This window comes from Carcharodon carcharias, chromosome 3, assembly GCF_017639515.1.
Source record: "Carcharodon carcharias isolate sCarCar2 chromosome 3, sCarCar2.pri, whole genome shotgun sequence".
In the NCBI taxonomy this organism is placed as follows: Eukaryota; Metazoa; Chordata; class Chondrichthyes; order Lamniformes; family Lamnidae; genus Carcharodon; species Carcharodon carcharias.
In genome coordinates, this window is record NC_054469.1 from 206,736,304 (window position 1) to 207,313,019 (window position 576,716).

General features: G+C 42.2%; 5 protein-coding genes and 1 long non-coding RNA gene across 13 annotated transcripts; 3 read left to right on the forward strand and 3 right to left on the reverse strand.

The window, feature by feature from the left end:
- Window positions 1–30,595: 30,595 nt before the first annotated feature.
- On the reverse strand, window positions 30,596–167,966 carry trip13 (thyroid hormone receptor interactor 13). Of its 3 annotated transcripts, XM_041183400.1 has the most exons (15): window positions 167,952–167,966; window positions 153,547–153,638; window positions 68,660–68,757; window positions 61,551–61,716; window positions 60,060–60,189; window positions 58,870–58,925; window positions 58,154–58,244; window positions 55,492–55,564; window positions 50,480–50,543; window positions 48,704–48,790; window positions 44,301–44,407; window positions 35,014–35,167; window positions 34,760–34,872; window positions 33,827–33,896; window positions 30,596–31,088 (listed from the first exon to the last, which is right to left on the reverse strand). In XM_041183400.1, the coding sequence occupies exons 3-15, from the start codon at window positions 68,746–68,748 to the stop codon at window positions 30,984–30,986; spliced, it is 1,305 nt and encodes a 434-aa protein (XP_041039334.1). In that variant the 5' UTR covers window positions 68,749–68,757; window positions 153,547–153,638; window positions 167,952–167,966; the 3' UTR covers window positions 30,596–30,983. The 3 variants fall into 3 exon arrangements, with proteins under 3 accessions (XP_041039334.1, XP_041039333.1, XP_041039335.1); XM_041183399.1 differs by lacking the exons at window positions 153,547–153,638; window positions 167,952–167,966 and adding an exon at window positions 71,210–71,285; XM_041183401.1 differs by lacking the exons at window positions 153,547–153,638; window positions 167,952–167,966 and adding an exon at window positions 71,210–71,263 and having other exon boundaries at window positions 68,660–68,754.
- brd9 (bromodomain containing 9) lies at window positions 71,598–132,723 on the forward strand. 4 transcript variants are annotated; one of them, XM_041183394.1, is made up of 17 exons: window positions 71,598–71,861; window positions 73,413–73,627; window positions 80,929–81,064; window positions 83,400–83,460; window positions 85,366–85,510; window positions 94,512–94,622; window positions 95,528–95,706; window positions 96,729–96,861; window positions 97,724–97,799; window positions 101,182–101,286; window positions 103,135–103,267; window positions 104,129–104,240; window positions 105,318–105,377; window positions 109,778–109,849; window positions 112,243–112,351; window positions 114,570–114,740; window positions 130,674–132,723. In XM_041183394.1, exons 1-17 carry the CDS (start codon window positions 71,813–71,815, stop codon window positions 130,793–130,795), a joined length of 1,989 nt encoding a protein of 662 aa, XP_041039328.1. In that variant the 5' UTR covers window positions 71,598–71,812; the 3' UTR covers window positions 130,796–132,723. The 4 variants fall into 4 exon arrangements, with proteins under 4 accessions (XP_041039328.1, XP_041039331.1, XP_041039329.1 ...); XM_041183397.1 differs by having other exon boundaries at window positions 71,601–71,861; window positions 95,591–95,706; XM_041183395.1 differs by having other exon boundaries at window positions 71,603–71,861; window positions 95,588–95,706.
- On the forward strand, window positions 165,209–307,593 carry zdhhc11 (zinc finger DHHC-type containing 11). The gene is made up of 11 exons (XM_041184017.1): window positions 165,209–165,332; window positions 258,478–258,699; window positions 266,322–266,500; window positions 270,574–270,675; window positions 280,017–280,141; window positions 287,955–288,110; window positions 294,122–294,243; window positions 296,158–296,216; window positions 300,255–300,363; window positions 302,848–302,932; window positions 306,816–307,593. Exons 2-11 carry the CDS (start codon window positions 258,478–258,480, stop codon window positions 307,208–307,210), a joined length of 1,554 nt encoding a protein of 517 aa, XP_041039951.1. The 5' UTR covers window positions 165,209–165,332; the 3' UTR covers window positions 307,211–307,593.
- A 6,697-nt stretch (window positions 307,594–314,290) lies between these two features.
- LOC121276157 lies at window positions 314,291–322,653 on the reverse strand. Its single transcript, XR_005942620.1, has 2 exons — window positions 322,517–322,653; window positions 314,291–314,871 (listed from the first exon to the last, which is right to left on the reverse strand). It is a non-coding gene; the product is annotated as an uncharacterized LOC121276157 (long non-coding RNA).
- A 165-nt stretch (window positions 322,654–322,818) lies between these two features.
- Window positions 322,819–385,081, forward strand: LOC121276155 (tubulin polymerization-promoting protein). 2 transcript variants are annotated; one of them, XM_041184220.1, is made up of 4 exons: window positions 322,819–322,948; window positions 358,784–359,097; window positions 377,989–378,142; window positions 381,243–385,081. In XM_041184220.1, the coding sequence occupies exons 2-4, from the start codon at window positions 358,796–358,798 to the stop codon at window positions 381,441–381,443; spliced, it is 657 nt and encodes a 218-aa protein (XP_041040154.1). In that variant the 5' UTR covers window positions 322,819–322,948; window positions 358,784–358,795; the 3' UTR covers window positions 381,444–385,081. The 2 variants fall into 2 exon arrangements, with proteins under 2 accessions (XP_041040154.1, XP_041040155.1); XM_041184221.1 differs by having other exon boundaries at window positions 322,832–322,948; window positions 358,787–359,097.
- Window positions 385,082–402,306: 17,225 nt separating this feature from the next.
- Window positions 402,307–572,874, reverse strand: cep72 (centrosomal protein 72). Of its 2 annotated transcripts, XM_041184602.1 has the most exons (15): window positions 572,867–572,874; window positions 561,517–561,667; window positions 547,370–547,497; window positions 535,474–535,666; window positions 520,176–520,284; window positions 500,831–501,009; window positions 477,782–477,873; window positions 472,876–472,930; window positions 434,410–434,613; window positions 430,357–430,673; window positions 427,603–427,756; window positions 425,623–425,828; window positions 424,001–424,121; window positions 423,117–423,228; window positions 402,307–402,663 (listed from the first exon to the last, which is right to left on the reverse strand). In XM_041184602.1, exons 2-15 carry the CDS (start codon window positions 561,578–561,580, stop codon window positions 402,438–402,440), a joined length of 2,160 nt encoding a protein of 719 aa, XP_041040536.1. In that variant the 5' UTR covers window positions 561,581–561,667; window positions 572,867–572,874; the 3' UTR covers window positions 402,307–402,437. The 2 variants fall into 2 exon arrangements, with proteins under 2 accessions (XP_041040536.1, XP_041040537.1); XM_041184603.1 differs by lacking the exons at window positions 535,474–535,666; window positions 561,517–561,667; window positions 572,867–572,874 and adding an exon at window positions 560,811–560,934.
- Between the last annotated feature and the right edge of the window lie 3,842 nt (window positions 572,875–576,716).

Here is a 576,716-nt window from a genome sequence, read left to right on the forward strand (position 1 = left end):
CAGCAGGTTCCATTACGGGCCCTAGTGAAGGATGCCGGCAGGAGGTAATCAATCCTGGAGGGGATGAATTATTCATCGTGTGATAGCTCTGTTGGGAGCTGCGAAGTTGGGACTGTTCTGTCCTAATGAGTCCCAACCCTTAGGCCACATCTCTTCAGAGTTGCTGACCTCAATTGGCTCTGGTGCTGTTCAGTACAGGCACAATTTTGGTGAATACCAGAAACTCATACTAGTTACAGGCATGCACTCTAACCCAATGGATTCACCAATATTCTTTTCAGGTTGTCCACAACCAAGAGAAAATTCCTTGTGAAGCAATAGAGAGATTTAGGCTAAAGTATGGCATAGGACTTCATTTTAAAATGTGTCACATCCTAAGGCAATGCATTGACACTTAAGAATAATGTGTTGAGAAATGCAGTCGACTGCTAATAGACTCATTTATGCCTTTGTCACCTCTCGGCATGACAAATCCAGTGCTATCCTGACAAGACTCCCACTTTGCATCCTTCGTAAACTTGGGCTCATGCTAAACTCTGCTGCCCACATCCCAACCCACACCAAAACCCATTCACTCATCTGTCCTGTGCTCATTGACCCACACTGGTTCCCCATTGAGCAATGCCACTATTTTCAAAATTAACATCCTTGTTTTCAAATCCATCCATGTCCTCAGCCCTCTCTATCCTTGTAACCTCCTCCAGCCCCACACCCTCCAAAGTTAACTGCACCCCTCTCATTCTTGCCTCTTCAGTATCCCCGATTTAATCACACTACCACTGGTGACCACGCCTTCAGCTGCCAAAGACTAAAACTCTGAAATTCCTTCCCTATATTTTTCCGCTTTTCTCTCTTTCTTCTTTTAAGACCTCCTTAAGCTTCTTAAAACCTAGCACTTTGATGAAGCTTTGGCCCCTGTTCTAATATCCCTTTTAAGTGGCACAATGTCAAATTATGTTTAATAATGTTTCTGTGGAGCACCTTTGGACATTTTACTATGTTAAAGGCACTATATAAATGCACAATACATAAGCAAAACACTGCGGATGCTGGAAATCTGAAAGGAAAACAAAAATTGCTGGAAACACTCAGCAGGTTTGGCAGCATCGGTGGAGAGAGAGGGAAACAGGGTTAACGTTTCAGGTCTGTTGTTCTTCTACGCGTTGCAGGTTCTTTGGGTGAGGCCGCTGTGGAATCAGCTATATTCGAGTACACTGACTGGGAGAATCCAACGCAGCTTTCCAGAAGGAAGGGTTTGTCACAACTGTACACAGATTTTGAATTTTGCGGCCCAGCATTCAGCTCTGCCCAGAAGCACACAATGATCAGCGGGTGAGAAAGTCACTAAGAGTAAATTGGGTGGGAGTGCCATAGTGACTCATACACATTAAAGATAGATTGTTGCTAATCAAAAGTATTAAAGGATATGGAGTATATGCGAGTGGATGGGATTAGGATACAGATAATTATCTAACTGAACGGTACAACAGGCTCATGGGGTTAAATCTTCTTGCGCCCCAATGGAATTTTTAAAAAATTCTTTCCTGGGATGTTGGCATCACTGGCATGGCCAGCATTTGTTGCCCATCCCTAATTGCTCTTGAACTGTGTGGCTTGCTAGGTCATTTTAGAGGGCAGTTAAGAACATGGAGCTACTAAATATGGAATATGGAACTTTCTCCCCCAAAAACTGTTGAGGCTGGGTGAATTGTAAATTTCCCAAACTGAACTTGATAGATTTCTGTTGGGCAAGGAGCTGAGGTATTTAGAAGGTGGGTATATGTATTGAAGGTATAGAATGTCCATGATGTAACTGAATGGTGGGTCAGGCTGAAGGAGCTGAATGACCTACTCCTGTTCCTATTCCAAATTCCTATGCTGTTGAAAATATTTAATTATTGTTGCAAGGCCGAAGATTGCATTTATATATTAAATCTTTTTTCCACCTAGAAATGCCAGTCGGACATATGCCTACCAGTTCTCATACCCATCTAGGATGCCAGATACAATCTGGCCAGAGTGGATTGGCGCACTTCATACAGAAGAGCTGCAGTATGTCTTTGGTCGACCCTTTTCCATGTCAAAATCCTACAACCATCAGGAGATGGAGCTGAGCCAGGCCATGATGAGCTACTGGACCAACTTTGCGAAAACAGGGCAAGTCAAAGAAGCGAGTAAACGTGCGCTGAGCACGCCCAGTGGTGATGTGGCAAAGCCGGGCTCATCCAAACAGGACGTGCGTGCCATTGGCATTGCTGGAGGGGAATCTATTGGTGGCGGTGGTGCAGTAGGCGGAGCTCTGTGCAAAAGGGGCCAACATAATGAAGCTGAGCTCCTGGATAAGAAATGTTTTAATCTTTCTAAGATCCGAGGGTGGAACCTTTGATCCGTGAAGATCAAACACAATGAATTCACATATGTATCTTACAAAACAGGGTACATCCTGTGTAAGGCTTGCAGGCTGGGATTAAGCCCGTTAAGTGGTTGAATGAGAACCTCACAAGTCTCCTAAGGATGATTCAGTGAAATCCGTTTAAGGTAATGTTGTGTTCAGATCTGTCAAGTAGTGGAAAGTTGCAAACCTTCCAGCATTGTCCCAGAGTCTCCAGGAATTAAAGATTGATCTCTGAGACACTGGTGCAAGCAAAGCCAGGAGGAACATCATATCGGTGTTAGAACAAATTGTGAGTTTTACTTTAATTTTCCTTGAAGGCTATTGGGTATTCATTAGCAAAAGTATTGGGGATGGAAAAAGTGTCCGTTTGATCAGGCTGGGTAATTGAAGATCATGTGATTAAGCCTCCAGGAATATGCCCAACCAATGTTTTTTTTATTCTTTAAGCTCTACACTATCTAGGACAAAGAAGCCTGCTTGAATGGCACCCCATCCACCACCTTAAACATTCACTCCCTCCACCACTGATGCACAATGGCAGCTGTGTGTACAATTTACAAAATGTACTGCAGCAACTCACCAAGGCTTCTTTGACAGCAGCTTCCAAACCTGCGACCTCTATCACCTAGAAGGGCAAGAGCAGGAGATGCAAGGGAACACCACCACCTGCATGTTCCTCCCCCCACGTCACATACCATCCTGACTTGGAACTATATCACCATTCCTTTATTGTGATTGGGTCAAAATTCTGGAATTCCCTTGCTAACAGCACTGTTGGTGCACCTAAACCACATGGACTGCGGCAGTTCAAAAAGGCAGATCACCAACACCTTCTCAAGGGCTTTAGGGATGAGTAACACATGCTGACCTAGCCAGTGATGCCAACATCCCATGATTCTTAATTCTGGGGGACATTGGGGCCAATTTTAGCTCTCCCATATCCACTACTGCACTGGTTGAATATAGTTAATTTGGCACAAACCAGGGATCAAACCTTTTAGATTTAAATGGCAAAGTGCCCACTGAATTATCAGGAAGCATCATCCTCCATTAAGCTTTGCCTATGAACCACACACCATTCTTCCACAAGATGATCAATGGGACTCTAGTTCCTTGCTCTCTACTAATTTCATTGTGTAATCAGTCATTTTTAATTAATTCACTGGATGGTGGTATTGCCAACAAGGCTAGCATGTATTAACCAGCCCATAAAAGTCCTTCAGAAATTGGTGGTGGACCTTCTTCTTGAATCGTTGTAGTCTTTGTGGTAGAAGTGTTCCCACTATGCTGTTAAGTAGGGAGCTTCAGAATTTTGACCCATTGACATAAAGGGATGGTGATAAATGTCCAAATCAGGATGCTGTGTGACCTGGAGAGGAATGAAGGTGATGGGTGTCCTGCCTAGGCAGTAGAGGTTCTGGGATTGGGTAGTGCCATTGAAGTAACCTTGGCAAGTTGCTGCAATACATCCTGTGGTGAATGTAGATAGTACCTGCTGCAGCCACAGTGTGCTGCACGAGGAATTGGATTTTTAAGGCCTTAGTGAGAAAGCAGTGATTTTTTTTCCTTCCCTCCTCTTACACTGGAGTAAATGAGGTAAGGCAACCTTGTTTAATCAAGAGTAAAACTCTAATTTATTTTTTGAGACAAAATATTTTCTCAACCAATTCCTATTCACTTTTATCCAGCTGACCACCCCTCTAAAAGGACTACTGTATATGTTGATTCTATTTGGTGGATTAATCATCATAAGTTCCAAAAATTCATATTACTTCTTTTCCTGTAATAGAAATCCTAACCATCCTCAATCAGTTCCTGTTAACTGGCCAGAGCACAGCACTGAGAAACATTATATGGAGCTGAACGTGAATCTAAACCAAGGATCAGTGGGCAGCAACCTCAGAGCAAAGTAAGACCGCAGTCTCCACGTTTCTGTCTTGTAATGTCACTTGTCCAAACACATAAAGCATCAAATTAAACAGGTGCTCTATGTTTAACAGGCAGTTTGCAATGTGGAATGAGCTGATCTCGAAAATGGTATCCAGAAACCTCGATTGTCTTCAGGATCAGATCCCGGCTCTGAATGGGACAGTCCCTGTGCTAAACCCACCAATTGTCACAATTCAACAAGGCCAAGTAAAAGGTACAAAGGCAAGCATCCTAACTGCTCAAGGTAGCAACATGACAAACAACATACTGAGCACAACTAGCCTCTAAGCACATTTACAATGAAAAAACTGATTTCCGTGTACATTGCCCAAAATTGATGTGCTCACACTATATCAGCATTCCCTTAGGATGGCAACTGTGGCTCAGTGGTACTAATCACATCATTGAGTCAAATGTTCATGGGTTCAAGTCCTACTTTAGAGAATTAAGCACAAAATCCAGGTTGACTCTCCGGTACTGTACTGAGGGAGTGTGCTGCACTGTCAAAGGTGTCATTTTTTTGATGAGATGTTAAACTGAGGCCCCATCTATCCTCTCAGGTGGATGTAAAATACCCCATGGCAGAAGAACATTGGTGTTCTCCCTGGTGTAGTGGCCAATATTTACCCCTCAACTGACATCATAAAACAGATCATCTGGTAATTATCTCATTGCTCTTTGTAAGATCTCGCTATGTGAAAACTGGTAGCTACACTTGCTTCATTTGGGATCTTGATTGCATTGACCCTATTTCAATTGCACAAAGAAACACTTGCATTTGTATAGCATCTTCAATAACCTAAGGATCACCCAAAATGTTTTACAGCTGGTGAAGAACTTTTGAAGTGTGATCACTGTTGTTATGAAGCAAGAAGCAGCAGCTGATATACACACAGAAAGATCCCACAAACAGCAATGAAATAAATGACCAGCTCATCTGTTTTAAGGTCTTGGTTGCTGGATAGATGCTGTCCAGGCCAACTTCCCCTGATGCTCTTCAAGTAATTCCATGGGGTCTTTTACAGCCATTCTGAGGGTAAAGACTTGGTTTAACCTGAAAGATAGCTCTTCTGATGGTGCAACACTCCTTCAATACCGCACTGAAGTGTCAGCCTAGATTACATACTCAGTGTCTGACATGGAACTCAAATCCATGACCTCTGGTAACACTCTTGCTTCTGAGTCACTGAGCCAAGCCTGACATATTAAGTGCCAGTCTCCACAGAGGAGAGCTGCATCTGTTACTTAGGCTATGCCTAAAGATTTAGTATACATTTCCATTGTGAGACAGCTGCTTGCGTTGAGAAGCTTACACAAAGCAAATTGTTCTCTGATTGCTTCACACAGTGAAGAAACTGGGAAGTGAAACAAAAGTAGCAGAAAAGTTCCAGAGGAATTTGATCCAGTCAATTATTCAGAGTCCCTAGGTGCTGCTTAAAACAGCAATGATGTGCTAATTACCTCTTAAATATTGTAAGCTCCCTCTGCATATTTACCTGCAAGGACATATCCAAAATAAATATGGAAACATTGAAGCCGATAAAACATTTTGGTCTTTTGTTAGCTTTGAATATTTATAACTCACTGCTCCATTGAGGTTTTCAACTTCCACTCCAAATACTGAGATTCCACTTGTAGTTCAGTCTCCAGGTCACGAATTTCTTCAATGTTACCATGACAAAATGAAGCATTGTAGCCACATTTCATCATAACAATTGGAGCATGAAGATTTACACTGAATCACAAACACTGGTACTTGATTGAAGCAATCTGGAATAAATTGGGGCTGCGTTGGAGTAGAGACGTGGGGAGAGGCAGAGTACAGGGTATACTTCTGGTGCCCTCTCTTCAGCAGAGAATGATGTATTGTGGAAGACTGAAGAGAAAGCAAAAAATGCTTGACGTAGAAAGCAACTCAATGGTTATAACCAATGCATTTTATTTTCAAATAACAATTGAAAAATAATTAAAAAGATCTTCTAGCATAAATATAAAAAGCATACAATTACTTCCTTTTAAGCAGCAAACTTGACTTTGTTCATTCTCAAATTTAGACAGAGGTACAAAGATTGATATCCCTTGGAGGTTTTGTGACCAATTACGCCATTCAGCATTGCAGTGAGCTATAGAGACCAGGTAGTGGCAAAGTTAATCCATAGTCTGAGCCTGGGCACTGCATTTGGCCTCAGTACCCAGCAAATCGAGGGGGAAAATGTCATTCAGGATGCAACTCCCATTCGCTGACCACTCCTGCTGTAAGGCATGTGAGGGAACATCAGATCAAAACAGGATTAGGCCCATGTGTGTTACCCGCTTCACTGTGATCAAATAGCTTGTCAAAGCTCACTGTGTTAGCTCAGAATTGGTAATTCAGTGAAATACCAGAGAGCTGTAGAACCTTACCAAACTACAACAACAATAATTTGCATTTATATTGTGCTTTTAATGTAGCAAAACGTTCCAAGGCACTTTGTGGTAGCATAACCAGGCAGAAATTTATACCAAGTGAAAGATGGAGACATTAGGGCAGGTGACCAAAAGCTTGGTCAAACAGATATGTTTTAGGAGTATCTTAAAAGAGGAGAGAGAAACATAGAAGCAAAGAGGTTAGGTCAGTTTATCACCTAGAGAGCTGAGTGGCTACCAACAATGAAGTGAAGGAAATTAGGGATGCAAAAGATAACAGGAGAAGCCAGAAATAAGATAGAGGAGATGAACAGCTTGAGCTCAGGAGGAAATACAAAAGCATCTGCTCATGTCCTCATGGCCATTTTGCCTGACAGCTGTACTAAACAACAGGAAAGTACAAGTGGTTTTAGGTTCCAGGGACTTGAACATTTTATCCAAGCCGACACATGAGTGCAGTACCAAGAGAGTGCTGTAATGTCGGTGGTGCTCTTTTTGGAAGAGACATTAAACTGAAGTCCTGCCTGCCCTCTCCGGTGGACATAAAAAATCCCTTGGTAATCATTTGAAGTAGTGCAGGGGAGCTTTCCCCAGTGTCCTAGCCAATAATTATCTCTCAGCCAAAAAATAAAAGCAGAATTTCTGACCATTATCACGTAGTCATTTATGCGACCTTGCTGTGTGCAAATTGGCCACCCCGTTTCCCTATAACAGTGTCTACAGTCCAAAAGTATTTAATGGGCTGTAACTAGCTAAGGGACATCCTGAGCCTGTGAAAGATACTATATAAATGCAAGTCTTTCTTTCTTTTTACAAACTGAGACTCCTCATGGCTCTGTAGGGATGAGCACCTCAACTAAATGGAATGCATTTTAGATAAAGAAAGCTGAAAATATCAATGCCTTGACCTTCCCTTGGACTGGCAGGGTGAGTGGTTTCCTGCCTAGCAGCCGTTTAGACTGAGACAAAAATAAATGTCTGTTCAGGTAGGTTTACTTGTCGACTGACTGAGGTAAGGCTTTGAATGAAAGCCAGCTAGATAAAAGGCCAGTAGATGAACTGGCAGGAACATTTCAGAAATCCGCACTAACCCTAGTCCAACCAAAATAAACTCAGCCAGAGTATGCTCAAGGTTGAAAGAAAAAAGAAAATTCTAGAACTGGCCAGCCATATTTTCAGTATGTTGCCATCATGTTTTAAACTGTTCTAATGCGAAATTTGTTAACAATGTCTTTTTGAACTGATTTAAAGATATCTGTTTATTATCAGTGAACCCTTCTCATAAAAAATGTTGTGTTAAAGGACAGTTGGTTAAAGAGCAGTTTTCAGAAGCAGGCCACACTCTGCAGGCTCTTATTGATGATAATGGTAGTGCATCACTCCTGTGTCTAAGGATGTAGCCTCAGGAGATCATACTATGTTTTTCTGACCTGGTTCATTCTTCCCTCCTCCCAGATTAGTATACAATGGTTTGGCTGTTTCTGAAATAATAAGGCTTTCTGAAATAGTAATCCCATCAATTGAAAAGAGCCGAAGGATATTTTTAAAAATATAAATTACTAAATGCTTCCGGTGCATGGATTTCAGGCCCATTCCAGAGAGTTGAACGCATAACCCAGGCTGACACTCCAGTGCAGCACTGAGGAAGTGGCACGCTGCCAGAGGTGCCATCTTTCAGATGAGACATTAACTCGAGGTCCCATCTGCCCTCTCGGGTGGGCATAAGACACTCAATAACATTATTTGAAAAAGAATAGGGGAGTCCTCCCAATGACCTGGCCAATATCGAACCCTCAACCAATATCACTAAAACAGATCATCTGGGTATTATCTCATTGCTGTTTGTGGGAGCTTGCTGTGTGCAAATAGACTACTGCATTTCCTATATTACAGCAGTACTTCATTGTCTGTAAAAGCATTTTGGGATATCCCAAGGCCATTCAATGGGATGTTCTTTCTTAGATACTTCTATAATTTTATAATGTTTTCATGTGAAATAAATCTGAAAAGCGTGAAAGTTAAGGCACAGGACAGAACTGGGTATCTGTGGGGGGGAAACTGCTATTTCCCATTGAGATAACCCTCTCATGGTGCCAGTATTCTCTTTTGCAGTCAAGGCATACACATTAAAAGGGCCATAAATGTTCACTGATAGCATAAACTGGTATGTATCTAAGTGTAGAAATGAATAATATTAATGTTAATTTTAATATTAATGTTGAATCTGTGCACGATGTGACTGCCGTTTTTTGCCAAAGCAGGGTGCTGCAACAGATCGATAATGTCCCCATTGAGGCAAGAGTGCTACCCAATGAGCTAAAGTTGACACCTAGGCCAATGCAACAACGTTCCCACTCTAATTCTTATTCTACGTACGTAATTATTCATGAGTATTTGCAGCAAATGTTTTCAGTCTCTCTCTCTCTCTCCATTTCTTCCTTAAGGTTTCAATGTTCAGGATTTCCTGGGAGGATTCCTGCATGTTTTCTTGAAAATTCCTTATGCTTCCCCACCTGTTGGAGATCTCCGATTCAAGGTAAGCCTCTGAATTGATCACTACGACCGCTGTTCTGTGGCATTTTGAAAACTTCTCTTCAGTGTCATTTTCCTGTAGAAATCTAGATGACCGCGGAGTCTGAGTAAACTGAATTTCCACCTCAATATAAGAGATTCCTTGCACCAAAAGGAAGCCAAGTGGGTGTCAGGTGTTTCCTCACAGGTACAAAGAGAAAAATTATCCTTGTCAGTCCGCACACATTTGCCAGCGCCTGTCTTCAAATGATCAGTAGTGGTCTAGTAGATATCTTGGTTCCACCTCTGCTAGGTACAGGGATAGCCATTCAAGAGTCCAGAACTTGGGGGCCATAAATATAAGAAAGTCACTAAATCCAATAAAGAATTCAGGAGAAACTGTTTTATCAAGAGGGTGGTGAGAAAATGGGGCAGTTGAGGTAAACAGCATGGATGCATTTAAGAGGAAGCTAAATAAGTACATCGGGGAGAAGGGAGTTGAAGGATAGGAAGGTGAAGTAGTGTGAGAGGAGGCTCATGCGCCGCATAAACACCAGCATAGACCAATTAGGCTGAATGGCTTATTTCTCTGCTGTAGATTCTAAGTAATTCTATGCAGGAGAAAGGAAAGGAAATATTTTCAAAATAAACAAACAACCCTAGGGCATTACATCCTCAAGAAACAATTGGCACAAGGTGATGAATGGCTAAACCAGCTATCTACCATAAACATTCAAACCTGTGTCCCTTGGACTTAAAGAAGCCTTGTTGAGCATGGATCCAAAAGTTCCAGTGGAGCTGGGCTAGGGGGATAGAATGGTGACAAAGGTATGGAAGCTATGGCAGGGTCTCGAAACATAGGGTGGAATTTTATGACAGCAGGATTTTATGGTCCCACCAAAGTCAGTGGAGTTTAGAATGGCTCATACATTTTACAGCCCTATTCCCACCATGATGGGGGAGTAAAATTCCAGTCATAATCAATTAGACTTTTTCAAATTAGTGTCTTATTAACCTGCCATCTATAATCATTGTTTATTTACATTTTTCTTATCTTTCTCTCATGATTCATCAATAGTCAGTTCTCCTCTGAACTTTCCTCTTTTGTTCCTTATAAACTCAAAACACACAACCTTCCTCCTCCCTACTTCCCCACTGTTTTGAAATAAAGACTCATTTACGTCTCCTGCTCTAGACTTTGAATATTGTAAAATATCATATGCAGTTTTTCTTGGTTTTCCCAGATCTTCTGGCTGCAAGGAATGCATTAAAATTAGGCTGGGAAGATGGCACACCTCTAAGGCAGCCCTCATCGTGTTATGCACCTGCCATAGCTTCTGTACCCTCGTCACCATTCTACCCCCCTAGCCCAGCTCTGCTGGAACTTTTGGATCCATGCTCAACAAGGCTTCTTTAAGTCCAAGGGTCACAGGTTTGAATGTTTATGATGGATGACTGGTTTAGCCATTCATCACCTGATCTGGCTAGATGGCATAAAGCACTACTTGGTCCTGGCTCCTCTTGCCAAAACTGCTCACTATTTCCTGGATCTCCTGGAACGCAAACATAACTCCCAGTTTCTTTTCTCCATTACAGACCATCTTCTTAAACCCCTTTCCCCTGTCTCTTTCATAGGGACATAGGAACAGGAGAAGGCAATTGAGCCCCTTGACCCTGTTCCCCTATTCAATGAGATTGTGGCTGATCTGTGGCCTAACTCCATATACCCGCCTTTGACCCATATCCTTTAATATCTTTGGTTGACAAAAATCTATCAATCTCAGGTTTAAAATTAACAGTTGATTGAGCAATAATTGCTGCTTATGGACAACTATGTGTGCAGAAGCTTTTTCTAATTTCATTCCTTTGAGGTCTAGTTCTAATTCATAGACTAATCATAAAATAGATTCACCAACCAGTGGAAATTGTTTCTCTCAATTTACCCTGTCTGTTCACTTTAATATCTCGAAAACTTCAAACAAATCACCCCCAATCTTCCATATTCCATGGAATACAAGTCTAGATTGTGTAATCTCTCCACGTAATTTAATCCAATGGACTCCAGGTATCATTTAATCTCCAAGGCCGATATATCCTTAAACACACACAATACAAAGGCAAAATACTGCAGATGCTGGAAATATTCAGCAGGTTTGGCAACATCTGTGGAGTCAGTAACAAGTTGAAGTTCTCATGTTGAACAGTTGTGATGAAAGGTCATTTGCCTTAAGACCACCTAGTTCCACCTCTGTTACATCACCTGATTCCATCTCTGCCTCAAGACATTTTACGCTGAAACCCTTTGTTACCACAAGACTTATTCCAGTTCTCTCCTGTTACACCTCCCTTTGAAATTGAGCTTATGCAAAACTGTGCGGCCAATATCTTAACTCACACTCACAGTTCCATGCATCCATCGCCTTAGTGCTTGCTGACCTACATTGGCTCCCAGTCTAGCAACGTCTGTTTTAAAATTCTCATCCTTGTTTCCAAATCCCTCCATGCCCTCACCTTGCCTATTTGTAATCTTTTCCAGCCCTACCACCCTCTGAGATCTGTGCACTCCTTTGTCTTTAGCCTCTTGCGCATCCCTGATTTCTATTGCCCCACCATTGGTGTCCTGGCCTTCAGCTGCCTAGGCCCTAAGCTCTGGCATTTCATCCCTCAACCTCTTTACCTCTCTGTTCTCCTTAAAACTACCTCTTTGACTAAGCTTTTGGTCACCAGCCTTAATCTTTCCAGACTGAATATTCCAATGCTCTACTACCAGGCTTCCCATCCCCCAGAAAGCTCCCCTCATCCTATCCTACATCAGGTAGTGATGGTGAATGAAAGTTCTTTATTGGATTTCTCCCTTTCATCTTGGTATTTTGTATATCAGCCCCCTGAGGATACCAAACCATGGAGTGGGACACTGGATGCTACAGAGATGGGACCTGCTTGTCCACAGTCTCCCACCGAGTTACCTGATAAAATCAACCACATGAGTGAAGATTGCCTCTACCTCAATGTCTACGCACCAAACCGGGTAGGAAGTGAGTTATTAATGCTCATGCACTGCACTCCACAGAATAGTTTAATACAGCTACAGTGTCTCAAATCTAGCTATCTGAAAACCGGAAATTTTTAAAGCTGCCGTGAATGAATTTTTTATTATTACTGGATGAGTAAAATAACTTACTGGCTTTTTGAGCTAGGTGCTACATTGGTACGGTGGCGTACCGACTAGTTATCTGTTTCGCGTGCCTGTCTTTTCCAGAGCTCTGAGCGACCCTTGACCTGGCCTGAATCACCCAGCCCAAAAACTGACAAGATCTGAAATCCGGACTCAGTCTCAAGGTTTCCAGTTTCGGGACACTGCTCCTGTACCTAATATCACATTACAGTATGAGCATTAGTGAGATAAACCTGGGATCTTGTTGCTCTAATTGGCTCAAGACCTTACAAAATTTTAACCCATTAAACCACTGGGGAAGCCTGCATATCAATTCTTACTACATATAAGGTATGCCTCAATGGTAGCACTCTTGTCATTGAGTCAGATGGACAAAGGTTCAAGCCCAACTCCAAGTACTTGAGCATATAATCCAGGCTCACAGGCCTGTGCGGTACTGAGGAAGTGCTGCTCTGTCTTTTGGATGAGATGTAAAGCTGAGACACTTATATCCAACTGAGGGGGCAGACAAAGATCCCATGTCATTATTTCAGAAAAGAAAGGGAAGTTCTCCTGATGCTCTGGCCAATAATTATCCTTCAAATTACTTCACTGAAAGTACAAATTGTCTTCTGATTATCACATTAATGTTTATGGGATCTTGCTCTGTGAAAACTTTGTTTTCTATATAACAGCAACTACATTGCAAAGGTACTGCGGTGACTGTGAAGTGCTTTGGGATGTCCTGAGGTGGTGAGCAGCACTGTTGCATGCAGCGGAACCTCATTATTATGCTTTGTTACATTAAACTTCACTACTTTTCATTGCTTTTCCCCCTGGTTCTGGTAGTGTTTTTTCAATCAGTGCAGCAACCCATTAACTCTCACTGAGGTTATAACCTAATAACACATTACCATAAAAACAAGTTTGCAGACAATTTTTTGACTACTATTTGAATATATACTGTTGAATGTTTACACGGCCGTAAGAATGAGCTGTAAACTAAATTAAACTATGGAAAAGTTTGAAGCAGAACTTTATCTTTCAAGCGGTTCTTATTCTTCTTCGTCTGTCCCTTACACAATAAGATAACATTTCACGACAGACAGACACACCCTCAGCAATTCACAAAGGGAGCTCAATGATGAGAGATAGAAACATGGGAGCAGGAGTAGGCCATTCAAGCGACTGGAATGTGTTTGGTGATTCATTAAGGGTATGGATGATCTGTACCCGAAATCCGACGTTTGTACCATATCCCTTGATACACTGGACCTAAGAAAAATCTATATATCTCTGTCTTGAAAGCTATAATTAACCCGCAGCAACCACAGCCTTTCTTTTAGCCTTTACGTGAAGAAGTATTTTCTGATTTTGGTACTAAATGCCATTGTTCCACCTTTAAGATTATGCCCCCTCGATCTTGTTTGCCTGCCTGAGGAAATGGATTCTTTGTATCTATCCTATCAAATCCCATTAACATTCAGATCACATGGTCCTCAATCATCTAAACTCAGTCCCTGAGAGGAATGGAAGAGAGGTCCGTGGTAACTCCTCTCATGACTCGCCATCTGTTTTGCTTGGCCTTCTCCCCCCCAGACAGGCATTAAGCCTCAGCTAGGAACTTTTTTTAATTCATTCATGGGATGTGGGCTTCGCTGGGCCAGCATTTATTGCCCATCCCTAATTGCCCTTGAAAAGGTGGTGGTGAGCTGCCTTCTTGAACTGCTGCAGTCCATGTGGTGTAGATACACCCACAGTGCTGTTAGGAAGGGAGTTCCAGGATTTTGATCCAGCAACAGTGAAGGAACAGCAATATATTTCCAAGTCAGGATGGTGAGTGACTTGGAGGGGAACTTCCAGATGGTGGTGTTCCCAACATTCTGCTGCCCTTGTCCTTCTAGATGATAGTGGTCGTGGGTTTGGAAGGTGCTGTCTAAGGAGCCTTGGTGAATTCCTGCAGTGCATCTTGTAGATGGCACACACTGCTGCTACTGTGCCTCAGTGGTGGAGGGAGTGAATGTGGATGTGGTGCCAATCAAGCAGACTGCTTTGTCCTGGATGGTGTCAAGCTTCTTGAGTGCTGTGGGAGCTGCACTCATCCAGGAAAATGGGGAGTATTCCATCACATTCCTGACTTGTGCCTTGTAGGTGGTGGACAGGATTTGGGGAGTCAGGAGGTGGGTTACTCGTCGCACGATTCTTAGCTCTGACCTGCTCTTGCGGCCACAGTATTTATATGGCTACTCCAGTTCAGTTTCTGGTCAATGGTAACCACAAGGATGTTGTCAGTGAGAGATTCAGTGATGATAATGCCATTGAACATCAAGGGGTGATGGTTGGATCCTCTCTTGTTGGAGATGGTCATTACCTGACACTTGTGTGGCGCAAATGTTACTTGCCACTTGTCAGCCCAAGCCTGGGTATTGTCCAGGTCTTGTTGCATTTGAACATGGACTACTTCAGTATCTGAGGTGTCGTGAATGGGGAACATTGTGTGATCATCAGCGAACATCCCCACTTCTGACCTTATGATGGAAGGAAGGTCATTGATGAAGCAGCTGGAGATGGTTGGGCCGAGGACACTACCCTGAGGAACTCCTGCAGTGATGTCCAGGCGCTGAGATGACTAGCTTCCAACAACCACAACCATCTTCCTTTCTGCTAGGTATGTCTCCAACCAGCAGAGTTTTCCCCCTGATTCCTATTGACTCAAGTTTTGCTAGGGCTCCTTGATGCCACACTCTGTCAAGTGCAGCCTTGATGTTAAGGGCAGTCACTCTCACCTCACCTCACCACTTCAGCCGTTTTGTCCATGTTTGAACCAAGACTTTAATGAGGTCAGAAGCCGAGTGGCCCTGGCAGAACCCAAACCGGGCATCACTGATCAGGTTATTGCTAAGCAAGTGCCGTTTGATTGCACTGTTGATGACCCCTCCATTACTTTACTGATGATGGAGAGTAAACTGATGGGCGGTAATTCGCCAGGTTGGATTTGTTCTGCTTTGTGTGTACAGGACATACCTAGACAATTTTCCACATAGCCAGGTAGATGCTGGTGTTGTAGCTGTACTGGAACAGCTTGGCTCGGGGCATGGCAAGTTCTGGAGTATGTTTTCAGTACTATTGCCGGAATGTTGCAAGAGCCCATAGCCTTTGCAGTATCCAGTGCCTTCAGCCATTTCTTGATATCACATGGAGTGAATTGAATTGGCTGAAGACTGGCATCTGTGATGCTGGGGGTCTCCAGAGGAGGCCAAGATGAATCATCCACTTGGCACTTCTGGCTGAAGATTGTAGCAAATGCTTCAGCCTTATCTCTTACACTTATGCTGGGCTCCTCCATCATTGAGGATGGGGATATATTTGTGGAGCCTCATCTTCCAGTGAGTTGTTTTATTGTCCACCACCATTCATGACTTGATGTGGCAGGGTTGCAGAGTTTAGTCCTGATCTGTTGGTTGTGGGATCACTTAGCTCTGTCTACCACTTGCTGCTTATGCTGTTTGGCACATAAGCAATCCTGAGGTGTTGACACCTCATTTTTAGGTATGCCTGATGCTGCTCCTGGCACGCACTCCAGCATTCTTCACTGAACCAGGGTTGATCCCCTGGCTTGAGGGTAATGGCAAATCGGGGGATATGCTGGGCCATGAGGTTACAGATTGTAGCAAAATACTGCGGATGCTGGAAATCTGGAACAAAAACACCTGGAAAAATTCAGCAGGTCTGACAGCATCTGCGGAGAGGAATACAGTTGACATTTCGAGTCCGAATGACTTCTGATGGAGAGTCGTTCAGACTCGAAACGTCAACTGTATTCCTCTCTGCAGATGCTCTCAGACCTGCTGAGTTTTTCCAAGTATTTTTGTTTTTGTTTCAGGTTACAGATTGTGTTTGCCTACAGTTCTGCTGCTGCTGCTGAAGGCCCACAGCCCTCATAGATGCCCAGTCTTGAGTTGCTAGATCTGTTCAAAATATATCACATTTAGCACAGTGGTAGTGCCACACAACACGATGGAGCGTATGTTCAATGTGAAGACGGGATGAGGATAAGCTCAAGTATGTTTTTCCCTCTTGTTGGTTCCCTCAACTCATGCCGCAGACCCAGTCTTGCAGCTATGTCATTTAGGACTCGGCCAGCTCGGTCAGTAGTGGTGCTACCGAGCCACTCTTGGTGATGGACATTGAAGTCCCCTACCCATGGTACATTCTGCACCCTTGCCACCCTTAGTGCTTCCCCAAAATGGTGTTCAACATATAGGAATACTGATTCATCAGCTGAGGGAAGGTGGTACATGGTAATTAGCAGGAGGTTTCCTTGCCCATGTTTGACCTGATGCCATGAGACTTCATGGGGTCCAGAGTCAATGTTGAGGACTCCTAGGGCAACCCCATCCCGACTGTGCCGCCACCTCTGGTGGGCCTGTCCTGCCGTTGGGACAGGACATACCCAGGGATGGTGGTGGTGGCGTTGCTGTTGCTTGACTAGTCTGTGAGATAGCTCTCCCACTAGTCCCCAGATGTAAGGAGGACTGTGCAGGGTCGACAGGGCTGGATTTGCCATTGGCGTTTCCATGCCGGGTGGTCCATTGGGTTTCATTCCTTTTTTATGACTTTGTAGCAGTTTGTTACAAACAAGTGGCTTGCTAGGCCATTTCAGACATCATTTTCAGAGTCAACCACATTACTGTGGGTCTGGAGTCAAGTGTAGGCCAGACCAGGTAAAGACAGCAGATTTCCCAGGGCATTAGTGAACCAATCAACAGTGGTTTCATGGTTATCATCCGACTTTTAATTCAAATTCCACCATCTGCCGTGGCAGGGTTCGAACCTGGGGCCCCAGAGCATTACCCTGGGTCTCTGGGTTACTAGTCCAGCAACAATACCACTACTCCATCGCTTCCCCACTCCAATGACAAGTGACAAGATTAGAAAAGATGCGGTAAAGGTCACAGATACAAATTGGGTCAATTCACCATGAAGCCAACCTTTGTAGCTGTTACTAATCTAACTCACTTTTCAATTAGTATCCAAACCTTATCTCAGTCTGCAGCAGCGATACTGTTGTGAAGTCAAGGGACAAGTGTTATTAAATTTACCATGAGATGAGGAGTGGCAGAGTGGCTCATACACAGCCCTTTCATTCAGGAACCTATGTTTGAATGTAGATTGATAGTTGTAAAAATACAAAGGAGTGTGAGACTGCATCAAAAAAACAACCAATAGTTCACAACAACTTGGTACTAATTTGCACTCAGTTTGGTTTTTATGAGAAATGAAATTAGGAACATGAGAATTTCTTGATGAACCAAGGTCAATTTGCCTTCCCTTCTAACATCCTGGTGAGTGCATGATACATTGATAGTTGACTAATCTTGGCAAACAATCTCCATCAATTAGTCTACAACAGACCCAGTCATGATAAGAGGAAAATTCCAATAGAGAGAGCTTTGGGAATCATAAGTCCAAGGTCATCTGTTCCTCCCAAGCATGCTGCAGTTACCAAACGCCATGTCACAAATTCAGATACAAGATATTGCTCTCTGAAAAAAAATCCATCTTATTCGCACTTGAATGAATCAATCAATATGAACTGCTTCCATCTTGGGGGAATCCTATTGCACAGATTGACCACTTACTCACTGAAACATGGGCTAGCCTTTCTCGGAGGCCAGCAGCCAGGGAGAGGGCAAACCCCCTTTGCTGGGACCCGGGGCACCATTTTATAGGATGCTGCCCAAGCTGCTGTTGAATTAAAGTTGATAGCTCACTCTCAGGAGCTACCATCCAAATTGGAGGACTGGTAGCTCAGCAGCATCATCAGGGATGGTAGCCACCACTGGGGTTACACCTAGAGGACAAGGGCACATGGATGGACATGTGCCTTCAAAGTAAGGTAAGTGAAATATTGGGGGTGCTGAGCAGGCCCTAATGAAGTGGGAAGGGGGTTGCTGAAGATAGGTGACGCCAATAGCGCAGGTTTGGCTGTTGCTGCTGGGGTGCCCCTTCATGGCCCAAATAGTGCCCAAAAAAAAAGGAGACCCCCCCCACTCCCTGGAGCCCACTGTCCACATGTAGTGAAGGTAACCCCCCCACCCCACTGCTGTTAAAATTCCAGAAGAGGTGGGAAGAGGCTCTTAATTGGCCACTTACAAGGCTCAATTGGGCTCTAGGACAGATGATTTTGGTCTCTGCCCCCCTTTCCCCCCTGGCAAAATCATACAGCTCCATAAGGCACAGGCGCTCCAGCCGATGCCTTCCCACATCATTTTGCCAGCCTTCCCATTTTGGCTATTGTTTCCGCAGTGTAGTTTTGAATTTGCTGCACTTCAGGCAACAGTCACGTTATCTGGTGCTACTGTTGTGGAAAGGGTGAGATAGCTTGTCAGGGTCGACATGATGCATTCCCATTAGAGTCCTAAGAAAAGCCATCATAACATAAGATTTAGCGAGGTGTGGAGAAGTCACATTACAAAAGCAGACTGAAGAGGCATTTGGCCTGTGATTCACCTAGAAGTTTTGGATTCTGGCGCCTGACTTAAGTTGTGAAAGGTTTTCCATTTCTCAGCAGGCTTCCATATGATGAATCTGCTGAAACCCCACCTGTCAAAAAAAAAGCCTTGTGGAAATTTAATGGAAACTTAATTGAATTAAGATAATGATCAGCAATGATTGAATTGAATGGTGGAATAGGCTTGAGGGGTTGAATGGCCTTCTCCTATACCTCTGATTCTTCCTCCCGTTCCTTTCCCTTGGCGGGTTAGAAAAAGCATTCTAATCTAAAACATTTAAGTCAGATTTTATAAGAGTGAATAACCACAAAATGAATGAACCTTCGATAAACACGAAAAGATAATCATCTCTAGCTTGATTCTTGTAGATAATCCATGTTGGAAAAGCTGTAAAAGATCGCTTAACTATCTGAGCATGAGAACAAATCCATTGTATCCTGCCTTATCTGAATAAGATTCTGTCTGTCATCGAATTATATGAACTGATTTAGCACAGAGGCTGCCATTCGGCTGATCATACCTCAACTGGCTTTGAATAAGCTATCCAATTAATTCCATGCTCCCTGCTCTTTCCCTATAACCCTGCAATATTTTTTCCTTCTGAGGCATTTATCCAATTTCCTTTTGAAAGTTCTTATTGAATCTGCTTCCATCACCCTTTCAGGCAGTGCATTCCAGATCATAACACCTCATGATGCAAAAAAAAAAAATTCTCATCTCCCCCTCTGACCGTTTTGCCAATTGCCTTAAATCTGTCCTCTCCGGATACTGGCTCATCTAGAAAACTGCTATTGAACATTTTCCATGAAAGACATTTTACTGGACTGAACAACAAAAGAAATAAATATACATCAAATAGAAAACAGGGATTAAATTCAATAATCTAGATGGTTTGATAATTCTTTTCAAGGAAATGTTTTAAATTATTTTCCCAGTTGAAATGTGAATCATTTGTTACCAATAGTCGTTGGCAGTGGGTAGTATTAATTGATCTAGAAATTACGTAACCATTTATTTACAACTCAGTTTTGAAAGTATTTATTTCTTTCTGTCAACAGACAGCCAAGAGTTCTCAATCTCTGCCCGTTATGGTTTACTTTCACCACGGTTCCCTCCAGTCAGGGGCGGCTGGGGCACATGACATGAAGAATCTTGCAGCATATGGACAGGTAAAAAGGGAATGCAGATAATGTCCATCATTTCCTGAAGGCATGGTAGAGGGACATGAGCTGAAAATTTGCAAATCAACAGGCTCAAGGAAATAACTATTTCCTTGGACCAGTCTAGTGTGGAAATATTTCACCAATTTTAGTATTGTAGTTGCTTTTTTCTGTCATCTTATACTGCACATTAATCATGCCACATTATTAATGTTTACTATCATCATTGGAAGAATTTCCAGTCTGATTAACAGTCTGACAGGGTGGTGTTATCGGTATTCTTGTATCTTCACACATTTCTCATGGAGAATAGCGTGAATTAGTATAAATATTTATGGACTGATTAATAGGCCACATTGCTCCTTCGATGACCACCCTTATTTTATAACCTCCAGCAATAGGGTGGTAAGTGCTATCACATACATTGGGGTGGGTGGGGCGGGGAAGAAGGTGGTGGGCAAGTTTATGGCCTCTCACAACCCATACAGTTAGTGGGACAATGGGCACATCCACTGGACACAAATATTCCTCTGGATGCCAACACTGAAGTCAGAGCCGCAGCTTTGGTCTCCACTCGGAGACTGTCCGGAGTGGCACTGGAACACTGCACATTCTGACTCAGAAGGATAAATGCTACCACTGAGCTAAAGAGCCCATTCAGTCTAAAGACTCACTCCATTCGGTCTAGGCGGTTATCCATTTGAGAAATCTGTGAGCAGCTCTCCCTACAATGAATTTTCATTATTGTAAAATAAAGAAAAACATACTCAAAGTTTTCTTTTTGTTGGAGCGAGAGACAGCGTAGTTGAGATTCAGTCAACTAAGTATTAAATGTTAACGGAAAAATAAGTAAAAAGCAATTCATATGAAATGCGTTCTTTATAAAGATGTCATGGGAGGCTGGTGTTGGAATTGGTAGCAAAGTATTAAAATACTTCAATTTAGTCACAAAAATAAAAGCAAAATACTGCAGATGCTGGAGATCAGAGTTTTTCTCTGAAGAAGAGTCATATTGGAAAACGTTAACTCTGTTTCCCTCTCCACAGATGCTGCCAGACCTGAGTTTTTCTAGCGCTTTTTGTTTTTTATTTCAATTTATTCACTTCCCTCTTATTTAAGCACCATGGGACATTTGGGGTGCTAGTAAATGCCTGTTGCTTGTGGGTTTGAGCAGAATGTGGTGTGCTATAATATAATTAATTGGACTTTGCAGGTCGTAGTGGTGGAATTCAACTACCGTCTTGGGCTTCTTGGTTTTCTCAGCACTCTGGATGTAAACGCTCCCGGCAACCTTGGTTTCTTGGACATGATCAAAGGCCTTCAGTGGATAAAACACAACATCCAGAACTTTGGGGGAGATCCCAGCTCCGTCACAGTGTTTGGCCATGGGGCTGGAGGGTTAGCAGTGGGTTATCTTCTGTTGTCGCCCCTAACCAGAGGCCTCTTCCACAGAGCCATTTCCAGTAGCGGCAATGCTTTGGTACCTGGTTTCATCAAAAAGCCTGGCAACTATTACTCTGACCCTCTTGTTGCTAGCCGAGAACTGGCCAAAGCACTAGACTGTCCAAGTGATAATAATGTAAAGATGGTGGAATGTCTCCGAACAAAACCAGTGGAATCTCTTCTCAATGCCCCAGTGCCCAAGCCAAAATATGGGCCAAAGTTCCCTCCTGTTGTCGATGGTGTTTTCTTACAGGAGTTGCCTCAGGAGTCGCTTTTCAAAGGAAACTATATGAAAGTTCCTTACATTATAGGACTTACCAACGATGAGGCAGGGGTTCAGCTTGCTGATCTTTTGGGTAATGGTGATGGAATTACCACAGAGACTTATCATAAGTTGGTGCTGGACTATGCCTACAGTCATTTCCGGTATGTATAAGTTTGTCTTTTTTTGTTATTTTTCCACTCTGATTTTTCTTCCACTTACATTCTTGTTGAGGGACAGGTGAATTTGGACCTATGGGCCTCAAAGTTCTTCACCGCTAATTGCTATGATTAGTGAACAAACCCATTATTGTTGATCACACGACCAACAGGATGGTAGAAGGCAAACCAGATGGACCATTAACAATTGCTATATGAAGAATTGCCTATGTTTCTTGAAGGTGGTACAGAACACCCAGGGAGTTCCTGTCAACACCCTTCCACAGGTCTCCTATAAAACCCTTTCACAGACCCAAAGGTGGATCTCAAATTGTTTTATTCTGCTTCTAGTTTTGAAGATTCCAAATGCAGTGCAGTTTCCAAGCAAAGTGATCCAGTTGAAAAGCACAAATTTCCATGCTATATCTCAGAATATTTCAAAAAGTCCTGATCAACTTCCAAACTTCCTCAGCTGTCTAGAGTAGTGAAAGTGAAAGGCACCCTACCAAAAGGTTCTGGGCACACTTGAGGATCATCAATACAAGTCGTTAGCAAGCCATTGATTCCTGAATTTGTTGAATTTCTGCTGCCTCTAACCAAAGATCAGCAGAATCAAGTTCCTATTGTTGATAGACACTTCACTCATCTCCCGGATTAAATGACTTATTATTTGTTTTAACTAAATCCCCTACTTTCCTCCCCTTAGATCATGACTTCCATTTTCTAATGCTAGATTTTAAAATTTTATTTACAATACTTAATTATCTTTATTACCTCCTCCTTTGTTACCATGAAGATTCTGTAACACCCCTCAAGGCTTCTTTCAAAAATTAACATTTTGCGATATAGTTTGAGTAATTTGAGACATGACATGATAAGTGCAGCATGCTAGGGAGGAACAGGTGAATTATGGGCCCCAAAGCTCTCCATTACTGGGGTTTTTTTTCAAGTCATGTCTAGATCTGTTGTAGTTTAATCGACAAAGACTAATCGCTATGATCAATGAACAAACCCATTTTTGTTGATCACGTGAATACCAGGATGGTAGTAAGCAAACTAGATGGACCATTAGCAATTGCTAAATGAAGAGCAGCCTACGTTTCTTTAAGGTGGTAAAGAACACCCATGGCGTCCTATCAACACCCATCCACAGATCTCCTATAAAATCCTTTCACAAACCCAAAGGTGGATCTCAAATTGTTTTATTCTGCTTCTAGTTTTGAAGATTCCAAATGCATCCATGCAAAGTGAAATTCTCTCTGGTCACCAAGTAAGTAAAATACAAAATAACTTCCAACGTTATTTCCTACAGATTCAATCCATCCCAGATTGCAGATGTTATCAGCTTTTCTTACAGAGACTTCACATGCCCAAATGATCCGGCTGCCCTCAGAGAAGGCTTCAGAGACCTAGTTCAGGACTGCAAGTGGTTGACACCAAGTTACCAATTAGCAGACCAACACTCAAGCAGGGCAGAAACCTTTCTGTATATTTACAGGTAAAGTACCTCTAAAGTTGTAGAAAAGACTTGATCAATTCCATATATAAGTGGGAGTTTTTTTGTCTGATATTGGTTGATTTCTCATAGCTCTGCTTCTCAGAGACCCAGGGTAATGCTCTAGGGATCCAGGTTCAAATCCCATAACGGTAGATGGTGAAATTTAAATTCAGTAAAAAAAAATCTGAAATTAAAAATTCTGATGATGACCATGAAATCATTGCTAATTGTCATAAAAACCCATCTGGTTCACTAATGTCCTTTAGGGAAGCAAATCTACCATCTGGCCTACATGTGACTCCAAAGCCACAGCAATGTATTTGACTCATAAATGCCCTCTGAATAAGGGCAATTAGGGATGAACAATAAATGCTGGCCAAGCCAGCGACACCCATCTTTCATGAACGAATAAAGAAAAAACTAGCTCAGATTCCAATGAGATGAGTCAGCCACTGTTGGGTCAGGAACCAATTTTAACTAGTTACCTAACTGACTACCCTCCAGATGCCTCTAAGCAGGGGCTTTGTTTGTTTATTACTGACACAAACTGAAAGTAAGCATACTTTACCAATATGGTTAAGTTAAATGCTAACCACAAACTTGACTTGATAATAGAAAAAGATTGACTCTTAAAACTCCATTACTTACCAAATTCCCAGATTTAAGTACAGTGTTCAGGCTCAAGCTGCCACCTTTATGCAACTTACTTTTCATATCTTTGTCTCTCTCTCCCTCTCACACTCCTATTGCTGTTTATCCTGTATGTTCTTGTCTTGGGTTGAAGCTGAAGTTGATACAAAAACTGGGACTGAAGATGCCTCAGAGATTGCAATCTGGAAATTCATATAGAATGCACGCACAGCATTCATTTTATCTATCCAATCCATCACCTTTTCAAAAGAACTCATTAAGTTTATCAGATTAACATACTTTTACCAAATCTATGACTGTAATTAACTCATGTATTTCAAAATACTCAGTATCTCAAATCATGGATTCTCAGACAACTTGTTGTACTCATTGGTGTATCCTTCTGTTAAAAGATGGCAGAGAAGTCACAATAGTAATCTTGAGCCTAATGAATCTTTGTAAAACTTTCAGTATTCTCCCCAGAATAGTTTTGAGACCGTAAGAGGGTTAAATGGACACATAGGGCTACGAAAAAGTTAGTTCACTATTCATGAGAGTCATGTGCAGCTCTAGTTCAGTTTGATTGGACAGACATTTGATAAACTAGAGAGACTTATCTGTTGTTGTGATGAGAATTGGACTGAAGTTATTTACTTTCAAATAGTTCTTTCAAATCTTTATTATTGATGTAAAATTCTCACTCAAGGAGTTCACTGCAGATCTCAGAAATTGACTTTTCAGTTCTTAGACTATCGTGGCTCCTCTGTTAATGAAGGCCACTGCTAAGGGCCAATCAGCTGTTTACTTTTGGGTTGGGATTATGACTCCAATAAAAAAAGGCTTAAAATTAATATCCAGGGACTTCTGGCTTAGTTCAACTTTATTTTGAAGCAGGCTTTGAAGGAAAAAAACACATGCTGCAACTAGCCAAAGCCCCAGTCATTTTTTTTTAAATCAGACCCATCCCATGGGTTATTAGAATCAGTTGAAGTGATTATAACTAACATTTTGTTGCATTTTGATTATATTTTTTTAAAGATATCTATTTAATGGTATAATAAAAGCAAAATACTGCAAATGCTGGAAATCTGAAATAAAAACAAAGTGCTGGAAAGACTCAGCAGGTCTGGCAGCATCCACATGGGGAGAAACAGAATTGACGTTTGGAGTCCAATACGAGTTCCAAAGAAGAGTCATATTAGACTCTAAACGTTAACTGTTTTCTCTCTCCACATACTGCCAGACCTGCTAAGTCTTCCAACACTCTGTTTTTACCTGTATAATGGTAATCTTATGTCTTTGTGCTCAAGTAAGGTGCAAGTGAGCCTATTCCCTTTTTCTGGCCAGCAAGGGTTAAACATCACTCTCTGGTCAAGCTCATCAATTAGATGTGAGGTAAAGCTCTGTCAAAAGAAAAAAAAAAAGCCTCAATCCCAAACTCACAAGAATGTCCTTACTGGTGCAGTGAGACGAGTTGCCCAATTCGTCAATAAACTATCCTTTGGCCACATTTAGTCAATTCATATTAGGGGTGGTTATGTGACAGTAACAGTGCTCACTAGGAACTAGGTGGCAATTTTATTTTAATTCTTGTGTATTTAGAAAAAATAAATCAAGTGCTGATTTTCTTTCCAGCCATCATTCCTCCTTTTCCCAGAATCCTCCATGGATTGGAGCTTCTCACTTGGATGATTTACTTTATCTGCTTGGGGACCCTGTTGCTAAAAGTCCAGCCCACCAGTATAATGAAGCAGAGAAACAACTATCTTTCAGTCTCATGGCTTACTGGACAAATTTCGCACACAGCGGGTAAGGCAATATTTCCAGTGGCATTATTGTTTTAAAATAAAGTTATTCTTATTTCATTTTTCTCTTGCCATCATCCAGCAGCTTTTGCTTTTTGCCTTCCCCACCTTTCTCCTTCAAAGATCAAGTGGCCCTGCTGTCAGGTCTCTGCCAATGCTGTTCTTATACTGACTACAAGGAGGAGCAACAGGAGAGCAGCCATGGGATCTTGGCTCCTAATGCACACCTTTCCAGTTTAGTTATCTGAAGCAAACATTTTCTTTGCCATAACATACTCCAGGGGTGGTCAAACTTCCTGAATCTTAGAGCAGCATACGATAATCTTCAGACATTCAGGAGCCACAAGACGTAGACAACCTTTACAGACACATTTTTATGACTTTTGCACACACTTTGAGGAAATATATTCAACAGAAATGTCAGTGCAAATAGGATAAAAAGTATAAGCATGTAAGAATGTTCACTAAGTATGCATTTATTTATCTTTAAGTTTTCTCTTAACTTCAATCATAAAGTACACATACCACAGATTGTAAATCCAAATTGTTATACTTTACCTGTATTCAATTCAAATGTTTGCTTACATTAAGTTCCACCTTACAAAACTATTATAATAGTTTCATCTTAATTAAGGGATATTACTTAGTTATCAGGGCTAATCACTGCTAGAGGTAGAGGCCTTATGAGTCTCCATGCTGGATACAAGTCTTTGAAAATCCGGCTGATAAGTTGTCAAGGTGGTACGAAGGAGCTCCGTTGCGTGTTGATTTTTAAGAGCTGCATGATGTTTTGATTTTACTAACTTCATCGTGGACTACAACGATTCACAGCAATATGTTGTGCCAAAAATTGAAAAAAAAGTTGGAGAGGCTGCTCCAAAATAGCACTGATCGGGGGATGCAGTCCTACATCACACTTCAGGAAACTATAATAGGAATCGCGCAACGGTGCTAGGATGGACACCAAATCAATAATGGACTCGCTAAGCAGTGAAACAAATTTGAGATAAGCTGGAATAAATTCTGGTTTTGTTTCTAACCCTCCTCAAGCTGCTGCCTACTCTCAATTTCTCTCCCTCTATGAGGCTGTCCATGGCTGAGGCTGCACCTGGCTGTTTATCTCCTTCTACAGTGCGATGTAACAGTTTCACGGCACAAGGAATGAGCTGCACTCTGTGTAAAAGAGCTGAATGTGGCTTGTGAGCTGCACTTTGACCATCCTGGACATATTTTCAAACCAGAATGGAGCACAGTTTCATATCTTCACAAGAACCAGCATGATTTCACAGCAAGTTGGCGCTGGGTTCTAAATGAGATTTGTACAGTCAGCCGAAACACACTTGGAACTTGGTTTTTGAAATCATCTAATTCATTTCACTTTGGCTACTTATTGCTAATGCAATGAAGAAGTTTGCTTATGAAAGTATGAAATTCTAGCCAATGTTAGGGCATGTAGTTTTAGAAAAGAGCTTCCAGGTTTCCCTTTGGAATATATTGTTGGCACAATCTTGCAGTCAGAGCTAGATCATTGTGCAGTCAGGAAGCACATTTTGCACGTTAAGAACAGTGACAATCTGGAACTCACTCCCCATAAACACTATGGATACTGTGTCAATTGGAACTTTTTCAACAGAGATTGATAAACTGTTGGAAGGTAAGTGTATCAAGGGACAAGGGGCAAAGGCAGATAAATGGAGTTGGAGTGCAGATCAGCCACGACTGACCAAAAGTAGCTTGAGGGTTGAATAGCCTATTCTTGTTCCTAATGTTTCTTTAATTTTACAGTAACCCAAACAGAGGACCTCACAGGATATCAAGCTGGCCCAACTACACAGCCACGGGCACAGAATTCATGAACTTCACTGCAGGCAGATCAGGTTGGATAGGCAGATCTTACCGCAGACAGCAAACAGCTTTTTGGAGCAAAACTGTCCTCAAGATGCAATCTGAGGAATGGTGTAATGAAGGTAGAGAGTCACCTTCACCTGTGAACAATATGACTACTGCTCGACCCACCACCACCCAGTCTACAGTACAATATAATGGAGGAACCCATGATATTCTGTCAATGAAGCTGACTACTGAAGAAATAATCACTGCATTCTATGTTAGTTTTGCACTCTTATTCATTGAAGCATTTCTTATTTTGGCGCTGGTGTACAAATTGTGCATGCAACAGAAAAAGGTGAAGAAATTACAAGATCCACTTGAACTGTCCAAAATATTTGAAGTACCTGTCAAGGGAGTTACTGATGAAAACTCTCTAGCTAAATTTTGAAAAACCACTTTTATTTCAAACTTGAAAAGACCAAGTGTTCTGTATTTTTTAAAAGTTAATTCTTTTTGAAAAAGTAAAATGTGTAACGCGAAGATCTGATCAAAAGGTAGTCATATCCTGAGGAAACGTAGAATCTAATCATGAGCAGCAATGTAATGGGTTAGGCAGCTAGGTGGCTGTGAATAAACCTATTCTGTTCATTGAGAATATTCTTTACTGTCATATTGAAAGGAGCACCAGGAATAAAGATGGAGGCCTAACCAAATAGATCTACATCTGTATTTTTTTAAAAATTGATAAACTGAAGTTATTTTATCAAAAATTAATACATTCTGGTCAAAAAATGGAAAGCACACAATTACCGGTACAAATATGCAAAACATATTTTTTTCAACACCAGTTAACATTTAGTGAAAACATACTACTCAATATCTTGAAATCTAGAGAGTGCTCATGCCATTCAAATAAGACACATACTGTGGATGGAAGTTAATTCCTTCAACATTGCACATGCAAAATCACAAGTTAACTTGTTAAACAAGCATTGCTCCCCTTCCATACTACAATGTTGTGAAATATCTTAAACCTTCAAAACAAATTTCATAAAAGCACTTCCAAGTTGTTTTAAACTTGAATGAATTTTGTGAATGTTATGTTTACGTTTCCAACATAAGATTGTAAAGATAAAGGCAGGCAACATCATTTAGTTCAATAATTAAAACATTTGCTTGCTCTAAAATCAAGATAACAAATCACTATTTTTAAAAAATATAAAACTACTGCTTTTGACAACAATTTAGCAGCAAACAGTAAGAAAGGGTGGCATGTAAACAAAACTTTGGGACAGCCTGACCATTTTGTCAAGAAACTTAAGCTTCTTTTTTCTGTTGCCTCTTCCATCATCAGTAAATTATAACTGCATTAATCCACAATGTGGGAGATGAAATAGTGATATGTATACTATGCAGATTTATATAGTACAAAGATTGTGACAGCCTTACTTAAACCCCCTATAAATTACACAAAGATGGCGATTAACATATTTGTTTAGGCTTTAAACCTTTTAAAAAAAATCACCACCTCACAAAGCTGCACCATTTAATTCTTAGGTCTATATAAAGTCATTAAGGTAAGCGTTCACCAAATTCATGTTGACTTGGTCATAAAACTTCACATCATCCCTTTCTAAATACTTTGGAATTTTCTTGTGTAAACATATCCCTGGCTTGCCCCTCAAAACTGTGACAAAATACTTTTAATCAAAGTGTTTTACAATATCTAGATTTTGTTCAAGAGAATGAATATAACAGATTTTAGTAAACTCAGCTGAATTTTTACAAAGAACTGCCTATTCAGATGCCATTGTCTCAATTCACTCGGTGCTGCTAAGTTACTACTCATTTATAAGAGCAAAAGAATGCATGTCTCAATTCAATACAAACTCGAGTTCTTGAAAGCATCTTTCAAGTTGAAGTACAGAAATTAGTCTTGGGATTTTCTTTGTGATGCGAATGTGTCAGTAATGTCAGATCAGTGAGCTCCTGACACGTGCTAAAGATGATCTTTCTGTTTGTGGGGAGATCAAAGCTAGGGGCCAATCCGACAGGGAATTCAGGAGAAATTTCTTTATCCAAACAGTGGTTGGAGTGTGGAGCTCCCAACCACAAGGAGTAATTAAGGTGAATAGCATTGACACATTTAAGGAAAAGCAAGAGGGAGAAAGAAATAGAAGGATAGTCTGATGGGGTTAGATAAAGAGGTGGAGGTGCCTCTTTTAGAGCATTAACACCAGCCTAGGCCATTTGCACCAAGTAGCCTGTTTCTGTGCTAATGCACTACAACATGCTTTAAAAAAATATCTTCAACAAAATTTAGTCTTAACAATAATATCTTGGATCAGCTGTGATGTCTAATAAATAACTCCACAAGTGTGACTCAACAAATAATTTTTGAATGAAAGAACTATAAGTCATGCTCCCTCAAATAGGACAAATTTATCACATATTGATGGCTGTGCCAATGTAAAAGCTAGATATTAAATGATTGCTCATGAGGTTTTTGGTCCCTCAAAACTTAATTTAAATTGCTTTAATGTTCTGTCCTCACTGTAGAATGTGATTTTAATTTACACTGATATTCTTCTACCCAGCTGTTATAAGTAGGACCAGATCTTGCCGCAAGAAAGGACAGAGGTGTTGCACAGAATTATCTATTGCATTACAGTCACACAAGTAACAGAACATTTTTAATTTTTTGACGAATTTTAATGTGAATTAGGTATTTGTGAAGTAAACCAGCTCACAATATGTCTCTTTAATAGCAGGGATTATTTCCAATGAAGTGACAGATCTTTAATGATTTAGTGAGATAGATGCATTTAAGGAAAGCTAGATAAGTACTTGAGAGAGAGAGAGAAAGGAATAGAAGCATATGCTGACAGGGTTAGATAAAGAAATAGGAAAGAGGAACAAACACTGGCATAGACTAGTCAGGCTGAATGATCTGTCTCTGTGCTGTAAATTCTATTTAATTTTGCCAAGCATGGCAGGCAAAACAGTATGGTTTTTGGAAAGTTTTGAATATTGGCTGGGTATCTGTAATGTGGGTCTACCTTGTCTAGATTGAAGAGTTATCCTACTGTAACTTGCCAGGAACAATGTTTACCAACTTGGAAAGAAAAAAAAATATCCAAAGTATTAGCTACCTCAATTATCACCTCCAGTATCAAAATATCATGCAGTTTACTGAGGCCAATGTTACCAACTATAAAAGAATTCATCTTGGCTTGACAGCATGCCACACAAATATGTTTGTATAACAGCATGGTTGATGGGTGGCACTATACCCTGCTGTTGATAGAGTTTAGTTTCTTCCCATCTTCAAACTGCCTGTCCACCACCATGGATAGAGCTTCAAGAAATTTCTCTACTGTTACAGATGATGACTAGAAAGACGGTGGGGGAGAAAAAAAAACAGAAAAGCAACTCAAACACTTCTCAATACTCTAGGCCTGATCAATGACCCAAATACAAATAAAATTCAATTGGAAAAAACAATTTGAGGATACTGGAAACAAAATATAATTTTCTTGTAAGGAAAGGGTTAATTTAGACGGACTTGAAGAATGCTAATGTAACATTGCAATATGGCTTTGTAATGTAATGTTGCAATTTTTTAGACTTTGTTTGCTAAGTAGGAAGTACGATTCCCAAGTTGCAATAGGTGTACCAAGATGTCAACCTCTGAACCTTTAAAATGAACTCTCCACCACTGGCAGGATGTAATCTGCAGTAACCATCTGTTTAATGAGGGAAGTTAACTGGAGACGTGCCATTCCATTAAAAGCCTGTATGCAACAGCACAATGCCAGTTTCCTTCTTAATCATTAATTTTAATTCATTCACAGGATGTAGGCATCACTGGTAAGGCCAGCATTTTTGGCCATCCCTAAAAGCCCTTGAGAAGGTGAGCCACCATCTTGAACTGCTGCAGTCCATGTGGGGAAAGTGCTTCCATCGTGCTGTTATGTAGGTTCCAGAATTTTGACTTAGCAGGGTGAAAAAGGAACAGTGATAATTTTAAGTGAGGACGGTGTGCGACTTGAAGGGGAACTTTCAGGCAGTGCGGTTTCCATGCATCTGTTGCCTTTGCCCTTTAGGTGATTAGAGATCACAGGTTTGGGAGGTGTTGTTGAAGAAGCCTTTACAAGTTTCCACAGTTCTTCTTGTAGACAATGTACACTGCATCAGTGGAAGAAAGAGTGAATGTTTATGGTGGTGGATGGGATGGGGGGTGCTTATCAGGCAAGCTTGCTTTGTTCTGGATGGTATCAAGTTTTGAGTGTAATTCGAACTGCAACACCCAGGTAAGTGGAGAGTATTCCATCATCACATTCCTGACTTGTGTCTTATAGGTTATGCAAGTAGGCACTGGGAAGTCAGGAGTCACTCACCACAGAATCCCCAGTCTTTGATCTGATCTTACAGCCACAGTATTTACATGTCTGGCCCAATTAAGTTTCTGGTTAAGTTCCAGGATATTAATGGTGAGGCATTCACCAAGATAATGCCATTGAATTTCATGGGGAGGTGGTTAAAGACTCTCTCTTGTTGAAAATGATCATTGCCTGGTGCTTGTATGGTACGAATGCTAATTGCCATTTATCAGTGCAAGCCTGAATGGTGTCCAGGTCTTGCTGCACGTGGGGGATGATAGCTTCTTTAGCTGAGGATTTGCGAATGAAACTAAACATTGTGCAATTATCAGCAACATTCCCACTTCTGACCTTATGATGAAGGAGAGGATATTGATAAAGCAGCTAAATATGATTGGGCCTAAGACATTGCCCAGAGGAACTCCTGTAGCGCCAAGTGACTCTAGCCACTGAAGGCATTTCCCCCTGATCTTCATTGACTTGAATTTTACTCGGCTCCTTGTTGCTGCCAAATGCTGCCTTCATGTCAAGAGCAATCACTGTCACCTCACCTCTGCAAGCCAACCCTTTTGTCCATGTTTGGACTGCAGCTGGTACGAAGTCGGGAGTTACATGATCTGACAGAACTAACTCTCATCAGGACAAACATAACCCAGACTGCTTTGGACTAGAGAACAATTCTTTTCAGCGGGGGAATAATATGGAAAAATTGCTACCCAAACCATTAAAATATGAAGAAGCAGCTGCAATCCCCTGAAAAACAGGGAATAGGAAATGGAAACTGCACATGGATTGCATTGAATAACCAGAATTGTGAATTTTAAAAGCTTCTGTTCTGTTCAAAATTCCAGGCAGGATTCCCCAAATAACAGGTTCACTGCAAGGTCATAAGATTCCAAAGCAAAAGAGCTAACTTGCATTTACATAGCATCTTTCATGACCTCAGTGTGTCCCAAAGGACTTTACAGTTAATTAAGTGCTTTTTGAAGTGTTCTTTGCAGGCAGGAAGAACATGTACACACATTGTGCCTGTTTCAACTAAAACAAAACAGGCAACAGCCATTCTCTGGTTCACTTCCCAGGGAAATGCCTTGACTAGTCAGAGTCAAGGTTTGAATTTAAGCAAAATTTGGCAGTTAACTGTCAGTCATCAGTAAATTCTCTATGGCAACACCTCTAACAATCAGATTCCACTCGCCAACCAATCAGCACACACTTCTCATGAAGTATAAATTGTTGTTCCCTTCACATTTGGTATTCTTGCTAATTGTCCTCATGGGTGCAATAAAAAAAGCTTCGACGACATGTGGCTTTTTTCAGCAGTACTCAAGTTCTTGTGATCAATTGGAGCACCCTATGGAGCTGGCTAAGGTGGATAAATTTGTGATCTACTCATCAATAATATTTTTGGTCAGTTATTCCTGTCAACCTAATTCAAGTTCAACTAAGGTAATACTTTCAGAAAATGCTGGAAAAACTTTGCAGGTCAGCCTCGGAGAAGAAAGGAACAGAATTAATGTTTCAGGTTGATGACTTTTTGTGAATTTTGTGATGCTGCCTAATACGCCAAGTATTCCCAGCATTCTGTTCTTCTCTCAGACTTCCAGCATCTGGGTATTTTGCTTTGCTAATCATATAGTAATTAATGGAATTACTCCCTGACCATCCATCATTCTACTGTTATCTGAACCTAACAATACCAGCCATTGAAGTGAACATACTTACAAATTGATTGTGAAGGAACCTACCTGAATGTACAGCGCATGAGCTAGGAAAGGTAGCTTTCGCAAAACTCGTCCACTAAGTCCTTCACTTTTCCTGCATTTCACAAAAATAGGAAAAGGTTTTCACAATCTAAATTTAGATAACAGAAAATGTCAGCATTTACATAAGACAATTAACAGCATTCAACCATAAAGCCTAAAACTCATTTTAGCAAAGAGAGCGAGAGATTCAGATCATAATAGCAGCATCTGTTTGTCACACTTTACAGTTAGAGGGCAGCAGCTATAAAATAGCTTTCAAATTCACAGCCAACTTGATTGTAAACATTTATCGGAGAATCTACACTAGTATGAAACTTTGGTCACAGGGTGCTATGCTGATGTACCATTGTTGTGCACAATAAAGAAATAGGACGATGAGTTTTGTCCTCAGTTTATCCACTGGCTGAGTAAAGGACCCAACCCTACCAGTAAAGGGAAATACTGAGCAGATGATAGGCATTTCCACAGTTGAAGGGGCAGGGGGGGGGGGGGGGGGTAAATCAGGGGACAAATACAGGGGTTACTTCAGTGCACCCTCCTAAAAACTTCACAACACAGAGCATCTATCTGCTTGACCATTGTCCACAAATGATGCCTGAAAACCAAAGCCAAGGAAGCAAAATGATACCATACACACCATCCACTTGACAGCAGTTAGAAGCTACTGAACACGATCCATCAACTAGTTTTTGATTATCCTGTTAATACAGCTATCTTGCAATATTTTGATTTTTATTCTGTACGACCCCAAATATATCTAGTGAAAATAAAAATGTACTTAATTGAAAATGTACAAGCAGTACACAGTCAGTCCTCCTCATTTATCCATCTTATGCTAACTCAGTAGTGATAAGTACACATGAACAAGTTGCAAGGAGGTGCCAGTACTGCTCACACATAGCAAAAGAAACTTACGCTGCAATATTCTTAAGTGCCAAACTTAGCCTGGACACATCATTTTCCAAGAAGCTGATCATCTGCAGTTCTCTCAGCGTCAGCAGTTGTTGTCTAGGGTAGATGATCTGGCACTAAAAATCAAAATAGAGGTAATAACTCCACAGACACCTCATTTTGTTCTCTTGCTCGCCCTTCCGAAAAAGAATTTCATTTAGCAATCTCAGCACAACAGCTCAAGTTTCGTCCAGCAAACAGAGGAAATGGTACCATACCTTCATCAGTTCCTCCAGGCAAGAGAGATAGATCTTAAAAATGGCTGTGGCAGATGGCGGTCCAATGTACTGCTTGATATCTGCTCGGTCCACAAAAGCCAAGTCTATTTTTTCTGTGATGTTTGATGTAGTCAGAATTATAACATTGGGAAATCTAGGGTGGAGGTCAGAGAAAGGAATCATGTACATTACAAAGAGCTTGATGTGCAGAAACTTCATTACTGACAGTGTAGTATAGCATCCTAAAGTTAGAACCCAGTCAGAACTAAACTACATTTCAAGAATTTTTCAACAATTGCAAGAGCTTTGGTTACAAAATCCACCAGTCAGTACAATTTTCGGTTTGAAACTGCTATCATTTCTCCTCAAGCCAGGAAATAGTAGACACGGACGTTGAGGTCCACTCAATGAGTCAGATTGTGCCAAAATTATACATTTTTAAAACTGGGTATGGAGATATGCTGCGGATTTTGTTGCTATTCAGTCGATAAACTTCATTTCAAGTTTCACATTACTGTCTCCATGCCACGCCTCAGCCAGAGTTGGCTTGCCAACCAACCAGCAGCCTTTTCTCCTGCAGTATAAATTGTTGCAATCATTTGAAATTTGTCTTGATGAGTGCAAGACGAAAAGTTTTGGCAACATGTCTCCCTTTTCAGCAATAAACTTCACTTTGTTCTCATACTCCTCTTCACTGTAACAGGACTTTTTCAGCTACTTAATTAAAGAGCCCTAACATGCCCAAAAGCACTTCTTAAAATCAAAGTTTCATTAAACAAAGAATTTCATAGCAAATAATGAAAGGTAGCCCTGTTCTGTTTATCTGCAGATACATTCAAAAATATATTCACACCTATACACTCAATCAAACATGCATTCACACTTTCTCATAAATAAAACATCTGCCAAAGCAAATGGCACCATTAAAAGGTCTTGTTTATTCTTTTCTAAACGTTCAAGTATCTTTTCACCCAGTTTTACTTGTTACATTGAAACTCCCTCACCTGCACTATCCTATATTGTACCAAAATTTATTAATACTCCTGTTCAGATTTATTTTTTTTTCAGCAGAAAGAGAACTGTTTTATGTCACTAAAGTAAGGTCACCCAGAGCAGCAGTACAAAAGATTATTAGGCAAGGGTTACAGGACCAAGGGGTGATAAATGAAGTTAAGATACAGCTCTGCCAAGATTGACTGAATGGCAGAGCAAGCTAGAGGGCCTGAATAGCCTACTCCTGTTCTTCGGTTCCTATAAAGGCACAGCAATTACCCCCCTTACAGTATGTTGTAATGTATGTTCATGGTGCAATTTTACAGTTTCAGCTATGGTACTGTGGGGAGAGGCCAGGTACTGCTATAGAGAACAGAAAGGTAAAAATTAAGAACTTACTGCTTTTCACCTTCTAGCTATAAAGAGATTTATTTGCAAGCATTTGCTTGCCAACTTTCTCTTTTGGGGCAGGAAGCACTGTGCCATGAGATGCATGGTACAGGGAGGCCGACAGAAGGGAAAAATACATCAAAACAAACGTTTTTATCTCCTCTATTTGCACTCTATAAATCCCACTTGCCTTCTGTTCCAAAGTTTGTTTCACATTTCATTTTAGCCAAAAAACGTTCTCTCCACAAAAACACTCACTTAAAGGCTAATCAAACATTAAATTTAAATCGACTTGCTCTGTTGTTTAATGAGAAATCACTCAGTTGTGATATAATCAGTTATTAACATAGACATTTTATCACGTCTCCTACTAAAATGGGCATGCTCAGAATAATATTCATTTTAAAATCATGAAAGAATAGAAATAAATAGTTTCAGCAAATGCAAGAGCAACACCTCTGAAGTTCATCTAAGTACCAACACTTACCAGTCCCTCACCATTTAAAATATTCTGCTTTTCTATTTTTCTTACCAAAGAGAATAACTTCGCACATCAACACATTATTCTACTTGTCCTGATCTTGCCTACTCATATAACCCATGTATAACCTTTTGCAGTTTCTTTGGTGCCTTCTATAGCTTACTTTACCACCTAACTTATCGTTAGCAAACTTGGACTCAAAACGTCAACTCTTTTCTTCTCCGCCAATGCTGCCAGACCTGCTGAGTTTTTCCAGGTAATTCTGTTTTTGTTTTGGATACATTACACTAGGCCCTCATCTAAGCCATTAATAATAGATAGTAAATAGCTGAGGTCCAAGTCCTGATTCTTGCGATACCTCACTAGTTAAAGCCTGCCAAACCAAAAATGACCCTCTTATTCCTAATTTTTGTTCAATGCCCATTAACCAATCCTCAATTCATGTTAGTGGTGTCCTTTTACATGAATCACAGAGTTACCATAGGCGCAGCAAACAGTAATGAAAGCAAATGTATTTAGTTTATTACAAAGGAATTGTAAAGAAGTTATAATGTAATTGGATAGGGCCTTGGTGAAACCACACCTGGAGCACTGTACATATTTTTGGTCTACTTACCTAAAGATGGATATAGGTGTCTAAGAGGAGATGCAATGATGATTCATGGGATTGATTCCTGGGATGAGGGGAATGTCCTCTGAAAAGAGATTGAGGAGACCAGACATATATTTTCTGAAGTTTAGAAGAATGAGAGGTGTTTTGATCAAAGTATACAAAATTCTCAAGGAGCATGGTGAAGCTGGGGAAAACGTTTTGCCTAAATGATCAGTCTAGAATTAGGAGGTAGTCTTAGAATAAGACGTTGCCCATTTAGAACTGAGAAAAGGAGCAATTTATTTTCTCAAAGGATTGTGAGCCTTTGGAAATCTTTACCCAAGATAGCAGTAGATGCTCAGTCGTTGAGCATATTCAAGAAGAAGAGTGACAGATTTTTAGTTAAGGGAATCAAGGGATATGGGGATAGCACAAGAAGACGTAGTTGAGGTAGATGATCATAGATTGGTTATAGCACAGAAAGAGGCCATTTGGCTCAATGTTCTTGTCATTCTCAGCAAGAGCAAATCAGCTAGTCCCACTTCCCACTGGTCACCCTGGAGTGCTGCTTCTTTTTGGGTGCTTTTCCAATTCCCTTTTGAAAGCCACGATTGAATATGCCTCTGACACACTCTTGGGTAGTGCATTCCAGAGCCTAACCACTCACTGCATAAAGAAGTTTTTTTTGTCTTTGGTTCCTTTGCTATTCATCTTATATTGGTGTCCTCTGGTTCTTGACTCTTCGGCTAATGAGACCAGTTTCTCTCTATCCACTCTGTCTAGACCCCTCATGATTTTGAGCACATCCATCAAATTTCATCTCAACCTTCTTAAGGTCAACAGCCAAAGCTTCTCCAATCTATCCACATAGTTGAAGCCCCTCATCCTTGGAACTATTTTCAATCTTATCTGCACCCTCTCTAAAACCTTCACATCTTTCCTAAAGTGAATTGGACACGGTACTCCAGTTGAGGCCAAACCAGTGTTTTATAAAGGTTCATCATAACTTCCTTGCTTTTGTATTCCAAGTCTCTATTTATAAAACCCAGGATCCTATATGCCTTTTTAAATGTTTTCTCAAACTGCCCTGCCAACTTCAACAATCTGTGCACATATACCTCAGGTCTGTGTTCCTCCAACCCTTTTAGAATTGCACTCTATTTTTTATTGCTTCTTCTCGTTCTTCCCACCAAAATATATAACTTCACACTTCCTTGCATTAAATGTCATCTGCCACATATCCACCCATTCCATCAGCCTGTCCATGACCTCTTGAAGTCCATCACTTTTATAAAGTCATGCTTTATATTGAAAATTATTTTATGTATTTATTGGGCTGAAAACTGCTGGTTAAGTTTTAAAAAGACTGAACCTGCAGCACTCTTTTAAAACAAGTGACTTAAGACAGTAGCTAAGATGGCAGAACATTTATATCATTGTACCTTACAAACTCTGAAGCCATTAAAATGATGTCAACCTGTCTAGAAAACCCCATCAGAGGCGATCATCTTGAAGGAGTATGAATGTACCATCTCCTGACTCATTCACAAAATATTCAGACAGTCACCTGTGTACTCAACTGGGTGGGGTCGAAGCATTAGATGTAATCATTTTGGACAATGGACTTTGGCTGTGAAAGGAACTTGCCCACGTATAATCTAATCATGTAAACCATGGACCTGGAATCAACTAGTTATGATCATGTTTAGATACCTGATCAGTTGGAGAGAGGGGATAATGTGATGAGCCAACTAACCCCATCTTCTGTGTTTAAGAAACTGCTTTTCTCCACGCCACAAATAAAAGCAAAAGAGACACAGAATACCACCCAGATCCCAAATGGGCACTGTCCCCCTCTCTCTCTTCATCCATCCTGTAAGCCAGAGCCCTGCCTGCTGTTTGACCATTCATACGCTGCAGGCAGCACTTTAAGAATCAACCCAGCAACTGCTGACTCCAATTGAAAAGATAAACTGTCTCAACGCCGAATCTTCAGGGACCATTGAGCTCAGCCTGAAACCTCCAAGTCAATCTACAAGATCTAACTTGTATTGGACTTTAAAAAACAGCTTAATCCATCCTTCCACTTTGTGCCTTACTAGCGTGTGTGTGTCTGTGAGTGAACCTTTGAATGCGTATGAGAGAGAGAGAGAGAGAGAGCGCGAGCGTGTGTGTCGGAGCATTTTTATTTCAACCAGGTGTTGAGTACAATATAAACTGTTCTCTTTTCTTTTTAAAGAACTTACAAGGAATCCTGTGTGTGTGTGTGTTTTACATTCGCAGCATTTAAACAGTTAAACACTCAGAGACTAGGAGTTGGAGTAGGTGGAGTAGGCCATTCAGCCCTTTGAGCCTGTTCCGCCATTCAATATAATCATGGCTGATCCTCTATATCAATGCCAAATTCCCACTTTCTCTCCATACCCCTTGATGCCCCAATATCCAAAAAATTATCAATTTCTTTCTTGAATATACCCAGTGACCCAGCCTCCACAGCCTTCTGTGGTAGACAATTCCACAGGTTGACCATCCTCTGAGCGAAGAAATTTTTCCTTATCTCAGTCCTAAATGACCTGCCCCGTATCCTGAGACTGTGGCCCCTGGTTCTAGACTCCTCAACCAGGGTAAACATCCTTCCTGCATCCAGTCTGTCTAGCCCTGTTAGAATTTTATAGGTTTCAATCAGATCCCCTCTCATTCTTCTAAACTCTAGTGAATACAGTTCCAGTCGAACCAATCTCTCCTCATGTGACAGTCCTGCCATCCCCGGTATGAGCCTAGTTAACCTTCAGTGCACTGCCTCTATGGCAAGTATCCTTTCTTCAGTAGGGAGACCAAAACTGCACACAATACTCCAGGTGTGGTCTCACCATGGCCCTGTATAACTGCAGTAAGACATCCCAACTTCTGAACTCAAATCTTCTTGCAATGAAGGCCAACATACCATTTGCCTTCCTAATTGCTTGCTGCACCTGCCTATTTACTTTCATTGACTGGTGTATATGGGCACCTAGATCCCTTTGTACATCCACATTTCCCAACATATTCACCATTTAAATAATATCCTGCCTTTCTGTTCTTCATTCACTGAACTGGCAAGCATCACCTTTTTTAAAAATTTGTTGCAGTCAAACAAGCAATGGGAAAAGAGGGGAGCCATTCTACTCTTCCTCATCTGATCACAACAATCACTAACATCCTCTGTTCACAATATTTCCAAGTTTTGTGTCATGTGTAAATTTTGAAATTCTGCCCTGTACATCCAAGTCTAGGTCATTAATGTATGTCAAGAATAGCAGTGGTCTTAGTGCCAATCCCTTGGGAACCCTGCTGTATACCTTCCTCCAGTCCAACAAGCAACCGTTCACCACTGCTTTGGTTTCATGTCCCTCAGCCCACTTCGCATCCATGCTGCTACTATCCTTTTTATTTTATATGAGCTTCAACATCACTGACAAGCCTATTAAGTGGCACTTTATCAAAGGTCTTTTGGAAGTCCATGTACATCACATCAACTCTCACTGTTACCTCATCAAAAAACTCAATCAAGTTAACTAACTAAGATTTGCCTTTAACAAATCCATGTTGGCTTTCCTTAATTAATCCACAATTTCTAAGAGTCTGTTAGTTTAGCCCGGATTATCGTTTCTTAAAGCTTTCCCACTACCAAAGCTAAACTGACTGGCCTATATAGTTGTAGGGTTTATCTTTGCACCCTTTTTTGAACAAAGGTTTATCATCAATTCTCCAGGATTGGAAGATTATGGCCAGTGCCTCCACAATTTCCTTCCTTATTTTCCTCAGTATCCTCAAATGCATCCCATCCAGTCCTGGTGACTTAACTTTAAGTATAGCCAGCCTTTCTAATACCTCTTCTTTAACAATTTTTAGCCCATCCAGTGTCTTAACTACTTTCTTGATCACCATGATCATACTGAATAACAGAGCAGGTTACTCCTGCTCCTATTCATACTCTTATGTAACACATTTGAGCAGCACAAAACACTTCAAAGGTTTTCAGCACAAGGGTGCTTCATTGTCCTAGGCAAAGCTGTGATCATCACATTTTCCACCCAAATTGACAGTTATTGCATTTACAAGGATGTTACTAGAGTTGAAAGGATGCAATTATCAGAAAAAATCAAGTCTGGTGGGATTCTTTTCTCTAGAATGCAAAGACTAAGAGGAGACTTGATAGAGGTCTTTAAAATTATGAAGACTCACAATAGGGTGGATGTGGAGAAACGTTTTCCATTTGTGATAAGTCCAGACTAAAAGGGCATAAATACAAGTCAGACAAGGCAGGTTCATGGTCCACAGAACCACTGCCACTTCCCCAGTGTAGCGCCTCAACAATCCTAATAATCTGAGACACGACAGATTGCTGGGCTGCTGGGACAGCCTGCAAGCCCCATTTGAGTACTGGTATTCACAACCATGATGGCAGCAGTCTGAGCTTACATGGCAACAAGCAGAACTTCCACTGCATCACTCAAATGTCATGCAGTTTCTGTTTGTGCTGCGACAGAAGCAGAGATATTGGCCATCAGGTGCTGAACCATGGTGAACCAGAGCTCTGAAGAAGGGTCATACAGACTCAAAACATCAACTGTTTCTCTTTCCACAGATGCTGTCAGATCTGCTGAGTTTTTTCAGCATTTTGTTTTTATTTCAGATTTTCAGCATCCACATTATTTTGCTTTTATCAAGCATGTGAAGGTGGTGGTTCATTTGTAAAGATATGGTATTTGAAGGTGCTTCACGGATCTTGACCACTCATGTGAGGTCATTAAATATCATCCTGTATTGCACTTAGGTCCTCGGGGCTAGACTGCTTTAATTGACAGCGATGACCATCTTCTCAGTGTCTGTCTGGAGGGCCTCATGCAAGTAGAGGACCTCCCTTTTCCTGTCCATCTCCTGCACCAAGGCCTCCAGAGTGCTGCATCAGAGATCTTTGGAGGCACCCTCTGCCCTGTTGCCCCAGTTGTACTATTCTTCCTGCTCAGACAGTTTCTCAGGCACTTTCAGCAGCTTCTGCAGTTAGAATGCACCTCCCCTTTAAGACATGTTATAAATACCTAGTTCATGGTTCAAAGCAATATTTTAGTGGATTTTTAGTTCTGGGAAGATTAAAGTTAACTGTAGAAAATAGAATAAAGACAACCAAAGCAACTTGAAAGGTTAGGGCCATGTTGACTTAAAGTGTTAACAGCTAGAAAGTGTAAGATCATAAAACAACGGGTGGGCTTACTTAGTGAGAGAATTGGAGATGGGGTGTCTACACTGCTTGCAAGAAATGCATCCAGAGAGTTGTCTTGTTTTGGGAATTAAAGCTACAATTAAATTTAAAACTTTCAGTCAGCCCTGGAAGGCTATGTCGTCATGGAGATGGGTGGAGCCTAAAAAAGTTCTCGGTTTCAATTCATCCGTGTTTGCTAAGTGAGTGTTTGGCAGCAGGGGAAAAGGCCATACTGAGAAAGTGGTGCTGTTAGCAGGGTTTAGGCAGCAAAAATGTAGCTGTAGCTGAGTCTGTGTAGTTAGGGCTCAGGAAAAGTCCTGGGGAGCTGAGAAGGTGGCAGGAAGTCAATGGCTTCATGCTGGAAAAGGTTAAGTTCAGAAGCAGCCCTGGAAGCCATTTATAGATTGGTGTAGCTAGGGAGATTGGATCTTGGTGAAATCCAGGGGCAGTGCTAGCCCAGTGAAACTAGCTGATTAAAGAGCTGCAAATTGCACCAGTAAGCAGAGGCTGGAGTACAGACTCGGAAATTCAGGGGAACAGAGTCTCAGGAGATAAGACTGAAACCCTGGCGTTGAGGCAGTCCGAGTTGGAGTGACTTTGAGGGAATTCGGAGGCTTGATCTTCGAAAGGGGAAAAATTTGAAGTCCCCCATGAGGGAGACAGAGTTTCAATGAGATTAGCTGACAGTGTTTACTGACATCTGGGTGGGTTGTTGAGAAATCTGTGGAATCTGTCTGGAGCACATCTGCCATTTATTGTGCAGTGCAATGTGTTCGACCAAAGTTTGCACTCATATTATCCCCAAATGTTAAGAGTACAAGATAGTTATTGTAAATTCTTTGATATCTTTCTGACTGTGTATAGTAAAGTTTATTTTTGTTTATTCAAAGCCTGTGGAATCTTGTCACTTTAATCTCTTGAATCTCAAAATTTGTCCATTTTAAACAAAACATTATTGGTCCTTAATTGGATTTTACCAAAAACCTGGGTGTCTAGTCTCGGATCGTAACATGTGCAGGCTGGTTTTAAGTGGTTTAGGCTAGGTTGAAGTGGTGCCAGCCTTACATGAACTTGGGGGCCCCCTGCTGAGGGGGTCTTCTCCTGTACCCCACTCTGCTGCATGCTACAAACATTATAATAAACTGACGGCACAAAGTATGTGTGCTGCCTGCATCCTAATGAACAGGCATGGATTAATCACATTTTCCAACTTTCCCCTCCAGATGGCACAAATGTGAAAACCTACAAACAAAAAAAGGGTAAAAATAAAACTTTTCTTTCCATTCCATTACCTGTTTCGCAGGCATAGCAAAACATGGGATATTACTAGGTTTCAGGAAAAGGCTGTAGTGAGGTTGCAAAGCAATGATGGCTACCATGCTGCAAAGCAGATTGCTATTAGGGTAAAAACAGAAAATTAATGGCTCAAACCAAGTTAATATTAGAATCTGCAGAACTATACAAAAGATCCAGAAGGCGATCAGCCCTAACAAAGCAACGACTAATTTCAGCCATTCTAAATGTGGCTCATTAACTAGTTAAGCTGTCAATGTGCTATATAGAAACAGCTGTAACAATTAAAAGCTTACCTTTTGATCTGGTCTAATTGTGTCAACACAGCATTAACTACTCGAATGGCATCAGATGGCTCTGTGCCAGCCTTTGAAGCATTCCTGGCTGCTGTCAAACTTTCAACCTGTAGTACAAGGGACACGAGTTAACCTTGTAAAGCAGATCATGGTCTAAGTCCAGCCTTCAGGATAAACAACTAGCTTCTCCTTTCAAAAGGAAGTTTGCTAGTCAAATTCCTCCAAAATCAGTTTATTATTGAACATGTAATGTTTCTTTGTCACTTAAAATAAAAACTTACCACTTGAGTTTCTACACAAGTGTGTTTAAACAGATTACATTCATTTTAACAATGCATTAATGGGTTCAAAGTCTTTGATATAGGACTCCTAAAAATAGTGACACTCAGACGAAGAAAAACAGTGCCATGGATGCAGCATTTTTAGCAAAGGGAATCCAGTTACATAGATCGTTAAAATGTCGTAGCCGAGTACAGAAAATAATCAAAAAGGCTAATGGAATGTTGACCCCTAGGGGACTACAATACAAGGTGATAAAAATCATACAAAAAAAGGCCAGATTAGACCACATCTGGAGTACGGTGAGCAGTTTTGAGCAGTACACCTCAGGAAGAATATATTAATCTTGGGAGGAATTGTAGTGTAGGTTTATCAGAATGATAGCTGGACTCCAGGGGTCAAATTACCAGAAGGGATTATGCAAACTACGGTTGTATGCCGGAACTTGAAAAGTTAAAAGTTGATCAAGGTTTTCAAGATTTTAAGGGGAACATTAAGGGTAGAGAGAGAGGCAGAAATTATTTCTACTAGTTGGAGAGTCTAGGATCAGGGAGCATAACCTAAAAAAACAGAGCCAGACTTTTTAAAATAAGAAACATGTCTACACACAAAAGCTGGTAGATATTTGGAACTCTCTACTAAGAGCAATTGATGCCAAATCAATTGTTAAATTTAAGGCTTAGATCGATAATATCTTTGGTTAACAAAAATTTGGGATATATCGGGCAATGGTGGGCATATGGAGTTAGGTCACAGATCAGCCATAATCTCATTGAATATTGGAAAAGGCACAAGGAGCTAAATGGCCTAACTCCTATTTTTATGTTCCAGAAATAACACATGAGCAAACTAATTAACAGAAGTTTTATGACCTTTTTAGGTTCCTTTACAGATTCTGAGGGCATGATTTTAACTCTGTGAAAGTGGGAGTGTTTTGAATAGGTTAAATCAAACCCCTAAGATCTGGGGATTCCAGTTTAAACAATTAAGACCAAGAATATTGAATATCCAAGGTTGACTAGAAGGACTTGTTCTAGTTTGAAATGTTCCAAATAATACCAAACAGCAAAAGCCAAGATTTAGCAATAGAAGCGCATGAAAATGGAAAGCAAACAGGCTTATTGCCTCTCAGAACCATGATAGCCTAGACCTTATCCTCACTTATCACCCCACCAGCCTCCGCATTCAAAGGATCATCCTCCGCCATTTCCGTCAACTCCAGCATGATGCCACCACCAAACACAGGCTCCCTTCACCTCCCCCCCACCCAGTCAGCATTCCGTAGGGACTGTTCCCTCCGGGACACCCTGGTCCACTCCTCCATCACCCCTACACCTCAACCTCCTCTCACGGCACCTTCCCATGCAACCGCAGAAGGTGCAAGACTTGCCCCTTTACATCCTCACCGTCCAAGGGCCCAAACACTCCCTTCAAGTGAAGCAGCATTTCACTTGCACTTCCCTCAATTTAGTCTACTGCATTCGCTGCTGCCAATGCAGTCTCCTCTACATTGGAGACATCAAACGCAGAGTGGGTGACCGCTTTGCAGAACATCTTCGGTCTGTCCGCAAGCATGATCCAGGCCTTCCTGTCGCTTGTCATTTCAACACACCGCCCTGCTCTCATGCCCACATGTTCATCCTTGGCCTGCTACAATGTTCCAGTGAAGCTCAACGCAAACTAGAGGAACAGCACCTCATATTCCGATTAGCCACTTTACAGCCTTCTGGACTGAATACTGAGTTCAACAATTTCAGATCATGAACTTTCTCCACCATCCTCACCCCCTTTTTGATCCCCCTTTTTTCTAATAATTATTCCATATTTTGTTAGATACATATTTTTATTTTCCCACCTATTTCTATTATTATTTTTAAAATGTATTTCCATCCATCGTTTCATCTCCACCTTTTAGCCTATTTCGATCCATTCCCCCCACCCCACCCTCACTAGGGCCATCCGTCACTTGCTCATCCTGCTTTGTACCCTTAATGTCACCATTAGCACATCCTTTAGCTAATATCACTACAGCCAACACCCCTTTGTCCTTTCATTTATGACATCTTTGGCAACCTCTCCTTTGCCTCCACCTATCTCTGGCCCTCTATCCAGCTCCACCTGTCCCACCCCACTTAAACAGCTTATATTTCACCACGTTTCTTATTCCTCTTTAGTTCTGATGAAGAGTCATTCAGACTCAAAACGTTAACTCTGTCTTCCTTTTCACAGATGCAGTCAGACCTGCTGAGTTTTTCCAGCAATTTTTGTTCTTGTTTGAGGCAGTACTTATTGCACATTAGACAGTAAAGTCTTCAGAATCATCCCCTACAACGACTAATAAGTAATTCCGGGGAGGCAAAATAAAAACAAAAGACAAAAAACTTTGACCAAGTCCTCCCAAATTCTATAAGGCAATGAAGCATACTCTAGCTCATGGTTCTGAACATAAGTATTTATTTAACCTCCTCCTCCTCCTGTGTGTTCAAATTTCCTTAGAAGATGATTGTTCATAAGAACAGGAGTAGGCCACTCAATTCCTTGAGTCACTCCACCATTCAAATCTATTTCTATTCATTGATCCTGTCCCAGATGTCAGCCTTCCAACTGCACTTCATCTCTCAAAGTCTCACATGGTGTCAGCCATAGTAGTGCTCTCACTTCCAACTCAGAAGGTTGTGGGTTCAAGTTCCACTCCAGCACTTGAACACCAAAAATCTAGGCTGATTGTCCAGTGCAGTAGTGGGAGAGTGCTGCACTGAGGTGCCATCTTTCGAATGAGACAGTAAACTGCGACTTTATCGGCCCTCTCAGATGGGCATAAAATATCCCTTGACACTATTTCAAAGATCTGGGGAGTTTGTCCTACCCAATATTTAGCCCTCAATCATCACAAAAAACAGATTATCTGGTCATTATCATATTGCTGTTTGTGGAAGCTTGTTGTACACAAATTGGCTGCCATATTTTATTACGCTGCAACAACAGCTGCATTTCAGAAGAAATGAGATTGTGAAAGACACTATATAATTGCAAGTCTTACTTTTTTTGATAACTTATAAAATTCTCTGTCAAAAACACATCCAACAATCTTTCAAAAGTTTCATGTCCCTCATTGGCACTATCTATTTCATAGATGCACCAGCTGTTACCTTGAAGTTATACTTCAGCTGTGTCTATATCTTTTCTAAACTTGAATCCCTGTCCTCTGGTCCTTGAACCTGTGTTGATATTGAACTTTACTTGGGAATCAAGTTTCCTTTAGGTATTCAAATACTTCAATGAAGTTACCTCTAAGCTAGCACTTTTTCCAATGTATACACCCCCAAAATCCATATACACAAGATACATTGTTCCGTTTAGTCGCACTTTCTCACTGCTTCCAAGATGAGAATCAACTTATGGGACTGTGCATGGAACTGATGCACAATAGGCACAGCATTGAACCTTAGGGTTAAACACCTGTCCTGAAGTGAAGACAGGGTATGTTTTTTCTATGCCATTATTATGCTAATATAACTATTTGAAGAAGAGCAGGGAAGTTCTCCATCGTCATCCCTCTAACCAACACCACCAAAAACAGAATAACCAATCATTTATTTCATTGCTGTTTGCAGGATCTTGCTGTGCAAAAATTGGCTGCTGCACTTGTTTACACAACATTGACTGCACTTCATTGGTCATAAAGTCTTTTGGATGTCCAGACATTGAAGATTCTACATCAATGAGATTTCTACCCACATATTAATAGTACCGTGTACTAAAATAAATTTTAAACTTGTGCAGATAATAAAACATGGAATTTAGTCACTAACTTCCCTACCAAATTTCTGCCAGTTAGCATAACATTGTAAAGCAGTCCAGTGACATCTAGTGGCAGACAACCATGTTTGCGCTGAAATTCCATAAATACTGTAGGCATGGCATAAAACCACAGAGTTTACAGCACAGAAATGGGCCACTCTGGTCTCTGCCAGCATTCCTGCTCCACACGAACCTCCTCTCACCTCACTTCATCTCATAGTACTCAAAATAAAATTAACTGGAAAGCATTTATCTCATGAACTGATTTAAACTTGTTTCAGTGATGCTGGTTTTAGATGTTATAACAGAATTCACCATCTTACCTCATCAATTAAAACAAATACAAGGGATTCTGTGTCCATTATTAAGTCCCGAATGGTTTGAAACATCTTTGTAACGAGTTTTCCACTCTGTTTAATAAGATATTATTAAAATTAAAATTTAGTTAGTATTAACATGCTTTACTGTTGCTCTAAAGTTCATTCTCTATATAAACATCAAATGTTTGTAAATTCTAACTTAATGGTGACACTACATTTTTACCCTTATTTTCATTTCTGCACCGAAATTAGTAACTATGGCAGGTATCAGTTTGCCAATCTCATCTGCTCACAAATCCAAAGGTTTATATCACCGACCTTGTGTTCATTCATTACTGAAAACTGAAGAAGTGGTTAAATAACAAACCTTTTGGATAAATATGACTGGTTTTCCAAGTTTACTTTCAATGATACTCTTATTTTTTATTTGTTCATGGGATGTGGGCATCGCTGGATAGATCAGCATTTATTGTCGGAACACCCACAGTGCCGTTAGAAAGGGAGTTCCAGGATTTTGACCCAGCATCAGTGAAGGAATGGCAATATCGTTCCACGTCAGGATGGTGTGTGGCTTGGAGGGCACTTCCGGGGTTGGTGTTCCATGCATCTGCTGCCCTTCTAGATGGCAGAGGTCACAGATTTGGAAGGTGTTGTCAAAGGAGCCTTGGTGCATCTTGTAGGTGGTACACACTGCTGCCACTGTGCGTCGGTGGTGTTGTAGCTGGTAGATGGAGTGCCAATCATTGGGCTGTTTTGTCCTGGATGGTGTCAGGCTTGAGTGGTGTTGCAGCTGCACTTATCCAGGCAATTGGAGAGCATTCCATCACGCTCCTGACTTTTGCCTTGTAGATGGTGGACAGGCTTCAGGGAGAAAGGACGCGAGTTACTCCTTGTAGAATTCCCAGCCTCCGACCTGCTCTTATAGCTATATTTATGTGGCTGATCCAGTTCAGTTTCTCATCAATGGTAACCCCCAGGATATTGATAGTGGGGGATTCAGCGATAGCAATGCCATTGATTGTCAAAGGGCAATGGTTAGATTCTCTCTTGTTGGAGATGCCTGGCACTTGTGTGGCATAAATGTTGCTTGCCACTTATCAGCCTAAGCTTGAATATTGTCCAGGTCTTGCTGCATGGGAACACAGACTGCTTCAGCATCTGAGTCATGAATGGTGCTAAACATTGTGCAATCATCAGCAAACTTCCCACTTCTGACCTTATAATGGAAGGAAGGTCATTGATGAAGCAGCTGAAGCCTAAGACACTACCCTGAGGAACTCCTGCAGCGATGTCCCTGGACTGAGATGACTGACCTCCAACAACCACAACCCATCTTCCTTTGTGCTAGGAATGACTCCAGCAAGTCACTTCCCCCTAATTCCCACTATCTTCAGTTTTTCTAGGGGTCCTTGATCCCACAGTCAGTCAAATGCAGTCTTGATGCCAAGGGCAGTCATTCTCACCTCACTTCTTATGAAAACACAATGTATGTGAAGATTTACTCAGGATATATTAAAGAAAAATCAATAATTATTAACTCAAAATTCATAATCTAGGCAGTAGGCAAGAGTGTTATAGGAAATGTTGGTCATTAAATAAATCAACTTTTTTGTGCCTGAGAAAAACAGCATTTAACAATATGATTTAAATAAAATAAGTTATTTGGTAAAAAGAGATTCTGGCTTGAAAAGGTGAAGCTTTCAAGATTACAAGATCACAAGAAAGTAATCTTGTCACAAGAAAGTAATCTTAACATGAATATGTATGGAATATACTTACCTCAGAAAACCACTTAGAGAAGAGACTGTGGCTGTTGATTTCCACCAGCTGTCCATACCGGTACCTGAAACACACAGGAATAACTGTTTCTTGAAGACCCGAAAATAAAATTTAAGTTTGTTGGCAATCTAATCCTGACAACAATTAATGAACACTATATGCTTTCATAAAAATATGAAGAAATGAGGTGAGAATTGTTTCTTTCTACGAGTTATTTGCTATTTTGCATTCCCAACAACAGGATAATTTCAGTCAGACATAAAAGTGACTCAATAAAAAGTTTGATACAAGTTACTCAATGATTGGATGTCGTGAGACCACAGGTTAAAGCATGGTAAAAGCTGTGATCACGGAACACACCCACGTCATAACATGCAAGTTCTTACATCACCACTGCCACAATCTCATCTAAGGTGCCAGCAGCTTTAATATTGGAGTGAGGGACAGTGCTGAATAATGGATTTGCTACACTGCAAGTATTTGAGGTTAAATACACACTGGAATTTGAAATTTAACTAATCTAAATTACGAGGCCTATAAGAACTGTAGCCATTTTGGACCACGTGTGAAATAGCATGTTATTAATCACATTAATAATCATCAGAGTGTGAATGCTACCATCAGACTGGGATGGATTCAAATCTAGGTCCCTAAAGCGAAGGGTTAAAATGTGTATATCAGGGGTGGTGGCCAACCTGTGGCTCGCAAGCTGCATGCAGCTCTGCCGTTGTGCTGCAAAACCAGTTAATTGTGCTTTGGAAGAAGGTAGGATCAAACCGGAGACGAGTTTTAACATCTTGATTAAAAATCCCAGCTATTTCATTCACAACAAGATAGAGATAGAAAGAAACATGCTGATAAATAGCAGGTAGCATAATGTTTCACATTTTACTTAATGCAAAGCAAGTGAGCTGAATTGTGAAAGCAAACAAAATTTTTATTTGAAGAAAATAAATAAGAGGGGAGGACAGAAAGATTTAGGATGAACATAAACATGAACATTTGTCACCTGCCCTCAGGGTGAGCAGGTAAAAGTAGAGTGGTATTGTTGGAAGGTTAAAAGTGAAGTAACTGACAACAGCGCAAGGAGAGATATACTCAAAACACTCGGAAGGGCTTTAAATTAATGTCCTGAGTCTGTGTAAAGGCTAAATGAGATACATTGTGGCCATTTGAATTCAGTTTACTAAGGATCTGAGGGGAGCAGTGGAGGATTTCTCTCTATCTCCCTTCAGTTCGCTCTCTCTAACATGAGAAATACAGCAATTTGACAGAAATATTTGACAGTATATTTATGAAGAGTACACCCAGGATCGAGAAAAAGAAACAGAAATACATAAAGATGCAACTGAGATAGGAATGTAAGAAAGTGAAAGAACAAGGGAGATAGGGACTGAGAGACAGGATACAGACCAAGAGAGAGAGAGAGAGACAAAGAAACACAGATTACACAAAGGTGGAGGTAACTGTGCCTCGATATTTTAAGACTCCAGTTTATAACTGCTTCTTTTTCCCCCTATTGATGTGTTGTGAAGAGAATGTCTGCAATTGAGAGCATGTATCTTGGACTTTTACCGTGCCATTCTGTTTAAGACAGAGGGGGAGAGAAAGAGAAAGAGAGAGACAGAGGTAACTGTGCTAGAAGTGGAAGGTTCATTGTCAATATTTAATGTACAAACAGTACCAATCCTGGATTGAGTGGGTACGGGGAGTGGACAGAGAGGAATCATCAGTTTAAGGCAGTCTGTAGAATTTTTTTACAAGTGGCTGGGTCTGGGGGATTCTTGGGAGGTAAAAATGTTGAGACCCGCAGCTCCAGAAAGCTCAATGTATTTTCAGAGATTTCCATCTCTCTATCTCTTCCTCCAACTCTATCTCTGCACCACTCTCCATGTTCCTAGCTGTTTCATCGCATCTTCTGGACAGTTGATTCACAAAGCACCCGGTTTGCACAACTGCACAAAGTCAAAGTTTAGCCCAGCATCTGTTCACGAGAAGGGGGTATTTAGACAGGGCTCCATTCACGGGAAGGGGGTACTTAGACATCGAGGGAAGAATTAGATAGGGGGAGCAATTTTCTTGCAGCGGTCGGTGGAGGGGGGTTTTTGCAGGCAAAGGAGGGGGATTAGATGGGGCATGTTCGCAGGGAGTGAATGTTTGAAGGTTAAAATTGGGATGGGTGTTTTGATTGCATTGAAAATGGAAATGTTTCTCCTGCTCTGTTGTCAGTCGCTTACCGTTTAACCTTCCGTCTGTTCCACCTTACTCTTACCGCTCATGCCGAGGGGCCAGATTAATAATTGTATCTCTTTGGTTTTCCGCTTTTATTGCCCCTGACAATATCAAAGAAAGGAGGAATCCAAGTTTGATGAGAAATTTCATTTAAAACAAACACCTCCACGCGCTTTCACTGCTGCTGGTTTCCAATTTAATATCAAACAAAAAATTTCCCGATTCAGTTCAGCCAAAGATGCGGCTGAAGATGAGTCTGAATAGATGAGTACGAACAAGATGAGTTCGAATGGAAAGGAGAAAAACAACATCCTTCGTTGAAATATACTCATATCTCAGTCTCGCACGGCCCTGTGTAGGATCAATTGGAAACTACAAAAGAAATCACGTGATAAGTGCTGGAACGAATCATTTATCCTCTTAACCCTCCTATTTACCAATTTATTCCAGCAGTGTCATGAGATTTCTTTTGTAGTTTTCCCACATAGGGCCACATGGCTCTCAGTGGCCGTTTTCTCAAGCGTGGCAGATTGAGGAGGAAAAGAAACAGAAGATTTCATTAACAAAACTTACATCATTAAATTGCAAGAAACAGAAGTATAAAGATGAAAACCGAAGTTTTAAGCCTGAAGGGAAGAAAGATTCTACATTCACTGTTAAAAGGTGGGAAACCTGTTTGCCTTATCTGCAAAGCAACACCCACAAAGCTAGTGACTTGAAACGAATCACCGAAAAATTTTCATCTATCCTCTTAAATAAGAATTGCAGAAAAACAAGTTAACCATGTTAAAATCATCCCTAAATAACCAGCAGACACTACTTGCAACGTTTAACAAGGAAGCTGACACAACAACCGAAGCTAGCTTTATGGCATGGAATCTTGCTCATGCTAAACATCATAGTCTAATGGAGAATGTGTTAAGAAGAATATTACTGGATCTAAAACTGCAATAACTTCAAAGAACACAAAACTTCAGCGACTAATAACAAATTCCAATTTCACTCCACAACATGAAAAGGCATATCTGCCAGATCAGTGTTTATGTTGCAAACAAGATGCAAAATGATCTGAAGAATTCACTAGCATTCAGCTTAGCTCATACATACAAGACATCCCACAACTGGCGATATTAGTTAAATATGTTTCTTCAGATGTAAAAGAAGAAATGTTGGATTTAGTGGCGCTAAAAGAAAAAACTTGTGGTGTTGACATAAAAGACGCACTTGATGGAGCATTGACAAATGCCGATGTACCACGGGATAAACTCTTCAGTGTTGTAACAGATGGAGCACCTGCAATGGTGGGGAAACATGCAGACCTAATCGCGCTCTAGAAAAGTGATCCCAAATTTCCTGAGTTTTTCCCTATTCATTGCATCATTCATCGTTAACACCTAGCAACCAATTACTTCAAGTACAAAAACAGTCCTTGAAATTGTCAATTTCATCCACTCAAATGGGAACTCACCAACGGCTCAAAAATTTTATTGAGCAGCTGGATCTCAAAGACAAGTCTGACAATGTCTCTTTCTACTGCAACGTAAGGTGGTTGTCAACTAGCAATGTCTTAAATGAGTTTGTGGAACAGTTGGAGCCTATCATTGCTTTCCTTGAAGATAAGGTCTTATCGACAGCTGGAAGATAATGAATTAATGTAGGATCTGATGTTTCTCACTGATATTATGCAGCATCTACAAACTCTCAACTTGGCAATCCAGGGGAAGGATAAGATTATTTCTGACCTTACTCAGACAGTTTTCATCTTCCAGAATAAGTGAGGCTTTTGCAAAGAGACATACTGTCAAGAAACTTCAACCACTTTCCCCATCTCAAAAGGAGGATAAACACATTCCCTCATATTGAAGTAAAATACCACAAACTCGAAGAATACAGGGATAAATTACAAGGACTGCTTGATAATTTTCAAGCCAGGTTTGATGACTTGCAGAAATTGAGATCCTGCTTCCCCTTTCTTGCAAACCCATTCATGGTTGATGTGATCAACAATGATTGTCTGATTCTCAAAACTCTGGTTTTGGAAACATCTGCTGTAGAAATAGAACTTTTGGACTTCCAGGAGGATCAGTGTCTAACGATGATGCATAAATCACTGTCTACAATCAAGTTCTAGAAGCAAGTGCGAGAAACAAAATATCCTCAACTCAAGCAAAACTAGTGTACGACTCATTTCAATGTTCAGCACAACATACTGCTGTGAATCACTGTACTCCATAATGAAGATTGTAAAGTCAAAATATTATGCTGTCCTTAACTGATGGGTCTCCTTCGCAAAACCTTGGCAACGTATCAGTCAGATTTTCAAAGACTTACGATCAGGATGGAGACCCACAAGATCTCTACTACCAGTAATTAGCCTATGTAAAGATTGTTCATGTCTTGTGGTACTCGAACATCAAGATTATCATATGCGACTCCTAAGTTCAGCAGGTCTGGCCACCCCTGGTGCATAATAAACCACAATATAATGCAGATCCAGGATCTGGGAAATAGTTGAACTAATTGAAATGTTAAGGTTCCACGTTATTATACACCTATTTGTGCAATAATATTTTGGGTGCCAATTCTTCTTTCCCTTCCCCATCCCATAACATCCATGAAAAAAGCCATCAATTAAACATAGGCTAATAAAATACCAGTTCGCATGTGCTTTATTTCCAGCAAAAATACATTTTTTTTTAAAAAGTGAGTCATTAACAATGCAGAATATTACAAACTTCCCTAAAGTGCTTAATTATATGTAACATTTTTGTGGAGCTTACCGGTGAGAAAATCGAATGGTAAGTTTTTGAGCCAGTGCTTTACATAAAGATGTTTTACCCGTTCCTGGGGGACCTATAAGTAGGGAAAACATAGAAGTCTCAACATTTATTTTATGATCTAGAATGGGCTGCCTAACAGCAGTGGAAGCAGATTCAGTAGTAACTTTCAAGGGAATTGTATACTTAAAAAGATAAGAAAAACACACGGCTATGTGCAGCGGGCAGGAACAGAGGGACTTGGTGGATAGCTCTATCAAAAAGCCGGCACAGACACAATGCAGCAGATGGTCTCCAATGCTGTAGGATTCTACTTGGGCAACTAGGTCTTGGCTGACGTTTCCTACCTCCCTTGCAGCCAGGCTGTGTCCGCACAATGCCCACAGTAGTCCTACCATACTGCTAAATAAGCCATTTTTCATTACAGTATAATCACAGCCTTTGAAAGGCCGTTTAGCTGTCCCAATGAAATACAATCTTTCCTCATGCAATTTCCATAACATGCACTTCACAGTGGTATTAATCACAAGCAGGAATTTGGCCCAATATTCATCTTCCTCATCAGATTATGCTGAAGTATTTTATTTAAGCTGGCTCTTATATATTGCTTTTCATGTAATTGTTTAACTCAAGCTTGTCCAACCAGCGGCCTGCGGGCGGGATTGTGGCCTCCTAAGGCATTCTATAAGGCCCCTGGAATCAGTTTTCATAACGTCAATCAGACAGATAAGAAGAGTGGAAAATTCCACAATGAGCTGCTCCTGCTGAGAGAGAAACAGTCAGTGATTCGAGGAGCAGCGAGTACCAGTGGCAGTGAGACTGCTGGGGAAAAAGAGGTTTTCTTTGTTGGGGGCGAGGGGAAGCCCAGATCGCCGGGGCCCAGGAGAGGACAGGCTGGCTGCAAGTCCTGGGAGTGACTTGCTGTGGAGCCTAAGGTCAGAGGAGAAGGCTGGGGAAGAAACTGGCTGGCGAGGGTGAGGACGGGTGAAAATGGGCGAGCATGAGAGTGAATATGTGTCTGCCTTACTCCCAGGCTTAGGTTTCTCACTCACTCTTATCACCGTGCAGCAACACATATACATACCCAGTCACAATGGGTGAGGGTGAGTGAGTGGGCACTCAGACTGGGACTGAGCCTGGCACACACACTCTGACCTTCTCAGTCTGGTCAATTTTATTACTCTTTTTTTTAAACCTAACAATCGATTGCTATGACATTGCTTTATTTTTGCTCAGCAATTGTTTCTTTACTTAATACTTGAACTCTTTTTTTAAAAATTCAGTTTAACGTTGTGCCTTGCATCTTTCTGAAATTTGCTCATCAGCCCCTTGATTGAGAAAAAAATGGAAATGTGGCCCTCAATCAAAAAGGTTGGACCAGCCTGCTTTAACAGATTGTACCCAGCTTCTGTGGACTGAGTTCCAACGAGCAAAGAACACATTTAAATAGGTTACACCATTGTTTGCTCCTTACTTCTGAAAGATAGTCTTTTTATATTCTTCAAAACCTGTAACTATCCAGATGGAAGAGTCGCTTGTTGTATCAGTCACATGAACCTTAAGACATTTTTGATGCAGACAGTTCCAGCAGGAACTCTGCTTAGATGCTGGAAATGTAATATCGTATAGAGACTCCAAGTACCACAATGACTTTGTGTCTTGCAAAATTTTCAACACCTTTCAAAAGCAATTGCTGAAGAGAATATTGTTCTGTCCAATTGGAATGCTATTTATGAAAAAGATTTTGAACAGCATGTATTAGGGCAAGTAAAGTGCAACACAGAATTTACTCTGTAAATTATTCAGTTATCTTTTATGTACTTGGCATTGTAACCCATCGTCACTCTCAATGATCTAACATACTCTACAAATTACATTTCCATCCAATTTTCTCCCCTCCTGTGCCATACCATTGACTCCATCTAATTTCCATGGTGCAGGCTGTCCTCTGGTTCCGCATTCATGTGGCCATTCTTCACATATGATCCTAGATAGGATTCCTGCATGTCATTCCAGCACAGAGGGCATCACAATATCTCCCCTAGGCATCTAACTACACACATTTTCCAAGAGGATTCACTGATAGAGGATCAGGTGCAAGAACCTTGCTGACCTTTCTCCTTCTTGACCCAAAGGGGCCCCCTGAAGGAAAATAGAATGATTAGCTTACACCAGTATCTTTCAGCCCCTTGAGCCTGTTATACCATTCAATTGGATTGTGACTGATCTGTGCCTGGTGAAATACTTCTCCAAACACTGGGCATGCAAACTAAAGTTGGCAGAATATATTCTAACTTGTACTTGTGCTTACTTCAAAAATAATTGCTGTAGTATTATGTATTAGTGCGAAGTCCCATTACTTTAACCAAGAATTTTATCTTGTCATGTCACTGACGACAATAAAGAGGTTTGTGATGTTTGATCTCCTAACATGACAACAGGAAGTCTCCATGTGGAGTCTTGAAGATTCCAAGCTTGGGCAAAACACATTTCCCAAATAGGTAATGAGATTTGGAGAGATTCAAGACATATTGTAGCAAATGTTAAGACAAACTGAGCTGGTCCCCAGGCAAATGGCAGGTACTGATATTAGGAAATAAAACACAGTGAATAGACTGGAACAAAACAAGAAGAGGTAATTAATTGTAAAGGGGTCATGACTGACCATGAAGTAGCACCACTCGATTCCAAGTAATCAGATTGCTATCAACATTTCTGTCAGAAAACAGCAAGGTGGTTGAGACGTAGTCAAGTAACTGTAAGAAATAAAAGTTAATATAGATTATCATTTGCAAAATATCAAAATTTAATTTAAATATATCAAAGTGCAGAAATAATAGGATTTTCAGGACATATAAAACTGTTTTTTGAAGATATGCTAATATTCAATGTTTCAATCTATCAATCTAAATGCAGTCTGAGGGTACTTGCTGTTGTGTAACCTTAAAACACTGATGGCTGGCTGGTTATTCCATAAAAAGAAGGGAGAAGACAATATCAAAAAGGCAAGTTATGACTCTAATTTCCCTCAATGCATTTACCCTATACACATTTGTTTCAAATGAGACTCCTTTAGCGATTTTATTTATAGCAGAGCTGGCACCACTAAAACAGAATACTATGTAGGGGGGCATTCCGTGATGGATAACTTTGAAGAATCAAAGATTTTTAAAAGGAGCTGTGGTACATGGATACAGACATGAAGAGTTGATTTTGAAAAAGTTAATCAGGTAACAGGCCCATGTTAAATGATTAAACTATTTTCAGTTACGTCAACAAATCTTGATAGATTAAATGTTCTTTAACATGAATAGTGAAAAACAATTAATCATAAGCACTTCTAGCAATTTTTCTATCATAGCCAAGATATCAGGCACTTACTTGTGATTTAACCTCACTATCATATACCAAGCTCTCCCAAAGACCATGGAATTCACCTATGAAAAAGGGAATCAAAAATTGTACTTAGTGAAGAACATAAAGTGCATTATATTTGAAGTATACTGACAACTTTAGCTCAAGATTTATAGTTCTTTTTCTACAAGAATTCCCATACTTAATAGAAAATGCAGTCTATACATTCTTAAGGACAATAAACAGCCAACCGTTACACTGGCTATGATTTTTATAACAAATTATACAAACTAACATTGAATAATGTATATGGCCAATGTACACCTGCTAACAAGACCAGTCAACATAACATATACCATTAGCTGTTAAAATGTAATGTAAATTCAGTACTGTACATTATTCAATTGAAGTAGAGATTTTTAAGGGCATTTTGCTAAATTATTTGTGCAGATTTATTAATGGTTGCAAAACTATCTCTAACCCAAAGAGCACTAAAGAGGAGCTTGAACATATGTTGAAATCCTTATTCCAAGGATACAAAGAAAGAAATGTTCTAATTTTGTTAGTGCTGCAACTATTTTATTTGTTCTAGGAATGTGGGCAGAACCCACAGCCATAAATTGAAACACTATTGCTAAGTTACAGAATCATAAAGCACAGAAGGAAGACTATTTTACCCACTGTGCCTTTACTGGAGCTTTCTCATTTGTCTCACTTCCCTAATCTTTCCCTATAGCCCTGCATTTTTTTCCTTTTCAAGTAAGTATCCAATTCCTTTTTGAAAGAAACTATTGAAACAGCTTCCATTGCCCTTTGAGGGTGAGCATTCACAATCCTCTAAGAAGCAAGAGCATTACCAGAGTCATGGTTGACATTGAAGATGTTTAAACATCAAATGCAAGGTAATCAACCTGAAATGCTAACTCTATTTCTCTCTCCACAGATGCAACCAAAGCTGCTAAATGCTTCCAGCATTGGAAATCTGAAATTAAAATAGACAACGTAAACTCAAATTTCCACGTAGATGCAATAGATCCATTACATAACATGGCAACTGCTTCAATAGTTAATGGGAATTTGTCAGCCTGGATCCCTTTAACACTAACAAAAGAAACTTGCAATCTGCTGGGATTTCCCAGTCAGGTCGTGGGGCAGTGCACCTAGTTAACAAGTTTCGCAATACCACAGCAAATTGCAGTAGGGTTTTGTGTACAAACCAGCAGGCAGGAGCCAGTTATTTGATGCTGTCATGTTCTCCTCTTCCCCCTCCAAAATATCAGAGGATGGACCTTCCTCATTCAGGCGAAATATATAAATTGAAAGGTTGGATTTTGTCAGGTCAATAGGCTGTAACAGAGAATGAAGAGGATGGTTTAATAGCAGCAAGCACATTTGATGAATCTGAAAAGTTACAAATCTTGCAGTTTTTGGGTTTTGTATGCACTAGGTAGAAATAACTAGATAAAGCAAATATGTCTTTTGAAAGGTATTACAAGTGGAATGATGACAAAATTGATGCTATTTCTCCCCCCACACCTAGTTACCTTCTACAACAAAAACAGAAAATGCTGGAAAAATTCAGCAGGTCTAGCAAGATCTGTGAAGAGAGAAACAGAGTTAACGTTTCGAGTCCGTATAACCCTTCTTCATAACCCTAGTTATCTTCTAACCCACATACACAGAGAAGGCCCCTAGAAGTAAGACCAATATTCTATTTGCAATACCAGGCATTAAGTCACAGTTGTATAGGACGAAGGAGAGACCACATCCGGAGTACAGTACAGTTTTGGTCTCCTTACTTGAGAAAGGATTCCATTAGAAGCAGTTTAGAGAAGGTTCACTCGACTGATTCCTGGGGTGGAAGCGGTTGGGGGGTTATCTTATGAAGAATCTGTATCCATTGGGCTTGTAAAGAATGAAGTGATCTTATTGAAGCATACAAGATCCTGAGGAGAATTGAGAGTGGATGCAAAGATGATGTTTCCCCTTCTGGGAGAGACTAGAATTAGGGGGACAGTTTGAAAATAAGGTGTTTCCCTTTTAAGATGGAGATAAAGAGAATTCTTCTCTTTCAGAGCGTCGTTGGTCTGTGGTATTCTCTTCCCCAGATTGCAGTGGAGGCAGGGTCATTGAATATTTTTAAGGCGGAGTTAGATAGATTCTTGATTGACAAAGGGTTCAAAGGTTATAGGGGATAGACAGGAAAGTGGAATTGCAGTCACAATCAGATCGGCCATGATCTTATCAAATGGCAGAGCAAGATTGAGGGGCCAAATGATCTATTCCTGCTCCCAATTCATATGTTCATATGTCTGTACCTACCTTTTGTTTCTTTTCTTGTCTCATTACTACCTCCTTTCAGCTTGCACTATCATTCCTTTTGTCATTTAATCTCTCTTGCTCTCCTCCCTATCCTTTTCTCCCAACCTTTCCTTGCTGCTGTACTTGCTTAAAAGCTATTACATTGCTAAACTTTTCCAGTTCTGATGAAAGGTTGACTTGAACCATATTAACTGTTTCTCTTTCCACAAAATGGCAATCAAGCAGCAGTGTGAGCTTATTTTCCTTATGTACTTAGCTGGAAGGTAAAGAGAAGCACTATTACATTATGTAATACATTCCAGATCACTTGCAAATACAATTTTAGAGAATTATTGCAAAAATTTGAGGCTCGTAACTTTTAACCTTTCCTTCCTTCTACCTCTTACCTGTCTCTCCTTAAATGCAAGATCCGTGTCTACGATGCACACAGAGTATACATGCTTTGCCAGAAATTCGTCATCAAATTCCTCCCAGACATAATCTCCGAAAACCACTCTGTGCCTGCTTAGCAGCTGCAACACACTCAGTCTCACATCTTCTTGTTTCACAGTACTATCAAAACAGAACTTAAACCATGTAAAAACCATCACCTGTATTAATAGTTGTTGCAAATGTGTAGATTTGCTTGCTGCCTTTTAATTGAACAGCAATATCATAATAAAAGGTTTCTGCCTTGTTTCATATATTAATTTATTGCTGGTGGTGCAAATATCTAGTTCTGCGATTCATAGTTCATATGTTTTAAAATATTACTTTTAGGTTTAGGTAAAAAGGTTAGATGTAGATAAATGAGCACATCTAGCTAAGAAATTGATAAGCAATCCTGGGGTGAATGCAATTCAAAGAAGTTTGGAGATAATTACGCTTTAAAGGTTGGGTTCATGTTTACTTAAGAAATTAACAGCTGGAAAGGTAGATCATTAAACAGCAGGTGGGCTTACTTAGGTAAAGAACTGGAGACATGACACCTGCAGCCCTAGCTGTCCAGAGGGATGTTTTTGTTTTGGGAATTAGGGCTAAATTAGCTTAAAAGTATTTGGTAAACTCTGAAGGCTTGCAAAATCCACTTCTTTCTTCAGATCAGGGAAGCAATTTTAAATGAGGAATAACCTAAAGATCTGTTCAAGGACATCCCAGAGTATGCCATATTGTCATGGAGATGGGTGGCACTAGGAAGGTTCTCTGGTTTCAACATATCTGCGTGTTTGCTGAAAGAGTTAGTTAGTTGCACCTTGGACCTGGAATGTTCAGTCTGCAGTTCACCGAGAGAAGGTAGCCAAAGTAAATGACAGTTAATTAAACTTGCACTGTATGCAGAGAAAAAGATAACTTCTTCATTCACCATGTAGAATGCAGGTGAGACTTAATCTCAGATTGAATTTTGAGGGAACAGAATCTGGAAGATTTCTTGTCTGAAACTAAAGGACAATATGCAGTGGTCCTCAGAGTCTTGTAGCTGAAGAAAGCAATCAGCAGATTCACATTGAAGTATTAATAAGGCAACCAGAACAAGCGATTAAGGCGTCCACAATCAAGAAATGGTAAATGAAAGTCTTACCTCTGAGAATAATTGGAATTGAAGAGACTTAAAATAATTACTATAGGACTCTGGTCTACTTATGGGGGGTCCCGACAGAAGTAAGTGACTTTAAGATTGATGTGTCTTAGAAGGAAAAGGCTTGGGGTAAGTCAGCAGTAAAACGGAGTGCATAACATGCATAGTTATAACTTAGGGCAGAATTTTCTGCCTATCGGGCGGGCAGGCCCAACCCGACCCAATCTCCGGCGGGCGGAGAGCTGATCCCTGCCAGCGAAGCAGGCCGCACTGCCATTTTACGTGGGCAGGCCAATTAAGGCCCGCCCAGCGTGACGTCCGGCGGGAAGCGCTATGCACTCCCTATGCGGTCCGGGGGTTTGGGGATTCCCTAAAAGCGGGAGTGCGCTCTTTCGCACATGTGCACGAAAGAGCGCACATCTCCCTGAGGCTAAGTGCAGTTTCAGGGAGATTGCCTGCACTTTAAAAAAATATTAAAAATAGAAAAATCTCTTACATGACCCCCTGTCACATGAGTTGAGACATATTTATAATGTACAGAATAACTTTATTAAAATTTTTAAAACCCTGCATGAAACCTCATCCCGCCGCTGGATGAGGTTTCATGTTTTCTCTATTTGCCGCCGGGGCTCCTGGCCTGCCTGCCAACCTTAAGGTTGGAGGGGCAGGTCCTTCAGTTGGTTAAATGATCCTGTCAATGGTCTCAATTGGCCATTGACTGGTCGGCGGGCCCGCAGCTGATTTTGCTGCGCCCCTCCCCCCCCGTCTTCCTGAAAATTTAAATGGGGCGGGAACACACCGGGGGTTCCGCCCGACATCATCCCACATCATTTTACACGCCGGCCAGTGGGCCCAGCCCCCAGCTCGCCGTCGGCAAAATTCTGCCCTTAGTTTTAAGACTACTTGTTTTGTTTAATTCTTTCATATGTGATAATATTTTTGTTTAAAAATGTTAAATCCTGTAGCATAGTTCCATTGATTAAAAGATGTTCGAATTTCCCTTTAAATGTTAATGGTCCCTAACAGGATCATAATACTATTGCTAACTGTGCTTGCATTTTCATAGACAGAAATGTATTTATTTGTTATGTAGTGTTAATCTGATCCAATTACTCATTTGAATATGCCTATTTGAATGTAATATTTTATTTGTACATTTAAATGTAACTAGTCGCCATGATCCCCTATCCGAGGAGTCAGTTACCAGGTAGCATAGATTTAAGGTGATTGGTACAAGGATTAGAGGGAACATGAGGAGGATGGTGGGCATTGTTGAGCTGGTGAAGGTTATAGAGATAGGGAGGGGCAAAATCATGGAGGGATTTGAAAACAAGGATGAGAATTTTAAAGTGGAGGTGTTCTTTAACCAAGAGAACAAGGTTAGTGAGCACCAAGGTGATAGGTGAGCAGGACTTGGTGTGATTAAGGATGCATGCAGCAGAGTTTTGGATGACCTCAAGTTAGAACCATAGAAAAGTTAGTGAAAAAAGAGGCCATTCAGCCCATCATGTCTGCACTGGTCAAGAGAAAATAGAAACTAGCCACTCATTTTAATCCCACTTTCCAGCACCTGGTCCATAGCCTTGCAAGTTACAGCATTTCAGATGCAGATCCAGGTATCTTTTTAAATGAGTTGAGCATTTTGGCTCCAACCACCAACTTAGGCAGTAAATTGGTGAAAGGGTGCACAACAATCTGAAAAGGGACTCTCGCCAGTCATTGCCTACAGGGAGACTGGGTTTATTGAGGAGAGCGAAAAAAAAGTTTATCCATGACCAGCCTGACCTGCAAGTTAACACTGAATAATGGTCTAGACTGGGAACTCTGTTCACTCGAGCTTGAGGACACTGAACCCAGCTGACATCATATAGTTGAGTACTGTCCATAAGTTGAACTTGGGACCCTCTTGATCTGCAGAATTTGCTCAGAGAAATGTTGGGCCACTGAGATTATTAGTTGAGCATTGCTTTAAGATTTTTGAATTAATTTGTTAATCCTAATTGAAATGCACAGAGTTGGGAGTTTATTTTCCAAATAAAATTTTATTGAAGATACTCAAAGAATCAGAAAAACAATTTTATGGATAAGTTACGTTGTACTATTATTAAATATATAACTTCAAAATATTTTAATGCATTGGTGATCTTAAAAGGAGGTGCCATTGGTAGGGGGAAAAGGGGAAATAAAAGCTGCACAGTTATACCCCTGCACAGTGCTTCCCTCCCTCCTTACCCAGCAGCTCGTGTTCCGGTACAATGTTGGACACACATTAATATTGCACAGGCAGCCATGGGCTAACACGCTGCACTCACATATCCCCCTCTGCCAGAATCAATATCAAGTCTGTTCCCTTTCTGTTGTTGCATTTGGAAACTCAGACTCACTTTTTAAAATGTTTAAAGTGCAATACATTTCAAATACACCTCTGTGGAGGAACAGGTCGGAAAAAAAATTAAAAGGGCGGAAAATCCCAAAGTCAGAATTCCACAAAATATGTCAGAAATTTCTCATCCCTGCACTCACTTACTCAGCAGCCCCTCTCCCACAGGCCCTCTCACGGCCAGGCCATCATGACTGAAGGTTGGCAATAAATATTGCTGAAACTCCACAGACTTTTGACCCTAGCACATGCTATGTGTGATTGTTTCTGCAATTCTTTTTGCCAATATCTCCTTATGATTATTGTTATTTGCTGTTGTAATGCAACAAGCAGGGAACAAAGTGGTGGCATTCAGAAAACCGGCACCAATTCACTACAACCCCCAACTGCTGTTCCCTCCTTACCGCTCCCCCTCAAAACCTGTAGGGACCCACTCCACTACTTCCCGACCCTCCACTGCCTGCCAAGCCCTGCAACTCCACCAAGCAGCCAGCAGCAGAGCATGTCCTCCCAGTGGGATGTGTACAACAGCCGGGTCGGGGCTGGTGTGAGGCTGAGCGGCAGAACACCCAGGCCTGCTCCTCATCTCATTATTGGCAGAGATCTTCCAGAATTTGTGAGACTCCTCTCGGTTTTAGCTATGTTGGAGGCAGAGAAGGTCGAGGGGAGGCGGAGGTCAGAAAAAAATTAAAAGGGCAGAATTCCACTATTCAAAAGTTAGAATTCTGCCAAGTGGCAGAGATTTCTCACCCCTGTCTGGGTTTCAAGAGGTCTTCAATAAGGTGCCCCATAATAGACTAATGAATAAGGTCAGAGAATGTGGAGTCAAGGGACTCACGGCAGAATGGATTACTAGCTGGCTTCAAGATAGAAAGCAGAGAGGGGGAGTAAAATACAGTTATTCAGAGTTATACAGGGTAAGAAGTGGTGTTCCACAAGGATTAGTGCTGGATCCACTGCTGTTCCCAATTTCCATTCATGATTTGGACTTTGGAATCAAGAACAATTTCTAAATTTGTTGATGACAACAAATTTGGGGGGTGGGGGGGGGAGGTGAGGAGAACTGAAACAAATTAGAGGGGAACATTAATAAACTTGCAGATTGGGCAAATAATTGGCAAATTAAGTTCAACACACATAACAGAGGTAGTACATTTTGGTAGGAAGAAGAGAGGTCACTTATTACTTGGAAGGTACAAGTCTAGGTGAGGTAGAGGAACAAAGGGATCTTGGAGTGTAGATACATCAATTCCTAAGAGTTGCATCACAAGTTAGCAAAGTCATAAAAGAAAGCAAACCAAGCACTAGGCTTTATTTCCAGAGGGATAGAATTGAAAAATAGGGAAGTCATTCTAAACTTGCAGTGAACTTTGGTTAGACCGCACTTAAGAGAACTGCATGCAGCTCTGGTTGCCATAATAGAAAAGGATGTAGTGGACCTGGAGAGAGTGCGGAGAGCATTTATAAGGATGATACCAGAAATGCATGAATATTCATAAAAGCTAGGAGCAGGAGTAGGCCATTCGGCCCTTCAAGCCTGCTCCGCCATTCATTATGATCATGGCTGATCATCCAACTCAATAGCCTGCTCCCGCTTTCTCCCCATACCTTTTGATCCCTTTCACCCCAAGAGCTATATCTAACTCCTTCTTGAAAGCATACAATGTTTTGGTCTCAACTACTTTCTGTGGTAACGAATTCCACAGGTTCACCACTCTCTAGGTGAAGAAATTTCTCCTCATCTCTGTCCTAAATGGTCTACCCCGTATCCTGAGACTATGACCCCTGGTTCTGGACTCCACCACCATCGGGAACATCCTTCCTCCATCTACCCTGTCCAGTCCTGCTAGCATTTTATAGGTTTCTATAAGATCCCCCCTCATTCTTCTGAACTCCAGCGAATAGAATCCTAACCAACCCAATCTCTCCTTGTATGTCAGTCCCGCCATCCCAGGAATCAATCAGGTAAACCTTCGCTGTACTCTCTCTATAGCAAGTACATCCTTCCTCAGATAGGGAGACCAAAACTGCACACAATATTCCAGGTGTGGTCTCACCAAGGCCCTGTACAATTGCAGTAAGACATCCCTGCTCCTGTACTTGAATCCGCTAGCTATGAAGGCCAAAATACCATTTGCCTTCTTTACCGCCTGCTGCACCTGCATGCTTACCTTCAGCAACTGGTATACAAGGACACCCAGGTCTTGTTGCACATTCACCTCTCTCAATTTATAACCATTCAGATAATAATCTGCCTTCCTGTTTTTGCTACCAAAATGGATAACCTCACATTTATCCACATTATACTGCATCTGCTATGCATTTGCCCACTCACTCAGCTTGTCCAAATCACACTGAAGCTTCTCTGCATCCTCCGCACAGCTCACCCTCCCAACCCAGCTTTGTGTCATCTGCAAATTTATAGATATTACATTTAATTCCCTCATCTAAATCATTAATATATATTGTGAATATCTGGGGTCCCAGGACCGATCCCTGTGGTACCCCAATAGTCACTGCCTACCATTCGGAAAAAGATCCATTTATTCCTACTCTTCGTTTCCTGTCTGCCAACCAGTTTTCTATCCATCTCAATAAACTACCCCCAATCCCATGGGCTTTAATTTTACATGCCAATCTCTTATGTGGGACTTTGTCGAAAGCCTTCTGAAAGTCCAAATAAACAACATCCACTGGCTCCCTCTCATCAACGCTACTAGTTACATCCTTGAAAAATTCCAGTAGATTTGTCATATCAGGAAAGGATTGACAGACTTGGTGTCTCTCTCTCTCTCTCTCAAGAAAAATAAATAAAGCTGAGAGGTGGCCCAATAAAATTAAAAGGTTTTGATAGAGTGAATACAGTGAAACTGTCTCCTCTAGTGGGGAAGGTCATAACTTGAGGCCATCAATATAAGATAAGTTCCTATTGGATTTCTTGGTGATTAAGAAGAAATTGCTTTATTCAAAGAGTGGTGAGCACATGGAACTCCTTACCACAGGGCATTGTTGAAATTAATAATATAGATGCATGTAAGGAGAATCTAGATAAGCATTTAAGTAGGGAAGGGAATAGATGGTTAGAATGTTAGATTTAGCTGAGTGAAGATGGGAGGAAACTGGAATGAAGCATAAATACCAGCATCAGCTGAATGGCCTGTTTTTGTGCTGTATACTCAACATAATGCATTGATATTTCTTAATGAGAGATTAAAACCTTGTTTCAAACAATTTAGGAGTTATTTTGGAAATGTATTACATGATCAAAGAACTCAATTTGATGTTCTGCTTGAATCTTTATATTATTGAGAAGCAATAGGATACACCAATGGTTGAAGTGGGAAGCAACCCTGCTGTCTTACCAGTAACAAAGATTTAGTGTAATGGTTCATTAAAATATCTTCCAAAAGAATTATAACAGTTTTTGGAGAGCAATTAACACAGGCTTTTCCATTCCAGCACTGGCAGTATTTTGCTTTTGTGTCCGTTCCAAGTAGGATCAGCACTCATTTTCAAGTAGCTCATAATTCAGTTCCACGGCATGAAACAGAATGGCTTACCTGTTCTGTTTTACACAGACCTCCACGTGTATTTGCATGGATTCGAAAGATGGCAAAGCTTGTTTTAATTCTCCAGCTGCTGCATCCATTTATAGCTACTGAAACAGAATTTAAAACAAATTGAACAATCTATGCAACTGATGTGCCATTATGACAGAAGCAACTCCTATCTTCATTTTCAGTAGGATTCAGTCTATCAATGATAGACTATGCATTCAGAAACATACATTAGGTTACAACCCAACTATACACATGTGTAAATAAATGTAGCACCATTTGAGAAGGTTGTACATTTAAATCAAATAAAAACAATTATGGATGTTCCCTTCACAAATTTCAGTCAGTCAACAAATCCAAACAATGACTGCATCAGGAGGAAGATGAATAACTGGGGGTGAAGTACTTCAAAGACAATGAAGTACACTTGAAATGTCATCACTGTTATAAAGGCACAGACCTGCACCTTGGAGAGGACACTCCAGCTTTGTGATTTACATCAGCACAACACAAGAAGAAACAGTTACCAGTTATAAAGCTTTTATTATTTTGTACCATTGACCCAGAAAGGACCCAGCAGCTCCTCAAAATCCTCAATTAGGCTCTTTAGGATGACGCCCAAAGCCAGAGTGCAGTGTCAAAGAGGGATCAACTGCGCAACACTATCTAAAGCTCTGCAGTCACTGCAGACAGTAAGAGAGATCAGAGGAATGCTGACTGCTTTGAGGCTTATTAGGCTGATATGGAGCCAGGTACTGCAACAAAAAGGAGAGCCATCATGAACCACAAGCTAGTCCCCAGCATACAAAACCTAAATGTTCAGAGCTGCCAGAATCAAGTCTCAGATAGCTTAGCACTGCACCAATCAATACTGGTTGAAACTTTGCAACAGCAGACAAGCTGCTGCTGAATCCAGGGATGCTAGTGGGATGTAAGAAGGAATCAAGAAAGCAACAGGCCTAGCAACAACCGAATCATTCCCCTTGAAGACAAAGACAGGGTTGATCATCAATGAACCTGGCAAGCAGATGGAAAGATGAGTGGAGCACTCTCTCGAACACTACACAAGGAAGAACATTGTCACTGAAGAAACTCTCAGTGCCATTCGACTTTTCTGTCATGAAGGAGCTGGACAATGAGCCCGCCATAGTAGAGCTCAACAAGGCCATTGACCATCTTGAGAGTGGTCAAGCCCCAGGAAAAGATAACATTCCATCTGAAATCAAGAAAAATGTAAACCCAGCAATCCTGCAGCATCTCAAATGGAGATGGAGGAGTGGACCAGGGTGAACCGGAGGGAACGATCCCTACGGAATGCTGACAGGGGGTTGAAGGGAAGATGTGTTTGGTCGTGGCATCATGCTGGAGTTGGCGGAGGATGAGTCTTAGTCTACTTAGTCAACTGTATTTGTTGCTCCCAATGCGGTCTCCTCTACATTGGAGAGACCAAACGTAAACTGGGCGACCGCTTTGCAGAACACCTGCGGTCTGTCCGCAAGAATGACCCGAACCTCCCTGTCGCTTGCCATTTTAACACTCCACCCTACTCTCCTGCCCACATGTCTGTCCTTGGCTTGCTGCATTGTTCCAGTGAAGCCCAACACAAACTGGAGGAACAGCACCTCATATTCCAACTAGGCACTTTACAGCCTTCCGGACTGAATATTGAATTCAACAACTTTAGGTCTTGAATTCCCTCCTCCATCCCCACCCCCTTTCTGTTTCTTCCCCCTTCCTTTTGTTTTTTCCAATAATTTATATAGATTTTTCTTTTCCCACCTATTTCCATTATTTTTAAATCTTTTATGCTCCCCCCACCCCCACTAGAGCTATACCTTGAGTGCCCTACTATCCATTCTTAATTAGCACATTTGTTTAGATAATATCACCAACTTCAACACCTCTGTGTTCTTTTGTCTGTGACATCTTTTGATGTTCTGCTCCTATCAGCACTTGCTTGTCCCTACAACCACACCACCCCCCTCCACTTCTCGCCACCCCCACCACCCCCCCCCCCCCACCACCCCACCTTAAACCAGCTTATAGTTCACCCCTCTCCTTGGATTCACCTAGTTCTGTTGAAGGGTCATGAGGACTCGAAACGTCAACTATTTTCTTCTCCGTCGATGCTGCCAGATCTGCTGAGTTTTTCCAGGTAATTCTGTTTTTGTTTTGGATTTCCAGCATCCGCAGTTTTTTGTTTTTATCTCTATATTTCAGTGATGTTGGTTAAGGGATAAATATTGACCAAGATTCCCGGGAGAACTTCCTAACCACTCCGCCGCCCCCCACCCCCCAGACTACATTGGTAGACTGAACCTCAGTTTAAACTCTCATCCAAATAAAACAGCACCCCCGACAATGCAACACTCCCTGAGCATTACCCTGGAGCCTGAACACAATCTCAAGACTCTAGGGTGAGGTGAGGGGAGGGAGGGCAACTACTAAGTCACGGCTAACACTCGAAGACAGAAGTAGTTTCCTCACGCCCATTCTCATTCTCTCTCTCTAGGGAACCAGACGCGCGATCCCCCGGGGCCGCTTCTCACTCACGATTCCTTCAGCTCCTTCACTCTTAGCGGCTGCAATTCAAATCCTCCGCCCGCCACACCACAGGTTCAGGCCGCGCACAGCGTCACACAAGTGGAGGCGGGGGAGGCGGAGCAAAGTTGACAGGGGGTGGAACCAATGCCCAGCAGGCCTCCCTATTGGCGGGAATTATCCCAATCCCATAATATCATTGGTTAGCTGCGACGTCAATTATTACAAAGGGCTGCCAGCTTCCCGGCGGATCCCTTCTGATTGGCTGAATCTTTCTGTCACTCACTAACTCACAGCCGGATTGGCTACTGCCTGGCCGGCCGGCCACCGAGTGGAGGGGGAATTCCGAACAGAAAGTTGAGGGGGGAAGCTTGCAAATTTCGAACGCCCGACAGATTGAATGATCTGGAATCGTTAAATAATATTTAATTTTTTTAAAATAAGAAAATCGGTGCCCACAGGAAGTTTTCCCTGGAGGAAACAGACCCCAAACATCTCTTGCTGCCAAGCAGGGCACCGTTGGGCGCGCGCGGGGGAGGGAGGATCTACGCAGAATTGGCTGCGCGGAGGAGGCGCACGTTGCGATTGCGCTTGCGCGCTGGTGAAGGCCCGGAGATGGGGAAGAAGCACAAGAAACACAAGTGCGAGTGGCACTCGTATGATGGTGAGTAAGCCAGCCAGCCAGCCGAGTGGGCTCTCTTTCAGTGTGATGGAATAGAGGCAAGGGAAAAAAAACATTACTCAGGGAGAGACGGGCGGTAAACGTCCAACCAGAGAGCTAGACCCCGGCTGGTGAGGTTGGGGGAGGGGCCCCTGTTTACACTCAAGTATAGAAAGTGTTGTTGCAGCATCTGCAACAGACTCATCTGCCTGCCTGTTGACTTTTTTCGTTTTCAACCTTTGCTTCCCCCTTTTCGTTTGAAATCCTCAAGCTTAGTAATTGCTGCTGTGGACAGTAGCAATTGTTGGTCATAGCACGGAACTGACTTTTGCCATTTTCTGCATTATCCGAGCCTCCTAATCTAATCATCATATCCTTCTCTTCCCTTCCCCCTCACGTACATATCTGGCTTCCCCTTAAAGACATCTATTTGAGAACACAATTACTCCATGTGCTTCTGAGTTTCAGTCTCATTGAGTAAGTTTCTCCTGAATTCTTCATTGGGTTTAGTAGTGACAAACTAGATCGGAATCCCTTTATATTTTTGTTTTGCTCATAAGGCTTAAAATACTTACCAAATGCAGTATAATCATTAAAACTGCGGTGAGGTACATTAAAATTAACTTCTAAAGTGTTTCCTAAGTGCAGTTGCAGAACAACTTGACATTAAAAATTATTTGGGGAGAAAAGAAAGAATACATTAAGTTTACAATAAGAAAATTGGGATTGGAAGGATTGATAGGCCACCAACTCTGCTCCATTGTAGTGAAGTGAAATTGTTTTAAGCAACAGCTTTGATTATAGTTGGAAACATTTTAGTCTTGATTGATCTGCAATGAAAATCTGCCAAAACGCTCCACAGGTTTTTCAAGTTGTGCCATAGATTCTGTTTCAATAAACTGGATCTGGTGTTTGGATAAGCACAGCTTAATGCTGATGTAAGGTCACTTGACAATTGCTGAGAGATTGAGGGACAAAGTCACATTCCTTGGGCTTTAGAGCAATTTGGCGCAGTGCACTCTTGACTCTGAGTCAGAAGATTTTGGGTTCAGTACAATACTTAGATGGCCTTTCTCACAATGGAGCACTTGCTTTCAGATGAACCTTAAACAGAGACACAATCTACTTGTCAAGTGGGAAAGACTCCATGGCATTAGTCAAGGAAAAGATGGGTTGGCATCCTTGTGCCCTGCCCAATGATTATCAAACCATCAAGATCTCATTGCTGTTTGTGGGAGTTTGCTGTGTGTGGGCTGGCTGCTATAATAGCATGCAAAACAACAGTAATTAAAGTTCAAGTAATTAATTGATTATGACGTGTTATGGTAAAAAATGCATCCTCTTGTCACGAAGAAGGGCAAACTAAAAAGGGAAGGAGGGGAAAAATACAAAATAACTTGTATAAAGCTAAAATTAGATTTTTGAAGAACAACTAATCCTTGATTATTAATGACAACCTGTTTTTACTGTCTCTCAATTTAGAGCAAATTCTTGCATACATGTTGCAGAATTTTTTTTTCATGTATGTGTCAATTGTTTTCCTTTTCATCCCAGGCTTTATCGATAAACCCCCTGAAAAGCCACTTAAGCTGGTACTAAAGGTGGGAGGAAGTGAAGTTACTGAGCTCTCTGGTTCAGGCCACGATTCCAGCTATTATGATGACCGGTCTGATCATGAAAGAGAACGACATAAAGACAAGAAAAAGAAGAAGAAGAAGAAGTCGGAGAAAGATAAGCACATTTCAGATGAAGAACGTAGGAGGAGGAAGGCAAGTTGACAAACTTCGTTCAATCAAGGACAGTTTGCATTTATGTACTGCCTTTAATGTTTAACATAACTGGCCCAACACTCCAGAAATACAATTAGGTAAGAGAACAGGCATCTAAGTAACGTGGAGGGAGATTGGGATGGATGACTGAGATGTAGCTTGAAAAGGTTTTAAAAGATGGTGAGAAAAAATGGTGGGATGGAAGCTTTTAGCAATAGAGTTCCACAGTGTTGAGCCAAGATAGCTGAAGGCTCTGCCAATGATTTTGAGACAAAGGTATAGGGGATACATGAGAGACAATAGGACTGATGGGCATTAGAAGGTAACTGAGGCTGGAGAAGCCTGTTTGAAGGGTTATGGGGTGGTGGTAGCTAGGAATGAGATGGTGATGTTGAATTTGCTGCAGTGAGAGAGGGAGTTACTGTAGGTCTGGTGAGGTGACAGATGAACTGGAATTTTTGCAGATCAAGATGCAATTTGCTGAATTTTGCACAGGCCAGTGTCTGGAAATTGGAAAGCAAGGTGGGCAATGGCATAATCAAATCGAGAAGTGGCAAAATTGGATAAGAATTTCAGCTATGAAGGGGTTGGGGTATAGGAACAGAGGTCAGATATACTTGGGTTTGCAAACTACAGAGATTGTGCTTGAGAAAAATACTTTCTTTTTTTTTTAGCAAAGTCAGCGCAAGAACTAGAAGAGAAATAGGAATATCAGGAGCTGATTGGGGAAGGCAACAAAGGAACAGAAGTTCAGTCTTGTAGAAGCAATATAAGAACATCAGAAATAGGAACAGGAATAGACCACGTGCCATTGAGCCTGCTCCACCATTCAGTATGATTGTGACTGATCTTGGGCTTCAACTCCATTTTCCTGGCTGCTCCCCATATTCCTTAATTCCCTGAGACCAAAAATCTGTCTATCACAGCCTTAAATGTATTCAGCAATGGAGTATCCATAACCCTCTGGGGTAGAGAATTCCAACAATTCACAACCCTTTGAGTGAAGTAATTTCACTGCACCTCAGTCCTAAATGATTGGCTCCTTATCCTGAGAATGTGTCTGACCCCCCCTTGACCAATGGAAACAATCTCTCAGTGCCCACACTATCAAGCCCCTTTGGGACTTTGTATGTTTCAATAAAATTGCTTCTCATTCTTCTAAACTCCGGAGAATGCAAGCCCAGTTTATTCAGCTTCTCATCATAGGACATCCCAGGTACCAATTTAGTGAACATTCATTGTATAACCTCAAATGCAAGTATATCCTTTCTTAAACGTGGAGACCAAAACTGCGCACACTACTCCATTTGCGGTCTCACTGAAACCCTGTACAACTGTAGCAAGACTTCTTTATTCTTGTACTCCAATCCCCTTGCAATAAAGGCCAATATGCCATTTGCCTACCTAATTGCTTGCTGCACCTGCATGCTAACTTTCTGCATTCTTGTACAAGCACATCCAGGTCTCTCTGAACACTTAGAATATTTTTTAAAAGGTGAGAAACTTGTATTTTTATTCTTATGACCAAAGTGAATAACTTCACATTTCCCTATATTATACTTCCTCTGCCATCTTGTTTCCCAATCACCTAACCTGCCTATATCTCTTTGCAGCCTCTGTGTTCTTCCCACTGCTTACCTTTCCACCTAGCTGGGCATCAAACTTAGGTACATTACACTCTGTCTCTTTATTTAAGCCATTAACATAGATTGTAAATAACCGCGCACATAGCACTGACCCTTGCCGCATTCCACTATTCACTACCTGCCAACTTGAAAAAGCCCTGTTTATGCCTACTCTGTTTTGTCAAACATTTGCCAACTTCCAGTCGAATGGGACTGTTTGTCGGATTTTTGAATTCCTTTGTTTCCCTTAAGTTTCTCTAATACTTTATCCCTGCTGATATTAATTTCCCAAATTTTCTCACTTTTTTGTCCCTAGGTTATTGTCTATTTCTGATACGGAACTTGTGCCTGTCTTCCCAGTAGAAGACAAAATATTTGTTCAATACCTCTGCCATTTCCTCGTTCTTCATTAAAATTTTTTCAGCCTCTGCTTCTAAGGGATCAACGTTTACTTTAGCTACTCTTTCTCTAGTTATAAAAGCTCTTACAATTCATTTTTATATTCCCAACTAGTTTACTGTCATTTTTATTATTTCCCCTTTTTAATCAACTTCCTGGTGGCCCTTTGCTGGTTTTTAAAACATGCCCAATCATCAGACATTGTAAGCCTCTTTTTTTTAATCTAATACTATCCTTAAGATGAGTTTTTGTTCTTCAGTGGAATGTATTTTTGGTGAACATTTTGAATTGTTTCTTTAAATGTTTCCCATTGTTCATTTATCCTTTAACCTGTTTACCTAATTAACTGTAGCCAGTTCTCCCCTCATACCTATGTAATTGGCTTTGTTTAAGATTTTTGTTTGCAATTGGAATATGTCATTTTCAAACTTAGCGTGGAATTGAATGGTATGGTCACTATTTCCCAGTGGATCTTTTACTATGACATTACTAATTAACTCTGCTTTATTGCACAATACTCAATCTAAGATAGCTTTATTCTTAGTCAGTTCCACTACATGCTGGTTCAAGAAACTCTCAACAACATTCTACAAACTCATCTTCTAGACCATCTCACCAATTTGATTGTCCCAGTCTGTATGAAGATTAAAGCCTCCCACAATTATTACATTCCTTTGTTACAGGCTCCAATGATCTCATGTTTAATGCTCTGCCCAAAGGCACAACTATTATTAGGGGGCCTATAAAATATTCCCACCTGTGTTTTCTGATTCTTGCTGTTCCTAATTTCCACCCAAACTGATTCTATTTCATGGTCTTCAGAGGACATATTCTTTCTCACTAATGTCCTGATGTTATCTCTTACTATAAGGGCTGCCCCACTTCCTTTGCTATTCTGTCTGTCTTTCCGAAATATTGTGTACCCTGGAATTTTAATTTCTCAACTCTGATCTCCTTGTAACCATGTTTCTGTAATGGTGATTAGATCTAAATCACTTGACTCTTAGTGCCACTAATTCCTCTAACTTATTGCAGATGCTTCCTGCGTTCAGATAAAGAACTTTTAATTTCATTTTTTTTACTTCTGTTCCCCGCAATGACCTTATTTGCAGATGTACATTTTTTGATAAACTCTGTCCCTTCTTGTCCTCTCTGCTTATCTTTACCCATATCACTATACTGTTCTGATACCTCGACCTTTCTCTTTGGATTTTGCTTCACCCCAACACTCCCCCCACCTGACCCCCCTTCCCCGTGTTTTTAAATGTACAACAATTTTTACTCTACAGCTTTTACAGATCTATCTATCCTGTTTTACTAAAATAGTGAATAAGCTGCATGGCATTGGATCTAATGGTGGCTAAGCTTCATATGCTGGTGTCAGAATTTGGTAATTTGCCAGCCCCTTTGTGCACTTTATTATTTACATTTGGTATTTTTGTATTGAGGTTTTAGTCTCGCAAACACAAACTTATACATTGTGTTTCACGCAAAATTAAATAGAGTTTGTTCTTAAGTTGAACAAGCAAAATTTAAATGTCCAACTTCAAATGATTGATTAATTAATTTACTTGAGTTCAATAATTGTCAGGAGTAGGCTGTCCTCTGGTTTTGTTACCCTTTGTGAAAGGGAGCTATTGAACAAGCAGAGAGCTATGGAGCTTTGGTAGTTTGCATAACAACTTCAGAATTAATTTATTTTTGCAGTTATATCAGTAGATGTTGGTAATGTTACCGAAGGATGAAAGTGTGTGTGTGTGTCTGTCTGTCTCCCCATTCCCTACCTTGGTAGATTTTAGGATGCTTGTGTTTTTCTTTGGGAGTAGTACTGACAGCCAAATGCTCTTAGAAATATGTAGAAGTTACAAGAAACAGGCTGTTTGGCCCAAACAGTCCATGACTCATTTGGCTCTCTTTGCAAGCAGACATTCTAAATCTTATTTACTTGCCCTATACCCTTTTCCTTATTCAAATATTGAGTCTAATCTCTAATATAGATATTTCAGTTTTAATATCTGCCTCTACCAATAGCTTTGAATGTAAATGCCACAGCCTTCCAACTCCAGGTAAAGAATTTTTTTCCTGTCCCCTGTTTTAAATCTCTGGATTTAATCTTCTATCTGTGGCTCCTCATCCTGGGCCCCTCAGCTAGTGGAAGCAGTTGGTTTCTATGTTCCTTGCCTTATTCTTTCATAATTTTAAACACATCTATCATATTCCCCTGTAATCTCTGTTCTAATGCAAAAAGACTTCAGCCGCCGTCGCAGCTGTATTTCCTTATACCAGATAGCATCCTAGTGTGTCGGCATTATACCATCTCTAAAGTCTAATTCACCTGAGGGTACAGTGTGCAGTATTGGACTCCACTCTAACTGAGATCTTATGGGTTTTTTTAATGACCTCTTGTGATGAAAACGGGAATAGCATGTTGGAGAGGTGGTGAACTCTTAAGTTGTGAAAGGGAGATGATGGAACAATAAGATATTTGAGTCTGTGTATGTGCTAGAGTACTGGCAAATGTGTGGAGAATTACAGGCCAGTAAGAGTAACGTATGTGGTGAGGAAAAGCTTCAGAACTTTTAATTCAGGATAAAACCACCAAGTGTCTCAATAGAGGGAAAATTTTAACAAGAAGCAAATTTCAAAATGGACAATATTTGACAACAGTGAATATTTTGAAGAGGTAAACATATATGGTAGATAGGAACTTTATAAGTAAACAGAATAATTGGGCAAAACTCTTGAGCTTGCCCCCTCAAACTCTTACACCAAAACTACTCCGTCTTCCTGATGTGTCAGATTGTCTCCATCTCCTCAAATTCTGAAATATGGAACTTGAGCAATGTGAGTTGGTGACTTTTCCTGCGTCAACACCTGACACTCAATTCTAGTGTTCTACAGAATTGATGCATCACTGTCATGTGCTGCCATTTAATATCAGCTAGCCTATTTAGCAGTCCATTTCTTCTCTGTATCTCAATCCCTCTTGCCAACTTAGGACCTCACTGTTGTTCAGCTTCCAGCTCATTCTGTGATGTGCTCTCAGTTTGGATATTGCGGAGTAAGCTGGTCTGAATTCTGGAAAGACCTGGGATCTGTAGCATTTGGATTGTGTGAGAACCTGGGCTTTGGAATACTACAAATCCATATCTGACCTGAATTAAAGGTGACTCTGGGATTAAGTAGGGGAGAGCTTTTTGGGAAATACTGGAAAGTGCACATGTACACACTGCGAGCAAAAGTGGGTGTTGGTAGCTCAGATTTCAGATAGTCCATGGAAATCCTCATGGGAGCTGGGGTCTGGTGTTTGAGAGCATTCATTGGGGGTGCACTCTGGGATTAGTTGATGAGAAGGGGTGGAAGCTGTTGGGGTTTATCTGTAATCCAGGTGGTGGGGTTTCAAGCATAGCAAGGTGCTGAGTTTAGGAGCATGCAGGGTGAGGGCTACGGTGTTAGTCTGCTGGATAAGGAGGAGTTTGGAAGGCCTGAAGGTCTGGGATCAGTAATGTTTGGGCTAGGGAGCAAAAAAAACTTGGCTGCTTAGAGAAATGGAGGGGGCAAATATTTATTTAATTTCACTACTGGTTCCTAATGGGAAACTTTGAAATCATGATTAATTATTTTTGTATGAGTGGTAGATAGTGCTTAGTAAATTTTCATGTCTGACTGCTGGTTTTAGTACTAGGTTCTCATATCTGTCCATGTTTGAGAATAAAATATATCAGAGAGCTTCAGATAAACAATGCCCTGAAATGTGCTGAGTTCTGGCTTATCATGTTGTTCTTATGGCACTTTAATAGCTATAGATTTGCTGAGTTTGAATTTCAGCCTTGACCCTAGGGGGTGACCTAGTCTCCACTTGAGACCAGTGAAACTAGGAAGGAGACCTTTTTTGGATTTTACCTATTGTGGCTTTTGATGGAATGTTGAATTATCGATAATATCTGTAAAGAATTGTTAGAGATTTTTTAAAAGGAATAAATATTGAAATGGTTTCCAAAGTTGAGATACAGTACTTTATAATATTTTACAAACGTCCACAATTAGAGACTGACATTGCAATGAATGGATAGATCTTCATGGTCTTCAGTTTAGTATCTTGTGTTCCACACTTGCTAATTGCATCTATCACTTAGGTATAGGGACAAGGATTAACCCAGGCTGACGAAAATGGCATAAAAAGCAGTGTGAGCAAAGGACTTGAGCATGGAAACACACCTTGGATTAGTGTGTGAAGCAATGCTAATTTTCCAGACACCATAGGATCTTGCGTGGCTGCGTAGTTTTCCCGCAGTCTTATTAAATACTAAACAATTCCTCAATCTCACTTAGTTGCAGGTTCAAGACAAGTTGGCAGTAGCTTTGAAGACAAGGTGTGTATTGTGGTAGCTCCAAGAAGTAGCTGGAACTGAAAGGTTGACCACTTCACAAGGGTGGGGACTTTTCATGCAAACTTTGAGCTGGTCAAGACATTAAGATCAATGGTTATGCATTTTAGTATATAAATATTTTCTGGTATTAAAGACTGTGCAAGTTTCTATAAAATCCTCCTGTTGACTGATTTCAATACAATGCAAGAGTCACTTCAGTTGTCTTGGGCAATTGAACCATTGCCATATAAAAAAGTGTTAAATATTTGATAATAAAACAACCCTGTACACGTTACAATTGACTGGTTGTTTAGCGTCTTACACATTAATTTAATAGTGCCAGGCTGAACAAGGCCCATCTTATTTAATATAAAAACAGAAAATGCTCGATGCCTTTTTGACCCCTACAAAGACTTTTTGCATAACTAGACTGAAATCTGCATACAATTCTACTTGCTGTATTTTAGCAGTGATTAAAAACATGCATATTTATTTGTGGAAAGTATTGACATACCATGGGCATACCAACTAGCTTAATGATTTGTCTACTGTAATTATTTTGTACTCAAAAAAATGACAAAATTGAAAACATGGTGCACCATCCTTGCATATCCTTGTTACTTGCATGTTCTTCTAAAATAAACTTTTTTTAGCATGTGCTACCTGAGATCATCTTTTAACTGAAAGGTAACCCTTAACACTATTGCATGTTTGTAATTGAATATTAAGAGGCCTGGAATCAACTTCTTTTGTACTCTATTATTACCGTGGTGGCACAAAACTATTGTATTCTTCCATAGATTGTTAGAGCTCTCAGCATTCACTGTTCATCTGTATTAGTGACACCCCTTAATGGAATCAGATATAATGATGTATTCTACCAACTGACATTGGTTGTTTATGGCAGGAAGAAAAGAAGCGAAAACGTGAAAAGGAACACTTAGACAGTGAGGCTGATGCTGACGAGTTTGATCCAGGAAAAAGGATTGAAGTTGAACCCCCAACAGATCGGCCAGTCCGATCATGCAGAACAAAGGAACAAGGTAAGAGTGTTTTGTCAGATTTTTTTTTTGGTTTCCTTGGGTAGACTGGTAATATAAAGTGCAGCCTTAAGTGGGAGAGTAAGTATTACACAAGAGCTTGCCTTTACAAATGATGTAGTTGCAGAGAAAAATATGGTTAATAATTTAGAGCCCCAATTTTAGACTTCTAGCAACCACAGTATTTAGCTTTTGTTTTATCGGTATTCTTTTGGCTGTACAAAAGATTACACCTGAAGCATTAACCCATCTTTCTTATTAGAGGGGCTGATAGATCTCCTGTATATTCCAGCACTTTCTGTTTTTATTTCAGATTTTGGAATACTAAAGCATTTCAATTTTTTGAACTGAATGTGATTCCACCGTGAATTCATATTAAGCTCTTAAAATTGAGATAATTAAATATACAAAAATATTGTTCTTCTATAATGTTACAGCTGTCATTTAATGGCTTAAGGTATTGTATAGTTAATTGAACTTTTGTTTGTGGTGTGTAAAATATGCTAAGTCTCTGAATGGTTTATCTTAAAATGATTATTGAATCTCTTTGGCATCTCATATTTTAGTCAGGTTTGAAAGATCTTGTATGACAAAATTACACACAATATTAATAACAAAAGTCTCAATATATTATCAAATTTGCTCGAAGGTTTGTTATAATTTAGAGCACAATTATCACGTACAATAAGATGTTAAATATACAAGAGAAAATACAAACTGTAATGGACTCAAATGGATGGTAGTGATTGTGGAGCATCTCTAGATGTCTTTATAATTTTTTAAGTTGTCACTTCGAAGCAGCTGCAAGTATTGAGCTTTACGATTACAAGTTTGCCTCTTCCTTCACTGCCTCTTGTGTTCCTTGGAGCTTAGTCCTGCGACTCACTTCACACAGTGGGGCAGGATGGTATATACAAAATTAGCACGGGAGCAGAAATGTAATGTTTTACTAAAGCTTTCATCTAAGCTGAACTGCATTTGTAATACCTTCAATTGAGGCTCTTCATAACAGCTTTAATATTGTTGTGGAATAGCAGACTACTGACATGGGCCAGGCAGTACCTAATTTGGTTAATACTGGTTCAAAAATATTATTGCTTTACTTCTCCATTCTTTTGCACAATGGATTTTCATTACTGTGGTCTTAGGTATAAAGCTTGCACCACTGCTGATAAACTGCTAAATGAATACCAAACCTGCTTTTCTTTTTTTCTAAAAAAAAAAGCAGATTTCAATACCATTTCAACAAAATCCTTTGCGTATAATTACATCACACTGTGATTTACTTGGTTTAATACAACACAAAGATGCAAGGTTTTTAATCAGCGGTCTAGCCCATCTAGCTGGGTCACTCTGCAGAGAATCTACCCCTGATCATTCTCCAGTGACCTTGGTACTGTTAATGGATGTTTAATGGCTGCTCAGTGTGACACTGCTCTGATGATATGAGTGGTCAACTAGTTTGTCAACAGTTACTATCCAGGTTTGCATTTAAAGGCCAGACACTTAAATGAGGTACTGGAGAGTCTATAGGTCAATGCAGTGCAACCATCCAAAAATGATATCTACCACAGGGAAGGAGGGCTAATAAACAAACACAAACTTCCTGCTTGGATTGTAAAAGATGGCTGTTCATTAACAAAGAAGCACTTGCATTTAGATAGCACCTATCAGAACCTTGGGCTGTCCCAAAATTGTCAATGAAGTTGTTTTTAAGTGTAGCCACTGTTGTAATATAGGAAAGCTTATTTGAAGTTTTACAATCCCTATTCCTTCCCCTAGCATTCAAATAAACTAGACAAATCATTGTCTATATTCAGCTTTGTTTTACTCCCAGCCTGGCAATTAAACAAAAAAAATCTTAAACTACATTTTGTTTATTTTTTTTATTTACTAGCAACAAACTACTTAGCTAGACATACCCTTCTTTTGTGGAATTGCAGTATGTTTTAGTTGACTATCAGCTCTGATTCGGGAACCATCTCATTGACTTGGGGGATAACAAGTGTGGGGCTACATTAGCATGATAGGTAACCTGACACTCTAGAACATTTTGTCATTGAGCTGTCACTTTAAATCTTGTACATGCTAGGTTGCTTAATTGCGCAAATGTTCAAATAACTTTCCTGCAATCAGTTTTTAAATGCTTCATCAAATAGACTAGTATTTTTTGACTATATTAGTAAATAATTGCATTCCTACAGCGCCATTCACATCAAAAGATGAAGTATGCCACACATTGCATTACTTTTTAAAGTACAGTGATTTATGTAAACAAATAGATTATTTGTGTACCAATACCTTTCAACACTTATAAAACCTTTGTTTGTGTTAAAAGCGGAAAGTGAGAATACACCCTTGCAACAGCTGTTGGAGCATTTTTTGCGCCAGTTACAGAGGTAAGTTCTATGGTCATACTGTCACCATGCAATCTCAAAATATCACAACACAAAGCCAGCAATAATTAGACAGCTTCCACACTTACAGCACCTTTAACTATGGCCCACAACTTCCGATCTCTGGGTTGTCATACATGGGGGGAGGGGGTGATGTGGGAGGTACCTCAAAGATGCACAGTGGGGGGCTGCTAACCCTAAGTCCCAACGTAAAAATTTCACAGCAACTGCCCAGGAAGGTTAAACTTCCAGTGGGCAATTACCTGACACTGGGAACCATTCCATACTCTGATTTAAATTATAGTCTTCGAATGGGATGGCTCCAACTGTCTTAGAGCAATAGTTACCCAGGAAAAAGTTAGAAGAATTAAAACCACTTCTAACTCCTAGGTAATTATGGTGCAGAACCTCCCAACTGCCCTGTCCCGACTGCGCTCACCCACACAGCCACACATGCCCCAACCGCCCCTACCCTGCACCGTCACGCTTGCCCCGATTGTCCTTGTGCGTGCCCCTTGTCCCGTCTAACCCCGGCTCGCGCCCATGCCCCTGCATGTATGCGCAGCATCCCCCTCCCTGCGCCCACACCCTCTTCCCCCCACGCATACCCTCACCCACCTCACACAAGCCCTCACCCTGGCTTCTCAAAGTGGCTACATGTTTAAACTTACCTGCTTAAAAATGAGGCCCTGGCTATCTTTACCACCCCCCCCCCCCCCCCCCCCCCCCCCCCCCCCCCCCCCCCCCCCCAACTCTCCTGCACTTGACAAAGGCCTCATACTCGCTGAACTGCACCTTTCTCATCCGATATAAGTTGGAAGGTTGGGCAGGAAAGGTGCATCTGCATTTCAGTGTAAGTAATTAGGAGTAGAGTGGCAATCCAGCTGCGTTTGCCACTCCACGGAAGTTATGGCCCGATATTTGTCTTCCTGGCCTGGAGGATTAAGTGATGGTCTAAGTTGCACCCAATGCTGCTGTGTAGTCTGCCGCAAGATGTGAGAATTTTCACATCTTCCTCCACCTGCTTTTCTTGGTAGGACAGATTCTGGCCTTGCTTGCCACCTATCTACAGTGAGAGAAGGGTTTCCTCCATTCTGAAATTGAGAGTGTAATGTTTATGAAGGGCAGTGGGCACTACTTCTATCCCAGCATATTACAGTGCAATTTGCTCAAACCTAAAGATGCCGAAGTGTCTTATATTTTACAAAGTTTTATTGGACACCCAGACCTCCTGAGGTCTAGGATTTGCTGGTAGATGGAACTTGCATTTATACTGGGAAAGTAATGATAGGTCATTATATCCCATATACCTCACAAGTGAGCATTCGCCACCAGTGAGCCTGGACCATGCGTGAGAAGTTATTCCATCGCAGCTTGAAGGAGAGAATCGCAATCAAACTTAATCCTGTCCTCATACCCAAACTCTTTATGCATATTTGTCACGCCAATTTTCATGATAGCAATCTGGTGAGAAGGGAGACCTCCAATGATAAAACATTGTAAACAACCAGAAAGACTTTATCCAATCAATGCATTGTCAAACAAATCCTCCTATCATGTTTAAAATGTTGATGACATGTAGCAGCCTGAGGCAATCCTTTCCGATAGGGAGGGAACCCTGATCAACTTCCTTTGTCTACCATAGCCCAGGCCACCAAGGTCCAACTTAACCAATGCCACCAGCCTAGCTGACATCTGCTAAGTTGTCAGAGACCAAAGTACTGTTGGTTGAATACAACACCACTACATAGATTGAGGAGTGCATATCTGTTTTGAATTAAATTTTCACTTCTACACATTGCAATATTCAGAAATGGTTAGAGATGAGCATAGAAAAAAGGGAGTGACTGTTGGAAATTTGTGTTAGGTATTACCTAAATTGTTGCCAAAAAAATCTTTTTTTTAAAGGAAAGATCCTCATGGATTTTTTGCATTCCCTGTTACGGATAGTATTGCACCTGGTTATTCTATGATAATCAAACATCCAATGGATTTCAGCACCATGAAGGATAAAATCCTAGCAAACGAATACAACTCCATTACAGAATTTAAGGTAAGGTTAACACAAGAGCTAGACGTAAATAACCTGCATATATTCAAAAAGTAAAAATTACTATTTTTTATTTCAATCATATGTCTGTATTCCTAATCTCTTTTCGCAAAGCTGTTTGAAGGTTTTTATGACGAGAGCAGTAACGTTAAGACAATTTTACGGTTTCACCACAAAGTTGGTTTGTAAAGAACAGTTGTTACCTTAAAGGACTTCACTAGAAGAATTGGTAGGACTTAACATTTCAGACAGCATACTGTGCCCATCACCTGGAGGAATGATTAGAACAGGTGAAAGATGTATATATAGTGGAGGATGGAAATATGCTAATTGGTCAGGCTGCTATGTTTATAATAGATCATTATATGTTAACATGCTTGCTGCTGATTGGTTAACTGTGCAGAATGGATGGTCATATGTTTCTTGAATAAGGATGTCACTGAAGAGAAGGCCGCCATCTTGGGGACCGTGTGGTATTGGTAGATCTCCATAGCCTCTGTGTCCTGCATGCCAATGAATGATGAATGTGATAAGTCTAGAATTAGACCATTGGATGCGGTGGTTATTAATTTGAATGTATTGGACATAACTGACTTGTCCCGTTCACTGTGCTTGAAGCAGGTTTGATGTTCCTTGAGTCTGGTGTGTGGGTTGCAGCCTGCTTCCCCAATATAGACGAGTCAGGCAACTACAGACTCGCCTGCACTGGGGAGAAAGGCTGCCGCCTACACACCAGACTCAAGGAATATCAAACCTGCTTCAAGCACAGTGAAATGGGACAAGTCAGCTATTGTCCAACATACGCAGCTTAATAACCACCAAACCCACAGAGCTAAGCGATCCCCAACCAACAGATCAGATCTAAGCTCTGCAGCCCTACCACACCCAGTCATGAATAGTGGTGGACAATTAAACAGCTCACTGGAGGAGAAGGCTCCACCTATCTTCAATGAAGGGAGAGCCCAGCACATCAGTGCAAAAGATAAGGTTGAAGCATTTGCCACAATCTTCAGCCAGAAGTGCCAAGTGGATGATCCATCTCAGCCTCCTCCAGAGGTCCCCAGCATCACAGATGCCAATCTTCAGCCAATTCGATTCACTTCACGGGATATCAAGAAATGGTTGAAGGCACTGAATACTGGAAAAGCTGTGGGCCCTGACAATATTCTGGCAATATTACTGAAGACTTGTGCTTCATAACTTGCTACACCCCTAGTCAAGCTGTTCCAGTACAGCTACAACACTGGCATTTACCAAGCAATGTGGAAAATTGCCCACGTATGTTCTGAACACAAAAAGTGGACAAATCCGACCTGGGCAATTACAGCCCCATCAGTCCAATCTCCATCATTAGTAAAGTGATGGAAGGGATCATCGACAGTGCCATCAAGTGGCACTTGCTTAGCAATAACCTGCAAAATGACGCTCAGTTTGGGTTCCACCAGAATTACTCAACTCCTGACATCATTACAACCTTGGTTCAAACATGGACAAAAGAGCTGAACTCCAGAGGCAAGGTGAGAATGACTGCCCTTGACATCAAGGTAGCATTTGAACGAGTATGGTATCAAGGAGCCCTGGCAAAGCTGGAGTCAATGGGAATTTGGGGGGGGGGGGACACCTCTGCTGGTTGAAGTTATACCTAGCTCAAAGGAAGATGGTTGTGGTTGTTGGAGGTCTGTCATCTCAGTCCCAGGACATCACTGCAAGAGTTCCTCAGTGTAGTGTCCTAGGCCCAACCATCTTCAGCTGCTTCATCAATGACCTACCTTCCATCATAAGGTCAGAAGTGGGGATGTTTGCAGATGATTTCACAACTTTCAGCACCATTTGTGACTCCTTAGATACTGAAGCAGTTTATGTCCAAATGCAGCAGGACATGGACAATGTCCAGGCTCTGGCTGACAAGTGACTTTCACACTACACAAGTACCAGGCAATGACCATTTCCAACAAGAGAGAATCTCACCTTCACCCCTTGACATTCAATGGCATTATCATCGCAGAATCCACCACTAACAACAGCCTGGAGGTTACCATTGACCAAAAACTGAACTGAACTAGCTATATAAATACTGTGGCTACAAAAGCAGGTTAGGGGCTAGGAATCCTGCAGTGAATAGCTCATTCCTGACTCCCCAAAGCCTGCCCACCATCTACAAGGCAGAAGCCAGGAGTGTGATGGAATACTCTCCACTTGCCTGGATGAGTGCAGCTCCAACAACACTCAAGAAACTTGACACTATCCAGGACAAAGCAGCCTGCTTGAATGGCATCCTATCTACAAATATTCACTCCTCCACCACCAACACACAGTGGCACCATCTACAAGATGCACTGTGGGAACTCACAAAGGCTCCTTAAGCAGCACCTTCCAAACCCACAACCGCTATCATCCAGAAGGACAAGGGCAGCAAATGCGTGGGAACATCACGACATTGCAAGTTCCCCTCCAAGCCACACAGCATCCTGGATTGGAAATATATCACTGTTCCTTCACTGTTGCTGGGTCAAATGCCTCCCTAACGGCACTGTGGGTGTACCTATACCACATGGACTGCAACAGTTCAAGAAGGCTGCTCACCATCACCTTCTCAAGGGCAATTAGGGATGGATGATAAATACTGGCCTAGCCAGCGATACGCACATCCCATGATTGAATTTTAAAAACTCCAGACTTATCCATAATGCAGTGGCTTACGAGGCATCAGAATGTCCATGGAGATCTACCAACATCACATCATCCCCAAGATAGGCAGGTTTGTAGAGGGGGTGGGGTTGCTTTGTTAGTAAGAAATGAAATTAAATCCATAGCAAGAAGTGACATCTGGATGGCCTTAAGAAACACATGACCATGCATTCTGCACAGTTGTCCAATCAGCAGCAAGAATGTTAATATATCAATCTATGCAAACCTAATAGCCTGACCAATCATTCGTAAGATTCCACCCATAGCCCCATCCTCCACTATATTTACTATTTTCACCTGCTCTAGTTAATTCTTCAGATGACAGGCAGAGTATGTTGCATGAAACATTGAGGCCTACTACTACTTCTTCTAAGGAACTCTTTTAAGGTAACAACCCTTTTCAGAGCAAACTTTACATGATGTAATTGTACCATTATCTGTCTTGATATTTTTTCTAAGTTCTGTCATTAATGATCATTTGGTTTCAAAAGGCTTTTTAAAATTATTTTCTTAATTGGTGTGGGTTGAGCTTAAGAGGTCTGAACGACTGACCTTTCTACTGTGTTAGATCCATTCCATTTGGTCTACTTCCCCCAGAATGAAGGGTAATTAAATCTACCAGATATTCTTGTGTAACATTAGTAAGTTATTAACAATGTAACTGACTACATAACTTAATTGTAAGTTCATCTTAAAGGAAAACATAACTATCCATAGGTGAAAATTACTTAGCTATACAACATCCCACAATATATGTTTTTCTGTTTAGTGTAATCTATAATTACAAATGAAATATGTGCTGAAGATAGCATTTTACTAGCAATTGTTTCCTCGTCCTTTGGCAGCCAGAACAACACCTTTTAAACAAGATGATCAAATAGCATTCATTAATGCAGTAAGACTTGGTTGCAAGTGTGATGTTTGATGTTGCATAATTGGAGGTTGCGGAATTTGTGAATTACTGAAGGAATTAATGAGTTCGAGTGTCTCAGGTTTACTCTTGCATATGTGAAAGTGTGCAGTTGAGGCTAAAAGGATTTAATTATGAGGGTTGGTTGCACTGACCATGCTTGTGTTCCAATTTAAGGGGTGATCTAATTGAGCTGATTAAAGGAATAGATGGGCTTTACACAGAAAATGTAATTCCTCTTGTGGAGGACAAGAGGGCATAGCCCTAAAAGTAGAATTCGTCAGTTCAGGGGTGGCATCAGGTAGCACTTCAGACAAAAGATAATAGTATTCTGGAACTTCTGTTCCCCAAAAATTGTCAATTGACAATTTCAAAAATGAAATTGTTAAATTTTCGTTAGCAAGGGCATTAAGGGTTATGGAACCAAGAAAGGTAGATGAAGTTTAAAAAAGAACAGAGCAGCTGTGATCTAAATTGAATGACCGAACAGGCTTCTGTTTTTCAATGGCCACCTTACACATACCTAGAATATGTGAAACTCTGTTAAGGAAGTTTGTAGACAGAGGATCTGGGAAATCTGAATGTAATTTGAAAATACAGTGACAGAGTTACATAAGTTCATTTATCATTCCTGAATATGTTAATTTTAAAATTAGTTCTAAGTTTATTTTAACAATCTTTTAAATCAAATTTGGCTATTTAGTGTCAGTGACCTGATGGAGGGAGAGGGGAAAGGTAGCAAAATAGGCCTGGCACAACAAAGATGAAATGACTTGTGTGTTGAATTATAATTGGTAAGCAAGAGCAACTTGATTAGACCATAAGACATAGGAGCAGAAATTAGGCCATTCGGCCCATCGAGTCTGCTCCGCCATTCAATCATGGCTGATAAGTTTCTCAACCCCATTCTCCTGCCTTCTCCCCGTAACCTTTGATCCCCTCACCAATCAAGAACCTATCTATCTCGGTCTTAAATACTCTCAATGACCTGGCCTCCACAGCCTTCTGTGGCAATGAATTCCATAGATTCACCACTCTCTGGCTAAAGAAGTTTCTCCTCATCTCTGTTCTAAAAGGTCTTCCCTTTACTCTGAGGCTGTGCCCTCAAGTCCTAGTCTCTCCTACTAATGGAAATATCTTACCCACATCCACTCTATCCAGGCCTTTCAGTATTCTGTAAGTTTCAATCAGATCCCCCTCATCCTTTTAAACTCCATCGAGCATAGAGCCAGAGTCCTCAAACGTTCCTCATATGTTAAGCCTTTCATTCCTGGGATCGTTCTTGTGAACCTCCTCTGGACCCTCTCCAGGGCCAGCACATCCTTCCTGAGATACAGGGCCCAAAATTGCTCATAATATTCTAAATGTGGTCTGACCAGAGCCTTATAAAGCCTCAGCAGCACATCCCTGCTTTTATATTCTAGTCCTCTCGAAATAAATGCCAACATTGCATTTGCCTTCCTAACTACCGACTCAACCTGCAAGTTAACCTTAAGAGAATCCTGGACTAGGACTCCCAAGTCCCTTTGCATTCCAGATTTCTGAATTCTCACCCCATTTAGAAAATAGTCCATGCCTCTATTCTTCCTACCAAAGTGCATGACCTCACACTTCCCCACGTTGTATTTCATCTGCCACTTCTTTGCCCATTCTCCTAACCTGTCCAAATCCTTCTGCAGCCTCCCCACCTCCTCAATACTACCTGTCCCTCCACCTATCTTTGTATCATCTGCAAACTTAGCCAGGATGCCCTCAGTTCCTTCATCTAGATCATTAATGTATAAAGTGAAAAGTTGTGGTCCCAACATTGACTCCTGCGGAACTCCACTAGTCACCGGCCGCCATCCTGAGAAAGACCCCCTTATCCCCACTCTCTACCTCCTGCCAGACAGCCAATCTTCTATCCATGCTAGTACCTTGCCTCTAAAACCATGAGCTCTTATCTTACTGAGCAACCTCCTGTGCGGCGCCTTGTCAAAGGCCTTCTGGAAGTCCAAGTAGATAACATCCATTGGCTCTCCTTTGTCTAACCTACTCGTTATCTCCTCAAAGAATTCTAACAGATTTGTCAAGCATGACCCCTCCTTGATGAAACCATGCTGACTTTGCCCGATTTTACCATGCACTTCCAAGTATTCTGAAATCTCATTCTTAATAATGGACTCTAAAATCTTACCAATGACTGAGGTCAGGCTAATCGGCCTGTAATTTCCCATCTTTTGCCTCACTCCCTTCTTTAAACAGGGGGGTTACATTAGCGATTTTCCAGTCCTCTGGGACCCTCCCTGACTCCAGTAATTCCTGAAAGATCACCACTAACGCCTCTACTATCTCTTCAGCTATCTCCTTCAGAACTCTGGGGTGTAATTCATCTGGTTCAGGTGATTTATCCACCTTCAGACCTTTCAGTTTTCCTAGCACCTTCTCCTTAGTAATGGCCACCATACTCACCTCTGCTCCCCGACTCTCTTGAACTTTGGGGATGTCACTCGTGTCTTTCACTGTGAAGACTGACGCAAAGTACCTATTCAGTTCCTCCGCCATTTCTTTGTTCCCTACTACTACATCTGCAGCGTCATTTTCCAGCGGCCCAATATCTAATTTTGCCTCTCTCTTACCCTTTATATATCTAAAAAAAACTCTTGCAATTTTTTTTATATTACTGGCTAGTTTGCCCTCATATTTAATCTTCTCCCTCCTTATTTCTTTTTTAGTTGTCCTCTGTTGGTCTTTGTAGGCTTCCCAATCCCCTGGTTTCTCACTGCTCTTTGCCGCATTGTATGCTTTCTCTTTAGCTTTTATGCTGTCCCTGACTTCTCCTGTCAGCCATGGCTGCCTCGTCCTCCCTTTAGCATGCTTCTTCTTCCTAGGGATGAATTTTTGCTGTGTCTCCCAAATTACTCCCAGAAACTCCTGCCATTGCTGTTCCACTGTCTTTCCTGCTAGGCTCATCTCCCAGTGAATTCTGGCCAGCTCCTCCCTCATGCTTCTGTAGTTGCCTTTATTCAACTGTAATACCGTTACATCTGATTCCAGCTTTTTCCTCTCAAATTGCAGGGTAAATTCTATCATATTATGGTTACTTCTTCCTAAGGGTTCCTTTACCATAAGCTCCCTTATCAAATCTGCTTCATTACACATCACTAAATCTAGAATTGCCTGTTCCCTTGTGGGCTCCACCACAAGCTGCTCCAAAAAGCCATCTCGTAGACATTCCACAAATTCCTTTTCTTGGGATCCACTACCAACCTGATTTTCCCAGTCTACCTGTATATTGAAATCCCCCATGATCACTGTAACCTTGCCTTTCTTACACACCTTTTCTATCTCCTGGTGTATCTTGTGCCCCACATCCTGACTACTGTTCGGAGGCCTGTACATAACTCCCGTTATGGTTTTTTTACCTTTGCGGTTCTTCAGCTCTACCTACACAGATTCTACATCATCTGACCCTACATCATTTCTTGCTATCGATTAAATTTCATTTCTTACTAACAAAGCAACCCCACCCCCTCTGCCAACCTGCCTATCTTGTCGATAGGATGTATATCCTTGGATATTTAGCCCCCAGTCCTGATCCCCTTGCAGCCATGTCTCCGTAATGCCCACCACATCATACCTGCCAATTTCAGTCTGCGCCACAAGCTCATTTACTTTATTTTGTATACTGCATGCATTCAGATACAACACCTTCAGTCCTGTATTTTCCATCCCCTTTCTCATTGTCGTCCCTTTATCTGATGTGCTTGAAATTAGAAACTAGCCCTTTCCAAACACTCTGTCCTATTTTGTGTTCTGGATATTTTAATAGCCTCTCCTGGGCTCTTCTTTCTTTTCAGTTTTTTCATAATTTTCCATGTAGTTGAATCCACCCCCCACCTGCTACTTTGTTTCCCATTAGTCATACTTCTTGGAGTTTTACCCTTCCCTCCCCCCCACTTTCTAGTCCTGTTTACCACCCTATTTACTCTTTTAGCTAGAACATTGGTCCCAGATCGGTTCAGGTGGAGACCATCCCAATAGTACAGATCCCTCCTGTTCCAATACTGATGCCAGTGCCCCACGAAATGGAACCCCTCTTTCCCGCATCACTCCTTTAGCCACGTGTTTACTTCCCTTATTCTCATGTCCCTATGCCAATTTGTACGTGGCTCGGGTAGTAATCCGGAGATTATAACCCTTGAGAACCTGTTCTTTAATTTAGTTCCTAGTCCCTGATAATCCCCAAACAGGTCCTCTTTCCTAGTCTTACCTATGTTATTTGTCCTGACATGGACCACAACAACTGGATCCTCCCCCTCCCTCTCCAATATCCTTTCAGGCCGGTCAGAGATGTCCCTCACCCTGGCACCGGGCAGGCAACATACCATGCGGCACTCTCGATCCTGCTTACAATGGAAGCTACTAATTCCCCTAATTATAAAATCCCCTACAACTACCACTTGCCTTTTTGCTCCCCCTCTTGAATGACCTCCTGTGCCACGATGCCGTTGTCAGCTGGCTCATCCTCCCTACAGCCCTCTTCCTCATCCACACAGGGAGCAAGTACCTCTTACCTGTTGGACAAGGTCAAGAGCTGAGTCTCTTCTGTTCCTGAACACACTCTGCTGACCCTGACCACTGATCGGACTTGAGGGACTTAATCTACCGGGTGTGACCGCCTCCTGATACAAAGTGTCCAGGTAACTCTCCCCCTCCCGGATGTGCTGCTGCATCCGGAGATTGGACTCCAGCTCATCAACTCTGAGCCGGAGTTCCTCCAGCAACCAATACTTGCAGCAGATGTGGTCACTGCGGCTCGCAATGGAATCTGCCAGCTTCCACATCATACAGCTACAGCACATCACCTGCCCAGTCATCTCTACTTAGATAATTAATTTATTAATTAGCTTTGCAGTGTTTTTTTTTCAAATTTGGTGCAGATTTCCTACCAACCAATCAGGTCACAGCTTTCCTGTGACTTCACTTTTTCAGTTTTAGCTTCAGTTATTCTGTGCCCCGAGGTCACCACTCCGGTGCTCCTCCCTCCGAGTCTGCTCCCTAGAGACAAGGCCGCAAATCCCCGTGGTAAGCTAGATTTATACTTACTGCCCTGGTGCTCCTCCCTCCGAATATGCTCCCAGGATTTACCCACCAATCAGCTTTTTCTTTAAAATCCACTTTCAGAAGGCAGTTCTGGTGCACTCCTGAAGGCACTGTCTCTTCCTCTCTTTTAGGTTTGAGGAGGAGGGAGGGATGGAAACACTACAGTAATGTAATGTTTGGGGCTATTCCGTTTTTTGATTAGTGCATTCTCAATTTTTTTTAATAAAAATAATCTTTTGCTAGTACCTTCTACCTGCTTAAAATTTAACACACACAGTAAAAATTTTAAGTAATTTTCATTTTTGTTGCTTTTCTCTCCAGGGTGATTTCAAGCTAATGTGTGATAATGCAATGACTTACAACCGACCTGAAACAGTGTACTACAAGGCAGCAAAGAAGCTACTTCACACAGGATTTAAAATGATGAGTAAAGTAAGATGATTTTTTGTGACCTGGGTGTCTGATGTGTGATATAACTAGTGATGGGTCAGCACAATATTTTTACTGAAACCACTGGCAAATCCAGATTTTCATTCTGCTGCTTCCCAATATGGGCCATTCGCTGATATGGTTAAATTATTATTTGGGTAAAACAGCATGTAGGTAGTGCTGACAAACATCCTATGTGAAGAGGCAGAGAAATTATAAACCATATGTCTATCCTGGTGTTGGCAAAATCTTGGGATACAGAAATTCGCCCCTTCCTGCTGTTACTGTACTGCATACTACACTTAGACTAAGTCAGTCAGGACTGATATTTGTGTTGAATCATCACTAGCATGACTAATCTAATGTGTACATCTCTCAATTGTTCCACCATAGTTTGTATTGCTAGGAATACATAACGTAAAAGGACTGTAAACCAGATATACTTGAAATGCATTGTATTGATGCATAATTGAAGTAAGTTAACATTTAAAGCTTTTATTGTGTTTGCATGGATTATAATGCTACAGAGTATTTTATTTTATGTTTGTGTCTTTTTTATGGAGAGTAACATTTTAAGGTTACCTAAACTCTGTTCAGCATTACCCTGAATGTGTTTTATTTCTTCCATTACCTCTTCGCGACCTTGCATTATGGTGTTGATGGCTATAGAGCCTGTGCCAAGACATGCCATAGTCTGTGATCCATATGCCATATGTCACCACTGGTGTTCTTCTCCATTGAGCAACAGCAATGCTCATTTGTAATCACTCTCATTCACAAGAGTGTCAGTCATTAAAAACCATACACATCAATGACCAGCTACTACTAAATGCTGTGCATGTGCATGCAGTTCACCCCAGCACTTGGGGAGAAGTAAAAAGCGTGCCCTCTGTGTTCTTTGCTTACAGGAGCGTCTGTTAGCTTTGAAGCGCAGCATGACATTCATGCAGGAGATCGATTTTTCTCAGCAGGCAGCACTGTTAGGCGATGAAGATATAGCGCAAGAGGAAACTGTTGCAGAAGTTACTGTTGTACCTGTCGAAACAACAACCAAGAAATCCAAGAAACAAATTAAAGAAGTCATAAGGTAAATGAATTTCAATTTGAAATTGTTACCCCTTTTCCAAAGCAGCTCTTGAAAGTTTGCAAATAGGTGGATGTATTTTAGAGGAGAAGTTTTAGGTCCCTTAAGAGGCCTCAGAAATATGCTGGATGATTTTTTTTTTAAATTATTCATTCATGGGATGTGGGCATTGCTGGCAAGGCCACCATTTGTTGCCCATCCCTAATTGCCCTTGAGAGCAGTTAGAATCAGCCATATTGTTGTGGGCCTGGACTTGCATGTAGGCCAATTTCCTTCCCTAAAGGACTTTAGTAAATGGGTTTTTACAACAATAGATTATAGTTTCGTGGTCACCATTACTGAGAATAGCTTTCAATTTCAGATATATTTTTTAATATTATCCTACTGCAATAGCCTTGGTAGTATTAGAAGGCATTTTGTTATAGAATCTGACTGTTCAGTGCATAAGGATGCCTAACATACCCAATAAAGTAATAATTCAAGGTTATTCATTGCTTATGGCCTTGAAATATCGCTGCCTGATGTGGCTTTCAGTGGCCTGCCCCTGATAACATGTACATTTTTTCTACCGAACAAGCATTGATTGCTTGCTAGGATGTAATGGTATGGTGCTGGCCATCTTTGTTACAGTGGTCATTATTCCTATGTGACATTGATAGTGAGTATCATCAGTAATTTTAATCCCATTCTCAATTGGCATGCACACACTGAACCAGAATCCCTGGCTAAATCATGTTCCTTCTGTGATCCCAGAACACTGAAGTTAATTTAAGAACCATTTCTCTGTGCTGACTGAGAAAAGTTAACTTATTATAGAATGCATATTCCTCTTGGCCTATGCAATTCAGTGGTTTGCATTTTGAGATCCTGTAACAAAGTTATGCTGCCTTAGTTCTGCCATTATCAGTTAGATTGGAGATGTGTATGCAGTGTACTTAGAACTGCATAACGTGGGTGCATATGATTTACTACAGTGCTCACCTCCTGTCATCCAGCTTTACACACAGAATTTCTTCTCTCTTCAGTTACTTGTATGAGCCAGAAGGGAACGCATGCAGCTCAACAGACAGTACAGCTGAGGAACATGTCCTAGCCCTAGTGGAACACGCAGCAGATGAAGCCCGGGATAGAATTAACAGAAATGCTGCAAACAGCAAGGTATATCAGTGCAACAGTTGGACAAAGGGTTTAACGTGCTTGTATGTAGTATTAGCTCACCTGTGAAATAAAAACTGGAAATGTATAGCAAATAAGTCCTCTTCTGTCAGTTGTGTTTTTATGGCCTTTGACTGGAGCAGTTTACATTGTAAAATCACTGAACTATACAGTACAGAAGGAAGCTATTTGCCCTATGACTCCTATGCAAATTCTCAAACAGCTATCCTTGGTCGCATTCCCCTACCCTTTCTCTATAACCATTTAAGCTTCTCTTTCTAACCTCTTCCCTTGCATAAGCTGCAATGAATTCTGTTTCTGCTATTCTTAGGTATTCCATTTCTTGACAAATCTGAATAAAAATAATTCTCCTGCTGTTCCTTTGGTGAAATTATTTTTATGCTCTCTAGTTGCCATTGCACTGACCAATGGAGAGAGTTTTCCCAATTTACCTTATTAAACCTTTATTTGTTGTAAAAATATTAACTTGAAATTCCATCAGTGGACATAGCACAACTATTAGCTGCTCATATTGTAGGTGTGAATTACCCAAAGGCATTTAGCATAGAAATATGTGATATTCTTGAGTTATCTACCTTAATGTCTTCAAACATCATGGTTTTGTATGGTTGAGGCTGTTCACTTAAAAAGATTGCTTGACCTATCCATGGCATGTACAAAACCAATAATTAATTTAAATGGAGTAACTATGTTAAAGGACTTGAATATCCTAAATTCAGAGAAGCTTCTAAGCAAAAATTTGGATTCTATAATGGGTATTTTTAGCCTTATTTACTTTTATTCTGACTGTAACTAGAAACTGTGAATTTGGTCCAGTACACAATTTAATTGTATTTTGTTGCAGATTGGCTACCTCAGAAAGGATGGTGATGGTCCTCTGCTCTTTGCTGTTGTAAACCAGTCTGATCCAGAGACAGAAGGTAAGTTGGCTTTAATGTTGGATTGTTTTTTAGGTGAAATTTAGTATGTGCACTAGCTCAAAATAGGTGGTAAAAATTGACAAACTCTTTCACAACATGTCTGATTTTCCTTTCAAACTGAATATTGACATTGCTGTGTCAATCATTGAGGTGGAGTGGGGCTTGTGGTTTTCATGCATTCACAGGCTATAGCATATAGCTTCTCCTACCCCACGATCAAAACTACAGCAAAAAACAGTGTCTCCTCAGTAGAGCAGGAGTATTCTTTTTTTCCTAGCGAAATGAGTGGAAGGTAGTCACATTATATAAATTGTGTGTGTGTAAAATCAATCTCCGTCACTTACAGCAGTGCAGTCTCCAAGCATAATTGAGAAAATAATAACCCAATCATCTCCTTTCTGACTGAGACTTGTATCATTATACGAAGCCTATTCTCTCCACTGACTTCAAGTGGGCACAATGTAAAACAGGCTGCCAATTCACTGTGAGCAAGTTTGGTGTTACTGTCAGAGAACCATTTCATTCTCTATCTTTGTGTAATTTTCATCTTAGTATAATAATAATAAAATTGATCCGTTAACTTGATTGTACAATTAAGCATAATGCAACAGATATTAAGTATTGGTCATTATATGGTCATTTCATGGGCTTAGGGGTACTTTATCAGTGTGGATCGAAATTGGTTAATGAGCAGAAAATTGAGTAGGATTAAATGGACCATTTTCATGACAGTAAGGTGTAACCGTGGAATGCTGCAGGGATCAGTGCTTGGGTCTCAGCTATTTACAATCCATATCAATGACTTAGATGAGGGAACTAAGCGTAGTATATCCAAATACGCTGATGATACAAAGCTAGGTAGGAAAGTAAGCTGTGAGGAGGATGCAACGAGGTTGCAAAGGGATGTACATTGTAAAACAGGAGAGAGAAGGCTGCAGATGAAAATGTGAAATTATCCACTTTAATAGGAAGAATGGGAAAGCACATTTTTTTTTAAAAGGTGAGCAACTCGTATGTTGGTATTCAAGGGATTTGGGGTCTGTATACATGAATCACAAAGTTCATATGCAGGGACAGCTTAGCAGTTAGGAAGAAAAATGATATGTTAATCATTATTTCAAGGAAGCTGGTGTATTAGAGTAAGGAAGCCTTGCTTCAATTATATCAGGCTTTGGGTGAGACCACACGTGGAGTACTGTGTACAGTTTTGGTTGCCTTACCTAAGGAAGGAAAAATTTGCCTTAGACGGGGTGCAACAAAGGTTCACTACATTGATTCCTGGGATAAGAAGGCTGTCTTATGAGGAGCGATTAAATAGAATGGGTCAATGTTCTCTGGAGTTCAGAAAAATGAGAGGTAATTACATTGTAATGTATAAAATTCTTAGAGGGCTTGACAGAGTAGATGTTGAGAGGCTGTTGAGAACTAGGGGTCATTGTGTCAAGATAAGGAACCAACCATTTAGGACTGAGATGAGGAGGAGTTTCTTTGCCTGGGGGGTTGTAAATCTTTGGAATCCTCTACTCCAGAGGTCTAAGGACACTCATTAGTGTGTATATTCAAAACTAAGGACACTCAGTTAATGTATATATTCAAAATGAGATCAATAGATTTTTGGACACTAACTGTATCAAGCAGTATAGGAATGGGAGGGAAAGTGAATTGATATAGAAATTCAGCTATGATCTTATTGAATGGCTGAGCAAGCTCGCTGGATGATATGATCTACTGCTGTTCCTAATTCTTACATTCTTATGCTCTACCAAAATACAGTGAAAAGGTCCTTTTTTAGGTTTTCTGTTTAATAAAACAATCTCTTCATTAAATCAGATGATAATGTGTTAAATCCTTCATTACACATTGTGTTCTCATGCAGGATGTGTCAAAAATACATGGCTCTTGCACTCTGTATACTTTGGTGCTCAGTACAACTGTCAGGGATGAGAATTTTCTGCCCTTTGGAGGAATTCTGACTTTTGAACAATATAATTCTGCCATTCAATTTTTTTTCCAATTTTGGCCTCCCTTTGGCCAGCTCTGCCTCCAACGTGGCCCAAGCTGAGAGGATATGGTCTTAGAAAGCCCCAAAAAATCTCTGCCGTTAAGGAAGCCCGGAGCAGGCTTGGGGAAACTGCCACTCATTCCACTGGGAGGGTGCACTATGCTGCTGCCCACTTGGTGAAGTCACACTGCTTGGCAGGCTTTGGGGTGGAGATGGGTAGAGTAGCGGAGCTGGGGTTCCAAAGTCCCAGGGTGGTCGGGAGGAAAGTAGTAGAGCCAAGGTTTGGAAGGCCTGGGGGGATAGAAAGCAGCAGAGCCAGGGATCAGAAGACCTGAAGTTAGGGCAGGAAGGAGCAGAGCTGGGGCTCTGAAGGCCTGGAGGTGAAGGGAAGCAACGGAGCTAGAATTGAGGATATGGGGGGGTGCGGTGCTGGTGAGCAGCAGAGCCTAAGCCTAATGCAGAAGTCCTTTTTTTTTCTCTGGAAGACTTGGAAACTGGTTGCAGAGGATATAAATGCAGGTATGTCAAAACTCGAAATTCTCAAAGATGGTGAAGTAGATTCTGCACTCTGCGTTATTTATTGATATGTCAAGTTAAAGGAGAGTGAGATGTTTAAATTTGTGCACCTGAAGGGAAAGTGTGAAGATTGATGACTTCTGATCTCCAGCAAAAAGAAATTACAGAATTCTTCACTACATTAAAAAAAGCTCTCAAGGCATAAGAAATTTTTCTTTATTTCATGAGATGTTATACTGTAAGTAGCTAAGTAAGCTGTAAAATTCAAGAAGTTGCAATACTTGTTCATTGAGAGCTTTTTCTTTTTTTGCAAAAACGTAATCTTAATACAACATGAGCATATATACAGTTATTGTGAAAACTTATTCATTAACCAAAATTTTTAATTTATTCTTTCATGGGACGTGGCCGTCATTGGCTAGGCCAGTATTTATCGCCCACCCCTAATTACCCTTGAGAAGATGGCGGTGAGCCACCTACTTGAAACACAGCAATCCACACCCTCAGTGCTGATAGGAAGAGAGTCCCAGGATTTTGACCCAGCGACAGTGAAGGAACAGGGATACAGTTCCAAGTCAGAATTGTGTGTGACTTGGAGAGAAGCTCACAGGTTGGCGGTGTTCCCATGCATCTGCTGCCCTTGTCCTTCTAGGTGGTAGAGGTTGCAGGATTACTAGCACAGTAAAAATGTTACTTCAGTTCAACCACAGTTAACAGGGGAAATCAACATCATGTTTATGTGGACCTATATTTGTTTACAGTAAATATGTTCTCATGAGAAAGTCTAATAGATGTACAGATTTATTTCTTGCAGTCTTGTACCTGGTTTGAATATATATTTAGACTCCTATGTTGGCATTGCAGAGGAAGAGGTTCACCAAGTTGACCTGAGTTCCCTTACAACTAAGCTCCAACCAGGTATCAATACTATGGGATTTAAAGATGATAGGAGAAACAAAGCTTTATCAGGTAAGGTTTGCTCTATTTCTACAGCCCAAACTTTGTTCTTTGAGTCAGAATCTATATTGCTTGAGCCTTTCAGAAAATTTGTTTCCATTTGACTTTCACATTTCAAGCCCTATTTCAGTACATACAATGCCAGGGTTCAATTTTCAATGTTTTAGTAGTCAGTATGATCAACATGCTTCCTGTTATCAATATTACTTACAACAATGTCTTTATACCCAGTTGGTCTATAAGTAATGCACCTGGTGTCATTTTCATTACATTTCAATAACTTTCAGTGTTGTGCTGGCGCACTGAGTAGGTTGTTTATAGTGTAACACAATTTTCATGCACAAACTTATTTTTTATGTGTCTCTTTCACAATAAACATAAAAACATAGAAAAAAGGAGTAGGTCATTCAGCCCTTCGAGCCTGCTCCACCATTCAATATGAACACGGCTGATCCTCTACCTCAACGCCGTTCTTCTGTGTTCTCCCCATACCTCTTGATGCCTTTAGAGTCCGGAAGTCTATCTATTTCCTCCTCAAATGTATTCAGTGACTTGGCCCCCACGGACTTCTGTGGTAGAGAATTCTATAGGTTCACCACCTTCTAAGTGAAGAAGTTTCTCCTCATCTCAGTCCTAAATGGCCTACCCCATGTCCTGAGATTGTTCTAGACGCCCACCCCAGCCAAAGGAAATATCATCATTGCATCCAGTCTGTCCATTCCCTGTCAGAATTTTATATGTTTCAATGCAATCTCCTCTCATTCTTCTAAACTCCAGTGAATACAGGCCTAGTAGGCCCAATCTCTCCTCATATAACAATCCTGCGATCCCAGGAATTGATCTGATGAACCTTCACTGCACGCCCTCTGTGGCAAGCATATCCTTCCTTAGGTAAGGAGACCAAAACTGCACACAGTACACCAGTTATGTTCTCACCAAGGCCTTGTACAACTGCAGTAAGACATCCTTGCATCTGTACACAAGTCCTCTCACAATGAAGGCCAACACATCATTTGCCGCCTTAACTGCTTACTGCACCTGCATGCTTGCTTTGTGATTTCGTGTATAAGGACATCCAGGTCCCTTTACATCAACATTTCCCAATCTATCACTATTTAAATAATACTCTGCTACTCTGTTTTTCATATCAAAGTGGATAACTTCACACTTATCTGCATGTATTTGCACACTCATTCAACTTATCTGAATCACATTGAAGCCTCTTAACATCCTCCTCATTGCTCACATTCCCAAGTTTTGCATCATCAGCAAATTTGGAAATGTTACATTTAATTCCCTCATCCAAATCATTGATGTATATTGTGAATAGCTGGGCCCCAAGCACCGATCCATGTCGTTCCCAACTAGTCACTGCCTGCCAGTCTGAAAAAGACTGATTTATTCCTACTCTGTTTCCTGTCTGCTAATCTATTCTCAGTCCATGCCAATATATTACCCCCAATCCCATGTGCTTTAATTTTACGCACTAACCTCTTATGTAGGGCTTTATACAATATTCACTTCATTATTCATTCCTTTCTTATCCTATCAGTGCTTTCCATTAAGCACTAAATCAACATCTTGAGGACAACAGGGGAGAAAATTGAAAATTGGAAGCTACAAACTCGGAGGGGAAATTATCTCCATATTTACTGCATAATATGTTTTAAGAAGTTAAATTTGATTGGAAAAATGCTTTGGACTATTTCTTGAACCTGTAAGAAACAAAATCTGAGTATTATGTAAATTGAGCTTGACTTGTGCTTGAATGTGTCAGACCTAATATCCATTCTTATCTTGTTTAAAATGATACACGTTGGACGGAAAAGCATTTAGAAACCTTTCTTTTACCCATTACAGTTACTTATTTGAACTGTGTGTATACAGCACAGTCCATAGAAAACAATACCATCTTCCCTAACCTTACCCCAGAGGAGACTGAGCTGCTGTATTCCACGTATGGAGAAGAGACTGGGGTACAGTGTGCCTTAAGGTAAACACGTTTATTAATTTGTACTCCAGAGAGAGCTTCTGTTTTTATTATTGAAGAGAAAGCAATAATTATATCCAAATGGTTTTGATTTTTAAAAGCTTTTGTTTGAATTTGCATGTAAGCATAGAGTGGTACAGTGCTGGCAACCATCAGGTGTCTGTATTATAACCTGTCTACTCTTGGAGCAGTGAAGAACCACCTTGATAGTCAGTGTTATCTTTTATGACTCCAAATATTAGATAATTTCATGTGCAGTGCAAAGTCATTATGAAAAGAAATGGCTGCTATAGAGCAACTTTAATTGCCCTGTGCAGCACTGGGTTTTTAAACTCTTACTGTAGTGACTTTTTCCTGCCCACGAACATGCATTTTTCAAAGGACTTTTGAATGCTATTACAACAGCAATTAAATAAAGCCAATACTTTCAGTGGCCAAGAGTGCTGCCAAAAGATCATCTTCCTGCAGTTCAAACCAATCTGACAGTGTACTGTCATCTGGCAGTGTTGGTGTAGAGAATGGCCACCAGATGGCAGCAGACCATTATTTAACAGGAGCTTTTAATTTTTAACTGGAAACATTAGGGGTATATGTGCTCGTAATGACTAATTTGTTTTCCCTTACTGCAAAATAAATTAGATGGAAAATTTATTTTTATAATACTTGTTCGACTTCGCAATGTTGACTCGCTATCACTTGCAGACCCAAAATCAACTAACAGCAAAAAATCTTTGTACAATAAAATTGCCACCTTTTTTCTTTCAATTAATTGTGTGAAATTTTGTAAGAAATATTTTGAAAATGCAGAGCCTAAAATTTTCTTGGCAATGTGGTTTTTTTTTTTTAATGCATGTTTCTCTGCAGCTTACAAGAATTTGTTAAAGACTGTGGAAGCTCCACAAAGAAAATGGTTGATGACTTGTTGAATCAGATCACAGCAGGGGAACATTCCAAAGCTGTATATCATTTATCACAGGTAAGAACTTTTTCATATGGCTATACTAATCATTGAAACTTTGGCTACCACACGTTATTCTAATACAAGCCTCTGCTTTTAGTGGAGATGCCTAAGGAGCGGACAGTGGAGAATGGAGTCAGCAGGAGGGAAAACTAGTTAGTCAGTCAATACTTGGAATCAAAACAGAAATGAATGCTGGGAATACTCGGGTCAGACACCATCTGTGGAGAGAAAAACAGAGTTAATGCTTCAGGTTGTTGACCTTTCAACTCTTGGAGTAAGGGGTGTTGAAGGAAGATGTACAAGAATGTAAGCCGTTGATTTAATAAGATATTAGAAGGTCTACAGCTCTAACACTGTCCCGGGGTAATTTCAAACTCCGTAAACAAACTTGAGCGTTTATGTGAGCGTTAAGTTCTACAGTTGCATCAGTGTGTGTCAGCCATGGCACATTAGGTAGCACTCTTGCCTCCTAAGTCACAAGGTTCCAGGTTAGAGTCCCCCTCCAGAACCTGCGCCCAAGAATCAAGACCGAAGCTCCACTGCAGTGCTGAGGGATTGCTGCATGGTGGAAGGTGCTGTTCATTGGATGAGCTATTAAACCAAGGCTCCATCTGTCCCCTCAGGCAGATGTAAAAGATCCATGGCACTATCTTGAAGAAGAACAGGGGGTTATCCCCAGTGTGCTAGCCAATATTTACTAATCAATTGGCAACACACACATTTTTTAAAAATATAAAGAACATGAAAATTGTCTCTACATTAGAACCATTTCAATGTAATTTTTTTAAAATGCTGCATGATAAGAGGCTGGGGTGGCGATATTGCACTGTTTGTTTGAAGAGATCACAAATATCAGATGCTCACTAATGAAGCTGAAACTTCTTCACCTGGGGATGGTTAGAATGTCAAATTTGCTACCACATGTAGTGATTGGGGCAAATGGTATTGATGTATTTAAGAGGAATCCAGGAAGTGCATGTTGGAGAAAGTGAGAGAGGAATCTCATGTGGAACATAAACTGGGCCAAATGGGCTGTTTCTGTGCTTTACATTCTATGGAAGTACTTAACAATATTAGCATCTTTTCTTTCAGAAAAGAAATATTGAGCAAAAAGCAAGTAAAGATATCAACATGAGTCTTGATGAAGTGCAGGTGAGTCTATGGAGCTAACATTGTTCTATGTTATGGGAGACTAAATCGATGCAACCCATAACTATTAGATGTAAATTACAATGCACAGTAAAGCAAAGGCCCAAGCTACTTGGAAAAGTGAAATCATTCAGGCCTGAGTTTGTCATCCCAATTCGTATTTGCTTATGCCTGCAGTACGGGCTGAGCATGTCTGCAGCTTGAGTGCAAGGATATTCAATCCAAATAGAATGTTGAACATTACAGTTGATCAGAAAATTACTCTGTCAACTTGGGCCTGGGTTTGAATGAAACCCATATAGTTTAAGGAAGTTTTCTTCTCCCAACCTTTTAAGTTGATGCAGTTGGGTCATCCTCAGTGTGGTTTCCAAAATACTTGTGTAGGATGCAAAATTGCTTTAAATTTGGTGCAAATTCATTCCCACTCAGGCTGTGGGTATACTCAGTTTGGGAAAATGCATGTTGGTGCAAAAAGGACTATTTTGAGTTTGGTGGGTTAAGCAGAAGGGTGGAGTAGACAACAGTTCAGTCAGGGCCACTCAAGTCCTGACCTCATTCTAGCCTTCGTTCAAATATGGATAAAAGAGCTGAACTCCCAAAGTGAGGTGAGAGGGACTGCCTTTGACATCAAGGCAGCATTTGACCAAGTGTGGCATCAAGGAGCCCTAGCAAAACTGGAGTCAGTGGCAGTTGGGGTTGGGGGAGAAAATTCTCCGTTGGTTGGAGTCATACTTAGCACAAAGGAAGATAGTTGTGGTTGTTGGAGGGCAGCCATCTAAGCTCTAGGACATCACTGCTGGAGTTCCTCAGGCTAGTGTCCTCGGCCCAACCATCTTCAGTGCTTCATCAATGATCTTTCTTCCATTATAAGGTCAGAAGTGGGGATGTTTGCTGATGATTGCACAATGTTCAGCACCATTCATGACTCCTCAGACACTGAAGCAGCCAGTGTCCAAATGCAGCAAGGCTTGGACTGACAAGTGGCAAGTAACATTCACACCACACGTGCCAGGCAATGACCATCTCCAGCAAGAGAGAACTTAACTATCACCCCTTGACGTTAAATGGCATTACCATCACTGAATCCCTACTATCAACATCCTGGGGGTTACCATTGACAAGAAACTGAACTGGACTAGCCATATAAATACTGTGGCTACAAGAGCAGGTCAGAGACTAGGAGTCCTGCGATGTGTAACTCACCTCCTGACTCCCCAAAGCTTGTCCACCATCTACAAGGCACAAGTAAATAGTGTGATGGAATACCCCCCACTTGCCTGGATGAGTGCAGCTCCCACAAAATTCAAGAAGCTTGACACCATCCAGGACAAAGCAGCCTGCTTGATTGGCATCACATCCACAAACATTCACCTCCTCCACCACCGACGCACAGTAGCAGCAGTGTGTACCATCTACAAGATGCGCTACCGGAATTCACCAAGGCTCCTTTGACGACAGTTTCCAAACCCATCACTACTACCACCTAGGAGGATAAGGGCAGCAGACAAATGGGAACACCACCACCTGGCCTTCTGAAGATGCTAAGTTGTCGGACAACTAGAAACGGGCAATAAATGGAGCATCACACATGTTGCAAATTTAAAATAAATGTTGTTGAGACTAGAGAGGATCCCAGGAAGTGCCTCCCTCAAATTTTGTATTGTGTTTTACCAGCACGTTGTTTCCATTGCCGCATTCTAGTAAAACATGTTTTTGCAATGAGAACAGGTGTTTTCCTTGGATCATGAACATTGTCTTCGGAAGTTAAGAGTAAGATACCAAGAGCTTTTTTCATTCCATATTTATGTTCTTGGCCTACAAAAATAATTCTTGTTCTAGGATCATATGATTTCTGTTAGGCAGCTGGAAGGATAAACATTATTCCAGAGGTTGCCTTTAATATTTTTTGCCAGCTGGCGAGTCCTGTTCTGTTGATATGGGACGTGACTTAATATCTGTCTTGACATGTTACCTTAACCAAAGTAAAATTATTGCAGTTACTGCTATGAGTAGATACAGAATCATTTGTCACTGTTCTGATATTTCTTTATAAAAATACTTTTTCTTAGGGTGAGCATGAAGAAAAACTGCATTCAGAGGCATTAAATTCACTGGTCAAAAATCCTAAAACATGACCATGTGTCATAGGTCAAGACTTTGGCTTCGTCTCCAACTAGAAGAGCCCGGGCAGTCTGTAACACCCTGGGAAGAAAGTGCCTCAGAGTGGGAACTCCCTGCTTAGCTTGATGCCTGTTATTTTCAGAAAAATGTACCTAACCTACTATTAGGGAGAATATGAGATTAGTAGGAGCGTTATAAAATATGCAATGTAAACATTGCACAATACATTTAAAATTTGCTGTGAGCATTTCTGCGGCAGATATCACTGCCCTACACCATTCTGTTCTATGCTATGTGTCTCATGGTCACTGGAGTGTTTTGATCACCAAAATGGTTCAGAGGCATTTCCAAATCCTTTTCCCTCCCTGAGTTAGTCTAGGGCATTTTTCTGCTTTTGTTTTGCCTCTGCCAGGAGGTTACGTGATTACTGGCAGATAGGGGCATTGGCGTCATGATGCTGTTCAATTTGCACCATGACTGTATGGGGCAGGCAGGATAAGTCAACTGACCCTTTGATGCCCCATCATTTTTGGCGTATGTGTTGTGTATCATATATAGAACGCTTACAGTATAAAAAGAAGCCATTTGGCCCATCATGTCTGTGCCAGAACCTTGCAAGAGCAACTTTGCTAGTACTATACCCCCACCCTTTCCGTGCACCCTTCAAATGATTTATTTTCAGATGCTTATCAAATTCCCTATTGAGAGCTACAATTGAATCTGTCTCTACAACAACTCAGACCGTATTTCACATCCTAATCACTTGCTATGTTTTTTTCCCTTTTGCCGTCGCTTCTTTTTCCAATCACCTTATTTAGGCATCCTGGTTCTCTACCCTTCCACTAAAGGGAACAATTTCTTTGTACCTGCTCTCTAGGTTAATCATGATTTTGAACACCTCTATCAAACCTCCTTTCAATCTTCTATTTTTTTCTAAGGAGAGCAACCCCAGATTCTCCAATCTATCCACATAACTGAGATTTCTCATCCCCAGAACCATTCTCATAAACCTTTTCTGCACCTTCTCTAAAGCTTCACATCCTTACTAAAGTACAGTACCCAGAATTAGATACAATACTCCAGTTGAGACCAAACCACTTATTTATAAAGGTTCATCATAACTTTCTTACATTTGTACTCCACACCTCTGTAAAACTTAGGGTAGCGTATGCCTTTTAACCACTTCCTGAGTCTGCCCTACCATCTTCAACAATTTATGCACACATGTCCCCAGGTTTTTCTGTTTCTGTACCCTTTATTTTGTTTTGCCTCTCCTCATCATTCTTAGCAAAATGTTCACTTGGCATTTCTCAGCATTAAATTTCATCTGCCACGTGTTTGCCCATTCCATCTGGCTTATGTCCTCTGGAAGTCTGTCACTATCCTCCTCACAGTTCACAATACTTACAAGTGTTATGTCATTTGCAAACTTTGAAATTGTACCCTTTATGCTCAAGGTTTAATCATGTGCACGCACATACGATTTATAATTGATCTTATGTCATCAGCGGGAGGCGGTGCAGTAGTGGTATTATCACTGGACTAGTAATCCTGAGACCCAGGATGCTCTGGGGATCTGGGTTCAAATCCCACTTTGGTAGAATTTGAGCTCAATAAAAATTCAATAAAATCTGGAATTAAAAGTCTAATGATGACCATGAAACCTTTGTCGTAAGAACCCATCTGGTTCACTAAGGAAATCTGCTATCCTTACCTGGGTCTGGCCTACATGTGATTCCAGATCCACAATAATGTTGACTGTAAATGCCCTCTGAACAAGAGCAATTAGGTCTAGCCAGTGACGCCCACATCCTGTGAACAAATATTTTTTAAAAAGTCAACCTCTTCCAGAAAGTAGAAGAAAATGGGATTTGGCAATTGATTACAGTATCCAGTTCAAAGAGCTCTGGTATGACTGGATATTGAGCTGTTTGCAAAAGACAGGAGAGTTTATGGGATTGATTAGTGAAGCAGAACTCGAGAATATCTAGAAAATACTAAAATTTGATGTGTACATATGATACACAATCTCTTGGGCATAAGCTGTTGCAATCTGTTTGATTTAAGATGATAGCAAGATTTGTAAAAGCTATTAAACTGGGCAGTCCTTAGTTTTTATCTATAACAGATTGAATCTGTTCACTTCTCTCAAATTTAAATTTTCAGTGGGTAACTTAACTATTCAATTATTGTGCATTGCCCTATTTTCTGATTACTCCTCACTCATGTTTTCCTTTCCCCTGTGTTGCCATTGTCTTAACTAACTCCTTATTTTGTTGTAGGCTCCAGCAATTTTTATAAAAGAGGAACCCAAATTGCAGCCTGCCTGTCCAGAAGCATCTAAACCAATAATGGTGAGAGGACCTGAATGTTCCTAGGTTATGCTGAAAGTGAAAGCCTTGAATTTATATAGCACTTCTCACAACTTCAGGCTGTCTCAACACACTCTACAGCCAATGAAATACTTTTTGAAACGTTGTCACTATTGTAATATAGAAAACACAGCCGTTAACTAATGCACAGCCAGCTCTCTGAGATAAAGAGCAGAAAATAAGGTCATAGTATAATTTAATACAGCTCAAGATGGTCCCTTCTCTTGATTGGCAGCTTGCATTATTTATCTGGGATATAAATGTTCCAAAAAGCAGATGATGAGGCTTTGTAGGAGAATGGGCTGGTAGTGACTGGAAGCTTGATCAGAGAGCTGTGCTTTAGAAGCTAAGAGTTTGGGACTTCAGTTGGAAAGTTTCACATGGGTCTGTGAAGAAATAGCTAGAGGTGCATCCTGCAGCTGTAGATTTACAATACCCAGAATACAGCACATTGGTGGAAAAGAACTAGAACATTAATTTTCCTGTTGATGAACTCAATCTGAGTGATGCATCATGGCATTTGCAGCTTTCCCCTTGCTGCTGTAGAACCACGGTATCCAGGGTATAAACTGGGAGAAGCACATTAGAGGAGAAAATGACAATTTTCCCATTTTTGTTTTGAGCTCCAAAGGTGTTTTAATTTGGGTTAAGCTAATGAGTAACTTGGAACTAATGACTTTTGTGGTGAGGGAGCTTTGTGTTGTTGAGACAGAGGAATATTGTAAGTGCTTCGGTGCTGGCCTCGGACGTTATAGCTGTTAGCATCAGATGTTGAGGTTGATGTTGGTCAGAACCCAGATCATAGTGAATGGCCATATGTTTAGATAAGTCATAGGAGACTGAGCAGTCAATCCCCCTGGTACAGCCCTACCTTGATCACGGTTTCAGAAATGGCTACAAAATGCCACTGGAAATTAACGGTTGAACAAGAATAATATCTTTGGAATTATTGAAATAACTAAGGGGAAGGAGGAGAGAAAAATAAAATCCTTGTATCTTCAACAAATACCACAAATCCACCATTGGGGGGTAGAGCTTAAAAAATGTTGTGAAGGTCTGAGAATAAAAGGATTTAGACAAAGAAGTGTTACTTGCAACTTTATTAAGTTTTACAGGGTGGAAAGCAAAAAACCTTACAAACTCAGTAAGGCATGTATCTTTCAATATGGTGTGTCTTTTGAAACACAAACTGATGTATGGAAGTAATGCCCTCCCCCAAGAGGCCCGGGTGGGGGGGGGGGGGGGGGGTGGGGGGGGCATTTAATTGTGCAGAAGGGTCCGGGTGGGAACCCTGCCACCTTCCTGCCTCTGCCCTGATCAAGTCGTCATGGACGGTGTCCTCACTGCGATACTAATTGAGGCCCTTAAGTGAGCAATTAATACCCACTTAAGGGCCTCATCCTACCTCGGCTGGTATTCGACCAGCGGTGAACAGGACTGTTGCCAAGCAGGAAGCCCAAACGCAAACCCTGTCTAGTTTGCTTGCAGGTTTACCATTGTGGGTTAGGGCACCAAGTGCTTAACAACGATGGAACCTGGCATCAGGAGGGGGGCCCACTGAGAGCCAACCTCTGCACTTTTATCAGAGCCCCTCCCCTCCCCCAGCCAGCGGCCCATCTGACCTCAGTGGCCTGGGTCCATCGCTGATCCTCTGTCTCTGGTTGGTGCATTTCCAGCAGCTAACACTGCTCCCCCCTCCCTCGATGGCACTGACAGCAGTGAGGAGGCCAGCAGCTCTTAAAGGGGGTGGGGAGGGGAGGTGGCGGGGTGAGATTTATGACCCCCCTGGGTCCTTGATCCCAGGAAGGCCTGCCACTGGGCATTTAAATACCTGACTGGCACTTAATATGGTGGCCTCCCTCAAAGGAGGCAATGCATGGTCCTCAGCAGCTTTCCAGCCAGCAGGTGAGACTCCCATCACCTGGATTAAATTCTAACCTCTCTGTGGGGCATGCGTTTATCGACTTTGTGAGTTAAGAGTCTTTTCATAGTATTCTGTGTCCCAGTAGACAGTATTAACCAGAATTGTGTCCTGGCCCATCATATCTGAGTGTGAGTTTGCATTATGGATTTCTGAAACACGGAACTAGCAGGGTGCTTGAAAAATTTTACAGGTTAGTGTTTGGGAAATATATTAACAAAATAGTTCTAACCTCCAAGCAAAATTTGTTGGATAGATTTTCACTGATCGGATTTGATCCACCTGTATTAATGGGTTCATACCGTAGCTATAATTTTCTGCATAAACAATTATTGAAATGTGAAATATTCATTTGTCTGTAACCCATGAAAAGTAACATTGAGACACGCTACAGGTTAATAAGTCTAACCTGCATTTTATGGGTTAAAACTTTGTACTTTGTTAATTGCTACAGGCTGGAGGGGCAAATGGTAGTGCAAGCGACAATCGAACTGGTTTGGATTTCATCCCTGTAAAGTCTTATTCTGATGTCTCCTTGGATATTTCTTTATTGAACTCACTCGGTAAGTGCAAATTGTACTTTGAAACACTTTTTTTAAAATGATTTTGTAGGGATAGGCTTAACCTGAATCATAACAGATACTTGTGCACGTTAAAATATATGCAATCTTAAACATTCTCTTCAGGAGAAGTAATCTCCTAAAACCACTGCTGACCACCTACAGTTGAGGTTACCAGGCTTTTTTTGCTTCATTCATAGATATACCTTGATGTGCTAGTTGGTATCCTCTGGCATTGCTTACAAGTATCTGGAATTTCGAGTATTATTGTGATATTTAATTGCTGAACTTCCCTGTCCCTTTATGGAAGTTGTTCAGATACTAGGGTAATGCTGTAAGCAGATTATTAATAGAAGATTCTACAGATTGGCAGCTACTTTGCTCCTTTTTATAAGCTTGACCACTCCAGGTTATCCCGTGGTCACAAAAATGGAGGGAGGGGGCTGAGAGGGAAACGAACGTATACAATCTATCTGTGCCTTCAATGATTTTGTAAGGAACAAAACCATGGGTGGAATTTTATGGCCCCCTCATGGCGAGTGCGGGACCTTAAAATGCAGCAAGCTGTTCAAAAGTCCATTGACTTTGGCAGGACTGAAAAATCCCGCTGGCGGGGGGGCCTTAAAATTCCACCCCATAACTTTGTGACAACTTGCACATGCTGTTTGGTTCCTTAAACATATAGTGTACACTATATTTTCCTGAAATTTTGTCAAGGAAACATAACAGTGTGGTGGTATTCTTAGTGACTTGCCAAAGACAGTGAGCTGAAGATAGTCGTTCAATCCCGTACTGTCCACTGTGGGTCAGTGCACTCTCATCCCTGAATCAGAAAGCTGTGAACACACAAATCTGGACTGACACCCCAGTGCAGTACTTAGGGGGTGATTTCTTTCAGATGAGATGTTAATTCGAGGCCCTCTCTGGTCTCTCGGGTAGATGTTAAAGAACCCATGATACTACTTCTGAGTAGAGCTGGAGGATTGTCCCTGGTGTTCTCGTTCATACTTTTCTCTCTCAGTCCACGTCATTAAAAATAGATTATCTGGTTTTATCACATTGCTGTTTCTGTGAGGTTGCTGTGTGCAATTTGGCTGTGGCGTTTTCTATATTGCAACAGTGACTAGACTTCAAAAATACTTCCCTTGTTATAAAGCGCTTTGGGACATTGAGGTTGTGAAAGGTGCTACATAAATGCAAGTCTTTTTTTTGTTTTGTTCTTCATGGCTTGATACTGAACTGCTCAATTGACAGCTTCAAACACTGCCAACCTTCCTGTGTATATTGTTGGGACTTCCTGATTTTCTTGCAGTATTCGGTTCAATCTAAAAGAATTTTCAGATCTCTTGAATGAGGTTTTCTTGCTAGTTTTTGTTGCAGCTTTGTTTTTTCTTTCCTTGAATCATTTGTATTCATGTACTTGAGCAGCTAAGTGAACATGCATCACAGCATTCCGCAGCACTGCAGGCCAATTGCTTAAATAATTTTTAGTTGGTTAATTATGTATGTAATTTCCTATAGTGAATTTTTGAAAGAGTTTCAATTTTCTACCTGATATACTTCAGAAAATTAGCAGGAAATGTCCAATGCTGTCAAATATTAACAAATAGTAGTCAAGTATCCAAGCCTTCGTCTGTCAAAATTCACTTGTTGAAATAATGCCACGATGGGGAATTGGATAGTCTGGTAGAATAGCACACTCCTCTTTAAGCTCTGGATCCCAAGTTTAAAACCACTGAGACTGATGAGACGGAAGACTCTTATCTGCAAAGTTCCCACATAAAATTAATCTGTCTATTCCCAATTCAGTTTCTGCTGGGCTTGGGTTCCAAGCATACACAATCTATCTGTAATTCAATGCTAAATCAGTAGTCTTATTCTGAGACCATACGATGATTGGTATGTGAAATAGAAAACTGTTATGGCAGTGCAGTAAGGAGGCATTCTGCAGCGACTAAGGTGAATTATTGGGTCACAATAAGTAGAGCATTACTTATGCTAGACCTGAGATTGCTTATTGTTGACTGGGTAACTGAAATAGAAAGCATTCTACTTCTCATCACAAACATCCCTTGCCCACAGAAAATTCACCATTTTTTTTTAAGTGCAAAATAAAACTTTTTACATGTAGCATTTTGCATTCCCTTCCCTTTTTTAAAAACTTGTCCAGTTTCCTAAGATACCTAAGCCATACCTTAATTGAAAATTTGTCACATTTTAGGGAAAATAGTGAAGAAGGAGCCTGATCACGACGATAACCAGAGAAATCTGGATGAGACCACCAAGTTGCTGCAAGACTTGCATGAGGCTCAAACAGAACGTGTCAGTTCTCGACCTTCCTCAAATCTCAGCTCAATCTCCAGTAACTCCGACCGTGAGCAGCATCACCTAGGTATAAGCTAAGTTAAAATTAGCCTTGGTTCAGTTTGTGCCTGCAGTGCATAAGGATTGGTTATTCTTCAGTAATTCTCATCAAGACCCTTCTTGGTTGTTTTTGGAAAAAGTATGAGGGATTCGATTTGTCTCTGCACGTTCCGTTGTGGTACTGTAGAATTACAGTGAGAATAATTGCAGATGAGGGAGGCCATTTTATGCAGCTGCTCTTCCTTTTGTAGAAATCTTCTATTGTCTTTCCTTCCATTTTTTTCTTCCTTTTTCTCCTCCCCCCACCATCCGCCCATTCCAATCATTGTATCTAACCACTTTTGAATTATTCCCAGAGATATTGTCTCCACTAACCAACCCAGAAGACTATTCCAGGTATTAAGTGCTTTTGGTGAAGAAATGCATCCAGGTATCAGTTCTGTAATTGCGTCTTACCAGTTTACACGTACCTTCCCTTGTTCCGCAGTCAAGGTTTAACTTAAAATAATACACTGGAGTTGTGTTTTCTGTTCCACTTAATGCCTTTTTGCCTCCTTAAGGTTCCCTCTCATTCACTTCTTTTCATGGTTCTAGCCAAGCCCTCTGCTGGAGTCAGTCCTTCGTTGGCTAATCATGGATTCTGCCGACCCTCTAGGTTCAGCTGTATAGATTCATCATTTTTTCTTAAGATAACTGCAGATGATCGTCTTGCCATGCTATGTGTGGTTTTGAGCTTCATGCATTTTGCATGCAACTTATTCACAAAACCCTGCAGTGATATTCAAAAATGATATGGTTTTAATAAAAGAACATTTATGCATGTGTGATAAGGTTGCCCTCATCTAAGGTGCATATCTAAAAGTACATAGGGTTTTCTGCTAGTGAAAAGTTTGTTTTTATATGCAACCCAAAGTCCTGCCATGTTGCCTGAACAGGTTTTCTCTGATGGCCAAAGATATTTTAGACTATTTGTTTGACAGAAAAGGCAAACCCACATCCTTCTACACACAAAATATGTATCCATGTGTGTGATGTATACTTGAAAAGTATGACCATGCGTGCTAAATGTGTGGAAATAAAATGTAGTGCAACTGTATAAAAAGGCCATTAGTACTAAACTGATGATCTTGTTCTTGTTTTGGAAGTCTCTAGCGCATACAATTTTGGGAATAGAAGGATCAGCCAAAGTAGATATTTTAATGTCTAGTATATTGTGAATCATTAGCTAATAACGCATTAACGCAATGCTAAAAATGTAGTGACAGTGAGATTGGTGAGGAAATCTAGTTTTGACATTCCAGCCTCCAGGATGTTATCTGTCTTCTGTATTATTTTTCTCAATATTTCATCTACATAGCTACCTTCTTCTGGGCAAATGCCATTCTTGGGCTAGGGGCTAGTGTGAAAAGGGAGACATCAAGTTAATTTCAAAAATAAGGCTAATTGTTAATGCATGTAAAATGCTAGTCAGTAAAGTTTGATGAAACTTCAGTTTTCCCTATTCTCTTGCCCATTTTGAATATTCTGTATTCATATTGGCTGAAGTCCCGAATCCAGGTTTAAACAAATGATGTTTTAATCTTTTTTTCAATTTGTCTCCAGTTGGATTGTTCAGTAACGAGCATATTTTAATTGGCTTGTTCTTTTTTCTTTTGAAGATGAGGGGCCTGTTAATACTTGATTACATGGAGTATTCTCTGGGAGCCTTTGTACTATATAATGCATCTCCTTTGCATTTAAGGAAAACTATATAATCACGTGAGGGAGAAAGGCACAGAAAGTTAGATTGATAGGGTATGGTGGGAAGAGGCTTGTGTTGAGCATAAATACCCACATGGATCATTTCAGCCAAGTGGCCTGTTGCTATGTTGTACATTCTGTGGAACCATTTGGGGTTGCTCAGCAGCTGAATTGGGTGAGATTGTAGGAGAAAGCTACTTGGGGATAAATCAAGCCTGTAACGCCAATTGTCTATGTTCAAAATAACAATGAAATCATATGAATTACATATTTTAAATACTGGCAACTCCCATGGTTGTGGTGTTCGCGAATGATAAAAGATTAGCTGCTTATTGGAGAAAATGGAAGTCACTTGAATTTTGTAATAGTTTTTAAACAGGCCTGGATAGGTGATTGGAAATGAGCTTGAATAGTAGGAGTTTCTATTTTTATAGAGCTGTTCACGTAGAGACACATTTGAGTGCTTTGCTGGGAAAACAAGCGGCCAGTAAACAGGAGGGAGAAAAAAAATTGGCTCTGAAGGGCCAGAAGTATACTCAAAGAGAAGGGACTTCAGGATCTTTTTGAAAGCATGGAGCAAAGTCACAGGACTGGGATCCTGAGGGAGAATGTTCTAGGTGGTGGCTGCCTAGTGCCTGAGGAAGGAGCCATTGATGGTCAAACAAAGGCTGATTGGGGGAGTAGACTAAGAACATGGATCTGAAGGAAATTGAGTAGGGTAGAGAGGGTGAGGTTGTGGAGGGATTTGAGGATGATGAGGATATTAGTTGTTTTTCTTAAGTATGTAAACAATGGCTTTGTGTACCTTAGTACAGGTGAGGATGTAGGTCACAACATTCTGGACCAATTGTAATTTACAAGCAGTGAAAGCAAGAAGACTCGCCATTGGCGGTGGGCACGGAGGCAAGTCATGTTACAGATGTGGACTGAGGCAGTTGAGCTTGGGTCAAGCAATGCAGCATTGGTCTGCACCCTTTGGGTTTTGCCTGAACTAGCAGCCAAGGATATCGATTGCAAAGGAGTTTGCAGGATCCACAGTGTGAGACTTCAGTTTTACTGACATTAAGCTGGAGGAAGTTGCAGTTCATCTCAAATTAATGTCAGTACACAGTCAGCAAGAGTGGCAATAACATAGGGTTGTTGGACTGGGTCTGGGGCAGATGGGACCTGTTCAAGATGGACAAGTTGCATCTTATTTGGACTAGGACCAATATTCTCACAGGGAGATTCGCTGTTGGGGGAGGTTTTAAACTAGATTGGCAGAGGTGTGGGAACCTGAGGGGAGCTCCGATTCGAAAGAAGCAAACTGGTAAAAGGAAGCAGAAAAATAGAAACCAGCAATAGAAGATAGACGAAGCATAGGCAAGTATCATGTACTATCAGAATAGAGAGTAAAGTTTAAAAAAGCAGAATTAAAGGCACTCTATCTGAATGCATGTAGCATTCACAAAAAAGTTGATTTGAATGCACAAATTGAGGTAAATGGGTATGATTTTAATAGCAATTATGAAGACGTGGCTACAAGATGACCAAGATTGGGAACAAAATATCCAAGGATATTTGGCATTTAAGAGGGTTAGGCGAAAAGGAAAACGAGTTGGGGTAGCACTCTTAATAAGGGATGAGAGCAGTACATTGGTAAGAGAGGATCTTTGATTAAAGGATCAAGATGTAGAATCAATTTGGGTGGAGCTATGAAACCGCAAGGGGCAACATACATTGAGAGTTGTTTATAGGCCACCAAACTGCAGTGGTAATGTTGGGCACAGTATAAATCTGGAAATTAGAGATGCATGCGTAATACATTAATAATGGGTGACTTAAATTAACACAGGCTGGGTTAACTAAATCAGCGCTAATATTCTGGAGGAGGAATTTCTGGAGTATGTGCGAGGGGTTTCTGGAGCAGTACATTGAGGAGCCAACTAGAGATTGGGCTATTTTGGATTTAGCGCTGTGTAATGAGAAAGGGCTAATTAATAACCTTACTGTAAAAGAGCCTTTGGGAAATAGTGACCATAATATGATAGAATTTCACCTTAAGTTTGAATGCGATATACTTCATTCTGAAACTAGGGTCTTAAATCTGAAGAAAGGAAGTTATGAAAATATGAAGGGCAAGTTGGCTATGGTGGATTGGGAAACTACACTAAGATTTGACAATGGACAGGCAATGGCTAGTATTTAAAGAAATACTACACAGTCTACAACAGGATATAGATTTCCCTTAAGTTGCAAACACCCAAAGGGAAAGATAAATCAACCATGGTTAATGAAAGAAGTTAAAGATTGCATTACATTAAAAGTGCCAGAAAAAGTGGTAAGCCCAAAGATTGGGAGCAATTTAAAACCCAGCAAAGGAAGATCAAGAAACTGATTAAGGAAGGAAAAATAGATTATGAATGCAAACTAGTGAGTAACATAAAGGTGGATCGTAAAAGCTTCTTTAGGGATGTGAAAAGGAAAAGATTAGCTAAGACAAATGTGGGCCCATTACAGGTGGGCACAGGAGAATTTGTAGTGGAACACAGAGAAATGGCGGAGAAAGTAAACAGTTACTTTGCATCTGTCTTCATGAAAGAAGATACAGAAAATCTCCCAAAAATGCTAGGCAAACAAGGGACTCGTGAAACTGTGGAACTAAAAGAAATTAGCATTAGTGAAGAGGCATAACTTAAGTTAACTGGATTGAAGGTTGATAAATCCCCTGGACCCAGATGAGTTTTATCTCCGAGCATTGAAGGAGGTTGCTAGAGAGATAGTGGATGCATTGGTGGTTATCTTTCAAAATTCTTTAGATTCTGGAAAGGTTCTTGCAGACTGGAAAGTAGCAAATGTAATCCCAGTATTTAAGCAGGGAGGAAGAGGGAGAATTGAGAGCTCCAGAGCTATTAGTTTGATCTCCGTAGTAGGGATAATGTTAGAATCTATTATTTAACGATGTGATAACTGGACATTTGGAAAGGAATGGTAAAATTGGGCAGGGCAGTCGATGTGGATTTATGAAAGGGAGTTATGTTTGACAAACTTGTTGGAGTTTCTTTGAGGATGTTACTTGTAGCATAGATAAAGGAGAACCAGTGGATGGGGTGTATTTGGATTTTCAGAAGGTTTTTGATAAAGTCCCACACAGGAGGTTAGTAAATAAAATTAGAGCGCATGGGTATGGGGGAAACATACTTATATGGAATGAGAATTAGTTTTAAGACAGTAGGAATAAATGGATCATTCTCAGGATGGCAGGCTGATACTAGTGGGATACCACACGGATCCATGCTAGGTCCACAGCTATTCACAATCTATATAAATGCGGACCAACTGTAATATATCCAAATTTGCTGATGACACCAAACTGGGTGGGAATGTAAGCTGTAAGGAGGATGCAAGAAGGCTTCAAGAGGACAGGGACTGGCTAAGTGAATGGGCCAGTACATGGCAGATGGAGTATAATGTGAATAAATGTGAAGTTATTGACTTTGGTAGAGCAAAAAAGGTGGCAGAGTATTTCTTAAATGGCGAGAGGTTGGGGAAATATGGGTGTCCAAAGGGACCTGGGTGTCCTTATTGATGAGTCACTAAAAGCTAGCATGAAGGTGCAACAAGCAATTAGGAAGTGTCACGAAGCTAATGATGTATATAATATTGGAAAATATTTTTCTTTTAAAATAGAGTTTTAGTCTGTGGGTGTGTCATAAATTAGATTAAAGCCAGCTAGCCTGGGTGCTTTGTGTACTAGTTTTGATACGTAAGAGAGAGCGTGCATTTATATTTTTTTGAATAGAGCATTCAAGAAGTGAAGTGAAAAATGATACCTATCTAGCAGATACCAAGCAATACGTTTATATTACTAATAAAATTGGTACTATGAAAGGGATTTTATTTTTAGAGGTTTAGTTCAGAGGTGGTTGATACAATGGGAATTAACATTCAATGGGTAGTGGTAGGTATAACTTTAGCAGTTTTCGGGTATGCAGAGCAGAGGCAATGTGAGATCAAAAGTAAGTCTCCAACTGGCTCCACAGGAACCAAAGTGAAAAGAACCTCATTTTGAATTTGTCAGGTAAAAATGCCTTGCCTGGCGTTTGGTTAAGTCTATGGGTTGCTGTCGCCTTAATGGCGATTAGTTTGGGAATTTGTTAGATGTTGTGATAGTAATTTGAAGTCATGTGTGAATATATATTTTAACCTGTGTAACTTAATAAAATGTTTCATTTAGTTTAATGTGAAGCCTTGAACTGGTGGTCTGATTCCTGAATTTAGAGTTGCATCTCAAACATAACACTTAAAACAACTGTCATAACCTATAATTTTAAGTTTCCCTCTGGGATTTTTAAATAACTCCACTTTACCAACTGAAAAGGGCAGCACCACAGAACTATACTGTGGAGGTGAAACATTAGAGGTTAGGATAGAAAAGAAATGATTAGCATAATGTTAACTTTGTACATTTCCAGTATGGATCTATCAATATCACTGATCTACAGCATCACATTCATCTGATTTCTTCACCATTTGGCACGAATTCTCCATATAAAACAGTTACTCAAAGGCGTGCTGCAAGATGGAAACAAATGTAGAAAATGGGCAGTAATGAATTATAGGAGGATATTTAGTTAGTGAGATCAGATTTTGGAGTAAAATCTTTCATCATCACATTGCCTAGAACTTTTTGAGAGATTTGCAGAGCTAATTTTAATGACTCTTGGCATGCACATCAGTGCATATAAGGATAAATTGGGAAGAACTGCATTCCGGTTGTAATTGATTGCTAGACTTCACATGACAAAGTACCGAAGTTACATTGGGATAAATCACATGATCAGCCTGTTGGATACTACCACAATCACGTGGTTATGCAGTTGAAAGGAAGTTTCTCAGTCAGTATGAGAACTTTAATGGTTTGCTTGATAATTATTCAAACGTAAATGGCATAGTCTTTTTATTGCCACAAGTCATCAGTAGGTTCAACTCCTTAATTTAACAGTACTGTATATAGCTACAAATTTGTCGTTTTCATTCAGCACCGCATTAACCACTAGCGTAGCTCATTTAACTATAGTCACTGGGAAAACAAATTTTAACTTGGGCGCCTTTGAGAGCGCAGGAGGTGATGAAAGTGAGATTCAATAAGTCACATAAGAGAAACTATCTCTTCTTGACAAGCACGCTTGTGTTTTTGTGTGTAAACAAAAATTGCATTGCAGGCAAAGTCTAATTGGTGATCTTATAGGTGCTTTTTATTTAGTGCTCTGTTGCCAGAAAGCTCATCACACCTCCTGCTGAATACATATTGATATAAAGCAGATATGGTCAGCATCTAGGACCTAATTTTTTGTAGTTCTTCAGAAATCATAAGCCTTTTCCTGTTCATCCTGTAACTGTGTAGAGTAGAAAGGCAGTCTTGTAGAATGTCGGGCTGTGCTTAAATGCCACTGTTGTACCAGAACCTCAGTATAAATGTGAAGGTGTCTTAAATTGCACAGAGCTACATCAAATGGAATTCATTTTTTCAATTTTGAGTGCTCTGAAATCCCCTGCTTTACAATTGTGGGCAGATCTCAGAACTTGGACAGCAACACAAAAATAGCTGTGCAGTTTCAACTGTATATTTGGCTTCTCAAATGTTGGGGAGAGGTGTGTAGATGTCAGCAGCATGGAATCGGCATTAGCTAAAGGTCAGGGCCACCCTTGACTGTGATCCCTCCAATACTGCTGACTGGGTTCGTACATGAAGAATGGCTACTTTACCAATGTATCAGCTATGTCTAAGGAACTGTACACCTCCATCCTCCGAGGAGAACATTGGAGAGAAAGAATGATCTGTGCTGAGTGATCATTATCATGCTAGTCACATTTTTATTTGTGTAAAAGATGGAAAATGTATGCAGAAAACTAGGTGGCAATTTTTGGCTGTCATGTTCAGAAATACGAGTTACTAAGAGGAGGAACACTTTCCAGAGTAATTTTCAGCTTTAGTGTCAGGTTAGTACTTTGACAACCTGTATGAGATTTGTGTATTTGCATGATGTAAATTATACATGAACAGAAGATGAAGCTTCCATGTTGTTTTTGTGATGGAAGAGCTAGAATTTTTATAACCCAGCACTAACAGGCAGAAGCAGCAAAAGCGCATGTATTTAAATCTAAATTGTCAGCATTTTGCGTGATGTGTATATCAATGACAGTATTTAAACTGTGTATACTATTGCAGGGTGAACTCACATTGAAGTCTTCCAGTTTATCTCAATTGTTCTAACTTCCCGTGGTAGTTAAGATATCTTGCTGCACCTGCCTTATTAATAAAGTAAATGAAATTGTAAGGACTCTTAGAATATTTTGCTGTGAAGCACGCTTTGATCAATAAAAATCAGATGCTAGCAGATTCTTTGTTTTACCTGCATTTATTACTCTGAGCAGGCCAGCTTTGACGTCAGCATAACCATGCAGACTGATGCTATTAAGTATTTTCTTAACCTTCCTTTTAACCCCGACACTGCTCTGCTTAAAACCCTCTGATTAAATTTTGTTGTGTGTCTACAAGCATTCTTGGTACAGAAGTGCTTGCATTGTACACTCCCCATCTTCTCAAAGAGAACATACAGAGCAGCAGAGCTGTATCTCTGAAATCCATCTGCTTTACACCTGGCTTCTGGTGTAAACTATAGGTGCTGGCAGTGATGTGGCACTGGTGGAGTAGACTTTCCCAGAACAACATTTTTTTTACCTGCCTATCTTCCAGCAGTCATCATGCAAACCCCTTGGCAACAAAATGCTAAAGCTGAGAGTTGCATCCTCTGTGGTCTACTATTTGTGGTGACGCAAATAGAAAAGCCTGCCAGAATAGCAAACAACCTTTTTTAGCTCAACTGTTTTGTTTTGGCTTTTGTTGCTATTTATCCTTCACTTTCTTTTTTAGCAAGATATTCTTCCTTCCTATTGTTACCACCTAAAGGCAGGCACTGCAGCCTCTACCTCCCTGCTGAATTTAGAGTTGGACAGAAATTAGAATTGCACAGGCTGTTCAGCTCAACTAATCCATGTTGGTGTGTATCTGGTCAGTCCTAATCCCAAAAGCCTACCCTGTTCCCATACATCTTTATTATTCCCCTTGTTGTTCAATTGCCTATTACTTACATGGTCCCTGCTTCTATCATTAAACTCTGGTCATGGATTCCACACCCTCGTAGCCATCTGTGTGTAAAAGAAAACAATTCTCTTGCTCTTTGACCCAAATCTCTTACGTTTGCTCTTAAATCATTGACCTGCCACCCTTGAATTACTGGAAATAGTGTGTGTCCATTCTGGCCTTTACTGCACCATATGTACAAGAAAAAAGGGAGATGTTAGAGCTTGGAAGGCAATGCAGAAAAAAGTCACAAGGCTGATATGCAGTGTCAGGTATGTAAATAGAGTAGCGAGATTTGGGTTTTTCAGCCCAGAAAAGAGACATTTGAGACAAAATGTTATACAGAACTTTACAACAGTAAATGGTAAGGAAAACCTAAAGTATTAGCTTAAAGAAAACTGTAAGTAATGTGAGCAACATAGCTTCAAACTGGTAAAAGGTAATTTTATAAATAATATGGTACTTCATGCAGAAAGAGATCAATACTTAGAAAGGGCTGATGGAGATGAAAATCCAGTAATCATTTAAAAACAATCAAATGCAGTGATACAGATGAAGTAAAATGGGCTTCATCTGTAATTACCTCTACCTTCTGACCTGTTTCTGTAATATCTTTACTTTTTAAATGCATTCTGGCCTAGCTGTGGCTGCTTAGTAATTATGTTGCTATGGTATCTGAAGAGTGAAAGTAATTGGTCCTTATTTAGTCCTTATGGCCGTGGTCCAAATGTTCTGAAGTGTTTGGTACTTAAATGTAACCTTTTCAAGGTTTGAGGATCTTATTCTGCATGCAGTCTGCATCTGCTGTAGTTACAAATACTGTTGTTTATTTGCTCATTCAGTAATGTCTCATGTGCAATTGTACATTTGTCTGGTAATAAATAACTTTATAAATAGCTCTTTGCAAAAAATTAAACACAAGCTCTAAGTTTATAACTTTTATGCAGCATGCATCCAAAAATAGGTTGTTGAATTCCTTGTTACTTCAGCAGGATAAACGTGATTTGACATTCATTGAAACCAGTTAGTGAATGGGGAGTGACCATGGCCAGAGAGATTGATCAGGTAGTGACCATTACGATCTGCCAGTGGTCTGGTGAGAGTGGCTGGATGTAGCAAAGTACGCAAATGTGAAATTGAGGAGATACAGACAGAACAGTTTAAATCATTTACATATACCACAAACAGCAAGGGACCCAACATCGATCCCTGCGGAATCCCACTGGACACAGGCATCCAGTCACAAAAATACTCCTCGACCATCACCTTTTGCTTCCTGCCACTCAGCCAATTTTGGATCCAATTTGCCAAATTTCCTTGGATCCCATGGGCTCTTACCTTCGTTATCAGTCTCCCATGCGGGACCTTATCAAAAGCCTTGCTGAAGTCCAAGAATACGTCAAATGTATTGCCCTCATCCATACATCTGGTCGCCTCTTCGAAAAATTCAATCAAATTGGTCAGACATGACCTCCCATTAACGGAACCATGCTGACTGTCCTTGATTAATCCCTGCCTCTCCAAGTGTAGATTAATTCTGTCCCTCAGAGTTGCTTCCAATAGTTTCCCCACCACTGACGTTAGACTGACTGGCCTGTAGTTCCCTGGTTTATCCCTTCCTCCCTTCTTGATTAAAGGTACTACATTGGCTCTCTGGCACCTCTCCTGTGGCCAGAGAGGTATTGAAAATTATTGCCAGCGCCCCTGCTATCTCCTCCCTTGCCTCACTCAACAGCCTGGGATACATTTCATCCAGGCCTGGAGATTTATCTACTTTTAAGCCTGCCTGACCACTTAGAAACTCCTCCCTTTCTATGCTAATTTCTTCTGCTTGATTCCATACCCACGTCATCCCTCTCACTTGTGAATACTGACACAAAGTATTCATTTAGAATCCTAACTACATCTTCTGGCTCCGCATACAAATTACCACTATGGTCCTTAATGGTCCCTACTCTTTCCCTAGTTATCCTCTTACTCTTAATGTACTTGTACAATAACTTTGGATTTTCCTTTATTTTACCTGCCAGTGTTTTTTCATGCCCCTTTTTTGCTCTCCTAATTTCCTTTTTAAGTTTTCCCCCCCTACACATTCTATACTCATCTAGGGCTTCTGCTGTTTTGAGCCCTCGGTATCTGCCATAAGCCTCCCTTTCTCTCTCTCTCTCCAATCCTGTATATCCCTCAACATCCAGGGTTCCTTGGATTTGTTGGTCCCATCCTTTGCCTTTACTGGTATATGTTGGCTCTGTACTCTCCCTATTTCCTTCATGAATGAGTCCCACTGCTCTGACGCAGATTTACCTAAAAGTAACTGCTCACAGTCCACTCTGGCCAAATCATATCTGATCTTATTAAAACCGGCCTTCCCCCAATTTAGAACTCTGATTTCTGGCCCATCCTTGTCCTTTTCCATAACAACCTTGAATCTAACGGAGTTATGATCACTATTTGCAAAATGCTCTTCCACTGATACCTCTAGAATTCCACTCCCTCTAAACCTATCACACTATGACTAACCCAGTTAATGTTGGGGAAGTTGAAATCCCCTACTATTACTACCCCATTATTTTTACACTTCCCTGAAATTTGCCTACACATCTGTTCTTCTATTTCTCTCACTGTTTGTATAGTTCACTCCCAGCAATGTGATTGCTCCTTTTTTAGATTAATTGCAAATTTTCAAAAATATTGTTAAAAGTAATTTCAGAAAAAAAAACCCACAAGAAGTGTAGGAATAAACAAGCCGTCCTCAGGTAGAATTGCCAAATGTGATTAAATGTATTCTGGAGGTTTCATCACATGACTTGCCCCCACACTCCAGCCATTTGTTGGCCAACACATACTACTTGTGACATACTGCCCAAGCCAATTGGAAAGCAAAAGGGCTCATTATTAAATTGGATGATGTTTGATGGGCTTTCTTTGCCCATTTTCAGTGTTTTGTTTAATCTGGTAAAGAGAAACGTTGAAGAACATTTTTTAAAAGGACTATCTTTTTAATGTCACAATGATTTATCTCCAGGGTTGCACATATCCTGGGGAGATTGATTTTCAATTTCTGGAGACTCCAGTCCAATCCTGAAGAGTTGACAACCCTGTTCTTAGGTTGGCAGGCTGTAACTGGTGGGGTACTACAAGGATCAGTGCTCAGGCCCCAGCTATTCACAATCTACACCAATAATTTGGATGTGGATACCAATTGTAATATTTCTAAGTTTGTTGATGACACAAAACTGTATAAATGTGAGCAGAATGCAAAGAGGCTGCAGGGATTTGGACAGGCTAAGTGAGTGTGCAAAAACATGACAGACAGACATATTAAAAATGTGAAGTTAACCACTTTGGAAGGAAAAACATATGAAGTACTTTTTAAATGTGAGAGATTGGGAAGTGTTGATGTCCAAAGGGATCTGTGTGTCCTTGTTCATAAGTCATTGAGGTGCAGCAAGCAATTAGGATGGTAGATGGTATGTTGGCCTTTATCGCAAGAGGATTTAAGTACAGGTGTAAAGATGTCTTACTGGAATTGTATAGAGCGTGGTGAGACTGCACCTGTAGTATTGTGTACAGCTTTGGTCTCCTTACCTAAGGAAGGATATTCTTGCCATAGAGTGCAACGAAGATTCACCAGACCGATTCCCTGGGATTGTCTCATGAGGAGAGACTGAGGAGACTGGACCGGTATTCTATAGCTTTTAGAAGAATGAAAGGTGTTTTCATTGAAGCATACAAAATTCTTACAGGGCTCATTGAGTAGATGCAGGAAGGATGTTTCCCCTGGCTGGTGGGGGCTCTAGAAGCAGGGGTCACAGCCTCAGAGAAAAGGGTAGGCCATTTTGGACTGAAATGAGGAGGAATTTCTTCGCTCAGCGGTTCGTGAATCTTTGGAATTCTCTACAGCAGAGGGCTGTGGGGGTTCAGTCATTGCGTATGTTCAAGACCAAGATTGATAGATTTCTAGAGAGTAAAGACATCAAGGGATATGGGGATAGTGTGGGGGGGAAAATAGCTTTGAGGTAGAAGATCGGCCATGATCTCAAATGGCAGAGCAGGTTCAAGGGGCCGAATGGCCTACTCCTCCTATTTCCTATGCTATGTAAATGTTTTATAATATTTTGTTGCTGTTTGAAAACTGAGTAGCACTAGCTGCTGTGGTGGTCAGTAAATGCAGTGCAAGACATCTCATCCCCTTCAATGACATCACTGGAGCACAGCCACTTAAACTCCCAAGGACATCCATATGCTTCATTGAAAGGTTATGAAGGACTCTTTTAAAGTAGAACATTTGATTAAAAATGCAGAAAAAAAAGAAAGCTCAGCCCTACAGTACTTAAATAGACAAAGGGTAATGCTGATTAGAGACTGAAAAGATCATCTTGTGGAGACAGAGCATGGCTGAGGAACTAAATGAGTTCTTTGTATCTGTTTTTGAAGAAGAGCATGCTGTCAGTGTCACAGTTATAAAGGAGGCAGTGGAGAGATTGGATCTGATTTAAAAATAGATGAAGCGGAAGTACTTGAAAGGTTGGCAGTTCTCAAAGCAGAAAAGTCCCCTGGTCCAATGGAATGCATCCTAGCTTGAGAGAAGTAAATGTGGAAACTATGGAGGCTCTGGTTACAAACTTACAATCCTTCTTGCATAATGACAGTGATGCTAGAGAATTGGAGGATTGCAAATATTATATTCCTGTTCAGAAAAGAAAAGGATAACCCAGCAGCTACTTCTGGAACTTTGAAAAAATAAGTTAATAAATAAAAGCCAGCATAGGTTTGTTCAATACGAATCATGTTTGACTAACTTGAGGTCTTTTCTGTTCTCTGAAGTAACAGAGGATTGATAAAGGTAGTGCATTTGATCTGAATAGGGAAGCGCATGGGATTAAAGCAAATAGTGGCTTCATGGATTTAAAAAGGGAGCAGAGAGTAGTGGTGAATAATTGTTTTTCAGAATGGAGGAAAGTATACAATGATGTCCCTGAGCATTTGGTATCAGTGTGTAATTTCATCGTTTTCAGATGACATGAGACTGGGGCAGGGGTGCAGGGGAAGTAAGTAGTAAGGAGGATAGTAATTTTCAGAAGGATATAGACTGGTGAAATGGGAAAATGAAATTTAAAGCAGAGAAGTGTGGAATGATTAATTTTAATAGGAAGAATGGGGAGAGGCAATGTAAATTAATTTAAATGATATTCAGGAACTGAGACACTTGGGTGGGTGGCGCTGTTGTCTACTTCCACAAATCTTTGAAAGTGGCAGGGCAGGTTGAGAAGGCTGTTCAAAGGATCCTTGGCTTTATAAATAGAGTGAAAAGAACAAGGAGGTTATGCTGAACCTTTTGTAAAGCGCTGGCTAGGCCCCAGCTGGAGAATTGGCAGGTTGCCAGGGCCTTAGGAAGGCGCAGGGCAGATTTACAAGAGTGATAAAAGAGATGCAGGACTTCAATTATTTGATGAGCCCAGAGAAGTTCTCAGAGCAGAGATGGTTAAGGGGAAATTTGATAGAGGTTCAAAATGATAGGTTTTGGTAGAGCAAATGAGGAGAAAGTGTTTCCATTGGTGGAAGGGTGGTAACTGAAGGACACTGATTTAAGGTATTTGGCAAAAGAACATGAGGAAATAAAAATCATGATCTGGAATGTACTACCTGAAAGCATGGTGGAAGCAGATTCAATTATAACTTTCAAAAGGGAATTGGATAAACATGTGAAGGAGCAGAAATTTTCAGGGTCATGGAGAAAGAGCACCGGAGTGGGAGTTATTGAATAGCTTTCTCAAAGAACAGGCACAAGCATGATGGGCCAAATTCCTCCTGTGCCAAATGATTTTGTACTGGCTCATCCACTGGGCTCCCCAATTCATTGCAATCAGTTGCAAAACTTTAAGAACAATTTCTGTGCAAAATTATTGCTGGTTAATGCTTCACATTTGAAAGTGGTGATTTTGGAGCTGCTTTCTTTCAGTAGCTTTACTGTTGAAAACTCCTCCTCTTGCCTCGTTAATATTTGATTGGGAGAACTCAGTATTTTAAACAAGCCTGTAAATATACAACTTTCCACTTCTGCACCATCCCATTTGAATTGAATGTGTTTAATTAAGTAGTCCTTGTTGTTAGAGTTGGGGGGATGCTTGCAGCATACCCCATTAGACTTGTTTGCGCATGTCTGGATTTTAAAAGCTTCTTCCCATAACGTTTTTGGAAGTGCAAGCTAATAACTGTAGTGAGGCCAGAAGGGCATCTTGGACTTTGGTGAATAATGAACAAATATAGTATTCCCCCAAACCAATGAGATTTAAGGATTGAAAAATATCCAGAGGAACGTCTGAGAAGAAAGGCAAAGTAAAGTGCATGAATTCAATGTCAAAACAGGTACAGAACTAGAAAGAAAGATTGGAGAGAGAGAAATGATGAGAAGGAAAAAATCTAAATTTAAAAATTTAACATTTTTAAAACCTAAATCCATTGATAACCAGAAAGAATGAGACTCCACACTGAGAATTGTTCACTTTTTAGGCAAAAGATTGGCAGTAATTAACAATTCCCACATCGTTACAAGGCTATTTATGTTAATTATTAGACTTAACTTTCTGTGAGTTTAATGGGCAGTTAGTACAGCAATTTTGGATTAAGCAAATGATGCTGTTTCCGTGAAGCTAATGGCTGAGCAACTTGTGATTTGCATTTCACAAGATATCTCTCCCTCGCTACAAGTTGCTGGCCAGTCCACATCTTAATAATAGTGCATATCATTCACATGTCTTGAAATTTTCAGATTTAACTTTTAAACCTGGCCCCTATTTCTGTATTTGGGTAAGAGATCGTCCATGGACTGTACTTAAATATTAATAAGGTGCTGTCTCACTTCACAGTTTAAAGATTATCTTAAATCATGAATATTTAATTTGACAGAATTTAGAGAACTTAGTAAAAGCAGTGCTCATGTCTAGACCAGCCTAGGTTTACCTAAGGAGTTAAGCCAGTTTCTGCTTTGCTAAATTCAATAAATGTGTTTCATTTGCTGATTAATGGTTTCTTTGTAAACTTGTTTCTTGACTTTTGTCAAAATGGCACCCTGATTTTCTTCTTCCTTTGTAGGGAGTCCTCCTCACCTGAATGTCGGAGAACAGGGAGACTTAGTTCAAGACTTCCGTGAATTTCTTCAGTCTCCGAGTAATACAGCTGCAGGCAGCCTAAACCGGAGTAGTGAAAACTCCTAGTATGTGTACTGTAGTAAAAATAGGCCGCCCTGGAAAGCAAAAGAATGGATTCCTCTTCACTTTTACATACAGACCAGAGTATGAGAACGATTCTTTCCAATAGCTTTCAAATGTAAAGTGGATATTTTCTAACTTGAAATCTGCTGCAATTCAAAGGATGTCTCCTGTTCTCATTTCAGTGTGCATTGAATGAACAGAAGTTATTGGATCATGTAATATATTGTCCAGTCTGTACATAACCACAAGTGTTTATGTGAATTGAGAAATTTTCTCTTGGCTTTGTCAGGTAGGTATGTTATAGCAGTTTTTTAAATCTGTACATTTTTTTAAAAATAGCTTTGTATATAGGATTCCTTGGTCTTAATCTTGTTCACGATTGTCAATGGTGTGCATTTTCAAGTGTCCATTTACCTTTTCAAAAACTTCTTCTAAATGTTAATGTTTCTTTGGGACAATGGCATTTAACAATGAATGTAGAAATGTGTACAATAGATTAATTTCCTTCCACTGCAGTCTGGACAATCCCTAAAACAGCTGAGAATAGGTACAACAAACCTCAAAGCTTTCAGTAATACAAAAGCAAAGTACTACACATGCTGGAAAAACTCAGCAGGCCAGGCAGCATCTGTGAAGAGAAACAGTTAACATTTCGGATGGAGTGACCTTTCATCAGAACTGGGTTCAAAAGAACGTTTCCAACTAGTCTAAATTCCTCTTTAACACACTACAGGACTGTGATATCAGGATTTGTACATATTTTATAAAGGTAAATGAGATAGTTAATGACCACCAACTTGGTTTGCTGATACTTTACTGTTAAGCTGAATGATGTGTGGCAGTTGTCAACATGTGTATTTATTTTCATTTTAAAAAGAATACCAATAGACTTATTGAATCTAAATAACAAAATATTTTCAACAGGTGATTCTTGACTGGATCTATTGATATTGTGATGGACATTTCAAATATGTGATTGGGTAGCAGGTTTTACATTGATCTGCAACTTATTCTGTAAGCTCCCATTGCTACATGGTCTCTCTCTCTCTGTTGGTATTGGTGACCTCGGATTGACAGCAGCTGTGATGTTCCTCTTTGCCAACCTAGCCATTTGAGGAATTACCCCCACTTTTTAAAAAAAAAAGCCAGGTTATTTACACTACTACAAGTCTGCATGCTGGATCAGCAATTATCAGAGCACACACCTGTAAAGGAACCCGTCCAGTTCTCCATCATTGTTTTTTGTATGGAGGAAAATGAGATGGCAATTTACAGACATACTCTCTGATCTGCTGGATATTTGCTGCAGCCTTGCAATTCATAGCCCTAGGAATTTCTCCCCTATATTCTCCAGAGCCTAGCACAGTCTCTGACACAGCTCTTGGCTTCACTATAATATTGATGTCCTGCAGTTTAACCAAATACAATGTTTTCACTAGGTTCACTTGCCATAGTATTGGTGATACTTATGGTTTAGGGAAATTCGACTTCAGCGAACACAGGATGTTTGTCAATATGCCTTAATGTGGACTATGCTAGTTCATTCCTTCTCTTTGCTCCCAACACCAGCATTTCATCATTGCATTGTATTCTCAAAATACATTTTTTTTCAGACACAACCCAAGTTTGTGAGACACAAATGTGACTCTGGTCAGTTTCACAGTTCAAGTGAGCAAACATGTTACATATCCACCATCACGCTTGCTGACAATGTTAAAATAATGTGCTTATTTAAAAAAAGCTTCTATCTAAATATTCTTAATTAGCATTTGTTGCAGAAAAATGAAAGCTTTTGTAACATGCATATTATGAATTTTAATAATTTTTATTGGAATATTTGGAGAGTCATTGCTAAATGTGAAACCACTATTAAAATGAAAGAAAAAACCATGTGTCAAAACATTGAATTTTATAAACATTTAGTCAACCTAGCTTGGCTTTGACTAAAATATTTTGTTTTCTTTGGCTTTTGGGAATTTTAGTTCAGTACATTTGTGACCCTTCAGATACTGAAACAGTCCATCCCCATATGCAGCAAGACCTGAACAACATTCAGGCTTGGACTGATGTGGCAAGTAACATTCGTGCCACACAAGTGCTAGTAAATGACCATCTCCAAGAGAGAGAGAATCCAACCATCTCCCCCTAACATGTATTGGCATTTACATTGTTGATTTCCACCTCTAGTAACATCCTGTGGGCTACCATTAACCAGAAATTGAACTGCACCACCCATATAAGTACAGTGGTTGCAAGTGTGGATCAGAGGCTGGGAATTCTGTGGTTCGTAACTCACCACCTGACCCCTCCATAGCATGTCCACCATCTACAAGACACAAATCAGAAGTGTGATCGAATACTCTTCACTTGTCCGGATGAGTGCAGCACCAACAACACTCTAAGCTTGATGCCATCCACGACAAAGCAGCCTGCTTGATCAACACCCCATCCCACCACCTTAAACATTCATTCCTTCCACCACCTGTATAGGCAGCATTGTATAACATATACAAGATGCACTGCAGCAATTCACCAAGCCACCTTCAACAGCATTTTCCAAACATGAGGCCTCTACCACCTAGAAGGACAATGGCAGAAGATGCATGGGAATACCACCACCTGCAAGTGTAAGCCACAACCATCCTGACTTGGAACTATATTGCCGTTCATGATTGCTGGATCAAAATCCTGAAACTCCCTTCCTAACAGCGCTGTGATTGTACCTACATCACATGGACTGAAGCAGTTCAAGAAGGTGGCTCACCACCGCCACCTCAAGGGCAACTTAGGGATGGGCAACAACTGTGCAAGAATAAAACAGTGTCATTTTGATGATGCTTGGTTTAGGATGAAACAATCGGGATACAGAATATAAACTAATTTGTCCCTGGTTTGTGGTACAGCAGTTAATCTGCTTTTGTAATTTTTCAACTCCACAAAGTAAGCTTTTAAAATAATGCGGTTCTAATGTTGCAACTGCAGAGATTACTTGAAACCCCATTGCTGTTCACAACTGCTTTTCTAGTATTGCTATAGTTTTAAATTTGACACATGAATTCCAAAGGTCTTATGAAAATTTAAGTCTCTTTAGTTATGTAGATTTTAGTTGTGTAGACTTCAGAATTAAATATTTCAATCCGAACTAGTTTTAAATTGTTTAGATTTAGATTTTGTTCCTTTTCATATCAATGCTTCCTCGGAATTTTTGAAATATTCTGTCTTGGCAAAGCTAGTGAACTGGCCTTTGCGTGCTTTCACCTATAGAAATTGCACATTTTTGTCAGTTTGTCTCAGTGGTAGTATACTTGTCCTTCTAAATTAGAACGTTGAGAGTTCAAGCTCCACTCTAGGACTTAAGCACATAAACTAGGCTGACACTTCATTGAGGTGCCAGGGGAGTGTTGCACTGTTGGAGGTACTATCTTTGAGATGAGGCATTAAACAAGGTCCTGTATGCCTGCTGAGGCACACGTAAAAGTTCCATGCCACTATTTTAATGTAAGCAGGGAGTTCTGTGTCTGTCCTGTATATATCCTTCAACCAACACCACCAAACCAAATCAACTGGTCATTTATATCGATGGTCTCTGTAGGACCTCCAATGCACAACTTGTCTGCCATATTTCTCTACATATCAAAAGCGATTCTTTAGCTGTAAAGCATTTTGGAGCATCCTGGAGATGTAAAAATGCAGGTTTATCTTATAAGATTCACAATGATCATGACTGACTTTTCAGTTGTATAATGTGTTACTGAAGAATGCTCCCTTTTTCATTTTGAAATGTACACCAGATGAATTCCAGTTTTTTTGAGGGAGAGGTTTAATCAAGTATCTGAATATGTCTAAATTACACAGCTGTTTGTGTCCAAAAGAATGGTAATGGTGCTTTTTTGATGAAAAGTTGTAATAAGTGAATAAACTATATATAACTGTGCCAGCATTTTTTGCTTATCACTTTTTTATGTCTCTCATATACTATACATCACTAATTGAACTAAAAAGCCAATTACAATTCACTTTTCTACTTGTGCAATTCATTGTGATCAATGTTGTGAAGTTTCTTGCTGGGGATGATGACAATTTCCTTGCAGACCCTCTTGCTGGTGTGGAAGCCATTGCTAAGATGGGTGTAGTATCTCTCAATGACCCAGCACTCTTACATAAAGGCAGGAATAAGATGCCAAGGAATTACCCTCCATAATAGTGTTCCTTAAGCTTGCATTTTAGAAGAATGCTGCTGTTGTCCTATTTCACTGCAGAAACGTGAATTATTCCAGAGGTAGTACTTGTCTGGGTCAGATGTTGTGGGTTCAAGCCCCACTCCAGAGACTTGAGCACATTAATCAAGGGCTGCCATGGCAGTGAAGCACTGAGGGAGCTCTGTACTATCCAAGGTGTTGTCTCTAGATTGAGACATTGCACCAAACCCCTATCAGGTAGACATAAGATCCTGCAGCACTATTTAAATAAAAAGCTGGGGATTTATCCCAGTGTCTGAGCCAAGATTTACCTCTCAACTATGACCTAAAAACAGGTTATCTGGTCATTATCACATCACTGTTTGTGGGACGTTGCTGTTTACAAATTGGCTGCTGCATTTCCTACATTGCAACAATGACTATGTTTCAGAAGTACTTAACCAATTATGAAGCACTTGGGGATGTCCTGGCATCATGAATGGGCTATATAAATGCAAATCTATCTGTCTTATTCGTGAAGCCATCTGGTGAGTATGATCAATTAGTTATGTGATGTGCTGTGTGCGCACTGGCATTCAATTGGAGAATGCCTAGTGTCATTTTACTTATGTCCCCTCATAGCTAAAGGGATCCTGTCTTGCATTTAGGAACAATTCAAATCAGATCCCAGAGCTGAATGGATGATGACATCCCTATTGCACCATCCAGCTTTAGAACTGAATCAATACAAAACTGATAAATACAACTAGTAGCCCCACCTAAATGTGAAGGACTGTTTGGAATCTTCAGTATATGAAGATGGAAGCACCATGGAACATGTAAAGCAGAATGAATTCTAACAATGAGTGTATATATATTTTTTTGACACATTACTTAAGCCAGTCTTTCTGCTTTAATATTCCTTTTTCACATTTCTCGTGTGGTTTATGGACAATAGGAACAATAAATACAGTCAGCTAACAATAGATTGCTACAGAAAGTCATAACTTCCAATTTATATGTCTTTGATAATTTCACATGAACAGAATTGTCATTTCAATCACATCCATAAATTAGTGGAAAATATCCTACAACATTAACACATTATGCAGTAATGTGTAAGTGAATTATAATTTTCGTATTGAATGTCTCATCGAACATTCTGCATCATGAAGGGGTTGTGAAATTGGAGTAACTCTTTTGAGTACAAACCCATTACCATCTGTTTCAGATGAAGTTACATTGTTTCATAGTTTGCCATTGTGAGATTTGAACTCTTGATCTTGGGGTTACAAGCCCAGTACCATAACCACTTGGCTATTTAGGCCAAGCCAACAGTTGAAAGGTGTACTTTTAGAAAGAGAATTTAATTTAGCCCCAAATATTCATGGTTCCTACATACAACTGACTACACTTCAAAATGTACTTAAATGGCTGCAAAGTGTTTTCATCCATGATTGTTATACAATTTGAGACCATTCTGATTCCCCATTATGACCAATGTCAAACCAGTTCAAGATTGTTCACAGCGTCCATTGTTGCAGCAGGGTGTACCCTCTTGCAAGATGCTGCACTTTAGAGTCCCTGCTTAAGCCTTTGCAAGAGAGGTTAAACATGCAAACTATAGCAGAGCGTTGTGTGAAGATCACCTTTGGGACCCTTCAAACCATTTGGCTAAGATACTAATGCTTGTAAGCATTAGGTTGCCATATAATTCATACCTAAATATAGGCTTGCAACAGATATAGTAAATTGCAGAGAATGTTTTACTGTCAGTGTGATATAACTTGAAGTATTACCATACATTGTTTACAACTAATCAGATTTGATCCCTGGTGATCTAATAGTTCCTCTGGGTGTCCCATGCTGCATTGGTAGAAAGGAAGTGGAGATGAGCATTAATCTGACCCAGTAACTGCTGTAATGATTATTCCCAATCTCTCAAACTTTTAACTGGCAATTTAAGAGGTGTAGTGGGAAAACTAGACTTTAGCTATTGCATAAAACTGATCTGGTAATTATTTCTGAATTTATTTAATGCTTTTCACAATGCTTTTGGATATCTCAGTGCTTTATAGCTAATACTTTAGAGCTTTACAGTGGTTTTGAAGTACAGTCACTTGTAGTAAATGCAGTATCCAAATGTCCACGAGGCAAATGCCCACAAACAGCAATGTGATATTGACCACATTGTCCATTTTTTGTGATGTTGTTTGAGGAATAAATAGCGGCCAGGGCATCACAGATAGCTCCCATGCTCTTTTTTGAAATAATGCCTTGGGATTTTTTTGCATCCACCCAAGCAGACAGATGGGGCCTCAGTTTAGCGTGCCAACCAGAAGATGAAGCATACTTCTAAATGATTCCTTTAATTCTCCGGGAGGTTCTTGGCTGCTCCTCAGGGCTCTGAAATTCTAAGACTGAGATTATCGGTCACATTAAACCATGCTTAAAAATATATTGAAATTAAAATTATAATACTTGTTCGATGACAATTACACACCATGTTCCAATTAATATTTTACAGTGATTATGTTGTAGCCAATAATTTGCAAGAAATATTCAAATGTAATTTGTATGGTGAAAACGATCAACTGGATTTAAAGGAATATTGCACTAAGATTTATAACCGGAGCAGTAAAATGCAAGTTGCAGTAGTTATGCTAAAGCTTTATGAGGTACTGGTCAGACTTTGGTGATTGTGTGTCGGAAAAGATATTCTCTACATTTGAAAGGTTATTGAAAGAACAACAAGACCGATCACAATTAGAATGGCATTGAGCTATGAGGAAAGACTCATAGTTTCAGTGTTTAGAAAGAAGGTTATAGAATAAGGAATCTCATCAAATTGTAAGAAATTTTAAATGGTAGAGATAATGTAAACCTAGACTATTCGAAGTAGACCAATCAAGTTAGGGCCACATGACCTAAATAGAAAAGTTGTAAAATTAAATTTAGAACTGACATCAGCCAAAACACATTCACTCAAAGGATGATTTGCCTGTGATAACCTACCAAGAAAGATAATGAAGGCAAAAATATTAGGGTTGCTCAAAGTTCAATTAGTTGCCATGATGGGAGAGCTAATACACTTGAAGGGATGAAAATCAATGGGCTGAATGGCCTTCTTATCCCTGACTTGTTTCTGAAACTGCATAATTCTGTCCCTTGTACTGCCAAATTGCAAAAAGATTCTAATTTTTACAATACTACAACCGCATGTGTTTTGTTAATTTCTCTTTGCGATGCTGGCAAAGTGGCATTTTTAATTACCATCCATCATTGCCCTGAGAAAGTAGTGGTGAGGCTTGTCCTTGAGCTTTGGCAATCTTTGCTAATCATGCCCCCAAATGTTACAATTTTTACCAAATGACGAGAGGAATGGTGTTATATGTCCAAGTCAAGATGGTGTTTGACTTGGATGTCATAGTGTTACCAGGAAATTGCTGCTCTTTTCCTTGGTAGTGTGGGTCACAGGGCTAGGGGGTTCCGTCAAGGCAAGCTCATCACAGAAAGTTAAGTCTTGTCCACTTCAGTACCCCACTTAATGATGTGACATTTAATGACGTGTTATTTCCAGCAGTGAATATTCTTCCTGGCACTGAAAATTAACCATTTATAAACGTTGAGTCTCACTCCTTCAGTTTTAGTTGTTGAAGCTTTTAAAAATATCGAATTTAAAATTAAATGGTTTTTTTTCCTATTTTTTTCTTTCAACTACTTATTTCCTTCATTAGTTCTTTGTCTGTACTTGATTTGACAGTGAATTTACCCACTCTAATTTACATTCCATGCATGTTAATTTCCCAATCTTTCAATCTTATTTTGCCCTGTTAACTTGGGTCTCAGATAACCTGGGCAAAATTATTAGCCCTGGATTGAAGACGTTGGGTGCGAAAATTTGCGCCACTGAACAGCAAGCCAATTTGCCAGTTCCATCCATCCAGGGCCATTATTCCAGAGTTGGGATCTGAGCCTGGAAGCAGCAGGTAGCCACTTAATGATTGCTGAGGGCCCATTAATGTCTGTTGTCAGAAGCTGACTAGAATTTTTCAGTCAGCCTCCAGCACCCCAAGGCCAGCTGCATGGAAGCAGCCTCCTGGTGGCAGACCAGGGGGGCCAGCACTCCAGGCAGGATTTGAGACTCGCCTGCCCTGTGAATGGGATCCCCCTCTTCAAAGGTCGACAGGCTGCTGAGGAGAGTTTTGAATTTAAAATTTCAAAAAGTTGGAGAGAGGATGCCTCCATTTTGAGGCACCCTCTCTCTTTACTGGAAAGGCAAGCTTCTGCTTCTTCAGTAATGGAGGGCCTCCTATTGGCTCTCCAGCTTCAAGAGCATGCCTGCTGTCCTTAATTGGAGGGCGAGCCCCACTCTCTGATCACTACTTATTTAGGGAAAGTCACTGCCAGGTGTTTCCCACACAATGCGACTCTGATGTCATGCCTTGTGGGGAAAATCCTGCCGTTTCCCTCGCTACATCATATCAATTTTCAGTTTCAGCACCTTGCCACATGAAAAGTTTAAAAATCTAAACATGTAAAGGCAGGTATAACTAATTGAAGGTGCCTTTAGATGTCCTTCTACAGTGACATTTGGCTTGGCCTAAATAGCCAAGTGGTTATGGTACTGGGTTTGTAACCCCTAGATCAAGAGTTCAAATCTCACAATGACAAACTATGAAACAATATAACTTCATCTGAATAGGAACAGATAGAAATGTGTTTGTACTCAAAAGAGTTACAGTGACATTTGGCCCATTTAGGTGTGCAATGTTGGGTAACTATCAAGGAAAAAAGTACAAGGGGTCCTCGGTTATGCATTATCACAACATGTGTCATAACATGCACTCCCAAGAAAGTGGGGGTAATTCTCAAAATCATCCCCACCCAGTATTTTGGTACGTATACAATTCCCTTAGTGTTACTGTAGTAAGTTTGTTTGCCACCACAGAGAAATTTGCATTAGGAGCTTACAGGTCAACTGATTTGCTGGTGATTAGTTGCCTACTTTAGTGCTCCTGGTGCTTTGTTTGCTATTTCTGCATGATGACACCAAAAGGATGGTTGCTAATAAATTGTTGGACTTGAAATGGTAGGCATGTTTACAGAATTCGTACACCACAGAAGGAGGCCATTCAGCCTGTCATGTCTGCACTAGCAATTTCACCTACTGCAACTCCCCCAGCTTCTCCCAGTAGCCCTGCACATTCTTTCTTTTCAGATGATAATCCAATTCCCTCAAATGCTTCAATTGAGTCTGCCTTCACCATATTCTCAGGCGGTATATTCCAGATCCGAACCACTGACTGCATGGAAAAGTTTTTCCTCGTGTCGCCATTGATTCTTTTGCCAATTAACTTAAATCTGTGCCCTCTTGTTCTCAATCCTTCCACCAATGGGAATAGTTTTTCCTTATCTACTCTGTTCAGACATCTTAGGACGTTGAATACCTCTATCAAATATCCTCTCAACCTTCTCTTCAAGAAAAGTAGTCCGAACTTCTCCAATCTATCTACATAACTGAAGTTCCTCATTTTTCTGCACTCTCTCTAATGCCTTCACATCGTTCCTAAAGTGTGGCAACCAGAACTGGATGCTGTACTCCTGTTGGGGCCAAACCAGTGTTCAATACAAGTTTAACATAACTCTATGTCTCTATCAATAAAGCCTAGGACACTGTATGCTTTATTAGCTGCTGTCTGAACCTGTCCTGCCACCTTAAATGATTTGTGCACATATACACCCAGGTCCCTCTGCTCCTGCACCCCCTTTAGAATTTTTAGAATCGTACCCTTTATTTTAGATTGCCTCTCCTCATTCTTCCTACTAAAATGAATCACTTCACACACCTCCATATTAAATTTCACCTGTCACTTGTCCGCCCATTCCACCAACCTATGTCCTTTTGAAGCTCTGCACTATCCTCCTCAGTTCACAATGTTTCCAAGTTTTGTATCAAATGCCCTGTACACCAAGATCTAGGTCATTAATATATATCAGGAAGAGCAAATGTCCACTACCAACCCCTGGGGAACTCCACTAAAAACCTTCCATCAATCCGAAAAACATCCATTAACCACTATTCTCCGTCACTCAGCCAATTTTGTACCCATGTTGCTACTGTCCCTTTAATTCCATGAGCTATGACTTGCTCATAAGTCTGTTGTATGGCACTTTTCAACTGCCTTCTGGAAATCCATGTATACCAGATCAACAACATTATCCTCATCGAACTTCTCTGTTACATCATCAAAAAAATGCCAGTAAGTTAGTTAAACACAATTTTCCCATAACAAATCTATGCTGGCTTTCCTTAATTAACCTGGCTTTTGTCCATGCCACACAACTGCCAGACAATGATCATCTTCAACAAGAGAGAATCTAAGTGTCATCCTTTGACATTCAATGACATTACCATCGCTGAATCCCCCACTATCAACAGCCTGGGGGTTACCATTGACCAGAAACTGAACTGGACTAGCCGTATAAATATTGTGGCTACAAGAGCAAATCAGAGGCTAGGAATCCTGCAGCAAATAACTCACCTCCTGACTCTCCAAAGCCTGTCCACCTTCTACAAGGCACAAGTCAGGAGTTTGATAGAATAGTCTCCGCTTGCCTGGATGTGTGCAGCTCCAACAACACTCAAAAAGCTCGACACCATCCAGGACAAAGGAGCTCACGTGATTGGCACCCCATCCACAAACATTCATTCCCTCCACCACTGATGCGCATTGGCAGCAGTGTGTACTATCTACAAGATGCACTGCAGGAACTCAGCAAGCCTCCTTAGAAGCACCTTTCAAACCCATGACCACTACCATCTAGAAAGACAAGCGCAGCAGACACATGGGAACACTACCACCTGGAAGTTCTCTTCCAAGCCACACACCACCCTGATTTGGAAATATATTGCTGTTCTTTCGCTGACGCTGGTCAAAACCCTAGAATTTCCTCCGTAACAGCAATGTGGGTGTACCTACACCACATGAACTGCAGTGGTTCAAGAAGGCAGCTCATCACCACCTTGTCAAGGGCAATTAGGGATGGCAATGAATGCTGGCTCAGCCAGTGATGCCCACATCCCGTGAATGATATTTTAAAAACCTGCATTTGCCCAAGTGATTATATTTGCCCCAAATTATTGTTTCTAGAAGCTTCCCCACCACTGAAGTTAAACTGACTGACCTGTAGTTGCTGGGCTTATCTATACACCCTTTTTTGAACAAGGGTGTAACATTTGCATTTGATTAATATTAACATTTGTTGCTTCACAGAAATTAGGTTGCAGAACTAGATATCTGAGAATAACATTTTTGTGTTGCATGGTTCAGAATGTACTGCTACAACTTTAAAAGACAGAGAATGTATTTTTCACATTACTCTAGCTCCAAGCTAGCGAGGCAACAAGCTTTGTGCCTTGATATTATGCTGCTGTAGAAACTGATTAAAATCAGGCAATTGTGAACAGGTTGACATGACACATGAATAGGTGAGAAAATTAACTGCAAAGATAAAAACAAAAAAACTGCGGATGCTGGAAATCCAAAACAAAAACAGAATTGTTGAACTTCTGTCGAAGGGTCAAGAGGACTCGAAACGTCAACTCTTTTCTTCTCCGCCGATGCTGCCAGACCTGCTGAGTTTTTCCAGGTAATTCTGTTTTTGTTTTGAGAAAATTAACTATCCAGGTGACATTTGCAGTAAGTTACCCAATGTCGTACTGAAGTATGTAGAGGGGAAGGGCCATTAATGTTTTTTCCAGAGTTTACAGATGGAGTTTTTTTTAATAAGATTACGTTTTCAATTTACCAAGATAAGTATTTAGTTCACCTGCTACTCATTCGCTAGTATTACCAAGCATCACCACGTTCTGACTAAGACAGAGTTTTAAAAAGCTGCTAAGAGATACTGATCTACCAACATCCACTACAAAAGTATAGTTTGAGCAAAAACATGTCAGTGTCCATGTGCAAGTAATAACACAATTTTCCTCCTTCTTCATTAATGTATGAATTTGGCAGTATGATCAGATTTTGTTTTATTCTGCACTCAGTTTTTACAAAAAAAGCCTCATTTTATATCGTGTTTGAATTTCAGAATGTAAATAAGACTGCAATTATTGATAGCTCAAGTTTAAAAACTGAGAGGACATTGGATGGCTCTCAAACTGCAAGACAGTAATTTAATTGTAGGGTTGAGAGTTTCATAAACTACAGTAAGCACAGTCATAGTATTTTATGGTTGTCATCTGGATCTTCAGATTAAATTAATCTTAAATTCATAAAACATTAACAGATATTGCTAAGCAACTGTTGAACGTTAAATTTTGTTTGAGCACTTGGGGCAATTTCTTGTTTTGAATATTGCACTATTAACATGGGACCTCATTTGATAATGTGCTACATTATGGACTTACCAGGAAAGTTGAAGCCCATGGAGTAAAAGCAGCCTGGATACGAAGCTGGCTGCGTGACAGGAAGCAAAGTAGCGGTGAACACAGAGATAAAAGCAAAGAACTGCGGATGCTGGAAATCCAAAACAAAAACAAAAACAAAAATACCTAGAAAAGCTGGCAGCATCAGTGGAGAAGAGCACAATTGACGTTTCAAGTCCTCACGACCCTTCAACAGAACTAAGTAAAAATAGGAAAGGGGTGAAATATAAGCTGGTTTAAGGGGAGGGTGCTTTGGGACAAGAAGAGCTAGGTAAAGGGCCAGTGCTAGGTGGAGATAACCAAAAGATGTCACAGATAAAAGGACAAAGAGGTGTTGAAGGTGGTGATATTATCTAAAGGAATGTGCTAATTTAGGGTAGAAAGCAGGACAAACAAGCTACAGATAGCCCTAGTGGGGGTGGGGTGGGGTGAGGGAATCCAAAAAGGCTAAAAGGTAGAGATAAACAATGGATGGAAATACATTTAAAAATAATGGAAATAGGTGGGAAAAGAAAAATCTATAAAAATTATTGGAAAAAACAAAAAGGACGGGGAAAAATCGGAAAGGGGTTGGGGATAGAGGAGAGAGCTCATGATCTAAAATCGTTGAACTCAATATTCAGTCCAGAAGGCTGTAAAGTGCCTAGTCGGAAGATGAGGTGCTGTTCTTCCAGTTTGCGTTGAGTTTCACTGGAACAATGCAGCAAGCCAAGGACGGACATGTGGGCAAGAGAGCAGGGTGGAGTGTTGAAATGGCAAGCAACAGGGAGGTCTGGGTAATGCTTGCGGACAGACCGAAGGTGTTCTGCAAAGCGGTCACCCAATCTGCATTTGGTCTCTCCAATGTAGAGGAAACCGCATTGGCAGCAACAAATGCAGTAGACTAAGTTGAGGGAAGTGCAAGTGAAATGCTGCTTCACTTGAAAAGAGTGTTTGGGCCCTTGGACGGTAAGGAGAGGGGAAGTGAAGGGGCAGGTGTTGCACCTTCTGCGGTTGTGTGGGAAGGTGCCGTGGGAGGGGGGTTGAGGAATAGGGGGTGGTGGAGGAGTGGACCAGGGTGTCACAGGGGGAACGATCCCTACGGAATGCCACTGGGGGGTTGAAGGGAAGATGTGTTTGGTGGTGACATCATGCTGGAGTTGGCGGAAATGGCGGAGGATGATCCTTTGAATGCGAAGGCTGATGGGGTGATAAGTGAGGACAAGGGGGACCCTATCATGTTTCTGGGAGGGAGGAGAAGGTGTGAGGGCGGATGCGCGGGAAATGGGCCAGACACGGTTGAGGGCCCTGTCAACCATCGTGGGTGTAAAACCTCGGTTAAGGAGGAAGAAGGACATGTCAGGGGAACTGTTTTTGAAAGTGGCATCATCAGAACAGATGCGACGGAGGCAAAGGAACTGAGAGAATGGGATAGAGTCCTTACAGGAAGCGGGATGTGAGGAGCTGTAGTCGAGGTAGCTGTGGGAGTCGATAGGCTTGTAATGGATATTGGTGGACAGTCTATGACCAGAAATTGAGACAGAGAGGTCAAGGAAGGGAAGGGAAGTGTCAGAGATGAACCATGTGAAAATGTTGGAGGGGTGGAAATTGGAAGCAAAATTAATAAATTTTTCCAGGTCCCAACGAGAGCATGAAGCAGCACTGAAGTAATCATTGATGTACCGGAGAAAGAGTTGTGGGAGGGACCGGAGTAGGACTGGAACAAGGAATGTTCCAAAAACCCCATAAAGAGACAGGCATAGCTGGGGCCCATGCGGGTACCCATAGCCACACCTTTTATTTGGAGGAAGTGAGAGGAGTTAAAGGATAGATTGTTCAGTGTGAGAACAAGTTCAGCCAGACGGAGGAGAGTAGTGGTGGGTGGGGATTGTTCGGGTCTCTGTTCAAGGAAGAAGTGGAGAGCCACCAGACCATCCCAGTGGGGGATGGAGGTGTAGAGGGATTGGACGTCCATGGTGAAGAGGAGGCGGTTGGGGCCAGGGAACTGGAAATTGTTGATGTGATGTAGGGTGTCAGAGGAATCACGGATGTAGGTGGGAAGGGACTGGACAAGGGGAGAGAGAAGGGAGTCAAGATAGCGAGAAATGAGTTCCATGGGGCAGGATCAGGTTGACACAATCGGTCTGCCGGGACAGTTCTGTTTGTGGATTTTGGGTAGGAGGTAGAAGCGGGCTGTCCGAGGTTGGGTGACTATCAGGTTGGAAACTGTGGGAGGAAGATCTCCAGAGGAGATGAGGTCAGTGACAGTCCTGGAAACAATGGCTTGATGTTCAGTGGTGGGGTCATGGTCCAGGGAGAGGTAGGAGGAAGTGTCTGTGAGTTGACGCTCAGCCTCTACAAGGTAGAGGTCAGTGCGCCAGACAACAACAGCACCACCCTTGTCAGCAAGTTTGATGACAATGTCAGGGTTGGACCTGAGAGAACAGAGTGCAGCAAGTTCAGAGAGAGACAGGTTAGAATAGGTGAGAGAAGCAGAGAAATTGGGACGACTAATGTCACGCCGACAGTTCTCAATAAAAAGATCAAGAGAAGGTAAGAATCCAGAGGGAGGGGTCCAGGTGGAGGGAGAATATTGGAGGTGGGTAAAAGATCCATTGAATGGGGAGGAGACTCCTGCCCAAAAAAGTGAGCACGGAGACGAAGGCAGCGGAAGAAGAGTTCAGCATCGTGCCGAGCCCGAAATTCACTGAGATGAGGGCGTAAAGGTATGAAACTAAGTCCTTTGCTGAGCACTGAACATTCAGCATTGGAGAGGGGAAGATCAGGGAGTATGGTGAATACACGGCCGGGGCTGGGATTGGAAGATGGGATGGGGACAGAGGGACAGGCAGGGGTGGAGAGTCCTGGATGGGTGTAGGTGTCGATGAGTTGTTGGAGCTTGCGTTCCTTAGCACTTGAGAGAAAGAGAAAAAGTTTCTTGTTGAGGCATCGGATGAGATGAAGAATAAAATGAAACTGGGGGCACGCACAGCTTTGAAAAAGGGTGCGGCGGTGCAGCTGGAGGGAGAGGTCCAGTGTGTTCATATGGCGGCGCATGGCACTGAGTGTGGATCTCAGAATGCGACGAGAACAGCAGTCCAAGGAGCGTTGTATGTCCTGGAGATACCTGTAATCCTGGGTGGGTTCGAAGCATGAGGGATGTTGAAAATCCATGTGGGGTAAGTCGGAGATGGAGACAGTCACTGAGGAAGGAAATATGGCTGTGAAAGCGGGTTTTAGTAAACACCTTGTCAAGCACCAGGAGAGAAATGGAAAGCAAGGAAGGTGAACAAGGCAAAAGAGAGATACAAAAATCCTGACAGAGAGAAGAGCAAAACTTCTTCAAGGTAGGCATTCCTTGAAGAGAAGTGGCAGTCAATTAAACACAGAGATAAAAACAAAAAACCGCGGATGCTGGAAATCCAAAACAAAAACAAAAACAAAAGTACCTGGAAAACTCAGTAGGTCTGGCAGCATCAGTGGAGAAGAGCACAGTTGACGTTTCGAGTCCTCATGACCCTTCAACAGAACTAAGTAAAAATAGGAAAGGGGTGAAATATAAGCTGGTTTAAGGGGTTTGGGACAAGAAGAGCTAGGTAAAGGGCCAGTGATAGGTGGAGATAACCAAAAGATGTCACAGACAAAAGCAAAAAGAGGTGTTGAAGGTGGTGATATTATCTAAAGGAATGTGCTAATTAAGGGTAGAAAGCAGGACAAACAAGGTACAGATAGCTCTAGTGAGGCTGGGGTGGGGTGAAGGAATCCAAAAAGGCTAAAAGGTAGTGATAAAACAATGGATGGAAATACATTTAAAAATAATGGAAGTAGGTGGGAAAAGAAAAATATATATAAATTATTGGAAAAAATGAAAAGGAGGGGGAAAAAAACGGAAAGGGGGTGGGGATGGAGGAGAGAGTTCATTATCTAAAATTGTTGAACTCAATATTCAGTCCTGAAGGCTATAAAGTGCCTAGTCGGAAGATGAGATGCTGTTCCTCCAGTTTGCATTGAGCTTCATTGGAACAATGCAGCAAGCCAAGGATGGGCGTGAGAGCAGGGTGGAGTGTTGAAATGGCAAGCGACAGGGAGGTCTGGGTAATGCTTGCGGACAGACCGAAGGTGTTCTGCAAAGCGGTCACCCAGTCTGCATTTGGTCTCTCCAATGTAGAGGAAACCGCATTGGGAGCGACAAATGCAGTAGACTAAGTTGAGGGAAGTGCAAGAGAAATGCTGCTTCACTTGAAAAGAGTGTTTGGGCCCATGGACGGTGAGGAGAGGGGAAGTGAAGGGGCAGGTGTTACATCTTCTGCGGTTGCATGGGAAGATGCCATGGGAGGGGGTTGAGGAGTAGGGGGTGATGGAGGAGTGGACCAGGGTGTCACGGAGGGAACAATCCCTATGGAATGCCGCCGGGCGGATGAAGGGAAGAACAGCAGTGAACATTTGTTTTTGGGACTGGAAGAAGGTATATACAATCGTGTTCCCCAGTGGTTGGTACCAGAACCACTGCTTTCTTGATATATATTAATTACTTTGGTGTACAGGGCTCAATTTTAAAATTTTCAGATAACACAAAATTCATAAATGTTGTGAACAGTGAGGAGCATAGTGATAACATTAAAAAGGACATAAATAGGCTGGTGGAATGGGTGGACGCACGGCAGATGAAATTTAATGCAGAGCAATGTGAAGTGATTAATTCTGGTAAGAAGAATGAGGAGAGGCCAGATAAACTAAAGGATGCAGTTCTAAATAGGGAGCAGCAACAGGGGCAATATATGCACAAAGTGCTGAAGGTGGCAAGCATGTTGAAAAAGTGAAAATGGAGAAGAATGCATATCAGATTTTGGGCTTTATAGATAGAAGCATAAAGTACAGAAGCTAGGAAGTTACAGTGAACCTTTATAAAACACTGGGTTTGGTCTCAACTGGGGTATTGTATCCATTCCTGGGCACCGTTATTTAGGAAGGGTATGAAGGCTTTGAAAGGAGTGAAGAAAAGATTTACGAGAATTGTTCCAGGGATGATTGACTTCAGTTATGTGGATAGATTGAAGAAGCTGGAGTTGTTCTCCATAGAAAAGAAAAAGTTGAGAGGAGATTTGGTAGAGGTGCTCAAATAAATAGAGAGAAACTGTTCCCATTGATGGAAGGATCGTGAACGAGAGGAGACTGATTTAAGGTGAATGACAAAAGAACCATCCTACATTCCTTTGGATATTGGGAGAGGTTTAGTAATGTACATCTTGCTAATCATAGTCTTCTGAAGCTTGTTTGATTGACTTCAGGAGTTCAGAAGGAATTTAGTTTTTCCCTAGATTTGTTTGCCTCCAGGGATTAGGGAAGGAGGTCAATGAATTTATAAAAGGAAATTACAACATGGAAATAGGCCTTAGAGTCACAGAGTCATAGAGGCGTACAGCAAAGAAAAAGGCCCTTTGGCCCATCGAGTCTGCACCGGTCAAACAAGTACCTTACTATTCTAAGATAAAAACAAAAAACTGCGGATGCTGGAAATCCAAGACAAAAACAGAATTACCTGGAAAAACTCAGCAGGTCTGGCAGCATCGGCGGAGAAGAAAAGAGTTGACGTTTCGAGTCCTCATGAAAGTTCTGTTGAAGGGTCATGAGGACTCGAAACATCAACTCTTTTCTTCTCCGTCGATGCTGCCAGACCTGCTGAGTTTTTCCAGGTAATTCTGTTTTTGTCCTAACTATTCTAATCCCATTTTCCAGCACTAGGCCCATAGACTTGTATGCCATGGCATCGCAAGTGCACATCCTAATGCTTCTTAAGAGTTATGAGGGTATCTGCCTTTATCCCCCTTTCAGGCAGTGAGTTCCAGATTCCCACCACCCTCTGGGTGAAAAAAGTCTTCCTCACATTCCCTCTAAGCCTCCTGTCCCTTACCTTAAATCTATGCCCCCTGGTTATTGATCCCTCCACCGAGGGGAAAAGTTCCTTCCTGTCTACCCTATCTATGCCCCTCATAATTTTATACACCTCAATCATGTCCCCCCTCAATCTCCTCTGCTCCAAGAAAAATAACCCCAATCTATCCAATCTCTCCTCATAACTAAAACTCTCCAGCCCAGGCAACATCCTGCTAAAGTTCCTCTGCACTCTCTCTAGTGTAATCACATCCTTCCTATAATGCAGATTCCAGAACTGCACGCAATACTCTAGCTGTGGCCTAACCAGCATTTTATACAGTTCCAGCATAACCTCCCTGCTCTTATATTCTATGCCTCGACTAATAAAGGCAAGTATCCCAAATGCCTTCTCAACCACCTTATCTACCTGTCCTGCTACTTTAAGGGACCGGTGGACATGCACACCAAGGCCCCTCTGATCCTCAGTACTTCCCAGGGTCCTACCATTCATCGTGTATTCCCGTGCCTTCTTTGTGCTGTCCCTCACCTCACACTTATCCGGATTGAATTCCATTTGCCATTGATCAGCCCATCTGACCAGCCCATCTAAACCCCCTGTAATCTAAGGCTATCCTCACTATTTACCACCCCACCAATTTTTGTGTCATCCGCAAACTTACTGATCAACTTTCCTACATTCAAGTCTAAATCGTTTATGTATACCACAAACAGGAAGGGACCCAACACTGATCCCTGTGGAACCCCACTGGACACAAGCACCCAGTCACAAAACACCCCTTGACCATCATCCTCTACTCCCTGCCATTCAGCCAATTCTGGATCCAATTTGCTAAATTGTCTTGGGTTCCATGGGTTCTTACCTTTGTTATCAGTCTCCCATGCGGGACCTTATCAAAAGCCTTGCTGAAGTCCAAGTAGACTACGTCAAATGCATTGCTCTCATCTACACATCTGGTCACTTCTTCGAAAAATTCAATCAAATTGGTCAGACATGACCTCCCCTTAACAAAACCATGCTGACTGTTCTTGATTAATCCCTACCTCTCCAAGTGTAGATTAATTCTGTCCCTCAGAATTGCTTCCAATAGTTTCCCCACCATTGAGGTTAGACTGACTGACCTATAGCTCCCTGGTTTATCCCTTCCTCCCTTCTTAATTAAAGGTACCACATTGGCTGTCCTCCAGTCTTCTGGCACCTCTCCTGTGGCCAGAGAGGTATTGAAAAGTATTGCCAGCGCCCCTGCAATCTCCTCCCTTGCCTCACTCAACAGCCTGGGATACATTTCATCCGGGCCTGGAGATTTATCTACTTTTCAGCCTGCCAGACCACTTAGAACTTCCTCCCTTTCTATGCTAATTTCTTTAATTATATCACAGTCCTTCTGCCTGATTTCCATACCCATGTTGTCTCTCTCACTTGTGAACACCGACACAAAGTATTCATTTAGAATGCTACCTACATCTTCTGGCTCCACAAATAAATTACCACTATGGTTCTTAATGGTCCCTACTCTTTCCCTAGTTATCCTCTTACTCTTAATGTACTTGTACAATAATTTTGGATTTTCACAGAATCACAGAATACAGAATCACACAGTGCAGAACAGATCCTTTGGCCCATTGAGTCTGCACCGACACGTGAGAAACACCTGACCTACCTACCTAACCCCATTTACCAGCACTTGGTCCATAACATTGAATTTTATGATGTGCCAAGTGCTCATCCAGGTACTTTTCAAAGGATGTGAGGGAACCCATCTCCACCACCCTCCCAGGCAGTGCATTCCAGATTGTCACCACGCTCTGGGTAAAAAGGTTTTTCCTCCTATCCCCCCAAACCTCCTGCTCCTCACCTTGAACTTGTGTCGCTCGTGACTGACCCTTCAACTAAGGGGAACAGATGCTCCCTATCCACCCTGTCCATGCCCCTCATAATCTTGTACACCTCGATCAGGTCGCCCCTCAGTCTTTTCTTTTACTTTACCTGCCAATGTTTTTTCATGCCCCATTTTTGCTCTCCTAATTCCCTTTTTAAGTTCCCCCCACACATTCTATAATCATCTAGGGCTTCTGCTGTTTTAAGCCCTCTGTATCTGCCATAAGCCTCCCTTTTTTTCTTTATCCAATCGTGTATATCCCTTGACATCCAGGGTTCCCTGGATTTCTTGGTCCCACCCTTTATATTACTGCAATATGTTGGCCCTGTTCTCTCCCTATTTCCTGCTTGAATGATGCAGATTTACCTAAAAGTAACTTCTCCCAGTCCACTCTGGCCAAATCATATCTGATCTTATTAAAACCGGCCTTCCCCCAATTTAAACTCTGATTTCTGGCCCATCCTTGTCCTTTTCCATAACAACCTCAAATCTAACAGAGTTATGATCACTACCTGCAAAATGCTCCCCCACTGATACCTCTACCACTTGCCCAGCTTCATTCCCTAAAATTAAGTCCGGAACCACAACCTCTCTTGTAGGATCTTCTACATACTGGCTTAAAAAGCTCTCCTGGATGCATTTTAAGAATTCTGCTCCCTCTAAACCTATCACACTATGACTAACCCAATTAATGTTGGGGAAGTTGAAATCCCCAGCTATTACTACCCTATTATTTTTACACTTCTCTGAAACACCTGCATAATACATATCTGTTCTTCTATTTCTCTCTATTTGGAGGCCTATAGTACACTCCCAGCAATGTGATTACCCCTTTTTTGCTTTTAAGTTCTACCCATATTGTTTCATTTGAGGAGCCTTCTAAGATGCCATCCCTCCTTACTGCTGTAATTGATTCCTTCATCAATATTGTGATGCCCCGTCCTCTTTTACCTCCTTCCCTGTCTCTGCTGAAGACCCTATATCCTGAAATATTGATCTGCCAATCCTGTCCCTCTCTCAACCATGTCTCTGTGACAGCAATTACATCAAACTTCCATGTGTTAATTTGTGCCCTCAACTCATCTGCCTTATTCATCAGACTCCTTGTATTAAAATAAATACCATCCAACCTTGCCAAACTCCCTTGTGCCCTAACTGGCCTATAATTTATATGCCTTCCAAACTCACATGCTCTCTCTTTTAATTTTGGTTGTGCGTCTCCCCCTGCTGAACCTCCTCTCAGGATCCCATCCCCCTGCCAAGTTAGTTTAAACCCTCCCCAACAGCATTAGCAAACCTCGCCGCAAGGATGTTGGTCCCATTCCGGTTCAGGTGCAACCCATCCGCCTTGTACAGGTCCCACTGCCCCCAGGAATGGTCCCAATGGCCCAGAAATCTAAAGCCCTCCCTCCTGCACCATCTCTCCAGCCTTGCATTCATGTAGACTAACCTCCCATTTCTATACTCACTAGCACATGGCACCCAAAGTAATCCAGAGATTACCACCTTTGAGATTCTGTTTTTTAATCTCTTTCCTAGCTCCCTAAATTCTGCTTGCAGGACCTCATCCCTCTTTCTACCTATGTCGTTGGTACCAATATATACCATGATCTCTGTCTGTTTGCCCTCCCCCTTTAGAATACCCTGCAGCAGTTCAGTGACATCCTTGACCATGGCACCAGGGAGGCAACATACCATCCTGGTATACCGTCACGTCTATGGCCGCAGAAATGCCTGTCTGCTCCCCTTACTATTGAGTCTCCTAACACTATTGCTCTTCCCCTCTTTTCCCTCCCCCGACTGTGCAGCTAAGCCACTCACAGTGCCATGAGCGTGGCTGCACTCCCCAGAGGAGCTGTCACTCTCACCGTTTTCCAACACAGAAAAACGCTTCTCGAGCGAGATGCACTGGGGATTTCCTGACTAACTGCCTGACACCTTTCTCCTGACTGATGGTCACCCATTCCCTCTCTGTCTGCACTTCCGTAAGCTGTGGGGTGACCACGTCTAAAAACGTGCTATCCACGAAACTCTCAGCCTTGCGGATGCACTTCAGTGCCTCCAGCTGCCGTTCAAGCTCTGAAACCCGGAGTTCAAGTAGCTGCAGCTGGTGGCACTTCCTGCACACGTTGTCGGTCAGAGCACAAGGAGTATCTAGGACTTCCCACATGTTGCAGGCAGTACATAACATGGGACTGAGCTGCCCTGCCATGCCTCTAGTTGAAAAAAAGCCCCTTACTTTAAGTTAAATATAGTTTAAATAAAGTTAAATTATTTATGTACTTTAATTAAAAACTAGAACCCTTGCCTTTCCTTAGCTTAATCTATTTTAAACTGGAAAAAAACTGGAGAAAAACACTTACCCGCTACTCACCAATCAGCTCTCACCTTTGTGTTGACGTCACTTTTCAAATCTTCCCCGCACTCATGCTGATTCTGATCTCTCCACCGCTCTCTCACGCTATCTTGTGATGTCCCTCCTGTATTTTTTTTGGAAAAATATACTTTATTCATAAAATATCTGAAAGAACATTACAAAACATTTTTCAACAGCCATCACTAAAGGGGCAATCATATTCAACTTCTATATATGGATCATGGGGTGCTTCACTACAATCAATGAATATTACAGACATTTCAATATGGTCATTAGAGACAGTCAGACAGTGCAATGATATTGGAGTTATCGACATGCATCATGTTGCACTCTGAGATGCTTCAGTACAATTATGGTACATTTAGTATTCAATGCATACATTCATTATGAGTCGTACAGCCCGAGGAGTCAATACAATTCCCAGCCCCTCAGTGCACCATGGCAGAAAGGTCTTAGACAGCGACCTTTCCCCATTGCGCCTTTGCGGCGGCTGCCCCAACCTTTAGTGCACCTCTCAGCACCTTGGAATGTGCCAGTCTGCAGCTCTCGTTTCACTGGAACTCATTCCACTGGAAGACCAACAAATTTCAGGCAGATCAAAGAGTGTCTTTCACCGAGTTGATGATCCTCCAGCTGCAGTTGATGTTTGTCTCGGTGTGTGTCCCTGGGAACAGCCCATAGAGCACAGAGTCCTGTGTTACAGCACTGCTCAGGATGAACATTGACAAAACCCACTGCATCTCTCTCCAGAACTTCTTTGCAAAGGCATATTCCACAAGGAGGTGAACCACGGTCCCTTCCCCACCACAGCCACCTTGAGGGCAATGTGCAGAGGGGTTGAGAATCTTGGCATGTAGGAAGGATCTGACAGGGAGGGCCTTTCTCACCACCAGCTAAGCTACATCTTGGTGCTTGTTGGAAAGTTCTGGTGATGAGGCATTCTGCTTGGGGAACCATCTGGCAGGATCCACCATCTCCTTTTCCCTCAGGGCCTCTAGGATGTTACATGTTTCTCTACATAAACATTTCCATGAGGGCCAGGTGGTTCAACTACTTGGAGAATTCCGCGGCAGTGCGGCCAGACCCACTCTTCACAATGCTGGGGACAGGTAGAACCTCAGCACATAGTGACACTTGGTGTTTGTGTACCGAAGGTCTATGCACAGCTTGATGCAGCCGCACACAAAGGTGGCCATCAGGATGGGGGCGATGTTGGGCACGTTTTTTTCCCCTCCATCTAGAGGCTTGTACATCGTGTTCCTGTGGACACGATCCATTTTCCACCTCCAGATAAAGCGAAAGATGGCTCGGGTGATCACCATCGCGCAGGAGTGAGGAATGGGCCAGATCTGCGCCACATACAGCAACACTGAGAATGCCTCACACCTGATGACCTGGTTCTTACCCACAATGGAGAAGGAGCATCGCTCCCACATATCCAGTTTTCTTCCCAACATAGGCACACGCTCCTTCCAGTTTCTAGCGCATGCCCTTGTCCCTCCGAACCATATCCGCAGCACCTTCAGGCCACCTGACTTGACGGTAAAAGGGACAAAGGATCGGTTAGCACAGCTGCCAAAGAACATGGCCTCGCTCTTCCCATGATTTACCTTGGCTCCTGAGGCCAGTTCAAACTGGTCACAGATGTTGATCAGCCTGCGCACTGACAGCGGATCAGAGCTGAAGATGGCGACATCATCTATGCACAGGGAGGCTTTGACCTGAATGCCTCCACTGCCTAGGATCATCACTCCTCTTATGCCCGGATCCTTCCTGATGGACTCAGCAAAGGGTTCTATGCAACACACAAACAGGACAGGGAAGAGAGGGCAGTCCTGCCTGACTGCAGATTTAATTGGGAAGCCTTCTGATTCCCACCCATTGATTGAAACTGTGCTACTGATGTTAGTGTAGAGCAGTTGGATCCAGTTGCCAATTCCCTCCCCAAACCCCATTTTGGAGAGCATATCCACCATGTAGGTGTGCGATATTCTGTCAAAGGCCTTCTCTGATCCAGGCCTATGAGGCAGGTGTCCACACCCCTGTCCTGTACATAGGCAATTGTATCCTTGAGAAGCACAAGGCTGTCAGAGATCTTCCTGGTGGGCACAGCGCAGGTCTGGTCAGGGTGGATCACCAATTCCAGAGCCTACTTGACCTGGTTGGCGATGACCTTGGGCAGGATCTTATAGTCCACATTCAACAGTGAAATGTGTCACCAATTTCTAATTTCCTCCCTTTCCCCCCTTCTGCTTGTAGATGAGGGTGATGATGCCTTTCCTCATGGATTCTGACATGCTGCCGACCAACAGCATACTCTCGTACACTTCTAGCAGGCCTGGGCCGATCCAGTCCCACTGAACTGAATACAACTCAGCCAGTAAGCCGTCACCTCCAGGAGTCTTACTCTTCTTGAAGGACTCAAGGGCCTTAGTCAGTTCGTCAGGAGTTACTCTTGTGATTTTCAACAAGAACTGATTGCAGGACACTCTTCCAGACTGCTTCACCGTGATGCTGACGGCAGGACACACTTCCCAGACTGCTTCACCATGATGCTGACTGCAGGACACTCTTCCCAGACTGCTTCACCGTGAGGCTGATGGCAGGACACTCTTCCCAGACTGCTTCACTGCGATGCTGACTGCAGGACACTCTTCCCAGTCTCACCAGCCTTCCCCAGCCTCATTTGGCCTCACCAACCTATTTTAATATTTACCCTCTATGCGAGTAAATAGTTTTAATCATATTTACCTACCTTGTTTCTTCATCCACCTATTCAATATAATTTTGAATATTAGACATAGCTTCTGCTCTAACCACGAGCTCTAGAAGTGAATTCCACAGCCTACCAACTCCTTATGTAAAGAAGTTTCTTCTGTTCTCTTTTTTAAATGTTTTACATTTAACCTTAATCCTATGGCCCTTTGTTGTAGACCCTAGAGACTAGGGTGATCTTTGATTTTTTTTCTTGCACACACCACCCCCTTCTCCACTTTCGCCTCCTCCCTTTCCAATAATCATATGGAATTGGGTCTCAGAGTTTGCATCTTCAATCAAAAAGAGCATCAAAAACTTATTCAGGTCTTTCATACCCAGTTCTTCTTGTTTGTCCTTCAAGGCAAAGATGACTATGTTCAACATCTAGGATGTTTGATAGTGTTCTGGTGGGCACGTAGGTGACTGCTAAGGCTAATCTGCGCCCGGAAGGTTCTGCTGCAAATAGGACAGGATACTGCAGGTGATTGAGTTTTGGATGAGCTGCTGGCTCAGGATTTCCTCTCCTTGTGTTTTCTCTCTACGATTGTTTTCAAGGGAGGCCACACGGTTTTTTTTATTTTGTTGCACAAGGTGCAGCGATCCTGGGCAAGCTTCTCCAAGGGCTGGAAGTCGACACCAAAACTCCTACATGAAGTTTTCAGAGTGTCTGTGTAGAGCTTCCCTTGACCATTTAATACTTTGATGAGACACAACTGGATGAAAGCAGGAGGCTGCCAATTAGCCTGGAGAACCAAACACCTGGCCTATACTCTACAGACTATACAGGGCTTCAGAAGCATGTTGTAAACATTAAAGTGAGACAACTTTCATCTACTATAGATGAAAGGCATCTACAGATTCTCATATTAGATCAGTAGTGAAAAACCATTTGTCCTTTCAAAAAGAATAAAGTTCAAAGGCCTATGAGTGTTTCAAACCAATTAACCTGGCTGCATTCCAAACCACAAACATAAGACCTCCTCCATGGGAATCGCTGACTGAAGTGCATTTTAGAATTTTACAACATTGGATTTGTTCTACTTTAATAAAGATCCCAAAATGTGTTCCCAACTTTCCTTACTCAGTTCCCTGGTACATAGGAAAGGAAACAAGTGGTGGGTGTGTTGCTCAGTTTCTTTCCCCCTTTGCACTGACACCTACAGTAGGTGCAGGTTAAGGATGGGTGTGCAAATTAAGTGCTATGGGGGTGTCCCTGACCCCCATTATCCCGAAGGTTCACTGGATATGTGCCCAGATGCACAGGTTCCAGAAAAAGCTTCAGCAAAGGCCTTGCCTGATCCCTATCATAACATGAGATGAAAGTGACACAAATGGGTAAGTAATCCTTAATAGGGTGCCATTAGGTAATTAGAGCTGCAGGACTTCCAGTTACTGCTGTTGGGCAGCAACCAAAAAATTCCGCGGTTGGATCCCAATCCCTGCTGCAGTTGCAGGGTTTTCCTACTGATTCTGCAGAGGTTGGGATGTGGTAGGACTGTAAATGACTTGAACCTGCCAATCTAGATGGAGTCAGGCCAGATGCAGGACATTTCGACTGACTGCCTAGCTGCTGTATGGGTGATTGGACAAGGAAGATGAATGCATGGGTATTCCTCTCAGTTTCTGATTGGCATTTTTCTAGCTGATCTCTTCACTATTAATTGGTGCATCCCTTCGCATTCGGTTCTGCTTTGCTCTTCTTTTAATTTGAGACAATAAACAACATATTATGATGAAATTGTGACTGAAGTCACCAAAAAACATGTTACATCAATTAAGTGTTGCACAAGCCTAACAAGACTTTTAGTATCTAACAGCAGGAAGTTGCTATTTAAGAGCAACTTAAAGGTACTTGATAATGAAAATAGATGGGGATACGGATGCTAAAGTTAGAATATTTTAATCTAATAGTACCCGTTTATTAGGAGATTAAGAAAGGTGATGGAGAAGGTGATTAAAAAGAAGAGTATTGAATAACTTTTTGAAGAGACGTAGGGGGGTTTAAAAATGGAGTTACAGAGAGTAAGGCCAAAGTACCTGAAAGTGCTGCCACCAATGGCAGAACAAAAGGAGAAGTTGTAAACAAAAAGGCAGATGCAGGGGATATAAGGTCAAAGGGGTATGGTGGGGTGAAGTTATGGAGAGATTTAAAGATAAGGACAAGTGGCGTGTGACGAGTGGTGTGCCATAGAGATCAGTGCTTGGGCCTCAACTCCTTACAATTGATATAAATGATTTGGATGAAGAGGCCAATGTTATGGTTGCTAAATTTGTTGATGACACAATGGTGGATAGGAAAGTAAGCTGTGAAGAGGATGTAAGGAGGACACAAAAGGATATAGATTGGTTAGGTGAGTGGACAAAGATTTGGCAAATGGAGTATAATGTAGGAAAATGTGGGGCTGTTCATTTTGGCAGGATGGATAAAAAAGATGCATATTATCTAAACGGTAAGAGGTTGCAGGGATCTGGGTGTCCTAGTGCATGAATCACAAAAGATAATGTGCTGGAGCAGCAAGTAATCAGCAAAGCTAATGGAAAGTTATTGCTTATTCTGAGAGGAATTGAATACAAGAGTAGGGAGGTTATGCTTCAGTTATACAGGGCACTGGTGAGACCACATCTAGACTGCAATGTACAGAATTGGTCTCCTTATTTAAGGAAAGATGTAAATGCATTAGAAGCAGTTCAAAGAAGGTTTACTAGATAATAGTTGGATTGGGCGGCTTTTCTTATGAGGGAAGGTTGGACAGGCTAGGCTTGTATCTGCTGGAGTTTAGAAGAGTAAGAGGCAACTTGATTGAAACTTATATGATCCTGTGGGGACTTGGCAGGGTGAATGTGGAAAAGATGTTTCCTCTTGTGGGAGAATCTAGAACTTGGGGTCATTGTTTCAAAATAAGGGGTTGCCTTAGGACAGAGATGAGGAAAATTTTTTTCTTTGAGGGTTGTGAGACTTTGGAATTCTATTTCTCAAAAAGTGGTTGAGGCAGAGTCCTTGAATATATTTAAGGCAGAGTTAGATAGATTATTGATAAGCAAATGGGTGAAAGTTTATCGGGGGTAGGCAGGAATATGAGGTTAAAATCAGATCAGCCATGATCTTATTGAATGGCGGAGCAGGCTCAAGGGCCCAAGTGGCCTACTCCTGCTCCTAATTCAGATGTAATTTTAAATTTACTGCATGGAGGAATAAGGAGCTTCAGCAGGATAACAAAGATGGGGGTTTTAGGTGAGAAGGGCATGGTATGGTGCAGGCTATATTAAAGTGACCTTTGGACCACTGGGGCTTATAGAGAGTGGAGGATGGATTGCTAACAAGAGCATTGGAATAACCACATCTCAGGGTAGAAAAACTACGGATAAGGATTTTAGAGGCAGCAGAGCATCTGAAGTAGGGAATTGGCTGGGGAGGTCAAAATAAATCATTGGTGATGAGTAGGATGTAGGGTTTAACAGGACAATGGGTTGAACAGGATGTTAAGGCCTTGCACAGCCTGGTTCCATCTGAATGTGTAGTTAAGGAGGGAGATGGAATCAGCAAGAAATGAGAGTTTGTTGTGGAGATCAAAAATGCTGGTTTCAATCTTCCTGATGTACTGTTGAAGGAAGTTATGACTCATCCAGAAAAGAACTATCATTCACATTACAAAGTGTCACTAAAGATTACCAGTGCATAATTAAGCTGCAGCATTTCCTGTCTTCTTTAGCAGCAACATCTGTGTAAAGTTGTTTGAAATGAAAGAATGACCAATTGCAAAATGTTTCCATTTTCAGGACCCAGATAAAAAGCACTTCCACCCACGCATTTTTCACTTCACAGAATCACAGAATGGTTACAGCACAGAAAGAAGCCATTCAGCCCATTCAGCTGACTCTCCAAAGGAGCAATTCACCTAGTGCCACTGCCTTGCCTTCTTCCCATAGTCCTGTACATTCTTCCTTTTCAGATAATAATCCAGTTCCCTCTTGGATGACTTGATAACATGATCTGCCTCCACTACACTCTCAGGCCGTGCATGTGCACATAGCATACATCTTTAAACAACCAAATAATTGCTGAAACGTAGGGTGGAATTTTGTGGCCTCTTCCCCTGGCGGGAGCTTCTAGCCTTGCTGAAGTCGATGGACTTTTGAATGGCTGGCCACATTTTCTGGCCCTGCTCCCCACCACATCAGGGCTGTAAAATTCCGCCCATATATCATACCTCTGATGTAAAATAGGACACATTTTATAAGTATACTGGCTCAAGCACAAATGGCACACTCCAATGTATATCCCAACTGCCTTCTATCACTGAGCATTTTGTGGAGTTAAATGTAATTGAATACAAATTTGTCCATGGCAACTGTTCATAATCTTGTGAAATATGAAACAGCGCTATGGTGCAATATGAGACATTGGATAAAAAAAGTGTAAAGTTTTTAGCCTATTTCCATTTCACAGAAAGGTGTCAGCGGATGTTAAATTGCAAATATTATGAATGGGCACTGTTCACATTAATGTTACTTTTTAAAATCTTATATCTTCTCATTTGACCAATTATATTTTCTTTTCTATCTGTTGTATGCAGATTGGCTTCGTGTTTTCCTACTTTGCAACTGACTACACTTCAAAAATACTTCATTAGGTGTAAAGACTTTTGGGACACTTGAAGTTGTGAAAAGCATACTATAAGTGCAAGTTTTTCTTTCTTTTAAGCTCCTTAATGTCAACTGTGCAGTTTAAGCCGCCTTGTTATTTCCCCCTTCCATCAAACTATGGAAAGCGACTACCTGCAGGAGAATCTGCAGGGAGGCATCGCTGAACCGTGGGGCCAACCTGTGTCTTTGCTCTGACATCTCAAATTTTATTTGTGAAGGGTTTGGACGTGATGTGTTGGGGGTGGGGGGCGCATTGGGGGCGTGATTTGACAGGACAATAGATTTATGAGGGAAGGGATGATGGGGAGGTTAAGTTTGAGAGAGGCTGAGGGTTAGGAAGGGTTGTAAAAACATATTGCCCGAACTGCAGAACGAACGGACGTGGACTTGGAGCCAGGGCCTTGATGCAGAGCTTCCCTGCTTGTCCAGGCGGCTCTTCTATAGCCCACCCAGACTTTCTGAACTGTCGCCTGATGGTGGGATCCTCCAATGGAAATCCGCCTTCATAAGATAACTGCACGTGTTCACATAGCCGCTGCCGGCCGTTTAGATTTTCATACGAATCATGTGGGAGCTGGCTCACGGCACTAATGTGAAAGTGGCTCCTACCAAAGCGAAGTACCAAGTACCTCCTCCTAAGGCGAAAGTGGTTCTGCCTCTGGGAATGGCACACCACGGATTAAATTCTGCCCAAGAAGCGTACACTCAATGGGATTGATAAAGCATTTAAAGGAGACCTAGAAGTTCAAGTGCAGGAGATTAAATCCTTAAAACAGGCCGACAGCATGTGGGGTTTTATTAAAAGGGGCACAGAGTACACCAGCAAAGGCACTGTAGTAATTGTGTACAAGGAAAAGGGCTACAATTAGACTGCTGTCCAGTTTTGGGACACCATTAGCAAAAGACATTAAAATCATTCACGTTTGCAACAAAGATTCAACAAGATGATGTCAAGAATGAGAAACCTAAAATAGAAGGACGATTTCCACTGGAGCAGAGAAGGCTAAGAGCAGACATAATAGAGACTTTTAATATTATGGAGGTTTATAAATAGTTGTTAAGGTAGTACAGAACTTAAGTATTGCTGATAAAAGAGACATGCTGTTGAAGCTTTTATTCTTGCACTCATTGGGACAGCTCACAAGATAAACCAACAGTAAAGGGAACACAGAGGATCAGAGGTATCTTGGTATGCATGTCCATAGATCCTTTAAGGCAGCTCGACAGGTAAGTAAGATGGTTAAGAAAGCATATGGGATACTTGCCTTTATTAGTCGAGGCACTGAATACAAGAGCAGAGAGGTTATGATGGAGCTTTATAAAGCTTTGGTTGGGCCATATCTGAAGTACTGTGTGCAGTTCTGGTTGCCACACAATAGGAAGGATATGATTGCACTGGAGAGGGAGCAGAGGAGATCACCAGGGTGTTGCCTGGGCTGGAAGCTATGAAGAGAGACTAGATAGGCTGGGTTCATTTTCTTTAAAGCAGAGAAGGCTGAGGGGGTACCTGATTGAGGTGTACAAAATTATGAGGGGCATAGATAGGGTAGATAGGGAAAAAACTTTTCCCCTTAGTGGCGGGGTCAATAACCATGGGGCATTGATTTAAGGTAAGGGGCAGGAGGTTTAGAGGGGAGTTGAGGAAAAACATTTTCACTCAGAAGGTGGGGCAGGGGGTGTATCTGGAACTCACTGCCTGAAAGGGTGGTAGAGGCAGGAACCATCACAACTTTTAAGAAGTATTTAGATGTACACTTGAAATGCCATAGCCTACAAGGCTACGGGCCAAGTGCTGGAAAAATAGGATTAGAGTAGATAGGGGCTTGATGACTGGCTTGGACACGATGGGCCGAAGGGCCTCTTTCCCTGCTGTCAAAGTCTATGACTGTCTGAACATTGTCTTCATCTCTGTGCTGGGATTTTGATACAGCAATCCAAAAAAAAAAACATGTTTTGGATTGGTGTAGCAAAGTCCCAGCACAGAGATGGAGACAATGTTGTTCCCTTTACTGTTGGTTTATCTTGGGAGCTGACCTGATGAGTGCAAGACGAAAAGCTTCAATAGCATGTCTCTTTTTTCAGTAATATTCAAATTATAAAGGTCTTTGATAGGGTAAATAAAGAAACCTTATTTCCTTTGTTTGAGGAGTCAGTGGTATGGAGTCATCATCTTAAAATTGCTGCCAAGAAAGTGAGAAGAGATTTTAGGAATAATGACTTTATGCAGAAAGTTATCAAATCATGGAATGCTTTGGTACAGAGCATAGTTGAGGCATGGAACCTTCCATCTTTTAATAGAAAATAGATTAACATTTGAAACAAAGGAAAGGAAATGGCTAATAAAAGCAGATAATACCAGAAATAATGGAAGGTCACAGAAATGTTAGTTCTGTTTCCCTCTCCACTGATGCTGCTAATCCTGTTGAACATTTTCTGTTTTTTCTCAGATTTCCAGCACCATCAGTATTTTACTTGTGTGAAAGAACAGGGCAATAAGGAGAAAGTGGGATAATTTCTGGATTGCTGTAATAAAGTCCCAGCGCAGAGACAGTGGACTGAATGGCCAATGACAATGGTTCATTTTAAATGCTCGAATAAATCTGCTGTGTTATAGAGACGGATAAATCATTGTCACAGAAGGACTGTCTTCCAAATCCCACATGGCAACTTGTTCAGAGACCTACTAAAGTACTGTACAATTATATATTACATGTTAGAAATTGTGTAGCTATGGGCTACTGAGTGCAGCACACACAAAGCGTAAGCAACTCAATCAAATCCTGAGCTCTACATCCGATAATAATGCCCAAGTATTAGCCCACCTTAGCAGCAAGATTAGATAATAACCCACCCAAGGAGAGATGGTAGAATAACAATTATGTCACTGGACCAGTAAGCCACACGCACAGGCCAATACTGTGAAAACATGAATTTAAATACCACTGCAGCTGGTGGGATTTTTGAAAGCTGACCATGTAACTATCATTCATTGTTGCTAAAAACTCATCTGATAATGTCCTTTACAGAAGAAAATCTGCCATTGATCCTGGTCTGGCCTATATGTGACTCTAGACCCACAGTAAAGTGATTGACTCTATTGTGGCAGTGTTGGCCACACCCCATGAAAAGAATAAAAAATATATAATCTCATCATCACTACCAGTGGTGTTCACACCTTTTGGATATCTGGAGTAGTGCAATAACATTTCATTGCTATAACATTTAGTGCTTTGGCTCAGTGATAACCCTCCCTTCTCAATCAGAAGGTCATGGGTTCAAATCCCACTCTGAGAACTTGACTACAGAAGCAGGGCTGAAACATCCAAGTGCAGAATTGAGGGAGTGTTGTACTGTTGGAGATGCTGTTTTTTGGAAATGTTAAACTGAGGCTCCATCTGTCCTCTCAAGTGGATGTGAAAGATATTTATCCCACAGCCAATATCACAAAAACAGACGATATGATCATTATCATGTTTCCGTTTATGGCAGCTTTCTGCAAGCAAATTGGCTGCTCCCTATCCAACATTAAACATTGCCTAAAAACAAAAAAACTGCGGATGCTGGAAATCCAAAAAAAAAACAGAATTAGAAGGGTCTTGAGGACTCGAAACGTCAACTCTTTTCTTCGCCGATGCTGCCAAATCTGCTGAGTTTTTCCAGGTAATTCTGTTTTTGTATTAAACATTGCCTACCCTTCAAAAGTACTTCAGTGGCGGTAAAGTGCTTTCAGAGGGCTAGCCGTCCTGAAAACTGCTATATAAATGCAAGTCTTTCGTTCGTACAATATTTATCCCTCAAACAACAATTAAATAATTGTTTCTGGGATATGCTATGCGCAAAATTGCTGCCTGGTTTCCCCACGTTACATCAGTAATAGCACTTTAAAAATCCTCCACTGGGCCGTGAATGGGCCAGGTTCTGAGGTCTTGCAAGGCGCCAGATAAATTTGCGCTGGTTGCTTTCTAACCTGTTGACTCAGAGTCACCAGATAGATGAGCACCGACGTGCAGGTGTGTGCCAGGTGAGCATTAGGACCCGGAGCTGTGTCGAACATTGTGTTGAGGAGCAACTGGCAGTTTCCATAGTGGCTGTGTCCAGTTTCAACATCTTGAGGAACGAGTCACAGTTCAGAAGCGGAGAGGGAGCGAAGGGACTGGGCTGTCTGCCCGAGCTCTGCATCTTAACCCATCCAGGGGGAGCAATGCTGCCCAGGTGGCCGAATTCGGGCAGTATTTGCCATTTCATTTTTTTTTGTGTGTACATGCGTGAGCCCTGCTTTGCTCTCCTGTTAAGTTTATGGAGACGCTGGAATCTGGTTCTATTTATTGGAAATGTGCGTAACCTAGGAAATGAATGGCAGAGTGGAGCCTGAAACACTAACATAAAGTGGATTGAGGTGAGCAGCGAACATACTGTCCGAGAATATACTTTGGATAGCCAAAGATCCGGCATATCCATTGCTGTGTTTCTAATCCGCTTCATAGCTGAATAATCAGTTATTAAGTTGAAATGCCTGGTTCTTTGTTGATGCAAACTATCTCAAATCGTTCTTGAGTTTATCGTCTCAGCGATAAATATTTGTTTTCGTTTTCATGCGCCAACTGTGTCCGTACCAGGGATTTGATAATCCAGTGTATCTTTGGAACTTCACGCACGGAATTCATCAACGAGAGCCATACTTGTGATTATTGATGTTTATATTTGGTGGGATTGTCACAGGGGATTCGTGGGGAATGCGAGGGGGAGGGAAACGGTCAGTTCGATCGGTTGAAATTTGTCCGTGACTCTCAGTAGCTCTGTAACTAGCTTCCAGAGGGAATTCTTTACAGTCCATTAATGCTCGTCAGGGTCACAGAATTGTTACAGCCCAGAAGGAGGCCTTTCGACCCGTCGTGTCCGCACCGGCTCCCCGAATGAGCATTTCGCCTAGTGTCATTCTCCTGCCTTGTAATCCCTACAGACTGTTTCTTTTCAAGATCTAATTCCCCCTTGAACGCCTCGATTGAACATGCCTCCACCACACTCTCAGGCAGGGCATCCCAGACCCGAACTACTCACGGGGCCATCTGACCTGGGTTTTGCGCTGAAGAGATTGGGGGTGAATTACTTGGCTGAGGTTTGAGTTGTTCGTTCCATGGGCTGTGTTGCATTGATTTACAAATAATCGCAGTTAACTAAAGTCCGAGCTTAACCCTTCCTGGGAAGGTAGTTATGGGGTTGATCTGTTTATATTTATACAATAATAGGAACATGAAGACAAATCTGCGGAGTTGGAAAGAAGTGTCAAAGGACAGGTGAGTGTAGCAAAAATAACAGGTACTTGGCTAAAAACAAATGTTGAAGACTAAAATATCAAATGTATGGCTTGTTTGGTCACACACTTTGTTTTCCTTTGGGGAATAGTGGGGAAGTCTTGGAAGAATTAGCAGGCTGATTATCAACCTGTTGAACTACATCAAGAATGCTCCTTCCGTGGCCACCAAGTCCTAGAGTGGCCCTTGAACCTGGAGCTTCTGGTTCAGTGGCAGGGCGCTGCCTTCTGAGCCACAAAACCATCTAGATGTACTGCCTGTAAAAGGAGGAGCCGAGTGGTATTATCAGCACCAGAGTTCTCTGTATCCATAGAAAGAAATGATACAACTGCTTGACTGAGACAGCTGAAATAATATGTGTTGAGATCTGAAATAGAAAAAGAAAGAGAAAGGTCACTCTGAATTGTTACAGATCTTCCGGAGAGGAGGAAAGGAGATTTAGGAAAATGGTTTTACAGATTCGGGAGGCTGGAATAGAACACTGATCTTGGGAAATTTCTATTATCCAATTATAAACTGGGAAAACAGCTGGGCGACAACTAATGAGAAGGGGAGAACATGTTTCTTGAGGTAGTGCAGGTTTGCATTTAGTCAGATAAATTGTGATTGCAGAGTGTTCTAGACCCAGGTCTTAGATCAGGTATGGCACAATAGGTGGAGGAAAGGAAGCAGCTAGGATCAGGTGATCATAATGTTCGACCTTAAGGTACACAAGAAGAACAATGACACACAAAAATATTGGCCTTTGCCAGAACAAGAGGATAGGGAATATCCTAAGACAACCAATTAAACACAACACTTGGGAGAACTGCAGATGGAAAGTGGGAAGTATTTAATGTGTTGGTGAAACTACAGTTGAAATTCATGCCAACTAAATCAAAGCACTTTGAAAGGCAGTGGTGACCAAATGATTGTCATGTTTAAAGACTAATATCAGGGGTCATAGGAACATAGGAATGGATGAAGAGAGGTCACGGTTCATCTATTCAACTTCGACCATCCTGGTAATCATATGATACAACAATGATGGAATCAATAATGGGGGTCAATGGATGGCTTTTGAAATGTTCTTGGAAGGATCATTGTATTTTAATGCTGCCATTAGACCTTTATATGTGAAAGACTCAAGTTGTCCCAAAAGCCAAGTGCTCCTAATCTTCAAGTTTTGCAATACATATAGCTTGGCCTTGCTTATCTTGTTAGTTGTAAACATCCTATCGTCCTTTTGAAACCCAAACAATCCTTCACTTGTCTAAAAATGCAAATTTCCTTCACACCCTTACATGCTAAGACCTCATCCACATTTATTCATTAGCATTTCATTTGCCTTTTACCCCTAACTTCTTTTAATAATTCCAAGCTTACAGTCTATCTGATTCAAATTAAATCATACAGACAGACCCATCCACACTCACACCCATAAACCTACTTTACAATAAACCACAATATTATAATGAAGAAAATGTTAGTTTCTAATGTAAGATGATAAATCAGGTTCAAGGGACCCAATTTGCAAAATTTTAAAAACCGATGTGTGAGGCAGGTGGGATCATTGGGTTCCCAGTGCTAGACCCCATTAATACCAGAAATACAGGACCCATGATACTATTCAAAAAAGAGGAGAGGAGCTTTCCCTAGTGTCCTGGCCAATATTACTGCTTCAACCAACATTACACAAACAAATCAGTTTATCTGACTTTTACCTCATTATTGTTTCTGGTGTCTTCCTGTGCGCAAATTGGCTGTTGTATCTTTATATATTGTTCTTTTTTTGTTGCATGCTAAACTGGAAAAAAATAACATTTTTAAGTTAAGATTTTGTGGTCAACAAGTGCCAGGCAATGACCATCTCCAACAAGAGACCATCCAGCTATCTCCCCAAGACATTCAATGGCATTACCATTGATGAATCCCCAGCAACAACATCCTGGGGGTTGCAATTGACCAGAAACCATATAAATACTGTGGCTTCAAGAACAGGTCAGAGGCTAGGAATTCTGTGATGAGTAACTCACCTCCTGACTCCCCAAAGCCTGCCCCCATTTACAAGGCACAAGTCAGGAGTGTGATGGAATAGTCTCCACTTGCCTGGATGAGTGCAGCTCCAAAAATACTCAAGCAGCTTGATACCATCCAGGACAAAGCAGCCCACTTGATTGACACCCCATCTACCACCTTCAGCATTCACGCCCTCTACCAACACAGTAGCAGCAGTGTGTACCATCTACAAAGTGCACTGCAACAATTCACCAAGGCTCCTTCGACAGCACCTTCCAAACCTGTGACCTCTACCATCTAAAAGGACAAGGGCAGCAGATGCATGGGAACGCTGCCACCTTCAACTTTCCTTCCAAGCCACACACTATCCTGACTTGGAACTATATCACTGTTCCTTCACTGTCACTGGGTCAAAATTCTGGAACTCGCTTTCTAACAGAATTGTGGGTGTACTTACAGCACATGGACCTTTTAAAATTCATTTATGAGAATGAATCACATTCCGTCACTGGCTAGATCAGCATTTATTGCCCATCCCTACAGACGGAGTTCCAGGATTTTGACCCAGTGACAGTGAAGGAATGGCGATTATATTTCCAAGTCCTGGAACTTAGATGATTGACCTCCAACAACCACAACCATTTTCCTTTGTGTTAGGCGTGACTCCAGCCAATGGAGAGTTTTCCCCCTGATTCCCGTTGACTTGAATTTTGTTAGGGCTCCTTGACGCCACACTCAGTCAAATGCTGCCTTGATGTCAAGGGCAGTCATCTCACCTCACCTTGGGAGTCTAGCTCTTTTATCCATGTTTGAACCAAGGCTGTAATGAGGTCAGGAGCTGAGTGACTTTGGTGGAACCCAAACTGAGCACCAGTGAGCAGGTTATTGCTAAGCAAGTGCCGCTTGACAGCACTGTTGATAACCTCTTCCATCACTTTACTGATGCTCAAGAGGAGACTGATGGGGCGGTAATTGGCCGGGTTGGATTTGTCCTGCTTTTTGTGTACAGGACATACCTGGGCAATTTCCACATAGCAGGATGCATACCAGTGTTGTAGCTGTACTGGAACAGCTTGGTTATTTCTGGAGCACGAGTCTTCAATACTATTGCAGGAATATTGTCAGGGCCCATAGCCTTTGCAGTATCCAGTGCTTTCAGCTGTTTCTTGATATCATGTGGGGTGAATTGAATTGGCTAAAGACTGGCATCTGTGATGCTGGAGACCTCTGAAGGAGGCCGAGGTGGATCATCCACTTGGCATTTCTGGCTGAAGATTCTTGTGAATGCCTCCGCCTTATATTTTGCACTGATGTGCTGGACTCCTCAATCATTGAGGATGGGGATATTTTTGGAACCTCCTCCTCCAGTGGGTTGCTGAATCTGTTCAAAAACTATCCTATTTAGCATGGTGGTAGTGCTACGCATCACGATGGAGGGTATCCTCAGTGTGGAGACGGGACTTCGTCTCCACAAACACTGTGTCGTGGTCACTCCTACTGATATTGTCACAGACAGGTGCATCTGCAGCAGGACTTACTACCGCACAGTCACAGTGGTTCAAGAAGATGGCTTAGCACCACCTTCTCAAGGACAATCAGGACAGGGCACTAAATGCTGGCCTTGCCAGTGACACTCACGTCCCTGAAAGAATAAAATAAAAGTTTGTAGAAGTGTAGTATCAACCCTTTGAACTTCTTTGGAGACCCTTACAAACCTTATTAATTACTTGGGCATAACAAACATAAAATGCTCCTATTATCACTGATTATCCCTGTTCTCTTTGCAAGTGTTGTTTTGACACTCTAAGCAATTTATTCAGCTAGGAGCATTTGTTGAACAACACAGCTTTGCTGTGACATATTCCTATAGGTAAATAGCAGAACTCTGCCTGTTTCCTCTTTATTTCATGGTTCATAGCTGTGCAGTGGGGACTTGTCTTTTGGACTGGTTCACTTATAGCAAAGAATTGTCCTGCCACATTCTTGTCCGTCATAAGGACATAATTCCCAAGCAAAGCTTTGATGTTTTTACAGCAAAGGCTTAGCAAGGTATGCCACTAATCTTTTAACGCCAAGAATCCTTCTTTGGGGCAAGTTTTTCATTTAATATTTTTAGGAGGAAAGGTGTCATGGGTGTGATCTGGATCCTTTGTGTAATGCTGGAGGGCAGGGGTGTAGGTGACACTGCTGCCACTGTGATTTTCATGTGCGAGTACTGAAACTGAGTGATTTGTGTGACCCATTGGGCCAAAAATTCACTATGAACATCGTTATTAATGTGCATAGTGACCAGCAAGTTTAGGGGATTAAGAGAGATTCTATAAGTTGTAAATCTCCAGAACTTTTTGATTGGTTTTTTAAAATTTGTTCATGGGATGTGGGCATCACTGGCTATGCCAGCATTTATTGCCCATCCCTAATTGCCCTTGTTCAGAGGGCATTTTTTCTTTAAGAATCAACCTGTGGGTCTGGAGTCACTTGTAGGCCAGATCAGGTAAGGACAGCAGATTTCCTTCCCTAAAGGACATTAGTGAACCAGATGGGTTTTTAATGGTAATCAACAATGGCTTCAGGGTCTTTTTAAATTCTAGATATTAATGAATTCAAACTCCACCATCTACCATGGTGGGATTCAAACTCAGGTCCCCAGAGCATTACCCTGGGTCTCTGGATTACCAGTGCAGTGACAATACCACTATGCCACTGCCTTATAATCATATTATGTTATAATCATAATTAACATAGTAATGACATGATAATTGATAATGCAATACCACCTCTCTAACCCAGAAAGGGAACCATTTAAATGGTGGAATCTCATTTCTGCATTTAGTATATTGTTTTTCAATGTTTAAAAAAAGTTTAACTTTTTAATTTGACATTATTTCAGTTCTTTTCTTTGTCTCTTTTCTCTCTCTATTCATCCAATCTTTCTTTCCCACTCTTTGTTTCTCTTTCTGTACCACATTTGTCTCACATCCAGCCTTATCCTCAGTCATTCCTTTGTTTCTTTCTAAATCCTTAAAAATCAGTGATTAAGCAGATAGACTGTTAGTCCCTGATGCTCTCTTGGCCTTGCTGCACTGTTATCACACTTCCCACAAGTTACGTTGCATATTATACTTGAGCTGAAGGGTGCAGGAAAACAACTTGAGGGAGCACACTGCAAGATGCCCTGCTCAATCAAGGTTTGGCTCAAATCTAATCATTCTGACAATAATATTTCAGGACTGAGTCTTATAATGACAACACCTGAGACTTAACACAAAAGCAAAACACAATCGGAAATCTGAAATAAAACCAGAAAATGCTAGAAACGTTCAGCAGGTCTGACAGCATCAGTGAAGAGATAAACAGAATTCTTCCATCGTATAGACTCAACTTTACCTTCAACGGCTTCATTTTTGGGTCAACAACTTCACACAGGTCTGCAAAGCTCATGACGCTTCACATTAACTTGATGCTCTCTTTCAACGAGAAGCAACAGCATGTCATGCTCTAGAAGTCATCAACCCAGCAGAAACATTGAAACTAACAGACAAACGTCTTGCTCAGATCAAGCAAATTACGCAACGAGATGCAACTCTTCAAGTTCTACAGGAAGTTGTGATGAAAGGGTGGCTGGAAACCATCAAGGACACAACTGTTATTGTAAGACAGTATCGGGCATACCGAGACAAAGTGATTGCCCAAGATGACACCTTGTCTAAATAAACTAGAGTCATCATCCCTAAAGAGATAAGTGTATCCATGTAAGCCATCAAGGAATCAAGTCCAGTCTGAGGTAGGCAAGAGAAATGCCTTACTGGCCAAACGTCAGCAATGAGAAACAGGATCACATCAGCTAATGCAGTGCTTGTAAAGAACATCATGCTAAAGAGCACTCGTGACTCATGACATCCCAGACTGAAGCAAGTGAAACAGCAAGGAATGAACAGCTTTCTGTTCACCCATGATGACTTTCTTTACAGACTGGATGTCAGTACCTCACAACTGCAAATGATAGTGCATGCAATGTGTTTGTTTTTTCTTTTCATGAAAAGGGGGATGTTTGGAGAAATGCCTTTGTGCATGGTTGCCTTCTGTGTACTGTGGCTTGCCACAGTCATGTGACCTATGTCATTCCTTTGTGAGTAAAAGATTGAGACAGAAGTCATGTTACCACATATAACAAGAGTCAACATTTTAGGTCAATGACTTTCATCAGAACTATATAATAAGCGAAAGGGGAGCAGTGAGAAAAGGAACCAAAGGGGAAGGTCTGTAACAGGATGGAAGCCAGGAGAGATTAAATGATAAAAGAATTGATGGTGCAAGGCGAAAGGCCATCTTAAAGGGACAAGTAAAGAAATAAAAGATGTGTTTCAAGGTGATGTGAATGGCAGAATCATGAACAATTGCTATGTGTAAGCAAAAATTAAGAGGAAAACAAGAGAGAAAAACAATACCAGCAAAGGTAAAAGGGGAAAAAATGGGGGAAAAGATTAGGATCAAAAGTTGTTGAACTTACTGTTGAATCTAGAAGGCTGTAAAATGCCCAATCAAAAGATGAGCTGCTGTTCCTCAAGCTTATCTTGAGCTTGTTTGGAACACTGCAGGAGGCCATGGCCAGAAATGTCAGAGTTGGAGCAAGATGAAGAATTAAAATGGTAGGCAATCAGGTACATGATTGCAGACAGAATGAAGGTGTTCGACAAAGCAGTCACCCAATATGTGTTTAGGGGAGATCCTGTCATGAACAGTGAAGACAATACAGTCAGTTGAAAGAAGCATGATTAAATTGCTGCTTCACTTGGAAGGACTGTTTAGGGGCCTTGGATAGTGAGAAGGGAGGAGGTAAAAAGGCAGGTGTTGTGTCTCCTATGCTTGCTTGGAAAGATGGCCGAGACTTACCCTGGCATTAGACTGACTGAATTGATGTTCCTGAAATCATTTTGAGTGTCACCTGGCAAAACCTCCTTATCCAAGTTGCCTTCATCCCTGCTTAAAAGGTCAAGAATAGAACATCATAGCAATTGGATTCCAGGTGGAGTTAAATCTACAAAATGGTTTCAATCAAATTGGGTATATGCTGATGCAATGGGAGTCTCCTCCACCCATTGGCTGTAAAGGAAACTATGTGAAATGAGATTGGGTGGTCTCAATCCATAGAATCATACTGTACAAAAGGAAGCTATTTGGCCTAAAGTGGCTGTGCTGCCTCTTTGAAAGAGCTGTCCAATTAGGTGCACTCCCCAGGTTTTTCCCCATAGCTCTGCAGTTTTTTCCTTTTCAACTATACACCCAAAATCCCTTTTGAAAGTTACTATTGAATTTGTTTCCATCATGCTTTCAGGCAGTACATTCCAGATCATCATCACGCTCTGTGTTTGAAAAAAAAACATACTCTTCATTTCCCCTTTGTTCTTTTGTCAATTATCTCAATCCTGGGTCCTCTGGTTACTGAGCTTCATTCCAGTCGAATCAGCTTCTCCTTATTAACTCCACCAAATCCCTTCATAATTGTGAAAACCTCTATAAGAGGCTCATGTTAATGAGGGCAGACTTCAGCCTGAGTGAGACAAAGACAAAGTGAGTTTATTTGGAAATTTTGTTCGAAGTGGGAATTTGGTGCTTTAGGTAAGGTTTACAGCAAGAAGTAAAGTGTGCTGGATGGGGAGTTTGGTGAAGGGTGGGGAGGAGGTGCTTTTTCTTCTAGTCTTTTTCAGCCTCCAGTATTTGATTTCCACTTTGGTGTAGCAGAAGGAGCAGGTAAACCACTAACTGGTATTATTAATTTTATCAGTATTGTAAGTACTGTATTGTTGTATCAGTATTGTAAAGTTTTCTGGCAGTGCCAAAGCCTATTGGGAACTGTGGGCTTTATTGATTATAATTAATTAATTAGCAATTATTAATTAATTAACACATATTGGAGATGGCAGGGCAGGTGATGTGCTACTTCTGGATACCGGTGTGATCCAGGGCAAACGCATCTGCAGTAAGTGTTTGTGGCTGTAGGAACTTTGGCTCCGAGTTATTGAGCAGGACGTCGAGCTGCAGACACTGCAGCACATCAGGGAAGGGGAAAGTTACCTGGACACTCTAGTCCAGGAGGTAGTCACACCCCTTGGGATAGGGTTTTTTGATTTGGTCGGTGATCAGGGACAGAAAGGTGTGACTGCGTGTGAGGCGGGTAAGGAGACCCAGAGGAAAGGAGTGCAGGACCCTTGGCCCTCGCAATTATCCAACAGGTTTGAGGTTTTTTCAGTCTGTTTGGAGAGGTAAGGCTGCAGGGTGGGTGAGCTGACTGGCCATGGCACTGTAGTACAGAAAGCCATTCAACCGTGGTTGTGGAGGGGGGAGTTACAAGGAAAGTAATGGTAGTAGGGGACAGTATAGTCAGAGGCATTGACACTGTTCTCTGCAGCAAAGAGCATCAGTCCAGACAACTGTGTTGCCTGCCCGGTGCCAGGCTTCAGGACATTTGCTTGGGGCTGGAGAGGAACTTGCAGTGGGAGGGGGAGGGCCCAGTTGTCATGGTCCATGTTGGTACCAACAACACAGGCAAAACAAAGAAGGAAGTCCTACATAGTTATTGTGAGTAGTTTGGCACCAAATTAAGAAGAAGAACCTCAAAGGTCATAATCTCGGGATTATTACCTGAGTGATGTGCAAATTGGCATAGGACCAATCAAATTAGGGAATGAATGCATGGCTCAAAGACTGGTGTGGGAGGAGTAGGTTCTGGTTTATGCGGCACTGGCACCAATACTGGGGAAAGTAGGATCTGTACCGTTGGGACGATCTGCACCTGAACCGTGCTGGGACTGGTGTTCTTGAGAGCTGTATAACTCAGGAAGTAGAGCGGGTTTTAAACTAAGCAGTGGGGGCAAGGGTACAAATTTGGGAAGATGTGGTAAATCAACGAGTAGAGACAAGGCAAAAGAGAAAGAAGATGGAAAATAGATCATGACAGGAAGGGATAGAGAGTACAAATCTAACAGTAAGTCAACAGATATGAAACTAGAGAATAAAAAGATAAAACTAAAGGCTCTGTATCTGAGCCTTCCAAACAAAACATATGAACTGAGAGAGCACATAGAAATAAATAAGTATGATTTGATAGGCATTACAGAGACATGGCTGCAGGAGGACATGGATTGGGACCTTAATGTCAAAGGGTATAGGACATTTAGGAAGGAGAGGAAGCGAGGAAAAGCTGGAGGGGTGGCTCTGTTAGTTACTGATGGTATTAACACAATAGAGAGGGATGACCTAAGGTCAGGAAACCAGGAAGCGGAAACAGTTTGGCTCAAGATGAGAAATGGTAAAGACAAGAAGTTACTTGTGGGAGTCATGTACAGGCCCTCTAATAGCAACCACATGATAGGGTGGAGCATAAAGGATGTCAGAAAGGCAGAGATAATCATGGGAGATTTTAATCTACATATGGACTGGAACAGTCAGATGGGCAAAGGTAACCTGGATAACGAGTACATTGACTGTTTCCAGGATAGTTTCTTAGAACAGCATGTTCCGGAGCCAACCAGAGAGCAGGCTATACTAAACCTGGTATTGTGCAATGAGATGGGGTTAATTAATGACCTCATAATGAAAGTGCCCTTAGGCAGCAGCGCCCTTAGGTAGTAGTGACCATATTATGATTGAATTTTACATTCAGTTTGAGGGAGAGAGGAGTGGGTTCAAGGCTATGCTTTTAAACTTAAATGAGGGTAATTATGAGGGCATGAAAGCAGAGCTGGCTAAAGTGAATTGGCAAATTAGTTTAAGGCATAGGTTAATAGCAATGCAGTGGACACACGATCAGTGGTTAGCTAGAAAGGTTAAAGATAGCATCAAACTTAAAGAAAAACACATAATTGTGCAATGATAGGAACGTCAGAAGATTGAATAGAATATAAGGAACAGCAAAGGATGACTAAAAGATTAATAAGGAGGGAAAAATTAGAGTATGAGAGAAAGCCAGCCAGAAATATAAAAACAGATAGTAAGAGTTTCTATAAATACTTAGAAAAGAAATAAGTTAGCAAAGTGAGCGTTAGTCCTATAGAAAGTCTGGAGAATTGATAATGGAAAACAAGGAAATGGCAGATGAATTGAACAGGTATTTTTGCATCAGTTTTCACTATAGAGGATCCAAGTAACATCCTATAAGCAACTATAAATCAATATATGGAAGAGAGGGAGGAACTCAGGAAAATTACTGTCACCAGAGAAGTGGTACTGAGTAAATCATTGGAGCTGTGGGCTGACATGTGCCCGGGTCCTGATAGACTTCAACCTAGGATTTTAAAAGAAGTGGCTAGTAGGATAGTTGATGCATTGGTTTTAATTTTCCAAAACTCCCTAGATTCGGGAAAGATCCCATTAGATTGGAAGATAGCAAATGTAACTCCCTTATTCAAAAAGTTGGAGGGGGTGGGGGGGAGACAGAAAGAAATCTATACACCATTTAGCTTAACATCTATCAAAGGGATAATGTTGGAAGCTTATTAAAGAAGCGATAGCAGGGCACTTGAATAAGTTCAAGGTAATCAGGCAGAGTCAACATGGTTTTGTGAAAGGGAAATCACGTTTAATCAACTTATTGGAGTTCTTTGGGGATGTAACATATGCTGTGGATAAAGGGGAACCAGCAGATGTACTGAGCTTAGATTTCCAGAAGGCATTTGGTAAAGTGCAACATCAAAGGTTATTGCGGAAAATAAAAGCTCATGGTATAGTGGGTAACATATTGGCATGGATAGAAGATTAGCTTGCTAACAGGAAACAGAGAGTAGGCATAAATGGGTCTTTTATCAAGTTGGCAAGATGTAACAACTGGTGTGGCACAGGGATCAGTGCTGGGATCTCAACTGTTTACAATTTATATAAATGACTTGAATGAAGGAATGGATTGGATGGTTGCTAAATTTGCTGATGTCACATGGATCAATAGTAAAGTAAACTGTGAAGAGGACAAAAAGAGGCTATAAAGAGATATAGATAGGTTAAGTGAGTGGGCAAAGATCTGGCAAATGGAGTATAATGTGGGAAAATGTGAAATTGCTCATTTTGGCAGGAAGAATAAAAAAGAAGCATATTGTTTAAATTGTGAGAGATTGCAGAGCTCCGAGATGCAAGGAATCTGGGTGCCTTAGTGCAAAGGGTTAGTATGCAGGTACAGCAAATAATTAGGAAAGCCAACAGAATGTTATGATTATTGCGAGGCGAATTGAATAAAGAAGTGGGGAGGCTATGCTTCAATTATACAGAGCACTAGTGAGACCACATCTGGAGGTCTGTGTTCAGTTTTGGTCACCTTATTTAAGGAAGGATGTAAATGCATTGGAACCAGTTCAGAAAAGGTTTACAAGACTTATACCTGGAATGGGCGAGTTGTCTTATGAGGAAAGGTTGAACAGGCTAGGCTTGTATCCACTGGAATTTAGAAGAGTAAGAGGCGACTTGATTGAAACATATAAGATCCTGAGGGGACTTGACAGGGTGAATGTGGAGAGGATGTTTCCTCTTGTAGGTGAACCTAGAACTTGGGGTTGCTGTTTTAAAATCAGAGGTCACCCATTTAAAATAGAGATGAGGCGAAAATGTTTTTGACGGTTGTGAGTCTTTGGAACTCTCTTGCGATGGAAGCAGAGTCTTTGAATATTTTTAAGGCAGGGGTGGATAGACTCTTGGTAAGCAAGGGGCTAATAGGTTACCTGGGGTAGGCAGGATGGGGATTTGAGGTTACTATCAGATCAGCTATGATCTTATTAAATGGCAGAGGAGACTCGAGGAGCGGAGTGGCCTGCCCCTGCTCCTTGTTCATATGTTCCACTTAACAGTCTCAGTTCCAAGAACAACCCCAGTTTGCCTGATCTGTCTACATAGTTGAAATCCAACACCCAATTTCACTTAATTTCCCAGTGAGTGAGCTGCCCCTTAATCAGCAATAATTGGCACTAGATTGGCTAATGTGGGAATTGGGAAACCATTTGTGCTCATTCAGTATGAAATGCTTTTCTGATGCAGGGGTTCGAGTTGCATTGTTGCAGCAGATCAGTACATCTAACTGTGGTAATACGTCACCTGGGAGTGTTTGATGCTAACACTGGGTGCCTGAAATGTCCACTGTCCAGGACCAACATACTAATCTTGATGAGCCATACAATGCAATAAAAGATATCAGTAATCAGGTAACCATTCATCTTGTCAAACTTGACCCAATTTATTTATTCTTAGTTTGGAATGTTTTATTCTGATAAAGGTGCTAGATAAATGCAAGTTGATTTTACCCCCTCAAAACTGAGTATTGAGTATGTTTAAAAAAAATTAAAGGTCACTTGTTCATCATGTTTTCTTACTGATTAAGAAAATATTATGTAGAAGGCAGGAACAAAAAGAGAGGCAGATGCATTGAACGGGGGTTGAGGCAGGACTGCTAGAATGGAGAATATTGTGGAATGGCTTGTCATACAATGGAAGGGATCACTGATTTTAAAATTAGTTAGCTGAGAACACTGCAGTTTTGTTTTGGATCAGTGTGAGCCTCTTTACACTAAAAACAGCCAGGGAGACCTGGAATTAAAAGCGTACGAGCAACATAACTTATTTTATTAAACAGCTTCTTCACACACTTTACTTCTGCTTGCAGAACTCCCTCAGTTGATACAATTCTGTATGGTAACTTCAAGTGAACAATATATACACTCACATTTCTAGAACCACATTATCCAATTCAGGGTCGTGGGGAGTCAGAGCCTATCCTGACAGGCAATGGATGCTAGGCGGGGTACACCCATGACAGGGCACCAGTCTATCACAGGGCACACGCTCACACTAAGGGGCAATTTAACCATAGCCAATCCACCTAACCAGCACATCTTTGGATTGTGGGAGGAAACCATAGCACCCACTCCGGTGGAGACTCAGGTGATCAAGGGGAGAATGTGCAAACTCCACGCAGACAGATACCACGGTCAGAATTGAACCCACGAGTCCCTGAAGCTGTGAGACAACAGTGCTTACCGCTACCCTACAATACTGCACTTTTCAAAACACTAATACACTACATCCTTCCCCTTCTTAGTAAATGAGAGAGATCTCATGTTTCATCAATAAACTTAAGCATAACTTGAACATTCAACTTGTTACACCTTCTAGCTTTTATATTAGTTTAACAATGGGCTCAGTTATTTACAATTAAATAAAAGATTTGTTCACCAACTGAAAATAGTTTGCTTCATAACATAGTCACTGCAGTATGGTGGACATTTTCCCTCATGATTAGGATATCATCTAACATCAGGTGTGACCTCATTTAACTCATGTTCTTCACCTGAGTTGTAGTTGTCAGAATCGGATTCAATGCTTACGAATGGAGTTTTCAGTGCTTTGAAGAATGACATGTTTCATGTGATGATTTGTGAACTGTGCTTAGCAGTGATCATTGATTCTTTTGTGTTGGTCACAACAAATAGCTGGATGTCAGCAGGGGATGTTTGCCTTCCAACATGACCATCATGTTTCACAAGCACATTATCTCCTGGCTTTGGTGGTATAGTTCTGAATTTCATGTTTTGCTTGATTACTTTCATTTGATCCTTTTGTTCTCAATCATGTTCGCATACATGTTAATCATTAGCTCTGCAGGGTAGCTCAGGAAGACGTGCGCACAGGATGTGCAAAGGTGAATATAGCTAGAGGCTTTCCATTAGTCGAGTGGGAAGTTGCTCTGTAACTGCAAAAAGCATTTTACTTCAACGACTTGCTCTCAGTGGTAGCTGTACGTATCACTTTTTTCAAGGTACACGTAAATCTCTCAACTTCTCCATTAGCTCTTGGCCAATGGTGTGTGATATTCCGATGAGTGAAACCTAGATAGTTTGCAAATTTACTGAACGCGTCGCTGTTGAATGGAGGTCCATCGTCACTTCTTAACATCTGAAAGATTCCAAACAAGGCAGAAATCTGGTCAAGCTTTAGGATGACAGCTTTCTTTGAAGTAGACCTAACTAGTTCCATGACCAGGAATCTGCTGTAGTCGTCAGTGACAACAAGCAAGTAGTCATTAGTGGGAAAATCTGCAAAATCAACACTAACATCTTCCATGGTCCTGGAGGTAGTTCAGACATCTTGAAAGGATCACGAGGATTTGACATTGTGACTGCTTGACATGGCAAACACTGATTTTCATGCTCTGCCAAATGGTCAATTCCTGGGAACTATATCTTTTCTCTAATGAGTTGTGGTTTTGACAATTCCCTGGTGAGCTTCATGTGCTATGTCAACAACGCATTCCCTCAATGATTGTGGAATGACAATGCAGTTGCTGCACAACATGAGATCAGATGTAATTGTAATGGTGAGTTCATTTTGAACATTGTGAAGACCTTGTAGTGCGTGAGCGATTTTTTTTTTTTGTTGGTGGATGCTCTTTTGATCACATCTTTCCAGTTTTGTGATTCCATAGCCGTCATACATAGTTGTAATGCCTCATTATGTTTTGTTGCTGCTTTGATGTCAGCTAGTTTTAGCGACTTTGGTACTGCGTTTAGACTTACATAGTCTATGTAAGTCGGAAGCCTTTTCCTCATGATTAGTAGGACTGACTGATGGCAACAGATGTCACGAAAGATAGTCTGTTGGTTGAGCTTGCCTGGCTGATACTCAACATAGACCTCATAGTCTTGCAGTTTGAGCATCCAATGCTCTATTCCAGCAGGTAGTTTGCTATGTGGATTGTTAAACAAGTTTATGAGTAATCTATGATTGGTTATGACTTCAAGCTCGCTTCTATACAAATAGAGATGAAAATGTAAGATACCCCATGTGATTGAGAGCACTTCTCTCTCTCTTTGTAAATAACATCGCTCTATGGGTGCTGGTGACTGGCTTGCCTTTGGAACAAATGATGGGCCCTCTGCCTTTTTTTGCACGATAACTGCACCTAAGCCAACCGGGCTTGCATCCACGACTAGCTGGGTAGTTTTCTCAGGATCAAAATAGGTATTTATGCAACTTGCTGAAAACCATTGTTTGGTCTGGTGTACAACCTGTTTGTGTCCCTACTTGGTGATGTCTTTTTCGGATCGGGGGAAGATAGCATAGCAAGGTCAGGAATCAAACAACTCCAGTAAATGATGCGTCATAGCTGATTCCGAACTTTTTGCATGTTTGTAGGAATCACAGTACTTGCAATGACTTCAGCTTTCCGTAGATCAGGTGATACTCAATTTGATAAAAACAAAATACTGCGGATGCTGGAAATCTGAAACAAAAACAAAAATAGCTGGAGAAACTCAGCAGGTCTGACAGCATCTGCAGAGAGGAACACAGTTAACGTTTCAAGTCCATATGACTCTTCATCAGAACTAAGAAAATATAGAAATGAGGTGAAATATAAGCTGGTTGAGGGGGATGAGGACAGGTAGAGCTGGATAGAGGGCCAGTGATAGGTGGAGGCAAAGAAGAGATTGCCAAAGATGTCATTGACAAAAGGACAAATGGGTGTTAATGGTGGTGATTTTAGCAAAGGAATGTGCTAATGGTGACAGTAAGGTTAGAAAGCAGGACGAGCAAGTGACAGATGGTCCTAGTGGGAGTGGGATGGGGGAAGGAATCGAAATAGGCTAAAAGGTGGAGATAAAACAATGGATGGAAATAAATTTAAAAATAATGGAAATAGGCGGGAAAAGAAAAATATATTTAAAAAATTATAAATTATTGGAAAAGGGCGGATCAGAAAGGGGGTCGGGATGGAGGAGAGAATTCATGATCTGAAGTTGTTGAACTCAATTTTAAGTCCAGAAGGCTGTAAAGTGCCTAGTTGGCAGATGAGGTATGTTCCTCCAGTTTGCGGTGAGTTTCACTGGAACATTGCAGCCGGCCAAGAATGGACATGTGGGCATGAGAACAGGGTGGTGTGTTGAAATGGCAAGTGACAGGGAGGTCTGGGTCATGCTTGCGGACAGACCAAAGATGTTCCGCAAAGCGGTCACCCAGTCTGCATTTAGTCTCTCCGATGGGAGCAGCGAATGTAATAGACTAAATTGAGGGAAGTGCAAGTGAAGTGCTGCTTCACTTGAAAGGAGTGTTTGGACCCTTGGACGTTGAGGAGGGGGAAAGTAAAGGGGCAGGTATTGCACCTTCTGTGGTTGCATGGGAAGGTGCCGTGGGAGGGGGTTGAGGTGGTTGGGGGTGATGGAGGAGTGGACCAGGGTGTCCTGGAGGGAATAATCCCTGCGGAATGCCGCCGGGGGGGTGAAGGGAAGATGTGTTTAGTGGTGGCATTATGCTGGAGTTGGTGGAAATGGCAGAGGATGATCCTTTGAATGCGGGGGCTGGTGGGATGATAAGTGAGGACAAGGGGGATCCTATCGTGCTTCATTATCCTGGATCCTATCATACTCAATTTGATTCCGCTTTCATTGAACAGGCACTTGTCTTTGTTCAAGGTGACGTTACATTCTCTATGATGTTGTAGGCATGTGTACAGATGTGTCTCGAGTTCACTTTCAGTGTGACTGCAGATGAGAATGGCATCACTGATGTTCAGCATGTTGTCAAGCCCTTGAATTGCAGACTGAATAATGAACTCAAATACCTCAGCCATTGAACTGAATCTGAAGTTGTGCCTCTTGCATCAAAAAAGTCTGACGTGAGTGCAGAATACTGTAAGATAGCTCGATACTTCTGCAAGTTTGATTTGATGGTACGCTGCATTGAGCTCCAGTTTAGTGAAGTGTTTAGCACCATATACTTGCTTTATGCTATCATCAGTTGTCAGTGTCTTTCTCTTTGTATGGGTTAGTTTGGTGACTACATGTCAATGCAGATTCTAATATGGTTCTTAGACTTGAGTCTCTTGATGACTTGTATGGGTGAGACCTAAGGGGTCCCAACTTTCTCAATAATGTCAAGGTTAAGTAGATGCTGAAGGTCCATCTCAGTCTGCTCCCTGGCATGAAATGATATTTGTCACTGTTGGTGTGTGGCTGGAGTCACATTTGGGTCTACATGAAACTTACATGCAGTGCCTTTCCGTTTGCTGATACCAGTGACATAGTTGGCATGCAATTCAAGAATGTTGTTGGCATGCATAGCAATCGCATATGTGATGGCAGTCACGTGAAGATTATTGCTGTGTGGAAATTGATAAGTGTATCACATTCTCCAGTTTTGAAATAAAATACAGCATTTGTTCTGCTGTCTTTGAGGTTGGCGTTTCAAAAGTCCCGAGAATTTTCAGTGGTTTGTCACTGTTGTAAGGGAAAATTTTCGAATTCCTTGGTTTGTGGAGAATGGGGCGATCCTGAAGTTTCTATGTTTTGTCTTCCACGATATTGACACTTACTCCTGTATTTATGAGAGCATTTACATCTGAGCAGCCAATGGTCACTGTCACACATGGCTGTTTGCTGTGTCTGAAAGAGAGCACAAAAGTTTGTTCAGGGTCATCCGCCTCTACTTTGGCTACATTCTCTCACCATGTTGCTGTGGTACAATATGTGGTTTGTTAGTAGTGGTCTTAGTTGTTGATTTTATTGATGAGTGCCAAACAGAAGCAAAGTGATTGGGTTTTCCACAGGCTTTGCACTGTTCACAAGTAGTAGGACATTCTGCCCAGTGTGGATAAGCACCACCACAGTGGAAACATTGTCTGGACAAATCACAACTCTGTTTCTGAGACTTGTTACTTTGCAGGTGGTTTCCTGGTACTAGAGTGACGAACAGTGTTCACAGGAGTTGAACTTGGAGTGTGGTTTTTGCTAGCCTCAACTTCCATATCTCTGGACTTGGAAATCTAGCTCTAACAGCTTTCTGTCTGTCTCCAGTGCTCTTGGTGTAGTTAGCTAGAGACAACGTTTGATTTGTGTTTTTATTTCCCTTTCAACATGTTCTACATTACCAAAGTCACATTTGGTTACTAGTTGCTTCAAACTTATGCAGTACCAGTCAGTCGTCTTGTTTGCTTTCTGCTTCAGGCATCTGAAGACAATTCTTTCATATCTGGTAGTTTTCCTTGTCATAAAATAGGATGTTAGAGCTTTTGTTGCTGAGTCATGGTCATTTTGCTCAGGTGTAAGCTTTTGAAAAATATCTCCTAATTCTTCACTGCTGGAAAAGTAAGGCCTTTTTTTCTTTGTCCCCTGTGATGGCAAAATCTGCCATTGCCCCTTCAAAACATCACAACTGCTTTTGCCAACATGGGAATACAGAGGGCAGCTGCAGATGTACTTTATTGGGTGATAGATTGGGCATAGATAATGCCATTTTCATCAGCAATAATGATGAAATTTCTCTAAAGTTTTCCTGCCTGTTTGATCTGAGGTTGTGTGCCATCAACACAGACTGACTATATCTCAAAGTCTGCAGGTTAAGTATTGTCTGCAACTTAAAATGCTGTCTTCCCGGCAGAGAGGAGGCAAAACCCTCCAAAAAGATTAATAACTTCTTATTTTGCATTATCCTCATTGTCAGTGTGAAGTTCTTCAGACTAGAAGCAGCCAGAATTAAAAGTGCATGAGCAACACGGCTTCTTGTATTAAACAGCTTCTTCATATCCTTTCCTTCTGCTTGCAAACTCCATCTGCTGGTACAATTCTCTATGGTAACTTCAAGTGAACAAATTGTACAATACTGCACTTTTCAAAACACTATATGCTATGGGCATCATTGACTTTAAAATTCATTAGCTGAGAACATTGCAGTACTTTTTTGGATCTGAACTTTAAAATTGTTGTATTCTTGATCAGAACCAAGGAGTGAAAAGGATTCTGATTGGCATCTCAGTGTGAGCTTCTCTCAGTAGACTTGCCATTAACTTGCATGTCTTTTTACACTTGACCAAATCCAAAATGTCAGGCCTATAGTTTCCAGGAGCAGGATTAACAGGTAAAGAAATAGCTTGCATTAATATAGGACCTTTCACAACCTCAGGATGTCCCAAAGCACTTTACAGCCAATTAAGTGTAGTTGCTTTTGAAATGTAAGAAATGTGATAGCCAGTTTGCATGCTGCAAGCTCTCAAAACAGCAATGCGATAATGGTCAGATCAGTTATTTTCTTGGTCTGCTGCATTGTTCCAGTGAAGCTCAACGCAAACTGGAGGAACAGCACCTCATCTTCCGACTAGGGACTTTACAGCCTTCCGGACTGAATATTGAGTTCAACAGTTTTAGATTATGAACTCTCTCCTCCATCCCCATCCCCTTTCCGATCCCCCCCCTTTTTTTCCAATAATTTATGTAGGTTTTTCTTTTCCCACCTATTTCCATTATTTTTAAATGTATTTCCATCCATTGTTTTATCTCTACTTTTTTAGCCTTTTTTGATTCCTTCACCCCACCCCCACTAGGGCTATCTGTACCTTGCTTGTCCTGCTTTCTATCCTTAATTAGCACATTCCTTAGATAATATCACCACCTCCAACACCTCTTTTGTCTGTGACATCTTTTGGTTATCTCCACCTATCACTGGCCCTCTATCCAGCTCTACTTGTCCCACCCCCACTTAAACCAGCTTATATTTCACCTCTCTTCTATTTTTACTTAGTTCTGTTGAAGGGTCATTCGGACTCAAAACGTTAACTGTGTTTCCCTCCGCAGATGCTGCCAGACCTGCTGAGTTTTTCCAGGTATCTTTGGGTTTTTCTCAGTTATTTTAGGTATTGATTGAGGGATAAATATTGAACATGACACTAGGGAGAACTGTTCTTGCTATATATGCCCACCTGAGGTGTCAGATGTCCCAGGGTTAACATCTCATCTGAAAGGCAACACCCCCAAGGTTTGATTTGGAGGGTCTTAAATTTATAAGTGGGGATGACGTACTCTTAAGCATTGTCCTCACCTTACTTATTAACAGCAGTAGAAATTTATTGCTGATGATTTCTGGCTGTTGTGTCAAACACTGGGGAATAACAGCATTCTATATCGGAGCACAACCGAGAGTTAACAGATGAATATTTGTTTGCTTGAGGAAACTTCTGGTGTAGTGTTTTTATGTTTCTGGACTTGCTGATTGATTTGTTTTAATGGATTTTAATATCCTATTAGTAGGAAGAAAGTGAAGTCTCTCTTTCTGAATTATCATCTATCTGCTAATGTGTACCTGAAAATCACCTCTTTACGAAATCTAATGAAATTCACTCACACTTCCCATTTGAGCAACACTTAGAACCAATTGAAGAGAATTCAGAAATGGAGCAATTGAACAGTAGAAGCCTATGCTCAGAAAAGTCATCAGGAAGACCATGTAGCCTTTACATATTTTTAGCTTCCTGAAGATTAACATATACCTTCACTTACAATACCAAGCAATGGCTCCGTTGCCTGTAGTATAGATGTTTAGATATGAAGCTGATCGTCTAATATCAGACTGATTTCCAAAGGAAAACTTATGAATTTGGAAATGTTAAATATTTGGGTTTGACTATCAGCACATTTGTTTAATCCTTCCTCGCTGATCCTTTCTTTGCATTTTTGTTGATGGTGGTTCGAGTTCCTGATTGTGATTGCCATTTGGGTTTGCTAAGGATCAGGGGCAGCAAAACATTTATTTGTTTAGTCTCAGCTGTTGGTTCCTCTTGACACTCATTGGTTGCAGTGCAGTTTGGCAACTTGCCCATATGGGAAGACAAGGTCATAGTGTTGCTTGAAAAATTAAGTGACCATTTGTATTTCTTTTAAAGTTTAGTTCCCTTGTAGTTAACTTTAGATGCAGAATTTGAGTGTTGCACAATTTTGACACCAATGTCGTTTGTGTAAATTTGAATTGCCTCAGCCACAGTATAGTTCGTTTGCACTGATATGAAGCCAAGCTCATTCTCTACTAGTACAAGCTGTGTAGTGCAACCGTTAGTGTAAAAAAAAACTGCTTACTCATTTGCTTTATAGCATGTTCAGAGGACGTGCAGTTTTAAAATTGTGAAACATACATGCCAGCCCAGAAAAGTAGCAAAATACGACCCAGCCCAAAAATAGCTGATCACTAAATAAAATAGCTGTAGATACAGTCTTAAAACATGTAGCTAAACCAAATATGTAGTGGAGCATGGGCTTATTGAGACTTAATATCCGAATAGATCATTTGTATGGCAGCTGAGCGTAGCAAAAAACAGGTGTTTTCTTCAGTTCCCTTCCCCCTAGTACACTGCAACATTTACCCCAGCTCTCCTCCTTCATCTTAACCCTGGTTCAGGGGGAGGGGGGAATTGGTGGGAGGGGAATAACTAATTTTCTTTTGATGTTTGTTCCACTCACCATCGTCGTTTCCTTCAGTGTGCAACAGAGTTCAATCCCTGGCATTGGTAGCATCTGATATGAGCTGGCAGTGGTGTTCTGGCAGTGGGACGTGCAAAGCCAGGATTAGAACAAGATTATTACAGCTAAACCGCCATGGCTCATGGGACCACTGTTGTGCACCACGAGAAGTTTAACTGCCTGCTGAATTGCAGCTGCAAGCATGGACAATAACTGCAAAATGGTCAAAGTGTTTGGTGAAAGTAGTGGCCACAGTACATTAAGTGCTGAGGTTCCATGGCACTTGAAGAAATATGTACATTTCCATTTCTGTGGCAGGGTAGAATGTGCTTTTAGAAAAAAAGGTCTCAAATGCTTTTCGCCATTCCATGAAGAGTCTGAGGAGCACTCATTTGGATTGGCAAGTGTCCCACAGTGTGTGCGCACATGTGAGAGTGGAGGGTGGGTGCAGGAAGGAAGAGAGTGGCAGGCAGTATAAGTGGTTGTTTGTGGAACACACATCTGTTACTTGGAGGCATAAAAAGGGACGAATCTATAACTTCTGGATGACTCTTCACCTGATGGGAGAAGCTCAATAAGGCATGGGGTATGGTGAAACCGGCCTTGGGCCCAATACTGAGCCTTTGCAAGCAGAAGGCCTTGGGGGTAAAGATCTGAGCAGTGTGTGCACAGTCGAGTGCCTGCTGTGTTTGCCAACACTGATCCTTCTTGAAATATGTTGTTTTCCTTTTTATTGTGTATAGTTTGGGAGAATTGACTTGGAAAGGTTATTGGGTTGTAAATTCATCTTGGATAGTAGCACGAAACAGGCCATAGTGAATCAGCTGGAGAGCTCAGAGGAAAACAGAATTGAGCATGATGTAAAACAGGTTGCAGATTTTCTATTGCCCATTTTATGTTAGCGCCCAAGAAGAAATTATACTGAATCGTTCCAATTTAATGTGCACAACTAAACTAACAAACTTGCTGAGGCATGGATGGTTTCAACTGATGCTGATTCTGCTACCCACCAACTGCTGGGCTCAGCAACTCCTCCTACTTTACTCTAAATTGTTATCTTTTAAAATATATTTGACCTATAGGACAACACCTATCATCATTGGGATTGAATAATGTTTTACACCAATGAGCTCCTGTTTCTCTTTGCCTGTCACCCCCACCAACCCCCCAACAACACCTCAGTCCAAAGAAAGATATGTTGCCCTCATTTCCTGTATTCTCCCATGACTAGTCCTACCATGGACTGGAATGTTCAGTGCTCTTGTTATTCACTTATCCTTCAATAAAAGGAAGGTTTAGCATCATTGTTTCAGATGCAATTTTTTGTTATCTTATTTCCTGTAACCTCCAGGGCCACGGACCAAGTGCTGGAAAATGGGATTAGGCTGGGTGGCTCATTTTCTGACCGGGGAAGACACGATGGGCAGAGTGGCCTCCTTCCATGCCGTAAAGTTTTCTACATTTTCTGAATGTCTGAAAGGGAGGAATGTGTGGGGATGTGGGGAGAGGGCGGGAGAATGGCAGTATGTGAATTGCTCCTTAGGTGAACCAACACAGACACAATATGATTCTAAGATAAAAAGCAAAATACTGCGGAAGCTGGGAATCTAGAACAAAAACAAAAATACCTGGAAAAACTTAGCAGGTCTGACAGCATCTGCGGAGAGGGATACAGTTAACGTTTCGAGTCCGCATGACCCTTCATTAGAACTAAGACATGTAGAAATGAGATGAAATATAAGCTGGTAGAAAGGGGTGGGACAGAAGACCTCAATAGGGGGTCAGTGATAGGTGGAGGCCAAGAAGAGACTGCTGAAGATGTCATATACAAAAGGACAAAGGGGTATTGGCGGTGATGATATTATCTAAAAGATGTGTTACTGGGGACATTAAGGGAAGCAAGCTAGTGGCAGATTATATTTTTTTCTTTTCCCTCCTATTTTTAAATTTATTTTGATCTATTGTTTCATCTCCACCTTTTAGCCCATTTCGATCCCTTCACCCCACCCCACCCACACTAGGGCCATCTGCCACTAGTTTGCTTCCCTTAATGTCCCCATTAGTACATCTTTTAGATAATATCACCATCGTCAACACCCCTTTGTCCTTTTGTCTATGACATCTTTGGCAGTCTCTTCTTGGCTTCCACCTATCACTGGCCCCCTATTGAGCTCTCCTGTCCCACCCCCTTCTACTAGCTTATATTTCATCTCACTTCTATATGTCTTAGTTCTGATGAAGGGTCATACAGACTTGAAACGTCAACTGTATCCCTCTCTGCAGATGCTGTCAGACCTGCTGACTTTTTCCAGGTATTTTTGTTTTTGTTCACAATGTGATTCTATTCTATATAATCTCTCACACAATGTACCTCATGGCATCCTACCCATGTTTGCGCATTCAGTAACCTAACTGCCTCATTTTTTGCCTACTTTTTCTCGATGGATTGCCAGTGCATAAAGAGCCATGTGTAAGTGCCAATATCAAAGGGATAGTGCCCACCAACTCTGAAAGGCAGTAGAGCATGTTGAGTGGTAGTTTGTTTCTAAGGTGAAACTTTACAGTGAAACAGAAAAAATCTATTGGATTACAAGCTTCCAGCACAGCCAACGTTAACTGGATGACTCCCTGGTAGCTCAGCAATATCATACACCCGTGGCACCATGTCCAGCCAGTGAATTATGTTTACACAGGGTGCACGTTTAAACTAAATGGGCTAAAAGTTGGTGTGTGCCCCTTCATTTAAATGATTGTCTTGTCTCCACATTTAAATGATTGCTCAGCATGACCTGCACTGCTGGCTGGTTGCAAACACAACAGGGAGGCTAAGAGCATCTGAGACTAGCTGTTGTTCTAGATATCATTCATCTCTTAAAGGCAGCCTGTCCCTCCTTGTACGGGAGCTGCACTGGTTAACTGAAGGCTGTTTATAACTCTTATTGATACAAAGTGGAAGAACACACAACACCAAGCCAAGAAGAAGGCTCTAAGATTCTCAGATGCTAAGCTGGAGGTACAAGTGTCAGAGGTGGGTGCCAGGAGAGAAGACAATGTTTCTACAGCAGGATAGGAGGCCATCACACCAGACCATCCGAAGAGAGTTGGGGCAGATGGCAAGGGAAATAAATGCTCCCACCTACCTCTTGCCTCCGTTCAGCTATGATAGACGCGTCACCTAAACAAAGTGCCGCACAGTCACTGACATTCCTCTCACTGTCTTGTATTTGTCAAGTGGTTCAAAGATTCTCTATGGGAATGTGGAAAGATACTTTGGTATACAAGCGTGACTTAATTGACCATTGTGATCCTGAGGTTGTTTCCTGTAACTAAACTATGTGCAAGAATGCACATACTTAGTAAGTTGTAACTGGATTTAATCAGTGAGTAGATGGCCGATTATGTGCTTTGGAACTGGTGCCAGCAGTTTTAATTTAGTCAGTCCCTACTTTGTACTATGGCAGAACTGTTCTGTTGAGCTCTTTAAGTGATTCTCAAAATCAGTATCCACATAATAGTATTGTGCATGGAGTTTGAATATAGTTTATGTTTATTGAGATGAACTCTCCATCAAGCAGAAAATATACAAAATGCTCTAGGTTTCACTTCTCCTATTCTGGCCGCCGCTCAACCTCATATGCTTTGTCACTCCAGCATAGTTAGCTAGTGACTATTCTAAGTTGTGTAATGTAATATAGTGACAGGTGCAGCAATTAGATCAAGTGGGACACGAGCAAAGCCGAAACACTGAATCACTATAAAATTAATTATTTAAACTTATTAACTGCCTGTTTTTAAAATATACTGCACTTCCCTGTGTTTCAATATTTGGGAGGCTGTCTTGAATTTGCTTCTATTGTATATGTAGCAGTGATGAACTGCTGTACACACAACAGAATAGGTACACTGCAATAATTGAACTTTTGTCCAGGGTAGGAACTCATTTTTCTCTTGTAAGTCCTGCATCATTAGTGTACTGTACAACAGGATCACGCCATGTCACTTGTAGTTCAGTAAAAATGTGGTTGGCAATTGGGAATACTGTAACTTTCCGTACACAGTTTAGACATGCCTGTAAGGTGCATTTAGGGAAATATTGTGAAAAATGACTTGCATAGAATATACACTTACAACATGCTGTTGGTTTGAGGCCATATACAGTGAAAAGTGTGTGCTCTGTAAGTGAATATTTTTTTTGTTTTGTTCAGTGCTAAAACCTGGCCAAAATAAAAGGACAAAAGCAAAATACTGCAAACGCTAGCAATCTGGAATAAAAGCAGAAAATGCCAGAAATACTGAGCAAGTCAGGCCACAGTCGTGGAGAGAAAAACAGAGCTAACATTTCATGTCTGTGACCTTTCATCAGAACAGGGCGGTTCTGTTTGTGAATTTTGGGAAGGAGGTAGAAGCAGGCTGTTCAAGATTGGGGACTGAAAGGTTGAAGCTGGGGCGGGAAAATTTCCAGAGCAGATGTGGTCAGTGACAGCCCTGGATACAATGGCTTGAGGCTTGATAGTGATGTCATGGTCCAGTGGGAGGTAGAGAATTGGCATTCAGCCTCTCCTAGGTAGAAGTTTAAAAAAAGGTACATGATGACTCAAACCAGTTGAAGTTTTAATCATTGCAAGTACCGCTAATAGTTTCCTGTTTTTCACCAATGCATGCCTATAGCGTGTCATTGGCTTACAGTCTTGGGAAAATGCTCTTTAGAGGTATTTGTGCAATTTATTTTTCCTCCTGTTGGCCATTACCAAGGGTCAAAATTTATCACAGGTCAAATGTGGAGAAATTTGATGGCACAACTGTGGTTTGAAATCTTATGTTGCGACAGTCTTTTTGTTGTGACATGTCTTGCAGCAAACAATAGCCTGGATCTTGTCCGATCGCAAGTTGTAATGTGGAAACCACACATACACACCGGGCTGAATCTTGTGCCTCTCCTGTGACAAGTCTGGCGGTAGAGGGCATTTAATCATGCAGGAAGGTATTGGGTGGGGATCCTGCCATCTTCCTGCCTCCACCCCAATTAAATCCAAGGCCAGTTGGCAGCCTTCCTGCCCTGCTGCTAATTGAGCCCCTTAGTGGACAATTAATGCCCACTAATGGGGCCTCATCATGGCACACTTGGTATTAATCCAGTGGCAGGCGTGGGGTTTGACATGTGGGGAGTACGACAAGCTTGAAGGCTCCTGGGGGAGAGGGGTCTCTCGTTCAAAGGCACTCAGTGCCTGATCGAGGGACTCATCATTGGGGAGGGGGCTGCTCACTGAGACTTGCTCCTTGTGACCTCCTTCACATGATCCCCTTCTTGCCATCACTCACATGTGCCTGAATCCCTCCTTGATCCAAGGCCTCAGATGGGTGTCATACTGGCACTCACCTTTTCCCCAGTGCACTACTGAGCACAGAAGAGCTACAGGCCTCTGATTGGCAAGCAGCTCTTAGCAGACGGGACTTCCACCCTTGGTGTCCTTTGATCCCAGGGGAAAGCCCACGGCTGGCCTGTCAAATGCCTGATTGGAACAAGATGCAGCAGGCCATCCTGAAAAGAGGCAATGTGGGGGTCTCACTGGCTCTCCAGTCAGCTGCCAAGACCCCCATCACCTCCTCAAGATTCTGCCCACCATTATAAAAACTGACCAGCAAGCTGGGGATTAAGAGTTATGTGAGCTGCAAATCTTCAAAATTGTTGGTTGATTAACACTGCTCCTGGAGTTTAGAAAAATGAGAGGTGCTCTCATTAAAACATACAAGACTCTGAAGGGGCTTGACAAGGTGGATACTGATCCCTGGCTGGGAATCTGAAACATAGGAGTACAGCTCAAGTTAAGTGGCTAATCATTTGGGACTGAGTTGAGGAGAAATTACTTCACTTAAAGGGCTGTGCATCTTTGGAATTCTCTACCACAGAGAGTTGTGGACGCTCCATTGTTGAATATATTTAAGGCTGGGATGGACGGATTTTTGGGCTCCCAAGGAATCAAAGGATATGAGGAGCAGGAAAGAAAGTGAAGTTGAAGCCCAAGATCAGTCACCAAATATTGAATGATGGAGCGGGCTTGAAGGGCAGTATGACCTATTCCTCCTCTTGTGTCCTTGCTCCACATTTTGCTCCTCAAAAATGACACGTTGCCCTTTGCATCCCTGTTATTTTTAAGCACCTGCCTAATTTGCATATTAATTACCCAGTATACTTGCTGCAGAAAGTCCAGTCTCATAATTAACAGAATAACTTTTCTGTCTGTCTGTGTCTCTCTTTCTTTCTCAGTTCAATATTTTTTCCCCTATTTATTTCTCTTTCTGTGCCTGACTTGATTCTCATTCACCCTCCTCCCCCATCATTCCTCTGTTTTCTTCTCAGTCCCTGAAAATCATTGGTTGATGAGATACTCTGCTGGTCCGTCATTCAATTAGTTTCTGGCTGCCCCTTGCCCTGTCATGTCATTATCCGCTTGTAGTCCCAGCAAGCTACAACACAAATACCTTTTGAGCTGAAAGTGCAGAGAAAAGCCCTAATTGGAGTGCCATGAGATATCTGCTCCAGTAAAATTCAGCACAATGATTCTTTGCGTACTTTATTTACATTTTTTTCATCTTTTGTACATTTTTGCTGTCCGTTAAGACTTATCATGAGTGTGTAAATTGATAGTCCTGGGTGTAGTACAGCAATTTGTTAATGAAGTGCAAAGAATCGTTTGGTAGTACAGAACTTGAGTATTGCTGAAGAAGACATTTTGTGAAAGCTTTTCGTCTTGAACTCATCAGGATAATCACAAGAATACCAATGTCAGATAAGCAACAATGTTATACCGTATGAAAAGAGAGTGCTGATTGGTTGGCAAGTGAACTCTGATTGGTAAAGATGTTGCCATGGAGAATGCACCGGTTAATTGTTATTGACAGTTAACTGCCAAGCATTGTTTGAAATTTAAAACAGGCAGCTTGACTATGATCGGTCAAGGCATTTCCCTGGATGAGTCAGCTAATGGCCGTCACTTATTTTGTTTAGCTGAAACAGGCGCAACGTGTGTACATATTCTTTCTGTCTGTGAAGAACCGGGCCCTGTGTATTAACATATGTAGTTTCCAGTACACGTAAATGTGTCATACTGCGAACCTGACTGACAATCTTAAATTGGTTATCATTGTAATTTTTAGCACATTTAGGATTATTTAGCAAATATTGTCCAATCTCAGAATCACATCTAATGTTGGACACTGTTTTGAGTTTTGCAACTATGGGCTGGTTGGGTACGGTCTGCACCTTGTCCATTATGAATTGTGGAAGAGACATGCTGTTTGATACGATCTGCCGGTGTTTGGGATGTACGGCCTACATAGCTCGCATCACACTGGCACTGAAATTCATATACCATGTTACTCATTTTTGTGATGGGCAGAATGTCTTTTTGGCTTGATGACAGCATCCTGTTAGTGGCGAATTCCACTTGTGTTGCTACTGCATAATAGCAGTATGAAACAGCTAGCTTCACCATTTGCTCAAATTTTTGAGATGCCTTGCCCTTCCAAGGTAATCTGAGGTAGACCAGGCACTTTTCAGGGCCAAAAGTGCCATGCTTAAGCCCATTCTTGTGTTTGCGTGATATATAGTGTGAAATGATCTGAACAGGGTAGCCATTATCCTGCAGGATGCCTTTGATGTGCCTATTTCAGCATCAAGCTTGCATGGTGAGCAAATGGCTTGGACCCTATTTACGAGGTTGCCAATAAGGTCAATTTTATAGTGCGTGGAATTGTGGATTTCTTCACGCTTGCGAAGAATCCCAACGTGTGAATTTACCAATGAAGGTACGCATGTGGTAGACTGTGGTAGAGAACTCCCTGGTAGATTTCTCAACTAGTAAGTAAAGGAAGGGGAGTTCATTTGGCTGCCCCATTTTAAGGTTGGATTTGAGCACAGGATGGAGCCCATTAAAACTTGCCGCTACAGATTTAAATATAGCAAAAGTATCATCCACATATCAAAAATATGCAAGGGGTAGTCAGAGCTTTTGACCAACGAGAGTCAAGCTGCCTGATTTAAATTTCAAAGAATGCTTGGCAGTTAACTGTAAATCACCATTAACTGGTGCATTCCCCATGGCAATCTATGAATCAGAGTCCAACTGCCAACCAGTCAGCACCCTCTGCTCATACAGTATAAAGTTCTTGCTTCCCTTGACATTGGTATCCTTATAATTGTCCTGATGCGTGCAAGACAAAAAGCTTTGACAAAATATTTTTTTCAGCAACACTAAAGTGCAAAGAATTCTCTTTTTACTATTCCTTCTTGAGATGTGAGTGTCACTGGTGTTTATTGCCCATCCCTAGTTGTCCTTGAGAACGTGGTGGCGGGCCGCCTTCTTGAACCACTGCAGTCCATGTGGTCAGGTTCTTCCAAATGCATCTTTTTTTTGTGTGTTAAAATTCCTGCTAGAATTCTGGCTGCAGCCAAAGCACTGAGATTCTGATGTGAACCAATGTAGAATTCTGATGAAGATCTTGGACACCAGGCTGGAAAATGAGGTGAAACTTATTCCATCCCCATATTTTCCAAGGATCTGTTATTATGACACAGCCGATGGTAAAGGCTCAAATATCAGAGGGAAACTGCCATGACCTACTTTTGCAATTTAATATGTTTTGAGATTCATTAGTAATAAGACCACTGAGTCTCAAGGGGTTTGTTATAAAACTAAATTAAACATTTATTAATGCAAGAAAATTGTAAGCACAATGCATATGTCTGCAAAATTACTGCTATAATAACTACAAAATTCCCCTAATTAATCTGACTCCCAGCTACACCCCTGTTAAGGCAACAGTAAAACTCATAGATTTACAAAGACCCCAGGCAAAGCACATTTGACCTTATGAATTCAAAATGAGGTTCCTTGCAGATGCAGTTGCAAACACACAGGCTGGTTAGGTCTTAAGTGCCTCTGCCTTACACACAATCTCCTTTATACATATCTTTCTCTTTGAATGTAAATTTTCCATTGTATCACTAGGCTTTTAATTGAATCACTTCTAACAATAACTACCTTTCATTCCACTAATTTTAATATAAACACATTGCTTGGCATATTCCAGCTAGATGCAAGATTTTACCCATTCTTTTGAATGGTTTATTTAATTAACATCTCAAAGCTACTATACATCAGAACACCCAAGCTAGCTGGCTTTAATCCAATTAAACCACACACACACATACATACATAGACACAGACCCTACTACAATTCCAATTTAAAAATAATTTCCAATAACATTATAGACATTTATATCTCTTCATGACATCCATTTTCTGATTGGAAATGTGGATGAATTCTTCACCAAATCTCAATGAAGATTGATTCCTTGAACAGTTGTTGCCATTGCCTCTCACGAGCTGAATATTTCTTTAAGATGGTTTGATCATTTGTAGTGTATTAGTGGATTGGTCAGATGCTGCAGGCAATGGGGACTTTCCCCAACTATTGCAGGCACCCTCCTTCCCCCTGGTCCTGGTGTCCCATTTGATTCATATCTTCAATTCGTCAACTGGCATGAGCTCATCTACACAATAATGGAGAACTTCCAGCTGTTCTGAGTAGGAAATCCCTCCTTATGAAAGAGCTATTCTTGAATGTGGGATGAGGAAGAGAATGAAGGGAAAGAAAGAGAGAATTTGCATTTCTATAGCACCTTGAACATCCTATAGTGATTCACAGCCAATGAAGTACTTTTGAAGTGCAATCACTGTTATAAAATGCAGAAGTTTAGCAGCTAATTTTTGCACAGCAAGGTCTCACAAATGGTAACAATTATCTGTTTTTAGTCATTGGTTAAGGGATAAGTATTGGCCAGAACACTGGGGAGAACTCCCCTGCTTTATTTCAGATGATGCCAAGGGATCATTTACATCTTTCCCCTGCTCCAAGGGAGGAGAGTTTTCAAGTAGTTGTGACAGAGCAGGGGGATGTAAATGATCCCTTGATGGCCTTGGTTTAATGCATTTGCTTTGACTCAGTCATCTAACTTCATAATTTTTAAAATTCTTATCTTCGTGTTCATCATGGCTATGCCCCTCCCTATCTCTGTAAACTCCTTCATCCTTAAAACCTTCCAAGATTTCTGTATTCCTCCAACCCCAGTTTCTTGTGTACCTCACTTGCTTCACCACACCATTGGTGGCTGTGCCTTCATACACCTAGGGCCTAATTTATGAACTTCCTTCCCTAAGTCATTAAGCTTCTACACCTCTTTCTCTCCTCCTTTAAGGCTTCTCCTTTGCTGCTTAAAACCTCTCTCTTCAACCAAACCTGTCCTAATATCTCCTTATGTGGCTCATCAATATGTCATATTTTTCCTGATTGGGCTCCTGTGAAGAAACTTGAGACATTTTACTATGTTAAATGTGCTATATGAATGCAGGCAATGGGGGAAAAAAATGTTGTTGCATGTGCTCACTGACATAGATTTATTTATCCACACACCCTTGAATCCACATTACGGCATCAATTCACTGATAAACTGCAGTACCAAGCTACATAACGGGGGTGCTGTTCTGAGAAATGAGGCAATGTCTAGAATGTTTTACAGTTTTCTATAATATGTGTGCTTGATGCTGACTCTGGGTTCTTGAAAGGGGAAAGTGCTACATTTCCCAACACAAAAATCCTTCACGCAGATTCGACCACTAATATGATTTGAAGTTTCTTTCCTACTGTACAAGTAGCAGTTTATATAATATCACGGCCTTGTGTGTTATACAAGATAGTGCGTTGTTACATAGTATGGAAGTTCAAGTTGATTCGATTCATTTGTGAACAGTTGGTGAGGCAGGCCACTTCCTTTTGCAGTTTCCTCTTTCCCCTGCTCCAAGGGAGGAGAGTTTTCAGGTAGTTGTGACAGAGCAGAACTGCATTGACTGAAGGAAGTCACTTGCTCACAATGGTAAAGCAGACTTCACTGGTCCGTGAGGAGGAAGATATTAGACTCGGCTGCTGAGTACAGCAACGGTTGAAATGCTGAGAAGATGTAGATCTGTGCAGAAGCTGGCTTATTTCTGAGCAAACTGTTAAGAACTTTCAAGGGTGTTTTTTCTCTTGCCTTGAGTTCAAAATGTCGGTAATCAGCCCTGCATTACACTATACTTGCTCATGTGGTGCTCAAAGCTGCGCTTCTTTCAAGGGATACAGCACTGTAATGGGGAACTATTATGGACAAGTGGGATTTTTTAACCATTATTTTCAATGCTGCTGTGTAATCTGGCACTGGGTATGTATGACCATTCTTCCTAATATCCCTAATGTCATAGTGTTTTGAAATTGTTTGATATCTTTTGAAATAAACTAGATTATTCATTGTGCATTTACAGGTACCCCCATTTAAGAGCATTTTAATAGCGTGTTTATCTTTTGGCATGGTTTGCAAATTAGAGAAGTTCTCCCTGTAGCGCTAACTCCATTTTTATTTTAGCGCAGATACTGCGCATGCTCAGTCTTTTCTTAAAGTGAACCACTGCTTCGTTCGCTGCATCTCCCCAACCCCTAGCTCCCTCCTGCTCATCGCTTCCCTCCCTGACACCCCAGCTCACTGCTTCCCTACCCTGACCCTCCTGCTCGCCGCTTCCCCAACCTGACCCTCCTGCTCGCTGCTTCCCTACCCCGACCCTCCCGCTCGCCACTTCCGCTCACCACTGCCCTCTTTGCTACCCCTTCCCTCCTTGACCCTCCCACTTGCCAATTCCCTCCTCTGGCCCTACCACTCATGCCCCCCCCCTCCCCCCCCCACAGACCCTCCCGCTCACTGCCTCCCTCGCTGCGACCCTCCCGCTTGTGGCTTCCTTTTCCTGACCCTCCTGCTCACTGCTTTCCTCTCCCAACCTTCTGGCTCACGCCTTCCCTCCCCAACCCTCCCACTCACTACTTCCCTCCCCTGGTCTTCTGGCTCATGACTCCCCTCCCCTGACCCCCTTCTTGCCACTTCCCTCTGCTAGCATTCCCAGTCACCATCTCTCCTGATTCTCCAGTTCACTGCTTCCCTCCCCTGCCCCTCTTGCTTGCTGCTTTCCACTCCTGAACCCTTGATGCTTCCTGCTTGCTACCTCCCTTGCCACCCTCCTCCTGAGGGCTTGAGGCAGAGGTGGAGAGAGCGAGCAAGGGAGCAAGTGAAGCAGCAAGAGGGCAGTGAGTGGGAGTGAGGGAGTGGGAAGGTGCAGGTGGTGGGAAGTGGTGAGCAAGAGATAAGTAAAAGAGCACGTTAGTAAGAGTAAGTTAGTAAGACAATGTTTGGGCCAGCTAGGTTCAAGACAGCCAATAGATTTTTTAATGTAAAAATTACTGGTCAGAAATGTAATCCATTCTTATTACATGTTTTCTTAGGGAAAGTGATTTTCATTTAGCATGATGTATTTTAGGAACATATTACTAAATAAGGGAGAGCCATGTTTTTGAAAAAGGCAGGTCAAATTCTCACTGCATGTCCAATTTGTTTGTACAGACTGATGTTGAAGATACCACTAACCCTATAAGCACCGCAGCATGCTTCCTGTATCATGTCAGAAGATAATACACAATATTATTTGCCTTATTTTCAAGCTGTGCTATATCTATAGACTGCTCAACACATTTGGTTCTCTAATATCCAATTAATTATTTCCTTTTAATTGGTCTAAAATGTGTGTAGCAAATGCCCTATTGTTGAGTTCCAGACACACAATTTCTATAAAGTTTTTTTTGAAAAATAGATCACAACTGAAAAAACACAACAAAGATTTTATCTATACTGTTGATCAATGTCTGATATTAAATGGAATTTCTATGATTTGAGATTTTTTGAGATCTGAACAACTTACAGACTTTAAATGAGATATGATGGTGGATCAGTAAATGTATTCATTAATTTAGTTACATACCTAACGTCAAAATAGCCACGAGGATCATAAACCTTCAACCTCTCGCATGTCACAGACGTCTGTTTGTAATTTGTGGCCAGGATATGGGATTTTTTAAAAATTCTCTCTTTCATTATGTGTAGTCAACAGCATCTTGCACAGCCTTTGGTTTGCAAACAGCAATATTATATCAAGCTCTTTTCTAAACAGTAAAATGGACACAGATGTGTTACAATGGCAATTTTGTGTGGTGTTTATCTTCTTGTTATCCAGATTAGGAGGAATTTTCTGAGAAAATGTAATTGCAGATGATTGTCCAAAGTGTATACTCTTGTCATAAGATTTAGAGGTTTAAGGGCTGGTTTATGATTGGATTTTCTCTGGTCAAGCATTAAAACTGGATATAGGGGAGGATATATGATTGAGAATGGTATGTTACAGAGCTTTAACTTGCAAGAAATGTTTAGAAAAACAGTGTTTACATCATTCAAATGCATTTGAAGGAATTAAACATATTTTGGACTAAACCTTGTCAAAATAATTGGACAGTGCAAGCTTAATAGTGAGCAATTTTTCCTGCTGCTAGTTTATATTAAATTGGTACTGGGTTGAGTCTTGCTTTAATGACTTGTTTGATATTTTAGTGTTAAAAGGTTGTATGTTGACTCACAGAGAGGTCTGGAGGCTTGTATGGTTGAACAATAACTGTTTACTCATAGCAAATTAATAACTATATGCATAGATACAGTCCTGATGAGGTGTTATCTTCATGCCGACTTCTACCAGACTCTCTACTACCCCTACTACTTCCGTGTGACACTTTACATCATAATGTGAGCAGTTCTGTTTCCCAGTCCCCACATTAACCCTTACAGTCCTGAACGCCCTACCCCTCCCCCCCCAAGTCTTTACCTAACTATATTTATTATAATATTTACATGTTATCCCTTCTCCCCACAAATCTCTGACTTTACAAATTCAGATGGTCTGAAGGCTTTACAACGCTTCCAGATCTCTCTCTTTTTTCAAGTTTGGAGAAGTGGCAGATTTAACTGCTTTGGGCTGACTTTGTTGGTTTGGAGTTAATGTTTTAACACTTGGTGTTTCACTTATTTGGGTTTCTGCATCTGGTTTGCTCAAATGTATGATAGAAGGCTCACTATGAGGTATGAGAAGAAGAATTCTCTTGTTCTGTCTGATAGTACCTTCTGTGATATGTGTCAAGTAAGACTGTCATTGATCTTCATCTTTCAGGACAATGATGCCTTCCCTGTCAAGGTACCTGATCCAAACCTTGTCACCTCTGTTTAGCCTGGGCAGGTTTCTAATCCAGTCCCTCCAATTGTAAGTGGAAAGTTGTCGCTGTCTGTAGGACTGTTCTCGGTCCTGAACCTTCTGATAGTCCCTGACTGCCAACCCTGGGATTAATTTCTTTGGCAGCATGGGAAGTTGAGTGTAAAGCTTTCCTACCCATCAGCAGCTCTCCGGGGGCTAATACACTGTGCAGTGGGGCAGATCTATATGTCAAAAGTGCCGTTTTACTTCAAGAGGATTTTAATAGTGAGGATGCCCCTTTCCACCTCATTAGATTGTGGATACCTTGGGAAGCTGGTGAGGTGTTGAAATCCGTAATTCCTGGCAAAATGAGCAAAGTATTTATTAGCAAATTTGGACCATTGTCGGACACTACCTGGTCCTGGATGCCATGGATCGCAAAGATTTCTTTCAATGAACTAATGCCTGACTCTGTAGTCATTGTGTGTAAATGCTTCATTTCAATCCACCAAGGGAAGTAATCAGCAATGAGGTGGAAGAACTTGCCATTGTATATGAATAGATCCATTCCCAAATGTTCCAATGGTCTGGTAGAGAACCGTGTGGGGATAAGGGGCTCCCTGGTGTCTGGCTTGTGCAGCGCACACCTGGCAGTTTAAAATCATTTCTTCAATTGCTCTTGATATTCCTGGCTACCACACTGCCAGACTGGGCTCGTGCTCTGCACGTTGTGATCCCCAAGTGGCCTTGTTAGATTTGTTGTAAAATCTCCAACCAGACTGAGTTGGGGATGGCCAACTGCTCGGCATACACTAGCAGATCATCAATTACAATGAAGTTTATTCTGCTGTTTGAAGTAAATTTTCATAACATTGCCACCTGGACGCTGCAGTGTCCAACCTCCTAGGCAGTCACTGACGGATGTGGTTGCATGCTTCTTTTCGCATTTGCTCCTGGTGTATATTTTGAAGCTTTTTGGAGTTCACTGTGTGGTCACGAATTGGGAATATGACTCGAACTTTTTAACCAGAATGGCATCATGTGTCTAAAGATGATCGACTGTGGCTCTGGAACAGCGTATCCACAGTCATTTGATGCTTTTCCTGGACGTACACCGTCTTGTATGGAAAGCGCATGAGATGCAACCATTTGACCCTTCTCTGAATTCTGGGGGGCATCCTGGTGGGTTCTTTCTCACCCAGTCGTAAGACCAATAGTTTGTGATCTGTCTTGATGAACACTTTCATCCCAACAATATAGTCAGAGACCTTCTCGCAAGCTCATGTTACTGCAAGAGCTTCCTTCTCAATAACTGCATACCCCATCCCTGTGTCTGACAGCCCTCTAGGTCCATAATATACTGGTCAGCAGCAGCCACCCAGCTTGGAACAGAACTGCCCCTAGTCCTGAGGCATCCGCTGCGATTGTAGTTGGCAGAGATGGGTTCTAGTGAGCCAGGTTTTCAGCACCCCTTTGATCTGATGCAATGCTTGCTCTTGGTGTGCATGCCAATACCATGTTTGGGCCTTTTGAGAAAGTATTGCAGAGGATCTGTGACCCGCTCCAGGTAGGGCAGAAAGTTCGCCAACTGGCTCACCATGCCTAGGAATCTTTGGAGGTCTAGAATGGATGATGGGTTTGGAAACTCACCAATCACCTTTGTTTTGTGTGAGTTCCCTATAATGCCTTTGCTGCTGACAATATGATCTAAGAACCAAATGATGGTCTTAGAGAATTCGCACTTATCATTTCAGTGTTAGGCCTGCTTCCTGCAGGCGTTTCAAGACAGCCGTGTGTCTATTATTGACAGTCATACTGTGGACAAGGATATCATCCATATGCCAGATGACTCCTTTTAAGGCCTTGTAAGATGGCTGACAATGCACTGAAAAGTCTTGTGTGATGATGTAATGCCGAAGGGCAAATAATTGAAAGAATCTGCCAAAAGATTTCTCATCTAATGGAACCTGCCAGAAGCTGCTGTTGGCATCAAGTTTCGAGAATGCTGTGCTCTTGGAGAGTCTGATCAAGCTGCCATCCTCTGAGGACATGGGGTGGATTTCCCTCGTCACTGCCTTCTTCAGTTGTATCAGGTTGACACAGATGTGAATGACCCTTGCCTTCAGAACTGCGACCATCCTGGAACACCATTTCTGAGCAATGAGGAAAATGACCCCCACGTTGGCCATCACATCAAGTTGCTGTTGTATCTTATGGGTTTGGCATTGTTTCTTAGTGTTATGCTGTATGCAGTCTTTAGTTGCCCCAGCCCAGTGAGAAGTTTTGGAAAATCCTTTTTAAAATCAGAACCAGATCTTTACCGGTTAATCTCATCAATCTTTTGGATGAGACTGAGGTCGACACAGGCTTTCCTGCTTAGGAGAGAAAATTCTTGGTCGTGGAGCACACATGATGTCTCCCTTTTTTTTTGTTTTTATATTGAAGTATTGCTTGCAATCTACCTTCTGGCCTGGAGCTTGATGCCTCCTGGTCCATATATCTGTGTTGTAAGTGGCTTAAGATATTGTTTCAATAGCCTCAGTTCCTTATCCAACAGGACCATCACGCTGTCTCCTGTGTCTAACTTGAAATTCATGAGGTGACCATTTACAGATATGTCAACATTCCAAAATGTAAATATGTGATCATTAATTTCTCCCAAGAAGCATTATTGGACTACTCCTTGGTGTGGGTCATCTATCTCATGAACCCCTTTGGGATCTTCTGCCCTTCTTGAGGTTTTGGACTTAAACATCTTTCCAAAGTATTCTAGGCAGTTGCAGTGAAAGCACTGCAGTGTTGCTGGACACTGCTTGTGTCTGTGAGGTCCTTTGGCTCCACAGTGCTGACATGGTCTGCCAGCATCTTGTGTTTTGCTTAGGTCTTGCTTTCCTTGCCCTGGATTCTCCCTGCTCTTTGTTGCTTTATGAGCTGGACTGTTGTGATTAATCTGTAACATGGTTTAACATCACCATGCAAAATGGTTTGGTTTTGCTGGCGGACCTCCCAAATGTCTGAAGATTTGGTTGGCTTTCTCCAAAGTCAAATCACCTTTAGATTGCAGCACATCCGAAAGAGTATCATCAGCCACTCCACAACTATTCAGTCTCCTCTGAGCTCTGACTGAAGGTCACCCATAGCCACAGCCTTCAGCCAATCTGCGTAACTTATTTAAGAAAAAATCTATGGGGTCCCCAGGCTTTTGGACTATCTTGTTCAATTTTGCAAAATTTTATTGTTTCATAGTTTAAAATAGGTGTCATAGGACTTCATGACCTCTTCAAAGTTATTGGAAGATTCATTTATTCCTTGCCTGGCAATTATGTCACTGGTTATTGGATCTACTGAATATAATAGTGTATTCACTTTTTCAGTCTGTTTTCTTACTTAAGCCTGATGCTATTGTATATCTTGAAAATCATCTTCTACGTCACTCCCAATTTTGTGCCCTTCCATCTGCATAATCAGACTGGCAGTGATGATTAACCATCCATGGCTGTTTTCAGCATAGGGGCTACAGCTTTAATTTTTTTTAGATAGCGCTACAGTAATAGTTTTTCTGTTTTATCTCTTCCCGTGCTTCTCAGGATTTGGCAGGCTCCCTTCGTGGTTACAGGGCTGCTTTTAAACTTCAGTGATTCTGCAGAAAATCTTTTGAATGAATTGTTTTGGTCAGTTAGTTGCTTTCCTGACCTTGGAGAATTGAATTGAAGCTGATTTTTTTTGCTCTGACTTCTCTTTAAATTCTTTTGTTTTGTTCACGTGTGGTTGCCTTGTATTATGGATCCAGGCTGCAGTGTTCTTCAAGCCACGCTTGTTAAAACAATCTGCCAGTGCTGCCTGATTATTGTGCCAAATTTAAAAGCTTATTTCAGCATTTTTTTGGAGTTTGCTCATCCTTTTGTGATCTGGCTAGGTCCTTTGACTCTGCTTTCAATCGGGTCTTGCAATGGACCTCCACGTGCTTTGTGGAATCCTTTTATGCTGTACAGTAGATCTTTTTTTCTGCCCTTTAGCTTCCATGCCACTAATGGAGCTCCTGAGGTGATCTCCAAATGTGTATTCCAGGTCTTCAAGTTAGGTGCACTTCTCTCAGGTAGGACTGCAGTTTCTTTATTTCTTCAGTCTTAGAAATTTTGGGGTCCTTCACCTGTTGCCAGCATGTTGTAAGGTTGTATGTTGTCTTGTGAAGAGGCCTAGATGCTTGTATGATTGAACAATAACTGTTTATTAATTACAATTAGCTATATACATATATGCAGGATACAGTCCTGACTAGGTGCTATCTCCATGCCAACTCCTACCAGACTCATCACTACACTCTACTAGTCCCATATGACTCTGCAGATCATAATGTGGGTGGTACTGTTTCCCCAGTCCCACATTAACTCTTAAAGTCCTGAACACCCGAATTCTACAAGCAGCTTGGTCAAAGACGATAATTATTTTTTCTGATTTGGTGTACATAATGATTTACCCAATTTTTATGTCAGCATGTTTCGTCAAGATTACCTATTCATAACTAATAATGAATGTGAAGTAAAAGACCTGCATTTATATAGCTCTTTTCATGATCTCGGGACATTCCAAGCACTTTTCACTGCATGAAGTACTTTTGAAGAGTAGTCATTGTTGTAAAGGAAACACAGCAGCTAATTTGTGTACAACATGCACTGTCAGATGGCACTGATGACCAAATAATATGTTTTAGTGATACTGGTGATGGATAAATATTGGTCAGGACATCAGCGTGAATTCCTTGCTCTTCTTTGAAAATTAGTGCCATGGGGTCTCTCTTATCCACATAACAGGATAGATAGGGCTTTCATAAAGTCTCAACCAAAAGACAACATCTATGCAAATGTAGTACACCCTCAATATTGCACTGAAGTGTCAGCCTGCATGCTTTGAAGGAACCTATCAACAGCTCCTCAGACTATAAAATGTGAGGATTGCAAGGCTGGTATAGCCTTTGTGCCATTCTGATAAACTGTCAGGAATGCCTGCACTTTGGAGTGGGGCCAGCTGGTTTGCAGTCTCTGGCCAAAACCAGATACTTCTCCATTAAGGAAGAGTAGGATTTGTGCCAGCCACAAGATCGTAAGATAATTGCGGATGAGGAAAACTATTCAACCCATTAACAACACTCCGTCCCCATTTTCACTTGCACTTTGTTGTTTGATTGTATCGATCATCATTCTTCTAGCTTTTCGAATGCTCCCCTGCATTAGTTGGACATGTTTGCTGTAGAGCCTCCTAAATCTCTTTCCGCTTTGTTCTCAGCTACCTCTACACAATTCATATGGCTTGTTTAATGTTGCATCCTATATGCAATACTTTCTACTTTCCTGCATTAAGTTTCATCTGCCATTGCTCTGCCCATTTTTTTTTTCTGTCCAGCTCATTCATTCATTTGAGTAGTGCCTCCAATTGCACTGCCTCCCCTAGTTTGGCATGCTCAGCAAATTGGACTATTTTGTTTTGAGCTTTTGGAACTCAGGTCATTGATGTAAATAAGAAACAGCAGTGATCCCAACACTGAGCCAGGGAACTCAACCATGAGTACTTTCTCCTCTCCCATTGGGACATAACTCCTCTGACAAGTACTTGCTGCTTTTTATCTTTCACCACTTGTTAAAGCTTTGCCCTAACCACTTTAGACATGTGTGATCTCCCCCTTTTTGAAACCCGCCTGTCAACTAGGTTATTTTTGTTAGTTTTAGTTGTAGAGGTATTTGTGTTTTACTCTTGATAACTGTGTTATTTTACATGAAATAATTGGTCTTTGCTTGTGCATCTTTCCCTTTTTGAATATGGGCACCACATTTGCTTGTGGTCTACTGGTACCTCCTTGAACTCCGTTGGTTCTGTCATGCTGATTTATAGTAGGTAATCTAGGTTAACATAGATTGAGTAAATGATACACATGCATTATTGACTCTAGATTTGCATGCGCTCCAAGGACGAGGGACTTCAGTTACCTGATAGATTGGAGAAGCTGGGCTATTCTCCTTGGAGAAGAGAAAATTGAGAGGAGATTTGATAAGTGTTCAAAATCATGAGGTGTCCAGACAATGTAGATTGGGAGAAACTGTTCCCATTGGTCAAAGGATCGAGAACTAGAAGATACCATTTTAAGATGATTGGCAAAAGAAGCAATGGTGACATGAGGAAAATATTTTTACTCAGCGAATGGTTAGGTTCTGGATTGCACTACCAGACAGGTGGTGGAGGCAGATCGAATTGTGGCTTTCTAAAGAGAATGGATCATTATCTGAATAGAAAAAAAGTGCAAGGCTATGGGAAAAAGGCAGGCAAGTGGCACTAAGTGAGTTGCTCTTGCAGAGAGCTGGCAAAGACACAATGGACCAAAATGCTTCCTTCTGTGTTGTATCCATTCAATTAATCAATGATTCACTTGCTGGGTGTGTCTTCATAAAGCTCTCATCATCTTTCTTCATAGCTCTACAACACCTGGACCCAAAGTTGAAGCATGGTGCTTGGCCTTTATGTATCTCACAAAGTTTTGTGCCCAATGACAGCGGTCTTTTCTGAGGTTTCCTGTTAACAAGCCCTTCTGCTTGGTGACATCACCCCTGTATTATCTGCTGTGATGGGGTCATTTCTAATGATGTTTCACTTGACCCTTCAGCACCAACAATCTCCTCCACTGTCCCCTGATTCATTAACAAGGTGTTGATGGGCATCTAAGGCCACTACATTGAAGTTTGTTCATATTGTGACAAGGACTCAAAGTTCATAATAGTTATACAGAATGATGCTTGATATTCAGAGACCATTAGCTGGTGTTCTGTTAAAATGGCTGAGGCCCACATTGCTAACTGTACCAACAGTTCAGAGAGTCAGCTTGAAAATGCTTTTGTGCGTCACTATTTTTGCTGCAGCAGTTGACAACCATGTTGTCAGTCATCTAGGCCGGATGTTCTGAAAATCCCTCCCACCTTCTTTCAATTCCTTTAGTAATCTTCTTAAATCACCTCTTTGACCAAGCTTTTAGTCACCTTTCCTAATACCTACTTTGTTTCAGCATCAAATTTTGTCTGTTTAGGCCTTGGGACATTTTTCTCCATCTAAAGCATTAATTAGTGCAAGTTGTTTTTTTTCTGAGATACCTAGGTTGGATAATTTAGTTAACTACCTCTGATTGAATAATTGCTAAGTTTATCTGGTGTACTGTGTACAGCACTGGTTACTTTATTTAAGGAAGGATGTAAATGCATTGGAAGCAGTTCAGAGAAAGTTTACCAGACTAAAACCTGGAATGGGCAGACTGTCTTATGAGGAAAGGTTGGGCAGACTAGGCTTGTATTTGCTGTAGTTTAGAAGAGTAAAAGGTGACTTGATTGAAACATATAAGATCCTTGAGGGGTCTTAACAGGTTGGATGTGGAGAGGCTGTTTCCTCTTGTAGGATAATCTAAAACTACGGGCTACTGTTTAAATAAGGGGTCGCCCATTTAAAACAGAGATGAGGCAAGTTTTTTCTCTGTGGGTCATGGGTCTTTGGAATTCTCTTCCTGAAAAGGTGGTGGAAGCAGAGCCTTTGAATATTTTTAAGGCAGAGGTGGATAGATTCTTGGTAAGCAAGAGGGTGATAAGTTATCAGGGCTAAGCAGGCTGCAGATTTAAGGTTACTGTCAGATCAGCCATGATCTTATTAAACAGCAGAGCAGGCTCGAAGGGCCAAATGGCCCACTCCTGTTCCTTGCTCGTATGTTCATATGTTCCCGATCAGTCCACCTGAATACCTTTCCAATTGAGAGAGATTTCTTTAAGGACAAAGCAACAATCAGCCCTTGGTATTGTGACCCATGTTCAAGGAATTAATTTTAAGAAAAGATTGCCAGATCACTCTTTCACCCACCCCCAACCCAACCTCCAATCTGCAGAGCAGTTGCATTGATGGGGGGGATTGAGAGACAACAGGGTGTTGAAGGTCCATGACTCTATTCCAATTATTGGAGTCTTGATTTGAGGATGGTGAAGACTGTGAACAAGCGCTAGCCCCTATCCAACATTGGTATATCAGTATGTTTGACAGGTACATGGTGTATATTTAGTCTGTGTTTGAAGTCATGGGAGGTGAAATTTGCAGGAGTGATGGTGGGAGTTTTGTGATGCTTGATGCACATTATCGTGAGTTGAGGAATGCAGTGTCAGACCCTACCCAAATTTTAGCACTTCAGAGGTTCTCATTAAGCTCTCCATCCATCTCCCACTTGTTTCATTTTATGAAATAACCTCTTGTTTAAAGCTCCTGCATCTAGCCTTAAGTCACCACATGTTTTGGTGTCAAATCAGACGATATTTGTGTTTTGTTTTTCCCCATCTTATGAGACTGCTGCCCTTTGGCTTTTTGTGAAATATTTCACAAAAGAAGAGGTTGGCTTCTCAGAGAGCAGCAATGTGCTGGATTTCACCAGGAGAAGCTCAGTGCGATTCTAGCTTATCTCTGTGAATTTCCATCATTGTCCACTTATTATAATGAAGCTTTTCAAGCTCTGAGACCGCTATTGGACTTGGCTTCACTAAACTCTCCAATTTTAAACAGGTACCCTTGTTTTGTTCTGTTCTCCATTTTTTGGTTCATGGATCCAGTAGGCTTCTGTCCTATATTTCTGATATGCTGTACAGATCTGGATAGCGCAAATTCCTAAGGATGGAAGAATGTTTGCTGTTTCGACTTGTGTCCTAATATTTGGGTAAGAGAAAATCCAAGGTCTGTGAGCTGAAACATTAACTGCAATTCTGACATCAGGGATGTGAAGGCTTATGCAGACCCAAGATGGGTACCCAATCAGGCTGTACAGCTTGAAGAAGGGATCGTGTTCGAAGCAGCACACCAGAAATGTAGACTTGTCCCCATGACACCTACTTTAGTTGAACAACTGGTTGCCCCATTGTCAAGAGAACCAATCATATTCATATAATAATTCAAGATTAACGTTTAATTTAAACCAAAAGGAAAACTTATAACACGGAGTAGTAATATTGTTATTGGTGCTTGCAGTTGCAGTAGGCCACAAGTCCTGTTGTGTGGTTTCAACGTTTTTGTTTCTGCCCAGTTTATTCTTGGAGTTTATTCCACAGGTTAGGATGCACAAGGCAGCTGTTCAGTTTTTATTTGAAGCTAAGCAAGCATAGTGCCCCTGCTGTCCAATTAGTGACTGCAATGTTACACAACTGAAATGTAGCTAGATAAAGGAGCGATGTGACCCAGACAAATATTCTAAGACTGACATCACCATCAACAAGTGGAAAGCAAAATGCTTTTTTCTTCTGTTTGTTTTGGACGTGGGTGTGGGCATTAATTGGCCCTCCCTAAGCTGGTGGACTGCCTTCTTGAACCACTGTAATCCTTGTGGTGAAGGTGCTCCTGCAGTACTGTTGGGCGTGGAGTTCCAGGATTTTGACCCAGTGATGAAGGAAGGATGATACATATATATACGAGTTGGGATGATGTGGGACTTTGAGGGGGGCTTGGAGATGATGGTGTTCCCATGAAGCTGCAGCCCTATGAGATGGTTGAGGTTCTGGGTTTGGGAAATGCGGCTGGAGACGCCATGTGGCGAGCTGTTATAGTGGTTGTTGCAGACACAGCAGGCAGAATTTTATCAACTTAGTCCCTGCTGAAATGGACCTTCGGTGGACTTTGCCAAGGCTATTTAACTGAGCTGTAGTATTAGCACCATGTTGCCGGGTTCCTTGACCAATCAGGGAGAGTAGGCAGGGTCACATGCTGGATCTATCAATGGAAGGGTTTCTAATTATGGACCGTGACATGGGTTATAGTGGCTCACCTGCACAAGGATTTTTGAGGGTATAACAGCCGCGGGAATGGAGAGAAAACTGTTCCCTGGGTCTCTTAATCTTACCTGGAGGTCAGATGTGAAATCTAAGGGGCTGCAGGGGGAGTGAGCTCTCCCATGGTTAGGACGAAAAGGACAGCCTCTTCAAGCAAGCAAGCAGGCATGGATAGAAGTGGCCGAGGAAGTCGAAGTGTGCTCCCTCCAACCTGGAGACAGTACCAAGAGGATCCAGGATCTCAGGAAGGCATGACAGGTGAGTGGTGCAACACTTTCAGATGCCAAGTCCTACAATCTTGTCTAGCAATCGACTGCACTGCACGCCTCAGATCATCACAGCTCCATTCATTCTCTCTACTGATACTTCAAAACCCCATCTGAGCATTCAACAGTTGCATTCACCCTCATTCTGTTATCTTCTCACACCCACGTCTCCTAGTCATCCTCCAGACATGTTGTTCTTTCCTCCTATCTGCAAAACCATGACTATCACTTATTACTCTCTGCTTTCGCTCCTTGCAGGAGAGGTGAACACACAACCTCAGAGAGAAACAGAGAACCAGGGAGGGGAGCAGTGGGGGCTGGCGGGGTAGATGGAGCTGGAACAAGCAGTAACAATCTGACATGAAAATCTGAGTCTCCTAATCGGCACTGGTGCTCTCACATGTTGACAGAGCTGATCCTCTGCCTGTAGACCTTGTGTTGGGTGGGGGGGTCTTGCCTCCTTGGAGCTGGATCTCTCTGTCTATCCCTCTGTCCTATGGAGTGGTATATGGCTGAGGAGAAGGCAGCTGCTGCTGCTGGTGTTACTGCTGCTGTTGGTGTCCAATGCTGATAGTGTTACTCCTCTTGAGACATGTTGTGGGCATGCACGATTGGTAACTTCAGTTCCTCACTGATCCGCAGATCACACTATGAGGAAGGCCTGGGAAAGAACTTGCCATTTTCTGTGGAGAACAAGTGGAGGCTGTTGGCAATAATGGCAGTATTCCTTGGCTCTGGCTTTTCTGCTTCATTTATTTTAGTCTGGCATCAAATGCTCATGAAATGAGGCTACGTTATTCAATGGAACTCCATCTCGACTATAGTGCGATGTCTGCTGAGCAGCTTAAATCCTCATGAGAGTCTTTGCTGTCAATCTTTCCAGTGAGATGTTCTTGTAAATAAAAATATTAACAGATTTTTAATAAAAATATTAACAGATTTTTAAAAAAAATCAGAGGTACAATTAAGGTCATAATCTGCGCTCATCCAGCAGTGAAGGCGGCCAGTAGGGGAGTGTGGCTTAAGGTGAGTGAAGCACAAAGCAGGTGACATATCTTCCAAGAAACTGGCAAGCACCTATCAAGCATTGAAAATGTTTTGAGAAGGAGTGCCCTGAGCCTCAGCCTTTCACCTGGCATGGCTGTAGCTCTTCAGTTCCATTAATCAAAAGCTTCCCAGCTTGTCAGTTTCGATGAAGAAACGTTTCCCACTGAAGTGACCCTGGCGAGTTCCACACAACTTGGGAAATAGATCTATGCCTGTTAAATCCAAAGTCCTTAAATGAAAATTCATTCGCGGGAGTTCCTTTCCCATGAAATCATGCAAAGGATGAAATCACAAATGACGAACGTACTTTGTAAATGGGAGTGAATTAGATAGGTTCCAGCCATCCCCAAATTTGACATCTTTAAAGGAAAAGTGGCAATAAAAACAGTTTTTGAGTAAATTCAAGACAATTTTATTGCAGAAATTGTTTGGCAACGCAAGGGAACAAGAACAATCAATTACAGGATAGTACAAATTACAGTACATTACAGTACAGGTACTGTACTTTACATGAGTGGAGGTAGAGGAAGTAGGTGACATACTTGATGCAGGCGTTGATGTGGATGAAAGGAACAATGTTATTGTTGACTGCTTCACCTTTTGTTTTTCAATTTTGCAAAGTCCTTGGTAAGGAGCAATAGCAGTGTCAATCACTCTACATAAGGCAATGCTTCTTTCCACGCTTGTATCATGGTCTGTCGGCTGATCTTATGAGATCTTCCATTATCTTCATTGTGAACTGAGGCTTTTTAGGCACTTCTTCCTGATCCTGTTTAGGCTCATTTAACCTCATCAGTTCCACCAATTCCTCCGTAGAGAGTTGCTCTTGATGAGATTGAAACAACTCATTGACTTCAGCTGTGGTCACGTCTTCAAATTCTTCCACTCTGACTTGGCAAAACAAGTTGACCCAATCCTGGCCATTTCAGCATCCACATTGGGGAACCCTATGAAATTATTCACAGCCTCAGGCCAAACTTTTTTTTGAGCAGGTGTTTATGGTTGAAGCTCTAACTTCATCCCATGAGTCCTTAATTATGCCTACTGCTATGAGGATGTTGAATTCCTTCCAGTAATCATGGACTGTGGTTGAAGAGTCTGGTTCCAGAAGATGAAGGATGTGGCTGAAACTTCGCTGGGTATAGTAAGCCCTGAATGAGGCAATGACCCCCTGGTCCATTGGCTGGATAAATGAGGTTGTTTTTGGGAGTAAAAACAAAATGCCAACATCTGGATAGTTCTCTGTGAGAGAGTGGATGTCCAGGTGCATTGTCGAGGATTAGTGGGACTTCAAAAGATAGGTTATTTTCCCTCAGGTAGAAAGCAATAGGCAAACCAGTCGTCAAGTACGGCTGCTGTAAGCCAGGCATTGCTGTTAGCTTTCCAAAAGACTGGCAGATGACATTTATTTTTCCCTTTTGAAAGCTTGTGGGTATTCTGACCTATAAACCAGCATTGGTTTACATTTAAAGCCAGTCACATTGGTACCTAGCAGAAGTGTTAACCTGTCCTTTGCTGCTTTAAACCCAGGAGCTGTCTTTTTATCTTTCAAAATGAAGGTCCTATTTGGCATCTCCTTCCAGAGCTGGCTAGTTTCATCTGCGTTGAAGACTTGCTCCGTCTGGTAGCCTCACTCCTCAATGTATTCCTGCAGCACCTTGGGGAAACTCTCCTGCAGCTGCTTGGTCAGCTGAAGCAGCCTCCCCCACCAACTTCACATTATGCAGCCCGAAACGCTTTTTAAAGCAATCGAACCATCCTATGCTGGCTGAGAATCTTTTGGAAGTCGAAAGAGAGGCACCTTCTGTACCACCATCGTTGTCATCAGTGATGCCAGCACTAACCTTTTTACTACTCTTTTTATGTTGGTACAATTCAAGTGCTTTGTTTCAAATGATTGGACCATTAACTGGGTCCTCCTTTGATGCTGGTGCTTTATCCTCACTTTGAGTAACTTCTCCATTTCCTCTAAGTGTGGATCTCTCCTGCTTGCAAAAGTTAACCTGGCAGTACAACTCCTAGAAACACTAACACTGGCCTTTATTTTTTCTTCAGACTGCCTAATGTACCTGATTGTGGATTAATTCAGAGTATTCCCTAGCCAATATAGAACCATAGAAAAGTTATGGCACAAAAGGAGGCCATTTAGCCCATCGTGTCTGCACTGGCTGAAATTTTTTTTAAAAAGAAGCGCCCATTCTTATCCCACCTGGCCCATAGCTTTGCAGGTTACAGCACTTCAGGTGCTAATTCAGGTACATTTGAAATGAGTTGAGCATTTCTGTCTCCACCACCAAACCAGACAGTGAATTCCAGACACCCATCATTCTCTGGGTGAAGAAGTTTTTCCTCGTGCCCCTCTAATCCTTCTACCAATCATGCTCCTGGAAATTGACCTCTCCACTAGGGGAAACAAGTCTTTCCTGTCTACCCTATCTAGGCCCCTCATAATCTTGAACAGCTCAATTAAGTTACCCCTCAGCCCTCTCTGTTCCAAGGAAAACAAACCTAGCCTATCCAATCTTTCCTCATAGCTGAAATTTTTCAAGCTCCTCAATTTCAGAGAGGACGTGGTCTGAGAGATTCACTATATGTTTGGCAGTGTCATTAAATTGTGTGCCAAAGCACTTCCACTTAAGTGAGTTTACAGTGCGGGCTTCATATTGTTGCAAATCTGTCCTGATGAATCTAAGTCATTTAAATATTCCAATATAGTCAATTCCTGCCCTTCGCAAACTCCACTGTTGTGAATTTGTCTACCTTCGCGGACATGTTTGTACACCCGATCGCAGTTCATGGCCCCAAATCTTCACTCAGCCGTGATTTAACATGTTAAACTTCTCACCTAAACACATGGTGGTCCCGAAAGTTTAATAAAACACTGAATTCGGAGGCCATAAAAAAACACTGCTTCCATGTTGTCTTTCCCACACAGAGAGCATGCACTGCGCTTTTGCCAACTGTAACTGCATGTGGTTTGCTGTAATTTACAGGATGCCGTAATTCCTGACCAGTGTTTTGTGGTATAGATACAAAACTAAAAATGACTCAGAACCAAGTAGAAAATGTTCCAGGAAAGTGATGACACTTTCAGGTAGACTGAAAAATAGAATAGGTATAGAATACAAAAGCAGGGATGCAATGATGGAACTGTATAAAATGCTGGTCAGGCCACAGCTAGAACTTTGTGTGTGGTTCTGGTCACCACATTACAGGAAGGACATAATTGCTCTGGAGGAAGGACAGGAGATTTACAAGAATTTTATTTTTTTTATTCATTCACAGGCTGTGGGCTTCACTGGCTGGGCCAGCATTTATTGCCCAACCCTCGTTGCCCTTGAGAAGGTGGTGGTGAGCTGCCTTCTTGAACTGCTGTAGTCCGTGTGGTGTAGGTACAGCTACAGTGCTTTTAGGAAGGGAGTTCCAGGATTTTGACCCAGCGACAGTGAAGGAACAGCAATATATTTCCAAGTCAGGATGGTGAGTGACTTGGAGGGGAACTTCCAGGTGGTGGTGTTCCCATCTGCTGTCCTAGTCCTTCTACGTGGTAGTGGTCAAGGGTTTGGAAGGTGCTGTCTAAGGAGCCTTGATGAATTCCTGTAGTGCATCTTGTAGATGGTACACACTGCCGCTACTGTGTGTTGGTGGTGGAGGGAGTGAATGTTTGTGGATGTGGTGCCAATCAAGCAGACTGCTTTGTCCTGGATGGTATCCAGCTTCTTCAATGTTGTAGGAGCTGCACTTATCCAGGCAAGTGGGGAGTAGCAATATGAGTGCATTCTGCCAAAAAACCCAAAAAGACATTCTGCCCATCACACAAATGAGTAACATGGTGTATGAATGTCAGTGCCAGTGTGATGCCAGGTACGTAGGCTATACATTCCAATGACTGGTGGATCACATCAAACAGCGTGTCCCTTCAGCTGTTTGCAATAGGCAAAGTATTGACTGTACCCAACCAGTCCATGCTTGTAAATCTCAAAATATAGTATCCAACATTAGATGTGATTCTGCAATTGGACAGCACCTGCTAAACAATCCTGATTGTGCTAAGAATTATACTGACAACCTATTTAAGATTATTAGTTGGGCTTACAGTGTGGCTCACTTACGTGTGCTAGAAGTTTTATATATTCACACAAAGGGCCCTGTCCTTTGTAGCCAGGAGGAGCATGTTCAATAATTTTGCCTTTTTGAAGTGAACGAAATAGGCGACAGCTATTCCTTAGTTCATTTCCCATGGCAATGCCTTGACCAGAGTCAACCTGCCTGATTTGAATTCAAACAAAAACTTGGCAGTTAAGTATTCCCTGGTGCATTCTCCATGGCAACACCTCTATCAATCACTTACCAACCAATCAGCACTCTCTTCTCATGCAGTATAAACTGTTGTTCCCTTTACAATTGGTATTCTTGTGATTCTGTCCTGATGAATGCCAGACGACAAACTTCGACATCATGTCTCTTTTTTCAGCAATACTCAAGTTCTGTACTACCCAAGTGACTTACCCAACAGCTACATGGCGGTTTTGCACTTGTTTTCAAACCCACCTAGGTGAAACCTGGAAGATGGCAGAATGATGTCAGGATCTTGACCTGTTGTCACTTTTTAGGGGATTTAACTCCCAGCACATACCGAAACCCTGATCCTGTTGTCTTTGAAAATACCCTCCATCGAGTCCCGACCTCTGAAACAGGCCATTCGGCCAAACTTGTCGATGCCTGCATTGTACAATCCACATGAGCCTCCTCTCACTCGTTTGTCCTCATTTAAGCCTATTGGCATAATTTCCTCTTCCTTTCTCCCTCATCTGGTTAGCAAGCTTCCTCTTAAACTAATCTGCCATTTACCTCACCCACTCAGCGGTAGTGCAAGCTACAGCCACATTCTGAAGATGGTGGATGGGGTGCCAAGCAAGCAGGCTGTTTTGCCCTGGAGGGTGTCAAGATTCTTGAAGGTTATTGGGGTTGTACTCATCCAGGTAAGTGGAGAGTATTTCATCACACTCCTGACTTGTGCCTTTCAGGTGGTGGAAAGGCTTTGGAGAGTTAGGAGGTGAACCATTGACTGCCCAATATGCAGCCTCTTCTTACTCTTGTCCCCATGCCATTTATGTGGCTGGTCCAATTGCGTTTCTGAGCTGAAGTGTGAAAATGTGAGAATGGATAAATATTCCATTGTTACGCTGTGGGATTGTGGAGAGATTCATTTTTATTCTTTACAAATGTTTCTTCAGCTGTTTGAGTGGATTAGAGTCCATGATATGGCAGATTGATCAGGGTTTGTTGATGGTGGGGCTGACTGCACTTTTGTTTTACTTTTGGTCTCTTGCCTAACCACAAAGCAGATTGACAGTGTGTGAAGGAAATGCCTGCATCCATTGTGAGTAACTTTCCCACTGGTGCTAAACTGCTTTTTTTTTTGCATATTACTAGTGTGATGTGAAGGGAGATTATCTTCACAATTGTGTTGAATTAAAAATATTTTGTGTCTGTTTACCTGCACTGGACTTCCTCTAGTGATTTATCACATTGAAAACAATTTTAAAGCCGTGCTATGTATACAAGATTTATTTTTAATTTTGCCACGCCCTCTGTAGGTATTGCAGGCAACAGAAATAAAAGCAAATGCTTTAACTAACTCCTTGAAGCTGAGTATTTAGGTTTAGGAGCAACCATTCCCTTTCAATCCTCTTTCAATAGTGATCATTTGCAGCGGTGTTGAGGATATTAAATGTTACAGCTCATGGCCACTTATGAAAAAATCTGTGGTCAGGCTCTAGCTCCGAGGAATAGTTTGTAATTGCGTGGGTCTCAAAATTTGGGTTCACCGTTTATGGCACGCGGACAGAGGAGGTGCAGGATGTGGCTCCTATGCTTGATAGTGACACCTGGGATGCCCCCAATATTGAACATGGCCTCTTTTCAATGAAACCGGCAAACTGGCAGCAAATCATAATTAATGGCTGGGACAGTGCGGTTGGGAGGGGTGTGGTGTGAGTTTGGGGGGTGGGAGTTGGTGGTGGTGTTGGTGGGATGTGGATTAGCAGTGGCTGGAGCAATGGTTGTTTGGGGGGCTGGTGGTGTTGGTGGGATGTGGAGTAGCAATGGCTGGAGCAGTGGTTGTAGGGGGCCGGGGGGCGTTGGTGTTGTGATGGGATTGGGGAAATGGCCCGCCTTCTTTCAACGTGAGCTCCAGAGTCGAAATACTGTTCTGCCCACTCCCACATTGAGCTATGTTTTGGCCACGGCTTGGTTTGTTCTGCCCTCAAGTTCAGCTCGTGACACACAAACTGTTGGAGCATTTGTAAATCTGCAACAGGTCGTGCAAAATGGATGGGATCCTAATTTACATAAATTATTCTGCCCTTGAAAATGTTCCCACCTTGTGCTCCTCTGCCCCCTGTTGCTGCCCGTACCTTACCCAATATAGCAAGTGGCATTTCTGGCTGAAAATGCTGCTAGCCAACATATTTGGAGCTTTGTATATTGTGTGCTGCCAGGGAAACAGATAGTGCATGACCAAATTTCTAGGCCACGACGTGATTCATGTTGCAGAGGGAGGATGGAAGCAATCACCCCACCACTCTCTCACATCACTAAGAGTGGGATAACGATAATTTTAGGCCTGTTGAAAAAGAGTTGGCGTGCTGCAGGGATGATGTTGCACATCATGTTACAAAACTGCTTAACTGCGGATGAAAATTAACTGCAAACCTTTGCACTGCTGTCTCGTCGTGAAAACATGTCCATCGAGATTATTTAAAATGCAATCTTTGGTGTCATCCTGTGAAATTTCTAATCAACCCATTCAACTCCATTTGGTTTTAGAGTAGCAGTGATGGGGCATGTGAAGAACTAAGCCCTACACATGGGCATGATCATCTATCCATTGGTCTATCTCAAGCCAAAAAAGTCTTGAAAGAACTTTTGCCTACACTTAAAATTAAGAATTTAACTTCCCTGATGGATAAGGCAAGTGTTTTCCTACCACATGAACTGCCATCACAAGCTCCACAATTCTCTGTACTGATTCTGTGTTGTGTGATTTTTCTCACCCAGTAATGTGTTTTTCAATCAATAATTTCTGGTTTCAATGATGTGAATCTTCAGTCGGTGCTGTTTGTCACAGGAAACCAAATGGTTTTAAGTTCTAGGAAGAAATCTTGTAGTTACTCAGTGAACTATTTCAAAAATAACCACAAGGCATGAGATTGTTGCAGTTCTTCTGTACACATAACCCATTTTCACTTTTGTATTTGGGGTATGGTTTGTTTCTTCATTTATCAGTTCATGTACACATTTATTATAATTGAACCAAGTTCTTGGGAAACCCTTTTTCTGCTGTAAGTTGCTTGCTGAATATTTAGAGAGGCTTTATTGTTTGCATAAAAGCTGTCACAACATAGTGTTCAACATTTATCAGTGCAATGCATTGATGACCTTGCCCAACATCTATCATCTCTGTTGTGGCACTCCAGAGTGTGTGCAATGAACATGCTGAAAGTACAGAGTAATCACTAAATATAAACTTTAACTGCATGGACTGTCCTGCCAATTTTTATTACCCAGCTAACCTTTTATTTTGCCCTTTCTAGCCCAGCAACTCAGGACAATTGTAGCACCCCTAATTGGAGCCCCAGGTGAGATATGCTAAGTCAGCACAAAGCAGGGATGTGATAAACTTGGTCTGAATGCCAGACAGTGCCTTCACATAGTGAACTTTTAAGAAATGTGATTGGATCCTAAATTAACTCTCTACTTTGGGCTCTTTGGTTTAAACTTACATTCCCTTCGCCATTGGCACACCATGGCTGCAAGATGTACTATCTCCAGGATACACTGCAGAAACTCACCAAAGCCTCTTCGGCAGCAGTGCTCAAAGACCCCTCCTTAACCACCTAGAAGGACAAAGGCAGTATGTGCATGCAAACACCAACACTCCAGGTTCCCCCTGCATGTCGTACACCATCCCACTTGGTCATATATCAACTGTTCCCTCATCATCACTGGATCAATATCCTGGAACTCCCTACCTAACAGCAGTGTGGGAGCATTTTCACCACATGGACTACAATGGCTCACCACCTCCTCAGAGGCAATTGAAGATGGGTAATAATTACCAGCCTGGTCAGCAATGCCCACATCTCAAACATGAATAGGGGAACATCACTGTGGTTCAGATATAATTTCCAGTAGGCTTCAACCGTAATTACCAATGCAAATATTACAGTTGCTACACTCACTGTGAGGTGTAAAAAGGAAAATTTTTCTATTGTATGATTGAAGACCCCATACTTGAAATCATGATTGGCAAAGACTTGAGTGGGAAGATGTAGCTATTCTATTTCTTGGGGAGACTAGAATGAGAGAAAGACTTGCATTTGTTTGGTGCTTATCAGAATCTTAGGATGTCCCAAAATATTATTAAATTATAGTCAGTGTTGCAATGTAGGAAATGCAGCAGCCAATATGCACACAGCAAGGTCCCACAAAAGCAATGGGATGTATTCGGTTATTCATCGTAATGTGGGTTGAGGGATAAATATTGGCAAGGGTTCCATTGCTCTTCTTCCAATAGTGCCATGGAATCCTTCGGGGAGCAGGTTAGCCCCTGATGGGGGCAGGTATGGAGGCTGGTGGACCTGAAAATTTGTGGCACTGGCCAGTGTCCCAGCTCCATTCTGTCCCAAGGCCATTTTCTCGGAGGTGGTTTGGGATGGTGGGGAGGGAGGGTAGTAGGGCTACCCACCTGCAAGTGGCCTTATTGTCGGAGGTGAGCCTGCTGTCTAGCCACTAAATCACCAATTTGGGGTAAATCACAGATGAGTATCAGTTTCCCACACAGCACAGGCCTCTGACCCTCATTTGAGCCTGACGGCAGGATTCAGAAGCCCACAGGAAAATCCCAATCCCAATGTTCACATGAGAAGGTAGGCGTGGCCTTGGTTTAATGCTTCATTCAAATGACAGCACCTCCAACCGTGCAACACTCAAGTACTGCACTGAAATGTCAGCCTGGATTTTGTGCCCCGATTTCTGGAGTGGAACTTGAACCCTGAATCTTCTGGTCCTACTGCCCACTGAACCATAGCTAAGCCACTATGGGCAGAATCTTCCTGATCCCACAGATGTGGGTTGGAACTTGGTCTGGGAGGAAAATTAGATAGGAGGGGATCAGGTCAGTGGGCCTGCATGTTCCCACCTTGGGGCAATTTTGCTGGAGGTGGATCATCACCAGCAGTGACTATTTGCCCGGCAGCAGGAGGTGTGAATTTGAATAATTAAGTGCCCATTAGTGGGAAGATTGGAGATAATGCTCTTCTCGATAGCATATGGGGCTCCCACTGTGTGGCAAAAGTCGGGCAGTGGCTGGCCAGGGGGCCACGTGAGGCCTCCTGTTCTTACCCCACCCCACCACCTCCACTGGAACAGCATAGATCAGCGATTCCCCCTCTGCAGATGAGGCTTGGCAATTTGTGACCAGACTTTTTCAAAAAAAATCTTCAAACCTCTTCAGAGGGCACCTCAAAATGGAGGAGCCCTGATGTTTCCCATCCTGCAGTGGCAGTGTCTGCCTCCTGCCGGTAAAGCTGCCATCCTCCCAAGACTACAAGTACTCTTGTTGGGCCTGCAGCCTCAGGAACCCACCACAATGTTCGAGGGCACCTTCCTAATTAAAATGGAAGAACTAGGAACAGGAGTAGACCATTCACCCTTCGAGTCTGCTCCACTATTCAATAGAATCATGGCTAATCTTGTGTTTCAATTTCCACCTTCCCATCTAACCCCAATAACCTTAGATTTTTGTCAGGCAAGGGAATCAATCTACCTCTGCCTTAAAAATATTCAATGACCCCACCTTCACCACCTTCTGAGGCAGAGAATTCCAAAGCTGCACAACCCTCAGAAAAAATTTCTCCTCGTCTCTGTCCTAAAAGGGTGATCCCTAATTTTAAAACAGTGCCTCCTAGTTCAGGACTCACCCACAAGAGAAAACATCCTTTCGACATCCACCTTGTCAAGGCCATTCAGGATCTTTGTGTATCTCAATCAAGTCACCCCTCACTCTTCTAAACTCCAGTGGAAAGAAGCCCAGTCTGTCCAACCTTTTCTCATAAGACAACCTACTCATTCCAGGTATCAATTTAGTAAACCTCCTTTGAACCGCCTCCAATGTAGTTACATCCTTCCTTAAATAAGGAGACCAAAACTGCACACAGTATTCGAGGTGCGGTCTCACCAATGCCCTGTATAACTGAAGCATAACATCCTTACTTTTATGTTCAATCCCTCTCATAATAAAGGATAGCATCCCATTAGCCTTCATAATTACTTGCTGTATCTACATACTGACTTTTTGTGACTCGTACTAGAACACCTAGATCCCTCTGCACCTCAGAATTTTGCAGCCATTCTCCATTTGAGTAATACTCTGCTTTTTTGTTCTTCCTGCCAAAGTGAACAACTTCACACTTTCCCACATTAAACCCCATTTGCCAGATCTTTGCCCACTCACTCAACCTATCTATATCCGTCTGCAGCCTCCTCCAGTCCTCTTCACAAATACTTTCCTACTTATCTTTGTGCTATCTGCAAATTTAGCTACCATTACTTCACTCCCCTCATCTAAGTCATTGCCGTAAATCGTAAAAAGTTGAGGCCCCTGCACAGACCCCTGTGGGACTCCATTCATCACAACCTGCCAATCCCAAAAAGACCCATTTATGTATACTCTCTGCTCTCTAGCAACTAGCCAATCTTCTATCCGTGCTAATATGTTACTCATTAGACCATGTGCTTTTATTTCACAAAATCCAAGTACAGTATTTCTACAGGCTCCCCTTTATCCACTGTTCACGTTACTCATTCAAAAAAACTTCAATAAATTGGTTAAACATGATTTTCCTATCAAAACCATGTGACTCTTCCCGATTGCCTTGAGCTCTTCTAAGTGCCCAGCTATAACCTCCTTAATGATCGATTCTAATAACTTCCTCATGACAGATGTCAAGGTAACTGGCCTATAGCTTCCTGTTTTCTGCTACTTTCCAATCTAAGGGAACCTTTCCAGAATCTAGTGAATTTTACGTTACATAATACCAAGACTAATATAACCTGCTCTCTGGTTGGTTCCAGAATATGCTGCTCTAAGAAACTATCTTGAAAGCATTCTAAGAACTCCTCATTACGACTGCTGCAGTCAATCTGATTTTTCCAGTTAGTGTGTACGTTAAAATTACCCATGATTATTGCCGTCCCTTTATCACAAGCACACAATATTTTCTCTTGAATACTTTGTCCTACACTCTGGCTACTGTTAAGGGGCCTGTAGACCACTCCCACTAATGACTTTTTCCCCCTATTATTCCTCATCTCCACCCAAACTGATTCTACATCTTGATCTCCTGAACCAAAGTCATCTCTAACTCTTGTACCAATGCCCTCTTTGATTGACAGTGCTACCCCTCCGCCTTTGCCTAACTTCCCATTCTTCTTGAATGTCATGTACGCTTCAATATTAAGGACCCAATCTTTGTTGCCCTGCAGCCACGACTCTAATTGCTATCAGATCATATTTGTTTACTTCAATGTGAGCCATCGATGTATTTACTTTGTTATGAATGCTACTTGCATTCAGATAGAGAGCCTTCAGTTTTGTCCTTTTGTTAGCTTTGTAACATCTAGTCTTGACTGTTGATGTATTCTTAGGTTTTTTTCTCTCTTTCCTTTCCTTCCATTCTCTGATCCTCATTTCTCATTTTATTATTTTGTTCTCCTGCCTTGACTCTACATCTTGAATTGCTACTTCTTTCCAAGCTTGATCTCTCACCCCTTTTGTTTAGTTAAAGCCCTCTCCACGTCCCTAGTTATGTGATTTGTGGGGGCTCTTGTCCCAGCATGGTTCAGGTATAAACCGTCCCAACGGTACAGCACCACTTTCCCCAGCACTGATGCCAGTGCCCCGCAAACCAGAACCCACTTCTCACACCAGTCTTTGAGCCACGCATTCATCTCTCTAAGCTTATTTGTCCTATGCCCTAATTGACTGGAAATATCTCCCAGGCTGACACACTGACAGGTGTTGGGACCTAGAAATGATCTTGATAAGATTCTGCCCAATTAAAGCTGACCAGCAAAGATAGAGCTCAATGCTCTAGGTGAATATGGTCATACCTTAGCTTAGGTTGAACAATTTTGAATTTTCATGGCACAGCCAGTTGTGTACAACTGCACTTTAGTGTGCACCTGTACAAGCAGCGTACTATAGTGGAAAGAAACACCCAAATCACAATAATGGCATTGTAAATACTCTGTTGAACTCATCAAAAATAAATTCTCAGTTCGAATGATGCATAAACAATTAATTTAAACAGATCTGAACTGTTTAGTAAACTCATCATAATGTGCATTTGGATGTGTTGCTACGTAGTTAATCAGCTGTGGTTCTGCACTGAGAAACTTCCTGTAATTATGCAGCAATCTTCAATTCTTTGTTGCAGATTCCCTCATCTGTTAATGAGATAGATGGTATCAGGCAAAATAGACTGATGCCAATATAAAATAAAGTTTGCAAAAGCTCTCCGTCATATGCTACAGTATTAAGGAATATTAGAGCACATAAGGTGATTTTAGGCATGTAATATCATCTTGAAGTGCAAAATACAGTTATAAGACACACAAAAATCACTTGTTTGGTTTGTGAAATTATCCCTCAAGTTTTCTGCCCGTAATCAGTCCTGTGTCTCTTGAATGTACTTCTTGAATACACTTGGTATCAAAAGGAAGACTTGTATTTATATAGCACTGTTCATGTCCTCAGGATGTCTCAAAGCACTTCACAATGCCAATTAAGTACTATTTAATTTTGAAGTCTATTTGGTATTGTAGGAAATGTAGCAACCAATTTGTGCACAAGCAACAATTAAATAATGACGAGATTATCTGTTTTGGTGATAATTGTGCGATAAATTTTGGCCAGGCCAATGTGTGAAGAAGAATATTGAACTATTAAATAGGATTTTAAGTTCAACACATCTTTCCCTCTCAGGGAATTCTATTTTTTCTATTTACTTTTGTTATACAGAAGTTTAATGTCTGCACAATAGTAAACTGTTCCCCTAGCCTCTTCCAAGGAAATAAGATTCTTGTTTGATTCTCTGTATCACTGATAATATTGTTTGTGGAATTATTTATGAATTGGGCCTAGAAGGCCCAGCTTTGGACTCTGCCATCTCTGCAAGGCTGGCAGTAGTCTGGGCTGGCTGATTGATAGGCAACAGCGAGGATAATGGCGGAGTGGCAGTTTTGGGAGGACTAAAACAAAAACAGAAATACCTGGAAAAACTCAGGTCTGGCAGCATCGGCGGAGAAGAATAAAGTTTCAAGTCCTCATGACCCTTCAACAGAACTAATGCTGACCTCCGGTGAGAGGACAGCAACTTTGTGCTCCACTCAGCCCCTGCCACTCTCCCCAGGACAGCACCTCAGTAAGCATAGTAATCTGTTGGAGTAGAGATTGCTGGACTGTTGTGACAACCTGCAAGCCTCTTTGAACAATATCTGCAGCCATGGTTTCAGCATCCTGAGCTTGTATGGCAAAAAGCTGAACTTGCATAACTTCAACCTGAGCTTCCACTGCAGCTCTCAGACATTGAGGGAAGCTTCTGCTTGAGCTGCATTGGGAGTTGAGACATCGGTCATCAGATGCTGCCTGACAGTTGGGTCTGGCAGTGTGCTACTAGAATTGCCCCCATCTCCACGCAGGAAAGAATGGGCTCCAAAGTCTGCACACAGCCCTCTGTCAAGTTGGGCCGGATTCCTTCCAGTTCCGTGACATTAATTGCAAGTTTTTAAGTAGGCCTGCCAATGTACCAAGCATTTCATTGTGCATGCCCATCATCATTCTTCTGTTAGCCATCCTACCTGAGTCCTGTGCACAAGAACTCATGCGTGACCTGGTTCTCTGATGGGTTGGTACCTGTGCTACCCTTGCGTTCTGCCTGACTGCAGGCTATTTGTACTCAGTTTGTCATCATATGTACCTCTAAGCTATCTCTTCTCCCTCTTGCTCTTGCACCATAGCCTGGCCAATGTGGAGTCTTGGGTATTGAAAGGAGAAAGGCCACATAGGGTTGTGGAAGGGGAGAAAGCAAGAAGTAGACATCTACACCTTGCAGCTTGTAAATCTGAACAGTGAGGGATGCGGTAATGCCACTAAAGCCTGCAACTAGGCTTCAATGGCATCACCATCACTGAATCCCCCACTATTAACATCCTAGGGGTTACCATTGACCAGAAACTGAACTGGACTAGCCAAATAAATACTGTAGCTACAAGAGCAGGTCGGAGGCTAGGAATCCTTCGACAAGTAACTCACCTCCTGACCCCCAAAGCCTGTCCATCATCTACAAGGCACAAGTCAGAAGTGTGATGGAATACCCCTCACTTGCCTGGATGAATGCAGCTCCCACAACACTCAAAAAGTTTGACACCGTCCAGGACAGAGTAGCCCACTTGATTGGCACCACATCCACAAACATTCACTCCCTCCTCCACTGATGCACAGTAGCAGCAGTGTGTACCATCTACAAGATGCGCTGCAGGAATTCACCTAGGCTCCTTAGGCAGCACCTTTCAAACCCACGACCACTGCCATCTAGAAGGACAAGGGCAGCAGACACATGAGAACATAACCACCCTCCAAGTCACTCACCATCCTGACTTGGAAATATATCACCGTTCCTTCACTGTCACTGGGTCAAAATTCTAGAACTCCCTTCCTAACAGCACTGTGGGTGTACCTACACCACATCGATTGCAGCAGTTCAAGAAGGCAGCTCATCACCACCTTCTGAAGGGCGACTAGGGATGGACCAAAAATGCTGACCCAGCCAATGAAGCCCACATCCCGTGAAAGAATTGAAAAAAAAATTAGGTACATGGATACCATCATCTTCAATGGCTTTAGTCCTGCCACTAGCCATAGCTTCAGCTCCATCATCTTCTCCATGGGAGGTCTGTCTTGCAGGTGTTCCTGTCCCCTGCTGGTTAGTTCCTGCTGCCTCCAGTTGTGTGCCTGCAAGAGAGAAGGGAGTGTGCCACTGAATGCTGTGCAATGTCTTCGGGTGACGTGGCTGTCATGGTTGGCTAACTAACAGTGGGTGCAAGCCGAGATGTGGATGTGAGGTTTGCAGCTATACTAAGTGTGTGAAGGTGAGGTGAAGCCTCATATTAGTGAATATTAGATATTAGATGAGTCATGGGGCAGAATCTTCGTCTCGGCAAGTGGGGGTGGGGTCCGTTCATTGAGGCGTATAATGAGGCGCCTCATTCAGATTTTCAGTTTGGCGGGTGTGCCCCTGAGTCGGCTGCGTGCCCATTGAACTGTCAAAGGCCTATTAAGGCCAGTTAACTATCAATTAAAACAATAAACTGAGCTGCCCGTCCAACCTTAAGGTAGGCGGGCAGGCGAAGAGCCCAGGCGGCCTTCACATTTTTCCTGGAACCTCAAGCATGGGCGGGACGAGGTTTCATGAAGGTTTTTAAAGGTTTGAAAAAATGTTTAATAAAATTCATAGACATGTCCCAGCTCATGTGACAGTTTCACATGAGGGGACATGTCCTAAAATTTTTTTTTTCCCTTTAGTTTAAGTTTTAAAAATTTTAACAAACTCCCTGAGGCAACTCAGTGCCTCAGGGAGATTTCTGTGCTCTTTCGCACGCATGCATGAAAGAGCGCTGGCCCTGACTCTGGCAAACCCCCACCGCCCACACAGGCAGCGCTTAGCGCTTCTGGGAGCACTTCACGTTAGGCAGGCCTTAATTGGCTCACCCACGCAAAATGGCGGCGCCCAGCGATTGCAGGAGGCGATCGGCTGTGCGCATGCCTGTGCCCGCTCCCTCACATACCACCCCCCACCCCCGACGGGGTGATAATTCTCCCCATGATCTTAGTTTGTTAGTAGGCGAATGATGGTGATGTGGTGCATTGAGTAGTTTGTCAGGCTAGTGGTGCAGTTGGTAGGATATCATATTTGACAATTCATTCATTGACCACTTGTGTGAGGTCATTGCAGCACATTCCCCCAACTGGACTTCTGGCTTTCACCATCAGGACTATCTGCTCCCACCCCCCTGCGTATAGATCCTATCTCTCCTCTCCACCTCCAGCAACCAGGCTTCCAGTGGAGCAGCGGAAGATCTTGGTGCCTGCTCTCCGTCATGTTGTGTCATTATTGAGTGTTCCCTGCGTCCAACTCACTTTTTGAATGACTTCCAGTGCCGTTTTCCAGCTGTCTGCCCAATTTTGGAAAACCTCACATGACTCTACTAGGCTTCTGTCCAACCTTCTCCATAGGCTGGAGGTGGTGTGGGTGGGGGAACACATAAATACGAGAGGTGGCTAGCCCACCTTCCTGCCCACTTCCCAGCTGTGCCCCATACCATGGTAGTTGGGCAGGTGCCAAAATCAGCCACACCCCCCTCTCCCGTCATATTTAAATAAGTAATTAACCGTCAGTTGAGCTCGTTACCAAGTCGGTTGGCCCAAGTGTTACGCTGCCCACACCACAGTACGGTTGGCATGGGCAGGCGGGCAGAAGTGAGCAGGACAATTTTTAAACATAAATGTTTAAAAGGCTGGAATGCTCCTCCCCCCCCCACCCCAAGATGTTATCACCGCTTCGTTCCTCCCCACCTGGTCTCAAGCGCTCAGCCTCCCACACACACCTAGCCCCCCCTCCATAGGCTGCCCAGTTGCTCCCTGCCCTAAAAGCAAAGGACTTAACTGACTCCAGCAGCATCTATCGACGTTTTGCATGGGCCTGCTTGTGTTCCCAGCAGTACCCACTACCGAGTTCTGGTGCTGCTGGGACTGTATAGCTGCCGGCCAGGCTGATTGGCTGGTTGCTCTTGAGGTCAGGACTTCTTCCTGTTTAGCCTACTGGCAATACATTCTGGTTGCAGGGCAGGCCTTTTTTTTAGGTATGTCAGCTGCCAGCAGACTCTTAAGGTGGGGGGTGGGTGAGCGATATGCGTCCCTCCCTCCTGCGGGAAATCCTGCCCTATCTCTCGCTTCTTGCTTCAACATCCATTCCCTTACTGTGAAACACCTAGAAGCATTCCTCCTTGCATAAGTGCAAGCTTTTTAAAATTTTTGTTATAAACAAAAATCAGTAACAATTGCCAGATGTGTTTTAAGGCTTAAAAGAAATGGAGTGATATTATTGTTGAATTTCTATTGAATAACTTGGTTTTGTTGCTTGTAGACAAAAAGAAACCAGTCTTTTTAATGGCCTCCATTTGACAGAAGGCCTGTTTTTGGACTGTCTGGCTTCTTTATTTGTTTTCCAGATCATTCTAGAATGCAAAAGTGACCCTGGCTTCTATTCTTTACTACAAACCGTCTTTGTAAACTCCTCTCCCCTGTCACCTCCAACAAGTGTGAGGAGCTCATGAATATCTTTTGTTACTAAGATTGAGACAATCTATTCAGCTGCTTCTGCTGTTTCCCTCCTCCTTGTTCACTAGGCCAAATTTCCTCCAAGGTTCATCCCTGCCTTGGCCTAAACTTGCACCTTTCTCTAGTTTGTCTTCAATCTCCCTCTCAAGGTCATCTTGTGCATCAGACCCACCACTTGCTCCCTCCACTTTATTCCCACTAAACTGCTGACCACTCAACTTCCCTTCCTGGCCCCCATTTAGCTGATGCGGTTAATGGTGTTCTCTCCTCAGTGACTTTCCTCTTCCTATTCAAATTTACCATCATCACTCCTCTCCTCAAACAAAACCTACCCTTAACCTCTCTGCTATTGCAAAATACTGCCACATTTCCAACCTCCCTTTACTCTCAAGTCCTTGAATTCATGCTTGCCTCCCAAAACTGTATCCATCTTTCCTGGCCCTTCATATTAGAATTCCTCTAATCACATTCCCACCCCTGTCGCCATTCTACCATAACAGCTCATCAAAATGATCTCCTATTTGACTGTGACCATGATGACCTCCCTTTCCTCTTCCTTCTTAACTTGTATGCAGTCTTTGACACCACTGACCAGCCAATCGTCCTCTAACATCTCTTCTCCGTCATCCAGCCTGATGGGACTGCTCTCACCCGGTTCTATTATTATCTGTCCAGTTGTAGCCAGAGTATAACTTGCAATGGTTTCTCTCCCTGCTCGCACAGCATTACCTCTGATATCCCCAAAGGATCTATCTTTGGCCTCCTCATTTCTCATGTATGTCTGTCCCTCTTAACATCATCCAAAAATGCAGCGTCAATTTCCACAAGTGTGCTGAAGGTGCCCAGCTTTATTGCACCACCTCTTTTCTCGACTCCTCCACTGGCTTTGAGATGTCAGACTGCTTGTTCGCCATCCACAATTAGATGAGTAAAACTTTACTCTAACTCTAAATATTGAGAAGACCAAAGCCATTGGCATAAAATCTTGTTGCCTTGACATTGACTTCATCCCTCTGCTGGCAACTGTATGAGGCTGACCAAGACTATTCGTAACCTTGGTATCATAGTTGATCCCAAAATAAGATTGCAACTACATATCTGTACCTACTTTCACTATCGTTCAACTCTGCCCCTGCCTCAGCTCATCTGCTCCGAAAAATCCTTATCCATGTCTTTGTTACCTTCCAACTTGACTATTCCAAAGCACTCCTGGACACCTTCCTATTTTCCATCCCCAATAAACAAGCTGATCCAAAACTGTGCTGCCTGTATCCTAACTCACACCAAGCCTCATTCACCCATCCTCCCTTTGCCCCCTGATCTACATTGGTTCCTGATTGAGCAACACTTTGATTTTTAAATTCTCATCCTTGTTTTCAAATCCCTTCATGGCCTCACCCTTCCCTCTCACAGCAACCTTCTCCAGCCCCATAACCTTCTGAGATATCTGTTCTCCATTCTGGACTTTTCTGCATCTCCGATTTTAATTGTTCCACCATGAAGCCATATCTCCAGCTACCTAGGCTGAGAGTTCCGGAATTCCCTCCCTACACCTCTCTGGCTCTCTATCTCACTTTCCTCCTGAAAACCTACCTCTTTGACCAAGCCTCTAGTTATCTGGCCACATACCTCTTTGCATAGCTCAGTGTCGAGTTTTGCTGCCTTGGACATAAACCACTGTCCCTTCATTGTTGCTGAGTCAAAGTCCTGGAACTCCCTTCCTAAAAGTACTGTGAGTGTACCTACACCGCATGTACTACAGGGGTTAAGAAGGTGGCTCACCATCATCTGATCAGGGGGAATAAATCCTGGCCTTCCTGGCAAAGCCCTAAAACCATGAACAAATTCAACAAATTCTTTAAAACCTTTGTCAGAAGTGGACATATTGAATAATGTGTAATAGCTGTGACAAGTTATTTTTTAAATGGATTTTATTTGCAGCTTGGCAGTTTGCTCCGTAGCAACTGTTCATTTGTACAGGTCGGAACATGTTTGAACCTGCCATCTGGAAACAACAAAACAAATTGTTTGTTAAATCCAAGAATTTCTATGTCAATCTGTTTTGTCTCATAGTACACTGAATCCTTTCAAAGCTCATTACTAAAGAATGTAATGGATTAAATTTTCATTATTCAACAACTTTTGAGTACCATTTCCAAAAGTACCAGCAACATTATTTAATAATGTCAGTACTGGTGATCATGTGACCTTTATAAACTGCAGTAGTATCTGCTTCGGTGAACAGATAGGAAATCACAATACAAATAGCTTAAATTATCAAGTTTAGAAGTGCAATTTCAGTCATCTGTATTGTAAAAATTATGCCTAGATATTCTTAACTATGCTCTTTTTTAATTGAGGAAGTCTTCTGTAATGGAGTCCTGTTCATTGATGAAGCAATCCCATCCCTGGGAGGAAGTGAAACGTTTGATCTGTCAGCTGAAGACCAATAATTAGCAGTAGTTTTGGAAAGAGCTAACCCTAACCCTCTCTCCAGACTGGTCAAGGGGAAGTCTTTGACATTGGGAACAAACCTATGAGAGGCTTCTGTCATTTTAAAGAGTAAACAAAGAGATTGGACCCATAATGTGATGCTGCATTTAAGAACACTAATGATTAGTTTCAGAGTGTAGAAGCACAGGTTTGATTTCACTTTGCCCGATCCATCTCTCCACTAAATTTCTAATCTCAAATGTATTGGTGTGCAGAGAAATAAGCAATGTGTTTCTTGATTGCCAACTTTTATGTTTTAGCTAAGTGAGTTTGTTGGCCAACTGAACTGTAACTGCAAACCTTCCTATGTTCTCATCAATTGCTGCTTGCAATCAATAACAGGGAGAGACTGATGTAAGAATAAACACTGATGGTTTATTGAGACATAGGGCAGAGCACCAGATCATACATTCTCACTCAGAAACCTCCAGAACTAGACTTACAGTTCCCCGTTGCCTGCGCTGCACAGTGATTCATCAGTGCTGTCACATGATCAGTACACTTGCATACTTTTAAAGGGACAGGGTACCTCACTTTACCATATCCCTCCCCCTTTACTTAAAAGTACAGCTAAAAAGCTTAAAACACTGACTGTTTACATATTAACTATTTATACGTCAAGTCTCTCCAGAGGCCTCCTTTGATGGGTTGAGCATCATAGCCCAACAACCTCAGCTGGTGAGACCTCCTTTTCAGAGAACAGCTGTCCAGTAGGTTCCTCAGTGGAAATTAGCAGGTTTGTCTCCCTGACCCCCTTGATTACCACAGGCCCCAATGGTGCTTCCAAATAAACCTGTCCTGCACGTGGGGCACAAACTCAAGCATAGACGAAGACTGCATTTCTTCTTGGGGGACTGGTGTTCTTTTGCGGAGATGATCCACGTGTCGTTTAATTATTTGGCTGCTTACCGATACATTATAGGAGAGGGATCCAGTTACTGCACTCACCTCGCCTAACAGCCAATTGGGCCCATCTCCAAAGTTCTTCAAGGGCCCCATCTCCTACCATGGAAGTTCTTTCTGTGACCATGACCATCGTGCCTGGTCTTCTGCACCTCTTGGCTTTTCTCCACCCTCCCCTCTAAATTTGGCCAGATAAGGGTCAGGCGGGTGCGGAGACATCTCTGCATTAGTAGTTCTGCAGGGGCAATGCTGTGGCGTGGTCCAGTATGCGAACAAGAACCAGGACAATCTCAGGCCAATGGAATCCCCTTCCATCTTTTTCATCCCGGATTTAAAGGTTTGGACTGCCTGCTCGGCCATGCCATTTGATGCTGGGTGGTAGGGTGAGGTTTTGATATGGGTAACGCCGTTAAGGGTTCTGAAACTGTGGAACTCCCCGCTGGTAAAAGTGGTCTGGTTGTTGGACATGAGGACCTCCAACAACCCATGCACTGCAAAACTCTGCTGCAAACTGTCTATGGTGGCAGCCAACATGGGCAACTGGACTTCATAGATGTCCATCCATTTGGAATGGATCAGTAAAAGGAACATTGTGCCCAAGAAGGGTCCCACGTAATCAATGTGGAGGTGCACCCATGGCTGCCCCAGCCATCCCCATGAGTGCAATGGAGCTAAGGGGGGGAGCTTTTGTACCTGCTGGCATTGAGGACAGCTTTTGACCAGGGTTTCTGCATCCATGTCCATGCCTGGCCACCACAAATAGCTGCATGCGAGTATCTTCATTCTGCTAATGCCTGGGTGAGCGCTGTGTAGCTCAGCTAATAATGACCTTCGCTGCCCCCCACTGGGGGCCGATAACTCTTGCTGCTCAGTTTAATAAGTCATCCTGGCAGGAGAGTTCATATTTGCGATCAGAATAAGGCTTCATCTCCTCAGATTTAGATCCATCTGACCAACCATTCAAGACCCGCCCCTGGACATTAGACAATAGTGGGTCCCATCTTGTCCACTCACGGAGTTGTCTGGTCTGAACAGGGGAGGAATCCAGAAAATTTAGCACTAAGACCAGTTCCTGGGGAGTCGGAGCCTCCCCGTTATTAGCTGTCAGAGGAAAGGGGGCTTAGTGCGTCAGCATGTGCAATTTGAGTTCCCGAACGGTGAGCAAAAGTATATTCATAGGCGGCTAATATTGGTGTCCATCTCTGGATGTGAGCCGATGCAATGGGTGCTATCACTTTATCTTCTCCAAATAATCCTAGTCGGGGCCTGTGGTCAGTTATAATATGGAAATGGTGACCGTGGAGATATTGATGAAACTTCCGGACACCGAACACAATACATAATCACTCCTTTTCAATCTGGGAATATTGTCACTCTGTGACACTGAGTGTGTGAGATGTATAACCAACGGGCCGTTCAGAGCCATTGCCATTCAATATGAAAGGACAGCCCTTTTTCCATAAAGGGACAGATCACATGTTAAAATTAATTCCTTCTTGGGGTCAAAATGGACTAACAAGGCCGATGACCTTAACAATCGCTTCACTTTCAGGAAGGCATCCTGGTGCGGGGCTTGCCAACTCCATTTCTAGTTCTTCTTAAGCAGGCCGTACAATTAGGCCAGCACAATCGAGAGGTTTGGGAGGAATCAGCTGTAGTAGTTTACCATGCCTAAGAAGGCCTTAAGCTCTGTGGTATTTCTTGGGGTAGGTGCCTCGCGAATGGCTGGACTCATTCTTCAACAGGATGCAGGCCCTGCACATCAACCTTGTGGCCCAAGTAAATTACCTCCTTATCTTGGAATAGACACTTCTCTCTTTTTAAACGTACCCCACTTGTGCAAAGCGTTTGAGCACCTCATCTAGATTTGCTAAGCGTTCATCGTCAGTCAATCCCATGATCAGTATGTCATCCAAGTAAATGATAACATGGGGTAATCCTTGGAGCAAGTTTTCCATTGTTCTTTGGAAAATAGCACATGTTGAGGATACAATCCTTGGTGTGTATTAATGGTGACGCATTCCCTAGAGTCCTTTTCCAACTCTACCTGCTGGTAGGTGTGGCTTATGTCTAATTTCAAATATGTGGTGCCCCCTGCCAACTTCAAATACAGTTTCTCAGTCTTGGTTATCGGGTGTCTATCAAGTTTGGCCACCTTGTTGACAGTTAGCTTACAGTCACCGGGTAGCCACATGCTTTGGTCTGGCTTCAGCACTGGTTGTATGATGCCCAATTTTTCCAGCCTGTCCTGTTCGGTTTCAACTCTGCCCCATAGAGCATAAGTGACTGGCCTGGCTCTTATAAATCTGGGGGCTGCGCTTGGGTCTTCATGGATCTTGGCCTGTAGCCCTCGAATCCTTCCTAACTCGTCATTGAAAATGGAAGCATGCTTTTGCAACAATTCCTGTAAGCCTTTCATTGTAGTTTGAAAAACTTCAGCCCATTTCAATGTAATCCTTTCGAGCTAGTTGCAGCCTATTAAGCTGGGCCGTCTCCAGCTACCATTAACTAAGGCATCCTTTCAGATTGATCTCCATACTTCGCCGAGACTTGACATAACCCTTTCAGTCTTATTTCTTCACCCGTGTATGTTCTCAGCTTTGTATCCGAAACTTCTAACTTCAAAGAATGGGTTCCTTTACTCAGATATCTAAATGTATGCTCTCCAAAGACGGATATCAATGCCCCTGTATCAACTTCTATCTTAATGGATTGTCTGTTAACCGTAATGACTACTTGGATTGGCTCGGTTTTACCCCACTTTGAGGATATATAATGAATAGATATCTGATTCTATTTCTTCTGGTTCTTCCAAGAGGCATATTTCACGATTTTTCCTTCTGCTTTTATAGTGCTGTTTTAGCCTTTCTCTGCACTGCTGCCTTATGTGGCCATAGCAATGGCAGAAAAAGCACTCAACTTGTTTGAGTTGTCGTTTGCTTACTGGAGGCCTGGACATATTTCCCTCATTCATTTTGTGGGTTTTCACTGTAGTACCATTGTTTTTCAATGGTCCGGAGCTAGAGAGCCTTTGCCGGCTTTCTGTGGCATCCGAAGCTTTCGAGCCTTTTGTTCAGATTGTCCCACTGGACTAGGTGCACGACACCATTTTGTGTATCTTTTATAACTTCGGAATTTCTAACAGCACTCTCAATTGCGGTAGTTAATTCGAACGCCTTATTGAAGTCTAGACTAGGTTTGGCTACCAAACGTCTTTGAATAGTATCTCCAATCCCGCATATCAGACGGGGTCTCAACATATCATTAATGGACGTTCCAAATTTACAATGCTCAGTTAATGTCTTTAAAATGGCCACATAGTCAGCTATTGTTTCCTCTGGAAGCCTATTCCTTGAATCGAACTTGAAGCGCTGCCTAGTAACTGAGGGCTTTGGTCTCAGGTGGCTCGTCGAAAGTCTTTGCATCTGGGGCACTAGGTGAAGTGAGGTTGCAGATCAGCCCGTACATTTTGCTCCCGCTTCATCTCCTCCCCCGCAATGTCATTAGTGGTTAAAAAAAGAACGCTAGGCGTTCGACACACTGAAACCAATCATTTGAATTTGGATCGAATGGATCGATACACCCGAACTGCGGCATCATGAATAAGTGCAAGGGGAATGCGTTTCTGATAGGCTTTTCAAGTAATGATGAATTTAGGTGTTTGGCTTACCGTGGAGTTGCCCTCTCTCTGGAGTCTCTTATAATTTTCTGTCCATTGCCATTTTTCATGTATTTACCCTTTTAAATGTATTGCATTAAGAGCAGTCACCATTTTTATTAAACTCTGTCTCTGCAGCTGTCGGCTTTTCTCTGCTGGGTTTCGCACTGAGTTTTTTGGTGGGATCCCCACGATATCGATTCTGCAGGGTTTTTCTAATTTTAAACTATAGCATTGCTTTCTGCTCCGATTGTCAGCTGTCACCTATTTTACAAAATAAGTACAGATGCTCCTTTCAATGCTTTGCTCACCCATCTTGTGGACTCACACTCAGAGGCCTTGCAATGTTTTTATCCCATCCCCGTCTCCACTTTTTATGTCTTGGGTAAATGAGTTCATTGGCCAACTGATCTCTAACTGCACGTCTTCCTTTGTTCTCATCAATTGCTGCTTGCAATCAATAATGAAGAGAAACTGATGTAAGAATAAATGGTGATGGTTTATTGAGACATAGGGCAGAGCACCAGATCATACATGCTCACTCAGAAACCTCCAGAACTAGACTTACAGTTGCCCGCTGCCCATGCTGTACAGTGATTCGTCAATGCTGTCAGATGATCAGCACACTTACATTCTCTTAAAGGGACAGGGTACCTCACTTTACCACACCTACCTTCCTGGAATGTCCTGCAGTCCCTAGGACTGAATAAAAATGGCTTCCTGAAGATTCTAACGAGCAACTTGTGGGGAAAAGTCATAGGGGGATCAAAAAAGAAACAGATTAAGATGGGGTTAGGTGGGTAGAAAGATGTTTGACTGCCAGAATCATCCAAATGGATAACAGTCTGCTTGCTTTCCAATTGTAATAAGGATGCATGTGTCTGGTGGGATTGTGGGGTCCACGGCAGTTGGCATCAAGGGGTCATGTGTTGAAATCCCTTGGAATGTGTCCAACTAGAAGTGGGTTACCCTAATTCTCAAAGTAACTGCTGGAGGAGAAGTTACACTATATAAAAAAAAAGCTCATTATGAATGTATAACAGCTGTTTGCATTAATTTCCAGAGAAGTAATCAAAAGCTTGATAGGTAGTGAGGAAGAGGATGCGGGGAGGTATGGATGCTTGTGGGTGGTGTGTGTTGATATTAGTTAATAATGTTTGGTATTAGGCATGTTATTAGCACATGTTTTTTAAAACAGTCTGTTAAAGCGCCCATGGGCCTGGTTTGTTCAGCTTGCTGTTGTGGAAATATGGACAGATCCATCATCAGTGCCACAGTCTCTCAGTCCTAATCTGAATGATGCCCTATGCAAGCTGAAAGCAGCAAAGTATGAGTTACTGTCTTTATGAGCGGAGGAATGAGGGATAAAAGAAAAATGAGAAAGGGAAACAGCAAAGCCCACATCCCGTGAATGAATAAAAAAGATCACAGGATTTTGCAATAACTATGACATCTTAATATATATCACTCACTCTCTGTTTCTCATGTGTGATCTCTCTCTGTTTAAGTACAGAGTTAATATGGCATTTATAGGTTCTGCGGTGTAAATCGGGGGCAGTGGTAAACCAATTGGGTGACCAGAGTTTTACTTCCTAATAGGTGTTCTGAGTTTGAATTATGGCTTGATACAACAGTAACTAAATATTCATGGAAGTAGAACCAAGAGGGAGCGTTTCACCAAAGTGGAACAAGTTTCATGCACGGTTGCCTCACTCCTGATTAATAATCCAAACATCGACTCCCAGTTTCACTTGGCTAATTATGTTGCATCTTCTAAAATTAATATTGAAGTATGAAATAAATTTTTAATCACAATATTGGAGTAAGTTGGGACATTTTTTATATTCAGCTTGGTCTGATTGTGTCCGAGCAGAAGCTGTCTTGACTGAATTACTGAGCCCAACAGTATGAATGCACAAGACCAACAGTTTGCATTTATATATACCCATGGGCTGGGATTTTCCACAGGGGATGCGGCAGCCCAGCCAAAAGCCCATTGACTTTTGGTGGGACTGGACGATCCCAGCGGAGGGCTGGGATGGAAAATCCTGCCCATAGCCATATAGTGTTTTTAATACAGTAAAACATCCCGAGGTGCTTCACAGGAGTGTTAGCAAACAAAATTTGACATCGAGCCACATAATGAGATATTGACAGGCAAACAGAAGCTTGGTCAAAGAGTTGGGTTTTGAGGAGTGTCTTAAAGGAAAAGGAGAAGCATAGTAGCGGAGTGGTTTAGAAAGAGAATTTGAGCTTGCAACCTGAACAGCTCAAAGCACTGCTGTCAATGGTGGATGCCCAAGAGGCCAGAGTTGAAGGAGGGTAGAGATCTCGAGGGGTTGTATGGCTGAAAGAGTTTATAGAGCCACAAGTCAAAGAGGCATGGCAGCTCCACTGAAGATCATTCAGTTATTCAGCCATGATGTTACATACAAAATGCATTAGTTTAGTCTCCCCTTATAACATACTCTCAGTCAATCATTCAAGGCTTCAGTATTCACCATTAAAACCCATTAAAAGATAGTTAAGCTGCAATTTATTTTAATACTTTCTAACTAAAGTTCCTTTGATCAATATGAACATCAGGTTATGAACAGTGCTGTGCATTAATCTGTTGCACAGGGTCATGGAGCAGACAGATAGGGGCTGCATATGATTTTCTCATTTCTTTTACCTTCCTGGCAGTGGAGAGGAGCTGAGTGTTTTCGGGACAGGAGGAGAAGATCACCGATTTCCAACTCCATAACATCTCCTATTTTCGCCCATCTAGTGATTTGCTTATCTTGCCTTCGTTATCTCTAGACTATTATTCCAATGCTCTCCTTTCTATTTTCCTCCTTTCAAAAAATGAAACTCATTCAAAACTTTGCTGCCCATTTCCTAACTCACAACAGGTCCTGTTGACCTATCACCCCTTCTGGTCTAGCGATTCCTCAATTTTAAAATTTGCATCTGTGTGCTCAGATCTCTCTGTGGGCTCACCCTTTCCCATACCTCTTGCAACTGTATATGCCTCAGAACTCTGTACTCCTCCAACTCTGGCCTCTTGTCCAGCACCCTACCAAATCCCTTCACCCCACAATTAGTGGCTACATCCATTTAGACCCTAAGCCCTGTAAATCCCTCCTTAAACCTTTCCATACCCCTTACCTCCTTATGATCCTCCTCACATCACTGATCCAGCTGATTGTGGATAATTCCAGTCCCACTCTGCAGACTTGAGCACAAAATCTAGGCATTTCAGTACAGTACTGAAAGAGTGCTGCACTCTGTGTGTAGTCTTCTATTTTGGACATTAAACCGAGACCCCATCTAGCCTCTCACGTCAACACTAAAGATCACATGGCACTACTTTGAAGAAGAATTTAATGCCTCCAATCGACATAATTGAAACAAACATTATCTGGTTATTATGACCCTGCTGTTTGTAAATGCTCACTGTTGGCTACTATGGGCGGAATATTACAGGACGGCTCCCCACCCCCCCACCCCCCCAAAGCTCCTCACTTGGAAGCAAAGTCGGCGTGGGGCCGACACGCTGCCCACCAGCCCGACCTGCAGCCATAACTTGCTGCACATGGTCTAAATAGGGGCAGTGTGGGACTTTCTCCCTTCAGTGGGGAGGAAGTTCTGCCCATGGGAACTGCTGGTCAACCTGATTGACCTGCAGCGCCATCAGTCGCAGCGGCGCCAAGCACGAGTGGGCACTGCCGGGACTGCAACCAGGAAGAAGGTGGCCCATGAATCCCAGGACCAGGTAAGTCGGGTCTTGGACAGGGAGAGTTTGGGCAGTTAGGGAGGGGGGCGGGGGGGGGTGGGGTGGGTAGCGTGTTCAATGGAGCAGGCAGGGAGGAAGAAAGGGGGCCTCCCCCCTCCCCCCCACCCCCCAACCCGATCTGCAAAAGACAGCCTCCGAAGATGGTTCCCTCCTCTTCCCTCCAGGCCTTTGAAATTTTTTTTAAAAAGCGACCTGCCCACTCCCACCTGACTGTCCACATCAACCATTTTATGGAGTGGGCAGCGTAATATTGGGGTCAATCAGCTCGTTAACAAGCCCAATTGACCCTTTATTTATTTAAATTTGGTGCGCGGGCTGCTGATTTCAGTGCCTGCCCACCCCCCCATATTATGAGGGTGGGTGGGAAGGCGATGGGAGCACACCCGCCCTATTTTACATGCCCCCTGCTGAAAACAAACCCGGTTGGTTTGGGGGTGGTGGCTGGGGGTGGGGGGTGTGCATAAACCCCAGCCCCATGTTTCTATGTTTCAACAGCGTTCACACTAAATTAAGAAAAAATAAGCACTTCTTTGGCTGTAAGGTCGTTCAGGACATCACAAGGACTCAATAAACACACACACATTTTTAAACCTATCACTTTGACTGAGCTTTTGGTTGCCTGTCTGAACATCTCTTTCTCATTTGCTTTAACTTAAGCATAGTTAATTATGATATAAAAACAAAAAACTGCGGATGCTGGAAATCCAAAACAAAAACAGAATTACCTGGAAAAACTCAGCAGGTCTGGCAGCATCGGCGGAGAAGAAAAGAGTTGACGTTTTGAGTCCTCATGACCCTTCAACAGAACTGAGTGAATCTAAGGAGAGGGGTGAAATATAAGCTGGTTTAAGGTGGGGGGTGGTTTGGGTGGAGGGTGAGAAGTGGGGGTGTGGTCTGGTTGTAGGGACAAGCAAGCAGTGATAGGAGCAGATAATCAAAAGATGTCACAGACAAAAGAACAAAAGAACACAGAGGCGTTGAAAGGTGGTGATACTATCTAAACGAATGTGCTAATTAAGAACGGATGGTAGGGCACTCAAGGTATAGCTCTAGTCGGGGTGGGGGGAGCATAAAAGATTTAAAAATAATGGAAATAGGTGGGAAAAGAAAAATCTATATAAATTATTGGAAAAAACAAAAGGAAGGGGGAAGAAACGGAAAGTTGGGGGGGGGGTTCCGTTTCTTCCCCATTCCTTTTGTTTTTTCCAATAATTTATATAGATTTTTCTTTTTCCACCTATTTCCATTATTTTTAAATCTTTTATGCCCTGTTAGCCTTTCCACCCCACCCCCACTAGAGCTGTACCTTGAGTGCCCTACCATCCATTCTTAATTAGCACATTCGTTTAGATATCACCACCTTCAACGCCTCTGTGTTCTTTTGTTCTTTTGTCTGTGACATCTTTTGATTATCTGCTCCTATCACTGCTTGCTTGTCCCTACAACCACACCATCCCCCCAACTTCTCTTCCCCCACCCAACCGCACCCCCCCCCCCCCCCCCCCCCCCCCCCCCCCCGTCCAACCTTAAACCAGCTTATATTTCACCCCTCTCCTTAGATTCACTCAGTTCTGTTGAAGGGTCATGAGGACTCAAAACGTCAACTCTTTTCTTCTCCGCCGATGCTGCCAGACCTGCTGAGTTTTTCCAGGTAATTCTGTTAATTATGATATGTTTTACTTTATTAGTAACTAATGCAGTGCTGAAACATTCAATCAGCTTGTTTCTGAATGCATGTTACTACATGTTTGTGCTTTGAGGGAGGGGTTTTTGCCTCGGGGTCATGAATGTTGGGGCTTGTGGCCCCAAGAATTCTTAACCCAGCTCTGCCTCAAGGTTCTGCTACTATAGTTCCAATCAGTGTTTTATAAACTACATTGACCGTTTCTCTTTATAACCCCTCAGGTCAGTAACTTGATTCCTCTGACTCTTGTTTACCTTCATATTTTTGACCACACAACCTCAATTATATCGAAAAAAACAAAGCAGCATCTTGTGACTTCTGACAAGAGCTTACTAGCTGTCATGATCTAAGCTAGTTAAGATCAATTTTAACAACTTCTCTGTGGGGTTGGGTGGAAAACAAAGCCAGACTGGTTGTCACCAAGTCAAGAATCATCAGGACTAGTTGAATGGAAATTCAGTGTTGACATTTGGTGTTTGGTTTCAAAGCAAACTGTATTCGGGTGCCTGGTATTATTTCAGAGCTGGTCTGATTTGCATGCTGAAAACTCTATGGTGAATTATACTGACTCTAAAAGGGCTGTGTCAAAGTAATTCTTCTGAAATTCAAATCAAATTATTTTCACTTATCAAGCAGAATTTCAGTTAAATATATATTTTTATTTATTGGGAATGATGCTTTTTGATTTGATGGGAGTAAGTTTCAACCTGAGTAATTTTCTGCTTTTGCAGTTATTTTTAGGATCTGTGGAAAATGAGAAGAGGTGTATAAGATGTACTCTGAGGTTTGCAACACATTAAAGCATTTGTGTGAAGTTTGACTTTTGCAGTTAAAAAGCAAAGTTGCCATTGATCACCATAATCATCTGTTTGAGGTGTTTCCAATTTCTCTTGTCCTGTTTCGTGTACCTCTCTGGCTTTCCTTCCTCCTTTTATGATGCTCCTTAGAAATTACCTCTTTGGCCAACCTTTTGGTTCACGTCCCAGCATCTCTCTGGCTCAGAGTCAAATTTTGCTTGCAAATCGCTCCTGTGAAGTGCCTTTGGACAGCTTAGTAAGTTAAATAAAGCCACATAAGTACAGTTTGTTATTCTTTTGATGTTTTTTTGTTTGGTTGCGCAGGGATTTCTGCAAACCTCCAGCATAGTTTGTTCCAGTGAGCTTTTGCTTTTGAAAAATATCTATGGGCAGAATCTTCGGCTTGGCGGGCAGGGCCCGCTCGCTGAGGCGTAAAATGACGTGGGGTGACATCGGGCGTGCGTCCATACGTCACCGCACGTCATTTAGATTTTCAGTTCGGCTGCGCGCCCACTGAACTGTCAAAGGCCCATTGAGGCCTGTTCAACAGCAATTAAGGCAATCAGCTGAGCTACCCATCCAACCTTGAGGTTGACGGGCAGGTGAAGAGCTCAGGCGGCCTTCACATTTTTCATGGAACCTGATCCATGGGCGGGATGAGTTTCATGAATGATTTAAGATTTTCTCAAAAATTTTTTATTAAAATTAATGCATGTGTCCCAGCTCATGTGACAGTTTCACTTAAGGGGACATGTCATAAAAATTTTTTTCAACAATTTATTAAACTGTTTAAACTTAAAAGTAATTAGGTGCCTCAGGGAGTTTACTGAGCTCTTTTGCATGCAAAAGAGTGCATTCCTGACTCAGGCACCCCCCACCCCCCCCCCCCCACACCTACAATGCACATCGCTTCCAGGTGTGCGTCATGCTGGGCGAGCCTTAATTGGCCCACCAAGGAAAAATGGCGGCGCCCAGCCAATCAGGGCGCCAATCGGCTGCGCGCCCACTCGCGCCCAGCCCCAATCAATCCCCCCCCCAACCCCCCCCCACCAAAGGGGAGAAAATTCTCCCCTATATTCTTGGGTGTCACCTATGGCTCAGTTGATAGCAACCTTGCCTAAAAGTCAGAAATATATGGGTTCAAGCCCCATTTTATGAACTTGAGCACGTAATTCCTCCTGACGCTTCAGGCACCACTGAGAGAGCGCTGCTGTATTAGAGATGTCATCTTTCAGATGAGACATTAGATCAATGCCCCAAGTGGTGTCTAGGATAGATGTAGAGGATTCCTTGGCAATATTTGAAGACAAATAGGGAAGTCGTACCGGTGTGCTGGCCACTATTTATCCTATAATGGACATCATTAAAACAAACTAGCTGCTCATTATCACTTTTTTGTTTGTGGGGCTTTGCCATATGTGCAAATTCTTGCTGTGTTTCTTATATTATAACAGGGCCTACAGTTCAATAGTACTTGATTGACTGGAATGTACTTTGGAACATCCTGAGGTCAGCAAAGGTGCTATAAAAGTGCAAGCCTGTCTTTCCAAGCCAATAAATATGACTTACTATATGTTAATCCACACAAGATGTCGGGATGAATGGGCTTTTGTCAAGGTAATGCAATCCAAGGAGATAGTTCACAGTAAAGCCTGGATGTAGGTTAAAGGACAGGAAGCTTGAGGGTAGATTAAGGTGAAGCTAGACCAAAGCCCCAGACGTAGATATATGGGATGGATTCTCTCAGAAGGGTCACTGGTGAGACTCTTCTTGTTTCTGTATACCTAAATTGCACTGAAACACAAAACTCCAGGTAAGATACTTAAATTGACCAATTGTACCAAACTGAGAGGGCTGCTAAGGGGAGAGAGCCAAGATTGTATTAAAAAAGTGCTTGATGATGCATTCATCCATCACAAACACAACTTGTCCATATCCTGCTCAAGTGAGAATGGAAATGCATCTAGAAACAGGATGTGAAAACATTATATATGGATGGGATAGATCTTGATAGGGAGCCAGTCGAAATTTAGGGTGTTAGTTGACTCATTGTTCACTCTGTCCAAGTAGCATGAGGCCTCAATAAAGTAAAGTAAAGTGGATCCTGGGTATGTCATAGAAACTTTACCAAGATGCACAGGCCTTTCAGCCCCTCGAGCCTGTTCTGCCATTCAATTAGATCATAGCTGATCACTACCTCAACTCTATTTCTAGTTCCATATCCCTTAACCCTTTTTTCACCTTAATTTATCATTTAATTCAAGTTAAATGACTTGAGTTGAAGAGTAGAATGTATTTCAGAATGTGCAACTGTAATTTTTAAAATAAGTGTGGCATCTGTCTGTATACGGTGATAATGGACTGTCCCAAGGGTGTATGTCCTCTCCATATTGTCTGTTATGGCTGTAGCAGCCAATTTGTGAGTGGTAGTCCCTTCTGCAGCTGGCATAAATGAATAACATTGGTCCAAGGTCGACTGATGCTTTTTCCTTACGGTAGGCTTGCTTTTCTGCGACCTAGTCATTTAGTTTCTCCTCTGCTTTTTCCATGCCCTTCCTGACTATTTGTCACCAGGCACTCCGGTCAGCTGCAAAGACTTCCTGTGTATCCACTCCAATCTTGGTCAGCTTGAAGTCTCGCAGACATCCTTGTATCACAGACATGGGCAACATGTCGGTCTCGTGTCCTCGGAGCTTACCATAGAGCTTGTCTTTGGGGATGTAGCTGTCATCCATTCGACTGACATGATCCAGCCAATGGATTCACCACTGACTCGAGGGCAAACATGCTGGGGGCTCCTGCACACTGGTGTACTTCCATATTCAGCACTCTGCCTTGCTAGGAGATGTCCAATATTTGTCTGAGGCAGTTGAGGTCAAAGCTGTTTAGCTGCTTTTCTTGGCTTGCACAGGTTGTCTGTGCCTTGCTACTGTAGAGTGCTGAGAACACAAGCCTGGTACACATGGAGCTTTGTATTTTCAGTTAGTTTGTTGTTGGTTCACATTCATTTTCTCAACTTTAACATGACAGCTGCGTCCTTGGTAACCCTGGTGCTGATTTCAGCATCAAGCGATAGATTGCTGTTCATTGTTGATCCAAGGTATGTGAAGCTGTCAGCGATCTCCAGAGTGAGGTTGTCAATGTTGATGGAAGGTGGAGTCTCTATGTCCTGGCCCAGAACTTTGGTCTTCCTTATGCTGATTGTCAGTCCAAACTCCTTGCAGACCAGGAAGAGCTGACCTATTAGCTGTTGCCATCGGTATGGGATGCCAGTGTGGCACAATCATCAAAAGTAACTCACAGACTAGGGTATTATGCACTTTGATCTTGGTGTGCAGTCTTGCCAAGTTGAACAGCTTGCTTTCAGCTCTGGCATCCAGATAGATAACCTTATTTGAGTTGCTTAGAGTGTACAATAGCATCATGGAGAAAAATATGCCAAAGAGAGTTGGTGCCAGGACACAGCGCTACTTTACTCTGTACCTAATCTTGAAAACCACTGATGATGCTCCATGGTAACTGAGAAAACTGTGTGCTCTCATGGAAAGAAGAAATGATGGCCAGGATTCCAGGTGGGAAGCCTATTTTTTTTACAGCTGTTTGAAGAGTCCATATCTGCTGACAAGGCTGAAGGCCTTAGAGAGGTCTATGAAAGTAATGTAGGGCGGTCTGCTGAAATGAGAAAAATCATATCAATCATCGATCTCCCAGTTCTGAAGCCACACTGAGACTCAGGGTAGATGCGTGATGCCAGGATCTGAAATCTGGTCACAGCAGTGCGACCAAAGGCCTTCCCCACAATACTTAACAAGGAGATGCCTTGATAATTGTTACGGTCACTGCGATGCCCTTTGTTTTTGTACAAGGTAACTATATTTGCACCACGCATGTCTTGAGGCACAAATCTTTCCTTCCAGCAAAGACGCATAAGTTCATGGAGATACTGTAGCAGTGCTGATTTTCCACTTTTGATGATTTCTGGTGGAATGCCATTGTTTCCTAGAGCATTGCCACTGGCAAGACGGTCAATTTGTTGAGCTTTACTATGGTGGGCTCGTTGTCCAGCTCCTCATGACAGGAAAGTCCTGAGAGCTTCTTCAGTGACAATGTTCTTGTTTGTGTAGAGTTTGACATCATGCTCCACCCACCTTTTCCATCTGCCTGCTAGGTTCAGTGACGATCATCCCTGTCTTTATCTTCAAGGGAGATGGTTTGGTTGCTGCTAGGCCTGTTGCTTTCTCAATTTCTTCATATATCTCCCTAGCACCCCCAGATTCAGCAACAGATTGTACGCTGTTGCAGAGTTTTAACCAGCATTGATTGGTGCAGAGCAGTTTGCTGAGTCTTGATTCTGGTGGCCCTGAGAGCATCTAGATTTTGTTTGCTGGGGACTTTCAGGAGGGCTGTTCTCTTGGTTGCAGTAGCTGGCTCCACTTCAGTCCAAAAGCCTTAAACCAGTCAATTCGAGTCATTGCATGAATTATTCCAATTATTTCAGTCTCTGCCACACCTGCTGAAAGAACACAGCAAGGAATTAGTCTTTAATTAAAATAAGTAATACAGTTTTTATAAGTGCATTAGATTTCGGAGATGTGTACTTAGAAGGGATTTGAAAAATTAGCATTAATTCCTGGGGAACTGTGACTGAGATATGACTAGCAGATCCACAGGGATTGAAAATTTCCAATTAATTCCAGATTTTAAAACTTTAATAAAATGGGCGAGGATTTGGAACTGGTCAATCAATTAACCCAATTGGGGTGGGAATACAACTGATGCTGACTATAAATGACGTGTTTTTAAAATTGAAGTAAAATATATCAAATACACGCACATCTCCAAAGCCAACAGAAATGAATATATGGTTGATTTAAACAAAAAGACATGTTGCTCAAATGCCAGCCATTTTACATTGCTACTATGCAGTAGTACCTTGGGCAGAATTTTCTGGCTGGTGTAGGGGTGGCAGAGCCCACATGTCAGCGCTTAAAATGTCGTGCGAGTGTCTCGATGTCAGCGCGCGGCATCGCGATATTTAGGTCAGCGGGCGCGCTATGCAACGGGACGTAAAGGCTTCGTTAAGGCCCTTAATTTGCCAATTGTCAACAATTTTGAGGGGTCAGTGCAAACTTAAGCTCGGTGCACGGGCCCAAAGGGCAGGCGGGTAGGTGATTTTTTATTGAAACTCATTCACTGGCGGGATATGTGGACTCAGAGGGATTGTTCATCTTTTTCATGAAGTATTTAATGCAGAAAGTGTTTTAAACTTGCCTGTATGATTGTTAGCAGTTCACATCAATTTCCAAGAGCTTTTTGTATACTTTGAAACCAGTCTGCAGACAGTAATCTTTCTCGGGCCTGCAGCTTTCCGGAGGCCTCCATTTAGCCTGGGTATGGGTTCTGACATCTCCACTGGAGGCAGCTGCTCTGAGGAGGAAGGGAGGGATAGAATGAAGAGGAGGCCAGGACTGGACAACCAGCCTCCTAGGGAGCCACCTTTGGGAGGCCAGGTACAGGCCCAAGAGGTTGTCCAAGGTGGAAGGGGCTGCAGAAGATGCCACTATCCTGCTGCCAGGGTATACAGGCGTGAAGCAGCTACCTCAATATGACCGAGGTGCAGTGCCGAATGAGGGTCCGTCTCTCAAGGAGACAGTCAACTACATCTGTCAGATGATTGGCCCTGAGATCTCGCTAACTGTGTGAGTGGACACCCCATGCCAGTGACTCTGAAGGTCACAGTTGCCCTCCACTTCTATGCCTCTGGCTCCTTCCAGGGCTCGGTGGGTGATCTTTGCGTTGTCTCCCAATCAACTGTCCACACTTGTGTCAAGCAGGTCACAGATGTTCTGTTCAGTCATGCATTGACCTTCATCCATTTCCACTGCAACCAGGCAAGTCAGACACAGCGAGCCAGAGGCTTCACGGCCATTGCTGGCTTCCCCCGTGTCCAGGGTGCTATAGACTGTACACATGTGGCCATCAAGGCGCCAGCAGGTGAGCCCGGTGCCTTCATCAACAGGAAGGTCTTCCACTCCATGAATGTGCAGATAGTGTGTGATCACAGGATGCAGATTCTGCAAGTCTGTGCAAGGTACCCAGGCAGCTCCCACAACGCCTACATCCTCAGACACTCCCAGGTGCTGGGGCTCTTCAGTGTTCCAGCCTGGCTGGATGGTTGGCTGCTGGGTGACAAGGGCTATCCCCTGCGAAGGTGGCTCATGACGCCTCTCTGCCGTCCAAGAACAGAAGCTGAGCAGCGGTACAATAGGAGCCAGGGCACCACAAGGGCCATGGTGGAGAGAGCCATTGGTCTTCTCAAGATACAATTCCATTGCCTGGACCACTCAGGGGGCGCACTCCAGTACCCCCCAGATCACTTCTCTCTGACAGTGGTAGCATGCTGCGCTCTGCACAATCTTGCGCTGGAAAGTGGGGATGCAGTTGACAATGAAGACCTGAGGCTGAGGCTGCACATGATGAATCCAGCAGTGGCTCAGAGGATGAGGAAGCACAGGTCGATGATGAGGGGCAGCATGCCGACACGCTACTACACCAAGGAGGCAGGGACACGCGGGACAATTTAATCCAGTGAATCTTCAGCTGGTTCCACACACATTGATCAGCAGGACCAGCGTTGCCTGGCGCTTCCACATGTGGCACTTAGGTACTACATCTTCCACCTCATCAGCTGCAACTAAGGGCTTAGTACAGAAACATCATGTCCACTCAAACATTCATGAGATGTCTGTGAAACATACAAATGCAGCACAAAGGAAACACCCTCAGCCATGGTCAGAAAACTGGACTTTATTCTGTCCAACATCAAACAGAAACGTCTCTATGACAAACCTAGCTATTCATTCCCTAATCTAAGGCCAACACAAAATCACCAGTGACATACCCGTGGAGTTCCTAACGTGCCTTATGCTTACGTTTGCGGGTGCTACGTCTAGGTGCTGCCCCATCCCTCGGAGTGGCTTGTGAGACAGCCTGCTGATTCTGCTGTCCTGTTGGCATCGATGACCTTGGTGGATGTCCTCTGTCCCGTGGAGCCTGTGATGGCCCCGCCTGGGAGGGAGTGGCCAGTTCCAGAACTGGCACCTCCCCAGTTGTCGTAGCCTCAACGGATGCAACGCTCACTGGCAGAGGAGCGGAGGAGCTGCTGCCCTCATCCGGAGTGCCCTGAGGGGAGCTCGCAGCGACGACAGGCAGCTGCTGCGTCAACGTGAGGTCACATTGGACCTCCCTGCTTGCTGTAGATGCATGGGCACCGAGCACTGACGCTTGGTGCCCACAACATCTCCCACATTGGGAATAACCACCCGTGGCCATTACCACTTAAGGGCCTCCAGGTCAGAGCGTAGCCCAATCATAAGAGTATCCATCTGATCGAAGCCCCCTCTCCATGAGAGTCGCCAATCTCTCAGTGGAGGAAGCCTGAAGCTCTGTCCTGAGGTTCATGCCTTCACTTACACTCTGCCTAGACTCGTCCACCGCAGAGACCAACTGAAGCGTACCCTCATGCAACCCTGCCAGATGCAAACTTTATTCCTGCCGCTTGTCCTGCAGCTGCTGCATTGGTGACAACTCCAGAGACACGTCATCAGTGTCGGACTCAGCATGTGCCTGGTCCCCTGCAGCCCTCCCGCTTTTGGCACCACCGGCACTCTCTCTGTCTGTGCCATCTCCGCCAGCGATTGTGAAGCGCCCTCTCCACTGTGACCCGGACACTAGCCGACAGTAAATTCCCCATCGAAGTGTTTGTGTCTGCGCGGGTGCCTGGCTGGCTGAAATGATGTGTCGCAAGTTGCACGTCTTGGCCCTCAGGTGTGGAAGGGGTGCTGCGGTGTCTCTGGGCACGGCCATGCGGTGGTGATGCTGAAATTAACAACAAGGACAGTGCATCAGTTAGCGTTCAGTCAGTATCACCTTTCATCCCTTTTCCCCCCAGCCTCATAAGTCGCTCACCCTTCAAGACCCTAAGGAGACGAACATTCGTGGGGTGGAAAGAGTCAAGAGGAGGCCCAAACATTAGATGTGCATACAGACAGGCTGATCAGATGGTCTAAGGAATGCCACATGGAATGTTATGTGCCATTGGAGTGGGGAGAGTGCAGAGGTACCTGACATGGATGCATTGTGGCCTGGATAGTTGCGGGGCTGAGGAAATATCACAAACAGTAGCGACATTTGGCATTGATCACAGGATATTGAGAGGTCACATTATTGACCTTCATACCATTAGGAGGGGCATAGAACAGGTGGGCAGAAGGCAACAATTCCCCTTGGCACAGGGATGAGTAACGTGGTGGCATTTATTTAAGTTGAGTGCCATGAGGTTGACAGGTGAGGTGTAGAGGACCTTTTGGACAGAGTAATGTGGGGACACTGGCTGAAAGGGTGGTGGAGGTTCCAACCCCTCTAAGATGCAAAATGTCTTTGGCTTTGCAACAGCGATGCCATGGCATGTTAGGCCATGGGGATAGTGGTCACAAATGGGATAAGGCGACTTTGGAAGGTACTGGAGACACGCATCCTCAAGGGAACGAGGGACCTTTGTGTATGACCCACACGTCTGACTGTATCAGTCTGTGAATGAGCAGTGTTGCTGCATTAATGATTGCAGCAACCATCAGTGGTTTGGATGGTGAGCAGACAGAGTGGATGGGATTGTGGGCCTCAAATACCCGGCTGCTGGACCCCAGCCTCAACACCCCCAGCCACCCTGGCCGCCTGTCTCCTCCCCAGCTCCATGGCCTGCCCCTCGAAGGTGGTGAGGCACTGGAGCAGGGCGTGCCCACCATCAGTCCGCTGGCGCTCCCTCAGATTGTGCTCAGTTTTTGCCTGCAGAACAGAGAAGAGGGTTTATTGGGGCTGCTTGCTAATATACTCTGCTCGCGCACACCACACCCCAACCACAGTGGCCCATCTGAGGCCTCCAGCTCCTGTCCACACTACTGATGATCAGACCCCAGAAGATAGTACGGCTGGTCCCAACCCCCTCCCCCAACGGCCACCTTGGACACATTTGGCGTCCATCACTTTGAATAACACACGGGTCTTAGCGCCCATGGCAAGGAGGTGCAACTAGGTGCGGCGCCAAGGCCAGCAGATGGCTCTCGGCCACGACACTTTGAGGCTCCCCTTCCACCATCTCATCACCATCAATAAGACATGTATTGGAGTTCTGAGTATGTGTCTCCCCTGCAGGTTGCCCCCAGACTACTCAAATGTGACAGACACCAACATGTGCTGTGGGGAGAACCCATCTTCTCCTCAACCACTAAGGCTGATGTAAGCGTGGTCACTATCTGTTTGCCCACCCAGCCTGCGCCAAATGCCCAATGCAGTAACGACACTAAGACGTGCGTGTGGGGGCCTCAAAGGCTAAGGCTATCAGCTGGGTCAAATGACCAAGGTTGACATGGTACTCACCCTTCCAGAGCGCAACAAATCATTGTATCATTTGCGGCACTATGTTCCTGTATGCCACACATCGTCATGGGCGCTTACTGCATCACCCACCTCCTCCCACGCCTGCCTGGTGACATGGGGGGGCCCTCCTCCTCCCATCCTCCAGATACAAAATATCCTGACGGCTGGACACCTCTTGAAGGAGGACATCAAGGCAGGCATCCGAGAAGCGAAGGGCACACTGCGCCCCCGCTGGCCTCTCCTGCAGCCTACCCCCCCTCCTCCTTCTCCTGCTCCTCTGAGAGCAGCTCTCTCTCTCTGCGAATGGCCATGGTGCAGTGCCTCAACGAGGCTGCCTGGCCACTCTTTATACAGACTGCCGGTTCCCCATTGGAACCAGCGATCTGAACACGCCCGCCTCTGCAATGATTTTCCTGTTCTACACGGGAATTGCTAACCCGCTGGGCGGGCCTTAATTGGCCCGCCCGCGCAAAATGGCGGCGTGGCCCGTTTCAGCGGCGGCAATCGGTTGCCCACCCACTGCCAAGCCGGTTGGTCCCTCTCGCCCGTCAAGGGTAAAATTCTGCCCCATGAGTGGTATTTGCCACTAACAGGATTCTGCAGTCGAGGTAAAAAGTCGTTCTGTCTACCACATAAATGAATAATGTGGTATGTGAATTTCAGCGCTGGCGTGATGCCAGGTGTGTAGGCCAAATGTCCCAATGAATGGTGGATCATATCAAACAGGAAGTTCCTTCGGCTGTTCATAACAGGCAAAATATTGATCATACCCAACCAGCCGGTGCTTGCAAAACTCAGAACATATTGTCCAACATCAGATGTGATTCTACGATTGGACAACACTTACGGGCAACTAATTTAAGATTATCAGTCAGGCTTGCAGTGTGGCTCACTTCTGCATGATAGAAGTTACATATATTCACACACGGGCCCTGTCCTTTGCAAACAGAAAGGATATGTCTACGCATTGCACCTTTTCCAACTAAACAAAATCTTGATGGACAGCCATTCCCTGGTTCATTCCTTATGGCAATGCCTTGACCAATCAGAGTTGACCTACCTGATTTGAATTTAAACAAAAGTTTGGTAGTTAATTGTTCCCTGGTGTATTCTCCATGGCAATACCTCTGCCAATCAGAGTCCACGAGCCAACCAATCAGCATTTACTTGTCATGCATTATAAATTGTTCCTTTTGAAATTTGGTATTCTTGTGATTCTGTCCTGATGAGTGCAAGATGAAAGTCTTTGACAGCATGTCACCTTTTTCAGCAATAGTCAAGATCTGTACTACCAAGTGACTCAATAGAAATTAATATAGTCAGGAGGCAAGGTGGTTGACTGGTTATGCTCAAAGCCAAATAAGGTTGAATGAAAACTAATTCTATGGACTAAAAGTGCATAATGCTCAGAATAACATAGAAATTACAGCACAAAAACAAGCTATTTGGCCCAACTGCTCTTTGCTGGTGTTCATGCTGTCTGTGAATTTCCTCCCATCTCACTCTATCAACATATCCTTCTATTCCTTTCTCCCTACTTGGGTTTTCAGTCTTCCCCTAAAATATATATGCTATATGTTTCAACTGCTACATGTGTTACCTGGTTACATATTTTAAATACTCTCTGGTTAAAGAATATTTCCTGAATTCCTTATCAGCAAAACACAGTCAAGTTCTGTGAACGGTTAAAGAAAACGAATGCTGCTACTTAATCAGATTTAAGGATAATGGGAAACTGTGGTAGTGATTGGGAACAGCATTTTCTGCTATATCAAGAGTTAGTGGATCATCAAAGACTGCATTGGGCCATTGAAAGGTGCTCAAGGAGAGGCCAGAAAAGACACTTGCGGTATGGTGGAAATGCTATCCAAATACTTTGCATGATCTATGTAAAAGATCCCTCCTTGTCCTTGTCGATCTGCCTGCAGCTTTTGATACAGTTGACTACCATCTTCATTGAACTCCTCTCCACTGTCATCCAGCAGGGTGGGACTCCGCTCACCTGATTCCATTCTTACTATCTAATTGTGGCCAGGGAATTACTTGCAATGGCTTCTCTTCCTGCTACTGCACCTTTACCTCTGGTGTCCCTGAAGGTTCTATCTTTGGCCCCCTCCTCCTATTTCTCATCTCCATGCTGCCCCTCAATGGTATCATCAAATTCACATTATCACTGATGACACCCTCATCACCATCTCTCTTGACCTCTGTTAGACTGCATTATTGAAATTTAGTACTGGATGAGCAGAAATTTCCTTGGATTAAATATTGGAAGACTGAAGCCATTTTTTTTCTGTCCTGCCACGAAAGCCATTCCCCTAGCTACTGATTCAAAGCTGTCCCTGACAACCGTCTGTGGCTGAACCAGACTCCTCAGTTCTGTTGAAGGGTCATGAGGACTCGAAACGTCAACTTTGTTCTTCTCTGCTGATGCTGCCAGACCTGCTGAGTTTTTCCAGGTATTTCTGTTTTTGTTTCAGACTCCTCATAACTTTGGTGTTATATTTGACCTTGTGATGAGCTACCGACCTCATATCTGCACCATCACTAGAATAAAAATAAAATACTGCGGATGCTGGAAATCTGAAACAAAAACAAAAATTGCTGGAAAAACTCAGCAGGGCTGACAGGTCTGACATCACTAAGAATGCCTATTTTCACCTCTGTAACATCCCTCCACTCGGCCCCGGCCTCAATTGATCTGCTGTTAGAACCCTCATCTGTGCTTTGTTTGCATCTAGACTTGTTTCCGACCTCCCACATTCTATCCTCTAAATTTGGTCATCCAAAACTCAGCTGCCTGTGTCCTAACTGTCACCATGTTCCATTCACTTATTCCTCCTGTGTTCCTCCCAAAATGCTTCACAAGACCAATTTAGAGCAAGATTTGACACTGAAACATAAAAAGAAAAAATATTGGCTGGGACACCAAGGACAATGCCCCTGAACATCTTCGACTAGCGTTGTTTGAGTTTTTACTTCCACAGAAGGAGATTCTCCCTGATGTTGGAATTTTCCCCTGAGTGCCATTGTTTAAAGTAAAAGCTGACAAGCAGAGTTCAGAACTATCACTTGACCAATAATCCAGAGAAAGCTCGTTCAAATCTCACAGTGGCAGTCTGTGAATTTTAATTCTGTTTGAAAATATAAGGAAGTATATATATATGTTCGTAGTAAAACACAACTGGTTGACTTTGAGACTGGTCTGACCTGTATGTGACCCCAGTCTCACAAAAATGTGGTTCCTCTGAAGTGGCCTACTCAGTTTTGTCAGCCACTGCAAAGAATACCCACATGGACTGCAGCAGTTCAAAAAGAATGAGGCACTCTTGCTGTTACTGTACGTGGCGCAGGTCTGGCCCATTCCACATTCCTGCGTGGTGGTGATCACCCAAGCCATCTTCAGCTTTATCTGGAGGTCAAAAATTGATCGTGTCCGCAGGGACATGATGTACAAGCCTCTAGATAAAGGGGGAAAAAACGTGCCCAACATCGCCCTCATACTGATGGCCACCTTTGTGTGTGGCTGCATCAAGCGGTGCGTAGACCCTCAGTATGCAAACACCAAGTGTCACTGCGTGCTGAGGTTCTACCTATCCCTGGTGTTGCGAAGGATGAGTCTGGCCATGCTGCTGCGGTACGCTCCAAGTAGTTGGACTGTGCCGTACCACTGTCCCTGGTGGAAAAATTTATACAAAGAAACACCTTTGACCACAAGTCCATCAGGCAGTGGTCGGCACGTAACGTCTTAAAGGCCCTGAGGGAAAAGGAGAGGGTGCATCCTGTGGGATGGTTCCCCGAGCAGACTGTCAAAGTTATTTGGCAGAATGCCTCATCGTCAGAACTTTCCAACAAGCACCAAGACGTAGCTTGGCTGGTGGTAAGAAAGGCCCTTCTCGTCAGATCCTTCCTACATGCCAGGAGTCTCACTCCCTCGACATGTTGCCCTCGAGGTGGCTGTGGTGGGGAAGAGACCGTTGTTCACCTCCTTGTAGATTGTGCCTTTGCAAAGAAGGTCTGGAGAGAGATGCAGTGGTTTCTGTTGAGGTTCATCCCGAGCAGTTCTGTGACTCAGGACTCTGTGCTCTACGGGCTGTTCCCGGGGACACACACCAAGACAAACATTAACTGCAGCTAGAGGATCATCAACTCGGTGAAAGACGCTCTTTGGTCTGCCCAAAACTTGTTGGTCTTCCAGCGCAAAGAGTTGTCCCCGACCAAGTGTTGCAGACTGGCACATTCCAACGTCCAGGACTACGTGCTGAGGGACGCACTAAAGCTTGGGGCAGCTGCCACAATGGCGCAATAGGGAAGGGTCACTGTCTAAGACCTTTCTGCCATAGTGCATTGAGGGGCTGGGAGCTGTGCAGAGCGTCTCGGGATGTACAGCTCAAAATGAATGTCTGAAAATGATTGTAATATTCATTGTTTGTACTGATGCACCTTGTGATACATGTTGTAAAAGTCGAACCTGATTGTACTTTTGATTTTGAAATGGTTTGGAATGTTGTTGAAGATGTTTTATGAATAAAGTATATTCTTGCCAAAAAAAAAAAGGCCCATCACCACCAGCTTTGGGGAAACCGGGGAGGGGCAGTAAATTCTGGCCTTGACACTCACGTCCTGAGAATGAGTAATAAGTGGACTTTTCAGAAACAGAAGTTTTTACACATTGGGGAAAAAAAATGGGGAGGGGAGAAAGATATTGGGCAGCATTTTCCATTTGTCGAGCGGGCTCGGTGAGAGTGGGCGAGGGCAGTCGGGAACCTGACTGCCGCCCGCAATCGGCTCCGCAACGCCATTTTATGTGGGCGGGCCAATTAAGGCCCGCCCAGCGTAATACGCGAGTGGTAGTGCTGAGCTCTATCTGTGTGTGTTGTGGAGGGTGGGGGAGGGGGGGGGGGGCGGTGGGAGGGGGGAGAGTCGGGTCCAGTGCTCTTTCGCATGCATGCACACCTGCGAAAGAGTGCTTCAATCTCCCTGAGGCTTGAAGCTGCCTCGGGGAGATTGAAACGCTTTTTAAAATAAATAAATAACTACAGCAAAAATTTAATGAAACATGTCCCCTCACGTGACTGTGTCACATGAGATGGGACATGTTTTTATTTTCAGAAAAAGTTTTTATTTAATTTGTAAAAGCTTTTGGAAACCTCGTCCCGTTCGTGGATGAGGTTTCCTAAAAAAAAACGTAAAGGCTGCTTGACCGCCTTGCCCGCCCACCGTAAGGTTGGACGGGCAGCGTGAGATTCAGGTTAGTTCCCAGGTTAATGGCCTTAATAGGCCAATCAGTTACTGGTGGGCGCGCAGCTGACTCTGGCGTGTGCCCGCCGAACGAAATATCGCACAACTCCGCAATGACAGCGAGACGCACACCCGACATCATCATGCGTCATTTAACATTCCGGTGTGTTGGGCGCGTGCCGGCACGCCGAATGGAAAACCCAGCCCATTAATTTTATCTCCTTTTCTATATTTCCTGCAGATGAATTGTTATGACCGAAGATTGCGGAAAACTGGGCCTCAACGGGAGAACAGCAGAAATGATTTAGTTTCTCCTCCAACACGTTCAAGAGTCAATGGCTGGACCTTACCTCTACATTCCTTCCAGCTGATTGCTTTCGTGCTTTATTTCTACCTGGCAGTCGTTGCCTTTGGGATTTACATACCAATGTTGCCATATGCTTGGAAAAATGCTGGTTATGCTGTATCCTTTACAAAATATGACTGGATCAACTCATGTTAAATTGCAAGTAGCTCCTGTGCGTTGCATGATGTATATGTTTATTGGACTGGGATACATTCTTAAATTAATTTGATTATTTTTCACTACTTTCAAATAAATAGAGGTTATATAACAAACAATTAGATGAAGTTATGTAGTGTCACACACTCAAGTCGATCTTCCCCATGAAATGGGGTCAAAAGCTAAATAAATGCACCCTTTTGAGATCATTATTTTCACCATGCTCAACATATTATAAATGCATTTTCTGCTCATTGTTCACTGAGTTTAAACTAAAATGTGGGTGGCTAGGGGCTGGGATCAGGTTCCCAATCCTCCAGGATTGTCCTGGAGTCTCCAGGACAAATCTCCAGAACACTGTTGTGAACGACCCAGGAGAAATGTCATGTGTGCAATGAAAGAGGGTTTATTTTTAAAGTTTTTGCTTACAAGTTAGAAAATGTTGGTCATGGGAGGGGGTGTGGTGTGGTGAGGGATGCTGCTTGACTAACAGTCAAGAATCAACCAATTGGGTAATGAGGAATCCATTTGCTTACCAGTTGGTGTGGGAAGGCGAAGCATCACGCGTATGGACACATTGGGTGTTCATCAGCCTAAGTGTGGGGATGGGGTGGATGGAAGCATGCGGTCACAGTGAAATCCCCTGAGATATGTTCAGTCAGAGCTGGTAAACCTAAGCTGGTTGGAGCTGATTAATGAGCTAAAGGGTTAGTCCCAGATATAGCTCACTTGATTCATGTGCAGATGGAAAGTTCAACCTTGTGGATGATTCACAATTGAGCCCACGCACAAATGAAAGGTTCCATATTTGTGGTGGTTATCACCCTGGGCTACTACAGAAATGACTGAGTCACAAAACTTGGGATTTTACGTTTGGACACCTTAGTATTGAGTGGTATTAATGGTGCAGGTCACAACAACGTCTTAGAACATCGTGGAGATTGAGATCCTAATTGTATATCTTGCCATCTGGATCGTAATTGAGCCTTGAGTGAATGAGTCTTCAATGAGCCCGCTCATCAGGCAGTGCTCCAATCTGACCTATTGTTCTTGCAAGAAGTGCAGGCCTTGCCAGTGATGATCACATCCCAAGAACCATCAAAAAAGCTGACAAAGCGGCACCAATCCTCTTAAAGAATGCAGACTCCCAGTGTGCTAGCACAAGTAGGACTTTTTATGGCCTGCACTAGCAAACCACTTGGTTGTATTTTTAAAAATTATTTCATGAGGTGTGAACATCGCTGCCAACGCCAGCATTTGTTGCCCATCCCTAATGGCCTTTGAGAAGGTGGTAGTGAGCCCCTTCTTCACTGCAGTCTATGTGGTATAGGTACACCCAAGGTCCTGTTAGGAAGGGAATTCCAGGACTTTGATCCAGTGACAGTGAAGGAACAGCAATATAGTCCCAAATCAGAATGGTGTGTAGGTTGGATAGAAACTTGTAGGTGGTAGCGTCTGCTACCCTTGTCCTTCTAGGTGGTAGAGGCCATGCATTTGGAAGGTGCTGTCTCAGGAGCCTTGGTGAGTTGCTGCACTGCATCTTGTAGATGGGGTATACACAACTGCCACTGTGTGCCAGAGGTGGAGGGAGTGAATGTTTAAATTGGGGGATCAGGAGGCCAATCAAGTAGGCTGCTTTGTCCTGGATGATATTGAGCTTCTTGAGTGTTGTTGAAGCCACATATATCCCGGCAATTGGAGAGTATTCCATCACGTTCCTGACTTGTTCCTTTGTAATGGTGAACAAGCTTTTGAAAGTCAGGAATCTGTTTATTGATTGCAGAATTCCCAAACTCCAACCTGCAGTTGAAGCCACAGTATTTATATGCTGCTCACTTCAGTTTCTGGTCAATGGTAGGATGTTGATAGTGGGGGATTCAGTGATGGTAATGCTGTTGAATGTCAAGTGGAGATGGTTAGATTCTCTCTCATTGCCTGGCACTTGTTTGGTGCAACTGTTACTTGCCACTTTTCAGCCCAAGCCTGAATGTTGTCCAGGTCTTGCTGCATAAGGACATGGACTGCTTCAGTATGGAACCTTTACGGCAGCTGTTCAAGAAGACAGCCACCACCACCTTCACAGGGCAACTCGCGATGCATAATAAATGCTGACCTTGTCAATGATGCCAAGAGGATGGATTTTTAAAAATCCTAGGTGAAAACTTGCTCCATGTGTTTAGTTACTGGAATACATTTCCTGGCCAGTAGTGATGCTGTGAATATTACCAATATTGAAGCATCCCTTAACTCACTGATGCCTTTATTCAGTTAGCTAGACAGTCTCAAATATTGGCATATGTTCTCTGTACTTCTTACCTGGTGTTAAGATTCTGCCTGGACATTACTGTAAAGTATGGCTATTCTCACCAACACTATTTTTATTTGGAGACCATATAATATGATTGGAAATATGCCTGGATATTGCAGTGCTGTTAGCTACATAGCAATGATCCTTTACAATACGAGGATTATTCATTGCAAATGTTGGCTGTGACATTGTATAACTAACAAAGTCACACCATTAATTTTTAATGTAGCAAGTACTCAAGGATGCAATCTTGAGGCTGGAACTCAGTGACAATATTTGTATAATTTTGGCATATGCTTAAAGGTGTAATCGTGATTTATTGATGTATGATTTGGATTTGTTTTCCATGGTGAAGTATCTACATGGACAGTCATTAGTGGTGGTGCAAAGCATCCAGTGATAGGCAGTCAATCTAAACTATAGAAAGGAAAAGACTGAAGCTGTTTTGTCCCACAACCTAATATCAGTCAACAGGGAAATGCCATTTCTACCTTTTATCATAGAGTCATAGAATAGCATAGCTCAGAAGGAGGCCATTCAGCTTTCAGAGTGTGATTGTTAGTCCCGCTCACCCATGGTTTCCCAATATCCCTACATGTTTTTTCTCCTACAAGGATTTATCCAATTCTTTTTTGAAAGCTACTAGTGAATCTTTTCTCACCACCCTGTCACGCAGTGCATTCCAACCATTTGTCATGTAAGAGGTGTTTTATATTTGCAGGAAAAATTTACAGGACTACCAGGTAATGACTGAGGGGGCGGAGGAAGGGGTGAGAATAGCTTATTTAAAGAGCTAGCACACGATGAGCCAAATGGCCTTTTCCTGTACTGCGTGATTCTATGTAAATAATGCTTTAAAAAAAGGCAGGAAGGATGTTATGATGGTTAGTACTTTGTTTCCTAGAAACTGTGGAAGAAAGCTTCTTCTGAACCTTTAGCAAGACCCTTAGTGAATTAGCATGACTCTCTAATAGGGATGGTCATTAGTAATGATAGAAAATTGATCTAAAGCAGAGAGACTGAACCTATTATATGAAGCAGTTAATTTTCAGTGAGCATTTCAAGTTTTGTACTGTTCATTTATGCATCTCTTTTAATATGCTAAACATGCTACACTGACATAGCCATAGATAAAAGCTGCATGGTTGAAAAAGGCCTTCCAACCGGTTGCACTTCGTAAGTCATGAACTTTTTAAAAACAATTTTGAACTGGACCAGATGTAACCATTTCATAAAATCCTACAGCACAGAAGGAGACCATTTGGCCCATTGTGTCTATGCCAACTCAGAGTTATCCAATTAGTTCTATTCCCGTGCTCTTTAGCTCTTCAAATATTTTTTCCATACCATTTTGAAGGTTTCTATTGAATCTGCTTCCAAGTGCTTGAAGAATAAAATAATTAATATATATACAGTCTTTGGCACTTGTGCTACCTTATTTAAGAAGGAAACCCTAAAACAAAGTTCAGCCAAGCACAGAAGGTAATGTTATGATGTGGCTGCATCACCTAATAAAGGAGTTAGTGAATATGAAAAAGGAGCCCCTGAAACCTAAGAAATAGCTCCCATTAATCAAAAAGTAGCCCTGAAAAATAAAAAAGTTTTGACCCCTGGCTTCAACCACTCCACGTGGCTGTGAACTCCACATTCTCACCTCTGTAAAGTAATTCCTCCTCATTCCTTTATTTGATCTGTTGGTGACTATCTTATATTTATGTTTGTGCTCAAAATCATTCAGGTTTCTCAGTACAACAGCCAAAGGGGGCTGGAGAAGAATATTCAAATGGAAAATCAAATATTCCCAGGAAATAGACTAATTCCTTTCCTTAGAACATGGATTAATATTTACTATGTAAGAATGAATAACAAGAAATTAGAAGGTTCATTACATTTAACCATATTTTAATGCTACATTTTTTAATAATAAAAGTCCCACAGACAATAATAAAAGCAAAAATAAAAGCAAAAAACTGCAGATGCTGGAAATCCAAAATAAAAACAAAAATACCTGGAAAAACTCAGCAGGTCTGGCAGCATCTGCGGAGAGGAACACAGTTAACGTTTCGAGTCTGAATGACCCGTCAACAGAACTAAGTAAATAATAAAAGCAGATTGCCTGGCTGTATTGTGAATAGTTGCCATGGTAGGTTAGAAAGATGATATTCCTTAAATCCCCACATCAACTTCAGTGCACCACCACTACCCATTGCCCCCCACCCCACTCCAAAACCTCCACCCATGGCTCAAAATTAGCCTAGTCCACCTTGCCATGATGAGAATCTTCTCTCTCTGCCTGTCAGGTAAATTCGAAGTGAAATGAGTTTGGGAAAACGAAAGGGTTGATATAGAGAAACTGTTTTCTCTGGTGGTGGGAATCTGGAACAAATCTGGGCTGGTGGAGGCAACCATTTTGAAATAAGAGCTAGGCCATTGAGGAGTAACATAAGGAATTAAATTTTCATGCAATGGGTAGTGGAAATCTGAAACTTTCTTTCTCCAAAATACTGGGGACCAATTGGAGATTTCAAAACTGAGATAGACAGATGTTGGTTGAAGATGTCAAGGGGTATTGATTTAATGGAGTTCAGGTACAGGTCAGCCATGATCTAACTGAATAGTGAAGCAGGGTCAATGGGCTGAATGGCCCTCTCCTATTCTTATGTGAGTCTTTAGGGCACAGAACTAGAAATCATAAGACAAAGACCCAAAAGTGACTGGGTGGGAAATGGTACTGTTCCAGCCGAAGTCACTCTTCTGAGGCCAGGAGAAAGGTATATTGTTTGAAAGTGTCAGTCATAGTTTCGTAAGGCACTTTCACCCCTGAGTCAGTGAGTCGTGGCTTCAAGTCCAATGTTCCCTCTAATTTTCCTTTGTTCTGTGAGGTGCATTTGTTGCACTGTGCAGTCCCTTTAAGAATGCCTTGTTTGTGCACATCTTGAAGGAACCACTGCTTATGCACAACCTGTTTGTCCCCTGCATAGTAAGTTCTAAATTGTTTTAAAGCCCATCACAGCCATTGAAGTGAAGTCATAGTTGTAATGTAGGCAATACAGCAGCCAATTTGTGCAATGTAGCAAGGCCCCACAAACAGTAATATAGTAACAGGTTAATTAGTCTGTTTTTAGTGCTTGTCTGAGGGATAAATGTTGGCCAGAATGTCAGTATAACTCCCCTGCTCGTCAATAAAATAATACAATGAGACTTTTTATGCCCATTCTAGAGCAAATGGGGCTGTGGTTTAATGGTGTCATCTGAAATATAGCACCTCCTTTAGTTCCGAATTGGAGTGTCAGTCAAAGCATGTGCTTAAATCCCTTGAGTGGGAGTTGAACCCACAACCTTCTGGCTCAGAGGGGCACGTGTTATCACTGAGCAACAACCAACTTGACATTTTGATGTCGACTGGATAGCATGAGTTCCAGTAGACCAACTGAGGAAGGAGTTAAAAGCATAAGGCATGTGTTCAATATTCAACAGATCTGCCTTCGGTTAAATAAATAGGTTTTTGAAACTCTGTTGTCTCCCAGTGAAAATGTTTACTGTGGAATTAATAATAGAGAATTTGAAGGAGAAAATCCTCTTGGAAACCAATGGTATACAAAGTTTCAGATGCAGCAACTTCAACCACTCACCAAATACAAGGGATATTATGAAAGAAAAATGATTTACAAGCCAAGTATCTACTTTCTTAACATCTGTAAATCACACAATACAAACATAATTTACCACAGTGTAAGGACCTGTCACTGTTCTTTGTCAGACTGCAGCAATGAAGTCAAGGTAACCTTCGAATCCAACGGAAAATAAAGTGGTGTTTTATTAAAGATAGAACTTGTAGCGCCTATCCTGACCCTGGGGATCCCAAGGCACTTCAAAATAATTTTGAATTGTGGTCACTATTGTAATATATGAAGTGTGGCAGCCAATTATCTCACACAGAGCAAGCTCACACAAACACCAAATTGATAAAGATCAGATAATCTGTTTTAGTGATATTAATAGAGGAATAAATGTTGGCCAGGACACTGGAGATAATCCTCTGCTCTTCTTCAAAATAATGCCATAGATGCTTTATCACCTGAGAAGGCAGACAATGCCCTGGTTTAACTCTGCAAATGAAAACAGCACCTCTGACAGTGCAGCACTCCCTCAGCAGTGTGCGGAAGTGCTTAGGTTACTGCAAATCTCTGGATTGGGACTTGAACCAATAGGCTTGAATATTTCCCACATCAGGCGGGAATTAACGGCCACCCAGCATGAAACGCACACCGAAAAGTTCAGCACTGCTGGTGTGGCGGGGGGATGGGGGGAAGAGGGCGGGTGATGAATGTCGTCGCGGGTGAGTGCTTCCAGAGCTTCCTGAAGGCAGACAGCTACCTCAGGAGCTGCAGACTTCCAAATAATAAAACACAAAAAAGGCTGCAAAAAATGCCCATGCAGCACAATCAAGCACCTGAAAGCATACCTCATTAAAAAATGCTGTCCCCAGATATTTCTTTTTATTTTGTTTCCTAAAGGAGATTTCATCCTGCCCATTGGATGAGGTTTCATCAAAAATGTAAAGACCGCCTGGCTGATTGGCCCTTCCGCCAACCGTAAGCTTGGACGGGCCACTAAAAATCGCTGACAATTGCACCATTAATGGGCTTAATTGCCGACTTAAATGTTGGGCAGGCGCGCTTCTGACGGCCGTGTGCGCCCGCAAAGCGAAATATTGTGCAAGTGTGCGATGACGTAGAGAGACACTTGCCTGGCGTCATCTTGCCTGATTTTACGCCCGTCCAGGTCAGGCACGCGCCCACCTGCAGAACATAAAATTCTGCTTATAAGCTTCTGGCTCTGTGAGACCCACTGGCTGACCTATAACAAAGTTGTAATCTGTTGGCAACAACAAACAAGTTGTGTGTTTCATGTTTTATTTTACTGCACCAGGGTCTGAATTAGCTTGTGAAAAAGAGAGAGTTGTTTTCATTTTTGTATGTCCTAGAATGTTGGACAGGAAGCAACCAACTGGTCTTCCTAGCCTGTCCCATACTGTTGTCATGCTTCCTACTTGAGGGTCAAGGAGGACAGCAAGGTGAAGCTTGTTGCCATTAGCATGGGATTGCATCGGATTTCCAGCCACATTCTCTCATTTCCTTTCAAACAGCGAACCAATTGCTCAGTCTTGATTCCTGTGTACAGTCCTGAATTAAAAGTACGAGTCGTGTCAACTTGTTTTTAATTTCCTTTACTTCCTAAGTCTAGGTTTATCCCTTAACACTAGTGGATTCAGATAATTGGCCTGTTGTTTGTGTATCATTTCATTGTCCACCTGGTTGCTGTCTCCATTGACCCAGCAGACAACAGTGTTCGTACCAGAAAAAACTACAATGCTCCCATGCCAACACTTGATCGAGCCAAGCATCCCCATGTCATCCAGAACCAGCACTGCTACCTGTGTGAAGTGGAAGTGTATGTATCAGCCTGGTTAAATATTATAAAGGGTTCATGTGCTGACACATTCTATTCCAAATGAGTCTCGGCACTTTTAGTACTGAGTAACAAGAGGGGCAGGGATTATTCCCACACCCATAACAAATGCTCTGTACGCTGCCCAATGAGCCATACAGACAAGAAGGCTCCAAGGCTTTGGTCTTTGTTGAGTAGGGTCAACTTAACTCAAGGTGATAGCTGTAGCCTGAGAATTGGCTTCAGCATTTTGGGGTTAGGGGTATGTGAAGGCTGGGAGAAAATCAGCCTCTGTCTTCATTTATGGGTTTAATTAATTAATATCTCCCTCCCCTCCCCCCAAATATTTGCACATGTGGACATAACTTGCGGATGGAACAGGCTCGCCTGTGGTGCCGGCCAGCAGCCAAATTGCCTGCTGATACTGCCTAGTTTCACAGTGTTAAAAGGTGGATTTTATTTTGCAACATCATTTAGAATCATATGTGTCCTGATATGTTGTGATGGTCAATATAAAATTTACTATTGAATCTACTTTCACTATTGTTTCAGGCAGTGCTTTCCAAATCAAAATACCATATTATATAACTTTTTCTTCACTTATCTTCATTATGGCTATATTGCCAATTACTTTAAATCTATCTATCCTTTAGTTACTGGAACTCCAAATGCTTTCTGTTTTTAGTACAGGGAGTCTTTTAAAAGCAGCCAAAAGGTTCTGACAGCCGTTCTGAAACTGTTTTCTGGTTTGACTCCATCTCAGAACACCTTTGTAAAAGATTCCTACTAAACATATTCTTTAAATTTTTGCACTCTCCTAACACTATGGGCAGGTGACAGGGGGTCTCACTCGCCAGCTGGAGAGCCAGCAAGAGTCACCTCCTTTCAGGAAGGCTTGTCCAGTCAGGCACCTAATTAGACAGTGGTGGGCCTTCCCCAGAATCAAAGACTCTGGGCTGGAAATCCCACTCCCTAGAGCTGTCAACCAATCAGAAGCTGGCAAACTGTACATTGCAGACAGCACCAGAAGGAGTGGTGGCAGCTGCCTGTAATGCACCCGCCAGAGGCCCAGGATCCCAAGAGACCACAAGCCAAAGGTGAGTGAGGACAGGTTGGAGGTCATGAGGTAGGGATGCAGGGGTAGAAGATCAGCAGCAAGGGGAGGGAGGTGACTGTTAGCAGCCTTCGCTTCCCGATGCAGGGTCTCTTGATCAGGCCTTTGAAAGAGGCCCCTCCTCCCAGCGGGCAAGCAAACCTGACAGGAAGTGCTTTTCAGGCTTTCTGCATTGCAAGTCCCCCACCTGCCATTGGTTGAATACCAGTGACAGTGGGAAGAGGTCGTTAAGTGGGTATTGAGGCCCACTTAAAGGCCTCAATTGGCAGTGGGGTAGGAGGCAGTGCACAAAAGTTCCTGATCCAGACTTAATTGGTGGGGAAGGTGGCAGGGCCACCACTCTCCTGACCAATTAAATGTCACCCTGCCTCCTCACTTCGGGATGGGGGTGAAATATGTGCATTAAATTAAACATTTCAAATTTTCTTTCCTGTATCCCCAGAGGTCACTATGGGTGGATAGGCTTGCAGAAGTTCCAGTACCAGACACAAGTGTGAGCCTTAATAGTAAGTTAGGCAGATTACTTGAGCATAGAGGACCTAAAATTGCAAACTAAGCACTGGGGTTCACTTCTAGATAAAGATTAGAATTGGAAAGCAAGCAAGTTATGTTAAACTTGTTCAGGACCTTGGATAGACCATGTTTGGAACCCAGTTCTGGTCACCATATTACAAAGATGTCCTAGAGGCAGAGGAGAAAATGCAAAAATGATTTACAAGAATGATACCAGAGCTGAGAGACTATAACCATAGGAAAAACCTGAACATGCTGGGACTCTCACCCCTAGAAACAAGAAGGCTAAGGGATGACCTGGTAGAGGTCTTTAAAATTGTGAAGACAATTGGTAGGCTAGCCATAGGGGGCTGGATTTTATAGAGCGCCATATTCCCCGCCCTTCCAACTGATAATTCAGTCACTGGCCCGCCCACCTGTGCCAGGTGCCCCACAGCAATGTTTGAGGGGACAGCCTTAATTGCTTCAGAGTAGGACTTCCCCTCCATCTGGGAGGATGTCCCATCCTAGAGATTGGCCAGCAGCTCTGTAGTCCCAGCAGCGCCAGGATCAATCGGTGGCCAATGCTGGGACTACAGCCATTCCCTGAAGTAGAAGACATGATGGACCCATCAATTCAAGGTAAGCCTGGGATTTTGGACAAGCCTGGCAGGCAGACACCAGCGAGGAGTTGGGAGGAGGGTGGGGGGGGAGAGGCGTCTGGGTTTGAGAGGCCGGGAAGTTGAAGGGGGTTTCCATATTGGGCAAGGGGTGCCTCCGATAGACACAGGCAACCCTACCAAAGGAGGTGCCCCCCACTTTCTGCCGACAGCAGCCCAGCTGTCACGCTGCCTGCCTTGCCTAGGCCGTCCCCTGCTACGGGCAAAATAGCGGCAGAAGTGAAATGATCCCTTAAGTGACCAAAGGGGCCTCAGTAGGCCTAAGGGAGGATGGGCTACCTTCCCTGCCCACAGTAAGTGGGAGACAGGTTGGGGGTAGGCAAGAAGGTGGTGGGAAGGCTACCTGTTTCATTTTGAGTCCCCCCCCCCCCACTTCAAATACGCCAACGGGATGTTGAGGGTAGGTGGTGGCATAAAATCCAGCCCTGGGAAAATGTTTCCACTGGTGGGGAAACTAAAATTAGAAGCCTTAAAAAATAAGTTTGTGACTAAATAAATTCAATAAGAAATTCAGGAGAAAGTTCTTGTCACAGAATGTGGTTAACATCTGGAGCTTGCTACCACAGGGAGTAATTGTAGGAACTAGTATAGATAGGTTTCTAGCTTCCCCTTAAATCTCTGTAAGGGAGAAAGGAATATGTTGATCCAGTGAAATGAATTAGGTTGGGAAGTGGCTTGTTTGGAGCATCAACGCCAGCATAAACCAGTTGAGCCAAATGGCCTATTTCTGTGCTGTAAATTCTAAGCAATCCACAGCCAAGTTTGAGCCTGAATGCAACAAAACGCATGCACCTGTAATTTCCAGCATGAGACACTGAACAGTGACTGAGAGTTAAAAGCCCTGTGTGATTTCATTCCCCCGCCCCCTCCTAAGACTGGGAGTGCTGAAGCTACCAGTGATAAATCAGTTATAAATGTAGTTGATAACCTGTTAAAAGATGTCACAAGGCCTGAAGGTTTGCAATTAATACAGTTTGGGGGATTGGCATTCCAGTCAGTGCATTACACAAAGAAATTCAAAGCTGAGGTGAGACCACTCAGCCCCTCAAATCTTACCCCAATAGCCTGCAACAAATAAAATTCCATAGTTTATAAAATTTTACTGTGGAAGGAGGCCATCTGAACCATTTTGCCTATTGCTAGCTCTGAAAGAGCTGTCTATACCCTCCCATTACTCTGCCCTTTCATTTTAAATTTATCTTTTTCAAAATATTAATGCGCTTGTCTTTTAAAAGCTATTTGTAGGTGCTGCTTCCCTTTCCATTATGGTATTCCATATGTCCAACCTGTTCTCTGTTAGAAATTTCTCCTCACCTCCTTTTGTTCTTTTGATGATCATTTTAAACTTCTGCCCTCTAGTACTGACTCATCACATAGTTGGTCACTATTTATCTGCAGCCCTGCGTAATTGTTAACATCCCCTGTCAGATGCCCTTTTAACCTGGTTTTTCCTAAGTGAAAGAGCCTGGATTATTATAGCCATATGGGAAATCCACTTGCTAGATCCAGTTTGAAACCTTCAGTTGTTAATGTACTCAAAGGTACATTTGTAATTCAGCAGATTGCATGATAAAAGAAGCAAATACTTCCCCATTATAACCTCCAATGCTTTCGCCTTTTAAAAGCCCCTTCAAGCAGACTTTTCCAAACTTTCCTCGCTTTGAACAAAGGTGCTTTTCCTAACCACTGTTCCAATATAAGGTAAGTGGGGTCTTCCCTCACTGGTAAAGGATATTTTGAGCAGCCATGTGTGCTGAATGAATCTTTTCTGTTTTGCTTTCTCTTTTCAGGGGAGTGAAAGCCAAACACTGCAGCACTTGTAACAAATGCATTTCTGATTTTGATCATCATTGCAAGTGGCTGAACAACTGTGTCGGAGGACGAAACTACTGGTCAGTTACGTGGCATTTGTGAATTTACTTCCAACTCTTCAGATTTGTTTTTAGAAGTGGTTAATTAACTAATTGAAGGAGCAAGCAGATGATTAACAAGTGAAAGCACTGACATTTTCGTTGGCCTGCATTTTGTGGTAGGAATAACTGTTGGCATTTGCCATCATTACTCTTCTGAAACTGACAGCAACTGCTAGAGTTTGCATGTGTGCAGTTAAAAGCAGAAATCCAGAAGTTGCTGTCAGTGATTATTACATGAATAAAATCAAGACTGAGATGAGGCCACTCAGCCCCTCAAATCTTATCCCACTAGCCTGAAACACATAAAATTCCATAATTTATAAAATTTTACAGTGTGGAAGGAGGCCATCTGATCCATTCTGCCTATTGCTAGCTCTGAAAGAGCTGTCCGTATCTTCCCATTCTATGCTTATCCATAGTGCACTGCTGAAGTCCACACAGTCTGCATTCAAATAGAAATCATTGAACTGAAGAAAATGTTCCTATTTATGCTATTGATGTCACCGTGGAAACACTTGAAGTTTGCACCTTGTTAATGGCATGCTAGGTTCGTAATCACTGCTGAAAAACCTCTCTAGCCCTGGAAACCAATTTTTATATTTGTGTAATGTCAAACTATAATAAAATTCCCATTTTTAAAGTATATATTTCAAAGTTTATGATATTTTAAAATCTTCCTTAATGCAATGTGTATATCCCCATCATTTATTTTGCTCTTTGTAAAATGTAAATAAAAGTGAAGGGTTATCAGTGTATTTTGCTGCCTGTGAGAATGCTTCAATGTGAGTGGCTGTACACCCTGATTGATGATATCACTGTGCTGGGAGCCTGGTAATCCCTTTGATGCCAGATTCAAACTAATGTTGGAAAAGGGGAAATTATGCCACAGAGATCACTAGATCTTTGTGGGCAGCTTTCTTAAAGGCCAGTGGCGAGCACCGTCACTTTGTCAATGTCTGCAAAATTCTGGGCCATTAAATTTTGAACAGCATTGGTACTAAAAAGGAAAAGAAATACTTGCTTTCATAAAATACCTTTCATAACCTCAGGGTATCCCAACATGCTCTACAGCCAATAAAATGCTTTTGAAATGAAGGCACTGTTGTAATGTATGGAATACAGCAGCCAATTTCTACACAGCAAATCCTGCAAACCGCAATGAAATAAATGACCAGATAATCTCTTTTTTTGGTATTGGTTGAAGGATACTTGTTTGCCAGGAATAAGTCCCCTGTTCTTCTTTGAATAGTGGCCAAGGGATTTTTACATCCACCTATAAAGACTGGCATGGTTTAATGTCTCATCTGAAAAACAGCACCTCTGACAGTGCAGTACTCCCTCACTACTGCACTGAAGTGTCAGCCTAGACTAAGTACAAAAGTCTTGCAGTGAAGCTTGAACTCACAGCCTTCTAACTCAGAGGTGAGAGAGCTACCCCTGAGCTAAGCTGGTATATGTTTGAATTATTAAACTGGCCAAATGCTTCATGGAGTGAGAATATAATTACAATTCTATTCCATATCTCATTCTATTAATGCAGCATTTTAACTGGTGAAACTAGTTTTCTTCATCCGACTTAGTCTATATTACCAAATTATTAGAATATGACCGTTGTTTTCGGTATCTGACATTTACTAATTATGTTAAATAGTTTTTAAAAAGAAGGCAAACAAAACTGCAAATGTTGGAAATCTGAATCAAAATGAAATATAATCAGTATCTGCAAAAAAGGCAATTTAACTTCTCTAGTATACTGTGTTGCTAAGAAGCAGATAATAATTAACCAACTTGTTGGAGCGTGACTGTTTATTCTGAGTAAATCGAAATTTATGTATGCAAATAGGGAGCAATGCTACTGGGACTTACTTATGTATTTTATAGACAATCTGGGCTATGCATAGGATTGCATAGAGTTCACAGCAGAAAAACGAGCCTTTCAGCTCAACAGGGCTGTGCAAATCTTCATGCTCCTCATCGGTCTCCTCTCACTCTACTTCATCTAACCCTATCAGCAGATCTTTCTATTCCTTTCTCCCTCCTGGTCCTTACCTAGCTTCTCCTCAAATGCATCTGTGCTATTTGTCTCAACTACTTGTGGTAGCGAGTTGCACATTCTAACTGCCCTTTGTAAAGAAGCTTCTTCTCCATTTTGTTTGGATTTATTAGTGACTATCTTTGATGGTCCCTCGTTTTGGATTCCCACAAGTGTAACATCTTCGGCTGTCTACCCTATCAAACCCTTCATAATTTTAACAACCTCCTATCAGGTCACCCCTCAGTCTTCCCTTTTCTAAAGAAAAGAGGCCCAGCCTGTTTAGCCTTTCCCAATGGACATAGCTGCAAGACTGGTATAGTGCCTGGGCAATCTGCCCTTAAAGGATCTCAATGAAGTGGTGAAGAGAATATTTCTTACACATAACTTGGAAATTGCTTGGTGCACTGTGAATTCTGTTTTTTTTTTGAGGGGAGGGGAAGAGAGCTTGTAAAAAAATTAAATGTTATTCCAATGGTTTGTGAGAAGCTTTACATAAATCTGTAGTAATGAGGGGCAAGATGAATATTCTGAAAAGTTGTGATCACTTGCTCAGTGAAGGTAGGAGGCTACTGTATTTAGAATATCTTTTAAAAGAGCTAATCTTTAATCCCACCTGTATAATATTTAATCTTTTACCTTGCAGTGAATCTAATCTGGATAATCGTTCTTGTAAACAGCTTTTTCAAAGAAAAGATCTTGTGTCGTGATTGAGCAGTAGTTATTTATAACTGATTTGAAAGTAACTAGTTCTCTAATTAGGCTTCTGGCATGAACTTAATCTAGTAACAGGGTAGTTTCAAATTGGTGCCGTGAGCATTGTCGTAGTGCCTTAGTTGCAACTCAGATGTAGTTAATGGTTAACTGCATAGCAGGGCCAGGGTAAAGAAGGTACAAACAATCCAGTTTAAATGGAACAGTTGCCAAGGTAGCAATGGAATGCTTATTTACAGGTCAGACCGTATTTACTGAGGCTTGCTGGGTAACAACTATTTGCTTTGAGCCAGTTAAAAACACTTGGATAATTTTTTAAAGTTCCTTTCCCTCAGCAATTGTACCACAGCATTTTCCATTAGAGCCTTTAATCTTTGGTGCCATCATTTTGTCCCTTCACTGTCGCTGTGTCAAAATCCTGGAACTCTCTCCCTAACAGCACTGTGGGTGTACCTACACCACATGGACTGCAGCAGTTCAAGAAGGCAGCTCACCACCATCTTCTCAAGAGCAACTAGGGATGGGCAATAAATACTGGCACAGCCAGCGAAGCCCACATCCCGTGAATACATTTTTAAAAAATGTTTTAAATGTAAACAAGCGTACCACACTTAAGTGACCATATCCATCACCAAAACTGCCTTTTCCCATCTCTGCCTTTCTATTAGCTCATCTGTTGCTGAAACTTCATCCATACTATCGTTACCTCTAGATGCAATGATTCCAAAGCTCCCCTTGCTGTCTTTCGATTGTAATGTGGCTTTAAGGGACAGCCGCATGCCATTGTTAGAAGGGAAATGTGTCATGTGACCCAGCCTGTTTCACTTTGGCCTTTGAGCAGAACACAGCACACACAGCTCTGCTGTTGATGTCTTCAAGCTTTCTATCCATGTCTATATGCTCTCATGTGCCTAGTTTAAATAAATGAACCCATAATGTGTTTACACAACCCCTTATGAATGACTGATACCTTTATATCATTACAAAAACACAACATGGTGTTCAGCAGTGGTCAAACAGTGTGGCAGCATGATTCAGTACAGGTACTACATGGTGATCAGCCTTAGATCATGTTTCATGACTCTTGATGATTTGGTCAGACCACAACAAGTTTGTAGCATCAGAGGGTGTTGAAATTGCAGCATGGTGAGTGTACAGAAAAGCTTTGAAGACATCAGCAGCAGAGCTGAGTGCGCTATGTTCTGTTCGCAGGCCAAAGTGCAATTGAGGCTGGATCACATGACATACTTCCCTTCTAGTGATGGCATGTGGCTATCCTTTAAAGGCACATTATAACACTTGCACTCTCCATAAAATTCAGGTCATCAAAAAATTCTTTCCTATATCCTAACTCGCAACACCATGTCCCTGTCACCAATCACCCCTGTACTCACTGTCCAACATTGGGTCCTGATCTGACAACACCTTGATTTCAGTTTCCACCATGGCCTCAAGCTCATGTTGCCAATTGTCCAGTGTTGCCCTAAAGTTTAGAAATTATAGATTGATCTCCATAGAACTGCAACAAACAATCCAAGAGACAAATCACGAGGGTAATTTAAAAAGTGCTTTTTTTTAAAAAAAAATAATTCTTTGAACACTTTTGTCAATTAGTTCCAAAAGTATTCGAAATGGGATAAAGGGCTATTACAGTTAAGAATCATCCAATTGGATCATGAAGAGTGTATTCACTTTCCAGTAGGTATGGTAAGGTAAGATGCTGCACTCCGAGCATAGACATGTTGAGTGACCATTGGGTATGTGTGGAGACAGGGTGGTCGGAGGCAGAAGCTCGTGATAAACCTCTGGGAATATGTCCCTACCTTTAACCTCCTCCATCCCTGCAACCCTTCAAGATTCCTATGGCTCTTCCAATTCTGGTCTCTTGCGCATCCCTGATTTTCATTGTTCCACAACTGACAACCATTCCTATTGCTGCCTCAGCAATAAGCTTTGGAAATCCCTCAATAATCCTCTCCTTTTCTCTATCTTTGCCTCCTGCTTTATGTCGCTCCTTAAAATCTACCTCTTTCACCAAGCTTTTGGTTACTTGTTCTAGTACCACTTTATGTAGCTCAATGTCATTATTTAAGCTCTCATTGTGTAGCTTATTCTTTGAAGTAAGGTAGTGATGACCACACCAGAATCCTCAATTTTTTTTTTGTTTTACTGGCATCCTGTGTTTCATGTCATTTTTTAAAAGTAGAAATGAGTGTGGGATCAATGTGTTGCATTATAAATATCATTTGGCACTCTGAGTGTCAAATTGTCAGCCTTTGCACACTTGCCTCTGAATCACATGGTTGTGAGTTCGATCATCACTAAAGAGATTTGAGCACATGTGCCAAGGATACACTCCAGCATAGTACTGAGGGACTGCTACACTGTCGGAGGTTTTGTCCTTTAGATGTGCCATTAAACAATTGGCTGCTACATTTCTTTACATTAAAACATTGACAGCAGAGAAGTTAAAATGGGGGACTTCAATTATCCCAATATAAAAGCGATAGTAATAATGTAAAAAAATAGAGAGACTCAAGAGTTCCTACAGTGTGTTCAGGAGAAATTTTTATGTGTCCAGTCCAACGAGAAAGGAGGCATTGCTGGACCTAGTTCTTGAGAATGAGGTGGTTCAAGTGAATCAAGTGTGTGTAGGGGAACATTTAGGTGACAGTGATCATTGCATCATGAGGAAGAGAGCCAATTTCATTGGGTTGAGAATGAATCTGCTTCTGGTAAATTCAAATCAAAGACCAGAATTTTACATTCGGTGTGCGGATGTGCGCCCGATATGCCGGAACGTAAAGTGACGTGCGATGATGTCGGGTGTGCGTCTCGACATCCCCACGCACTGCCATGATATTTCATTCAGCGGGCGTGCGCCGGAGTTGGCTGCACGTCCACCGATAATTGAAAGGCCTATTAAAGCCACTAAGGACCTATTTAACCTGAATTTTACACTGCCCATCCAACCTTACGGTTGGTGGGCAGGTGAGAAGGCCAAGCGGCCTTTACATTTTTTAGGAAACCTCATCCACAAGCAGGATAAGGTTTCCTAAAGCTCTTACAAATTAAATAACTTTCTTTTGCCATTATAAACATGTCCCATCTCATGTGAGAGGACATGGTTCATTTTTAGTGTCATCAGTAATCTTTAAAAAATGCTTCAATCTCCCTAAGGCAGCTCTTTTGCACGCTTGCGCAAATTGCACGCTAGACCCGACTCTCCCTCCTCCCCCCGCCTACACAGACAGTGCTTTGTGTTACTGCTCATGATCCATGCAGTGTGGGCCTTAATTGGCCCACCCACATGAAATCAAGGTGTGGAGCTGATCGCAGGCGGTGGTCAGCTCCCACCGAACCCACACATGGAATGTAAAATTCTGGCCAAAGATTGGCAGGCAAAACCATAACAGAAGAATGGGTTATCCTTTAAAGAGGAGATAGTTCGGGTACAGTCAGGGTATGTTTCCATGAGGGGAAAAGGTAGGACAAGCAAAGCCAGAGCTCCCTGGATGACACTAGAGATAGGGAGTAAGATGAAGCATTTATAAGCTTTTATATTATTACTATTCCTTTTATATTGGGATAATTGAAGTTTCCCATCCTAACTACTTTGCAGTCATTGTTTCAATGTAAGGAAATGCAGCAGCCAATTGTTTAATGGCACATCCAATAGAAGAAACCTCTGACAATTTAGCACTCCATCAGGTTGATAATACAAATGAGAACCAGGCTAAATATTGAAAGTTCAGAGGGGCAATGAAAAAAGGATTTAAGAGGGGCAAAAGAAGGAATCGGAGAAGAGACTGGCAACTAATGTGGAAATGATTCTAAAAGTCTTCAATAGGCCTATAAGTAGTAGAAGGGTGGTAAGAGGAAGAGCGGGGCCAATTATCGACCAAAAAGAAACGTAAGTATGGAAGCAGAGGGCTTAGTTGAGGTACAAAATGACAATTTTGCATCTGCCTTTACCGAGGAAGAGCAAGCTGCTCAAGTCATAATGAAAGAGGAGGTAGGTAAGACACTGGTTGAGCTAAGAATGGATAAAGTTGAGGCATTAGAAAGACTGGCTGTATTTAAAGTTGATAAATCACCAGGACCAAATGGGATGCATGCAAGGATGCCCAAGGAAGTAAAGGTGGAAATTTCGGTGGCGCTGGGCATAGTCTTCCAATCCTTCTTAGATACATGGGTGATATCAGAGGACTGGAGAATTGCAAATGTCATAGTCTTATTCAAAAAAACGGTATATGGATAAACAAAGCAACCACGGGCCATCAGTTTAACCTCGGTGCTGGGAAGACTTTTAGAAACAATGGGCTGAATTTTGATGTCGGTGAGCAGGGGGTGGGACCCGCTCGCTGACATGCAAAATGACATGGGATGACATTGGGCAGAACCCCCGACGTCATCCTGCCCTAAATCTTCAGGAAGGCAGGGGCACAGTGAAATCAGATGTGCACCCGCCGACCTGTCAATGGCCAATTGAGGCCATTGACAGGATAATTAAAACAATTAAAGGACCGGCCAGTCCAACCTCCTGGCAGGCCAGAAGCCCCGGCGGGCTTCTGAAAAAACATGAAACCTCATCCACCAGCAGGATGAGGTTTCATGTAGGGTTTAAAAAACTTTAATAAAGTTTTAGTGAAATTTATTAACGTCCCATCTCGTGTGACATTGTCACATGAGGGGGACATGTTAAGGATTTTTTTATTTTTCTATTTTTCATCTTTGTACAACTGTCAGTGATCTCCTTGAGGCAGCACCTAGCCTCAGGGAAATGTGCACTCTTTCATGTGTATGTGAGAAAGAGCGCACTCTCGGGGAAATCCCCCCCTGCCTGCACAGGAAGTGCATAGCGCTTCCCGTCGGTGGACCTCAATTGGCCCGCCTACTTAAAATGGCGGCGGGGCCTGCTTCTCCCTGCCCACCAGAGATTGGGTTGGGCCCACCCGGTAGGCAGAAAATTCTGCCCAATAATCGGAGACAAAATTAACAGTCACTTGGGCAAGTTTAGATTAATTAAGGAAAACCAGCATAGATTTGTTAAAGGCAAATCATGTTTAGCTAACTTGATTGAGTTTTCCAATGAGGTAACAGAGAGGATTGATGAGGGTAATACAGTTAAAATATATATGGCCTTCCAAAAGGTTTTTGAGAAAGTGTCACATTAAGAGGCTTGATAGCAAAGTTGAAACCTGTGGAATAAAAGAGAATTCCCTTTATAAACCTGTCCCCCTCTCTCCTCCTTTTAAGTTGCTTCCTATAACTTACCTCTCTGATTCTTAATCACCTTCTGAAGTGGCTTAACGAAGTTGGCTGAGTGACAGCAAATGGAGAGTAATGGTTTTTTTGGTCTGTTTGGGTTCTCCAAAGGTCAGTACTAGGACCTCGACTTTGCTTGATCCTTATTACTAACTTAGACTTGGATGTAGAGGGTACAATTTCAAAATTTGCAAAGACCACAAAACTTGGAAGTATTGTGAACTGTTAAGAGGATATTGTTGGACTTCAAGAGGATCTGGACAGGCTGGTGAAAAGGGTAGACACATTGAAGATGCAATTTAATGCAGAAAAAGTACAAAGTGATACATTTTGATAGGAAGAGAGTGGCAATAGAAACTAAAGGATATAATCTAAAGAGAATGGAGGAACAAAGGGACCTGGGGGTATATGTGCACAAATTATTAAAGGTGGCATGGCAGCTTGAGAAAGTGATTAAATAAGTATATGGGATCCTGAGCTGTAGCGTACAAAAGAAAGGAAGTTATGATAAACATTTATAAAACACTAGTTCAGTTTCAACTTGGGTATTGTATCCAATTCTGGACACTGCACTTTTTGGAAGCATGTGAAGGCTATAGAGAAGGTTTAGAAAAGATTAATAAGAATGATTCCAAGGATGTAGGACTTCAGTCACATAAATAGACTGAAGAAGCTGGGTTGTTCTCCTTGAAGAAGAGGAGGTTTACAGATTTAATGGATCTACTCAAATTCATGAGTAGTCTCGACAAGGTAGATGGAGAGAAATTGTTCCCATTGGCGGTATGGTCAAGAACCAGAGGACACCAATTTAAGGTGAATGGCAAGACAACCAAAGGCAACATAAGGGAAAACTGTATGTAGTGTGTGTTAACGTCCTGGAATTCATTGCCTGAGATTGTAGTGGAGGCTGACTCAATTATGACTTTCAAAAGGGATTTAGCTAAGCACCTGAATGGGGCAAAAAAATGCAATACTACAGGGAAGGGCCAGAGAATGGGACAAGCTAAACTGCTCTAGCAGAGAGCCGCCACAGACTTGACTAGCTAAATGGCCTTCTTCCATGCTATAACCATTCTATGATTTGATGATTTTACACTTCAAAGGTACTTCACTGAAATTAAAGAGCTTTGGTTCATCTTGAGGTGATGAAGGTGCTGTGCAAATGGAAGTTCTATTGTGTGTTGAATATATAGAATATCCTGATAAAGTGTAAAACTTACTGGCCCCAGAGAGTTAAGCAACATTAGCATGTTTTAATTCTTAAATTTGCCACATATAATATTCTTTTCTTTTCAAATCTCTTTAGGTTTTTCTTCCATACGGTGGTGTCAGCTGTTCTCGGTATCCTGATGGTTGTACTCGTTATCCTTTATGTTTTCATCCAGCAGTTTGTAAATCCAGAGGAACTTCGCACAGCTCCTCAGTTTGAAAGTAAGTGTCCGAGGTTTAAGTTAAGGTTCATGTTGGCTGTAATATTATGGCTTCACAAAGAGACATTAAATGTTTCCACCATTGTTGCTGCGTTTTTTCATCATTAACCCATTGGCAGCCTTAACATTAGCTGTCAAAGCCTAAAATTCTGGAATTCCCTCTAAACTTGTCCCTCTCTTTCCTCCTTTAAATTGCTCCCTATGACATCGGCTGCAGCGGTTCAAGAAGGCAGCTCACCACCACCTTCTCCAAGGCAATTAGGGATGGGAAATAAATGCTAGCCTAGCCAGTGACACCCATATCATCCCCATGGACAAATGAAAAAAAAAAAGAGATTGATTATCTTATTTATCATCTTCCCTAGTATCTCTTTGGGTGACTTGGTGTCAAATTTTGTCTGATAACACTTCTGTGAAGTGCCTTGGGATGTTTTACTACATTAATGTGCTTTAAATGCAAGTTACTGTTTTAATCCCACACTGAGGAGTATTGGTATGATTCCCATTCAAGCTATTGTGATCTTTGCTGGTGGAACTTTTCACAGGTGACATGGGGTGCGGGAGGGTGGCCCCAAGATCAGAGCTCAGTTACCATGTCCTGTGTTTTAGGGTCTATGTTATCTGTGGCCCATTCAACATGTTACACTCAGTTTAAAAAATTTGGAAACAACAAGCTGGCAACTGGCTTAACTATACATCACAAGATCTGGCTTGTCAAAATGAAGCTCTACCCAAACTCATACAATCCTGCTAAAAATTACTAGTATTCCAGAATCATCCTTGCAAGCAAAGACAAACCCTGGATTTTTGGGCTGAATTTTCGTGTCGAGCTCTGGAAACACAAGTCACGCCAGTTCCCAACTTTGAGCTCATCACTTCTGTCCATACCTGTCATATTTTCATCTCCTTAGAGACATGGGTGGGCAAGATTCATGTTACCCAACTCCCAAGGCATCGTCAGAGGCTTGTGGGTGCTGAGGTGGGCTGGTTAGAAGTCCCATCTTAGTTCTCTGGACCTGGCCCAGATCTACACATCATTCTTATGCCTCCTATCCCTCACCTGTCACAAACCCCCGCCCACCCCCTTGGCCTATCTATGCGCCCTGATAACCCCCATGCTCCCTCATATTCCCCAGGGCCATTTCCATATCCCCTATATGTCCTCCATAGCCACTCAGAATATATACTATGAACAGTCCTCAGGAGCTATGTAATAGAATTATGATGTCTTTGAAAATGACATGAGAAAAGTAAACCTCTAACAACCTAACAGAGCTAGTCAGTCAAAAACACAACCATTCATATTGGGGAAAAAAAAACTCCAGAATCAATAAAAAAAACTTAAATCCCCTCAAGTAATCATTCAGTTGTAAAAACAAATTGTGACAAACATTCAATAACCACAACAAAGGCAGGTAACCCTTTAATGACTTCTTAAACTGTCAATCAGACTCTATACACAACCCCCTGCTGAGATAAGTGATTCATTACCTTTTGAAACTCAGCTGAGCATTCATAATCAGCTCAACTATCAAAACAAACCATTCATTATAGCTCCAAACATTGGAGCCAATTGAAACTGGAAAAACAGGTGACTAGGTTTTATCTAAGTTACATGAGATGGCCTGTCAACCCAGGAGCAGATGGCATTTCTTTTTAAGTTGAAAGCAGCAGGTCATTTTTTTTTCAAATTTAAAGCACTAGACATCTAAAACATTTCAGATTGTGAATTTAGAGTTCCCAAGCACTGATTTCTTCAGTTTTGAATGAATAATAGTACTTTTCCCAATGGGAACATACTTGAATGCATCTCAACACTTAAATAATTCTGATCAATGTAATGGTTGACTGACCTTTTCAGGACAGAGCCCTACGATCAACTACTGCAGTAAAAACACAATAATAATACATCTAATAATGACATTTGAAATTGTCAAAGCATTTGACACTTACCTGTCAGAACGTCCCTGACACATCAGCAGGCATCCCCCATGGTTCCCAAGCTTTCAAATAAGGCAGATTTTCAGAAGCCTTCCAAAACCTGCCTGATACGACAAAAATAATGGGAGGAGGGGTAGGCGCAGGAAATGCAAATTTCCCCTCAGGCTGTCAATGGTGCCCCTGACATCAGAGGACTTGCATGAGGGGTTGTGATCCAACACTAACCCGAAACTCTTCCTGCTTCTGGGAAGATTATTTTTATTCTTTCGTGGGATGAGGAAGTCACTGACTAGGCCAGCATTTATTGCCCATCCCTAATTGCCCTTGAGAAGGTGGTGGTGAGCTGCCTTCTTGAACTGCTGCAGTCTACGTGGTGTAGGTACAGCAACAGGAATTGACTTTTTAGCGGTTTGAGTGGCTTGCTAGGCCATTTCAGAGGGCAGTTAAGAGTCAACCACATTGCTGTGGGTCTGGAATCACGAGAAGGCCAGACCAGGTAAGGACAGGAGATCTCCTTCCCCTAAAGGGCATGAGTGAGCTAAATGGGCTCATGGACAATGGTTTCTTGGTCATCATTAGACTTTAATTCCAGATTTTTATTGAATTCAAATTCCACGGGCAGGATTTTTACCTTGGCAGGGAGTGGTCGGGAAACCGATTTCACACTGGCTGGCCAATTAACGGCCAGCCAGCATGATCGCACGCTGAAACACTGCGTGCTGCTGGGGTGGGGGCAGGAGCAGGGTGAGTGAGGAAGTTTGCGCAGGTGCGCACACTGACAGCTCCCTGAAGACACAGAGCTGCCTAAAGAAGCTGAAGAATTTTAAAAACATACATAAAGATTTTGAAAATGTTTAAAAAAAAAACGTCTCCTCATGTGACTCTGTCACATGAGCAGGGACATGTTTTAATTGAGATTTAAACATTTTTATTTTATTTTTTAATTCCGGTTGGAAACCTCATCCCACCCGTGGATCAGGTCTCGTAAAAAATCCTAAGGCCATCTGTCCGATTTGCCTGCCCTCCAACCATAAGGTTGAATGGGGCAGCGAAAAATTGCATTTAATTATTACTTTAATGGCCTCAATAGGCCTGTTAATTATCAGTGGGCGTGTTGTCGACTCCTATGCACGACCACCAACCAAAATATCGCGTGAATGCGCGATGACAACAGGACACTCGCCGACATCATCGCGTGTCATTTTACGTTTGAGCGTGTCGGGCACACACCCACCCAACAAGCAAAAAATTCTGGCCCATGGCTTTCAAAGTCAGGCCCCCCAGAGACTTACCCTGGGCGTCTGGATTACTGGCCCCGTCACATTGCCACTGCCTCACCCTATGGGCTCGCTTATACACAGGAAATGTAAATGTGAGAAGAAAAGTTTGGCGATTCCCGACTCCAGGAGGACATGAAAATCCAGCCCCTTATCTCTACTGCCAGCTTCCTTCTTAAACCCTCTCTCCTGTCCCTTTACATGACTAAACAATCGTGAGGAGCTTAAGGATTTCTTCATCTCCATAATAAAGACTGCCCATTCAGCTGCCTCTACTACTTTTCCTTGCCCACTAAATCAAGCTCCTTCCAGTCCAGTCCTGCTCCACCAGCCCTGAACACTTGTGTCCTCCTATAGCTTCTCTTTATATAGATACAAGATTTGTGGCACAGGAGGAGGCCATTTGGTCCATCTTGTCCATGCCAGTTCTCTTTAATGCCCTCTCCAAGCTCAACTTACTCATGACACATGCCTCCTACTGCCTGACCTCAGTCCCACTAAACTCCTGATCATCTTACCCTGCCAACACTTCCCCTGCCCCCCACCCCCACAGCTTTTGGCCCCCATTTTAGCTGATATTGTAAATGCTTCCATTCCCTCAAGCATGTAGAGATGATTTTTCTATGTTAAATCCACCATATAAGTGCAAGTTATTGCTGTTGTATGTTTTCTGTGCCTATTCCCATCAGAAATTCAAGTGTTTCTCCATTTTTTCAGACAGAAAGAGTGTCCACTGATGCCATTTAAACCCCCTTCATTTATGCATAAGTGTATGACAATTGGAAATGTGTTCAAAAATATTGACCTTCATGGTTTCTGCAATGATACAAAGGTAAATGAATGGAGTGTTGTGACTCTGAGTCACATGAAGTAGGAAAGCCCTGCACTAAAATCCTGATCGGTGCTAAATTAACCGATCTCAGTCAGGGTGCTTTAGGGGTGTTGCAATTTGCCTCAGAATTCTGAACTAGGTATTGTAGAAATCAGCCAACTTGATGGGAAATTCATCACATGTAGCCCTAACAACTGCATCTAGAATTATCTTATTTGCTTACAGAGGGAAAAGCAATGCAACAAAGGCAACTTCTACATAGCTGAAGGGAATTAGCCATGCTTCTCACTCCTGAAGCTATCCACTGATCCCGAGCCAGAATCGGCGCACACACACAATCATTAGTTATGATGTCTTATGTGGGAAAATACCCAGCCCATATTCAATGTCTTGTGCACAGATGAAGAATATACAAAGGACACAGAGATACAGCTACTAGTAATAATGATCAAAATACAGCCCTAAGGTTGACCTACTCCTGTACCTATGTTTCTAGATTGAGAACCTTCCTAGAACCCTATATCTTAGAATCAAATTTGTCTGATCTTTCTTCAACATCTCAATGAAGGTAGAATATGCACAGAATTTTATAAAATATTCTAACTATGGCCTGTTATTCGGATTAAAATATAGCCTATTTCCACTTATAATCAAATGGATGACTCCCTGTGGGTAATTATGGACCAAGGATGATGTATGTGCCTGCATGCCACTTTAATGTAAAGGTGCTCAGCAGCACAAAGGTTATCATGGGACTGGAGAATAGCACCACCCATGGTATGATGCAAAGAGTCACATGGTAATGGACTGAGAGAACAGTCCAGAGAGAACACTCTGGAAGCCAGACTGCATGGAGACAACAGCTCCGTGTATGACCATGCCTTGGATCTGTAAATAGTTAAAGGTTAACAATAAATGGTTCATGTTTAAATATACAAGTCTCAAGATCCCACCATTGAGACATCTAAAGATCTCATATTACTACAGAGGAGAGCAATGAACACGTTTGACTATGAAACATAATTACACAGCTCCTTCAGTATAAGATTCCGATTTATAAAGCTGCTGGGTTGAATCTTTTTCATGTTATATATAAAACTGTGTGTGTCATCTTTCTAAGGAGATGTTAAACCGAGGCCCTGCCTGTTCTTTCAGGTGGATATAAGAGGTCCCACGGCACTATATTGAATAAGAGTAGGGAAGAACTTTGCTTCTGGCACCTTTCTCTTTTTTCATTTTCCATCTCACTTATTTTTCTTTATCTCTCTCTATCCTTCTGTTTTTCCATCCATCCATCTTCCCCACTCTGTATGTGTTTCTCAATCTGTCTGTCTTTTCCATCAGAGCAATCACTGTGTTTTGTGAATGACTTGAGATGGGAAATTAGAGTGTACCACATTTAAGAGCTGTTTTATATTACATGGTGCTGCCAGTGGTAATCCTGATTTTATCTGGATTAAACAAAATGATGCTGTTCCCCACAGAAGTCCCTGGAGGCTGCAGTAGCACAATGTCAATCACTGGTGGGCGGGCCTGGTATTCAAATTCCTGAGGTGTTTTCCTGATCTCCCACTCCAATGTCTGCAGAAAGCAACCATTCCAGGATTTCTTCTTATGGGGCCTGTTCTTCAATGCACGTAGGGTAGACTCAGCAGCAAGGAGATTCAATGTTCGATGTTTGGAAAGATAATCTAGGATAAGCTTCCGGAGCAACACTTCAATAATTATACAAACCATGATTGTGAAGGACCTTCTGGTCCATCCAGCCTGTACTGCACAATTGCATTGTCTTTGCCTTGCCCAATGCTAAGACACTCCCCATTCCATCCGAAGCCACATGATCTCCAGGGAGAGATGAGAAACCAGATAAAAACCTAGGCCAATTTAGGAAAGGAAGTATCTGTGAAATTCCTCTCTGACCATTTTTATAAGATCAAAACTGATCCATGGGATCCCTCTGACCATGCTGATATTATCCAGTGCCTACCTTTAGTGCAAGGTGATCTTGGTTAGAAACAGATCCAGCTCTTTCTTGAAGGAATTCAGTGAATCAACACCCACCACATGAGGGGAAGTCTAAGTATTTTAGCATCTGGGAGATGAATCACCTTCTGACATCGAACCTAGCTATGGCCTTATACAACTTAAAATTGTGACCCTGGTCGTCCTCTTAACCTCACCAATCTAGTTGAAACAAATCACATCTAAGTCTCTGCCTCTCTAAAGTGTAGACTCCCTGCTCTTTGAGCCTGCCTTGATAACTATACTTGCTTCAAACTTGGAATTAATCTTGTGGCCCTCCTCTGCACCCTTTCCAAAACCTCAGTCTATCCCATCTGATTGGTAGTTTCTGTTCAAGCACACTTATCATGACAGTGGCGATTTTAGGTTCAAACAGAGTGAAGATGGACTCCTCCTGGTTTTGCTTTTCTTGCAGCTTTAATTTAACAGCTTACTAACTATGTGGGGCACTCACATGCATGAAGTATTGAGCATTAGTGTCACCAACTCTGGACATATTCAGAGGTTTCATCTCATGACCTCCGTCCATCCCACCCGGTTAAACAGCTGTAGTTTGTCCTCACCGATTTTTTTAAACTAATAAATGAAAGTGTTCAAAGGAAATGGAGGAAAGAAACAGTTTTTTTTAAATGCCCCCATCATTTGTACCAAAATTTGATCATAACTGTTCCTGAAGACTCTCAAAACAATGCTGATTTTTAGCAAATCTAATCACCATGTTCTTTTTCAGTGAGAACCCCACAGATGTAATGTTGTGTTGAATATTGCAAAGAGGTTTATGCTTTCCGCCTGGTTGTTTTCATGTATACAGAAATTTCTGAAATATAATCCAGACATCCAGGACCTAAAATTTTAATCTAAACACGGGTGGGAATTCAGGCAATCTCTGGATCAAAGCTTGGAAAACCTAACAAGGATTCTGCTCCATTTTTCATTTGGAACCATTTGCAAACATTTTCAGTTAATTGGGGTTTGGGAATTTTCCAGCATCTTGAGTCTGGAAAGTGTTTCAGGCCTACCATAGGAATTCCACTCTATACATTTAAAGGCCTCAGTACGACTCTTGCTGGCTAGAAGCTAGTGTGAGTAGCACTGAGGCCTTTGACACATACCTCAGAAGATCCCTCAAGAAAGGCAATCAGTTTTCTTTAAAAGAGCAGCTAGCTCAGGCTGATGCACTTCAGAAGAATAGATTGATGTGAGTATCACTGAATTGTCCTTATTGGCAATAATGACCCCACTCCATTCACCTGAGGTGGCACAGGGCCTATCTGCTACCAATTCTTTCATTGATGGAATGTCAGAATTTCATGGCTCAAACATCCAGCAAGCAAGAATAAACTTGCATTTATATAACACCTTTCATGGCCTCATACATCCAAAGTGCCTTACAACTAATTTAGTACATTGACTTCCAGTCACTTTGGTAATGTGAGATAATGCGGAAGTTGTCTGTGCAAACAAGGTCCCACAAACAGCAAGGAGATAATGAGCAGATTGTCTGTTTTTGTGATGTTGCTTGTGAAATGAATATAAAACAACAGGGAGAGCCCCTGCTCTTCAGACATTGCTGTGGGGTCTTTTATGTTCAAGTGAGAGGGTGGATGTGGCCTTGAGTTAATGCCTCATCCAAAAGATGGCACCTCTTGACAGTGCAGCACTCTTTTGAGCTCAGCATTGAAGTGACCAATTAATTGATTGTGCCAAGCTCTTAAATGATTGCATTTTCTTTATCTGCACAGAGGTTCGAGGAAACAACACATGGTTGGTGTTTCTGCCCATTGCTCCCGTGGAGACAACGCAGGCTGGAATTTTAGTCATAGCGGGAATCACCATTTTCCTCGGCCTCGCTTCACTGATGTTACTTGGTCATCTACTGGGCTTTCACATTTATCTGTGTGAGTTTCATTTGTCATTTCAAATTATGAAGGTAATTTCAGGGCTTGTTTTAGTGGCAAAGGACTGTGATTTAAATTTCAGGCTGTTGCGCTGCATTGCTGGTAGTGACCCTCAGTTAGGTTATGGATGGGGTGCAATTGGGAGGGAGGGGAGTGAGTGGGCAGAAGACTTGGACTCATTGATAGCAGGCAGCTACCGTTAAAGGACAATGGTTGTGCCACATGTAATCTATGTGTTCCTCAGTGCAATGGATATGCCACTGGCTGAGTTCAGGACAGATCAATTTTGGGAAGAGGTCCTGAATCAAGTGTTAGGCCTTTATTTGTACATGGAAAGGGACTAATGCCTGTTCTGATGGGGTCCCTGGACACCTATACTCCAACCTTTACTGCTGTAGTGATCAGCACACTAACAGTGCAGAATGTACATGGTTAAGCCACCTGACATAATAGATGCTAAGGTGCCCATTTTATGTCTGTAAAATAGATTGCTGCATCGACCAATTTGTAGGCCTAAGTGTCATGTTGGAGACAGATATGCATGTCAAATTTCACATCCTATCCATCAGCAAAGCGTTTTGAAGGAGAAAGTAGTTGAGATGGAATGGTTTAGTGATGGAGTTCCAGTAAGAGGGGAAAGGTAGCTGAAGGCCTTCCAGCTCACCAATGTTGCCCATCTATACCTCATCCTCTCAGCCACTAAACACATTCTTCATACTTCTATCACCTTTAAACTCAATTACTCCCATTCTTCACCCTCCATAACACTACCTTGTACAAAACTCTGTTTTCCTCACCCTGCCACGTCCTGCATTGTATTAAATCCTCTTCACCTATCATCCATTTCTCACGGTCTTACCCCAGTTTCCTGTTCTCTATCTTAATAATAAACTTAAAATCCTCATCCTCATCTTCAAATACCTCCCTGTATAGGCTCTGCCTACTTGATCTCCACAATCTCTACCAGTCTTCTATCCCCTTTGGCACCCTTCCACCCTACTGCTGTAATCTTCGCCAGCCATTGATCCCAGCTCGTGGCCTCTAGTACATCCCTTCTCCTCTTTTCCTCATAATTGGTGATGAAACCTTCAACTGCCTGGGCTCTGCTTTCCAGAACTCTAAACTTAAACCCTTTTATCTTTCCCTTTCTTTCTCACAGGATTGCATAGGATATATGGCACAGAAACAGACATTCAACCCAACCAATGTTGGCATTTATTGTCCACTTGAGCCTTCTGCTGTCTTTCCTCATCTTGTCCAGCCTCTCTTTAAACGCATCCATACCATTCACTTCAATTGCTCCTTGTAGTAGGGAGTTCCACATTCCCAGCTTTCTCTGTGTAAAGCAGTTTCTTCTAGAGTCCCTGTTGGATTCTACAGTGATTATCTTATATTGATGGCCTCTAGTTATGCTCTTCCCCACAAAAGGAATCATTCTCTCTGTATCCACTCTATCAAAATCTTTCATAATTTTAAAAACCTCTATTAGGTCACCCTTCCGGCTTTTTTCAAGAACCTCATTCTTTCCTGATATATATACCCTCATATTTTTGATATCATCCTTGTAAATCTTCTCTACACCCTCTCCAGTATCTCTATATTCTTTTTACGAAGATATAAATGTACAAAGTAGGAGCAGGAGTAGGCCACTCAACCCCTTGACCCTGCTCCGCCATTCAATAAAATCATGGCTGATCTGATTGTAACCTGAGCTGCACAATCTCACCTACTCCCGATAACCTTTCACCCCTTGCTTATCAAGAAGCCATCAAACTCTGCCTTAAAAATATTCAAAAACTCTGCTTCTACTGCCCTTTGAGGAAGAGAGTTCCAAAGACGCATGACCCTCTGAGAAAAAAATTCTCCTCATCTCTCTTACATGGACCAATCCTTATTTTTAAACTGTGACCCCTAGTTCTAGATTCTCCCACAAGAGGAAACACCGTCTCCACATCCACACTGTCAAGATCCCTCAGGATCTTATACATTTTAATCAAGTTGCCTCTCACTCTTCTAAACTCCAGCAGATACAAGCCTAGCCTGTCCAACCTTCCCTCATAAGACAACCCACCCATTCTAGATATTAGTCTAGCAAACCTTCTCTGAACTGCTTCCAATGCATTTACATTCTTCCTTAAATAAAGAGACCAATATTATACCTAGTGCTCCAGATGTGATCTCATCTTTGCCCTGTATAACAGAAGTATAACTTCTCCACTTTTGTATTCAATCCCCCTCACAATAAATGATTCTATTAGCTTTCCTAATTACTTGCTGTGCCTACATACTAATCTTTTGCAAATTCATGCATTAAGACACCCAGATCCCTCTGCATCTCAGAGCTCTGCAATCTCTCGCCATTTAGACAATATGCTTCTTTTTTATTCTTTCTGCCAAAATGGACAATTTCACATTTTCCCACATTATACTCCCTTTGCCAGATCAGTTAACCCATCTATAACCCTTTGTAGCCTCCCTTACCTTTTTGTCTTCAGCAAATTTAGCAACCATATCTTCGGCCCCTTCAACCAAGTCATTTATATAAATTGTAAACAGTTGAGGCTCCAGCGCTGATCCCTGTGGCACACCACTCATTACATCTTACCAGAAAATGACCCATTTATGCCTACTCTCTATTTCCTGTTGGCTAGCTAATCTTCTATCCATGTGATATGTTACCCCCTATACTATGAGCTTTTCTTTTCTGCAATAACCTTTGATGTGGCACCTTATCAAATGTCTTCTGGAAATCTAAGTATAGTACATCCACTGATTCTCCTTTATCCACAGCACAGGTTACTCCTTCAAATAACTCTAGTAAATTGCTTGAACATGATTTCTCTTTGTCAAATCCATGTTGAGTCTGCCTGATAACCTTGTATTTATCTAAGTGCCCTTGCAATTTTCTTGAGCTCCTCCCTCCCTTCCGTTTCCTGATTTACATCTATTTCTGGGATGTTACTTGTGTCCTCTGTAGTGAAGATCGATGTAAAGGGTTGGTTTGATTCATCTGCCATCTCCTTATTTTCCATTATTAATTCCCTAGACTCACTTTCAATAGGACCAATGATAACTTTGTTAACTCTTCTTTTTAAAATATCTATAGAAACTCTTACCATCTGTTTTTATGTTTCTTGCTAGCTTTCGCTCATACTCTAATTTTTCCCTCCTTATTAATTTTGCAGTCACTCTTTGTTGTTTTTTTATATTCTGTCCAATCTTCTGAATTACCACCTATCCTTGCACAATTATGTGCTTTATTTTTAAGTTTGATACTGCCCTTAAATTTTAGTTAACTATGGATGGTGGACCCTCCCCTTGAATTTTTTCTTTCTCGCTGGAATGTATCTATTCCCAGTATTCTGAAATATCCTGTTAAATGTCTGCCAGTGCATCTCTATTGACCTATCCCTTAACCTCATTTACCAGTTCACTTTAGCTAGCTTTGCTTTCATGCCCTCATAAGTGCCCTTATTTAAGTTTAGAATACTTGTCTCATAACCACTCTTTTCTGCCTCAAACTGAATGTCAAATTCAATCACATTGTAATTGCTGTTACTGAGTGATGCCTTCACCATGATGAGGGTATTAATTAATTCTATCTCATTGCACATTACTTGGTCTAGTGTAGCCTGTTCTCTGGGTGGCTTCAGAATGTGGTGTTCTAAGGAACTATCCCAAAAACATTCTATGAACTCATCATCTAGGCTATCTTTGCCCTTCTGATTTTTTTTCCAGTTTATGTAGATTAAAATCCCCCATGATAATCACTGTACCTTCCTGACAAGTTCTCATAATTTCTTCCTTTATACCCTGTCCTACCTTCTGGGTGCTGTTAGGGGGCCTGTACACCACTCCCACAAGTGAATTTTTGCCTTTATTATTTCTCACGTCTACCCAAACAACTTTTACATTCTGGTTTCCTGAACTTAGGTCATCCCTCTCTACTGTACTAATCCCATCATTAATTAACAGAGCCACTCCTCCACCTTTTCCAGGCCTCCTGTCCTTCCTAAATGTCATGTACCCTTCAATATTCTATATTCTATATAATATTTTATAACTTGGCGACCATATTATACTCCAATGTGATCTAACCAAGGTTCGATACTGGTTTAGCATAATTTTCCTACTTTTCAATCTATCCCCCTACAAATAAAGTTTAGTGTTTGGTTTGCTTTTACATAACCTTAATTGCTAACCTGCGGTGCAAGTTTCGGTTATTGATATATTTGTACTCTGAGATCCCTTTGTTCCTCTACCCCACCTGGATTTGCACCTTCCAATTAATAAATAACTCCCTATTCTTCCTCCCACCGCACATTTATCTGTGTTAAAATTCATTTGCTAATCATTTGCCTATTCTGCAATTCTATTCTTGTCCTCCTATAATTTGTGGCAGTTCTCCTCAGTATTGACCATTCCCCCACCCACTCCCACACTGTCCCCAATTGGATACCATCTGCAAATTTTAAAATTTTGTTTTTGATTCCAAAGTCCAAACCGTTATTGTAAATTGTGAAAAGAAGTGGTCCCAGCACTGATCCTTGAGGGACACAGTTCACATCCTCCACCACCGAGAATAGCTACCCTTTACTGCCACTATCTGCTTTTTGTCTTGAAGCCAGCTCACCATCAATTCTGGCATTTGTCCCACAACTCCACTGACCTTATTCATTAGTCTATTATGGGGCATTTTATCAAAGGCCTTTTGAAATCCCAGATGAATTCCATCTACTACATTACCATTCTCTACTTTCTCTGTTACTACCTCAAAGAATTCAATAAGGTTGGTTAAACAAGATTTCCCTTTTGATATCCATGCTGACTATTCATTTTTATATATTGGACAGGATTTTTACCTTGGGCGAGCCCGGGAGTGACTTTGAAACTGACCACTGCCCACATTCGAGCCCCGACCCCAGTTTCACTCTGGCTGGCCAATTAGTGTCCAGCCAGCGTGAGAGGCACACTGAAATGCTCAGTGCTGCCGGGATGGGGATGGGAATGGGTGAGCACTGAAATATGTGCATGCACAGGGATGCGGTCAGCGAAAGCTCCCTGGAAGGCACAGAGCTGCCTCAGGGAGCCGAAGATTTTTAACATTACAAATAAAGAATTGAAAAATAAGGAAAGCGTGTTCCCTCATGTGACTCTGTCTCATGAGCAGGGACATGTTAAAAATGAGTTTTAAAACTTTTTTTTAAATCACTGGTCAACACCTCACCCCGACCGTGGGTGAGGTTTTGCAAAAAACTTGGCCTATTCGCCTGCCCGCCAACTGAACGTTTGGATAGGAAGTGAAAAATTCAATTTAATTAATTGATTAAGGACCTTAAGAGGCCTCTTAATTGTCGGTGGGCGTGCCCGCCAAGTGAAATATTACAAGAGTGCGCGATGACGTCGGAACACTCGCCCAATGTCATCATTCACTATTTTACTCCCGTTTGGGTCAGGCGCGCACCCACCCAACGAGGGAAAAATTCTGCCCATTATGTTGTCCTCATTTAAAACACTCCCAAAACTTACCATTATGATCATGCTTTTGGTGTCTCCTCTTATATTCTCCCTCCATGTCTCAGTATCCATTTCCCTATCTATTTTCCATTTGTGAAACACCTTGGGATTGTTTTTTACATATATGTTAAAAAAGTTCAATAGGGTGGACAGAGAGAAACCACTTTCTCTGCTCGGGAATCAAAAACAAGGGAAAATCATCTCCAGGACATTCAAGAGGGAAATCAGGAGGCACTTTTACACAGACAAATCACAGAATTCTCTCCGTCAAAGGGCTGTGGATGCTGGGACAATTAGACTTATTGACTAATGTTGCTATGTTAGAGAACCTTGATGAATTTAAGTGGTTGTTTTAATTTAGCATCATGTCTTGTACCTGGTGCAACCTTTTCTGGTAACAAAATATTGTAGCTTACTGCACAGGCTGTGGAAATGGATGTGGTGCTGGTCTCTTCAGCGGAGATGAGCTGAATGTCATTCCTCTACTTTTCCAGTGTTCAACAAGTTAAGTACATATGAATATGTTGTACGGGAGCGTCACATCCAGGATGCCCGAGACCATGGGAACAATGCCGAGTCTGCACAGACTGCGTCCACTAGGATGACCGCTCTTCAGGTAGAGTGCAATGGAGGCAGTCAGTAGGCCGTGAGTTCAGGCCCCACTCCAGACTTGATAATCCAGGCTGGTGTTTTGATGCAGTACTGAGGGAGTATCGCACTGTCAGTAGTACCGTCATTTGGATGTGACGTTAAACTCGGGTCCTGACTGCCTCTCAGGTGGATGTGGAAGATCCCATGTCACAATTCGAGGAAGAGATGTGGGGGCTAAATTGGATAACACCAAAAAAACACACACAGGTCTTGCTCTAGATTAACCCACACTCGTTCAATGTAATGAAAACGTGCGCCAAGTTTGTACTGCCTGCTCATTTATATCATTGCTGTCTGCAGCCAATGCTAATAGTGTTGTACATTGTCTGCATGGTGTCACCTTGCTAGAAGGCAAGCTCGTTTTTTTAACTTGTTCGTGGGGTGTGAACATCGTTGGCAAGGCCAGCCTATGTTGCCCAGCCACTGCAGAAGACTGAGATGAGCACTTTGATGGGGCAGCTTACAGAAGAATGCTGATGGCTATACCCAACAAAATGTTTGGTGTTCCACAGTTATTGCATTGCTGGCTGTTACAGACCTTCCCTGACATCCAGAAATACCTGCGACCATAAATTGTGACTGCAGCTTTTAAACAAGTGCTCGGGTGTTGCCATCACATTGTAACGAGAAAGAAGAACAAAATTACATTTATACAGAGCCTTGCACATCAGGATTTCCCAACACCATTGAATTATTTTTGAAGGGTAGTCACTGTTATTTCATAGACAAATATGACAATTTTCCACACACAGCAAGGCCCCAAAAATAGCAATGAGGTAAATGGCCAGAACATCTGATTTTTGTCATGTCAGTTGAGGGACATATATTGGGTAAAACAGAGGGAGAACTCCACTGTTCTTTGTTGAATAGTGGCATGGGATCATTTACATTCATCTGAGGGGGCAGGCGGAGTCTCTATTTAAAATTTCATCTAGCTGTGCAGCACCCCCTCATTGTGCCATTGGCCATGTCACCTTGTGTTATAGGTTTACACGGGGTGGATTCCTGGGCACAGGGAGCTTTGTTTCCTTACATAACTGCCCCAACTGTAAATAGTTCTGTAATATAAACTGTCCACCTCTTTACGAGTCTAAACATATGGAGAAGGCTTAGGTATGGAATGATAGAGTCTGCTGTTGAGTCAATAAGTCAGGCTGGCTTGTTGTGGATGTGCTGATAGGAGACAAGCTCTACCCTGGATGCATATATACAGCTGCACAAGTCACATTGGAAGTCAGATGAACCAAGTAGATCCGTTGTCTTGTGTGACAGATGAAAGGTAACCAGATCTTACAAACTGAAAGATTCAAATCCATTCAAACTGACATGGCAGATGTGACGCCATCATGGTCTGTCAGTGGCCGATAGTGTATCTTCACGATGTTTCATCTGCTGGACAGCACGTGTAGCACTTTACACATTGAGCGGCCCAGGGCACTTCAATAAAGTATCAATGAGTTTCAAGGAAGCAACAGAAGAAGAATTAGTGCAGGTCACCAAAGATGTGATCAAAGACATAGCTGGATTCTGAAGAGGCTTTGGAATATGTACGGAGAGAGAAGAGGTGAAGTAGGGAGAAAGGTTCAGGGAGTAAGGCTGAGACAGATCTAGACTGACACTAAAAGTGGAGAAGAGGAAAGGGATTGAACTCAGGACTGAAGGGCTTGAGCTGGGGCATCATACAGGAGAAGGTTACAGAGGGAGGGTGTGAGTAGGCTATGCAGGACTCTGTATTCAATGGGCTGGGGAGGGAAAAAGATGGGGTTTGTAAATAATTTTACATACATCGCCGTTAGACTTGGTTGAACTTGTTGGCTGTAATTGTATATTTGCCCTATCTGTTGCTGACTTTCCCCTGTTTCCTGTATTGTTATTGCAGGGTCTACCTACAGCAAAGTCTCAGCCAGAAATAGAACTTGCTGCATCCTCCAGGTTAAGGTAATGTGTTCAAGAACAATATATCTTCAAACTTCTTTTGTGTTCTGCGGTCAATCGTTTAAGTATGCGGGCCCTTTAAATTTCTTATCATGGTCGTGCATGCACTGTAACTTAAACTTGTGCGTGGCTGCACAGCTTAAGAAACATTGCTCAGGAATATGAATTCTTATTATTTTTAAGCAGCACAACAAAACAAGTAAACCATCAGAAGTTAAATTGTGGCTTCGTTTTCTCACACAAACAACTTGCTGCACCTGCATCAGACTCTTTTGAGTTATAAGGCTCTCCCACGTATGAGACATGAGTGCTTTCCACTGCTTATCACGTGTTGCTCACAGATCAATTGTACCCAACACTGAAAAAATGTATTAGAAGTTATCAGCTGCTTAACATGATGACATTTTCTCATACTTGTCTAAATTAGATTTGCAAAAGCCTTAACCCCTCACACTCAAGCCATGGAAAAGGAAAACTAATCTTAAAAGTGCAATAAGATATCACTTGTGACATGGTTAAGGAGTCAAAGTACTTCCCTGTGAAATTCGATTGCACTACCATTGACCCCACCTGGGGTTCATCATGGTCCAGAAACTTAACTGGACGAGTTGCATACATTCTGTAGCTATTGTAGAAGTTCAGAGACGTGATATTCTGTGAAGAATAACTCCACTCTTGACTCCTCAAAGTCTTTCCACATCAACAAGGCACAAGCCCAAGAGTGTGATGGAATACTCTCACTTGCCTGCATGAGTGCAGCACTAACAACAGTCAAGCTTCACACCATGCAGGTCAAAACAATCCATTTGATCAACACCCCACCTGCCTCTTTAAACAATCACTCACTCCACCACTGATGTGAAATTGCTGCAGTGTGTACCACCTACAAGATGCATTCTGGTCCCACATCACCGTGGTCAACTCTTAAAACCCTCTGTAAGACTCTTAACCAAGGGGTCTCACTAACCTCTAAGTCCTCACCCCGTACTTGGTATCAACATCATGAAACAAACTATGGAAACAACTTCCACTTTGTGGAAAGCCTTTATTAACCCACTAAGCAATAGTATATACTCCCAACACCAATTGCTTAGTAAGACCCGCTTTGAGGAGCTCGTCCCTGGGTGATTGGTACACTGAATAAATTCCTCCACACAACTTCTTTCTTTTCTTTGCAAAAATATACTTTATTTATAAAATATCTGAAAGAACATTACAAAACATTTCAAAATGGCCATCACAAAAAGTGCAATCATATTCAAGTTTCCCACATAGATCATGAGGTGCTTCAATACAATCAATTAAAATTATGGACATTTCAACATGGTCATTACAGGCAGTCAGACAGCGCAATGCCAGTGACTGACCAAATCACACTTCCTGGTTGCAGCGCCAGTATCCTTGGGAGCTGTGGCTTTATATGTATTTCTGACCCTGGTGTCTCACCATATAAAGTAATGTCTTAAATTGAGTCATCTGATTGGATTATCAATCCCATCCTGGCCATGCAAAGACCACCTGCATGTGGTCATTTTCTGCTCTTAGCAGGGGGGTGTCTCCAGGTAAAAGCCAGAAATGGATGTGATTTCTGTATCTTGGTAAGGCAGGAAGAAACCCATTCACACATACCCGAGAGACCGTTGTCTTAAGACGGTTTCTATAATCAGGGTGGTTAGCCATCATCCTAGTGGCCTGTTCTGACACATCTGTGTCAGTGTATCCTTGTCCAGTCTTTATCTTTTTAAAAAGTCCCATATAAGCTTCAGCATTGATGTCCTCTGTCAAGAATCTTCTCCCTTTTCGACCGATGTCCTCTGCACTCCATGTTCCTACCACCCGGTTCTGAGCTTAGGACGTTGGTCCACCTCACAATTGTTTACATTTTGATGCAAGTATAAAGATAATACATATTAAAAAGAAACAAAGGGAGGCGTTACGGCATCACAGAAGTATACAAAATCTCAAAATGCCTTACACCTCTGAAGTGGCCTAGCAAGACTCTCAGCTGTATTAAAAGGCTTGGGGGTGGGAAATAACGTCAACCTTTCCAGCACCACCCACATTTCAGGATTGCATTTTTAAACAGTCAGTAGATTTACACTTCAGAGTTGCAAAGACTACAAGGCAGTAGGTGGCTGTTATGATTCAACAACTAGCTATGTCCATTATAATTTCCCCTGGGAACATTTTGTTTAATAAATGGAGGAATTCAATATATATGTTTTTTAAATTCCTTGGGCTCCTTCAGTGCCATGCATTAACTGTCCACATGCCCTCCTGGGCACAGCCGGGGCAATGAGGCAGCTTTCTAAAACTCTAATATGACGTTTGCTTGTGGCGATGGGACACAAGTTAATCCTTCTGATTTCCAGACATGGTGAGATCTCAGTTTGCTCTATACCATTGAGCTGGGGTGGAACCTGGTTTAGAATGTAATATTGACAGTAGGCTGGGGCAAGGTTGGCTGCTGAAGAGAGAACACAGAATTGAAAGGAAGATTTTTAAAAATGCTCACCAGGTTATAAGTCTGATTGACCTCCTATGTAAACATTTATATACGTTGGGTGTGAATTTGAATTTCTCTAGTAGCATGAAACAAGTTGTTAGTGAATTGGCTTTTCATTCGCTGTGAATCATTTCTCCTACTGGCAAAAGACAGCTTCATCCCCTTATTCCTATTTTCCTGATCCAGCTTTTTGTAATTACTACATAAGGTTCTTTTGCTGTGATATCTGCTTTTAACATGTGTACAGCTTTGTCAATGTAAAAAGAACCATCCTGGCCTCTAGGTTTATGCCAGTCATTGGCTATCAGGAGGGCTGCAACCTCAATCTTTCCTTCTGACTTTCTTTTCCTATCTCATTGTTGTAACTCAGCATTTCTCCCCGGGTGGCTAGCAGCTCAGAAATAAAGGGGCTGAAAAACTGGCACCTAATTGGTGATGTTGGACTGGAATTTGTTTTAATGCAAAAATCAACCTTCCCATTAACTTGGAGATGTTTCTAGCAAAGATGGAGTATCATACATCAATAGATACATCTTAAATTGTCTAAATATCTGTATCTGGTTTCCTCCTACATAACTGGCAGCTAATGTCTTGGTGTAATAGTGCCCCCTAATGCAAGGCAGCTGAATTACATTTGAGATGATAAAGTGCAGTTCCTGTCAATATTTTTTGTGATAGCCCATTGTTGTTGTGTCTTGCTAGTCAGTGAAAGACTGTAAAATCCCATGTATTGTTCAGCAGAAACATATTTTAGCTCCAACATGATTAATATAATTTCACCGCAAGCCCCTTAGCATCTATTACTCTTTTAAAGGGCCAGCGCCCTCATGAAAATTTGCCTTTCTTATTTGGAGAAGATGGAGATAAGCAGTAATAAAAACAAAAAGTGCTGAAAAAACTCAGCAGGTCTGACAGCATCTGTGGAGAGAGAAACTGAGTTAACGCTTCAAGTCTGTAGGACCCTTCTTCAGAGATTCAGATTTCCAGCATCCACAGTATTTTACATTTATCTTTCTGAGATAAGCAGTAATTTAGTTTGGAGGCTGCTGTATCATCTTTTATCGTCCGTTACAGGTTTCTACTCTTTGGGGGAGGTGGGGGAGGGTGTTGCGGATAGGAGTGGAAACATCACTCTGCGGAACATTAGCTATCTGTATGAACTGGCCAGTGACATCCAGTGATCTAGGTAGCCGTTGGGTGCATTAGGTGCTAAAACATGATGTAAATCAAATATAAAGGAACGGAAGGCTAACTGGTTAGTAGGTTGGGTTGATGGTGGTATTTGCTATCTATTTGGGAATCCTCTGGCCAGGACCCGTTCTACTTGTGTGGTGGCTATTAGGGAGTATTCCTAATGAGCAGAGCATTTGGGTCAAATTCCAGCAGGTATGATCTCCCAGTTTAAAGCTCATCAGTTAATAGTGAGAGACAGTGGATTTAAAAAAAAAACAAAGACAGGATCTGTTTTCAATTTGAAATTGACTGTGCCAACAGTGTTCACATTCCTGAGACATACCCTTCCTTCCTTCCACCAGTGCTTTGAAGTATCAAGACCAAGGTCCAGTTACTAACAGACTGTCCAACAGCATCTGTTTGGAGACTTCGAGTGTTTCCACAGCTACAAACACCTCTCACAGTGGGCAGGTAACTTTAAGAGCTCAGTTGCAAGAAACTTCAATTGGTTTTTTAACCATGATTTTATCAGTGTCAGAAAAATGCAATGATAATATTAAGGTTAATTTTTTAAGATTGTTTAATGGTTTGCTATTTAAATGTTATGCGGATACATACTGGACATAATATTGCCCTGGCGTGCGGGGGTGGGGATGCTGATGCGTAAAATGATGCGCGATGATGTTGGGCATGCGCCAGAGGCAGCTGCGTGCCCGCTGAACTGTCAACGGCCCATTAAGGCCATTAAAAAAGCAGTTAAAATTGTTAACAACGCTGCCCGTCCAACCTTAAGGTTGGCGGGCAGGCAAAGAGCCCAGGCGACCTTTGTGTTTTTCAGGAAACCTCATCCATGGCTGGGATGAGATTTCTGAAGCTTGTATGAATTAAGTAAATAAATTTTTGTGACTTCACAAATATGTCGCAGCTCACATGACATTGTCACATGAAGGGGCATGTTTAAATAATTTTTAACTTATTATTTGAAAATTTTTATTATGTACTTAAGAGCATAACCAGCAGCAGCCACCAACTCCCAGTGGCACGGAGCTGCCTCAGGGGGATTGCAGTTCAGGCCCCGAACTCGCCCTCCTTCCCCCACCCACACAGGTAGCATGCCGTGCTACGGAATGCGTATTACATTGGGTGGGCCTTAATTGGCCCGCCCGTGTAAAATGGCGGCACGCAGCCGATCGCGGGTGGCGATCGGCTCCGCGCCTGCCCTGCCCACTCCCGCCCAGCCCACCCGACAAAGGTAAGATTCAGTCCCCTGTTGCTGTACAGCATTGGGTTCACCCACAGTCATCTCTCCTATGTAATTAGAATTTAATGGTGGTGCACTCATGGCTCTCTCATGGCTCCAAAAGAGCTCTGCAGCAAACCCTATTGGCTTTACCTGTGGTCTCATGGCAGGAAGGCCCTCATTCACCGGCAAACAATGCTCTTTTGAGGGACCCAGCCTCAGAGAGGGGAAAGAGCCGCTGAAACTCACCCCCTGTCCTTGCCTCTCACCGCCAGCCACCACCCCCCCCCCCACCCCGCCCACCTGTCCCCAAGGATCCAACATTCTCTGGGTAGGCCTCAGAGCATAACCAGCAGCAGCCACCAACTCCCAGTGGCACTGCTGGCAATGTAAAGCTGCCTGCCTCAGGCTACCAGCTCTCAGGAATGGGATTTCCACCCTCTGGAGGCTATAGTCATGCCGAGCGTCCCACACTGAAGTGACGCAGGCCTCCCACAGGTTCTCCAATCATTTGGGCTGGGGGCGGGGGCGGGTGTTGAAGGGTCATCCATTGCAGGAACAAAGCCACTGTCTAGGTCCACTCCAGACAGCATCATCATCTCTCCCAGGGAAGGGGATATGGTGTGTGAATATTTTTTAAAATATAGTGTACATGTTGTGTGGATGGACGTTTTTTTTAATTATTTTGGGAACCTGGTGGTATTTTGTAAAGAAGGATGTGTGTCTGCGTCCATGATTAATTAAACTGAGCGAGAGTTAATCGAGACAGCTTGTCTGAGAATTGAGAGAAAAAAGGGTAAAGGAGCTAGATGCATGCATTTGCGATGGGAGGCTATGGTGAAGTTGGATTTACAAGTAAATAGGTTGGGTTTTAGAAATTTGCTTTTGGCTTTTTAGCTGTTAAATTTCAAAGGGGAGTTTAAGGCTTTTATGACTTCGAGGTTTCATAAGTAAACAAGGGAAGGTTATTAAATTTTATTTGACCCGAAAGAGGAGGAATTACAAAAACATGGAAGATTTTTATATTTTGAAAAAGTTGAATTCAAAGAGGTGCTGGGGACAGTGGAATTTGAGATGAAGGGGGAAAAGGATATTTAAGGAAAGGTGTTGAGTTGAGTTATGTTGGCTGCTTAGGTTAGATGTCCTGAGACCAGCTCTGTGCTGAGAGAAGGTGTAAAATCTGAAACAATCATCCAGTCAAACCAGAAAAGTATTTGTTTCAGAAAGCAGTTTGTTTTCTGAACTTTCTTAGATTTCCACAGCAGGATGGAAGTGTTTGAGGAGTTGTGTGGTATACCTTTACTAAAGTAACAGCAGTTTTGCCTTGGAGTATATTACTAGATTTTTATAGTTAAAAATGTCTTAAGAGAATTGTTGCCAAGTAGTTTCCTTGTGTGTTCTGACCAAGGGTTTTTTGTGGGGGGATGTTTTGTAAGACTGTCAATTGTGTAACTTCAGTCTTCTGTGCTTAAGTTTTTTTTTCTTGTTAATAAATCTTATAATGTTTTAAAGTCCTAAAGGTGTTATTGGAGTTCTATGCTTCTGGGATCAGTAGCTTTTCCTCCTCATTTTCAAAATACAAAAAAGTCTATGATCGGTGAGATAGGTTTCGCCCTGGGATCTGGCTTGCTCAGCAAATAACATTAGCTGTGGTCGTAACAATGTGTATAGTTCATTCTACTAAACCCTCTCTCCTGTATCCATTTTAATGCTAGGCTCTAAATAAAAGACCTAAAAGTGGTTTCAAAGGAGACAGTCACATTGATGAGACTAAATTCACTTCTGAGAGAATATCAACTGGTAAGAAATTTATATTTTTTAAAATGAATCATCTCAGTGCAATTTTTGATTTACCTGCAAATCATAATGTTATTTTTATGGAACAGTTCCATAAGGTTTCCAGCAGTGGGAGGATGTAATTATATTGTGACGTGTTTACATAGGAAGTTTTCATTAAGTATGAATTTTCCCCACACATCTTTCCTTTTCAAAGTTACTATTGAATCTGTTTGCACCAAGTTTACAAAGTGAGCAATCCAGATCGTAACAACTCACTGCATAAAAAAATTCTCCCCATCTCCCCTTTTTTTGTCAGTGATCTTAAATCAGATCCTTTGGTTACTGATTCTCCTGCCATAGGAAACAGTTTCTCCTTACTTGCTCATAGATTTGAACACCTCTATTAAATCTCCATTCCCTGCTCTTAGGAGAACAATCCCAGCTTCTCCAGTCTCTCCATATAACCAATGTCCCTCATCATTAGTACTCTTATGGTCAGTGCCCCCGCACCTTCTCCAAAGCCTTGATGAATGTTAAGAAGAAATTTATAATCAAAAAGCTGATAAGAAGTGCACTCATAATTATTTTTTTAATGTATTGTTGGTAGATGGAGAGCTGCAGATCCTCAACTTCAGAATTACATAAGCTTTTGAACAAACAAATCCTTTTCTTCTGGAAGAAATGTTAGAATCATAGATTCATAGCAGCATAGAAGGAGGCCATTGGCCCTACAAGCCTGTGCTGGCTTTCTGCAAGAGCAGTTTAGATAGTGCCATTCCTGAACCCCTTTCCTGTACCCCTCTAAATTCTTTCCCTTCAGGTGCTTTCCAATTCCCTTTTCAAAGCCATGATTGAATCTACGTACCACCACTCCCTTGGGCAGTGCTTTCCAGATCCTAACCACTCGCTACTTCATGAAAAGGTTTCTCCTCACGTCACCTTCGGTTCCGCCAGTGGGAATAGTTTCTCTCTATCTACTCTGTCCAGGCCCCTCATGGTTTTGAATATCTCTACCAATTTTCTCTCTTCTCCAAGGATGAACAACCTCAGATTCTCTGATCTATCCCCGTGACTGAAGTTCCTCATCCCTGGAACCATACTCATAAATCTTTTCCGCACCCTCTCTAATGCTTTCAAGATTCTTCCTAAAATGTGGTGCCCAGAAGTGGTCACAATAATCCAGTTTTGGCCGAACTAGTGCTTTGTAAAGGCTCATATTAATTTCCTTGCTTTTGTACTCTGCGCCTCTATTTATAAAGCCCAGGATCCTTGATGTCTTTTTAACTAACTTCTCCACCTGCCCTGCCACCTTCAATGATTTTTGCATATATACCACCAGGTCCCTCTGTTCTTGCACCCCCTTAAGAAGTATCCTTTTGCTTATATTGCCTCTCCTTGTTCTTCCTAAAAAAAATCACTTACCACTTCTCTATGTTAAATTTCATCTCCCATCTGTCTGCTCATTCCACCAGCCTGTCCACGTCTTGAAGTCCATCATGCTCCTCCTCACAGTTCACAATACTTCCAAGATTTGTTTCATCTGACAATCTTGAAATTGTGCCCTGTACACCTAAGTCTAAATCATTAATATGTATCAATAAAGTCAGTGGACCTGGTATTGACCCTTGGGGAACCCCAGTTAATACTTTCCTCCAGTTCAACAAACAATCATTTACCTCATTGTTTCCAGTATATAACCAATTTCATATCCATGCATTCACTGGCCTATTTATTCCATGTGCTGTAACTTTGCTGGAAAGCCTATTTTGTGACACATTATTAAAGGGCTTTTGAAAGTCCATATACAGCAGATCAACCACATTTTCCTCATCAAATCTCTCTGTTACCTCATTACAAAAATTCAATCAAGTTGGGAAAGAATCTCCTCTTTGCTGCATTTGAATAATTGACACTCCCCAGGTGCAAGGATGAAAGAAAGAGAAGAGGCTCATTTCTCATGTCTCCAATTCCATTACACTGGCTCAGAATGTTTTGTGACCTTTTTAACCAGTATTCCTGGAGCTGGACCTAAAGGCCTGGCTTGGGCTGGATGGTTAACCAACCCCCTCCACCAAGATGACTTAAAACCTTTGGGATCTTCAACAGCAGCAGAAGACTGCGGTATCGACGTACCTCTAGGTGGCGCTTGCATTTCCTCTCAGTTTTTAAGCATACAAGTTTGGAGGAGTAGCACTTGTAGAACTAATATAACACTTAATGCCTCTGCTACCTCAACATTTCACATAAATTGTGAATGGTTTCTATCAGCTCACACCATTGGGATCTGAATGAGACTGCCCAGATTTGCACGATTCAAAATGAGCAGGCTAAAGGCTTGAAACCAAGAGACAGGGCTGAATGCAAACACAGATACCAGGGATTTAACACAATGCAACATACAGTGACATTTTAAAATAGATTTGTTAACTGCCTTGTGTTAGACCCCGAAGTAAAACTGAAATTTGTTTTCACCATGATAGGGATGATGCATCTGAATGGTATGATCAGTTTGGTATACAGTAGCTTCAACTATTTTTAAACTATCTGTAAAGATATCTGAAAATAACTTTGATTTGATGGTAGAGTTGTTTTTCACATGAAAGCCACTTTGGTGTTTCTGTGGGTTACTTTGGAGCTACGGTAGCCCATAGTTATGCAAGTGTTGTAATGTCCCAGGAATAGCCATGGCAGCACTGAAAAACGGCTTCATACTTAGTCACTAAACAAAGGCACTTGCACATGCTACAAGGATTTTTTATATTATTTGTAACTTGGACAACATTGTAAAAAATCTATTTTCATTTTCATTCACCAGTTGTTCAGTCACAAAAATATAGTCAATGCACAACATTCCTTTGAAGTATCAGCTGTGGCTCACTTTTGCTGCTGAGTCTGAAAATCGTGGGATGAAGATCCACATCAGAGACCCGAGCACATAACTGAGGTCAACCACCCGCAGAAACAGATTGCTTCATTGAGCTCTAGTGAATTGCAGACTCATAAGTTAACCATTAAAAACCCAGGCACATATGAATCTGGCCCCTCCCACATGTCAATCAAGGTTTTAGGGGAAATATTGAAGGACCTTCCATGTTCTTGAAGATTTCTATAATATCTAACTTTCTAAATGAGTAACTTAGAGAGCATGTGCACTGTTTCAAAGGATTTTGTAAACTTATAGAATAATGATAGGTTTGAACACAGTAAAAGAAACCTTTATAACTGGCCCAACGTGCTCACTAATGACTCACCTTCTCTCTTAGGGATACATTCTGTATTCCTTATAGATGAATTCAATGTGTATATTTTACCTTCTTTTGCCCTTTGACACTCATGCTCCAGTATTTAAAGGAAAAAAAAATCACTCTCAAAATAAAATCTAATTTGATTAAAAGGGTTTGCTGTTCTTGCTAATGGAAAATGTATTGTACAACAAGTGGCACTAATATAACACCTTAAATGTAGTGAAAGATACCTCTTCAGAGTATTATTGGACAAAATTTGACACCAAGCCACGTAGGGAGATATTGGACAAGGTGACAAAAAGCTTGATCAAAGAATTAGGTTGTAAGGCGGAGATGGAGAGGCAGAGATATTTAAGGAGAGAATTCAAATGCTTAGGGATTAGGTGACTAATACACCCCTCAGTGGTGGGTTGGAGGAATGGGGAATGCACATGAAAGTGACCAAAACTGGAAGAATGAAAAGTTCTCGGAGGGTTAAAGGACCAAAGGAAGTCACAGAAATAAAGGAGGGTGAGTCCATGGGGAGATTTGGTGGTCTCAGAGCTAATGTAGGTTAGTGTATTCTGTTGAGCTGTGGACGTGCAGTGTGTCACCTTTTCCCCTTAAGATATGAATGGATTTGTACTTGTTGTTTGATTTCTTGTTGATCTTCTCAACAGCAAGCTCTATTCCTGAACCACTGGAGAACTCGGAAGTAACGTTACAGACTGCTCGTAAGAGCTTTCAGGAGTCTCACCGACGAAGTCTTGAGTCCATAGAAGAGATCCCAGTGGTACAAAACCCTCTTGGTAGTGCTGCTATGGACAGTGGATGCAGGGAAGGGACAGGCAATACAGAGAAGTGCTTAGATGCATCCAATCAAAGTGTGCTTCTAGACGACATTCCGAGCTTGCTGGTAAATCCAAGAGACTCTGCACAGTTGTCTGTGAAAGGTGCGAACCAACAACCAGCAAGGACTTCTTTAGTCAAACAGGATGTAGAGACAGCTCAACAGAGGCACAGCCAGTTATCCCAGCAGTCCAGCATTGTTGGGCAGAATACTATGTCAGTGTAAATTGAAGGCCTTTACTTAATTGTACTAAAGTTTTGAAATATAAAAATGGATCGAATCCACCAAGCTTACTCGAACTTCATATGATTGGCAAGCAATCGACAGCATCATCAACCGGTTGCGTTTCAGACAGATGTGGAATCTCTGGGAGCGGAGCTATTTGCGTTGTGTCCCTGATGTTTTGTCCTGGTGACATGATGGACTTCATCTAACGATAATGATGAAAAGAGTGATTTATAGAAGAAAGCAATCTGACTAATGTAAACAATTCAGACCCCCAAAATTCTGTGGGGTCCCCTCAATTGACATAGATGGAGCACCCCCTCATCACCCCCGGTGCCCCTCACCGCCCCTTGGTAGTGACCCAACCTCAAAATGGAGACCCTGTGCCAAATCCTAGGAACCAGGTCAATTACATGGCTGGGACAGTGTGTGGCAACTGAAAGGGTACTTCAATGCTGCCCAATTTGTTCCGTCTGTTGAATATGCAATGCCCCAAAACTGATCCACTAGAAATCGGTTTTGAAGAAAAATGATAGAAATATCTTTAGCTCCAAAGGAATTGTGTACCATTGAAAGAATGGTAACAATCCTCTCTTGGATTGATTAGCTTTCTCTTGGGAGCTTCCAGGGCATCTAGTGGAGCACATCTGCTACCTGGTGTAGGTTCCTGAGGCCAATGGATGACATATGAGGGTATAATTTCCCAGGGGAACCCCCAATTGAGTGTTTTTGCCTTTCCAATCCCAAGAATTGCAGGCCTCAATTCCAATCAAAGGCTTGGGTCAAAACTAACTTCTTGGCTTTCCCGTGTGTTATTTATTTCTCCTAATGATCATTGAAAATGTGATTCTGAGTAAAAGTAAACTCATGTCATGAGTGAGGTCACAGAGTTGAGCAATGGGAATGATAACCTGCTTTTAAAAAAAAAACTTCTCCTCAGTTTGTAATGTTTAAGGTAAATCCACTGATGTAAGCCCACCTTCATTACCACAATGCTGGTAAGTGACTCCCTAGCCCAAGCGAATGTGGTTTCTACAAAATGCCATATAATATAATATAATATAAATATATATATATATAGATATATATATATATATATAATAGCATAATGGCTCAAAAAAGTACATCTGAATTTCTCAAGGCCAAAATTCCTTTGAAAACCTTTTCACTACACATGCATTGGCCACCTTCAGTATGCAGAGATATGTACTTCAGACTGAACCATTCGCCAGCACAATGGCCAACTTTAGTACGTGACCTGTTCCCATAAAGGACACCCTTAATTTTCCACATTGTACAAGCTTATGAAAATATGAGCTGTTTTTGCCAGACCTGGTGTAAGTGGTGGTTTTGCATTGTAAAATAAGGGATTCTATGTGTGAAAGAAATGATGGAATTGCACACTAATCATTGGAATATAGAAAATACTTCAATTATGTTAATGGTCAAAACAATTTATTCACTTGCATGTAATAACAGAAAATACTGGAAAAACCCATCAGATCTGGCCGCATCTGTGGAGATAGAAACAAAGTTAATGATTCAGGTAGATGCTGTGTATTTTCAGCATTTTCTGTTTTTTTTATTTCCAGTACCCTCAGTTTTTTGTTCTTCAGTCACTTGCATTGAAATTTTGGAAAATATTTTCAATTATTTGTAATAATGAAATTGCATTAATCAAAATGAGAGAAAGAAGTGTTACAGGAATAAATTTCTTGTTATATTATATCTACGTCAGTAGTCCCCAATCATTTTTGGTTGAAGGACCCCCTTTCAAATGGATTAATAGACATGGGCACCCCAATCTAAATTACTGCACTACTGAGGACTTATACAAACTTTAAAACATGCACATTATATATAGTAGTTACTTGTATACCATGGTTTCGTCATTCTTTACTTTCATTGTATAATTGCAACACAGTGTCCAAGACTCATTTTGTGTTCAGCTGCGTTAATTCACTCAGGATCAGAAAGCACGCATCACACTTAGTAAACAATTTGTTCATTAGTGATAGCATATACTCATTCGTGTTAAAGTATCCCTTTACTAAACAAGTCTTTATAGAGTTGATACACACATGCTTATAAATGTGCTCATAGTGTTGGTCTAATAGCATTTTTGGTTGTTGATTGTACACATGCAATTATGCACATATCATGTGCACATGCTTAATTCACACACAATGTGAGGAAAGCATCCCATATTTTCTTACACCTAGTGAAACCTTCATTATATGCTCTTAATGGCAAATTGGCAGAATATTGAGTCTTCATGTTGCAGTTTTACAGATACAGTACATTAATTCCCTATGCAGAGAAAGAAAGCTAAGGACGATGCAAAGTAAAAAAAAAACTATCATGTAATTTTCATGTCTCATGTCAGATTTCATCCCATGAAAATTTTAGCAGTCAATCATGAAAACAGATAACTGAAATGCATATAATAGAGGTTCCACTCTATACCTATATTACATAAAGTCCACAATCAAATTAAATTCAAAACAGTTTGCCTTAAAACATACGGTCAATCAGAAAATCTGCTATCTCTCTCACCATTTGTCACGACACCAGACCCACAGTCATCGAAAAGAATTCCCAGAAACTAATGTAACAAACCAGCTCTCTGATTTATATATACTCTATGTATATGCACTACATAGCCTGGAGGCAGGTTTGGTGAAGGCAGGAATGGAATGTGGCTGCCAGGGCCTGTTCATTATTTCACAGGCCTCCTGGAAAGTTTCTGCAGACTCCCAGGGATCCAGTTTGAGAACCACTGATCTACACTACTCAAGTAACGTCCTTTAACAGTAAATGCAAAGCAGTTGCTCCATAGTGAATTTTAAATATTTTTAATGAAACTGATTTATGACTCAATCTATAATATATTAAGATCTTCTATCTGTGTGCACTTGCTGTAGATTTTTTTCCATTACAGTTTCCTATATTTATATTTATAATGGAAACTGCCTATATAGGAGGGAGATGGTGGCATCATGGTATTGTCACTGGACTGGTAATCTAGAGCACTTGAAGTAATGCTCTGGGGACCTGGGTTCAAATCCTACCACGGCAGACAGTGGAATTATAATGATGACCATGAAACTATTATCGATTGTTGCATCAGGTTCCCGAATGCCCTTTAGGGAAGGAAATCTGCCATCCTTACCTGGTCTGACCTACATGTGACTCCAGACCCACAGCAATGTGGTTGACTCTTAAAATGCCTTCTGAACAACACCAATAAGGGCCAACGAATAAAAAAAAATGTCATGATACCCTCTGTACCACTTCCAGGTACATAATGTGACAAGTTAAACAGGGTGTTTCCAATATAAATGTTGACATAGGAAGTTACTGCAAAAGGATAAAAATAAGGACAGAATGGCTGAATTATATCTTCACACCCTGATCCAATTATCCAGCGCCTTCTCTAATAAAGAGATAATAAAGTTGGTCTTTGGTATTTGGTATTACCAGAGGTGATTAACTAGTTTTAACGTTAAAAAATAATTGGAAATCAATAAAAAAAAATCATAAATAGCAATCTTTGAAAAACCGTCGCTTCATAGTTGGTTATCAGGATGCCCAGATAAAAATCAGCAAAGGAAAATAAAACATTTCAATGTTTACCATCTTAAAACTTAAGTATAGGCTAGCAGCTAGGTCTGAACACATCCTTGGCTAGAAGGGCTTGAAGAACTATTGAAATAAAACAAAGTGGTATTCACTAGTGTTGTTTCAAAGAAGTATCATATAGCTAGACACTGTGATGTGATGTGCAGCATGATCTAGGCATGCCATTTCCTATTAGTGCAAAGAATAGATCATGCATGTGAATTTAGATTTTAATTAGATTCATTTAAATGCACTCGAAGACATACTGTGCTAAATATGTCACTTTTAACACTTATAGCCATACATGATTGTATTTTAGTGCCTAAGATTTTTAAATATTTAAGTGTATGTATAGTTGGATTGTCATATATTTTTCAAGTCACTTTTCATTAGTTTTAAAATCTCTTCACACAGTTTCATTGTGCTTCTGCAGTACAAACTGCCATGTCTTCGATCACTTACAAACTCCTTGTTTGGTATAAAGCGGAGTTGTCCAATACATTAACTACACGTGGTTAATTGGAAATACGGATGTGGCTAATTAAATAAAAACTAGTAATGAACAACATCATTGGGCATGTGATTTCCATACTCATGAATGCATGGCATTTGCATGTGAATTTTAGTCTTTTTGTGCATTTGTTTATGAAAAGATAAGATGAAAAGCAGAATGAGAGTATTTTTTTGATTGTTGTGAGCATATTACTTGGTTACTGAATGCTAGTGGACTTTGATGTGGCTCAGCATCAGTACTAATTCCTTTGAGTCAGATTTCATGGGTTCAGAACCAACTCCAGAGATTTGAGCACTTAGTCCAAGTCACTACTCCCTGTGAAATCCTGAGAGAGTGCTGTACTGTTGGAGGTGTCGCCCACTTTCAGATGAGACGTTAAACCGAAGCCATGTCTGACCCCTCAAGTGAATGCTAACAATCCCAAGGAACTATTTAAAGGACAGAGGAGTTCTTGGCAACATTCACGCATGAAGCAAATCACCAAGAACATATATTATCTGGCCATTATTCCATTGCTTTAAGTGGAACTCGGTTGTGTGCAAGTTGACCGCTGTATTTCTCCACATATATTACAACAGTGACTATATTTTAAACGTACTACATTGTAAAGCACTTTGAGATGTCCCAAGGTTGTGAAAAGTGCTATATAACAGCAAGTTCTTTGTTTTTCTTTCATTTGTGGAATATATTTATTTGTACCTTGAGTAAAATTAGTGTTTGTGGTTAAGATAGTAGCCAGACCTGTGACAGGTCAGTGATTTCTGTTGGACAACACCATTATAAAATTTCAGTCATGCCCAGCAGCGCTGGTATCAGAAATGTGTGCACAGCAGAGACTCGGCAAAGAAGCAAAATAAAGCAAAAATTTGCAACAAATTGCAGATTGCACCATAGTGGTTTAAGATAAAGCATAATGATAATTTTACCCTGAATTTTCTTGCCACTTCTCCCTCTCTCCACTCCCCTGTGCCAACCCCCCACCACCAAACCCCACCCCCTGCCTCCCATAACTTTGCCTGAAGTTCAAACCTGGCAAACCTGGAAGAAATTCCCAGCATACAAGGCCCATACAATTCTCTATTGTACATAAAACATGAATGAACTCTTCAGACAGGTATTGAAATGTCTGAAGCTACCACTTCACAGAATCACAGAATTGTTACAGCACAAAAGGAGGCCATTCAGCTCATCATGCCTGTGTAGGAGGAATTTAACTCGTGTCATTCCCCTGCCTTCTCCTGTCGTCCTGCACATTCTTCCTTTTCAGATAACAATCCATTTCCCTGTTTACTGCCTCAGTTGAACCTGACTCCACCACACCATCAGGCAGTGCATTCCAGGTCCTAACCACTTGCTGCTTGATAAAGCTTTTTCCCGTGTTGCCATTGCTTCTTTTGTACGTTGCTTTAAATCTGTGCTCGCTTGTTCTCAACCCTTCCACCAATGGGAATAGTTTCTCTCTGTCTATTCTGTCCAGACTCCTCATGATTTTGAATACCTCTATCAAATCTCCTCAACCCTCTCTCCTCCAGGAAAGCAGTCCAATCTTTCTACATAACTCAAGTTCCCCATCCCCTGGACCATTCTCGTGAATCTTTTTTGCATTCTCTAATGCCTTCCCACCTTTCCTAAAGTGTGATGCCCAGAACTGAATGCAATACTCCAGTTGAGAACAAACTAGTGTTCCATACAAGTTTAACATAACTTCTTTGCCTTTGTACTCTATTTCCCTATTAATAAAACCTAGGATACTGTATGCTTTATTAACCTTTCTCTCAATCTGTCCTGTCACCTTCAAAGCATATATACACCCAGGTCCTTCTGTTCTTGCAGTAGAATTATACATTTTATCTTATATTGTAATCCGGAATTTTTATGATTGAAATAATAAAATGCTCTGCCATTCAATTCTTTCTTTGTTTCTTAAAGGTTTTAATAAGTGCAGTGCATAGCTAGTGAATTGTCCGAAAAAGATATTTCACTTGGAGAGAAGTAAGAAACATTGCATGAAATGATAATTGAATGTATTGGTTCTGCAGTCAGGATGAAACTGGGAGTAATTTGCTTTCACCTTAAATCTCTTTGTTAGTGGTATTGGAAGACGTTTGTTAACCAAGCTCCGATTCAGTGCTTCCCAAACTTTTTCCCAATGTGACCCCATTTTAATGCCTCAAACTTGGTGTGACTCCAAAGTGAAAATTTGGGGGGTGGGAATGGCTAGTGGTTGACCAGGGTAGGGGGGAAGGGAGATGGTCAGAGAGTTGTTGAGTGGTGGTGGGAATTGTTGAGAGGGGAGGTGGGGCATATTTGTTGATGATGCAGAGGTTTAAAACTCCAGAAAAACATGAACACCCATCTTTGTGGTTGTAGTAGCAGCGACTGTGCCTCAGAAAACAGACAATTAAGTCATGCCCACCGAAGAAAAAATCATGAACATTTAATGGGGTCCTCACAAGTGTCAACACTCAGTCCAAGCTCCACACTTGCCATTACTTCCTCGGAGCTCACAATCCCAAATTCTCATCCCCTGACCCCACTGGAGGCTGTGACCCACAGTTTGGAAACCCCTCCTCTAATTTATTTCTGGTACAAATGAAGAATACTAAGGATGACTCGATATCATCCTTGAATTGAAGGACAGCAGTGACTACACTTCAAAAGTACTTTATCGGCTGTAAAGCACTTTCGGACATCCTGAAGTTGTGAAAGGTACCATATAAATGTGAGTCTTTCTTTAAGCCCAACTCCTCTGTTCTATCCCCATAACCCTCAATTCCACCTTTTCCAGGATGGTGTCCTAGGATCCAGGATGAATCAATTCCAGGATGGTGTCCTAGGCCTAACCATCTTCACTTGCTCATCATTGATATTTCATCCATCTGAAGTGGGGATGTTCGCTGATGATTGCACAGTGTTCATTCACAACTCCTCAGATACTGAAACAGTCTGGAGCAAACCAGTTTAATTATCAGAGATCCTTTAACATGTTTTCAAAATCTTTTCAAAATGTTCTCAAATAAGTTACGTTAGAGGGATTTAGCAAAAAAGACACATGGTATCAGCTTCATTCACTATTTAACAACAAAAATCAGAAGGTACCTCTTTGAGTGTCCACTATCTCTTGTGTTATTCTCTATAGTTTTCACTGCTCTCTGCATGATGTGGCTGTTTCCAAATATGCATTAAAAATTGTTTTGCTTGATGTGTTAATACAGTAGCATGTCACTGAGAACAGTGGTGAATGTTTGCCGCTTTGCCATGAATTAAACATCTTGTTTGAAAACAAAATAAAGTTATAAACATGCAGAGCAGGTGGATTGGCATCTGAAAGAGGAAGTCACAATAACATAGATAAAAACAAAAAAACTGCGGATGCTGGAAATCCAAGTTCTGTCGAAGGGTCATGAGGACTCGAAACGTCAACTCTTTTCTTCTCCGCCGATGCTGCCAGACCTGCTGAGTTTTTCCAGGTAATTCTGTTTTTGAGTCACAATAACATTCTGAATGCAACCATTCACATGAATATCTAAATGAAAGAAAATGATGATGATTAACCTGTTGTGTTACATTTCCATTTAAAATTTCTTCCATTTAGATATTGTTAATAAAGCATTTTTGCTCTGATTGTTTACCACCCAGGAGACTAATTTATTTCCTATTGCTTGTGCAACAGGAAATTGCAGAAATAGAATTGGATACAAGACAGGGATTGGCTGATCTGGTGTGTTAACACACTCTCCTTCCAGCTCTATGACCTGGGTTTGAATCCGATGCAAACTGATGGGATAAACAACTTCTTTCTTGGAAGATTGCAGCGTTCTTGTGCCAGTCTGAAACTCAAAAACCCTTAGGGCAATTGTATTGCTTATTGCTGCTGCAGTCCAAAAGGACGTACTGCTTAATAGTCCAAGAAAATATTGCACAAGCCAGCTCCTAGCAACAGAGAGAGCCTCTTGTGAAGCAGAATTAAGGAACCCAGAGGGTGGGAGCTGTAGAAATTCTCAAGCCAGTGTTTACTGTATGTGGGCACAATGCACAAAACTGGCATCAGATTGACAGTGTTACTAAGAAAAAGATCATAGAATCAAATAGCACAGAAGGAAGTAATTCTGCCCAAGATGCCTATGCTGGCTCCTTGAAAGAGCTGTCCTTTTATTAAGACTTCTATGCAATAGCCACACAATAGAAATGATGAGAAATGGGATCAAAGTACAGCGATTCAGGAAAGGAAAGACTTCTAAGACCTGACTCACATTGGGCAGTGGAAGTGAGTGAGTTAACACCACCCTTGAACTGTCTTATATTTTTCCTGCAATTTTTAAAATATGAAATTAGGTATCAAAAGTCAAAAAGCATATAACCCTCAATCCTGATCATCTGTAATATTTTTGACAGTGCTTTAACAAGTTTCTTTTCATATTTGTTTTGGTTAATTTGTTAGATTTTATTAAGGCCCTGGTTTTGCGAGGAAATTGTTTCCACAGGAACATAGGAATTTCTAGATGAGAGAAGACCAAGAACCATCTAGTTTACATTCTACAATCCTCGTAACCACATGGTGCAATTGCTAATGGAATTGTTGATGAATCAATCTTCATTAATTAATCTCCAACAGACCTAGATTGCAAATGACATGCTGGTTTTATGTTATTAAAAACTTATAATAATGATTTGATGTTATCGTCGGTTATATTAAGAGTTAAGAATGTAGAGTTTTGGTTTCAGTTTTAGGTGAATTGGGTGCTTTTTACTTTTGGTTTGGTTTAGTATGCCCATGTAAGTTTACAAACCATGCTTGAACTTTTGACCCAGTTGAGATGCCTTTAGAAGCAAGAAAGCCCTGAGGTTACCATGGAGAAAATCGCTGAGGGTGTGTGCTCTAACTAGGAAACCTGGTGGGATTTTTTTTTAGGAACAAGTGAGTGGAAAAGAAGCTGACCTGGAGGCTGCAGACATACAGTCTGTTGTGTTTAACCAGAGAACTCAGTTCTGTATGTTTAGAGAGGAAAACAGGGAGTTCTAGAGAATTGGGTAGGACTAAGTAGCTCTGTAAATAGAGGAGAACTCCAGCTATGGAATAGATGCCAAGGGAGTGTCTACATGTGCCTGATGGGCCATGGCATATGACTATCTGCGACAACTATACTTCGACCAGGAAGTCGTACTGGTAGAGATATACCATAGACCTGAGATGTTACCTATGTAACCAGACCCGGAGAGAAAGCAACTGCCTTCCAGAGTATGAGTATGTTTAAAAGCCTATCAGAGTGAAAGTCAGTAAAAAGATTAAGCAAGGCTAAATCTGTTGGATTGAGTTTAAGGTAGAAGCTCATATTGTTTAGAATCATTATTTTATTTTCTCAGTGTACCTATTTAGTCATTATTGCTTGTGTTTGTTTTGTTCAAATTTGTATAGTAAAGAGTCTTTTGATGTTACAGTTTAATCTTGGAGTCCTGCTGCTTATTTCCTTACCCTTTGTTCTTCTGCACATTACGTTCTTTAAATAATTATGGTCTATTAAGCCAGACACTAACACTTTTCCAGCTTGTCCAGTATTCTTATAGGTCGAATCATAACAACTTGAATATAGGGATTCTCACACGTTTCCACTCTCAATATTTTTCTGAACAGGTTTTGTCTCTGGAACAGAAGCTTGATAAACTTAGCTAATTCTTGCCTTGTTTTGAAGTCAGCTCTGTCGGAGATATTTTTATCGGGTCAGTGGCATCAGCAACTCCCATAAGTGGTCATTGCATCATTTATGGGCATTACATCAAACAATAATATATCCACCTATATGATAACTTCACTTGGGCCTGCAATGGAACCCCACTTTGTGGGCTAATCTGGAGATTTTTAATTTCATTTGTGCACTTCTTCAATATCTTTGAGGGCAAACTATATTGGTATTAGATGAGGCAAGGCTTGGTTTGAATTGTTAAGTTACTTTATTCCATACTATGATGAATATACAAGACAATAGATATGATCAGATTCATTTGGTTCAATAGAAAAATAACATCTTTATATAATGCAATAAAAATAATAAAGAAGCTAGACTGCCCCTCTGACCAATGAGTTAGTAATTGGACAAAATAAATTTATTTTTTTCAGAGGGTCATTAGGTCAGGGACGGCCTAGACAAATTGTGGTACTTTTTAAAAAGGGTGCTTGATAAATGTTTGTAAAAGGGAATAGGAAAAAGACAGGAGAATGGGATTGAGTGCAAAGCTCTTTCAGAGCATCATTACAGGCAGAATGGACTAAACTCTCTCTTTCTGTGGTATAAAATCACATGATTCTAGGAACATGATGGTAAAATAAATGCTCCATAATGCTACAGCTTGGGTGGAGTACAGGTCGCTTTACAGTTTGGTATCTGATACATGGCTAAGCTGTTGAGCTATCTTTACTTAGGATGTTGTTGACGTCCTATAGGAAAACTTATTGGATCTCAGTGTGATAAGCACCACCAGAGTATAGTACTCTTTAAAAGAAAATTGGAATCAGCGGCTCAATTGAAACCTGTAGTTGGCAACTTTGCTCATGCAAGAATATTTCCACTTTTAATATGAAGTGAAATTTCCAAAAGAATAACTGATTACTGCGGTAGAATGACAATTGATCACTTCTTTCTGGTCATCATTGGCTTTTCTGGGGTAGATCATTGGTGGAAGCTGCATGGTGACTTTTGTGGGCATACGTCCTCGACACAACGTAAGGTCTGGGACCCAAGTCAAATTAATTTTTTTTTAATTGATAAAAGATTTGCATTATATAGTGCCTCTCATGACCACAGAATGTACCAAAGCTTTACAGCCAATTAAGTACTTTTTTGAAGTGTGGTCGCTGTTTTAAAATAGGAAATTCAGTAGCCAATTTGCGCATAGCAATCTCCCACATACAACAATATGATAATGAACATATAATCTACTTTTTTGATGTTAAATGAGGTGTAAATATTGGTCAGGGCACCGCAGTGGGGGGGTGGGGGGTGGGGTGGGGGGCGGTTAACTTCCTTGTCTTTGAAATAGTACCACCAGATCTTTTACATCCGTCTGACAGGGCAGATCAGTTTAACGTCTCATCTGTAAGGTGGCACCATGATATTTTTTTGTGCATTTATGGGATGTCGGCCTCGCTGGCTACGCCAGCTTTATTGCCCATCCCTAATTGACTTTGGTGAACTGTCTTCTTGAACCGCTGCAGTCCATGTGATGTAGGTACACCCACAGTGCTGTTAGGGAGGGAGTTCCAGGATTTTGACTCAGCGACAGTGAAGGAACGGAGATATATTTCCAAGTCAGGATGGTGCGTGGCTTGGAGGGGAACTTGCAGGTGGTGGCGTTCCCATGCAGCTGCTGCCCTTGTCCCTCTAGATGGTATCGATCGTGGGTTTGGAAGGTGCTGTCTAAGGAGCCACGGGGAAGAATTGTTGGGTTGGCGAGCAGGAGTGTAAAATGATGTATGGTGATGTTGGGCGGGTGTCCCAACATCACCGCGCGTCATTTAGATTTTCAGTTCGGCGGGTGCTCAGCTGAGTTAGCTGTACGCCCGCTGAACTGTCAAAGGCCTATTAAGGCCTATTAAAAATCAATTTAATTAATAAAATGAGCTGCCTGTCCAACCTTAAGGTTGGCGGGCAGGCAAAGAGCGCAGGCGGGACGCAGGCGCATTTTTCACGGAACCTCATCCACTGGCGGGATGAGGTTTCATGAAATGTTTAAAAATTCAATAAATTTTTTTTTAAAAATTCACTGACATGTCCCAGATCATGTGACATTGTCACATGAAGGGACATGTTTTAAAAAGTTTTTAGTTTCTTTATTTAGATGTTAAAACCATAAACTAATCTCCCTGAGGCACCTCTGTGCCTATGTGAAAGAGCACAGGCCCCAACTCAAGGGAATCCCCCCTGCCCACACAGGGACCACACAGCGCTCCCGGGCAAGCATCACGCTGGGCGGGCCTTAATTGGCACACCCACGTAAAATAGCGGCACGGACCTGATCGGGAGTGCCAATCAGGTTCATGCCTGGTCCCGCCTGCCCTCGCACAACCCCCCCCCAGCGGGGGGAGAATTCTGCCCTTGATGAATTTATGCAATGCATCTTGAAATGGTACACACTCCAGTGTGTCAGTGGCGGAGGGAATGAATGTTTGTGGATGGGGTGCCAATCAAGCGGGCTGCTTTGTCCTGGATGGTGTCAAGCTTCTTGCGTGTTGTTGGAGCTGCACTCATCCAGGCAAGTGGAGAGTATTCCAACATACTCCTGACTTGTGCCTTGTAGATGGTGGACAGGCTTTGGGGAGTCAGGAGGATTCACTCACCACAGGATTCCTAGCCCCTGACCTGCTCTTGTAGACACAGTATTTATATGGCTAGTCCAGTTCAGTTTCTGGTCAATGGTAACCCCCAGGATGTTGATAGTGAGGGATTCAGCAATGTTAATGCCATTGAATGAATGTCACTGGGCCAATGGCTGGATTCTTTCTTGTTGGAGATGGTCATTGCCTGGCACTTGTGTGGCATGAATTTTACTTGCCACTTGGCAGCCCAAGCCTGGAAATTATCCAGGTTTTGCGGCATTTGGACATGGACTGCTTCAGTGTCTGAGGAGTTGTGAATGGTGCTGAACATAGCTCAATCATCAGAGAAAATCCCCACCTCTGACCTTACGATGGAAGGAAGGGCATTGATGAAGCATCTGAAGATGGTTGGGCCTAGGACACTACCCTGAGGAACTACTGCAGTGATGTCCTGAAATTTAAATGATTGACCTCCAACCACAACAACCATCTCCCTTTGTGCTAGGTATGTGCCACGTCTTTACATTGAACATTATGCCAGTAGCAGCAAATGAAGAATTGAGGGGCAGTTCACAGTCCTGTTATCCTATAATTTTTTCTGTTATATATAAACAGAATAAGACATACAGCTGGAAATCTTCCACAAGTTCATCCAAAACCCATTTTTACAAGTGAATCACTGCCAGCTCCTGTCAGCACCTGATTCAAATAACGTGTGAAAAAGACACATAAACACACCCACCCACACAAACACCCACTCGCAGAGACAGACAGACACAAACACACGCGCACACACACAGAACATGAGTCACAAAAAGTTAGTATGCAGGTACTGCAGGTAATTAAGAAGGCTAATGGAATGCTATCCTTTATTATGAGATGAATTGAATGTAAAAGCTTCAGTTATACAGGACACTGGAGATACCGCACCTTGAATACTGTGTGCAGTTTTGGTTTCCTTTTTTAAGGAAGGATGTAAATGGATTGGAGGTGGTTCAAAGGAGATTTACTAGGTTAATACCTGGAATGAGTGGGTGTCTTATAAGGAAAGGTTGGACAAACTGTGCTTGTTTCCACTGGAATTTAGAAGAGTGAGGGGTGATTTGACTGAAGTATACAAGATCCTGAACGGCCTTGATAAGGTGGACGCCAAATGGATGTTTCCTCTTGTGGGTGAGTCCAGAACTAGGGAGCACTATTTTAAAATTAGGGATCACCCTTTTAGGTCAAAGATGTGGAGAATTTTTTCTCTCAGAGGGTTGTACGACTTTGGAACTCTGCCTCAGAAGGTGGTGCAGGTGGGTCATTGAATATCTTTAAAGCAGAGGTGAATAGATTCTTGTTAGGCAAGGGAATTAAAGGCTATCGAGGTTAGATGGGAATGTGGAATTCAAAACACAAACAGATCAGTCATGATCTTATTGAATGACGGAGCAGGCTCAAGAGGTCGAACGATCTACTCCTGTCCCTATTTCTTATGTTCTTACACAGACACACACGCTCACCAACACACAAACACACAACAATGCAAACACTGACACACATAGACCTGCTCACACACACACAGACTCACCAGCATACACAGACTCTCATCAACACACAGAAACTCACCGACATACCATGCACCGACACACACAGACACTCACTGACACATACAGGCACTCACCGACACACATGCACCAATGCACACACAGACACTTACCAACACAGACACTCACTGACACACACATATGCACTCACTGACACACACTCATTGACACATGCAAACACTCACCAACACACACACAAACACATACTCACCAACACGTATGCACTCACCAAAACACACACAAACACACACAATGACATGTACGCACTCACCAAAACACACAAACACTCACCAACACACAAATACACACACTGACATGTACACACTCACCAAAACACACACTCACCAACACACATGCAGAGACTCACCAACACACACACTTACAGTCACCAACATACACACTCACCAACACACATGCAGACACTCACCAGCAGACACTCACCAACACATGCATAGACACTAACCAACACACACTCACCAACACACACACACACTCACCCACGCAAACACTCTCACCAACACACACACTTACTCACACACACCCTTGACATTCAATGGCATTACCATTGCTGAATCCCCCACTATCAACATCCTGGGGGTTACCATTGACCAGAAACTCAACTGGACAAGAATATAAATACTATGAATACCGGAGCAGGTCAGAGGCTCGGAATCCTGCGGTAAGTAACTCACCTCCTGACTCCCAAAGCCTGTCCACCATCTAAAAGGCACAAGTCAGGAGTGTGATGGAATACTCTCCAATTGCCTAAATGAGTACAGCTCCAACAAGACTCCAGGAGCTCGACACCATCCAGGGCAAAGCAACCCGCTTGATTGGCATCCCATCCACAAACATTCACTCCCTTCAACACTGACGCACTGTAACAGCAATGTGTACCATCTACAAGATGCACTGCAGAAACTCACCTAGGTTCCTTAGACAGCACCTTCCAAACCCACAACTGTCTAGAAGACCATCTAGAAGGACAAGGGCAACAGGCTCGTGGGAACGCCACCACCGGGAAGTTCCCATCCAAGCCACTCACCATCCTGACTTGGAAATATATCGCCGTCCCTTCACTGTCGCTGGGCCAAAATCCTGGAACTCCCTCCCTAACAGCTTTGCGGGTGTACTTACACCACATGGACTGCAGCGGTTCAAGGTGGCAGCTCACCACCACCACCTTCTCAAGGGCAGTTAGGGATGGGCAATAAATGCTGGCCCAGCCAGCGAAGCCCACATCCCCATGAATGAATAATAAAATCACTCACCCACACACAGGCGCTCACCAACACACACACGTGAAGATAAACGCACATAGCTCCACACCCCTACAGATCAAACACATTGCCCCATATGCGACAGAAGCTTAAACCTTACACACAGTGTGAGGGGCCGGGATGGAAATTCCCTAGTCCCACCCTCACCCTCTGGTAACGCCCATTTAAGGGCAAAGGCAGTTCCGCCTCTCCGCGTTCTGAAAGTGACATCAGTGCGAGTCGTGTGTGTGTGTGTGTGTCATCCACCCAGCCTGATTGACGGCCACCTCCGCCAATGGGCGGCCGAGTTCCGGAATCGGGCGCAGGGACGGAGAGGCCAATAGGCTGCCGGCGGGGTGCCGAGCAGCGCCCACTCCACCTCCTGTCCCGGGCGAACGCTAGCTCGGGCTCTACCTGCTCGTGCGGAGACGGCAAGGAGCATCTGTGAGTATCGGGAAGGCTGGTCCGACCATTGGCTCCTGCCTTGTTTATTGTACCATTCACAAGAAACAAAATCGAGCCTTGTGCACGGGGACTGACGCTCAATGTTGCAGTCTTTACATGGTCTGCCTGTAAGGGCTAAAGACAGATGGATGCTGCCTCGTTCTCTTGTACCCTGATTTACATGGGTGTCTGTGCGTAGGTTTGCAGTAGTTTTTGCTTTTCAACATCGCTCGGGTTGCCCATACAACATCGTGACCACAGAACAGGATGTGTTATCAGCAGCTTAACTTGCAACTCTTAGCTGCAAGGTGTTTAGTTAGCTGCATGTTTGAGACTGGGATGTGGGAGGTTAGAGTAGGATCTCAAGAGTTGTTTGTGCTTTGAAGGGTCCTTTGCAGCCTGTTGTTCATCTGTAAAAACATTTTTGGTCGTCCTGTTTCACACCGTTGCAGCTTGCAATATAAACGTGTGAAAAAAAGCAACCGCTGTGGTACACAGCATGGACAGGTAGCGTGTGGGAATGGTTACTAATCTTACCTGCCATAATTTCCTGGGTTAAATATTTATCTGGGCCCTTAAATGATTGCGGAGGCAACACACTGGAAATGTGAAACTAAACAGAAAATGCTGGAGATTCTTACTAAGTCTGGCGAGAGGGGCAGCCTTTACCGTTTTCGATTGAACTGATTGTTGCAGGTTCCTCAGTGGTACGATTGCATGCAAAACAGATAGAAACTAGAAAAAACCTGAGCGTGATTCGCAGACTGTTGTTAATCTTGTCTGGGGCAGTCGCTGCAATTGACTTTGAGGTTCTCAGGTGAGAGAGGCGGGTAACATTGCCCATGGCTTTAGCTTCTGATCCCAGTGTGCACCCCGTCAAAACCCCGTCTCCGAAACGTCGTAGGTGAACTTCAGGTCAGGGACATGCTGGAGACCGACTGTGAAACGAAGGTGTGAATGAATGTGGCCTGCTTTCCCACACTGCTGGACAGTAACGCTAAACAGAGGTGTTTCATCTCTTAACTGGATACGTCCTCTTGCAGGCCACAGATCAAAAACTCTCCATTTGGGGGCGTGACTGTACTAAACAAGTCACTTTCTATGTACAACGACCACAGTACATACATATAGGAAGGGTGTGATTGCACTGGAGAGGGTGCAGAGGAGATTCATCAGGATGTTGCTTGGGCTGGAGCGTTTCAGCTATGAGAGAGACTGGATAGCTAGGGTTGTTTGCCTTAGAGCAGAGAAGGCTGAGGGGGGACCTGATAGAGGTATACAAAATTATGAGGGGCATAGATAGGAAGAAACTTTTCCCCTTATCGGAGGTGTCAATAACCAGAGGGCATAGATTTAACATAAGGGGCAGGAGGTTTAGAGGGGATTTGAGGGAAAACTTTTTCACCCAGATGGTGGTTAGAATCTGGAACACACTGCCTGAGGGGGTGGTAGAGGCAGGAACCCTCGCAACATTTAAGAAGTATTTAAATGAGCACTTGAAACGCCATAGCAGACAGGGCTACGGACCAAGTGCTGGAAAATGGGATTAGAATAGATAGGTGCTTGATGGCCGGCACGGACACAATGGGCCGAAGAGCCTGTTTTTGTGCTGTATAACTCTCTGACTCTATGACGTACATAATAGTATGTGGTTTATATCATTGTCTTTAATGTAGGAAAATTTCCCAAGATGGTCAGAGCAGTGAGATTACTCCCCATGTGCAGGAGATCAACTTATCCACCTAAAATTAAAACTAAGTCATGTAGAGGTGTTGTCAGCAAGATGCATTTCTTCATGCAACAGGGTAACAGATGTCAAGAAAGCTTTCCCCCAAAAGATTAAAGTAAGAGTTCAATTAGCAATGATATCATGGGCTATGGAAACATGATAGTTCAAGTAAAAATCAGCCATAATCTAATTGAATGACAGAACATGCTTGAGGGGCTGAATAGCCCTTTCCTGTTCCTGCTTTCCTATTAAATTCAATGGTTATAGTTCAGGGGAGAAGGGAAATTACTGAAGTTATTCTAAGCTGGAATTGAAACCAAATTCTCAACGCATTTCATCTTGAGTGAAGAAGTGCCCTCTGACATCATCCCTGAAAGAACCCTGTTTTAAACTGAGGTTGATTGGCATGAGTCAGATATTAATTTATTGCTCTTGTTTTTGCATGTCCTTTAAGAAAATGCGCAGCAGCAGAAATAACTTGTTTATATTCAGATTTAGAAAGGTGGCTCTTTTTTATTCATTCTTCGTCACTGGCTAGGCCAGCATTTAATGCCCCACCCTTGTTGTTACTTAGTTCTGCTCCTATTTCCCATCACACCCAATCCGAGCTCATCTTGTCCATGGGATGCAGCTCCTGCTCTCTAGATCCTATTCCCATCAGACTGCTGATGACCCAATTTTCCTTCCCAGCCCCATATAGCTGGTACTGTTAATGGTGCCCTCTCCTTGGGTACTGTCCCCCATCCCCTTCAAATCTGCTGCCTCAACCCCCCTCAAAAAGTCAACGCTTGACTCCCCTTTCTTTGTAAACTACCATCTCATCTCCAACCTCCATTTTTTTCTAAACTGCTTGAATGTTGGCACCTATCAAATCTGTGCCCATTTTTACTTCAGTTAAGTCTCTTCAAGCAGGTTACACCCTAGCCGCACCCTCCCAACTGAAATGCCCCTAATCAAAGTCATAAATGTCATCCGTGTGACTGTGACCATGACAAAATATCCCTCCCCATCCTTCCTGATCTTTCTTCAACCTTTGATGTAGTTACCATACCATCATCCTCCAATGTCTCCTCTGTTGTTGGTTGGGATTTGAGCTTGCCTGGTTTGATTCTTATCTATCTAATTGTAGCCAGAGAATCATGTGTAATGGTTTCTTTTCCCACTCTCACTACCGCTGGATTCCCCCAAGGATCTATCCTTGGCCCCTCCCATTTCTTGACGACATTAGCCAGGAACAACTTTAGGTCCCACATGTACATTGATGACACTCACAAAGTCCCAGAGCACTGAGGTGGGCCTTTTAACCAGCCCGCCTTGGTACTTGGCAGCCCCAGTGGCTGCCTCTGCACTGTTTCTGAGGGCAGCGGACTCAGCCCCAGTTAGCACCCACACCTGGAATGAAAATCAGACCATTCTGGGAAGGCTTTCCTGAGCTGGAGTCAGAAATATTCCCGAACCTGTTAACCTGACTCGGGAATGAAAATTCCGACCACCACAAACTGCATTCCCAAACCACTGACTCCATCCCTCTCACTGGCAATTGTCTGAGGTTGAACCAGACTGTTATGTAACCTTAGTATAGAATTTGACCCTGAAATGAGCTTCCAACCGCATTTACCTCATCAGCAAAGCTGCCTAATTCCACCTCCATTCCACTCCTGCCTCAGCTAACCTGCAGCTGAAACTCTCATCCATCCCTTTGTTACCTCTAGGCTTGGCTATTACAAGCTCCCCTGGCCAGCCTTCTATCTCCATCCTCCCTAAACTAGAGGTCATTCAAAACTCTGCTGCCCCTGTCCAAACTCGCACCATGTCTTTTTCACCCCATATCTAAGCTTGCTGACTTATATTGACTCCAGGCCTAGCAATGCTTTTATGTTGAAATTCTCATCTGTATCCATGGCTGCACCCCTCCTTATCCATGCGTCCTCCTCCAACTCTACAGACCTTTGAGATCTTTATGCTCTTTCCAATTCCTGCACACCCCCGATTTTAATTCCTCCACCATTAGCGGCCATGTTTTTAGCTGCCTAGGCCCCAAGCTCTGTAATTCTCTTCCTGAACCTCTCTGCCTCTTGAACTTTTACTCGTCCTTTAAGACACTCCTTAAAAACTTCTTTGACCAAGCTTTTTGTTAATTTGCCCTGATACCTCTTCATGTAGCTGTGCGCCAAAGTTTGTTTTCATAATGCTCTTATGTAGTGCCTTGGGATGTTTTACTGTGTTAAAGGTACTATTATCAATGCAAGTTTTTATTATTGTTACCCTTGAGAAGGTGGTTGTGAGCCTTCTTCTTGAATTGCAGTAGTCCATATAATCCAACAGAACTGTTAGGTAGGGATTTCAGAATTTTGACTCAGTGCCAATGAAGCAACAGGCAAACTTGCAGGTGATATTGTTCCCATACACCTACTGCCCTTGCTCTTCCAGGCTTTGGAGGTCGCTGAGGGACTTGGTCACTGGATCAGAAGAAAATCCATGGCTAATTCCACCCCCCTGCATCCGCCCCCACACTCCATCCTAAGCACCACAAAGCTAAATGTATAGCAATTGCCCCATTCCAGATTAACCAACTCTGTATAAATTAATTAAGAAAAGGGATTTGCATGTGTATATATATTATAGTACCTTTCACTACCTCAGGACATCCCAAAGTGCTTTACAGTCAATGAAGTATTTTTGAAGTGTAGTCACTGTTGTAACGACGGAAACACAGCAACAAATTTGCACCCAACAAGAACCCATAAACCACAATATGATAGTGATCAAATAATCTATTTTCTTTAGTGATGTTCCTTGCATATAACTGTTGGCCAAGACACTGAGGAAAACCCCCCATCTCTTTTTGGAAATAGTGTCATAGGATCTTTTTCATCCATGTGAGAGGGCAGATGGGACCTTGGTTTAACATCTCAACCAGAAATGTATCTGAAGTGTCAGTCTAGATTTTGTGATTAGGAATAAAACTAGGACTCTTCTAGTCTATATTACTCTGGTCAATCTCACCACTGAAGTACCTGCAAAGTAATAATTTAAAACTGAATGCCTGTGCTGAGATTATAATTCACCTGAATGGGGGCTAAAGAGAATTATCTAGTGCCCCCATTTCATTTTTTGTCCACTTAGAATCCTGTGTCCACACTGACAGTGGAAACTACCTATGTAAATGTGTTTCTCCATAACTGAAATATGCTTGAGTCATAAGGTAGGATTTTTAGCCCCCGATGGAGGAGAGTGGGAAAATTCGTGTCGCCATTGGCATGTGGTTCCATCCAAACTGGGCCATTTTCTGAGGTGGCATCAATGATGGCAGGGTGACCCATCTGCAAGTGGCAAGTCTCCACTTAATGATGGTTGAAGGTAATTTAAGAACAATTGTCAGAGGCTGATCTCAATTTGCTAGTCCGCTGCAAGGCCTCCCAAGACATTGTAGACCAGCAGCCTGGAGGAGGCCTCTTGGTGGTAGAACATAGGACTCAGGAAAAGGAATAGGCCATTCAGTCCTTCAACCTTCCCCTCCATTCAGTAAGATCACAGCTGACCTAGTTGTGGTCTCAACTCCACTTTGCCATCTTCCCCCCATAATCCTTGACTCCCTGATCTATCAAAAACCTGTCTAACTCTGCCTTGAATGAATTCAATGACCTGGTCTCCACTGCCCTCTGGGGAGAATTCCACACACTAATGACCTTCTGAGAGAAAACATTTCTCCCCATCTCCATCTTAAACGGTAGACCTCTTATTCTTAAACTGTGTCCTCTGGTTCTAGTCTGTCCCACAGGTGGAAATATTCTCCCGGTATTTACCCTTTTAAATCCTGACTATGGGGGTGGGGTGTGGGGGTAAGGGGGACCAATGCTTCAGGCAGACTTTGAGGCCTTATCTTCCTACATGGCCTGTGGAGGCATTCTCCCTCTACAATGGTGGCCTGCTGAAGGGATTTTTTAATTTAAGAGTTAAAATATTGAGTTAACATCTTGAGACGCACACTCTTTCTAACCTGGAATGGCGAACTTCTGTTTCTTCAGTGCCGTAGAGCCTCTTATTGGTCCTCCAACTTCGAGAGCCTGCCCCCCGTCCTTAATTGGATGGTGAGCCTGCCCTCTGGTAACTAATGTGTCAATTCGGGGAAAATCACTGCCAGATGACTGGTTCCTTCACAGTGCAGACTTCTGATCCCCATTTGATCCTGCCCAAAGTTTCAATTCTTGAGCGGTGTTGAGTGGGGCACATTGTGGTGGAGTGGTACAGGGGAGGGTTTGGTCACAAAGTGTCACCGATGGCAGTATAATTGTTTTTGCTAATAATGCAGAGGCTGTCCATGTTCCACAAGGTTAGTTCAAGGTCCTGTGCTTGGTCGTCTCTCTGCATTTGAGTTGTTGATGATTGGAAGAAGTTATGTAGTCTGCATTCATCGATGGGTGGAGTTTGATTCTCTAAGCTCTTGTGATATTTTCATTCGCCCATAATGTGCCACTATTTTTTGTTTGAACTGTGGAGGTAAAAGTGAAGTATGTGTGTGTTTGTGTAGAGGGAGGCACACTGGGGCTCTGATGTGTGTTATGACTGATGCAGTTGGTAAAGCGGAGTTATTTAAAATTCCCAGAGGGAAGCTTTAAACAACTGTCATAACCTATAATTTTAAGTGTTACGTTTGAGATGCGACTCTAAATTCAGGAATCATACCACCAGTTCTTGAGGCTTTACATTAAACTAAGTGAAACATTTTATTAATTTACACAGGTTAAAATATATAAACATGGCTACAAATTACTACTATCAGAACTTTTAACAAATTCCCAAACTAATCTCCATTAAGGCAACAGCAACCCAAAGACTTAACCAGACACCAGGCAAAGCATTTTCACCTTACAAATTCAAAATGAGGTTCTTTTCGCTGTGGAGCCAGTTGGAGGCTTACAGCTACCTTTTGATCTTACATTGCCTCTGTTCTGCACACCCGAAAACTACTGAAGTTATACCTACCACCATTGATTGAATTCAAACTCTCATTGCCTAACCAGTCTCTTTGAACTTCACCTTTTAACAATGAAACCCCATTCATTATACCAATTTTATTAGTAATATAAACATTTTGCTTGGTAACTGCTAGAAAGGCGTCATGTTTTCACCCCACTCTTGAATGCTCTATTCAAAAAATGTAAATGCATGCTATCTCTTTTACATATCAAAACTATTACCTACCAAAGTGCTCAGACTAGCTGGCTTTAATCCAATTAAGACACATTCGCAGACTAAACCTCTATTTTAAAAGAAAAATATTTTCCAAAATATATACATTAATAGTTTCATGACATGTGCTACATGCAGAATTTTGCAACATGTGTAACTCCATATGCTGTTGTCTCCTCTCTCCCAACCATTGAGCAAAGATGCAATGCAGGGATCAAATGTATAATGCCCAAAAATTAACCTGTGATTAATGCACGCCTGTGAATAGAAATGCACGCAGAATGCCAACTTTGTGCTGCCTGCTCATTATAATGATTTCTGTATGCAGCCAATTAACTGCCCTGGTCATTGGCTGCATGGAATGGCAAGGGGCTGATCATAATTTATAATCCCACTTAAAGCTAGCCGGCATGTAAGCTCAGACTGCTACCCTCATGCCTGTGGATTGCAACTGTGGATAAGGTCTTGCAGAGTGTCAGAGCAGTCCAGCACCCTGTCCTCCAGCAGATTACTAGGATTGCTAATGTGCCACCCAAGGGCAGTGGAGTGGCTTCATGGAGCATGAACCTGCAGCCCTCGCTCCAGAAGACACCATTCATCCTCCATCCCTGCCACTCTGCCAGTGTCTTGCTTTTGCCTATCAGCCAGCCCAGATTGCTGCCTTCTAGGCCCAGAGCTGCTTGAAATATCCCCCAAATCCATCTGCAGTGGACTCCATTGAAAGTCAGCAGCCTTCCCACTGCAGCCACTGGAGTTTCAGGAGCTGTAGGACAGGCAAAGGTACCCAGAAATCCAAATGTGATTAGTTGACTTTTGTATGAAATATGGCATGATTTTATTTATTCGTTTTGTTTGGAATGTTGATTTAGTGGTGGATTTTATTCTTGCATTGCGTCCGTTTGGATGCTGTGATGGTCAGTGACTTAGGGAAGGTAAGGTGTAGAACTTCAGGTAAATGTGGAATTATTGTTGCAGCTCCTGATATTGCACTCAAATTAGTCCTTCACAGACAGCTCTGGTAAAAAGGGGCTGCCTGGGTTGCCTCCTGCCTTCCTCTTCCTCCTTCTTCTCCTCAGCTGTTTTCTGTATAATTGGTGGCAAAGGCTGTGCCCTCCCCATGGTGAGGTTGTGCAGCATGCAGCATAGCACCACAAATCTTGACACCCACTCTGCTGAGTACTGGAAGGCTCCTCCAGAGTGGTCCAGACAGAGGAAGCAATCTTTAGGACGTCAGTGGTCTACTCTACCACGGTTTGTGTGACTGTCATTGTGTGCATTCTGCCATATGTACATGGGTTACGCACCAGAGTCTTGAGCCATGCTGTCAGCAGATCGCTGTGTAGCCCACTCTTTGGTTTACTGCAGTGGCTCAAATGCAGCCGGGATGGTTGACTACCGCAGAATGAGGGTGTCATAAATGCTGCCAGAATACTGACCACTGGCCTGCATGATACACTGCCTATGGTCAGGCACCAGCTGGATGTTGAGAGAGTAGAATGCCTTTGGCTTCTGATGCAGGGCAGAGTTGACCTGTGCTGTCTGCAAAGTGTTGTGCATGCAACCAAAGGCACCTGCACCATGGGGGAGCTTGCCCTGGTAAAGTCACATTTCCGCTCCATCTACTAGTCTCTGATAAGAAAGAATGAAATATAAATCGCTTTCTTTGAATAAAACACCTTCTTGACCTCCCTTATACAAAAGTGGACAGCAAAGTGTTGAGATGTTGCAGTTATTTCCAACTCCAGTCTGGAAAAAGTTACACACATAAAGGCCCATTGCAATGGTCACCTTCACAGCCCCTGGCAATGTGGTCCTTGCCCTGCTCTGAGGTTGTAGTTGTGGCTGCAGTAGATGGCAGATTTCAGTGATGATGCCCTTCCTGCAGTGCATTCAACTCACACATTGTTCCTCATTGAGGATCAGGCAGAAGAATTGCTCCCTAAGCTCTCTGAATGGATATGGTTTCCTGTTGACAGCCCTTTTCCCCCCTGCTAATCCTGCTCTGTGTGACCTCCATTCATTCTCCCAGTAACACTGGGAAAGTCCCAATACTGTAACCATGCCTTGAAGCAACTAGTTTGTGGAGAGCCTTGAAGTTAACAAAAAATCCATTAAAATTTGCCACTTCACTCCTTGTAGACTTTTGCACCAAATGCTTATAAAATTTTAGCAACAACTGAAAGAAACCAACCAACAACTAATCTGTAAGCAGTTGATGATCCCTTTACATAGATCTGTTGGTGATTTTTCCAGCTGTTGTATGTGTGATCAGCTATGTGAGGTTAAGACAGGGAATCAGCTGGGAGGAGGGGTTTGTTTTATGAGGAAAGGTTGTGCAGATTGGGCCTATAACTCATTGGAGTTATGAAGAATAGAGGCAATCTTATTGAAACATAGAAGATTCTGAGGGGGCTTGACAGAGTAGATGCTGGGAGGATGTTTCCTCTCATGGGGGACTCTGGAACTGGTATCACAGTTTAAAAGTAAGGGGTCTCCCATTTAGGATGGAGATGAAGAAGAATTTCTTCTCTCAGAAGGTCATTAGTCTCTGGAATTCACTTCTGCAGTGAGCAGTGGAGGCTGGGTCATTGAACATAATCAAGGCTGATTTAGACAGATTTTTGATCAACAAGGGAATTAAGGGTTGGGGGAGATAGGAAGGAAAGTGGAGTTAAGGTCAATCCGATCAGCCATGATCAATCAAATGGTGTAGCAGGCTTGGTGGACCGAATGGCCTACTCCTGCTCTTATTTCTCAGAATCTAAAGATTTTATGAGCTTGTGAAACACTGAATAAAAATGATAGAGCTTACAATCCAGGCTCAATGTTTCATAAGCAAGAGTTTCAAACATAGCCTCGCTGAACAAGGAAAGATTCGGAAAATCAGGGCTGTTTTTTATTAGAACAGAGGAGATTAAGGGATGATGTGATGGCAGTGTTAAAAATTGTAACAGAATGGAATAAAGTAGAATAAAAATAGACTTTCATTAAGTAATGGGCCTAGAACAAGGAACACGGCTATAAGATTAAATTTAAGAGGTTAAAAACAGAGAACAAAATATTTTTTTAAAAGATGGCTGTGAGCTCTAAGGCTGTGGAATATTGAGTTAATGATTGAAGCAAGGGGGAAAAAATTTACTTGTGTAGGACCTTCCCTGACCTTGGGACATCCCAGAAGTGCCTTACAGCCTTACATCAAGTCACAGATGTAGGAAATGCTGCAGCTAATTTGTGCATAGCAAGATCTCTCAAACTACAAAGCGACAATGACCATATCATCTGATTATGTCAATCACCATGTTTGCATTTAAGAATAGATTAAATAGGTGGTTGAAGGAAATAGGAATAAAGGAATATGAGAAGGCATTAGGTTACTTCTCGTGGAGGATAAGTACAGGCAGACTGGGTCAAATGGCCTGTTTCCATGTTGTAATTTCTAGTAATGAAAGGCACAACAGAAAATGTGTACTTGGATATCACTGTATGCCATTACCCTTTCATCCTTCCAACCCCACTTCATCATGGCTTGTCTAAAAGAAAGCCAACCCTGCACCGTTAGAAAGGTCACTACTCTTTTAAAATAATAATTACAGTTATAAATTCACTATCAGACTGTGAGAAGAATTAGTTCATTTGTTGCAGATTTAGACTCATTGACACAGTGGTACAATTTTGTTCAATTTATTCAAGCCCCGGGGTGGGATGGATTGGATCAAGAACATGACCTTGACACATATTTCCCTTTCACTTTCGCTATGGCAGTTACATGTGATGCTTTTTGTTAAAACACAATTCTTCACAGCTGTCACTGGCCAAGTCTCCATTAAGGACTAAGGTGAGTGGAAAAGAAGTAAATACGAGGGTAATCCTTGGGTTTCTTTTCTCAAGTACAAACTGTCTTCTCAAACCCCTTTCCCTTTCTCCTTCACCCTCTTCGCTAATAATAAGTGTGAGGAATTCATGAACCCTTTTGTCACTAAGATTGAGACCGGCCGATTAGCTGCCTCTGCCTAGTCTCTCCCTTCCACTAATCCACCAGACAAAGTTCCTGTAAAGATCCCCCACCCTCCGCCTAGCCCTGAACTTTTGTCTTTCCCTTGTTTTTTATCTCCCCTCTTGCCTGCTTTGAGTTCATCTAGTCCATGAAACCCACCTCCTGCTCCCTCAACCGTAATCCCATCAAACTGCTGACCATGCAACTTCCCCTCATGGTCCCCATGTTGGCTGACGTTGTAAAAGTTCTCTAATTAGGGGCTGTCCCTGTCTACCATCATGCTCTCTCCACTAACACCTAAAAAAAATGTTTGACCCCACTACCCTTGCAAACTATCGCTCCATCTCAAATCTCCCTATCCTCTCCAAATTTCTTGAATGTGTTGTCACCTCCCAAATCTATGCCCATTTTTCCATGTTTGGATCCCTCCAATCAAGATCCTGGCATTGACACTGTACTAGAACAGCTCTTATCAAATGACATCCTATGTGACTGTCACAAAGGTAAGCTATCTTCCCTCATCCTTCTTGACATGGTTGACCACATCACCATCCTCCAATGCTCTTCCACCATTATTGGCTGGGTCGGGCTGCTCTCCTGTCATACCATTCTTGTGTAGCTAATCGTAGCCAAAGAACTGCCATCAAGGGCTTCTCTTCCCATTCCCTTACAGTTACCTCTGCTGTTCCTCAAGGATCTCTCCTTGTTTCCCCCCCCACTTGTTTCTCATCCACACGTTGCCCCTCAGAGGCATCATTCGAAGACACAGTGTTAATTTTCATGTGTACACTGATGACATCCAGCTCTACCTCACCACCACCTCTCTCATCTCCTCCCCTGTCTTTAAATAATCAGACTGCTTGTCCAACATCCAGTGCTTGATGAAATTTCCTCCAATTAAATATTGGGAAGATATTGTCTTTGATCCTATGGTGCTATATTAAAGAAGAACGGGCGAGTTATCCCTCAATCAACATCACAAAAATGACCAGGCTATCTGGTCATCACATTGCTATTTGTGGGAGTTTGCTGAATGGTAATTAGTTACCATGTTTCCTACATTATGACAGTGACAATACTTCAAAAGGTACTGCATTGGCTATAAAGCACTTTGAGCTATTCGGTGGTCATGAAAAGTGCTATATAAATGCAAGTCTTTCTTTCTTATGTTCAAGTCCCTCCCTGGCCTTGTCCTCCCTATTTCTCAAACCTCCTCTAGCCTTTATAACCTTCGAGAACTCTTCACTCATCCAATTCTGGCATTTTTTGCATCTCTCACCTTTGCCCCATCTTTGGTGGTCATCCCTTAAATTATCTAGGCCACAGGCTCTGGACTTTCATCCTTAAACATCTCCAACCCTCAAAACCTGCTGGAAATCTGAATTCAAAGCATTAACTCTGTTTCTCTCTCCATGCATGCTTCCTGAACTGCCGACTGTTTCCAGTATTTTCCATTTTCATTCCCTAAAGCTAGTGCTTTGACCAAGCTTTTGATCACCTGTCTTAATGTCTCCTCCTTTAGCTCAATGTCAATTTTAGTCTGATTATGCTCCTGTGAATGTACGGTGATGACACCCAATTCTACCTTATGACCATCGTACTCAACGTCCCCACTGTAGCTAAAATATCATCTGCTGCATGAGCAAAATGTCCTCCAACTAAATATTGGGAAGACTGAAACCATTGTTTTCGGTCCCCGATACAACCTCCTTTCCCCATCTACCAACTCCATCTCTCTCCATGGTGACTGTCTGAGACCAAACCAGATTGGTCACAACCTCAGGTTCATATTTGACCCTGAGATGACCTTATGACCACATATCCCTGCCATCACCAGGACGGCCTGTTTTCACTTCCGACGTTATCCCTGCCTCAGCTCATTTACTCTTGAATCACACATAGATTTATCTCTGGACATGACCACTCCAGCACACTCCTGAACAGCCTGCTGCATTCGTCCTTCTTTAACATGTAGGTCAACCAAAACTCTGCTGCCCATATCCTTACTTGCATCAATGCCCGTTCACCCATCATGCCTGTGCTCGCTACACTGGCTCCTGGCTAAGCAATGCCTGGATTTTGATATTCTCATCCTTGTTTTCAAACCCTTCCATGGTCACACCCCTTTCTGACTCTTAACTCTCCTCCAGCATAACAAAACCTCAAAGATATTTATGCTCATTTAATTCTGGCCTCTTGAGCATCACTGATTTTAATTGCTCCATCATTGGTGGGCGTGCCTTCAGCTACCTAGAGCCTAAGCTTCGGAATTCCCTCCCTACACCTCCTTGCCTTCCTACCTCTCTTTCCTCATTTAAGATGCTCCTTAAAAGCCACCTCTCTGACTAAACCTTTGGACAGCTGACCTAATTTGCCTCACGTGGATTGGTGTCAAATACAAATTGTTGTTGTAAAGACGTTGAATCATGTTTCAATGTGGTTGAGAGATGATAGGGGCCTTACAATGCCACACAGCCTTAATCATGTCTTAATTTGATGGTCGTAAATTAAGATTTCCTTGATTCGAAGCAAAACATTTTGAAGGATTCTATTGGCCTTTTTTCTGTGACTTCCTTTACTTGATTGAACGAGTACCATCAAACCATTGCAAAATAACTTATTTGAAGTTTTAGTGCGTATTTAGTTTTCACCTATTTTTGTTTTCTGTAATATTGTTGATTTAAATAATGAGTGTTGGCATTAGTGGTGAAAGCTGCCTCTGAGATGTTGTTGAGTTTGATAACTAATATCTGCTGACAGTCATGCTGTTCCTCAATGATGTGCTGTTTATACTGATGGCTCAGTAACACATCCAATCCCACTGGCTCCTGTCATTGGCGATCATAACTCAAAGAGGAAAATTCCAAAATGGCCAGGGATTATTTTTTGAAGCTGATAATTCTTTGCAATGGTTTGATGTTGCAAAGGAGACCAGATGGTAACATTCCCTCTAAATATTATGATTCTAAAATAAACCAACTCCTACTTCCCTTCTTCTTCAAGAGCCAGAATTTGTGAACCATGGTAACTTATTCACTTCATGCAATTAGAAGGGATGCTTGAATCCTATGGTTGAATGTGTAATGAGAAATTGGACTAAAAAAAAACTGTTTAGAATGTGCAATCATTACCTTCACCTTGTCATTGAGTTTTCCCCGATGATTCAGTTGAATATTTCTTTTGTAGAAGAGCTAGGTATTCCAGCTTTCTGTGCAGTAACTTCTAATTTGAGCTTCTTATTTGCAACGTGAACTGTCCAACCTGCATCTTTTTATTCGTCATTCCAAATTTCTGGCTTCGTCTCCTGCAGGCTGTGACTCCTGAGGTGGGGGGGCAGAACCTTGTTGAGGCCCCGGGGATCTTGCCTGGAGAAGCCGGTGAGACTCCAGCGCTGCCTCTTTTCCTGCCGAACCTTAAGGCAATCAGGCAGTGGTGAGGCCAGCAGCAGGCCTTACCCTGGAATCAAGACCCGGGGTGGAAGTCTCACCTGCCAATCAGAGACTGGCAGCTCTTGTGTCCAGCAATGACAGAGGGGAGTTGCTACCAGAAGGACAGGCACCGGAGTTACGGGATTGTGCAGTGATCCAGGCCAGGGGTAATTTTGAGGGGTGGGGGTTGCGGGAAGAGGCATATAGGAGGTTTGGCAGCAAGAGTGGGGGGCGGGAGGGGGTGTGGCTAGCACTCACCGCACCCCCTCTTTCCAATGCCCATTCCCACGATCAGGCACTGAGTGCCTTTGATCAAGGGACCATCCCCCGCCCCCCTGCCCCACCAACCCCCACAACCCCAAAGATGACAAGCAGCCTGCGCAGGTTTACCTGCTGACTGGCCCACTAGCAGCTGAGTTAATGCCAGCGGCGGTGGGATAAGGCCCTTAAGAGGTTATTAATTGACTACTTAAGGGCCTCAATTGGCAGGGGGGCAGCAAGGTCACCCACGGCCCTCCCCACCCCCAACTTAATTCTGATGGAGGCGGGAAGGTGCCACGGTTTCGGTACCTCACTGTCCCACTTAATTTCATGTCCTTCTTGACTCCAAGCTCACCAACAGTGAGAGCACAAGATCCCATCCATGATTCCATAGTTCTAGGGCAGCCCTTGCCCAAGTGCATGTTCTGGATGAGTGAGATTAGAGAGTGGGCTGGGCTTGGATTTGTTCCTAACCCAGTACTTTCTAGCAGAGACCACTGGATTAGCAATCAGAAATCCTGTCTTATTTGCCTCCAGCCTTTTTGGTACATGAAACACAGTGAGGTCAGTTGCAGGGTCCTACTACTGCCATGTATGATATCAGATCCGGAGTTTGATACTAATGAGGAAGGTCATCCCAGCTCATCCACCTAGTTTCATCCATTATGGCATTCGATTATTTTTCGCTTTTGTACTTTCACCACTTCCCTACACAAAAGGAGGATGTCAGAAAAAGACCATTGGACCTATTAGACCTGCCCCATGCAGAAATAGTGCAGCCACAGATGCCGCTGACCAGCACCAATGCACACAATCTCCTGAAACAGAGAAAACAAAATAAAACAAAAGTGTGGGTTGGGTGGGGTGGAGTGGGGGTGTCGAATTAGCAAACAATTCCGAAATACAACCCTGGGAAATTCCTACCTGATTCCCGAGAAACGAGCCACTCACCAGGAGATTGTGAGAGGCCATATTTTCGACTGACCAGCAATTTGTCTTATTTAACCTGCCATATTATCTCTGCTCAGGAACTTGTCAAGTTCCCTTTTGAAGGACTGTAGAGAGTCCACTCTCTCTGAATGTTTCAATGATCTGTTCCCAAGGTGATGCCAGTATAAAATGAAGCTTATGCTATTTCTTTTCCTTGAGTCCTAAGTTTGTGCTGACTAAGGATTATTGGGTATTGCAGGTAATGTAGTGAAAGTGAAAGCATTTTTTGAATCTGCCACAGATTGGTTGGTACTCTCATAATACTCTGGTGCTCTGTTCACGGTTATGAAAACAACATGCAAGATACGTCTGGCATTCTAGTAATGTGCTTATGTCTCCCTAGTTCACTGTTGTCCAATATATTAACACCAGCCTCATTTAGTGTACTGGGTATCCCAAAGTGACTAATTGCATTTCTCATTAAAAGATGAGTATGAGACACCGTGGTTAGTCATGTGATTTCAATGCTCATAATCGCACAGTGTATGTGTTATAATTCTCTTCCAATTTTCATGTCAATCAAAGTTGATGTGAGTTCAAGCACTTTGCAAGAGATTGTTCATTACATCACTCGTTAACCTGGCTGGCCTCCCAACTCCCACTCTCTGTAAGCCTGAGCTCATCGAAAACTCTGCTCCCCATATCCTAACTCGCACCAAGCCCTGTTCACCTATCACCCCTGATTTTGTTGACCTACACTTGCTTCTGGCCCAACAACAGCTGAGTTTTAAGATTCTCATTCTTGTTTTTGAATCCCTCCATGGCCTCACCCTTCCTTTTCTCTGTAATCTCGTCCTACAGTCCTCTGAGATTTCTGCCCTCCTATAATTCCACCCTCTTCTACATCCTGATTTTCACTGCCCCATCCATATTGGCCATGCTTTCAACTGCCTAAGCTTCCTCCCTAACCTCTCCATCTCTCCGCTTCTTTAAGGCACTCCTTACCTCTTTGATCAAGCTTTTCATCACCTGACCTGGTATCTCCTGGTGCAGTTCAGTTAAAGGTGCTATATAAAATCAACATATTGTTATTGTTGCTGTACGCACCCAGTTCATCTGTCTGAAATTGGCAAGAAATTTTAACAATACAAATCGAAATTATTTTGAACCTTTTCAAACAAGCTACGCAATCAAACTCTCAGTAGGCCACTGTTTTCCACATTCTGGCCTACACGCAGATTGCCCCGACCAATGGGAAAGGACCAACAGCCAAATACACTGTCACACCTGTTGTTTTCCTTCTGTTCTGGCACTGCGGAAGCCACCCCAAAATAGAAACAGCAGCAAGCACCTAGGGCAAAAGATATTCCTGAGGGGAATCTGTATTAGAAATGGGCCACAAAAATGGTACATTATAGAGCAGAGGTAGTAGGTGTAGATTGTGACTTTGTGGAATAGTGTAAAGTGGGTGCAAGCAAATTGGCAGCTCATTCTCCATTGTTCCTGTTTGGAAATAAAATGCAGGTGAGATATCAATAGGCTGCCAACAATAGTATGGTGGTTACTGGAAAAGTAATCCAGTGGCCTAGACCAATAATCCGGGTTAAAATCCCACCATGGCAGTTTAAGAATATTGCTTAGAGAAAGAAACCTGCCATCCTTACTCAGCCTGGCCTATATGTGCCCCCAGTCCTGCACCATTGTGATTGACTCTGAGCTGCCCTCTGAAGTGGGCTAGCAAGGCATTCAGTCATATCAAATCAGAAGAGCTAGGTATTAATAATAAATACTGGTTTTTGCAGTGATGCCCCCCATTTTGAGAATTAACAGGGGAACCAAGAAAAGGATATTCAGTTATTGATGGGAGTACAGAGAAGTACTTAAGGGAATGACTTATCAGGAAAGACGTTGAAGACAGAAGACTGTGAGGGGCTAAGCGTTTTTCTTTATTCTTTCACGGGACGTGGGCGACACTGGCAAGGCCAGCAATTATATTGCCCATCCCTAATTAAAACAATGAATGATTTGGACAAATGGGGTTCAAATAAGTATTGTTATGCTTTGTACAGAATTTAAGAACAAAGCTCAAATTTACAAATGAAGGACAACAAAAGGAAATAGTAAATTTAGGAGGGACTTCTTTGTTAGTGATAGAGAGGTTCATTCCTCGAACCCCTTCGAATGAAACAAGAAACCTTTAAAGAGTTTCTAGGAAGAACTAGGTAAGCCCTTGTCAACAAATGGGATTCAGGGTTATTGGAAATACACCCTGGGAATAAATGGGAATACAATTATAAACTCATGGGATGGTTGCAGCACAGAAGGTGGCCAATCAGCCTGTGAGTCCATGCTAGCTCTCTGTCAGAGCTACTCAGCTGGTCCCCACACCTGGCCTTTTCATTGTAACTCTTTCGAGTACAAACCCGTTTCCATCTGTTTCAGATGAAATTACATTGTTTCATAGTTTGCCATTGTGAGATTTGAACTCTTGATAATCTTTTAAATGAAAACCAAATCAACAAAATTGGGATAAATCAGGCACAGCCCCTAATTCAGGTCAGCTGTAAAACCAAGGACAAAGTTTAAAGGAAACTTACAAACTTGAAATCAAAATGTGATTAAAGGGGTCAACAAAACACCCCAGTCCCCACGGTGCCCACCGGGCATGGAAAGCCTCGAGAGTGCCAGCAGACACCGCCTGCTCCCTCTCCAGGGATATCCGGCCGCGAACGTAGCCGCAGAAGAGGGATAAACAATTGGGCGGGACTCCCCCGTCGATCGCCCGCTGCCTGGACCTGTTAATGGCCAACTTGGCCAGGCCCAGGAGCAGGTTCACGAGGAGGTCCTCCGCCTTCCCCACCCCCTTCTGCACCAGGTGCCCATAGATCAGGAGCGTGGGGCTGAAGTGCAAACAAAACATCAATAAAAGGTTTTTCAAATAACTAAAAAGGGAGTGCAGCCTACCACACCCTATATATGCATGGTCCATGGACTCCACAAGACCGCAAAAAGGGCATGTGTCCTGAGAGTCCGTGAACCTATGCATTCTCCTATTAGAGGGGACTGCTGCATGCAACACCCTCCAACCCAGGTCCCCGATAGAAAAGGGGAGGATACCTCTGTAGAGGGCCTCCCATCGGGGGCCTCCGCCGCCGGACGGCAACAAGGCACGCCAGGGCGAGAAAATGGAAGGTGTGCAGCAGCAGTCTGTACAAAAAGCTCCTCTTTGCCGTGCCAAAAGGCACAGAGGGCATGTCCCCGAGGCGGCTCATATTGCGGGGCACCAGCACCCGAGGGAGGGTTCGGGGCTTGGGGCCAATGTGGAATTCCATCCGAACAGGGGAACGCTCAGACGGAAGACCACCGCGCACCTGGGCCACCTCAAGACCTAAAATTACATCGGGTCCGAGCACGACCGTTCTCAGGTCTTGGATGGCATCGGCTGCGACCTGGACACTCACAGACGTGCGACGCACCAACTCCTGTGGGAGCATCCAGCCCAGTCCTCCGCCACCCAGCACGTCCCCGATCCTGGTCACCCCTGCGGCCACAGCCCTCCTCTCCGCCAACCACTGAAAGGGACGGAGGGGCGGATTCCTGAGCAGCGGCTCTCTGATGATGGCCGCTACTCCTGACGGGGGAGAGCTGCGTCGCGAGGCGACCATATTCCAGACTTGGATCAGGTCCTGGTAAAAGACGGGCAACGCCTGCAAGGAGCCACCGAGGCCCATCTCTTCTATAAACAGGAGCTGCACGTCATAATTCACACCGTGCACCTGACGGAAGAAATACGTCGTCAGGGCACACCACCTAGGAGGTGGTTCGACGTAGAGGTATCGCTGCAGGGTCTGAAGGTGGAAAGTCGGCACCTGTGTGCGTAGGCACACTAGCGCCTGACCACCCTTCCTAAGCGGGAGACTCAGAACCTCAGCAGCGACCCAGTGCAATCTTTTGTCCCAGAAGAAGTCGACTAACAATTTCTGGATTCTTGTGACAAAGTCCGGGGGAGGTGTCAAAGTGACCAGCTGATACCACAACATGGCGGCGATCAGCTGGTTTATGACCAGAACTCGACCTCGGTAAGATAGCACTCGGAGCAGTCCTGTCCAGCGCCGCAGGCGAGCGGTGACTTTTGTCTCCAGTTCCTGCCAGTTTGCCGGCCAGGATTCCTCAGCGGGGCAGAGATGGACCCCCAGGTAGAGGAGGCTGGTCCTGCTCCAGGTGAAAGGCCTGAGCTCCTCGGGTAGGGGATCCATCTGCCACTGACCGACCAGGAGTCCAGAACATTTACCCCAGTTGATCCTGGCAGAAGAAGCGGCAGAGTAGACCTCCTGGCACTCGCGCATCCTCCGCAGGTCAGCCGGGTCACTAAACATAAGGAGCACATCATCGGCGTAAGCTGAAAGGACCACCCCGATGCCCGGCCTGCGCAGAACCAATCCCGACAACCTCCTCCGCAAGAGGCGCAGGAAAGGCTCCACGCAAATAGAATACAACTGGCCAGACAGGGGGCAGCCCTGATGTACCCCTCTCCCAAAGCGAAGGGGCGCCGTCAGGGACCCGTTAACCTTCACTAGACACTCCGCGGCGGTGTACAGAAGTCGGATCCGGGCGACAAAATGCGTCCCGAACCCGAACGCTCGCAGAGTTCCGAGTAAGTATCTGTGATCCACCCTGTCGAACGCCTTCTCCTGATCAAGAGACAGGAAGGCACTCGACAGACCAGCCCTCTGGGAATGGTGGATGATGTCCCGGACCAGATGGATGTTATCATAAATAGTTCGGTCCGGGACGGTGTAGGACTGGTCAGGGTGGATCATGTGGTCCAGCACGGTGCCGAGCCGAGAAGACATGGCTCGGGCAAAGATCTTGTAGTCTGTGCTGAGGAGGGAGACCGGGCGCCAGTTTTTCAGAAGGCGGAGATCCCCCTTCTTCGGCAGCAGGGCAATCACGGCCCTGCGCCATGAAAGGGGCATCTCCCCGGTAGCAATGCTCTCCCCCAGGACCCCCGCAAAGTCGCTCCCCAAGACGTCCCAGAATGCCCTGAAGAACTCCACGGTCAGCCCATCTAGTCCCGGGGATTTGCCCCTAGAAAGACCGTCGAGTGCGCCGGTCAGCTCCCCCAGACTTATAGGGGAGTCAAGCTTTCCGGCGCACTCCGGGCCAACCTGTGGCAGGTCCTCCCACAAAACTCTGCAAGCGTCCTCGCTGGACGGATCCGGAGAGAACAGGGCAGTGTAGTAATCTCGGGCGATGGCCCTGATGGCCTCCGGATCCGAGACGAGGGATCCGTCGTCGGCCAGCAGCGTAAAGAGCTGCTGACGGACCCCGTGCCTTTTTTCCAGCGAGTAGAAGAAGGGGGAGCCGCGGTCCATCTCCTTGAGGAACCAGATCCACGACCTCACGAACGCGCCCCGAGACCCGACCCGTTGCAGGTCCCGCAGCGCGCCCTTCTCATTGTACACCGACCGCAGGGCCAGGTCCGCGTCGGGCTGACGGAGACGTGCCTCCAGGTCCAGCACCTCCTTCTCCAACTCCTCGACCCTGGATATGCATCTCTTTGTCGACCCCTTCGTGTACTCTTGACATCGGACGTGAGTCTTGCCCACGTCCCACCATAGCCTCAAGGAGGGGAAGCCTCCCCGCTTCCTTCTCCAGCCGGCCCAGAAATGACGGAACGAGTCCAGGAACCGCTGGTCCTTTAAAATGCCAGTACGCGGACCCCGTCCGAGCGCAGAACGAAGTGAGCTCTGCCCACACCAGACGGTGGTCCGTGCACGGAACCTGCTGTATAGAAGCAGCCGGAACGCAGGACACGTACGCCTTCGAAATGTAAAGGCGGTCGAGTCTGGATGCTCCGACTCCAGGTGACACAAAGGTGAACACGCTGGAGTCAGGATGGCGATTTCGCCAGACGTCCACTAAGTCGAAGGACCTGACCAGGTCCCGCAACTTACTCACACCTAGTGTGTGGTGCTGGGTACCGTGACGGTCCCGGGCCTCGAGGGTGCAATTAAAATCCCCCCCGAGGACGATGCACTCGCCAGCGTTGATGGAGCCGAGATGAGTGGACACTTCTTCAAAGAAGTTCGTTTGCTGCTGCGTGCCCAGGGGAGCGTACACATTCACAAAGTGAAGCACCGCCCCCCCCCCAGACGCACAGTCAGGTGCAGCAACCGGCCTGGCACCGGCTCCTTGACCCCCAAGATCTCCGGCTGAAAATGCGGGGCCAACAAGATAGCCACCCCGCCAGAATTGGAGGCTAGGAGACTCATGTAGACCCCCCCTCGCCACTCCAGGAGCCACGTGGCTTCGTCTCCCGGAACGGTATGGGTTTCTTGCAGGAAGCACAATGCATACTTTCCGTCCCTGAGGACCGAGAAATTCTGGAACCTGCGCTGTGCGTCCCTGCTGCCGTGGATGTTGAGGCTGGCTATAGTTGTCTTCATTGTCAAAGGTACATCAAACCTTCACCTTATATAAAAAAGAAGAGGACTTTTAGTCCTTCCTCTCCTTCAGGAGCCCAGCGAGAAACGTTTGGACCCTCCGCCGCACGTTCCTATCCAACTCGGGAGCCTTGAGAGCCTCGCGAGTGGACCAAAACACCAGCGGAAAAGAATGCCACCGGTCCAAGGCCAACTGAACCCTGTCTCGGCGACCGCGATGACTCGCCAAAAAGTCCCGGAGTTCCCTTGGGGGGATGAGGGGGGAGTCAGTGGAGGGCACCAGGGGATCCACCGCCTCGCTTGAGAGCGACTCAGCGTAATCCCCAGCACTCACCACCGACACCCCGTCCTCCTCCGGGTTGTCGCCTCCAGCTTCCGACCCCTCCCCCGCATTGAGTACGGGGGCTGATTCGGAGCTGCCAGCTGGCTCCACCTGTACCTCGATCCCACCCCCAGGATCAAGGCCAGAGGGGTCCTCTCTGGTCTCCTCTAAAGTTTTTGGGTCAGAGGGCAGCGGCAGTTCTGATGCCCGCTCTCCTCCTGGCACCGGGTCATCCGGGGAGCTCAGGACAAGCTCCTGACCTAAAACTAGGACGCCCGATGCTAAGGTTTGGGAGGGAGCGGGAAGGCCTTCCTTCTCACCGCCACCCAATTACCCATTAACATTTTTAAATTTTCAAAGCTACAGTCCCCCGACAAGCCAGAAGGTACCTCGGGGGTATCGAGTGTGTCGGAGTCGGGCACCACCTCAAGGGAGGTGCCCTCAGTGAACCCCGAGGGGCCCTGTTCAGGGGACTGCAGCAGGTTGACGGGGGGAACAGTGGTGGGAGTAGGTACGGGGGTTTTGGATTCCCCCAGAGGACAGGGCGAGATTTTACTTGGTGGAGACGCCACCACCTCTTCATCGGGGGAAGGGACACACCCAACTTCTTCAGTTTGGGCATCACCCACTTCCTCCTCCGAAGCGTGACGTCTCTTCCGGGTCAGGCTGGGGGCTAGGGAGACCTCCATCTCTGAGGCCCCCTCCTCCTTGTCCAGCCCTCCCGGACACTCCACCCTCTGGGGTTTGGATGCTTCCCTCTCTGGCTCGGGGTCCTGCGTCTTTTCCCCGCCGGCCCCGGGAGCACACACAGGGACGACGCCGGGCCCAGCACTCGGCGCCTTAGTGCCCATGGGCCCGGGAGCACACGCGGACACGACGCCTGGGCCGGATGATGTTTTTTCCCCTGAGCTGGTGCTTGCAGGTGTTTGGGGGGGTTGGGGGTTTTGGGGCGTTTCAGGGGCCGCCTCCAGGTTGCGGGTCTTCCTCCGTGCCTTCTTACGGCGCGGGGCTCTCCCCCCGCCTCACCGGCAGCCGAGATGGCAATGGCTGCCGGCGTCGCCTCCCCTTGCGGGGAGGGAGATGGAGTGGTGGCGGGGGGAGGAGGGGCGGTGCCATCCGCGGCCGCTTGGGTGGGGCTCGTGGCCTTGGAGGCGGGGCAGTTCTTCCTCACGTGCCCCGCCTCCTTACAGGCATGGCACCGCACGCCCTCCACGGTCCAGAAGACCCGATAGGCGGTCCCCTCAAAATTGATAGTAAAGGCCCCCTCCAGGTACTCCTCCTGGGCCAAGCGGACAAATACCTGGCGCCAGAAGGAGTACACATGGCGGAGGGCCGAGTCTTTGAGGCCGAGCGGGATTGGTGCAACCCCCGACCTGACCTCCCCCAGTTTATTAAGGTGGGGGAGAAGGAGCTCACTGGATAGAAAAGGTGGGATGTTCGAAATAATTATTCTCTGGGCGGTGGCCTCTAGGGGATCCACCGCCAGAAAAGTCCCGCCCACAGTGAGTCCTTTTTGCAGGGCGAGGTGCACCGCCCACTCGGACCTCAAGAAGAATATGGCCTTCCCATACATTTTAGAGGCTGCGACAATGGCTGAGGGGCCGACGACCCCAGCCACAGCCTTAACGCAGGCCTCTATTGTAATTTCAGGGTGAGCATAGCTCTTTACCCCAAGGGCCCTGGTGAGGAGGCGGAATGGTGACAGGGCAGCAGGAGCAGTTGGAGCCGCAGAAGCAGCCACCCCCGCATAGGTTTTCTTTTTTTGAGGCCCTGCCACCGGTGACATAACCGCCTCCACATTAGCCTTCGAGGGCCCGGCCACAGGCGATGGTGAATTGGCCTTAGGGCCAGAGCCATGCCCACGCTGGGAAGGATTGGCCATTTTGTTTTTAATTTTTATTTTATTTATTTTTTTTAAATATATATATTTAATATATATAGTGTTCCTCCCTAGGGAGGGAAGGGGGTGGGGGAGAGAGGTAGAAATAACCTCCCCTCTTTTAGGCAGGAGAGGAGAGGAGGGAGAGGAGTAAAGGACAGGGAGGCACAGGGGTAAAAGTCCAGGTGGGCTTTCGAGTACAAACCCGTTTCCATCTGTTTCAGATGAAGTTACATTGTTTCATAGTTTGCCATTGTGAGATTTGAACTCTTGATGATCTTTTAAATGAAAACCAAATCAACAAAATTGGGATAAATCAGGCACAGCCCCTAATTCAGGTCAGCTGTAAAACCAAGAACAAAGTTTAAAGGAAACTTACAAACTTTAAATCAAAATGTGATTAAAGGGGTCAACAAAACACCCAGTCCCCGCGGTGCCCACCGAGCACGGAAGGCCTCGAGAGTGCCAGCAGACACCGCGTGCTCCTTCTCCAGGGACATCCGGCAGCGAACGTAGCCGCGGAAGAGGGACAAACAATCGGGCGGGACTCCCCCGTCGATCGCCCGCTGCCTGGACCTGTTAATGGCCAACTTGGCCAGGCCCAGGAGCAGGTTCACGAGGAGGTCCTCCTCCTTCCCGACCCCCTTCCGCACCGGGTGCCCATAGATCAGGAGCGTGGGGCTGAAGTGCAAACAAAACATCAATAAAAGGTTTTTCAAATAACTAAAAAGGGAGTGCAGCCTACAACACCCTATGTATCCATGGTCCACGGACTCCACAAGACCGCAAAAAGGGCATGTGTCCTGAGAGTCCGTGAACCTATGCATCCTCTTATTATAAGGGACTGCTGCATGCAACACCCTCCAACCCAGATCCCCGATAGAAAGGGGGAGCCAGGGCGTGTCCGGTCGACGGACAAGGGCGAGAAAATGGAAGGTGTGCAGCAGCAGTCCGTACAAAAAGCTCCTCTTTGCCGTGCCAAAAGGCACAGAGGGCATGTCCCCGAGGCGGCTCATATTGCGGGGCACCAGCACCCGAGGGAGGGTTCGGGGCTTGGGGCCAATGTGGAATTCCGTCCGAACAGGGGAACGCTCAGACGGAAGACCACCGCGCACCTGGGCCACCTCAAGACCCAAAATAACGTCGGGTCCGAGCACGACCGTTCTCAGGTCTTGGATGGCATCGGCTGCGACCTGGACACTCACAGACGCGCGTCGCGCCAACTCCTGCGGGAGCATCCAGCCCAGTCCTCCGCCACCCAGCACGTCCCCGATCCTGGTCACCCCTGCGGCCACAGCCCTCCTCTCCGCCAACCACTGAAAAGGACGGAGGGGCGGCAGAGTAGACCTCCTGGCACTCGCGCATCCTCCGCAGGTCAGCCGGGTCACTAAACATAAGGAGCACGTCATCGGCGTAAGCCGAAAGGACCACCCTGATGCCCGGCCCGCGCAGAACCAATCCCGACAACCTCCTCCGCAAGAGGCGCAGGAAAGGCTCCACGCAAATAGAATACAACTGGCCAGACAGGGGGCAGCCCTGACGTACCCCTCTCCCAAAGCGAAGGGGCGCCGTCAGGGACCCGTTAACCTTCACTAGACACTCCGCGGCGGTGTACAGAAGTCGGATCCGGGCGACAAAATGCGTCCCGAACCCGAAAGCTCGCAGAGTTCCGAGTAAGTATTCGTGATCCACCCTGTCGAACGCCTTCTCCTGATCGAGAGACAGGAAGGCGCTCGACAGACCAGCCCTCTGGGAATGGTGGATGATGTCCCGGACCAGATGGATGTTATCATAAATGGTTCGGTCCGGGACGGTGTAGGACTGGTCAGGGTGGATCATGTGGTCCAGCACGGTGCCGAGCCGAGAAGACATGGCTCGGGCGAAGATTTTGTAGTCCGTGCTTTGGAGGGAGACCGGGCGCCAGTTTTTAAGAAGGTGGAGATCCCCCTTCTTCGGCAGCAGGGCAATTACGGCCCTGCGCCACGAAAGGGGCATCTCCCCGGTAGCAATGCTCTCCCCCAGGACCCCCGCGAAGTCGCTCCCCAAGACGTCCCAGAACGCCCTGAAGAACTCCACGGTCAGCCCGTCTAGTCCCGGGGTTTTGCCCCTAGAAAGACCGTCGAGTGCGCCGGTCAGCTCCCCCAGACTTATAGGGGAGTCGAGCTTTCCGGCGCACTCCGGGCCGACCTGCGGCAGGTCCTCCCACAAAACTCTGCAAGCTTCCTCACTGGACGGATCCGGAGAGAACAGGGCAGTGTAGTAATCTCGGGCAATGGCCCTGATGCCCTCCGGATCCGAGACAAGGGATCCGTCGTCGGCCAGCAGCGTAAAGAGCTGCTTACGGACCCCGTGCCTTTTTTCCAGTGAGTAGAAGAAGGGAGAGCCACGGTCCATCTCCTTAAGGAAACAGATCCGCGACCTCACGAACGCGCCCCGAGACCCGACCAGTTGCAGGTCCCGCAGCGCGCCCTTCTTCTCATCGTACACCGACCGCAGGGCCGGGTCCGCGTCGGGCTGACGGAGACGTGCCTCCAGGTCGAGCACCTCCTTCTCCAACTCCTCGACCCTGGATTTGCGTCTCTTTGTCGACCCTTTCGCGTACTCTTGACAGAAAACTCGGACGTGAGTCTTGCCCACGTCCCACCATAGCCTCAAGGAGGGGAAGCCTCCCCGCTTCCTTCTCCAGCTGGCCCAGAAGCGACGGAACGAGTCCAGGAACCGCTGGTCTTCCAACAACAGGTTATTAAAATGCCAGTACGCGGACCCCGTCCGAGCGCAGAACGAAGTGAGCTCCGCCCACACCAGACGGTGGTCCGTGCACGGAACCTGCTGTATAGAAGCAGCAAGAAGGTTACATTGAACTTGTAACTCTTGCGAGTACAAACCCATTTCCATCTGTTTCAGATGAAGTTACATTGTATCATAGTTTGCCATTGTGAGGTTTGAACTCTTGATACTCTTTTGAGTAAACCTGTTTCCATCTGTTTCAGATGAAGTTACATTGTTTCATAGTTTGCCATTGTGAGATTTGAACTCTTGATACTCTTTTGAGTAAACCTGTTTCCATCTGTTTCAGATGAAGTTACATTGTTTCATAGTTTGCCATTGTGAGATTTGAACTCTTGATACTCTTTTTTGAGTAAACCTGTTTCCATCTGTTTCAGATGAAGTTACATTGTTTCATAGTTTGCCATTGTGAGATTTGAACTCTTGATCTTGGGGTTACAAACCCAGTACCATAACCACTTGGCTATTCAGGCCAAGCCCAAATGAAAGGCCCGTATGGGGATCGAACCCGCGACTTTAGCATTATTAGCACCACGCTCTAACCAACTGAGCTAACTGGCTGCCAAAATCGGTAAGCCCCAGCCAGTACAGGGATTGAACTCTGTGTTATAAAGCACCACCACACTCTAACCAAATGAACTAACAGTTTAGCTATCGAAGCCTCACATCAGTCTTCTAATATACAAGGGTTGCTGCATTCGGAGCGGGGAGTTACATTGTTTCATAGTTTGCCATTGTGAGATTTGAACTCTTGATACTCTTTTGAGTAAACCTGTTTCCATCTGTTTCAGATGAAGTTATATTGTTTCATAGTTTGCCATTGTGAGATTTGAACTCTTGATCTGGGGGTTACAAACCCAGTACCATAACCACTTGGCTATTTAGGCCAAGCTTATAAAGTTACATTGTTTCATAGTTTGCCATTGTGAGATTTGAACTCTTGATCTTGGGGTTACAAACCCAGTACCATAACCACTTGGCTATTTAGGCCAAGCGCCTTTTCATTGTAACTCTTTCGAGTACAAACCCGTTTCCATCTGTTTCAGATGAAGTTACATTGTTTCATAGTTTGCCATTGTGAGATTTGAATTCTTGATCTTGGGGCTACAAACCCAGTACCATAACCATTTGGCTATTTAGGCCAAGAATAAGTTTCTTTTGTAACTCTTTCGAGTACAAACACATTTCCATCTGTTTCAGATGAAGTTACATTGTTTCATAGTTTGCCATTGTGAGATTTGAACTCTTGATAATCTTTTAAATGAAAACCAAATCAACAAAATTGGGATAAATCAGGCACAGCCCCTAATTCAGGTCAGCTGTAAAACCAAGGACAAAGTTTAAAGGAAATTAAACATACTAAGCAGCAATGTAACTCTTTTGAGTACAAATCTGTTCCCATTCAGATGAAGTTACATTGTTTCATAGTTTGCCATTGTGAGATTTGAACTCTTGATCTTGGGGTTACAAACCCAGTACCATAACCACTTGGCTATTTAGGCCAAGCGCCTTTTCATTGTAGCCCTGCAAATCTTTTCTCTTTTGATAATTAATCAGATAATTACTTTAGATTGGTGGGCTAATTGGAGTAATGGTCTTCTCCTGCTTAAAACAGTTACTCTTTGATTCAATGAAAATCTCACTTAAAGGTGCTGAATTTAACGCAATAAAAATTGATTTAAAAAAACAACAAAATGAAAGAGAAATCTTATGCATACTTTGTATGTGATCTAAGTACGAATGATAAACATTGCAAAACATTACTTGAACCACAGTTGGAGTATTGTGACTCTTATGTATTTGCCAGGCTGTTGTATATCTTATTTATCTCAAAGTGTGCAGAGATGACTCTAGGTCTAGATCCAAACAGTTTATTTGCAGAACTTTAAAACATCCTAGAACTTATGGGAGCTTCAATGTACACACGTGTGTACACATGCACACGCTCTTTGCAGGGAGCCCCCAATCCTTTTGAGAATTTTCTCAGATTTCTTAACCCTCTAGCTCCACCTACAGGCTTAAGCAATCAAGCAAGGGTACAAGGTTCAATTACTAGACTCGCATAATCAAACACAGATAAAACAAACCATTGAACACTATAGTTAACTTACCCTAAATGGTGCAGGACTTGTTATACATCTAATTGAGAGCCCTAATCCTTTGGTGAACTTTTAAAAACCTCCCCAAATTGGCAGCCCTGCTGAATTGTTCTGGCATCGCCTGGACACCGCTGCAAGCAAATCAGGAAAAAAAATAAGTGGCATTTTGTGTTTTCTTTCTCATTTTCTTAAACCATATTTGTTTAACTGGATTTTAGTATATTTGAGATGGAATATAAGGCTGCTTAAGGTAATGAGGAGTCTGTTCATTCACTGATAGGAGCTGGAGAATGATGCATCTCAGGAGACAATGTGTGGAGTGACCAATGGGTGGGGTAGGAATATATGGCAACAGGAGGTCATGTGATGAAACTTCCTAGCAACCCTACTCCCCTTGTGCTGTTAGCTGTTACTTTTCTTGGAAAGGAAGCAAATAAGCATGGGCACCATTTCAAACAAGAGCACATTGGTTGGTAAGGAACTGCTGTTAGGGACTGTGTTTAAATTGCTGTAAATTAGAAAAATGCATTACCTTTAAAGAAATAGCTAATACTTGGATTTAAGTGAGAAACACCAGGAATAAGGGAAAGTCAAGACCAGTATAATAAAGTAATATAAATAAACCAAAGTGAAATATAACTAAGACATGGCAGGGCAGCACAGTTGAGTGGAATGTGTGTCCTGTGTTATAGCACAACGATAGTAAATGCTGAGCTGCTTAAATCCCAGAGGGAAACTTGAAACAGCTGCCACAACTGTTTTACAATTTGTATTTTATTTTGAGATATGTGCCTTGAATTGATTAGCAATGAGCCCACCAAGACTTGGAGGTTTTTTTTTACAAAACTATCTTAAACATTTATTAATAGAAGAAAAGATTTTAAGCACATACATAGGTCTACAAATTACCACTATAATAGCTCCCAACTCTCCTAATTAATCGAGCTCACAGTTACACCTCTGTTAAGGCAACAGTAAAACAAAGTAGATTTCAACAGACCCAGGCAAAGCACACAATACCTGGACAGTGATATTCAAAGTGAATTCTCTTAGCTTTGGTTCCTGTAGGCAACAACCTAATGCACAGAGGCTGGAGGCTTTTCACACTTGTGTTAGATCTTAGAATGACTTCACCCTTACACATAACCTCATCTGCTTTACACATGTTTCTCCCTTTTTAATGTAAATTCCATTGTTCCAATATGTCTCTGCAACTTTACTTTTTCCATAATATAAATCTTTCATTGTACTCATATTATCAGTAACCTTTGGAAAAAATAAACTCACTGTTTGGCTTAACTTCTTATGGCTAAGTATAACATCTTACCAGCTCTTTGAAATTCAAACTACTCTGCTTTATCTAAAAATGTAAATGTTCCTCAAACCTCACGTTCTAAAACTTCAGCCATGTTTACGTATTTAGTATTTCAAACCTAGCTTCCCTTCTGATAACTCAAAAGCTCCAGACCAACTATCTGCAATTCAGTTAAATCCCACCCCCACACACCTACACACAGAGAAACTAATTGTCATGAAATTATTAATGTATATAATATTATTGGAAAAGATTTTTCCTTTAAAATAGAGATTTAGTCTGTGGGTTTGTTTTAATTTGACTAAATCCAGCTAGTCAGGGTGCTTTGATATGTACTAGTTTAGATATGTAAGAGAGATAGTGTGCATTTGCATTTTTGAATAGAGCATTCAAGAAGTGGAATGAAAAATGATACCTATCTAGCAGATACCAAGCCATATGTTTATATTACTATTAAGAATGGTATTATGAAAGGGGTTTTATTGTTAGAGAAGTTTAGTTCAGAGGTTGTTGATACAATGAGAATTAACGTTCAATGGGATGGTAGGTATAACTTCAGCAGTTTTTGGGTGTGCAGAGCAGAGACAATGTGAGATCAAATGGCAGCTATAAGCCTCCAACTGCCTCCACACAAACCAAAGTGAAAATAATCGCATTTTGAATTCATAAGATGAAAATGCTTTGCCAAGTGTTTGGTTAAGTCTATGGGTTGCTGTTGCCTTAATGGAGATTAGTTTGGAAATTTGTTAAAAGTTATGATAGTAGTAATTTGAAGCCATGTGTATATATGCAAGAACGGAGCTGGGTCGGATAGATTTGAACCAAAGGTTAGTGGGAAAAACTAGCTGAATAATGGGCTACCCCAAAGAAGAAATGGTTTGGGCACAGTCAACGTTTATTACCTCAAAAGGAAAAGGTAGGGCATACAAATCCAGAGCTCACTGGATGAAAAAGGAGATTGAAATTAAGAGAAAGGAGAAAATGTATGCTTATGACAGGTGTCAGGTTGAAAACACAATTGAGAACCAAGCAGAATGCAGAAGGTTCAGAGGGGAGGTGAAAAAGCAAATAAGAGAAGCAAAGAGGGATAATGAGAAAAGACTGGCAGCCAACATAAAGAGGAATCCCAAAGTCTTCTATCGGCACACAAATAGTAAGAGGGTGGTAAAAGGAGGAGTAGGGCCGATTAGAGACCAAAATGGAGATTTACACATAGAGGCAGGGGGCATGGCTAACGTGTTAACTGAATACTTTGTGTCTGTCTTTACCAAGCAAGCAGATGCTACCGAGGCCACAGTGACAGAGGATGAAACTCTGTCACTAGAAGGGCTCAAAATTGATAAGGAGGAAGTGTGGGATAAGCCGTTGGCACTTAAAGTTGACAAGGCACCGGGACTGGATGAGATGCATCAAAGGATTTTCAAGGATGCAAGGGTGGAAATTGCAGGGGCACTGGTCATCATCTTTCAGTCTTCCCTAGACTCAGGGGAGGTGCCAGAGGACAGGAGAGTTGCAAACATTGCGCTCTTGTTTAAAAAAAGGTTGTAAGGATAAGCCTAGCAATTACAGGCTGGTCAGTTTAACTTCAATGGTGGGGAAGCTTCTAGAGACAATTATTCAGGATAGAATTAGTAGTCCCATGGGAAAATATGGGTTGATTAGGAAGGGGCTAAAGGGAAAATCATGTTTAACTAACTTTCTGGAGTTTTCTTGAAGAGGTAATAGAGAGGGTAGATGAGGGTAACACTGCTGATGTAGTGTACATGCTCTTTCAAAAGGCATTCAATACAGTGCCACATGACAGACTTGTGAGAAAAGTTATGGCTCATGGAATAAAAGGGACAATAGCAACATGGATACAAAATTGGCTGAATAATAGAAAACAGAGGCTAATAGTCAATGGGTGCTTTTCAGGCTGGAGGAAGGTTTGTAGTGGAGTTCCCCAGGGGTCGGTATTAGGACCCTTGCTTTTCCTGATATATATTAATGATCTAGATCTTTGTGTTCCGGGGATAATCTTGAGCTTTGCGAATGATACAAAACTTGGAAGCATTGTAAACTGTGAGAAGGACAGTATAGAACTTCAAAAGGATATAGACAAGTTGTCAGAGTGGGCAGATAGATGGCAGATGAAGTTCAATGCAGAGAAGTGTGAGGTGATGCATTTTGGTAGGAAGAACATGGAGAGGCAATATGAAGTAAGCGGTACAATTCCTAAGGGTGTGCAGAAGCAGAGGGACCTGGGTGTATACGTGCATAGATCATTGAAGGTAGAAGGACAGGTGGAGAGAGCAGTTAATACAGCATACAGTATCGTGGGCTTTATTAATAGTAGCATAAAGTACAAGAGCAGGGAGGTTGTGATGAGCTTTTATAAGACACTAGTAAGACCTCCGCTGGAGTGTTGTGTAAAGTTCTGGGTGCCACACTATAGGAAGGATGTGAACACATTGGAGAGAGTGCAGAAGAGGTTTACAAGAATGGTTCCAGGGATGAGACATTTGAGTTATGAAGATAGATTGGAGAGTTTGGAGTGTTCTCCTTGGAGAGAAGGCTAAGAGGAGATTTGATAGAGGGGTTCAAAATCATGTGGCGGCTAGATAGAGTAGGTAGGGAGAAAATGTTCCCACTTGTAAAAGGAGTGAGAACGAAAGGGCACAGATTTAAAGTGATTTGCAAAAGAAGCAAATATGACGTGAGAAAAAAACTTTTTCACACGAGTGGTTCGGTCTGGAATACACTGCCTGGAAGTATGGTGGAGGCAGGTTCATTCGAGGCATTCAAGAGGGCATTAGATAATTATTTAAATAGAAACCATGTGCAGAGTCATGGGGAAAACGTAGGAGAATGGCACTGAGTCATAATGCTCATTTGGAGAGCCGGTGCGGACACGATGGGCCGAATGGCCTCCTTCTGTGTTATAACAATTCTGTGATTCTCAACATAAAACTTTGTTTCTGTATTCATGGGAAGGGACCATTTTAGGTGGTCGGTCCACTTATTTCAAAGTGAAGAACAAAAATAACTCTACAGCTTCAGAGTTCCCTCCTAGATTTTATAACTGAGTGTAACTTTAAGTTGGGGTTGAGTTCTGGGAAAAACTAAACAGCACATAGGTTGTTTTTTTATTCGTTCTCTGGATTTTGTGGTATGCTGCTTGTTTCAGTTTAAAGATATAAGAACTGCAAGTGCATTATCAGTTGGTGCCAGTCACGTCTGTGAGCGAGAGTTCAAGTCCCACTCCAGAGAATCATTATCTGGGTTGACACGCTGATGCATTACTGAAAGAGTAGCGCACTGTAGGAAGTGTTGTCTTTCAGATATGATATTAAACTGTGGCCCTATCTGTCCACTCAGATGGATGTCAAAGGTGCCGTGGCACTTTTCAAAGAAGAAACAGGAGACCTGTCCCGCTGTCCTAATATTTACCCCTCGATGAAAATAAATTATCTGGTCATTTATCTCATTGCTGTTTGTAGGATTTTGCTATGTTTAAAGTTAGCTGTTGTGTTTCCCCACATTATAGCAGTAGCTACATCTCAAAAATACTTCATTAACTGATAAGGATTTGGGGATGTCATGAGTTTGTGAAAAGTTATATATAAATGCAAGTCTTTCCATTGAACACTCAAATGTGATTTTGGAAGGTATTGGGAGATTCTATTTTCCATGTAAGACAGTAGTTATCAATGATATTATGACTGTTTTATACCTTAACCAATAGGGTATATCTGAGAATGGACTTTATTGTTTCACTGGTGAGCTGCATTATTTAAATAGAGGGGCCATGTGGAAAAGTCTTAGCCAAATTTGGATGTCCTGAGCTGTAAATCTGATATAGCAGTTTCATGAAGGAATGATGGCCAGAGTCACTGTTTGTGGTGAATATACTGACCCCTTTGACATAACAAGAGGTGTGAAGCAGAGTGTGTCACAGCCCCTGTGCTCTTCAGCTTATTCTTTGCTACCTTACTTTCTGGGAATTTGGAAATATTGATTGAATGTACAGCTTATCCGGAACAGAAGGCAACCTCTTCAAGCTGAGATGACTGAAATCCTCCACTAAAGTATCAGAGATGATGGTATGGGAATTGCTGTTCGCAAATAACTGTGCCTTTGTGAGCATGGTCTTCAAAGGATCATGAACTGTTTTTCTAATGTGCCTGACAACTATCAGCTTTCCATTAGCTTAAGGAAATCAGCGCTACTTCACCAAACACCAGCAAATTCTCACCTACTATAACCCTCATTTACTATAACTATCAATAATACAATCTTGAAAGCTGTTATCAGGTGAAATGACGGCTGGACCATTCACAGACCTGGGCAAGTGAGGGGGAAATTGATTAGAGCTCCTGTGCCTGATCGGTATCTAGTGAACTCTCAAAGCACACTAGGAAAGGATCAAGCATGCTGTGGTGCCCTGATCGTTACGGACACATAGCTTGTTAATATTCACTGTCCTCATACATGAAGAGTAAATAGTTGGACAAGGCACCAGAGTGCAGCTGAAATCTGGCACTCTGTGACTTCAGGAGAGATTGAAGTGGGAGTTGCAAGGTGCAAGGAAGTTTCAATATATCATGATATCATCTTTCACTTTGGAAGTGGTCAAGGCTCCATATTATATTGAAACAGTAGCAAATCCAACTGTCTGAATAATGCTCTTTGATTAGTGGAATGATGAGAGCAGTTCTGTCTGCTGTCTGAACTCTTTGTTGAAACTACTTAAATTATATTTATCTTTGAATGTATGGATCTTCATTGATAATTTTAAACTTTCACATGCTGTGTCCATTAATATAGTTCCACTTCAACTAAATTTTCATTACTGGAGTCATATGCAGATAGAAAATTGCATGGATGAGGGTTCAATGCACACCAATGTGCAAACTGAATTGGTGCATCCTCTTAGTTTATTAGTGCTTGGATGTGAAGTAGCAAATTCAACATTTTAAAGGACCTGCCTTTCACAGCCTCAGAATGCCCCTAAGTGCTTTGTTAATGTGTAGTCATTGCTGTATTTTAGGAAACAGTGTTGCTAAGTTGTGCACAGTAAGGTCCCACAATCAGTAATAAGGTAAATGACCAGAAAGTCTGATTTAGTGATGGTAATTGAGGGATAAATATTGGTCAGGACAGTCTTACCCAGAGCACAAACACTATCTACCACTGCGCAAATACAAAGAGACCGAGCCTCTCTTACATGCTATGTAAAAGGTTATCAGTGCAGAAAAATTGGCAGAAGTTAGAAGCTATCGTACTGCAGTAATGAACATCAAGAAAATCTCAGTGATGCACATTTAATACCTTTTGTGCCTCATAAAAGAATATTGTCTCACAGTAATAATGCTCTTTGGGATGGATCATGATCATAATAAAGCAAATGCCTCTTTCTTATGTTTTGATGTGCAATCTGCTTTGCTACATAAAATTTTATTTTTTTTTCCAGCAGTGGAGTAAAATGGCCGACTGCAAAGCCGAGATGGACCAACTCTCTGCCAAGGCACAGAGTGACCGAGTAAAGGGGAAAGTAGCCAAACGGCGCATATCTGATTCAAATGGCACTGATGGGGGAGCTACTACACTCGATGAGATCAGTGCACTCGAAGAGGCCTTTAGAAAATTTGCCATTCATGGAGACACGAGAGCCACAGGAAGAGACATGAATGGCAAAAATTGGTCAAAACTGTGTAAAGACTGCAATGTCACTGACGGGAAGAATGTGACGATCACAGATGTTGACATTGTGTTTTCCAAAGTCAAGTATGTCCTTCATCTGCTGTTCAGCTAATGGGCGATCACTTTTTCTTTGAACTGTCATTTTCATCTCCAACTGTCCTCGCCTGAAGTAATCTTTTTCTTTTGTTAAGCAAAGTATTTTAATGTTATGATTGATTTAACGCAGCACAGAGATGGACCCTGTTTAAGGATCTACTCAACTTGCTATAATCTAACAGAAAGTTTCTTGTATGACCTACAAAAGGAAACCCATGGGACAGAGGATCGGTGATGGTTTATGCTGTCTTTTAGGATTTGGTGGGACCTTGTGCAAAAATTGTTCGACTCGGCTGTTTTTATGTTGATCCTCTTCCACCCAGAAATTTTAAGAATTGCCACCATCTTGGTGCAAAAATGAACTGCCAGCTTGGTCATGTTGGCTGAAAGAGGATTAAAGTTACAGCAGAGTCCAAGTTCCACAGCCGGTGGACTTTAGTTTTTTTGTAGGCTGGTGATTTCTGTGGGCAACAGCTGCAGAACAGGCATTGTTCGTGTGAAGTTCCTTTGTGATCGTGACACGGGTCTTAACCTGTTAATTTCAAATAGGTCAAACCCATGGTAGGAGGGGAATTGCCTTAGGTGATCAGCTGCTAATATTACTGACAACAAATCCTGGGCATATATTTTTTGACCCCATGAAGCTTGTTCTGTAAGAACTGAAGGGCCAGTGAGATTTGGGCATGGCCTATAGTTCTCAATCTTTTCATCCATCACTTCCTAGTCTTCAGATTTGCAATTGTAGGGATCTCAGTGGAGTGAAGAGGAATGTTCAAAGTGAAACAAACACAGAAAATGCTAGAAAAACTCAGCAGGTCTGACAGCATCTGTGGAGAGAGAAACAGAGTTGACGTTTTGAGTTTATATGACCCTTCTTCCATTGAGTCCGTATGACCCTTCTCCTGAAGACTGGAAACATCAACTCTGTTTCTTTCTCCCCAGATGCTGTCAGGCCTGCTGAATTTTACCAGCATTTTCTGTGTTTGTTTCAGATTTCCAGCATCCGCAGTGTTTTGCTTTTATCTTAATGTTCAAAATGAACTGGGTTTGAGGCATTTTGAATAGTGGGTCTGATTATTTTTGCTTCTATTTCACAATGGGTGTCTGCTGTGTCCTTTTTGAATAATTCTGTTGGCACAGTGACCACTCAGTTTTAATTTAAATTAAATTAAAACTTTTTATTCATCTGGTGTCACAAATCTGCCTTTACTGCCCATCTCTAGATTTGTCGGGGAGAACTCACCAAATTTACCTCATAATGCTTATTGGTTAATAGTTCACAAATGTGCTTTAGGGAAGGAAGTCTGCATCCTTACCTGATCTGGTCTACATGTGACTTCAGACCCACACCAATGTGGTTGACTGTTGACTGCTTAACCAAGTCACTCCGTTTTATCGAACCGTTGGACAAAATAATCACATGGTGCACATTGTTTCAAGAAAGTGGCCCACCACTAACAACTTCTCTCGATGACTGGAGATGGGTAATAAATGTTGGCCATTCCAGCAACACCCACATCTTGCTAATGAATAAAAAGATTAGTACGTACCATGATTGACTTTGAACTGAAACAAACCAGGCAGGCTTCAGCTTCAGGAAGATCAGGGGAAATAGTAGAGATTACACCTCGCTCCCAATGTTTTTTTTCAATATTATTTTAATGGGAATGTCCAGTTGGCCATTGCCTCTTTGTTGACCTTTTTATGTAGCTTATCTTTGGGTACAATTTTGAATTTTCTTTTATTTCGCTCATTGTATTATTAGGTTTCTCTTTTTGCCCGTGCTCATTTTAACCTGTCAGTCGATTTGAGTCCTGAGTGGAGGAAAAAATTGTGGCCAAAAACAAAATACTCTGGAGGCTGTAAATCTGGAAGCACTCAACAGGCCAGACAGCATCAGTGGAAAGAGAAACAGAGTTAATGGTCTGGATTACACACTCCCCTGCAGATGGGTTTGGAGGGGGGTGGAATGCCACATTAATTCCACTGGGAGTCCTGCCCGCTGTATACCTGCCAGCGGCCCCGTCCCCACTGTAATTTTATCAGCAGCCGGAGTACTGCCATTAGGCCAACAGAGCCACTTAAGTGGGCAAATAATGCCCTTTTAAGGGATTCATCCCACCACTGCCAGGATTTAACCTGGGTTGGGAGAGACCCATGCCAAGCGCCAAGCCCAGCAGGTTTTCCTGTACGGCCTGATGGCAGGCAAGGTGGGGATTCCCTCTTTAATGGATCTCTGAGCCTATTGGAGGGTCCCACCCAAGGTGTTATACACTGACCCCACCCCCCCCGCCCAGGTTACCCACTGCCCATGGCTTCTCAAACCTTGGATCCCAACCCCCTTGCTGGTGCCAGCTTGGCACCTGGGAATATCCCCGACTCACCTGCTGGGTTGAATTCAGCACAGCTTGCCTCCTCACCAGCCACTGTTCCTGGTGCTGCTGATGGTACTGGAGAGCTGCCAGCCTCTTGATTGACCAGCAGCTCTCTTGAGATGAGACTTCTTGATCCTCCTGACCTCCTTTCCAGTCTATTAATGGCAATTGACTGGTTGGGGGGGTGGTGGGGGGAAGATGGAGATCATAGAATCTGGCACCCTGTATAATTCAGTCCAATGTTTCAGTTTGATGATATTTCATCCAAACTGTGTTGGTTTTTAGGGGTTTATTTTGAACCCACCTGTAATACTAATGAGATAAAGTCAGAACAAGTTTATCAAGTTTTCAGGTAAAATATAGTAAATAAATCAGACAGAGGTTAACAGTCTAACACAGGCTATTTACTTCTTGCAGTACGGCTGGAGGGAGAGTGCACAATGATTTATCTTCTTGCAGCTTCAAGTCTTCAAGCTCCCATGTCTCTTATTTTCTCATTTCTAGTTTGCTCCACCATGCAAGCCTACCCTCTCTTACCCTAATTCTTGTCCAATTGATGCCTCCCTCACCCCAACCATCTTCAGCTCTGTGTTTAAACATTCTTTCCTTGGCCAACCAAGTATCTTTAACGTGTGCATCGCACCATTACATAATGTTTTTCACATCCTTCTTTTGTTTGACTGCCTCTTATCTCAAGACTACAAGGTCTTATCTCATTGAGGGGCCTAGCCAAATCCTGTGTTTTTACACAAACAGGTAATTCCCACAGACAGAGCCGAGGGCCAGAATTTTTCCGTCGGCGAGTTGGGGGTGGGATGAGGTTTCATGTCTGTTTTTAAAAAAACTATAATAAACTTTGTGATATTTATTAACACGTCCCATCTCGTGTGACATTGTCACATGAGGGGGACATGTTAATAATTTTTTTATTTTTCTATTTTTTAAGTTTATAAACCTTTCAGCGCTTTCCCTGAAACAGCACTTAGTCTCAGGGAGCTGTGCGCTCCACATGTGCGAAAGAGCGGACTTTGACAGTTGGGGAATCCCCCCCCCCCCCACCCCACGCACCGGAAACACATAGCGCTTCCCGTTGGGTGGCCCGCTAGGTGGGCTTTAATTGGCCTGCCCATTCAAAATGGCAGCGGGGCCCATTTCAGCATCAAGGGCAAAATTCTGCCCAGTTTTTTTCTGCAAATAAGCTCTTCTTAAAACTTGACGTAATTTTCCCATGGTCCCACTACTTTGACATCTTTTCAATACTGTGTCCTATTCTTAAGTTTTCCCACTCTAATATTCTGCAAAGATGGGTATCTAATAAAGTCGTGTTAGTCTATTGTAAAGTTAGATTTTAACAATTATTATTCTTGTTAGCAACCTAATAACCTTACAACTGGAGAAAGTTAGGGAGTTAACAGCTTTAACCAAATACAGAACAAGGAAAGGAGAGTGGTGAGGGTGTAGTGTCTCGGTTGGGGGAGGTGGGGTGAAAGGTCTGTAATATGGTGGACGGCAAGAATAATGACACAAGAATGATGGTGCAAGGCAAAAGGGGCTTGTAATAGAATGAATATAGAAACAAAAGATAGAATTGGAGGAGGTATAAATAGTAACAGCCGAATCATCTGCGCAAAAAATGGGAGCAGTAGTTATGATCTAAATTTGTTGAACTCAATGCTGTTGAGGCTGGAAAGCTGTGATGTCCCTAATCGGAAGGTGGGGTGCGGTTCCTTGAACTTTCATTCATCTTCATTGGGATAGCGTAGGAAGCCGAGGACAGAAAGATCAGAGTGGGTTGGAAAGAGTTGTGCACCAGCCCTTTGTGTGAAGGCAAATAGTTTCTGCATCAATGATTAAATTTGACAGGTAAATAGAATTCTTGGTTTACTGAGCAGAATACCAGGAAAGCCAGTAATATAGTATGTTGCTTTAGTTTTCTACAGTAAAATACCACAGGATTTTAGCTGGGATTTTCCAAAGGGTTTGGAACAAGACCTACTACAAGAAAGGCTGTCAGTGAAGGGTCACTACTTTAGTTATCTTTAGAAGTGCTTTACGCACTTGTGGTCACTCAACACGTCGTTTTGAATGAAGGCTTGAGTTTTATCCTGTGCCAAACCCACAAAACCTCTACAGAGAGCAGTGATTCACTTTGTTTTAGACACTTCATTTGAATGGAGCTCTTATTAAAGAAATTGTATTATGGCAGTAAATTTTTTATAGCAGTATGAATCTCAATGAACAGACCTTGGTCAGAATATTAATCTGATTTAGTTATGTGTAGATATGTATTGAAAATTGCATTATGAGCCACTGAAGTTGATTTTAACAATGTCATAGAGGCAACCCAATAAGCAAGAGGACTGCCCTGCCCCTGGAAGATATACTCGAAATGCATGTGTACTGAACTGTCAACACATTTACTATGTTCAGAAGGTTGCTGTAATGACCTACTCTCAGACAAGAGAATTTTCCAGGTTCCTGACACACACTCCATCTCACTACACACTATATCTGGTCATTTTGAGAAGATATACAGTGGGTTTTTTTGTCAGATGTGTTTTGAGCATTCCTTTCAGTGTTATTAATCCCAGTTAAAGCTGATGTCTTGTGAATAATAGAAAAGGTCCCTCTTTTCCTTCAGCGATAACCTGCCACCTGCACCTGTTGTAAAGAAGTGAGAACGGATCTTCCTTAAGGCCTATTGGCCTTCAAGTGGAAAGTTATGCCGATTGCTATCTAATTTCAGAATTTAAGAAATCCGAGTATTGGAGACGATGTTGTGTAATGCTGTATGAAGTGGTGCAGTATGTATCTCATCGTAGCTGAAATTGGCAGATTAGAATGTCATGTCTTGTTGTCCAGGGCTTTGAGTGACAGTTGCTAGACTGCAAGGCCTGTGCTTACCGCACTATTCCATCAAGCTATAGGGACAAGTGTGGAATGAATTATAAGTCTGAAATAACTCTGAGATGGTCATTTTGAGATTACACACAGATCAGACTTAATGCAGATCATGGTATATTATGTTACAGGACAGGCTTTCAAATCCAACACAGGTTGTTGAGATGAAAGTCTTCTCTGAATGTTAGTCATAACTGTTCCTTTCATAGAATTGTACAGCACAGAAGGAGGCCATTTGGTCCATCATGTCTGTGCCAGGTTTTTGAAAGAGGTCTCCAATTAGCCCCACACTCCCCATTGCCCTGCAGTTTTCTCCCTTTCAAGTATTTATCCAAATTTCTTTTGAAAGTTAACACCGTGGGGTGAAGTTTCCCCACATCGGGCAGGCCGGTCAAGAGCAGGTGTGGATGTGTGTGGACCCAATTGCTGCCTGCGATCAGGTCTGCACCACCATTTTATGCGGGCAAGCCAATTAAGGCCCGCCCAATGTACTTCACGACTCCCGTGCATAGCGGGAGTGGGCGGGCGGCGGCAGGCACACTCTGCCCACTGAGTCTAATGGCGACCTGTATAAAGTAAGTCCTGGCAGCCTTGGAAAGGCTGCTTGCAATGGCTGGGTGAAGGTCTCTGCAGAGGGGCAATGCTGGTGACGCAAGTCCGTAGGCTACTGGGGCAGGCCAGGATGGAGGGTAGGCCACTGGGGCAAGCCAGGCTGGGGGGGGTAGGCCACTGGGGCAGGCCAGGCCGGAGGGTAGGCCACTGGGGCAGGCCAGGCTGGGGGGTTGGCCACTGGGGCAGGCCAGGCTGGGGGGGTAGGCCACTGGGGCAGGCCAGGCTGGGGGGGTAGGCCACTGGGGCAGGCCAGGCTGGGGGGGTAGGCCACTGGGGCAGGCCAGGCTGGGGGGGTAGGCCACTGGGGCAGGCCAGGCTGGGGGGTTGGCCACTGGGGCAGGCCAGGCTGGGGGGTTGGCCACTGGGGCAGGCCAGGCTGGGGGGTTGGCCACTGGTTGAAAGTCAAGGGTCTGCACCTAGGCAGAGTGCTGGAACTGGGAAGCATGTCGAAGTCAGGGTGCTAACAAGCTGGGAGAGGAGCTTCCAGTTGGCGGGGCACCAATCCATCTGGTGTTTGCGCTCCACGTGCTTGTGCCTCCTTGCTTAGCAAAGTGGCACCTTGTGGTGCCACTTGTGACGGAGACAGCATTTGGCCAATGGTTGAGAAGTGGGGGGGATGGTCAGCCCTGGCTTGTTTGGGTGAGTAAGCGGCAGCTGTGGGGTGATGAAGAACTGGAGTCCTGCAATGTCCCACTCTGGCTGGGTTGGCAGAGATACGATGGGAATTCAGGTGCAGGCTGGACTGATCAATGCTCCTCTCTCCTTTTCAGGAAAAGACTGTGTATAATGTGTTGGAATGAATGTGGACTGACGGGGGGGCAGGCCCAGTTGGCCAGTCTAACGGCTTATGAGCAGGAGGCTATGGACCTTGAGAGGCGCCATGCCCCCATGTCCACTGGTGGTGGTAAGGTTGGGATGCCACAGGGAGGTATGTTTGGCGAGCACTCAGGTCACCATGTGTGTCACAGAAGCCATGACAGTGCTGAATGCTCCGTGAGTGAAGTTAGCAACGTGGGTTGTACCCTTGATTATGGAAGGTTGAGCACATAATGATCTGGGGGAGCAGCATGCACATTGACATTGTCTGCACTGTAACTAATCAAATGTCCTTTTTCTTCCTTTCAGCATCACCGGAGCAGGGCTGGGAGGAGGGGGCAGAGGGCCCACCTCTCATCCCTGAAGCCCCCGAAAAAATGCACTCTCCAGCGTCACACCATCTCAACCAGGCATCCACCAGCGCAGATACTAGCACCTCGGTGGGACTTGGATCTTTGGCTCGTGTCCCGGGGCACGGTGGTGAGGGCACTTCACATTTGCTTGAGGTGCGGGCAGAGCCAGAGAGTGCCCAGGGCGCCGGCAGTCGGAGGACCGCTGGGGACCAGGTACGTGCTCGGTCGTTGGCTGATGATGTGCCTCTGGAGTCGTCCGTGAGGCAGCGATCGCTGGAAGTGCAGCACGGTATGTGGGACGATCTGGCGGAGATACATAAGGCTATGCATGGCATGGTGCCCATGCTGGAGGAGTCCATGTGGAGCATCACCAATGCAATGATCCTCATGGCCGAGCGCCATGCTTCCTCCATGGAGAGCGCGGCGACTCTCGTGGAGAGGCTCCGCCAGGAGACCACTCAATGCTTCCTGGGGTTGCGCTTGGACCTACAAGCCCTCACAGCGCCATTGGCCACAGCTGGTCAGTGCCAGTGTGGGAGATGGTCTGGGCACCAAGTATCCCAGCTCGGTGCCCATCCATCTACAGTAAGCAGGGAGGTCTGAAGCAACCTCACGTCGGCACAGCAGCTGCCTGTCGTCTCTGCGGGCATCTCTCAGGGCACTCCAGAGGAGAGCAGCAGCTCCCCCATTCCTCTGCCAGTGACCGTGGCATCTGATGAGGCTGAGGCGACTCGAGAGGTGCCAGCTGTTGAGCTGGCCCCTCCCTCCCAGGTGGGGCCATCAAAGGCTCCATGGGCCAGAGGACGAATGCCAAGGTCAGCAAGGCCAACAGGACAGCACACTGAGCAGGCTGTCTCAGATGCCAGTGCCAGTGAGGCGACAGCATAGCACCTGAAAGTGTAAAGTTAAGGCACCTTGGGCCTTAACTTTCTCACTGGTGCTTTTATGTTGACCCATAGTACTTAGTCGAAGACTTGGTGTGATGTCCAACACCGTTTTTGTTTTGCTTTATGAGTTTACTTTTATTTCCTCGATAAATGTTGACATATTGCCATGCCTCAGGGTGATTCCTTACTTCTGCAAGTGGACAGGAAGCCGTGATGTTAGGAGTGAGTTGTTTGACATTGAGCTTTATTGACAAGGGCCTTAGTTAATGTTATTATCCAGGCAGATGGTGCTCTCAGGTATCGAGTGTGGAGCCTGCAGCCCTGGCATGTGTTGAAGGTCCATCTGTGGTGGGCTAGCTGAAGGTTCTTTGGATTAAAGCCTCCCGGGTGTCCCTGTCTCCCTGGAGTATGCCCGGGTCAGCGTCTACCCCCTCAGCATTCTCCTGTGTGTGCTCATCTTCGGAATCACTGTTTGACTCATCGTGTGCATCCAGAGCAACTGCGTCTATGTCTTCCTCGTCCATTGCGTTGCCCCTTTCCAGCGCCAGATTGTGGAGAGCGCAGCATGCAACCACTACCGTGACACACAATCTGGGGGGTATTGTGGTGCACACCCTGAACGGTCCAGGCATTGGAAGCGCATCTTGAGAAGACTGATGGCTCTCTCCACCACAACCCTTGTGGAGGCATGGCTCCTATTGTACCGCTGCTCAGTCTCTGTTTTGGGATGCAGAGTCATGTCATGAGCCGCTTTTTGAGGGGATAGTCCTTGTCACCCAGCAGCCATCCATCCAGCCGGGCTGGAGCACTGAAGAGTCCCGGCACCTGGGAGTGTCTGAGGATGTAAATGTCATGGGAGCTGCCTGGGTACCTTGCACAGACTTGTAGAATCAGCATCCTGTGATCACGCACTATCTGCACGCTCATGGAGTGGAAGCCCTTCCTGTTGATGAAGGCACCGGGCTCACCTGCTGGTGCCTTGATGGCCACATGTGTACAGTCTATTGCACCCTGGACACAGGGGAAGCCAGCAATGGCCGCGAAGCCTCTGGCTCACTGTGTCTGACTTGCCTGGTCCCAACGGTAGTGGATGAAAGTCAATGCATGCCTGAACAGAGCGTCTGTCACCTGCTTGACACAAGTGTGGACAGCTGATTGAAAGACTCCGCAGAGATCACCCACCAACCCCTGGAAAGGGCCAAAGGCATATGAGTTGAGGGCAGCTGTGACCTTTAGAGCTACTGGCATGGGATGTCCACCCACACAGTTTGCAGAAATCTCAGGGCCTATCATCTGACAGATATGGTTGACTGTCTCCCTTGAGAGACGAAGCCTTCTTTGGCATTGGACCTCAGACATATTGAAGTAGCTGCTTCGCTGCCTGTAAACCCTGGCAGCAGGATATTGGCATCTTCTGAGGCCTCTTCCACCTTGCACTTCCTGTTGGCCCTGCATCCCTTGTGCCTGCACCTTTCCTCCCAAAGGTGACTCCCCTGGAGGCTGAATGTGGGCTCCTGGTCTCCTTCCCCTTCTGGCCCTCCCTTCCTCCTCAGAGGAGGTGCCTCCAGTAGAGAGCACAACTCCCATTCCCAGGCTAAGGGAAGGCTTCCTGAAAGCTGCAGGCCCCAAAAATGGTTTCTACTGTAGACTCCAGACCAAGGCTTTTACTCCTGTGCTAGCAGCTGGTATGAGTTTTGAAGTCTTCCTGCTCACTCAGGCAAGTAAAAGTTACTTTCACACTTAAATACGTCAAGCATCACATTCGTGATCCCACTCACCCCTCTTATCCCGCTGTGGATGAGGTTTATACAAATGTTTCCTACCTGTCTGCCCGTTGTGCCTGTGCGACATCCTGAAGATCGCACGGGCTGTGAAAAATCGAGATCAATCGCTGCCTCAAGGGCCTTAACTGGCCCGTTAGTTGATGGCGGGTGCGCATCCGAACTTATAGCGCACCCGCCTTCCCAAATACCGAGATGGCGCGTGGTGATGTCAGGACGCTCACCCGACGTCACCACATGTCATTTTACGCGCAGATGTGTGGGACCCGCCCCCACATGCCAATGGGAAAATTCCGGCCTGTACCTATTTCCGCCACCCCCTTGAGCAGCGCATTCCACATTTCAGTCCATAAACTTGAAAATCAGAGCTGAAGGCCCTAAACACCAGAGACAATAGCATGTAATTTTATTGTACATACTTGAACTCATAGTACTAGCATTTTAACCCTTTGTATTACGTGTGTTATATGTTGTGTTGGAGCTGAAAAGGCTGACGAGAGATTTAGTAGAGATGTTCAAAATTATGAAGGGAAATAAAGAGAAGCTGTTTCCATTGGCAAGAGGATCATGGACTAGAGCATGCAGGTTTAAGAGAAATGGACCAAAGGGGAGAGGAGAAGAAATGGTTTCATGCAGCAAGTTATGGTGATCCGGAATGCATTGCTTGAAAGGATGGTGGAAGCAGGTTCAACAGTAACTCTCAAGAGGGAATTGGATACATGCTTGAAAGGGAAAAAATTGTAGTGCTATAGGGAAAGAATATGGGGGAATGAGATGAATTGGATGTGATCAAGAATGAGGGAGTTACAGTTCTAACCAGAAAACTTGTAAAACCAGGATATGTTTCAATAGTGCTGAGATAGTTAAGTTGTGACCTGAAAGCTCTTCATAATCTTGTGGACCTCTATGATAGGGTAAATAGTGATCGATTGTTGCTACTGGGTCAGTTAGCATAAGGAGCAGCACAAATTTCGGACACTGACAACAACAAAGGGGAGGTTGGAAAAAAGCTTTCTTTACACAAAGAATGATTAGATTATAAAATGTCTGCCACAAGCCATTATTGAAACACATACTTTTTAAAGGGGAATTGGTTGCTTGAAAAAGAGGAATATTAAAAGATAACTGGTGCGTGCAGGAGTGTAGGACTGGTTGAGAGAAAAATTGCAACGTAGGTGGGGATTTTCCGGACCCACCGTGGGAGATTTGGCGGCTCAGCCATAAGTCTGTTGACTTTCGGCGGGACCGGACGATCCCAGAGGCTAGCAGGGCTACAAAATCCCGCCCATAGTCTTGACAAGCTGATTGCTCTGTTTCGTGCTGTAATGTTCTATAATTCTGTGGTGCTGGAGTAGAGTAGAGGGAGCTTTTCTCTGCATCCTAAACAGCTGTACGTGAGCTGAACTACTTGATGGTCAATGTGATGCAAAAATGTTGGATGGCCTGCTGTTAAGACCCTTGCCTTGATGAGCACAAATAAGGTTTTTTTTTTTAAATGGCTTTCTGTTAAGTATCAGTACTGGGCAGTATGGTTGAACCCGTGAATCCAGCCCTCCTTTAAAAGGTCGATGTCTTATTTTAAAACGAGGGTTGAATTTTATCCTGGGGTGTGGCACCTGCCCTCCGATGTAAAAGTTGGTGGTGAGCTGTTTTACGGCTGTCGGGCCACTAATTGGCTCAAGGCAGGCCTTCCGCCCTCACCTGACAGCAAGTCCCGCATCTGACAGCTGCTGGGCAATCAGACGGCTTTCAAATCTCTCGTCCCAGCAGCGCCACTGGGAGAATTGGCCACTGTTGGAACTACAGGTAATTTCGAAGAGGAGCCACCCAACGGAGCCTGGACTTAGAGTTAAGTCTGGGATCTCACCAGTGAGGGGATGCGGGGTGGGGGTTTGGGGGGGGGGTGTGCTGGGTGTGGTGTAAAATTCCAGCCCATATTTTGCGTTAAAGCTTACTCTATAAATTCAGACCATTTTTATATCATGGGAAAGGAATATAAAATTGCATTTATATAGTGCCTTACATGGCCTCAGGTCATCCCAAACCATTTTGTAGCCATGAAATACTTCTTTAAAGTGTATTCTCTGTTATAATGTAACATGGCAGCTAATCTGCGCACAGCAAGATCCCATAAGCAATGTGATTGAGAGCAGATCATCAGTTTTTAGGCGTTAGTAGAGATACATGTTTGTTTGGGCCAACTGTCTGTGTGTTTGAAGGTAGTTAATATAAGGGAGACAACACCAATCTCTGGTTGCTGACATTTGGCAATCGAACTGCTCACTGAGTGCAAAACTCAAGCCATTGGACTCTACAAAATGGATCCAAACTCTGCTCATGGCTGTAGTTATTACTGCAGGTATATACTAAAACAGATGGCTATTATCAACATCTCTTGGTCCATTGCTGCTCAGGTTACTGAAGCTTTATTTGGATAGTGCAACACATGGGCTTTGCTTGTTAGAATTGCAAAACCCTCTTCCAAATGCAAGCATGCCCATTGTGCATTAAACAAACTCTGCATCCGGGTTAGTTTTACTTTTTGTTTAGACTGTTGGTTATTTAGCAATTAGGAAATATAGGAAAATTAAGTGTCTTTTGGATTTATCCACAGCTGGCAGAACAACCAGATCATCGCTTCCTCAAAAGCTACCTTTACATTTGATTATTCTACCCACACCCCCTTCGTGTGGAACATTATATCCCGGCTTGCCTCTTTGTCCTCCCCGTCCCAGCTCTGAATGTTAGGAATGGCAGTGCGTTATTCAGTCCCTTCCACCATTCAGTTAAATCCACGGCTGACCTATGACTCAATCCCATTTAGCCATCTTTGCTTTATATTCCTTGTTACCCTCACCTAACAAAATCTATTGATCTCCACCTTGAACACTCTACATATCCACCATCCTCAACCTTTTTGGGGAGAGAGTTCCGGATTTCCACTACCCTTTATGTGAAGCGGTTTTTCCTGAATTCACTCCTAAATGGCCTAGCCAGAATTTCAAGTCTCTGTTACCTTGTTCTGGATTCCACCTCCACCAGAAGAAACAGTTTCTCCATATCTACCTAATCAAATTCCTTTATCATTTTAAACACCTCAATTAGATCACTGCTCATTCTTCCACACTCGAGGGAATACAAACCAAGCTTATACGACCTGTTCTCATAACTTATGATGGGAGCTTTGACAGGATAGGGGTTGAACCAAGGGCCTACACCTACTTGAACATTAACATAACTGTAAAAGGAACAGAGGGTCATTGTTATGTTACCCATTTCTAGGCCCCAGAGCATCACCCAGGGTTCATATTGATGGGCCTTTATTTTAGAAGGCTTCCTTTGATGCCCATTTGAAATTTCACCTTGAGACTATAGTCCAATAAAGAAATTCTGTTGTCTTGTAACTATACCTAAATCAGCTGTTGCACTGGAGGAATTCAACTATGACTTTGTTTATAACACATGTTATAACACATTCTTCTTCGTGGATGAATGTTAGAGCCAAGATTCTGAAAGGAAAATTAGCACGTCAGCAGTAAATAGAATAGGTTCTGTCGAAGGGTTATGAGAACTCGAAACGTCAACTCTTTTCTTCTCCGCCGATGCTGCCAGACCTGAGTTTTTCCAGGTAATTCTGTTTTGAATTTCCAGCATCCGCAGTTTTTTGTTTTTATTATTATTAGAGTCTTTCTGAAGCTGTTTTCAGAGTGACGCTTCCTGAGTACATTTAGCAGTCTTTGCATTAACTTCAATAGCTGATGGCAGGAAGGCAATAGGGTGCAAGTTGTCTGACTGCCTACTGTTTAACATAGGAGTTAATAACAGTCCTTTTCATGACTAAAGTAATTGTGATGTGAATTTTTTCATACCTTACTTTAGCACTGATCTGAATGATCTCATTTCTAAGTGATGGTACATCCCTTAACATTCTTTATTTGTTTTATCTTGATTATGGTCCCATTGATCCAAAGCCACCACATAGAAACAGATCAGTGTCCTTCGTATTTGGTTATGGATTGCTAGTATTTTGACTCATTGCAGATACTTAGAAAGAATGAAAAGACTGTGGATCATATAGGGCCCTTCATGACCTCCGGAAACAAAAACATTCCTGGTAATTGCTCTACCCTACAATAAAATACATTTTATTCTACAAACACAATGGTCCAGAACTTCTGCTCCCAAGGGGAGGGTTGTACCCTAGAGGTAGCCCAGAAGCTGGAGCGTCCGCTTGAAGTCCCCACGCAAGGACTACACGGTAATTGCTTGGGAAGTTTAAACTTCTAATGGGCAATTACCCTGCACTGGAAACCATCCAAAACTCCAACTTAAATTTAAAACCTTCCCAGCTAAACCCTCAACCCCCTGAATGTCCTACCCCACCCCAAACTTCCTTCCCACCCCACCCCACCCCCCCCGACTGATCACCTGAGCCCCCCGAACCATCCTACCCTGTCCCGACCTATCCTACCCTCCCCACCAGACCCATCCTAAGTCCCCACTGACCGCGTTACCACTGCACCCTCAAAGTGACTGGAACCTTGAAACTTACCTGATTTACGGCAGCTAGTGCTGTAAAATTGAGGCGTGGCTTCACTCCTCTCGAAGCTGCTGCCCTGAACAGAAGAAGGGCAGGAGCCAGTGCTCTGAACGTTTCCCACTAGGCCTGTGTCAGAAGGTCAGGCAAGAAATGTGCAGCTCCTAAATAAGGTGAGTGAAAAGGATTGCCCCTCCTCATGAGCTCTGGCCCAATCTTATACTAAGTTTACGACTTTGATTATGTTTCAACTTATATCCAAGGAAGCAGTGGCCTGTACCTGACTTTAGTGTTGGAGTTTCTTAGTTTCTTCCCCAAGCTCTTTCTCTGTGCACATGTGAAGTATTTTTCAAGGTTCAATTGTTGCAAGTTTGTCTACCTGAAAGGGCAGGTACTAAACCAGCAAGGGCCTTAAAGTTACATATGGATCCAACAATTGCACCCTTCTACAAGCTCTTCTAATCCACTGTCTTTTGTAACAGACATTAGGCCATGCCCCTGTCTATCTGCTTAGGTAGGTATAAAAGATCCCACTTCAATATTTGAAGAGGAGCAGGGGATTTCCCCCAGTGCTCTGGCCAATATTTATCCCTCAGCCAATATCAATTAAAAAAACTTACCTCATTGTTGATAAGGGCAAAATACTGCGGATGCTGGAAATCTGAAACAAAAACAAAAAAATGCTGGAAAAACTCGGCAGGTCTGACAGCATCTGTGCAGAGAAAGACGGAGTTAATGTTTCAAGTCCATATGACTTCTTCAGAGAAGAGAGCCATACGGACTCTGAAGAAGAGTCATACGGACTCGAAACTTTAACTCTGTCTTTCTCTCCACAGATGCTGTCAGACCCTGCTGAGTTTTTCCAGCATTTTTTGGTTCTTTTTGTTTTTGTTTCATATTTCATTGCTTTTTGTGGGACCTTGCTGTGCACAATTGCTGTGCACAATTTGGCTGCCATATTTCCTTATGTTAGCAATAGTGACTTCACTTCATTGGCTGTAAAGTGCTTTGTGGCATCCTGAAGTAATGAAAGGCACTATATAAATGCAAGTCATTAGAAAGCTCAAAGGAAACAAATGTTTGCATTTTGCACCAATACTGTTTAACATTCAACCTCCCGGCTTTGCACATGGGGAGTCGAGATCAAGTGTAGTAATTGGATATGGTAGAGTTAGAAGATGGGGATAATTGGTCAAGGGTGTTGTATTTACATCATGACTCACTATGTCCACATATATAATGGAAATTGACTTTGAAAACATGTCATGTTGCAATCACAACCTCTTGTTAGTGGTGGCATTGCAGGACGTCTGCTGGTGGAAGACTGTACTTACAGCGTGACTGCTTACACAGGCAATTCCCATTTTAATTATGGACATGAGAATTTATAATGGCAAAAATTTGACAGGAAGTGCACACAGACCTAGATGTGCAACTGAAGGGTCAAAGAAGACTATTTTTGCTGCACAATGCCAAATTAAATTTCTACATTGATTTTTCACAAATATTACAATGAATAATAAATTTCCAATGAATGTGAAGATATAATCTCACAACATTTACAAAGCACCTTTAATGCAGAAAACACCCCAACGTACTCCACAGGAGCATTATCAGACAAGATTTGACACCTGGGCAGTTCAGGGAATAGGGCTAGTGGCCATAAACTTAGCAAAGAGATTTGTTTTAAGGACGGAGAGGTAGAGAAGTTTAAGAAGAGAATTCCAGAGTTTAGGGCCTAGAAACTGGGCCATCAATGGTGGAGCGATGGAAATAAGATGTATGAGAAGTCAGAATTGGAAGAATGCAGATATCTCTGAGGGTTGTAGGGTTTAGAGAGAGAGCATGGAGCAAGGCCATAGAAAGAATTGAAAATTAGGAAAAGAATTTAAAAATAGGGGTGTTACTGGACAGGAAACTAATGTAGGTCATCAAGCATTGGTGGTGGGGTGGGGGGCTGCAGGGGGTGTTGGGTGAAGAGGACCTGGTGCAAGTCTGGATATGGGTAGCAGAATTTTGGATGAGCTGAAGTGTAATACAGGGTGTTGCTCACCAGATTATCAATTAGCCCACCTCCAGGTGAAGCAAGGCCAGGTAGAATTTTGAGAATTTCTGCTTTTTTTCTAAATCTTGGAACCTTTAACTTTTGTATATATAATCTGACTTTTTATTTAAAATGAATATTCTGACATGGGGCTGTATCCTTCATTAGCCTCAAATATTTATCTAAGAAGACAGCTTTGTAAATAATTTACAGTTTGAAGTGACACATAGTGAACTAGGATTCTGCCCACTCTCCTGTGGAACTTGGGCTTCAAACTAATTCAAACAGTTGGGATCAAAACCTTCGTCTGATGAAGATGAGGATTAAGTCAAATATAATTTTTAAAAATCTATAACTTCTTCTCCTATGTTCCTCCATCTTGACCCCCATCTTGAGATGATCTCTGAGGAGGTGAAATTAAAATTTTTTAAAAATCTCTGGGCACAGCTGCAGAGCCATCCCTGTGGAGGGGGAACCGCCCCCCACCCCCCGCCCCACACACACACACACACACACACACACACACAGGATGGCTGGTGACAGCAGCTGTGGCTCCAGTGGTTGGGGGGCGGGGGGGGGAACGACACCAGAGGCTTCAATTTTAAAATGTTCTCCCAATCCTGCCTGCAAGTCCCCCTCAATGGGGCTGGAAAGATTCGGCCCTTAAAGAGCAGCTGCAATGGGCTGAATGGCCTCCTTCTGTGCTGCAAGGTTCTATGAAATTCAAATGGCCACCCAAAACCATCTCAACCCCAAGATGTATCATTGCCATGCAGCACACTTCAGATTGCATTGCTCTATACCTTGTATCAATATATGGATAGCATCTCATTTTACCATGATTAGTTTGCTGTTCTTTGCTTTTTTTTTTTGCAAGCTAAGGTTTCATGGTGAACAACATAACTTGTTGATTGGCCATGTAAGGATAACACAAGTTATAAAAGCTGTCTTATGTTCTAATGTTCACAGTAAGTACAGTCCATGTAAACCGGTTGGCAACCTGTAGTCAGACACGCTGCACTCTGAAACCAACTAACACATGCCACCCCAGACAGATGCTATGGATCTCTCATCAACTCCTGCCTCCCAAATGCTTGTCACACTGTGAGCCAACTAGTCTCACTGAACTCCGTCTTTCACATGAGGGTTTCCAATCTCCACTCTCCGAGGAATCGCTTTGGAATCTTCTCCCAAACTGACACTTTCTCTCAGACGCCTTCCACAAGAGTCCATATCCAGAGTTTCAAACTCTCCTTCTGATATTCTGCTCCCCTTGTTCACCACATGCATTCAAGCTTCCTTCTGCACACTCTATCTCACTGACTCAGTTGTCAACAGTACACCACTGCTTCACATAGCATAGCAAAGAGTCACAGACCTTCAGTTGCTTCTTTGGACCTTCTGGCCTCCTGTAAGTTATTCTCGCTTTAAATCTGCTTTCTGCAACTTTTATCTCTTTAAATGTGAAGCTTGGAGCTTTTCTCTTTGCCCCTCACGCTTAACTTCACTTAATAGGACCTTTCTAGGTTCCTGTCCTTCTCTTTGACTAGTAGATCTGCTTGGGACTTTCTCCTGTTCCACTCCTCTGGATTTTGGGGTCTTTTGTTAAGTTTTGGACTGGCTATCTGTGCCATTTATTCAAGTCTCTCCTGGCAGCTACTTTCAAAAACACTGAACTCAAACAGCTTCCAAGTTTAAACTGCTGTTTCTGGTTTCTTCTGTGTGTCTGTGGGAGGGACCTGCCTCTCTGGACCCCTATTGCTAGGCAACAGCCCAGTTTTTCTACTCTTGTTTGTTTAACTTAGCTGCAGCAGTGATAAAACTCTCATAAGAAATGCAGGCACCTTTTAAAGTGAAACTAAAAGTCAATTTGACCTTTTCTTAACATACAGATACAGAAATACAAATCAAATTTAAACATTAAAGCTAAAACTCATTCCTAACACCCACAAATACAAACATAACTTACTTAAACTACCTCTATTTCCTAACAACTGCCTACATTTAAAGTACTTCATTTGGGATGTCCTGAGGTGGTGACAGGCACTACAGAAATACAAGTTCTTTCATTATGTACCACTTGATTTGGCCAGAAACGTTATTAAAGGTTTATCTTGCGGGCAAATACACAGTATCTCCAATACACAGGGGCTGTTAATTTCTGGAATTTACACTGAAATAAAACCTGAGACCACTAAAGATCAAAACATTTGATCAAAGCATTGTGGAAGGCTGACACTTAACCTTGCTACTCGGGTCAGGGGAGGAAGGGATTCTACCAAAAATGGAATCAACTTGGTCTCATCAACTCAAAACAGATATCACAAAATGTGCTGCGTATTTCTGGTAGGATTGTCCGCTGACTCCCCCTGTTTCCTGACTCCTCTATCTATTGCTGCTTGTAACTCACCCCAGACCATGCATTCATTCCTCAATCAACATCAATATTGTGGAACTTCAGAGACCATGGAGTAAATTTTGTAAAAGATTGCATGCTGAAAAATCACAGGAACCTGTTTAATCAGAAAAATTCCCTAGATTGTCTTTCTAATGTCTACGGATTTGTATTCCAGGGCAAAATCTTTTAGGACTATCACCTTTGACCAGTTTAAGGATGCTCTTGAAGAGCTTGCAGAGAAGAGATTTAAAGGGAAAACCAAGGAAGAAGCAATCCAGGAGATTCACAAGTTAATTGAAGGAAAGTTCCCCGTCGTTTCAGGCATAACAGTATGTCACAAGCTTGTTTGTTTACTCACTGCTGCATGACATAACCACCTACAATACTACACAACAGACAGTGCCCCATAAGGGCAAGTAACCCAGCAGCTGCATGAGGAATTGCCTGTGCTCTCCTTATACAGCGGGTGTTTAGCAGCAGATCATCGCACAACAGTTATTTCAATAGCAAGTCAGTGTGTGACAACAGGATTTCACAGTGTTTATTTTGGATAAATGTGTTTGGTTGAACGTATTAAAAACACCAAGACTGTTAGGTTTAGCAAAGAAAACACCGACGAGATTTCATCCCAACAGGATGCAGTTTTCAAAAAAAAAGTCACTTCCGATTTGAATTTTTTTCCCATTATTCATTTATTGCCCATCCCTGGTGACCCTGAGATGGTGGTGATAGACCTCCATGAGCAGTTTGATACAACTAAGTGACTTGTTAGATCACTTCAGAGGTTAGATGAGAGTTAACCACGTTGGTGTGGGATGAAGTCACATATATTGCCAGACTGGGTAAGGGGAGCAGGTCTCCTCCGTTAAAGGATTTAGTGAACCAGTTGAGTTTTTACAACACTCTTCCTGGTCACTTTTACTCATTTCAGAATTTTTTAAAAAGTGAATACAAATGCCATGGTGAAAGTTGAACTATTGATCTCTCAGTTCCTAGACCTCTGGATTGCTAGTCCAGTAACATAACCACTATCACTATTTGAGCCCACAGTCCAGGTTGACTCTTCAGTGAAAGACTGAGTGAGTGCTGCACTGTCAGAGATGGTGTCTGCCAGAAAAGATGTTAAGCCAGGACCCTGTCTAGCTGCTCAGATGGACGTAAAAGTTCTGGTGAAACTGAAGATCAGTGGACATTTATCTCAATGCTGTTTTTGGGATCTTGCTGTGCATAAATCGGCTAGGTCTGCCTGCTTCATAACAGTGACTGCACTTCAAAAAGTAATTAATTGGCTGTGAAGTGTTTTGGGACATCCTGAGGACATGATAGGTGCTGTATAAATGTAAGCCCTTTCTTTGTCTATTTGCTTAACACTTGGGCTAAGGTACTGGACTTGGCACTAATGTTCTAGTTCAAGCTCCTTACATTGTCATTGTGCATTTGTGCATGCTTAGTTTAGTTGCCTCTGCAAATGTAGCACCACATTTGCTGCAGGTGCTACTGTTCTCCGGAATCTAGACTAAGGTTGCCAAAAATGCTAATTTGATGTCTGCAAATAGATTACTCCGTAAATCTTGCACAACCTGCTTGGAGACACTTCAGGAAGGTGTTCTAATATCATACTGATACCTGTTAAAGCACATGTAGAGCTGAGCTCAGCAAAGTCCAAATGCTGGATAAATTTTGTTTGCGAAAAGGCAATGGGACTGTTGGCTGTTCACAGTCACCAAACAGAAGAAATCCCTGTGTTTATTGGCATTTTTCATGGCCTTAGGTGGCCCAAAACGCTTTAAAACCAATTCATTGCTAATGGAATACAGCCGCTATTGTTATATAAGAAATACAGCAGCCAGTTTGCATTCAGCAAGCTCCCACAGACAGCAATGAGAAAAATGAGCAGATAATATTGTCGTGATGTTGGTTGAAGGATAAATGTTTTCCAAGTCACCAGTGAACCCCCCCTTCCTCTCCAAAATAGTGCTATGGGATTTTTTACATCCACCTGAGAGGGCAGAAAGAGACCCAGTTGAACATTTCATTTGAAAAACTGGAGCACTGCACAAAAAGAGCAGCCTAAATGTTGTGCCCAATTCCTTGACATGGGACTTAAATGCACAACCTTCTAACTTGGAAAAGAAACGACCACTGTGAGCCAAGATGGCATTCATCACAGAATCACACAGTGCAGAAGAGGCCCTTCGGCCCATCGAGTCTGCACCAACATGTGAGAAACACCTGACCTACCTACCTAACCCCATTTACCAGCACTTGGCCCATTGCCTTGAATGTTATGACGTGCCAAGTGCTCATCCAGGTACTTTTTAAAGGATGTGAGGCAACCTGCCTCCACCACCCTCCCAGGCAGTGCATTCCAGACCATCACTACCCTCTGGGTAAAATAGTCTTTCCTCACATCCCCCTAAACCTCCTGCCCCTCACCTTGAACTTATGTCCCCTTGTGACTGACCCTTCAATTAAGGGGAACAGCTGCTCCCTATCCACCCTGCCCATGCCCCTCATAATCTTGTACACCTCGATCAGGCTGCCCCTCAGTCTTCTCTGCTACAACAAAAACAACCCAAGTCTATCCAACCTCTCTTCATAACTTAAATGTTTTATCCCAGGCAACATCCTGGTGAATCTCCTCTGCACCCCCTCCAGTGCAATCACATCCTTCCTATAATGTGGCGGCCAGAACTGCACACAGTACTCCAGCTGTGGCCTCACCAAGGTTCTATACAACTCCAACATGACTTCCCTACTTTTGTAATCTATGCCTCGATTGATAAGGGCAAGTGTCCCATATGCCTTTTTCACCACCCCACTAACATACCCCTCCACCTTCAGAGATCTATGGATACACATGCCAAGGTCCCTTTGTTCCTCAGAACTTCCTAGTGTCATGCTGTTCATTGAATACTTCCTTGTCATGTTACTCCTTCCAAAGTGTATCACCTCACGCTTTTCAGGGTTAAATTCCATCTGCCACTTATTGCCCATTTGACCATCCAGTCTATATCTTCCTGTAGCCCAAGACACTTAACCTCACTGTTAACCACCCGGCCAATCTTTGTGTCATCCACAAACTTACTAATCCTACCCCCCACATAGTCATCTGTGTCATTTATATAAATGATAAATAATAGGGGACTGAGCACAGATCCCTGTGGTATGCCACTGGACGCTGGTTTCCAGTCACTAAAGCGTCCTTCTGTCATCACCCTCTGCCTCCTACAACTAAGCCAATTTTGAATCCACCTTATCAAATTACCCTGTATCCCTTGTGCATTTGCCTTCTTTATGAGTCTCCCATGTGAGACCTTGTCAAATCCATGTACAATCCAGCAATATCTTAAATTTGTTGCCTTATAAATTATGCACATAAAGTACTTTTTTTTAAGTGTAATGTTGCTTTCATTGCTTTCTCTGCAGAAAACTGTGCTATCTCCCACATTGACACGACTTACAGACACCTCAAGGTTCACTGGTTCCCACAAAGAAAGGTTTGACCAAAGTGGAAAAGGTCGAGGAAGAGCTGGCAGAGAGTACCTGGTTCAAAATACTGGCTATGTAGTGGGATACAAACATGCTGGTACCTATGACCATAAAGTAAAAGGAACTAAACATGATTAGGTTTATTTTCCCCCCACCTTCACCAGGAATGTATCCACTTCCAAGGCGCCTTGACTGAAAGAATCAAAAGTAGGAACCCAAATCGTCGTCATTCATTTCAACATATTTCAGAAAATTCATAAAGTACAACAAGTTATTTATGCCTCCAATTAAAAGTACAGAAAGACCCCCTATCACCCCCACCTCCCCCCCTCCCCCACCACTCCCTCACTTTCCCCACCACCATCATTGGTCAGGTGTGAAAATCCATTGCTTTTGAATGGCTCTTGCTGATCAAGTACAGGCACTACTGATGGCTACCAATACCTAATCAGGACCAACGTTCTAATGGACAACTTCAGATAGTTCAATATCACAAGCATTTGAACCAGCTCATCTTGATGCATTATGATCATCTGCTTGGATGGATTCCAACTGATTGTGCGTGAAAAACCAGAATTTCTGCTAGGTACAAGAGCATTGCACTTTCCCTGCATCACAAGATGACCCTTCCTACAGCAACTGATGAGACAAATGGAAGTTTACTACAAGTTCTCTGATGTTTCACAAAATCCTCATTCAAAGTTGATGAAGAATCTTGAAACTATATCATGTGAGAATGGACTCTTACTCAAAACTCTGAATTGTAGAAGTGGATGTAAGAAAGATGCCAAAGTGGAAGAGGCACAGAAATGTCAGCCTCAACATGTCAGGTGCAGAAGCGGGTCCTCTTTGGCTGCTTTGCTGCATAAAATGTTCCAAACCTGGTCGGTCAGATGGGAAAGGAAAATCTCACCACAGCCAATGGATAAATTTTTCATCGCAAAAAATGCATTATTGCACAGAGGCTGTTGGTGAGAAAGATCTGCAGGCATAATATTGGTAACACATAGTTCTCCAATACTGATTTAACAGTTGTGTCCCTTTAAAGATGTGCTCAACATAAATGAGACAGGACTCTTTGACTGAGCTGCCATAAATGACATTTTGCCTGCCAAAGAAATATTTCAGTAAGATCTGAAGTGTCAAGAATCAGCACCATTGGCCTTTAGATGAAAACATAATTGGAACCAGTGGATTTAGCAAGTGGGCTTGAGGAATATCACTCACAGACACCAAAGAATCGCAGTTGCCTGAAAAATTTATGGCCAGCTGTAGTGACTGCCATCCTTAAGCTGAAGTAGTACACGAGGAATATTGAACAATCTGAAGATAAAGATCACTAAGTGGGGGGAGATTCAATGAGGCTGGTACAGATGAATCACACCCTCTATAGGATCACATGCCCACCGGTATCCTGATACCTTTCTGCCAGTGGGAATGGGATGAAAGACTTCCAACAGTTTTAACGATTCTCATTCAGATCTTGGAAGGTTTATACTGAAAGATAATAAAAGCTGGAGACTGATGTTTCTGCATGCTTGCACAGGTGAAAATAAGCAAGCCTACATAAACACGCTATAGAGTCCGGGAAAAACGTGGTTGTTCATCCTGTATCAAAGCAACTACTGTCTCTTGTACAACATAGATAGGAACTGCATTTCTCTTTTTCTCCGGACCCATATCAGTTTTGATTATAATGATTTAGAGTCTGTAAAATAGTCATACTGAACTTGATTATAATTCTGCTTCTAAAAATGCGTGGTTGGCACAAGTTCTACAGGCCTCGAAAGACATTTTATCAACCAGTGGTTCTATTAAAGGGAGTAGAATGTATTACAGCCATTGTGTATCTGATAGTGGTGGACCTTGTACTACACCTTCTTGCCTCACCCTGCTTAAATGAGGAATTGGAAACCAGCACATGGTCACTTGTTTTGTTCCTGGCACACTGCTACTTCATTTCATTCCACTTTTATTGCATTTTGGTAAACCTACCCTCTATTCTTAAGTTAAGAGCTGTTTTATCTTATCTTGGAGTTTCTTATATGCTTCAGAAGATTGATTCTGCGCTTTATGGAATGGCCCTGCCTTGGCTGCAAAGACAATAAATGAATGAATGAAAGCTTTAGCTGATTTCCTTCTGAACACTTCACCTCTGATATCACATTATTGCACAGGCAGATCCCAGCTTGTAAATGAGGTATCAAGAGGAATATTGAATGAAGACTTCTGAATGTGAAGATTTTAATTGACACTTTAGTAATAAGGAAACATGGCAATAATTTCAATGTTTAATGTAATTTAGGTTGGTTAAAGTCTAAACAGCTTCTATGCTTTGTGAGCTGCTCATGATATTAGGCAAATGAACGAACAGCATTCTTCAGCAGCTGGAATAACTAGGATCATAACACACAGTTCACAGGAGTTGAGTGCACATTCCATCACACACAACATGGGAGCACTGTTCACCTTACCTCTTTTCATTTACATTTTAATGTTCCAAAGGTTCAGGTCATGCTTTCTAGCCATGGGCTCAAAATGTTTGAATATTTGTTAAAATAAAGTGCAGTGTTCTGTTCGGATATGCTAGATGATTTCTTCCTATATTTTACTTCCTGGGTATATCCTGACCTTTCTTTTGTTTCCACTCTCTTTCCTCCACTGTTTGACCTCAATTGGTCGGCTTCTCCACAACTTGTCTTATTCCTCCAACAATTGCCCTAGGTAAGTCAAATGCCTTGTTGCGTAAGGTGGGTTTGCACTGTCTCTTGAGAACTGGTTGGCTTGCCCCCAGACTGGCAGGAATTAGGGCTGGATCACCATCTGATCCAGCAACAGTGGGTCTATGGTGTTAACTTGATAATAACTATCTTCACAATTTTTATGATATTCAAAGAAAAGCCCAGCACGCAAGGAGGTAAGAACTGAAATATAAAGCTTCCAGATGTGTTGTGATACATTGTAAAAGGCTTTAAAGATTGTTCTGCAGTGATGGTTTATATTGAAATTAAATAAATCAAATTATATGTAAGTAGCTGATCTCAGCATACACAAAATATCCAAACTGCAATAATCCACAACATTGATCATTGCTCCATTAAAATTGGTGTTTATCAGGAATTGGATCATACTCTAAAAATATAATTCAAATGTTTTGTCATTGTTTAACCTCAAGTCCTAACTTCTGCCTGTATATAAATACAGATAGTTCAGATTGTGCACTTTACTGTAAGGTACAGTTTCTACTTGCCAGCACAGCTAGTTGCTGCTTCTTCAATGCCAACTAAGGTACATAGAACGTAACTGCTGAGATGGCTGCTCTCTTGAATTTGGGGCAGTTTCTGCTATTGGTCTAACATGCACTGTAGAGATACTCAGATTTAAGTTTTTGCTTTATTATAAGTCAACGGTCTAAAACTCTAGTCAGAACTAATGCTTTGAAAACAAATCAAGATTTGTAATTGTAGCCTAAAGCTTTCTGTTGTACACATTGCCTGAGTGCATTGGTTCTAATCTTGTCCGAAGCCAAGCACCTTAATCAGCATTTTCTATCCCCCCCTCCTTCACTAAACTGTAATGGAAAGGACACGTGGTTTGAAGGTCAAGAGGACTAGAAGCAAGGGTCTTGTGAATAGTACTCTTGCTACAGAATGACCCTCTTATTTTTCTAGATTGCTAGCTCTGTCTGTATATCTGCCAAATAATGTCACATTGTAAACTTAGGCTGACTAAATTTTGTAAGAATGACAATGAAATAAAATCTATTTTCAAAACTATTAGGGTGCTATGTGATTTATTTTCATGAATCCTAAACATGACATCTCTATGATTTTACACTAATACTTCAAAAGCAGACCGGTATTATTGCTTGTTATATTTGTATGCATTTACTTCTTCCCCTCAATTTTACTGGCTTTCCAAAAAAAAATCTGTATTTTTCTTAGAAGAAAATATTGGCAAAATTCTCATTTTAATTTTAACCTGTCATGTTGTAACATTTGTTCAGCAGGGCCCATCATGCTATTCTGGAGATTTGGTCATTTAATTCTTATTGGCATAAATCTGTGAACATGTTTTACAGGTAGTGCATTTGTGGGGGTAGTGGGAGGATGGGTGTGGGAAACGAGGCAGAGAAATGTCGGGATTGAGGGTGATTTGCTTCCACTCTGGTTGGATGGGTTCTGAGATGGCTGATAAGTCCAATGCGTGATCGGCTCTCTTGCCTCATGCAGGGCAGGTGGTACTTGAAGGGTGGAGCAGATGAGCTGTTTGCCCCTACATGTTCCCAATGAAGTCTCTGGATGTGTTCGGTGCCTTCCCGAATGAACTTTCTCCGTTTTGGTCAGTCACAAGCCAGGCACTTTGAATCAGTGAGGATGTTTGATCTCTTCAGGTATGCTTTGAGAACATCCCGAAAGCCTTTCTGTTGTGCCCGCAGTAGTCTCCTGCTGTGACTGTGTTCCGAGTAGAGCAGTTGCTTCATGAGACAAGGGAATATACATTAAATGGTAGGATACTGAGAAGTGTAGATGAACAGTGAGACTTTGGAGCGCATGTCCACAGGTTCCCTGAAGGCAGCAGGACAGTTAGCTAAGGTTGTTAACAAAGCAGAATACCCTTTACTAGCTGAGGCATAGAATATAAGATTAGGGGTGGTTATGCTGGATCTGTGTGAAGCACTAGTTAGGCCACAGCTAGAGGGCTGTGCGCAGTTCTGGTCACCACATTACAGGATGTGATTGCACTAGAGAGGCTACAGAAGAAATTTACAAGGATGTTGTCAGGACTAGAGAATTTTAGCCATGTGGAAAGATTGGATACACTCCATACTATTTTCTATGGAACAGAGGAGACTGGGGAGGGATTTAATTGAAAAGTGTAGAATTATGAAAGGCCTAAATAGACTGCAGAGGAAAGATCTATTTCCATTAGCAGAGAGGTCAATAGCTCACAGTTGGGGGGGGAGGGGGGGGGTAGGGGAGGGTGGGTGTTGGGAAGGGGGTGGCATAGATTTAAAGCAATTGGCAAAAGGATTAAAGGGGAGTTGAGGGTCATTGGCAGAGGGATTAAAGGGAAGTGGAGGTGAATGTTTTCACCTAAAGGGTATTGGGGAGTCTGGAATTCACGCACTGAAAGGATGGTAGAGATGGAAACCCTCATCGCTTAAAATATTCACTTGAAGTTGAGTAACATACAAGGCAATGAACCAAGAAATGGAAAGTGGGATTAGGCTGGGTAGCTCTTTATTGGCTTGCATAGACATGATGGGCTGGATCACTTCCCTCTGTGCCATAAATTTTCTATGTTCCTATGTTTGCAGTTTAGGATGACCCTTACACTGTCAAATCCCTAAATCCTCAGAGAAAGTTGAAACTCCTTGCTATAAGTGAATGTTAGTGGCAAATCTTTGTATTCAGATGTAGTTATAATCAGAGCCATTTTTTTTTCTGTTCATTCATGGCACATGGGCATCGCTGGTAAGACCAGCACTTATTGCTCATAACAAAAACAGAATTACCTGGAAAAACTCAGCAGGTCTGGCAGCATCGACGGAGAAGAAAAGAGTTGACGTTTCCAGTCCTCATCCCTATTTGCCCCTGAGCAAGTGCTGGTGGACTTCTTTCTTGAATCTCTGCATTCCATGTCATGTCATGTCCCACAATGCTGTTAGGAAGGGAGTCCCAAAATGTTGGTCCTGTGACAGTGAAGAAATAGTTCCAACTCGGGAAGGCGTGTGACTTGGACAGGAGCTTCCAGGTGGTGGTGTTCCCATGCATCTGCTGCCCTCGTCCTTCTGGACAGTAGAGACTGAGGGTTTGGAAAGTTCTGTTGAAGAAATGTTGGCGAGTGTATCTTGTAGATAGTACATTGTCCAGCCATCTGTGCTCATGGTAGATAGAGTTAAGGTTTAAAGTGGTGGATGAGGTGCCAATCAAGTGGGCTGTTTTGTCCTGGATGTTGTCGAGCTTCTTTAAGTGTTGTTGAATCTGCACTCGTCCAGGCAAGTAGCAAGTATTCTATCACACTCCTGACTGGTGGAAAGGCTCTAGGGAGTCAAGTGGTGAGTTACCTCAAAATTTCCAGCCTCTGACCTGTTCTTGTAGTAACATTATTTATGTGGCTGGTCCAGTTAAGCTTCTGGTCAATGGTCACCTTCACCGCCCCCAGGATGTTGATGATGGGGGAATTCTGCAAAGGTAATATTATTGAATATCAATGGGAGGTGACTCTCATTGAAGATGGTCATTGCCTGGCAATTGTGTGGTGTGAACGTTACTTGCCACTTAGGAACTCAAGCCTGAATATTATCCAGATCTTGCTGAATGTAGGTATAGTCTGCTTCATTATCTAAGGAGTTACAAATGGAACTAAACACTGTCACCAGCAAAAATCCCCACTTTTGACCCTCTGATGAAGCACAGATTATTGATGAAGCAGTTGAAGATGGTTGGGTCTAGGACACTGCCCTGAGAAACTCCCGTAATTATGTCCTAGAGCTGAGACAATTGGCTACAAGAGTCACAACTAACTTCTTTTCTGCTGAGTGTGATTTCAGCCTGTAAATAGTCATATCCCAGCCCCCACCAACCACCACCACCCCGCGCACCCCCCCCCCTCCCCCCCCCCCACTCCCTGTGATTTGATTCCCTTGGATTTCAATTTTACTTGGGCTCCTTGATGCCATACTCTGCCAAATGCTGCCCTGATGTCAAGGGCAGTCAATCTCTGAAATTCAGCTCCTTTCTCCATGTCTGGGCCAAGGCTGTAATGAGATCTGGAGCTGAGTGGTCCCAGCAGAGCCTCAACTGAAGGACAGAGCAAGTTATTGTTGAGTAAATGACTCTTGATAGCACAGTCGACAGCAGCTTCTATCACTTTGTTGGATGGTTGAGAGTAGAGTAATGAGATGGCCAGATTGGATTTTTCCTGTTTTTTTTGTGGGCAGGACATACCTGAGCAATTTTCCATTGTCAGGTCAATGCCAACTTTTTATGTAGAAAATTAAGGCTACAATTCTGCTGCTGCTGGCCCACAGCACCTCATGGAGGTCCAGTCCTGAGTTGCTAGACTTGGTCAAAATCTATCCCATTTAGCACAGTGGTAGTGCCACCCAACACGATGGAGGGTATCCTCAATGAGCAGGCGGGATTTCGTCCCCACAATGACCGTGCAGTGGTCACTCCTACTGATACTGTCATGGACAGATGCATCTGTGGCAGGCAGATTGGTGTGGATGAGGTCAAATATGTTTTTCCCACTTGTTGGTTCCCTCACCACCTTCCGCAGATTCAGTTTAGCAGCTATGTCCTTTAGGACTCGGCCAGTAGTGATGCTACTGAGCCATTCTTGGTGGTGGACATTGAAGTCCCCTGCACCACCCCCCCCCCCCCCACCCCACCCCCCCGGCCGAGTATATTCTGTGCCTCTAGTCTGTGAGACAGTTCTCCCAATTTTGGCACTAGCCTAGCCCCCAGATGTTAGTTAGGAGGACTTTGCAGGGTCGACAGGGCTGAGATGGCCATTGCCATTTCTGGTGCCTAGTCGTGTGGTTTCATTGTAGTGGTTTGATACAACTGAGTGACTTGCTAGGCCATTTCAAAGGGCATTTAAGAGTCAACCACATTGCTGTGAGTCTGGAGTCACACCAGGTAAGGATGGCAGATTTCCTTCCCTAAAGGGCATTAGTGAATCAGATGGGTTTTTACTACTATTGACAATGGTTTCATGGTCATTATTCAACTTTTAATTTCAGGTTTTTTTATTTAATTAAAATTCCACCATCTGCCATGGCAGGATTCAAACCTGGGTCCCCAGAGCATTACCCTGGGTATCTGAATTGCCAGTCCAGCAACAATACTACTACACTGTCGCCTCCCCTAAACGTCCCAGACTCTCTCACCTCCATTACAATGTTCCTGTCAGCCTACCCCTTTGACCAAGCTTTAGATCACCTATAGCTCATGTAGTTTGGTGTTCAATTTTGTCCAATAACATTCCAGTGAACCCCCTTCAAAAATTTTACCATGTTAAAGGTACTATCTAAATGAAAGTTATTGGTGACCATGGGCTCACACTTGCATTCCTGCGTAGCGCCGAGCTTCCAGGATCAGTTGTACAAGTGTGGGGAAGTGTTGACCAAAGGCTCTCATCGCCACACCACTTCAATTTAAGAAGGTAAGAACATAAGAAACATGTGCTGGATTAGGCCATTTATTAAGCTTATGACTCATCTTCAACCTCAGCTGCACCTTCCTGCACTGATTGCCCTAGTGTCCAAAAATCTATTGGTCTCCGCCTTGAATATACTTAAAGACTGAGCATCAATAGCTCTGTTCTTAGAGAATTCCAAAGATTCACAACTTAACAAGTGAAGAAATTTCTCCTAATTTCATTCCTAAATAGCCGACCCTTATTCTGAAACTGTGGGCTGGATTTTCAGAGTCTGGCCACATGCAAATTAGCGTAGGGTAAATAAGATGAGGGTTAAATGCCTGTCTCAAAATTGGTGTGGGAAAAATTAGTTCCCATTCATAGTGCATTGGTATCAGTACTGGGGAAGGAGAGAGCTGTTCCGTTGGGACAGGCTTCACCTGAACCATGCTGGGACCAGTGTCCTGGCAAATCGTATAACGAGGGTTGTTGATAGGGCTTTAAACTAGTTAGGTGGGGGGAGAGTTCAACTGAAGGAAAGTTCAGAAAATCAAAAATAAACGTGAGAGCAGAGGTGCAGGGTAGTGAAGAGGCGAACAATAATCAAAGTGTGACAGGAAGGGGCAGGAAATATAAGCAGAAAAGTGCAGCAGAAATTAGAACCAGAAGGAGTAATAATGGTAAAAAGTCAAAGCTTAAGGCTCTTTATCTGAATGCATGCAGAATTTGTAACAAGATAGGTGAGTTGATAGCACAAATAGAAATAAATGAATATGACTTGATAGCTATTACAGAAATGTGGTTGCGTGGTGACCAAGACTGGGAACTCAATATTCAAGGGTATGTGACATTCTGGAAAAATAGGCAAAAAGGAAAAGGGGATTGGGTAGCTTTGTTGATATAGGGAAGTATCAGTGTGGTGGTGAGTGGTGGTATAGGTGCAATAGATCATGATGTGAAATCAATTTGGGTGGAAATAAGGAAGAGCAAAGGGAAGAAGTCATGGGTGGGAGTTGTCTATAGGCCCCCGAAGAGTTGACTCACTGTGGGACAAAGTATAAATTGGGGAATAATGTAAGAAGGGCGCTATAATTGTCATGGACGATTTTAATCTGCATATTGGCTGGACAAATAAAATTGGCAGGGGTAACATGGAAGATGAAGTTGGAGAGTGCATCAGGGGTTGTTTCTTAGAGCAACACGTTGCCGAACCTATCCGGGAACAGGCTATTTTAGATCTAGTAATGTGTAATGAGGTAGGATTAATAAGAGCTCTCATGGTTAAGAATCCTCTAGGAGGTAGTGATCACAACATGGTAGAATTTCAAATTCGGTTTGAGGGCAAGCAGCTCAGATTTAAAACCAGTGTCCTCAACTTAAATAAGGGCAATTACAGAGGTATGAAGAAAGAGCTGTCTAAAGTGGGTTGGGAAAATAGACCAAGGGGAAGGTCAGTGGATGAGCAGTGGCAGATATTTAAGCAGATATTTCATAACGCTCTGCAAAAATTTATCCCGGTCAAAAAGGACTCGAAGAGAAGGATGAACCACTCGAGGTTTAGAAAGGTGATCAAGCAGAGTATCCAATCAAAAACTAAGGCATGCAAAGTGGTGAAAACTAGTGTTAGGCTAGAGCATTAGGAATGTTTTTTAGGAACCAGCAGTGTACGACTGAAAAGCTAATGAAGAGGGAGAAAATTGATTAAGAGAGTAAATTGGCAAGAAATATAAAAACAAACAGCGAGGGCGTCAACAGGTATATAAAAAGAGAGTAGCTAAAGTAAACTTGAGACCCCTGGAGGATGCGACTGGAGAATTGATAATGGGGAATAAGGAAATGGCAGATAGTTTAAATCAATATTTTGCATTGGTCTTCACAGTGGTGGACACTAAACATTCCAAAGAAAGCAGGTAAGCAAGGAGCTAATGGGAGGAAAGATCTTGTAACAGTCTCTATTATGAGGGACAAAGTATTTGACAAACAAATGGGACTAAAGGCAGACAAGTTGCCAGGACCTGATGGCCCAAGCGTTTTAAAGGAAGTGGCTGCAGAGATAGTGTCGGCATTGGTCGGAATATTCCAGGACTCACTGGATTTCGGGAGGGTCCCAGTGGATTGGAAAACCGCTAATGTGACACCCCTGTTCAAGAAGGGAAGGAGACAAAAAGCAGGAAACTATAGGCCAGTCAGTCCAACATCTGTCATTGGGAAAATGCTAGAGTCTATTATTAAAGAAGAAGTGACAGGACATTTAGGAAAGCTCATGCAATCAGAGTCAACATGGTTTTGTGAAAGGGAAATCATGTTTGATAAATTTGCTAGAGTTCTTTGAGGATATAACAAGCAGAGTTGAAAAGGGGGAAGCGGTAGATGTAGTGTATTTGGATTTCCAGAAGGCATTCGATAAGGTGCCACATAAAAAGTTACTGCACAAGATAAGAGCTCACGGTATTGGGGGTAATGTAATGGTTGAGGATTGGTTAACACACAAAAGACAGAGAGTCAGGATTAATGAGTCTTTTTCAGGTTGGAAAAATGTAACTAGTGGTGTGCCATAAGGATCAGTCCTAGGGCCTCAATTATTTACTATCTATGTTAATGACTTGGAGGAGAGGGCAGAGTGTAATGTATCCAAATGGCTGACGATACGAAAATAGGCAGGAGGGCATGTTGTGATGAGGACATGAGGAACTTGCAAGGGGTTATAGACAGGTCAAGTGAGTGGGCAAAGACTTGGCAGATGAAGTTTCATATAGGAAAGTGTGAGGTCATGCACTTTGGTAGGAAAAATCAAAAGGCAGGCTATTATTTAAATGGAGAGAGGCTCCAAAAAAGTGCAGCACAGAGGGATCTGGGTATTCTTGTGCATGAAACACAAAAAGTTAGCATGCAGGTGCAGCAAGTAATTAAGAAGGCAAATAGAATTTTGGTCTGTAATTTTGGAGTTTAAAAATAGGGAAGTCTTATTACAACTGTACAGGGTGTTGGTGAGGCCACACCCAGAATGCTGTGCACAGTTTTGGTCCCTGCATTTAAGAAAGGATATACTGGCATTGAAGGCAGTTCAGAAGAGATTCACTGGGCTGATTCCTGGGATGAAGGGGTTGATTTATCAAGAACGGCTAAACAGGTTAGGCCTTTATTCATTAGAGTTTAGAAGAATGAGGGGTGATCTTATTGAAACATACAAGATTCTGAGGGGGCTTGATAGGGTAGATGTTGAAAAGATGTTTCCAATAGTGGGGGAATCTCAAACTAGGGGACATAGTTACAGAATAAGGGGACACTCATTTAAAACTGAGATGTGAAGGAATTTCTTCTCTGAGGATGGTGGATGTCTGGAATTCTCTACCTCAAAGAGTTGTGGAGGCTAGATCACTGAAAGTATTTAAAGAGGTAGATAGATTTTTGAAATATCGACGAGGTGAGGGCTATGAGGAGCTAGCACAAAAGAGATGAGGCCTGGGGCAGATCGGCCATGATCTTATTGAATGGCAGGGCAGGCTTGAGAGGTTGAATAGCCTATTCCTGCTATTTCTTACATAACTCTGAAGGCCTTTAAAATGGTGGGCAGGACCTGGATGTAGAAACCCTGGTCCCATTTCTGGCAAATTCCATTTTTGCTGGCCAGGGAAGGAGATGGGGCATGAACCTCACAGGTGGGAGACCTGACCTCAACAGAGTCATTTGAAATTAGTGCTGAGTTCGAAAAGCCCACATTTTCACTGTTCCAGGGGCCCTAACCTGCAATGTGGGAATCACAAATTTATAGAGAGGGAGTAAAAGCTCTTGAACGGTGGATAAGGTCTGTTTAAGTGTCATGATCTGAAGTTACTTAAATCCTCAGCTCTTTAAAAATGAAAAAAAAGGCTGCAGCTGTCAAATAGAAAAAAAAACCTGCTGCTCATGTGCAGATTGACAGATCATCTGGTGTAGCTTAGAAAAAATGATTACCTGTTCCTGCAGTTTCAATAGACTTAATCGTTGACATTTTATAATGGCTGTTATTACAGCTAAGACCATTATGAATGCTTGACTGAGTTTCAAAAGCTCAAAAACCACATTTCAGCAGGGGGATTGAGTTTGCATTTTAATAAGTTTTAAGATGCTATTAAAAATGTTTTTGATCTGGGTAGTGAACAGAAGTTTGATTTTATAACAGATTTACATATAACAAATAAAGGGGATTTAAAAACTTTGAATGGGTTTCATGAATTAATTTTTTTCAGTATCAAGCATGTATGATTGAGAGCTCTCTTAGATTGTTAGAACTATAATTTTTTTCATCTCCACTTGGCTCTTGAGGTCTGTTCATAGTGGATATTTGGTGAGTGGCTATGAAGGTGGCATGGGGCTATGAGGGGGCATGGGGATGGGCAGGGTGGTTAGGATAGCAGGCCGAACCTTTTATACAATAGGCTGAAGTCTTAAAGTATTGAGGAGGGCCTTCTAACCAGCCCATCTTGGCACTTGCTTGCCTCCATGGCTACCCCCACTCTCCCCGGAGTGAAAATCGTGCATGTGGGGTTCGTTTCCATGGAAAGGCGTCTGCTGAGTTAGGGCAGTTCTTGCGCTTCCCGCCTTGATGATGAAAATCTGGCCATGATTCCTTGTTCTAGATCCCCCCCATCAGCATCTATCCTGTCAAGCCCCTTAAGAATTTTATGTTTCAGAACGATTACCTCTCTTTCTTTAAAGTCCAGGGAATGTAGAACTAGCCTGCTCAATCTTTCCTCAGAGGGCAATCCTTTCATCTCAAGTATCAGGTACATTTGCATCATAGCATCTACCTGAGGGGCGGAATGGATGGAGTTTCCAGATATGTGGAGCGGAGAGACCTGAAAAGGGGAACAAGATAACTTGAAATCTTAAGAGTGGCTCATAGCTTCACCAAAGCATGGAGAATGGAGACTGCAGTGATTACTGGAGTAATACTGTCGTATTACTGCTAGGCCAGTCAAAATTTATACATAGTTCTCCCCTCAACGCAGCAGCTCAGTCTCTCCACTGAGGTTTGATTCGAAACTGTCAATGACACCGTGGGTTCACTTAGGATGAATTAAACACTGAATAACATAAGCATCATTTCATAAGAACATTTAATTTAATTCCAAAAACATACACATCTCACAATCAAAAAATATTCATAACTTACAAAATTAAGTTTTCTACAATTATAAATACGTGGCAATTATTTTTTCTGCTTTTATTATAAAAATGGAAACAAGTTATGAACAGTTCAGAGATTTACCCTCCATGTTTATACATAGCTATGTGGCTTTATGACCTACAAAAGTTTAATGAACACACTAACAGTCTCAATCTCATGAGCTAGTCTGTTACCAGAAGTATCTGGAAGTTTTGATGTATTCCTGATCAAGACCGGCATTCAAGTTATGCATATGTTGCAGTGATCACTTCCATGACATATTAACACAGCCTGTGCTCTGCACTTGTCACTTGTGTTAAGGCCAAGGTCAGAGTATCTGTGAGAATGCCAATCATTTGCTCAGTTATTTGAAAAATGTTGGCAATTTTGTTTTGAGTGGTGGGGGTGGCAACATTGTCCTCTCCCAATGGAGGTTACGTGCAAACTCTTAGAGCAACAACCATTTTGTTGGTGGGAAAGGTGGAGTATAACTGAGCTTTATGACACTTCTGTTTTAAATCCCATTTGCAATAAATTAAAGAAAAATATCAAATACCTGGAACCTCACTTTGTAACATTCTAGAAACAGTTCCAGTTATAAGACAGTTTTTAAATAAAACTAGGGCAGGTGCACCATCTATATGCGTTATATACTTGTGTCATCATTTTAAGCAGAGATCCCAAGGTTTCATTGGTAGTGCCCCTGCCTCTGATCCAGAAGCTCCGGATTCAAGTCCCTCTTCAAGACTTGTTGACCACGGAAGGAATGCCTCACGATGAGGTTCAACTGGTTGATCATCAGCCTGTTAATCATTCCAACACTTGCCCACTATTCCCCAAAGGAAAAAGTGTGAAGATATGAAACAATCATTTTAATCCCCATTATTGTTCCAGCAAATCTCAGCTAGCAGTAACAGTGGAAACAATTTATTTATTACAAAGGTTTGAGATGGGTCAGCGTTTTGAATTGGAACGTTCATGGTAGTAATACTAGCTGTGATTTGCTGGTACAGACATGGTGCTTAAAATTATTACATAAAATTTATAAACCAACGTACCTAGATGAATTGGTAATTGGTTGACTCTTTCAAAGAGCCAGTACAGGCACAATGGGCCAAATGGCTTCTCTCTCCTCTAAGATTTTGTAGTAGAGGAGCATGAAGCTAAATGTAGCATTAGCATTTCATAAGGAAAAGAAAAATACTATATTAGATATTACAAATCGAACAATATGATGCACATATTAATTATCACCATCAAGTTTTATATTGTTACTTTACTAAGATTCCACTTCTGGGTTTAAATTGATTCAAATTGATTTTGTGGCATTCCAACATAGATAAGGTAAACAGAATGAATGACAAAGTGCTATAGCTGACCACAATCCATGTACAGATGCTGAATCAATTACACTGTAAATTTGGAACTTTACGTAAATAGAGGTGCACATCTACATGAGACCATCAAGTGAATTGCTCTGCACCAATGTGCTGTTGTTGGGGGGTGCTGCTACCTGAGTTTTAGTTTGTCATTGGAGACAGAATATGAAGTGAAAGATAGGTTAAGTGAGTGGGCAAAATCTGGCAAATGGAGTATAATGTGGGCAAATGTGAAATCACTCATTTCGGCAGGAAGAATAACAAAGAAGCTTATTATCTAAATGGTGAGAGATTGCAGAGCTCTGAGATTCAGAGGGATCCGGGTGTCCTAGTGCATGAATCACAAAAGGGTAGTTTGCAGGTACAACAGATAATTAGGAAAGCTAACAGAATGTTATCATTTATAATGAGGGGAATTAATTACAAAAGCAGGGAGGTTATGCTTGGTAATTGGAATTGAGATAATTGAAATCTTTAAGATCCTGAGGGGTCTTGACATGGCAGATGTGGAGAGGATGTTTCCTTTTGTGGGAGAATCTAGAACTAGGGGTCACTGTTTAGAAATAAGGGGATTTTCATTTAAGACAGAGATGCGGAGAAATCTTTTCTCTGAAGGTTGAGTGTCTTTGGAACTCTTCCTCAAAAGGCAGTAGAAGCAGAGTCTTAGAATATTTTTAAGGCAGAACTAAATAGATTCTTGACTGGCAAGAATGTGGGGTTGAGGTTACATTCAGATCAGCCATGATCTTATTGAATGGCAAAGCAGGCTCGAGGGGCTGAGTGACCTACTCCTGCTCCTAATTCGTATGTTTGTATGGATGGAAAAGGAATGGGAAACAGAAGTGAGACATGAACCCTCTTTGAAGACTCAGTATACAGTTTATGTGGAGGATTTTTCCCTCATTGGGTGGGCTTGGTGGGGGTGGTTGGGAAGCCGGACCACAATTTCACACTGGTGGACCAATTAAGGCCTGCCCAGTGTGAAAGATGAGCGGCAGCACTTTGCGCTGCCTGTGTGGGGGGGTGAGGGGGAGGAGGGTGAGCACGAACTTGGCGCGTATGCACGCTTAAAAATCTCCCTGAGGCACAGAGCTGCCTCAGGGAGATGAGCATTTTTCAAAATAAAAAATAAAGATTTTTAAAATGTTATAAAACATGTCCCCTCATGTGACTCTGTCACGTGAGCAAGGACATGTTAAATATAAGTATTAAAAGTTTAAAATTTTCTTTTAATGACTGGTCGAAACCCCATGGATGAGGTTTTGCCAAAAATGCAAAGTCTGATTGGCCTTTTCCCCTGCCTGCCAACCGTAAAGTTGGACGAGCAGTGAAAAATTTAAATTATTGCACTGTTAATGGCCTTAATAGGCCTTTTAATTGTAGGTGGGCGCGCTGCTGATTCCCGAAATATTGCGCGAATGCGCGATGACATCAGGACGCTTGCCCAACATCATCGTGTGTCCAAACGCTCAGTGAAAAATTCAGCCCTGTAAGTGGGGAGAAATAGCGAAGGGGAACAGAAAACATTTAGGGAGAAATGCGCGTCTTTGAAGCAAACAAAGCACCTTAGTCTTTAAGAGACTTGTAAGAGACAACAAAGTAATCCTCAAGTGAAATAACCCATAATATGTTACATGCAGTACTAAAACTAGCTGAATGTGAAGGTAAGTCAAATAGCTTCAAGCAGCAGTAAACAGATTAAATTAATCAGATTTATAATTGGTTCTGCCTTTTAGGCTTTGGAAATATTACAACTGTTAGTAAATTGGATCTATGCACTGAAGGTATATCCTGGGATAGAAACAGTTAATCTACTAACTATGATTCAACAAATTAAAATTCCACACTTATAAAACAGGGTCTTAAAAACTACTGAACTGCAAATTCCATGAAATCAGAATCTGCTCTCCCACAGATTCCTCATGCAGAAATCCACATTATGTCCATAACACTGAAAAGCAAATATCACAGACCCTTCACCCCAACACAAACTTTACGCCAATTACCCTTACATTATTACAGCTATTGACAAATCAACCAATGGAAGAATTCATTAACTAAACAAAGTTAAAATAGCTACTTTAAAAGTTCTTTGGCCAGGTGGAAGAAGGTTGAAAAATATTGAGGTATTTCTTAATTTTTCAAAGTTGTATCTAATCCAGAACTAGACATACAGCACCTCCAACAAGTGGACAATGGCAGTGATTTATCTGTATCACTAAGATCAGGATGTTTCACAGACTGTTCACAGGCAACCACAAGGCATTATTTTTAATCCCTCTGCTGTAGTAACTAGTTTATTGTTGCTCAGTCCCACCATGTGTATTGGCTCAGAAAATTTGATACAATGACAGAACCACAAGTTGAAATATTCCACTTCAGGAGACATTTCTTGCCCTGGATTCACACGAGAATAACAACAGCTTGTTTGCATTTTGGGAATGGTTTTGTGTGTGTTTCAAATGTCATTGGGTAGTTGAGTGCTAGATGCACAACTAAACATACACAGGTTTCAGAGCCTGGAGCCTGTACTTCTGATGCAGACGTTTTGTCACATTGAATAAGGGCTAGGTTTTGTTTGTGTTGTATTTGATGAAACATAAATGGAAGGGCTGGGGCAAATGTGAAAGGAGATGACTTGATAGATTTTTGTTGGATAAAGATATTAGAAGATATGGAACAAAAACTGATAAGCGGAGTTGGGGTGCACAATGGCAGAGCATGCTCAAGGGGCTGAGTTGCCTATCTCCGTTCCCATGATTGACTACTATCCTTACCTAGTCTGACTTATATCATACAACTTACCATCAACAAAAACAATGGAAATTCTTGGACATGCACTCCCAGCCTTGTGGCTTGGTCATGATGAGTGCTGGCGAGAAGCACATGAAATGGGGGATAAATTGCAAGTCAAAAATCTTTAAATGCAATTTTAGTAATTTGATTACAGACAACTATTCTTAGAAAAGAGAGAAATGAATCTTTTCAATATTAAGCACTACCCATCTAACCTAAAGTGAGATATCTGATGTTGATCCATGCAGTTGGTTGCTGATGCTCCCATATCCCATTACAATGCAATAATGCCCAACCTAAGAAGGCCATATACAGTGAGATACCAGGTACCCAATAAATAGAAATTATAAAAGGGATATTTCCCAAGAGATGACAACACTTATTTTTAATCTTGGGGAAATAAAGTTCTCTATATTTAAAAGCGAACCCAAACAGGAAAGGGGAATAAAGGGATAAGAGGATGGTGGCCATGTCTTCAGCTACTTAGACTCAAGTTCAGGAACTCCCTCCCAAAAGCTTATATAAATGCAACATGTTACATATATAGGAACAGGCCATGTGGGAGTAGGACTATTGCTCCCGTGGGGCATCAGCATGCACTGGTTGGGCTGAAAGGCCAGTTTGTGTTGCAATTTCTACACAATTTTCCTTTAATCAACTAGAATATATTTCAGATGCTTCTAGATGTGTGAAAGTTGAACAGGAACCACAAAGTAGTTTGGGCCTACTTGCAAAGAGAACATTGAGCACATTTGTAGCAGTTTTGAAAATTTTTGAGAGCATTGCAGCAGTTTTCAGAGCCAATCATCAGCTACCTGCATGGGAACAGTGAAGTTTTTAACATTTATGGGTCATCCCCTGACCTGGGTTTCTATCTGAAAGCTATCATATTCTCCACACTATACATTATGCTCATGTACGAGATTGGTAAATGCACTGGGTCCTGTCGAAGGCACATTACAACTAGTCATTGGGAATGGATGAGAACAGCAGAGGACCAGCTCTCAGTTTCTCCCTACCTCTTGAGCAGGCCATGGCTTCTGTTCAAATCATTTAATTACGGATAAGGAATTTAGTGTGCATAAACCATAACAGCATATGACAGCTAAGGCAGCTCTGGCCCATCATTCTGTGCTGCCACTGCCATGGTCTCCCTCGCATCAAAGTCATCAGCACACTTGTGTACAGGAAGGATGAAAGAAAATAAAACAAAATTTGAGATTAGCAATGCAGGCCGAACTCAACTGGTAAGCTGTGGGTTCTGTTCCTTAATTTTGCCTGACCTTTGACTTGCTGTCATAGTGTTGAGATTCTGCAGAAGCTTTAATAGGAATGTTGTACGAGTTAGCTAGAAGCTACACGAAAGAAAGGTGATGAGATTTAGCTAGAGTTCCTGTAGGAATGTTACATGAATTGGGTAGAAAGACGCTGAGAGTTAGCCAGAGGGCTCCCAAAAGGTGATTAATTAGTTGGAAGCTCCTAAAACATCAACAACTCATTTGTATAGCACCCTTCACATAATAAGACATCCCAGGTTCCTTCGCAGGAGCATTTTAAAACAAAATATGACACTGAGCCTCATAGGGAGATATTGGGCAGAATATTGCCGTCAGCATGCGGGGGTGGGCCCGACCCACCGACGTGTAAAAAGATGCACGATGACGTTGGGCGTGCGTACTGACGTCATTATGATACTTTGTTCGGTGGGCGCGGGCCAGAGGCGACTGCATGCCCACCAAAGTGTCAATGGCCTATTAAGGCCATTAAAAAAATAATTAAACCTGCTTAGAACGCTGCCTGTCCAACCTTAAGGTCAAAGAGTTCTAAAGAGTATTTTAAAGGAGGAAAGCATGGTAGAGAGGGGGAGAGGTGTAGGGAGGGAATTCCAAGGCTTGGGACCTAGACAATTGAAGTCATAACCACCAATGGTGGGGTGATTAACATCAGGGATGCTCAAGAGGCCAGAGATAGATGAGCACAGATATCTCAAAAGGCTGGAGGAGGATATAAATAGGGAATGACAAGGCACTGGAGCAATTTGAAAACAAGGATCAGAATTTTAAAATTCAAACATTGTGTGAGCAGGAGCCAATGTAGGTCAGTGAATACAGGGGTGATAGGATTAAGGAATCGGTGTGATTTAAGACAAGGGCAGCAGAGTTTTAGATGACCTCAAGTTTACAGGGGATAGAACATGTGAGATCAGTCAGGAGTGCATTGGAATAGTCAAGTCTAGAGGTAATGATGGCATGAATGAGGGTTTCAGCCAGATAAGTTGATTGCAGGGACAGTCAAGCTATGTTACAGAGGTGGAAATAGGCAGTTTTAGTGATGTTGTGAATGCATGATCAGAAGTTCATCTCTGGGTCAAATGTGAAACCAATGTAGTGAACAGACTATCTAATCTCAGGTTGTTGCCAGGTTGCGGAATGGAGTTGATAGCTGGAGAATGGAGTTTGGAAGGGGGACCGAAAACAACGGCTTCAGTCTTCAGAATGTTTAATTAGAGGAAAATTTTGCTCATCTAGTACTGAATGTCAGATAAGCAGTCTGATAATTTAACAACAGTGCATGTGTTGAGAGAGGAAGGCATTAGTTAACTGGAAATTCCTATCTGAAGTGCATATGAGTTAAATAGAAAGATAATGAGAGTTAGCTCGTAACTCCTATAGGAAGATTATATGAGTTAGCAGGACTGCTCAGATAGGAAGGTTATATGATTTAGCTAGGAAGTTGCTATGGAAAGCTAGTGGGAACCATGTATTTGCTTGTTTAAACCCTGGTGTTAAATTCTCAAACTGCCTGTTCCCTCTAACCTTGTAATATTAACATAAACCATTGTTTCCTCACTTTTCTTAAAAAATAAAATCTCCATATGCTTGCATAATTATATGAAGCATATTGACAAAATATAGGAGGGAGCTTTCAGCCCATTTCTGGCAAACAGCAACCTGCCTAATCCAGATGAATACCCACATGTACATTATATTTACGTTACAAATATTAATTGAATTGTAATGTAAAATCATTTTATCTTCAAGACATAGAAGGGTTCACTCCCTACTCTGCAATATTAGTAACAATTTTTTAATGCTCATTTATTTTTAAAAGTTTTAACACTTTTGTTAAAAGGTAAAGGATTTTTAAACAAATGTTTTTTGTTACTATTCACTAACTCTAAGGTTAAATGTGCAGACTGCACAGGATGAAAGCAACATGTATAGAGTGAAACCAAATACAGAGAAAGTTGCTCGATAGGATTTCAAACTATTTGTATGTTTAGTGAAGCATTGGAAACCCAGACTAAGAGGTTGAGAACTTGCTTATGCAAGGAAGAAATAAGTTAAAACATAGTCGAAGCATTCAAATAAATAACCAGCTTTTGGAGGAATATTTTGAAACTTGAGGACATTTGGAGTGAGGTGGATGGAAAAACTTGCAGAATGTACAAGAATTGAGAAATTACAAAATTCTGAACCAGACCAGAAGCCTTGTTGAATTAATTAAATTTTGTTAAATCTCTATCTTTTATACACATGCTGCAGACACGTTTGACACATCTCTGGCTATGAGTTATTAAACTTTGAATTGATGGAAAGCACTTTCAGTGAACAGCATGGCATCGCACAGAGCTCTTTGTAATTTGTTTCTTGCAAGTCATTTCAGTTTTTTGGGGGGTCTCTGCCCTAACTCCACATGACTTTTAATCTCTCTGCCCGATGGCGTGCTGCCAAATGTTGTGACAGTCGTGTTGCAGGGGGGCTGCTCCATGGTTTTCTTTAGTTGAACATAGCTCCAATGCAGCTGGTCTACTTCTGCTTTGTGTCGGTCTCGTGTTGCATTCAGCTCCCTCAGCAAGTGTTCGTTAGTGCACACCAGTGCCCTGAAATTAAGACAGCAATTGGTGCCTTTACTTTGTTTTAATACAAAAAACAAATCCAGGGTATTGACAATCAATAGTTCAAATGCTGGAAACAATACTGAACTCTCCACTATTTTAACACACATATTTATAATAGCTATGTACATTTTTTTTGGTTTGCCACAAAGATCAGTAGCAGGATACTAAGAAATGCGCACCCACAATTACTGCACAGAATTTAAGTCTCAAAATAACTTGAACTGAAAAGTTGGCTGCAGAAGAGTAAAACAAAGAATATGTAGGACACCACTTCACACTACCATTTACAGTGTGATTGTGTATTAATATTGTGTCAGGTTGCTTGGAGACAGCTAAACAATAACAGATTTTTATAATTCTGTAGAACCCAGTATGCAATCCCAATACCAGCAAATTCCTTGCAATGCAAGGACATGTGCAAAAAGTTACCAAGCCCCTGATTTAGTCCTTACATAGTAAATAATGGTGCAGTCCTACTTGTTATACAAACTTGAATATACCTCATTTTATCGAATCTGATTTACTGTATTGGCTTTAACAAACTTTCGCTGTTTATCCAATATAATTTAAACATCCACTCTTAGCTTACATGAGTTCAATCTAGTTTAACAACTATATTGAGCAATTTTCCTCCGCATTTAGGGTAAACAAAAATTATGTAACATACTGCTTTTGTTTTTGTTTTGGATTTCCAGCATCCGCAGTTCTTTGCTTTTATGTAACATACTACTTGATCTGCAGGCAAAAAAGAATGCTTTTCTATCTGAAAGTATTTCTTTGCTTTCTTCCCCCTCAACCTTTTTCTATTTCTCTCTTTTGCTTTGCCTTCTACTTCTTTCCCCTTCCTATATGACTCACACGCATCTCACCATGGTCTCTCTCATTTTGGCTCATCTACACATTCTTGCTGGATCTCATTTCCAGTTTCCTCCTTCTCCTACACATCTCCTAATATCTCTGCCTCTTTGCTGGTGTACTCAATTTCTACCTCCAAATTTCAAGCCAAATTGCTTAAAGTAGGACCCACAATATTTTGGAAGTGGGTGCTCGCATTAGGAGGAAGGAGGTGGTGCGGTGGAAGATGTTGCAACATGTGCAGGTGACAAAGAAACTTGGAAGTGAAAATCAGCCAAGGTTGTGGGGGAAGAAAGTAGGCTGTTGCTGTCTTGAGTTGGAGCAAATGGAAGGAAGCACAGGGTAGAATAAGGTGGAGGAAGGATGCTGGGGCTTGGGAACATGGTGGGTAGGACTTGTGAGTTTTTGGGAGGAGGTACACTCTCAAAATGGTACTTGTGGGTTGAGATATGTGAATGCTACAGGTGCTAGACAATTGGGGCATGAGACGGGGGCGGGAGGGAGGTGCGTGTCGAATAGCCTATACATACACGCACAAAATCAAAAATTGAATACATTCATCACCATTGCGTTTATATCATATGTGCTGAATGCAGGCATGCACCAGATTAGTGAGGATTTATTCAAATCTATCCTAACTTTATTCTTTTTCAATTATTTTTGATTGAAAAAAAGAATATGTATTAATCTAAGTTACTCTAGGCCATATCTGTTTGCCATTAACACTGTTCATTAAGCAGCCAGGCATGGCTAGAAGGTGCAGAGTAAGAAGAAAGGCTTGCATTTATGTAGAACCTTTAACAACCTCAATGTCACAAGCCAGAATTTGTGTTTTTTATTATTGTCTGTGATCAGTGTTTTAATGTGTGAGGTTAGTGTGTTTTCTTACCCTCAAAATGGTTTGTCCCAACTTAAGTAATTCAAGCAGCAAGCTTTTGTGAATTTAAAAATGAAGATGATTTATTATCTCACATTTGCTGCAGAGGTTTAAAACATGAAACCTCTCTCACACACAAAATATTGGATATAGGTGAAGAAAAAACAATTTGATTATAATCTGGAATTATTTCAGCCTCTTTCATAACATGCCTGTACTTTCTTAGATGAATTGATGCTTTAGCTGGAGTTCAGGTCTTGTAAAAGCAAAGGAATTTCAGTAAGCTGCAAGGTTTCTTGCAGTTGAATTGCAAGGAGGTTGGCTCTCAGGTGAACTTGAAGTTGGAACAGGTTGGGGGGAGAGTCCCCCTAATTTCAAGGTATAATCTTGGCTGTGTAGTTGTCTTGCAGCTGGTTCAATGGCTTAGCTGTGTTTCTGATGGAATCTCTCTTAGAACAGCTTCTGCTGTTATATTTTAAAATCAGGTAACAAACATGACTGCTTTACCCATATGACTTGTCACAAGTCAAAAGTCCTTTTCTAAATAAGGTGCTGTGTTAGACCAGTAAACATCTCGTGTTATGGCTTTGCACACTGAGAATTTCAGATAGCCAAGATTCTTTGTGTTTGGGATGAGTGGCCATCATAATACAGTGAAAGGTTGATGAGATCAATTTCATATTCATCTAACACCCATTGAGTTTTTATTGTTGTTATTGTCCATGTGGAAGCAGAAATACAAATTGGCTGATATGGTATTGTTTTGTTTGTTGACAGCGCATCCTTAACAAAGGGATGTGTGAATTTCACAGGTGGCTGTGCTTGACCATATTTTAATTAGGTATTTGCTAGAGTTTCAGGGTTGTCTGGAGCTAAATACTGCCAAATCATGTCATATGGTACAGTCATCATAAACAGCTTTTAGTGTCCACTCTTAAAAATATAGCTTTAAAGTTTGTAACATCTTCATGCCTGCATAGGGCATGACATGCCTCCCTCCCATAGGAAAAAATGGAATTCTATCATTTTTTAAAATGGTTTCCTTGCGAAGCAAAAGAAAAATGTACATATTTACTTCTTCATGCATACTTGGACTTTCACACACAGTAATCTGATACTGCTACAGTTTCTCTCACACACTTCGTTTTCTTACAAATCTTAGTTACGTTCTATCAGGTGAGGGTTTATTAATATTGATTCTACTAGACATACGAGTCTCAAAGCAGTTAACAGTTGCTGGCTCCTAGGGAGCAGTAAGGTCTCACCAGGCTGTGCTTTGTTTGGAAGCTTGTAATATGTAAATTATTCTGATTGCTTTGCTGTGAGGCCTGCAAAAGCTCAACTCTTTCACGGCTGCTTCCAAAAATCATAAATATAATAAATGACGTTCTAGATCACTGACGGGTCATATTTCTAGGATGATCATGTGAAGTGTGTTGTTTTTAGACCCCCTGTGAGGTGACAGGGTTCTCCCTCAGCACCTTATTGTCAGATGCCTGAGAATTTGAACTGCTTGGCGCTGGTGGATTTAAATGTCGAACCTGATCCTGTAACAGCGCTGTGATTAATTCCGTGTTAGCTGTAATTGCACATCCCTTGCAACTTTCCCAAGTGCGGATAAGAAGCATTGGCTTCTCCATTTCTGTTACTTCGGGGATCAGCTGCTCCACAATTTGCCCCATATCCTTTAGGATACTACTGCCCACAGGTGGCTGGACAGCCTCTGCTGCACTACCCTGTGGCTCTTCAACCAGATGAGGTGTCTCCCTCACTGTCTGTCTGCTGGTTTGGGAACTTTCTATGTCCCTATTTAAATGCGGAAAGAAGCAGACCTCTCCTTTAGCTTTCATTCTTTTCAAAATTCAATAGACCTTTCCTTGGCCTCGTTGAACTCTACTGGCCTGGCTTTGGACTCTAAAGTTTATGGGTTCCATAAAGGGACCCCTTTTATCTCTTAAGGCTCTCTCCTGGCCTCCAGAAAGTTCTATGGCTTTCCTTCTAGTTCCCTCATCCCTACTGGTTCTATTTCCCCCTGTAGAATGCTAGGGTCTTCTTCAGCTTTCTGCAGCTGAATAGCATTTTTCTGGTTCCCTCCTGTGCTCCCAGTCCCCGTGGACTGTATTTGACTCCATGGGCACAGAACCTGCTTCCCCACCAAGTCATTTTCCAACAACAGGTCTATTCCCTCTAGAACCCTGTCATTAACCCCGTGATCCACTTATTCTGTAGGTGAACTTTTTTTTTACAAGGGGAACCTCTAACATGTGCTAGTAAGCCCCTTTACTAGCACTGTGATGTTTGTCTAGCTTTCGGGTGGCAAGTCAGCAAACTTCGCTGCAAGAAATGTTTTAAAACATCCTGTATCTCGGAAAATAGTTATTTATTTTCTGGGAACTAGTGATGCAAAAGGAATCATTATCCCTTTTTATAAGAAGCTTTGGTAGGAATTTTAGTCCTACTCCCATCACATTTGAGTCCAGACTTTTAAGGCTATTAGCATGGTTCTAACCACAGCATCCCTCCTCTCTCCCACCCCTTTGGTTTCTTGGTGAATCAACAGTCCTCTTTTATGTAGCCTGGCTTGCTACAATGGAAATAAGCAGTGTGGTCCTGCTGATTTACTTTCACAGAATCATAGAATTGTTACGGTGCAGAAGGAGGCCATTCGGCCCATTATATCTGCACTAGCTCTCTGAACATTTTAATTTAGTGCCACTCTCCTGCCTTTTCCCTGTAACCCTGCACATTGTTTAAATAGAACCCATCATCCAATGCCCTCTTGAAAGCCTCCACCACACTTGCAGGCAGTGCATTCCAAATCCTAACCGCTCGCTGTGTGAAAAAAAATTCTCACCTCGCATTTGCTTCTTTCGTAAAACACTTTAAAACTGTGCCCTCTGGTTCTCAATCCGTTTATGAGCGGGAACAGTTTCTCCCTATCTAATCTGTCCAGACCCTTCATGATTTTGAAAATTTCTATCAAGTCTCCTCTCAGCCTTCTCTTCTCCAAGAAAAACAGTCCCAACTTCTCCAATCTTTCATCATTACTGAAGTGTCTCATCCCTGGAACCATTCTCGTAAACCTCCTCTGCACTCTTTCCAATGCGTTCACATCCTTTCTATAGTGTGGCGCCCAGAACTGTACTCAATATGCCAGCTGAGGTCTAACCAGTGTCTTATATAAGTTCATCAAAACCTCACTACTCTTACAGTCTTTGCCCTTATTAATGAAGCCTAGAATACTATCTGCTTTAGAAACAGCTCTCTCTACCTGTCCTGTCACCTTTAATGACTTATGTACATAAGTCATGTCTCTCTGCTCCTGCATGCCCTATAGAATAGTATCCTTTGTTTTATACTGTCTCTCCATGTTCTTTGTACCAAAGTACATCATCTCACACTGAACTTCATCTGCCACCTATCTGCCCACTCCACCAATTTGTCAATGTCCTTTTGAAGTTCTACACTGTCCTCCTCAGAGTTTACAATTCTCCCAAGTTTTGTGTCATCCGCAAACTTTGAAATTGTCCCCTGCAGACCAGGATCTAGATCATTTATATGTATCAGGAAAAGCAAGGATCCCAATACCGACCCCTGGAGAACTCCATTACAAGCCTTCTTCCAGCCTGAAAAATATCCATTAACCATTACTCTCTGTTTCCTATCCCTCAACCAATTTTGTATCCACTGTCCCTTTTATTCCATGACCTATAACTTTCCTCACAAGTCTTATGTGGCACTGTATCGAACGACTTTTGGAAGTCCACATACACCATATCAATGGCCTTTCCCTCATCAACCATCTCTGTTACCTCTTCGAAAAACTCCAGCAAGTTAGTTAGACACAATTTTCCTTTAACAAATCCATGGTGACTCGTCCGAATCAATCCACATTTTTCCATGTGGCTATTAATTCTTTCCCGAATAATTGTTTCTAGAAGTTTCCCCACCACCGAAATTAAACTGACTGGTCTGTAATTGCAGGGCAGATCTTTACAACCCTTTTTGAACAAGGACGTAATGTTTGCAAATCTTCAGCCCTCTAGCACCTCAACCAAATCCAGGGATCATTGAAAGATTATTGCCAGTGCCTCTGCAATTTCCACTCTCACTTCCTTCAATATTCTTGGATGCATCTCATCCGGTGCCGGTGCCTTATCAACTCTAAGTACCAACAGCTTAATCCAATACCTCCTCCTCATCAATTTTAAACTCTTCTAGAGAATGAGTTTCCTCCTCTATCACCATATACTGGGCAGCATCTACCTCGTAGGTAAAGACAGATGCAAAGTATTCATTTCACATCTCAGCCATGCCTCTATGTGTAAATTCCTTTTTGATTCATAATCGGCCCTACTCCTCCTTAAAGCAGCCTTTTATTTTTGATATGCTTATAGAATACTTTGGGATTTCCTTTTATGTTAGCTGCCAGTCTTTTTTCATAATCGCTCTTTGCTTCTCATATTTTCTTTTTCGCATCCCTTCTGAACCTTCTGTATTCAGCTTGGTTCTTAATTGTATTTGCTACCTGATGCTTGTCGTAGGCACACTTTTTCTTCTTTAACTTAATTTCTATCTCCTTTGTCATTCAGGGAGCTCTGAATTTGTTTGTTCTACCCTTTCCTTTTGAGGAAATATACCTTGACTGTGCCCAAACCATCTCCTCTTTGAAGGTAGCCCATTGTTCAGCTACAGTTTTTCCCGCCAACCTTTGGTTCCAGTCTATCCTGCCCAGCTCTGTTCTTGCCCATTCTTGAAGTCCGCTCTGTGCCAATTCATTATTCTTACTCTGGATTGACAATATCCTTTTCCACCGTCATCCTAAACGTTATGATACGATGATCACTGTCCCCTAAATGTTCCCCCACTGTCACTTGATCTACTTGGCCCACCTCATTCCCAAAAACCAGCTCCAACAGTGCCTCCTTTCTTGTTGGACTGGACACATACTGCTGTAGGAAATCCTCCTGAACACAATCCAGGAACGCTTGTCCCTCACTGCCCTTACACTACCACTATCCCAGTCAAAATATGGGTAATTAAAGCCTCCCATTATAAGTACTCTACGATATTTACATCGCTCTGTAATTTTCTTGCGGATTTGATCCTCTATATCCTTCCCACTAGCTGGTGGTCTATATATTACACCAAGTAATGTAATTGCACCCTTCTTATTCCTTAGCTCGAGCCAAATCGATTCTGTCCTTGAATCCTCTGACACATCCTTTCTCTAGTACTACAATACTCTCCTCAATCAAAAACGCCACTCCTCCTCCTTTTTCCCTTTTTCTATCTTTTCTGAACACTTTGTAACCAGGAATATTTAGAACTCAGATCTGCCCTTCCTGAAGCCAGTTTTCCATTATCGCCAGAACATCATAATTCCACAAGGCAATCTGTGCCTGTAACTCCCCAAATTTATTAACTCTACTCGGTACATTAAGTCAAGGTTACTCTGCTTGCTCCCTTACTCCGACTCCATCTATTAACTCACTATTCTCTATTTTAGTGCTCTTTGCCTCTCCCAACATTCCATGCAACCTGGTATTACTTTCTAACATTCTCTCCTGGTTTCCACACCCCTGCTGAGTTATTATAAACCCTCCCCAACAGCGCTAGCAAAACCCCCCACAAGGAACTCAGTCCCAGCTCTGTTCAGATGCAACACATCCAGCTTGTACAGATGCCATCTCCTCCACAGCCAGTCCCAGTGTCCCAGGAATCTAAAGCCCTCCCTCCTGCACTACCTTTCCAGCCATGTATTCATCTGTCTTATCTTCCTATTTCTGTATGCACTTGCACATGGCACTGGGAGTAATCCAGAGATTACAACTTTAGAGGTCCTGCTTGCTAATTTTCTACCTAGCTCCCTAAATTCCAATTGCAGGACCACATCCTTTGTCATTAGTACCAATGTGGACCACGGCCTCTGGCTGTTTGCTCTCCCCCACAAGAATGTCCTGCAGCTGTTCAGTGACATCCTTGAACCCAGCACCAGGGAGGCAACAAACCATCCTAGAGTCACATTGACAGTCACAAAAATGCCTGTCCGCTCCCCTAACTAAAGAATTCCATATCAGTACTGCCCTTCCGCTCTTCTTCCTCTCCTCCTGTGCAGCTGGACCACCTGTGGTGCCACGGGCTTGGCTCTTGCTGCACTCCCCCAAGTGTCCATTGCCCTTACCAATATCCAGAATGGAAAACCGGTTAGTCAGCGGGACCTCTGGGGACTTCTGCACTACCTTCATATTCTTTCTTTTTAATGTTGGAGTTTCTTTACTCTCCTTTCCTTTGGAGTCTATTTCTATTCCCTCTACTTCTTTTTTATCTCTCCCTTGCCGATAATAAGAGTTACTAGTCCAAAATTTGCTTTAGTTAAATTTATGGGTTAGATTGTAGTCATCAGCCATAGCTGTCCACAAGTACTTTACAACCAAAGAAGTACGTTTTGTGGTACTGCCATTATTATAATGTAGGAAAAACAGCAGCCAATTTGTGCACAGCAAGCTCCCACAAACAGCAACGAGGTAATAATTAGGTAGTCTATTTGAGATGTGGGTTGAGGGATAAATATTGGCCCGGACACTGGGGAGAGCTCCCTTTCTCTTCTTTCCAATTAGCATGGATCTTATGCATCCATCCACGAGGGGTCATTTTAGTGTCTCATTGGAAAGACAGACCTGATCTGTTTGGCTCCTTGCTCCAACCTAAGGTCTCATTATAGTTCTTTATTACTTCCTTTCTGCTTACATACAGCAAGGTTAACTTTTCAAAGAACTGTACTTCTAAATTCTACAGTGGGTAATGAGTGGAGCAGTTTTATTATATTTACCTTGGCAACATATGTTTTGTCCAAAGTTTGTGCCTGTTACTATTAATATCTGGCTGACTGCCTGCAATGGTCTCGTGAGGAAAAGCAGCACCTTGTGCAGGTCTAAATCGTGCAGATCAGTACAGTCCCAGGTAAAAGCTCAGGGAGCTCAGCTGTGATATTATAACATGCTTCAGCAACTTTGGGTTAGGGAGAAGAGGGGGGGATAAAAAAAATCAACCAAGGTTTAAAAGACAATGTGTTTTACTTGAAACCAGTGTAAAGCCAAAAGGGGCCTCATAAAGGTATACAAAAGAATAAAAGGGCTACTGACATATTAATTCAGGTTGACAGATTGGGGAGGATCAAAGGGCATATATTTTAAACCACACATGAGAAAGACTTGCATTTATATAGTGCGTTTCATGACCAGAGGATATTCCAGTCATTTACAAGCAATGAAGTACTTTAGAAATGTAGTCACTGTTGTAAATGTATGAAACCCTGCAGCCAATGAGCTTCCAGCAAGCTCCCACAAACAGCAATGTGATAATGAGTAGATCATGTGTTTTTGTGATGTTGATTGATGGACAAGTATTGGCTAGGACACCAGAGATAATCCCCCTGTACCTTTTCCAAATAGTGCCATGGTATCTTTTACATTCACCTGACAAGGTAGACAGGACCTTGGTATAATGTCACATCTGAAAGGTGGCACCTTTGGTAATGCAGCACTCCTTCAGCACTGCACTGGAGTGACAGCCTAGATTTTTTGTACACAGGGGAAGGATTCCCTCAGCTTCGCAAAGATGACATGTGACCTACATATTGATAGCAATGCCCTGTCTATGCTCCTTCGACAATGCAAGCTTATTTATGAACCTGCCGCTAAAGGAAGCTATCGACATTAGTGCCGTTACGCTATATCACGACAAGCTAAATGCACCTCCATTTTCTGAACGTATTCATTGAACTTATGAACTTAGCAACTCGCGCAGTTGAGTTCAATTTTAATGACACCATGTATGCCCAAATAGATGGTGTAGCCAAAGGATCCAATCTGGATCCAGTGCTCAATAACATTTTTGTCGGTTTCCACGAGAAACATGTTTTTGATGGAGTGAGCCCTAACGTCCTGCCCCATGCATACAGTATTTACAAAACATGGATGATACATTTGCAATCTTTGAATCCACAGCTGCATGTAAGGATTACAGACCTTAATGCACTCCATTCCATGCTCAAATTCACTTTGAGATGTGCACACTTTCCTTGACATGCTCGTTGAGAAATCCGCTGATGGGTTCTCCACTACGGTGTATCACAAGCTTCACCAATATACATGTTGTGGTCCATAAAGCTCTAAATTGTATCAGATTAGCCTGATCAGCAATCTTGTAAATGGAGCCCTAGCCATTTGCTCACCTTGCAAGCTTGATGCAGAAATACAGCATAGAGCTATCCTGTGGGACGATGTCTATCCTGATCAGGTCATTGCTCACTGTGTATCTTGCAAACTTGCCACTTTCAGACCTGAAAAGTGCCCTGCCTACCTCAAATTACACAGGAAAGGCAAAGTATATCATAAATTTGAACAGCAGGTTAAGTTAAGGAAGCTATTTCACACTGTTACTAATGCAGTGGCTACATGTGTGGTATTTTCCACTAACAGGATGTTGCCATTGCTCCAAAAAGACCTTCTGTCTGCCACACATTTGAGCAACGTCGTGTATGAATTTTAGTGCTGGTATGATGCCAGGTACATAGGCTGTACGTCCCAGCGATTGCCTTATTGGATCAAACAGCATGTTCCTTCGGCAATTTATAATATTCAAGGCCATACTCAACCAGCCACACTTGCAAAACCCAAAACAAAAAGTGTCTAGTTACGGTGTGATTCCATGATTGGACAACACTGGCTAAGAACCCTGAATGCGCTTATAGCTACAGTAAGAACCAAATTACATTAGTTTAGCTTGTAACGTGGCTCATTTATGTTTGTCATAATCAACATATATTCATATGCAGGGACCCTTCTCTGCAAACATAAGGAATATTTTCAAGCCCTGTGCCTTTTTTTGAGTTACCTAGGGACTTAGGGAGCCCACAGTTTCCTAATGCTTTCTCCATGGCTACACTTTGGCTAATTAGAGTGCACTTGCCAATCAATCTGCACTCTTTCCTCATGAGATATAAATTGTTGTGATCCTTTGAAATTTGGCATTCTTGAGTTTGTCCTGACGAGTGCAAGGCGAAAAGCTTCAGCAACATGTCTCTCTTTACAGCAACCTTCAAGTTCCGTACAACCAAGCGACTGTTTTATAGTAACATCACAATGATTGTCCGGAACAAAGCAGTGGGCTAGAATTAGATTGCTTGTATATTCTCCTGGGTAAGAAAGTAAGAATGGTTGCTGAAGGTGGGGTGGGTGTAAAAGAAATTATTGCTATTGTTTCTTTAGTACAATAATTAAAGGAAATATGATCAGAATTAAACAAAAACAGGTCAATGAGAAAATGGTTGTTTTCATAGCAAAAGTTTCCATAAATTATCATAATCAGGTTGCTGTTACACACACAACTCCTAGTATTAATCATATATATATAACCTACTACTGCTTAATTTCTTCAGGGTTTGGAATTGGCTTACCGCAAATGGTAATGAGTGAGCTGGCTCAAGTTTGTCCATCAATGGTATTATAAATATTAAGAGTCTTTAGCAATAGATTGTTGAGTCAGCATGCTGTAATGCATTCAGCATTCTTTGGAACTAACTCTCTCAGACACATAGAAAATCCTCTTGTAAAATGTTATGATAGAAGTCCTGAGTACTGCAAACCATTTGTTGAGACTTCATCACATTTGCTTGCTTAGTTCTGCACTTTTCAAAACCAATGCTATTCTTCGAACAATCATCAGGGGTACTACCACATGAATACCTCAACTTGTGTGTGCAAATACTTATAATTCAAAGGGAATTTGCTGTGTTCAGCACCTTCAGATTTGCAAATGCATTGCATGCCATTGATCAATTTACTGGTAAAGTGCTAATTTATATACTCCATTAACAATGCTAAATCTATTTTCAAAAGACTCAATGTGCTATCTGAAGATACATATGTACTATCGATTTGATTTTCCCTCGAAGACTAAGTTTTCAGTGCATGAACAGGTAACTGCAAGGGAAGCTATGTAATTATACAGCATTTGCTCTGAGAGGATCTTATGAACCTAGATTTCATTTTTCTAATCTACTATTTTTTGATATCTGTATTTTAAATATGTCTACCCACTGCATACTTGCTCTTAATTACTTTTTGAAATGCAATCACATTAACAAATGCAGCTGCCAAGTTACATTCAGCAAGATATCAAAACAGCAACTGAGATAGATGAGCAGTTTATTTGTTGTTGGCTGTGTTTACACAGAGAGGAATGGTAGCCAGGGCACCAGGAGAGCTCCCAGCTAACCTTTGACTATCCCACATGAATGTTTATACTCATCTGGATAGGCAGATGGGCCCTCAGATTAAAATCTCAGCATAAGGTTTTGCAGATCAGCGGAGTAGCCCAGCCATGACAGTAGGTGAAACACTAAAGGTTCACAAGCAATGAATTGAGGCCACGGGGAAAGCAAATAGAGTCATACGAAATAGGAGAAGTAGGCCATTCGGCCCCTCAAGCCTGCCGTTACCATCAGATCAGCCGTGATCTTATTAAATGGTGGAGCAGGCTTGAGGGACTGAATGGCCTACTCCTGCTCCTTGTTCGTATGTTCGCCATTCAATAGTACCATGGCTGATCTGTGTTTTGAATTCCACATTCCCATCTACACCCAATAACCTTTGACTCCCTTGCCTAACAAGAATCTAACTACCTCCCCCTTAAAAATATTCAATAACCCCGCCACCTCCACTGCCTTCTGAGGCAGTGAGTTCCAAAGTCTCTCAGCCCTCAGAAAAAATTTCTCCTCATCTCTGCTCTAAAAGGGTGACCCTGATTTTAAAACAGCACCCCCTAGTTCTGGAATCATCCTTTCCATGTCAAGACCGTTCAGGATCTTATTACTTCAATCTAGTCACTCCTCACTTTTCTAAACTCCAGTGGAAACAAGACCAGTCTGTCCAAATTTTTCTCATTAGATAACCCGCTCATTCCAGGTATTAATCTAGTAAACCTCCTCTGAACCACCGCCAATGAATTTACATCCTTCCCTAAATAAGGAGACCAAAACTGTGCACAGTATTCAAGATGTGCTCTCACCAGTGCTCTGTATAATTAAAGCATAACATCCTTACTTTCATGTTCAATTCCTCTCATAATAAAGGATAGTATTCCATTAGCCGCTTTAATTACTTGCTGTGCCTGCATACTAACTTTTTGTGACTCATTCACTAGAACCTCTAGATCCTTCTGCACCTATGAATTCTGCAGTTCTCTGTTTAATTAATATTTTGCTTTTTTATTCTTCCTGCCAAAGTGAAAGAGATCACACTTTCCCACATGATACTCCATCTGCCAGACTTTTTCTCACTCAACCTATCTATATCTATCTGCAACCTCCTTGTGTCCTCTTCACAACATACTAACATACTTCCCTACCCATCTTTATGTTATCTGCGAATTTCGCTCTCATGCCTTCACTCCCCTTATCTGTCACTGATGTAAAGTAAAATGTTGAAGCTCCAGCACAGACCCCAGCGAGACTCCACTAGTCACATTCTGTTAATCAGAAAAAGACACAGTTATGCATACTCTGTTTTCTGCTAGCCTGCCAATCTTCTATCTATGCTAATAAGTTACCCCCTACACCATGAGTTTTTATTTTCTGCAATATCTTTTGATGTGGCACTTTATCAAATGCCTTCTGGAAATCCAAGTACAGAAAGCCTACAGGCTCTCCTTTATCCACAGCACATGTTACTTCTTCAAAAGAACTTGAATAAATTGGTTAAACATGATTTCCCTTTCATAAAACCATGTTGACTCTTCCAGATTACCTTAAGTTCTACTATGTGCCCAGATATACCCTCCTTAACGATCGATTCTAACATCTTCTCCATGACAGACATCAGGCTAACTGGCCTATAGTTTCCTGTTTCCTTCTTCCCTCCCATCTTGAATAGAGGGGTTATATTTGTTAGTCAAGTGCTAGGCTAGTGCAATATCAAACAAGGAATATAATACTTAGTTTTGCAAGATCTTACTATAGTTGCATTTAGAGTATCATGAGAGCAAGCTCAACAAACAGCACCTTATCTTGAGATTCAACACTTTACAGCCTTCCAGCCTCAATAATGCGTTCAAGAACGTCTCCTGACAATGCAAGATGGCTATGCAACATGGCCACCTTTACCCATCTGTGCATACACAGAAAACCAATTATGCTGTGCATGGCTTTGATTAATGGCCATAGTCAGGGAAGCAGGAACAGTAGCAAGAAACACAATGTTGATTTATTGCTGAGTATTTGCATATAGCGTCCCAGGGTGACTAAAGCTGTACTTTGCCACATATGCATAGAGACAAGTCCAGCTCTCCAACCATCTCATATACTATGCCTTATTTTCCCTTTCAAACATTGAAGAAAAAGGAACTCTTAATGCAACTGGATTTTTTTTTGTTTTCATTTACGGGATGTGGGCGTTCCTGGTTAGGCCAGAATTTATTGCCCATCCCTAATTGCCCTTGGGAAGGTGGTGGTGAGCTGCCTTCTTGAACTGCTGCAGTCCATGTGGTATAGGTATGCCCACCGTGCTGTTGGGAAGGAGTTCCAGCAACAGTGAAGGAGCGGCGATATATCTCCAAGTCAGGGTGGTGAGTGGCTTGGAAGGGAACTTCCAGGTGGTGGTGTTCCCACGTGTCTGCTGCTCTTGTTCTTCTAGAAGGTAGCAGTTGAAGGCTTGGAAGGTGCTGCCTAAGGAGCCTTAGTGAGTTTCTGCAGTGCACCTTGTAGATGGTGTGCACTGCTGCCACTGTTCGTCAGTGGTGGAGGGAGTGAATGTTTGTGGAAGGGGTGCCAATCAAGTAGGCTGCTTTGTCCTGGATGGTGTCAAGTTTCTTGAGTGCTGTTGGAGCTGCACTCATCCAGGCATGTGGAGAGTATTCCACCACACTCCTGACTTGTGCCTTGTAGATCGTGGACAGGCTTTGGGGAGTCAGGAGGTAAGTTACTCGCCCCAGGATTCCTAGGCTCTGAACTGCTCTTGTAGCCACAGTATTTATATGGTTAATCCATTCAGTTTCTGCTCAATGGTAACCCCCAGGTTGTTGATAGTGAGGGATTCAACGATGGTAATCCCTTTGAATGTCAAGGGGTGATGGTTAGATTCTCTCTTGTTGGAGATGGTTATTGCCTGGCACTTGTGTGGCACGAATGTTACTTTCCACTTGTCAGCCCAAGCCTGGATATTGTCCAGGTCTTGCTGTATTTGGACATGGACTGCTTCAGTATCTGATGAGTCATGAATGGTGCTGAACATTGCACAATCAATCAGTGAACATTCCCACTTCTGACCTTATGATGGAAGGAAGTTCATTGATGAAGTAGCCTACGATGGTTGGGCCAAGGACACTACCCTGAGGAACTCCTGCAGTGATGTCTTGGAGTTGAAATGACTGACCTCCAACAACCACAACCTTTGTGCTAGGTATGACTCCAACCAGCAGTGAGTTTTTCCCCTGATTCCTATTGAATCCAGTTTTTGCTAGAGTTCCCTGATGCCATACTTGGCCAAATGCTTCCTTGATGTCAAGGACAATCACTCTCCCCTCTGGAGTTCAGCTCTTTTGTCCATATTTGAACCAAATATTGTAATGACATCAGAAGCTGAGTGACCCTGGCGGAACCCAAACTGAGCGTCAGTGAGCAGGTTATTGTTAAGCAATGTTTCATAGCATTGTTGATGACCACTTTCATCACTTTACTGATGATCAAGAGTAGACTAATGGGGAGGTAATTGGCCGGGTTGAATTTGTCCTGCTTTTTGTGTACAGGGCATACCTGGGCAATTTTCCACATTACAGAGCAGATGCCAGTGTTGTAGTTGTACTGGATCAGCTTGGCTATCTGCTTGGCAAGCTTTGGAGCATAAGTCTTCAGTATTATTGCCGGAATATTGTCAGGGCCTATAGCCTTTGCAGTATCCGATGCCTTCAGCTGTTTCTTGACATCATGTGGAGAGAATCAAATTGGGTGAAGACTGGCATCTGTGATGTTGGGGACAATGAGAGCAGCGTAGTGGCACACAAAGCTCAGAGCATTGCTTCACAATCTAATTGTGCCAGAGCTTCATTAGTTTCTAGGATAATCCATTATTCCCATTTTCACCAGTTTAGGACAATTATTTAACCTTATATTATTAATGTTATCTTATCAAGTTTAACTAGAAAGGAAATGAGGCATTTTGGAGTTTGCGATGAGAATTAAGCCTGCACCATCTGATTCTCTACAACAATGCAGTAGAATGCTGCACCTTTTGCGCCACAAGAGGCTGATAAATGGAACCTGTCGCTTGCAATGATGTCATGCTGGTACAACTGCACATGCACCGCATTGGCAGCAAACTCAGCCGTTCAATAACTGTGGATCATAACTACCTCCCACAGTTTATCCAACTGCAGGTGATGGCAATGGTTCTGGTGTAACCATTCACACCTCCTCTGGAGCCACCTTTTGTTCCTTTGTTGTCTCATCATCACTCCCTTTTTCTTTGCATCATGATCCCTTTTGGCATTTAATCACTCCTGCCTTTAACCAGCACTCCACTTTCCCTGGTTCTGTACTTGCTTAAACAACCATTAAATCTCTAACTTCTTCCAGTTTTGTTGAAAGGTCATCATTCTGAAATGTTAACTGTTTCTCCTCAGATGCTGCCTGACCAATAGAGTGTTTCAAGCATGGTTGGGAAGTCTAGTCTAAACATCAGAGTCAGACCTTTCAAAGCAAGCATTTCCACACATACAGGGTGGTGGAAGTTTGTAACTCTCTTCTGCAAATGGCACTTCATGATAGATAAACTGTTAATTTTAAACTGAGATGGGTAGGTTTTTGTTAACCAAAGGCATTAAGGGGCATGGGGCAAAGACGGGTGTATGGGGTTAAATCGCAGATCAGCCATGATCTCACAGAATGACAGAATAGGCTCAAGGGGCTTAAAGGCCTACTCCTATGTTCCTTTCTCCTAACATAACTGTAAAAAAATTTACATGATTTTGATATCCCTTGCAAGTTTCTTTTCATATTCCTTTTTGTGGCTATTACTATCTGTTTTGTTACCTTTTGTTGTATTTGCATGTCGCCCATTTGCCAAGATCTGTCCTATATTCTGTATTTTTGCATGTTTTTCTTTTAGCTTTATATACCACTTACGGCTTTAGTTATTCATAGCTCTTTGGCAAGTAAAATTCTGACCCCCCTCATGGACATAAAGTGGTTTGTCACATTAAATTGTTTTTGAACACCTGCCACTGATTGCTATTTTTCCCATCAACAAATCAGAGTTTACTGTGCACAGTCTCTGTCTCAAGTTCCCCCCTTCTCCATAGCCTTTCTACCCTGGCCCCTACCCTCCTTGCCAGGGGCTTGCCAGCTAGCTCATCTTCCTGCAGGCATCACTACTGTACCAGCAGCGGCCACCATTCATGTACTGGAGAGCTGCCAGCCTCTGACTGGTCAACAGCTCTCTGAGGCAGGACCTCCTGTAGCTGAAGGACAGTTGTACCGCCTCAAGCCATTTGATTGCCAATTGGCACCTGGGGTGGGGAGGGTGTGATGTGGGGCAGGGACCGAAGCATCCCATTAAATCCAGTCCTCGATAAATGTCCGTGCACTGTAAAGTAAATCTGGCTCGTTACGCAATATTAAATCTAATATGACGTGTTCCTTGTAGATTCTAGGACATATTGTTGCAGAAAACGGTCTTGAATACACTCAAGAAATTGCTACCTTTCTGACATGAGCTTGTCTACTTATTGAAATCTATATGAATGTTTAAACCCCAACATTAGATCTGAAGATGTTACAAGCTCATATATTCCGTTTCCAGTCCCATCCATCTTCCAGCCATGTCCCAGTAACGGCTACCGCCTCGTACTCACTTAAGTTGAATTTGCATCTGCAACAAATTTTCTTTATTCCTTCTGCTCCATACATTTGTATAAAGAATGTTTATTTGGAACTCTAATCCTAACCTGTCCTTCTGCTCTAAAGCTTTTCTCACACATTTCGTATTTCTCTCTCCTGATTTACTTTACACCTTTTAAGTTTCCCTTTACTTCTAGTGCCTAAGCCACATCTTGTGAGAACAGCATAGGAGACTGAGGACATGGGCAGAGTGGGAGTGGGGTGGGGAATGGCAGATCATAACCATTGCTCCCATTTTTTCATCAGCAGTTGTTGGCATTTATTCTGTTTTTGTTGTTTTCAGCTCCATTAGACCCACCTTTACTTTCTTTTATAGTCCCATTACCACCCCCTTTTGCCTTCCACCATCACACTAATCACTCCTGCCTCCATTGGACCATAGAATTGTTACAACATAGAAAGAGACCACTTGGCTTTTGTCTGTACTGGCTCTCTGCTAGGGCAACTCAGCTAGTCCCACTCCCCTGCCTTTTCCCTGCAGCCCTGCAACTTTATTCTCTTCAGATGATTATCCACTTGTCTTCTGAAAGCCAGAATTGAAGCTGGCTCAATCACACTCTCAGGTAGTGTCATTCCAGTCCTAATCCCTCGCTGCGTCAAAAAAGTTTTTCCTCATGATGCCTCTGGACCTTTTGCAAATCACTTTAAATCAGTTTCCTTTGGTTCTTGACCCTTCTTCCAATGGGGACAGTTTCCTGCCCACCTGCTCTGTCCAGACCCCTCATGATTTTGAGCACCACTTCTACCCTAGCACACCTTCCCTTTTGTTCTTTCCTCCTCTCCCCCCCTCACCGACCCCTTTCCCTATTTCTGTACATGCCTGAAGCCAGTTACATCTCTACTTTTTACTAGTTCTGATGAAAGGTCATTGGCCTGAAATATTAACTCTCTTTCTCTCTCCACAATACTGCCTGACCTGTTGACTACTTGCAGCATTTTCTGTTTTTATTACACTTTTCAGATTGCTACATTCAAATGGCATAACGTCCCTGTTTCATATGAAAGAATGAATGTGCATTTACACAGCGCCTTTCACAACTTCAGGGGGTTCCAAATTGCTTTGCAGCCAATGAAGAGTAGTCACTGTGGTACTGTAGGGAAACATGGCAGCTAATTAGTGCACAGTCAGGTCCTACGAAAAGCAATGTGATGATGACCAGATAATCTGCTTCTTTTAGTGATGATTTTTGAGAGATAAAAATTGGCCAGTTCACCAGGGAAAAATCATCGCTGTTTTGAAATGGTGTCATGGGATCTTTTACATCCACCTAAGAGGGCAGATGGGGACTCAGTTTAGCATCTCATCCGAAAGACACAACCTCTTGAGAGCCCAGCACTCCCTCAGTATTGCACTGGGAGTGTCAAGTTGGACTAAGTGCTTATGTCTCTGAAGTGGGGCTTGAACCCACAATCTTCTGACACTGAGGCAAGAAAGTTACCACTCAGCCATGGCTGACTGCTATATGATCAAACAGTGCTGGAGCCAAAAGACATGCCCAAATCCCAGAAGCTGTACATGGCACTTAATATGACATTTGCATTTAATAAGGTGCTTGTTTGCACTTTGTGAGGCTTCCAAAAATACATACATATTTTTAAGGCTAGTGCAAATTCAGCATGGCCATTCTCCATCTGCTGGTATATTTATGGAGCAATGAGCTTTGATGGATGCGGATGGTGGGAACCCTGTAAAGCCTGTTCAGAATTAAAACTGAACTGACTTGGGAAATATTCTGTGGGGATTCCCTAAGCTGCTGTCCAAGGAGTGTGGAATCATCACTGAAACGTGTACAAACTTTGATCAACAAAGCAGCCCTTCAACTATCAAGCTATCTAAATGGCAGTAAATTGTTCCTATTTATGTTCCTATTAACAAGTGTTGATGTGATCTAAACTAAAAATATGAACTCAATCATTAACCTCCTCTTTTAGGGGCTCTTATGGCACAGCACAGGTTGCTGTCTCCTAGAAATACTAGTAAAATATTTCGCTACTGGGTAACCAGCTCCAACTGTACAACACAAAATGCAGGAAGGAAGCCTGCTTCCCTTGTAGCTCTTCATTCTACTAATCAGCATCCTTCATTGAGTTCAGAGGCCAACATTTTCTGAGGGGGTGGGGGGGGGCGGGTTGCAGGGGAATAACAAAGAGACAACCTTGCTTAAGGTGTTGAGATGTTTCGTGACATTACAACACTGGAGGACTCCTCTACGTCACTGCCATGCCTGTCCCCATGTAATAGATTAGATCTCTTTTTGCCACAAGTTATTTCCTGAAAAAAAAACAGCATGTTAATTATTCACAGTCCCTCCAAGGCTTGAAGGGTCGGATGGGAGTGAGGTGCATGTTCATTAAGAGGATGTAAACAGCTCCACAAGGTTGTTAACCTTCCTTTCACAGATTGCATCCTCCACACACCACTGACCAAGTCACGAGGGAGGGATGGTGGTCCCTGCAGGATAAGAGAGATCCGGATAATGCACTGACGCTAAAGGACATAGGGAAGGTTGGGAAGATTAATGTCGGGGATGATGTTGCAAAAAGAAAGTCATCCTATTCTGTAATTTTCTCAGTGAGTTGGTGCAATACCAGCCCATTCCAACAGGTTACAAAGGATGCAACCTGCTACTCATTTGTGGAAAATTTCTGCAAAAGGACTGTGCAAATCACTTTTTTTTGGTACAGTGATATGATAGAATTCAAAAGGCGTGGTTTTGAGAACCGATGCCCTGGTTGAATTACTGCTACCTGTGGCTTTCCTGGAGCTTATCAGTCAGTTCTTGGATTTTGGTGTAACACTGGACTTGATGCTTCAGATTGTCAATCTCACATTGCAGCTTCTGGTTGTGGCTCTGCAGCTCTAAATATAAGAGAAATAAGCTTTGGAAAAGTAAATGCAAGCCTATGCCACAAGAAAACTTAGAAATGTATGATGAAAGGTCAGTGACCTGAAGCATTAACTCTCCCTCCCCACAGATGCTGCCAGACCAGCTGAGCTTTTCCAACATTTTTTGTTTTTATTCTAGAAATATATTAGCTGCGCAGCTGCTGCTATGGAAAGAACTTAAATTCATAAAATGCTTTCCATAACCTCAGTGACCAAGGTGTTTTACAGCCAATTTTGAACATTAAATAGCTAATTATTACACAGCACAGTTTAATGCCTCAGCTGGAACACGGTGCCCGACAGTGCAGCACTGAATTAGGTGAAGTCAGGGAGCGGCACTTGAACCCAAGACTGACTGACACAGAAACAAGAGTGTAATCAATTGACAATGGAAGCAGCCAGGATATGCTAAGATCAGGAAAGTTTAACTATTACAAATGGCTCTTCTGGTAGTTGTAGAACCTCCACTAAAGCCTGCTGAGGTCATTTGAACCTTTCAATGAGAAGAAATAATTAACTAATCCCCACAAGCTGTACTAATAAATTTGTTGCACTGGATGAATTCTTTTTCCAACCTATTGGTGCTACAGGGTCAAGGTTTAGACATGGCACAGTTTGCAAACTGGTTAGTTTTTAATCATAAAACAAGCTTTCTCTTTCAAAACACACACTATTTCACAAAGTCTACACAATGAAAGCACTCTAATGTACTGAATTCATAAAAGGCCCATTCATAAGAACTCACCTTCAACTTGTTGGTTTGTGGAACTGGAAGCATTAAGTGCTTTTTGTTCTAGTTTTATCAGATGGTTCTGTAAATGGTTTTTCTCATCCAAAGTCTGACCTAAACAACCCTTCAATGTTTCCTGTTATAGCAGAGTCAGAGTTAATCAGAACCCATGGAAAAGTTTATTACAAAGGGAAAACAAAACAACAAATATTTACTTTTAAAAGAAGCCCCCAGAATTTTATGGTACTGTATTCACAAGAACTTAATTGTGTCTTAACTGCACTGTAAAGAGACAGAGGTCACACTTATGACACCATCAGGCTGGTCTAGTGCATTATTTGGCCATAGACATTTCAAAGTGTTTGCCAATACAAGATTACTGTCTGCCCAATCGTACTACTACTAATGAGATTAGTTTCATTTCTCGTTTGTTCTCGAGGCCTACACTTCACTCTATAAAATAAAAAGCCACAAATAATTCTCAACATTACCAAGTGTTTTATTACACTTTTTCTGTCAATAATATATTCAATGCATTTCTACACACACCTGAGTACCCTACTACTTGTTCTAACTTCTTAAAGATAGTGTCAGCCACCCCAAGGAAAACAGTGTTATCGCTGTGGAACATTTTTATTAGTTAGATTGCAACAACAACTTACAATTTATCAGGCTGCAGGAGGTTAGAGAGATAGGCAGGTCCTAAGCCATGAGGAATTTAAACACGAAAAGGAGAACTTTAAAATTAATCTGTAGGTGGATCGGGCACCAATGTAGATCACAGAGTACCTGGGTGATAAGTGAATGGGACTTGGTGCATATGACGTACGGCTTTCAGCGTAATTTGGATGAGTTCAAATTTATCGAGTGTGAAATATTAGACTAAATAATAGATGAATTTGGAGGTAACAAAAACATTGATGAGGGTTTCAGCAGCAGATAGACTGAGGCAGAGGCAGACGAGATGAAGCAGGTGATCTTTGTGATGGTGAGAATATAAGGTTGGAAGTTCATTTCAGGATCAAATAGGCTACCAAGGTTGTGAACAGTCTGGCTCAGCTTCAGACAATGGTCAGGGAGGAAGATAGAATCACTGGCGAGGAAACAGATGCTGTCTTTTAGCTTCACAATGTTTAATTTGTGAGGGATACTGTCTTCTTTAAATCATTTCCTTCCTGTCGTCACCCACTGCTTCAGAACTCTTATGGACCTAGTTGCATCTCACTGCAGATAAACCTAGAAATTGCAGGGAATTGTGCTACAGGAATAATTGCCTGCGTCACAGAAGGTTAGTATTGGCACCAGCTGGGTTTTCACATGCCGTTTCCTTCTAGGCCAGGCTCTTTCAAATCAACGTCCAAGTTGCCCAACTACTAATGCTCATCAGCTGCCCCTGAATGCAACTGTAATCAATATCTTTGAAATGTTACATGTATGAGGTACTAAAAAGGGTTATATTATGAGGACAAGTTGCTTAGATTAAGCTAGAATTCCCCTGAATATAGAGGATTAAGGAGTTATCTAATTGAGGTGCTTAAGATGATTAAAATAATTGATGGGATTGATCGAAACTATTCCCCTCTACACAATCTGACTTTCACAGATGTAGGCTGAATTAATGAGTGACCAGTTCTCACCATGTCCCTTTGAGCTTGCGTCAGCTGCACAGACAGCTTTTGGAATTCTTCAGTATACTGTTGCTTGTGCTGGCAAAGGCAGGCTTCCAAAGACTCATTCTTCGCTTTTAAATTGTTTATCCTTTCTTGAAGTTTCTTAGTTTCTTTTGGCTGGTTTTCGAGTGCCACTTGCTCCTGAATGACGCACATCATTTTTCTTGCCTGATCTATTTAGACAACAAAAAAAAGTGAATGTCAACAGCTATACACATTACAGGTACAGTATCTCAAATCTGGTTATCTAGAAAACGGCAATGTCCGGAAACTAGTAGTGTCCGAAAAAGCGCACCATGCAAGAATGTTAAATGAGTGAAAAACTTACTGGCTTGTTTGGGGATTTGCTGCATCAGCACGGTTGCGAGCTCAGTAGCTACCCATTTCACGTGCCTGACATTTTGAGTGGCTTAGTGACCCTTGACCTCACCGGACCCAGCTCAGAAAAGCTCAGGGCATTGTTGCATCGATGTGGCTTTGTGCACCTGTTATTTCTCCGAGGGGTAGGAACGACCCTTGACCTCAAAGTGCTTTGCAATCATATCATTTGGTTTTCCTGCGCCTCCTATTCACTGAATTAAGGGGTTCCAATTTTTTTTCCCGAAAACTGACAAGTTCCAAATTCAGGCATGGAGTCGGCCCCGAGGTTGCCAGTTTTGAGACACTACCTATATATAAATGCCCTGTTTTCCATATAGCATTGAGCATAATTTATTTTGCTAATCTTGTATAAAAGATAATGAGCCTCTGACAAACACAACTTGCATTAATGGTGTACTTCAGGACAATTTAAAACCTCTACTTTACTATAATTTCTTGTTGCAAGTGAAAACCATTTATGCTTAAAGCAATGTGACTCTAAAAAGATGGTTCCCCTTAGAACTTTGAACAGGTAAGTTAGATTGTGGATGATGAGGGCAGAATTAGATGTCATTTGTAAATAATCAAATGGTACATGGGATAGTAAGATTCGTGTACTGCTGGATTGGGAGGAGGCGATGCGGGATGACAGAAGTGAGAGAGGAGGGGGGAAAGAAAGAAGAGGAAGGGATTTCCAAAAACTCTGATGAAGCCACTTGATGGAGCATCAGAAAATAGCTTCATGATGAATCTTGCAGATTGGCATCATTCTGGACCAACCTGGATACTACAAGATGATTGAGTCAAGGAAGTTTGATACTGGGTACTGCTGTTTAATCAGCTACTATTGACTGTCCCTAATTTGCAGATGTGGTGATTGAAATGAAAGCTATGACTTTGGAGCTACTTCATGACCGACCACTGGTCAGTGTCAGTGGATGGGCTTCCCAATGCAAGGCAAAGCATAAAATGGCAACTCAACAAAGAGCTGAAAATCAATAAAGAATTCTGTTTAATTTTTTTTTAAACTGTTACGTCAAAGGGGAAGATCCTTCATTTACCTTCATTATGAAGAATGAGAAAGGCCTTAGTTTCACTCTTGGACTTTACTAAATACTCCTGAAGATTTTGCCCAACTTCTAAGATCTGTAGGATTAACATTTATGTGGAGCTTTTCATGATCTCTGCACATCTCAATGTGTTTCACACAGATAATGAAGCAGTTTTGAATTGTCGTCATTCGGTCAAGGAATAAATATGGGGACCGGACACCAGAGAAAACACCTCCTGCTCGTCTTCAAAATAATACAATGGATCTTTTATGTTCAACTGAGGGCAGACGTCTCACTTGAAAGACAGCACCTCTGATAGTACAGCATTCCCTCAAGTAATAGTGCTCAAGTCTCTGGAGTGAGAATGGAGCCCAAAACATTCTGACTCAGAGTTGAGAGTGTTACCCACTAAGCCACAATTGACACCCGAGGTAAGTGGAGAAAGTAGGGTAGCAAGCATCTTATCATTAAACTACGACACATCCAAACTTTGAAATAATTGTAAATTTATAAAAGAAAACTGCAGGGTACTCACTCAGAAATTTTTCATTACAATGAAGAGACTTAAATCCGTTCCAGTATCTGTCAACTAGATCTAGAAAACTAACCATGAGGTCTGGGTTAAAGGGATTTGCATCAACTGCTGGACATCCTATAGACAGTATGTCATTGGACATCGATTGAACTATCTGTAAAATGGAAATCATACAGCAGAGAAAAGTAGTGTAAAATTCAGACATTATCGTTTTTACAGAGCACCACAAAATTATACATCAGCTTCATAGCATTTGCTCAAGCTATCAACTGGCAAAATAAACTGTCCAGTGCTGACAATAATAGCCTACTTTTGTTAAAGGGAGAAAATTATACTGAAAGTGTTTACGCATTAAGAAAATCCACTGCCTTATCACTACCGCGTGTGCAAATTCACTCAGTTTTATTTGCAAAGGATAGATTTACTGTTCTTACTCTCTCCACAGGTGTTGCCTGACCTGCGGAGTGTTTGCAGTACCATACTTTGTTTATAATTGTTTTAATGTTATTGTGCACAGAACAGGTTCACATAACAAGAATAGATCACCTGGCTCTGACTTAGAAAAAAATAGTCACAGCAGGGTCTCACTTTCCAGAATGCCTGCTTGCAAAATACTGACTTCTAGTCAAAGATCAGGCTCTCCTGTTTAAACAGAAAAACTGTGTTGCAGGGAATGAATTGCATTCAGTCACATGCTGGCCATTGTCAACTTGGCAAACTGCACACTCTGACTGTCATACTGCCATGCAAGCATGGACCCATTCAGGGGAGCTCTTCACTTGTACGAGCTCGATCAAGATGCATGTGCCAGGGTTGTTGCCGGGCAGCAATTGTTGGACAGAGGCTAGCATTCAATTAATACCACCGTAATGGGCTGTGATGTGTTGTGCATCCTGTATACTCGTGGGTAGCATTTGGTTCTGTACATTCAGCTACAGGATTTCCACTTCAACATAGTTAGGATGTGTTGTAGGGTGGCCAAGTCGCCTATTTGTAATAGAGTTGATCTGCAGACAACTTACTAAGTGGAAACCGTAGGTTTATTTACAATACAGCCAGCAGCAACTACACGTACGGTTTCAGCTCCATCTCTACCTCTACAGTGACTGTGGAATTATACCGTGCTGCTAACACATTGGCTTACACAGATCATGTGCTCTTACATCACGGGACTATTCTTAAAGGTACAGTCCAACATATAACAAAACCATAATTACTACAGGATGCCAGCATCAGAAATAATACAGCAGATAACAGTTTTCAAAGCACTATGAGTGAAGTGTCCAACGCTGGAAGCTTTAAAAAAATTCAAAAACCAATTTCTGAATCAAATTTTCCCTGCAGCAAGTAAAAGTGGAAGAACACTGAAATCCCTCGAAGAAAAACACCTGCATTTGCTAACTGTATCTTTTTTTATAACTGAACAAAACACTGCAACAACGTAACGCAAAAGTGTTGGATCTGCAATCGGAACAAGACTTGATAAACCAGGAATGTCTGATGATTTTGACACTCCTATTCTACCAATCAATGTATTTAAAATAAAATAGAAAACGCTGGAAAACACTCAGGAGGTCAGGCAGCTGTGGAGAGAGAGAGAAAAACGGGAGTTAATGTTTCAGCAATTTTTGTTTTTATTTCAGGCTTCCAATATCCACAGGAGTTTTGCTTCAGTTTAGTGCAATTAAAATTTTTGGTTTGGTGAATGTCAGCAGCTAGTTTAAGCTCCACTTGCCCTCCTTCTCCAAAATCACATGTGTTATGGGGTCATAGAGGTCTACAGCAGATAAAGGCCCTTCTGCTCATTTAGTCTGTGCCAGTCAAACAGGTACCCAACTATTCTAATCCCGTATTCCAGCACTAGGCCCATAGCTTTGTGTGCCATGGCATCACAAGTGCACATCCAAATACTTAAATGCTTTGAGGGTTTCTGCCTCTACCATCCTTTCAGGAAGTGAGTTCCAGATTCCCACCGCTCTCTAGGTGAAAAAATTCTTCCTCACATCCCCTCTAAACCTCCTGCCCTTTACCTTAAATCTATGCTCCCTGGTTATTGATCCCTCCACCAAGGGGAAAAGTTCCTTCATGTCTACCCTATCTATGCCCCTCATAAATTTTATACACCTCAATCATGTCCCCCCTCAATCTCCTCTGCTCCAGGGAAAATAACCTCAGTCTATCCAATCTCTCCTCATAACTAAAACTCTCCAGCCCAGGCAACATCCTGGTAAATCTCTGCACTCCCTCTAGTGCAATCACATCTTTCATATAATGCCGATTCCAGAACTGCACTCAATACTCTGGCTGTGGCCTAACCAGCGTTTTATACAGTTACAGCATAACCTCTCTGCTCTTATATTCTATGCCTTGGCTAATAAAGGCAAGTATCTCATATGCCTTCTTAACCACCTTATCTACCTATCCCACTACCTTAAGGGACCGATGGACATGCACACCAAGGTCCCTCTGATCCTCGGGACTTCCCAGGGTCCTACCATTCATCGTGTATTCCCATGTCTTGTTTGTTCTGCCGAAGAGCGTCACCTCATACTTTTCTGGATTAAATTCCATTTGCCATTGATCAGCCCATCTGACCAGCCCGTCTATATCCTCCTGTAATCTAAGGCTATCCTCCTCATTATTTACCAGCCCACAAATTTTCCTATCATTCGTGAACTTATTGATCACAAAAACACCCTCGACCATCACCCTCTGCTTTTTGCCACTCAGCCAATTCTGAGTATAGCGACTCACCTCACAGCTTCTCGGGCTAGTACCATTGCTCCTCCCATCGTCATCGCCAGGTTTCTGAGATGCATGCTGCTTTCTTACATGTGGCTCCTCTGTCTGATTGTAATGAGAGGCTGGCAGAGTCGGGGCTGCTGAGGGATGCCCACCCAGTAGATTTAGCATCTCTGCAGGATGATCATGCACCAGCCTGAAGGGCTGATCTCCAGCTTTTGGCTTCTCTCCATTCATGTCATTGGCTGGCAAGGAACCAAGGAAAGTGCAAGATGCTGTCGATTTGGGAAGTTGATGCCGTGGTGCAGGAGGACTGTGCGAGGAGGAGCCTGTGGGGAGTACCATACGTTATAAAGAACTTGCATTTCAGAAATGCCTCGGGATGTTCCAAAATCCCTTCCCAATTGATTGGTTTTGAAGTGTAGTCATTGCTGCATTGTAGGGAAATGCAGAAACCTCAATTTGCACAAAGCAAGGTCCCACAACTGTAACAAAATAAGTGATCAGTTCATCTGTTTTTGCGGTATTGGTTAAGGGACAAATGTTGGCCAGGACAGCAGGGAGAACTTCCCTACTCTTCTCTGAACTATACCATGGGATCTTTTACATCCAACCGAAAAGGAAGGCAGGATCTCAGTTTGATGAAAAATAGAACCTCTGACAGTGCAGCAAGCCCCTAGCCTTGGGGCATTAAATCCAATTGTTCTCTGGCTGCCACCTCAGCTGACATTGGAAAACAAATCAGCACAGTCTTCAAATCAAACCAGGTATTGCAGTCATGAAGTAGGGGAGCAAATGCGCCTTCACACTGACATGTCAATAGAGTGCTGCAGAGGGGAATGTGAATAGTCAGAAGCTGCCATTTTTACATATATTCAAGCTGGGCCGTGTCTCCATCAACAACACTGTGACTGGAGGATGTCCTTCGACTGAGTGAGAGTAGAACACTTTCTTATAGATTGCCATTAAAGAAAGTGGGTGCAACAATACCATTGTGCACCCAGCTCCCCAAAGTTTTCTCTGATGGTGAACATAAAGTTAATCTCAATGCTTCAAGAAATCACAAAACAAGCCGTGAATACATTTTATCTGACAGTCCCGAAAGGGCCCACAATGTCATTAAAGGAAGAAACAGGTTAAAGCATGGGGAGATTCACTATTTTGCTTAAGCAAACTACCCCTCTATTCTTAACTAACAACAGCTTGCATTTACATAGCGCTAGCACTGGAAAAGTAGAGTCTACAATATTGGAGTAAAAGAAAGCCATAAGGCATTTCACAGAAATGTAATCTGACAAATATGAATATCTAGGCAAAGGAAATATTAGGAGGGATGACTGAAAGCTTGGTCAAAGAGGTGGTTTAAGAAGAGAATAGTGGAGAGGCAGGGTTGTTTAGGGAGGGTATTATAGGGCAGACTAGGCAGCTGAAGGTATGGAGGTTAATGGTGGGGCAGAGGGTGTCGGGATTGGGGGGGAGGGGCCATAGTCAGTGAAAGGATAATTTTGGGGTTAGGGGAAGCATGGACACTTGTAGGGCTAGCGGAGGTTACAGAGGTTTGGAGAGACTTAAAATACATGAATGAGAATTTGAAGCTTGAGCGGTTGTTGGACCAGGAACCAATGTAGTTCAGAAAGGAAAGAGGTAATGGCTGAGTAGGCCTTTGTGTGGTATTGGACTGGTATTGGGCAATGGGGTTTTGGACTAACTGTAGCTTATGAGAATGCAGGATGGGAAGCTGGTTAAGAGATGCTGGAATAGTCAAGTCTACAGGCCACAAAGCAATGGATGAGTGTTTCAGTAGCAGATCAGCAGAGGTAGAGGAGGAATGAACAACGTTATGGAAGTGGAAGTAGGTTGCCTCTGTGATGGAAATAATATGCAGTCTGAAGCTTAGTTCAAGGCTGAACAGAATAGTAAGGCTGTGAGCTGAATTGTTCAGCCTGTAACCATAGAATCAGTGGCAAAAAGGAAGAAGTTTACTGTTTTAGAGGAAATTACAGCCCAACCAAGACAAGCAGTCAGGCAACACACCTGCAGTGGAGGAGTCAAGCACGATGGTGGAGGTGCAGCTGGGTATTGTCAGCTTAAATGTGGAAGGTAACACAGGAATACATAAGATGATGCTCAAATCTTGGAAAGAAATCGAGTGACAGCACAAAAACATGTAGACTTTGTAATAGCTTTCCACCAAAAGGTTAAAATACTGTGGTGCATTGTTACAAGCAGGAGGGCTGTGTATTGCTAGGCAAGCAGAACCCAGTAGGTGGCACTCTTGCTAAGGTATCCTTTTTCCAAAAATTACCTCAAAGTTAATCTGTCCATTACAATCAGTAATGAAATAGGAATTAGGAGACCTTTGTGACCTTCCTCCACCCCCAAATAAAGTCCAAAATAGCAGACCAATATTGTGTACCTTAATAAACAAAATAAAATGGGGAGAAAAAAGAGCAGTGGGGTCAATCTTGGATTTCTCTAAGAAAGAGCCACAATGAACTGAAAAATCAACTTTTGGGTTGTAAACATCAGTGTTTAAATTGATCTCAGGAATTAAGGTAATCAATTAACTACTGCCCTTTTAAGGTGCAACACATTTACAACTATTAAACTCTGATTAGGAATGTTGTACCTTTGCACCTATAGCTAAAACTGTTCAGCTAAAACTCAGTCAGGTGGTTGTTTTAGGGGTGGTGGTGGTCAGTGGGGTTTGGTCAGTTGGTGGGTGGCCAATGTGGTCAGTGGAAGTGGGGTCAGGTGGTCAATGGAGGTGGGGTGGGTAGTCAGTGGGGGCAGGGTGGGGTGGGGTGGGGTGGGTCGGTCAGGTGGTGGTCAGTGGGGGGTCAATGGGGGAGTGGTCAGGGTAGTCGGGCAGCTTAGTCGGGAAGGCTTATTTGAGAGCACAGGTTAATTGGGGGGGGGGTGGGAGGGTAGTTGTAGGTCAAGAAGGTCATGAGGGTTATTTGTGCAGTGGGGAGGGCAATTGGGGAGTCTACGGGGTAGTCGGTGGCAGGGTCCTGTAAGGGGTCAGGTGGGCAGTCGGGGGGGGGGAGGGGGTGGGATGAATCAGTACTATAGCTTCTCAGAAGTTAAAAGTGGTTTTAATTCTTCTAACTTTTTCTGGGTAACCATTAGTGTCGGAACAATCCAAAGTTTGCGATTTAAATTGCATTAGCGGATGGCTCCCAGTGCAGGGCAATTGTCCAATAGAAATCTAAGCTTCCTGGGCAATTACTGTGCAATCCTTACATGGGGACTTCTGGTCGGGGGGTAGCCGGGGTGGGGGAGGGTGAGAGGGGGGAATCCTCCCAGTGGATCTCTGGGGTACCCCCCAGTTAAAATACCCCAGATCTCAGAATTTCCAGAAACAGTTATGAAACCAATGTTTCAGATCAATGACCTTTCACTAGAACTGGAAAAAGTTAGAGATGAAACAGCTTTTGAGCAAGAACAGAGGCAGGGAAAGGCATGGAGGGAGGAGGAAGAACAAAATGGCAGTGGGGGTGGAGCAGGGCAGAGGAGTGTGGACGGCAGGAGAGGCTCAATGACAAAAGTGACCTTGCACCATCGTCCCTTTTGTCATTTAATCTTTCGTCTTCCACCTTGTCGTAGACGCCCTTTTGTTCTCCTTCCCCTTCTCACTACCTCTGTAGTTGCTTAAAACCTGTTACATCTGAACTTTTTCCAGTTCTGGCGAAAGGTCATTGACCTGAAACATTAACTGCTGTTTCTCTCTCCACAAGTATTGCCTAGCCTGCTGAGTGTTTCCAGCATTTTCTATTTTTACTGCAGATTACCATGTCAGCCTTCACATTTCTTTTAATGTACTGTTTAAACTTTACACAGCTCTTTTTTTTAATGTTTCATCAAGTAACGATTCATAAGTCACTATGATATAATTTGGTGCATCTCTTTCAGCCCTGTATTTCTCAATGACAATGAAGTCAATTAAGAGACTGTATCTGTATACATTTGGGGACAATATGTAAACTGATTGAAGGATCCTTTGCATCTTTTCTTGCCTCTGTAATTTTGTATGGAGTTTGCAATATTACAACAGTACTGTACCTGGATGTGGGGTGAAGCGTGAGCGGGAGGTGAGCCTGTGGTAGGCTTCAGCCTCATCTTGAAATTTCAAGTTGGGATCCACTGCAGGGAACTCTCGGGGTTTATCATCTGCAAATGTTACTCGGCCACATCGTGCAGTGCCCTCTGTGCCACATGCAATGGCACAAGATCGTGGAGAGGAAGCATTGGGTAATGTTGGATATTCTAAGTAAAAATAAATAAAAGCACAATCCTCAGTTAAAGCATACAGATAATAGAATTCATTGACCAGAAAAGGAACATATCGGTCATCGTAGTCCCACAACATTTGTCTTTTCAATTAGATCATGGCTGATCGGTATCTCAACTTCATTTACCTGCCTGCATTGCGATACCCTTATCAAACAAAGATCGATCTCAGATTTGAAAATTTCAAATGACTCAGCCTTTTGGGCAAAAGATGATTTCTGGGTTTCTTCTACCCTTTGTATGGAAAACTGCTTCCTAAGCAGTCAGTAATGTAAAGTTAAATAAGTAAACCAGAGTAAAATGAAGTTAATGTAAGGGAATTAAAGTTAAGACATGACAGGACAGCTTGGTTATGTGGCAGGCATGTTCTGTGATATGTGGGAAGTCGTGGACACTACAGGTGACCTAGATGAACATGTGCAGGAAGTGCTGCCAGTTGCAGAAACTTGAGCTCCAGGTTTTGGAGCTTGAGCAGCGGCTGGAATCACTGTGATGCATCCAGGAGGCTGACAGCTATGTGGATAGCATGTTCAGAGAGATGGGCACACCGCAGGTTAGGTGCATAGAGGCAGAAAGGGAATGGGTGACTGCCAGGCAGTCCAAGAGAACCAGGCAGGTAGTGCAAGAAACCCCTGGCGTCCTGCTCATTAATTGGTTTTCTGTTTTGGATACTGGTGACGGCATTGGTTCCTCAGAGAATTGCAGTCAGAGCCAAGCTTGTGGCACCATGAGTGGCTCGGCTGTACAGGAGGGGAGGAAGAAGAAAGGAAGAGCAATAGTGATATGAGATTCTTGGTTAGGGGAACTGACGCGTTTCTGCAGCTGTAGATGTGACTCCTGGGTGGTATGTTGCCTCCCTGTGCCAAGGCCAAGGATGTCACCGAGCAGCTGTAGGATATTATTCTGGGGGAGAGTGAACAGCCAGAGGCTGTGGTCCATGTTGGTATCAATGACTTGGTACCAATCACCTCAGTTCCAGGACATGACTGCAGGAGTTCCTCAGGATAGTGTCCTAGGTCCAACCATCTTCCGCTTCAATGATCTTCCTTCCATCAAAAAGTCAGAAGTGGGAACGTTCGCTGACGATTGCACAATGTTCCGCACTGTTTGCGACTCCTCAGGTACTGAAGGAGTCCATGTCCAAATGCAGCAAGATCCGGATATCTAGGCTTGGGCTGACAAATGGCAAGTAACATTCGCAGCACACAAATGCCATGCAATGACCATCTCCAACAAGAGAGAATCTAACCATTGCCTCTTGACAAGGAAGGGGGATGTGGGTCCTGCAAACAGAATTTAGGAGGTAGGTAGAAAATTAGCAAGCAGGATCTCAAAAGTAGTAATCTCCAGATTACTCTTACTGCCACGTGCAAGTGAGTATAGAAATAGGAGGATACGGCAGATGAAAGCGTGGCTGGAAAGGTGTTGCAGGAGGGAGGGCTTTAGATTCCTGAACACTGAGACTGGCTCTGGGGAGATGGCACCTATACAAGCTGGACTGGTTGCACCTGAACAGAGCCCAGGCTGTGTTCCTTGCAGGGCGTTTTGCTTGTGCTATTGGGTGGGCTTTAAAATAACTTGGCAGGGAAACAAGAGAGAATATTAGACAGTAATACCAAGGTGCACAAAATACTGGGAGAGACAGATAGCACTAGAATAGAGAATAGTAAGTTAATAGGTGGAGTCAGAGTAAGGGAGTCATGAAGTTTAAACCAGGGTTATACTGCATGTATACGAATTCATGGGGTATAGTAAGTAAGATTGGGGAGTTACAGGTGCAGATTTCATACAGAATTATGATGTTTTGGCGATAACAGAAACCTGGTTCAAGGAAGGGCAGGACTGGGTGTTAAGTATTCCTGGGTACAAGGTGTTCAAGAAAGATAGGGCAGGAAGAAAAGGGGGAAGGGTGGTTGTGTTGGTTAAGGAGAGCCTTGCAGTGGTAGAGAAAGAGGATGTCCTAGAGGGTTCAAGGACAGAAACAATTTGACTAGAGCTAAGGAACAAAAAGGATGCAATTACTTTGCTCGGTGTAGTCTCAAGGCCACCAACTAGAGGGGAGGATGTAGAGGAACAAATCTGCAGGGAAATTAGAGAGAGATGTAAACATGATAGAGTAGTTATAATGGTGGACTTTATTTACCCAAATATATTTTGGGATAGTGATTGTGTAAAGGGGAAAAAGGGGCAAGAGTTTCTAGACTGTGTTCAGGAGAATTTCCTATGTGCCCAGCCAACAAGAAAGGAGGCACAGCTAGACCTGGTTCTTGGAAATGATGGGCCAAGTAGATCAAACGTGAGTGGGGGAACACTTAGGAGACAGTGATCATTGTATCATAAAGTTTAGGATGACAGTAGAAAAAGACAATGGGAAATCCAGAATAAGAATAATTAACAGGGGGACAGCTGGCTTCAATGGGACAAGAATGGAGCTGGGCTGGATAGACTGGAACCAAAGGTTGGCGGGAAAAATTGTAGCTGAGAATGGGCTACCTTAAAAGAAGAAATGGTTCAGGCACAGTCAAGCTATATTACCTCAAAAGGTAGGGCAAACAAATCCAGAGCTCCCTGGATGAAAAAGGAGATAGAAATTAAGATAAAGAAGAAAAAGTGTGCTTATGACAGGTGCCAGGTAGAAAATACAATTGAGAACCAAGCTGAATATAGAAGGATCAGAGGAGAGGTGAAGAGGCAAATAAGAGAAGTGAAGAGGGATTATGAGAAAAGACTGGCAGCAAACATAATGGGGAATCCCAAAGTCTTCCACAGGCACACAAATAGTAAAAGAGTAGTAAAAGGAGGAGTAGTGCCAATTAGGGACCAAAAAGGAGATTTACACATGAAGTGGGGGGGGTGGTGGTGGTGGTGGTGGTGGGGGGCATGGCTGAGGTATTAAATGAATACTTTGCATCTGTCTTTACCAAGGAAGCATATGCTATCCAGGCCATGCTGACAGAAGAGGAAACTCTATCACTAGAAGGGTTAAAAATTGATAAGGAGGTGGTATTAGATAAACTGTTGGTACTTAAACTTGTCGAGGCACCGGGACCGGATGAGTCGCAGTTTGCGTTCCACCAGGGTCACTCAGCCCCTGACCTCATTACAGCCTTGGTTCAAACATGGACAAAAGAGCTGAACACCAGAGGTGAGGTGAGAGTGCCTACCCTTGACATCAAAGATAGTCTTAACTTATATCCTATTCAAGGTTAGCATTTGGCTGAGTATGGCATCAACGAGCCCTAGCAAAACTGGAGTCAATGGGAATCAGGGGAAAAACCGTCCACTGGTTGGATTCATACCTAGCACAAAGGAAGATGGTTGTGGTTGTTGGAGATCAATCATCTCAGTTCCAGGACATGACTCTAGGAATTCCTCACGATAGTGTCCTAGGTCCAACCATCTTCAGCTGCTTCACTAACGATCTTCCTTCCATCATAAAGCCAGAAGTGGGAATGTTCGCTGATGATTGCACAATGTTCCACACCATTTGCGACTCCTCAGATACTGAAGCAGTTCACGTCCAAATGCAGCATGATCTGGACAATATCCAGGCTTGGGCTGACAACTGGCAAGTAACATTCGCAGCACATAAATGCCACGCAATGACAATCTCCAACAAGAGATAAACTAACCATTGTCCCATAACTTTCAATGGCATTACCATCACCGAATCCCCCACTATCAACAATTTGGGGTTACAATTGACCAGAAACTGAACTGAACCAACCATATCAATACTGTGGCTACAAGAGCAGGTTAGGGGCTGGGAATTCTGCAGCGAATAACTCACCTTCTGACTCCCAAGAGTCTATCCACCATCTACAAAGCACAAGTCAGGAGTGTGATGGAATACTCTCCATTGCCTGGATGAGTGCAGTTCCAACACTCAAGAAGCTTGACACCATCCAGGACAAAGTAGCCTGCTTGATTGGCACCCCATTAACAGCCATTCACTCCCTCCACTACCAATGCACAGTGGTTGCAGCCTGTACCATCTACAAGATGTATTGCAGGAACTCACCAAGGTTCCTTAGACAGCTCCTTCCAAGCCCACAACCCCTACCATCTAGAAGTACAATGGCATCAAATGCATCGGAACACCACCACCTGGAAGTTCCCCTCCAAGCCACACACCATCCTAACTTGGAAATACATTGCTGTTCCTTCACAGTTGCTTGGTCAAAATCCTGGAACTCCCTCCCTAACAGCAATGTGGTGTATCTACAGCACATGGACTTCAGTTGTTCAAGAAGACAGCTCAGCACCACCTTCTCAAGGCCAATTAGGGATGGACAATAAATGCTGGTCTAACCAGTGACGCCCAGATCCGAGGAGTGAATAAATAAAAAATCCATTGGTATTGAAGGGAGTGAGATTGGAAATTGCAGGGGCACTGGCCATCATCTTTCAGTCTTCCCTAGACTCAGGGGAGGTGCCAGAGGACTGGAGAATTGCAAACATTATGCCCTTGTTCAAAAAAGGTTGCAAGGATAAGCCCAGCAATTACAGACCAGTCAGTTTAACATCATTGGTGAGGAAGCTTCTAGATACAATTATTCAGGATTGTCATGAAGAGATATTAATGTGTATAATATTATTGGAAATTATTTTTAAATTGGAATTGTAGTAGGGTCTGTGCCTGTGTGTGGCTTAATTGGATTAAAGCCAGCTAATCTGGGTGTATTGTAGTTTGAGATGTTAATTAAATAAACGTAAGGATAGAAGGTAAAGTGAAATTTGCATTTATTGAATAAACCATTTGAAAGAATGTGTAAAATACTGTACCTAGTTGGGAGACACCAAGAAATGTGTTTATATTATTAATAAAATTGGTGGAATGAAAGGATTATTGTTAGGAGAGGTAAAATTTTTTTAAAAACTAGTCACACAATGGAAAATTTACATTTAAAGGGAAAGCTAGGTATAAACTGAAAGGAGTTTGTGAGTTAGAGGCATTTAACATCTAACCAGCCTGTAAGCCTACAACTGTGTCTGCAAAGAAACCAAAATGCATGCAACCTCTTTTTGAATTCGTAAGGTTAAGTGTGCTTTGCATCAATGATTACTTCGGTGCTGCTTCGTGCTCTCGTCGGGACTTGGAAAAATTTATTAATTTTGCTTCCAATCTCCACCCCTCCATCATTTTCACGTGGTCCATCTCTGACACTTCCCTTCCCTTCCTTGACCTCGCTGTCTCAATCTCTGGTGATAGACTGTCCACCAATATCCATTACAAGCCTACCGACTCCCACAGCTACCTTGACTACAGCTCCTCACACCCTGCTTCCTGTAAGGACTCCATCCCATTCTCTCAGTTCCTTCGCCTCCGTCGCATCTGTTCCGATGATGCTACCTTCAAAAACAGTTCCTCTGACATGTCCTCCTTCTTCCTTAACCGAGGTTTTCCACCCACGGTCGTTGACAGGGCCCTCAACCGTGTCCGGCCCATCTCCCGCGCATCCGCCCTCACGCCTTCTCCTCCCTCCCAGAAACATGATAGGGTCCCCCTTGTCCTCACTTATCACCCCACCAGCCTCCGCATTCAAAGGATCATCCTCCGCCATTTCCGCCAACTCCAGCATGATGCCACTACCAAACACATCTTTCCTTCCCCCCCACTGTCGGCATTCCGTAGGGATCGTTCCCTCCGGGACACCCTGGTCCACTCCTCCATCACCCCCTACTCCTCAACCCCCACCTATGGCACCACCCCATGCCCACGCAAAAAATGTAACACCTGCCCCTTCACTTCCTCTCTCCTCACCGTCCAAGGGCCCAAACACTCCTTTCAAGTGAAGCAACATTTCACTTGCATTTCCCCCAACTTAGTCTACTGCATTCGTTGCTCCCAATGCGGTCTCCTCTACATTGGAGAGACCAAACGTAAACTGGGCGACCGCTTTGCAGAACACCTGCGGTCTGTCTGCAAGAATGACCCAAACCTCCCTGTTGCTTGCCATTTCAACACTCCACCCTGCTCTCTTGCCCACATGTCTGTCCTTGGCTTGCTGCATTGTGCCAGTGAAGCCCAACGCAAACTGGAGGAACAACACCTCATCTTCCGACTAGGCACTTTACAGCCTTCCGGACTGAATATTGAATTCAACAACTTTAGGTCTTGACCTCCCTCCCCACCCCCCTTCTGTTTCTTCCCCCTTCCTTTTGTTTTTTTCCAATAAATTATATAGATTTTTCTTTTTCCCTCCTATTTCCATTATTTTAAAATATTTTTAAATCTTTTATGCTCCCCCCATCCCCACTAGAGCTATACCTTGAGTGCCCTACCATCCATTCTTAATTAGCACATTCGTTTAGATAATATCACCAACTTCGACAACTATGTGTTCTTTTGTTCTGCTGTCTGTGACATCTTTTGATGATCTGCTTCTATCACTGCTTTTGCCTACCACCACCACCACCCCCCTCCACTTCTCTCCGCCCCCCCCCCCCCCCACCCACCCCCCACCACCACCATCTTAAACCAGCTTATATTTCAACCCTTCCTGGGATTCACCTAGTTCTGTCGAAGGGTCATGAGGACTCGAAACGTCAACTCTTTTCTTCTTCGCCGATGCTGCCAGACCTGCTGAGTTTTTCCAGGTAATTCTGTTTTTGTTTTGTGCTTTGCCTGGTGTCTGTTTAAAGCCTATGGGTTATTGCTGCCTTGGTGAAGATTTGCCTGGGAGTGATTCATTTTGGGATTTGTTTAAAAGTTATTATGGTAGTAGTTTGTAGATGTGAGTGTGTTTAATTTGTTGTTAAATGAATAAATGTTTAATTTAGTTTTATATAAAAACCTTTTGAGGCTTGATGGTTTTATTCCTGAATTCAGAGCATACATACCATTTGGAAATATAGATTATGACAGTTCTTCAAGTTTCCCTCTGGCGTTTAAACAACTCAGCCTTTACCAACTGCTGTCATAACAGGGATAGAATTAATAGTCACGTGGAAAAATATGGGTTGATTAAGAAGACACAGCATGGAATTTTTAAGGGAAAATCGTGTTTAACTAACTTGCTGGAGTTTTTTGAAGAGGTAACAGAGAGGGCTGATTAGGGTAATGCAGTTGATGTGGTGTACATGGACTTCTAAAAGACATTTGATACAGTGCTGCATAACAGACTTATGAGAAAACTTACAGCTCATGGAATAAAAGGGACAGCAGCACGTGGATACAAAATTGGTTGAGTAATAGGAAACAGTGAGTAATGGTTATTAGACATTTTTCGGACTGGGGGTAGATCCCCAGCGATCAGCATTGGGGCCATGGCTTTCCAGATATATATTAATTATCTAGATCTTGGTGTGCAGGGGACAATTTCAAAGTTTGTGGATGATACAAAACTTGGAAGCATTGTAAACTGTGAGGAGGGCAGTCTTCAACTTCAAAAGGACATGGACAAGTTGGCAGAGTGGGCAGATCAGTGGCAGGTGAAGTTCAAGCAGAGAAGTGTGAGGTCATTCATTTTGGTAGGAAGAACACGGAGAGACAAAATAAAATAAGGGGTAAAACTCTAAAGGGTGTGCAGGAGCAGAGGGACCTGGATGTATATGTGCATAAGTCATTGAAGGTGGCAGGGCAGGTGGAGAGAGAAGTTATAAAGCATGCAATATTCTAGGCTTTATTAATAGGAACATAAGGTACAAGAGCAAGGAGGTTATACTGAGCTTGTAAAGGATACTAGTTAGACCTCAGCTGGAGTACTGTGTACAGTACTGGGCACCACATTTTAGGAAGGATGTAAACGCATTGGAGAGAGTACAGAAGCAGTTTACAAAAATGGTTCCAGGGATGAGAAACTTCAGGTATGAAGATAGATTGGAGAAGGTGGGACCATTTTCCTTGGAGAGGGGAAGGTTAAGAGGAGATTTGATAGAGGTATTCAAAATCATGAGGGGGCTGAACAGAGTAGATAGGGAGAAACTGTTCCTGTTCGTAAAAGGATCGAGAACAAGACAGCACAGGTTTAAAGTGACTTGCAAAAGAAGCAAATGCGATGTGAGGAAGATTTTTTTCACACAGCAAGTAGTTCGGGTCTGGAATGCACTGCCTGGAAGCGTGGTGGAGGCATGTCCAATCGAGGCATTCAAGAAGACATTAGATGATTATTTAAATAAAAACAATGTACAAGGGTTACAGGGGAAAGGCAGGAGAATGGTACTGAGTCATAATGCTTGTTCGGAGAGCTGGTGCAGAAACGATGGGCCGAATGGCCTCCTTCTGCTCTGTAGCAATTCTGTGATTAACTGTAATTTCATTCCAAAATGAACTGGCTCTATTTTTGCGATGTCATGAGAACATCTTTGAGTAGCTATTGCCAATAACAAAACAAACTGCAGGAATACAATATATGAAACCATAGCACATTAAATCTTTATTCTCAACTTCAGAGCCTAAAGCAGTGAATACGCTTTAAAAAAATACCATCTCTTTTGTCATTGCCAGTTCTCCAAATAATGGTGCAATTTTTGGAGCAGAAACATGACATTTAAGTGACACCAGAGGGCGCTTGGGCAACATCTTAATCATACTATTCTAGCAGAGTTCTTATCTGTAAATGCAGCAAAAATGATCATTACTAATTTGGCCCAGATTGATACTGATAATGAGAAGATGTGCAGACATTATTAAACTCCATGCAACAACTTAACAGTATTCAAGTGAATCTTCATTCAAAACAAGTTTTCAAATATTCAATTAATTTAGTCACTATGTGCAAAAGCGAAGGGAAATTTCCAAGTCGCATTCAAGAACCTGAAATGCAATTTTCTCATGGCTGTCAGCATAGTTTAAGCTTAAGCCAGAAACATTACATAAAAAGTACAAATAAATCTACAGCTATTTAAGTGTCTACTACATCATGAACTATATTTGACCATCCTGAAGCTATACCATCCCAGTGCAGCAAAACCTCTTATGGGAACATTTTCACTCAAAAGTTCAAATGGTCAGAATGTTTTATATAATAAAAGACTGAAATAATTTATTTAATGGCCTGGATTCAGGCACAGTCCAGGCCAATGAAATGAATGTAGGAACAGTAGCTACTGAAGCCCCTGGGGCCAGTCTCCATTCAATTGGACCATAGCTGATCTGTATCCTAATTCCATTCACTCCCCTTTTCTCCATATCCCTTGATCCCCTTTCCCAACCTTTGAAAGCCCTAATTGTCCCAGCATTTTAGTGAGAGGGTTCCAAATTTCTATTTCAGTTCTTGGTGTGAAGGTGGTGCTTCCTGATTGCCTTCCTAAATTGCCTTCTTTAATTTTAAGATGATGCCCTCTCGTTCCGCATTCCACCCCCATCACAGGTAATAGTTTCTCCGTATCTATCCTATCAAATCACTATCATTTTAAACACCTTGACCAGATCACTCCTGAATTTTCTATTCTCAAGGGAACGTAAGTCAAGTTTATGCAACCTGTTCTCATACTTTAGCCCTCGAAGCCTGGTATTATTATGGTAACCTGCACCGCACAGCATCCAAAGTCAATATATTCTACGAGAGGTGGTTCCGGAACTGAATGCAGTAATGCATTTCGACACTGCAAGTGCTTTTACAATAGATCTCAAGATTAAAATGGGCTGAAACATTAAATACTGATTGCTGAATGAATTTTGATATCTAAAATGCATAATATAATGTTCAACTTAAAAAGGAACAGAAAACCCAAGCTTACTATAAAGGTACAGTGACCAAGTTGAAGGCAGCAGGGAAGTGAATCGTGAGAAGTCCAGGGGCTAGGAGCGGGAAAGCGAGGGTTCTAATAAAAGGTGGTTTTAAATTAAAATAAAGTTGTTTTAGTGAAGAGACTAGAGAACCTGGGTTTGCTCTCCTTAGAGCAGAGAAGGTTAAGGGGGTATTTAATAAGCGTTTAAAATGGTGTGGGGGGGTTTTGATAGAGTGAATGCAGAGGAACTGTTTCCACAGGCAGAAGGGTCAATTACCAGAGGACACAGATTTTAGATAATTGGCAAAAAAATCAGCATGGAGGAAATTTTTTTTGGTGCAGCTAGTTATGATGATCTGGAAAGGACCATCAGAAAGGGTGGTGGAGGTGGATTCGATAGTAACTTCCAAAAGGTAAATTGGATATGTACTTGAAAAAGTAAACTATGCTGAGCTCAGGGGAAAGAGCAGGGGAATAGGACTAACTGGATGTGCCGTATGCTTCAAAGAATGAAAAAAAAACAGCATTGTTAAAACGAAGTGCGGTCATTGGTTACAAAACTGTAGTCTTTCACTTTGGTGTAAACCAGAGTTAAAGTCAACTCTACATCTAATATAAGTGAAATAAATGTGTGGTAAGCAGCAGGATGTGTTGGCAAGCAGTTAGGTTTTGCTTTCAGGAGGGTTGCAGAGCAATGGCATTTGAATTTGCATTTTGTTATTTATATCTGACGTGTGATTTTGCGATTTTGTTGCATATTTTGTGTATTGTAAGGTCAAGCAAGGGCTTTGGCTGAATGTGCACCTGTTAACAAAAGGAGGGGTCCCCTCCTAAAATGAAGAAGTGTCAGAGATGGTACTGAGAAGACTGGTTAAGGCAGACAGCCCAGGCTGCGGGTCTACTGGAACAGGGCTGTATGGGTGAAGGTGAAAGAAACAAGCAAGGTGACAAGATAGCCTGATGGAATGTGGAAGAACAGGGTGGAGAATTAGTGTACAAAGGGCTCAAGTATCTAGATTGACAAGGAATGCTTAATAATGTCCACGGCCTTGTTGCATCAAAAGCACTTTACCTCTACCCCCACTTTACATTCTCCTTCGGAAATCAATTTTTTCTCATTTGCTATTTACATTCATGCTATTGAGCTTTTTTGGAATTGGATATTATCTGATTGCTTTACGAAAAGGAGTGCCTGTACCAAGAAGTTATTGGGGGTTCTAGAAGAGGGCTGTCTTTTAACGTAGAATACAGAAAATTATTTATTTTATCTGATTTGCTTTGAAGTGCTGTGAATTGTAATTGTTAATTTTTAGCTTAAAGAAAAAAGGAATCTATTAATTGTATAAATTATGGGTAAGGATAAACAGTTGGAGGACATTCATTATCTGTGTGTATATAAATTGACACTTATTGCCATTAAGTGGTGAGCGAGGTTAGGAGCTATGCACTTGTAATGTTTCATTTTGTGAATAAATCTAAACTAAGTAAAGATTGACTTCTGGTCTCCTCCTTCACCAAATGGCTATTAGAAGTTTAACATTGATGTCCGAGTGCCACTTCTGGCTTGCAGACATGTTCTGAGCTAATGGGCAAAATATTCCGCTCGTTGAGCAGGCGTGCGCCCAATCTGAACGAATGCTAAATGACACGCGATGACATCGGGCGAATGTCTCGACGTCATCACACACTCGCGCAATATTTCTGTCGGCGGGCGCGCTCAGGAGTGAGCAGCATGCCTGCTGGCAATTAAGCGGCCTATTAAGGCCCTTAATGAACTCATTGACCGAAATTTTTCACTGCTGAATGATACAGAAATATCAGCAGGGCAAATAAAACAATAGCATTGGAATTAATTGAGGAAGAGAAATGAGGGACTTCACAGGAGCATTAATCAAACAAAATTTGACACTGAACCGCATAAGGCAATATTAGTATAAGTGACCAAAAGCTTGGTAAAAGAGGTTGGTTTTAAAGACTATTGAAGAAGAAGAAAGAAGCAGAGAGATATAGGGAGGGAATTCTAGAGCTTAAGGATCTAGGTAGCTAAAGGCACAGCTGCCAATGGTGAAATGAAGATCAGGGGTGCACAAGTGTGCTAAATTGGAGGGGTGCAGAGATGTCGGACGGTTGTCAAGCTGTAAAGGTGGGAGGGCTGAAGCCTAAGAGGGGTTTGAAAATAAGGCTGAGAATTTTATTTAAAAAAAAATAAATGGCTCAAATGTATTCCTTAAAGACAACCAGCAAAAATCTTTGGATGAAAAGGTTCAGTTTGCTCTTAGTGGACCTTTAAGATGTGTAAATGAAGGATATAAGTGTCATTCATCCATGGAGTTCAGAGCCTAAACCAGAACTAATGATTATGGGAGAATTTTCCAGTACTTTAAACAATTCCAAGACCTCTGAAGTCAGGAGTATTTAATCATTCGTGACTAAGGAAACATTAGGAGGGTCTACTGCATAAAATTCTAACAGCAGATTTCTAGGTACAATTCTCAGCCCTAATAATGCACACAATTATGGAGGGAAACTGATCATAATGGGCAATTAATGTCTGCCATTTTCTATTAGCATAGGAGTCAATTCCAAAGCCTCCGTGTACAATGTATACTGCATATCTTCTAGTTTGGGCAATCAGTAAACTTTCTTCACTGCTGGCAGAGAGCCTTGGAAATCCTCTAACATGTCCTGATAGATCAGTGACAAATGAGCTAATTAAAACAAAGGAAGCTGCATTTTCCATTTCAAAATTAGACAGGTTGAAGGTGAAATGGCACACAACAGCAGTTGCTACCAATGAACTGCCCAGGTCAACTTCAAAGCTTCTGAACGATTGGCCCCATGTTTGTGCAACTGTTTCAAAAATTAACATTTAATGATGGTGTGATTCATATCCTGTACGTTAAAAATAAACTTAATTACTTGTACTGTTTTGTGTAACCTTTAATGATTAAAGATTTAGAGTTTAGCTTTCCTGCAGCCTGTTATGTTTCCTTTCATTCAACAGATATGGGTGTTGGTGGCATGCCCAGCATTTATTGCCCATTCTTAATTGCTCGAGAAGGTGGTGATGAGCCTGCCTTCTTAGACAACACGGAGTGCAGTGTTTCAAGTCACATCCACAGTGCTGATAGATAGGCAGTCCCAGGATTTCGACACTGCCATTATGCCACCCCACCCTTATAACAGACAAATCAGTTCAACGTCAATACGCTCAATTTACAGGGTGTGAACTGTGTTTGCTAATACCATAACCGTTTGTACTTTAAATTTGCATTTAAATTAGTAAAAAATCCTAGATCCTGACAAACTTCCAAATTAATCAACTTGACCTGGTTCCACAGTGAGCTCAGCTCCAAGCTATATTTTGTATTTTGCTGTCAGGACAGCTGCCATTGCAGTTCTAGCTATTTCAAAACTGTATGAAACAAAAGAAAAATATCCTTATTTGCTAAAACTTAATGATTAATGTAGGTTATGAAGCAACTCTGTTATACTTCATACAAATCTTGAAATGTGGGCTAGAGAAACACTTATTCATCATCCCCGGTTACCCTAAGCGTTTTAAGAGTCTGGAGCCCCATGTAAGCCAGGTTGTGGCAGGTCTTTTCTCTGAAGGATATTAGAAATAGATTTTTACAACAGTTGTCATGATCATTTTTCCTGATCTAAGTCCGCAAGTTACCAGATTGAAACAAATAAACTTCATAATTTACCATGATGGGATTTGCGCTCAAGACCTCTGGATACTAGTGCAGCAACCTATCTATGAGGTTACCATTATACCCCAACAAAATGTTAGCACTATAACGTCAGTGGAACTTTCACCACTCCAGGCATGGATAGGTCATCTCACCGCAGGCAATACATCAGATCTGCAACTTTGCTGCTGCAAATCGCTCAGCGGATTGCAGTCATCTCAAAATCATACTTTTAAAAAATGGGAAAAAAAAGCCAAATATTTCATTCTACCTCAATGGAAAATAAGCCAAGCCCTTTAAAGCTGCATGCTGGAGATAACAAACTCATTCCAGCCTCAGAATTCCTTGACAAAATAATTAAACTCTTACTTTCTGGTTGTGTTTAGAAAGCAGCAATTTAACTTTGAGGCCTTAGGGTCACACTTTGACCTGAGCTTGATATTATACTCCCACCCAAATAAAACAGTGCATAACCAAACTTAGCATGAACACCACCACCAGCGATCTGTTAATATACTAAAATGCTTGGTTCCAATTTTTATTTGTAGGGTGGGGGTGAAAATGGCTGAAGAACCTGGTAGGTCTGGGGACATGGAAGCCCTCCAGTCTTGAAATATGTTTTTTGAGACTGCAGTGTTGCTGGTATAAACCTTTTTAAAAAAATCTTGGATCACTGACAAAGTGAAAAGCTGGAGAGAAACATTTTGAATGATTTCATTGGGTTTCCTCCCTGTTCCTCATTAATTTTACATAAGATTACAGAGGTTATATGATACAGAAATTGGCTATTCAGCCCAACCAATCCATGCTGACGTTTGTGCTCTACTCGAGCCTCCTCCCATCTTTCCTCATCTAAAACTACCAATATAACTATCTATTTCTTTCTCCCTCATATGCAAGTCTAGCTTCCCTTTACATACATCTATACTAACCATTTCAACCACTCGTTGTGGTAGCCAGTTCCACATTCTCATCACTCTGGGTAAGAAAGCTTCTTTGGAATTTCCTATTGGATTTCTTGGCGACTATCTTATATTGATGGCCTCTAGTTATGTTCTTCCACACAAGTGGAAACTCCTGCAATTCAAGATTAATCTTGCAGACATTTCTGCGAGCAACCAGGAGAAAAATCATCAGGTAAATTTTAATCTTCCATTTGACTCTGGCTGGGATTCATAACAAAGAAAAGGGCCACCATGCATCCAGGATGCAATGCAGCCCTGCACCAGCAAGTTCCAATGAACTGACGTGATGAATAGATTGTGTTATATTGTTATATTATTTCATATAAAACTAGGCACTAATTTTTATGAGAATGTACATCTTGGGTGCCACATTTTACAGCTGCGCCGGAGCCACGTGTCAAAGTGCAATGTATCAGTCCAACAGAGCTGAAAGAAATACATTTGGTGAAGTTCCAGCATTTTGCGTCTAAAGTGTGATTATTTCTAACTTGTGGGAACCTGAAGGCATAACATTGTAGCAGTGAGTATCTGAGAGTAAAAACCCAAACATTTTAAACAAATTTAATGCTGGATTAGATTGAAAAAGTCAACTTGAATTAGTGCGAGAAAGAGAGAGAGAGAGAGAGAAAAAACAAGTTAATCTTGTGAGAAGCAAAGTGGCTACCACAGCAATAAACACACAGCTCCAGCCCATGATGAATTGGGAGGCTGATGAAGTCATAGAGGCATATGAGAAGTTTAAACAGAGGTGCAGACTAATATTCAGTAGCTTTCTAAAAGGCAATAGTGAAGAGGAAAGGATCAGCTATGTCCTTGTGTGGCCAGAGAGAAAGGGGTAAATTTGCTTAATAGCTGGGAACTGAATGAAGACAACAGCAAAAATTCAGGCAAAATTTTGGAAAAATTCAGCACACATCCAGCCAAAGTCAAATCATCAGATTTACCAATATGAACTTCAAGGCCTGAGGCAGAAATCAGGTGAGCCTGTTGACAATTCCATAACAAGACTGAAAAATACGGCTAGGAAATGTAAATTCAAGGACACAGATGAAAGTCTGCTAGATGGGTTCACTGGGGCTCTGCACACTCTGACGTACAAGAAGATTTAATTGGAAGGAGAAGCTCACAATATCTCAGGCTGCAGACACTGCCAAAGCACATGAAACCACGAATAGATAGATGAAGAGGCTGACTACCCAAACATCTAGCTTTCAGTTAAGTCAAGAGAAATGCAGCAGGATTGATGCTAAAACAGCAACAAAAAAAATGCACACCAGACAGAGAAAAAGATGTGCAAGAGCTATGAATGACCACATGAGTTCACAGACAGAAGGAAATGTCCCACATATGGATCAAACTGCAAAGCTTGTAGAAAGCTAAATCACCAGGAAAAGATGGGAAATTATTAATGGAAAGCATGGAGATGGAAGGTGAATTGAACAGGTATTTTGCATCGGCTTTCACTATAGAGGATACAAGTAACATCCCAAAAATAGCTGTAAATCAGGAAATAGAAGGGAGGAAGGAGCTCAGGAAAATTACATACACCAAAAAAGTGGTATTGAGCAAATTATTGGAGCTGTGGGCTGACAAATCCCCAGGTTTTGATGGACTTGATCCTAGGGTCTTGAAAGAAGTGGCTAGTGAAATAGTTGATGCGTTGGTTTTAATTTTCCAAAGTTCCCTAGATTCAGGGAAGGTCGCATTAGATTTGAAAATAGCAAATGTAACTCCTTTATTCGAAAAGGGTGGAAGACAGAAAGCAGGAAACCACAGGCCAATTAGCTTAGCATCTGTCATAGGGAACATGTCATAAACTATTATTAAAGATGTTATACCAGGGCACTTAGAAAAGTTTAAGACAATCAGTCAGAGTCAACATGGTTTTGTGAAAGGAAAATCATGTTCAATCAATTTATTGGAGTTCTGTGAAGGAGTCACATGTGCTGTGGATAAAGGGGAGCCAGTGGATGTACTGAACTTAGATTTCCAGAAGGCATTTGATAAGGTGCCACACCAAAGGTTATTGTGGAAAATAAATGTCCATGGTGTAGGACATAACATATTGGCAGGGATAGAAGGTTGGCTAGCTAACAGGAAACAGAGGGTAGCCATAAATGGGCCTTTTTCTGGTTGACGGGATGTAATGAGTGGTGTGCCATAAGGATCTGTGCTGGGGCCCCGACTTTTTACAATTTATATAACTGACTTAGACGAAGGGACAGATGGTATGGTTGCTAAATTTGCTGATGACACAAAGATAGGTAGGAAAGTAAGTTGTGAAGAGGATGTAAGGAGACTAGGTTAAGTGAGTGGGGAAAGACCTAACAAATGGAGTATAATGTGGGCAAATGTGAATTTTTTTATTTTGGCAGAAAGGATAAAAAAGTATATTATCTAAATGGTGAGAGATTGCAGACTCTGAGATTCAGAGGGACCTGTGTGCTTTAGTGCATGAATCACAAAAGGCTAGTATGCAGGTACAGCAAGTAATTAGGAAATGTAGGGAGGTTATGTCTCAGTTGTACAGGGCACTGGTGAGATCACATCTGGAGTACTGTGTACAGTATTGGTCACCTTATTTAAGATGTAAATGCATTAGAAGCAGTTCAGAGAAAGTTTACTAAGCTAATACCAGGAATTGTCGGGTTGTCTTATGAGGAAAGGTTGGACAGGTTAAGTTTGCATCCACTGGAATTTGGAAAACCGGGCTTGAAGGGCCGAGTGGCCTACTCCTGATCCTAGTTCGTATGTGCAGAACAAAGAAAGAGGATGGTAAATGAGTTATCAGAGACAGGTAGCCTTCCTAACAGCACCATGGGTATGCCTACACCCTATGGGCTGCAGCAGTTCAAGAAGGCAGCTCACCACCACTTTCTCATGGGTAGTTAGGGATGGGCAATAAATGCTCACCCAGCCAGTGAATCCCACATAAGACAATAAAACATAGGAGCAGAAGTAGGCCATTTGGCCCTCAATTCCACTCTACCATTCAATGAGATCATGGTTGATCTGATAATCCTCAACCCCACTTTCCTCCCTTTTCCCGTTACCCTTGATTCCCTTACTGATTAAAAATCTGTCTCTCTCAGCCTTGGATATACTTAACGACCCAGTCTCTACAGTCCTCTGCAGTAAATAATTCCATAGATGCACTACCCTCTAAGAGAATAAATTCCTCCTCATCTCTGTCTTAAATGGATGACCCCTTGCTTTAAAATTATGCCCTCTGGACCTAGACTTTCCCACAAGGGGAACCAACCTCTCAGCATCTACCCTGTCAAGCCCCCTAAGAAGTTTATATGTTTCAATAAAGTCGCTTCTCATTCTTCTAAACTCCAATCAGTACAGACCCAACCTACTCAACCTCTCCTTATAAGAAAATACCTTCAAACCCGGGATTAACCTAGCGAACCTTCTCTGGCCTGCCTCCAATGCCGGTATATCTTTCCTTATATAAGGGGACCAAAACTGTTCACAGTATTCTAGGTGTGGTCTGACTAGTGCCTTGTATAGTTTTAGAAGACTTTCCTATTTTTATACTCCATTTCCTTTGAAATAAAAGTCAACATTCCATTTGCCTTCCTTATTACCTGAACTTATATGCTAGCTTCATGCACAAGGACCCCCAAATCTATCTGTGCTGCAGCTTTCTCCATTAAAATAATATTCAGCTCCTCTATTCTTTCTGCCAAAGCATATAACCTCACATTTTCCCACGTTATATTCCATCTGCCAAGTTTTTGCCCACTCACTTACCCTGTCTATATCCCTCTGAAGACTCTTGGTGTTATCCTCACTACTTCCCTTCCCACCTAACCCTTGACTGAATAAAAAAATAAGAACCAAAATATCCATACCTTGGAAGTTAATGGTGAGTTTGAGGACACAATAGGTATTGAAACCATATAACTACATGAAACGATGAAATGGCTGCATGAGACAGTTCCCACAGAAAGCAAAAAATTACAAAACCATTCAGGTCAGGAAGGAGGTGAGAAAAAAGCCCACAACCCACAATAAGTCTGAAGCTGAAACTTGGTACTGGAGCACACTGCAGCCATTTCGTCGTTTCATGTAGTTATATGGTTTCAATACCTATTGTGTGCTCAAACTCACCATGAATCATCCCACTCAGACTATACCAGAAGACCTTTCCTGAAAGGTTGAAAGAAAATAGTTCCCCTAGAAATTGTGCGCGGAAAGCTAGCAATATCATGCTAACGGTATATGGGGAAAACTGTGATTCGACAAAGGAACAACTCAAATCAGCGGGACATAAAAGGAAAATACGTTGACTGTATGTTCTATGTCACTGAGACAGATGGCCCTGCTATCCTGGGTTGACCTGTTACGAAGACCTGCAGCCTACCTCAATAAGCCATGAGATGAAGGAGGTGCCACTAAGGGTTAAAGGTAGTATCCCTCTTGAAATGCACCCTTCGATCAGAAGCAAGGAAGGTCTGGTACAAAAGTACCTAAACTGTTTTGATGAGATGGTTGGATGCTTTGAAGATTTTGACTACCACATCACCACTGATCCAGCAATGAAGCTAGTGATTCATCCTCCACATAAAGTACCAAAAAGAACTAAAAGGAAAGTTTGAAAGAGAGCTCCCAGAGATGGAAAAGAAGGTGAATGCCAGAATCACAGATCCTACAGATTGGGTAAATTCCACCTTGTGACAGAGAAGCCAAATAGGTGGCTAAGCATTTGCCTGGGCCCCAAAGATCTTAATCAAATGATCAGGAGGAATCACTACCCTATTCCAACACTGAAAGAAATCGGGCCAGCACTGGCAGGGGCAAAAGTTTTCAGCAAGCTCGATGCCAGAAACGGCTGCTGGAATGTGAAGCTTGACGAGGAATCTTCACTCTTGACAAGATTCGACACACTCTTTGGTTGGCACAAATTTCTGTGTTTACTTTTTGGTCTTAAAGTGAGCCAGGATGTGTTCCAGCAGAAAGTAGACAAAACATAGTGAGGATATAAAGGCAGTGGGCATAGCTGTTGTTATGCAGATCTATGGTGCATATGAAAATGATCATAACCACCATCTACATGAAGCCATGGAGAGAATCAGGAAAGCTTGGATCAAACGAAACAAAGACAAATGCATCGTGAAAGTGTCAGAATTCCAGTTCTTTGGAATGGTGTACACACCTAACAGAGTCTGGCTGAGCCTTAAAAAAGTCATAACTACCTCTGAGGCAAAAAAAGAAGTTGAAGTTTACTTGGATTGATCCAGTGTATGAGTTCTTTCATACCTCACATGTCAGAATACACAGCAAGCCTACGAGAGCTGATTAACAAAAATGTTGAGTACCAGTGGGCAGATTCACACAAAAGGAGTTTCAATAAACTCAAAGTAGTAATATGCAAGGAGGCAAGAAAGAAACCGGTCACTCTGCAAATAGATGCTTTTACGCTGGGACTGGGAGCAGCCCTGGTTCAAGAGGGAAGACTGATTAGCATTCACATCCAAAGTTCTAACTTCAGTTGAGGCCAGATATTCCAATGTTGAAAGAAGCTTTTGACAGTCATCTATAGATGCAAGAAATTACACACGTACCTCTATGAGAAAGTTCATAGTGGAGAGTGATCATTGTTCATTGGAGTGGATCTACAAGAAAATCTATGTAAAGCACCAGCAAGGTTGCAAAGACTACTTCTGAGGCTTCAAAATAGTTATGAATACACTCTGAAATACAAGCCAGGAAAAAGAAATGGTGTAAGCACATGCCCTATCTCGGTTGTCGCCACAGGGGAAGTATGACATAAAAAATCTAGGTATAAAGGTCCATTACCTCGTGAATGCAACACCACCAAAATTGAATCAAATTAGAGGCCAGACCAGCAAAGGTGAAGAGCTACATATGTTCTCTCAGCAAATGATCCAAGGATGGTTTTGTTAAGATACAGCAAGCACGGTAGTAACATAGCAGCACTGATCCATCAGAGATGATATTTCATTATAAGATGGTGTTCTGCTAGCCAGATCCAGAATAACCATACCCAAAACGATGCAGAAATAACTTCTCCAGAAGATACATGAAGGCCACATGGAAATGGAGAAGTGTAAACTCAGAGCAGATCAGCTGTATACTGGATAGGCATGTACAAAGACATCGAAAGAATGGTATGTATGCCAAAAGTACAGAAATACACAGCAGAAAGAGGAGGTTGATAGCTAGTGAGGTAGCACCCAAGACCATGGCATACGGTGGGAACTGATTTATTCACAGACAATCAAGAATGATTTCTCATATTTGCAGACTACTACTCAAAGTTCTCTTTTACTTGAAAGATGAAAGATTTGACAGCTACAACAATCATCTCAACAGTATGAGTTCTGTTCATTGGGCAAGGTATTCCTGAGAGAATAATTTGTGACACTGGAGCTCAATTCACCTCCAGAGAACTTAAGGGATTTGCTGGGCAGTATGGGTTCAACATCATCTCCTCATCACCACAAGGGGATATGTGTTTATAGAAAGATACATCCAGATGGTCAAGAGAACCCTCATGGAATGCTGAGAGACAAAGGAAGATTTAAACCTTGCCTTAATGTAATAGACATTCCTATCTACACCTCTCAATGCTGACATGAAATTGCCTGCAAAGCTATTGAACAGAAGGAAAATGAAGACAACTCTGCCACACAAGATACTCCCTCCAAGTGACCAAGAGGAAGTAAGCCAACAACTCACTGATGCCCAGGTAGGAGGAGGACAACACTTCAACAAGTATGCTAAATTCCTGTCTGAGTTGTTGAAAGGACAGACTGTACAAGTAAAGGTTCCAATCATGAAAACTTGGAACCCAGCAAATGTTGTTGGTGAAACTGAGACTCCAAGGTCGCACATCATTGAAACCGAAACCAGTAAGCAAATGGGAAGGAACATAGTCCATATTCAACCTATATCTGAGCTGGAAAAGCAGCAACATCAACAACACCACCGGAATCATAAACAACAGTGTAACATCAACAATGTCACAAGCAAGTAACACAACAATAGCAAAATCAAGCAAGACTCCAACAACACCAGGAGCAATACACACAATATCGCCTCTGCAGCATGCCAACTCACCACTGAAAACAATGAATGCCATATCTACAAAATGGAGGCACACAATATCCTACCACTTAAGTGATACCATGAATAATACTTTTTAGAAAAGAAAACAAACTGCAAAAGACTCTTAAGGTGGTCAGTTTATTTATAAAAGTCAATTGTTAACCTTAGTTTAGAAAAATATTTAATGATTAGAACAGTGATATTGATATAGAGGCATTATATATTTTTTAAGAGATAGAGGCATGTTATATTGTTATATTCTTTGTAAATAAATAGGAACTAATTGTTATGAGAATATGGGGTGCCATATTTTACTGCTGTACTGGAATCATGTGCCAAACAACAATGTATCAGTCCACCAACCACACAGAACTGAAAGAAATAGACCCAAAATGCCACCGCTTCGTTGCATGTAAAGTGTAATTGTTTCTAACTATGGGAACCAGGACAGATCAATTTCTGAAGTGCAAAGTATTATGGGCATTGTAATCACCATTGTTGATGGATTAGCGCACTAGGAGCATCAGGGTTGGGTGTTTTCACCTAGGAGGTTGCTGATGAAAATGGTCTAACCAGAATTGGCAACCCTACTTGGAAAATTAAATGTTGGAGAAAACAATTGTGCAGGCAATTGTAAACTGGATTGTGGAGTGTATCACCCTGTATAACTCCTCTATAAAGCAGAATGTTACAGCTCACTTTTGTTGAGAACACTTGGTATAACACATCTGTCCACATAACACAGTACTAAAGTGGTTGGTCACTGTTATGTTTTTAGCCTTTCCACAGATACTTTACTCCTATGAGTAAACAGACATTCCCTATGAATTGAACTGTTTGACCTTACGTGCACAGTTTCTGGCACTGCCGAGAAATCAAATAGGCAAGAACAGCACTTCAATTCTCAGTGCTGGTAAAGATAGTAACAGACATCCAGAACAAAAACAAAAATACCTGGAAAAACTCAGCAGGTCTGACAGCATCTGCGGAGAGGGACACAGTTGATGTTTCGAGTCCGTATGACCCTTCATCAGAACTAAGACATATAGAAATGTGATGAAATATAAGTTGGTAGAAGGGGCTGGGACAGGAGAGCTCGATAAGGGGCCAGTGATAGGTGGAAGCCAAGAAGAGGCTGCCAAAGATGTCATAGACAAAAGGGGTGCTCACAGTGGTGATATTATCTAAAGGATGTGCTAATGGGGACATTAAGGGAAGCAAACTGGTGGCAGAAGGCCCTAGTGCTGATGGGATGGGGGGAAGGGATCGAAATGGGCTAAAAGGTGGAGATGAAACAATAGATTGAAAATAGGAGGGAAAAGAAAAAAATATAGTTGTAAAAAAAAATTATAAATTATTGGAAAAAGGCGAATCGGAAAGGGGGTGGGGATGGAGGAGAGAGTTCATGATCTGAAATTGTTGAACTCAATATGAAGTCAGGAAGACTGTAAAGTGCCTAGTCGGAAGATGAGGTGCTGTTCCTCCAGTTTGCGTTGAGCTTCACTGGAACATTGCAGCAGACCAAGAACAGACATGTGGGCATGAGAGCAGGGTGGTGTGTTGAAATGGCAAGTGACAGGGAGGTCTGGGTCATGCTTGTGGACAGACCGAAGATGTTCCGCAAAGCGGTCACCCAGGCTGCGTTCGGTCTCTCCAATGTAGAGGGGACCGCATTGGGAGCAGCGAATTCAGTAGACTAAGTTGAGGGAAGTGCAAATGAAGTGCTGCTTCTCTTGAAAGGGGTGTTTGGGCCCTTGGATGGTGAGGAGGGAGGGGAAGTAAAGGGGCAGGTGTTGCATCTTCTGCGGTTGCATGGGAAGGTACCGTGGGAGGGGGGTTGAGGTGTAGCGGGTGATGGAGGAGTGGACCAGGGTGTCCTGGAGGGAACGATTTCTGTGCAAAGCTGCCAAGGGGGGTGAAGGGAAGATATGTTTGGTAGTGACATCATGCTGGAATTGGTGGAGGATGATCCTTTGAACACAGAGATTGGTGGGGTGAAAAGTGAGGACAAGGGGGACCCTATCATGGTTCTGGGAGGGAGAGGAAGGTGTGAGGGTGAATGTGCGGGAGATGTCATCTGGGACATCCAGAGTTCATTGAACAATAACATGGCATAAAAAACTGACTTCAGGAGAGAAGATTTCAAGTGCATTGTGGATTGCTGATTAAGGTTACACTTAAATGGTGCTCAAAGCAGAGCTGAGAAAGAATGAAGAGCAGCATGATGCAGCTTTTTTTATCTCATTCTTTCTGGGGGCAGTGGTAGTAATAAGACTAGTGAAAAAAAATTGAGCTCATTATTAGGATTCACAGTAAAACTAGGGTCCAGCTGCTAGAAAGGTCATTTTTCAAAACTGTGGCACACACCAATTCTAACTCCAGATTTAGGGTGTTAGGAGTTACAGCTAGTTATTATTCCAGAGATCTTTTCAGTCAAGGGTAAACAGTTAAGCAGTCACTCGTCAGGATTACCCAGGGATGATTCAGCCTTCTCTCTGATTGACAGCTACTGCTGTTTGCTTATTTGCTAATCCACACCCCACTGCACCCCAACCCCATGCACCTGCACCAACCCTACCCCCATTCTGCCAGCAATATGGAAATAATGAATAGGGTGTGTCAGCTCATTTTCTGTCCTTGTCTCTATTATCGAACGTACTTAGTGATGTACATTGACATTGCTTCTGGTTTGGCTACAGATCTTACAATGAGTACAATAGGTACTTCTTTGTCGAAAATTGCCTTTGTTTTATATTACCCATCTTTTGAAAACGTTTTAACTGAATGATGTTTAACTCTATATTATGCTTCTTTGATGGGCACTGTGAAAGTCTGTATCACAGTCTTAAGAAAATAAAACAAGAGAAAGGAAAATAAAGAGAAGAGAAAAGGAAATAACTTAACATTTATATAACATCTTTCATGACTTCAGGATATCCCAAAGTGTTACACAATCAACTAAGTACCTCTGAAGCATGGTGACTGTTGTAACGTAAAAATTATACTTTGGGGACTTTTGGGCACCAACTGCAACCTGACACTGAACAGTCCAGCACTATGATCTGCCAGCTGAAATTATAGTTAATTCTCATGCCCACAGACCAAGAATGGACATGGTACTGCAAAAATTGTCCTGTTCCCATACTGGTAGTACCTGTATGACAGCAGTCGATGCGGACAGGAGATAGAAAGAATGACAGAGATAAACAATATAGGGAAGATGCATATTGCGCTCAAGTATGCTGGGCACTATGCTATGTTGAAACAAGGCTTCTTGCCTCAAGTTTCCAAAACTCCATGATCCCAATCTTAAACTAGTTTTTCACAATAGAAAGTGCTGAACTGAAGGATACAGAGACTCCCCACAGAGAGGTGAAACTAAAATAACTGTGACTAGACTGTGAGCAACCAGTTATAGAGATGCAGAGTTGCAAAACAGATTGCATATACCTGTTAATTCAATGCTGTCAAACAGGAAGGGGCAAAGAGTAAAACAGTTAAAAATGAGTTTCTATGCTTGCTTATAAAAAAGGAGTCAATTGTACAAAAATGATAGCATAATATACTGTACCCAAGATACGTAAACTTGCAACACTACACTGAAACTATCAGCGAAAAGGCCTCCATACTCTTTTGGCTATTGTTAGCATTGTTTCTGGGGTCTCGTTTGTGCAGAAAGGTAGAGTGAGAAATCATTTTCATTGTGAAAATATGAAGTGTAATATTGCCATTTATATATATACAAACAATTCACTAGATTAGAAATGACGTTACTTGCGTTTCTTTTCAATGAAATGTGACCATGTGCACAAACACCAAGTAAGATGATGCAAGCATGACCGTTAATATATCAAAGGGCTGACCTTCTATGTCCTTTTTATCTGCTAGGCTCAAATTGAATGTTTGCGGATTTGAAAATCAATATTCAGAAAAAACAAATTTCCCCTCCTTTGAGATTTGTAAGGATCTGATTGGATAAGGACCAATAAGATTGTGAAAATTGTCCAATGGCTCTATTAGGACCATGCAAAGACCACTTCAAGAATCCAGAGGTTAAAACAGTTCAAAGGAATAAAGAGGGAGACAAAACTGAGTGCAGAGCGCTGCTTAAGGGCACAGTGTGTGAAGCTGGGAGTTTGGTGAGTGAACGAGTTCGGTGAAGAGGGGAACTATAAATTAAATAAGAAAAATAAATTTAATTGATACAATAAAGATGGTATGACAGGTGCTGTGTCACAGATGCAGCATGTGGGAGCTCGTGGATGCTACTGCAATCCATGGCAACCGAATCTGTTGTAAATGTCTGCAGCTTGAAGAGCCTTAGCTCAAAGTTGATGAGCTGGAGGCCAAGCTGCAGACATTGTGACACATCACAAAGGGGGAATGTAATCTGGACACTTTGTTCCAGAAGGCTGTCACAACCCTTAGGTTAGCATCATCTGATTTGGTCAGTGGTCAGGGACAGGAGGGTGGGACTGCAAGTCAGGCAGATAAGGGGATCGAGAAGGTGGGAGTGAAGAGGCATCACTCCTTGCAACTGAGCAACAAGTCTGAGGCTCTTGCAGCTTGCATCAATGAGAGTGAGGGCTGTAGTGTGAATGAGCAGACTGACCACGGCACTGTGGTACAGGAAGATATTCAAGTGGGGAGTTAAAAGGAATGTTGTGGCAGTAGGGGACAGTATAGCCATTGGTCTCTGCAGCCAAAAGCGAGAATCCAAAAGGCTGGTGTTATTTGCCCGGTGCCAGGGTTCAAGATATCTGCTCAAGGCTGGAGAAGAACTTGGAGTGGGAGGGGGAGGATCCAGTTGTCGAGGTCCATGTAAGTACTGACATAGATAAGACTAGGAAAGAGGTTCTGTATAGGGAGCATAAGGAGCTAGGCACTAAATTAAAAAAGCAGAGCCTCAAAAGTTGATAATTTCTAGATTATTACCTGAACAACATACAAATTGGCATAAGGTAAATAAGATTATAAAGATGAATGCATGGCTCAAAGACTTGTATGGGAGAAATGGGTTCCACATTGTGGGACACTGGCTCCAGTACTGATGAAAAGTGGGGATAGACTTCACCTGAACTATGCTGGGACCAATGTTCTATCGAGTTGTATAAACTAGGGAAGTAGAGAGGGCTTTAAACTTTAAAGGGGGAGGGATCGTGTAGGGGAAGATTGAGAAAATTAAAGGTAAATTATAACATAGTAGATCAAGGTAGCAATAAAGGTAATGGTCAGAGTATGGCAGGAAGGGACAGTCATTGTAAACTTAAGAGCATGCCAGCAGATAGGGCCAGAGTTTACAAAAACAGTAAAAATGCTGAATTAAGGGCTCTGTAGCTGAGTGCCTGCAGCATTCATAATAAAACAGATGAATTGTTAGCTCAAACAGAAATTCATATGTATGACCTGATAGCCATTACAGAGGTGTGGTTATAAGGAAACCAAAGCTGGCACCTGAATAAACACGGATACGTGAAAGTCAGGAAGGACAGGAAGCTGGAAAACAGTGTGGGGTAGCTCTGTTAATTAAAGAGGGCATTAGTATTGTAATGAGAGATGACCTTAGTTCTAAAGGTCAAGATGTAGAATCAGTTTGGATGGAATTAAGAAACAGCAAGGGGCAGAAAACATTGGTGGGTGGTGTTTATAGGCCACCAAGCAGTAGTGGTAATGTAAATCACAGAATACATCAGGAAATCAGAGGTGCGTATATTAAGGGTAAGACAGCAATCATGAGGGACTTCAACCTACACACAGGCTGAGTAAACCAAATTAGATTAATCTTGTGGAGGACAAATTCTTGGAATGTGTGCAAGATGGTTTTTGAGAGCAGTACGTTAAGGAACCAATTAGGGAACGGGCTATTTTAGATCTAGTATTGTGCAATGAAGGAGGTTTAGTTAATAATCTTGTTGTAATTGAACTTTTAGGAAAGAGTGATAGAATCTTACATCAAGTTGGAAAGTGATATAGCTCAATCAGAAACTAGGGTCTTAAATCTAAACAGAGGAAACTATGAAGGTATGAGGAGCAAATTGGCTATGGTGGATTGGGAAGCTACATTAAAAGGTATGAAGGCAATAGCTAGCACTTAAAGAACTAATACATAGTTTACAAGAAAAATACATTTCTTTAATGCACAAAAACCCAGCAAGGAAAGTGTTCCAACTGTGGCTAATGAAATAAATGAATGATTGTATTAGATCGAAGAGAGGGGAGGATAAAGTTGCCAAAAAAAAGGTAAGCCTGAGGATTGGCAGCATTTTAAAATCCTGCAAAGGAGGACCAGGAAAAAGATTAAGAAAGGGAAAATAGAATGAGAGTAAACTAGCAAAAAACATAAAAGCAGACTACAAAAGCTTCCATAGGTTTGTAAAAAAGAAAAATTAGCAAAAACAAATGTGGGTCCATTACAAGCGGAGTCAGGAAAATTTATAATGGGGAATAAGGGAATGGAAGAGAAACTAAACAAATACTTTGTATTTGGCTCCACAATGGAAAAGACTAAAAAACTTGCAGAAATAATGGAGAACTGCAAGATTTTAATATTAGTTTTAAAAAAGTACTAGAGAAATTAGTGGGAGTTAAAGTACATAAATCCCGTGGACCTGATGCTTTACATCCCAGAGTGTTGAAAAAGGCAGCTGTAGAGGTAGTAGATGCACTGGTGGTCATCTTGGAAAATTCTACAGATTCTAGAATGGCTCCTGCAGATTGGAAGGTGGAAAACGCAACCCCATTATTTAAGAAAAGAGGAAGAGACAAAACGGGGAACTTCAGACCTGTTAGCCTAACATCAGTCGGAGGGAAATGCTGGAATCTATAATAAAGGGTGTGATGGGTCATTTTCAGGTTGGTAGGCTGTGACTAATCGGGTACCACAAGGGTCAGTGCTTGGGCTCCAGCTATTCACAATCTATGTCAATGATTTAGATATGGGGATGAAATGTAATACTTCCAAGTTTGCAGATGACACAAAACTAGGTGAAAGTGCAAGTTGTAAGGAGGAAGCAATGATGCTTCAAAGGGATTTGGATAGGCTAAGCGAGTGGTCAAAAATTTGGCAGATGGAATACAATGTGGAGAAATGTGAGGTTATCCACTTGGGTAGGAAAAACTGAAATAGAGAGTATTTCTTAAATGGCGAGAGGCTGGGAAATGTTGACCTTCAAAGGGACTTGGGTACCCTGGTTCATGAGTCACTGAAAACTAACATGCAGGTACAGTAAGCAGTTAAGAAGGCAAATGGTATGTTGGCCTTTATTACAAGAGTATTTGAATATAGGAGTAAAGATGTCTTACTGCAATTATATAGAGCCTTGCTGAGAGCACACTTGGAATGTACAGTTCTGGTTTCCTTATCCAAGGAAAAATACAATTTCCATAGAGGAAGTGCAATGATGGTTTACCAAATTAATTCCTGGGATGGTGGGATTGTCCTGTGAGGAAAGGTTAATGAGACTGGGCATTTATTCTCTGCAGGTTAGAAGAATGAGTCGTGATCTCATTCAAACATACAAAATTCTTACAGGGCTTGACAGGGTCGATGTAGGAAGGATGTTTCCAGTGGCTGGAGGGTTCTAGTACCAGGGGACACAGTCTCAGAATAAGAGGCAGGTCATTTAGGATTGAGATGAGGAGTAATTTTTTCATTCTGATGGTGAATCTTTGGAATTCTCTGCCCCAGAGGGCTGTGAAGGATCAGTTGTTGAGTATGTTCAAGACTGAGATTGCTAAGATTTCTACACTTTAAAAACATCAAGGGATACGGGGATAGTAAATGGAAAAGTATGTTGAAGTAGATCATTGGCCATGGTCTCATTCAATGGTGAAGTAGGCTTGAAGTGCTGAATGGCCTACTCCTGCTCCTATTTCTTATGTTCTAAACTTGAAAACAATCAGGACATAGAGAATAGCGACAGTAGTAAAGGATCAATTTTCACTTGCAGAAAACTGTATCATCGCTCTGAATCCAGGTCCATAGAGATTGTGGGAGCTTATGGGTATCCCATACTCCAACCTTGTACTGTTCTTTCTACTTTGAGCATGCCACATTTAAGTTAGACCTGGACGTGTAAGGTTTTCTACACAAAGCTTTGTTAACACAATGCAGTTAATTGCTTCCCTTCTTTGTTAGGCTGCTCTGTCTAAACTTGGAAGATTGTCGTCATCGCACAAATCTCAGTAAGAAATGAATAAGAACCATGAAATTAGCTTCATTCTCAGCCCAGGACTCCCATCACTGGAAACCTATTTTAGCCCAAGTCCTGATCGCCGATTAACCTAGTTATCTCCTAACACAATAAATCCTAAAATTCTCATCTCATCATTTGTAAATGTACTCTGCAACATCTGGTCCTGTATCCCACCTCAAACCCTTCATTATTCTGAACCTGGACTGTTCCATTTTGCCACTTTGCTCTTTCCCACCACATGTGGTAGAACAAGATAATTATCACAGCCTTCTTTACCTCCTCTCCCTCCCCGCCTTCAGAAGCTACTTATACCTCTCCAATTTGATACCCGCATCTCAGCTTCAAAAATTCCCCAACTGTGCCTTTTTCAACTTTCCTAAGCTGCTCCCTGTTCCCATTTTTTGTCCAGCCCAAGCCTTTGTGAAACATCTGGAGACATATAAACTACTGGATATGTAAAATGCTGAAGTTATTTCATGTTCTCTTGTTCAGGATTGTGCTATTGTTATTTAATATTCTCTTCACAATTCTTAATTTTTTAATCCTTACTTTATTCATATTTGACATCACCAATTTGGAGCAGATATATAGGTATAATTATACTAATAAACTGCTTGGCATTTAAATCAATGGTTTGGAAGGAATTAAATCCCTAGGGAAAATATCAGCTGCTTAGATCTGAACAGGAGCCCAATAAATTTTCATTCCCTCAGCACAGTTAATCCTAACCCAAACTGGATCACCTACACCTTTGAATGCTACCTTCTAACCAGGTCCTGAACTCCTCAGTTTCAGTCTAACTTGACCTGTACCTCACCCACTTCCTTCAAACATGGCAACAGTCTGTCTCAATTAATCTCAGCCTTTCTGCTCTATCAAATCCCATTAAATATTGTGTATCAATTTCAAGGTTTGTATTTCCACCAAATCAAACACAGCAAGTGCAACTGGAAACTCTAGCACATGCATAACTATTAAAAAATTTAAATATTAGGAAATCAAATCCAAGCAGATTCTGTTCTTTGAATCTCCCATTTCCTCTCCTCTTTTTCATAGGACATTGATTAAGAATGGGCTACAGTTTCCTCCAGTATTTTATCCAAGTGACCAGTCTTGATGGGAAAGTTCATAAAGCTAGTCTAACTTCATTGAGGTGTAGAGACTGATGGGTTTCAGAACTGAGCCTTTAACATGTGAACAGCTGAGGGCCACTGCCTGGGAATCTGGTGACCTTCCTCATTTCAATGGTTCAATATCACACCAGGCAAACTAACCAAATCATCTTTAATTTCTCATGCACTTATGTATTCCTGCTTTTAAAACTAAAATTGTCTTTGCTGGAGATATGCAGATGGTGCTAAACTATTCCATTCCAATCTAATAAATAAACTGGTAGCACTTTATTAATTCTGTTCTAAACTGTGACCATAAAAAAAAACATATGTAGCAGGTTATTGCATCCTCAGCACGTCCCAAGTACTGAAACAGCCAATTAATTACATTTCGGTGTGTGATAGGCAAAAGCAACCACCAATTTGGGCACAACAAGACCCCACCCTTAGACATAGGGGCAGAGGTAGGCCATTCAGTCCATCGAGTCTGCTCTGCCATTCAATGAGATCATGGCTGATCTGATAATCCTCAACTCCACTTTCCTTCCTTGTTCCCATAGCCCTTGATTCCCTTACTGATTAAAAATCTCTTAGCCTTGAATACCAACGACCAGTCTCTACAGCCTTCTGAGGGAAAGAATTCCACAGATTGACTACCCTCAGAGAGAAGAAATTCCTCCTCATCTCTATCTTAAATGGACAACCCCTTACTCTGAGATTATGCCCTCTGGTCCTAGACTCTCCCACAAGGGGAAACAACCTCTCAGCATCTACCCTGTCATGTCCCCTAAGAATCTTATGTTTCAATAAGGTTGCCTCTCATTCTTCTATTCTCCAATGAGTACAGGCCCAACCTACTCAGCTTCTTCTCATAAGAAAATCCCTCCATACCAAGGATCAGCCTAGTGAACCTTCTCTGTACTGCCCACAATGCCAGTATGTATTCCCTTAGATAAGGGGACCAAAATTGTTCACAGTATTTTAGGTGTGGTCTAACTAGTGCCTTGTATAGTTTTAGCAAGACTTCCTATTTTTATACAAAAAACCAAAAATAGCTGGAAAAACTCAGCAGGTCTGACAGCATCTGCGGAGAGGAACACAGTTAACGTTTCGAATCTGAATGACTCTTCATCAGAACTAAAGAAATATAGAAATGTGGTGAAATATAAACTGGTTGGGGGGGGGGGGGGGGTAAGGGGTGGGATAGGTAGAGCTGGATAGAGGACCAGTGATATGTGGAGGCCAAGAAGACATTGCTAAAGATCTCATAGACAAAAGGACAAAGGGGTGTTGACGGTGGTGACATTAAGGGTAGAAAACAGGACAAGCCAGTGGCAGATGGCCCTAGTGGGGGTGGGGGCGAAGGGATCAAAATGGGCTAAAAGGTGGAGCTAAAATGGTAGATCGAAATAAATTTAAAAATAGGAGGGAAAAGAAAAATATATTTAAAAAATATAAATTTGGAAAAAGGGGGATCGGAAAGGGGATGGGGATGGAGGAGAGAATTCATGATCTGAAGTTGTTGAACTCAGTGTTAAGTCCGGAAGGCTGTAGAGTGCCTAGTTGGAAGATGAGGTGCTGTTCCTCCAGTTTGCGTTGAGCTTCACTGGAACATTGCAGCAGGCCAAGGACGGACATGTGGGCTTGAGAGCAGGGTGGTGTGTTGAAATGGCAAGCGACAGGAAGATCTGGGTCATGCTTGCAGACAGACGGAAGGTGTTCCACAAAGCGGTCACCCAGTCTGCGTTTAGTCTCTCCAACGTAGAGGAGACCGCATTAGGAGCAGCGAATGCAGTGGACTAAATTGAGGGAAGTGCAAGTGAAGTGCTGCTTCACTTGAAAGGAGTGTTTGGGCCCTTGGATGGTGAGGAGGTGGGAAGTAAAGGGGCAGGTGTAACACCTTCTGCGGTTGCATGGGAAGGTGCAGCGGAAGGGGGGTGAGGTGAAGGGGGTGATGGAGGAGTGGAGCAGGGTGTCTTGGAGGAAACGATCCCTGCCGAATACCACCGGGGGGGGAGGGAAGATGTGTTTGGTGGCATCATGCTGGATTTGGCATAAATGGCGGAGGATGGTCCTTTGAATGCGGAGGCTGGTGGGGTGATAAGTGAGGACAAGGGGGACCCTATCATGGTTCTGGGAGGGAGGGTAAGGAGTAAGGGCCAATGCGCAGAAGATGGGCCGGACACAGTGAGGGCCCTATCAACCACCGTGGGTGGAAAACCTCGGTTAAGGAAGAAGGAAGACATCAGAGGAACTGTTTTGGAAAGTGGCATCATCAGAACAGATGCGACAGAGGCGAAGGAACTGAGAGAGTGGGATGGAGTCCTTACAGGAAGCGGGGTGTGAGGATCTGTAGTCAAGGTAGCTGTGGGAGTCGGTATGCTTGTAATGAATATTGGTGGACAGTCTATCACCAGAAATTGAGACAGAGAAGTCAAGGAAGGGGAGGGAAGTGTCAGTGATGGACCATGTGAAAATGATGGAGGGGTGGAAATTGGAAGCAAAATTAATAAATTTTTCCAAGTCCAGACGAGAGCATGAAGCAGCACCAAGCAGACATCGATGTACCGGAGAAAGAGTTGTGGGAGGGGGCCTGAATAGGACTGGAATATTTTTATACTCCATTCTCTTTGAAATAAAGGCAACATTCCATTTGCCTTCCCTATTACGTGTTGAACTTGTATGTTAGCTTTTTGGGATTCATGCACAAAGACTCCCAAATCCCTCTGTGCTGCAGCCTTCTGCAGTCTTTCTCTATTTAAATAATATTCAGCTCCTCTATACTTCCTGCCAAAATGCATAACCTCACATTTTCCCACATTACATTCCATCTGCCAAGTTTTTGCCCACTCACTTAACCTGTCTATATCCCTCTGCAGACTCTTGGTGTCATCCCACCACTTGCCTTCTCACCTATTTTTGTGTCATCCACAAACTTGGTGATAGTACATTCACTTCCTTCATCCAAGTCATTAATATATATTGTAAATAATTGAGGCCCCAGCACTGATCTACTAGTTACAGGTTGCCATCCTGAAAATTCCCCCCTTATCCCAACTCTCTGAGTTCTATTAGTTAGCTAATCCTCCATCCATGCTAATATATTACCACCAACACCATGGGCTCTACCTTATTAAGTGGCCTTAAGAGCAGTACCCTGTCGAACGCCTTTTGGAAGTCCAAATATATTACATCTTCTGGTTCCCCTTTATCTATCCTGCTTGTTATCTCCTCAAAGAATTCTAATAAATTTGTTAGACATGATGTCCCCTTCATAAAGCAGTGCTGACTCTGCTTGCTTAGATTATGTATTTCTAAATGCTCTGCTATTACATCCTTTATAATAGACTCTAACATTTTCCCAATGACAGATGTTAAGCTAATTGGTCTATAGTTACCTGTTTTTTGTCTCCCTCCTTTTTTGAATAAGGATATTATATTGGCCATTCTCCAATCCTCTGGGTCTCTCCCAGGATCTAAATGTTCTTGGAAGGTTACTACCAGTGTATCCACTATCTCTGGAGCTACTTCCTTTAATATCCTAGGATGCAAACTATCAGGTCCAGGGGACTTATCGGCCTTTAGCCCCATTAGTTTCCCTCATACTTTTTCTTCAGTGATTGTTATTGTATTTATTTGCTTCCCCCCTCTTTTACCTCTTGATATTTTAGTACTTTTGGAATGCTATTAGTATCTTCTACTGTGAAGACTGAAACAAAGTATATATTCAACTCCTCTGTCACTTACTGGTTCGCCATTATTATTTCCCCAGCCTCATTCTTTAAAGGGCCTATGTTCACTTAGGCCTCTCTCTTCCTTTTTATATATTTAAAGAAGCTCTTACTATCTGTTTTTATATTACTTGCTAGTTTACCCTCAAAGTTTATTTTCTCCTTCTTTATTATTTTTTGGTCATCTTTTGTTGGTTTTTAAAACTTTCCCAATCCTCAGGCTTACCACTAATCTTTGCCATATTGTATAATTTTCCTTTCAATTTGATACTGTCCTTAACTTCCTTAGTTAAGAATGGTTGGCTTATCCCCTTCCTTGAATCCTTCTTCCTCACTGGGATATATCTTTGTTGAGAGTCATGAACTATTTTCTTAAACGTCTGCTATTGTTCATCAACCGTCTTTTCTGCTAAATTGCTTTCCCAGTCCCCTCCACCCAACACTGCCCTCATTCCATTGTAATTACCCTTATTTAAGTTTAGCACAGCTAAACCAAGTTTCTTACTCTCAAACTGAATGCTAAATTCTACCATATTATGGTCACTGTTTCCTAGGGGATCCTTTACTGTGAGACCATTTATTATATTAAACCTGCCACCACATTCACCCAATGAATGACCAAATCTCCTTTTGGTAACATTGAGAGGGCAATGTTGGGTTATGAACATTTAGCTCTTCTCAACATCAGACTTAGCACAATGGTAAAATTCTGTGCAGTATTTAATCCATGCCATGGGGGTCTCGCCTGCTGGCTGCAGAGCCAGCAAGAGCCCCATGTCACCTACTTTTGGAAAGGCCTGCTGTATTAAGTGCCAATCAGGACCTTGCCCCAAATCAAATGCCCAGGGATCGAGATCCTGTCCTTGGGAGCTGCAGCACCAGCAGAAGAGATGGTAGTTGTGGGCAATGCACAGACCAAAGGCTCAGGTTCAGCAAGGGACTCCAGGCCAGAGGTGAGTGAGGGCAGGATGGGAGTTGCAGGACAGAGAAATATTGTATAAATTCAAATTAGATAACATTCACCAGTCTCTCTTACGCGGTCCCTAGGATTCAAGGATGACTTACTTCCACTCTGGCTCTACGGACTTATCAGCCATCTGAGAACCCAATGTGCAAACTCCAGACTCGGCCATGTGTGTAGGTGTTGCTTGGAAGGTCAGTTAGATGAGTTGCTTGGAAAATTTCACACTTTCCATCTCCTTAACTTAGCCACTGCATATGGCTTATGAAGTCTCTCTGTGTTTGGCACCTTTCCAAACGAACTGTTAGTGCTGTTTGCAAGGGAGTTCCAGGATTTTGACCCAGTGACAGTGAAGGAACGGCGATATATTTCCAAGTCAGAATGCTGAGTGACTTAGAGGGGAACTTTCAGGCGGTGGTGTTCCATTGTGTCTGCTGCCCTCGTCCTTCTAGATGGTAGTGGTCGTGGGTTTGGAACGTGGTGTCAAAGGAGCCTTGGTGAATTCCTGCAGTGTATTCCTGCACCTATGCTCACTGGAGTTTAGAAGAATGAGAGGTGATCTCTACAGGATTCCGAATGGGCTTGACAGGTTGGACACAAGAGTTGCTTCCCTTAGCTGGGGCAACTAGAGCCAGGGTGGGGAGGGCGGGAGGCACAGTCTCAGCATAAGGGGTTGAATACTTAGGACTGAGATGAGGAGAAATTTCTTCATTCGGAGTTGCAAATCTTTGCAATTGTCTACCCTAGAGTGTTATTGATACTCCATTGTTGGGTATATATATAAAGGGTGAAAAATTCTCTCAGGGAATCAAGGGATAAGGGGAGCATGCAGGAAAATGGAGTTGAGGCAGATTATCAGCCATGATTGTATGAATGGCTGAGCAGGTTCGAGGAGCTGCATGACCTACTCATGCTCCAATTTCTTATGTTCTTAAAATAAAAGTTTAACGTGTTAACAGCTTGGATTTTGTGATTGGCAGCAGAGCAGCTGATCATCCTTTATTCCTTATAATTTTTACAGAGAGCCAAATAAAGACTGGGACATACATATTATAGGCTGAAATATCATAAACTTAAAAAAAATTAAAAGCTATACAACTTTTACCCTAATGGAAAGATGTGGCATTACACAAACAAAGTTAGTTTTAGTTTTCCAGGGCTAGAGAGGTTCTTCTGCAGTAGCTATGATTCAATACACTGTTAAAAACTAGTTACACCTCATTAACAAGGCATAGCTTTGTCTGAGGGTTTTAACTGTAATATTGCATTGTAAAGGGGAAAGATCTCATCACGTCAGTGATTTCTAAAGGCTGCTGTCTGCAGAGAGCTCGACAGCATATCCAGTATAAGAGCGTGGAATAAATGACAGCAATGTCTGGATTTCCACATTTAACTGCACGTATGCAGACATCAGAAGTTTCTGGCAGTTTCACAGGGTAATGATGGTGAATGTTGACAATTTTGTTGATTTAACAACTGCCAAACCTGGGTCATTATGTTCTGCTGACTATAACCCTAACACAGTAACCATTTAAGATTTTAACAAACACTGGCACCCCACCCACCACCTTAAACGTTTGCTCCCTTTCCAAACTGTGGGTCGTGACCCCCCCCAGGACAAGATTTTGAGGTTGCAAGCTGAGGCAGCAATGGCTGCAGTGGAACTCTGACCGAATTTTAACAGCCACAAAGCTTATTTAAATCCTTGCATTTTTTTGAACGGTGTGTGTGGTCAAACTGACCGATGTCTAAGGCTTGATTCCTGATCTTTAAGGCCTCTCCCCTGCCCCTCACAGCTCCCACAGAGGGGTCACAGCAATTTTCAAGCCTCAAAATGGGATCACAGTGGGAAAGTTTGGAAAGTGTTAATCTGAATATGTAATGCAGCAACACGCCAAGGCTCCTTCCTCAGCACCTTCTAAGCCTGGCGGCTTCTACCCCAACACCCTCCATAAGGGCAAGGGTAGCAGGTGCATGGAAACATCAACACCTGCCAGTTCCCTTTCAAGGCACACACCATCCTGCCTTGGAAATATATTGCTGCTCCTTCATTGTCATTGGGTCAAAATCCTAGAACTCCTTCCATAACAGTAGTGGTGTACCTACACCACGTAGACTGCAGTGGTTGAAGAACGTTGCTCACCATCACCTTCTCAAGGGCTATTAGGAATGGGAAATCAATGTTGGTCTTGCTAGCGACGTCCACGCCCCATGAATGAATTTTTTAAAAATGCCTAGAAAGGTTGAACAGATCAGTATCAGGTTTAATTTTTGAGGAAGTGGGTGATAATGGCAATTTTGAAAGCAGGAAGGATGATCCCTGGACACAGGAAGCCAACGACACTGTTGGCAAGTATGGGAATCAGGAGAAGAAGCTGAGTTGTAGGAAGTTTGTTGAGGACAGGGACAAGGGAACAGAAAGTAGGGCTCATGCAAGAGATGAGCTGAGAAAGATGTAAGAGAAAAGGTGATGGGAGATAAACGTCTGAATAGTATTGGGATTGAGCTAGAATGTGTAGGACACTGAGAAGGTGAGGAGCTTGAAAGAGAAGAGGGAGTGGAGGTCATGACAGAAACAAATGTATAGAGGATCTTAATTTTCAATTTATGAACTCTATACACTTGATGTTGGAGTCAAGGATGGGAATGTTGGGGAAAGGGCTTTGAATAGACAGTTAATCATGAAGAAACGTTTAGCACCACTGAAGTTAGAAACAAATTCTTGGGCTAGCGATTATAAGAATAATTTGCTTCATGAGCTCCAAATCTACAGGAATGTTTAAAATTATTTGATGATCATATTTTAAAGGAAATGAATTACCTTCGGTAAATGCTTGAAATTCTGCAGAGCCTTTCCTTTGTGAATTCACAACTGCCTAAGTGGAATTAAAAAACAAACCAAAAAAGATTAATAAATAAATCAATAACTTAACAGGAAATCAGAAAATGGCATTCCAACCCATAGAGCCTGTTCCTTTTGACAGACCATACACTCTTTGATGTATTATATTCTTTAAGGAAAACTAATTTTCAGGGGAAATGTCTAAGAAAAATCTCTCAAATGTCATGCTGCCTTTGCCATCTTGCAGGACTGTAGAATAATAATCTAACACTACAATCTAACATCACACCCATGACTTGTTGCATTCCAAAGGTGACATTTCAATGTCAGGTAAACAGAGTGATGCACGCACAGTTTAAAAAAAAGTTTGGCAAATGGTTGAAAATTTCAATTAAAGTAAATAGAGTTTAAAAAACCACACTCTAAGTAAATCATTTCATCATCCTCAACTGTGGAATTTGCAATGAAAGATCTGCAAGCACACCTACCTACAATTATAGATTGGGGGAAGAAACGCAAAGATTTCAGGGGCAGTGGTTGTTGTTATCTTGTGAGGAACCATTAAACCTAAAGTAGAAGGGTATTTATAATCATGCAAAATGAAGCGTTGGTTATCATGTGGTTAGGTGATGAGGGCGATAGAAGGAAGGAAAGGACCTGACCTCTATATGACAGCTTTCCTTAACTATAAGAGGTTAAAATATCAATAAGAACAGTTCTCTATGCTTTGTTAAAGAATTTCCTTGACTCCATGACAATACAACAGAATGTAGAAGCTGCTGTTTATAACTGTGACTGAAGTTTGATACTATATTCCCATAAAGGGGAAAACTCCTCTATCTTTTGCACTCTGTTTTTAAAACGCCAACCAACATAGTCCATGACTTTCTGAAGTGAAAGTGCATACTTGCTCAGAATGCTGAATTCTAATTTGGCCTGGTTACATGCTCACAGAACTTGGTAGTACCTCCTGCTCAAATAATGTGTGTGGGGATAATAGCCAAGAGGATGATAAGCCTCAATGTGAGAAAAGAGAAGATAAAGATTTGGATTTATATAGCTCCTTCCACAACCTTAGGACATCCTAAATGTAAACATTTGCACACAGTGAGGTCCCACAAACAGTAATGAGAAAAACTTGCGATGCAGACTTGAGGGGCCACATAGTCTACTCTTGCTCCTACTTCTTCATATAAATGAAAAGTTCATCTGTGATGTTGGGGAAAACATAAGTGCTGGCCAGTATTCAGGGGAAACTCCCCCGCTCTTCTTTAAAATAGTGCTATGGAATCTTTTATTCCACCTGAAAGGGGAGGCGAAGTTTAACGTCTCGTCCAAAAGACAGCACCTCCTAAAGTGCAGCACTGTGTCAAAATGGATCATATGCTAAAGCCAAGTTTCTGAGGTAAAGTAGCACAGAGGTTATATTACTGGATTATTAATCCAGAGGCCTAGGCTAATGATCGGGGCCATGAATTCAAAGCTCACCACAGTAGCTGGGGAATTTAAATTCAGTTAGTTAAATAAAATCCAGACCAAAAAGTTAGTGTTGGTAATGGTGACCATGAAACCACAGGCTTGTTATAAAAACCCCTCTCGTTCACTAATGTCCTTGAGGGAAGGAAACCTGAGGGTCTTACCTATGACTTCAGACCCACAGCAACGTGGTTGACTCTTAATTGCCCACTGAAATGGCCTATCAAGCAACTCAGCTATATTCAAGAAGGTGGCTCACCACCACCTTCTCAGGAGATGTGTAAATAAATACTGGTCGAGTCACTGACATCTGACAAGTGAATGTAAAAAGTATTAAGCGACAGTGAGCCTCTGTGTTCAGAACAAAGCATTTATTTTTATTCACAGCAACTATTAGGATGCCTAATCTCTATGGTGTCAAAATTATTTTTTGACGATTGCCTAACTAGCAAATGATTCTAACTTTTGCAATGCATCTTTAAATGTTGTCATTTACACTCTGTTGGCAGAGTATTACTAGGGAAGCATCAAAAGTTTGATTCCTGACTGTGCCGAGCTTGATATCAGTCACTATAGTTAACCTGGTTTAAGGAGGCACAATGGGGAGCAGGGAGAATAGTCAGCATTCCTGTTCCTGGTCACTCCGTAATGATTCCAGCTGGAAATGGACATTGGTACAGTACATGGTCTAGATTGGCTGGACACTTGCCACTGTAAATTAGCTTGACAAATGGCCACTTGAGCAAGTTATCAAAAGTGCTGCTCCAGCCCAAAGTACTACATGAAAAGTAGAACAGGAATGGGAAGACAATTGGAAGAAAGGTCATGTGTGAATGAGTGTCTCTGGTACTGTTATGTAAACACAACTAAAATAGTCTAAATCTCACTGCAGTCATTTTCCAACCTCAAATGAAAAAGTCATTCTTTGACCACCTCAAGCAAAACCAATGACCACCTACCTCAAGTCATCCTCAGATGCAAACCACCATTGCCCAACCAAGAACAGGGACAAAGATAAACAATACCTTTGTCAGTGTTCCCTCTGTGAACAGTGTTCCTGTTCCCTCGTTCCTATTCCCATTAAAGCTGATCATTCAACTTCCCCTCCTGGCCCCCATGTTAGCCAATATTGCAAATGGTTCTGAAGGAGAGTCATATGGACTCGAAATGTTAACTCTCTTTCTCTCCACAGATGCTGTCAGACCGGCTGAGTTTTTCCAGCAATTTTTGTTTTTTATTGTAAATGGTTTCCTCTCTTCAAGTGTTGTCCGTCTCTTATTTAAATCTGCTATCATCACCCCTTTCCTCAAAAAAAAACCCTTGACCCAACCATTCTTGCAAACTTCAATCTCCCATCTTCAATCTTCCTTTTCTCTCCAAAATCCTTGTGCATGTTTTCCCCTCCCAAATTGGTTCTCATCTTTCCCGGAACTCCATGTTTGACTCTCTTCAATCAGGTTTCCACCCCTGCCGCAGTTCCAAAACTGCTCTTACCAAAGTCACAAATTACATCTTGTGTGACTGACAAAAGTAAACTTTCCATTTTCGTTCTTCTTGACTTGTCTGTAGTTTTTGACAAGGTTGACATCATCCTCCTCCAATGCCTCTCCGTCCGACTGGGTGGGACTGTTCTCACCTGGTTCCATTCCAATCTATCTAACCATACCCAGACAATCACTCACAATGGCATCTCTTCCAGTTCCTGCACCATTACCTCTGGTGTCCCCCAAGGATCTCTCCTTGGCACCCTCCTAATTTCCATCCTCATGCAGCCCTTCAGTGACATCATCTGAAAGCACAGCGTTAGCTTTCACCTGTACACTGACAACACCCAGCTCAAGCTCACCACCACCTCTCGCAACTCCTCCACTGTTGCCAAATTATCTGACATTCATACTGGATGAGCGGGAATTTCCCCCAATTAAATATTAGGAAGACTGAGGCTATTGCTTTCAGTCCCTTCTCCAAAATATGTTCCTTAATTACCGATTCTATCTTTCTCCATGGCAACAATCTGAGATCAAGGCTCTGTTTGCAAACTTGTTGTCACATTTGATCCCAAGATGAGCTTGCACCTCATATTTGTGACATCTCTAAGGCTGCCGATTTCCACCTTCATAACATTGCCTGACTTCAGCCCTGCTGTCTCAGCTAATCTACTGCCCTCATTCATGCCTTTGTTACTTCTAGACTCAACTGTTCCAATACACTCCTGGCTGGATTCCCATAGTCTACCCTCCATAAGCTTGAAGTCATCCAGAACTCTGTTGCTCATGTCTTAACTCACTCCTTTGTCATCCCTATGATTGCTGACCTACACTGAATCCCAGTCAAGCAACATCTTGATTGTAAAATTCTCATCCTTGTTTTCAAATCGCTCCATGGCCTCACCGCTCCCTATTCTCTAATCACCTTGGCCCCACAACCCTCAAGAGGTATCTGCACATCTCCAATTCTGGCTTCTTCTGCATCCTCAATTTTAATTGTCATGCCATTGATGGCTGTTTCTTCAATTGCTTAGACCAAAGCTCTGAAATGCCTTCCCTCTCTATCTCTTTTGCTTACTTCCTTTAAGATACTGCTTAAAATCTAGGTCTTTGAACAAGCTTTTGGTCATCTGACCTAATATATCCTCATGTCATCTGGTGTCATACTCTTTTTTTAATGCTCCGGAAAAGCACCTTGAGACATTTCATTACATTATATAAAAGGTGCTATATAAGTTGTTGTTGCTGCTGTGCTACTCAGAAATCCATTGCTTGTAACTGTGTACAAGCCAATCAAAGCCGATTTTGAACCAAATCGGTTCCTACTCCAGAATGATCAGAACATATATCCAATTACTTTTTTGCTTTTAAGAAAGATAATGTATTTCTCTGGTACTTATAAATATGATAACGTAAAGGTTTTTAAAAGGGTAATGAGGAGAGAGCAGGGATGACAAGGCAAGCAGAAGTAAAGCATATGATGCAAGCTGTACACCCAGAGTTAGCTGATAATGGGAAAAATATATATATCTGGAAGTGTTTTTAAGCAGTATAATCAGTGTAAAAATAAAAACACAGTAACTAGCAAAAAGGATCTGCAATTTCTTGGGAATCGACAGAAAAGCATGGGTTAAAATACAAGAGTATTCAATGAAATCAGCAAAGGAGTCAACAGGAAACAATGCACAGAGGGCACAAATAGTACATTTTGTGTTAACCTGGAGCCATTTCACAATGTGCACTTAGACTAATTAGCAAATTTGGGGAGGGTGGACAAGAAAATTGCCTTGCCAATAAAATCCCTTGCGAAATGTTCTTATTTTACCAAGAAGGACTCTGAATGTTACAGTAATTTGATAATCAGTTATGCACCGTAACAGTACACTTCACTTATTGTCAATAGTAAGGATCAGTCTTGAGACCTTAGGAATGTTGACAGACAGGGACCTGTTCGACGGTAAGGTGTTTCTTGCTGCTTCCTGGCTTCCTGAAGCATCATCAATCTCACGGATACCTTTGGAACAGGGATGGGGGTGGGGGTGGGGTGGTAGAATGACAGGGCAGTGGGGTGGGGGGGAAAGAGAGTGTGAAAGAGAATGGGAAATTATTACACCAGCAATATACAGCGATAAACTCAATTCCACTTCATGTTACTCATGCTTTTAAGTAAAAAGCTGCTCCACAGAATTAATGCAAATTCTACAAAAGTATTGATTTTCCCTTATATTGGTATTTTTGCGAAGATTCCTGATGAGTGCAAGACAAAAAGGCTCGACATGTCTCTTTTTTCAAGCAATACTCAAGTTCTGTACTACCAAGTGTCCTACTAAAATACTGCTATCCACTAATGTTGAAAAATGAACACCTCAACAGTCTTGATTCTGGAATATCAGATGATTGGCTGTTGCTTTGCAAGTGAGGCAGATGATAAACTGATATATGCAATATGCAATATATTGTCCATGATAGTGATTTACACTGATTGACATAGTCACTTAAAGCTGTATTTGTATTATAGTTAGTGACATTTGCAGGCTCTATGATTATATCCATATTTACATGGGAACTGTAGAATATTGGCTTTGATTACTAGTTTGCTAGAAGTTTACTTTACTATGTATCTCTTTCGAGTACAAACACGTTTCCATCTGTTCCTATTCAGATGAAATTACATTGTTTCATAATTTGCCATGGTGAGATTTGAACTCTTGATAATCTTTTTTTTAAATGAAAACCAAATCAACAAAATTGGGATAAATCAGGCACAGCCCCTAATTCAGGTCAGCTGTAAAACCAAGAACAAAGTTTAAAGGAAACTTACAAACTTTGAAGTTACATTGTTTCATAGTTTGCCATTGTGAGATTTGAACTCTTGATCTTGGGGTTACAAACCCAGTACCATAACCACTTGGCTATCATACCAGAACTTACTTTAGTATGTAGCTAACTCTGATCACTGCAAACAGAACGATGTGCTGTTTTATAAGTGACAGGCGTGTTAGGCCTTGCCATGCACAATGCTATAGCTGTGCTGAAGTTCGTTTGTCTACTTAATTCTAGGAGGTAGGTGGTGTAATTGCTGTGAATAAACACAGTTCAAGGTCATTCAAGAGCTTGGTCAGATAGCTTTTCAGATTGAAATGTGTTCACCTGTTTCCAGTTCAGAAGCCACTAGCATTTTAAGATCATTTTGCATCTGCAACCATATGGCATTGGGTGTGCATTGATGTCCCAATTTTTACTGCAATGGATGTGACTTGAAGTACTATAATCAATTAAAAACAAGAGCAGCATATATTGATTGCAACTGTAATAACATAATCGCAAAACCTTCTGTGCAGGTGATCTGTAATAATGAAACCATAACCAAAGATATCTCTGCTAACTTTCAAAAGACAGCGTCATTTATTCCAGGAAATAAGGTGGTGTTCTTGGGGAAAATTAATATAAACACAACAACAAGTAAAAAACATTACTAAAAATTCACAAATCTAAATGATAGGCGAACTAAGGAGCCCTTTGTGATATCTAACACTACTCCCTTGGGTCCAGGGATTCCAGTCTTAACTGAAGTTCAGTTTCTGGTCAATGGTAACCCCCAGGATGTTGACAGTGGGGGATTCAGTGATGGTAATGCCATTGAACATCAAGGGTCAATGGTTGGATTCTCTCTTATTGGAGATGGTCATTGCCTGACACTTGTGTGGTGCGAATGTTACTTGCTACTTGTCAGCCCAAGCCTGGACATTGTCCAGGACTTGCTGCATTTGGACATGGACTGCTTCAGCACCTGAGGAGTCGCGAATGGTGCTGAACATTGTGCAATCATCAGTGAACATCCCCACTCCTGACCTTATGATGGAAGGAAGGTCATTGATGAAGCAGCTGATTATGGTTGGGCCTAGGACACTACCCTGAGGAACTCTTGTAGTGATGTCCTGGAGCTGAGATGACAGGCCTCCAACAACCACAACCATCTTCCCTTGTGCTAGGTATGACTCTAACCAGCAGAGAGTTTTCCACCTGATTCCCATTGACTCCAGTTTTGCTAGGGCTCCCTGATGCTGCACTCGGCCAAATGCTGCCTTGATGTCAAGGGCAGTCACTCTCACCTCACCTCAGGAGTTCAGCTCTTTTGTCCATGTTTAAACCAAGGCTGTAATGAGGTCAGGAGCTGAGTGGCCCTGGTGGAACCCAAACAGGGCATCAGTGAGCAGGTTATTGCTAAGCAAGTGCCGCTTGATAGATTGCTGTTGACCTCTTCCATTCCTTTACTGATGATCAAGAGTAGACAGATGAGGCAGTAATTGGTTGGGTTGGATTTGTCCTGCTTTGTATGTTCAGGACATAACTGGGCAATTTTCCACATAGCCAGGTAGATGCCAGTGTTGTAGCTGTACTGGAACAGCTTGGCTAGGGGCAAGGCAAGTTCTGGAGCACAAGTCTTCAGTACTATTGCCAGAATATTGACAGGGCCCATAGCCTTTGCAGTATCCAGTAAGTACCTTCAGCTGTTTCGTAATATCACGTGGAGTGAATCGAGTTGGCTGAAGGCTGGCACCTGTGATGCTGGGGACCTCTGGAGAAGGCCAAGATGGATCATCCACTGAGCACTTCTGGCTGAAGATTGTTGCGATCGCTTCAGCCTTATCTTTAGCACTGCTGTGCTGGGCTTCTCTATCATTGCAGATGAGGATAGTTGCGGAACCTCCTCCTCCAGTGAGTTGTTTAATTGCCCACCACCATTCAGGACTGGATGTGGCAGGACTGCAGAGCTTAGATCTGATCTGTTGGTTGTGGGATTGTTTAGCTGCTCCTGGCATGCCCTCCTGTACTCTTCATTGAACCAGGGCTTTTCATTGAGAACTGTCGGCGCGACATTAGTCGTCTCAATTTCTCTGCTCCTCTCACCCGTTCTAACCTGTCTCTCTCTGAACTTACTGTACTCTATTCTCTCAGATCCAACCCTGACATTGTCATCAAACCCGCTGACAAGGGTGGTGCTGTTGTTGTCTGGCGCACTGACCTCTACCTCACGGAGGCTGAGCGTCAACTCGCAGACACTTCCTCCTACCTCTCCCTGGACCATGACCCCACCACTGAACATCAAGCCATTGTTTCCAGGACTGTCACTGACCTCATCTCCTCTGGGGATCTCCCTCCCACAGCTTCCAACCTGATAGTCGCCCAACCTCGGACGGCCCGCTTCTATCTCCTACCCAAAATCCACAAACAGAACTGCCCCGGTAGACCGATCGTCTCAGCTTGCTCCTGCCCCACAGAACTCATTTCTCGTTATCTTGACTCCCTTCTCTCTCCCCTTGTCCAGTCCCTTCCCACCTACATCCGTGATTCCTCTGACACCTTACGTCACATCAACAATTTCCAGTTCCCTGGCCCCAACCGCTTCCTCTTCACCATGGACGTCCAATCCCTCTACACCTCCATCCCCCACCAGGATGGTCTGAGGGCCCTTAGCTTCTTCCTCGAACAGAGGCCCGAACAATCCCCATCCACCACTACTCTCCTCCGTCTGGCTGAACTTGTTCTCACGCTGAACAATTTCTCCTTCAACTCCTCTCACTTCCTCCAAATAAAAGGTGTGGCTGTGGGTACCCGCATGGGCCCCGGCTATGCCTGTCTCTTTATGGGGTATGTGGAACATTCCTTGTTCCAGACCTACTCCGGCCCCCTTCCACAACTCTTTCTCCGGTACATCGATGATTACTTCGGTGCCGCTTCATGCTCTCGTCGGGACTTGGAAAAATTTATTAATTTTGCTTCCAATCTCCACCCCTCCATCATTTTCATGTGGTCCATCTCTGACACTTCCCTTCCCTTCCTTGACCTCTCAGTCTCAATCTCTGGTGATAGACTGTCCACCAATATCCATTACAAACCCACCGACTCCCACAGCTATCTCGACTACAGCTCCTCACACCCTGCTTCCTGTAAGGACTCCATCCCATTCTCTCAGTTCCTTCGCCTCCGTCGCATCTGTTCCGATGATGCTACCTTCAAAAACAGTTCATCTGACATGTCCTCCTTCTTCCTTAACCGAGGTTTTCCACCCACGGTCGTTGACAGGGCCCTCAACCGTGTCCGGCCCATCTCCCGCGCATCCGCCCTCACGCCTTCTCCTCCCTCCCAGAAACATGATAGAGTCCCCCTTGTCCTCACTTATCACCCCACTAGCCTCCGCATTCAAAGGATCATCCTCCGCCATTTCCGCCAACTCCAGCATGATGCCACCACCAAACACATCTTCCCTTCACCCCCATTATCGGCATTCCGTAGGGATCGCTCCCTCCGGGACACCCTGGTCCACTGCTCCATCACCCCCTACTCCTCAACCCCCTCCTATGGCACCACTCCATGCCCACGCAAAAGATGCAACACCTGCCCCTTCACTTCCTCTCTCCTCACCGTCCAAGGACCCAAACACTCCTTTCAAGTGAAGCAGCATTTCACTTGCATTTCCCCCAACTTAGTCTACTGCATTCGTTGCTCCCAATGTGGTCTCCTCTACATTGGAGAGACCAAACGTAAACTGGGCGACCGCTTTGCAGAACACCTGCGGTCTGTCCGCAAGAATGACCCAAACCTCCCTGTCGCTTGCCATTTCAACACTCCACCCTGCTCTCTTGCCCACATTTCTATCCTTGGCTTGCTGCATTGTTCCAGTGAAGCCCAACGCAAACTGGAGGAACAACACCTCATCTTCCAACTAGGGACTTTACAGCCTTCCGGACTGAATATTGAATTCAACAACTTTAGGTCGTGAGCTCCTTCCCCCATCCCCACCCCCTTTCTGTTTCCCCCTTCCCTTTTTTTTTCCCAATAAATTATAAAGATTTTCCTTTTCCCACCTATTTCCATTATATAATAAAAAAAAACCCCACTAGAGCTATACCTTGAGTGCCCTACCATCCATTCTTAATTAGCACATTCGTTTAGATAATATCACCAACTTTAACTCTAACACCTATGTGTTCTATTGTACTATTGTCGTTGACATCTTTTGATGATCTGCTTCTATCACTGCTTGTTTGTCCTTACATCCACACCGCCCCCCTCCACCTCTCTGTCTCTCTATCTCTCCGCCCCCCACACACACACCTTAAACCAGCTTATATTTCAACTCTTTCTTGGACTCAAACTCAAGTTCTGTCGAAGGGTCATGAGGACTCGAAACGTCAACTCTTTTCTTCTCCGCCGATGCTGCCAGACCTGCTGAGTTTTTCCAGGTAATTCTGTTTTTGTTTTGGATTTCCAGCATCCGCAGTTTTTTTGTTTTGATCCCCTGGTTTGATGGTAATGGTAGAGTGGGGGATATGCCGGGCCATGAGGTTACAGATTGTGTTCGAGTACAATTCTGATGCTGCTGATGACCCACAGTGCCTCATGGCCCAGTCTTGAGTTGTTAGATCTGTTTAAAATCTATCCCATTCAGCACAGTGGTAGTACCACACAACACGATGAAGGGTATCCTCAATGTGAAGGTGGGACTTAGTCTCCGCAATGATTGTGCAGTGGTCACTTCTACCGATACTGTCATGGACAGATGCATCTGCAGCAGGTGGGTATCTATTAAATGAGTTGAGTGTTTCAGCCTCAACCACCAACTTAGGCAATGAACTCCAGATGTCCACCACACTCTGGGTGAAAAAGTTTTTCCTCATGTCCCCTCTAATCCTTCTCCCAATCACCTTAAATCTATACTACCTGGTAATTGACTCCTTAGCGAGGGGAAATAAGTTTTCCCTGTCTACCCTATTTAGGCCCCTCATAATTTTGTACATATCATTTAGGTCACCCCATAACCTCCTCTGTTCTAAGGAAAACAATCCAACCTATCCAATCTCTCTGCATAGCTGTAATTTTCAAACTCTGGCAACATTCTTGTAAATCTCCTCTGTACTCACTCCAGAGCAATTACATCCTTCCTGTAATAAAAATAAAAATACCTGGAAAAACTCAGCAGGTCTGGCAGCTATCCGTATGACTCTTCAACAGAACTAAGTAAAAATAGAGAGGTGAAATATAAGCTGGTTTAAGGGGGGTGGAACAGGTAGAGCTGGATAGAGGGCCAGTGATAGGTGGAGATAACCAAAAGATATCACAGACAAAAGGACAAAGAGGTGTTGAAGGTGATGATATTATCTAAGGAATGTGCTAATTAAGGGTAGAAAGCAGGACAAGCAAGGTACAGATAGCCCTAGTGGGGATGGGGGTGGGGTGAAGGAATCAAAATAGGCTAAAAGGCTGAGAAAAAACAATGGATGGAAATACATTTAAAAATAATGGAAATAGGTGGGAAAAGAAAAATCTATATAAATTATTGGGGAAAAAAAGGGGGGGCATCGGGAAGGGGGTGGGGATGGAGGAGAGAGTTCATGACCTAAAATTGTTGAACTCAATGTTCAGTCCGGAAGGCTGTAAAGTGCGTGGTCGGAAGATAAGGTGTTGTTCCTCCAGTTTGTGTTGAGCTTCACTGGAGCAATGCAGCAGGCCACGTCCTTCCTGTAATGTAGTGACCAGAACTGCACATAAAATTCCAGCTGTGGCCTAACCAGCATTTTATACAGTTTCCTCATTACACCCCTGCTTTTATATTCAATACCTTGCTTAAAAAGGAAAGAATTCCACATACTTTCTTGATCACTTTGTCCACCTGTCCTGCCACCTTCAAGGACCTGTGGACATGCACTCCAAGGTTTCTCACTTCCTCAACCCCTTTCAATAACTTCCTGTTTATTGAGTATTCCTTTGCTTTGTGTCCCCTCCCCAAATGCATTACCTCACTTTTCTAGATTGAATTTGCCACTTCTCCGCCCACTCAACCAAACTACTGATATAATTCTTGTTGACAGCTAACCTCTCCATTATCAACTACACGGCCAATTTTTGTGTAATATTCAAATTTCCCAATCATGCCTCCCACATTTTAGTCTAAATCATTAATACATACAACAAACAGCAAGGGCCTCAACACTGAGCCCTGTGGAACACCATTGGAAACCGTTTCACAAAAACATCCTTCACTCTTTGTTTCTGGTCGCTGAGCCAATTTTGGATCCAAGCTGTCACATGAGATCTCAGTTTCTTGACTAGTCTACCACGTGGGACCTTGTCAAATGCCTTACTGATATCCACGTAGACAAAATCCACTGCACTACCCTCATCAATCCTCTTTGTTACTTCCTCAAAAAATTCTATTAAGTTAGTAAGACACCATCCTCCCCTAACAAAACCATACTGACTATCCCTGATCAACCCGTGCCTAAGTGACAGTTAATCCTGTCTCTCAGAATTGTTTCCAATAATTTGCCCAACACCAAAGTCAGACTGACTAGCCTATAATTTTTTGGCCTATCCCACGCATCCTTTTGAAATAATGGTACAACATTCACACATCTCCAATCATCTGGGACCTCACCTGTAGCCAGCGAGAAAAATGGTCCTCAGAGCATCTGCTATTTTCTCCCTGGCTTCCTTCAACAGCCTGAGATACAATCCATCCGGCCCTGGTGATTTATCCACCTTCAAAGATGCCAGTACCTCCAGTACTTCCTTTCTCACTACACTTATTGTATCTAATATTTCATGCTTCTTTCAGTATACTAAAGTATTAATGTGAAAAAACACAAGTCAGCATACTCAGTTCACAGCACACTTCTCAGAAAGTTATGATTTCAATCTCTTGTTAAGGGTCTGAGCACATAACCTAGGTTATCACTGTAGTGCAGTACTAGAGAACGTTGCGCTGTCAGAGAGATCACAGAGGATGATTACCAAACACATCCTCCCCTACCCTTTCAAGCGTTCTGAAGGGCCCTCCGCGACACCCTGGTCCACTCCTCAGTCCCCAACATCTCCTCCCTTCCCTACAGCACCTTTCCATGCAAGAGCAAGAGATGCAACACCTGTCCTTTCACGTGCTCCCTTCTCACCATCCAAAGCTCCAAACACTCCTTCCAAGTGAAACAGCAATTTACATGTACTTCTTTCAATTTAGTATACTGCATTCACTGCTCACAACGTGGTCTCATCTACATTCGGTGGACCGGACCAAATGCAGATTAGGTGATCGCTGCGGAACACCTCCATTCAGTCCTCAAGCATGGCCCAGAGCTTCCGGTTGCTTGTCATTTTAATTCTCCACCTTGTAACAATGCTGCCTTTTTTGTCTGCCTGCTACAGCGTTCCAGAAGCTCAACGCACGCTCAAGAAACAGCATCTTATCTTTCGCCTCAGCACGCTCCAACCTTCTGGACTCTTGTGGGGGGGGGGGGGGGGGGGGGGGGGGGGGGGGTTGTAAGGCTGGCAGAAATTAGAGATATGAAGGAACAAGGAAGGATTTAAAAGAAAGATGAAAGTTTTAGAATTGAGGCATTGCTTGCTTGGGAGCTAAAATAGGTTAGTGAGCACAGAATTGATAAGTAAATGGGATTTGGTGTGGATTAGCATATGGGCAGTAGAGTCTTGGATGAGCTTAAGCTTCTGGAGGATGGGAGATGGGAGGCTGACCGGGTGTGCATTGGAATAGTCAAAAATATGGAAGTAACAGAGGCAACTAGGTAAGTACATGCAGGAGAAGGGAATAAAATAATAAGTTGATTGGGATGAAATTAATAGAGTGCAAGGAGGTTTGTGTGGAGTACAAATGCTGAATGGACTGTTCCTGTACTATAAATTCAATGAAAACAGAGTAACACATCATTCATCTCATGCTTGCTACATAAATTGAAGTTTTCCAAACCTCCATACTTCAGCACAAAGCCACAGGACACCAAGTGATCATTTACATTGACTGGGCATTAATCTGGTGAAGCAGATTGTCTCTTCTATAAGCTCCTGCCCGATTTTTATCCCAGTTTGGGTGTCATGACGTTATCAATTTGTCAGATTATTTTTTTTACATGATACTTTGCAGTTATATTGGATTGCAACTTCAAAAGCCACAGCTTTTACAACTTGCAATAAGCCATCAACATTTGCTCGGCAATAACATTCAGACTAAGGTGGTTGTGGATTCAAGCCTCACACCAGAATTTGTGCACTTTGGTTGGGGAGCAGGGGCAATTACCCCCTGCTTCCTCACAATTTTCCCTTCCCCAGTGAGCCAAATTCTACTGGCAACATAGAGCCGCTTGGAAACATGCTCTTATTTTAAAGGTGATCAAGTTGGAGGTAATCAAATTTAAAATGAGTTTTGGTACTATTCCAAATGTGGTAATTTGCAGCTAAATATTTTAAAGCCTGAAGTGCACATTCTTTGAGTACTATGTTTGATTTTACTTCATTCAGTACATTTTTTACTGAATAAAACCGTGGAATTTCAGATGTTGGGCTGTTGATCTTTTCATGTTGGGTAAAAGTCTGCACGCAAAGTTCATTCTAGTTGTATACAGCAAACTTATGACTTTATCGATTGTGACTTCCGCAATTAGTGATGACTTATTACTAATCATAGGCACCAAATTAATCATCAACCCGCTACCCTTATTGCTTTGAACAGGAGCAGTCATGAAAATTATGAGCTCCTATGAAACGAGCAGCAATGCAGACCTGAAGACATTGCAATTTATCCCTTGCAGGATGAAACGTGTTTACCATGTTAGCTGAATTATCATCTTTGCGGTTCCAAATTGGAATTAATAGCTTAGGAACAGCATTACTCTAAACATTCACATTTCCTGAAGCAAATTTTTAAAGATTCAAATCTTAATTGGGTGCTATTTAACCGGCAGGCTTCTGAAAAGAGTTTACACTGAGTTGTCACCACAGTCTCTGAGGCATGGTGCTGGTGTGAGATTTTCACCCTCTCATGCTGCAGGCAACTTAGTTCTCCATAAAAATTTTAGTAAGGTTCAGTGAAACATTTGTAAACATCTTCCGCTATGTCCACTCGAACCTAGAAAAGCAGCTAGTAAAGCTATACAGCATAAGGGTAAGCCCTTTGTGCTTAAGGGCTCGTCAGTGCTGGTGGTTGTCATGTAAACAACATGAAATGATGTCCTAAGAGAATGGCACAAGGGGTTTTTGTACAAAACCAAAGCACATGGAAAGAAATAACTTGTATTCGGAGTTAGTTTTTTTTTTGATAGACAAGGGAGTTGAGCCGACAACCTGCTCATCCATGATCTTGTCGAAGGGCAGAGCAAGCTCGAAGGGCCGAGTGCCTACTCCCTAAGTCCTATGTTCCTATTTATCTGGGAAATTCGAAGAGTAACCTGGTGGGCAGATTTCTATGCCAATTTTTTTTTTTTACAGCAAGTATAATCCATTTAGAGTTTACCAACACAATGACATTCAGAACATCAGAAGTCACACAAATAAAGAAATGTACCATAAACCTCCTGTTGGGAGCTGCTTTGTAAAGAAAGGTAGCTCTTGTTTGGTGCCTCAAAGGGTATGTAAGCCTTGGCTCAGTAGTATCCGACACTACAATAGTGACTACAATTCAAAAGGTATTGCAGTAGTTCATTCTAAATAACTTCTCATCTGCAGAACAGTTTGCATGGGTAAGTTTTCCTAATGTGTATCCAATGCCTTGATTTCACCTGTTGAGTGCAATAGGTTTATGTTTCTCATGTGTATAGACCTTTGCTGCTTGTTGGGATAGATCCAATGATTAAAAATCAAGGACTGATAGTCACAAAGTGTTATTAACAGTGACGTGCACTTATCAGGCCTTAACAGTAGACAGTCAGATTGAACTTCCTGTCAGATATCAATTGCCTAGCAATTACAAATCATCAGAGGAATTGACCGTGTTACTAAATTAAACGGGTACAACTATTAAATATGACTCAAGATCTTGTGAAAATCTGGTTTGATGAGGCAAGTGGAAAGCTGAATTTTTTCAATAAAATATCTTTAGTGACTGACTGATAGCAAGAAAAAAGTGCTGACACCATTTTTCTGCACTGAATGTACCCATTGGCATTTATTATAAGGACAACTGCTTATTCCATGATCAAGTTAAAAAAGGACACAGCTGAGTCACAGAGCTAAAAGGACCCAAGTTTATTTCCCAGTCTGTGGTAAATGCATGATCTCAGGCAAAACAGCATCAGGAATGCTATCAAGAGCTTCAGCTTTCCTGGGTTCAGCACCTCTTTCCACTATAGTCACTAACACAGAAGAGGACAAGAGTAGAAATGTCAGGGGAACACTCTTCCACACCAAGTTGCACAAACATTCTTCACTGTTCCTTCATCGTGGTTGGGTTAATGTCCTATCTAAATCTCCGCTGACACAAACCATGATCACTAAGAGGACTACAGTGATTCATGGCAAAAACTCAAGACCACCTTTTCTAAGGGACGAAGTATGGGCAATAGATGCAGCCTGGTCAGTGACATCATTAACAAACAAATAAAGCAATCCACCAACATTAAGTTTTCTTGGTAGGGAATGGTTTCTTAGCTTTGTTGTCATTTGATGGTTAAAGGTCTTAAATTTCCACAAGTTGTTTACTAAAACTAAGGGTCTGTAACAGACTCCACAAAAATACTGGAAAACCCTTTACAGAAAATTTCTGAAGCCTGGGTCCCAATCCTGGCCTACTGCTACCAGCTGGCTGTGAGTCAGCAGCAGCAGCAGGCAAATAATGAAAGGGTGAATATTTCAAGTGACAACCACTAACTCACAGCTACATGGCTTACCTCAAGAACAAGGGGAGTTTCACCAGTGTCTTGGCCAATATTTATTCTTCAACCAACATCACTGAAATAGATTACCTGATCATTATCACATTACTGCATGTGGGATCTTGTGTGTAAAGAGGTTGTCCCATTTCCGTCATCAGGTCAGCAGCTATAAACAGTAACGTGGCCGTTCCAGTTCAGTATTTCATTAACAGGGAAGTACTTTGAGACGTTCAGAGGTTGTGAATTTCACTATCAATGTGATTTCTTTGCAGTGGCAGAAATAAAACCCACTAAACAATGACTCAGCGAGAAAGTACAACAAAATACTAATATTATTCTCCAGAGTTAGTCCAAATATCGTCCATAGGCCCAGCCAAACTGTAAGCGTCACTTATCGCTGAACTACATATACTGCATCTTGTATGCTTTCAATGTGATTAAGGTACCAGTACAGTACCTCAAATCTGGCAACCTCAGGACCCAGGCCGTGCCAGATTTCAGATATTGCTGGATTTTGGGTTGGGTGGCTCTGGCAGAGTGCAGTTTGGTTCAAGTCAGGTAGGGTGGGGTCAAGGGTTGCCTGGAGAGCAGCGCGTGAAGTGGTAAAGCCCATAACTAGTCCGGTGCCACAGTGCACCAATACAGGGCCTAGCCTTGTCCAGGCAAGTTTATTTTAAAAATTTTACTCAATTAAAATCAATGCATGGAACATTATAGATGTGTCCGGTTTTCGGACAACCAGATTTGAGGTGCTATACCTGTATTGTAATCAAAAAACTACTGCAGTAATGAAAAATAATACATTGTAGAGCAATGGATACTAAAAATCAATCTTTTGAAAGCACTTTCTATGCACGCCAGGGGAATAGAATGTAATGTGCAATCTCCTTATATTAGTTTCACAACTGACATATTAATTTTCTTAGATGTAATTAGAACATCTCAAACTCAAGTGCTGTTGTATGCAATGATATCAGATGTGCCTTTCCTTACTGGCATGACTTAACAGTCTACTTACTGTGAGGAAAGAGCCTCAGCATAGCGTGCAACATTCTTAAATACATGGTGTCTCAATTATTTTTCCACTCCTTCAACAGGAAGTGCTGATAAGCTTCACAGCAACTGACACTAAAATAAGACACACTGGTCAATTTTGCATATTTTCTTTGGATAAGACTGCCTTCTCTCCGTCCACAACTTAATGGACTCGCTTTATTTCCCAATCTTCTGCACTTTTCTCCAACTCTGCCAACTGAGGCTCAAATGCTCTTAAAACTCCTGCCTTTGAGCTGGAAGGTTGTGTGCCTTGGTTGCTTTCTAGGGACTTGCACACAGAACTTAAGTTGACACTCCAGCACAGTAATGATGGCATACTCCACTGTTGGAGGTACAGGTTCAGATGAGACATTAAACTAAGGTTCCATGTGCCCTCTCAGGGGGACACAAAAGACCCCATGGTGCTATTTTGAAAGAGCAGGGGAGTTCTCCTTTGTGTCCTGGTCAATATTTAACCCTCAACCATCATCACTAAAAACCAGATTATCTAGCAATTAGCTCATCACTGTTTATGAAACATTACTGTACACAAATTGGCTGCCAAATTTCCAACATTATAATAGTGACTGTGTTTCAAAAGTACTCTATTTCTGGGACATCCTAAGTTCATGAAAGGTGCTATATAAATGCAAGCTTTTTTCTTCCAACAGCATTGACCTATGCAGGGACACAGTTCCACTGATGCCAACAGCTTTCCATAAAATCATCCAAGTCACTAGTATAGAGCACAGGCAGATTCTGGCAATAGTCTCTTTCTTTAAAAATAAAGGGATACCAATCCAAGTCTAACGTTGTCTTCACCAGATATCAGACTTTCCAGGGAGGGTCACTATAGTCAGTCCCTCCTTTACAGCCCTTTGCCCTCCAAGCCCAGGCCAATAGCAGCACCAAAAATTAACATCCAAGCCTAAATCTGATAACTGAACATAGACCAGAAATAAAATCTGGTTATTTCTAGTTTTGTATATTTGTGGTTATGCTGACACACCAAGGTAGTTACTCAACCTAAAGGTTGGGATTTTGTCCCCCCCGGGTATGTGGTAGGCTAGCCAAAAATCCATTGACTTTCGGCAGGGCTGGAAGATCCCAACGGCAGGTGGGGCTGGAAAATCCAGGCCGTAGACTCTCAGGCCATAATTTTGTCACCTATGTACTTGACAATTCCAATGCTCTCCTGACAGTCCTCCCATCGTCCACCCTCCATAAATGTCAGCTCACCCAAAACTGTCCTGCGTCAGGCCTTGCTCCCCAGTTTAAAATTCTCATCCTGATGTTTAAATCCCTTCATTCAAAACCTTACCTCTCCGGCCTTGTGGAATTAACTCCAGAGCAGCCCGAGTACACCACTCAGAAGTCCACATTTCTCTGACTGACCCACTAGGCAGCCCCTCACTCTTGATTTGATCGCTGATGTCTATACCTTCAATCAGCCTATGCACCATGTTCTGGAAGTTCCTTCATAAGCCTCTTTCTACTCCTTTAAGACACTCCTAAAATCTACCTCTGATCCATCTTGATACCTCCCCCTTTGACTCAAACTTAACTTTTGTCTAATTACATCTCTAAGAACCTTAGGACCATTTTCTACTTTAAAGGTGCTGCTGGTCTCTAAAAAGCAGAAATCCAACCTCTGGCTCATGAAATTGCCTGCTCTATTTTTGAAAACTAATAACTAAAAACATTAAGAAGCTGTCTTCATGGCTCAGAGATAACAGGCAGAATTTTGTCCCGCCAGTGGAGGCAAGTTCCAGTGTTTGTGAACTGGGAAAGTCCCCGAAACTGATGTTTTATTGGGATCCTGGTGTCATCCTGCCCTATTTCAGCTTATCCAACAATTTGAGATGGGACTTAAGGCGAGCAGGGAACTCTTTGGATCTCTCACTAATTAATTAAGCAGTTCAGCTATTTAGGTAGGCAGTTAAGACTTGTTTTAACCCAGAATCCTGGGTTTCCCGTACAGGAGGCCTGTTTGCCAACCAGTTAACAACTTGCCAGGGACACCAAGGAGAACAACACCTGGAAGAGCTCCTTTGGTGAAACTGTCAAGCTGGGAATGATTTGATCAGTTATGCTGAACAGCTCCAGCCATGGCCAGGTGAGACTGCTGTTCAAAGCACTTCTCTCAGAGTGCTATCACTGCATGAAAAGTGACTGCCAACTTCTTGGAAGGCATGTTACCTGTCTAGCACTTCATCCATCTTCATCTGCACTTCCCTGCTGCCAGCCTTCACCATAGCATGGGAGCAACATATGCAGCTGCACCTTCCACCTCTGCTGAGGGAAAGAGCAGAGGCCAAACCACCATGAACATTTCCAGAAACAGCAGGAGCAAAACAAGCAGCAGCACCGGCTGCCTTCTCCTCAAATGCATGCCCCGCGATAGGGCAGAGGGAATGGACTGTGAGGCCAAGCTGGGAAGGAGGCAAGATCCCCAACACAGGCCCTACAGGTTGAGGATCAGCTTGCAACATGTCTGTGCAACAGTGCCTAAGGACACTCAGGCTCTCATGGCAGGTAGAGCCTGACACTGCAACACCCAGGAACAAAACCTCCTTTCAAGTGCACCAGGTGAGCATGCATTGTTAATGGCCGACAAGGTGATAGTCACTGGAGGGCCATTCTACAACCACCCAAGCCATCAATGCCTCTCACCAAGTAGTGTTTTCTTTTCTGCTGCAAGGGGAGAGAACAGAAAGACCCGAGTGTTTGATGGCATGTGAAGAGAGAAGAGGGAAGGACATGTGGGTGACTGTGAGGCATGGTTCGAAAGGGTAAGAGGCTGTGGGTGAGTGCAAGTGTTGGCTGCAGGAAGAGGAATGAGTGAAGCTGCAAGGTTTACTAACCTGAGAATTGCTGTGCAGGAGCATGCTGAGCAAGTCAAAATGTGGAGCTAAAATGTTGTATTTTACCACTCACCCATCATGCCCTCCTGAGGTCTGAGATTCGCTTGGTGCACTGTCTCCAGGTTGAAGGGACTGGGCATCTGCTGATCACTCATCTACGCCTGCTTGGTTGGAGAAGTTTTCTTCTTCCCCCAGTCCTTAGGAGCACTCAGTGCAGTCTCTCAGTGCCTGCAGGAGGATCTCCAACTTAAAATGAGACACCTGGGGGTAGGGCAGAGGCAGGGTGGGGAAGTGGGGCAGCCTTCACCGGTATCCTCTCCATTCTTGTGTTTGCTGCAGCCTCAAAAATCCAATTGCTGACAAGCCCTTGTAACCCATGCCATGTTCCGTTTAATTAGAAATCATTCCTCTGACAGAACAGATACATTTACCTCCCTGCCTCCTTGGTTATTTGGGGAGCCCAGATCAGGATACTAATTAGTTTGGTCTGGGAAAGCGCAACAGCCAGGCACACAAATCAGTGAGTTGGGTTCACAACCAAAAATGATCCTACTGTTCCAGCTGGGACTAAGGTGAGAATATTCCATATAATGTTTCTGTTAGCCGTACAAATGAGCAACTTCAATTTCCAATCCAGTCATTTAGCTGATCTCACCTGGGGCCGCAGTTCTGGTGCTACAGGGATAGGAAGTAGGTCTAATAAACAGATACATATTGGAAGTATGCAGGTGCCAATACTCACTTTCAAAATTCACACATGAATGAGGTTATCGAAGGACAACAACTTCTCAGAGCTGTACCCCAGTGAGTCGGCCAACATCTTCACAGGAAAGAGGGAGTGAAGAAAATTGGAAGAAAATAAATGTTTCCTTTATGATGATATTCTCTTACAGCACAACAGCAGACTGGATAGCAGCAACAGATTCCAATGCCTTGTAGTGGTGAAATGCAACTTTTTTTGATTCCGCACACTGTTGGGTTTCCAACTTCAGCCATGGGTAATCAGGTGCTTTTTCACAGTGCAAGGGACAGACAGCACCTAACCTGAACTATTCAGAATGACACCTAGACAGAGTATGCTATTCTCCTCTCATTTCAATCACTGTTCATAAACAAAACTGGGTGACCATGAAAATATTTGAAAATAGAGGGATTATACCAACAAATTATTTTTTTTAAATCCCAAACTTCTTCATGATTGCTTCTGCCACATGGTAACAGATGAAGGTCAGTATTTCCTCCTTTGTGTGGGGTTTTCTTAGCAAAATTTCAATGAAGCCAAACTGTGCAAAAAATGTGAGCAAGAATGCTGGTTTGTGAGGGAACAATGCCAAAGAGAGTCACATTGCAGATTTTCCACTGTACATGACGCACCAAATGTTAGGTCTTGTCAAGAGTAATTAATCAGACATCTCATTGACTAATCGAGGTCTAACTGGTCATCTTTAATCTCTTGCTTCAATTCACACTGTTAGTGACAAAGAAGGATGTAGCAGTTTGTGAATTTAATCTTTTACACATCTCACTTTATGGAAAGAAACAGCAGTGATAGTGCAGCACACTGAATTACCACTAAATGGTGCACACTGGTTTAAACGCTTCCCCCCCCCCCCCCAACCAACACCCCCATTCAATAATGAGTCTCAACTGTGATGAGGCACCAGATGAACTTTAGACATATTCCTGCTGGGAGACAGAAGAAATTTCCAGGCAATGTTGCCATTACCAATGGTGTGTACCCTGTAGATTCGGATACAAAGCAGCACTCATGAGAAACTGGGAATAAGTCAGTCACAGGCATTTACCACCTTTTTAAAGTGCTAGAGAAGAAAGGGGAAAATAGAAAATAAATTCAGTAGGCAGTCTTTTAGGATTATCTTTGTGCTAATACTGGAAAAGCAACAAAACATCCAGCTTTGTTCCTTTAAGGTATTCATTCTTCCTATGACTGTCCCTTTGATTAGTGCGACCCACTCTTTGCTTTGGATTTGTGTCAGGTATTTATAACAGTTCAGCCTTTCACCCTCCACCCTTGACATCACTGCTTGCCAGCATATTCCCTTTGGCCAATCAAATTCTTCTCTTATGTATATTGGTAAAAGATGCTTTCCATAAGCGGAATGGATATTCTATGATCTGAACCCTGTGACTGGTCATGATACCCGGCATTAAAATGTTATTCCAATTGCAGTACAGAGGAGGCTGAAAATTACATGTGATGTTTACTATGTTCTCCTGCTTCTTCCAAAAGGCAAAAAAATCATGGTCAGAACATTGCTTCCAGGCCAGAGATAAGTTAAATTTATTTATATGTTAATGACTATGGCCCAGATCTTCCAGTCTCCGCATAGTTGTACCCCAGAGGTACCCTGAAAGATGTGCTGGGGGTCTCCTCGAAAGTACCAATGCAAAAACTTTGTGGGAATTGCCAGAGAGGTTTCAACTTCCGCTGGGCAATTCCTCGGTATCCGGAAGCCTCTGAAGAAAGTCTCCAACTCTGAGTTAGAGTCAGAGGCTTCAAAAGGTTCTGACTCACTTACAGAATAATTATGCAGGAAATGTTAGACAGGAAGAAACCATATCTAACTCCTGGGTATCTATACAACTGACTCCCCCAACTCCCCACTGACCACCTCCCCTGACTCCTCTCCGACCTCTATTCAACGTAAATGGAAATTACATTGCATAGCAATTACATTGTTAAGCCATCTACTTGTTAAAACAGGTGATGGTCATTGGTTCACCTATCAAAATAGTATAAATGGGTACAGCTATGACACTCTGGTGTGGAAGGGACTGGCAAAATCTGCTGCACTGAAGAGCTGTCTTGAGAATAAACCAGCTTGAGGTAAAAGACTAGCTTTGGACTTATTCTTCCATGACAAGCACTTATAACACCTACCACCTTGCCACCCTACCCAGCTGGCACCATACCCATCCTGCCACCCTACTTAAATGTCCCAAAGCTTTTCAGTGTTTTATTGAATGAAGACTAGCCAGAATATGGAAGCCAGTGCTGTAAAAAAGGGGACTTGGCGTGCTTTACCCCGACGATCCCGTCTTATGAGGAAGGGCTCTGAGAACGGGAAAGCTCTGCATTTCTGAAGAAGCCTAGTTTGGACGTCCAGGCAAGAAATAAGCAGCTCCAATACTGTGTAAAAAAAAAAAAAATAGGAGTGGAGTGGCAATTTAACAGGAATTGCCATTCCTGGGAAGATTTGGCCCAATATGGAAGCTACATATTACAAAGAGATAGGCTCAAAATTTTAAAAAAACAGAAATTAAAGTCATCTATGAGAAATTAAAGTCATCTATGAGAAATTAAAGGCCCTTTTTAAGATTAAGAGTCTGATAAGCATCAAGATTTCTGTGATGAAAGGGTAGATTTGTGTCACTGTGAACTTTGGACCTTCCAGTTGCAATGTGAATCTCATTCACCAAGTTCAAATTTCCTGGAAGACTGTGGGAAAATTCCAGAACTTATTCAGCCCCAAGACCTCTGAAGCCAGAGCTGTCAACCGTCAATTAGAGACACAATAGTAGGGAATTATTGCACAGAATGCAAATAAGCACATCATCTGGGTTCAAAATGTGATGTGAGTGTAGTTCCATCAAACATGAAAAGTTCTGCAATAGGCTTTAAAACTGACTTCAATTATCTTTAGCAGGGGCAGAAGTCCTTTGCCTGGTATTGAAGTGAAAATACAGAAAACCATCTAGGGAAGTAACCCCATCTACATGGGAGCCATCTGGCTAAATGACCTTGTCTTCTGCATTCAGCAGTTAATTACACTAACAAAGACATGAAAGAAATCCAAGGTATTCAAAGTTTTGGCCTGGCGCTACAACTTTGGGATTGCAGCTCACATCCTATCTATTCAGCAGGAGAAAGGGATAAGATCTTAGTTGCCTCACTATTGTAAGGAAATCACTTGAATTTCAAAGGAAGCCTGCCTGTGGAAGCTCAGAAAAGAGCCTAGAACCATGGGCTGTTCCCAGGATCTTTGATTTGACAGCTCATCTTCAACAGAAACAAATCTGGGGGGGTCCCAAAGTCTTCAGCACTGATCGGTCAGATAGTTCAAAAAATGAAATTAACTTCTAAAGATTCAGGCTTTATTATTTTTGTAAGCTGATATTTAATGAAGTCAAATAATATACTGCTGGTTTGTTATGATATCTCTACTTCCAACCATCCATGCTTCTTGACATGAAATCTGCAAGCTGCTTGAACATGATCTAACATTGTGATACAGTAGAGTATGCTGGCATCCCAAATGGTCTTCTCTGCAAACTACTGTTAGTCCTTCAGCACCAGGGTAAAAGCTTACATGTGTAGGGAACGGGATCTGCTTTTGGAAGCTGTTATTTTTTGCATGCTCAATTTTAATGTGTTTTTCTTTTATTTATTCTTTCATGAGATGTGGGTGGGGCTAGTTAGGCCAATATTTATTGCCTGTCCCTATTTGCCCTCCAGAAGTTGGTAGTGAGCGCCTTCTTGAGCTGCTGCAATTATGTGGTATAGGTACACCCAGAGTGCTGTTAGGAAGGGAGTTCCAGGATTTTGATCCAGCAATAGTGAAGAAACGACAATATAGTACCAAGATCATGTGTAGCATGGGGGGGTGCTTACAGGTGGTGGTGTTCCCAAATATCTGCTGCCCTCGTCATTCTTGGTGGTAGAAGTCATGGGTTTGGAAGGTGCTGTCGAAGGAACCTTGGTGAGTTGCTGCAGTGCATCCTGTAGATCGTACACACTGCTGCCACTGTGGATCAGTGGTGGTGGGAGTGAATGTTGAAGGTAGTGGCTGGGGTTCCAGTCAAGCAGCCTGCTGTGTCGTGGGTGGCATCAAGCTCCTTGAGTGCTGTTAGAATTGTACTCATCCAGACAAATGGAGAGTATTCCATCACACGGCTGACTTGTGCATTATAGATGATGGACAGGCTTTGGGGAATCAGGAGATGAGTTACATGCTGCAGAATTCCCTGCCTCTGACCTGGTCTTGTAGCCACAATATTTATATGGTTGGTCCAGTTCAGTTTCCAGTCAGCAGTTATCCCCAGGATGTTGATAAAGGGGGATTCAACAATGACAATGCCATTGAATGGCAAGGTGAGATGGTTATATTGTCTCTTGTTGAAATGCCATTGCTTGGCACTTGTGTGGTGTGAATGTTTCTTGCCAGGCATTAGCCCTAGCCTGAATGTTGTCTCAGTCATGATGCATATGGACAAAGACTGCTTCAGCGTCTGAGTCGTCGTGTATTGTCCTGGACATTGTTCAATCATCAGCAAACATCCCCACTTCTGACCTTATGATGGAGGGAAAGTCATTGATGAAACAGCTGAAGCTGTTTGGGCCTAGAACACTACCCTGACCAACTCTTACAGCAACATGCTGGCACTGAAATGATTGACCACAAACAATCTTCATTTGTGCTGAGTATGACTCCATCCAGTGGAGAGTTTTCCCCTGATTCACACTGAGTTCATTCTCGCCAGGGCTCCTTGATACCACACTTGGTCAAATGCTGCCTTGATGTCCAGGGCAGGCAATTTCATCCCACCCCAGGAGTTCAGCTCTTTTGTCCATGTTTGAACCAAGGCTGTAATGAAGCCAGGAGCTGAGTGACCCTGGCAGAACCCAAACTGAGTGCCAATGAGTAACCTATTGCTGTGTAAGTGTCAAATGATAGCACTGTTGATGACCCCTTCCACCACTTTGCTGATAATTGAAACTGAAAGAGCAGTAATTGGCCGGGTTGGATTTGTCCTGCTTTTAATGGACTGGACATTTCTGGGAAATTTGCTACATAGCCGGATACACGTTAGTGTCATAGCTATATTGAAACAGCTTGGTTAGGGCCGGGGCTAGGTCTGCAGAAAAAATCTTTAGTACAATTGCCAGAATATTATCAGGGTCTTCAGACGTTTCTTGATACCATGCTGGAGGCCTCAGGAGGAAGCCCAGATGGATCATCCATTCGGCTGAAGATTGTTGCAAGTACTTCAACTTTGTGTTGTACACTGCTGTGCTGGGCTCCCCTATCACAGAGCATGGGAATAGTTGTGGAGCCTCCTCCTCCACCAGAGTTCACAACTGGATATGGAGAACTGCAGAGCATAGATCTGTTTCATTAGTTGTGACAGCTCTCCCAATTTTGGCACAAGCCCCCAGATGTTAGTAAAAAGAACTTTGCAGGGTCCACAGGGATGGGTTTGCCATTGTCGTCTCTTGTGTAGGGGGATAGCTGCTAATAACACTTTGATCATGTACAATTCAATTTTTGCCAACAGCTGATCTCTGCATCCTAACTTAGTTCAAAAGTCATCAAAATGGCATGGCCTTACAGATGACTCACATTTCCTAAGTTTTTTCCAAAGAATTTGGTAACAAGTGACAGCTTCCATTTGAACCATAGCCGTTCTGAAACTGCGCAAGTAAAAAACAGACATCTTATTTTGTCATAGCTCTCACGACATCCTGTGCTTTCAAATCAGTTTTTAAAATGAAATATTTTGTTGAAAACAGTTAAAGTCTTCTAAAGTGACCTACATACATAAACCCTGTTAATTACACAGAATTCTAACCATGCCAAAAATTTGGTGAGTTGTAACTGAAAACATTAACCTAAATTTTAATGACAATTGTCTTCCATCACCATGTGGCTTTGCATTTAGCCTTGGATAAGTCTTCATTGCTTGAAGAACAGTCACTGATCATCAACTCTGTTCAGTCAATGATTTCATGGTACAAAAACAAACTTTGATCCCTCCCTTTGTCTTTCAAAAAGTAGTTTATTTGGCCATTGTGCTGCATCTCCCCAATCTCACTCCACAAAAAATGCACATTCAAATGCATGCAACAAAATCCATCATTGGAGTTTCCAATGTAACAAAAACATTTTAACATTAAATTATGTTCTGAGGGGCATTTCATCACATTCTAATCGGAGAAACAATTTCAGTTCATTGACTTTTACAGCACAGAAACAGGCCAATTGACCCAACAGATCTCTGCCAGTGTTTATACCTCACAGCAGTTTCCTCCCACCTTCCTTCATCTCATTGTATCAACATATCATTCCAATCCTTTTCCCCACATGCACTTACCTCACTTCTTAGATAACTATAGTGCTTCTTAATTACAGAACATTTGCAGCAACAGGAAATTCCCAATGCTGAAGGAATCTACCTTTTTCATATTGCTTAGCTCTTGTCAAGCAATTGCCCAGCAACAAATGACTGACTAATCACCACAAAATATATCAGGACATAACTTCAATGAGCTAAATTAGTCTTTATCCCTTCTGTGGTGTTACAGAACGAACGAAGGTATCAAGCTATATCTTTAACAAAATGCTGAAGTCTATTTTTTATATGACAATGAAAATACATTTCATAATATCCTTACCCTGCAAGTTATGCAGCTTGGCCGCGGGAGTACTTTTGGCTAAACCTGTGATTCCGGCAGGTTTGTTCAAATCCCAGCCACACTTTGCGATGAGATTCAAAACAGCTTCATCATCCTCATCGAGTTCTGAGCATTTCTTTGTCAATGAGTTTATAAATTCGACCCTTGGATGTCTAGGCCTGCAGTAAAAAGAAATGAATAATACAGAAGGTAGCTAGCAAAAAGTATAATTTATATAGTATTTTAATATAGCTAATTCAATAGAAACTCAATGGCATTCACAGCTTCCTGTTCCCAGTCTCTTTAGTAACTCCCCTCCACTGAAAAAAAATGTGATGGAGTTCGGGTGTAAAGTGCTTAGGGCTTTTCAAATTACGTGGGCAAAGAAATGTCTGGTGTGACATTAGGCCTTGTCGATCAGAAGGTCCCGAATTTGACCTTCATACACATTGAGATGGCTGATTTGCTATTGTGACACATAAATAATCTCAGTGCCTTGGGTTGGGGAGCAGGGTGAAAACAATCAGCCTGGGTTGTTGCTCCTAACTATTATCCAGTGACCTCTCCAGGAATGTGACAACGTATGGTTATCAACAGAAATACAGGATTGGTTTGGTCACCTCCAACGACCAAAATTACTTGGCAACATTCTCAGCCTAGGATCAAAAAAAAAGACACTTCAGGAATATACTCCTCAATGCCCACTGCAAGCATTAATAGCTGCAAGGAGAAGAAGAACCAAAAAGGGAAAGGAGGAATGAAGAACAACTCAAACAATGTAGCCAGATGCTGCCTACAGTGGATCTGATTCCATTGGTACTAGCAGCTTGAGTATGCTGTCAAACTGGCCATTCTTTATCAATGAGCTAGAACAGTTCATGGTGATTCAATCCTGTCCTAATCCAATTTTGAGAGAATAGATTGTCTTATTCACGTTCTGATAATGTTAGCGAGAATCTGCTGTAGGTAAATTTCTGAAGTGCCTTTGATGTCCAATTTTTTAAGTTTAGCTTCACACTGTACCAAACCAAACAATGAGGGAGTAAGGAAGAGCAAAGGCATTGGGAAAAAAAACAGCAGAAACAATATTGACAAATTTTATTAATCATATCAGAACAGCAACTTGTATATATAGCACCTCCAACACGGTAAAAATTCCCAATGTGCTTTCTAGGAATGTTATCAAACGAAGTTTGACACTGGGCCACATAAGGAGATAATAGGATAGATGACCAGGAGCTTGGACTGCGATGCTTAAGAGGTCATTATTAGTGGAGCACAGATATTTCAGAGGATTGCAGGACTAGACAAGATTACAAAAGGTAGGGAGGGGTGAGCCCACGGAGCAGGTTGAATACAAGAATGAGATTTTTAAAACCAAAGTGTTGCTTAACCAGGAATGATGTAGGTCAGTGAGCACAGGGAGGATGGATGAACAGGGTTTTGTACAAGGTAATACACGGGCAGTAGAGTTTTGAACAAACTCAAGTTTATGAGGGTAAAAAGTGAGAGCCCAGCCAGGAGTGTGTTGGATTGGTCAAGTCTGGAGGTAACAAAGGTCATAAGGCAATATATTACTATAACAAGATTGAAAGGGGGAAATTAATATGGAAACAATAATTAGAAAAAATAGAAAAAAGGGGAAAAAAATTCAATAAGTGGGCTGTCACATGATTAGCACTAATTAACAGTTGTTATGATCGTTTGCCAGTTGGTATGATCCAGTTAGGGACCAATAATGTTTTGTCTACTTCAAACCAGGTTTGAGATTCAAGACACTTTCCTAGAGAATAAAGCCACAAGATGCCACAGGTTTTGAACAAAGTAACTTTATTATACCAGGTCAGAAAGATAAAACAATTTACAACATCTATCTTATGCTCCAACATTCAGGGTTAATATAAGATACATGTGAATTGACAGCAAACTGTGGTTGAACACACTACACAGCACAATAAATAGCAAATGCAGCCAAGACACATCCCATGCATTTCTCAGCAATCCACCCAGATGTTAGTAAATACTGTGAGCCAACCAATCTCGTTAAAACTCTGGCAGCTTCACGAGGGGCTCCAAACTTTTACTTTTGAAAATCAAGTGTCTGAATTCCCTCAAAGCTGCTCCAACTTGAACAGTCTCAATGACTGCACACCTTGCAGGGTTTCAACCTCATCTCCCGAGATTCTGTCCCCCTGGATTTGAGCCTGCACTCCAGCTTCTACTTACTGCCGTAATTTCAGCTCTTTAACAGCCAGCTAGCTTCACTGGGCTGGCACTGTCCTGGTTTTCGCCAACCTCCAATCTCCTCAGCTACATCAAGTTATAAATGGCTCCCAGGGCTTCTTCTAGACCCTAATCCTTTCCAGCATCCTGCCAGTGACCTTCTGCCACCTTCTCAGCTCCCCAGGACTTCTCCTGAGCCCTAACTATACGGACCTATCAAACGGCTCCTGGGACTTCTCCTGAGCCCCAACTACACAGGTCCAGCTAACAGCAACACTTTTGCTGTCTGGAGCCTAACAGCAGCACCTTTTCGGTATGGCCTTTTCCCCTGTTATCAAACACTCACTCTCCCCCGGCACACAAAGATAAATAGAAACCCAAGAACCTTCTTAAAGATGCTGCATCCATCTCCATAACTATGTAAACTTCCGGGGCTCAATGAATGCTTTTAAACAAATCGTAACTCAAACTTCCAAAACAAAACAACTCTCTGAGTTGCATTTCTTTGGAAGCAGTGTGGATACCTCCCCTCCAATTCTCCTGCTAAAAAAGCCCATCTGCTGTTTTATGATCTAACCTTTCTAGCTGTGAACCTCTTAATATGGCCCCAACCTTTTAAGTGTAATAGTCTTCAAGCTGCTCTGGGCTTTAGCCTGGCTTTAGTTGCATTTAGCCCATTTTCTACAGTTAAACATTTATCTTAACAGAACTAAAAATTACCCCTAAAATATTATGAACCATGAACTAGGCATTTATAATACAGTAATAGCAAGGATAACTTGGTATTTACATGCTTTAATTTGTTGATCCCTTGTTGATGCCACAATTTGGCATGGCAAGTCTCATAGAAGAATATGAAATGAAACACAATACTAATACTTCAGATAGTCAGCTCATTTTAGCATGGTGCTGAATCATACAGACTAGCAGGGTCCCAGTTTCAATCCCTTGCCTGTGTTGAATTGTTTTCAGCAAGAATATCATTACTGATGTTGTTTAAAGGGTGATGGTGGCGTAGCGGTACTGTCACTGGATTCGTGTTCCAGAGGTCTAGGATGATGCTCTGGGAACACAAGTTCAAATCCCATCATGGGAGCTGGTGGAATGTAAATTCAATTAATAAAATCTGGAACTGAAAACTAGTCTCACTAATGGTGACCATGAAACCACCAATCGATTGTTGTAAAAACCAGCTGGTTCACCATTGTCCCTTTAGGGAAAGGAAATCTGCCATCCTTACTTGGTCTGGCTTACATGTGATTACAAACCATAGCAATGTAGCTGGCTCTTAACTGCCCTCTGAAATGGCGAGTTGCTCAGTTTAAGGGCAATTAAGGCAATAAACGCTGGCCTTGACGGTGACGTCCACATCCTATCTACATTCCTGGACTGGCAAAGAAGAGTACCAGCTTGGGTCTCTACTCACTACCATGACACTTGCTGCAGAGTGCACATGTGGGGGCATTATGTGAAGTGATAATTGGGATCAAATGTGGATGCTAGATGGCTCAGCAGCCTGATAGCAATCACCGTCTAAAATTAAACAAGTGAACTTGCAAAATGACACTTTAAGAAAAATGCTACAGGACCACGAGTGCCTGAAAAACCACACCCCTTATTAATTAGTTTCAGGAAAGGAGCAGAAAAAAAATTCTCAGTCATATCACTGCATAAAACAAATTCAAATATGACAACATAAATGCAGATAGAGACATCTTCTTAAGAACTTAGCATTAGTCACAGCCCCTAAGGACACAGGAGTGTAACCAAGTATTAATACATACAATATCCCCAATGAGGACCAGCAGAATCTGCTATTAAGAACAGGGCTTTGTGTTCCCTGAAATTTAGACAGTTTATAGGGACATAGATTTAAAGTAATTGATAATAAATTAATTAAAAAAGAGGGGAGCTGAGAATATTTTTCACCCAAAGGATTGTGGGGGTCTGGAACTCACCCCTGAAAAGGGCAGTTGAGGCATAAAGCCTCATCACATTTAAGCACTTGAGATTCTGGAACCTACAGGGCTAGAAACCAAGAGATGGAAGGTGGGGTAGACTAGATGGCTCTTTCTTGCTTGACAAAGGCACAATAGACCAGGTGGCCTCCTGCTGTGCCATAAAGCTTTCTTCTACTCTGGACAGCAGCAGACTCAGGGAAGATAATAAGCTTCTTCAGGAAATATATAAAAGAAACTTGATAACATGTTCAATATTGCCACAAACCTTAAAACCAGCCTTTTTCTGGGTTCATACTTTCATACCATTATTGTCTATTCAAAGCTGCCCATACTGATCCAAGCTCTAGTCTATTTACATACTTCCCATTTGCAGATTTCCACTTAACCGAAATCAAAAAGATTGAACTTGTACTGAAGGCAAAACACACACAAATTGATTTGGCACACTTCACAAAGTGATTTGTGACCAATGATTGAAGAGAATGGGCAGAAAGGGAAGTACCTTAGCATCTCTCCAGGCAGGAAAGTTAATTTAACCTGTGATTTGTCAGCCTTTACCAATTCGAAAGTCCTCTACATAATCTGGCAGTAGAGCTGGCATAGGCGCCATTGAAGAGCTTGAGATATCCGTATACAAACAGGAATCAAACTCTAACATTCTCCCTGCTCCTACAAGTCACTGCTTTGAGCCCTGCATTGAGTTTAAATGTACAACATTAAAAGGCAGCCTCAACAGGTTCACTCATAGTCAGCCAGTGGGATGGATCGGTGGCTAACATTGGTTATGAAACTTGTGACTAAACTGGTTTTGGTGTTCCAACAACATAATCTTATTTTTTGATGTTAAAACTGTCAACAATAGAATTCTGTAACCATTTAAATCCGAGTCCCAGAAGTTAAGCTCATGTGTGTACATGCTCTCCAGTGTCCTCACAACCTCCAATTATCAGCGCAGCAATCAGGACAACACATGTCAGCATAAGATCGTACAAAGATCAGAAAGTTACATACAATAAGGGTTGCAATTTGGCATATCCAGTTCATCCTTCCTTAGAAACCTACAATCCTCTCATCACAACATTCACATGCCTCTCAAATGACTGAGCTTTTGCCTACAAATCCCCACTAGGACCATTTGAGCAAAAGTAAGTGTTATTAAAGTAAAATTACGTCTTACAGTAGGAACAGAGAAAAGGGGACACAAGGCCCTGGATGATGGGAGAGGGAGCTACAGTGACCATGGGAGGTGGCAGCTCAATAGTCCTGGATGGCTAAATGTTGGGTACAATAGGTAGCAGATGTCAATATTCAATACAGTATGGGAAACCTTGACACAAGAACCCAATTCCCCTTTGTCAGCAGGAACAGGTTTTAAATTCCTTTAAAGTCCTTTGAGCATTTTTAAAAACATCAATAGCTCTCAAATGTTTTTAGAAGTTCTAAAACAATTGAATAACTTTGAATCCCCATTTCTGCCGACAGCAACAACCTGCCAGATACAGTCCTATGAGGCTGTACAGAGAGCCACTGAGCTGTTAGATGAGACGCAAGATGACTCTCTACCTCACAGTCATCCATGGGATCTTGTAGTGCACAAAGTACCTTCAGCTACATGTATTTACACAGCAGTTACAGAAGAAGGGAAGACAGTGTAAGTCCACAAATAAAACAATCAAAATCATGGATTTAATCCTTCTGCTTCACTTGATCATAACTATTATGGAGCCTGAAACATTCATTTCAAATAAGTATTGTCAGCAATGGATCCTTAAGTGTCGTAACAATAGGAAATTCATTCACTTCATACAGAAAGGGAGAAAACAAAGTGCCCCAGATATATCAGTGCAGAGATTTAAGCTTAAATATTGATACAATGGGGAGGGATCGTAATGCTTCTTCTGATTCACCATTGCGCATATTTATCCAATTCACTGTCATTTACTCATTGTAATCTCAATCCCTGAGGCAGGTTTGCTCAAGGCCATCTTTAAGAATGTTTAAAAACCTTTGCTATGAAATGGGCAGGGCATGATTCCCCACAAGCTGAGCTTTACGTTGCAGCTCTTTCAGTGAAAGTAGTTGCCAAGTGGCAATTTCACCTATTGACGTGGATGACTTTATAGCTCTTCTTCCAAGTAGTTCTTCCCTTTCTTGGAACCAGTTTATAGTCCAGGAAGTCATTCATCTTATCCTATCTGTACTGACTTTTTACTTCAGCAGCCAACCTGCACTCAGTACTGTAGTATATAACCAGTGTTTTGTACAAATTTATTATCCCTTCCTTTCTGTATTCCATATCCCCCCCATTTATAAAACCTAAAACAATGGGGTTTTTGCAAAAATTATATATTTTATCTGCCTGCACTCGCACTTTTTGGGCTTTATGTAACTAAACCTCTCTTTTCATCCATAACTTTCTATTTCTTTTCATTCAGAATATACTCACATTTCTCTTTTATGCTTATCAAAATGTAGTACTTTACAACTATCCACACTAGATTGCATCTATCTCTGCCTGTATCTTTCCTAAAATCTTTCACTGTTCTCCTTCCTGTTTGTCAAACCTCATACTTTTGTGCTATTAGCAAATTTCAAGATTGTGCTCCCTATCTCCAAATATAAATTATCTAAACATACTGAGAATAGCAGTGAGCACAGCACTGACCTCTGGGTACACCACTTTTTTTTCTACAATCGAACCAACACTATTTTATCCTAACCTGTCAACATTTTCCTTCAGCACAGGCCTGGGTCACTGTAATAAGCCTCATGAGAGAACCCAGTAAGTAATTTTCTGAAAATACATTCACACTACCTGTAGTCCTTTCTTTACTCAATTTCAATTGAAATTATGGATTTTAGGAATTTGTCCACTAATGGGGCTAAATTAATTGGCCTATCAACCAGATTATCCTCTTGTTTTTCAAACAGAGATGTTACATCAGATACTCCCCACTGCAAGAGCACAATTTGAGGTTTTGAGGATTGAACAAGTGACCTGAAACTCTGCTACCCGCTTTCTGATTTCCCTAATATCCAAGGGAGATAACCATCAAGAGTTGCTGATTTAATCAACTCAAATTCTGCTCCTTATTTCAATTTGATGCATAAAGTTAACTCCTTGGATAAAAAAAAGAGTAAACTGTGGTGCTGAATCTCAACACTGATGAAATCCAGGATGGGTAGGTCTAACGAACACCACCACTCCAACTCAAAATAATTAAATGCAGCAACATAGGAACAAGGGTAGGCCATTCAGCCTCTCAAGTCTATTCCATCGTTCAATTAGATCATAATCTATATCTGTAATTTAACTCCATCTACTCACCTTGGCTCCTTAATACCCTTGCCTAACAATGATCTAGCAATTTCAGTCTTAAAATTTTCAACTGACCAAGCCTTAACTGCTTCTTAAAGAAAGAAAGTTCAAGATTTCCGCTAGCCTTTGTGTGCTTCCTGACATCACCTTTGAATAGCCTACCTCTAACTTTAAGATTATGCTGCCTTGTTCTGGCCTTGCCCCGCCAAAGGAATATATTGGCCTTGAAGAGACTGTTTTTCTCTATTTACCCTGTCAATTCCTTTAAATCAACTTAAACACCTCAGTTAGATCATCCCTTGACCTTCTATGCACAGAGGCTATAAGCCTAAATTATGCAATCTGGTCTCATAATTTAACCCTTTTAGCACTGCTATCATTCTAGTGAATCTGCGCAGCAGCCATTCCAAGGCCAATATATTCTTCCTCAGGTTCAGTATCCAGACAGAATGCAGTATACTGAACAGGGTCCAACCAAAGCTTGAAAAACTGTAACATGACCACCCTTTGTATTCCAGTTCCCTTGAAGTAAAGGCCAACATTCCATGAGCTTTTAAAATTATTTTTGTACGTGTCCACTAGATTTAGAGATTTCTGTATGTGGACTTCAAGCCCTCCCTTCTTGCCAGTTAGAAAATAATCCCTGTTTCTTAGATCAAAAGTGGATGTTCTCACACTTCCCCAAAATTGAACTCAATCTTATTCAGTTTTGATGATTCACCTATTTAATGTATCAATGTTCCTTTACCCTATTTAAAGTAGCACATAACTTGGCATTGGCACCAAACTGGATATTTGGCTCCCTATTCTTACATCCAAGTCACCTGCAACAATGAAATAATTGTATTGCATATTCATTTATTTTACAAAGGTCAGTATTGTTACCTCATCACCTCCACCAAATTCACCTCCCACAACCATCCCAATCAACAACACGGCATTCCAATTATGCCAACTTTTGTCATCATCTCTGAGATGTCACTTTTCCTACAGATTTAAAAGCCACCACAGGTTCATTAAGGTATAGAGAAGCTTACAATTAAGACGACATCCATTAAGCCATCTGAGTTAGAATCATTCAAGGCAATAATGGACTTCAAATCTTTTATGTTTGGGATTCATGTTTTGTTGTAATATTCAGTAATGTACTTCAGAACTAAAAATTTGAAAAAAGTGTTAATTCTGGTTTATGTATCTAAAAATAGTGTTCAAAAACATAGCGAAGACCTACAACTTGAGAAATATCAAAACTAAGGGCGGAATCATCCAAAATTTGCACTAAATGTGTTTGCAAGCATGAAAGAAGATGTTTTACCCATCTGCTGCAATGGCGGGTTTTCACGCCATTATCATCCCCTTCCTGTCTCATAAATTATGCAGTCACAGGAAACACGTCAGATCACTGGCAACTGGCCTCTGATTGGCTCGCCATGCCAATACCTCACTGTTTCCTCACCCTGGGTACCATATTGAAAATGTATCCATGCGCATAGTTCTCAATATTTGCAGCCCAGTACTGCTCCAGTGAAGACATGGCCCCGAAAGCCAAGAAGAGTGCAGCCCCCTGATTCAGCGACGCATCCCTGGGACGTCTTCTGGATGCCATGGAGGCCTGTCGCGATGCCCCCTAGCTGCGCTCTGGCCACAAGAGGCCCATCAGTCTCACCACTCTGGCTTCGGAGGCAGTGGCAGAGGTGATCACTGCCAATGCTGCACACAAGGGGTTGGCCATCCAATGCAGAAAACGGATAAATGATATTATCTGTGCCGCCAGGGTAAGTCGACCACCTCATCAATCTCAACTCACCCACTCACAAGCCCATCACACACTCACTAGCATCTCACTCACTGCCAGCTCAAGGGACATCACCACTCACTCTCTCACATACACCCTCACATCTCCATCTGGCCTCATCTCCTCTGGAGATAGCCTCTTCATCCCATCCATGGCTCTGCTCAGCACACAAGAACACCTGGCATCCTTGTAATTTGGCCTGGCATGCACCTTGCTCACACTCTCTCCATCTGTCTTTATGCAAGGCAAGATCATGCACAGTCAATGGGAGAGGTCCCCGACCGGGGATGGAGTGCTGGTCATCAAGGTCCTCACTCCGTTCGAAAGTCGGGCATTGGAGTTGACCGGAGAGGATAATGGACCATTCCTGCAGCGACGGTGAGGTCAGTGGCGAACACCCATGTGAGGACCTGCACCACATCATCCCTCTCTCAACAATACACTGGAATCTACTGCTCTGTATTCAACGTGGCTGCCAAGCACTAATAGCTTTGGCTTTCTGACCTAGGTACATCTGACATGTTGCCCTCAGGCAGCGCTGACCCTGAACCCAGAGTCGAGAACACCTCAGATGAAGACCCCGAGGACAGCACTGTTGAAGATACATCACAGCGCTTACCCACCCCCTCCATTAGCACAGCGTCACACACCTCTGTGGGACTTACATGTGGAATAGCCTCGAGATCACAATCTGTTCCACAGCAGGCGGAAGCAAGGACATCCTTGGTTGCCGGCCCTCGGAGGACTGCTGGAGGCAAGGAATCTGCCGAGTCCAAGTCAGATGATGAGCCTCTGGATTCGGTCTTCATACAGTTGTTGCAGCTGCAAAGACAAATCATGGGAACATCAGGAAGGGGTGTCTAGTGCACTCCTCAGATTGCATAGGATCATGGAGGAGTCCATTCGCTTTCAGTCTGAGGTGATAGCACCAGCATGCTAACGCACTGAGGTCATCACTGGCAGAATAGCAGCTGCCACGGAGATTTTGATGTAGGCCATCTGTCATGCACTGCTGCATTGGCTGAACTCCATCGCTGATGCCATAGTTGACCTCAAACAGTGTCAACTCAAGAATAGTGCAGGGCAGCTCGATCTCACTCCAGATTCCCCTTCTCCTCATGAAGTCAGCCAGGGGCCATCAAACACCCAAAGGGAGGAGGACCAGCAGCTCGACATCCTGGGGCCACCTACCCAGGTGACTCTGGAAATGCCTGGCCGATCCAAATCCCCTTTTTCTGAGCCCTGTGGCTCCAGCTCCATGGACCGAGGAAGTTGCAGCTGGCCTCAGCTGGACACCCAAAGCAGGCCGGGGCCCTAAAGATGTCGGCCCTCTAGAAGATTTCCGAAGTCATCACAAACAGGATGTCGTAGTCATCAGCCTGTCTCCACCTCCGCTGAGATTGTTTGGGGAGCAGCAGGGTTAGGAAGGTTAGGTAGTTGCACAGCATGGGCATGGTTGTTCGTCACTTGTGCATAATGTTCATTTTTGTCATTAAACTCCCAAGAACGTATCCTTGCCAATGGCCCCTTGTTATAATGAGCAACGTTCATGTCACTCAGATGTGAAACCTTGGTTCCTGTACAAGATAAAGGCAGGTGTCTCAGTTCAGGGCCTCTTCCCTGTGCAGTGTGTAACCTTCAGACCAAAGTGATGGTCCAGCTTCAAACTCACTGGACACATTAGTGATGCCTTCACCTCGATGGTGCTTGTCATTGCTGCCAGAATATCGTGAGCAGGCGTCACAGAGTTCCGTCATTCTCTCTGTGTGCTCTCAGCACCTTTGAGGTGGGGCTGGCCCCCATTTCATCAGCATCTGTGACCAGTGACAGTGTGCTCCCAAAGGGGTCAGGTACTGAAGGCTGACAAAGGACCAGATGCATTTAAAGTTTCACAGTTGCATCTCCACGATATGACCCTGATCACAGAGCGAGCTGCCCTCAGCCAGACAGGAGTCAGATATTCAGAGGCAATGTGAAGATCTATGGAGTGTCCTCACTGCATGCTGCCATCATCCTCCTTAAATCTAGTGACTATCAGGGCCTTTGCTGTGTCTCCATGACATGAGCCTGAGCAATGAGGGTATGTGCACTGCCATCAGCCACACAGGAGTCAAACATTCATGGATGCAGGTGAGGACATTAGGACTGTCCTCACTGCATCACGTCATCATCCTCCATGAATCTTGGAAACGCGCTCAGGAGGCCGTCAGAGCCGCCTCATCTGGCCAGTGCGATGGCCTTACCGCTGGCATCCTCACCATCGACGATCTCATCACCATCATCCCCTTCAACGTCCTCCTCATTGGAGGAGACGTGCAGCTCTTCCATCTCCTCCTCAGCCAGGTCCTTTTCCCCCCGTTGTAATGCCAGGTTGTGTAGCATGCAGCAAGCTACAATGATGCGCGACATCTTCTGAGGACTGTATTTGAGTGCTCCACTGGACCAGCTGAGGCACTGGAACCTAATTTTCAAGATGCCTATCAGTTGTTCCACCAAAGTCCAGGTCGTGGCTTGAGCCTCGTTATACTGTTGCTCTGCTGCAGTCTGAGGTCTCCGCATGGGAATCAGCAGACACATCCTCTGTGGAACACTTGTTCCCGAGGAGCCAACCCTGCAGCCCCTGTGGACCCTGGAAGCTGTCAGGGATCTGAGACCAGCTAAGGATGTAGCAGTCATGGGCACTCCCTGGGAATTGTGCGCAGACCTGTAGGATGAGTTTGTGGTGGTCACGGACCAGCTGAACATTCAGCGAGTGGCAGTCCTTGTAGTTGACTGCTTGTCGTCACACAGATCTAAGCGACACAGGAGTGCATTTGATGGCACACTGCATCTGTGGAAAATCAGAGGTCAGCACAATCTCAGCACTCTTGCTTCCTGACTTTGCTGACTTTGGGCGAAATGCACAAAGCTGTGTCTTTGCAAAGATGGCATCCGTGACCTCCTGGATACACTTGTACATGGAGGCTTGTGAGATGCCACACAGGTCACCTGCGGAGCCCCGGAAGGAGCCACTGGCGTAAAAATTGAATGCCGCACACATTAATGTGCCCCAGGGTGAAAAGTTCTGGGCCATTTAGTGGCACATGGATGCTTTTGCATTGCTTGAGTGGGCAGAAAAACTTCAGAGGCCTGACTCCAAGCATGTCAATGGAGCTGCCGCTGAATAATCTCAGCTGTGGAAGAATGCTTACTTTTGACAAGCTTTTCCAAGTGCTTGGTCGCTTCTTTTACCCTTCTTCCCCCCAACCCCGCCGCCCCCCCCAATCTCCACAATCGGCACGTTCAGCTCACCAGTTGCACGCCTTTTAAAGGCAGTCGTGAAACATGCCATGCTGAAGTCAAACCAATGTGGGCAGTAAATTTGACATGGGGAATGATTACAGGATGCAGGGCTTAAAATGAGATGCTGAATTATTGAAATTAGGTTCCTAACATGGGAAATGCAGCCTGCCATTAACGGGTGGAGTGAACGATTGTAAACTGGTTTCCCGACAGTGTAAGCTGATTTTTGGCCTACTCTCTATATTGACAACTCACGCCCACCATGACGCCCGCTGCCATTAGGATTGGATGATTCCGCCCTAAATTAACATGAAGTTTCACTACTGCTCCACTTTTCTCAAAAACTATTTGGCTCTTTTATACTCTAGTATGATAAATATAATTTATGTACCATGTATCTGTTCTGGGACAGGATTCAATTCTCATTGTTACTCGGTATCATTGTCAAGGGAACATCCCCTAGTCTTGCTTTCATAAAATCAAACAATAACACATTACAAAGAGGCCACTCAGCCCATCATATCTGAGCCAGCTCTTTGACAGTTATCCCATTAATCCCAATTCCCTGCTTCTTCCCCATACTCCTGTAATTTTCCCCTCAAAATACGTATCCAATTCTTTTTTAAAATGTCATTATTGAATCACCACCCTTTCAGACATTTGAGTTTGTAACAACTCGATGTGTAAATCAAAATTTATTCATATTGCCTCCAGTTCTCTTGCCAACAATCTTAAATCTGTGTCTTCTGCCACTGGAAACAACTGCTCCTTAGTTACACTGTCAAAACCATTTAACATTTTGAACACCTCTATCAAATCTCCTATTAACCTTCAGAGCTCTGAAGAAGGGTCATACAGACTTGAAACATTAACTCTGTTTCTCTCTCCACAGATACTGTCAGGCCTGCTGAGTTTTTCTAGCATTTTCTGTTTTTATTTCAGATTTCCAGCATCAGCAGCATTTTGCTTTTATGTCCTATTAACCTTTTCTGCTCTAAGGCAAAGAACCCCAACTTCTCCAGTCCCTCCAGATAACTGAAGCACTGTAACTCCTGCCGCCAACTGGAAAGGCATCAGGAACAATAGCAATCGTGAACTCTGCCTGCACTGCAGTCACCAACGCATATACAGGTTCTCGGAACAAGTTAAACAAGTGAACAAGTTAGAAAAGCTTTGTACAAGTATTTCCTACACAGCCCAGTTAGCTCAGTTGGTAGTTAATGGGGCTCTTAATCTCAGGGTCATGGTTTCAACCCCCATGTTGAGTGATGGTTTTTTATCTTAAATATTTTCTTCAAAAACTTTTTTTTTTAAAATTGATTTTTTACCAATGGTGAAACTCCACAGTTAAGAACATATAGTTTTAGTTTCCAAGGCTGGCTCTCACTCGAACTAATTGGTTGCTGGGGAAAAAAATATCTATTTTTGTCATTACCCGAACCTGACTGTTAAAATAGTTGCTCTCCGAATTTCTGACATTGTTGTAAAAGGTACAGTTGTGAGACAACAGCTTGCAAAAAAGTGAATGATTCAGCGACAGAAAGCAGAGCGCACTTAAAAGTATCTCTCATTTTAAACAGCCTGACACTGATACTGCACCTGTATATGTGAAGTGCTCACCTCGTGCTGTGGCACAAATAAACGCAACCTAACTGAAGTCCCTCATCCCTGATACCATTCTAGTCAATCTCTTATGCACCTTCTTGCAAGGCCTTTACACCTTTCCTAAAGTATGGTGCCCAGAACTGAATGCAATACTTCAGTTGTGGTCTGACCAGGGTTTTATAAAGGTTTAGCATTAATTCTGTGCTTTTATATTCTTAGCTCTGCTTATAAAGCCAAAAATCCCATTTGCTTTTTTAACAGCCTTCTCACCTTGTTCTGTCACCTTCAAAGATTTGTGTACATACATCAAAGGTCTCGCTGTTTCGGCACTGCCTTTAAATATTTAGTTCAACTTCAGCTCTTCGTTCTCCCTACTAAAATGTATATTTCACGCTTCTCTGTGTTAAATTTTATTGAATATGTGCCTGCCTTACCAGTCTGTTTAAACGTAAACTTTGCAAAATGGACATGGCCTCATGAGCTTGGCAGAGATTTTGTGCGTGCGAAGCAATCAACTTTATTAATTTGGAGCCAGTTAGAAATGTAGTTATTCTTAAAAACGATCAATAGAGCTATAGAATGCCAAACTCTAAAGAGTAAAGTTCAAAAAATGATAATTTACTTCACAAGCACCATATAATCATTTACCCATTGGGCAATTTTGTGTTATATTGTATTGTAAACCGAAGCTCAGGAAGTTGGCAGAAAAGAGCTATATAAGTTAATTAATAAGCCCTGGGGAAATTACTATACAAGCTTTAATATCAGCAACTATTAATAGCTCTCATTCCTCATATATTGCTCTGCTTATGCAAGCAGATCTATTAATAGGATAAATATAATTTTCTTCAGCACATTTGAATATTATCCCGATAAATGTTACTCAATCCAAATTTACAGCTATATATCCAAAAAGCTTGGAGTTAACAAAATGCTTTAACTCTCCAGCAGTCTTAAGTCAGGGTTTGAGCAGAGTAGGATAATCAGTTCCTTTATATACATTGTCTGAGAATCTATAGCTTGATGCTCGGAGTTTTGTTTAGAATCTAAAAAGACCCGCATTTATTCTTGATCACCAGATGTCCAAAGCATTTTACAGCCAAATCTTCGCATTGTGGTGTGAATGTCAGCATTTGTGAAGTTTAGAAATGCTGCATCCTTGAGCATCCTGCTGAACACTCCCTTCACCAACCTACCTCCCACTTGCCCCTCTTTCCATATCACTTTCACTTTTCCCCATCAGTCACCTATTTCATAAAGAGCTCTCTGTCTCTTACTGAGCTTGATCTCCTGCTCCTGGCTGCCTCTTCATCTGACCTTCTACCTTCTCACCTCTTGCCCTCTCACCGTGCCTTCTTCTCCATTATTCCTGAACTCTGTTCTCATCTGCCACAACAGCTCTAACATTTGAAACTGCACATGGATCTTGGTTGCTTCTGCTGCATAAATCGTAGCCCAAATGGAACAAATATTTACATTAAATATCCAGACTTAAAACATTCAACCTATCAATCAACTGGATCAATTCATTAGCAGAACATCCTTTCAACCCTTGGCCCTGGTTTCCAAACCAGCCAGCGTAACAGACTTAAAAGTCACCCTTCTCTGCTGGCTATAAGGGACCTGTATGAAACAAGTCCAAGCATTTTTAAACCAGTTTTGCAAATGCAGGTTCACTGTGCGTAGGTTAGCAAACTCACTCAGGCAAGCCACAGGGGTGGTTGCTGCGGGAAATGCAAAATGCGCATTGATGTAGCTGAAATGCTGACGTTAGGACAGAATAAAGGGAACTTTAAACCGCCCTAATGCTGCACTTGACAGGTTGGTGCTGACAGCAGGTGCCAATAGTGCAAAATTAAGCTCTCAGACTGATATCTCCCACCTGGCTCTCATTTTGACCTCAAAATGAAGCAGGGAAAAAAAAAAAATCTCACTTTACGGCTTACTCAGAAAAAAGGCACCGTATTGTGTAGAGGTCAGTATCAGTAAAGCAAGGTTCTCTCTTGGATCACTGGTCCATAATGGGTCAGTTGATGTCAATCTGGGTGACAGAAGGGACAATACAACTTCCCTCAGCACCACTGCCCTAGAAAAGGATAAGGAGCCAGGTGTCTCACCCCTGATTTCTAAACCAGTAACCCCTTGCTAAAAATTGAGCAAATATGGATATCAGATAAGGACAGAGTGTGGTACACTCTGATGCCCCTTGTGTCCTATTATCTCCAACACTTGCATGTGGCGAGCGGTCACTTCACAAGATACCAGAGGGCAGCCAGAACCTGTGGAGCCATTTCTTGTTTGCTGCAGGACCAATAAAACATGATCTGCACTAAGGGGCGTCCCATTGCCTTCAGAAAGCTGCAGAAAAGTCGAGAAGGATGAAGAAGGATGGTTTACCTTTGTGACAGTCACATAGGACAGCATTTGTGACTTTGGTAAGAGCTATTTTGGTACTATGGTGGATGCAAAAACCAGATTCAAATATGAAGCTCTGGAGATAGATTGGTGCAGATCTATGAGCTAGAACGGGAAGCTGGGTGGTCAGAAGCTTAGCAGGAATAAGGTGTTGTGAATGCGAGACTTTGAAGCAGTTATCCTTTAAGGTGAAATAGAGTGTCCTGAATAGCAGGAAGGTGATCATGCTAATTCTGCCCAGAGACAGGCCCATGTGGTCAGTAACCCAAACCGAGTGAAAATTAAGAGACAGTTTTCACACCTTGCATAAAAGAAGGGCAGCTGCTTTTTCTGGATACAGAGTGAAAGAGGCAAAACAGCTGCTGCTTAAAACAGCAAAGGAAAAGGCTATTTTCTGTGTTAGCTACCAAGCAGGATGCTGGTGAGAACTGGTTCCCTATTCAAAGAGGTGGGCTTTACGGAGATTTAAGGAACATGGAACCACTGGAGCAGGCTTTGCTACTGGAAATTGGTTCTGGGATACTCAGAAAACTGAACGGAACGATTTTCAAAGAATATTGGAAGACTCGCCCTGGTGAGGCAAGAAGAAGGGAACCTGCTGAAAAGCCGGGAAGAACTTGGAACTTAATCTTTTAGTCTACATATCCGCTGTGAGCGTGGCATAAAGTAAAAAGATGTCATAACTAACACAAACAAAATATTCTTTAAGGAGGAAGTACCTTTCCTTGAGGTTGATGTATCAATTGTTTGTTAAGTAATATTTAGTCTATGTTGATTTTGGCTAGACTGTAACAGTAAAACTGTTAGAAGTGTGAAATCTTGTCTTTCAGTCATTTCCGTTGGTCGCTGGGGAATCTATCCCTTTTAAGAAGTTATCAGTCCATTCAGGGATCATAACAAAGGTCACAGTGAGAATGGTAACAAGATTAGTTCAGGGAGGGCACAATGAGATGAGAGGGAAACTAGAAAAATATGTAAATTCAGGGATAGGACATGGAGGAACCTTAGAGGGAATTTGTCCTGGTAGGTTAAGGGAAGGAAGGAAAGCAGCAGAGGCAGCTGGCTAGATTGTACTGATCTTTGTAACAAAAAAATCCATGAGCTCTTGCTCCTACTGTTGGAGGTGAGTGGGAGAGACAGGGGTGGGGACGGTTGTTTTAAGAAGACAATCTGTGATGAAGAGGTGTTATTCTTGCCTTCCTGAATAATCTGTGAATAATTGACAGTCTTAGCAGGACCTGCTAATGCTTCATGTGACCAGGAATAGGATAAGGATCGATTTATTAAACTGCTTGGAATAATTGGCACACTTAATATATTATATACAGTGCCTTTTTAATTTGCTTCCATGGTGATGATAAAAGTTAGGACTATTTGCCTGATACTGGGGGCGGTGTGAGTCGTGAGGAATTAAGAAGGTGGCCAGGTTATGCAATTACTGGGGGGATATTTCCACCTTGACGTGAATTTCTAATGGAACACAGTTAAAAAATATAACCCAAATAGCAGGGCGTTAGGTTATGCGGACAGGAAGTGCATGCAGGTATAAGGTTTTACGTGATAAAAGATTTTTAAAAAAATTGGAAACTGTGTAAAGAATGAAATTTTAAAGGATTTTTCTAAGGAAATATTTTTAATGGAAATTTGTTTATTGAGTACTGTATCAGCTGGCAACCTCAGTTAATATATACTGAATTTTCAACTGCTGCTGTGTCCCTGGCACAAATTGGAAGGACACTTGCGGAAACAAAATGATTTTACATCTATTAATTTTAATCAGATCTGGCAGTCCAAAACCTGACTCTGGAAATGTCAAGGAGGAGACTAACTTGTGGCTGTACAATGGGATGGCATTTTTTGGAGATCGATGTCAATGTATCAATAATCACACTGCATGGCAATTACCATGTTAAAGACAATTGCGAGTTAAAACAGGTAATGGGCATTGGTTCTCCCATCTAAACAGTATAAATAGATACAGCTGGAACCCTCTTGGTGGAGGCTACTAGGAAGTCTGCAGCACCTGGGAGCTGTCTTCAGAATAAACCAGCCTGAGGTAAAAAAAAAAGAGCTTTGTATTCATTCTTCCACCACAAGCACTTATTGTAAATAACAATCAATGCTTCACAAGGACCAATGGCTGTTTGAGTCCCAAGTTCCTGAGTCACTTCCCCCATAAGACTATTAGGTCCTGCTCTCTCCAATATTGCCTGATCTCAGGAACCCCTAAGCCTACTAGACTTTACTAGCTCATGCTCAAATACCCCTTCCTCGGGTCTGTCAGAATCCATTCCTCACTTCCAAATACCAAATGATCCCTTGAGAGTTCTAAAAGGCTAGACCCTATTCCCAGGGCTCATTGATACCAAAACTGCACAAATACTCCTACACCCTGAAAACATCCATCACACTGCACACAAAATCCCTCTAACCAATAATAATAGATTGCAAGACCTGCCTTATACAGCGTAGTCTCTTCCAATGAACTTTCCTCCATTGAAATGCTGTTTGACAACCAAAGCCCATCCCACTACTGACAGACACAGTCGACATTCTAGTGATTTGAGAGCTGTTCTTGAGAAGTCAGTGTTCCAAGTAATATTACTTGGCATAACACTCCTGTCCAAATTACTGAAAGCATTATAATTGGGAGGTCTGCTAGTATATAAAAATAATATATCTTAATATACCTAAAAGTCAAATAATCCATTTTTTCCATTTATTGTTACCCTATTTTGCTCTCACCTTTCACTTTCCACTTGCTGAGCAGGATAATCATGGAACTCATATGCCTGATCTGTGGTGAAGTGCATCAGTGCTGCTTTGCGCTCACTGTCTCTGATTGGTCGATCGTCTGTAAGAGAGTGCACCACCATTTAAAGTAATGGTCAACTATAAAGGTGCAAAAATTATTGACTACACTTATCTAATTAAAAACAGGGTGGAGTTAATCTTTCATAATTGTAGAGAAGCCAGAAAAACACATATGTTAAGCCATTTATGAGCCAAGTCATTGCACTGATTTAATTAGCTTGTGTAACCTGTGGCCAAACTAAACGTTGCAATTTGTTTTATTAAAGGGGTCAGCAATTGTAGGTTGAGATACAAAGAACAGCACATACCCACCATGAAACACAGTGTAGAAAGAGCTTAAAGTACATTTTTGTTCCTGGAATGTTTGGGGGAAACATTGTTGACAGACAAACTTTCAGCTTGTTTGGAGACCAAGGTTCTGAACACTGTGGCAGTATCATGTGGAAAAATCATTGCATTATACAGCGTCTGATCACATCTCAGGTACATCACATATTGTAGGCTTTTTTAAAATCAGAATTTTTCTTCAAATCTAGGTTTCTCTGCATCATTTGGAGCTGTTTGCTTTGCCTACAATTCCAATGGTCATTATTTGTACTGCATTTTTACGACACTTCTGTCTCAGCAAAACAACCCCCTTGCTTTCTTTTAGCTCGTCAAGTAACATATTTGTCCCAGCCTGCACTGATACTGTCAGATAAAGCAGAAAGTTATCAGAAGCAAGTCAGCAATAGGGCAGAGGATGATAGTTATATGGCCTTTGAGATATGGAAACCACAAGATAGAAAACCCTACCAATGTGCAGAGGTAACCTCCTACCATCAACTGCAGATTCCTCTTGTAGGCACCAAGGGCACTCTCTGACAAAGTGTCAGAACCTATAAAAACAGGCAATTCCCAGGATGAAGCATGTGCACAGTATAAAATCTTCAAAGTCTCCCATACCTGCTCTAACACTTGCCCCTTTAGCAGTAGTTATTATTACACAGTGGAGAAGTGAATGAAAATTTCTTGGAACTGGAGGGTACTTTTACAGCTGACTGCAGTTCTCTTTGTTTTGGCACCATCTAATGCCAAGGAGTTCCTTTTTCCTTCCAGCACCTGATGAAGTTGAAGATCCACAGTGTACTGATGCTCCAAAAATGGTTAGTGTTGACTTCTTCTAATTAAAACTAAATTTAGCTGTAGATGTGCAATGCTGGCTGGTATCAATCTTTTCCCAAAGGTCGCAGTCATAGAAGCAATATTGCATCACCATGACATGATGGCACTCCTTGATGACAAAAACATCTAGAAACAATGCTCCTGTATTAATTTTCTCATTGTCAACCTGACTTGTCCTGTTTAGGTGGAAGATGCTAAAATGAAGAGTGGGAAGGAGACTAATTATGAGCAGTTGAGGTACCACATGCACAGTATGTATCAAATGCCACACTGAATTGAAATAAGTTACTTTACAATGTCCAAAGAGAATGAAAATTATTGAAGACACTTGTTGGAGAGATGATAAGGGGATGGATAGTGTATAAACAACATACAGCTACCTTCATCAGCAGTTGTCTTACCAAACAGAGGATTTTTAAAAATTCATTCACGAGGTGTGGGCTGCACTGGCTGGGCCAGCATTTATTGCCCGGGCCAGCGTTTATTGCCCATCCCTAATTGCCCTTGAGGTGGTGGCAGTGAGTTGCCTTCTTGAACCACTGCAGTCCATGTGTTGTACACCCACAGTGCTGTTAGGAAAGGAGTTCCAGGATTTTGACCCAGCGACAGTGTAGGAACGGCGACATATTTCCAAGTCAGGATCGTCAGTGACTTGGAGGGGAACTTCCAGGTGGTGGTGTTCCCATCTATCTGCTGCCCTTGTCCTTCCAGATGGTATAGGTCGTGGGTTTGGAAGGTGCTGTCGAAGGATCCTTGGTAAATTCCTGCAGTGCATCTTGTAAATGGTACACACTGTTGCTACTGTGCTTCAGTGGTGGAGGGAGTGAATGTTTGTGGATGTGGTGCCAATCAAGTGAGCTGCTTTGTCCTGGCGGTGTCAAGCTTCTTGAGTGTTGTTGGAGCTGCACTCATCCAGGCAATGGGGAGTATTCCATCACATTCCTGACTTGTGCCTTGTAGGTGGTGGAGAGGCTTTGAGGACTCAGGAGGTGGGTTACTCGTTGCATGAATAATATTACTCCCTTCAAAATGGTCATTGTTGTATCACTCCATGTACTGTATTGTCTGTACTTAGCTCATTCCAACAAGCATTTACTGTACCTTAGGAGAATCTCAAATATTCAGCAATTGAACACACTGCAAATGACAGCTGGGTAAATATGTTGAGTAACAGATTTAAATTGGAATGATGCCATTCCAAAACAGGAAACAGCTGAATGCACACATCAATAAATGGGACTATTACTGGTTAAATCAGGAAGAGCACTCCAATGTAAAGGGGGGAAAATAACAAAACTGTCGCAGCAAAGAAAAATTTTCTGGATGGGTTAAGTGACATCCAGCAGGACAACTCCAATGAGTAAGATCAAAGGCTGCCAACTGACAATGGCTATTTGTATAAAAGACTTGTATTTATATAGCACCTTTCACCTCAGAACATCTTAAAGCCAATTAAATACTTCTGAACTATAGTCACTGTCATGTCAGAAAGAAAATCAGAAGATGGACAAGTGGTACTGAGAATTGAAGAGAATTGAAGCACAAGCCTTGCCGCCTTACCTTTGAAATTAAAAACCATTAATGTACTTTTTTTTACATCAAAATTGTGTCACTGGTCATATATTTATCTAGTTGTGGTTTTAGTGAAGCCAAAATTGTTTATAGAATTTGCAGTGCAGTAAAGCAAAACTGGACACCTTAACATCTCTCACTTATCCAGAAGAAAAATTAGAAAAGTAGCTATTGTATTATGACCTGCAGCATAGTTTTGTCAGAAAATAGATGAAAGAGACAATGGTGCATTCTTGTATCTACCTTTGATGCAAATCAGTTTTATACAAGTAATTGTATCAGTAAATTTATAAACTGGTACTTCAATATCCACTGTACCTTCATATCACAGTAACAGTTCTGATGTCATAAAGACATGTCAATATCAAATCAGTGTAACTGCTTTGTGTTTAAAGTGACGTTGATTTTTTACTAAAGTGCATCCTCGACCATTAGTTAATTGAATGTTTGTACTCTGATGGGATAAATGGACTAAGTTCTGTGCAATTAGTACCAGCTTCCCATTCATGAAGATGTGCACAACTCAATAAATTATATCATCTTAATATTAAGTGGATGCTCCAATGCATACAATTTGGGTCTTAATGCTTAGGTGATCGACAAAAGAGAATCTGGTTGTATGCACTTGCTTTGTCAGGTCCTTTACTGCATCTCCACTACAAATCCCCTATGCTTTAACGATGCAAGCAATTGGATCTTTATCAATCACTCACAATCTTCTGCAAGCCTAGTTGCTTTGTAACTCTTTCGAGTATAATTGAAGCAAGACTTCACTACTCCTGTAACTCTTGAGTACAAACACATTTTCCATCTGTTCCTATTCAGATGAAGTTACATTGTTTCATAGTTTGCCATTGTGAGATTTGAACTCTTGATCTTGGGGTTACAAGCCCAGTACCATAACCACTTGGCTATTTAGGCCAAGCCTAACCCAGTACCACAACCACTTGGCTATTTAGGCCAAGCCAAAGCACACTGTAACTTTTTTTTTGAGTACAAACACATTTTCCATCTGTTCCTATTCAGATGAAGTTACATTGTTTCACAGTTTGCCATTGTGAGATTTGAACTCTTGATCTTGGGGTTACAAGCCCAGTACCATAATCACTTGGCTATTTAGGCCAAGCCTAACCCAGTACCATAACCACTTGGCTATTTAGGCCAAGCCAAAGCACACTAACTTTTTTTTTGAGTACAAACACATTTTCCATCTGTTCCTATTCAGATGAAGTTACATTGTTTCACAGTTTGCCATTGTGAGATTTGAACTCTTGATCTTGGAGTTACAAACCCAGTACCATAACCACTTGGCTATTTAGGCCAAGCTCTAGTTGCTTTGTACATGTCCTAATCTCGTGATCGATTTATTTTCCCCTACTTAATGGAATGGAGCACTATTTAGCCTCTTGTGGTGGAAAATCTCTCAAGGAAACTGTGTACTTATAATAGTTCTCATGGTTAAAATTATTATAAAAATTATTCCAAATTATAACAGTTCCAATTATTTCATTGGTAAAAGAAATTGAGCCAAAAAGACCTGAAGTTCTAGGTTTGAGTCCTAGTCTATGTTGATTGCAACTAGCAATGACAAGACCAGCAATACATTTAGATTCAATGTCCTTGGAAAACAGAAGAAACACTGAATAGGACTTCTGAACTTGAATGGTCTCCAATGACACCACCTGGAAAAAGTGTGAATCTCAAGTGAGCAGAAAGGCACTTTTGCCTGCTTCAAAGGTATAGATGGAACACAGTTTTGGGAACATCAAAGCAGGTGCGGGCCCAGATTTGACCAAAGTACTTCTCTGGAAGCCATTTGTCCGAAGTTTCAGATAACACCTTAAATTAACTGGACACAGCAGACTGACTTACAAAAAATTTCTAAAATAACTAAAGCAAGTGGGGCAGCTTCATCGCCTGCAACCAAGAGTGGGCAGGAATCAACCAGGCAGTTGGATGTCAAATAAGCATGAAAGGAATTTGAACTCCTTCCAAGCACCTACCCTCATGCAAAACTGTAATTCACGGGTCTCAAAGTGACAGATTATTGAAATTTTAGATATTTTAATACATTTACAAACTCCGTTGATCCAGACTAATGTTTTCTACGGATACTTTGGGATGGGTCAAAGATGGATTCAATTACATTCTTGACCAAGTATCTTCAAAATGGAAACGTTCAAGATGCTGCTCTTAAAAATAGAATATCAAATTGAGTTTTCCAAAAGTTGTCTTGAATCTCTTGACTTTCAGACATATACCTCTCCAAAATGCTCTTCAGCTTTTATGTCAACAGCACTTGTTACCAATCTAAGATCCTGCTTTTCAAATTGCTCTGAGGACAATCCAAAGTGCCTCAGAGAAAAGGGAATCCATTAGCTGGACTGCTGCTTCATTAAAGCTAAGTCAGTTATAACTGCATTCCAAGTTGTACAAAGCAATAGAATGAGAACATGGCCCCAGAAAAATTAAAAACATAAAACCCTGTATATCTATCTAGCTACCTTATTAAAAAAAAGGCACCTGTACCTTTTCCAGCAAGCTCACTGGCAAATAGCTCTCAAAAATGACCTTTAAAAAAAAATATTGGGATGTAGACATCACTGGCAACACCCAACAATTATTGCCAATCCCCAATTGCAATGACTGAATGTCTTGCAGTTAAGAGCCAATCACTTTGGTATAGGATTGAAGCCGCACATGGGCCGGGCCAGGCCGGGCAATGACGGCAAGTTTCCTTCTTCAAAAGATACTTTTCCAAATGCTGACAACTTCAATTTTTCCAACTCTAATGCTTTTAAGTGATCACTTTGGCTGAAGTGTTTGCTTGTTAACATTTTAGAAATCTTATTGGTTGCAACTAGCCAGATTATTCCACATTTGGCCAATATAGGATTTCATGGCAGCTGGCGCTCACCGACACTGAGCATATATTAGGAGCCGTATCTGGAAAATTTCAGCTTTCATTGGTCAGGGGGAACCCGTGCTTTTTGCCACCTTGGAACTATGCAACTACAACAAGAACTTCAGCACAATGTCAAAGTGTTGTTAAGAGCAGCTTCGTTTTATTTTTCCTGTATTGCAAAAAAAAAGTTCTTTTAAAATGCTTTACCAGGTCAAGAAATGGAAGCTAAATTAATTAATTTTTTTCCATTTATTATGAACTTATATATAGTTATAATGTAATATATAAAAAGTAAGTGCACATATGGCCTGAAGAATCTGTTAACACATGCTTAGCATATCCATTTGCAAGGCCGCCTTCTGTGCTGCAAGATTCTAGATAGGGGCTTGTTTGTTAACTAACAACGGAATTGTATTCAAAAACAGAATTACCTGGAAAAACTCAGCAGGTCTGGCAGCATCGGCGGAGAAGAAAAGAGTTGATGTTTCGAGTCCTCATGACCCTCATGTAAATCATGAAGGTCATGAGGACTCGAAACGTCAACTCTTTTCTTCTCCGCCGATGCTGCCAGACCTGCTGAGTTTTTCCAGGTAATTCTGTTTTTGTTTTGGATTTCCAGCATCCGCAGTTTTTTTGTTTTTATAACGGAATTGTATTGTTGTGTAATAGTACCTGGCAACTATTTTACCTGAAAGCGAACTAACAAACCTATTGCTTACACAGGAATGTAACAACAACCTGCATTTATATAGTGCCTTTAATATAGCAAAGTATCTTGCAATCAGCTATGAGCCATTGCTGTGCCTTTTCCCTGTACCCCTACACATTGTTTCTATTCAGATAATCATCTAATGCCCTCGAGTGCCTCGACTGAACCTGCCTCAACCACACTTCCAGGCAGTGCATTCCAGACATTAAACACTTGTTGTGTGAAAAGGTTTTTTCTCACATTACATTTGCTTCTTTTGTGAATCACTTTAAATCTGTGCCCTCTCGTTCTTGGTCCTTTTATGCACAGGAACAGCTTCTCCCCATCTACTCTGTCCAGCCCCTTCATGACTTTGAACATCTCTATCAAATCTCCTCTTAGCCTTCTTGTCCCCAAGGAGAACAGTCCCAACCTCTCCTATCTATCAGCATTACTGAAGCATCTCAACCCTGGAACCACTCTCATAAACTTCTTATGCACTCTCTCCAATGCGTTCACATCCTTCCAGAACTGTACACAATATTCCAGCTGAGGTCTAAAGTGTGCCTTATATAAATTCAGCATAACCTTCCTGCTCTTGTACTCTATGTCCCTAACAATAAAGTCCAGGAAATTTTCTGCTTTATTAACTGCTCTCTCCACCTGTCCTGCCACAGTATAAATTTCATCACATTCCCACTTCTCTTCAGCTCTGAAGAAGGGTCATACGGACTCGAAACATTAACTTTGTTTTTCTCGCTCCACAGGTGCTGTCAGACCTGCTGAGTTTTTCCAGCATTTTCTGTTTTTGTTTAAGGTTATGATGAACTTATATAAGACACTGGTTAGACCTCAGCTGGATTATTGTGTACAGTCTGGGCACCACACTATAGGAAGGATGTGAATGCATTGGAAAGAGTGCATAAGAGGTTTATGAGAATGGTTCCAGGGATGAGACACATCAGTTAAGAGGAAAGACTGGAGAAGCTGGGACTGTTTCCTTGGAGAAGAGAAGGCTGAGAGGAGACTTGATAGATGTTTTCAAAATAATGAGTGACCTGGGCAGAGTAGATTGGGAGAAACTATTCTCACTCATAAGTGGATCGAGAACCAGAGGGCACAGTATTCAAGTATTTTGCAAAAGAAGCAAGCACAAGGTGAGAAAAAATTTTTTCACACAGCAAATAGTTAGGATTTGGAATGCACAGCCTGGAAGTGTGGTGGAGGTAGGTTCAATTGAGACATTCAAGCAGCATTGTTTCTATTTAGATAATTATCCAATGTGCAGGGCTACGGAGAAAAAGCAGGAGATTTTGTGCACTAAGGTAAAATGCTCAAAGAACCAGTGCAGACATAATGGGCCGAATGGCCTCCTTCTATATCATAACAGTTCTGTGATTCTGTGATGGAATATACCTCCACTTTGCTTGAACCAATTCTATTTTTAGACGGTAACCCATTCTTCAGCTACAGATTTTCCTGCCAATCTTTCTTTCCAGTCTATCTGGCCCAGCTCCGTTCTTGTCCCATCAAAGTCAGCTCTTGTCCAGTTAATTATTTGTCCTCTGGATTGCCTATCGTCCTTTTCTATCATCATCTTATAATGTACAATACAATGATCACTGTCTCCTAAATGTTCCCCCACTGACATTTGATCTACTTGGCCCACCTCATTTCCAAGAACCAGATCCAACAGTGTGTTGTTTCTTGTTGGATTGGACACATACTGCAGTAGTAAGTTCCCCTGAACACAATCTAGGAACTTTTACCCCTCTCCATCCTTGACACTACCACTGTCCCAGTCTACATTCAGGTAATTAAAGTCCCCCATTATAAATGCTCTATAATGCCTGCATCTCTCTGTAATTTCCTTGCAGATTTGTTCTTCTATGTCCTTCTCACGATTTGGCAGGCTATAGACTACACCGAGCAATGCAATTGCATCCTTTTTGTTCCTTAGCTTTAGCCCAATTGATTCTGTCCTTGAACCCTCTGGGACATCCTCTTTCTCCAGCACTGCAATGCTCTCCTTAACCAATACCGCTACCCCCGCTTCCTTTTCTATCTCTTCTGAACACCTTGTACCCGGGAATATTTAACACCCAGTTCTGCTCTTCCTTGAGCCAGGTCTCTGTTACCACCACAACATCATATTTCCACATGACAATCTGCACCCGTAACTCCTGATCTTATTTACTGTACTTTGTGCTTTCACATACATGCATAGTAACCCTGATTTAGATTTTGTAACCTTCTCCCTTGCCCTGACTTTACCTATTAACTTACCATTCTCTATACTAGTGCTATCTGTCCCTCCCAGTATTTTGTGCACCCTGGTATTCCTCTCTAATATTTTCTCTTGGTTCCCACACCCTTGCCGAGTTAGTTTAAAGACCTCCCAACAGCACTAGCAAAATGCCTCACAAGGAACTCAGTCACAGCTCTGTTCAGGTGCAACTTATCCGCCTTTTACAGGTGCCATCTCCCCCAGCCCAATTCCATGTCCCAAGAATCTAAAGCCTTCCCTCCTGCATCATCTTTCCAGCCACACATTCATCTGCCTTATCCTCCTTTTATTGTACTCACTGGCGCATGGCACTGGGAGTAATCTGAAGATTACTACATTTGAGGTCCTGCTTACTAATTTTCTACCTAGCTCCTGAAATTCCAATTGCAAGACGACATCCCCCTTTCTACCTGAGCCATTGGCACCAATATGGACCACGACCTCTGGCTGATCACCCTCCCCCAGAAGAATGTCCTGCAGCTGCCCTGTGACATCCTTGATCCTGACACCAGGGAGGCTACATACCATCCTGTAGTCATGTCTACAGTCACAGAAAAGCCTCTCTCTTCCAATAACCAATGAATCCCCTATCACCATAGCTCTTCCGTTCTTCTTGCTCCCCTCCTGCACAGGCAAGCCACTCATGGTGCCAAGAACTTGGTTCTGACTGCACACCTCTGAGGAACTTCTGAGCGCCCTCACCAGCTTCCAAAACAGCGAAATGATTTGAGAGTGGGACCCCAGGGGACTCGTGCACTACCTACTTCTCTTGGACTGCCTAGCGGTCACCCATTTCCTCTGTGTCTCCAGGCCCTCTCTGAATGTGCTATCCACGTAGCTCTCAGCCTCGCAGATGTGCCACTGTGACTCTAGCCTCTGCTCTGAAATCTGGAGCTCAAGTTTGTGCAGCTGACAGCACTTCCTGCATGTGGTCAGCTAGGACACTGGTAGCGTCCATGACTTCGCACATATTACAGGATATGCATTCCACTCGACTGAGCTGCCCTGCTATGTTTTAACTCTACTTCCCTTATGTTAATTTTATTCTAGTTTGGATTATTTATATTACTTTATATTGGCCCTAAATTTCCCTTATTCCTGGTGCTTCTCAATTAGATCCAAGTACAGCAGCTTGTTTAAAAATATTACACTTTTCTAATTTACTCACCAGTTCCTACTTACCAAGGCTGCCACTCTTCTTTCTGAGGAAAGGTAGAAAAAGAAAGGAGTACCTCCTCCCTTCTGACCAAACTCCAACTGAAGCACTCGACTGCAGCCAAAACGGCACTCCAGTGCAGACAAGTCAGCACTATAAGATAGCCTACTTTTATACTCTCTGAACCTAGCATCTAAAAACCTGATTAAGCCAGTTATCTAATTAACTAGTTGCAGCTGCAAGCAGAAGCTGTATAAGCCCTGTTTTGAGGATGGACTAAAACTCACTTTCTTCCAACCCAAACAGCAACTTTTGGTTAATTGCTAAATTAAAGTAGATGAGACTTTAAATAGAAATTAACCCTTAAACTCCCTCAGTCACCAAACTCCAACTGAAGCACACAGCTGCAGCCAAAAGCAGCACTCCAGTGCAGACCACTAGACAGAAGACATTGGTGTGAGTTGGCTATAGGCCCCCTAACAGTAGCTATACTCTAGAACAGAGAATAAACCAGGAGATAATGAGAGCATGTAAAAAAAAAAGCAATACATTCATCATGGGTGACTTTAATCTTTACGTAGATTGGGATAATCAAATTGGCAGAGGTAGTCACGAGCAAGAATTCATAGTGTATTCGGGACAGTTTCCTACAACAATATGTTATGGATCCAACTACTGTGGATCAGACTATTTTGGATCTTGTAATGTGTAATGAGGCAGGTTTAATAAATGATCTCAAAGTAAAAGATCACCTAGGAAACAGTGATCATAACATGGTAGAATTTAGCATTCAGTTTGAGAGTGAGAACCTTAGTTCAGAAACAACTGTGCTAAACTTAAATAAGAGTAATTACAAAGGAATTAGGGTAGGGTTGGCTCGAGTGGGCTGGGAAAGGAATTTAGCAGAAAAGAAGGTTGTTGAACAATAGCAGATGTTTAAGAAAATAATTCATGACTCACAACAAATATATATCCCAGTGAGGAAGAAGGATTCTAGGAAGGGCATAAACCAACCATGGTTAACCAAGGAGGTTAAGGATAGTATCAAAGTGAAAGAAAAAAAAAATATGGTGTGGCAAAGATTAGTGGTAAGCCAGAGAATTGGGAAAGTTTTAAAGACCAACAAAAGCTGACCAAAAAGTAATAAAGAGGGAGAAAATAAACTTTCAAGGTAAACTAGAAATTAATATAAAAACTGACAGCAAGAGCTTCTTTAACTATATAAAAAAGGAAGAGAGAGACCAAAGTGAACATAGGACCCTTAGAGCATGAGGCTGGGGAAATAATAATGGGGAACTAGGAAATGACAGAGGAGTTGAATAAATACATAGTATCTTCTACCATGAAGACTGATGCAAATAGCAACCGAAAATTACTAAATAATCAAGGGGCAAAAGGGGGAGAGGAAATAAATAAAATAACTATCACCAAATAAAAAGTATTAGGGAAACTAATGGGGCTAAAGGCCGATAAGTCCCCTGGACCTGATGAGTTGCATCCTAGGATATTAAAGGAAGTAGCTCCATAACTAGTGGATGCACTGGTAGTAAACTTCCAAGAATCCTTAGATTCTGGAAAAGTCCCAGAGGATTAGAAAAGTGCCAAAGTAATACCCTTAATCAAAAAAGGAGGGAGACAGAAAACAGGTAACTATAGGCCAGTTAGCTTAACATTCATCATTGGAAAAATGTTAGAGTCTATTATAAAAGGATGTAATAGCAGAGCATTTAGAAATACATAATAAAATCAAGCAACGTCAGCATGGCTTCATGAGGGGGAAACCATGCCTGACAAATTTATTCAAATTTTTTGAGGAGGTAACAAACAAGATAGATAAAAGGAACCAGTAGCAGTAATATATTTGGATTTCCAAAGGGCATTCGATAAGGTACCGCAGATGAGGTTACTTAATAAGATAAGAGCCCATGGTGTTGGGGTAATATATTAGAGTAGATAGAGGATTGGCAAACAAATAGAGGACAGAGATTTGGAATAAGGGGGGCATTTTCAGGAAGGCAACACCTGTAGCTAGTGGAGTGCCACAGGGGTCAGTGCTAGAGACACAATTACTTACAATATATTTTAATGACTTGGATGAGGGAAGTAAATGTACTATCGCCAAGTTTGCAGATGACACAAATAGGTAGGAAGGCACTCACCAAGTCACTCACCATCCTGACTTGGAGATATATCGCCGTTGCTTCACTGTCGCTAGGTCAAAATCCTGGAACTCCCTCCCTAACAGCACTGTGGGTGTACCTACACCACATGGACTGCAGTGGTTCAAGGCAGCAGCTCACCACCACCTTCTCAAGTGCAACTAGGGATGGACAATAAGTGCTGGCCCAGCCAGCAAAGAACTCATCCGTGAATAAATAAAAAAAGGCAGTTAGTGAGGACGACACAAAGAGTCTAGATAGCGATATTGACAGGTTAAGTGAGTGGGCAAAAGCTTGGCAGATGGAATATAATGTGGGAAAATGTGAGGTTCTGCACTTTGGCAGGAAGGATAAAGGAGCTGAATATTATTTAAAGGGAGAAAGGCTGCAGAAAGCTGCAGCACAGAGAGATTTAGGGGTCCTCATGCATGAATCACTAAAAGCTAGCATACAAGTTCAGCAGGTAATAAGGAAGGCAAATGAAATGTTGGCCTTTATTTCAAAGGGAATGGAGTATAAAAATAGGGAAATCTTGCTAAAACTGTACAAGACACTGGTTAGACCCCAGCTAGAATCCCGTGAACAATTTTGGTCCCCCTATCTAAGGGTAGATATACTGGCATTGCAGGCAGTCCAGAGAAGGTTCACTAGGTTGATTCCAAGAATAGAAGGATTTTCTTATGAGGAAAGGTTGAGTAGTTTGGGCCTGTGCTCATTGGAGTTTAGAAGAATGAGAGGTGACCTTATTGAAACATAAGATTCTTACGGGGCTTTACAGGGTCAATGCTGAGAGGTTGTTTCCCCTTGTGGGAGAGTCTAGGACCATAGGGCATAATCTCAGAGTAAGGGGTTGCCCATTTAAGACAGAGATGAGGAGGAATTTCTTCTCTCAGAGGGTAGTGAATCTGTGGAATTATTTACTGCAGAGGGCTGTAGAGGCTGGGTCATTAAGTATATTCAGGGCGGAGAAAAACAGATTTTTAATCAGCAAGGGAATCAAGGGTTATGGGAAAAAGGCAGAAAAGTGGAGTTGAGGATTATCAGATCAGCCATGATCTCATTGAATGGCATAGCAGACTCAATGGGCTGAATGGCCCGCTCCTGCTCCTACATCTTATTGTTTTATGGTCTTATAGTACACTCATGACTAAGGTCAGAGTATGTGGAGTCATGGGACCAGTAGTAGAATGGATAAGAAGCTGGTTACAAACAGAAATAAAGAGCAAGGGTTGAATCTCAGATTTATCGCAAAAGATTAGAAGTGATGTTCTACATGTTCAGCAGTTACATAAGTGATTTGGAGTCGAGAATTGGAAATACAATGTCAAAACTGTCTGACAACACCATATTGGTGTACTTAATGCAGGACTGTGACAAAATACTGGAAAATATCAGTATGCTTGCAGTGGGTAATTAGCTAATTAATTTTAATATAAATCAATGTGAAGTGGTGCATTTTGATAAGAAGAATAATGAAGCCACATAGTCATTGGAAATTGTAGTGGCTGGGTCATTAAGTATATTCAGGGCTGAGATAAACAGATTTTTAATCAGCAAGGGAATCAAGGGTTATGGGAAAAAGGCAGAAAAGTAAATTAAATGAGGTGAGGAGCAATCTTGAAATAAGTAGCAACGTAGGTTAATAAAGTCTTAAATAAAGGCATAAATAAAGCAAACAAAGCACAGGGATTAATTTCTGGAGGGACAGAATTTAAAAGCAGAGTAGTTATGTTAAACTTGCACTGAACTTTGGTTATAACACACTTGGGCATTCAGTGAACAGTTCTGGTGTCCTCATGATATGAAGGGCACTGAAAATGGGCAAAAAAAAAATTATCCCAAAACTGATGAGCTATATATGTTGTGAGGAAAGATAAAACAGGCTGGAGCTCTTTTCTCTCAAAAAGAGAAGACTGATGGATAATCCCATTGAGGTTGAGAAGATTATGAAAGAGTTTTATAAAGTAGGCATAGAGAAGATGTTTCCACTTGCATGGGGAGTCAGAGTGAGGGACCACAAGAATAGGATAATCACTTAACAAATCCAAAAGGGAAATCAGGAGAAACTTTTCTACCCAAAGAATGTGGAACTCGCTAGCACAAGGAGCATTTAATGCATAGATGCAGTTAAGGGGAAGCTTAGATAAAAATGAGGGAGAAAAGAATAGGATATATTGATCAGGTTACAAGAAAATGACTGGGAAGACAGTTGTGTGGACCATTAACACCAGCTTGGAATTGTTAGGCTGAACAGCCTCTCATAAGCAGTAAATACTACATACCACATTCCACAGATGAACAAAATTTCATACCAAGGTGTTTAAAGCCTAAGGTTATGCTTCAAAGTCTTATTAAACTTTAGTTCTGCTTTTCTGACTCTTAAATTACACCCGCTCCCAAAAGCAATGACTCTGTTTGGTCCTCCTACCATTTCAAACTTCATGACATAATCTTGTTCAATTAATAGCCATAATTGTGATGAAGCTTCTGAAATGTAGTTGGTCAGAAATAGCAAAACATTATAAGTTAATAACGTAGTTCTCAGACGTTAGTGTATTAAAACTCTACAAAAAAATACATTCAACTTCCCCTTTGCAATGACCAAGATCACTTTGAAGCATGTGTATTTCATGAAAGATGTGTTTTATGACTTGAATCAGAGCAGTTTGGCAGCTGTTTTTTAATCTCTCACCGCACCACTGCCTCCACTCCCCTTAGTTTTCAGCTATTGCATTCATGTCATATTACAGGTATTATAGTACATCACAGGTTGGTATGATCAAAGTCACATGATCTTTAAAAGAAAGCAACAACATTTTTTATTTTTCTGCAACAAATAATTGAATTGGCATAATCCGTAAAAGAACTTGGATTTATATAGCCCCTTTCACAACGCAAGGATGTCCCAAAGCACCTTACAGCCAATCAAGTTGTTTTTTTTTTAAGTGTAGCCACTTTTGTAATGTAGGAAACACTGCAGCCAAATTACATAAATCAAGGTCGCACAAGCAGCAATGTGGATAAATATTGATCAGGATGTCAGGGAAAACTCATCTGCTTTTTGTCAAGTAATGCAGCGGAATCTTTTATGTCCACCAGAGAGGGCCTCAGTTTTAAAGTCTCAACCAAAAGATACTGTCAGTGCTAGCACTGAGAGCTTCAGCCTAGATTATGTACTCAAGTGTCTGGAGTGGGACTCAAACCCATGAACTTCTGACTCAGTGGTGAGAACTCTCAGTGAACCACAGCTGAAAAAAGAATGAACGTGACTGTTACTACAGCCCAACAAGGTACTTACCTAACCTTCTAAGATTGGGGAGCATGTGCACAACAAAAAGTCGATAGTCTGATTCATTTTTGGACACAGGGTTCAGTCTCAGGTCAAGTTCTTTCAAACCACCCAGATTACGAAGGAGAAAAATCTCTTTCAAACTTGCAATCTTGTTATAATATAGGTTGAGTTTTTCCAGATGAATCAAGTGTTGAATCCCCTGTATGCACAATATAGACAAGGTAGAAATGCATTAAAATCAGTGAAATTGTTTTAAGTTTGCATAAATAGCTTTCTTTAGAAGCATTAATGTGTGGGCACGGCAGAAAACATAGAAATTGTTAAGTTCAGGAGTAATTTCATTTTTAATCGCGTGATAATTATTGCCAAACAACATTTATGACCCTGAAAATTTAATTTTACAAGTGTGGAGGCTAATTCCTTCATAGGTTAATTAGTGTTGGAGATATTTTTTAAAATTAAAACTTTAAAAACTTTTCTGTATATTTCTTTTATCTCTCACTCTTAAACCCATCTGCCTTTCCCTATTCATATTTTGCTTTCCATACATGGTTTAAAAATAATTTATACTACTTGGTTTAGACTCAACATGCCTGGGTGAGAATTTTTCAATCTGCTTCAGGAGGAGCCTCCCAGACGCCTTGCACAATGGTTTAGACATTGGATTAGAGCCAATTTCCACTCAAGGACCCGCAAACACTTTGGGGCAGTTGTCAATGAGGTAAACATCAAGAACTGTTCCTTTGTTGCTGACCGCAAACTCCAGGCCATTATCATATTGAAACTTATCAAACGTGGTACTGAACCCCAATTTAATAAATGACACAGAAATTCACAGCAACATTTAAATGTATACAACTAGCTAAAAAAACGGCAATCCACAGGTAAATTAAATGGGAAAAAGAACATGCTGTTCATTAACTGTTGAATTGATTTTTAAATTGGGACTCTGCAGGGTGTATGAAATAATTCGGATGGCGTTATCTTTTCTGGCCTGGAACAAGGCTTCGCCACACTTGCAACAGATATCTTATAGATCAATTATTGGATTTTTGATTAATATGCAACACCCAATGTAAATCTGGTGTAATTTGTATTATTAAACAAAAGTTTTATTTGTTCCAGTCACATGCGTTTACTCTCTCTCCTAACAGAGGTGTTAACTCATACTGGTACAAGTTCCGATATGGGCTACTGATACTACTCTGAAGTGAAAAGAGAAGATACCACCAAGGTATATTGCTGGTCAGCTCATTTGTGGGATTGTACTGTGCATGTACAACATATGCTGCATTTATTTGCACAGCAACATCAGTCATGAAATATAGTTTCCCCTACTTGGAGCTGGTTACAAATATCAGAACTTATGTATATAATTTCTTAGGTTCAGCACCACTGGTGTTAACTGCAAGTGTATCCCACATCTCTTAGGATCAGGGGTTGAACTTTATTTTAAAATTAAAATTGTTTCCTTGATGTGTTCAATAACAGAAAAACTGCATTTAATCGGCCACACCCAGTTGCTCCAAGATAGTGGTGGTGGCTGAATGGTTCTTAGTGATTACGCTCCCACAGTGAAGTTAGTTGGGAATTAGGCATCAACCTTGGCATAATCGGTAGCTCTGAGTCAAGTTGCTGGTTCTATCCTAAATCAAGATTCAGTCATAGATCCTAGGCTGACGCTCCATTGCAGTACTGAAGGAATACTATATAGTTGAGGATGCGATCTTTTGGTCGAGATATTAAACCAAGATAGATTCAAAAAATCCCATGGCATTATTTCGAAGGGCAGGGGAGTTATCCCAGTGTTCTGCCCAATATTTTACCTTCAACTAACATAGCTTAAAAAAAATATCTGGCCACGAGCTAATTATTTGCAGGACCTTGCAGGCAATTGGCTGCTGCATTTCCAACATTACTGCAGTGACTACATATCAAAAAATACTTAATTGGCTGCAAAGTACTTTGGGATGTCCTGAGGTGGTGAAAAGTCTTTTTCATTCTTTCAAGGGTTTTGAAGCAATTTTGGGATTTTGCACATGCAAGTCCACTTATCGATACCTCGATAACAAATGAATAGTGGATAGGCTGCCTGATTATGGAGGGCAACCGACCAAGCCTGATGCTTTCCTCAATGAAGTCCAATGCACTTCCAGCAGGAATGAATGGATAACTATCAGCAGGAGGGACCACAGCTAGTTTTATCCTGACCAGTGAAAGGACACTGAATCCAACTGTCATATCACCAACGCTGCCCGAAATGAGATCAGCTAACTCAGCATAATGTGACAGCCAAACCTGGGACCTTTCTGACCTGTGGGATTAACACAGCTGAGGAAAGTTCAGCCACTGTTCTATCTATTATCTGAAACATCAAACAATTTAGCAATATATGAAACTGACAGGCAGGAAAATATATACTGTCCACCCAACCTATCCCACACAGCTGTGATTCCTCATGCATACATACCCCATCCACCCACCCACGGAAATGTGATCTTCTGGGAGAAGCAAAAACAAAATAAATTAATGGGGGGAAATAGTTAATTCTTCTCTTCCCTCTTTGGCACCTGAAACTAGTCCAGGAGATCACATTGGCTCTGATTTATATTACAGGATACTTAGTTCTTATACCAGATGTTCTCTGACCCAGCCATGAACAGGACCAGCTCTTGCTTGAAGGAATTCAGAGAATCAGCATTTGCTGCAGAAGCCAGCAACCTGTTTGACAGGTCCTCTATTCTCTGTGAAAAGAACAGCCTAATATCCAACCTAGTTCTGCCCTTTAGCTATCTGTTTGCATGACCCCTGGCCTACACTAAACTACTTACATGAACAACAATAACAAATTCAATCAAACAAAATTTGATATTAGGAGAGGGAAAAGGAAGTTTTCAGGAGTTTCTTGAAGGGAAGAGGCAAGTAGTGGAGAAGTTTAAGTATAAAATTCCAGAACTTTAGGCAGCTGAAGGTGCAACAGCCAACGGTGGAGCAATGAAAATCAGGGATGCGCAAGAAGCCAGAACTGAATTTGAAATATTAGGATTAGAACAACTTAATAGTTGATCTAGTCCCTTCATTATTTTATAAACCTTCATCAAATTTGTTTCCATACCATTTCCTGGTACATGATCATTGTTATAAGGCACCCAAAAAAGAATATTGGAATGCGTCCTGGACATACAGGGAATTGTGTGTGGTCCACAGGAAAACTGCAATTCTGATTTGCCAATACTGCAGTTTTAGCTGGAGTAATGCAAGAGGTTTTAGTACAGAAATCCTTGCCAAAATCAACTCTCTATTTCTCGATATCATCCCGAATAAATCACAATTGAACGTGCTCCTTGGCTGCAAATTGATCGGAATAATTTGGACACAAACAAAAATAATTAATGGCACAAACAAGTCATAAATGCATCCTCTTTGTACCCTCTACCGCAGATTGTACTGAAGCAGAGACAGCAGCAAAACAATCAACATAATAGAGATATAAACAAAAATATGTGATGGTAGAGATCAGGGTTAAAATTTAATAAGGGCTACCTTGATGAATTAGTAAATAAATGTCCTGCAAAAATCAGGACGAGTTTAGATTTTATCCTGAATTGATGTTGCTTAGGTCTTAATCATGTTAGTAGTAGGAAGGGAAGTTACCATTTGCCTCAAGGTTCCAAGGCTGCAAAAGGGGTCAAAAGCTGACACTCCTCCTTCGGAATGCTGTCCAGCTACCCCTGCTAAGAACAGTGTGCGCAGTGGATGTGATATGAGGAAAAAGCTTTGCTGAGCTTTGCTGTGGATGTCTTCCACAGTTAAACAGCCTGTCAGAAATTGCTACTTTGGCTCACACACAAAGAATGCAACTTGAAAAAGATGCCTAAAAGGTGATGTCTGTTGAAACACACCCTATTGTGATTCAATGCCCTGATAATCAAGAAATTCCTTGTTCAAGGTCATTTTTGCTATTGAACAAGGTAGTTAACTAGGCTATTTATTTATAAAAATTAACAAATGATAACACATTTGCACATTACAAGTAATTTGATAACTTCACAATTTTAAACTTAAAGAGAGCACACTCTGTTCCAAGGAAGTACATTAGGTACAAGTGTTGTGTAATTAGCATAAAGCTGATTTTTAACATAAGCATTGTTAACAAGACTTGCATTCCTGCACTACCTCTTATGTGTCCAGAAAGGCCAAAGGCACTTCACAGCCAATTAAGTACTTTTTGAAGTTATTCACTGCTGTACTGCAGGAAACATGGCAGCCAAGTTGCAAGCAAGATCCCACAAACAGCAAGATGATAGTGACAATCTGTCTTTTTTAGGGATGTTGCCTGAGGGGAACATCATATTAGGTAGGACACCAGGGAGAATTCTTTGAATAATGCCATGGGACCTTTTAGGTCCACCTGAGGGGTGGCTGGGGCCTCAGTTTAATGTCTGATCCAAAAAACAATGCATCACCTCCTCAATAAAGGTATTAGACTTGAGTTTTATGCTGCATCTTATGCTAAATTCTCTGAAGTGGAACTTGAAAAACCTACAAACACATGAATTAGGAGATGATGATGACTCGGCCCCTTGAGCCTGATCCACCATTCAATAAGATCATGGCTGATCTGATTATAACCTCAACACACATTCTCACCTACTCTCAATAACCTCTCACCCCCTTCCTGATCAAGAATCTATCTAGCTCTGTCATAAAAATATCCAAAGGCTCTGCTTCCACTGCCTTTTGAGGAAGAGAGCTCCAAAGACTCATGACCCTCAGAGAAAATAATTCTCATCTCAGCCTTAAATGAGTAACCACTAGGTCTAGATTCTCCCACAAGAGGCAACATCTTTTCCACATCCACCCTGTCAAGAACCCTCAGGATCTTGTTTCAATCAAGTCCTCTTATTCTAAACGCCAGTGGATACAAGCCTAGCCTAGTCAACCTTTCCTCATCAAACAACCCTCTAATTCCAGATATTAATCTAGTGAACCTTTTCTGAACTGCTTCCAATGCATTTACATCCCTCCTCAAATAAGGAGACCAATATTGTACACTGTACTCCAGATGTGGTTTTATCAGTGCCTTGAATAACTGAAGAATAACCTCTCTACTTTTGCATTCAATTTGCCTCACAATAAAAGATAACATTCTATTAGCTTTCCTAATTACTTGCTGTACCTGCATACTAACATTTTGCGATTCATGCACTAGGGTACCCAGAGCCCTCTGCATCTCAGCGAGTTCTGCAAACTCTCACCATTTAGATAATAATCTTTTTTATTATTCCTGTCATTTACCACATTATAGTCCATTTGCCAAATCTTTCCCCACTCACTTAACCTATCTATATCCTTTTGTAGCCTCCTTATGTCCTCTTCACAACTTACTTTCCTACCTATCTTTGTCATCAGCAAATTTAGCAACCATGCCTTAGGTCTCCTTACCCAAGTCATTTATATAAATTGTAAAAAGTTGAGGCCCCAGCACTGATCCCTGTGGCACACCATTCTTGCTAAATGAGAAAATGACCCATTTATGCCTACTCTCCGTTTCTGGTTAGTTGGCCAATCTTCTATCCATGCCAATATGTTACCCCCTACACCATAAGCTTTTGATTTAGAGGCGAGAATGCTACCATTTAGCCAGCCAAGGCTAACAGAGAGAATTCTGAGGTGGGCAGCAGGGAGTTTAACTCCAAACTGCCTCAGAAGCCTGTGTTGAGCCATCTAAGCGCCCTCTTATAGAGATCTCCTGGACTAGTTTTGTTTGCCCAAGTGTGTTGGAGGGGAATTTCCCAGGCATTTGTCTTTCAAATTGGCCTCAATTTTTATCTAATTTTGTGTTGCTTCAAGGTTTTGGGTGGGTGGAGAGTGTAGATACTCTGATACACAAAATATTACAATTGTGTGGGACAAGCTGGAAGCACTAGTTATAGGGTGTAATCCTATTCATATAGGGTATCTCCATGACATTCTTCAGACTGGTTTGAAGCTGCCCCTCCACCCCCTTACATCCTTCTTTGACACAGCATGTTGGACACAACACAGAGACTAGTAAGGAGAAGGCTCCATTTAAATGGTCTATTAGTAATAAAATGTCATTTTTTTAAATCAAAGACTTTTCTGATTAAATGTATCTTCTTCAGCTCAATATTGGCAAAACCAAATTCATTGTTTTTGATTCCAGCAACTTCCTCAACTTGGCTCTGGCCCCTTTAAGCCTCATCAATTACTAGTTCGGATTGAGTTAGCGCCTATGCAACCTAAACATTGTGATTAATTTTCTACTACTAAGTCTATGGGAGCCAAGGCAAATTTGTAATGCCTCTATTTCTAGCCCAGCTGAGATCAGTTAGCACAGTAGCGACAGAGTCCAACTGAAGACAGACTGATTGAAGCTGGTTTTCCTGGTCTGTACTGCTTAATATGTAGTTTTAACCACTCACTTCCAAGGGCAACTTCCTTCTGCTGGCTTTAATTTCCCAAGTGAAATTAACTTGGGTATCTCAATCCATCACTGGGTGAATAGTGGCTCTCATTTTTGCACTGATGTGCAGCTTTTTCCAGAAAAGTGACAGTATAACCCCCGATCCAATTCCAGAACACAAAGACGTGAAGACAATCAATTTTTCTTTAAACTCGTTCTCTGGATATGGGCCTCGCTGGCAAGACCAGGATTCATTGCCCATCCCTAGTTGCCCTGAGAAGCTGGTGATGGCCTGGCCTTCTACTGGAGCTGCTGTAGTGGTTTGACACAACTGAGTGACTTGCTGCGCCATTTCAAAGGGCAGTTGAGAGTCAACTGCAGAGATGGGCCAGATCAGATAAGGACAGCAGGTTTCCTTCCTGAAAGGACATGAGTGAACTAGTTGAGTTTTTACAACAATCGGACAGATTCAAGGTCATAGTATTCAATTTCACAATTCTTTTTAAACTGACTTCAAATTCTCAATGTGCCACAGTGGAATTTGAATTCACATTCACCGGATTATTGGTCAAGTATCATAACCACTACATTTAAGTTTCAAAGCAGGTTTAGCGGCGCAGTAGGTAGCGCAAGGGTAAGCAACAATGCACAGAGATCTCCTCTGATGGTTAAAGGATGCGATTCACAACATCGTGGGGTTTTCTCAGCCGTGAATCATACTTTACAGCAAATATCTGATGAGAGAACTAAAGCAGTTTCACTCAAAAGAGGTAGAAATATTGTTGAAGGAAATAAATGTCACACTGATCCAGTAGAGACCCTACATGAGTTTAAATAGACAAAACATTACTTTGCATCCAATCCACACCACATATAACTACCAATTAACCAATTGCTCCTTGATCAAAGTGAATACTCTGACTGCCCCAATAAAATATGGCAGGAGTTCCTGACCGGGGGTCCATCGCCTCTTAGGAGATAGTGAGAAGGTTTCAAGGGGCCCACCATAAATAGCTTCTAGCTTTGAAAAAATTTAAAGTAAAGAAAATCCAGGTGCAATTGAATTCAGCAACCTGGTAGCTCATGCCCCAACTTGCACCTCTGTTTGTGCCCTTTTGAGAGCTTGTGCAATGATAGTGGCAGTTTCCACTGAGCCCCAGGCCCCGACTTAATGAGAAGGTCAAGGTAGCGATTGCTGGTCACAGACCCTTCAGCTTGAGCTCCCCATTCTCTACTCTTCTCCCTCAGGTCCCGCTGGATATTAGTTCCCCTAAAATGCTCCCCCAAACATTTGTTCTCGTGCCACAATGTGAGTTGTGGTTTCTCTCTTCCCCACCACCCTACAAGGTTAATTGCGGTAGTTATTCTTCCACTCTCACTCCTTGTTCCCCGAGTCCTGAACGTGGCAAACAGTTGCTGCTGGTGTCGTATAGAACTGAGATCAGGTATCGCCTGACTTTTGAGATCAGATTAAAGCAGCTGTGCATGTGCACCTACACTAGCTCCATTTCAAATCTGAAATGTTTTTGTCCTGTTTTGTTACTTTCATGGTCAAGGTTGTCAATCAAATGAAAAGGGGAACAAGGATATAGGTAGCAGCTGCAAGGGGTCAAACAGTGAGTTGCTGTCTTTGCAAAGGAGGAAATGCAAAATATGACAACATTGGGAAAATATTAGGATTCAAACTTACTACCAGTAAAACTGAAACACTCATTTAAATACAGGTTCATTCTCTCAAAACCAGCAGCCTCAGGACCAAGGCCATACCAGATTTTGGATTTTGCCAGAGTTTGCCATGGCACATTTTAAAAATATCCAGTTTTCAGACAAGTCCAGAGGCTGCCGGTTTTGACAGAGAGTGTACCTGTATTTAAACGAGTGATGGTTTCAGTTTTACTGGTTGTAAGTCTCAATCCTAATATTTTCCCAATGTTGTCATATTTTGCATTTCCTTCTAGAGTGTAGCTGTATTCTACGTTAACTTGCACCGATCCCTCTCCCGATTCTCTCTCTTGCTGATTTCAAAGCATTGAGACACACTGTAGCAGTTACAAGGATCGGTCGTCCTATGAAGCCTAATCTCATTCATTCTTCACCTGCAATCTTTGACCTCAAGTGAAGGGGTGAGCCTGCACCAACCTCCTGCTCCAAAAATGTAATTTAAGGAAGTTGTCAAGGAGTTCCAGAATTTGAGGAGCATATCTTCCAACAGCCTTCTACAAAGTAAAGCAGTGAGTATTTGACAACAAAGACTTCCACAAGTCAAAAGTCCTAGTGTACAGATTAGTTATCACCATATTGCAGTAATGCAGTGAGACCTGAACTGTGTATCAGCGACACATAAGAGAGCTAGAGAAACTCCATCAGCAATGCCTCCGCTGCATCTTCCGGATTCAACAGGAGGACCATCGAGTAAATGCTAATACCCTTCTCGAAACCAGCTCTATAAACATTCAGGAAAAACCCCTGCAAAATCAACTTTGTTGGATGAGACACTGCATCCGAACAGCCGAAAACTGGCTCCACTAGCAATTCCCGTTCTCTCAACTCTCAAATGGCCAATGTGTCAAAGGGAGGACAAAGAAAACACTTCAAAGTCTCTGAGTATGGCAGCATCAACAGTAATGGCTGGAGGAGCTTACTACCAATCAAAATGGTGATGTCTTGTCTATCAAGCTGCATCACGCTACAAGTTTTAATGATGAGGCAGAGCAGCAGCAGAGGAAAGAAAATGAAGCAAATCCTGCGTTCTGGATCCCGTTACCTTATGAGGCACCCTGCTCCATGTGCCCAAAGATCTGTGGGTCGAGAATCGACCCATGGCAGAAAGTGCCGACTGAGTAGATGTTATTGTCGAATTGAGGTACACCCAACACAGCATAAATTAAGGGGTACAAGTCTTACTCACCAAGGAGGGCATCACAGGCAGACCTGATTGCTCACACACAATGTTGGCCTCCACTTTGGATTACAACCTTCTAGGATTGTCCTGGAGTCGCCAGAAATAAAATATTAATTCGAACACTGCTGCAAGTAATTTGGGGAGGCAAATCATGGGGGCCTTTTTTAAAAAAAAAGTCATTATTCGCTTTCTTTAATAGTGATAAAAATATTGCAATGGAGGAAAACAACTGTTTGAATATAGGACTCGGGAATAGGAGTAGCCATTCGGCCCTTCGAGCCTAATCCCCCATTCGATAAGGTCATGGCTGATCTGATCGTTGCCTCAACTCCTTTCCTGTCTGTCCCCATAATCCTTGATTCCCATGTCTATCAAATATCTAACTCAGCCTTGAATAAATTCAATTACCCTGCCTGCACTCCTTTCTGAGGGAGAGAATTCCACAGACTAATGACCTTGAGAGAAAAAAAATTCTCATCTTCATCTTCATCTCTTATTCCTGAACTCTGTCTCCTAGTTCCAGTCTCCTTCTAAATACAACGGGGATGTGCAATGATAGATGATTTAACATGGACCAATGACTTCCACATCAGTAATTATCTTGAGATTTGATAAACAAATTCTCAAACATGCAAAGTTGTCAAATATTAGATGCTTTGTGACCAGTGAAATACCAAATCACCTTCATAAAGAAACTGAAGTATCTCACCAGTGAATTACAAGCTTTCTCTCCCCAAATGAAATTAAAGAGCTGGAGCTTCCATAATTGTGGAAGCTATTTCTCCTATCAGTTGCTTGGTGGTACAGAACTTAAATAGTGCTGAAAAGAGAGACATGTTGCCGAAGCTCTTCATCCTAAACTCACCAGGACAAATGACAATCCACACCCAGGGGAAAAGGGTGCAAGCCTAATGTGACTAGCCACGGCACTGCCATGGAGAATTCAACGGGAGAAACCATTGGCCCCCCAAGCTCCCAAGTAATTCAAAAAATGGCTCAAAGTGTTAACATTTTCCCTTTGCTCACAGAGAATGGGTCCCTGCATCTGAATCTATGTTGTTCTAGTGAGTGTAAATGAGCCGCATTATGAGATCAACTGATTAGCTTAAAGTGGTTATTAGTGTAGCTATTAGCACACTCAGGATTGATCAGCAAGTGTTGCTCGATTGCAGAATCACATCTAAGTGTAGACATTTTGTTTTGGGTTCTGCAAGTGTGGGCTGGCTGAGTACGGTCTGTACTCCACCTATTACAAACAACTAAATAATGTGCTGTTTGATTTGATCAGCCAATCACTGGGATGTACGGCCTATGTATTTGGCATTGTACTAGAATTAAAATTCATGCACAATGTTGTTCAATTGTGTGGTTGTCAGAATGTGTTTTTAAACTGACATCCTGCCTGTCGCCTCCAGTTGACAGAAAAAGTCTTATAAAACTATCTGAAGCAAAATGAGCAATTCTTTCAGTGTTCTAGCAAACAATTGCCCTTCAACTAACACCACCAAAACAGATTATTTAGTCATGCATTAATTTGCTCTCCATGCTGAAACTACCAGCCATCTTTGTGTATTAACAGTAGTAACTGTAGTTCAAAATTAGCCCATTGTTTTAAGTAGTTTAAGATATTCTGAGGATGTGATATTGCAACATTTAACTGCAAGCCGAGCCAGTTACTTACGTCAATTATTGTTCTACATTGTCGGTATTTAGAGAAGATCAACTTTAGAAAAAATTGTCCATTCCAATACAATTGATTAGTCTAGTAAACTGACTTGTAGGTCAAGTGAAAAAGGCAGGCAGGTTACTTGCAACAAATAAAAACTGTTAAGTAGAAAACATACAATTGATAATCCCAAAGTTGGATAAAGTAAACAGCAAGCATAATTAATTCAGAATGGCGGGGGTGTAAGAATTAAAAGATGAATAAATCGACAGGAAGAACTGACTGACAATCAAGCAGAGAACTGGAGCTGGTTGATGCATCAAGGAACAATTGGTGAGGAAGTTAAGGATAGTGGAGTAAAGAGGGAGATCGGGTGGTCAGATGACTGGGGCTCATGTGGAGAGAAAGAGAGCACGGAATGGTCACGGGGACCGGCATTTTGCAGTGCCAAGATAGGAGCAGCAGCAGTAAAATAGTGAGAGCGGGCAGCACGCAGATAATTTTTATATGAAAAAACACGTGTTGTGTTACAGGGAGTCTGTGGAATTTTTATAACACCAGAGAAACTTGCTGACTCCAACGTGGCAGACTAAGGAGCTGATCTAAATAAACTGGGTTTTTGGAAACTCTCCTGATTGAACATGCAGCTAATCTGGAGATAAGATTTTACAAAATATTTATTAGAAATCCAATAAAAAGCACACAAATATTAATGAATGACATACCATAATAAATATATTAGTACAGGATAAACTTTGATCATATGCTGTTGTGTCTATTGTGTATTGTTCAACACCCGAGGACAATTATGCAAGAGTCTGCATTACTGAACTGAATATTTTAAATATTTAACAGTTATGATACAAAGGCAAAAGGGCTAGAGATCAACGAAGACAAGGAAACTGACCTCTAATGTAACCAGAGAATTACGAGATAGATCTAGTGTTTTAAGGCGGGTAAAATTCCTGAGGGATTTTCCAAGATGTGAGATCTTTTCTTCATAGCTTCCTGGCAGAATCAAAGAACGTACATCCGCTGAAAAATAAAAAATAATCAGTTTTTATTGCATTCACAAATGCAAGCATTATTTAACAATTCATCATAAATCATGTATGATTTTTTACTTTGCTGTTCCTACTTTATGCTTAATTGGAGCAAGACATCAGTTTCCAGTTAATTCACAAGCACTTCCCCCAGCATCTAATTGTAATGCCACTTAAAAAAAAATAAATTTCCACCCATCTTTCCAGAAGGTGCTGATCCTTGCTAAGGAACAGTCTCCACAAGCACCCACAGCATATCAGTCTTCACATGTAGCTCTTGACAGTGAATAGGAAGATAAGGTTCACTTGCAGAAGGCCTCTTAGCTGAGCCCCATCTTTTTCTCGCTCGATATTTACAGAGATTCCAGATCACTGGCTAATTATTGGGAGCAGGAGATTTTTTTTTTCCTCCCTCTTTGAGCCCAGGGGCACTTGGGGCCACAGTAACAACTCGGACAGCTGTCCTGGCATCATCGACATTGTCTTCACACTTAAGCCAATAGTGACCAGGAAGTTGGAGGTTCCATTCCACCCTGCAACCTCAGGGAGGGCAGTCATTGGGTGCAACTGGACTCAATACCCTTGGGTTTTGGAGAGGGAAAAACAAAAATCAGTTAGGGCTCACACACCCAATCATAATTCAATGTCCACTGATGAAAAATGCATATTGGTGCTGAATGAGATACATTCAGAGCTGCCTCTGATATTCCAAGTGGTCGGTTGCTGATATTCACCTCCTAGGTTCACAAAAGGAAATTAACTATCTTGGGGGTCGATGTGAGGAGAGAAAGAGAGAATGAGGAAAAGGGAGGACCTGAGAAAAATTTAAAAATGGTAAGAGAGAAAGAGCAAAGGCTAAAGAGAGGAGGAGAGAGTGCCTTGTTATCTTGAACTGAATACAAGGAATAACCTTACAATTCAGATTCTATCTAATTTGTGCAAACAATTTTTCTAGAATGGATGGAAACATTTAAGGTGTTTAAAATGCAGCATGCACATCCTAGCTCTCCAGCTCATGAAGCCAAGTCACTTATTTTTATTGTCTTCCTAAATCTGCAGCATTCTGCCCACCTGGTAAATATACAGGCTTCAAAATTAATGCCATGCATTTCCAATGCTGCTTCCCAAATGGTGAATCAATTCTAAATTCCAAATCACCTGACCCACAAATTATAAGAAAGGTGAACCCAGCAAAGTGCAAGTTGGTAATTATCGAGAAAGGGAAATCAAGATCAAGGGGACAAACAGCATAACTGATTGTACAGAGTAAGCATATGGATTGAGAGATAACAGTATGGGAAGAGTGAGACCAAAAATGCAAAGAGAAATGAGTGGCAATGAGGAGAACAATGAGGGAACAGGACATATAGGAAAGACAATAGTCATTTCATATTGAAGAAATCTGGTAAGATTCTTTTCCCAAGAAGTTAAAATTCACATGCCCATTTATTACTTGAACTACCTATTCATGTGCTTAAATCTTTTGTACTGGCTCAATAGAAAAGTCAACTCCTATGGCAAACAAGCATTTTCTATGAACTGAAACTTGACCAGGTGTGGTCAGAATGGCCAATCACAATGTCCCTTGAAGATGCACAACTGCACAGGAACATGGGAATGTGCCATCCAGGTCACACACAAGTTGTCTCGTTTAAGATCTTGTTTGTGCACAGCATTTGTCACGAAACTATCATATTCTTTCATACTATTGTGTGGTATTGTAAAGTAGGCTTATGTTTGTGTGTGTATGTGTGTGTGGATGGTTCTGTCTGTGTGGCTGATTTCATTGAATTACAGACTGATAGACTGCAAGGTTGAAATTATCAAATGAGTTATGTGCAAAAGGGCATATGAAATGCTAATGAATGAACTATCTCAGCAGATAGGCTGTGAATGAAATTTGCATTTTAAGATAAGTGGAGAGGTGTTTGATTTTCAAAGAGAATGGTAGGATGTTCACACCCAAAAATGCTGGCCATAATGACAACATAAAAGATTTTTATATTATGGGAAAAGTAAATTCCAAAGACATGGAGAACAATGGGTTTTTACAGATTAAAGAAGAAAAATATATTTAAAGGAGGATAGAAGGCTATGTGGGGTGTGACCGTGTAATATCTGAAAGGTACACCATGTGAAATAGACTTGGGGAAAAGCCTTTAGCCACTTTGCAGACGTCAGCTGTTCCAGTAACCAAAGTTGTGTTAGAAACCTTGGGAATTTGAGTGGGTGCTTGTGGTAACCTTGCTGCATTGTTGCAATAAATTTAAAACCTACATTGCACTGTTGCCTTAAGGTGGGTGTGTACTTGGGAGTCTGGCTAACTAGGAACTTTGGAAGTTGTTATAATATCAAGTAACTATGTAATTGTAATCTTGTGTATGTGTTTTATTCTTTTGTTAATAAGTGTTTTAATTTAATTTTAAAAATCTCTAAAGGTGTTAGCGGGCTCAGTACTTTTGAAATCAGTGCACAAATCTTCTTGTAATAAATACAAATTGTAAAACCGTTGCGATAGCGTGGCCAAGTTTCCCTTGTGGATCTGATCAGCCTGGTAAATGTCAGGTGAACACAATAAAAATAAAAAAAAGGGGCATTGTTTACTTGGTGGGTGACTAACTCATCCCCTTTAATATCAGGTCACAATAGTTACAGAATGGGCTACCACCACCACCACCAAGAACAACTGGCATTTATGTAACATCTTTAAAGTAGTATAATGTTCCGAGGTGCTTCATGGGAACGTTGCCAAACAAAATATGATGCCAAGTCGTATAAAGGGAATATTAGGATAGGTGACAAAAAGCCTTGTCAAAGAAGTGGGTTTTAATTTTTGTAGATAGCTGATGTATAGCCACCAAGCAATGAAAATCAAGATGAACAAGAGGCCAGAATTGGAGGAGTGCAGAATTCTCAGAGGGTTGTAGGTTGGATGAGGTTACCGAGCTAGGCAAGGACATACATTCATTCCTGTTCTCGACAGCTGATGAAAAACACCTTGCCAAGACAGCATAAGCTTGGACTAGAAACTACAAACTGTGTTTAGCCAGCAACAAGAGCAAAAATAGATTGAAACACTGTAATTTTGCAGATTATTATAAACCAATAAAAACTCAAAACGTTTTGGCAGCTCTTCACAGTAATTTTGGACCATTTATCTGTGATTAAATGTTTATTCCCAAGCCAAAGTCCCACCCATCAAAGCACCAAACTGTTTCAGGCCATTCTAGGGTTTCCATCATCCCAATCTTACCCAGAGGCCTATGCCATGTGTTGATGACTAATGTGTTTTATAATATCAGTCATGAATTGCCTTTTAGTTCTTGGAACCTGTGCCATCTTGTCCTACTAATCACTTCTTTCAATTCTAATTATTCAAATGTTTACAAAACACTAAATTTCCCATTTTCCAGTATGCTTTACTTTGTTTAATTCCAATTATGGAATTCACTGAATACAAGAAGTTACAAAACTATACTGAAAAGTGGACAGAGATGTAAAGAATTGCTGGAAAAAAGCATGGTTGATGTCGCTAAGTATAACAGTAAAAATAATTCAGTACCAGAAGAGGAATAGTTAGACAAAGTAAGGACATAAAATATGCAAATTGGCTTTGAAACTGATAGGCAAAAAGTAGTAAACAGTCATGAGTGGCATGACATCTGCAACAAGATATCCCAAGTATAATCAATGACTTTGCGATAAATAAGATGAAAGGCTAATTGGACTTGAAATAAATAAATTTCCAGGCAATAATGGTATTTATCCCAAAGTGCTGGGAAATTGAATGAGCTTCTATAGCACTGACACTTATTAGGAGGGAGTCAGTTGACACTGGGGTGGCATTAGAAGATTGGCAGTATGCCAACAGTCACTTGGTAGTACAGAACTTGAACACTGCTGAAAAGAGAGACATGTTGCTGAAGTTTTTCGTCTTGCACTCATCAGAGCAAATGCAAGAATGCCAAATTTCAAACAATCACAACAATCTATACTACAGAAGAAAAGGGTTGGCAACCCAAGGATTTGCCTCAATGTTTGCAAAACCCAAAATCAAACATCTGCTATTAAATATGAATCTGTGATTAGGCAGCCCTTACTGAAAAAGCCCGAGTGCACTAATAGTTACACTAACGACCAATTTGAGATAATCAGTTGATCTCATAACCCAGTTCATTTATGCTTGCTAGAAGTGACACACATTCATGCGCAGGGACCCATTCTCACAAATAAAAGAAATATGTTCAAGCTTTGCTCCTTTTATGAATTACCTAGGAGCTTGGGGAATCTATAGTTCCCCGTTGCTTTCTCCATGGCAGCACCTTGACCACTGAATGAGATTCTTACCAGTAGGTTTTGTGCCTGCAGTTATGCTCTTTTCCAACACACTCTTTGCCCCTCTGACCACTCTTTCAACATGGCCCTGCATGTCCCTTTATTTGTCCAAGTTAGCAGTTTGATGTTCTTGATACAGCATGGGTACAGATCATGGTTGGTTTAAACTTTGCACACAAAAGGAACAATTTGCAAGTATTCTTTTTCTGACATTCACGTATTCATAACTGTTTCACACTGGGGGTTTTCAGCTTGAATCTCTCCTGCATTCCCAAACAGATTTGTTTTTCCAAATCAGCATTTCATTTCCACCTGCACTAAAATAAAAACTTCACTCCAGGCTTCCTCCCAATGCTTTTTTTTAATCCATTCAATGCTGAAAGAGTGTGTTAACAGGTCTCAGTGTCCACTGGACCGAAGCTTGTAAATGCCATGTATGGGTTAGTTTATCATCTATTCATAATGTAAAACTTTGGAATCCTATTCAACCCAGGGATAAGCTTCAAATTCCACATCCTGTCAATCAACACCTACTATTTCCACAACAATGCTCCCACTTCCCCAGTGCTGAAGGCATTGCACATGTGACTTTTAGGTCCAAATTCTCTAGTGTTCTTCCTGCCCTCTATCTCCTATCCATCATAAACTCTTCTTTGTCCACACCTAGGGCGCCCATGTGCAACACCACACTAAGTCCCCACTCATCCACCTCACCTACTTCTGCAGCTTCTGCCCACCACAATCCACATAATTGTCCCCGCAGCCTCCAACCAGTCAGCATCCATGCCAACCTCTACTCATTTTCATTCTCTTTTATACTCCAGCTCTGGGCTCTCATGCATGCTAACTCTGCCTTTGCCCCAACATTGATTGCAGAGACGTGACTCCCTCAGTAGCATTCCCTACAACTTCCTCCCTCCACTTTCAAGAAAACATCTCAATCTCTATTTTTGACTGTCTCATAGAAACATAGAAAATAGGAGCAGGAGTAGGTCATTCAGCCCTTTGAACCTGCTCCGACTTTCAAATCAGCATGGCTGATCCTCTACCTCAACGCCATACTCCCGCTCTCTCCCCATACCCCTTGACGCCTTTAGAGTCCAGAAACCTATTGATTTCCTTCTTCAATAAATTCAATTACTTAGCCTCTGCAGCCTTCTGTGGTAGAGAATTCCATAGGTTCACCAGCCTCTGAATGAAGAACATTCTCCTCATCTCAGACCTAAATGGCCTACCCAGTGTTCTGACACTGTGGCCCCTTGGTCTAGATCCCCAGCCAGAGGATACATCATCCCTGCATCCAGTCTGTCCATCCCGGTCAGAATTTTATGTTTCAATGGGATCCCCTTCTTGTTCTGAACTCCAGTAAATACAGGCCTAGTCGACCCAATGTCTCCTCAGACAACAATCCTGCCATCCCAGGAATCAGTCAGGTGAAGCTTCGCTGCACTCCCTCTATGACAAGTTATCCTTTCTGAGATAAGGAGACCAAAACTGCACACAATACTCCAAGTGTGGTCTCACCACAGACCTATACAGCTGCAGGAAGACATCCTTGCACCTGTACTCAAGTCCTCTTGCAATTAAGGCCAACATACCATTTGCCTTCTTAACTGCTTGCTGCACTTGCATGCTTGCTTTCAGTGATTGATGTACAAAGGAACCTGCGTGTCCTTGTACATCAATATTTCCCAATCTATCACCACTTAAATAATACTCTGCCATTTAGTTTCACACTTATCCACGTTATACTGCATCCGCCATGTATTTGCCCACTCACTCAACTTGTCTAAATTGCCTTGAAGCCTCTTAACATCCTCCTCACCACTCACATTCACACCAAGTTTCATGTCATCAGCAAACTTGAAAATATTACATTTGATTCCCTCATCCAAATAATTGATATATATTGTGAATAGCTGGGGCCCAAACACCAATCCCTGAAGTACCCCACTCATCACTGCCAGCCACTCCAAAAAAGACTCATTTATTTCTACTCCGTTTCCTGTCTGCTAACCAATCCATGCCGATATATTACCCCAAATCCCATGTGTTTTAACTTTGTACACCAGCCTCTTATGTGGGACTTTATCAAAAGCTTTCTGAAAATCCAAATACCATCCAAATCCAAAAATCCAAATCCATCGACCAGTTCATCCTTATCTATTCTGCCAGTTAAACACTCAAAAAACTCCAGTAGGTTTGTCAAACAAGATTTCCCTTTCATAAATCCATGTTGACTTTGTCCACTCCCGTTGATATTTTCTAAGTGTCCTATTATCACGTCCTTTATACTAGACTCTCGCATTTTCCCTACTACTAATGTTAGGCCTACTGGTCTGTAATTCGCTGTTTTCTCCCTCCCTCCTTTTTTAAATAATGGGGTTACATTTGCTACCCTCCAATCTGCCAGGACTGTTCCAGAATCTTGAAAAATGACAACCAATGCATCCACTATTTCTATGGCCACCTCCTTTATGGTCATGGGATGTAGATTATTAGGCCCTGGGGATTTATCGACGTTCAGTCCCATTAATTTCTCCAGCAATACTTTTTTAGTAATACAAATCTCCTTCAATTCCTCCTCCTCAATACACTCTTGGTTGTCTAGCATTTCTGGGAAGTTATTTGTGCCTTCCTCTTTGAAGGCAGAACTAAAATAGTTGTTTAATTGATCTGCCATTTCCTTGTTCTCGGTTGTAAATTCTCCTATTTCAGAATATAAGACACCTACATTTATATTCACTAATCTTTTTCTTTCACATACTAATAGAAGCTTTTACAATCACTTTTATTTTCCTTGCATGCAATGTATTTGCCCATCTACAGCTCGCTACTCATATCCTTTCCTGTTTTCCCCTTTCCCTCCGAAATGTAACAAAAGAACATTTTCACATTAAAGGGGTTATATAAATGCAAATTGTTACGTAAGAACATAGGAAATAGAAACAGGAGGCCATTCATCCCTCTAAGCCTGCTCAGTCATTCAACACTATCATGCATGATCTTCTACTTCAATTCCACCTTTTTACACTATTCTCGTATCCCTTAATATCCAACAGTTTACCGATCTGTCTTGAATGTATTCAATGACTGAACAATCATTGCCCTCTGCAGTGGAAAATTTCAGAGGTCCACAATGCTGAGTGAAAAAATTTCTCCTCAACTCAGTCCAAAATGGTCGACCGGTCCACCCAGTATTCTGACACTCTGACCCCTAGTTTTAGACTTCCCATCCAAGGGAAACATTCTCCCAACATCCACGCTATCAAGCTCTTTAAAAGTTTAATATCACGTCTTATTCTAAATTTTAGGGAGTATAAGCCCAGCCTACTCAATCTCTCCCCATAGGAAAATCCCCTCTTTTAAGTAATTTGCCTAGTGAACCTTTGTTACACTCCCTCCTTAGGTTGGGGGGAGGGGGGGAATGGTGGCATAGTAGTAATGTCACTGGACTAGTAATCCAGAGGCTCAGGCTAATGCCCTGGGATACGAGTTCAAATCCCACCATGGCAGATAAGGAATTTAAATTCAATTAATAAATGTGGAATATAAAGCTTGTCTTGGTAATGGTGACCAAACTATAACCATTTGTCATAAAGACCCATCTGGTTCACTAATGTCCTTCAGGGAAGGAAATCTGCCATCCTGCCCTACATGTAACTCCAGACCCACAGCAATGTGATTGATTTTTAACTGTCTTCTGAAATGTTCAGTTCAAGAGCATTTAGGGATAGGCAACAAATGCCGGCTTTGCCAGTGACGCTCACATCCTATTAAAGGAAAAAAATAGCTAAGGAGACCAAAACTGTGCACAGCACTCCAACTGTGCATTCTGCAAGGCTCGAACAATTGCAGTAAGACTTCTTCATTCTGACACTCCAATGCTTTTCTAATAAAGACTAACATAGTAGCTGCTTTCCAAATTGCTTGCTGCACATACATGTTAAACTTTTACGACTCGTGTACAAGTATACTCAGTTCCTTCTGAATATGAACATTTCCCAGTCTCTCACCATTAACAAATAGTTTGCTTTTCTATTTTCCTTCCAAAATGGATAACTTCATATTTCCCCACATTATATTCCATCGGCTATGTTCATGCCCATTCACTTAACCTGTCCATATCCCTCTGCAGCCTCTTTGCATCCTCTTCACAACTTACTTTCCCATCTATGTTTGTATCATCAACAAACTTGGATAAATTATATTGATTCCTTCATCGAAGTCACTGACATAGATAGTAAACAGCTGAGGCCCGATCCTTGCAGTAACCAACTAGTTACAGTCAGCCAATCCAAAAATGACTCATTTATTTCCAATCTCTATTTTTTGTCTGTCAACCAATCCTCAATCCATGCTAACATACTAGCCCCAATCCCATGAGGCCTCATTTTGTGTAATAACTTCTTGCGTGGCATCTTATCAAATGCTTTTTGAAAATCCAAATACACTACATCCATTGATTCCCCCATATCTACTCTGCTGGTTGCAATCTCAAAAGACTCTTAATAGATTGCCTTTTCATAAGTACGTGTTGACTTTGCTTAATCATACTATGATTTTCCAAATGCTTTGTTGGCACGACCCTAATAATACCTTTCAGGATTTTCCCTTTTATTGTGTCAGGGGTTTTCTCTCTCCCTACTTCCTTGAACAGCAAGGTTATATTTACTAACTTCCCATCCATGGGGATGGTTTTAGAATTCTGAATGTCAAAAGCAATGCATCCGCTATCTCTGTAGCTACCTCTTTCAAAATGTGAGGTTACAGGTCAACAGATATAGGGATATGGTGACTTAAAACCCATTAATTTCTCCAGTACTTTTACTTAAACCAATAACACCGTCTCTGATTTCCTCATGTCCACTCGACTCTTGGTTCCCCGCTAGTTCCACAAGTATTTTTGTGTCTTCTATAATGAAAACAGGTACAAAGTTGTTGCCATGCTGATTAGAGGAAAATAAACCCAGGGTGCCCTGAAAGGTAGAAAACACCACATAGAAAGTAAATAGATAAGGAATAAAACTACAGGTTAATTAATACGGAAGCCTGAAGATACAAAATGCTGAAAGAGTGTAACTTACAAAAGATAAAAACAGAGCAGGTTCACCAGGCAATATGTCATTTTCAGAACCTGACCTTACAAAGTATGACCTAAGTAACTTATATGAAATGGTCAGCTTTTTCCCATAAAGAGGCAAGGGTGGAAATGAATTCCAGTTTATTCATGGAGTTCGGATCTCAGGCCATATATAAAGCTTGGAGAGCAAGACGTAGAGTCAGTCTAGGTAGAAATAAGAAATAGCAAGGGAAAGAAGTCCCTGGTGGGAGTAATCTATAGGTCACCAAACAGTAGTTTAGCAGTAGGGCACAGTATAAACCAGGAAATACTAGGAGCATGTAAGAAAGGCACGGCAATAATCATGGGTGATTTTAATATGCATATAGACTGGACTAATCAAATTTGCAAGGGTAGCCTTGAGGGAGAGTTCATAGAATGTATTAGATATTGTTTCTTGGAGCAATATGTTGTGGAACCAACCAGGGAGCACGTTATTCTGGATTTAGTTTTGTGTAATGAGATGGGATTAATTAATGATCTCATAGTAAAGGATCCTCTAAGGAAGAGTGATCATAGCATGATGGAATTTCAAGTTCAGTTTGAGAGCAAGAAACTTGAGTCCCACACTAGTGTTCTGGAGTTGAACAAAGGTAACTACATAGGTATGAGGGCAGATTTGGCCCCAGTGGACTGGGCAGGAAGACTACAAGGTTGGACAGTTGATGAACAGTGGCAGATATTTAAGGAGATATTCATTTGCTCCCAAGTAAAATATATCCCAAAGAGAAAGAAAGATGGTAAGAGGGGGAAAAAGCATCCATGGCTAAGCAAGGAAGTTAAAGATAACTTAAAGGCAAAAACTAAGGCATACCAAATTGCAACGGTCAGTGGCAGGCTGGAAGATTGGGAAACTTTTAAAGATCAACAAAGGGTTACTAAAACAATAATAAAAAGGGCAAAAGCAAATTATGAAAGAAAATAAGTGCAAAATGTAAAAACTGATAGCAAAAGCTTCTACAAGTATATAAAAGGAAAAAGAGTGGCTAAAGTGAACGTTGGTCCCTTAGAGGACAAGACTGGGGAGTTAATATTGGGGAACACAGAAATGGCAGAGACGCTTAATCAATATTTTGCCTCAGTCTTCACAGTGGAGGACACCAGTATCACCCCAATAGTAACAGGTAGTGCAGAGGGTATAGAGAAGGAGGAACTTAGAACAATCACCATCACTAGAGAAAAAGTACTGAGCAAACTATTGGGATTAAAGGGTGACAAGTCCCCAGGACCTGATGGCCTACATCCCAGGGTGTTAAAGGAAGTGGCAGTGGAGATAGTGGATGCATTGGCTATAATATTCCAAAATTCCCTAGATTCTGGAAAGGTTCCAGTGGATTGGAAAAATGCTAATATAACGCCCTTAATCAAAAAGGGGGGGGGAGGCAGAAAGCAAGAAACAATAGACCAGTTAGCTTAACGTCTGTCATTGGGAAATTGTTGGAATCCATTATTAAGGTAGTAATGGGGCATTTGGAAAGTCAAAATGCAATCCATCAGAGTCAGCATGGTTTTATGAAGAGTAAATCGTGTTTGACTAATTTGCTAGAGTTCTTTGAAGATGTGACAAGCAAAGTGGATAATGGGGCTCCTGTAGATGTAGTATATCTGGACTTCTAGATGGCCTTTGATAAGGTGCTGCACAAAAGATTAATACACAAGATAAGATCACACAGCGTTAAGGGTAATATATTAGCTTAGGTAGAGGATTGGCTAACCAACAGAAAGCAGAGAGTTGGGATAAATGGGTCTTTATCTGGATGGCAAGCTGTAACTAGTGGAGTGCCACAGGGTTCTTCGGTCCTTGGGCCCCAACTACTTATAATCTATATTAATGACTTGGATTCAGGGATAGAAGGTACTACAGCTAAATTTGCAGATGACAACAAAATAGGCAGGAACCTAAGTTGCAAGGGAGAAATAAGAAATTTACAAATGGATATGGACAGGTTAGGTGAATGGGGCAAAATTTGGCAGATGGAGTTTAACGTGGATAAGTGTGAGGTTATCCATTTTGGTCAGAAGAATAAAAATTATTTAAATGGAAAGAAACTTCAGAACGCTTCAGTGCAGAGGGATCTGGGTGTCCTCATGCATGAATCACTGAAAGCTAGTATGCAGCTACAGCAGGTAATAAGGAAGGCAAATGGAATTTTGGCATTTGTTGCTAAAGGAATAGAGTATAAAAATAGGGAAGTGTTATTGCAACTGTACAAGGCATTGGTGAGACCGCACCTGGAGTATTGTGCACAGTTTTGGTCCCCTTACTTGAGGAAGGATGCCCTGGAGGCGGTTCAGAGGAGGTTCACTAGATTGATTCCAGAGATGCAGGGCTTGTCTTATAAAAGGAGAGATTGAGCAGTTTAGGCCTATACTCGCTAGAGTTTAGAAGGATGAGAGGAGATCTAATTGAGGTATATAAGGTGCTAAAGGGGATAGACAAAGTAGACACTGAGTGGATGCTTCCCTTTTTTGGGGCATTCTAGAACAAGAGGCCATAGTTTTAGGCTAAGGGGTGGTAGATTTAAATCAGAGATGAGGAGAAATTACTTTTCTCAAAGGGTCGTGAATCTGTGGAATTCACTACCTCAGTGCTGTGGATGCCAGGACGCTGAATACATTTGAGGAGATAGACAGATTTTTAATTAGTAATGGGTTGAAAGGTTATGGGGAGAGGACGGGAAATTAGAGTTGAGGCCAAAATGAGATCAGCCATGATCGTATTGAATGGCAGGACAGGCTCAAGGGGCTGAATTGCCTACTCCTGCTCCTAGTTCTTATGTTCTTAGTATCCCAAACTGTAGCTTAGGTCACAGAATGTCTCTCATGCTATAGCCATTTCCTTTAACCATTTTCTTTACATAACCGAACAAAGCTTAAAAGATCTGACTTCATAAGAGGAGTTGTTAAAAAGCTTGGACATTGTTATTTCCTCCAAAGAGTTTCACAAAAGTTTGGCATTTTAAGGGATTAGAATTGCCCACTCTACAATGTATTAATATTGCAAATAAAAGCTATTCCAGAATTTTTTGATTTAACTGGCTTATGAACAAAACACTGAAATGCTTTAGAAAAATTACAGATATATCCCATTGTAGATGGTGAAAAAGAAAGGACTTGAATTTACATAGCACCTTTCACAATCTTACGACATCCCAAAGTGCTTTATAGTCCAAATACGTTTTAAGGGTAGGTGTTGTTAATGTGAGATATCTCACATCCTACTTTCAAATAGCAATTCTGCTGCTGAAATGAAGAGATAACATCCCTAAAGAGTTGACACTGAATCATAATGCTGGTACCATTACAACTTACACTTATATAGTATCTTTAACATCATAAAGCATTCCAAAGCACTTCACTGCAGTGTTAAACAAAATCTGACACCGATCCACATAAGGACATATTAGGATAGGTGATCAAAAGCTTTGTCAAAGAGGTAAATTTTAAGGAGCATCTTAAAGAGGAGGTAATTTTAAAGAACATTGCAAATCGACAGAGCGTTAATCATATCTGCTCTTACTGTTTGTCATCCCTGATTGCATTTACAGAAGCTATTGCATGTGACTATTTACCCAACAAGCAAGCACATGTGCATACATCTAGAGCAACATTCACACCTCTCCATCAGCCTGCCCTGTGGATGTATTCCTCATCCATGTTGAATTGACACCAGTGACACTGTCATCTAATCAAACCTCCAGGACCGCAGAACATCAACTTCAGATGATTTCATCAGTGGACCAAAAATTCCAAACTGCTGCAAGTTTAACAGATTTGGACTCTTCCTGCTACAGTGCAACTTAATTGTGCATTAGTGTCAGCTCTGGCTCAGCTGATAGCACTCTTACCTGAGTCATAAGGTTCCAGGTTCCAATCGCACTCCAGGACTTGAGCATAAAAATCAAGGCCGATACTCCAGTGCAGTATCAAAGGAGCCCTGCACTGTCAAAGATACCATTTTTTGGATAAGACATTAAACGAGGCCCCATCTGTCCCCTCAAGTCGATGTTAAAGATCCCACTGCACTATTTTGAAGAGGAGCTGGGAATTAACCCCAGGGTCATGCCCAATGTTTATCCCTCAGTCAACACCACAAAAACAGATTATCTGGGTGTTACCACATTACTGTCAGTGGAAGCTTGTTGTATGGGAATTGGCTGCCACATTTCCTTCTTTGCAACAGTGACTACTCTTCAAAAAGTATTTCATTGGTTGCAAAGCTTTTGCGATGTCAGGTGGTCATGAAAGTTGCTATATAAATGCAAGATTTTCAGATTTTCAGAGCTTTGCTTAGTGATTTATTTACTTTATGTTGTATGAAGAATGGGCATTTCTAGTGACAACTGGAATCCAACATTAAAACCTGACCCACAGTAACTCTGATGAACAGTTATTCAGGGCCTGTGAGTGGCCCACAGGTAACGCACAGGAGTTCAAAGGGACACTGAGTTAGGAAGAGGCCTGGAGCTCCGCCCAACGCTGGGGCTGTAAATTGCCCCGGCTCTCGGTCTTGATTGCCCTGCTCCTCAAGACCCCGTTCCCCTTCGCCCTTACCCAGCCGCTGCTCCTTCAGCTCCACTCTCTGTCGGATCCAGTCCTCTGTCACCATCAGCGCCATTCTTTCAAACCAGAGCTCAGTGCGCAGGCGCACTGCCCTGTCACTCACAGCCCGAGGGGGCGGGGCCCGACTGGTCAACTCTGCCCACTGGAAAAAGGGGGAAACACAGAATATTACTGCAGCTGGAGAGAGAGAGAGAACACAGAGATTCTGTGGCTGGAGAGAGAGAGAGAGAGAGGGGGAACACAAGGGATTATTACTGCAGCTGGAGAGAGAGAGGGAACACAGACTATTCCTGCAGCCGGAGAGAGAGAACACAGAGACTCTGGCTGGAGAGAGAGAGAGAGGGAACATAAGGGAGTATCACTGCAGCTGGAGAGAGAGAGAACGCATAATATTACTGCAGCTGGAGAGAGAGAGGGAACAGAGAATATTACTGTAGCTGGAGAGAGAGGGAAGACAGTATTGCTGCAGCTGGAGAGAGAGAGGGAACACAGTATTACTGCAACGAGAGAGAGAGGGAACACAGACTATTACAGCAGCTAGAGAGAGAGAAGACAGAGACTCTGGCTGGAGAGAGAGAGGGAACACAAGGGAGTATTACTGCAGCTGGAGAGACAGAGAACACAAAATTATCGCAGCTGGAGAGACAGAGGAAACACAGACTATTACTGCAGCTGGAGAGAGAGGAAACAGAGAATATTACTATAGCTGGAGAGAGAGGGAAGGCAGTATTGCTGCTGCTGGAGAGAGGGAACACAGAGACTATTACTGTAGCTGGAGAGAGAGAATGAACACAGAGAATATTACTGTAGCTGGAGAGGGAAGGAACACATTATTACTGCAGCTGGAGAGAGTGGGAGAACAGAGATACTATTACTGTAGCTGGAGAGAGAGGGAACACATTATTACTGCAGCTGGGGAGAGAGGGGGAAACACAAAGTATTATTGCAGCTGGAGAGAGAAGGAACACAGATTATTACTGCAGCAGGAAAGAGAGAGGGAACACAGAGACTGTTACTGCAGATGGAGAGGGAGAGGAAACACACAGAGTGTTTCTGCAGCTGAAGGAGAGGGAACACAGACAATTACTTCAGGTGGGGAGAGATAGAGAGAAAGAGGTTGAAGGTAGATATTTTCAAAAGAAAACTTAAAGAGTCCATGACTGAAAAAGGAATAGGAAGATATGCAGAAATGTGAGATACTGTCGATAGAAGGGAAGGGGAGACTTGTAGGCTTTATCACCTGCACAGATTAATTGAACTGAATGGTCTCTTTCTCTGCTACATATTCTATGTAAACAGCAATACTCCAGATGGAACAAGCTATGGTTAAAGAGAGAGAGAGAAGAAGAAATGCAATAATGCAGCTGGAAAGAGAGTGAGAGAAAAAACAGAGAACAAAGAGAAGTTTCTTTGTAATCTTATATACCTCAAATTGAGCGCTCTAACCTTCTAAATTCAAAGGAATACAAACCAAGATTATGCAACTTGTCCTCTTACTTTAACCCTTTAAGTCCTAGTTACAACAATGACCATGTGTATTTATATAGCAGCTATAACAAAAGTGTAATCAGACATAATATACAAAGACCCAAAGGAGATATTAGGTCAGGTGACTAGAAGCTGTGTCAAATAGGTAGGGTTAAGGGGGGGGGGGGGAGAGAATTAGAGTTTCAAGGAGAATTAGGAAACTAATTCCAGAACTTAGGGTTTAGAGCAATGAAAAAATCGTCTCCAATGGTGGGCTGAAGGGAGAGAGTTATGCACAAAAGTGGGAAGAATGCTGAAATCTTGAAGGGTTGTCAGTGATAGAGAGGGATGATGACATGAAAGAATTTGAACATGAGGATAAGAATTTTAAATCGAGACATTTCAGCAAGTACAAAGTTAGTGAGTAAACATTGGTGTGAATCAAGGTACAGGTAGGAAAGTTTTCAATGAGCTTAAGTTTACGAAGGATAGAAGATGGTAGGTTGGCCAGGAGAGCATTGGACTAGTTGAGTCTAGAGGTAACAAACACGTAGCTGAGGTTTTCAGCAGCAGAGAGTCTGAGGTAGGGGTGCAGGCAAGTGATATCATGAAGGTGAAAATAGAGTCTCTATGACAAAGAGGATATGGGTCAGAAGCTCAGTCCAATGACAAGCAGGGTACTGAGGTTGCAAACAACCTGTGTTCAACCTGAGATAGTGGCTGCGAGGTAGATGAAGTTAATGGCAAGGGAACACAATACAGTGAGGGCCAAAGATAATGGTTTTTGTCTTCCCAGTGTTTAATTGAAGAAAATTACCATTCTGGTGAATCTGTGCTGTGCCCCCATCAAAGCCAATATAACCTTTCTGAGGTCTGGTACTGGGAGTTGATTGTGTTAATGAACTATGCCCAAGCGAGGAGACAACTCCTTCAGGAGAGGTTAACAGAAATTTGGAGAAGGAAAATGAAATTTATGAACTATGATAAAATTGACCTGAAGGGAAGGGAAAAGGAATCAGCAGTAGTTAGCTGCCAATCTTGACAACCTCAAACACTCCAAGACCAATTGCATTATGCCATACAAGTTGTCAATTTTTGATCTTATTTTCCAGCAAAAGTTATAGTTGCAGCAACCGCAATGATGGCTTTGATGCATCACCTGTTATGAAACCACACTTTCCAGTTAAATCACGTGAATAGTTCGACAAAATTCTTGGCACTAAAACCTAAATGATAATGTCGATCAACGAATGATCAGCCTCATTGGCACTTATAAAGTGTCCCAACTTAAATAGAGGTCCAGGAGGGGACAATGAGAGTCCAAAAAGTAAATGCAAAATAACTTTAGAAAGAAAGATTCTGCGTTATGCTTTTTGCACCTTGTCGGTGTGTCAAGCGCAGAACTTGCGTGTGCCAGAATTAATTCGTTTCATTTGCTATTCCTCAGTAGTTTACTTCGATAGAAAGTCAGTTGTAAACTACAAAATGCAGTGCCGATTGCTTCCTATTTTGTACCAGTGTCACAGTCATCAAAGTACTTACGTGGCTCTCAATGTCGATCACTAGCCCCAAGAAAGCTCCATTCGTCCTTGGGTCTGGACGGAGTCGAAGTTTGTTCAGTTGGCATCAGTTTGTTCTTGTTGACGGTTGGGATAAGGCGCTGAAAGAGCCGGCGAGAAGCGGGAAACAGACTGCCACGAACCGAAGATCTGACAGGGAATTCGTGCGAACTATGTGAGAACCACCTTAGACAGGTGCCAATGAACTATTCAGCGAGGGCTCAATAAAAGTACCCAACTACTGCAAGGATTTTACATTTTTGGGTCATCTCACAAATTTTCTCAGGGTCTCTAATAGTGTATGGAGAGATTGTTCAAATTTATGGAATGCATTTGGTTACCAGCGATTAAAGATTTAATTTGGGGGGCGGGGGAATTCGTCTTCCACGACCTCGGGACATACGAAAGCGTTTTACAGCCAATTAAGTGTTTTTGAAGACACCGCTATATAATATAGGTAACACAGCAGCCTACTTGTGTACAGTAAGCTTGCACACCTCGAGTTCATGAAAAATACTATATAAAAGGCAAGTTCTCTTTCAATATTCACCAACGCAACGTGGGCAACGCTGCAGATAATTTAATAGCATTTCACATTTCCCTGGGCCAGTGTTATTACAAGTGGTTCGTGTTCAAGTAATGGATCGATCCCCAGATATTGCTTAAACTTGGCACCTGATTAATGCATCAAGGACAATACATCCTTGGCTCAACCAACCCAGGCTGGAAGACAGAAAGCATTCATTTCAGATTTTATCAGGCGTTGCGTTACCCAACTTTTTATTTTCGAATCAACTCCCCAGATTGAAAAGTTGCATTTCAATGAATGGGAAGGGCAATTCAAAATGATGAAGGTTAAAAAGAAATAAGAGTGTTCTTCATTTCAATCACGGCAAGTCTCAAATTATGAAGACGAATAAATACCCTCCTCTTGCAGAAAACAAAAGTCAAGAATTGAGTGTATCAACTGATTAATAGGTTGCCACTTTGTTTTCCATTACCATTATAATTATTCTCTTTTGGTCAGATATATTCTCTCACAATGGTAATACTTGAACTAGCAGTTGAAGACCCTGAGAGTGATAGCTATAGGCCTCTCACTGTCTACCATGCCTCAGTGGTAGCACTCACTACTGAGTCAAAAGCTCATGAGTTTAATCCCCACTCCAAAGACTTGAGCACATAATAAGGCTGACACTTTGATGCAGTACTGGGGGAGTGCTGTGCCACAAGAGGGGCTATTTTGTTTCCAGAAAGACATGAAAGCAAGGTCCTGCCAATCTCCTCAGGTGGACAGGAAAGATATGATTGCCTAATTTGACGAAGAGGGAGTTTTCCTGGTACAAAAACAGAATTACCTGGAAAAACTCAGCAGGTCTGGCAGCATCGGCGGAGAAGAAAAGTGTTGACGTTTCGAGTCCTCAGTGTTCTGTTGAAGGGTCATGAGGACTCGAAACGTCAACTCTTTTCTTCTCCGCTGATGCTGCCAGACCTGCTGAGTTTTTCCAGGTAATTCTGTTTTTGTTTTGGATTTCCAGCATCCGCAGTTTTTTGTTTTTATCTTTGAGTTCTCCTGGTATCCTAGCCAATATTGATCCTTCAACCAACATCACAAAAAACAGGTACTATGATCCTTCATCTTACTGCTGTTTGCAGGAATTTGCTGTGGGCAAATTATCTGTTGCAATATAGAAAATGAGGCAATGGCAACACTTTCAAAGAGCTCAAATGACTAAGTTGCTTTGGAATGTTTTGTGGTCATAAAAGGTGATGTATAATTGCAAGTCTTTTGTTGTTTATTGGTGTTTTATGTTTTCTTTCCTGTTTCTGTCTAGATTCCTGGTAAAATGTGCTAGTACCTACTACTGTCTACATAAATGAGGTGGAATTTGATCTTAAAGTTTAAATGTGAGTCATGGAGGTTCTATGATATTCCCACAAAGATAACTATCTTGAAGAATCTTATCTAAGTAACACTGGCAAGCAACAAATGTGGTCTCTTGTCCAAACACCGCATTAATTACAGGGCACAATTTCTTATAAATATGATCAACAAGTATTGTCAACTTTAAGATAGCCATAATTCTTAGGTGCGATATTTAATTGTGCATTTTCTGTATGACAGTGCAAAATCTTATTCCCCTGCCCATTGAGTCATCCTGCGTCATCTTATTTCCTCCTTGCTGCTTACAGTAATTACTTATAAGTTCCAGGATGTGTACTGGAGGGACTAAAATACATTGAAAACCGCAGGAGGTACACCCAGAAACCATCACTGTAACTGACTTTCAATGAAATGTCATCATCTTGAAATGTTAACGCTGTTTCTCTCTCCTCCACAGATGCTGCCAAATCTGCTGAATGTTTCCAGCATTTTCTGTTTTACTTTAAAATTTCTAGCATCTGTAGTATTCTGTTTTTGTGAATCATGAGCAATGGTATTCATCTTGATCTAATTTGCATTAGATATGAAGATAATAGTACCTATATATTCTCTTTAATGAAGTAAAACATCTCACAGTAATTATCAAACAACATTTGACATCAAGCATTAGGACAGCTGACCAAAAGCTTGCACCAAGAGGTAGGTTTTAAGGAAACCCTCAAATGTGGAACAAGAGATAGAGAGACAGAGAGGTTTAGCAAAGTAATTCCAGCGTTTAGGGTTTAGGCAGCTAAAAGCTCAATATTGGGATGAGCAAGGGGCCAGCATTGGAAGAGTGCAGAAATTTCAGAGAGTTGTAGGGCATGAGGAGGTTACAGAGAGAGTGGAAGGTCAAACCATAGATGACTTTGGAAACACAAATGAGAATTTTAAAATTTCAGCATTGCAGGATCAGGAATGAGCATAGATCATAAGCACAAAGGTGACCTCAGAGTTATAGTCTGGGACTCAGTAGTACCTAACACAAGAAGGCAGTTGGACTAAATTCAATGAAATTAGGGAACAACTAAAACAAATAAATGAAGGAGGTTGTTCAACAAAACTTCAATAGAATTGACCTTACAGGTATATAATATTGTTGTTCTTCTTCAATTCTCTGTCCAGAGGCAAGTTTGACCCACATCACTGCAATATCCACTATTAGCTACAGCAAGGAGGCAGGTCCCATAACCAGCCAGAATGGGGATTGAACACCATGCTGTTGGCACCAATGCTCACTGATACTCAGTTTGGTTCCACCAGGGTCACTCAGTTTCTGACCTCATTATAGCCGTGGTTCAAACATGGACAAAGGAGCTGAACTCCAGAAATCAGGTGCGGGTGATTGCCCTTGACATCAAGGCAGCACTTGACCAAGTGTGCCATGAAGGAGCCCTAGCAAAACTGGAGTCAATGGGAATCAGGTGGAAAATTCTCCGCTAGTTGGAGTCATACCTAGCACAAAGGAAGATAGTTGTGGTTGTTAGAGGTCAATCATCTCAGACTCTGGACATCACTGCAGGGATTCCTCAGGGTAGTGTCGTAGGCCCAACCATCTTCAGCTACTTCATCAATGACCTTCCTTCCATCATAAGGTCAGAAGTAGGGATGTTCGTTGATGATTGTCCAATGTTCAGCACCATTCGTGACTCCTCAGATACTGGAACAGTCCATGTCCAAGTGCAGCAAGATCTGGAAAATATCCAGGCTTGGGCTGACAAGTGGCAAGTAAGTTACCATCATTGAATTCCCCACTATCAACATCCTGGAGGTTAACATTGACCAGAAACTGAACTAGACTAGCTATATAAATATTGTAGCTACAAGAGCAGATCAGAGGCTAGGAATCCCATGGCAAGTAACTCACTTCCTGAGTCCCCAAAGCCTGCCCACCATCTATAAGGTACAGGACAGGAGTGTGATGGAATGCTCTCCACTTGCCTGGATGAGTGCAGCTCCAACAACACTCAAGAAGCTTGACACCTGTCATGACCACAGATCCTATCCCTGAATTACTTATGGACATATTGAGCTTTGAAGTAAGACATGTTTTTTCAAAAAAAGGATATGCACGCAAAAGCTGGCTGAGACTGTAAGGTAACCACTTGCTGGAAAATTCCTGTGTGGATTACTTGACCAAGAGAATGGAATGTCACAGCTAAAAGGTGTGACACAGCCTACTTCGGCAAAGACGCTTCAAAGGAAGAAATACAATACAAATTGAACTGTAATCTCCTGTGGTTGCGGAGATATTGGAAAATGATTACCATCTCAGCCAAAACCATCTGTTTTACTTATATCCCAGACTGTGAACATGAACTGAATTGAAAAGAAAACAGATCTGGTTGAAAGACATGTCTGTTTTTCACTTTCAAGAATACACAAGGAAAGGGTTTAAAAAAGCCAATTACAATCCTGATTCTATTTGCCAGTCTGGTGTTTTGTTCATGTGTGTCTGTGTGTGTGTGTGTGTGTGCGTGGGCATCCCTGCACTTACAGGTAAAAGGACTCTCTCTCTCTCTGATTGCTGTAAGCAAGTCACAAGTCAGCAAAGCCACAGTCGAAAAGGAAATAGGTCAACTCCTTTTAGCTAACCTGCAAAACCAAGAATCTCCAAACCAACTGCTGAACTGCCAAAGTCAGCGCCACCAGAATCACCCCAACTTAATGGCCACAATGTTTCACAGACAAGCCAAAGGACTGATTCATATATCTTTTTAATTTTTATTTTTGGACTCAATTTCTCATTTCTACTCTGTGTGTATGTGTGTTGCATTTTTATTATTTTTTTCTCATGTTTAGTAACTAATAAACTTACTCTTTCTTTGACTCAAGGCAGCCTGGTTAAGTTGGCTCCTTTTAAACCATAAATACATTTGGACTGGGAAAAGGTATCCACAAAGGAATGGATCAATTTTAAATTAACCTTGTTGCAACCAACTGTGGCTGTTGAATAAAGAAGGGGAGCCAATTCATCCTTCCTCACCTGGAAGCATAACAAGTTGGGGTACCTCTTATGGTTCATAACAAATTGGAGGAACATCACACGAGGACCGGTCATAACACACCATTCGGGACAAAGCAGCCTGCTTGATTGGCATTCCATCCGAAACATTCACTTCCTCCACCACTGATACACAGTGGCAGCAGTGCATACCATCTACAAGATGCACAGCAGGAATTCACCAAGGCTCCTTAGACAGCACTTTGCAAACCCACAACTGCTACTATCTAGAAGACAAGAGCAGCAGATACAGGGGTACACCACCACCTGGAAGTTCCCCTCCAAGCCACTCACCTTCCTGACTTGGAAATAAAGCACTGTTACTTCACTGTCACTGGGTCAAAATCCTGGAGCTCCCTCCCTAACAGCGCTGTGGGTGTACCTACACCACATAGACCGCAGCGATTCGAGAAGGTGGCTCACAACCACCTTCTCAAGGGCAATTAGGAAAGGGCAATAAATGCTGGGCCATCCAGCGACACCCATATCCCATGAAAGAATTTTTTAAAAAAATCTGACTAAACCAGCCATCCCAAAGAGTCCAAGTTGCTGTGCAGCATAGCCTTTTACATGCATGTTGGAGCCATGGTAGAGACTCCAATTTTTTTCCATCACATGGCTGACCAGAAATCTTTCCCACTCTTGCTACCTGTCATTGGTGTGTGTTGGAAGGACTTACAAGTTATTATTCAACCTGCTTGGCCACAAAGTCCTGGAGTGGGACTTGAAGCCAGAGCCCTTGGCTCAGGCACAGGAATGCTACCCATTGCACTGCAAGATCTCCATAAGATTGTTTGGGGATAGAAAAATTTAATCCACCATACTACTTTAAATTAAACAGCAGGAATAAAATTGGTTCATTAGTTAAAGGTAAATTTAGGACTGATATCAGGACATTTCTTCTTCTCACAAAGAATGGGGGCAAAAGTCCTTAAGTGACTTAAGAATAAAAGTGCTCACTACAATGAGGATGTCTCTGAATTAACATCCTCCAATCCATAATTATCACTGCACACTTAATCAGTTAGAAATGCACTGTTGACACTGCATTTTATCCCAGGTGAATTTAATATAGGTGTGTTTAACATAAAATATAGTTTTCAGAGACATCATGCAACTGCTTATGTATATGTAAATTGGTAATTGGGCCTGTTTATGCCACACAATGTTAAATGCAGCAACTGTAAACCACACATTTGTTGTCTAATTTTTCATAGCCTAGTTAGCCTAGTTATTCAGTGCCCACTCCCAAAACAGAACTGTCTAGCTCCAAACCAGACAGGAGACTTCAGTTTAAGCTTCTGTGGGAAACCACCTACTTAATCTTGCAGAATTATAAAATCAGCAGAAAGATCCATGTTATAAAAGCACATGCACATTAGCTGCCCCTAATTGTAAATTTCCTGTTGATAGAACTCAATTCCTTTCAGTGTTAGCTGTTACTAGTTGTAGTACATTGATCTCTGAGTTAAAGGGTGTAGGTTGAAGCCCCAACCCAGTGACTAGAGCACAAAATCTAGGCTGAAGCTACATTACTGAGGTAGAGCTACACTGTTGGAGGTGCCGTCTTTTGAACTAGATGTTAAACCTAAGCTCCATCTGCCTCTCAGGTGGTCATTAAAGGTTCTTGGCACTATTTAGAGAAAAGCAGGGGCATTCCTCCCAATGTCCTGGTCAACATTTATCCCTCAGCCAAACATTGCAAAAACAGCTTTTTGTGGTATTGTAGTGCTTGCAAATAGGCTGCAGCCTTCCCTCATTGCAATAGTGATTACACTTCAAAACTACTTCATTGAATGTGAGGCACTTTGGGACTGCCTGGGATTGTGCAAGGTGCTATATAAATGCAAGTGTTTTCCTTTCCTACTAATGTCATATTTGTTCAGCTTACACCATGGAATGGTTGCAGGAAGCATGTACAAGATTATGCACAAGTGAAATTTTAGGAGAGGTGCATTCAAAAGATTATAATTCCAGTTGTGGATCCTCCCCAAGATAGAGAAATGATGTAAAGCAGCCAGCAATATAGAAAGTGATTGGGATAAATGGTGAGCCCAATGGTAAGTGGGTAGCTGTGGGAACTATTAACTAGAGGCACCCTTCTTTAGCAACTGCTACTTGACCTGGTACAAAATGGGTGCAAAATTCCATGCTGCAAAATACATTCAAAAAGAAAGTCTTTATATTTATATATCTCCTTTCACAACCACCGGGTGTTCAACAGTCCTTTGCATTATTTAAATACTTTTAAAATGCAGTCACTGTTGTAATGTAGAAAATGCAGTAGCCAATTTGCAAACAGGGAGATTCCAAAGACAACAATTGGATAAATGGCCAGATCATCTGATTTTGGTATTGGTTGAGAGACAACACCATAATATCAGGTGGGTAATATCAGGTACCAGAACCATTCACAATAGCTGGGAAGGTCTCTGCTGAGTGATACTGCCTCAAAGACCAACAGAGGAGAGGTATGCTTACCTCACTAGCAGATAGGGAAAATTGACTTTTTTTTTACAAATTTGGGGGTTATTGATTTGGAATGGTGTTGATTGTTTTAGAATGTTGTGGATTGTTTCAGCTGCTGTGGTGGAATTTGTCAGAGCTGTCAAAATGTGAGCAGAGTTTTCAAAGCAGGTTTTTGGATGTGGATGAATCTTCCTCAATGAGATGGAAGCTCTTAATTAAAGGATTTACTCTTTCAGCTTTGTAGTTACAGAGCATCAACCAGGCAGGGAAAAGACGCAAGGAACAGCTGCATAATTGTTATAATGTTGAGTTAACACAGTGTGATGGAGATATGCACTCCACTGAGTGTCTTCTTCACTTGTTGCCAATGTTTTTACAACTAAGAAATTTAAAGCATTCAAAGAAAATTTAAAGCATTCAAAGAAAATTAAAATAAACAGATTCTTTACAATGGAGCTATGACTTCCCTCCCAGCTTGCTTGCAGAAGTATCCCAGAGATTAATAATTAATTATCAGAGACTCCACAAGAATTATGATTGGAAACCCCACAATGACGTCAGCAGTTTTTGTGTAGTGGTGGGGAGAAGGACAATACTACACCTAAATTCAATCCTGTCCTCACCTACTATTCATTTCTCCAACATTATCTCTGAAATAGGCATCAGCCAACAGAACCTGAAGTAATTCTCCTCTCCATAATTCAGACACAATAAAAGCCAACTGTAGTTTCCCCAGCTCCTCCAAACTGAGGTCAGCTATTCAGTTATGATCAGGAATTAAGTTCGGGCCTTCCTGATTCATTTGGCACTATGAATTCACTGAATAACCTCCATTTATAATTGGAGAAACTGTGCTTTACCTTTTAATAGTAATTTGAAATACAACAGTAATTTTGTAACAAAGAAATGTTAACACACCTGAAGGCTTTGTGTGTAAATATACTGAACTCAAAGGGTTAGAAACAAGCCCAGATTCAATGCATTATCAATGTTGTTGGCTGGCTTCAGCTGGGGCAGGTGCCGGGATGCTGAAATAGATGCCTCTGGGCTAAGGAGGGTCAAGCCAGCATTTCTGCTGTTGATTATTATCCTATGACACCTATTGGTCTGCACTGTTCCAAATGTATCACATGATAGTGATCAGGCGAGGATAGGCTGTGAAACCTTTGTGGTTGAATAGCTTGTGACACTCATCTCTTTGTCATCATTACACTAAGAAAATATTTCATCACTGGAGAGGTACACCTTTGCACCTAGTTCTATATAAAGGCACTCAAGATTAAATATTATAAGCTTTAGACTTGATCCATCATTTCCCGGTGTAAAATGGAGCCAGACAACAGTACAAATTTAATAAATAAGGGGCAGGGTAACGACTGAGATGTCACTGCTCTAAAATGGATAAAATGTTTCGGAACTGTAAAAGCACTTTAAAAATAATTATCTTAATAAAGACTGGCAACCCAGAAGCTCACAGCTACATTTGCAGACTGAAATGAAATTACTTGTAGTTCTTCCATTTAGTATACTGTATCTGCTGCTCACAATGCAGTCTTCCGGACTTTGGGGAGAGCAAATGCAGGTTGGACAATTGCTTTGCGGAATACCTTGGTTCAGTCTGCAAGCATGAGCCTGAGTTTCTGATCACTTGTCATTTTTATTCTACACCCCACTCACGCTCTGGTCTTAGGCTTCTACACTGTTCCAAAGAAAAGCACCCATATTCCACTTAGGCCCTTTACTACCTTCTGGACTCAATACCGAATTGAATAATTTCAGATCATAACCACTGCTCCTACTTCTTTGGACAGAAGCTGTCGATTTTGCTATTGGAATTTACCTCCTCTGTTTCTTCATTTGCCCCATTACCATCCGTTTTTGCCTTACACCATCATCATCAACAACAACAGCTTATATTTATATAAATCCCCCGGGCCTGACATGATATTCCCTCGGACCTTGAGGGAGACTAGTGTAGAAATTGCAGGGGCCCTGGCAGAAATATTTAAAATGTCCTTAGCCACGGGTGAGGTGTGGGAGGATTGGAGGGTAGTTTATGTTGTTCTGTTGTTTAAAAAAGGCTCCAAAAGTAAACCAGGTAATTACAGGCCAGTGAGCCTGACGTCAGTAGTAGGTAAATTATTGGAAGGTGTTCTGAGAGAGTGGATGTATAATTATTTGGACAGCCAAGGGCTGGTTAAGGATAGTCAGCATGGCTTTGTGCATGATGGGTTGTGTTTAATGAAACTTGTAGAGTTTTTCGAGGAGGTTACCAAGAAAGTAGATGAAGGAAAGGCTGTGGATGTTGTCTACATGGACTTTAGTAAGGCCTTTAACAAGGTCCCACATGGGAAGTTAGTTCAGAAGGTTCGGACACTTGATATCCATGGAGAGGTTGTAAACTGGATTCGAAATTGGCTGTGTGGGAGAAGACAGAGGGTGGTAATGGATGATTGCTTCTCAGACTGGAGGTCTGTGACTAGTGGTGTGCCTCAGGGATCTCTGCTGGGACCATTGTTGTTTGTTGTCTATATCAATGATTTGGATGATAATGTGGTGAATTGGATCAGCAAGTTTGCTGGTGACACTAAGATTGGAGGCGTTGTGGACAGTGAGGAAGGCTTTCAAAGCTAGCAGAGAGATCTGGACCAACTGGAAAAATGGGCCAGAAAATGGCAGATGGAATTTAATGCGGAAAAGTGTGAGGTGTTACATTTTGGAAGGTCAAACCAAGGTAGGACATACACAGTAAATGGTAGGGCACTGAGTGCGGAGAAACAAAGGGATCTGGGAGTTCAGATATATAGTTCCTTGAAAGTGGCATCACAGGTAGACAAGGTTGTAAAGGCATACTGGCCTTCATAAATCAAGGTCTCGAGTATAGGAGTTGGGATGTTATGGTGAGGTTGTATAAGACATTGGTGAGGCCAACTTTGGAGTATTGTGTGCAGTTCTGGTCGCTTAACTACAGGAAGGATATCAGTAAGATTGAGAGAGTGCAGAGAAGATTTACTAGGATGTTGCCGGGTCTTAAGGAGTTGAGTTACAGGGAAAGATTAAACAGGTTAGGACTTTATTCCTTGGAGCGTAGAAGAATGAGGGGAGATATGATAGAAGTTTACAAAATTATGAGGGGTATAGACGGAATAAATGTGAATAGGCTTTTTCCACCTAGATTAGGAGAAATAAACATGAGAGGACATGGCTTTAGGGTGAAAGGGGAAAGGTTTAGGGGGAACATTAGGAAGAACTTCTTTACTCAGAGAGTGGTGAGAGTGTGGAACGAGCTACCATCTGACGTGGTAAATGCGGGCTCACTCTTAAGTTTTAAGAATAAATTAGATAGATACATGGATGGGAGAGGTCTGGAGGGTTATGGACTAGGTGCAGGTTAATGGGACTAGCGGAATAATATTTCGGCACAGACTAGAAGGGCCGAATGGCCTGTTTTCTGAGCTATGGTTCTATGGTTCTATGGTTTTATATAGTGCCTCCAATGTAATACATTTTATAATGTTCAAGGGAACGTTATAAAAAAACAAAGTATGACACCCAGCCATATTAAGTCATATGACCGAAAACTTGGTCAGGAGATAGGTTTTAAGGAGAACCTTAAAGAGGGATGGTAAGGTAGAGGTGGAAAGGTATAGGGAGGATATTCCAGAGCCTGGGGGGGGGGCAAGGAAACTAAAAGTGTGACAGCAATGGTGGAGTGATTAAAATTGGGGATGCACTGGAGGACAGAATTAGAGGAGTGCAAATATCTCAGGTGGTTATATGAACATACAAAATAGGAGCAGAAGTAGGCCATTCGGCCCATCAAGCCTGCTCTGTCATTCAATAAGATCATGGATGATCTGTTTGTGTTTTGAATTCCACGGCCGGAGATCACATTACATAGATTTCCATCATTGCTTTTGTTAATCTCTCCTGCTTTCCACCTATCACAGACTTTTGCTTCTGGACATTTTTTCTCTTGCCCCCTTTCCCTGTCTCTGTACTTGGTTAAATCTGTTACATCTCTAACTTTTTCCCTGGTTCTGACAAAAGGTCATCGACATGGAATGTTAACGCTGTTTCTCTCTCTACAGATGCTGCCTGAATTTCTGATTATTTCCAGTATTTTCTGCTTTTTGGTTTACTGTTGATCTTAACTAGAACTGTACCTCTCCAGTGTTTGAAGCTGCTAATGTTATGCTCATGTAAATCACTATTATTATTTCTGCATTATATTCTACATATGTCGTGAATTGTCAGCTTGGCTCTTCCCTGCGGGATATGGGTTATCAACTCAAGCTACACAATAGGATCTGAATAATCTAGGCAAACATTCCAGTGCAGTGCTGAGAAAGAACTACACTGTCAGAAATGTAGAGGGGAATCTTAACTCCCAAAAATTGGTGGTTTGGGAGCAGTTGAGGAGACTGCTTAAAATGTTTAATTTTTCAACTGGAAGTATGAGCTGGTTTTATGGCAACCATTTCTGGATTTAACAGAAGTGCATTTGGATGCCAGCATGGAACTTACTTGCCTTAGTCAAGGTTTTAACTACTGCAGGTGGGTGGCTATTTATTGGTGCTATGAACATCCTTGCATGTTAATAAGGTCTTTGCAAGTTGTTTTTAAGCTGGCTCTAAAATTGGCTTCCGCCATCCTTGGGCTGGCGTAACTGACCAGAGAAACAGAAGCGAGTTTGAGCCACAGATCAGGTGGCTATTTAAACTTATCACGTTCCACCTGAATAAAGGCATATTTATTGCAGCTGGTG

What these genes read in the sequence shown, in the direction of transcription:
- brd9 (XM_041183394.1), top strand. Translation starts at nt 71,813, where the DNA reads ATGGGGAAGAAGCACAAGAAACACAAGTGCGAGTGGCACTCGTATGAT. An exon ending in CTGTATATCATTTATCACAG is followed by an intron (nt 104,241 to 105,317) that starts GTAAGAACTTTT and finishes CTTTTCTTTCAG; the next exon opens with AAAAGAAATATTGAGCAAAA. An exon ending in TGAGTCTTGATGAAGTGCAG is followed by an intron (nt 105,378 to 109,777) that starts GTGAGTCTATGG and finishes ATTTTGTTGTAG; the next exon opens with GCTCCAGCAATTTTTATAAA.
- LOC121276155 (XM_041184220.1), top strand. Translation starts at nt 358,796, where the DNA reads ATGGCCGACTGCAAAGCCGAGATGGACCAACTCTCTGCCAAGGCACAG. An exon ending in ATTGTGTTTTCCAAAGTCAA is followed by an intron (nt 359,098 to 377,988) that starts GTATGTCCTTCA and finishes TTTGTATTCCAG; the next exon opens with GGCAAAATCTTTTAGGACTA. An exon ending in CCGTCGTTTCAGGCATAACA is followed by an intron (nt 378,143 to 381,242) that starts GTATGTCACAAG and finishes CTTTCTCTGCAG; the next exon opens with AAAACTGTGCTATCTCCCAC.
- zdhhc11 (XM_041184017.1), top strand. Translation starts at nt 258,478, where the DNA reads ATGAATTGTTATGACCGAAGATTGCGGAAAACTGGGCCTCAACGGGAG. An exon ending in GGAAAAATGCTGGTTATGCT is followed by an intron (nt 258,700 to 266,321) that starts GTATCCTTTACA and finishes TAGTGGATTCAG; the next exon opens with ATAATTGGCCTGTTGTTTGT. An exon ending in CTAGGATGACCGCTCTTCAG is followed by an intron (nt 294,244 to 296,157) that starts GTAGAGTGCAAT and finishes TTGTTATTGCAG; the next exon opens with GGTCTACCTACAGCAAAGTC.
- cep72 (XM_041184602.1), bottom strand. Translation starts at nt 561,580, where the DNA reads ATGGCGCTGATGGTGACAGAGGACTGGATCCGACAGAGAGTGGAGCTG. An exon ending in TGTCTGTCAACATTCCTAAG is followed by an intron (nt 472,931 to 477,781) that starts GTCTCAAGACTG and finishes AATTCCACTTAG; the next exon opens with GCAGTTGTGAATTCACAAAG. An exon ending in ACGCTTCACCCCACATCCAG is followed by an intron (nt 430,674 to 434,409) that starts GTACAGTACTGT and finishes TACTCCCCACAG; the next exon opens with GCTCCTCCTCGCACAGTCCT.
- trip13 (XM_041183400.1), bottom strand. Translation starts at nt 68,748, where the DNA reads ATGGATGCAGCAGCTGGAGAATTAAAACAAGCTTTGCCATCTTTCGAA. An exon ending in TATTTGTTTTAATTGATGAG is followed by an intron (nt 44,408 to 48,703) that starts GTAAGATGGTGA and finishes CTTGTACTACAG; the next exon opens with GTTGAAAGTTTGACAGCAGC. An exon ending in CTCATGCGCTGTACATTCAG is followed by an intron (nt 31,089 to 33,826) that starts GTAGGTTCCTTC and finishes CCGTCTTTCTAG; the next exon opens with TCATCATCTGTAACAGTAGA.